This window comes from Microcaecilia unicolor, chromosome 1 (assembly GCF_901765095.1).
Source record: "Microcaecilia unicolor chromosome 1, aMicUni1.1, whole genome shotgun sequence".
Taxonomy (NCBI): domain Eukaryota; kingdom Metazoa; phylum Chordata; class Amphibia; order Gymnophiona; family Siphonopidae; genus Microcaecilia; species Microcaecilia unicolor.
Window position 1 is genome coordinate 510,208,036 of NC_044031.1, and position 487,587 is coordinate 510,695,622.

Consider the following 487,587-nt stretch of genomic DNA (forward strand, 5'->3'; position numbering starts at 1 on the left):
ACAAACTGAACCCTGCCCTTACCGCCAGCTCTGAGCCAGCATTAGGGTGTTGGAATCCAATGAGAAATCTCTCTTTATAGAAACATAGAAACATGACGGCAGATAAAGGCCATATGACCCATCCAGTCTGCCATCCTCTGTAACCCCTAATTCTTCCTGTTCCTAAGTGATCCCATATGCTTATCCCATGCCTTTTAAAATTCTGGAGCAGTCCTTGACTCCACCACCTCCACTACATTCTGATGTGGCTGTTCTGGTCACCAGCTCTGGAGGTAGCGACTCCACATTATCTTGAGGAGGCAAAGGGACAGCACATAGCATGACAGCCAGCCAACGGGCTGTGACCAGAACTTTCTTGACAGGGGAGAGATTCTCGCCCAGACTTCTTTCATGAGGCACCTCTTTTCACCACACCAATTAACACCAGGGAGCCATAGAGAGAGGAGGGAGTCAGAAAAATAGCTTCCCAATGCTTAACACTAACAGCTACATATCGTTTGCATGCTATTAGTGTTGAGCATTGGGGACGGGGGGCTCCCCCTGCGCTGTTCCTGTGGTATTTCCTGGCACTGTTCCCTATAGCACTGAGTTCTGAGCTTCAGCCCATGGATTTGCAGGCAGAAAAACTCATTGTAGTCTGTTGTTAAATAACATTCATAGTGGAAGGTTTTAGATTGCAAAGACAGCACCAGTAGATTAAAAGAAACAATGGCGTTAGCAGTGTGAGAAGCCAGTGCCTGATCACAAACCTTTATGCTTTGAAGTGTCAGGACTTGAGAACTGTAGATTATTTCGATGGAAAGGATAACAAACCACTTTTGTTTTTGTTCGTTTTGTTTTTAAGGTGAAGTTTCTTCTCTAGAAGATGCAGATGATATCCTGAAACGTGCTACACTCAGAGACATTCATAGGTCTCCCTCTGTTGACACTGTAGCTACAGAACCCTGGCTGCGACCAGAAACATCCAGCACCTTGAAGAGATTTATAACTGGGCAATCGAGCCAAGAGCAGCTTTCTGGTGAAAATGGGTCAACGTTTAACTGGCAGGGCTTGTCAACCGCACATGGTTAAAGTACTTCTTTTCTGGAGACCCACGTGCCTTCCACTGGGGCAGAGAATGCTGTTCACTGGAGCACTTTTTATGCTTTCACTTTATGAGCTGTTGCAGGGGTAATATGCTTTGTGTTATATGTATATATTTTAGCTTTTTAAGATAGGGTTGTTAGCACTTAGCCTGAAAGATGTAAATTTATTGAAAAGCAAGTACTTAAATTGAGAATGGAAAATTCAGTTAGTGTGGCCTGTTAAAAAGCTATATACAAATTATATTTGTTTCTTGGATTTTCCTTATCCAAAAAAGAGACGCTTGCTGTCTAGCATGCTGATTGATTAGGAAGGTCTACTATTCTGACCACTTTTCTTCTCATGTTGCATTAGGTGAGAGGCCCTAGTTCACATGGACATTGCTTCTTACCAAAGTGCTGCTTGTCTATCCTTTTCTAAGTGATGGGACAGCCGCTGTATGTACTCGGCTTCCTTATTCAGCTCTGGGTATAGTAATGTGTTTATTTGTAGGTAACAGGAGCTTGCTCAGGAGACTGTTTAATAAGGTTCTGTATTGTATATAACTGATTTCTATACAGAGATAAATATTCTTCCAGTTACTGCTTAAAAAATCATTTGTGTAAAAAGAGAGTGAAATAATGATCAACTTCTTTTAGAATTTGTTGAAAGAAGAAATTATCGTTCCACTAAGTGTGCACTGAAATACTAATTACTGCTTTTTCTGTTATTTATATTGGCAGTGCAGTTATTGTCGTGTGTGAATAATATTATTGTATAACTTATTTTCATGATCTAGAAAATTTGTTGATTTGAAATAAATTGTATTTTATTACCAATATGTCTTTGAACACTTTGTAAGCAGAGGCTTTACACAGCATGCTACCATTACTTCTTATTTAAATCACCTAAACAAAAATCTGTGGGGACTATATATCAAATGACAAGATCATGTCCCAAACAGTAATATATTCAGCAGGAATTTTCTTCAAACTGATGTTCAAATATATACAATAGATTATTTCTCATGATCATATAAATATATTTATAGGGATTATCAGACTTCTATGCATCTCGCAACCATCTGAACAATAATGTTCTATCGTTCTTTCTTTGCAAACGAAATGGCGCGGTGCAAATCCTCATAGAATCCCACTTTTGCTCTAATATTTGATTAATTTTATTCAAAAAAGATTTTCTTAAAAATTCTTAGAAATCCTTAGAAATTACGACTTATCTTTAATGGCAGCAGCATAAAGTTATCAGGAACCCCCGCCGACATGGCCAAGTTTCGCGATCCGCTTTATCAAGAAGGAGGCTCACATTATAGCTTTCATACTGTTCCTGCATCAACAAAATGGCCATAAAGTGAGCCTCCTCCTTGATAAAGCGGATCGCGAAACTTGGCCATGTCGGCGGGGGTTCCTGATAACTTTATGCTGCTGCCATTAAAGATAAGTCGTAATTTCTAAGGATTTCTAAGAATTTTTAAGAAAATCTTTTTTGAATAAAATTAATCAAATATTAGAGCAAAAGTGGGATTCTATGAGGATTTGCACCGCGCCATTTCGTTTGCAAAGAAAGAACGATAGAACATTATTGTTCAGATGGTTGCAAGATGCATAGAAGTCTGATAATCCCTATAAATATATTTATATGATCATGAGAAATAATTTATTGTATATATTTGAACATCAGTTTGAAGAAAATTCCTGCTGAATATATTACTGTTTGGGACATGATCTTACCATTACTTCTTAAGCATTGTTTTAATCCTGAGTGTACACTGTTCTGGGAGAATCCTAGGGATAGTATTGTAGAACCAGTATACAGTGGAAAACTGCTTCTTGTGCCAGGCATGATCTTCCTTTGCATATAAAGTACTCATAGTTGTCCCCCTCCTTCTCTTTCACAAGCTCTTGTCTCTTCCTGTGGCTCATTTATGGTGGTAGGTGGAAGAAAGCTAAGGAGTTGAATGGAAGAAGCAATGGTTGCTTTCCCTCCAACTTGTGTGTGTTGGTTAAGGGCGGGGTAGGAAACAGAACCAGAGGGTGGGAGGGAGACAGGAGGGTATCTGTGTGCATGGGAGAAGGAGAGAAGGGAGAAGAGTCCTTGCTAGTTCCTGTGGCGGCAAAAACAACACAATTAGTTTTCTTTAGGGAGGAAAGAGCTTTAGCAGGGACCAAAACAGTAGCAGCTGAACCTCCAGTATCCTATTTTTAAATGTTTTAATGCAGCCTGCCTGAGCCAAGAGTCCTGTCTCATAGATATATACAAATGCACTGGCAGAAAAGACCAACAGGCAATGAAAATACAGTGACATTTTGTTGTAGCGTGCTATAAGGACCAAGCACACTTGAGTGCCTTCCATTAAAAAAGGTTGAGAAGCACTACTGTAAGACTTGAGATATATACAAAGCGGTTTAGGATGCAACAGGTTAAATAAGAGTACAGTACATTTAATTCAGAACTATGCAAACAGTCATATGAGTTAAATAACATTTTTGGTAACTTCATTTTCCTAGACTTTTATAGCCAAATTACAAATGACCTTAGTTCGGGAGAGGAGGGGGGAGGGATCATGTGATGGCTGCTTAGATTGAGGATGCGTCTCTGAGCTCCTTCCACTGGTTAAAGGAAAACCCTAATTCTGTGCAGAAAAACTAATTTTTTTCAACTAAAGATTACTCCCATGGAAACAAGTGGCGGTGCAGCTGGTCATTCGGAGCTGAAGCAACAAGAAAGGCACAAACACTGGCACTGAACCAAGAGAGCAGCCAAGGGAAGTAGTGAGACAGGCAGCAGCAACAGAAACAGATGAGGGTAGGGAAGGAGGGAATTATCTGTTTTTATGGAAATAAAAGAACCCATGAACAGAAGCAGCAACAGGACCGGATCATATGTAGTAGCAGCAGAAGTGGAGGGTGGGAGGAACCGCTTATTTTTTAGTATTGTAAGCCGCATGATTTGCGGGATAGCAAGATTGAAATAAACTTAGAAATTGGGAGCCTGGTGTCAATGCAAGGCAAAATGATAGAAATTATTATGAAGACAAACATGATTTAATGGGATTTAATTGATATGGATTCAGCCAAGGGAAATCTGTTTCTTTGAAGGCATGAATAAACATGGTAACATAGTAGATAAGAACATATAAGTACATAAGTAATGCCACACTGGGAAAAACCAAGGGTCCATCGAGCCCAGCATCCTGTCCACGACAGCGGCCAATCCAGGCCAAGGACACCTGGCGAGCTTCCCAAATGTACAAACATTCTATACGTTATTCCTGGAATTGTGGATTTTTCCCAAGTCCATTTAGTAGCGGTTTATGGACTTGTCCTTTAGGAAACCATCTAACCCCTTTTAAAACTCTGCCAAGCTAACCGCCTTCACCACGTTCTCCGGCAACGAATTCCAGAGTTTAATTACACGTTGGGTGATGGCAGATAAAGACCTCTACAGTCCATCCAGTCTGCCCAACAAGATAAACTCATAGTATAAGATACTATATGTATACTTGGTCTTGATTTGTCCTTGCCATTTTCAGGGCACAGACCATAGAAGTCTCCCCGTCACTGTCCTTGTTGTCCAGTTACAGAAGTTGAATCTGGCCAGCCACAATCAAGACACAGACCATAGAAGTCTACTCAGCACTGGCTTCTCTTCCCAATTGCTGCTGTTGCCATCTAATCACTGCTAAGCTTGTTTGGTTCCACGCCTTCTATACAGCATTCCTTTGTATTTATCCCATGCATTTTTAAATTATGTTACCCTTTTCATCACCACCGCCTCTCGCAGGAGGGTATTCCAGATATCTACCACCCTCTCCGTGGAAAAAGTACTTCCTGAAATTATTACTGAGTCAGCTGCCCCCCCCGCCCCGCAACCTCAATTCATGTGTTATAGTTCTACCACCTTCCCGTCTCTGGAAAAGATTTGTTTGCAAATAATACCTTTCAAATATTTGAACATCTGTATCTTATTTATTTGTGACATTTATAATCCCACATTATCCCAAACAAGTTTGAGTTCAATATGGTTTACAATAAACAGTATTGGATACATAACTAAGAATAATGCATAAGAAAGTAATTTATTGTAAGAATCCAATTTTACAATACAGCTGTGGATTGCTTTAGATTGCTGTATTTTCTTCTTTTTGTTCTGTTCTTGTTGTAGCTCCTAGTGTTTTTTCACAAATCAGTTTTTTGATTTTTGTGATCTGCACTGTACCATTCATTCATTGGGAATTGAGGAGTCTCAGCGCTTGTATTAGTGTACATAGACTTTCAGAAAGCTTTCGGCAAAGTCCTTCATGAGAGACTCCTAAGAAAATTAAAAAGCCATAGGAGGCTATGTTCTGTTGTAGATTGGGAACTGGTTAAAAGATGGAAAAGAGAGGGTTAGGCTAAATGGCCATTTCTTGCAATGGAGGAAGGTGAATAGTGGAGTTCCCCAGGGATCTGTACTGGAACCAGTGCTATTTAACATGTATAAATTATCTAGAATGGGAATGATGAGTGAGGTGATTAACATTTTCAGATGACACAAAGCTATTACAAGTTGTTGAATTGCATGCAGACTGTGAGAAATTGTACAGGAACTTAGAGATTGGAAGACTAAGCATCCAAATGACAGATGAAATTTAATGTGGACAAATGCAAAGTGATGCACATTGGGAAAAAATAATCCAAATCATAGATAGTTGATGCTAGGTTCCATATCAGGAGGCACCACCCAAGAAAAAGTAGGTGGTATCATGGAGAATACGTTGAAATGTTCTGCTCAGTGTGTGGTGGTGGCCAAAAAAAAGCAAACTGCTTGGAGTTATTAGGAAAGGGATGAAATAAAATTATAATGCCTTTGTATCACTCCATGATGTGACCTACCCCTGAGTATTGTGTGCAGTTCTGGTTGCTGTATCTCAAAAAAGATATAAGGGAATTAGAAAAGGTTCGATGAATAGTGACCAAAATGATTAAGGGGATGAAACTCTTCTTATACAAGGAAAGACATAAGATATTAGAGCTCTTTAGCTTAGAAAAGAGGGGGGGGGGGGGGGTGGAGGGAATATGATAGAGGTCTAAAAAATCCTGAGTGGAATAGGAATGGATAAACATTAATAGATTTTTACTCTTTCAAAAAGTACAAAGACTAGGGGACACTCCATGAAGTTACATGGTAAATATTTTTTCACTCAATGAATAGTTACTCTGGAACTTGTTACTGGAGGATGTGGTATTAGCAATTTGTTTTTTAAGATTCTTTAGTTTTATAAGTAGACATTACATAAGAGAGAATTTTGCACATAAACAATCAGCAGTAACCGTAACAAAATTAAACTACTGCAAATGCTGCTATATAGATAACTGGTACTGATTTACTAGAATTTAAAAAATTGCTGTGTTATTTTTACAAAGAGATTAAGGCAGTATTTATACAATGAAAGTAAAATTTAGGTATTTTGATAGAATATATCGAAAAGAGTCCATAGTTTTTTTAAGTTAGAGATGTTGCAATTTGTAATAGCTGCATACTGTTCATATTTTCTGATGGCATATAGATGATTCCACCATGGTAAGGTTTATACTGTTTTTCCAGTTAGAATAATGATGTGTGTAGCCAAGGGCCATCATGATGTCCATGAGCTTGTTGGAGGGTTTGGGAATGAGCAGCCCTGGGTTGGAGGAACAAAGTATAACAATCATACATGAAATTTTAATATTAGAGTCTAGGAGCAATATTTTTGAGATTCTGTCCCAAACAGCTAACCAGTAATATTCAACATATAGACATGAGAATAAAAGAGGTGCTGAGCATTGTCAGGATGGCTGCATGTCAGGATTAATGAAACCAGCTTCTGACTTCTGAGAACTCCCCCCTCCCTCAGGAATCACTAAGGATGGAAAATGAACCAAATGCTGCCCAGCGACCTGATAGCCCTTTTGTTTCTCAATTACCCCTGATTAATATACCTTTTATCCTATCTGGGAGCAGGTCTTGACAACAACCAAAGCCGGACAGTTGGGACAGATAGGCTCCAGAACTAGGGACTTCAAAGAGGAAAACCTGTGAAAATGGTCACCGTCCTTGTAAAGGAAATTAAACTGGAGTTTGGCTGGGAAGGAAAGAGGTTATTTGATCCCTTTCTGTTCCTGAGGTGTATAAAGCAGGAGCAGCACATGACTCTGCTCAGCTTTTCTTTCTTTCTTTCTTTCTCTACACACACACACATCTCCAGCCACCTGAGCCCCCGGCTCTGGCCTCCCTTTCTCCTTCAGCCCTACTGAGAGCACATGGCTCTGCTTTCTTAAGACTTTTTCTTTCTCTGCACCCCCCCCCCCCCCCCCCATTCTTACCTTTCTCGTATTAATTCCCCTCTAAACCCACACACACAGATATAGCATTGTAATATTTACTAAGTGCTGTGAGCCTATATATGTAAATACAATATACTTTCTCTATATATATATTCAAACCCGTGTGGATTGTGTATTCTTTGGGAACCCACTGCCTCTGTGAACTGGACCCGGGACCATCCCTAGACAACGATTGCTGACAAGCATGACCAGCATTTAGGAGGGAGATGGCTCCATGTAATTTTTGCTAGTTTGGAGTCAAATATGCTTTATGTATTACAAAAGAAGATTGTGTGATTCCAGCAGATAATGATCTGTTAGTCTTGGACCAAAATATTTTCCAATCGAGGGAACCAGGTGTCAAGTCAAGTTCTCATTCCCAGGTACATATTAACTGTGAGCAGGGATTAGAAATAGTTTCATGCAATTCTCTATAAAGTTTGGATGCCCTTTTGTTACCTTTACACAGGAGTTGGCAGAGGGTGGAGAGGTTAGAGGCAGAAGAGGGTTTGTGTCATACTTAAGTGGAGGAGTGGCCTAGTGGTTAGAGCACCAGTCTTGCAATCCAGAGGTAGCCAGTTCAAATCCTACTGCTGCCCCTTGTGATCTTGGGCAAGTCACTTAACCCTCCATTGCCTCAGGCACAAACTTAGATTGTGAGCCCTCCTGGGACAGAGAAATACCCAGTGTACCTGAATGTAACTCACCTTGACCTACTACTGAAAAAGGTGTGAGCAAAATCTAAATAAATAAATAATACTTGTGGGGCTGAGTAAGCTAAGGCATAATTGAGACCAGGACTCATATTGATGAAGTGGAATACCATACAGGAAACTGAGATCTGTAAAAGGTATTGTTTTACCATTAGAGATAACTTGAGAGATGGACCATATGCCACAGTTAGACCAGGATGGCCAATTTAATGAATAATTCTTAATTCTTGTCTTAGAGTTAAATCATATAGAAGTCTCTTGGGTGAGAGTGGAGCAAAACGTAAAGGTTGTTGCCTTAATTACACTGAAATGTTCAGGAAAACAATATTTATCCATAGAAAGAAAAAGAAATAAGGGGCATGGATGAGCCAGCTGAGTTTCAAAGGTTAACTCTCTAGGGAGATCAGGAGATGTAGGATCTTGATAACAGTAGATGGCTTGTGGCATGCGAAAGGCTAGATGGTATGTTTTAAAATCAGGAAGGTTAATACCACCTTCAGTTATAGTCAGTTTTAACTTTTGGAGGGCTATTGTGATGTTTTATTTCACCAAAGAAATTTAGAGATTCTATTCTATCAATTTATTTAATAGAAATTGGAGGGGAAAGCAAATAGGATCATACTAAAAATAAAATTTAACTTGGCAAGCACCATTTTGACTGCTTCTGCCCTTCCCCACTAGGACTAGACCGGGTTCCATTTGTCCAAAGTGAGGTTATGTTGAGGTAGATAAGCTGAATGGTTTTAGCTACTGAATTACTATACCAAATACTGAGATATTTTATTTTATGTGGTTCCCAAGAAAAGGGAAATTGAAAAACATGATGTCTATTGACATAAGGATTAAGGGGCGAAATTGCTGATTTAGTCCAGTTAATTTTATAACCAGAAAGACCTGAGAAAGATTCTATGCAGGTTATAGAGTCTACTGTAGTATAAAGTAGGATATCTGTGTAAATTGAGGGTTTAAAGGTATCCTTAAGTAATTGTATTCCCTGGATGTGGAAGGGTTAGAGCAGATGACCATAGCAAGGGGTTCTAAGGCTTAATTAAATAATAAGGGGATAGTGGACAGCTCTGTTTTGTACCTCTTTTCAGTGAGAAGGGAAGGGAGGTGGATCCATTAACTGATATGGTGGCCTGGGGATTATTATATAAAAGTCTCATTCTAAGGAAATTGTCCCTCAAGCCATACCATCTCGGGGAATGAAAGAGATAGCATTTGACAGGATAGAATGGGACTTTCTCAGCATCAAGGGAGATAGTAATATATGATTCAGGGACTGAGTTAGCATATGACAGGATATTCCAAAATAATCTGGAATTATCATTAAGAAAACAATTAGGAATGAATCCATTTTGATCTCTGTGAATAAGTTGGGGTAAAAGTTTTTTTTAGCTAGGTAGCAAGGATTTTTGCATAGATTTTATTATCAATATTGATTAAGGAGATTGGCCTATAGTTTTGACACTATTATGATCTTTGTCAGGTTTGGGGATAACCACAATAGTAGATTCTAGGAATGAGCCCTTGTAAGAGGGATCTTTTAGAATTAGATTATAGAATTGGTGTAGTTTAGTGACTAGGAGTTCAGAAAAAGCTAGATAAAACTCAATATTGAAGCCATCATTACCTGGGTCTTTACCAGTGGGGAGATTTTCATTGCCAATAACATTTCTTGTTCAGAGAACAATTGTTTGAAGAGAGAGAGGTAGTGTAGGGGAAATATAGTTTTAGTGAACTCTTGGAAATCAGAGGGTGAGAATTTAATCTCAGGGCTGTATAATGTTTTGTAAAGATATTGAAATCTTTGTGCAATTGTGGTATCGGAAATTTGGGAAATTATTGTCAATTATTTGTGGGATTCTTGATCTATTATTTTTAGATTTTAAAAATTGTGCCAAGGGATGGCTAGATCTATTATTTTCTGTGTAAAATCTGGATTTCTGGGAATTAATGCGTGAGAGGGCTTCTGTGAAGAAACGGTATGTTTTAAGCCTGTAAAATGTATTAGATATTTTCCTGTTTTAGTTATGTCCTGAAGTGTATTTCTCCTATTTGGCCAACAGGTGGTGTTTCTTTGCTGTAAAGCTGTTATAGGGAACTGAATGTTCTTTTTCTTTAACACAAGCAGGAAGCAAGCAGCAGTATACTATCAAAGCTTGTTGACTGGGCTCTGATTGGTCCAGGAGCTCATTTATTTTAGTGTACTGATTTTGCCTTCAGTCTTAGCCAGGAAGAAAGAAAGACAGATCTCTTTGCTGAGGCTTGGTGAATTATGTGTCCTGATCTGTTTAGACAGTATATAGATGTTTAGTTAGTGTTATAATTGATCCATATTTCAGTTACCTGTTATTTGCCAATTTAACATTTTTGTCCATTGTTCCAAGTTCTAAGAATAAATATAATTGTTTGTTTGTTCTGCCTGTCTGGACTGATAAAGAATCCTGGTGGTTTGTGTGTTGGGTCTGCGAGTGCTTTCTGGGAACTGTGGAATCACTGGGAGTGTGGATCCAGTAACCTAGAAATCACTGGGAATAATTTGAAAGCGGGAGACTCGCCCAGAGGCGGTTGTGACCCAGTCGGTGGGAGGAGGGTGCTAGTGTAGAGCACGAGCGGCAGGTGCAGGTAGACCTGAGCTATTCTGGGAATAGACCCTCTCAGTGGCTGTGGGGTAACCCCAGGTGGGTGGCTAGGCGTTTTGTGACAGCTTCCTTAGAGAATAGGGAGTTAAATTTGTTTTTTGATTTTACTTATGTGGCATAAATTGAGGGATCTTGGATGGTTATAAATTGATTCTCTAGTGATTTGGTTTTGTACATTTTCTAATTCCTTTTTACAAATTTTGGTTTTTCCTGCAGAAAAATTAATTATTACTCGCCTTACAGTCGCCTTAAAGGTGTCCCACCAACTACTAGTACTTCAGAAGGCTGATTAAAGTAGTCTACGATTACCTGCTTGATTTGTGTATGAAAGTTGGTGTCTTGAAGCAGGGAAGGTTGAAATCTCCAGAGGAAACTGCATGTAATTGGTGTACCAGAGAAGAGGTTTAACAGGACTACTGAATGATCTGAGATGGTGGAGCTTAATGTGGTAACAGTGGCTAGCTGGGGCAATATAGAGGAGGATATTAGAAAAAAGTCAAAACAACAATAACTGTTGTGTGGAGGGGAGAAAAAAGTAAACTCTCTTGATGTGGGGTGCATAATTCTCTAGGGGTGTATGAGGCCAATGGATTTTTTAATATTTTCAAAAATGACAGCTGATTTTGACAGTCTCATAGGACATTTAGAATGTATCTAAAGTGCAATCTTGAACCAAATTAGTCACCCCCCTATGACAAGATTAGTGAAGTCAAATTTCAGGATTTCAGAAGTAATATTTTGAAAAAAGGGGGGGATTGTCGGAATTAGGGCCATACCCATTTAGTAGAGTGTAAGTAGTAAGATATATTCAGTTCTACTAAGTTCCAGTGTCTTTCGGCAACAGATATTTGTTAATGAGACAAAAAACTTTTTGCTCATAAGTATCGTAACTCCATTGCGTTTACGAATTGCAGCAAAGTAAGCAATTACCGTAAAATGATTATTATTCATTCTAACATTATCTACTTCAGATGGGTTTCTTGTATCAGGGCAACATCAGCTTTGAGATTTTTAAGGTAAAGAGAGAGTTTTTGGGGTTTTTTTTTTTTTTTTTACGTTTGATGAGGTTATTTATCCCACGAACGTTGATAGAGATTGTATGCATGGGAGAGATGGCGTTTTCACTGAAATAATGAACCTGAGAAGAGCAGCGATGAAGAAGATAAGTAGGGCATGAGAACTATATCTATATAATAATTTGTACCTCAAGGTTCTCTGGCTGTCTGGCTCTCTGGGTTCGTAACATGTTGGTGACGTCAGCTCGCCTCCAGCGTTCCCTTCCCTCTGTGTCCCGCCCTCGTGTAGAGACAAAATGATGTCAGAGGAGGGCGGGACACTGAGAGGGAACGCTGGAGGTGACGCAAGCCCAGCCTGCCTGCCGCTGCTCCAAACTGAGGTAAGATTGATGGCTTACAGGCAGGGTGGCAGGAAGGACAGAGTCACTGGCCATGGAGGGGAGGGCAGGGCACAGGACATTCACTGCACATGGATGGGATGGGAGGGCAGGGCAGAAGCGAATCATTGGATTTCGATGGGATGGGAGGTGGGGGGACAATCGCGGGACATGGATGGGAGGGCAGGGCAGAGGAGAATCGCTGGACATGGAGGGGAGGCCAAAATCACGGGACATGGATGGGAGGGCAGGGCACAGGACAATCGCTGGACATAGTAACAAAGTAGATGACGGCAGAAAAAGACCTGCATGGTCCATCCAGTCTGCCCAACAAGATAAACTCATATGTGGTACTTTTTGTGTATTCCTTACCTTGATTTGTATCTGCCATTTTCAGGGCACAGATCGTAGAAGTCTGCCCAGCACTAGCCCCGCCTCCCACCACCAGCTCTGCCACCCAATCTCGGCAAAGCTTCTGAGGATCATTCCTTCTGAACAGGATTCCTTTGTTTATCCCACGCATGTTTGAATTCCGTTACCGTGTCAAAAGCTTTGATGAATTCAGTTCTCTATGCAACCAGCTTCACTTAGCAAAGCTGCAAGGGGAGATGGAGACGTGAGTGCTGGTTCAAGCTGATGGGAGAGGATACAGACACCTATGTCCTATGGTGCAGGTTGGCCCACAAAGGTTCATTTTAGGTTGCACACATTCTGTAGAGGGAATAAGGGTTTCGGGAAGAGCCTTCCAAACCAGGGCTGTATACAATAAAGCACAAATTCAGTCTCCCAAACCAAGGCGTTTAAAGTTTTCTGCTCTTGTACAGACCCCGGCAGGCAGATAGACACCCGTCTCTTCCCAGCCTCAGACGCTGATGGTATGGAAGACATTGAAGCCGGACAGGGCCATGCTGATGAGCACGCCGGGACACTGGGGGTGCCAGTGCAGCTCCTTGGAGACAGAATCGCGGGACCGAGGGGAAGGCAGGGCAGAGGAAAATAGATGGAGGAGAGGAGGTAATTGCAGGACATGGATGGGAGGGCAGGGGAGAGAGGAGAAACCGCTTAGACGAGAGCCTTCCTAGGGCCCATTTCATTTTTGACGAAACTGGCTTTGTTGCACTAGTTTAACTATAAGGTATTGAGCCATATTACCAAGGATCATCCAGCAATTTATATGAGAAAGGGCAGCAATGCAGTTATAGATAGTAAACAGCAAACAGACACAAACCCAAAGTGAAAAACCTTCAGAGTGTCTAACAGCAACACAGTGTGGATCTGCACAGGAGAAAATACAGACAGTAACAGAGCAACTAACTGGATTAGAGGAGCATGTGCTGTAAAAGAATATGAGGAAAATGCAGAAAGTTACAGCATGTATTATGTAAACCTTTTTCAGGATTTTAAAGTGTCCAGAAAAGATTGCAGGTGGTCTGGGTCGTCAAAAGATCTGGTTGAGTTTTTGAAGGTGACTCTCATGTGCACAGGGTAAAACAGGCTGAACTGAGCTCCCGCTCGCTTAAGAGACTCGCATAGCTAAAAACTTTTTGCACTTCTGTGGTGGTCTTGCTTAGATCTGGAAAAATCATGAGTTTGGCACCATCGTAGGTGAGTGGAGATTTCAAGACATGCGGGTATCTTAGGAGCTTGTGAAATTGTGAAGAAGTAGGGCGAGCCAAAGGCACCCGATGGGCTCTTTCAATATCCAGAGGTTGATCAAATTTAATATCCAACAGCTTTGGAAGTAGAGATGGCAGGAACATGATGGATCATTGCCTTCAGCTCCTTCATGTATGCCCAGCACATATAAATTACTTCTCCGTGTTCAAATCTTTGAGCTCTTTATGGAGTAAGGTGATGTCTTGTGATTTGAAGATAAAATGGCCACCGCATTGGTACTGCATGAGGTTTAAACTGAGTCGATACGGGACGTGGTGTCAGTTAAGTGGATTTTCAGGTCAGAAATGTCCTGTTTCATTTCTTCAATAGAGTTGTGGTTATTGTGCAAAAATTATTTAATTGAGAGGATTTCCCCCATGATGGTGTGTAAAGTGACGTCCATTTCAGAATCAGTTTGCAATTTTGTAGGAGAAAACGGTGTATGCCTCAGCCACTTGGAAGTTAGAAGGGGGACACAGCTCACATCTACCTTAGGATTTTTAGAAGCCATGAACACTTATGAGGAGTATATAATGTGTACAGCGCTGCGTATGTCTAGTTGCGCTATAGAAATTATTATTAGTAGTAGTAGGATGTAGATAGATGAAAGACAAAAATCTGCAGGATGAGCTTGCAGCCTCAGGATTTTATAAAAGGAATCGGGAGCGAAGGAGTCAGGCGACCATGTTCTTCAGTGCTCACCAGCACCCCCCCCCCCCCAGTAATAGCAGTTAATGTATAAGTGTTTGAAAAGGAATTGAAGGATTGGACAAGTTCCTGGAGGAAAACTCCATAATCTGCTATTAAGATAAACATGAGGAAAGCCACTACTTATCTCCTGGGATCGGTAGCATGGAATGTTGCTACTCTGAGATTCTGCCAGGTACTTGAGACCTGGATTGGACACTGTTGGAAGCAAGATATTGAGCTAGATGAACCATCACTCTGACCCAGTATGGCTATTCTTATGTTTTTATTAGGGAGGGGTAGGGAAAAGGTTTATTTATTTATTGATTTGTATATAGGATGAACTGAACCTACTAGAAAAAGCCTAAGGAGCAGCAGTAGCAGCAGCAACAACTGGGGTGGCAACTGGCAAGACCATAAGAACATAAAAATAGCCATACTGGGTCAGACCAATGGTTCATTTAGCCCAGTATCCTGTTTCCAACAGTAGCAAATCCAGGTCACAAGTACTTGGTAGAAACCCAAATAGTAGCAACATTCCATGCTACCAATCCCAGGACAAGCAGTGGCTTCCCTGTGACTATCTCAATAGCAAACTATGGACTTTTTCTCCAGGAACTTGTCCAAACCTTTTTTTAACCCAAATATGCTAACCACTGTTACCACATCCTCTGACTGTGAGTTCCAGAGCTTAACTATTTGTTGAGTGTTAAAATATTTCCTGCTGTTTCCATGTAAGTCAATTGAGTGTTTCCTAGTCATTGTACTTTTTGAAAGAGTAAAAAATCGATTCACTTTTACCCATTCTATACCACTCAGGATTTTATAGACCTCAGTCATATCTTCCCTCAGCTGTCTCTTGTCCAAGCTAATGAGCCTTAATCTCTTTAGCCTTTCCTAATATGAGAGAAATTCATCTCATTTTCATTCTGACCACTGTTCTCTTAATATTTTTTGAGATATGGCAAACAGAATTGAACACACTACTGAAGGTGAGGTCGTACCATGGAGCTGGTAAAGCTGAATTTGTATGCCCCAAACATATTTACCATGCCTTTTTTTTTTTTTTTTTCAAACTCTGATCCATGTATGCTGTGCATATTTACACCTGCTCTTGGTGGTGGGTGATATAATGCTAGACCCTTAATTGAATCAGTTGGAGGGACCTAATCCGAATGATCAGAGAGCAGTAAGGAGATTAAAACAATTTTGTAAAGTACTGGATCTGGTGGACCTATGGAGGATCTTGCACCCCCTGGGTAAAGATTTTACCCATGTGGCTCATGCACACCCAGCCATGTCGCATATAGATTATTTGCTGGTAACATCTTTGTTCTTTCAGCTTATAGACAGGGTCACTATTGCAGTACCCACTCTGTCAGATCAACCAGTGATATGGATGGATGTGCAAGGGGTACTTCGGGAGGGAGGTAAAGGCCAGTGGCAATTTCCGGCTCATCTTTATAGGGATGCCTACTATACTTGGTAGATAAATGGAAACAATTTGTGGAGGATATTAGCCAACATATCCAAAACCCCATTTTGTTTTGGAAGACTACAAAAACTGTTTTGAGAGGAGAAACGATAGCATATATATTGAGCAGGAGGAAGCAATTAATTGCAGAAATAATATATTTAGAAAAGCAAATTGAAAAATGTAAACGTATATGGTTATCCTCTCACAGGCATGAAGCAAGGGATAAGCTATAAGCTGCCAGAGTAGTGCTGTGTGCCAAACTTCATGAGAAGACTGTCAAATTATAAGCACAAACTATATAGATATGGGAACCATACTTGTAGACTGCTGGCGCATCTAGAACACCCCTGGTTGAGCCTGCAGTTTTGTAGAGGGATATTCAATGGGGTCTCCATAGTAACTGATAATGTTAAGCTAAATGCTTTATTTGCTAAATATTTTAAAGATTTCTATACATGCAAGACAATTCCCCCCATAGGAGGTACTATCTTATGTATCTTATTTGAACTTACCTCAAATCCATTGTCAAGATGGGCTTGCTTTGCATGAATTCTCAAGGGTACTTCTTGAACCTGAAATTGTAACTAAAGGGGAAAAAGATCTTGGATCATCAACAATTGCTGCTTCCAGCTTGCAGCATATCAGCTGCTTTTGTGAGTTGATTTCTTCATCACTGATCTTAAAAAAAGTCTAAAATTGTTTTATCTATTTGTTATTTTTTTTTACTACATTTCTTGTTCTGAAAAGTCCATTCGAGCAACTGGAAGAAAACTTGATTTGCTTTATTCTTTACAGGCTATGTTGAAGGCCCAGCCTGACAGAGCACATCTATTTTGTCTCTGCTTTTTCAAGGACTAACTCATCCATCTTCACCAGTGTGACCTAAAAGTTTAACATAAGGTTCAATATATCTACTTCTTATAGTGGATAACATGGCTATAACAGCTAACACACAGTACCTTAGATCAGACACATCTTCCTTGTTGTCTGAAGTTCATTGGCATCTTTAAAATGGTGTCTGAAGATTTAAATAGATGCTATCTTATAGACTACCAATCCATAGTTGATATGTAAGCAACAGAAAATTTGTATATTTTCTGACTTCCGCTGCAAATACTTATCAAAAATACTTTTAAATCTCAATTCCCTGAGGTTGCTGGTAGTTCATAAAAATGATTTCCATTCTACCTGAATATTAAGACCCTTCGGGCTAACTGATTACAGTTTGTAAATCCAGCGTTCTTCCTTTTGAAATAATATTTTACCTCTATCCCCCACCTCTTATCGATTCCTGTACTTGATCTATAATACAGCATCTTAAGTCTTCAAATTTCTGTGCATTCGCTAAGCAATGTGCCACCATCGGAGCTTCTAATTTTGCATGTTTGAAACAAGATCTATGTTCACTGATTCTTATTTTAAAAGATCTTTCAGTCTTGCCTATATATAACTTTTTACATGGACACTGAATTGCATACACTGCAAATTGACTATTACAGTCCATATGATATTTTAAAATATATTTTCTGGCAGCTACAGGATTCACAAATTCAGTGATCTCTTCTGTCAAGGCACATGTCTTACATTGTCCACACCAATAATGAACCTGTCACTTGGTTTAGTAGTGGTCCTGATCTTTCTGAAATTTGTAACAATTCTTTGAGACGAGGTGAGGCAAGATTTTGCTTGGCTGAATCCAGGCCTACTCTGTCCCATTAAACCATGTTTGTGTTCCATAATTTTATTCTTTATAATAGTTTCCATTATTTTACCCAGCACTGACATTAGGCTTACTGGTCTGTAATTTCTCAGATCACCCCTGAAACCCCTTTTTTAAAAATCGGTGTTACATTGGCCACCTTCCAATCTTCAGATACTATGGATGATTTTAACGACAGGTTACAGATCACTAACAGCAGATCAGCAATTTAATGTTTGAGTTATTTCAGTACCCTAGGGTGCATGCCATCCAGTCCAGGTGATTTTGTCACTCTTGTTGATTTGGCTCAGTATGTCTGCCAGGTTCACTGAGATTTTTAAGTTCCTCTGCATCATCACCCTTGAAAACCATTTCTGGTACAGGTATATCTCTTACATCTTCTTCCATAAAGACTGAAGCAAATAATTTATTCAATCTCTCCGCTATGGCCTTGTCCTCCCTGAGTGCCCCTTTTGCTCATTCATGATCTAATTGTCCCATGGATGCCCTCACAGGCTCTCTGCTTCTGATGTAGAGAGTAGCACAGGGACAGAAATTTCACCCGTCCCCACTGGAAACTTCTCTATCCCCGCCCATCCCCACTGGAATCTCCTCTATCCCTGCCCGTCCCCACAAGTAATCTCCTCCATCCCTGAAAATAATCTGCTCCATCACTGCCTGTCCCCTATGGTAAAATAACTCAATGTAACAGTAGCCCATGTTGATAACTTCCCCTTTTAGTGCTTATGGGGATTTCAATGCTATCAACCATATCCATTAATTTATTTTTTGTGCTATTATAATTGCCATGGCACGAGGAAAGGATAGGTAGGCTGGCCTGGCACTACACTTCCGTGGGAACCTCACAGGACTTGTGTCCATCCCTGCAGGCATCCTGTGGACCTGGAAGGGATCCCCGTGGAAACCACAGAATTCTTGCTAACCCCATTCTCATGCAGCTGTCTATTCTGATGTACCTTAAAAAGTTGTTGCTGTAAATTTTTGCCTCTGCAGCAAGTTTCTCTTCATATTCCTTTTTAGCCTTTTTTTTTTTTTTTAATCAATGCTTTGCATCTAACTTGCCAGTGCATATGTTGCTTCTTATTTTCTTAATTTGGGTCTTTTTTCCATTCTTTGAAGGGTGTTCTTTTGGCTCTAATATATGACTTTATACACTTTACCGAAGTCCTATTTGTTTCAACTTGCCTTTGATAATTATTGAAAACTTTTGGATATATTTTTACGATGAGTAAGACTGGCAATGAATGGATGGCTGGATTTTGAAAGACCCTCTTGCATGAATGATTATCTTTCTTTTCATATAATGGAGTTCTCTTGAGTTTTGTTTTTATGTGTGTATATTTTATGTTTTTACAGTTTTATTAATGTAAATCGTTTGGATTTGCTTTGCAACTTCAGTGGTTTATCAAGTTTGATAAAGGATAATAGTCTTTCACTTTACCTTTTAAGTATGTTGGCTATCGTTTGCTCTTCTTTCCATTTTTGTAAATACATGGAATACATATGGTCTGGGCTTCCAAGATGTTATTTATAAACAATGTGCATGCCTGATTTAAAGTCCTAAACTTTGCAGCTGATCCTAATTTTATCATAGTCACCCTTTTGGAAACTTAAATAACAATAACATTTATATTCCACTATATACCTTCCGGTTCAATGCGGATCACATGAAAGACTGGACATTTCCAGAAAATACATAAACAATTAATATTAAAACAGACTGACTATTTCTTAAATAGGTTTTTATCTGTTTCTAAAACTGTCTATACTTGGTCATTGAAGATAATATACTTTGAACAGATTTGTCCAAGCAAGCAGCCTAATAAGAAAAGGGAGTATCTAGCAGTTTAGTCCTTTTCTTTGAATACTGAATTGATGGATAAGTAAATAAAGTTAATGATCTAGTAATTCTAGATTTTTGTAATAGAACAAAATGATGCATTAGATATGGAGGAGGAAGACCATATAAGATCTTAAAAAGGAAACTTTGTATTTGTTCATACCGTTATTGGCAATTGCCTCTACGGTACTATGTAAGCCACATTGAGCCTGCAAATAGGTGGGAAAATGTGGGGTATAAGTGTTACAAATAAATAAAGTAAACAGTAAAATTTCAACCATAATCTGGCCTGTATACGTAGCCAGTGTAACTTTCTGTATTGAGAAACTGAATCATGTTGTTACAGTAGATTTCCTTTCTGACTTCACTCAGATAGTAGCTCAGATTTGATCATGTTATGATCAGTGTTTCCCAGCAGACCCAACACTGTTACCTCTTGTACTGTACCTTGCATTCCAGTCAGTCCTGGACCATTTGCTCCAAGAAGCAGTCGTTTATTATCTAGGAATTTTACCTTCCTAGCACTCCCTGATGTAACGTTTATCCAGTCAATATTGAAGTAATTGAAATCACCCATTATTATACTGTTGCCCGATTTGCTAGCTTTCCTCATTTTTGTAAACATTTCTTCATCTGTCTGTGTGTTCACTCCTGGCAGACTGTAGTAGAGCCCTACCAGTACATTCCTTCTCTTCACACAAGGAATTTCTATCCATAAGGATTCCATGCTGCTATCTGTTTAATGTAGAATGTTTATTTTGTTTGATTCAATTCCCTCTTTAACATATAGAGCAATTCCTCCTCCAATTTGATCCACTCTATCATTGTGATATAATTTATACCCTGATAACACAGTGTCCCGTTGATTGTCCTCCTTCCACTAGGTCTCTGAGATGCCTATTATATCTACCTCTTCATTTAGTGCTAAATATACTCCAACTCTCCCATCTTATTTTTTAGGCTTCTAGCATTTGTATACAGACACTTCAAATTGTGTTTTTTCCTTGTATCTACAAGCTGGTTAGAAGTTGATGGGAATCATTTCCATCCTTTACTCCGCTCTCCCTGTAAAAATTCCTGGCTTTTTCACTATTGTTAAAACACCTCTATTGGGATTCCCTAAATGTCCTGTTTCAATAGTATCCTTCAAGGATACACCATACCGAACTATGCGCTCCTGGTCAACTGTCTGCTTCCCTCCACCCCACCCCCCCATTTTAGTTAAAAGGTGCTCTATCTCCTTTTTAAATGTTAATGCCAGCAGCCTGGTTCTATTCTGGTTAAGGTAGAGTCCATCCTATCAAAATAAGCTTCCCCCTTTCCCATAATGTTGCCCAGTTCCTAACAAATCTAAATCCCTCATCCCTACACCATCGTCTCAACTATGCGTTGCGATTTTGGCACTCTGCCTGCCTCTTGGGTCCTGTGCATAGAACGAGGAGCATTTCCGAAAATGCAACCCCGGAGAATCTGGATTTCAGCTTTCTACTTAAGAGTATAAATGTGACTTCCAGAACCATCCTCCAACATTTTCCCATGTCATTAGTACCCACATGTACCAAGACAGCATTATCTAAAATCCTGTTTAGGTAACATGTGAGAGCAAGGAGTGAGGCATCTAGCTGATTAAGCATTGTTTTAGTGCATTTGGGTCTAGTCCTCCCCACAGTCAATGTGAATTGAGTGAAAGCAGGATAGCTGTCTTTAGGAAGACCACCTTTTCCATCAAGTCTAGTGCTAGCTGTGATTGATGTTTATACTTGATGTCTTGCTCTGTTTTGATTTAGTTCAACAAATGAAGAAAAAAAACTATCCCCTACTATTAATATGTGTTGATTGAGGTCTAGCAAAACTATGGACTCTTGTGCCAGTATGCTGAGTCTGTGGTTATGACATCAATGGGTTCTGCCAGAAATTCATGCAAAGGGTCTCGGTTGCAGCAGATTGATGTTGATTTCTGTTGCTCATCACTGTTTCTGTGACCTGTGTCAACAAAAGATAGTCCGTAGTTGGACACAGGGGACTGGTCAATAAAGGAGGGGGATGTGATGGGGTGGGAACAGGGTAGTGGTAGCTGACAAGGTTCTGCATACGTTGTCAGTACTTTATGTTGGTGCGTCTTCGCTTTCCCTTACTTCATTCACCTCTGATGCTCCCTTTCCTCCACCTTACTTTCCAACTTCTCTCTCCATTAAAGCAGTATGTTGCATTAGAGGGCAATCCATCTATTGGTCTCACAGGGTGTCTAGTATGTAACTATCCTCCTTAGGAATTTCCAGTCACAAAACCCCACTAACTTACTGATATTCAGTATCAACATGACAAAAACCCCAAATGGCACTTGCTTGAATGCAATTCCTTTGTATCATTCTTTGAAGGGCAGACTGAGTCATGTTTGTCTAATTCTGATGCCCCTGAGGCTTTTCATTACCAGTCTCGGTATCTAGTGACATTTGATGGAGGACTGCCTATTATTACTAACTTCACCAGCATAAGACTGGTAGAATTCCACCTGGTGCCACCATGCTGAAGAGTTGCAGAAGTTTGTATGAAGGACCCCCCAGAGCAGGGAGTATCTATCTCAAGATACTGGAGTGGCCACAAGGGGCCCTTCTGCACTTCAGGAGCAGCTTGTGTGGAATTTACATCACTGATCCTAAATGAACTGGTGCACAAGTGCCCCCCCCCCCCCCACCCCACTGTTTCCTGATTGACTCTGCTCATACCCATCCTTTCACATTGTGCTGAAAATACTGGTATGTTTTGGCACTTCTCAATCAGTAGTTTCAGGACAGGGCTGCTGCTTCCCTTGCCCTTCAAGCCTAGAGACCCTCTGACTACTAGGTGCAATATGTGATAAAAAGCATTGGCTAAGATCAAAGCTCCCTCCTTTACCACCTTAATTTATTTTTATTTCTTATATACTGCCTACAAGTCCAAACTGTTGAAACAGTGTACATTCAGATGCAATAAGTATTTGTCCTGTCCCGAGAGAACAATCTAAGTTTGTATATGATGCAATAGAGGTTTAAATGGCTTGCCCAAGATCAAAAGGCACTGCAGTGGGATTTGAACTGAGCTCCTCTGGTTCTCAGCCCACTGCTTAATCATTAAGCACCTATTCTACTCCACAGTTTTTCCACTGTTTGTGCAAACTAGCGTGGCAGAAATTGGACAGAGACTTTGGGGAGGAGATTCACATTTAGAAGGACAATGATACCAAGCACAAAGGACAAGCAACAATGGAGCAGCTAAGCAGGAACAAAAAATATTCTAATGTCCACTGAAAAGCCCAGTCCTGATTTCAATTGCAGGGCTTAGAATCCACAGATGATACTCAGCTAACCTCAAAGAACCAGAGCTACTCTGCAAAAAAAAAAAAAATGGGTAAGTTGATAAACACTAAATGACAGGACTCGAGGCAGCATGGTTTCACTAGAGGCAGGTCGTGTCAGACGAATCTGATTGATTTCCTCAACTGGGTGAGCAAACAGTTGGACATGGGAGGGGGCGCTAGATGTGGGGTACTTGAATTTTAGCAAAGCCTTTGACATGGTTCTGCACAGGCGACTGCTTAATAAACTGAGTGCCCTCAGTATGGGACCTAAAGTGACTGACTGGGTTAAAAACTGGTTAAATGGGAGGAGACAGTGGTGAATGGAGCTTGCTCTGAGGAAAGAGATGTTATCAGTGGTATACCGCAGGGATTGGTCCTCAGGCCAGCTCTTTTAACATGTGAGTGAAATTGTGGAAGGGCTGTCTGGTAAGGTTTGTCTCTTTACACGTGATACCAAACTCTGTAATAGGGTGGACATCCCGGAGGGTGTGGATAGCACGAGGAAGGATCTAGCGAAGCTTGAAGAATGGCAACTAAGATTTAATACTAAGAAATGCAGGGTCATGCACTTGGATTACAAGAATCCAAGGGAATGGTACAATATAGAGGGTGAAGTGCTTCTGTGTAAGAAAGAAGAGCAGAATTTAGGGGTTATTGTGTCTGATGATCTTAAGGCGGCCAAACTGGTAGAAAAGGTGACGGTCAAAGCCAGAATGATGCTCATGTGCATAAGGAGAGGGATGACCAGCAGGAAAAAAGAGGTGATAGTGCCCTAGTATAAGTTTCTGGTGAGGTCTCATTTAGAGTACTGCGTGCAATTCTGGAGACCGTACCTACAGAAAGATATACTCTGGATGGAGTTGGGCCAGAGGGCAGCTACAAAATTGGTAATCTTGGTCATAAAACATATAGAGACAAGCTCACGAACCTCAACATGTATACGCTGCAAGAGAGGCAGGAGAGAGGGGATATGATAGTGATGTTTAAATACCTCAGTGGTGTTAAAGTACAGGAGGTGAGCCTTTCTCAAATGAAGGAAAACTGTGGCATGAGAGGGCATAGGATGAAGTTAAGAGGAAATAGGCTTAGGAGAAATCAGGAAATACTCTTTCACGGAAAGGGTGGTGGGTGTGTGGAATGGCCACCTGGTGGAGATATGAGGACTGTGTCAGAATTTAAGAAAGCGTGGAACAGGCACATGGGATCCCTTAGGAAAAGGAGGAGTTAGTGGTTACTGAGCAGGGGCAGACTGGATGGGCCATTTGGCCCTTATCTGCTGCCATGTTTCTATATGTATGTTTTTGTTGCAAAAGGAACTTCATCAAGCACTGAGCCAAGAGATGTGACTACTTTTGCAATGAAGACCTTTTATTTTTTTTTTATTCTTAATTCTTTTTGAATACATCTACAATTGTTCTTTACACTGATAGAGTATATTGTATGCAAATCAATGCAACATGCATTTTGAACTGTATTTTAAAACAGCAGAATATGGAAAATGCACAGGGGGGTTAACATTTTTCTCAAGGTACTCTATGTGTGCAGTGTGAGGATTGTGTATGTGTTGTGTGTGTACAGGATGTTGATGGTAGGTGAATGTGTGTGTGAGGGGCTGGAGCACGTGTCTCTCAGAGGGGGAAGGGATGTTTGTGTGAGGGGGAATATGTAAGGGGTAGGATTATGGAAGTGCGTGGGGGAAGGTGCTTAGGGGTATGTAGGTTGTGTGAATGGATGACTGTGTGTGTAGGATGTGAGGCAGTATGAGATTTAATGATTATAGGCATAGGAGTGTGTGGGATGTACGTGTGTGTTGGGGGGAGACACGTGTGTGATACTAAGTGTAGAGAAGGTGGTGGTGCCATCCTTTGCTACTTCCGCTACCCGCTTCAGTTGCTTTTCCTGTCTCTGACTGCTTGCGTTCTGTGCCAAATTGAGGATGTACTTTTGGAGTAGAGTTCTGGTCATGATTCTACAGCTTTTCTTTTCAACAGAAGGCAATGGGGATTTTTTTTTGGATTGCACTTTCTCCAAATAACAGACCTGTTTTAGAAATTGCCTGTGATATTCCCATTTTCTCCTGCATGTCAAAATTTGATGAATTGCCATTCCTTTTTCTGAAGGGCTATTACGCCTACAGACAGTGGAGATTGATCCCTTTTATATAGTTCTTTCCAACATTTTCTATGCTGGAAATCATAAAAAGGAAGTATCAGATTGCTCTAGTTCTGATTGCATTGATGAAAGAATTCAAAAATTTTATTGACCTATAACCTGATTAGAATATGCCAGATGAGAACCAGTATTGTACAGAAAGTTGTACAGAATTTTTTTTACATAGAAAACTTTACATGTCTGTACCATATACATTTTGTCCATCAGAAAAAAAATTCTACATCCACTGAATATGGAATGCTTGACATTCTTTTCATTTTGTTACTATCAGAACACAATTCACAGTTATGAATATATTTCCCATAAATTTATCCATCCCCAGGCCAAACCAAGCCACCTTTGTCACTTTAATATATTCAACAATTAATTCTGTACATAGAATGAAATCTACATCAAACAAAAAGAAAGAATTTATGACAGCAGACACACTCAGACTGGTTTGCAATGATTCAAAAGTTCCAAGTCGTTGAAGTATCATATATCCATTGCCTCTTGTGCAATTAAAAGCTCTAAAATAATTAAATTACAGGCATTTAAAACCCTAAGGAAATACGATGCTGAAGTCAAAGTTTTCTCATAGAGTCTAATCATCTGAGGAAGTCAGTCCTGATAACTTCTAGTTTTTTTTTTAACGTTTACTTTACAAGAATTCTGCAACATTAACTTTAGGGTGACAAATTGCCTGAATTATTAATTAAAATTTACACCCCTAACCATTTCTCCTCCTCCCTTACCCACAAAGCTTAACCACCCCCACAAAAAAACAAACCAAAAACCTAAAACCACCCCAAACAAGTGCATTCAATAAACTATATGGGTTTTCCATAAATCAATAAGAAAATACCAAAATAAAAACAAAACAATGCAGGAAAAACTCTAGTGTTTGAGATTTTTATGTTACATGCCTGCATCTCTGTACATCTTTTTCACAGAAGGATGGGGTTGCCATTATTTCAAATAGGGACAAGTGTGCAAAAAACTTAAGAATTATCATAGTTGCTTATTATTTACCAAGAACAATATTTTTTTGTTTCACTATAAACATAGTATCCTTCAAAATGCAGCTCTCCTGAGTTGTATTTCTTCCAGAAATTTGAACCTTCATAGGCTTTACATATGTTTAGTTCTTTGGGTAAATTTTTGCTTCTATACCTGCCATAAAATGTGTATTATTGTATTTCAGACTACGACAGTAATGGTAATACAGCCCAGTCGGATGGCTAAGGCTGTGCCAGCGATTGGCTCTATGCTCAACATGAGCCTGTAACTGTAAGAGAAACCAAGAAAGGGAAAGAATCCACCAGGAAAGGCAGAATTACAGTATGATGTATCTCTACTATGAAACTGTTTTCACTTTGTTTTGTGGTTATGTAGAAGGCCTCAGCAACAGTGCCTTTACCAGCGGGGTCATCAGTCACTGCTCTCCATTGCCCCCGCTGTTCCAAGTACTTGGTCTGGTGGCTGAGAGATTTTAAAAACAACACCTATGCGTAGAAAAAACCTCCGTAGGACCGCTCGCAGCTCAGGAATCAGGTCAAACTGTGTAATTTCACACAATAGAGGGTAGTAAAAAGATGCATGAGCTTTGAACTGAAAACAAAAGGAAAATAACTGCATTAATTAGATTTGACTTATACCCCATCTTTCCAACATTGCTAATGACAGTAAAGAAATCCAAACTCATGTAAAATAAATTGATTATTAAACCATTACCATCTACCCTATCTTACAGCATTAAGACTGCTCTATAATTTTCAGTTTTAAAATATGGAACATAGTTCACCTGAACCCTGGAATATGCTGCAAAGCAGGGCTGGAGCAGTTGTGAAGTTATTAATAGGACCAGGGAAATTTACCTGAAGTTCTTATAAGAGCAAATGTGCTAGAAGCCAGAGTGGATGAAATGTTTCACAGCAGTATATGCTTTCATTTGGCATATATATCTTTTGAGTCATATTATATAAACCACTTTGGTACATCTGACTTTAAAAGGCAATATAGCAAATAAATAGAATCATAGGATTCAGAAAGGGGGAGGGGGTTCACATGGGCCCTAGCTTCACCAAAAAGTTTCCTGCCAGCTGCCTCCTTCTCTTACCTGTAGAGTAACAGGAGCTTGTCTTTCTGCTGCTGCCACTCTGCCTGTCCTTGGCTGGCTGTAGCCGGCACCATGCGGTTATTAAAACCTGAAAGTCACTAATTCTTATTTCTTGTAGGAACAGGCAGAGCAGGTAAGTGGAGGTGGGTAGGGCTGGAAATAGGGCTGGTAGAAAAGTCTGATGCTGGGAATGAGAAAGGGGGCAGGTGGGAGAAGAGGGCTGGGATGTAGAGGCTGAGGTTGGTAGAAGGGGGCTTAAGCTGGCAGATGGGGGCTGATGTGCTGGGAGAAAAATGCTCAGAGATAACACAGGGACTGGGGATAAAGGCTGGAGAAGGGATGGGCTTGGCAAAAGGGACAGGGCGCTGGGGAGGAGTGAGTCTGCGGCAGATCTTGCCCCCCCCAAACAAAAAGGAGTTCCATTGCTCCTGAGTAGAACAGAATACATGTAATGGATATCAGCTGATCCCTGGCAGCCCAATCATGAGCATATCATTTATATTTAACTCATTTAATGACACTCATTTAATGTGACAGGAAAGCAATAAATGCAAGCTGATGATTAGACCTGACTCTCACCTATCCACCCCCATTCTGTTAGACTGTCACTGAAATGCTTTGATGTTTCACTCATACTGTCATCTACCAACATTTGCTTATTTCCGATCTGACGAAGAAGGGCAACCTTCAAAAGCTAATCAAGAAATGTATTAAGTTATGTCCAATAAAAAAGGTATCATCTTATTTTATTTTCTATGTTTTATTTATATTGATTACCTTTAAAAGTGGACTAACACGGCTACCACAACTGTACACCAACCACATAAGAGAAGTTAATTACTAAAAAAATATAAATATATACTTATAAAACATACAAATACATTTTATTAAAGTTTACAAGATTTAATATATACTGACACTAAATATTAACAATTTATCAATTTTCAAACTCATAAACCACAATAATTATTTGGGAAGTGCCTAACTAGTGCAGTACAATAGCACATTCTTCCTTTTTTTTTTTGCTGTTCGTCCTGTCCCCTTACATATGGGCAGATACTTACAGAAGTTGGGACAGGTCTAGGTTCTGACAGCAGTGGTGATTGGTATAGATTGTTAAGACATGCAGAGCCCTCAGCTCATGTTCTTCTGCAGGCTCAACTCCCTCTTGGCAGAGGAGTTTCAGCTGATGACTGCATGTCTCTTAACAGGCTGCTCCTGCCACTACCACCCATCATCAGGCCTGGACCAGCCCTGACTTTTGTAATTCTGCATCCACAGGGAAGAGGACAGTAAATGAGGGATGTGCTTGAGGAGTGATGTTATCCTAAGTTTTCATTGCGTCAAAACAGGAAGTTGCAGTAGAGAGGGCGGGACGTGGCAGATGGAAGGCCACAGAGCCGGCCTGTGTGAATTGCTGCCGGCTGCAGGAAAATGTAAGTGACACCTGCGGGGAGGAGGACGGGAAGGGAGAAAAGTACTGGCTGGAACCATGGGAGGGTAAGGAGAGAGGTGCTGGCTGAACCCATGGGAGGAGGGGGCTGTAGGGAAATATGCATGCTGGCTGGACCCATGGGGGGAGGGGGATGGGGTGGAGGGAAAGGAGAGAAGTGCTGAATGCACCAGTGGTGTGCTGGAGCCGGCTCGCACCGGCTCGCAAGAGCCGCTTGTTAAATTTTGACAGCTTTTGCGAGCCGGTTGTTGTTGGGGGCGAGCCGGCTCCATTAGGGAGGTAAGCATGGCAGGAGGGCGCCATCACAGGCCATACTTACCTCCCCTGCCGCTCCGAAGCATGTCCAACCATGTCCTTCGCCCCCACCCTCCCCTCCCGCTCCCATCCGTCTTTTTTTAATTACCTCCGTCGAAGTGCGCGCTATTTAAAGCCCTGCTGCGTGCTGGCCGTCCTCAGGCTTCCCCTGCTTGCTTCGGATGATGTTCGTGTCTTAGTCCCGCCTTCATTCTGACGTCATTTCCTTTTTTTGCGAAGGCGGGACTAAGGCAAGAACATCATCCGAAGCAAGCAGGGGAAGCCTGGAGACGGCCAGCACGCAGCAGGACTTTAAATAGCGCGCGCTTCGATGGAGGTAATTAAAAAAAGACCAGATGGGAGCGGGAGGGGAGGGTGGGGGCGAAGGACATCATTGGACATGCTTGGGAGCGGGAGGGAAGGGCAGGGGAGGGAGGAGAATCGCTGGGTATGGATGGGTAGAGGGGGCAGGGAAGAGAATTGCATGGATGGGTAGAGGGGGGCAGGGGAGAGACTTGCTGGGCATGGGTGGGTAGAGGGGGGCAGGGGAGAGACTTGCTGAGCATGGGTGGGTAGAGGGGGAAGGGGAGAGACTTGCTGAGCATGGGTGGGTAGAGGGGGGCAGGGGAGAGGCCTGCTGGGCATGGGTGGGTAGAGGGGGGCAGGGGAGAGGCTTGCTGGGCATGGATAGGTAGAGGGGGCAGGGGAGAGATTTGCTAGGCATGGGTGGGTAGAGGGGGCAGGGGAGAGACTTGCTGGGCATGGGTGGGTAGAGGGGGGCAGGGGAGAGGCTTGCTGGGCATGGGTGGGTAGAGGGGGGCAGGGGAGAGACTTGCTGGGCATGGATGGGTAGAGGGGGGCAGGGGAGAGAAGAGAATTGCTGGGTATGGATGGAGGGCAGAGCAAGAGAAATTCTGGACATGGATGGAGGGGAGGGAAGGGAGAGAGAAGAAATGCTGGACATGGAGGGAAGATAGAGGAAGGAGATTAGATGAGGGAAAAGGAAGTGAGGAGAGAAACTGCACATGGATGGAGAAAATAGGCAGAAGCTGGATCCACTGTACAGTCAAGTATGCGGAGGACCAGAAAGGAGGAAAGAAAAGAAATAAATGGAAAGGAAGCCCTGGAAACAGAGTCAAGGGAACAGATAGAGAGCAGCAGAATCAGATACTGGACCAGCATGATCAGAGAAATGAAGTCACCAGACAACAAAGGTAGAAAAAAATAATTTTATTTTCATTATAATGTTTGGAATACGTCCACTTTGAGAATCAGGTGCTGAACGTTAAAAGTTTATATTTATTTACTTATTTAGGGCTGCCCACCCCCCCCACCCCCCAATTTTTTTTTTGGGGGGGGGGCGCAGAGGTGGATGGGGGGGCACCGAGGTGGACCGGGGAGAGAGCCTGTTGTTAAAAATTTACCAGCACACCACTGGACTGCACCCATGGGAGGAGGAGGGCTGGAGGAAAAGGAGAGAGGTGCCAGACCAAGGGAATGAAGGAAGAGGGAGTCAAATATTGAACTCACAGTGGGAAGGAGGGCAGGCAGGTGAGACAGATGCTGGAAGGGGAGGGGGAAGAGAGAGAAACTGGGTTGGGGTTGGAGAGAGACACATTGGTGTGGAAAAGGAAAAGAGGGAAGAAGCTGGACACAGGGAGGTAACAGAAACAGAGGAAAAATGATGTGAATGGGGGTGGGCATAGGGACAAGGACACAAAGTGGAGCTGCTGCATGGGGATGGTACCTGTATATGGTCACAGAGGGGCAATGCCAGACATAGAAGGGAGATATTGTTCGACACAGGGGGAAAGGATAGTGAGATAGAGAGGCGATGATGAATGCAGGGATATGAACACAGGGGAGATACTGGACAGGGACACAGAAGAGTGATGCTGAACATGGGGTACAAAAGGGACATAGAAATGGATGACTCTGGGCAAGTCACTTAACCCTCCATTGCCCCATGTAAGCCGCATTGAGCCTGCCATGAGTGGGAAAGCGCGGGGTACAAATGTAACAAAAATAAATAAATAAATGGTGGACATGGAGAGAGAAGTCAAATGGACAGGAGAACCTGGTGAGTTAAGAGAAGACAGAAGGAAGCAGAGACCAGAGCCCAAGACCAACATGATTTTAAAAATAAAATGACTGGACAACAAAAGGTAGAAAAAATAATTTTATTTTTTATTTTGTGATTAGAATATGTCAGATTTGAAATGTACATCTTGCCAGAGCTAGTGTTAAGCCATGGCTAGGGCCCAGAGCAGAGCAGAAATTTGGGAGGGGACCTCAAAGCTCACTACCAGGCTGCACTTTCTTCAGATTCCAGCAGTCTTAGGGCTCTCCTAGGTCAAGGGCCAAGGGCAGTTGCCCCAGTCGCACTCCCCTAACACCATACCTGGCATGTGTCATCTTTATATTTTGTATACTACAGGAGTAAATGTATCTCTTTCTGTATCTCTGGTGTTGTACTAAAAAACTGTAAGGCTTGTGCAGATGGGGTCAGAGATTGCAGGGATGAGGTGGAGATAAACTTTGTCCCTGTGTCATTCTCTAATCTGGTGTCATTTACTATGTTATTATGGTTGTGTCATTTTTGTTGTTGTTGAGATTTGTGTTTTAAGCAATCGGACTTTGTTAAATGTTAATATTCAATATTCCTTTTTGGCATTTATGCATATGTATACAAATGCTGTAAACTATAGAAGTATTTTTTAAATATTAGTTCAAATATATTTATGGTTTCATGATTGCAGAATATACAAAATGGACAAGTTAGATTACATCAGCCAAGAGCCAGACCCCAATGCAATACAAACTAATAGCTAGTAACAAAAGGTACTGCAACCAATTGCCCCTATCCCAACTTCCTTCACCCCCCCACCCCACTAGCCTACTTCACACTTCTAAATTATTTATCAAAGCTGTATGCACCCTCATCATTAAGGTTCCCAAGAAGGGGGTCTAGATTTTCATGAAACATTTCTTAGTAATAAGCCATTATATATACTCCATAGATATAAATTCCATTTGTAAGACTTCCTCTAGTGTACTAAGGTTGGAGGACCACTGAGATCCATTTTAATAAAATACATTGCTTTGCTATTAACACTGCTTTACAAATAAAGAATTCATAGTTTCCCACCATGCCTGGTAAGATATCCCCCTTATCTAACAAGCTCAGTTGTGGAGTCATATCCAACCACTCTCCAAGCATATTGTTCAAATGTTACCATACAATCGCCTGAAAACATGCTATCATCGGGCATTCCCATATACAATGTTTCAGCGTACCTTCCCCATGACCATATTCAACGCATCTACTCATAGTTGCCATTCCTGTTTTCATATAATCGATGTAAAAATTTGAAATGAAGTTCTTGGAGTTGGGCACTTTCCACAAAATATCCTCCCCCCTTTTACTCCTGCCCAAAAATCCTCCTCTGTGTATTCCTCTCCCAAATCCCATAGCCATTTATCAACTGTGACTCGAATGGGCGGAGGGCTTCTCAATCACTTCTGAAAACTGTTGGAATATTTGCTGTAATCAGCATTCATCAAAATCTGTAGTGTCTGGACTGTTTTGTATGCATGGTCTGGTTTGGGTATGATGTCTTGGATGCATGGTCTGGTTTGGGTATAATGGAACCTATTGGTCAACCTATAGGTGCCCCTTCAGCTTCCAAAGCCTAATTTTACATTGTCTTCTTCCACAGACATTGAAATAAAGTAAGCCCTTTCTGTTGCCAGATTCTATACCAAGGGTCATTCATACTTGGAGAGAAGTCGACATTCCCCACTAGTGGCATATATCTGGACCATCGAGGGTTCACATCAAAGCACTTATGCACAATCACCCATGGCCACCTTACAGAACTGACAAGGACATGGCATTTCAAACAGGTGGACAGTGAGAATGTCTCTGCATGTAGGAGGTATGCCAGGCTGAACGGGTGCTAATCAGATTCTCTAATTCCAGATCACAAAGCTGCTGCTGCTCCCCAAACTGCTTCCGCCTCTGTTCACACAGAGCATGATCCAAGGCGATGGACTGGTGCCATGTACAAGATGTCTGCAAATTGAATCCTCTTATGAATGACATTAAAAAGCTATGAGAGGAGGTGACAAGACTTAGAAGCATCTATGATAAAGAGATATCCATCTCTGAAATGCTTCTGGAGCCAGTGGGTATCTCCAAAAAAGAGAAGATTGATGCTGTACAAAAAGAAGACAGCTAGATACAGATCACCAGACCCTGCAAAGTTAAGATCCCAACTGCACATGCCCTCAAACTGAAGAACCGGAAGTGCTCTGGAAGTGGAAGAGGTCAAAATACCTCAGGAACAGGATTGCAAAGCACAAGAATCTGAAAGTTGCTGAACCAGTGATCACTAGGAAGCGAAGGTTTGTGGTAGTTGGTGATTCTCTTCTGAGGAGTACAGAGGCACCCATCTGTCAACCAAATAAGATGTCTAGGAAGGTGTGCTATTTGCCTGGTGCCAAGATTTGAGACATTAAAGAAAGTTTGTTGAGCCTCCTCAAGCCTACTGACCATTATCACATGTTGCTCATCCATGTTGGAACAAATGAAACTACTAGGTATCCCACTGAATTTAACAAAAGTGACTTCATAGCTCTGGAAGAGAGGCTGAAGCAGAAAGGTATGCAGGTGGTGTTTTCATTGATCCTCCTTGTTGAGGCTAAAGGCCAAATCAGAGATGCTCGTATCTTGGAGATAATGCATAGCTACACTAATAGTGTCATCATCAGCATTTTGACTTCTAGATCATGGGATAATTTTTTTTGAGCTACTGAGCAGAGATGGTGCCCACCTATCAAAGAAGGGACAAACTGTCTTCTGTAGCAGACTGGCTAACCTACTGAGGAGGGCTTTAAACTAAATTAATTGAGGAAGCATGGACAAATCCCCCATGTAATTAAAAACCTTCAGGTAAGTAGAACACTAAATACCTTTACAGAAATGGAAAAAAGGGCAGTATCTGGAGAGCTTTGTATACAAATGCCCGTAATATGGTGAATAAGATTCTTGAACTAGAGGCTGTGATGGAAGAGGCTGACTTTGGATTTAGTGGCAGTCACAGAGATATGGTTCAAGGAGAACAATGGCAGGGCTTATCATTATACCAGGCTATATACTTTTCAGGAAAGACAAGGTAGGGAAAATGGATGGAGTAGCACTATACATTAAAAATAATATTAACGTGATAGAATTGCTGGACCTAAAGGGTAAGGAAGAGGCACTGTGGGCTAATCTGGAAAGAGTGAATGGAGAATGTAGTTACACTGGTGTGATATACAGGCCTCCTTCGCAGACAGAAGAAATGAACCAAGATTTAAATGAAGGTATTCACAAGATTGCAATGAAAGAAGTAGTGATTAATAGCAGTGACGTTCCTAGGGTGGCTGAAACCCGGGGCGGATCGCTGATGCGCCCCCCTCCACCCCCCCCCCCGGCGAAAGGACACCCCCTCCCCCCTGGCCAAAGGACACCCCCCCGGGTGCATTTTTACCTGCTGGGGGGGGGGGGGGGGGGGGGTGCTGCGCGCCTGTCGACTTCGCTCGTTCCATGCTCCCTCTGCCCCGGAACAGGAAGTAACCTGTTCTGGGGCAGAGGGAGCACAGAACGAGTGGAGCCCACAGGCGCGTGGCATGCACCCGGGGCGGACCACCCCCACCACCCTCCCCCTTGGTACGCCACTGATTAATAGGTGATTTCAATATGCCAGATGTGATTGGGGTGCCCCTGTTGTGAGCTCAACTAAAAGTAAGGAAATTTTGGATTTTCTACAGGAGAACTGATCCAGCAGTTGGTAATGGAACCTAGAAGTCATATTGGACTGATGCTTATAAATAGATAGAGTGTTTCTGACTTTACCGTGGTTGATTATTTGGCATCTAGTGATCACCGGATTTTGTGGTTGAGAGGACTTTTTCAAAGTTGAAGCTTTTAGACTTAAAAGAACTAATTTTGTCAAGATGGGGAGGGGGAATACCTAAAGGAATTGTTAAGCTGGATGAGAACAGCTGGGGAAAAGCAGTGGGCAAAACTGAAAGGAGCTATTTTAGAAGCAACAGACCTTTTTGTTAGGAATGTAAACAAAAGTAAGAGGAAAGAAGGCCGCTTTGGTTCTCAAAAGTAGTAGCTGAAAAGGTAAGAGAAAAGAGGATAGCCTTCATAAATTACAAGCCATCACAGAAAGAAGACAGCAGACTATAACTGAAAAAACTATGAGCAGCTGGTAAAGTAGTCAGACAAGCAAAGATACAAATGGCAGAAAAAATAGCTAATAAGGTAAAATTCAGGGATAAGACATTCTTTAGATATGTAAATGATAAGAGGAAATGAAAAATGGCACTGTGAGGCTCAAAGATGAAAGGGAGCAATACACAGAAGCTGATAAGGATAAAGTGGAATTGTTCGACAAATATTTTTGTTCTGTGTTCACAGATGAAGGGCCAGAAGTAGGACCACAGAAGACAAATGCTAATAAGAATGGACATGTGGTAGATGGTAGACCTTGACCAAATTTCAGAAGACTGTGTTCAAGAGGAGCTAGCTAAACTAAAGGTAAACAAAGTAATGGGTCCAGATGGGATATGTCCGAAGGTACTAAAGAACTGAGGGACATTCTGGTGGCTCTGCTGTCTGGCTTTTTCAATGCTTCTCTAGAGTCTGGAGTGGTCCTGGAGAAGGGCAGATGAGGTTCCTCTCCACACTAAAGCGGAAGGAGGAGGCTGAGAACTACATGCCAGTTAGTATTAACTCTGTGGTGAGGAAATTAATGGAAATGCTTCTCAAACAGAGGATAGAGATGTTTCTGGAATCAAACAGATTGCAGAACCTGAGACAGCATAGTTCTACTAGAGGAAGGTCTTGTCAGACTAATCTGATTAACTTTCTTGACTGGGTGACCAAATAGTTGGATTTAGGAGGAACGCTAGATGTGGTGTACTCAAATATTTGTAAAGCCTTTGACAAGGTTCCACATAGGTGAATGATAAACAAACCGAGTGCCTCGGTCAGGACCAAAAAGTGACTAACTGGGTTAAAAACTTGTTAAGTAGAAGAAGTCAGAGGGTGGTGGTAAATGGAGTTAATTCTGAGGAAAAGGATGTTTGTGAACGATATTGCAGAAGGGCTGTCGGGTAAGATTTGCCTCTTTGTGGCTAATACAAAATTCCACAATAGGGTCGACATCCCTGATGGTGTGGATAGCATGAAGAGGGATCTAGTGAAGGTAGAAGAATGATCCAGAAATTAGCAACTAAGTTGGGATAGACGCAGTGGAAGCTGCAGACCTAAATATCTCATTGTCTCACCTGCCCAATGGAGGGGGAAATGCCTCCCCCCAAATGCTTTTCTAGACCTTCTCTTAAACTCATTGCCAGAGATTTCTCACAATTAACTTTCAGGCCACATATGATCGTAAAGTCTTGGAGATAGCATTAACACATGGCATTGCTGTTAAATCATCTGTGAATACAGCCGTTTTTATTTCACAGGGTTCTAACTCTCAATTCATGGATATTATGATACTGTTATAAATTTTAGTGTGAGGGGATTAAGGAGAGTACAAATAATATAGGGGGCATTCCTGGCAAGTGCCTCGGCCCACCTCAAATGGGAAGAGAGGATACCATTCACCAGGATTTGGCCTACCAGGCAAGTGTAAAAAATCTTGATCCATTCCATAATTGCCCTCTCAAAGCCAAAACATTCTATTATTAATAAATCTTTTTATTAGAAAAAAAGAGAACAATTCCTTAACAAAGCACAATACATATTCAAACAGGAATACCCCAATATAGAGAGTCTCTCCTCCCTTGCAGGCCACATATCAACGAAGCAGAGAGAAAAGCACAAAACAGCTTGAGGTCTGGACTCTTTTGACCTCAATCCCTTAAAGGTTGACCTGCCCACTCCCCTTCTACCCCAACCCTACCCAGTCGTAATCCCCCCTCCACCCTCTATGGCTATGTAGGTAAACTAGTCCTATCGCTGGCTATGGGCAGAGGGCAATATCAAAGTTTGATAGGGATCCCAAATAAGCAAAAAATTCTTCTGATGCTTTGGGCGAGTATGAGCCCCATAGGATTCCCAAATCATCAAAGCATGGAACTTATTCCTCCAGTACCAAAACGTTGGAGGAGATTCTTGCAGCCAGTAATTTAGAATACATTTCTTACCCACAATGTATGCCTTACCTATAAGTTTATGTTCACTTCTGGACCGAGAGCCCAGAAAAAGAGGTTGTAAGGAACAAAATACCCTTCAATGATAACACTAAAGAGTGTCCCAACAATCATTGTTGATAGATATGAAGGGCCTGCCAGAAGGTTCTAATCCTCCCACAGGCCCAGATATTGTGAAAAAAATGCATTATCCTGGTCCTTACATTTCACACAGCAAGGGGGGGCCACACATCCTGCGCGAAAGGCTCTGTATTGAGACAAGTAAGTCCAGTATATCACTCTATAATGACATTCTTGCAACCCAGTCTGATGGCTCAAGTCTGGAATTTGGGTAAACAAAGCACTCGCATATCTCAACTGGTGCCCCACCTCCCTATGCCAAGCGTCCTGTATAGCTACATAAGTGGGGGCAGAACCTCGCTGGGTTAACAATTTATGAAACCAAGAGATGGAGACTTGACCCAATGCATCACTCGAAGAATTCTCTCAATCAACAACCAAAAGAAAGGAGCATACCCGGTTGAGCCTGAAAATAACTGGCAAATTGCAAATAAGCAAAACAATCTGTTTGCAGGAATGAAAATCTCTGTTGTAAGGCAGCAAAAGACAATAAAGAGCAATCTTCGCTTAACAAATACTTGATTCGATCCAGACCTTGTGATCTCCAGCGCCAAACAACAACATTCTCCAGTCCCAGCTGAAAGCCCACATTCCCTATCAAAGGTAGCAACACCATGCTGCCAGGAGCTTGCCCCTGCATAGAAAATAAATCTCTCCACAAACACCAAAGTGGACGAAGTAAAAGACTACCATTAAGCCTTACAGGGAATTAGAAAACCTAGCATGTAAAACAGAAATAGGATGCCATGGTCTGAAATTCACAACAGAGGCAGAACTCCACATCCTATTGTTACGTAGAGTTTGTTCCACAGATGAAGAGTTTAAATTACAGGCGACTGCTCTGAAGCAGCAATTTTTTGCAGAGTGGTTATCCTCAGGCTGTGATTTGGAAGGCATATTTGCGGGCATAGTATGTCCAGCAGTCTCTTCTGTTGCAGTACAAATGAAATGATGATGAGGATAAATTGACTTGTGTGTTGCCGTTCTCTTAAGCTTCAGGATGCATTTCTCATGCCATTCATGCGCATTAGCATGCTCTTCAATTGAAATCATGTTTTTGCGAGCATCCGACTGTGGCGTTACAATGAGGTATAACTATTGGTGAGACAATTAAATATAAAACTAGGAGAATGCAGAAGGAAGCGACTGCTACTCATACTTGTTGTAAATCCTATCAACGGTGCCAGTTCACGATGGAAGGGAGTAACTGGACGCACCCTCATACATCTTATACAATCTATTTGAGCAGAAATACCACATGCACTATAAGAAATGTTGTTTGTATTATACAATGTCCATGTGATAATATCTATGTGGGCACAAGTAGTAGACCTGTGAAGACTTGTTTAATGGGACATAAATCTAAGATTTCAACTAGGACAGAAGATGCACAGTTGGTATAGCATTGGATGACTTTCAGTCACTCCGTGTCAGATTTGTGTTGGCAAATTATTGATTCAGTAAACAGTGGGTGGGAGGGTGGCGATTTAGAACAAGTTCTGAATTATAAGGAACAAAACTCGATTTTTAAATTGGATTCTGCTGAACCTAATGGTCTCAATAAGGAAATTGAGTAGCTATCATTAGTATGATGGGAGTTTGTCATTGGATGATGTGTACCACATGACCGGGGGTCTTTTAAGAGGAGCAGTTAGACGCCACGGCCATGTTGGTTTAAGGAGTGAAGAAACACAAAAGTATGAAATCATTATGAGAATGGTACATTTATGACTATTCAAGATACTGATTTAACATTTTTTGTTTTAGGGGCTTGCCTTGAGACAGCAATAAGGTGAAACACTTGGCACATTGTCTCCTGAGATCTCTAGGTTGTACGGGTTTAAAGTCCCCTGAAACCATAATAGTTATCTGAATAAGATAAGTATATTTTTACTCTAAGAAGTTATAAAGATTCACTATATAAAGTTTACTTAAAGAAAAATTGGACCGATGATGATATAGGTGGACAATCACCATTGTATTTCAATGAATAGGATGTGAAGTACTGCCTCTAATGCACATACCTTTTGTTGTGAATTGTTACTGATTTTGTTGGAGTCATCTTTGGAACTTACACCTTGATAGCAAATTTTGCTTTAGAAATGGACTGAACTTTGATTTTGAAATCTTATTTCCATGCAATGGATGAAAGTTTTTTGGTCAAAGATAAGAATATTTCCAGATTTGTCAAGGAATAACCAGAAACTATGCCAACAATACAAGCACTGGGACTGAAGTTATTACTCCTTGTTCATGTGTTATATTTGTTCAAAGTAAGTCATATATCCAAACAACTGATAGAATTTATTGTGCCTAAAGAAGAGGAAAAGGTGCAAGTATCTGTGCCACAATCCACTGAGGTTGGCTAGAATATGCTTGAATTGGTTGTGCTCTGTTCATTTTTGACTAAATATTTTCATTTGTTTTTATGTATAATCTTGGATCTCAATATTGTGGTCGAATTAACCATTATTTTATTTCGTGTTATCTTTCTTCAATTTATTCTGTTTTATTTCTAATAATTGCAATATAGTAATTGTGATTTGTAATATTTGAAATTGAAAATAAAAAGTAAAGAAATAAAATTTGTGAATTTCATATAACAGTGCTTTTAATAACACATACTTACTCTTTCATCACTTATCTTCAAAACCTTTGTTAGGAATAATAGTAGTAGATTAGTCCAGGCTTCTCTGTGAGTTTCTGATGTTAGAGTGAGGAAATAACCTAGAGCCTCACTGCATACACTGTAGGGTAAATAGAAATATACATTTAGCATGATCTAAACTACTTATTGCTCACAATCCCCTTTATTTATTCAACATGAAAATTATCAGATGTTCCTGTCAATGTTTTATACTCATCATCATTTCTGGATAATTTTCATGCTGACGGAACATAAAAATGATCACAACTTGCAAAGAGCCCAAACTCTGCCAAAGCCAAGTATCTAAATAGAATTTGGTAAAGAATATCAATTCCTCTTAAGCTTGTCTACTAGGACCACAAGAAGATTTGCTCTATGGAGGTGAAATTTGGACTTATCTGTTAGATTTCCTTTCCTTGAGTCCTGCCAGACAAGTCCTGATAAATGGGTTATGTCCCCATGCAGGGGGATCAAGCCAGAGAAAAAAAAGCTCAAATGAGATTTCATTAATAAGTTTGACAGAGTCTATCTATTGCTGTGTAGCTTTCACTGGTTTGCTACCGAGGCGCAATGTCAAGTTTAAAATATGTACTTTGATTCATAGAATTTTGTATGGTTGGGCACTGGACTTCTTGGTTACATTGATTACACTGTTCTCCTCTGAATGGTCTTTATGTTCAAAGGACATCCGTACTTTACAATATCCATTGATGAGACAAGCAAAATCTAAAACATTTCATACTGCTAGTTTTCAAAAAAACCCAAAAAGGCACAAAAACTGCTTACTGCATAATACCAACAAACAGGTATGTACAATGGAACTCTTAATGTCTTCCCCTTTCCCCCCCTCTATATGCTTTTAAAAAATATATATGCTTTATTATATTTTATTCTTTGCAATATGTCAATATTATTGATTTTTTATACATGTTGATTTAAAATTGATTATTATGGATTATATATGTGATTTTAAACATTATATTGTATATGTGATTTGTCTATATTTTATTATGGGTAATGAATTATATATGCATATGTATGGTTATATATGGTTTTATATTTTGTTTTTATAGTTTTACCCCTGACGCAGCCTGAGGGCGAAACGTGGCCACGTCGGGTATTGTCCCAATAAATTTCTTAACTCTCTCTGCTTTTCTGTTTGTTGATACTGCTAGTTTTGCATATCAAGCAGCTAAATACTGGAATGCACTACTTTTAGATGTTAGATTGAAATCATGTTACTTGCAATTTAGGAAATTAATAAAATCTTTCTTATTCCAGAAATTATTACAATTTGTATATCAATTTGCCTAATTTTGGTTTTTAATAAATCACTAGAAATGAATAGTCATCTTATATTGTAATCTGCACTGAGCTGTTATGGTTTGTAGTGGAATATAAATTGTAATAGTAATTTAATTGCTATTCTTTTTATAGGAGGGCTGGTGCTGCATTCAGTTCCTCACTATCCTATGTTAAAGCTAAGAAAACTGAAGCCAATTGTTATCTTTTGAGTTTCCAATTTACCACCAAAGCCTTATCTGATGCAGTCAAAAAACATCATTTTATGGTCACTACCCAGGAATGAGCTACCACACTCCAAGAGTACAATTACCTTCGGAGTGGGCTACAACACGCCCACTGTTAGCTTTCAGAATTTGTCAGAGAGCCCTTGACTGCCATGGCTTCTGTGGGTGGGTTCTGGACTTGTCTGGCAGGATTCAATGAAAGGAAGTTAACAGGTACTGTAAGTCCAAATTTCACCTTTCTTTCATCCATGCCATATCTGTCCAAACAAATGAGATGTACCCAAGTTCTACACAGACCAAACAGAAGAAAGCCATGATAACTGTAGGACTTATACACCTAAGGTGTAGATCCCTCGGATCTGCATATCCATGATGAGGCACTTCAAAGCTGTATCAGTGCAAGAATTACAGGCAGATTAATGGCCAGTATCTTATTCCGTGATGTTAATGCACTCTTCAATACCAATTTTAGTTTCCTATAATATTCTTTACTGATTTTTTCTCTCAATGATTTCTGCCTGTTCCTTCCGCCACTCCTAGATATTTATATACACCTTTCTGTTTAAGTTTCTTTATCTCACAGTGATCAGTCAGGCAGGTGTTTTCAGTTTTGCTCAACTTTCCACTAAGGAAAAGCACCTTAACACATCTGCCCAAACCAAAAGTCATCTTGATGTCATCTGAGAAGCTTTTCACCACTTTAAGTTGTTCCGCTATTGCTGTTCACTGGAGCTGTAGAGTTTCAGGTCATCTACGGACAGTAAGTGTAATGTAACCTCTGGATTGTTAACATCTTTAGGAGTAAGTTTGAACCCATAGCCCAAAGTGTTAATAAAAATATTCAGTGGATTAAGTGCCAATGAAAACAGAAGGAGGGACAGGGAGTCTCCCTGAAATATGCCTTGCTGGATCTTGATGTTAGGAATGACAAACTGCAATGGAGCATAGTTTGCCACATTTTCATGGTGAACTTGATAGATTCAATGAATTCATGGTTTATTTTGTACACTTCAAGGTAATTTATTATGCAGGATGCTTATCAAAGCAATCCATGCTATACTAAGATTTATGCTTTTCTTAGAACAGGCCACGATGGTTTTATTTAACATTAACTGTTCTTTTATTCCATGTACTCCTCTCTTATTGCCCTTCTGCTCTATTCCCATGATGTTATTAGACTCTATATGATTGCATATTCTGTCGGTATCTATTGCAGAGAACAGTTTTATAGACTGTAGGTAGACAGGTTATTGGTCTGTAATTTTTAAGAATGTTACTTGGATCTCCCTTTGAAAGAAGATGTGTTTGGCCTGTTATTAGCCAATATGGTGTCAAATCTGGCTGCTTGCTCAATTGATTTTTGCAGTTTGCCAAGTCTTGATGGAGGGATGTTAACTGTTTCAGCCAAAATGTTGGCCACTCCATCTGGGCCAGGACTCTTCCAATTTGGGGCTCCTTTTTAATCTGTTTGCCAACTCTTTTGTTGTTACTGCAGGCTGTTCAATAGCAGTAATGTTTACCAGTTCCAAATTCTCCATTATGTAGGATAGCCATTCTGCGTCTCGGTTATGCTCTACAGAGTCCGAAGGGACACCACCTTGTAAGTGGTGGAGGGGCTTCCGTGTTTCAATGACTCAGAGGGCTATGCTGAAGGGTTACCCATATCAGACAGGCCTCTGAGGAGAAACCAGACAAAGTGTGTCCCAAATTGGAGGATCCAAGATGGCGTCGAGGGAGGATGTACGTTAGTTGAGTTCCCGTTTTATACCAGAATACCTGAAGAAGTAGGTGCGCTCCCCAGAGAATGGGGAAGAAGAAAGGCAAAGCCGTGGTGTTATCCTCCTCGAACACGGCTGGGGTTCCCACCACTTCTCAGTCTACTTTGGAGAGATTCGGGGTCATAACGTCGGGGATATCGGTTCCTGCTTCGGGGAACAGCAAGGCTTTATTGCCGAACCTCAGTGGAGAGGGAGAGACTTTGAGTCCCCCTGTTGGCATGACCTCTCCAAGACCCGGAAACAGTAACGCTTCGCTATGGAGGTCGACAGTGGAAACACCCGAAGTGGGTTAGGATTTTCACGCGATCCGAGGAGGTCCTGGCGCAGCATTGACTCCGGATAATAAACCAACTGGGGGATTGGAGAGTGAGCTCTTCCCCCCGAAGTTATCTGGAGCAGTTTCTGTGGAGAAATTGGACCTAGTGAAGCCAAACAATGTCACAATGGACATACTATGGGAAGTGCTGCAGAGTGTGAATAACTTTCTTCTTCAGATGTAAAAAAATTTTTAGGAATAAATATGTGATTATATCAATACTTATCTAAAAGTGGAAGTCCAAGATAAAAAAACGAAAGACTTTGATTTCGGAAATGGTTTCTCTACGAACATCAGTTAATCTGGTAATGAAGGACAATTATGTTTCTTGTAAAAAATTGGAACTTCTGGAGAACCAATTAAGGAAAAATAACTTGAGAAAAATAAATTTTCCTAAAATACCCTGTATATAGAGTTATATTATTAGTGACTTTTGCCTTTGATAGGAACAATGTTTTGAAATTGTATTTCCGACATATGGCTGATAGTTTTTTTGGGTTCAAAGATAAATATATTTCCTGACATATCAAGGGAATCGCAGACTAGGAGGTGTGAACTCTTGGCTTTTAAGCCAAGAATCAATGCCCTAGGTGGGACCTTCCTAGAGCGATTCCCTTGTAAGTGTTTTATTTCCTGATTACTTGTTTGTTGAACCCAGGAAATTATAAGAGTTTGTGGAGTTAAAAGAACAGATGAAGAACCCTCTGCAGCAACTTCCTTTAAGTTACCACTGTACCGGCTGCAATTACCGATTAACCTTCCTCCCTCAGAAAATATGAATTGTAAGATTAACCATTCCGTGTTTTTCTTATTTTCTTAGAGATTGTTTTCCTGATCTTGGATCCCCAATTGTGGACAATAATGTGGACTAACAAAGATGATATTTTTCCCTAATGTTTGTTTTAATTGATATTTACTCTTTTCTTTCCCATTTATGTATTGGACATAAATGTAATATAAAATGAATAAATAAAATAATTAATAATAAAGTGAACCCTTACAGAGTTGGTATTGAGCTAACTTGGACAAGTGTAGAAGGTACTCTCAGAGGACAGTTTGGAGGGGCGTTTTCCAATTGTAGATTGTAACCAGTCTGGACTATTTTGAGAAACTTTGGGCACGTCAGTTAACCTTCCATTATCCCAGGTACAAAATAAGTACTTGTATACAATATGTAAACCACTTTGATTTAACAGAAAGGCAGTATAATCAAACCCCATCGCCTTTCAATTTTGACCACCACGGAATGATGCAGAAGCTGGAGCTTCTCGAATCCGGGAACCTTTTGGATTGTCTAATGTATTGGGGGGGGGGGGGGAGGGCAAAGTGGGAATTGGAGGATGCCCAATACTGATAGGTGCTAGTGACGCTTGATGTCAAGGCAAGCGAAGACATCTTTAATGCTGATACATCTCCAGTGATTGATGCAGCTCTAGAACCATTGAAACAGATGTGTTTGAAGCAAATGTTAACGGACTTGACTTGAAGGAAGAGGGTTTATAATCAGGTCCCAAGCACTGCTGACACCAATTAGGATGTCTGTGAGGGACACGGCCCTATTGCACATGATGCACTATAACTGGGAGTTTTAAGGGACAGGTCTGGAAAAGAAAAAGAGGCAAACATCAAACTGCTTCATTGTGAAAAACAGTCCCGGGCCAGGAAGCTCAAGGCTTAACTGGGGGGCCTGGTGAGCAATAGAAAAGAAAAAGCTAAAATGGCAAAAACCTGGCTAATGAAAATAAAGGGAGAGGTTTTTGGCCCCCTTACACAGTGTAGAGAAAGAGGAAAACAAAAAATGGCAGACCGCTGTAAAAAAAGAGATGCGAGCTGAGGGGAGATATTGACAAAGGATCCTCATTGCTCTGCGGAAAAAGAAAGCCTGAACTTGTCCCACATAATGATAGCAGGCAGGAAGACATACACATGCACGATGAGGCATTTTGAACAGAGAACACTTCTAGAAAAGAATGCTGGGGAGCAACTCTGTGCTCTGTTGGATGATGTCACCCATCAGTAAGAATATTCTACATCCTGCTTGTCCTCAGAAAACATGAAATATTTTGAAAGGTGAATGGCATTGTCTCACTTAGGGCATCTTTTACTAAGGCATGCTCAAGTTTTTAGCGCGCGCTAAAATTGTGGGCACACTAAACGTTAGACACGTCCATAGGAATGCATTGGCATCTCTAATGTTTAGCGTGCGCCAAAAACATGAGCGCACCTTAGTAAGAGATCCACTTAGTTTCTTCAGATATCCTACCAATTTCTGATAGAAGGGCAACCTTCGAAAGCTAATCAAGAAATGTATTAAGTTTTGTCCAATAAAAAAGGTATCATCTTATTTTCTTTTCCATGTTTTATTTTGTTTGATTTCTATTGATAACCTGATAGACACACAAATTTATTACAATCCATTTTTGAGGCAAAAATAAACATTTCTAAACAGATTTTAATCTTTTGACAGGACCATGCACATTAATATAAAAGATATATCTCCTAAAACAACAAGTTGCATATTAGACTATTTTAGAATATGCTTTATGTGAATTGTATAGTACAAGACCAAAGGTTTTCAGTACCCAAGAAAAGCATTTGTAACATGGAATACAGCTCAACATGAAAAAGTGTCACAGGTACTATGGCCACAGACGGCTTCTGCATAAGTTTCTAGGCTTGAAGGTGTTTTTTAATCAATGCAACAAACCCTTTGGTCTCAAAAATGTTTCATACTGCTGCCAAAGTTTATTAATTTATCTTTACATTTAGCACTATTAAGCTGAGGGACCTGGTTTCTAGTAATGCTAGTACCATTCATACTAACACTGAAAAAGACCCTTACCAGCTCCAGTAATGCTAAACACCGTTCCTGAATGGAGAAAACCTTATTCAGGAACTATCTTCAAACATCTCAAGCTATCCTTTGGTACACTTTACAAACTGGAATTTCTACTGCGCCATGCTGTGCCAATGTTAACAATTGGCTCCCCTTATCATTTACCCTAGGCATCAAAAACATTTTTGTTTTTAGTAATAATGCAGAACTACAATTCACATGCAGTTTCTGAAAAACACGGCTCAACCTTATTAATAAAAATGATGATTTGTCAAGTCCAGAGTGCTTTTTTATACAAATGAAATCTGTAAAATATTTTCCTGGAAGATGATGTTCACATCTGAACCACAATGTAGGCAAGATGAAAAAACAAAGTTGAGGGCTCAATGAAGTGCTCTCACTGGTGGGTCATATATACTGCATGAGTTACCCTGATGATGCCTCGTTATCCTGCAATGGTTGACGTTTCAACTATAGCTTGCATCAGGGGAAAAGGTAAGTAAGAAGAACCAATTACTCCTGGGGGAATTCTGTGCAAAAACATTATGAATTCTGTTCACAATATTTTAAAATTCTGCATACTGTATTACTATAATAAAATAGTATATAACTACTGTCTCTGAATAGTAATCAATTTAAACCTCAAAAGAAACATTTTTACTCAAAGATGGAAAATATTAAAGCTTTTGGTGCAGATTTTCTCCAGGAGTACAGTAATAGTGCAATGTGAAAACGAAGGAGTGGGGAAGGTAGGCTCTTTCCAATCAGTGAGAGAGACGTATACAATAAAAACAGTTTATTGGTAACACCAAACAATGACTCTACATAGCTGTGTTTCGGCGCCAAGGCGCCTTTCTTCAGGAGTCTACGAAATCAAACATAATATAAATATAAGTGAAAGTGAAGAAACATATATATAAAAAAGATGTCAAACTGCACACACGTTAAATAAACCTATTACGGAAAGAAAAAGATCTAAAAAAAAATGTAACACCATATATTCTCCTACGCTGAATTTAACTAATGTGAACAATATGAAAACAAATGTAAAATATAAAAAAATACAAACATACTTAGGTTCACAAAGATATTGAGCGTATTTATATATAGAATACAAAATTTACATCAAATCATAGATTTAAATTAAAATACAAGTCAAAACATACATTTTAGAAAAAGGAGACATAAAATCATACATAGCATAATCTAAATAGGCCATAGAGATATGTAAATACTAACTAACTAACTATATATATATATATATATATATATATATATATATATATATATATATATATAAAAAGGAAACATGAAATCATAGAGCATAATCCAAATAGGCCATAGAGATATGTAAATACTAACTGTATATATATACATATATATGTAAATAAATTCTTTATGTCCATATGTATATGAGAGGATAAATGGGCCGTAATTATATGAAACCAATTACTATATATATGAAATCCATCATATCCAGATGTACATGAGATTACAAATGGGAAACAAATATAGGCATTGCTGGTACAAAAAACTAACACATATAGAAGAATATATATTTTTTACATATCTTTTGTCTTTTATCCTCCACGTTTGAAGACCTTTCTTTACACATCTCCCTCCGTTTTTATACATTTTTACAGCTACGTATTTATAGTTTTACATACACCTTAGTTAATCAGCAACATTAGTACCCATCGAACACAGTATCCCTGTCTGATGTATCTAATTCTTTTACAGTGTCATTTCTCCCCCCCCCCCCCCCCCCCCCCCGTGTTTCTCCCTTTCTCCCCCTTTGTTGTTTGGTTTTTGATATTTCTGTGTCTGTATTTCCTCAATTTGCATATCTGTGTGTGGAAGCTCTCGTCCCAATGTACAGCCACGTTTGTTTCGTACGTGCCGGTTTACCCTCTCAGAGAAAGCTTTTGAGCTCTATTCTGGATGGTTGCACACATAGGATGGAAGTCTGCATTTAACTCTAGCAGCTGCTTCAATATCATATTTGGAATATTTATTATATATCAAGAATAAGCATGCCTTGGTTCTCAACATGTTAACACGTTTTTTACTACAATTTATATAGCTCTATATAGAAGCTTTCTTTTTCAATGCACAGCCTGTGTTCTCTTTATATGCGATCGTTCTGTCGGCTCATCTTAAAAGAGAATAGGCAGACAGAGATTGTTTGGAGACTGCTCGGATACAATGTTCAAGCATTGTATTACACTCTAGAGCCCTGATGGCGAACCTATGACACGCGTGTCAGTACTGACACGCTTAGCCATTTTCGGTGACACGCGGCCGCATGTGGCCGCATACAGAGAAGCAGCGGCGTTCCCCGGGGCGGATCGCCGATGCGCCCCCCCAGGTGCAGCTCGACCTCCCCCCCCCCCCCGGCGCATGTTTACCCGCTGGGGGGGGGTGCCGTGTGCGCTCCTATTGGCTCCCTCCGAGTCCTCCACTTGTTCCCTCCCTGTTGCTCCCTCTGCCCCAGCTCCTGCACGGCCGTTAGGGGATCTTTGACCTCACTTCCGGCCGGCGGAGCAGAGAGCAGCGGAATGCCGTGCGGGACGCATCTCTGGGGGCCCTGTGATCGCCATTACCACATAACCACAGCAACCATCATCCAATCTACTGTTCTGGGGTGTCGTGGATTTCTAATTGACCATCATTACTGAGATAGGTGAGGGGGAGGCTGGGAGAGGCGAGGGCATGTGCTATGGGTGCCGTTTCCCGCCATTAGAAATAGCGGCAGCCATCTTAATTTACATAAGGTGGTCAGTTAGGCTAGTTAACCCCTAATTGCCTGCAGGGCTAACAGGCTATCTATAATTCTATGTTCTGTCACTGCCCCCCTGATGGAGAACCCAAAAAATAAAAACCAAGGTTAAGTAAAGGAAGTGGTAGTAGCAGTAGCCGACCCTTTCAAGAGACATGGACCGAGATGTATGGCATTATAGAAAAAAATGGCAGATCATTTTGCGTTCTATTTACTGAAACGGTAGTAAGCAGAACGTGGAATATAAATAGACATTTTGAAACTAATCATTCCCAGCTCTTGAAAAAAAGTGAGGATGAAAGGAAGGAATACATTTCCAGGCAGCTACACTTTTATAAGAGCCAATCTAAGTCCATCCTTAAATTTGTAAAAGGTTCTACAAATTTAACATCTGCAAGTTTGAGCATTGCTCACTCTATAGCTCAGCATGGAAAAGCACTCAGTGAGGGAGAATTTATTAAAGAAACTCTCCTATGATGTGCACCAGTTCTATTTCACGATATGCAGAATAAAGATGCAATTATTAAGAGAATATCTGAGTTACCACTCAGTAGAAATATCAATTGAAGATTTAGCCAATGAAATTCAGCAACAAAAAAGTCACTAATAGGCAGATTAGTTAAAGAATTCCCCCTCCCCCTCACTTATCTTAGTTCACGGCACCCCACACAAGTTAAATAATATCAAGACCAACAAAAGAAACCGACTGACAGATGAACAAAGAAGTCACTAAGCAGGTAAGTTAAATAATTAGTTTTTGGTTTATTAAATACAGTTATATATTACAATTACACATTTTTGTTATTTAAACTATAAATATCGCGAAATTATGTTTTTTTTTCTCGAAGTGACACACCACCCGAGTTATGCTCGGTTTTTTGGCGAATTTTGACACACCAAGCTCAAAAGGTTGCCCATCACTGCTCTAGAGGCTACTTCAGTATGACGTGTGAATTATTCATACCCTCTCATGAATATGCATGCCGCTTTTCTCAAACTGTTTACGTCCTTCATTTTTTTTTTTTTTTTTTTATTGTTCAATTGCCTCCCTCCGTACGTATATTTCCCTCCTTTTTTGGACACAATCCCTGTTCCTGTAAAACAATTGCTATATCATTTTTTGTATACCCACGCTCATGCGTAGCAGCAATTCCTGTAAAATTTTGTCGCGTTTTTTGAGCACTTAAATATCAGACGCATTGTGCATCTGCCCTTGATACTTCACCGAGACCGTTTTTACTGTCCACAGAAGCCGTTAAATTGTGGTAAGTGACTCTATATTCACATACACGAAATTGTTATATTCTTTCCCTTGTGGTTTTTTAGCAACACTTTAACGTTACACTGTGCTACATCGCCAGTTGAATCCTTATTATATCAACACCGTCAGCATTTGTTTAGTTTATGCATACGTATGTTGTAGCTGACCAACGTAGTTGCTTTTCTCTCAGATCTCACCTCGCTTCTTTAGAACTACAACCTTGCTAATGCTACAGCTGGTACTGATAAACAGCATGGGTATTTTTTACTCCTCATTTGCAGCTCCGTTACTAGAGCCCCTAATACATCCTTATTGCTAGTGGTTGAAAAACTGGTTTCATATTTGTGCTGACCTTACTGAAATAGTTTTTTCTCCCCAACTTTGTCCACCCATCCTCTTCCATAGCATTTCAACTTATTTTCTTTTCCTATAGGGCTGTAGTCCCACTGTACCATATACCACTTGGTATACATGCGTTTAGTTGGCAATTTACATCACATCATAAGGTTAGTCTTTTATTTGAGGCACTTATTGTATTTTTTTGTGTTCCTTATCAGCATCAATAAGATTTTCTTCTTGGGTTGGTCTCTACAAACCTCCCTATATATATTCTTCTGTATGTGTTAGTTTTTTGTACCAGCAATGCCTAGATTTGTTTCCCATTTGTAATCTCATGTACATCTGGATACGATGTATTTCATATATATAGTAATTGGTTTCATATATTTACGGCCCATTTATCCTCTCATATACATATGGACATAAAGAATTTATTTACATATACAGTGCACTCCATTTAAGTGCACATCGGTTAAGAGCATGCTCTGTTTAACTGTATGCAGTACTTCGGTCCCGTTTTTGGCACCATCAATTTATATGGGGAAAAACTTCATTTTAGCACACCACTGATAAGTGCAAGATTCGCTTATATGCATGCTTCAAGACCCCTCCTCTGCAGGAAAGACTCCGTATAAGCGCGTGCATGGAATATGGAAGCCGATTGGCGCGTGACAACCGAGATTTCAAACTTACCGCCTCTTTAACTGCCCCAGGCAGATTAGGGGAAAGAATGTTGTTGGAGCATGTACCGGGGTCGTCGTCACGGCGGCGGAACTGTAAGACTTTAACACTTGCTGAACGAATAGAAGTTCTTAACAAAGTCAAGCATCTATTGCTAAAGAATATGGTGTCAATCCCAGTCAAATTTCACGTGTCTTGAAGCAGAAAGACCAGCTTCTGGAAGACTGGCAAAACAATACAAATCCACAACGGAAACAAAAACGTGCGGGAAAAGCTGGGGGTAGAAAATGCTCTTTTTCGGTGGTTTTCTCAAGTCAGGAGCAGACAGTTTCCTGTCAGTGGTCCACTGCTTATGGAGAAAGCTATCCAGGTAGCAGAAAGTCTTGGACTGACTGAATTCAAAGCCACTGTTGGATGGTTGGAAAGATGGAAGGAAAGGAACAGAATAAAACTCAAGAAACAGCATGGTGAGAAACAAGACGCTGATGACTTTGGTGCTGAAAATTGGGTTGTTTCAGTTCTTCCTACCATCTTGAACGAGTTTGCACCTTGTGACATTTTCAATGCTGACGAAAATGGTCTCTACTGGCGAGCGACACTTGCATTAAAATATTGCCGAAACTACTGGAGGTAAAACATCAAAGGACCGACCGACGATCCTCCTTTGCTGCAATATGGATGGGAGTCAGAAGTTGGAACCCCTCATCATTGGAAAGAGCAAACAGCCCCGTTGCTTCAAGAAAGTTAAGCGACTTCCTGTGTCATACGAGGCTAACGCAAATTTGTGGATGACTGGGGAAATTTGGAAGCAGTGGCTAAAGAAGTTAAACACTAGAATGCGGGCACAAAAGTGTCAGATTTTGCTGCTTTGTGATAACTCTGCTGCACACAGGGATGATGTCAGGCTGTCTAACGTCAAGGTGGTCTTCCTGCCACCAAACACTACCTCTCTGATCCAACCTACTACTACTACTATTTAGCATTTCTATAGCGCTACAAGGTGTACGCAGCGCTGCACAAACATAGAAGAAAGACAGTCCCTGCTCAAAGAGCTTACATCATCATATAGATGAGTAAGAAAGTAGGAAGAATTTGAAAGCAAGGTGACTGATTTGAAGAAAGTTGGACATGAGGTCAGATAGATGGTTAAATATTATCTCAGTTAGTTACTTCTTCCATTAAAGGCTTGGTTGAAGAGCCAAGCTTTCACCTGCTTGCTGAAGTAGAGATATTATGTTAAGCGGAGCCTTTCAAGCAATGCAGTCCAGAGTGTGGGGGCTACTCCGGAGAAGGCTCGCTTGCAGGTATCATATCGTGTAATGTCTTTGGAGAGGGTGTAGTTAGTGAAAGTCCTTGGGAGGTTCTTAGTGTCCTTGGCAGTGTGTAGAGGATTGTCCTATTCTTCAGATACTCGGGGCCATTTCCTTTCATTAAGTTGAACACAGACTGCTTGTTCAATGAGTTTCCCTAGAAACAGGATGTTGGATACTGGCCTGTAACTTTCAAGTTTGTCCTGGTCAAGGTTGTTTTTCTTCAGCAAAGGGCGAACCACTGTCCCTTTCAATGCTGTTGGTAGTTTCCCATTAGAAAGATAGGTGTTCACAATTTTATATATATATATATATATATATATACAGTTAGTATTTACATATCTCTATGGCCTATTTAGATTATGCTATGTATGATTTCATGTCTCCTTTTCCTAAAATGTATGTTTTGACTTGTATTTTATTTAAATATGATTTGATGTAAATTTTGTATTCTATATATACATACGCTCAATATCTTTGTGAACCTAAGTATGTTTATATTTTTTTATATTTTACATTTGTTTTCATATTGTTCACATTAGTTAAATTCAGCGTAGGAGAATATATTTATTTGTTACATTTGTATCCCACATTTTCCCACCTATGTGCAGGCTCAATATGGCTTACATAGAGCCGGAGATGCGATTGCAGTCTCCGGTGTAAACAAATACAGAGTGATGTTGAAATAAGATAAAGTTCATGTGGTATTGCCACATGAGATAAGGTAAAGTTCAGGTGATACAGCCACATTGGGGTGTCATACACAGAAGAATTGTGTTGTGACCATACCGTATTTTGGTTTCTTAAACGTTTTTTGTAGATCTTTTTCTTTTTGTAATAGGTTTATTTTAATGTGTGTGCAGTTTGACATCTTTTTAATATATATAATTGTTTCTTGACTTTCACTTATATTTATATTATGTTTGATTTCGTAGACTCCTGAAGAAGGTGCCTCGGCGCCGAAACACAGCTGTGTAGAGTCATTGTTTGATGTTACCAATAAACTGTTTTTATTTTATACGTCTCTCTCACTGATTGGAATGAGCCTACCTTCCCCACTCCCTCGTTTTCACATTGGACATTTTCTTCGTGGGGATTAAGTGCACCTCCACCCTCCTCCCTTCAGTACTGTAATAGTGCACCATAGTTAAGGCTTCTGGCTTTCAGTGATGTCTCTGAGTCCAAAGGGAGCTCTAAACTGCATGCAGCATTGACTTCTTGCAGCAACACAGTGGTGCTCATAGTTGATGTCACAAATATCAGTTGAAAAAAAATTGGTGCTACTTATAATTTCTCTTGGGCTTTGCAGATTGCTAAATGAAAATATGTGAATTCCAGAAACTCTAAACATAAAGCTGTAGATCATTTCTCCTCTACATACACATGCACATATATGCTTGTCCTCTTCACCACTCCCTCCTACTCTTCCCAATTCGTCCCTTCTTCAACATTCTCTCTCAGCTCATCTTCCTCCACCCCCTGTACACCCTCTACCATGTTTCATAAAGCTCAGTCCCCCTTCCACACATGTTCCCTTACCTTCTGTTGTCTCCATCTCTCCCCCCTTCCCCCACACACATCCTCTTACCTCCCTCAGTTCTTCTTCACCCCATATCACATGCCCCTTACCCAGTCTTCCCCCAGGTCATCTTCCCTTACACTCATTCCTTTAGCTTACCCCATCTATTATCACCTTTCCAATGCTCCCTTACCCTTTGGTTGTTCCCAGCTCTTCCCCTGCTATGCACATCTTCTACTCCCATCTCCACCAGCTCATTTCCCCTTTCACATATCCCCCTGTCCTCTATTGTCCCTAGCTCTCCCCCCACACCATGTCTCCCCCAGTTCATCTCTTCTTCTACACATTCTTCACCCTACTGTCTCCAGCTCTTCCCTGCCAAACATCTCCTACCCCTTGTTTCTTCCAGCTCAAGGGTGATGATGCGGAGAAATTGAAAGAAATCTTGGTGAACCTGGAAGATGTACTGAGCCAAATTAACAAGTTAAAGAGTGATAAACCACCTAGACTAGATGGCACACACCCCAGGGTACTGAAAGAACTCAAATTTGAAACTGCTGACTTGTTAGTGATCTGTAACCTGTCGTTAAAATCATCCGTAGTACCTGAAGGCTGAAGAGTGGCCAACGTAATACCGATTTTTAAAAAGGGCTCCAGGGACTTCAGTGCCAGGGAAAATAGAGGAAACTATTATAAAGAATAAATTATGGAACACAGACAAACATGATTTAATGGGACAGAGTCAGTATGAGTTCAGCCAAGGGAAGTCTTGCCTCACCAATTTGTTTCATTTCTTTGAAGGCGTAAACAAACATGTGGATATAGGTGAGTCAATTGATGTGGTGTATCTGGATTTTCAGGAAGCTTTTGACAAAGTTCCTCATGAAAGACTCCTAAGAAAATTAAAAAGTCATGGGATAGAAGGCAATGTCGTTTTTTGGATTAGGAATTGATTGCTGGACAGAAAACAGAGGGTAGGGTTAAATTACCATTTTTCTCACTGGAGGAGTATGAATAGTGGAGTGCCGCAGGGATCTGTACTGGGACTGGTGGTATGTAACATATTGATAAATGATCTGGAAAACATAAACTATTCAAAGTTGTCAAAACACATGCGGAGTGTGAACAATTGCAGGAAGACCTTAGGAAACTGGAAGACTGGGGATCTAATTGGCAGATGAAATTTAATGTGGATGCACATTCGGGAGAATAATCCATATAGTTACCTGATGCTAGGGTCTACATTAGGAGTCAGCACTCAAGAAAGATCTAGGTGTCATTGTACTGAATATGCTGAAATCTTCTGCCCATTGTTTGACAGCGGCCAAAAAAGCAAACAGGATGATAGGAATTATTAGGAAAGGGATGCAAAATAAGATCAAGATTATAATGTCTCTGTATCACTCCCATGGTGTGACCTCACCTTGAGTTCAATTCTGATCACTGTAACTCAAAAAAGATATAGCAGAATTAGAAAAGGTTCAAAGAGCGACCAAAATGATAAAAGGGATGGAACTCTTCCCATATGAGGAAAGGCTAAAGAGGTTAGGATTCTTCAGCTTGGAAAAGAGACAGCTGAGGGGGATATGATTAAGGTCTATAAAATCCTGAGAGATGTAGAATGGTTAGAAGTGAATCAATTTCTCACTCAATAAAATTACATTAAAATAGGAGGAAATATTTTTCCACTCAAAGAATAGTTAAAGACATGGAACTCGCTGTCAGAGGAAGTGGTAACAGTGATTAACGTATCGAGGTTTAAAAAGGTTTTGGACAAGTTCCTGGAGGAAAGGTCCATAGTCTATTACTGAGATGGACATGGGGGAAAGCCACTGCTTGCCCTGGGTTTGGTAGCATGGAATGTTGCTACTAATTGGGTTTCTGCCAGGTACTTGTGACCATGATTGGCCATTGTTGGAAGCATGATACTGGGCTAGATGGAACATTGGTTTGACCCAATATGGCTATTCTTATGTTATGTTCTTCATTCCCTTCTACACGTCCTCTTACCCTCTGTTGTCCCCAGATCTTCCTCCACATCCACCCTCTACTCCTCATCTCTTTCAGTTTCTCTTGCCTTCCACACATGCCCTGCTTATCCACTGCCTCCTCTCCCATTTATTATTAGCCTCTTATTTCCACAGTAAATACCTTCACCAGCTTCTCTCCACGAACTCTGTTTTTGCACTGTTTTTGTTGCACTATGCGACTCTAGTGTGTAGCTCTGGTTGAAATCCAGCTAGTACTGTGACCTTCCTGCACTACGCAGCTCTTTCAGTGTGCTTATTATCCCCCCTTCTTTTTATTCTTACTCTGGAGCCCTTAGCTATAAAATTGCAAAATTCTGAAGATATATTGGGCATTCAGATAAGACCACAGAAAACAGATTCATTTGTTTGCTGATAACATGCTGCTTTTTTTTTTTTTAACCAATCCTGCCAAGGATTTAGTTAAGATAACTCAGCTTATAGACCAGTTTGGTACTTTTTCTGGCCTAAAATTAAATTATGAGAAGTCTGAACTTTTGGGATGGAAGCCCTCAGGGGAGTGGTAGCCTTCAGGGGAGTGTAATCTCACTGAAATGGACCAAAGGACCTATGTTCTGATGTAAAGATGTTGTACAAACTAACCATATTAGACAAAATGGAAGTTAAAAAACTATGTGAGAAATAGAAGAATTTGCCTTTATCTCGTTTAAAATGGTGGCGCTTCCTAAACGTTTGTATCCATTACAAATGATGCCTTTTTGGATAAATGGAAAGGAAGTGAGATGGTTTAAAAGTATACCAATAACAATTTTTATGGACAGGGAAAGCAGCAATAATTTGATTCAATAAACTCACCCTTCCCAAAGGGAAGGGGGCTGTGGACTCCAGACTTGTGGCTATATAATGTGGCTCCACTCATGCGTTGGATGCATGAGCTGTATAGTGGATGCAGTGAAATTCTGCCCTGCTGACTTACCATTATTTTGGGTAGCAGTTTGGATCCCGACATTGGTGTATGGTACCAGATATAAGAGGTGGCAAGCTGATACCTCCTAAATTGTTTCGCCTCTCTGGAAAGCATGGCATTGGTAGAGAAAGTTTTAGAAAAGGTGCCTCCAAAATTTCCCCTTTTATCGCTTTGGTGGGAAATCCAGATTTCGAGCCAGGTATGGGTGAGTGTGATTGACGATTTTAGACCTGGGCATAGAACGGCTGTCGGAGACTGGGAGACTTAAATTGTGGCAAAAGGCTTTCCCATCTTTTGATCAGGTTAAGGGGAAGTGGCACTTACCCAATGGGCATTTATTCTTATACCTACCTGTAAGACATTATTATGACATCATAAGAAGACACGGTACTTGTAGTGACTTATGGATGGAGGAACTGGATGAGGATTTTGAATCCTTGCCATGGAAGTTAAATAAACTATTGGTATGAGGTGGTTGGTATGGGAAGGTTCAACAAACTATCAAGTGGGGAGGGCGGATGCACCCATTAATGTGTTGGCTCAAAGGTGGTTGGAAGAGTTAGTCATTGATATTAAAAGGGTGGAGTTAGCAAAATTGTGGACAGCAGGATGTATGCTACTCACAAGCATAGAACTGCAAGAAACCATACTCCTTTCTTGACTGTTCCCATCTCCAAACACTTTGGAGGCAGGTCTTCACCTTGATTGAAGACATTATAGGAGGGAGGGTGGACTGGTCCTGTGACCTACTACTGTTGGGGAACTGGCCCGAACAGGGTAGAATGACAAAGGATAAAAAGAAACTTGTTACGAGTGCAGATTTTTAGCTACATAAATTTACATTGCAAAAATGGAAAAGCGAGAAACTCCCATCATATCACTACTGGTTGTATAAACTGAAGCAGATGACTCAATTTGGAATTTGAATCTTGTCACAGCAAAAGAAGCCAACTTCTGTCTCCCCAAAATACCTTTGGTCTAAATTACTAAGACTTAGTCTTTCCCACAAAGGGGGGGGGGGGGGGGGGGGGGGGGGGCAGGGGGTCATTGGGGAAGGAAGATTGGAATAGCCTCTGTGCTGGAAAAGGGGTATTTAGGGGAGTATGTACTACTTGTGAAGGGGTATGTTTGGCTAAATAAGTAAGAGCTTGGTAGGGGCTTCTGTTGCTATACGAAAACCAACATACAGTGAGATGGGTGGCCTGTAAACTCTTCGCAGATAAGAGTCCACCAGGTGAAGTATCTGGGTGCTTGTGTATATTTTTTTCTTTTAATTATTCTGTACATAGTATACCATTTTGCAATTATGTTCATACACCTTTTTGGCTGGTTATTTCACTGTTGACTAAATACATATTTAAAAAAAGATATAGTTCCCCCTTCATTGAGGGACTACTTGAATGATGATACATTTTAAATCTTCAAAAGAAAGGCTGCAAGTCAGACTCTTTTCTGCTAGAGGCACCTCAATGCATCTATTTTTAAGTCAACTTTTATGCTCCAGGAATGAATGCATAATTTCCTTTAAATCTTGCTAACATATAAGGAACAAGGGCCCTGAATCATGGAGACCCCAGAGCGGACCTGCAAGTAGTAATCTGTCAGAGGGATGACTATATGCAGGACTGGATCCCAGAATATCTCACTAACTAGTTACATAGTAGACACATTACATAGTAGATACTTCTTCACCAGTGCCGTAGCGAGGGCTAATGGCACCCGGGGCGGGTCGCTGTTGCGCACCCCCCCCCCCCCCGCTTGCAGCACGGTGCGAACCCCCCCCCCCTGCGGCGCACCCCCCCCGGAGCGCAACCTCCACCCCCGGACCGCATTCTTACCTGCGGGAGGGTCGATCCGCCCCGAGTGCACGTCACTCGGAGCTGCGTCGTCCCCGCTGGCTCCCTGCTCTCTCTGCCCCGGAAGTTCCGGGGCACAGAGGGAGCAGGGAACCAACAGGGCCGGCACCCCCCCCGAGTGCGTGCACCCGGGGCGGACCGCCCCTCCCGCACCCCCCCCTTCCTACGCCACTGTTATTCACTATGAGGAAGGATGCCAACTTATAGACAGATTTAACCACATTATCTCCAATCTGTACCTAATCCAGATATTTTTTTTGGAAAAACCCAAATGTGACAGCAGCAGATGCCAGCAGGCATAGATAGTGTTTATATGTATCCCTGTTGAAAAAAAGGAGTGTGTGCATTACCAAGCATGAGAGTGGATACCCTTTTTAAATACATCATATAGTATAATCATGTGCTTGCCAGTGAGATTCTATTATGGTTGAGCACATTTGACACATTCTTAAAAACTGCCCCATTTAGAGATTTTCTTTAAACTACTGGGGTTGGCACTTTCAAACTGTTAAGAGGCTACTGTAGTCAGTACATTTCCAATAAAAGTGTGGTATCAAATCTGCTTCTTCTCCCACCCCCTCTCCCTCTTTTAAAAATTTTTTTTAGTGATTAATATTAGTGGTAAAATTTCATAAAACAAAATGATCACTGATACATTGTTTCCATGGTCTAACTTATGGATTGTAATAATGGGTCACCGCTCTTTCAAATCCCTCCAAATATGAATTAGCTGATTCAGGAGCCACAATGAATCCTGCAACGGTCCCATGTATCTGCTAGTACGACACCTTATCGAATGCAAAAACAAAAGTCAGAACAAGTAAAGCATTAAAATAGCATGTATTCACAGTGGCCTCTGCTGCAGCTGCACAGGGCCTTTGCTGAAAATCTCTGGATGACGCACAAATAGGGGGAGGAACATATGCGACCTCTCCTTGTTGTGAGAAACAGACAGGACCACATTTGCCTTGTGGTTCATGTTCAGTATTCGCTACTTCATTAACTAAGGTATTCTGTAAACTAGTCATGCATCTAGTCATTCCTTTATGATAGAATAGTACTTGCAGGTCTACTTGGATGGTCTTCATGATTCAATGTACATTATCCTATTATTCTGGCAACAGTAATAAGGCGTTGGACATTTGATTCCTAGAGCTAAGAGTTGCCTTAGCCAGAGGCAACTCTGGTTAAACATAATATCTCTTGCAGTCCTGTTTTTGAATATTCAAAATGCTGTGTCATTCAAATATTTCCTCATGGGTTAGGGGGAATGTGTATGTCTCCTTTCTGAGAGCAGAACACAGATGGGTCATGGGTTAAATAAAAACCTGGATCTGTGCTTTTATAAATGTTTTTGCTCTCTCTTTTGCTGTGCTCCTTCCATATCAAATTTTGAACTTTTGCCTTCATTAAGTGGTCTCCTACATTTATTACATAATGGCTTTTTCATTCCATTGTCTTATCAATGACTCATGTGATCACAGTAATGTTTAAATATAAGCATTGTTTATCCGGCATTTGCTTGTTTTATTTTTACACACAGAGTCCTATGACAATGATGGCTTGGTTTTGAATGTTGTTCTATAAATGCGTACCTTCATCTATGCTTCATACTTTTTCTCTTTATCTGATGCAGGCTATGGCTGAAACACTGACCAACATAGTTACTGCAGGATACGAGGACACCACTGGGGCAATTCTGGACACACACAGTTTATCAGTGATCATACAACCTGCTATTTTTCATCATGCCGCTAGCAAATTTTTTATTCTGTCCATATTTCAGATCAAAGGTTGGCATCAACTTTCAATTGGTTTGTATCATCATTTTTTTTCTAACTAGATTCTTTATCAATAAATTAGCAGTCTGGATGTGGCAAAACTGTTTTATTTATAGAGTTACAATGCATTCCAGATGTAAAATGTATTTCTTTACTATTATTAAAAACAAAAAACATTTTCAACATCTGGGGTAAAAGTGAAGATACTTACCTGTAGCAGGTATTCTCTGAGGGCAGCAGGCCTTATATTCTCACATGTGGGCAACGTGGTCTGCGTTGCCTGGTCCGGTGCTTGTTAACAAGCTTTACAGAGCCCTTTGGAGTTCGAGTTGTGCTCCATCGCGCATGCGTGAGTGCCTTCCCGCCCGTTGAGAGAAGAGGAGACAACTCCAAGGGAAAGTGGGGGGATATGTGAGAATATAAGGCCTGCTGTCCTTGGAGAATACCTGTTACAGGGAAGTATCTTTGCTTTCTCCGAGGACAAGTAGGCTTATAATTCTCACATGTGGGAATACCTAGCTACCAGGCTCAACGAAAACAACAACCATTGGTCAACTGGACATCACAACGGCAAGGGAAAAATACAGATTAACCAGAAACTATATACAAACTGTATAAGAGTGCAGCCTGGAGCAGAAAAAAATGGGCTTAGGAGGGTGGACTTGGATTTTAGACCCCAAACAAATTCTGTACTACTGTCTGTCCAAACAGACTGCCATGTTGGGTATCTTGCTCAAGGCAGTAATGAGATGTGAATATGTGGACTGAACACTACGTTGCAGCATTGCAAATTTCTTCAATGGAGGCTGACCTCAAGTGGGCTACTGATGCAGCCATGGCTCTGACATTGTGAGCCTTCACATGACCCTCAAGGGTCAGTCCAGCCTGGGTGTAAGTGAAAGAAATGCAATCCGCATGCCAATTAGAGATTGTGCGTTTTCCAATAGCAACCCCCATCCTGTTGGGATGAAAAGAAACCAAAAGCTGGGTGGAATGTCTTTAGGGTCTAGTCTGCTCCAAGTAAAAGGCCAATGCTTGTTTGCAGTCCAAGGTGTGCAGTGCGCTCTCACCAGGATGAGCATGAGGTCGGGAAAAAAATGTTGGCAAGACAATCGGCTGGTAGGTAGGAACTTAGGGCGCATACGGAGGACTACTCTGTTGTGATGAAATTTGGTATAAGGCGCATCCACCATTAGGGCTTGAAGCTCACTGACCCTGCGAGCTGAAGTAACAGCCATCAAAAATATAACCTTCCAGGTCAAGTACTTCAGTTGACAGAAATCAAGTGGCTCAAAAGGAGCTTCCATTAGCTGGGTGAGAACAACGTTGAGGTCCCATGACATAGGTGGAGTTTGATAGGGAGGTCTGTCAATAGCAAACCTTGTATGAAGCGAAGAACTAGAGGCTGTCCAGAGATAAGCTTACCTTCCACACAACGATGGTAAGCACTAATTGCACTGAGGTGAACCCTTATGGAGTTGGTCTTGAGGACAGACTCAGAAAGATGTAGAAGGTATTCAAGCAGGATTTGTGTAGGACAGGAAATGGGATCTAATGCTTTGCCCTCACACCAGATGGCAAACCTCCTCCATTTTAAAGAGTAACATCTCTTAGTGGAATCTTTCCTGGAATCCAGAAAGACTCTGGAGACACCCTCTGAAAGATGCAAGAAAGGAAATTCTAAGCTCTCAACATCCAGGCTGTGAGGGCCAGAGGCTGGAAGTTGGGATGCAGAAGAGATCTCTCGTTCTGTGTGATAAGGGTCGGAATACACTTCAATCTCCATGGTTCTTCAGAGGACAATTCCAGAAGAAGAAGTAACTAGATCTGCCGGAGCCAGTAAGGAGCAATAAGAATCATGGTCCTGTGGTCTTACTTGAGTTTCAGCAAAGTCTTCCCCGCAAGAGGGATATAAGAGGATATGCTTACAGAAGTCCACTCCACCAATGAAGGAGGAAGGCATCCAATGCTAGTCTAGAGCCTGGAACAGAACTAAGAGACTTTGTGATTGCCATGAGTGGCAAAGAGATCCACTCGGAAGATCTCGTGGGCAACGCCCATGTGGAGAGACCACTCATGTGGTTGCATGACCTTACTCAGTCTGTCGATCAGGTTGTTGGATTTGCCTGCCAGATAAGTGCCCCTGAGGAGCATTCCACAACGGACTGTGCAATGCCACATCTGGATGGTCTCCTGATAAAGCGGGCATGATCCGATACCCCCGTTTGTTGGTGTAGTACTTTGCAACCTGATTGTCTGTTTGAATGAGTACAATTTGGTTGATCAGCCAATCTCTGAAAGCCTTTAAAGCATTCCAGATTGCTCCAGAAGGTTAATATGGAGGTCTATCTCCTGGGCTGACCATGTAACTTGAGTGTGAAGCCTGTCTAAATGAGCTCCCCACCCTAGATGGGATGCATCCATTGTCAGCAGTTTCTGTGGCTGAGGAATTTGGAATGGGAGTCCCAGAGTCAAATTGGATTGAATCGTCTACCAAAGCAGAGAGTGAACTAGCGACAGGGACATTTGGATTCCCCGTGGCCTAACACCATTGGGAAGCCAAGGTCCACTGGGCAGTTCTCATGTGAAGATGTGCCATATAAGTACATAAGTACATAAGTAGTGCCATACTGGGAAAGACCAAAGGTCCATCTAGCCCAGCATCCTGTCACCGACAGTGGCCAATCCAGGTCAAGGGCACCTGGCACGCTCCCCAAACGTAAAAACATTCCAGACAAGTTATACCTAAAAATGCGGAATTTTTCCAAGTCCATTTAATAGCGGTCTATGGACTTGTCCTTTAGGAATCTATCTAACCCCTTTTTAAACTCCGTCAAGCTAACCGCCCGTACCACGTTCTCCGGCAACGAATTCCAGAGTCTAATTACACGTTGGGTGAAGAAAAATTTTCTCTGATTCGTTTTAAATTTACCACACTGTAGCTTCAACTCATGCCCTCTAGTCCTAGTATTTTTGGATAGCGTGAACAGTCGCTTCACATCCACCCGATCCATTCCACTCATTATTTTATACACTTCTATCATATCTCCCCTCAGCCGTCTCTTCTCCAAGCTGAAAAGCCCTAGCCTTCTCAGCCTCTCTTCATAGGAAAGTCGTCCCATCCCCACTATCATTTTCGTCGCCCTTCGCTGTACCTTTTCCAATTCTACTATATCTTTTTTGAGATACGGAGACCAGTACTGAACACAATACTCCAGGTGCGGTCGCACCATGGAGCGATACAACGGCATTATAACATCCGCACACCTGGACTCCATACCCTTCCTAATAACACCCAACATTCTATTCGCTTTCCTAGCCGCAGCAGCACACTGAGCAGAAGGTTTCAGCGTATCATCGACGACGACACCCAGATCCCTTTCTTGATCCGTAACTCCTAACGCGGAACCTTGCAAGACGTAGCTATAATTCGGGTTCCTCTTACCCACATGCATCACTTTGCACTTGTCAACATTGAACTTCATCTGCCACTTGCACGCCCATTCTCCCAGTCTCGCAAGGTCCTCCTGTAATCGTTCACATTCCTCCTGCGACTTGACGACCCTGAATAATTTGTGTCATCGGCGAATTTAATTACCTCACTAGTTATTCCCATCTCTAGGTCATTTATAAATACATTAAAAAGCAACGGACCCAGCACAGACCCCTGCGGGACCCCACTAACTACCCTCCTCCACTGAGAATACTGGCCACGCAATCCTACTCTCTGCTTCCTATCTTTCAACCAGTTCTTAATCCATAATAATACCCTACCTCCGATTCCATGACTCTGCAATTTCTTCAGGAGTCTTTCGTGCGGCACTTTGTCAAACGCCTTCTGAAAATCCAGATATACAATATCAACCGGCTCCCCATTGTCCACATGTTTGCTTACCCCCTCAAAAAAATGCATTAGATTGGTGAGGCAAGACTTCCCTTCACTAAATCCGTGCTGACTTTGTCTCATCAGTCCATGTTTTTGTATATGCTCTGCAATTTTATTCTTAATAATAGCCTCCACCATCTTGCCCGGCACCGACGTCAGACTCACCGGTCTATAATTTCCCGGATCTCCTCTGGAACCCTTCTTAAAAATCGGAGTAACATTGGCTACCCTCCAGTCTTCCGGTACTACACTCGATTTTAGGGACAGATTGCATATTTCTAACAGTAGCTCCGCAAGTTCATTTTTTAGTTCTATTAATACTCTGGGATGAATACCATCAGGTCCCGGTGATTTACTACTCTTCAGCTTGCTGAACTGACCCATTACATCCTCCAAGGTTACAGAGAATTTGTTTAGTTTCTCCGACTCCCCCGCTTCAAATATTCTTTCCGGCACCGGTGTCCCCCCCAAATCCTCCTCGGTGAAGACCGAAGCAAAGAATTCATTTAATTTCTCCGCTACGGCTTTGTCCTCCTTGATCGCCCCTTTAACACCATTTTCGTCCAGCGGCCCAACCGACTCTTTGGCCGGTTTCCTGCTTTTAATGTATCTAAAAAAATTTTTACTATGTATTTTTGCTTCCAACGCTAATTTCTTCTCAAAGTCCTTTTTTGCCCTCCTTATCTCCGCTTTGCATTTGGCTTGGCATTCCTTATGATCTATCCTGTTACTTTTAGTTGGTTCTCTTCTCCACTTTCTGAAGGATTGTTTTTTGGCTCTAATGATTTCCTTTATCTTACTGTTTAGCCACGCCGGCTGACGTTTAGTCTTTTTTCCCTTTTTTCTAATACGTGGAATATATTTGTCCTGAACCTCCAGGATGGTGTTTTTAAACAGCATCCACGCCTGATGCAAGTTTTTTACTCTGCAAGCTGCTCCTTTCAGTCTTTTTTTCACCATTTTTCTCATTTTGTCGTAATCACCTTTTCTATAGTTAAACGCTAGCGTACTTGATTTCCTAGTTTCACTTCCTTCAATGCCAATATCAAAACCGATCATATTATGATCACTGTTATCAAGCGGCCCTCGTATCGTTACCCCCTGCACTAGATCATGAGCACCACTAAGGACTAAGTCTAGTATTTTTCCTTCTCTTGTCGGCTCCTGAACTAGCTGTTCCATGAAGCTGTCCTTGATTTCATCAAGAAATCTTATGTCCCTTGCGTGTACAGATGTTACATTAACCCAGTCTATATGCGGGTAATTGAAATCCCCCATTATTATTGTGTTGCCCATGGGTGTCACATGAACAGTGGAGGCCATGTGGCCTAATTATCTGGCTCAAATGTAAGAGGCAAGAGTGACAAGAGTGTCCACCCATGTCACAGGAAGAAACGCTTGACCTCATTCTATATCCACCAGGGCTCCAATAAACTCCAATTGTTGGACAGGTAGAAGTTGAGATTTGGGGGAGTTTAAAATGAAACCTAGGAGCTCTAGGATCTAAATAGTCCTCCGCATGGACTTCTGAGCACCATCCTTCAACATACTCTTCACCAGCCAATTGTATAGACAGGGGAACACATGGACTCCCAGTCTGCGTAGCACCTCTGCCAAAGGGCAACATGCAGTACTGGAAGTGATGTGGTCCAAGCCAAAATCAAAGATACATCTTGTGAGCTGGAAGTATTGGGATGAGAAGTGTGCCCAGGGAAACCATCCTGAACTTTTCTTTGACTAGGAATTTGTTCAAGGCCTTTAGGATGGGGGATATCCCCCCTGTTTTCTTTTGGACAAGGAAGTAACTGGAATAGAATCCCTTCCCTTCTTCTCCTGGTGCAACGGGCTTGACTGCATGGGCCTGTAGAAGGGTGGAGAGTTCCTCTGCAAATACCTGCTTGTGCTGAGAGCTGAAGTGATGAGCTCTTGGTGGACAATCTGGTGGTCTGTGGCGCCAATGCAAGGTGTAACCGAGATGTACTATTTGAACAACCCATTGGTCAGAGGTTACAAGAGCCCAACTTTCTTGGAAAAGCTTCAGCCTCCCCCCGACTGGCAAGTCATCCAGGACAGTCACGTTTATTGTGGCTCTGCTCTGCTGGAGCCAGTCAAAAATCTCACCTCCTTCTTTGACTGGGGAGCTGTCTAGGGCTTAGGCGCACGCTGTTGACGAGAACGAGTATGCTGGGGTTGAGCCTGATGAGGCTGGCAAGAAGCAGCTGTGGACCTACGCCTCTGTGAGAAGTAGGCACTCCTGTTCGACTTGCTAATAAACCTCTTGGATGAGGAGGCAGCCGCAGAAGGCATCCAGCAGGAGAGAGTATCGATGGTATCAGTGTTTTCTTGATGAGGTCTGCGAGTTCCTCCATCTTCTCTCCAAGAAGGTTATCCCTCTGGCACGTGGCATCCGCCAACCTCTGCTAGACTGCCAGGTCCAAGTTAGAGAAACGCAGCCAGGAGATTCTGCGTATCGCTATACTCTGAGCAGAGACCTTGCATGCCACATCAAAAGTGGTATAGGTGCCCCTGGCCAAGTACTTATGACACGCTTTCAGCTGCTTGACCAGCTGGTGAACAGAGTCAGCCTGCTCTGGTGGGAGAGAGTCAGTCAAATTAGATACACTGCACTCCAAGGACCGTAAGTAGAGGCTTGGCAGGTGCACTGAAAGGCCCAGATGCTCTCATTGAGGAAAGACATCAGGAAAGGCTGGGTGTCGATGTAGAGACAGGCTGCTGAATTTGTAGGGTCGAAGCAGGTGCCTGGTCCTGGCGACCCACGCATTGACACCTTTTATATGGAGGGGAAGTGGTCCTCCTGGCTGGCGTTGACCCATTTGATGCATGGTCATTCTCAGTGTATAAGGGTCTCGCAGCCATACGGACAGATGTAACTCTCTATACCGATGCTGACACCATAGACGGCGATGCCTACGTCAAAGCTTTGGACCTGGCTCCAAACATTCTCTCTCTGAGCTTCTCTGGCCAACTAGGTTCTTTTCTTCATACAAAGACACAGAGCACAATTAGAAGGGTTAGAATGGGTGTCTTTGCCAGAGATAGCCCTATTGCACCAGGTAGAGTGATTAATGCTACTGGGAACCTTTGATGACAGAGAAAGGAAAACAGCCGTAGTTAAATCCAAAGACTTGATGGTGCCGAAAAAGGGGCAAAAACGAGGGAAAAACCCGACTGAAGCTCAGGCCTAAATGAGGCCTATGGAGCATGGTAGAAATAAAGAAAACTTAGAGGAGGGAAAAAAATAAACTAAAATGCAAGAGAGGAAAAACACGCAGAACAAGGTACATGATAATAAAAAATAGAATGGAAAGGCACAAAAATAAGCTCTGTGACAACAGAACTGGCTGAGCTGTGAGAAGGGGTGAAAACAATACATCCTCTCCTCGCCACAGAAAAAAAGAGAACTGTTGGTCCAGCGCTTTCACGGTGGGCAGGATGGCACTCATGCTCCAAAGAGATCTGTAAAGCTTGTACAAGTATCGGACTGGGCAACGCGGACTGCGTTACCCACATGTGAGAATTATAAGCCTGCTTGTCCTTGGAGAATGATAAGATACTATGGGCAGCCCTTTTTTGCACTGTTTGCTTTGATACCTCAGAATCACCTGCTTTAGTGACACATAGGGTACACAATAAGAGAGTATAGGAGACAACGTTTTGAATATTTATATTTAATGTTGGTTAGTTCTCCTATGTGGCAAACATTTTGGTCAACATCTAGAAATTATTATACAATTAGCTTACTTTAGTAATCTTCGCTGAACTTCTTCCCATGCATTGGTTCGACTTTCATCCACATACATGCGAAAAAGAATACGCAACCCACATGCAAGGCTGCTAGTCTCCTGCTTCAAAAGATTGGGCTTGGATTTTCCCTTAAAACCTGCAGAAAAACATTTGATTTTAGATCAACTTCTTTCCAGCAAGTGTTTGGGTGTTCAGTATATTCTGGTGATTAGGATGACTCATTTGTTTTCTTCTCCAATGGAAAGAAATAAGGTCCTCTAATATTGCTGCTATATAGCTATGGAGTTGCTCTCTTTAGAAAACATTTTGGGTCAGATTTCAGTGGCAGTAGCCACTGTATTAATTCAAATGCTAGCACCATTATTTAAATTAATATGTATATTAAGCAATTTTACACATATAGGGGTCCTTTTACAAAGCTGATGGGCCAAGCATTTCCACAGCAAAAAATGGTATACCGCGGGGCACGTTGAGGCATCCTGAAGTAATTCTGTCATACGTGTGCTATCCACACACTAAAAAAAAAAATTTGGTGCAGGGGGCGTGTCTGGGGTGGGGTTGGGTACAGAGTTGGTACACAGCTACATTATTTGTTTGTAAACTACTCTAATCCACAAAGGATTACTAGTCACCAGCAAAGGTATTCCTTTGAAAACTGACCCCTTCATGTATAAATCAGTAGTTTTTTTAACAACAGAGTTTTACTTGCCTCTTAAATGAAGTATAGTAAATGAGAGCAGAGAAAGAAAATCCAGCCTATCCACTGTGCTCAGTAATGCTGTCCACACTGCTACGGACACCTAATTCCAACTTCAGCACAATGTAACCATCTACGAAGTGTCTCCTTATCGAGAACAGCCTTTTTTTTTTTTTGCCTTATCCACAATGACTGCAATATGTTTTTGTTGGGTGGTGACTCTTAACATGGAATCCATCATCGTGTATCTATAATTAGGATCATTCTTTTCCTTTTCCTATCACTTTGTACTTGTCCATATTACATTATTTAGGTGTTCAATCTCCTAGTCTCACAAGATCCTTATGCAATTTCTAAATTACAAGAGGATGGAAATCAACGAAAAAGCACTTCAATAGTTTGTGCTGACTCAGATTTCCTCTTCCTAAGGATTCTGAATGCAGCTTTGGCTAGCCCACAAAGCAGAAGATCTGACAAGGAATCAAACTCAGGTTCTTTGCAACTATGTCCTGGAAGCACAGGCTAATACAGGGCCACTAGAAAGAAAATAGGTCCTGCAGCAGATAATGCACATCCCTGGCCAACCTGAGGACTGGAAGTCCTGATTAAGAGAATGTGGTAAAAGCTATTAGCATAGCAGGGTTTTGGACAAGTTCCTGGAAATAAAGTCCATAAGTATTAAGGTGGACTTAGAGAAAGTCCAATGTTTATTCCTGGGATGAGCAGCATGGAAACTATTTACTCTTTTGTGATCCTACCAGGTACTTGTAACCTGGATCGGCTACTGTTAGAAACAAGGATATTAGGCTTGACGGACCTTCAATCTGTCCCAGTGTAGCAATGAAAGAAGCACAAAGGGCTACACTTTATTAATGACCTGACACGGGCCGTGTTTCGCTGTAAACCAACGTGTGTCTCAGGGGTCAATTAGTCAATCAAATCACAAGACAATGATTCAGCATAATAGAAATCCGTACCAAAAACCAGTCCTTGGTGCAGAGCAAGAAGCCCAGAAGTTGCGACAAAAATCTGATTTTTGGCACTACTTCTAGGCGTCCTGCTCTGCACCAAGGACTGGTTTTTGGTACAGATTTCTGTTGTGCTGAATCACTGTCTTGTGATCTGATTGGCTGATTGACCCAAGGCAGACGTTGGTTTACGGCGAAACACGTCCCATGTTGGGTCATTAATAAAGTGAATTGGTTCCATTCTTGAGAGCCCTTTGTGCTTTTTTTCTGCACTACTTGTGCTGTGTACTTTGCCCTTCTCTGTTGCATGTTCCAGCGTAGCCATGCTCATGAACTTAAGTAAATGACCCCTAAAATGATTTGCCCAAGAGCATAGCATATCATAGCAGAGGAGAGCCTAGAGCTCATGTCCTCAATCACAGCCTGATGCTCTAATCACCAGGAAGCAGTGATAATCATTAAGGTTCCTTGTTTTTTTTTTTTGTAATACCTGATGTGATATTGTTTAAAATTGTTAGACCTAATCATGCATAGCCTTTGCAACATTACAGAACTTAAGAAATTCAGGGTACTGTCACACTGATCATGATCAGTACTGTGTATAGCATAAACCAGAGAGAATACTCTGGAAAGGAGATTTAAAAAAAAAATACAGTTATGCCAACAATAAATGATTCCAAAAAGCATAAACATATAAGAAGAAAAAACAAAATATATTAGGATAATAAAGGAAATCTGATACAGGTCACAAGAGGCGGCAAAAACCCAAGAAAACAGCAGATTGGCACTGTGTGTGCGCCCTTTGGCACATTTTGCCAGTATTAATCCATTAAAATTAACTTTAAAAAATAATACAAATTACCTGCTTTCCAGAGAGCAGTTCTTTGCTCATTATTAGCATTAAAAGCTTTAGCAAATCTGTGCGATTCAAGCAAACAGTCCAAAAGTTTGAAAAGCTGTTGTGATGTTAAAAAACGATACATCCCTTGGTCCTGAGTGTCAACATGAACATCAAAGTCCACTGCATCTCTCTACAAGGCAAGAAAACAGTTAAAATAAGGGACTTGGAACATATTCAAACTTTGTTCTCCAGACTAACAAAAGTGGACCAACATCTGATTTTCCTGAAGTAATTCATATTCTGGCAATTGCTTCATCCTTCTCATGGTACATTTCCACAGTTGTTGTTTTTAGTGAACAGCTTGGAGTCCACACTAAAACATTCAAACTGGCTGGAGCTGGGGGGGGGGGGGGTAAGTTTAAAACTGCCCACACAGGTAAAAAGTATGTACATACTTTTCACTCTGCAGATTTTGCTGAAAACTCAAAGTGAAAGTTTGGGCATATATTCATATAAATAATTCCTTGAAAAGTACCCATTTCGATTTACACCTGTTAACTTATACAGATATTTTTTTCTGAGTTAATGTGTGTGCACGTTTTTGAAAATACAAAAGTATGCATCTAGTTCTGAACTGCAACTCAGCTTTGTTCCCAGAATGCCTCCTCCAACAGCAGATAAAAATATGCCTAATAGCATCATGCATGTTCTTTTGCCTGCATATAGAGTGAGCAATTTTATTAAAGCGTATTTCCATGGGTAAAACACCGATTTACCTGCAGAAATGGCTTCTGAAATTGTACTCTTTGGGAGTAATTTGATAAGAGGACACCAGTGGCATTCCTAGCTCGTTCGCCACCCGGGGTGAATCGCTGTTGTGCCCCCCCCCCCCCAGCGTGTTATCCTCCCTCATGTGCATTACCTGACCTTTCTTCCCAGCAAGGGGGTGTGTCAAGCAGGCACATGGCTGTCAGCTCTGCCGGTTCCCTGCCCCAGAACAGGAAATAACGTTAGAGAGGGCAGGGGACTGGCAGGGGACCAGCAGAGCTGACAGCCGCACACCTCCTTGCTGCCTGCATCCAGGGCGAACCGCTCCCACTGCCCCACCCTTTGTATGCTACTGGAGGGAACCACAGTTAAAGAATCAAAAGGCACTATAGCAAACCTATTTTATAAAGGCAACATAGGTGCTCAGTGACTTTATAAAATAAGCCAAAACCAAAAACTAAACACAAGTAAATACCTGCATGCTGCTTTTGTTGCATTTGAAGAACAAACATTTTTACTTGTTGCATTTGAAGAATAAACATTTTTATTGGACAATTTTCACTGGTTGTTTTGGGACTAGTTTATGATGACTTCCACTCTGTTTGGTTTACAAAATAACCACCGAGAATCATAGTATCATAGTACTGAATCACTTCTCTTGATGCTTACAACAGAAATTAGGAACCCCCTGAGCCATAGTAAATCGATTATTATTCAGTTTGAAATCTGTGGCCTTTGATGGGATAGACCATTCACTGATGTTTTTGGGACTAGGTGGTAATATCTTAAAGTGGTTTCCAGAATTTTGGGGCAAAAGAAAGTAGTGTGTACAAAGGAAGAATTCTCTATCAACTAAATAGGCTGAAACTTGTGGGGTACCACAGGGTTCTCCTTTGTTACCATCTTTGTTTAATGTTTATATGAGCTCTCTTGGGAAAATGCTTAATAGTTTAGGTATCTTTGTTCTATCCTATGATGATATTTTTACAACATAGCATTCATTTGGTAGACATCTGCGCATTTGAATAATCAAAAGACTAAAATTGTATGGCTTGGTGAATATAATAAGTTGAAGGACAATAACCTTAGGTGTTATCTTAGACGCAAAACTTACCTTGGAAGCCCAAATCAATGACTTGGCTAGAAGAATGTTTTTTAAGCTACGTCAACTGAGGGTTATAAGATCTTCCCTAAACATACCTAGTTTTAGGATTGTAGTTCAACTGTTTTATTACTACTACTACTACTACTATTTAGCATTTCTATAGCGCTACAAGGCGTACGCAGCGCTGCACAAACATAGAAGAAAGACAGTCCCTGCTCAGAGAGCTTACAATCTAATAGACAAAAAATAAATAAAGTAAGCAAATCAAATCAATTAATGTGAACGGGAAGGAAGAGAGGAGGGTAGGTGGAGGCGAGTGGTTACAAGTGGTTACGAGTCAAAAGCAATGTTAAAGAGGTGGGCTTTCAGTCTAGATTTAAAGGTGGCCAAGGATGGGGCAAGACGTAGGGGCTCAGAAAGTTTATTCCAGGCGTAGGGTGCAGCGAGACAGAAGGCGCGAAGTCTGGAGTTGGCAGTAGTGGAGAAGGGAACAGATAAGAATTTTTTGAGGGGGTAAGCAAACATGTGGACAATGGGGAGCCGGTTGATATTGTATATCTGGATTTTCAGAAGGCGTTTGACAAAGTGCCGCACGAAAGACTCCTGAAGAAATTGCAGAGTCATGGAATCGGAGGTAGGGTATTATTATGGATTAAGAACTGGTTGAAAGATAGGAAGCAGAGAGTAGGATTGCGTGGCCAGTATTCTCAGTGGAGGAGGGTAGTTAGTGGGGTCCCGCAGGGGTCTGTGCTGGGTCCGTTGCTTTTTAATGTATTTATAAATGACCTAGAGATGGGAATAACTAGTGAGGTAATTAAATTCGCCGATGACACAAAATTATTCAGGGTCGTCAAGTCGCAGGAGGAATGTGAACGATTACAGGAGGACCTTGCGAGACTGGGAGAATGGGCGTGCAAGTGGCAGATGAAGTTCAATGTTGACAAGTGCAAAGTGATGCATGTGGGTAAGAGGAACCCGAATTATAGCTACGTCTTGCAAGGTTCCGCGTTAGGAGTTACGGATCAAGAAAGGGATCTGGGTGTCGTCGTCGATGATACGCTGAAACCTTCTGCTCAGTGTGCTGCTGCGGCTAGGAAAGCGAATAGAATGTTGGGTGTTATTAGGAAGGGTATGGAGTCCAGGTGTGCGGATGTTATAATGCCGTTGTATCGCTCCATGGTGCGACCGCACCTGGAGTATTGTGTTCAGTACTGGTCTCCGTATCTCAAAAAAGATATAGTAGAATTGGAAAAGGTACAGCGAAGGGCGACGAAAATGATAGTGGGGATGGGACGACTTTCCTATGAAGAGAGGCTGAGAAGGCTAGGGCTTTTCAGCTTGGAGAAGAGACGGCTGAGGGGAGATATGATAGAAGTGTATAAAATAATGAGTGGAATGGATCGGGTGGATGTGAAGCGACTGTTCACGCTATCCAAAAATACTAGGACTAGAGGGCATGAGTTGAAGCTACAGTGTGGTAAATTTAAAACGAATCGGAGAAAATTTTTCTTCACCCAACGTGTAATTAGACTCTGGAATTCATTGCCGGAGAACGTGGTACGGGCGGTTAGCTTGACGGAGTTTAAAAAGGGGTTAGATAGATTCCTAAAGGACAAGTCCATAGACCGCTATTAAATGGACTAGAAAAATTCCTCATTTTTAGGTATAACTTGTCTGGAATGTTTTTACGTTTGGGGAGCGTGCCAGGTGCCCTTGACCTGGATTGGCCACTGTCGGTGACAGGATGCTGGGCTAGATGGACCTTTGGTCTTTCCCAGTATGGCACTACTTATGTACTTATGTACTTATGTAAGAAGGATTTATCCATGGAGTGGAGTGCACGGGAAGGGGTGTAGGGAAGGATGAGTGTGGAGAGATACTGGGGAGCAGCAGAGTGAGTACATTTATAGGTTAGTAGAAGAAGTTTGAACAGGATGCGAAAACGGATAGGGAGCCAGTGAAGGGTCTTGAGGAGAGGGGTAGTATGAGTAAAGCGACCCTGGCGGAAGACGAGACGGGCAGCAGAGTTTTGAACCGATTGGAGAGGGGAGAGGTGACTAAGTGGGAGGCCAGCAAGAAGCAGATTGCAGTAGTCTAAACGAGAGGTGACAAGGGTGTGGATGAGGGTTTTGGTAGAGTGCTCGGAAAGAAAGGGGCGGATTTTACGGATGTTGTAAAGAAAGAAACGGTAGGTCTTGGCAATCTGCTGGATATGAGCAGAGAAGGAGAGAGAAGAGTCAAAGATGACCCCAAGGTTTCGAGCTGAGGAGACAGGGAGAATGGACATTACCTCAAATGGATTACTATAATGAAGACTGTGTTTGGAAAACACATACAAGACATCTAGATTAGTGCAACCTCACATAACATGTACCATCAAGACAGAAACCGAGGTTCTCCACCACAGTAATATCTACTTTTTAGTTTCCATAAAGGTGCCCATCCCTAGCATTAGCAATCTCTGAAGGGTCAGCTGGCACTTCATTATCAGTTTCTATAACAATTCCTTAAAATGATGTATCTTCAGTTCATGTGACACTACAGAATACAGCACAAAGTTATAACATTTGTACTGAGAACTCTCCACTATAATAATAAGGCATAGTATGCAGCTCTAAGTACCTGTGCAGCAGCAAGATTCTCAGCATCTTCCTTTTTACTAGTAACTGGGAAAAACACAATGCTGTCAATTGTCTGAATGAGTTCCAGCTGGACAACACACTTAATCAACAATGCTGCAAACAACTTCTGATCTGAGGTTTCTGCAGTTAAAAGAAAAAAATAATAATACAGTATATTAACACATATTTATTTTAGCAAGACATTTAAACATTTGCTGAATGCTATTTTACTAGGATTATGTTCTACAGAAGTTTAATGGTTATATAGGACTGTGACTCCAATTATAACCTGACAGGTTGTACTAATCTTTGGTACGATTGTTGACTCAGACTTTGGTCAAATCACATTCTTCACATCTCTGTTTAACTGCTAATAATAACTTTCCAACTCTAAAGGTCACATCTCAATATAGCCAATCGCAAACTATTTGTGCCAAAATGAACAGTACAATGCTTGTTTATAGCGTATAAAGCCTAAAAGGGCAGTTCTATAACTGGGTGCCTGGAGTTAAGCACACCTTTCAAGTGTAAGCACTGATAACGTTTTCATGCACATTAAGGCCCTTATTTTAGAACCTCTGTTTGTGTTTTGGACATCTGAAAAGAACCATTTAGAGGTGTTCTGATTGAGCAGCTATCCTCTGTAGGGATTACCTCCATAATCCCTATGCATGTTCTTGGTACTAAATATTTTTTTAAACTTAATTCTTAATACACCTCCATGCAGAACTTAGGAGTAGTGCAGTGGGCTGAGAACCAAGGGATCCAGGTTCAAGAACATAAGAGTAGCCATATTGGGTCAGACCAATGGTCCATCTAGCCCAGTATCCTGTTTTCCAAACAGTGGCCAAGCCAGGTCACAAGTACCTGACAGAAACCCAATCCATGCTACCAATCCCGGGGCAAGCAGTTGCTTCCCCATGTCTGTCTCAATAGCAGATTATGGACTTTTCCTCAAGGAATTTGTCCAAACTTTTTTTAAACCCAGATATGCTAACCGCTGTTAACATGTCCTCTGGAAAAAGAGCTCCACAGCTTAACTATTCGTTGAGTGAAAAATATTTCCTCCTATTTGTTTTATGTTTCAACAATTTTTTATTGACAATCCAGCAAGTAAACATTACCAACAGGTGCAATATCATAAAGCTAAGTCTAAGAACATGCTTTCTTAATACAATGTGTTAAAGCACTCGCCAAAAATTAACATTTTGTCCCCTCTCCAACCACCTCCCTCCCCCTCCCCAGTACCCGAGCTTGGGTGGGTTAGACTCAGCCCAAGCCTGTAACTGTAATAGCAATATAACCCAGCCAAACTTGCTAACAACCCATATAAAATATTAACAATAAAAGTATGCCTAAACCCCCTCCACCTGTAGACCTTCTCTCCCCCCCCCACCTCGGTCCCAGGAAGACTGGGTTCTTATGACCTCCCAGAACTGTGGGCGGAGAACACTTAAACCAACTCTACCTCTCTACCACCTCAACCCCCCCCCCCCCCCTAAATGTAGCTGACAATTCATCCCAACAGGTTCAGAATAAGACTTCTGCCTCTTGATGTCAAAGAGACCAGATAGGGGTTCCAGATCTTTAAAAAACGGGATTTACGTTTACAAGATCCCTTTACTTCTCGTGCCTCCCAAGACAACAAAAGATGCACCATATTGCGCCAGTGCCAAAACTCAGGCGGGGTGGGGGGGGGGGGGGGGGGGTCAGAGGTCCAGGACTGCAAAATACACTCCTCGCCAGTAAACACATTTTTCTAAACAACAATCTCCTCTCCCCTGAGGGACCCTGAAAGTTCCCAGGTCAATCCAGCACCAGTGAAGTAGTGAGTCAGCTATTCTACATGAAAAAAGTGAAGACATATAATCAATAATCCGGCGCTAAAAATACTTTAACTCCACGCAACCCTAAAACGCATGAAAAAAGGTGTTATCCAGCAACTTACACTTTAAACAAGTTGGTGACTGAATGCCCCCCCCCCGCCCAAAATAGCTGAAGTTGGGAAAGGTAAGCTCTATAATAAACACAAAAACAGCACTCCCTATAGTTGGCATTACAACTCAGGCGAGGGATATTCCTAATAATGGTCAAAAGATCCCAAGAGGCCAATTTTTCCCCCACGTCCTGTTCCCATTTATTTTTGACTGCCTCCACCCCCTTGATTTTCCAAAATTGCCATAAAGCCTTATGTACACCGGATACCGTGGGGGCATCTTCAGCAATGGTCTCAAAGAACTCAAGAAGCTTATCCCCGTTATGAAACCTCAAAGCCCCCACAGGCAAGACCAAATGTAGTGGTTGATCTGACAATATGCAAAGGTGTCCCCCCATCTAACACTCTCTTGCCCCTTTAATTGTTCCAAAGATTTTAGTCCTCCCTCCGTCTCTAACACATGCTCTAAGGTTCTCAAACCCAGCTGCTCCCAATGGATAAAAGTCGAGATATCCATACCTGGAGGGAAAGCAGGATTACCTCTTATAGTTAGCAGCTCAGTAATTTTAGGATCCTTCACCAAAAACTTCCATGCTTCCCTGAGAGGGCCCAAGAGTACGCTATTTCTAAAAAACAATTTTTAATTTAATTTCCATTTTGCTCACACCTATTTCAGTAGTAGCTCAAGGTGAGTTACATTCAAGTACACTGGATATTTCTCTGTCCCAGGAGGGCTCACAATCTAAGTTTGTACCTGAGGCAATGGAGGGTTAAGTGACTTGCCCAAGATCACAAGGAGCAGCAGTGGGATTTGAACCAGCCACCTCTGGATTGCAAGACCGGTGCTCTAGCCACTAGGCCACTCCATGTCTAGAAAGCAGAGACCTCGCTGCATGTAATAAAGATACCAATATAAATGGGGTGAAACAAGCCAATTCAAACACCAGAGGCGTAAAATAACTAGAGGAGTAGAGCCAATCTCTAACGTGACGCAGGACATATGCAATATTATAAAGTCTCATATTGGGAAGGCCCAAACCAACTTGTGACCAATTACCTATCAAGTGACAGATACACAGTTTCGCCTTCTTTTTAGCCCAACAAAACCGTGAGGCCAGCTGATTAAGACGCTTTAAGTCTCTCTGCAGTAGCCACAATGGCAAGGTCTGAAGCAGATACAACCATCTGGAAAAATTACCATCCGTAAAAGGCAAATGCATCCTATCAAAGGCATGGGCAGCACCTGTCACGTGTCCAACTGCCGTTCGGTGTTAAGCAACATCTGGGTTACATTAAGACGATACAAATCTGTTACCTCCGAGGTAAGTAGGATACCCAGATATTTGAAGGATCCATCCACACAGTGCAGAGGAAACGACCCTGGCCAGGAGTTCTTAAGTCCTAAAGGGCTAGCCAAGACCTTTGATTTTTCCAAATTTAGCCAAAACCCTGCAAAGTCTCCAAATTCCTGAAAAGATTCTAAAAGGGCCCCCAGCGAAGCCTGCGGGTTGGTGGGAACCACCAAGAGATTGTCAGCAAATGCTGCCAATTTAAAGCTTTCCCCACCGATATCTACCCCTTTTATATCCACATTGGCATGGATGTCTCGAACAAGGGGGTCTAAATAGAGGACAAAAAGCAGCGGTGACAGTGGACACCGCCTGCCTAATCCCACACCTAATCAAAAAATCTTTGGAGATTCGACCATTTACCATTACTGTTGCCCGAGGCGGCGTGTACAACATCTTAAGCGCTGCAACAAACCATCCTGCAAAACTGTATGTTTCTAAAGTGGCAAATAAAAATTCTCACCGAACGTGATCAAAAGCCTTCTCAGCATCAAAACTCACCATCAAGGAAGGCTGCTGATGTAGTTTCACAAATTCCAAGGAGGCTAATATACGTCTAAGATTTTTAACTGTAGCACGATTCTTAACAAACCCTACTTGTGATTCATGAATAAGAGAGGGCAACACCCGGCTCAACCGATTTGCCAAGATTTTGCAAAATGTTTTACCTCATAATTCAAAAGGGAAATCGGTCGATATGACACCGGCAAAGTCGGGTCTTGACCCGGCTTGGGCAGGACCACAACCTGTGCTATATTCAAGTAGTTTGGCAACGATCCCTCAGTCACTCACGTATTAAAAACATTTGTTAAAGGTTCAACAATTGCTTCTGATGGAGCAATGCTAGGAAGTTCCAGGCCCTCCAAATAAAGACGACTCAGAAGGTCATCTGACTCCCGAGGAGTATACAGTCTGATAAAAAGATTTGAAAGTGTCACAAATGGCCTCATCCATATGCGCCATCCCCCCCCCCCCCCCCGAGGAGCCCCTAAGGGAGACAATAGCTCTAGATGCCTGCTTCCGCGCTATCAATCTATCTAATAGTTTCCCATTCTTATTACCATATTTATGAAGTTGATATCTATAAAAGCTTTGGGACTTGACCACTCGTTCATGAATTAAAGCTGTCTGTACAGATAACAACTCCTCCTTAAGAGGCGCAGTCGGATGAGTCCCAAACCTTTGACGCAAAGTCAAAATTTGCCTCTCCAAGCGAATAATCTCTCTGTCCCTAGCTCTTCTACAATGACTAGTATAGCTAATCACAGACCCTCACAAGACAAGCCATTGCTGCCTCCCCAAAGAGGACTACATCCGACTCAGAAGATTGATTAAAGTGCCTGTATTCAGTCCAGCTTGCTAACAAATTCTCCTTGAATTTCTCGTCCTGATATAAATAACAAGGGAAAGCCCAAGTTTTATGAGAAGGCCCCAGACCTCCCGGGTTCCAGTCCAACCAGGCTGCAGCGTGATCCGAGATCACATATGGGCTTATCTGCGCATCCACCACATCAGAAAACAGCGACCTAGAGACCAGTGAACAGTCTATCCTTGATTGAGTTGCGTGCGCTCGCACAAGTGTGTGTAGTCCCATTCTGTGGGGTGTAGTATCCTCCACACATCCAGAAGGTCCAACAAAGAGCAAAACTGCAGCAGACCCTTTGCTGTCCCAGACCTCGCCTCCAAAGGGGGGCAGGATTTATCCAATTGTGGGTCCCAAACCATATTAAAATCTCCCCCCAAGATCAAGGGGATGGAATCTTCCCCACAAAGAATGTCTACAAGTTTCTTATAGAATGCACAGTCCAATTGGTTGGGGGCATATATACTACCTACAGTTAATGCTCAACGGACAATCACAGCTTAGCAAAATACAAAACGTCTCCTAGGATCGTTGATTACTTTACCAATCTGTGTAGCTAACCCTTTACGAAACAAGATGGCCACACACCCCCTTCCGACCAACTGCTGGCGTTGCTATACACTCTCCCACCCACTATTTAACCAATTTGGCGTGCTCCAAATCTGAGAGGTGAGTCTCTTGAAACAATGCCACATTTACTTTAAGACGTTGGAGATACTGTAGAACCTTACATCTCTTAATGGGGGAGTGGATACCCCCTATATTCCAAGTTACAATTCTTATCAGCCTAGGGGACATAAAAATGGAAAACTCTCAGAAAAACTGATGTCTGCAGAGAGTGAGACAGTCCCAGCCTTTGGCCTCCCCTCCTCACCCTCCAATGTAGTCCACCTCCTAGTCAAGATGCTGTCAGCGTCGACCCTCCCCTATCCCTTGTCCCAAAACATTCATCGACCCCAAGCACACTTCTCACATCCAAACAAAATCCCAACTCCTGAACCCCAGACCCATATAGCTCCCCTCCCTCCCTCCCTGAATCTTATGTTCCCTAATGGAACAAGTCACGTAGCCTAGTGGTTAGTGCAGTGGACTTTGATCCTGGGGAACTGAGTTCGATTCCCACTGCAGCTCCTTGTGACTCTGGGCAAGTCACTTAACCCTCCATTGCTCCTGGTACAAAATAAGTACCTGAATATACGTAAACTGCTTTGAATGTAGTTGCAAAAACCTCAGAAAGGCAGTATATATCAAGTCCCATTTCCCTTTCCCATTTCCCTATGCCTCAACCTTAAACATATCCCATGCACAACTACCCTCCCTCCTGTATACCGCAAAAGGTGCCACTAAATTCCCAGTTCTATAACAATGTACCGCTTAAAGAACAGTATAAAACAGTAATAAACCAAAATGTTAAAAAAAAAAGAAGGGATAGTTCAATGCTCAAGTACTGTTAGGCTCCTTATTCTCAAGAAGCTGCTTGGTTATTGTCACTGGCTAATTGTAACCCTCAACTTTGCTAGGTAGAGCGAGAGCACATGCCAGCTCCACAAGCAGTCCTGTGTTACAATCTGAAGGACAATTCGATCTTCACACATAGTAACATAGTAGATGACGGCAGAAAAAGACCTGCACGGTCCATCCAGTCTGCCCAACAAGATAAACTCATATGTGTATACCTTACCTTGATTTGTACCTGCCTTTTTCAGGGCATAGACCGTACAAGTCTGCACAGCAGTATTTCCCGCCTCCCAACCACCAGTCCCGCCTCCCATCTCTGGCACAGACCATATAAGTCTGCCCTCCACTATCCTCGCCTTCCAACTACCAACCTCTCTTCCCCCACCTGCTCCGCCACCCAATTTTGGCTAATCTTCTGAGGATCCATTCCTACTGCACAGGATTCCTTATGCACATCCCACGCATGTTTGAATTCCGTTACCGTTTTCATCTCCACCACCTCCCGCGGGAGGGCATTCCAAGCATCCACCACCCTCTCCGTGAAAAAATACTTCCTGACATCTTTTTTTAGTCTGCCCCCCTTTAATCTCATTTCATGTCCTCTCGTTCTACCGCCTTCCCATCTCCGGAAAAGATTTTTTTGCGGATTAATACCTTTCAAGTATTTGAACGTCTGTATCATATCACCCCTGTTCCTCCTTTCCTCCAGGGTATACATGTTCAGGTCAGCAAGTCTCTGCTCATACGTCTTGGAACGCAAATCCCATACCATCCTCGTAGCTTTTCTTTGCACCGCTTCCATTTTTTTAACATCCTTCGCGAGGTACAGCCTCCAAAACTGAACACAATACTCCAGGTGGGGCCTCACCAATGACTTGTACAGGGGCATCAACACTTCCTTTCTTCTGCTGATCACACCTCTCTCTATACAGCCTAGAAAACTTCTCGCTACGGCCACCGCCTTGTCACACTGTTTCGTCGCCTTCAGATCCTCGGATACTATCACCCCAAGATCCCTCTCCCCCTCAGTACCTATCAGACTCTCCCCGCCTAACACATAAGGCTCTCGTGGGTTTCTACTCCCTAAATGCATCACTTTGATTGTAAGCTCTTTGAGCAGGGACTGTCTTTCTTCTATGTTTGTGCAGCGCTGCGTATGCCTTGTAGCGCTATAGAAATGCTAAATAGTAGTAGTAGTCTTCGCATTGAATTTTAATTGCCAAACCTTAGACCAGTCTTCTAGCTTCCTCAGATCCCTTTTCATGCTTTCCACTCCCTCCCGGGTGTCCACTCTGTTGCAAATCTTAGTATCATCCGCAAATAGGCAAACTTTACCTTCTAACCCTTCGGCAATGTCACTCACAAATATATTGAACAGAATCAGCCCCAGCACCGATCCCTGAGGCACTCCACTACTCACCTTTCCCTCCTCCGAGCGAACTCCATTTACCACCACCCTCTGTCGTCTGTCCGTCAACCAGTTCCTAATCCAGTTCACCACTTCGGGACCTATCTTCAGCCCATCTAGTTTATTTAAGAGCCTCCTGTGGGGAACCGTGTCAAAAGCTTTGCTAAAATCTAAGTAGATTACGTCTATAGCACGTCAATGATTCAATTCTCCAGTTACCCAATCAAAGAATTCAATGAGATTCGTTTGGCACGATTTCCCTCTGGTAAAACCATGTGGTCTCGGATCTTGCAACTTATTGGCTTCTAGGAAATTCACTATCCTTTCCTTCAGCATGGCTTCCATTACTTTTCCAATAACCGAAGTGAGGCTTACCGGCCTGTAGTTTCCAGCTTCTTCCCTATCACCACTTTTGTGAAGAGGGACCACCTCCGCCGTTCTCCAGTCCCTCGGAACCTCTCCCGTCTCCAAGGATTTATTAAACAAATCTTTAAGAGGACCCGCCAGAACCTCTCTGAGCTCCCTCAATATTCTGGGGTGGATCCCGTCTGGTCCCATGGCTTTGTCCACCTTTAGCTTTCCAAGTTGTTGATACACACTCTCTTCCATGAACGGTGCTATATCAATTCCATTCTCAGGTGTACTTTTGCCAGTCCCTCGCGGTCCTTCTCCAGGATTTTCTTCAGTGAAAACCGAACAAAAGTATCTATTTAGCAAATTGGCTTTTTCTTCATCATTATCTACACACCTCCACCAGTAGCACCCAGACTTCATACACTCATAGAACGGGTGTCCAAAGTTCCCTCTTAGGTCTCTGCTGGGCCCAAAAGGCGCAGAAAGTTCTTCGCCTCATCCACAGAAACATATGTCTTGGTGACTGATTGATGGGTAACCCTCAGTTTCGTCGGGTAGAGCAAAGCAAATTTGATCTTACGAGCAGTTGTGAGCAAATAGGAGAAAAGTTTTTCCTAAACGCCGCCACTGACGCCGAGTAATCCTGAAAAAACAGGATTTTTGATTACCGTATCGAAGCCACATGTTGTTTCAGGCCCACCCGGTGTGCCCTCTCAATTTGCAGAGGACCCACCGAGGGCGCCAGATCTTGTGTCAGCCAGGTTTCCAAAAGGTACGAATGTCTCTATCGCTCAATGATTCGGGCACACCCACAAAACGTAAATTGTTTGTCCTGGATCGATTTTCCAGGTCTTCTATTTTCTCCTCATAGGAAGCTACCATTTTTTGTATATGGGCCTGCGCTTCCTCCACCGTTGCCATCCGATCCTCCAGTTCACCGGTTCGTTCTTGGTATGCTGCTAAATCTTGGCCGAGTTTCTCCATATTGCTCTGAAGCTGTTACAACTTGGAATCTATTGGGCTCAACCTCTTGTCCAAAATGACCTATATAGCCCGTTACCGTGGCAGCGATCTCCGCCGCCCATGCCGAGCAGTGAGCTAGTAGGGCTTATGGGCACCACCATTTTATCCTCGTGCGTCCTGCTGTGGTCTTTATCTTTTCGCAGCGATTTCGCAGCCATATCTCACTGCAGCTCCCCAGCACTGCACACAAACCTTCCAGCACTCTCAGCTCTCTTAGACTATGCACATTTTGGTGACTCTTCTTTGAACCTTTTCTAATGCCGCTATATCTTTTTTGAGATACAGCGATAAGAACTGAATGTAGTACTCAAGGTGCGGTCGCACCATGGAGCAATACAAAGGCATTATAGTATTTTCAATCTTATTCACCATCCCTTTCCTAATAATTCCTACCACCCTGTTTGCCTTTTTGGCCGCTGCACACTGAGCAGAAGATTTCAGTGTATTATCTACAGACACACCTAGATCTTTTTCAAAATCCACTTCTGCTCTTTTGTGAATTTTTTTTTTTAAATTGTGAACCCTCCAGAGACAGAAAAATACTTATTCTACCTGAATGTATAAGAAACTTGCAAGCCTGAAGGCTATTGAAGTGGTGTACATTCAGGTACAGTAGGCATTTTTCTGTCTCTGGAGCGCTCACAATTTTAAAAACACAAGTAGCTGAAGTGGGATTTGAACCTGTGTCCCATGATTCTCAGCCCTCTGCTCTAACCATTAGGATGCTCTTTTGCTCCACATGAATATCTATGTGGATATTTTATACCCTCCAATTGCTCACTTTCCCTTGCTCATACTTCTCCTACTCCCCTCATCCCTGCATTTTTATTTCTTTTATTACTCCAATAATACTCAACTTATTTCTCTCCACCAATACTTTGTAATCCTAATTACCATGTAAGCCGTATTGAACCTGCTTTGAGTGGGAAAGCGTGGGGTACAAATGTAATAAATAAAAAAATAACACTTCCACATTCCTATGCTGCCAGAAAGACGTCCAATGACCTTCATTTTGTCCTGTTTGTAAAATGGATGCGTAATCTGGACATCAGCAGCACACGAGTGTCCACATCTCATGTATTTTCGAACTGGCTGTATCCAGGTCGATGGGAAATGGATGTCCATATGTAGCGTACAGACTTGGATGTCCTTTCTAAAATGCTGTTCCATGTGTACTACTTGCTAGTCTATAAGGTAGCATGTGAGTGCCTACATATGTGCGGAGCCTGAGAGGAGCAGGATGTAGCTCCAATTTACATGTGTAAGTTGCAGAATACTGTAAGTTATGTGTACTACACAGTGCACTTAGGCAAGTCCATTTACTTCTGCCATTCACCTGGTGTAAATGGTCAAGCCTAAATGTTGGCATGCCAATTCAAGTTTATGCTAGTATTCCATAATGGCATTTTGGTGAACAATGTGCCTAACTGGAGATGCCAAGTTATAGAATTGCCCTGTTAATGAATAAAGCAAACCATAAATAAAATAAATAGATCTTTAACAAAATGTACTTGTTTTAAACCAATTTGGTTCTATTTAATCCCAATTCATACCTCACTGTTTTTTTGTATAATGTCAAGCCCAGCCTCACCCGACAGCATCTTGAGTACACAGTCACTCCTCTGCAACCCGACAGCATCTTGAGTACACAGTCACTCCTCTGCAAACTCACTCTCCATGCACACAAATCCCATTCTGCTATACAATCATGCAGACTCACGCCATCTCCCCCTCCCCACCACTCAGCCCCACTCCTTAACCCTCTCCCCTGTACATTCCCAATCATATTCCCCCACTTATACTGTGGAAAAATACGTAGAGATCACTGAGGTGGTATAGGGACCCACGTCCCAATCTTGTTATATCAAGTTACTTAACTGACCCCAAGAAACTTAACTGATAATGCCGTCATCAAATTAAGTTAGAAATCATGACAACTATTACACTTGAGCTTTTAACAGTTCAATTACGTGTCCGAAGCTGTTGGTCCTTTGAAAGCCTGAAGACACTCCTGCAATGCAAGGAGGGTTTCAAAACTATGCCGTTGTCCACTGTGGTAAATCTTAAGTGTTGCTGGGTACAGTAACATAATGTCAGGTTTTCAAGGCAGAAACTAGGTTTGTGAGCCCTTGGGCCACTGCCGTGGAGCAGCAGTGGCAGGCAAAACCACCCCACACCAGAGACAATGTAGAACTCTGACAAAAACAGCTAGACTTCACCTGCGCTTGACCGCCCTTCCCCAGGAGTTGAGCCCCTGGGTGCAGGTGGCCGGCAGGACTTACCGGGCAGGGCAGGCACTGGATACCAACTAGGCTGAACAGGGACTGAGGGTCAGAGGGGAAAGGAATATACATGGGCAGCAAGGCAGGAAACTGGGCTAGGACTCACAGACAGACAATACTACACAAAGCAGGAAATGGACAAGCTAAAGGACAGGAACTGAAAGCTGACAAGCAGCCACTGAAACAGGGTACAAACACTGACAGACAAGAGACAGGATTGAAAGCTGCAGAGCAGCCACAAAAACAGAGTACAAATACTGACAGACAAGAGACAAGACTGAAAGCTGCAGAGCAGCCACTAAAACAGGGTACAAATACTGACAGACAAGAGATAGGACTGAAAGCTGCAGAGCAGCCACTAGGCAAGAGACACAGACAAACAGAAACTAGACAAGGAATACAGACCAGAAACAAGACTAGGGAAGTAAGCAAATAAACCTAAGCTAAACTACACACAGATAACTAGAAACAGACAAGGAACTAAACAAGAAACCAGACTAGGCAGAAGTGCAACAAAGCACCAACAAACCAGGGATCTTAGATGATGCAAAGGCAAACACAGAAGTTTCAAGGTGATTAATAAAGCCCATCAGTTGCTGAAGCTCAAGCTGCAGGAATCACAAGGCAGCTATGGGTGCTGTTCAGGCACAAACAAGAAAAGCAAGTCCCGCAGCCCGGAAGATCCGGACCGGACTGAAGTCTGGAACGGGGGACAGTCCATAGCAGCTACCGGTTCTGGCCACCAGAGGGCGAGGTGAGCACAAACAAGGAAACATTGACATATGTGACACATAAAACGTGCTTGTAGATCCCTCACCTCCTTACAAATGGGTGAAAAGCAGCGTCTCTGCTCTGATAACGCGGCAGAGTAATCTTGAAATATTCGTACAGGAGCCCCTCATATGTCAATGTATCTCGTTTCTGTACCCTTATCAGCACTGCATGCTGGCAATTTCCACTATCTTGCTTGCTGGGCTCTCTCCAAACAAAGCGGACCAATACTATCTGTGAGTGCAAATTCAGATTGGAGCCAGCGCTCAAGTATATCCCTAAAGTCCGATCCAACACCTTCTTAGGCTGAAGATTAGCTGAAGATTATCTCTTCTGGCCCTGCTCTCAAGGTCATCTATGTGCACCACCTTTTCCAGCACCAACAGGCGTGCTTCTGCCACATTCTTCGCATCTTCCACAGCTGACAACCACTCTTCTACCTCCGTTGTGCAATGTGTCGTATCGGCCAGGAGAGACTCCATACTGGACAACTGCGCTGATAGCTGCTCCCATCGTGGCTCCATCGCCTTATTGACTGCATCAGTTGCAACTATAAGTGCCATAAAAGAAGAGGTAACAGGGGGCTCTGTGGGCACCATTTTGTCCATGCTGCCGTGGGTCTTGTCTTTGTCTCCCTTAGGTGTTTTCACTGGCACGTGTGCCGTTTTTGTCATCAGGTACTTGTCCATATAGTATGGCCATGCTTTGTAGGAATTTCTAAAAAACTCTCTTGGGGATGCAAAATTAGTGGATGCAAGGCATGGGACCCCGGGAGAGGAGCAGATTCATGTCTACCTCTCTACACATCTTCATACCTCACTTTTAAAAGAGGTTTAAAAGAAATTGACTTAGTTTAGAGGTAGGAGAACTGAGGATGTACAAAATAAAAGAAAACACAATGCTATGAGCTCAAACAGATATATTATATTTTTTTTTGGGGGGGGGGGGGGGAGGCAGAGAGAGTAATGTGCTATTTTTCAGACAGGTCTTGAGAGTCTGTTGAATAATTAATGAAAGGAACTGATAGAAATAATGGCAACTTTTTCAGGAAACTATTAGGACTATTTATGCTGAGTAACCACTGGGTTAAACACATAGGAGGAACAAAGGAAAACCTTTAGGTTTTCAATGCTGGCAACATTTTTGTCCATGTTTAAAATTAGTCTTTAGCAAATTACGTGTGTACCTTGTGCTATTTAGCATAAGCAGGCATGCATACTACATTTAGAGTACAGGACAAAGGAAGGGAGAGATAACGAATCAGCAGTGTCTTCTGCATTCAGTTTGCTATGTCAATAAGTGACATTTTCCGAATGATATACAACACTTTGCAACAAGTATTCCTCATAAGCAGGTCTTAAGAATTGCTCACTTGTAGATCGAAATTTGTTGATCTCCTCGCTGGCAGAGGACCCCATGATGAGCTGGTTATGGTGCCTATTATCACCAGTCCTCAGCTGCACAGACTCATGAATGTCCACAGATTTCTGTGACACTGTATCCTGAAAGGAAAATGATTTAAGTCAAGTTAAAAAAAACAAGATGGATAGAATTTTAGAAAGTATCTTATGTACTTGCACATAATGATGATCACTTTTAACACTCAACTGATTTTATACCAGGTAAATTCACATCGTAAAGAAGTTTTGCTAATTCACATATAGTATCAAGTGATAAAGGAAAGACATGTAGATTAATTGACTCTAATAATACAAAACCAAGAATAGCTAATGACCACCCTCCCCCCCAATGGGAGAGTTTTATTGAGAATAAGGAGGAATAATAAATTCTGGTAAAGTTCTTTAAAACACAAACAGATATATTCTTTCCGAGTTCATAACTGTCAGTTTGTTTGCCTTAGTAGAACTGCATAGGAATGTAGCTGATTGAACACTGTTACATTTGCAAGATGAGGATGGGTCCCATAGCTCTGCCTGATTGTAAATAGGGACAGACAGGCAGAATGCTGGGAGGTCTTTTCACATTATGAGTGGATTAATTCAATGAAGGGAATAAAGCTTGTGTGATCCATGATGCACATGCACAGAATGGAGAGCGCTACATCAAAATAAGAGAATCGGAAAACCTGCTCCCCATAAGTTTAGAGGAGGGGGAGGTTGGTGACATGGTTGGGAATCTATTGTGGGGTTCTAGTTGTGGTCTTAGCTTCTAGCTAAGATAGGAGGTAGCCCTCTAGAGGGGAAACTCTGTTACTGGCAGTTGCAGAACCCTATTAAGGGCTGGTAATGCTGAACCCCAGCAGATAGACTATCTTCAGAGGCTTTCCTGAAGACAAGAAGAACAGCAGCCCTTGGGAGTATTGCTTGAGGCCTAAGGGGACACTATCAGTGCCTAAAGCCAAGAACAACAGACCTAGCCATCTAGTGGAGAACTCTGGCACTGGTGGTAAGCCTGAACTCCAGCAGGGAGAAACCCCAGTGGGACTGGGAGAAGTTGGACTTGTAAGGAAAGGAGAGGAGGGACCTAGGCAACACACCCACACACTGATTTAACTAAGCCGCAGGGAAAAGCTTACAGCTACTACCTTGGCAAGCAAGACTGAAAGGGATTAAAAGGTGTGAAAGACTATAAGTTACTGGTTTTAAGGATCTGATTTTTAGACTAATGTTATTGATTTAAGTGCTCAAGTACTGGTTTAAGAATCTAAGGGCCTCTTTTACAAAGCCGAGCTACTGATTCCTGGTGCGGCAAATGAGAGGAAGCCCATTCAATTCCTATGGGCTTCCTCTCATTTGCCATGCTGGAACAGCTAGCGCGGATTTGTAAAAGGAGCCCTAAGTATATCAAGACTGTGGTGTTTGCTCATGTTAACTGAGTTGATGTGTTAAGAAATTCTCATTTCTTATATGTATAAGAGGTGTATATAGAGGCCTATGTACATAGTTTTATAAACTTGTTTTATTTATTAACCATCCCTGTTCATAGCAGTTTTTTAAAACTTTTCCTGGGGGGAGTATAGAGTAATCCCACCTGCTAACACTTTTCTTCCCAGGTGGAGGCAACCAAGCGTCAACTGAGTAAGGGTTTGACAGAGACTGCCCATGGGAGGCTCCAGCTCAGTTGGGCCCTGGATCCAGGATTGCTTATAAGGGGGCATTACACTAATAATTATTTTACATATTCAAATTTGTTACATTTTGATTTGTGAAGTAATCTGCCAGTGGTAATACTCAAATCGATAGCTGAGAAAAGCATCATGGAACATTTACAAATGCATAAACAGACGTCTTTGTAGATCGTGATACTTTTTAAAAGACCAAGAAAATAATGTAGTATATAAGATTTTATTTCCATGCCTGATAACTAAATACTCCAAGTTAATTATCCTTCCGGCACGTCACAAATATTAAAAGGTAAAGAAAACGGTCCTCAAATTCTACTTGAGAATGTTATTAGTCACATTTGGGAGGAAGTGTAGAATAGCAGAGAAGGGACATTAATACAAGACTCTCCTCTACAACGGATTGTGTGACTTTGGGCAAGTTGCTCTGTTTGTGCCCTTCAGTTTATCCTGCAGTATCTTAATATAATCATTACTGCTAACGAACCAAAAATGTGCTGCCATACCATCAGCTTTAGAGCTCACTTGATTTACTTTACAGAAAGTTATAAAAGGTGCTGCAACCCTGTATGTCTGACAAATATTATATGTATTCAAATTATTATTAACATTTATCCTATATTACATGGGAGAAGCTAACAATCCTGCACACTAATATACAATTATTCTTAATTCTGTATTTAAAATCAATACTTCCTCCTGACTGACAATTCTTGGTTTAAAGCACCAAGAAGGCAATTCTATAACTTGGCACCTCAATTTAAGCATTGCAATGGAGTGCACTTAGCAGCAATTTTCTAATTGTACTTAGGAATGCCAAAATCGATACAGAATATTAGAACAGACCCACACTGACATACCAAAATTTAGGCATGAGCTTTTACGCCATGTCAATGACAGATGTAAAGGGTCACACCTCAGTGTACCAAATGATATACATAACTAATAGTATCCCTTTTATTGTTCTACTGTATACTGCATAGATAAGTAACTTTATAGTTGGCTTATCAAACAATGATGAACTATTCCATGCTTATGATCTGCCTACGCTCCTGCCATTTTTATGCCCATCTTGGAATTACACATTTTTTAGAACAAACTCTAGTGCACTTGTGTGTGAAATCACCAATTAAAGGCACCTTTGGCATAAATGACACATAGTTCTAGGTGTGAAATTATAGAATTGCCCCACAGGAGTTTCTTATCCTTACACTGCCCCAGGTACAAAATAAGTACATGCATATAATTTATTTATTACATTTGTACCCCGCGCTTTCCCGCTCATCGCAGGCTCAATGCGGCTTACATAGTAACGAGAATACAATATGTAGTATCAAAATCAACAAAGGAGGTATATGGTAGGACAAATGAACAAGGGGTAAATGGGATAAAAGAGGTATGAGAGAAAGGATAGGGATAGGTAAGGAAGTGGAGCGATAAAGAAGAGGTAGGGGAAGAGCATGTAAGATAAGAAAGTTGGTAGGAGGTAATTCCTGAGTCATTGTTGTTAATGATTAGATGAACCGGTAAATGGATGGGTTGCTTATGTTTGCTTATGGTAGGTCAAGTCATTCGGGTAAATCTGTTTGAATAGATGGGTTTTCAATAGTTTCCTAAAGGGAAGGTATTCATTAGTTGATCGAATGTATCTGGGTAGAGCGTTCCAGAGTTGGGATCCCAGGTAGGGGAAGTTAGATGCATGATATGTAATCTGCTTTGATTGTAACCACTGAAAGGCAGTATGTTAAAGCCAAACCATCCCATATCAAGAGAACTCAGTTTGTTGGAAATATTTGGAATAATATGCCTGGGGATAGGCATTCTGAACAAATGTGAAATATGAGTTCACCGGGTTAAGGATCTACATATTTCCTTACCATTCAGACTACTCTGCTCAAAATTATTTATATTACATTTGTCTAGCACATGAGTTCGTTTATAATTCAGAGTATGAGTCCCACATCTGTGATTATATCACAGCCACATACTGAAAACAGTAATAACTCTCACTTTTTACAAAATTATTTGTAAAACATACCAGTTGCTTTTCTTTTGCATCAGACTGAAAAATGAAATCATTCTCTCCCCCTGTGGTTCGCCAAGTTAACAACCTTCGAAGAAAAAAAAAGAAGCTTCAGTATCACTACACCATACATAATTAAAATACGGCACCATCAAATCCCATAAGCAATTTTCAGAACATTTCATTTCATTCTATTTTTATAAAACACCTACTATGTTTGCAGCACATGAGTAAAATTTTGAAAAAAATGTATATTTACAAAAAATGTATTCAAAATGTTCAATAATTTAATAATGCAGTGTGAAGGCTGAACTGTGGGCAGGGGAATTTTGTCTTCTTGCCATCAAGTCCACGTCATCACAGCCAGCATGTTGTTGCTTTTCAAACTTTTTCTACTCAGGACCAATGAGACCGTGTGTTAAATAAGTGGGGAAAACATGGAGTATAGCTCATGGAATTATTTTCATCCTCTTTCCATGTGTGTGCATGTGTATCTGTGTTGTCTCTGGGTTTCTCTCTGACCTGGAAAGGTCAGGAGAGGGGCAGTCTAAAAGGATCCATTCCCATTATTCTATTGGCTTGGAACTAATAAAAAAAAAATGAAACCAAGTGTGATATCACTTCCAAAAATTAGATAACACTGAACAGATTTCAAAGGGTAGATTTTACTGTTTAAGCACAGGACACCACTGCTCCAAGGCAACAAGCATTATTTTATTAATATTTTCAATGCAATAATGTGAAATAAGCTAAAGAAAATCAGGAAAAAAATCATAAATAACATTATTATAGGATATGAAACACAATGCGACAGAGATAAATATTCCAGCACACAATATAAAGAGGAGAAAAAGAGAACCATTAATTATGATTCAGAAGTACCAAAAAAACCCTCAAGAAGTTGCTGCCAAATTTAAATCTAAAGACTCCATATTTTAATATACCCCTTGAACCTAGATACAAAGAGAAAAAAAAATCAAATACATACCAATACAGTCATTCTGAGATTGGAGCTGGCACAGGCAGGAGTGATCCACTGTCACTCCTACCCGTATAGGCTCCAATTTCAAAATGGCTGCAGCGACCGTCAGCTGTAAACTTGTAAGGTGGCCACAAAGTCGCAGTAGACATTTTGTCTCTGGAGATGGCATGGGCAGGAGCAAGTGGGGATCACTCCTGCCCCACCAATGCCATCTACTCTCCCTATCACTCCCTTATAGATCCTATGTACATGTCCCAAAGCGCTCAAATTCAGATACTGTTTTCATCTCCACCATTTCCACCAGGAGGCCGCTCCACGAATTCACCACCCTTTCCATGAAGAAGTATTTCCTCAGCTTACTTCTGAGTCTATCCCCTTTCACCTTCATCCTATGCCCCCTCGTTCCTTAGCTTCCTTTCAACTGAGAGAATGTACATGTATGCAGCATAGGTATTTAAATGTCTGTATCATATCTCCGTTCACTTTCTTATAAATTTACATATTGAAATCTTTAAATTTGTCCCCATATGCTTTATGACAAAGACCACTGACCATTTTAGTAGCCACCCTCTGGACAGACTCCATCTTGTTTATATATTTTTGAAGGTGCAGTCTCCAGAACAGCATATAATATTCTAGATGAGGTCTCACCAGAGTCTTATACAGGGGCATCATCACCTTCTTTTTCCTACTGGCCATTCCTCTCCCTATGCAACCGAAGCATCCTTCTAGCTTTCACTGTCACCTTTTCTACCTGTTTAGCCACCTTAAGATCATCACATATGATCATACCCAAGTCCTGCTCCTCTTTTGTGAAGAAAAGTTCTTCACCTCCTAAACAGTTCCATTCCCTCGGGTTTTTGCAGCCCAAATGCATGACCCTACATTTTTTAGTATTAAATCTAAGCTGCCAAATTCCAGGGAGTGGGAGCTTCTTTGGTTGGGGGGGGGGGGAGCAAGGGAGTAAATGCTGTATCCATTTGGGGACTGGGCAAGTTTCTGTTTCAGTCAAAACTGAGTGGCAAATTTCGGCCACAAATTCGTTTTGGCCAAAAGTGGAAGGAAAAAACAGGCTTTGGTCACTCTCTATTTGACACTTTAAAAAAAAGTGGTTAAAAATGTTCAATCTCAAAAATTAAAAAGAGATGAACAAGATAACTTGAAAGGATCAATTTATCAATAGTCTAATCCTAATTTTTTGAAAAAAACATAAGAGAGGAAGAGTAGTAGAAGTAATAAGGAAGACAGAAGGTTCTTTTCAATTATAAAATGAGTCCATGAGGTCCACAGAGATCAACTGACGTGGAAACTGAGAGATGTGAGGACTATGAGAAACCAAAAGCACACTAAGGAGTAACTCTGGTGATGCACATGCATCCCTCTACCCCTCTTCTCACGTTGTCCAACTTATAAGAATAAGAATTTTAGTGTTTGGGGGGCTTTTTTGCTTCAATTTTATTTTTTAATTTTAGAGAAAATTTGGCACAGTCATGGACAAAAAAGGCAGAGCATATTGACCATTTCTAATCTGGAACAAGGATGATACAGGAAACAGTGTTCCCCCCCAATAATAAATCTGTCAAATAGAGTTTTAGTAGTGACTGACGAAAAAGTGTTATGTTTAAATCTTCTTTATTCAAGTAACCAGCAATCAGAATACAATGCCAAATGCAATATTTCAAACAAACCGATTCTCACATTATCAAACCCCCTCCCTCCTCTTAACTTCCCCATCCCTCCCTCCCCAACTTCTATCCCCCTCCCACCCTTCAGCACAAGAATTCCAGTCTGCCAACTTATCACTGCCCATGACCGGTGACCTCTAATTTATAATTCTACTTCTCGCTGCTGGTTGTAGTGTCCCAAACGTTCGCCCATGTTTTTTGCAGCTGCTCTCCCTCCCGAGAGGATAGATCCTGAATGCCACGTCTTTCCAACTTCAATAATTCAATCATTTGTATTCTCCACACTCCTACGGAGGGTGCCATGCTTTCTCTCCAAAACAGCAGTATGGTTCTCTTCCCCATCAGCATAGCCCTCCGCAGGAAGGGGCGGAAGCCCGCCAGGACTGGCCCCGCGCATTTGTACTCTCCAAAAAGGATCAAAGGCTGTCTCTGAATTGTACGGCCCCAGTACTGCCCTATCTCCGCCAGGATATGTGTCCAAAGCTGTGTTACATGTGGACAGGACCAGAACATGTGTCCTAGCAGAGCTGGAGCCTGGCCACACCACAGACATGCATCTGAGTCACCAAAGCCAGCCTTGAAAGCTTGTGCTGGCGAGATGTACATTCTGAGGGTAAATTTGTACTGCATCTCCCAATAATGAGTGAAGACGGACGTGCATTGTATGGAGGACAAGAAACTGCGTATAATCTCTCCTGTTACATCAGGCATCAAGTCTTTTGCCCAGCGGTGTGCTGCAGTGAGGAAATCTATGTCCTCTGTTGAGTCCTGTAAGAATCTATGATGGTATTTCAGGGGCACCGGATTCTGCGCTCCCAGTGTCAATGCTGTGTTTAGAGTATCTTGCATGTCCTCACTCAAATTGATCCATCCCAATGCTGTTATATAGTGGTGAACTTGAAGGTATGCAAAGCAGTCCGCCTCTGAAAACTTATACTCCAGCTGTAATTCCTCGAAGGGCCTCACCTTGCCCTCCTCTGTCACCAATTGAAACACATACTGTATTCCAAGATGTCGCTAGCGGCGGAAAGCTGCCGAGGACCCCTCCGGAAAGTCCGGGTTGTGAAACAAGGGCAAAAAGGGGGTCACCCTCCAGTCAAATTTGTGTCGCCTGCAGAGCCACCTCCAGGCCGCTCTCGCTGATGCAATGAAGGGGTTCTTCCCTCTCCCCATTTCCAGCCCTCCCCCCGTTGAATGTAACCTCCATCCTAAGTGTGTATTGGGACTTGATGCTTTCTCAATGTCTAACACTGAAAAGTCTGATTTCCCCACCAGCCAGTCCCTGATATGTCTCATGGAGCATGCTATCGTGAGGTACCGTATGTTGAGCAGCCCCATTCCATCCTGTGATCTAGGTTTCTGTAAGATGTTTACTGGAAGTCTGGGTCTCTTCCCATTCCACAAAACGTTCTGTGTTAACCTACGGAGCGCCCGCTCCTCCCCCCTCCTCAGGTAGATCGGCAGCATCTGGAACGTATAAAGCCACTTTGGGGCTATCATCATATTAAATAAGCCTATGTGGCCCGAGAGGGAAAGAGGGCAAGCACCCCACAATTTCAATAACTGTCTAGTAGTGGTCATCAATGGTTGTATATTGATCTCATACAAGGATTCCAGTGTAGATGGAATGATAACCCCAAGATATCTAAGCTGGTGTTCCGCCCACTGCAAGGGGAGTGGGCCATTCCAATTTTGTTTCAGCGACTCTTCTAGGGGCAAGGCCAGAGATTTAGTCTGGTTGAGCTTATACCCTGAAAGCTGGCCATAGTCAGCTATGGTCTTAAGAAGACTTTCCAATGAGACCTTCAGGTCGCTCAGTAGTACCATCACATCATCAGCATACGCAAGCACCTTGAGTTCCCTCCCGCCCACCCTGATGCCCTTTATGCTCTCTTGTGCTCGTATCTCTGTCAAGAAAAAGTGTTAAATAAACGTCTATCCTTTATCTCTATTGGTAAATGTAGCATCTTTCAAACAATAACCAACATCTTAAGATGATCTCAAAACAGATTCTGTTGTGAAAGATAAATCAAGGTGGGTGCATCCAGGTCCTCAACACCCTTTGCTATATTCATTTCAAAAAATGTTTTTGGAATATATTGTACAATTAGAAAAATAAAAACGATCCAAACAGGAAAACATGGTATTTAAAGGACCTATCAAAATAGTGACACTGTAATAAAACCGGCTGACAAAGGTTGGAAGTGGAGGTTTTGAATAGGATAGATTTAACTGCTGAGACAAAGAGACAGCCGTCAGAAAATGAAACATTCTTCTTTGCACAGATTCAACATCTGAAATACAAAATAAAATTGATTCTTTGTTAAAGAGAGAGTTTTTTTTTTTTTTTTGCTTCAAAGTATCTCATTCTATTATTCTTACAATGTATGTATTACCTAAGACATATGTGTTGTGTAATTCTCCAAGTTGGCCTATCATTTCAACAATAGGGTCAGTGTTTGTTGATTATTTTCTTTGCCCTCTGTTTCCTTTTATCTCCTCATATGTGTGGGATTCTTTGCACGTTATACAACTCTTATAGAACTTTTCATTTCAGAAGAATGTAATCCTAGACAGCTTTGGTAACAAGGCTCTATATACAAATATCCCTCAGGAACATGCAATTGTGACAGCTGAGACTGCCTTATCTAACAAACCATGGCATGTGAGGATTCCACTCAGTTTATTGTAGAGATTGTTAAGAAGGCATAACAGAATTTAAAAAAAAAGTATGGTATTTTAAAAAATAAATTAAGGGAACAGCTATGGGTGCCTCCATGGCCCTGGACCTAGCTAATCTGTATGTAGCTAAGTTTGAAAGTCAATATCTTAAGACACATTCATTTTCTGAGCATGTTCCTCTATGGAAACCCAAGGAGTAGAGGATAACACACTGACTTCCACACATGGGGAGCGTCGATAAGAGTGTTCTTTATAAGAACGCTCTTGTCAACACTCCTAGTGTGGCAGTCAGTGTGTTATCCTCGACTCCACTGGTTTCTCTGGACTCACGTAGAGACTACATTACTGTTTTTCTTTGGATTTTTGGTTTCCTCTATGGAAGCACCATATAAACATTTTGTGTGTCTTATTTAACCAAGAAGAAACAACATTCCAGTTCTTTAATATACCAACCTAAACCATAAAAATGTTTAGTATGTTCTCATGCTTGAGATGAATTACAGTTATAAACAGATTCTGTACCTGGATATTCTAATTATGCATGATACTTTAGGGTTTCCTACTACTATTTATCATGAACCAACTGGCCAAAAATCGAAGTTACTCACCTGTGGCAGTTGTTCTCCGAGGACAGCAGGCCAATTATTCTCACATATGAGTGTTGTCATTCAACGGAGCCCCGTGCGGACACTAATGCATATTGCTTTTTGAAAGTTCCAGTAGAGTTGCATACACGAGCGTCTTTCCGCCCAGCATGTGAGCGTGGCTCCATCAGTCTAATGACATAGCTGAACAAGACAACTCCTAGGGGAGGTGGGAAGGTATGTGAGAATACTTGGCCTGCTGTCCTCAGAGAGCACCTGCTACAGGTGAGCAGTTTCTCTTTCTCTGAGGACAAGCAGGGCAGATGTATTCTCACATGTGGGAATTCCTAGCTCCAGGCTCACTGAAAACAACAATGCTAGCACAACAGAGACATCACAGCTTTGCAAATCTCCTAGATGGAGATTATCTTAAGTGGGCTATCGACGTAGCCACGGCTCTGACATTATGAGCTGTAACATAACCCTCAAAAGTCAGCCCAGCCTCGGCATAAGTGAAGGAGATGCAATCTGCTAGCCAAGTGGAAAGTGTGCACTAGCCGATGACTACCCCCATCCTGTCTGGATCAAAAGAAACAAAATCTGGGTGGACTGTCTATGGGTTTTAGTCTGCTCCAGATAGAAGTCTAAGGCTCACTTGCAGTCTAAGGTGTGCAGTGCGTTTTCACCAGGATAAGTATGAGGTTTTGGGAAGTATATTGGCAGGTGACTGGTTAAGATGGAAGTCTGACACTACCATACAAACATAAGAATAGCCATACTGGGTCAGACCAATGGTCCATCTAGCACAGTATCCTGTTTTCCAAACAGTGGCCAAGCCAGGTCACAAGCACCTGGCAGGAACTTAGGGTGTGTGTGAAGAACTATTCTGTTGTGACGAAACTTCATGTAAGGTGGATCAGCTACTAGGGCCTGAAACTCACCGACTCTGTAAGATGAAGTGACTGCCACCAAAAACACTACTTTCCAGATCATGCGCTCAAGGCACAATCCTCCTGAAGGAGTTGTTTGACAGGTCTGGGCTGTCAAAAAAAAGCCAGACCTGTCGAACAGGGCTGAAGGCCCCCCATGCCATCCCAGATGTGAGGGGCTGTAGGTCTGGTGGACCTCCAGCCCCCCTCCACCTCAACCCCCTGACAGAGGCAAACCCGGCCTCACCGACATGCTCTGATCATCAGGCGGGAGCAAACGTGGGTGCTAGTATTGTGCTATTGGCCTCTAGCGCCGGCGTTTGCTTTTGATCACTTGCCCGATTGCACTGATGTACCCTTACAGAGTTGGTTTTCAAACTAGACTTAGAAAGGTGCAGGAGGAGGAAGTTAATCATAAGCGGTTTCCCACTGTTGTATTTGCCTCCAACACAACTAATCGAAAAACAAAAGGGGTCCTTATAGTTTTTCCAGCTGCTCTCCCATGGCAAACACATAATACTATATCTGATAAAGAAGGCAGATATCTCGTAGTTACAGCATCCCTATATAACACTCAATATACCATGTTATCAATTTATGCACCTAATGAGGGGCAAGGATCCTTTTTAGCAGATGTGGAGAGGGTTTTACAATGCCATGCACAGTAACAATTAGTGATGGGGGTGACTTTAATCTTACAATAGACCCGCCACTAGATAATTCAATAGGGCAGGTATATATATGCTAAGCGGGATAGAACCATACTTAAAAGCTTTCTGGCACGCTGGGGGCTGGTTGACCTCTGGCGCGGGAATCATGGTCAAGAGAGGGATTACACATACTTCTCCCCTAAGTACAATATATATTCCAGGATTGACCTCTGGGTGGGGGGACGGGGCTATAGCACGTAATCTGCAAGCAGTAACTACTGAACTACGCACATGGTCTGATCACTCCCCGGTGGTACTGACTCTGGGAACAATAAATATACCTAAGGACCCCAGATATTGGTGGCTTAATGAGACGTTATTACAAGACCCACAGAACATATCTACTGTGGAGAAGCACATTGTGGAATATCTAGAATTCAATGACCTAAGAGAGATACAACCACCTATTTTATGGGAAGGCTTAAAAGCAGTCCTTCGTGGACACATGATAGCACAGTTGGAGAAGCTGCACAAAGCGGATCCCTCTGACCTCAAGTGAGCTGAAACATTGCATCAGCTCAGATGAAAGCTTAATGAGGTTCAAATGGCTAAGCTTTCCGGCTCAATTGCAACGGGTGCAGCAGGAGCACTTTGAATTTGGTGACAAAGCTAGTAGGTTATTAGCTTGCAAATTAAAGAAACAAGCCCAACGCAACCATTATCTTTAACATTAAAAACACCTCGGGGGTGCAGTGCAGCCAGTTGGAGCAAATTCGGGAGGCTTTCTATGATTACTATACAGAACTCTACTCACCTGAAGTAGTTCCATCTCCATTGGCCATAGAAGACTACCTCCAGGAGGTCAGTCTTCCGCAGCTATTGTAGGGAGAGACAGCATCGCTATCTGCACCCATAACAATAGATGATATTGAATGGGCAATCTCAGACCTTCCCCACAATAAGACCCCCGGCCCAGATGGCTTCCCCACCAGGTTTTATGAACGGTTTGTTAAGCGATTGGCTCCTATATTGCTGAGAGTATTCACCTTCTTTGATACTGCACAGGAACTGCCCCACTCCTGGAGACTGGCAGCGGTTACATTGCTGTTGAAGCCGGGGAAAGATCCCCAGCAGTGTGGCTCCTAAAGACCAATTTTCCTCTTAAATACAGACTATAAAATCTTTACAAAGATCCTAGCTCGTAGACTTCAGATGGTACTGCCTCGGTTGATACATGAGGACCAGGCAGGGTTTATTACGGGTTGCAAGACTCATGATAACATTAGATGCTTGCTACACATAATTCAACAGGCAAGAGATGATCCGACACCAGCGTTGTTGCTCTCGATTGATGCTGAAAAAGCTTTCGACAGGGTGAACTGGTCATTCTTGTTTGCGGTCCTGAAGCATGTGGGGATAGGGGGGGTGCTACATGGCGTGGCTCAAATTGCTGTATACAAGCCAGTTAGCAATTTTAAAAATAAATGGCACACATACTAAACCCTTGGAGCTCCACAGGGGAACCAGACAGGGTTGTGAAATTTCTCCACTACTATTTGCTTTGTCCATCAAACCATTTGCTAGCTTGATTAGGGGGAACCCTGGGATTAGGGGCCTGGTCAGGGGACAAAGGGAACATAAAATTATGCTATTTGCAGATAATGTGCTCCTGACCTTATCCCACCCGGAGTCCTCTGTGCAACAGGCCATGGAAACCATTACACAATATGGTCAATTAACAGAGTTTAAGATCAACATTACCAAATCAGAAATCCTTAACCTCACTGTTCCCTCACAGGAAATTCCTCAGCTAAAAGCTGCCTTCCCTTTATCTGGGCCGCTAAATCTATTAAATACCTGGGGATAAACATAACACCCACTGTGGAGGGCTTATTCTCAGCTAACTACCCTAAGATGACAGTGGAACTTTTTGCGGAGCTCGACAGGTGGGAGGGACTAACAATATCATCGACAGGGCGTATTCATGCAATCAAAATGATGTTGCTTCCTAAATTATTATATCTATTTCTAGCTCTACTGATCCCAATTCCTCGCAGTTTTTTTGCTCAACTTAATCGCAAAATGTTTGCTTACATCTGGCGGAAGCGCTCACCTTGGGTGTGCCGGGCCATGATGTACCAGACACACGCTGGGGGGGGGGGGGGGGGGGGGGGGGGGGGTGGTATGGGCGTCCCCAATTTCTATCTGTACTATCAAGCGGCCCAGCTGAAAGTATTAGCGGATTGGACTCTGGCTGCTACTAAGAAATGGCTCCACTGGGAGCGAGCCTGGCTGGGGAGTGATTTATTGGCTATAATGCGGAGAGCCACTTGCTTTCCACATGGTACCATATACGGAAACAATTCTTTCTAGATCAGAAATACTACTTGCAGACAGCTATTCGTTGGACCCTGGGTTTTCCCTTGGGCTCCTCAGAACCGGTATATGAACGGTGGGCCCGGGCGGGTCTGTATACTCTGGGACCGGTATGGGCTAATGGGAGGATACTTAATTTTGAAGAACTCCAAGAGGAATATGGGTTGGTTGAAAGTGACCTCTTTTATTATAAGCTGCAAGGGAGGAACTGGACATAACCGAAACAGCATTAGAAAAGGCCCTACGGAAATGGGGGGGGGGGGGGGGGTAAAGGAAGTGTATCTCGTTTATATCTAGCTCTACTATTCTACACTAACCCCCAATTATATTAGATGAAAGATGGGAGGTAGAATTACAGAGCACCCACCCATGGGAAACTTGGTCGAGGGGGTATAGATTCTTGCTCAAACCATCTTTAGCTCAGTCTATGGTAGAAAATGGTTTTAAAATGTTGTACTGGTGGTATTACACCCAATGTATCCCAAGGTATCTGCAGACTGTTGGCGTAACTGTGGTGTTCGGGGCTCCTTCTTACACATATGGTGGGAGTGCCCGATGGCACAGTCTTACTGGAAATAAGTGCTCCGGATGGTCCATCAAGTGTTGCAACAACATTATCCTTGCAAAGCGGAATACTGCCTGCTACATTTTAAACCTCCGGAGATTCGTGTCTCCCAACATAAGCTTGCAATTCATTTTTTTGTTGCTGCAAAGCTGTCTTTGGCAAGGGCTTGGAAACGACAGACTCTACCTTCCATGCAACTTATACTGCATAAAGTGGACTACTTATACCAAATGTCAAAACTTACTGCAATGAGAAGAGGCTACAAGGTGGCTTTTAAAAACCTTTGGCAGCCCTATGAACAGTCGAAAGCACAGTTGTCATCGCCACCATGATGTCCAGGGGAAGAGGGGGAGGGGGAAACTACATGACTAAGTGTATTAATTTCTGTATGGGTTAACAGTTTTTTCAGCTATATTATGTATGGCATTATAGAATTTTCAATAAAAAAAATCCCCCTCCCCCCCCAAAAAAAAGAAAGGTGCAGGAGCTATTCAAGCAGTTTTTTGTAGGGCAAGTATGAGGATTTAGGACCTTGCCCTCACACCAGACAGCAAACCTCCTCTATTTAAAAGAATAATATTTTTCCTGGAAGCAAGATAGATTCTGGAAACACCCTCAGGCAGATTCTATTCTCTCATCATCCAGGCAGTGAGGGCCAGGGACTGGAGGTTGGGGTGCTGAAGAAACCTCTCATTCTTCATGATGAGGGTTGGAAAACAGTCTAATTTCCATAGATTTTCCGAGGACAATTCAATAAGTGGTGGGAACCAGATCTACCTCAGTCACTATTGGGCGATTAGGATAATAGTTCCCTGATCTTGCTCGAGTTTCAGCAAAGTCTTTTCTATGAGACATATGGGAGGGTATACATATAGAAGACTCTCTCCGCAATGGAGGAGAAAGGCATCTGACGCTAGTCTGTTATGCGATCTGAGCCTGGAACAGAACTGAGGGATTTTTCTTGATGAGAAGAGTGGCAAAAAGATCTACTGAGGAATGCCCCAATCTTGGAAGATCTTGCGGGCTATGCCCATGCTAAGAGACCACGCGTGAGGTTGCATTACCCTGCTCAATCTGTTCGCCAGGTTGTTTTCTTTGCCAGTAAGGTACATGGCCCATTGCCACATCCCCACTGCTTCCTGACAGAAGGGGTAGGATCTAATACTTCCCTGCTTGCTCACATAGGGCCCAACATTCAGCGCTATTTAACTGACCAGGAATGGCTCCTGGCCGGTTAAATAGTGCTTAGCTGGCTAAGTACTAATATTCAGCGCGAGATAGCTGGTTATCTCTGCTGAATATTAGCGCTTAGCACATAGTAGGTAGCTGTGAATATTCAAGCACTGGCTGGCTAAGTTTAGCGGGCAAATCGGACTGCCTAAATAGCAGTCTGATCTTTACCTGCTATTAACTTAACCGGCCTGTGCTGAATATTTACATAACCGGTTAAGTTAAAGCCAGCCAAAAATACCCCCAGATATTCAATATTGGACACCCGAAATGGCCCGGCATTGAATATCCATGCTCAGTTCCAGCAGCTAACCATACTGCCTAACAGTGGCTGAATATCAGGGGGATAGTACCTCGCAATCTGGCTGTTGGTTTGAATATGAACAATTTGGTTCTGCAGCTGATCTCTGAAAGCCTTTACAGCGTTTCATATGGCACTTAGCTACAGGAGGTTGATGTGGAGATCTGTCTCCTGGGTGTGAAGTCCATTCACATGAGCTCACCATCCGAAATTGGATGCATCCGTTGTCAACACCTTTTGAGGTGGTGGAATTTGGAATGGTAGTCCCACAGTCAAATTCAATCAAATTGTCCACCAGAGTAGGGAGTGAACTAGCTCTGGTGAAACCTGGATGACATCCACTAGGTTCCCCGTGGCTTGAGACCACTGGGAAGCTAGAGTCTACTGGGTCCCTCTCAAATGGGAGGTAAGCCATGGGATAACATGCAATGTGGAGGCCATGTGGCCTAGTAATCTTAGCACCTGCCGAGATGTGGCCTAGTAATCTCAGATCTGCCGAGATGTGACCTACTTGCTGCTGCAGACCTGCAAGGTGAGAGCAACTGCGGCATTTGCTCTCACTTGTGGCAGCAAAGCCTGAACTTGCACTGTATAAGCAGGGCTCTTATGTATTCCAATTGTTGTACTGGGTGCAGGTGGGACTTGGGGCAGCTTATAACAAACCCTAGCAGCTCCGGCACACAAATAGTTCTCTGCATGGACTCCTGAGCTCCCTCTTGTGATGTGCTCTTGACTAGCCAATTGTCCAAGTAGGGAAACACAAATTCCCAGTCTGTGTACAATGCTGTGACTACTGCTAAGCACTTGGTAAAGACCCTGGGAGCTGACAAGAGGCCAAAAGGCAGAATGTGATACTGCATGCCAGAGACTTCAAATAAATGCTTGTAGAGAGCTAGTAGGTCTGGATGTGGGCAATAAGCATCAAGGCCCGATAAAGCTTCCTCTCAAATGAGTCAAGAGTCCGGTCCTCTCTACCTGAGAAAGCTGAGGCAAGAGTCCTTGAACTTCTGGGCCTTTTGAGGGTGGATTCGATGATCAAGGAGTGGTGAGGCAGTTTGAATCCGGGAGCCTTTTGGATACGATATGGCATATCCACCTTCTTTGGAACAATCTGCACCAAGAGGGCAGATTCCCAGCTCTTCTTCAGTGCATCCTTTAGGATAGGGTGTAGCTGAACTGTGACCTCTGCCTTGGGAAGAGAGTCATAATGTAAGACCTATAGCATCTTAGCCATAGGCTCCTCCTCTGTTTCCAACTTAAAAGGGACGGTAGAAGTCATTTCCTTAACAAAACCGGTGAGAGAGAGACCCTCAGGTGGGGATTTATGCCTCTCCTGTGGCTGGGAGGGGATCAGAAGGGATACCATAGGACTCCTCTTCCAAGAAGCAATGTGGATCCTTCTCTCACTCCCATGAATGGTCTAGATCAGACTCCTCAAAGTACTCTGGATGGACTAAGTCTGTGCTTGCCCCAGCTCAGTAGGACCCTGCCCACACCCCAAAGGGCACCAAGGTACAGCCCTACTTTCAGAATCCAGAGAAACACCCTCTCCCTCTGCCGAAAGAAGACTGCATGGGTCTGGGTCAACGTTGATGCCCCGTGATGCACCGGCATTGAAGTCTGTTCCACAGGCAGAGCTTGGGGCTCAGCTGCAGCTGGCGCAAGCAAGTTCGATGCCTGAGTAATGTGCAGCTGAAACATCTTCGCCACCTCCTCCCTGATCATGGACCAATACCAGTCACTGAAAGTAGCCGTTGGTAAAGGCTGCGAAGCCAGTTCAAGGACAGCATGGGGAATAGTTGGTGTCGAACCAGAAACTGAGATCTGGCTGCATGGAGACTGTTGCACTGGTACCTCCACTAAGGAGGGGTCCTCTCGGCACCGATACTTCTCAGGTGCTGGCAATGCCGAAGCCCCAGAGCTTCCAGCACTGTGCTTTCAAGGGGCTGATGCCGATGCTTCTTGAACTTCCCTTAACGCTCAGCAGTGTGATCCCTTGGTGCCAATGAGGATGACATCAAATCCTCAGTGTTGGGTCCAATGCCGACCGGTTTCAGGGCTTACTAACAGTGCCCAATGCCAAGAGATGTGGCGATCTTCTTGATGCTGGTGCATTCCCAGTGGTAGAAACAGTCTGAGCAGCCATCGAGATTGATGCTTCTGGTGCCGATGTCGAAGGATCAGCCTTTAAGAAGTCAAAGTTTCTCATGCTGGACCTGGCACACTCTGTGTTTTTAGCCTCATTTGCAAACAGAGAGAACAAAAATCAGCCTCATGGTCAAATCTTAGGCACCTGTTGTACCAATTGTGCAGAGCTGTGATAGAATTTAACCAATTATATTGGGTGCATCTTTTGAAGCCTCTAGGGGCCTTCTTCAACATCGAGAAAAGAATCGCGGCTAAATTAAACTCCTCAATTTTGAAATAAAAAAAGGGCTAGACTTAAATTGAAGCTGGTGCTGAGGTCTAAGCGGGCCTAATGAGCTGTGCAAAAAAAGGAAGAAAACTTGAAGGGCTGAAAAAAAAACCCTCAGAAAATTACTGGGAAGGAAAACAAATGAAACAATTAGTTAAGTGAGGATAGAAAAAGTAGTAACTGCATGGGAAGGCACTCAAAAAAGTTGAGAAACAGCGCTGAGGGGAGACTGAGAAAAACGCGACCTCCCAGCTCTGAGGAAAAAAGAAGACTGAGGGACCCGCACATGCGTGGTGGAATGCTGCTAAAACTTTCTTAAAACAACATGTGCTAGTCAGCATCTGCACCAGGCTCTGTTGGATGACATCACCCACATGTAAGAATACACATGGCCTGCTTGTCCTTGGAGAACAAACTTTTACATTAGAAGAGCCATTATATGCACCCACTAAAGGAGAATCTACCTACCAGCTAAATTTTGAGAATAAGACAGTTGTGGACCACAGAAGAAGAATTTCATAATCTCACAAAGGATATGATCTAGAGAGTTTTAGACAGAAGATAGCCTTTAGAAACACATCATTGGGTATCACCTTGTAGGGTTGTCTCATCGTCAAAAATTATAAAATGGTTCACGTAGAACAACCCCTAAAAACGTCATTTGTCCCTTTTAGTTTTCTTACTTATCAGGTAAAATAAAAGATATTATCAAAAATCACTAGCACCTGATACAAGAGTTGGAGTTTTTCAAAGATAAGCAAAGATAACCCCCGGATTCTATATAGTGCAACTTAAATTGCTCGTGCAAATCCAATCATATTCTGGATTTGTGCATCAAACATAATTAGCTAATCGGCACTGATACTTGCCAATAAACACACAATTATTGACACTATTTGGCATTCATTAGAATTTAGGTTCACAACTAAGTGTATTCTGTAATGTGATGTGCGTAAATTCTAAATCACATAGATGAAAAGGAGGTGTGGCCATGGGCATGGACTGGGCATTTCTAAAATCTATGTGCATTGTTAAAGAATACACCGTCTACGCCTAATTTAGGCGTCGACATTTACACCAAGTTTTACTTGTTGTAACTGCCTGCAACTAAATTTAGTCACACAGACGGTTGCTCGGCGTATTCTATAAACCATTTGGAAATTTAGGCGTACTTTATAGAATACGCCTAGGTGTACTTTGTTCGGTGCCAATTTTTTAGTCCATAATGTTGGTTTTTACAAGAGGGTGTAATTTGAGAGAGAGATTGGTTTCCTCATCATTTTCTGAGAAAAATTCTTCAATATTACTGAGCATTTCAAGCTTGGTAGATGAATTATTTGTACTGTTACCCTGCAAATTAAAAACTCCATACATCCACATAACAAAACATAATGTGCCAAAATCAATTACTAATTATGAAACTAAAAATGTGGTATTATTGTATTATATGCCCCTTCAAATTATTATATATTGATAAGACAAAGAGAAAATGTAGAGTTCAGTTACTGTAGCATAGGGCCTGCATTACGTGTAAACAATTTTTATTGGTTACAAAACAAACAACAATCAAAAAGAAATCGAACACTGTATTCAGCTTGAGTGTTCCAGGAAAAATAACAACAAATCTATCATCAACATTAAAGGCAATTCAAGCCAATACAACCAGTTTTACAAATATTCCCCACACCATTCAGAGCAAAAAGCAGAATGGATGGCCTTGGTTCCTAAGGTCTTCCATCCCACAGCCTGACTTTCAAAATTAGAAGGGGGATCATTCCCCTTCATTCTACTGATGGAATCCCCCCAAAAGCTTCCTCTACCAAGCCGCATACTCCCTAGCTCCCTCTCCACTAGTAGATGCCCCCTACAAGATATTTAGGATCAAGCTATGCACTCTAGGAGGCAAAAATTGTAAACATTTGAAGCTTAAGGTTGAGACCTTTGTCTTTGGCTTCTAATAGAAGAAGGGAGAGAAAGAAATTCCTCCAGTGCCAGTGAGTTGGTGCTGTGTTCTGCAGCCATGTTTGCAAAATACATTTTTCCCCCAACACATAACCCTTACATAAAAGTGATTTAGCTCCCCTCCTCTTTACTCCCAATACATCCGTATTCCCCAACAGCCAACCCACTGGAGACAGCCCCCACCCTGTGGTTCAGCAAGTACTCCATATTGTGCCATTCCATACAAAACGTTTGATTCTTGCTCCAAGACCAAAGGGAACACATTGAGGTATTACCTATAGTCTTACATCTAGGACAGAGAGAAGCTGTATATTAGGCCTGATATGCTTGATTTTGAGAAAATATGCTCTGTAGATCAATTGAAACTTGCACTCTCGCAAAGTAGCACTATGCACCTGGGCTGGAATAATTTGAATTTGGGTCATAATTTTAGCTATCCTCCATAGGGCCTGCATTAATAGAAGAGTTGAGAATAAACCGCTAGTAGATCACTGTAAGGAAAAGGGACATTCATTAAATGATCTTAAATATTGTCCTCAATCATGGAGAGAAGATTGCAAGTGCTACCGGCTGCTGTTTGGGAGAGTGCTGGCTGGCTGCATGAGGGGAGGAAATCTTCAGCTGCAGGATTTAGTGATCCCTGTCAGCCATAGCAAGTGCGTCACAATTTAGGGTGGACCCCGGCCTACCTGGGGCCACCTGTGGATATGTCACTGACACAGCCAAACTATGGCAATCACTGAATGCATCTTTGGACTGCTCAAGACACAACTTAAGTACCTAGATAGATCTCAAGGAGAGCTGCTCTACAAACTTGAAAATGTCTGCCAGATATTCATGGCTTGCTGTATCCTACAAAACCTTGCACTAAAGCAAAAACTACTAGTCCTTGAGGGAGGAAGAATGGACACCACAAGCACCACCAACACCAGAGCATGCACATCAGGCACTGCAACAAGGAATGAACTCATACACCATTCATTTCTATGACAGTATATTTGCCATACCAGAACAAGTGAAGCATGTATACAATGCAATATCATCCAAACACTGCCCATTCCCATCCCATCAGTGAGGGCCCCCATAACCATGCATGCCAATAATAATCACTCCACTATAATAACTACTCTACAAATTAGATGGACCCTGCAATTTTTTCATGCTATTATAACCTCTGTTTCTGTATTCTACAAAGAAATGACATACAATTTGATATGGAAAGAATTTGTTGTTTATGCTTCTATACAAGATAAAATTGGTACTGTTTATTTTACTCAAACAAATGTATTATCAATCCCAAAGCATCAAACATACAAATGGCAAGTGACTGTACTCACTTGCAAATGCGCAGTACAGACTTCCCTCTCTGTCCCACCCTCGCGTCAAGACGTCATGATGTCAGAGGGCGGAACAGAGAGGGAAACGGAGTCGAATTGTCGGACGCTGACGCCTGGAAAGGAACATCGCGCAAAACAACCTCCACCCTTCCCCCCATCCCCGCCGCCGCTCCCGCCCCCCTCACTGACCTGACAGCGCCTCTCACCTCCGTGTGGAAGCGCTGCAGGCAGCAGCACAGCGATCTGCTGCTGCCTGTAGCGCTTTCACACGAAGGTGAGAGGCACTGTCAGGTCAGTGCAGGGGGCCCAGCATGGAGGGGGGAGGGAGCGGCGGCGATGAGGGTAGCTGGACATTGGGGGAGGGCAGGGGGGAGAGGCCATGGTTGCTGGACTTGGGGTGAGAGCAGGGCACAGAGGAGGGTTGCTGGACATGGGGGAGGCCAAGGGAAAGAGGAGGGTCGCTGGATATGGGGGGGGGAGGGGGGAGGCCAGGGGAGAGAGGAGGGCTGCAATACTCGCCCATTTTTACGGGCTTAACGGCTAGTACTATATATATATAAAAAAGAAAATGTTATCTTACGTGTGTGGGATTGTGGTTTTGAAGATATCCAACATACAGCTGCACGTTTTATCCCAAATTTCCAAGGTAAACTTTTCCCCATTCAGAATAACAACATTCTCCAAACAGTTGGTACCAGAACGAGCTAGCTGCTCATTGTCTAAAATGAAATACAAGTGAGTTTTATCAATTTTAGTCAGCACAGGGAACTACTACCATGGTATACAATATCTTGTCTGTTAAACAGTCAGAGGCATAATCAGGGTCCATGCATGTAAAAAGTGAAATTATGTATCTAAAACGTCAAATATACACATACTAGATTTTGAACACAGAAATGTTGTGGCCTTTATGAAGGCAATTCTATATAGGTACTTCCATTTAGGTGGCTTGATGCCACATGGTGAGCACCTATTCTTTAACAGCAACTAGGTACCCAGATTCCTAGCATAATCTGGTATCAGCGTACCTTAACGTGGCCACAGTTAAATCAGCCACAGACATGACGTAGCTGTGGTTGAGTAAATGCAGGGTTGCGCATAGTAAGAACTATTCTGTAATTTATGCTCCTAAGTGGGAGAGCTTCCTATGCTCTGTCCTCAGACAAAATGGGCCAGAATACTTATAAAGAATAAGCTAGCCCTTTACATACCTTTGAGACCACTAAGGTCCTCTCAAGGATCATCACTATCTGTCTCCTCATAAAAAAAAAATTGCACAATGTGATACCTACCAGCGAGCCTTCTCAGAAGTAGCCCCCTCACTCTGGAATTTACTCTCAGTGGGGCTACGTATAACTTGAGACTACTTCAGGAAGCAGGTGAAAGCCTGGCTCTTCTCCCAAGCCTTTAATACATAAGGCGACTATTAGAGAATGACACAGGGACGGGGACTTACAGTACCTGTGGGGACAGAGCTTGCGGGGACGGGGAAGGGGGGGGGGACTGATCCCACAGGGACGGGGAAGGGATGGGGACAGAGCCCATGGGGACAAATTTTCTACTTTGAAGACTGTTAATGAACTGGACTGTTATTTATGAGTGAAGTAGACAACAATATTTTGATTTTTTGAAAAACATGCTGGCCACAACTAGCAAAATTTGCATGAGGGATCCTGTATATCCTGCTACCAGCACATCTTCTAAAAAGACATCTTCTATTGCAGGAAGGACTGTGGAAGACAGGAGAGCTAGACTGAATCCTGAGATTGTTGATGACTTCTTATTCATCCACAGATTAAAAAATCATAATAGTGCTTCATAGGGCATATTTCTCCCCTCTAGGGCATACAGAACAGGTTATATTTTGTACCTCTGGACATTTTAACAGGGTGCATTAAGATTCCTTGGGGTAGTAGAAATCAGCTATTGCTGGGGTTGGAAGGGTAGAGGGTGGTGGTGGTGGTGAGGGGGGTTATTATAGCTGCTCGCTGTTATTATTGTTTTCTATTTGTAATTTATACACAATAGTTACACAGTATATTGTTCCTTTTTATACTTTAATAAAAAGATTTTTAAAAAAATCATAATTGTTCGAGGCTTCTGCAGATGAGGATGGGATGGGGATAGAACCTGGGGGGACAATGTGGGGGTGGAGACAGAACCCATGGAGATGGGGTGGGGGTGGGGACCAACTTTGTCCATGTGTCATTCTCTACTAACTATACACTCATTCTGCACTTGGACTAGCTTGCAAAACACTGTAATTTAGTTCAGTTCCTTAAACCTTAACTGCACAAAAATCTTGTTTTGAGTTTAGCCACCCATCTATTTATCCGAACTCATTCTGTACCATGCATCTTGCCCCCTCTATATATCTGCACTTGGCTCCTCAGCTATATGGTAAGCCATATTGTAGAAAAGCATTAGTATTATAGCAATGTTATTTGACTGTTCTAATTGTGTTCTTATTAGATATTTCATTAGTATTATGCTGACATCGTATTATATCTCTGTTATTTGAATTTCAGTGCTATTAAACGTGTATATTTTTGATCCTGTTTCATGGTAGTCCTATTATTAGGTTTCAATTTGCTGTTTTCAAGTTTACTTCATTTATTGTATTTATATTTATACTTTGGTTATTTTACTATTTAAAACCGTACCTGCTGTATACCACCTTGGGTGAATCTCTTCATAAAGGCGGTTAATAAATCCCAATAAATAAATACACCCCCCTTTGCATTTACATGCTATGCCACTTAACACACGTTGTTACAGAATAGTGTTTAAGTGACCTGCTGCCACTTTCACAGGCAGGGCCGGTCATAGCAAGTGCGGGGCCCTGTGCAGACCAATTTGATGGGGCCTCATCCTAGCTCCGACCCCATCCTAGCTCCAGGGCCGGCCACCCCTCCCTGCGAGCTCCAGGGCCCGGCCCCCCTCCCTCCAAGCTCCAGGGCTGCTCCCTCCTTCCCAGCTCCAAGGCCCCGCCTCCCTCCTTCCCAGCTCCAGTCCTCCTCCTTTTGAATTTTAAAAGTTACCTCGTCGGGTTACAGGCAGTGGCAGGAGTGAAAAGAGTGCGAGCTCAGCTGCTCGGCGCTTTAGGAGTCTTCCTTTCCCTCTCTCAGCTCTGGTCCCGCCCTCATTTCCTGTTTCCACAAGGTCGGGACCAGAGCTGAGAGAGGGAAGGGAAGGCTCCTGAAAAACTGAGCAGCTTGCGCACGCTTTTCACTCCTGCCGCTGCCTGTAACCAAACGAGGTAACTTTTAAAATTCAGAGGGAGGGGGACTGGAACTCGGACGGTCGGGGGAAGGGCAGAAGCGCGCCACGCAGGGCCCCCTTGAGCGCAAGGCCCTATGCGGTTGTCTCGGTCGCCTCGGCCTAAGACTGGCCCTGTTCACAGGTAAGTTTACAATTATGTTCATAAGTGCTAGAGTTCTGTATGTTTACTTGCAAAGGGGCGTCTAAATATGAGCACCCAGTTACAGAATTGCCCTTCATGTGGCTAATTTTGTACATACAAATAAAGAGGTGTCATTCTAGAGAAACGTTTGTGATAAACACACGAGGATGGCATATTTTCAACAGTTTATTCATGTATATTTTGTCATATTTCATATACATATTTGTAACAAGCATTTAAAATGGTAAGTTGCAGCAAGCCTTTTCAGACTTGTTGGATGGTAGTATGATATTTTGGGGCTTGTATGTTTTCTAATTTTTCTAGTGTGTGGATTCTGACAAATGGATGCCAGAGGCGGCAGAGGCAACACAGCATGCAAAGATATAAGATATCTTACAGAACACTTAAATGGTCTAAGAAAATGCTTTTTAAAATTAATCATATAAGCAAGTGTTCATGAAATACCACCTCTCTTTGGCCCTTTTAACATTTGTTTGAGTCCTTTGGCCCACCTAATTCAATCTATGGGATTTAGTAGCTATTTTTACGCAGATGATATTTTATTAATTCACTATGTATCTGCTACAGCTCCTGATCTTTTCCCTTTGCAGTTATGCTTAAAGCAGCCCTTTGGCTTCGTGAGCATCATTTAGTTTTGAACTGAAATATCTCTTACACCCCGGCAGGTTGTTTGCGCTCACTCAATGATTACAGACGTATTTTACCTAATCCTAAGCCGGTTTATTATGAAGCAACAAGAAAAAGTGCTTTTTATTTTTTGGCTCTTTTTTTGTGGAATAAAGATTATATAAGAGCATATAAGAGCAGAGCCTTCCTGAAGAATGTTAAGACAGCTTTGAAAACTCACTTTTTCTCAATTATGTAGTGTGCCTCTGTGTTAGTGACCTGGTTGCACCTGAAGAGGATGCAGTATTTAGACAGCTATTTTACCTTTCTTGGGGGTATGCTTACTAAGATGAGTTAGCGTTTCTAATGCACCTTTAAATTTAAGGCGAGTTAAACACTAACACGTCTACACATTTCTATGGGCGTGCTAGCGTTTAATGCGCGCAAACCATTTACGCACATTAAAAATGCTAACGTGTCCATAGCACACCTTAGTAAACATAGGCATTGGTGTGATTGTTTTCTACTCTATATATTTTATGATGTTCTTTTTTCTTTTTCTATTTGTTTTTAACTACTCTGTAAATTGCTTTATGTGTTAAAAAGGCGCTTTATCAAGTATAAACAAACAAACATTGCGGATTCTTTCCAGGACATACTAATTAAAAAATATAACCAAGATGAAATAATTCATTTTTGAGAAAATTAGCCTAGCTGAACCGTATCAGAGCAAAGAATGGTTATACTGGCAGATGAGAAAAAGATTATTTAAATTTATGATGAAAACCGTACCTAAAGGAAACTGAGAAAAAAAGTGTGGAAAAAGGGTGACCCACATGCAAGAATAACTTTACAATTGTTGTAAAAAAACAATGATGAGTTGTCATCTTTCTGGCTGCATGGTAAATTAAGCACTGATGGGGCTCCATTGAACAACACAACATGGGAAGTACAACACATACACAGTCAGTTTAAAAGCCCTTAAGATTTGAAAGCCAGGGGAAATGTTTTCCAGACAGGCTTCATTGGTTGACATTCTATCTTGCTTGTTTCTCAGTGAAATCCTATACATATTGAAAACTATTAGAAACCCTCCAAAATGATAATTATTTAATGTAGAATATGAAAACATCCTTCCACTTGTTGTCCAATGTTAGTTATAATATACATACACTTGTTGAAATAAATGGCTTTAGCTCGCTCCATTTCATTAATAGCTCAAGGTGTGCACCCAAGGCAGAGAGTATAGTGACTTGTCCATGATCACAAGAAGCATCACTTGGATTTGAATCTTGTCTTCTCTGGTTCTAAGGTGGGCTGTGGAGTTGGAGTCTGTAAAAATACACCGACTCTGACTCCAGCTTCAAAATAAAAACTTACAACAGTGTACTGCATATTTTCATTTGACAAGATTTTTTTTCCCTCAGGTTCTTTATTAAAACTTCAAATAAGGAAGGATCCAAGATGGCGCTGAGTTGAGACGCTACCCCAGACGTGCTCCGAGACTTGCCCACACGGAACCTAGTGAGGAGTCTGAATCCCCCTATTTTTGATATGGGGAAGTGGCGGGGAAAAGTGAGGGAGGCTCCTGTAACCCCCACCGGTACCCACCTCCCGAGGCAGACGACGCTGGAAAGCTTCGGAGTTTCGCTGGGTCCCCGGGCGACATCATCTCCCACTATCGGCCTAGCTTCCAACTATTCGGCCATCAGTGAAGACGGGGCTTTTCTGAGCCCTGACGCCCGTGCGGCACCACCACAACCAGGAAGTATGCGAGCGGCTTGTGATTCGCAGGGCCCGACACCTGCAAAGGAGAGGACCCTCGGAGAAAGGAGCCCAGCCGATTTCGCAGGGGGCGAAGAAGCCTTGGTAGGACAAACTGTAAAATCTTTTTCCATAGTAATGAGAGATGCCTTACAACAGATTTCTAAAGCCCCCCCCTCCTGAGTTTAATATCAATATGGTGAAACCTGCCGTAGTTACTATTGAGTCACTATGGGATCTAACTTTTTCAATGCATTCTTCGCTTCAATCAGTTCTGTTAAAAAACGCTGGCGAAATAAAAACATTGTCAGAAGCTCTGTTGACTCAGGATCAAATCAACGCGTGTCAGATGTCTGAAACAAAAATGCTTCAAGAAAAAATTCAGAAACTGGAGAACTTGAACAAAGCCACAATTAAGGACAGTAACTTTATTAAAAAGAAGATGGAATATCTTGAAAACCAGCAGAGAAGACTTAATTTGAGGCTTGTCAATTTCCCCAGATCCCCAGTTATCTCAGCTATTGACATGGTTAAAAAATATTTACGGGAAGTCTTGGGGATGCCTGGGGAATCTTTACCACCCATAACAAGGGTAATTTATCTTCAGACTTTAATATCATCTAAATCTGGAGGTAACCAAGTTGTTGTGGATGGAGGAATGAACCTGACATCTTTTCTTGAATCTTCCCTGGAAGTGGTTACACAGAGGACAACTGCACTAGTGACATTTGCTCTTGAGATAGACAAGGAGATGGTATTGAAGTTGTTTTTTAAACATTTAGATTCGATGTTTTTTGGTTCCAAAGTCAGGATATTTCTGGATCTCGCTAGAGATACTCAATATAGACGTAAGGCATTTTTGGCATTACGTCAAAGAACTTTAAATCTGGGGGCAACATTTACTTTAAAATTTCCTTGTATCTGTCGTTTTATTTACCTTCAGAATAGTTACCAGTTTATGGACCCAAAACAACTCGAAGATTTTTTGTTAGCTAAAGAGGCTGAGAATGTTAATGTTAAAGTTTAGAATCTCATATGGGCACTGAAAGATAGTTTGAGAATGTACCCGGAATATGTAACGTTCTGGAAAAATATATTTAATTACCTTAATTTGTTACCTTATCTAGGATCTAGTTAAGTATTTCCAACTTAGAGGTCGATGTAACAATGATTATTTCTTTCACTGAGACATTTATTTTTGTCTCAAGTATAGACTGTTTTGTTTAAAAAAATTGAATTAGTTTCTTTTTATGCTTCTTGGATAAGATGTATAATTCAAATTATAAATAAATAATTAAAAAAAAAAACTTCAAATAAATATATTTTGTGGTTTATTAGTTCTACTTTTGTACATAAAAATAGCCATACTGGGTCAGACCAATGGTCCATCTAGCCCAGTATCCTGTTTCCAACAGTGGCCAATCTAGGTCGCAAGTAGCTGGCAGAAACCCAATTCCATGCTACCAATCCAGGGACAAGCAGTGGCTTCCCCCATGTCCATCTCAATAACAGACTATGAACGTTTCCTCCAGGAACTTCTCCAAACTTTTTTTTAAACCCAGATACCTTAACTGCTGTTACCATATCCTCTGGCAAACAGTTCCAGAGCTTATCTTTTCTTTGAATGAAAAAAATATTTCCTCCTAATTGTTTTAAAAGTATTTTCATGTAATTTCATTGAGTGTCCCCTGGTCCTTGTACTTTTTGAAAAAGTGAAAAATCGATTCACTTTTACCCGTTCTACGCCATTCAGGATTTTACAGACCTCAATCATATCCCCCCCTCAGCCTACTCTTTCCCAAGCTGAAGAGCCCTAATCTCTTTAGCCTTTCCTCATACAAGAGTAGTTACATCTCTTTTATCATTTTGGTCGCTCTTCTTTGAACCTTTTCTAATTCCACTACATCTTTTTTGAGATATGGCGACTAGAATTGAATATTCAAGGTGAGGTTGCACCATGGAGCGATACAGAGGCATTATACTATTCTTGGTCTTATTTTGCATCCCTTTCCTAATTCCTAGCATCCTGTTTGCTTTTGGTTGCCACCACACACTGGACAGAAGATTTCAGCTTATTGTCTACAATGACACCTAAATCTTTTTCTTGAGTGCTAACTCCTAAGGTGGACCCCAGCATCAGGTAACTATGAATCAGATTTTTCTTCTCAATGTGTATCACTTTGCACTTTGTACATAAAGAAATATCTTATGTCTCTGAAATTAATCAAATTTTTCTTAGATTTACTATACTATATCTTTTTTGAGATGCGGTGATCAGAATTGAACACAATATTTGAGGTGCGGTCGCACCCTGGACCAATACAAAGGTATTATAACGTCCTCACTTTTGTTTTCCATTCCTTTCCTAATAATACCTAACATTTTATTTGCTTTCTTAGCCGCCGCAGCTCACTGAGCAGAGCATTTCAACGTATCATCAACGATGACACTGAGCTGCCTTTCTTGGTCGGTGACTCCTAATGTGCAACCTTGCATTACGTAGCTACAGTTTAGGTTCTTCTTTTCCACATGCATCACTTCGCACTTGCTCACATTAAATGTCTTCTGCAATTTAGACGTCCAGTCTCCCAGTCTCATAAGGTCCTCTTGTAATTTTTCACAATCCTCTAGTGATTTAACAACTTTGAATAACTTTGTGTCGTCAGCAAATTTAATTACCTCACTAGGGGGATAAGAGGCAATTTTATAAAGCTTTTTCTGCATTTAAAGGCATGCAGAAAAGGCCTTTTATAAAATTACTCCAGGCCTAGAGCAGTCAGGTTTTTAGGATATCCTCATTGAATATGCATATGACAGATCTGCATACAATAGAACCAACTCATACTTATTCATTGTGGATATCTTAAAAACCCAACTGGCTAGAGGACCCACAAAACAGGATTAGAACCCATTGGTCTAGATTAAAGTGACGGGCGAAAACAGAGACTTACTACAGCACAAACAAGGAGGCACATAGTTCAGGGAAATACAGTCACTATGCAAGACTGGGCTCCAGGGGCCCCGGAAGGAAGACTAGGATGAAAGGATTTTCTATCTTCAGCAAGGAGGAACAGCATGTGCTCCTGGCAGAAGTAACAGATCTGCACAGGATAAATTTGGCTTTCTCCTGTAGTTCATATTAGCATGTACAAAATAAAAACTAGGAGGCGTGTTAAGTTACATGGGCCAATCTGCACATTGTGGGTCTGATTTATAACAGGACACCTACACAAGAATTTAAACAAAGTGCCTATTTTATAAAATACTTGGGTACACTTCAACTCTGCCCCAGCTCCATCCAACTTAGGGCTCTCTCAAATGCCTAAATATGGTGTGAATATAAGTACGTGCTATCACATATATTTATATGCGCATAAACCCTGGGGTAATTTTATAAACGGCCTTTTCTACATGCCTTTAAATGCAGAAAAAGTTTTATAAAATTGCCTCTTATCCCCCAAATTCTATATAGTGAAACTAGGGTTGTTTGTGCAAATATGGCTGTATTCTGATTTGTGTGCACAACTCAATTAGTTAACAAGCCAATCAGTGCTGATAACTGGATGTTAACAAGCAATTACTGGCACTAATTAGAATTTACGGGCACAGCGAAGTTTCTTACCTGAAGCAGGTATTCTCCGAGGACAGCAGGCTGGATATTCTCACGTGTGGGTGACATCACGTCGGCCCCCGGAGGATTTCTAGCAAAATACTCTAAAAGTCTCTTCTGGAGCGTTCCATCGCACGTGGCGTTTGTACTGCGCATGAGCGCACGTAGTTTCCCGCCCGTTGCACGGTCACGCTCCTCAGTTGAATCCAATAGATGAAAAGAAAGACAACTCCAAAGGGGAGGTGGGAGGGTTTGTGAGAATATCCAGCCTGCTGTCCTCGGAGAATATCTGCTTCAGGTAAGAAACTTCGCTTTCTCTGAGGACAAGCAGGCTGATATTCTCACGTGTGGGGTATATCCCTAGCCCCCAGGCTCACTCAAAACAATAATTATTGGTCAATTGGACCTCGCAATGGCGACGGCATAACAAGGATTGACCTGAAACAAGAAACATCTAACTGAGTGCAGCCTGGAACAGAATAAAATGGGCCTAGGAGGGTTGGAGTTGGATTCTAAATCCCAAACAGATTCTGCATCATCGACTGTCCAAACCGACTGTTGCGTCGACTGTCCTGCTGAAGGCAGTAGTGAGATGTGAATGTGTGGATTGATGACCACGTTGCAGCCTTGCAGATCTCTTCAATAGTGGCTGACCTCAGATGAGCCACTGACGCAGCCATGGCTCTAACATTATGAGCTGTGACATGGCCCTCTAAAGTCAGCCCAGCTTGGGCATAAGTGAAGGAAATGTAATCTGTTAGCCAATTAGATATAGTGCGTTAATTAGAAAAATTTGGTTGGATAGCCGATCTCTGAAAGACTTTAGAGCGTTCCAGATCGCTCGCAACTCCAGGAAGTTGATCTGAAGATGCTTTTCCTGAAGGGACCAAGCTCCTTGAGAATGAAACCCATCTACATGCGCTCCCCACCCTAGGAGGGATGCATCCGTCGTCAGCACTTTTTGTGGAATGGGCGCCCCAAAACCAGATTGGATCGAATTGTCCACCACTGAAGGGAATTCCGAAAGTCGGTGGACAGCTGGATCACATCCTCTAGATCCCCTGTAGCTTGATACCACTGGGAAGCTAGGGTCCACTGAGCTGATCTCATGGGTAGACGTGCCATGGGAGTTACATGAACTGTGGAAGCCATGTGCCCCAGAAGTCTCAACATCTGCCGAGCTGTGATCTGCTGAGACGCTTGAACCCTGGAGACCAGAGACAGAAGGTTGTCTGCTCTTGGCTAGGGAAGATAGGCACAAGCTGTCTTCGTGCAAAACAGAGCCCCTATGAATTCCAATTTTTGAACCGGGCTGAGATGGGACTTTGGGTAATTGATTACAAACCCTAGTAGCTCTAGCACTTGAATAGTCATCCGCATGGACTGTAAAGCTCCTGCCTGGGAGGTGCTCTTCACCAGCCAATCGTCGAGATAAGGGAACACATGCACTCCCAGCCTGCGTAGTGACGCTGCAACAACTGCCAGGCACTTGGTAAATACCCTGGGCGCAGACGCCAAGCCAAAAGGCAGTACACAGTACTGAAAGCGCTGCGTTCCCAGCCAAAACCGCAGATACTTCCTGTTAGCTGGAAGTATCGAGATGCGAGTGTAAGCATCCTTTAAGTCCAGAGAGCATAGCCAATCATTTTCCTGAATCATGACAACAAGGGTGCCCAGGGAAATCATCCTGAACTTTTCTCGGACCAGATATTTGTTCAGGTCCCTTAGGTCTAGGATGGGATGCATCCCCCCTGTTTTCTTTTCCACAAGGAAGTACCTGGAATAGAATCCCAGCCCTTCTTGCCCTGGTGGAATGGGCTCGACCGCACTGGCGCTGAGAAGGGCGAAGAGTTCCTCTGCAAGTACTTGCCTGTGCTGAGAGCTGAAGGACTGAGCTCTCGGTGGGCAATTTGGAGGTTTGGATTCCAGATTTAGGGTGTATCCTAACCGGACTATTTGAAGAACCCACCTGTCGGAGGTTTCAAGAGGCCACCTTTGGTGAAAAAATTTAAACCTCCCTCCGACAGGCAGATCGTCTGGCACGGACACGTTTATGGTGGCTACGCTCAACTGGAGCCAGTCAAAAACCCGTCCCTGGTTTTTGCTGGGGAGCTGCAGGGGCCTGTTTCAGCGCACGCTGTTAACAAGAACGAGCGCACTGTGGCAGAGCCTGAACCGGCTGTCGAGAAGTAGGAGTGTACCTATGGCCCCTAGAGGCGTAGGGAGCACTTCTCTTCCCTTTAAAAAACTTCCTAGATGAGGATGCAGATGGCGCCCGGCGGGAGAGAGAGTCCATAGTATTACCATGCTGATAGAGATGACCAATCAGCTCTTCGACTTTCTCACCAAAATGATGATCCCTCCGGCAAGGGATATCCGCAATCTTCTGCTGAGTTCTTTCCTCCAGGTTAGAGGCACGCAGCCATGAGAGTCTGCGCATCACTATACCCATAGCAGAAAATCTGGATGTCACATCGCAAGTATCGTAAATGCCCCTGGAAAGGAATTTGCGACACGCCTTCTGCTGCCTGACCACTTGACCAAAAGGCTCAGCCTGCTCCGGCGGGAGCGCGTCAACCAAGCTCTCAAGCTGCCTCACTGAGTTCCGCAAATGAATGCTCGTAAAGAGCTGGTACGATTGAATTTTGGATGCGAGCACGCCAGCCTGATACGCCTTTCTCCCAAAAGGGTCCAAGGTTCTATGTGCCCGCCCCGGGGGTGCCGAGGCAAAGTTCCTAGAACTCTTGGCCCTTCTGAGAGCGGAATCCACCACCGCAGAATCATGAGGCAACTGAGGCCAGACAAAACTGTGGATCCGATACTGGGACTCAGCCTTTTTGGGGATAGTTGGACATGAAAGAGGCTTCTCCCAGTTCGTCATCAGCACTTCCCTGAGTGTATCATGAAAAGGAACTGTGGTAGAAGACTTAGGTAGAGATGGATAATCCAGGACCTCGAGCATCTTGGCCCTGGGCTCATCCATAGTCTCCACAGGGAAGGGAATGGCCTCAGACATTTCCCGCACAAAAGATGAAAAAGACAAGCTCTCTGGAGGGGAGAGCTGCCTCTGCAGTGAGGGAGTTGAATCAGATGGAAGACCTAGAGAATCCTCAGCAGAGAAAACTCCATGCCTGCCATCCTCATCAGATGAGTCATCATCGGATGGGGCCAACAGCTCAGAAAGAGCAGCCCGGATCTGAGCCTGTCTCGACATGGAGGTGCAGTGATCTCGATGACGGTGTCGAGAAGTAGACTCCCCAGGAGACTCCGGTGAAGCTTCCTCCACCGATGGCAATGGAGAGTCGACCTGGGAAGCTGCTGACTCCGGTAGTGCAAGCGGTACCGGTGAAGGAGACCTCACCACCGGCAAAAGGCTAGATGCCACGGGATCCTCCGGCACCGTTGGTACCGGTACCGGGCGCAAATGGTGCAGCACCGCTTCCATAAAACCAGGAAAAATAGCCTTGATGTGCTCATCTAGAGAAGCTGTCGAGGAAGGCTGCGGTGCCGGTGTGGGCTTTGGAGACAGAATCTGCAGAGGCTGGGGAGCCGGTATCAGGCTGCCAGATGACCGTCGCGTCGACAACTCCATCACAGAGGGAGAGCGATCCTCTCGGCATTGACGCTTCTCGGGTGCCGAATGCTTAGACGACTCGGACCTCCCGGTACCGTGTCGAGAAGGAGAACAATGACGGTGCTTCTTGGCCTTCACCCGATGCCCGTCATTGAGACTCCTCGGAACCGGTGAGGAGGACGTGGAATCCACATGCCTTCTCGGGGCCAGGTCCGATACAGGTCGGTCCCGGGGTCACTGCTCCCAGCGTGCATCGGTCTTTTAGCGGCCTTCACCTGGTCTCCCGACGCCAAAGCTGCCCTCGACGTCGACGGTACCGGACCCAAAAGGTTTTTCTCTCTGGGCCTCTCTGGAGATCTGAATGCGCTTTTTCATTTTTAGGCACAACTTACAGGTCTCCTGAAAATGGTCGGGCCCAAGGCACTGAAGGCACCAGGAGTGCGGATCAGTGCCGGTTGCAGCGGGCGCATGGCTTGAAGCCGCTGGGCGTCTTCGATAACATGGCAGAAAAAATAGGCTCCGTGAAATCAAAAGACGCGATTTTGTCAGAAAAATCAAGACAAAGCAAGGAGAAAAACCCTGACCGAGTGACCTAACTACGGTTGCAACGAAAAAATAAAGGAAACTTATAATGTGGGAAAAAAACTGAAAAATAAAGGGAAAAGGTTGTTTTTTTTTTTTTTAAACAGTCCTCGTAGAAAGGAATGGAAAGACGGTCTTTGACGAAGACGAGAAGAAACTTCACTCCGGGAGCAAGGAAACGCGAAGCGCTCAAAAAGAACTCCGTGTCTCCTCAGACGCGGAAAAGAAGAAACTGAGGAGCGACGGGCGGGAAACTAAATGCGCGCATGCGCAGTACGAACGCCACGCGTGATGGAACGCTCCAGAAAAGACTTTTAGAGTATTTTGCTAGAAATCCTCCGGGGGCCGACGTGATGTCACCCACACGTGAGAATATCAGCCTGCTTGTCCTCGGAGAATACTTGCTAAGCATATTCTATAAAGTAGTCTGTATAAATTCTACCATGCAGATCTCATAAGTGGGTGTGGCCATGGGAGGAGCATGGGTGGGTTGTGGGCATTCCTAAAATTTATGGCAGTGTTATAGAATAACCCATGCCATGCCTAAAATTAGGCATGAGCATTTACACCAGCTTTTCATTGACATAAATGGCTGTGCCTAAATTTTAGTCACGTGGATGGCGCTACATGTATTCTAGAAACCACACCTAACTTTAGGTGCGACTTATAGAAAACATGTAGGAATGTTTTCCATCGTCATTTTTTTCGGCAACAAATACAGAATATGGCCCTATGCGTGTAAGTGCATTTTCACAAGAGCATGTCACGCTGTTAGAAAATACATGTGTTATTTTACTCCTCCACAAGACCACAACTCTGCAGTTAGATGAACTACTGAAAATGAGGTGGGCAACCTGAGACATACACCACTGAACACATTCCATTCTGTTCATGGGTCCCCGACTGTTATAGAATGCCTGCACCATAAAAGCACACCATTAATTTATTTAACTTGCAAATTGTGAAAATGCTCCTGGTGTTGATACTGCAGACCAGCTGGTGTGTCGTTCTGTGGGCAGAATGTTGCAAGATTCCATTGGTCTCCCATTTCCCCCAGTGGTGGTCTTTACCCTAAGAAGATGTTTCTATTTTTTTGGTACTATGCAAAGTCTGAGCTGACTCTCTGTCTTACAGTGTAGATATCTTAGTCTAATCTTACCTTGTTGAACACACCAGTACAGCTGAGCGAATATATCATCCAAAAGGACATCACTAAGTACTTCAAAATACTGGGTGAAAACATCACAGATTGCATAAAGTGCATGATTGCAAGTAGTTGTCATCCATTCAGCTTTCTGAAATGTAAAAACAACAGATCATGCAGTATAGACTGTAACCAAAAGTTTCAAAGATCTGGTGAGCTAATCTTAATGATAAGCAAAGTATGAAAAGACTCAAGCATTCATTAGGGGGTCTTAGTTTAGCTTTGTATTTTTTTTCTTTACTTTTTACATTTTTTTTTTAGCACAAATGTTACAAATCACATCAAATGCTTACAACAGTTTTCTGAAGGCAAGTAGCTAAATATAGTAATATAAAGGGTGATCTCACTGCCAGCTCTATGTGAGGGAAGGTTTATGAGATTGGCAAACAGTTGACTTCAGAGAATACTGTTTACAGGTAAGCAATTTTGCTTTATTGCTATATACCATGGATGCAGATAGAAACATTATTTGGACTGCTGAAATACATATTACTTTACTATTTAATAAAACATCTGAAATACTTAAAATTGTCATCAGTTTCCACTCATTCTCAACTACCGACTCTGACTGATGCATTTTGCCCATTTTATACCTATAACAAGCTTCTATGCTCTCTGTACTTTATAAGCAAGCTTGCTGTAGAAACATGAACTAATACTATAAAATTTTTTCAAGTACATCCAAAGCATAAAGCCTGGTGGTTAGACTGCTGGATGACTATGAGGTAAAAAACAAGTGCTCAAGTTAGATATGGTAACAGCAAGAAAACAAAGAATTTCTTTGCCAAGCTCTTTACTGATTCAGAACAATTAAAGAACAGCACTCGGGCCCCGTTTACTAAGGTGCGCAAGCGTTTTCAGCGCATGCCAAAAATTAGCATGCGCCAATGCTAGAGACATCCATATATTTCTATGGGTGTCTTTAGCGTTATCGTGCTCTAAAAATGTTCTAAGTCTACAAGATGTAAAAGACCAAATTGACAAACGAAAACAGAAACAAATCACCAAGACCGGATCATATTTACCCACCCTGCCAAAGTCTTGAAAGAGCTCAAACATTAAAGTGCTCACCTGTTACTAGTAATCTGTAATGTATCATTCAAAATGGGCATAATACTCAAGGACTGGAGGGTGGCCAAAGTAATGCCAATTTTTAAAATATGCTTCAGGGATATCTGGGAAATTCATCAGTAAGCTTGATGTTGGTCCCATATTATACCAACCATCCCCCCTAACATTCCTCATGAGAGAATCCTTCGAAATTCATGGGATAGGAAGCAAAGCCTTTTTGTGAAATGCAAACTGGCTAAAATCCAGGAAACAAAGTCTAAATGGTCGGTTACCCAGATTGCTGTTTAACATTCATAAATGATCTGGAGAAAGGAGTGGCAAGCGAGAACAAATTTGTGGATGACCAAAATCATTCAAAGTTGATAAAATGATAAAGGACTGCAAGAATTTCCAGAAAGATCTCCTGAGACTAGGACACTGGGCATTTAGATGGCAGATTAAATTTAATGTGGAAAATTGTAAAGTGATGCATACAGGGAAAAATAATCCCAACTACTGATATAAATTAAAGGTTTATAAATTAGAAACATCTTTCTTTCTTTGCACTTATTACTTGCCTCTATCAAAAAATCCCAATCTGCAGCATCATATATAGAACAAAATATCACATAACCATAACAAAACATTATGACTCCCCAACCTCCATCATACAGCAGACAATTCACAATCTACCTTCCCTACCTAAAATCATCAGCCCCCATTCATACAATTAAATCCACAATAGTTAAAATCCTCGTTAATCAAATATCCCAACACTGGCTAAAATAATCAGATTAAAAATCTCAGTCAGCACAATTACACAGAAACAGAGAAAATGATGGCAGATAAAGACTATATGGCCCATCCATACCATCCACTATCTCCTCCTTTCCCTTACAAATCTTACATGCTTGTCCCAAGCTTTCTTGAATTCAGATACAATCTTCATCTTCAGCACCTTTACTGGGGGGCGGTTCCATGCATCTACCACCCTTTCTATAAAGTAGTATTTCCTTAGATTACTCCTGCAGCTATCTTCTTTTCCTTTCATCCTGTGCCCCCTCATTCCAGAGCTTCCTGTCACAACAGAAGAAAGGCTGACACTCTCCCTAGTTCTGACTGCCTCCGCCATTCTCCTTCTACTCCTCCACGTCAGGGGCGTATCTGCGTGGGGCCACAGGGGCCTGGGCCCCCGCAGATTTCGCCCTGGCCCCCCTCCCCGCCGTCAACCCTCCCCCGCTGCTTACCTTTGCTGGTGGGGGACCCCAACCCCCGCCAGCCGAGGTCCGACCCGCAGTCTTCATATTTCGTCTTCCTCCGTGGCCATGCTGTAAGTAATGCTGTTGATTCGTTGAATCCAGGTCGGAGTTTGACGTCGCAGCACATTGTACGCGCGTATAACGTGCTGCGACGTCAGACTCCGAACTGGTTCTGTGGCTCTCTATGAACTGAGTAACCAGTAGTTTTGCTGTCCAGACACCATGGACTAAAACCTGACCCAGAAGTAGCTTGCAGGAGGGAATTCTGCTGTAGCCTGAAGAGGATCCAATTCATTACCATCTGGACTCCTAATCTATGGACTGCAAGGCTGAGAGAAGGGATTTTCCTCTTATGGTTCAGGGTTAGCCAGTTTTGGTTTTTGACTGTAAAAGACTGGTTATCTCAGGATCTGTGGTCATTAGCCTAACTTTGCTGCTAAGCTGGTGTTCTCTTCTCAGGATACATTGTAGTTGTGTAGTTATTTATATTTATATAGTTGTGAAGTGTATATTGGGCACAGTACATATTTGTGTATATTGCTTTGCCATATTGCGATTTAAATATATATTTTCATTTTGGCATTATTCCTTCATTGGTGGACAGCCTAGCAAGAATCTAAGGGCTAATTTGGGCACTGGTCATATCCTTAGCATACGAATCCAGAGTAATTGCTGTCTAAGTGATTTTCTGACATACAAGATCCATTTACTAAATTCACATATTGAGAAAATGAAGTTACTCATCTGTAGCACATGTTCTCTGAGGGCAGCAAGACACATTATCACTGTTATTTGACATCATCTGATGGAGTCTGGCGTGGATGCCTTCCCACTTGTCTTAATCGCGAGGCACCAGCAGTTCAGTACAAAAGTTTAGAGAATACAACTCCTAGAGAGGAGGATGGGTCTATGGTAATGTGTGTCCTGCTATCCTAGGAAAACACCTGCTACTGGTGAGTAACTTCACTTTCTCCAGGAACAAGCAGGATATCACTTACCACAGTTGGGAAACCTTAACTACCAGGCTCACCAAAATAACAAACAATAGGGACTTGCAACAGACAAGGCCAACCAGCAACCAATTAAACTAAAACTTATGTACAACCATATTGTGTGGGTGTAGCCTGAAACAGAATAAAATGAGCCTAGGAGGGTGGAGTTGGATTCTAGACTCCAAACAAATTCTGCAGAACTGTCTGACCGAACCGACTGTTGCCTCAGGATCCTGCTTAAGGCAGTAATGAGATGTTAATATGTGGACTGAAGACCATGTTGCAGCTTTGCAAATCTCCTCAATGGAGGCTAACTTCAAGGTTACCGATACAACCATAGCTCTGACATTGTGAGCCTGGGCATAAGTGAAGGAGATGCAATCTGCTAGCTAACTGGACAAAGTGCATTTACCAATGGCTGCCCCCATCCTGTTTGGGTCAAAAGAAACAAAAAGCTGTGGACTATCCTGACTTTGGGTGAGAGCACTAGGAATGGGTCCCCTCCTGGACTCTGGGGAGCAACCTTCCCCGATAAGCTTGAGAGGAGCATCACTTCTTTGGACACTGACACCAGCACCTGATGGGGCACTGGCATTGACAAACGGCTAATGGGTAAGGCATGGGCCTCCAGGATTGGCTGGGTTGGTACCATGGTCGAGACTGGCACCCTTGATGTCTTCACATTGCACCCAGCCAAGATATGCTCCAACTCCTCCTGTAATAGGGCCTAGAGCCATACCTTGGGAACAGGCATCACTAAAAGCGAGGCTGATGTCAGTGTGGTGACTGCCTGTGAAGATGATGCAACCAAATTGGCTAGTCTTGGCTCCGAGGAGGCTGCTGCATCAGCACCAACTCCATGAAGGGGGAGAGATTGTCTAGGTGTCGACATTTCTTATGTACCAATGATGCCGGAATCCTGGAGCTCCTGGCACCACATTTTAAAGAGGTTCAACGTAGGTGCTTCTTTGCCTCCACCTGATGCATGACACTTGGGTCCCTCAATGCCAATGAGGACAATGCCAAATCCTGCTGTGTCCTTGGTGACGGGTGTGATGGAAAATATTAAGGATTGCTTTTCAGTCTTGCTTTGACTGATAATACATTTTTAAAATCTTCTGTCTTTGACCAAAAGTGACTTTCCTTGTATATCTCAAAGAACAGGCTGGAATGTAAAGCACATCTGAAGAACAATGTATGAGATAAAGCACATCTCAAGAACAATGTATGAGATAAGGCACATCTCAAGAACAGGTTGAAATGTCTCTGAAGCCAGTTTGTGCAGGACGGAGGCAAGGTATGCTTGAGGTTTGGGAGATAAGCCACCTGGCCAGTGGTTTGTTTACCTGAACTGAGAGCGTGTGGCTGAATCCTCATGTACATTCCTGGATAACTTTTAGCTTAATAAAAAGGGGGCTTGTTGCAGCAGAGCTTTGAGGCTCATCTGTGGATGGACGCATCGCGCAGAAAAGACTTGTTCCTGGTCATATGGAGACTTTGGGCTTTCGCTGCAATGGGCCTCCCAGCTGATAAGGGCCTGAATGATATAATTGCATGAATAACTCCTGAACTGCAACTATCATACGGACGTATTGACCTCTACTACCCTTTTTCTTTTCTTCCCCTCTGTAATTACTCACCAACCTCTTCAACTGAAATGTGTCTGAATGTTTGTTGCTAGATTGATGTAAGCCACATTGAGCCTGCCCACGGGTAGGAAAATGTGGGATATAAATGCTATAAATAAATAAATAATTCCTGACCAGTGATGTTGTGAGTTATATATATATATATATAGCCTTCCTTTAGTAATGTACTTGATTAGTGTGTGTATTTCTTAATCATTGTATAGTTGGAACAACAATCTCCAATTAAAGTGCAAATAAAGTTTTATTTACCCAATACAAATCTAAAAGAGTCTGTAGTATTTTATTTTCTAAGCAGTCTGTGGTGATTAAAGTGAGCAGGCTGCAATATCAGAGCAATACAACGGGTTTGATAATTGGCCTGATGGGGCCCTATCAATGCCTGACACTGTGAAGCAGGTGGAGACCATGTCTGATGCAGCTCTGCCATCCATGGAGACTGGACTTAGGAGTGCCAAAATGTTTTTCCATGCTGCACCTCTTGACTCTTAAAGGTCCTTTTCTGCATTTTGGGAGAGAGTTTATAATTAGATGTCATGTGATTGGGTCCAAGGCATGGCAAGCGACAGTTGTGAGGGACAGTCACAAACATGATCTTGCTGCACTGAGAACACTTCTTGAAGCCACTGGGAGTTTTAAGAGGCATCAGGACAAAAATAGCTGCAGCGAAATTAAATGGCTCAATTTTTTTTTTTTTAAATAGCAAGACCTAACCAGGAAGCTCAGACCTAAGTGGGCCATGGAGTCACATCAAAAATAAAGGGAACTTATAAAAGGGTCAGCAAAACTAAGAAAAGTAAGGGGAAAGGCAGAGAAGGTTCCACGTACTCAAGATGCAAAGGCTGCAAGAAGGGAAAACATAAAGAAGAAAACATGCTGAGGAGAGCTGAAAATATAAGTCTGCTCAGGTTTGTGGGAAAAAAAACAGACTGCTGGTCCCATGATGCTTCTGGAAAGGTTGGAATGCTGGGTAGCGTCTGTACCGAACTCCTTCAGACGATGTCAACCAAATGTGATGGCCTGCTTTGTCCTCAAGAGAAAAAAAAATAGTAATTTTAAAGCAGAAGCAGAAAAGCCAACTTACTAGGATCATAGGACTCTGAAGCAACTCCAGTTGTCTACTTCAGAAATAATAGATAATAATTTAAAAATATATAAATGTGATTCATTTTAAAAAATAGTAATTTTAAAGCAGAAGCAGAAAAGCCAACTTACTAGGATCACAGGACTCTGAAGCAACTCCAGTTGTCTACTTCAGAAATAATAGTATATAAATGTGATTCATTTTATTAGACTGATTTAATACATTTCTTGACTAGCTTTCAGGAGCTAATCCCCCCCACACTTTTCAAGCCACAATAGACTGAGCAAAAGATGACTAGATATGCATTGTCAGCCTAAAAGGTTATTTATTTATTTATTGATTGGTGCTTTTATCCTATATAATCCATATGTTAATTATTCAATTCAATGTGGCTTACAATAATTAAGACTACAACTGCATACATTTTTACAAGTATGAGGAAAACAATGAGATTTTGAAAAGAGCAGACAAATATATACTTGCTGATTAGTTCATTGCCTCACAATGCAAAAATTTCTTTAAAAGGAATGCCTTGAGAAATTTGTGAAATATTAGATAGTTGGTAATCCCTTTTATCTCACTAGGGATGGTGTTCCACCATTTTGAACCGGTGAGAAATCTCTGTTCAATATGGATTTATCAGGGGCGTAGCCAGATGGCCAATTTTGGGTGGGCCTGAGCCCAAGGTGGGTGGGCATGGAATTTACCTTCCCCTCTGGTTTGCTCCTCTCTCCCTCCTCACAAACCCCCAAATATTAAATACTTGAGCTGTCGGGGATCCCCAAACCCTGCCAGCTGAAGATTTCCTCCTCCTCCTTGAACAGCCAGCACTCTTCCAAACGGCAGCCAGCAGCACTTGCATCAAACTGCTGCTGCTGGCAGGCTGTGCATGCTCAGAGCTTTTGCATGTGTGAAAACTGAGCATGTGCAGAGAAGGGCCGGTCTCAGCGTCAGCTCAAGGCAAGTGTTACTGGCTGACATTTGGAAGAGCAAGGGCTGCCCAAGGAGAGGAAATCTTCAGCTGGCAAAGTTTGGTGATCCCCACCAGCCACAGCAAGAATGTCACAATTTTGGGTGGGCCTGAGTCCATAGGGCCCAACCAGGCCCACCTATGGCTACACCACTGGGATTTATATCTATATTTTATAGCTAGGAAAATGTAGTATGAAATAGTTTCTTGATCCAGTAGACGTATTGAAGGTAGGTTTATCTATCAGCTTCATCATGTAATCTGGGCTCATGCCATAGATAATTTTGTAGATGAATGTACATATTTTAAAGATGGGAAAGTGGGTTTAAGACAAAAACATGGAATTATAAAAAAAGGAGATAAACGATAAGTGGAATGAAGAGACATCATTTAGACAAGAAGAGAAGCAATCCATCTGCACCTTAAATGAGGTGAGAAACATGGGACTGAGGAAGAAAGGGGCTCAGACACCCAAAGTCAAAGTTTAAGAATCACTGATATATAGACCAGTAGCATAACCAGACAGCAAGGTTTTGGTGGTCATGAAATATCCTCTCCACTCCTGCCTGGCACACCCTTAACTCAAAAGCTGGCAGGGATCCCTAAGCCCCACCAGTTGACCTCTAGTCCTTCAAAGGCAGTGGTAGTGTTTTTGAGCACCTAACAACACATGCTCAGTTTTTGTGCATGCACAAGACGTGAGAGTACAGTTCATGCTGGCTCAGGAATGCTGCCTCTGCCTTTGGAAGTCTAGAGGAGGCTACACCACTGGTACAGACAATACCTTTATAAAAACAATAAAAAGTAAAACTTCACTTCCCTAACTGCATAAAACAATCTTTAATCTTCCCCCATATCTTTCCAGAATATGCTCTTATTGATTAATCAATCTGCATACTTGTGCTGAATACTTACAGCCTACATTCTAAGAGCTGTCCTTCTGATAGCCAACTAACCTGAAGAAAAAATGATTGACAAGCAAGTTTCTAACAGAAACTCAGAAGGAAGAGAGAACTCTTTACAATAAGCCATGTGAAAACTCTGCCAACACACATCATATATAACCTCATACTCATCCATATGGCAAAATATCCACGGTAGTATGTCTTAATCAATGCAGAAAATATGAAAGATGTGGAGACAGATCGGATGTTAAAGATAAGAATCAACTCATGTTCCAGATTACATGTCCCAGAGCAGCCCAAAGTGACATCACCATATCAATGGTTTATAGTCAAGATTCCTCACGGAATATTTAAAACAATCTAGGAACTTAAGACTTTTGAAACTAATTAGATCCTCTGAAAGTGATAAAGAAAGGGACTCAGCAAAAATATTTATTTATTACATTTGTACCCCGCGCTTTCCCACACAGAGCAGGCTCAATGCGGCTTACATAGTAAAAGTAAAGATAGTAAGTATCATATAAAACAAATATGTACAAAGATAATAAAGAATAATTAGTGTCCATGAACCTTGTTAAGATTAGGAGTTGATCAGAATTATGTTGAACCTGGAAAGTAAGCTTTCCTTAAACAGTACGGACTTCAATAATTTTCTGAAATTTAGGTAGATCTGGGTAGATTTCTACTGATTTGGGTAAGGCATTCCACAGTTGAGTGCCTATAAATGTAAAGTTGGAGGCATGAATAGATTTGTACTTGAGACCATTACAATCTGGGTAGTGTAAATTCAAGTAGGATCGTGAGAGACTGGATCTATTTCTAGGTGGTAAATCAACCAGTTCAAGCATATATTCTGGAACTTCTCCGTAGATTATCCTGTGAATTAAGGTGCAGACCTTGAAGGCAACTCATTCTTTGATGGGAAGCCAGTGCAGTATTTCGCGAAGGGGCTTAGTGGATTCGAATTTAGATTTTCCAAATATCAGCCTTGCCACAGTGTTTTGAGCAGTCTGTAATTTCTTGAGTAAATATTCTTTGCAGCCTGCATATATAACATTGCAGTAATCCATCTGGCTTAAAACCATAGATTGTATCAGATTGCGGAAGACATCACGGGGAAAATAAGGTTTTATTCGCCTAAGTCTCCACATTGAATAAAACATTTTCTTAGTGGTGTTAGTTATTTGGGTCTCCAGTGTGTTAAGTGTCTATCAATTGTGATCCCTAGCAGTTTCAGACTATCTGAAATAGGTAAAGAAAGGTTGGGAGTATTTAAAGTAGTAGGATTATATTTGTTATGCTGGGATGATAAAATGAGGCAGTGAGTCTTTTCAGTATTCAATTTCAGATGGAATGAGTTAGCCCATTCGTTCATTGTGTTCAAACCAAGAATAATATGATTGGTGATTTCATCCAAGTTCTGTCTAAAAGGTATATATATTGTGACATCGTCCGCGTATATAAATGGATTTAATCCTAATTTGGATAGGGCATTGGCCAGTGGAGTCATCATAATGTTAAACAATATAGGGGAAAATTAGTGAGCCTTGAGGGACTCCACAAACTGCATTCCATAAAGAGGATAAAGTTGAATTCAATTTCACTCGATACGATCTGAGTTAAAGAAAACCCTTAAACCATTTAAGTACACTTCCACCAATCCTGAAATAGTCCAAAAGATGTAATAGGATGTCGTGGGCAACCATATCAAATGCACTGGACATGTCGAATTGAAGAAGTATACTCTTGCCAGCAGCGATTTGTTGTTTGAACTTAGATATAAGGGTTACCAACACCGTTTCAGTACTGTATAAGGATCGGAAGCCAGATTGTGAATCATGTAGAATAGAAAACTTGTCTAAATACTCTGCAAGTTGCTTTCCATTAACTTAATTACCAGTGGTACTGAGGGAATTGCACGATAGTTTGTGATGTCATTTGATTTTTTCTTGGTATCCTTAGGAATGGGAGTAAGGAGGATATTCCCCCGTAATTTTTAGGGAAAAAGCCAAATTTAAGCATGAAGTTTAAGTGGGATGTGAGGGGCTTTCAAACTCATACTGAGGAATAAAATGTTACTGTCACCTTCTGCTAACCCATCAACTTCCTTCCCCTTTCACCAGAATTCCTTTTATTATGGCTGCATTTCAATCGCGATTAATCACACAATTAAAGGTATATTATTTAATTGTGACTGAGCAAATCATTTAACCCTCCACTGCCCACAACTACCTATATATAATATGTAAACCGCTTTGATTATAACTACAGAAATTCAGCATATCAAATTTCATTCACATTCGCTTCCCATACAGGTCTGATAATCTTCCTCCCTTCCACCATTTTCCCCTTTCTCTTCCTTCTCTCCCTCTCTTTTTTCCTCTCTCTCTTCCTTCCCTCTCTCTCCTTTTCCCCCAGATCCATTATCTCTCTTTCCTTCCACCCTCTGTCCAGCACCTCTCCCTCCCTCCCCTCTACTCCCATAAGCAGTGACACAAACTTGGTGGTGAGCAACATCAAGCTCTTCTTTTGACTGGCCATAACTTCCACCAGCGGCCCCCTCCAGTTCTGCTTGTGAGTTTGCAGCTCACTCCTATCCCCCCACCCAGGGTTCAACATCTGCCTCCCTCTCAGTCTCTCCACCCTGGTCTACCTTAAAGGTGATCTTCTGTTGGCAGTGGAAGCGTTAAAACATATGCTGCCTGCTCTGAAGTTTTCCCTCTGGCTAGTCCCAACTCCTCTGACATCACTTCCTGTTTTTGTATAGTGGGATGGGTTAGAGGGAAAGCTTCAGACCAGACTGTAGGCAGCCCATGTTCAAAACACTGCTGCTGCCAGGGACCAATTGAAGGTGGGGGGAAAGATGCTGGATCGCACCGAGGGCAGGGTTTGGGAGAGGAGTTGAGCAGAAGAGATGTTTGGAGGAGACAGGAGACGTTGCAAAGTGATTCATTTTTTAAAATTGCAATTAATAATTAATGCATTAATTGCAGAGTTAACTGTGATTAACTTGCAGCCTTATTGTTCGGACTGGTAGTGAGCCCTTGTGCCACGACTGAGCACGGTGGATGAAGAGCAGCGCCGCACTCGGTCAGGCAGCCGGACAGCCCCTAGCTTCACCTGGGAAGCGACCACCGTTCCCCAGGAGTTGAGCCCCCAGGTGCAGGTGGCCACAAGGACTTCGGAATCTGGATGAGGTTGGGCAGCCACTGACCTGGCTAGTGGTAAGAGCAGGCATAACTTGGCAGGTAGGCAGGTACAGTCCAGAGATCAAGGCAGGCAGCACTACAGTGGGTAATCAGGTACGGTGCAAGGGTCAAGGCAGGCAGCAACACAGCGGGTAATCAGGTCCGGTCCAAAGGTCGAGGCAGGCAGTAACACAGTGGGTAATCAGGTCCGGTCCAAAGGTCAAGGCAGGAAGTGATACAGTGGGTAGTCAGGAACGGTCCAAAGGTCAAAGCAGGTAAAGCAGACGAGAAATAGTGAAGCACACGATACAAGCACCAAACCTCTAACAAGATAGAGGCCGAAGCAAAGATGGTGTCCCAGGCCAGCTCTTAAATAGGCCTCCAATCAAAGGAGGCTGAGAGGCGACAGATCTTATAGGGCACGCTCAAAAGACATTCAAGATGGCTGCCTCCTTGATGAGCTACCTAAGATGGCTGCTCCTCAAATGATCCTTCCAAGATGGCTGCCCCTCAGATGATCTTCCCAAAATGGTTGCTGCTCAGATGATCCTGCCAATATGGCCACTGCCAGAAGAACAAGGTAGGGATGCAACACTTATTTTTTATAATTCACTTATATATTCTAGTAATGTTATCTTTGGTTCATTCTGTTCTGATGTGAAGTGAGTATTACTCCCAAAAGCTGGTCAAGAAATATATTAAGCTAGTCCAGTAAAAACAAAATTAATTATTATTATTAGCATTTGTATAGTGCTACCAGACGCACGCAGCGCTGAACACCTGACACAGAGAGACAGTCCCTGCTCAATAGAATTTACAATCTAAAATAACAAAGACTGACAAGACAATTAAGGGCGAGGGAAGTACTGGGTGAGAAGGAACAAGGGGGGGAGGAGGCAAATGAGTAGTGGCTAGGAGCCAAAAGCAGTAGTGAAAAGGTGGGTTTTCAGCATAGATTTTTAAAATTCACCTTTAAAAAAATGTGTTCTTATTTGTTAACTTCAACTGGACTAACATGGCAACCACAGTCTCAACCAAACGCTATAACAATGAAAGTCAGAAAAGGCAAAAAATACTGAATAAAGCAAAACTAGGTACAGGATATGAAATCAAAAAGCAAATTTCTGCCACGGATTGAACATGATTTTAGACAAAAGCAAACAACATTTTGTTCATATCTAAACTTTTAATAAAGATTTCTCTTTAGCTTACCTCAGTTTGTTGCTCTGGAAGTTTCATGTTATCAAAGATCCTGAATACTATTCTAAACAAATCTTGCCACCAATGTTTTTCATACGTATGGCCATAAGTCTTCATTACTTCAAACATTACTGTTAACCCCCTGAAAGAAAAAAAGATAGACTAAAAAACAGGTGGTACAACAAACTTGTGAAAGCAACTTTGAAACTGGTAGGCCCAAATATTGCTGTTTCAAGAACATGGGATGATGGGCATCTTAGATTCGGAAAAAAAGGTTAAAATTTCCTAATTATAAGTAGTGGATACTGAAGGCTTTTATTTGCATTACTGTGATTGTGGTGGGGGAAGCTGACTGGGGTGGTACTGTGAAGGCTTGGACAGAATATGAGTAAAATGGGGTGGCAGGACCTCAGAGATACCATTAAATACTGGACAGAGAAGATATGCTGGAAACCAGGGGGTAAGGCATTGGTGGAATAGACGGAAAAACACATCAGTATCGATCTATTTTGTGGTAGGGCTGGCCATAGCTATTTTCTTGGAGTTGGGTGACTAGGGATGACTATAATAGTTATTTTATAGCACTACTGAATCTATGCAGTGCTGTACACTACTTATATGTATTTCGATACAATATGGCCCCAATGCAGAGGAACTTAAAATCAAAGTGGGAACCTGAAGAAATGGGAGAACTTGCCCAAGGTCACACAAAGTGTTAGTGGCAGAAACAGAATTTGAGCCCTTGCTTTCCTGATTCTCACCCAATGCAGTAACCAGTAGGCCACTTTCTCTCCTATGAAAGAGAGAAATGATTATCATGGCAAGATTGGAGGTCCGAGAATATTGGTACTTGTGTGAAAGATCCGGGGACCTCCCATATTTGAGAGCATGTGATGTACTTGGATAAATAATAGATCATATTCAGAGTAAGGTATTTTTGAAGGATATTATCAAAACAGGGAAGTTAGGGCATCCCAATAGATTGCAACAAGGCCATATGGCTTCACAGGAAGGACAGACAATGAGTGAAGACTGAAAATTATCCCTATCAACTGCTAAGCAGGTTGTAGAAACAACTACAAAAATATCTCTATAAAAGTGCTAGAAGCCTAAGCACTAAATAAAAACGTAGATTAATAGGCATCTTAGAGACTGGCCAGAACGAACAAATAAAGAAATGTTAACAAAAACTAGAGAAGCTAACAAATTTGGGAACACTGCAACAATGGGTGACTTTAATTACCCTGTACAATCTTTGGAATTTGTAGAATTCAATACCAAAATTATACCAATAATCCTACAATTATGTGTCAGGTATTCGAAGGCGTATCCAGCAAGTTTCAATGAAATGTTAGTGGAGAAAAAAAAGACCTCAGTAAACCCGGAGACACCTCGTTTTAAAGGACACACCTTTCTGGATAAAGAGGACTCTTCATTAATCATAAAAAAAAAACTCCACATATTTTCTTATATTCATGAAACTATTGCATAACCACCTTTACAAAATATCTATGGGGTGAGACTCAGATTTTAAAGTAAAGAGTATATGACCAAACGTTACTTATCTTGGATGATGAAATATATGCATTATCTGATGTCCTTTTTGCAGCAACAATGATCCAATCTCCCTACAGGGGAACCCTGTTTCGCCAAAAACAGGCTGCTTCAGGGGAAGTTCATTTACAAATACATACAAGATATATTCTTCACCACACCGGTCTCTGCATGGGGTCTGGTAAGGGTCTGCTGAACCTCTGTACTGTATTAGACCTTTTGGATGTTTGGCGGGTATTACACCCAACTGAGAAAGATTACACACACCTGTCACGAGCACACGCAACACAATCGCGTATTGATTACTTGTTGACTTCTAGATCGATTTTTACGGAGGTGGAAGACGTTCAGATCGGCCCATATGCGATCTCTGATCACGCTGTGGTATGGTTGGACTGGAAACCTAGTGGTGTGGTGTCTCCCCATGGGGCCTGTGCATTTCCGAGTTTACTTTATCAGGATGGGGAATTTAGAGAGAAGTTATTAGCAAGCTGGGAGGAGTACAAACAATTCAATGAGGCATCTACAAATGAAGTAACCCTTTTTTGGGAAGCAGCAAAGGTAGTTTTGAGAGGGGAAATCATTAGTTACTCTAGCCATCGTAAGAAAATTAGAGATGGAGAAATTCTTCGCCTGGAGTGGCAAGTGAGGATCTTGCGCAGAAGATATGGTAGGCAGTCATGCGCTGCTCTTAAACAGGAGTTACTGTCAGTTCAGACAGCTTTAAACACTTTAATTCACGATAGGGCGGTTAAATCTCAAGCCTTTTGTAGATACCAACAAAAAAAATAAAACTATATAAACATGGTAACAAAAGTGGTATTTGCTAGACTGATTGCAAAAAAGCAGGCATCAAGATAGATTATTACCATTAGGGGCCCAGCTGGGCAGCTACTTCACAAGGATAGCGCTATTTGTGACACTTTTAAATCTTTTTATCAAAATTTGTTCACCCCTTCAGACTCTGAGGGCCTCCTGGGTAGTGTATATTTGGAGGGCCAAGACCTTCCTCGCCTTTCTAACTCAGATAGGGAAGCTTTGAACGCGCCCATCCATCCGGATGAGGTTATATGGGCAATCGGTTGCAGCCAATTGGGAAAGGCTCCGGGGCTGGATGGCTTTCGAGATTAATTTTATAAACTGCTGGGAGATGCGATTGTTGAGCCCTTATCTAAGATGTTTAATGCATGGGTAGATGCACAGATTTTGCCAGGACATTTGAATTTGGCAAAAAATTATAGTGCTGCCCAAACCAAATCGGGATCCCCTTTTACCAGAGTCCTATCGGCTGATATCTCTTTTAAACTGTGAGGTAAAAATCCTTGCAAAAATACTAGCGAACTGGTTAGGGCGTATCTTGCCTTCTCTTATCCATGACTCGCAAGTGGGATTTGTTCAGGGGCGGTCCGTGGCTAAAAATCTTAGGAGGATTTTGGCTTCTTTGGCGTCAGTACGGATACATCGTAGGCCTTCCCTGATAGTTTTGACGCTGAGAAGGCCTTTGATCGGGTTCAATGGGATTTCCTATTTACGACATTCGAGGCCTATGGTTTTGGAGGGAGGTTTGTTAAAGCAGTTTGGACTTTATATGATTCACTGTGGGCAAGGGTGATGGTGAATGGTCATATCTCTGGAGACTTTTTGATAGGCTGTGGGATACGTCAGGGGTGCCCTCTGTCGCCATTGCTTTTTGTTTTGCATCTAGACCCTCTTGTTAGAGATATTTCCGCTAACCCTGATATTCATGGCGTTGTGGTAGGTGAGGAGTGCTTTAAAGTAGCGGCATTTTCTGATGACCTGTTGGTGTTGTTGATAGAACCGCAGGACTCGTTAAGGGCCTTGTTGGAGACGTTCAGAGAGTTTGGTGACTTTGCGGGGTTTCATTTAAATTTAGATAAATGGGAGGCTTTAGCTAACCCGCAACAGGTAAGGCTCTCCTGGACAAGGGTATTTCCTTTGAGATGGGCAGATCAATCTTTTAAATATCTGGGGATATCTCTTACGGCTGCAGTGGAGGATCTGTATCAGTCTAATGTGGCCCAGATGATGCTTAAAACTGAGCAACAGTTGGAACAGTGGCAGGCACTACCCTTGCCGTTGATAGGATATATTAATCTTATTAGAATGGTAATATTACCTAGGTGGTTGTATTTGTTGCAGACTTTGTCCCTGCGACTTTTGCAGAAAGATCTTTGGCGCTATAACAGATTAGTGATTTGCTTTTGTTGGGCTAACAAGAAGCCAAAGTTGAGAAGCCAATGCCTGCTGGGGAATTGGGCTCAGGGGGAGATGGGCTTGCCCAATTTGAGGCTGTATAATGTGGCCTGCCTACTGAGACATGTTCAAGATTGGGTATATTCTTCTAATTACTATACCCCCCTGACCATGGAGATAGCACATTTTACCTCATTTAATTTGCTCTCACTTTTGCAAGTGGATGGCTTTTTGATTCCCTGACATATGAGACATAGTGTGTTATTGAGCCCTCTGCGAGAAGCGTGGAGGGTGTTGTGAGTGGTTTGGGTGGAAATCCCCGGGTAACGGATTTGCTATCTATCAAGGGAAATCCTGCATTTCAGCCGGGTTCAGATAATTTGGTATTTGCTCAATGGGAAGATCTGGGGCTGGAATATTTGGAACAGGTTCTGGATGTGAATGGAGCTTTGAAGTCATTGGACCTCTTAAAGGTCCCGGAGAATATTCAATGGGGTAACACCTTTGCTCATTGTCAGCTAAAACATTATATACGATCTTTACAAAGGGAGGCTTTATGCCGGTGGATTGGAGCCAGCCTTAAATACTTTTATGATACTATATCAGAGGACGCTCCCACTATTTCTTGCATTCAAAGGGCTTTGAGGCAATTTGAGAGATCTAAAGATCTGGAAGTCACCAAACAAAAACTGGAACAAGATCTAGGTATGAATTTACCTTCGTGGGATTAATTTTGTTCAATTAGGAGGATCTCACATTTGGTAAGCAACGCTAGCTTTAGAGAATGTGCATGTTGCGTGTTGTACAGAGTTTATTTTACCCAAGTTCAGTTGTTTAAGACGGGGGGGGGGGGGGGGGGGGGGGTTGCAATCGCCTTGCTGCCCTAAATATGAGATAGCCAACAATACGTTTTTTCACGCTTTTTGGGAATGTGTAGTGATACGCCTTTTTTGGCGTAGAGTTATTGACTATCTTTCTTTTCTCTTTTTGTGAACTATTACGGTTCATCTGATACTAGATTGCCCTGGATCCTTTGGGGGTTCCACGGCGAAAGAGACACTGCTGTTTTGAAAGTTGTGCTTGCTGGCGAGGAAACGCATTTTACAGGAGTGGACATCGTCACAATCACCTGACTTCTAGCATTGGCGTAACACAGTACATTTACTATTGTCCAGGGAGGCAAGGGAGGTTAGGGGTTCCTTTAAGCGGAAAGCTCAATTTCTGAAAATTTGGGGGGGGGGGGGGGGGGTCTACCTGGCTTCTTTATCTCCCCATGGTAGGAGTCTGGTCCGTAATAAATTGGGAGATTGATCAGTAGGGTTTCCTCTCCTTGAGAGGGAGTTAGTTCTCTTTCCCGGATTTAGATGGGTGGGGTATCTGAGTGTGTGTGTGGGGGGGTAAGAGGAGGAATAGGAGGCTGTTGAAATATGACAAAATATTTCAGGATAGTGTAGTTTTGGCACTAAGTTAACGTGCACGGGGGAAAATGGAGTTTACCTGCTTCTGTTCACATAGTAATATTTCACACATAATTAAAGGGAGGGTAGGAGGGAATTTTGGATAAGGGAATAGTTAACATGGGGTACCATATCAGGGTTTTGCTGATAAGAATATTATCTGGTTGTAGACCTAGAGGTATTTGTGGGTCATACAATGCACATACAACTTGCTGACTGGTCGTGGGGTGGAATCAATAGCAAGATAGTTGCCTGCAAGAATGGTTTCAATTAAGGATGACAATACAAGAAATTGGAGGGGACTTGAATAGTCGCGGGTCAAAATGACAAGCGGCGCAGCAGCAATTCACTGGTCTAGTTGGTACTCACCTAAGGGTATTAAAAATCCAACATGCGGTAGCAGCCATTTTACTAGCACTTGATAACCGCCATTATTTCTGCAAACGGCAGAGAGGTGGTGTTCTACGGGACAGTTATGAGAAACAAGGTCCTTAGTAGTATACTATGCTAGTTTGTCTTTGCCTCTTGTATTATGGTGTTATTGATCCTGCTGTCGAACTGCAATTACAGTATGGGATTACTAACTTTCAGGTTTGTTTATAAGTGTGAGGAGGGGGGTGGGGGGAATAGGAGGGGTTCTTTGTAAAATGTTATTAACATGTTTGATTGCTTTTTCATTTTTTTTCTGGGTTAATAAAAATGACTGGGAAATAAAACTGGAAGGAGGGTGGGGTATAAGATTGGATGGGGTGGGTGGGGGGGAATGTTAAAAAATTTTTTTGATGATGAGACTATATTATCATGCTCACACTCAGATGTGTTTGTTAGCAGTTTATCGCATATTGCGTCTGTTGCTTGTTCACAGTATGATGAATCATCAATAAAAATTGTTGAAAATAAAAAGATGCGATCTAAGCGCTGTCCCGTCTTTAAAACAAAACATAATTTAAAAAGCATTTGGGCCTCCACCGGTAGCCAATGAAATTGAATATAATAAGGTGATACTCTGTCAAACTTTTTCAAGCCACTAACAAGTTGAATGGCAGTATTCTAGGTAGTGCGTTACTTTCTGATTAAATGTTTAGCACATCCTAGATAAATAATACTACAATAATCAATTTTTGTCAAGATTAGAGCTTGTACCAATAGCTTAAATTTCTAGAGTGAAATATTTCCGCACACAATTTAGAATGTTCATAAGTCAAAAACTTCTCTTTACAATGCTATTTATCTGAGTCTCCCATGTTAAGTTTTGATCTATAATAAATCCTAAAATTTTCAAGGCCTCCAATTTATAAATGAATACATTTACTACCAGTGAACACATTTCTAATGAAGGTTCCTTATGACCGACTACTAGAAACGTGGTCTTCTCACTATTAAGTTTTAAATGGATATTAACCATCCATTTAGAGATCATTTACATACATTTCTCTATTTGTGGTTTCGTATCTCCAGTATCTGTTGTTACAGGGATGAGAACTGTAATATCGTCAGTATACATGAATGCTCTAAACCCAGCTGTTTCCAAGTCAAAGCCCAGTGATGCCATAAGTACATTAAATAGAACAGAGAGTGGACAGCCCTGAGGAACTCCACAAACCGCATTCCATTTTTCTGAGCATACTGCATTGTATGCAAATAGATCTCATCAGAAATCCTGAAAACCTGACCTGGTGAGGGGACCAAGGTTGGATACCCCTGACTTAGAAAGATTTTGGTCTGACATAATGTAGTAATTCTTATGTTCGTATGTCAATAATATCCGAGGGGAATAGTGAAACAAGCATATCATAGAGCAAAATATAATGACAGAGATTCACTCTTAATACAAGATCAAGCAATTGTTTCACATGAAGGAGAAGAAGAGAAAAATACCAATGTGGACACGTTTGTCCTTAGGTATTCGAAGGGAGGGAAAGAGGTGGCAAAGATTATGAAAGCCAACTGGGACAATTTTGAGCCCATCAGACCTGCCAGCTAAGCGAGATCAGACAACAGAAAGAAACATATGAAATGTGAAGCATGTAGTATGTGGTTTTTCTAATTTATAAATTTATATTTTCTTACACAATTAACATGTATTTGTAATACATTGAATAACATTGAATACAAATAATAAAAGGCATTTTCTGAAAGTAATAACCTTAACTGAAGTTATACAATTCTTTAGACCACAAACTAAAGTAAAGAGGAGGAGTGATTAAGACAGTAGGAGATCAGTGGGAGAATCTTGTAATAAGGTAAATGGCCTGGCCTTTGTAATCCCTTTATTTCTTTTTATAATCAGTTATTATCTTTCCATTACTCTTTAGGTTTAATGGTAAGCTTTTTCATTTCTAGAAATATTTTGAGATGTTCTGGTTCAAAAAATATATATTTGGTACCCACATATTTAATCAAACATTTGCATGGATACGCTAGTAAATATGTTGCCCCTAAAGCTCTTGTCTCCTCTCTATAAGTCAGAAATTTTTTCCTTTTATCCTGAGTTGTCTTACAGACATCAGGATATATTCAGATTCGTTGACCACAAAAAGTCTTTAGAGAATTCTTGAAGTATAACTTTAACACTGAGTTTAAGTCTTGTTCAAAGACAAGTGAAATCAGCAGGGTTCTACGTTGTTCTATTTCAGTCAATAATGTTTCTAGAATTAATGAAATATCCAACGGTTCTTGTTGATTTTGTTGATAATTCTTGAATATGTCATTTTATCACCATTATCTCCAGGTTCAGCTTGAATAGGAATTGGTAAGTAATATGTTTTGTTTAATGGAGGTATAGCTGAAGCTAGGCATAACAAAATTTCTTGCAAGTATTTTTTAAATAAGTCAGTAGAACTCAAGCCTTGTACCCAGGGAAAATTCAAAATTCTCAGATTCAGTCGTCTATTGAAATTTTCAATTTGTTCTATCTTCTTATGTACCACTATTTTATCTATAATCAGAGTCTCAGTAGTTGTTTTTTAAAGATTTCACTTCTTGTTGAATTTGCTCCGCGCATGTAGTATGTGTGACATTATGGATGAATGTGAAATTTTCACTAATCCTATGGACTTGAAACAATATCATCTACAGTCAAATACAAATTGCCAATCAACACATGTAGTATATGTCTTGCAATGCCCATGCAATAAAATATACGTAGGCAAAACGAGCAGGACTTTATATGTCCGGCTAATAGAACATAAGTCATGTATATCCACCCACAAGTTAGGAGCTCCTTTAGTTCAACACTGTAAGGAAACTCGTCATGTCTTTAAAGATTTTAGATGCTGCATTATACAGCAGGTGGCGCCTCCCTCTCGGGGGGGGGGGGGGGGGGGGCGATCATGACAGGAAACTGACTCAATGCGAACGATGGATACATGCCCTACAATCAATAGCACCTAAGGGGCTGAATTCCACTATTGAGTGGACTGCATTCCTTTAAGATTCTCTTGAGACTCTTTTTCTGAGATATAACTTTGTGAGATTTTGTTTTGCCAACGGCTTGGATTAAGCACACAAGTTTGTCCTTTCTTAGACACCATAACTAGCCTCAACCGGCTGACTAGAACACACCCTAGTTTCCATGGTATTTAAATGAGAAGCCATTTTTTAGGAACTGTTGGTCCTGCTGTACAGAGAGAGACACACTAGTAAGAGTGTTGGAAAGTCTATTATGACATTAAAGTAGTAAGGTTAGACTTTGGGCTTTGACTTACTTTGTTTTTTAGGCACGTCTATATCCCTCCCTTGAGAAAGCGGTGGAGTGAAACGGGTCCCCGTTGGGAGACAAAAAAGACGTGAAACCATCCAGCATTTAAAGCTAAGTCAAAGGAAGTTTTCTTTTTGTGAAAAGTTACCTGAATAAAATTTGAAGGAGGTTTTTTTTACGTCGATGATGATTTTAGCCTGAGATATGCTTTATGATTTATTCATGTATATGGGCAAGCTGACATTTTGAGACCTTTTTCCTCCATAATTAAGTGAATTTCTCAACACATGTGTCAATATATATAATTGCAGTCAGTCTAACGTATGTTAATAAAACCATCATTGCATCAGGATTGTGTATTAGACAATGACTTGGACCTTTTGTTTATTACAGAGCAATGGTTAGGGAACCACAATGAAATAACATTCGATCAATTATGCCCTGTGGGGTATAAGGGTCTTGCTAGTGGGGATGACTGTTCATTTGCTTATGATGGATAGGAGAGAAGATATGTAAAGATCTGTCTGCATGGAATTTAATGTTAGATTTTTATTGTATTGATTTTGGTTATATTGTATTTTCTTGTTGTAATCCGTACTGGACAGGAATCTAACCCTTGAATATCAGACTATAAATTCAAAATAAATTAAACGAACCAGGGACAAGATAATAAGACAACAGGTGGGAAGCAATTATATATGGATACCCTTGTACTAACAAGGACTGCTATACACCCAGTGCAAGGAGAAGAATGTTTATTGACTCAAATATCTAAGGAGGTCTCTTACTAAAGATTAGCACATGTTATCTGCCACAGGACTCATTTAATTCCTATGGACCCTTTTGCACATAAGTCATGGGTATTCTTTTGGTTTATCATGTCTCTGGAGTTTCTAAAGACAGCGTGGGCGATTTCTTGCAACAGCTTTCTGAAGTTGCCCTGAAATAATAAACTTGTTAATGTTGGGGAATTTCAATGCTGCTTGGGGGCAGGATAAGCAGGTCAAAGCTATAGTGACAGTTTATAGTTTACTAAAATTTACTATATCGCCCAAAATGATGAAGCAGAGCAGAGTGGTGTACAAGCTAAACATAAAGCAGGAAAGGAAATCTACTTGTAAGAGGACAAAAACTCGGTCACACAAAAGTAGAGAGAGAAAGGTGAATAGTGGAAAAGAAAGGTGGAGAGGGATAGGAACAAGTAGACTCACATCAGACGATCCAGGAATTCAAACAGAGGTGTTATAGGCTTGGTTAAATAGACAGGTTTTAAAGTCTGATTTGAAATAAGAAGTTGCAGCAAAATGAAAGGGGGAGGCTGTTCCAGGTAAAAGATGACAAAAAGTAAAGGCAGTGTAGGCAGTGTGTGTAGCTGATTCAAGTTGTGCTGCTTTAGGATTAGGTAAGACTAAACAGCGGTCACTAAGGGAATGAAGGGTTCGACTAGGACATTAAGGAATTGTGAGATTGGATAAGTAATATGAAACACCATGACTAAAAGCTTTAAAAGTAAGCACTGTGATTTTATAAATAAGCCTCTGTTTTACTGGTATCCAGTGATGGTTTTTAAGCAAATGTGTAACACGATCCATATGACGAGCTTGGCAGAGTAGTCTGATGGCTGTGTTTTGAAGCATTTGAAGATTTTTTTTTTTTTTTTTTTAAGTGAATCAAGGCAAACCTGCATAGACAATATTACAGTAATCAAGTCAGGACATAAAAAAATGAGAGAATACCTGCGTGGAAATGGTCATGGTTGAAGAGGTAGCAAATGGTTCATAATTGGCAAAATACAAAGAAGCATGCTTTGGATAAGTTGGAGATATAGGGTAAGACAGATTGAGAAGAAACCAAGAGAACACCAAGATAATGTGACAAGGGAACCAAAAAATGTAATTGGAATACAGGGTTGTGGTAGGGCGCTGGTGAATCAACAGGGAACTGTTTTATCCTTATTTAGAATCAGTCTATGGATGGCTAGACAATTTCCCTCTCGGTCTAAACAGGACTTAAGTAGGGCTAGGTTGGGAGAAAAGGGATCAGTGGTCTAAACAAGATGTCATCAACACAAAAGTATGTTGAGATTCCAGAAGATTGAATAAGTGCAGCAATGGGGCTTAGAAATAGGTTGAAGAGGAGAGGGGAAAGAACTGAGCCCTGAGGAACCCGACAGGGTAACTGTTGCTTCTTTGAAGTGGTATCAGGGATAAGAACCTGAAAGGAGCGATGAGACAGAAATGAAGTGAACCATGAAAGATCAGTGCCTTCAATCCCAAGGGTGGCATGATGAGAAAAAAAGATTGTGAGCCTGTTAGGGACAGTACCAGTACCTGAAATATTGTAGGTCTAGGCAGTATATAAATACATAAATTTAAAAAAAGTAAAGAGTGGTCAACAATATTGAAAGCTGCTGAAAGGTCAAGAGAAACTGCTAGAATGAAACTGTGTTTATCAAGATGAGAGTGCAGTTCACTTAATAAAGTTGGCATGATGGTCTTGGTACTAAAATGGGGTCTGAATCCTGACTGCCTAGGATGCAGTGAAAAAATCTTTTCTGAAAATGAAGTTGAGAGAACACAACTTTCTCAAGAATCTTAGGCATGAAACAGAGATTGGATATAGGGTGGTAATGGTTAGGAATGATCGGATCGAGTTAGCTTTTTTCAGGATAGGGCGGACTAAGGCTAATTTCCAGGCATCAAGGAAAACATTATGATTAGTGCAGATGACCACATACAAAGGAGAAGAGGTAGGGATCCACAAAAGAAAATGGATGCCAGAGAATCTAATGTAGACCAGAAAAAGTTGTAAAAAACTTTGACTTTGAAAAACAAAATGCTCACTATGGCCGTTTTGAAACTCTTCATCATGGGCGTGACAAATCTGATAAATCTAAGAACTTGGTCTGATTATCACAATTATAAACCAGCAAGCATTATCAGATGTCACACTATCAATTATGGGCTAGATAACTGCTACAGTGTAGATGTTCAGCCAAAAATCCAAGGAACATAGAGCACTTTCAATATTGTAATCACCTTGTTCTTTGGCTTTTTGGCTGAGCATCTACACTGTAGCAATTATCTACATATGGTATCTGAAGTGTGACATCTGATAATGCTTGCTGGTTTATAATAGTGATAATCAGAGAAGTACTTGAATTTATCAGATTTGTCACACACTGATAAAGTTTTTGAAACATTGCCATGTTGGACATTTATATTTCTAAGTTAATGAAGTTTTAAAAAAACCTAACTTTTTGGTGTCTGAATAGAGCAGATGCTACACATCCTGACACCTCAGACCGGTCAAATCATGGATCACTGGAGTGGAGGAATAGCCTAATGGCTAATGCAGTGGGATGAGAACCTGAGGAAATGGGTTCAGTCCCCACTCTGGCTCCTTGTGACCCTGGGCAAGTCACTTAACCATCCATTGCTCCAGATACAAAATAAGTACCTTCATATAATATATAAACCGCTTTGATTGTACATGTCAGGAGATTTATTTTTCTTTTTTTACATATCCTATTTGATTTGGAGAACCACCTCTTTCTTAAAACTTACAGGCCTTCTAAGAGAACACGCCTGTCAACATAAAAATAGATATACTGGATCAGACCAATGGTCCATCTAGCCCAATATCCTGCATCCGACAGCTACCAATCCAGGTCACAAGTACCTGGCAGAAACCCAAATAGTAGCAACATTCCATACTACCAATCCCAGGGCAAGCAGTGCTTCCCCCATGTCTATCTCAGTAACAGACTATAGACTTTTCCTCCAGGAACTTGTCCAAACCTTTTTTTTTAAACCAGATATGCTAATTGCTGTTACCACATCCTCTGGCAATGAGTTCCAGAGCTTAACTATTCAATGAGTGAAAAAATATTTTCTCGTGGTTGTAGTTGAGTGTCCCCTAGTATTTGTACTTTTGAAAGAATAAAAAAATATCAATTCACTTTTAACCATTCTACACCACTGCTATCTGGAGAAAGCATATCCTGAGGGCAAGCTTTGGTCTCCCACTGACAGTCTGTTCAAAAAGAAGCTACTCCCCCCTAAAGACACAGCAGCAGTGTCAATCCTTGATAGAAAACAAGGACATGTAGAGGGGCATAATCAAACGGGGCACCCAAGTTTTCATGAGGGTAAAGGGGCGGGGCAACCCGTATTATCAAAACAAGATGGACGCCCATCTTTCGTTTCGATAATACGGTCGGGGACACCCAAATCATGAAATTTAGGTCGACCTTAGAGATGGTCATCCTTAGGTCATTTTTGAGATGGCTGTCTCCGGTTTTTGGCAATAATGGAAACCGAGGACGCCCACCTCAAAAATGACCAAATCCAAGCCAGCATTCGTAGTGCACTGGTCCTCCTCACATGCCAGGACACAAACCGGGCACCTTAGGGGGCACTGCATTTGACCTCAGAAAAAGGTCCCAGGTGCATAGCTCCCTCACCTTTGGTGCTGAGCCCTCCAACCCCCCCCCCCCCCCAACCCACAACTGTACACTACTACCATAGCCCTTAGGAATGAAGGGGGGGCACCTACATGTGGGTACAGTGGGTTTATGGTGGGTTTTGGAGGGCTCACATTTACCACCACAAGTGTAGGGGGGGATTGGCCTGGGTCCGCCTGCCTGAAGTACACTGAACCCACTACAACCGCTCCAGGTACCTGCATACTGCTCCGATGGACCCGAGTATGGCATTTGAGGCTGGCAAAAAAGTATTTTTAAAGATTTTTTTGAGGGTGGGAGGGGGTTAGTGACCACTTGGGGTAAGGGGAGGTGATCCCCGATTCCCTCTGGTGGTCATCTGGTCAGTTCGGGCACCTTTTTGATGCTTGGTCATGAAAAAAAAATGGACCAAGTAAAGTTGCTGAAGTGTTCATCAGGGATGCCCTTTTTTCCATTCTCGGCCGAGGATGCCCATCTCCTAAGCACGCCCTAGTCCCGCCTTCGCTACACTGCCGGCATGCCCCCGTGAACTTTGGTCGTCCCTGCGACGGAAAGCATTTGAAGGCGCCCAAAATTGGCTTTCAATTATGCCAATTTGGGTGACCTTGCGAGAAGGACGCCCATCTCCCGATTTGTGTCGGAAGATGGGCGCCCTTTTCTTTCGAAAATTCACCAGATAGTATTATTCTTAGTTTGGAAAATGAGCCTGAGTTCCTGGCAAAATGGAAGCATCACTTCAATTTGGCTATGTCGACCCAGTATAAAGCATCTTCAGTGAAAAAACTGAACTGGTCCCAGTGCCTGCAACATAGGCTCCCAGGTTGCAACAGATTGCAAACTTGACTCACTGATGCTGTTCCTCTGATCTAGTATGAAAGAGCATTTTATGATGTCCTACTTAAATCCATACAGCATGGCTCCCAAGAAACATTTTTTTTCTGTTGTGAAGTAGCCACACACACACACAACTCCCCCCCCCCCCCCCCCCCCCCCCCAAATCAATACTCATAAAGCAGAAGCACATTCCAAAGCCAAGGCTCCTGAGGAAAACAATATGCTTTCATTATTCTTTTACAGAACACACACTGTTGTCATCCTTCCAATACAGGTCTTCTCCTTGGGTGTCTATAAAACATCCGAGATTAGAGGTGGTTAATGGTCCATACTATCTTTCCCAAGTAGAGAGATACTGCTAAAACTTACAGCTTGTATCTACTCCTTCATGGAAATATTCACATTCGAAGAGAATACCTCTAGCTTGTAAACGCCAGAGAATGGATGGCATAATTGTGTGTAGAACAGCTGATAGGAATTTTGAGATATCCACAAGTCACAATGGGTGCACCCCAATAACTAAAAGCCAAATGCTGGAATCTCAAAACTCCTAGCGGCTTTATATTATAATAATCAGAATATGTAGGCTTTTCCAAATACCCAAGGGTGTCACTACAGGGCCTTCACTGCTTCAAGCGCATACTCGCTACAGAAGTTGGCTTCAAACAAAAAACACTGTGGAAACTGGCAAGACTAAACCTTCATTCGAACAAGGAATCAGTACACATCAGAAGAGGAACTTTCCCCACACAGGAAATGGATCCTTTGGTAACTGTCACTTGAGACACAGCAACTTCTGTCTGTACTACATAATGAAGAGAAGAGATAAAAATGCAGTAATGAAAATGAATTAAGTTTTTTAAATGCTGCTGGGCAGACCATAATCAAGTCGTATCATATACTTCCTTAAAGAGCCAAATCTTAACCGCTATTTTAAAAATTTTCAAACACAATTCACTGCAAATCAAAAGCGGTAATGAATTCCAAAGGGCTGGTGCTGCAAAATAAAAAGCAGGGCGTCCTGTAGATCCTAAATGAGCATATCTAGGCCCAGGCAAGATCATACGATGATCATTCAGTGATCTTAATAAATGAGAAGGTGAATATGATGGCATCCAAAACCAGCAATTTATGTGCTAAAGGAATTGCATGCGTGATTTACAGAATAACCTGAGCGCACACCACTTACCTGTATAAGTGTTAGTATTCTACAAATTTAGGCATGTAAATTATTCTTAAATTTAGGTGCCAAGTTATAGAAATGAGATCGAATATGCCTCTGCCCAAAAAGAGCTTACAATCTATGTAGGTACCTAAGGCAATGGAAATAAAGTGATTTGCTTAAGATCACAAGTTGGTGGAAGTAGGAGAATTTGAACTCTGACTTCTCAGCCTACTGTTCTAATCCAGTGTTTATTAAATGTTTTGTGGCCACGAGTTACCCTCAGAGAACTACCTTTTGATCCATGCTGCTGCTCCTGGCCTCCTACAGCATCACAGCCAGTGCTGCTATCATACCCAGACTTCTGTGAAGTTTGTGTAGGCTTATTTGTAGTGGGGGCTCATCAGTAGGTGAGGGTCGATGATTGGTTTTTCCCCCTCAGTCTGATCAGGTCACAACCCCATTTGGGTTCATGACCCAGCATTTTGGAAAACCCTTCTCTAACCATTAGGGCACTTTTCCATTTATATTATATCAAATATGTGTACTATGCAATACAGTTCATTAGCACTTCCCAGAAACCTTGAGAGATTACAAAGACAAATTTAAATTCTGGAATATTTTCCACTTTGTGCTTATAGAAGACAAATAGCGGAAACGACCTTAATATTTACAATACTGCTTCTTACTTCTTGTTAACTGAAAAGAAAGTGAAGTGTAAATGTGACAATGAAAAGCTGCAGAGAGAGACATTTTCAAGATTGACCTGAAAATTTATGATGAGTGACAAATGGGAAGTAAGAATGCCCTCTATTAAAAAGTGTGCAACTTTCAGACTTCTTTGTAGTAAAATTAATACAGTATTTTATATCTGCTGTGATTTAGCCGTTCTTGCTAGTACTATTTGTCTTCTCATCATTAAAATATATAAATAGGGATACAAAATAAACATAGCACTAAGTGGAAACAATGCAAGGTACACAGCTTTTATTTCTTTTAAGAGCTTCACATTTTAGTTTAGTTGCGATAGACCTAGGTTTCAGAATCCTTTACTGGCTGATATTCATCTTGAGGTTAACTACCTGCCTTTTTAAAAGAAGCTAAAACTGCATCAAATTTTGCTACTTATTCTTTATTCTGATTTTTATTTTGCTGACTGACGTCACGTCTGTGTTTTGTATTTTATATTATGCATGCTATCTTATGTAACTTACCGTGAACAAATGGTTTTGGATTTGATAGGAAAAGATAAAAGAAATGTATGCCCCTAATATTCACCAAACACTTTACTTAGTGGTTCTTTTACAAAGCGCGGTAAGCACTAGCGTGTGCTTACCACAGCTCAAAAGCGCTTATTGTGGAATGTGCCAAGGCATTCTGTCATAAATTGGCAATGTGTGCATGCAAAGAACCCACTAACATTTTTTTTATTTTTCTGGGGGGTAGACAGTGGGCATTCCTGGGCTAATCAGTTAGCACAGTAACATAGTAGATGATGGCAGAAAAAGACCTGCATAGTCCATCCAGTCTGCCCAACAAGATAAACTCATATGTGCTACTTTTTGTGTATACCTTACCTTGATTTGTACCTGTCCTTTTCAGGGCACAGACCGTGTAATTCTGCCAAGCACTATCCTCGCCTCCCAACCACCAGCCCCGCTTCCCACCACCGGCTCTGGCACAGACCGTATAAGTCTGCCCAGCACTATCCCCGCCTCCCAAGCACCAGTCCCGCCTCCCACCACTGGCTCTGGCACAGACTGTATAAGTCTGCCCAGCACTATCCCCGCCTCCGGCTCTGACACCCAATCTCGGCGAAGCTCCTTAGGATCCATTCCTAAGCACTTCTGCATTCCAGCAGGCTGATTAGTACGTGATAGTTGCAAGCCCTTACTGCCTACAAAATGGTTGGCAATAACAGCTCACTTGCTAATCTTTTTTAATGGCCATGCACTAATGGCAAAATAAGCGTATAGCTATTAATTTGAAAATTGGAAATTAGGCCATTTTCTGGCTGTACTAAAAATGGCCTTAGTGTGTGGGAAAGACCCGTGTAAGGGTGTGCTAAGGCCACTTTTTAGTGCAGCTTAGTATTCCACAAAATAAAAGGGATGTTTATTGTAGAAAAACAAAGTATGTAGCCACCTCTATAATCATACAAATTCTGCAAATCAGCTATTCTTTTAAATATAAAAAGGACCAAGAGAAAAAAAATTAATGACAAATACTATACAAAAGTACTTTAGGTATAAGTTATACATGTGAAAAACTAATACATTATGGTAAATCTGGGACCTCAGAAAAATACCATGCATAAAAAAGACCTTTAAAATGTGAATTTCAAATACTCATTGTTACCTGGTTCTTACATCTAATTTGCATCTGTTGATTATGCAGGATAATTCAAAGAGAATTGGGAACCATCCTCTCACCCATACTCGGTCTTCAGGCGCTACATTTATATCATCACTTGTGTATTCTTTAAAGGCCTTTAAAAAGCAAACAAAATGATTTACTAAGGGTAAGCATAGCCGTATTTTCTTTTTTATGATTCTGCACCAGCAAAACAGAAAAGCAAGCAGAAAAGAGGCTCTAGATGTCTGCAGCAACAAATAGGAAAACACCAAAGAAAATTTTAAAAAAAGGTCCAAAACAGTCTTTATTAAGAAAATCCTTACGTTGCCACGTTTCGCCAAAAAGGCTGCATCGGGGTAAACATAAATAAATAAAAAAATAAATAAAAATAAAACATTATTATAAAAACCAAAAATAAATAAATTACAAGCACATGGGCATAAAAATAAAAAACATTCATGACACTTTTGTGGTCTATAAAGACATTAACAAGTAATAAAATATGCACAAATAAAAGAAATAGAAACTTATGCAAAAGAACATGATACTAATACATCTTAGAACTCAAATAAAAAACTGACACCAGTAACATACATAAAAGGATAATACCATAAAGAATCCCCAAATTCTACACACAAATCAAAGTGTCAAATTGTAAACAAACTGTGACACAGACTCTATAAGTCTGATATAAAGCACATACCTTACCAGGGAGATTCAACCTTTTCCCTAGTAAAAACTAATTATCCAAGAAGACCTGAAGAAATGCAAAAAAAAAAAAAAAAGAAAAAAAAAAAAAAACAATCTTCAGACACTTAGGGCCCTGTTTACTAAGGTGTGTTAGTGTTTTTAGCGCATCTACGCTTAGTGCACGCGCTAAACATGTAGGCACCTATAGGGATATTGTAGGCACGTATCTGGTTAACGCACATTAAAAATGTTAACACGCCTATAACACTGCTTAGTAAACATGGCCCTTAGTGTCTTCAAGTAAACTAAATCACAAAGCTTAAAAACTGCATAAAAACTTACTTGAATTTACCTTCTTATCAATGGCGGGCAGAGCAACAGCTTAACCATTGTCAAAGATTCTAAACAAACTGTGAGACAGACTCCATAAGTCTTATATAAAGCACATACCTTACCAGGGAGATTCAGCCTTTTCCCCAGTAAAAACTAACCATCCTAGAAGACCTGAAGAAATGCACAAAAAACAAACTTCAGACACTTACCGGCCCTTTTACTAAGCTGCGTTTTTACATAGTAACATAGTAAATGACGACAGATAAAGACCTGAACGGTCCCATCCAGTCTCCCCAACAAGATAAACTCATTTTACATGGTACGTAATACTTTATATGTATACCCGAGTTTGATTTGTCCCTGCCTTTCTCAGGGCACAGACCGTAAAAGTCTGCCCAGTACTGTTCCTGTACTAAAAATTCTGAAGTCCCTTAAAATTTACACTCCAGCCCCTCCATATCTATTCAGTCACGATCAGGGCACAGACCGCCCTGCACTGGTTTTATTCTCCAAATACTGGCGTCGCTACTCAATCTCCGCTAAGATTCCATAGATCCATTCCTTCTAAACAGGATTCCTTTGTGTTTATCTGTCACGTCTGTGGCTGTGACCCCTCTCAGACTTACCTTATTTCCTGTGGTCAGCTTCTGAGCTGGCTTCTGTCTGTTCTTTGTGAGTTAGTTCTGTCTCTGTCTCTGTGTGCTGGCTGTATTAGATTGTCGGTGTGCTGTCACCCATTCCAGATTTCAGCTCAGTCCAGTCCGGATCTTCCAGGCTGCCCGACCCTTAGTTGCCTGGTGATTGTTGCACCTGAGTCTGAGCTGCCTGCTGGGCTTATTAGCCATTTGGAACCTCTCTGCCTTGGCCTTTGCATTGCGTCTAAGGCCCCGGTATGTTGGTGCTTGTTGCACTTCTGCTAGTCCAGTGATTTGCCTGAGATTCTTGCCTTGATTCTTGCCTGTTTCTAGTTAGTCTGTGTTTGGTTTAGTTTAGGGTTTACTTGTTTTCCTAGCCTTGTTTCTTGTTTGTATTGCAGTGTTTAGTTTCTGTTTGTGTGCTGGCTTTGTGGCTGCTTGCAGCTTTTAGTTCTGTGTCTTGTTAGTCAGTGTTTTGTTCCCTGTTTCAGTGGCTGCTTGCAGCTTCCAGTTTCTGTCCCCTAGCTTGTCCTGTCCCTGCCTTGTGTTGTATTGTCTAGCCCAGTTTCCTACCTTGCTGCCCATGTTCCTTCCTTTCCCCTCTGACACTCAGTCCCTGGGCTGCCTTGCTGTTATCCAGTCCTGCCCTGTCCTGCAAAGTCCTGTCGGCCACCTGAAGCTGGGAGCTCAACTCCTGGTGGAAAGTGGCCGGGTACAGGTGAAGCCTAACTGCGTGCCTAAGATTTGCCTAGCCTCCAGTGTGGGGTGGTTTTGCCTGCCACTGCCCAAGGGCTCACAACCCAGTTTCCTGTTGTGAAAACGTGACATTATCCCACGCATGTTTGAATTCCATTACCGTTTTCATCTCCACCTCCCGCGGGAGGGCATTCCACGTATCTACCACCCTCTCTGTGAAAAAAATACTTCCTGAAATTACTCCTGAGTCTGCCCCCTTTTAACCTCAATTCATGTCCTCTAGTTCTACCACCTTCCCATTTCTGGAAAAGGTTTGTTTGCAGATTAATACCTTTCAAATATTTGAACGGCTGTATCATGTCACCCCTGTTTCTCCTTTCCTCCAAGGTACACATGTTCAGGTTGGCAAGTCTCTCCTCGTACGGTTTGAATCGCAAATTCCATACCATTTTTGTAGCTTTTCTTTGCACCACTTCCAGTCTTTTTACATATTGAGCAAAATACGGCCTCCAAAATTGAACACAATACTCCAAGTTTTTAAGCTTTGTGATTTAGTTTACTTGAAGACACTAAGGGACACTAACCATGTACGTGCCTACAATATCCCTATAGGTGCCTACATGGTTAGCGCGCACGCTAAGTGTAGGTGCACTAAAAACACTAATGCACCTTAGTAAACATGGACGAAGTATCTGAAGTTTGTTTTTTTTCTGCATTTCTTCGGGTCTTCTTGGATAGTTAGTTTTTACAAGGGAAAGGTTGAATCTCACTGGTAAGGTAAGTGCTTTATATCAGACTTTTGGAGTCTGTCTCACAGTTTGTTTACAATTTGACACTTTGATGTGTGTGTAGAATTTGGGGATTCTTTATGGTATTATACTTTTATGTATGTTATTCCTGTCAGTTTTTGATTTGAGTACTAAGTTGTATTAGTATCATGCTCTTTTGCTTAAGTTCCTATTTCTTTTATTTGTGCAATTTCATTACCTGTTAAATGTCTTTAGAGACCACAAAAGTAATGTCATATGTATGTTTTTTGATTTTTATACCCATATGCTTGCAACTGTTTTTAATTACATTAATTATGTTTTGTTTTTATCTTTTATAAGTTACTTATGTTTACCCCTGATGCAGCATAATAAAGACTGGTTTGGACCTTTTAGTGTGTTATGGTGTTTCCCAGCAAAAACAGAATACAGAAACATATGATGACACAAATAGCTTCATAGCTCAGGATGTACTGCTATATGCTACAGCACAGGAGTCGCTTGTTTAAGTTTCCGTCCGCTGGGACCGATATGGCTTAGGAATGCCATAGAAATGATGGCCTAGAGCCAAGGAAGAAGATAGCCACTAAAGTGACAACCCCTGCTAGCAAAACAGCACTAAGGTGATAATTTCAAAGGAAACTTCTCCTCTAATCTCTGGACTGGCAAGGGATTCCAAAGTCACATGAGGCAGGCTGCTCAAGGACGAGGAGTGTACAAAATAGATAATAGGATTTTATATTCCCCTTAAACGTCTCACTTTGCTTAGCTATCAAAATACTGCAGATCTATATTTATTCTTGTTATCCAATTATCATGGTTCTTTATCTCATAACGTTGTTGAATGCTGATATCTTTTTTCCTTTTTTTGTTTAAACCTCTACCTCCATCTATCCATTCACCAGCCTTTCTTTATGGAAACTCATATTTACTTAACTCCAGAATTTATACCTCAGCTTCCCAAATTTGTACTGGGGACCTCACAGCCAGTCATTTTTAGGACAGCCACAATGAAAGTGTGTCAGATAAATTTACAACTTTCTCATTCATAAATTCATTATGGCTACCCTGAAAGTCAACAGGCTATGGAATCCTCAAGAAAAATTTGAAAACTCCTATTTTATGTCATTAGAACTTAGAAGCCAGAAATGTCTGAAGACTGCATATTAGTTGTATCTTTTAAGTTTCTGAATACATCTATCATCTTTTCTTCTTTTTCCTCAAAGTATACAGTTCTGGGTCCATAAGTCTCACCTATGAAACTCATACTGCACCATTTTGGTAGCCTCATTCTGGGCTGAATCTATTTGGAGATGCAGCCTCCAAATATTGGACCCAATATTCCAGATAAAGTCTTATCAGTGATTTCCAGAGATATTCCCACCCATAGGAGCCAACTATTTAAAATGATTGGGGATGCTGAAAAAAATTTTTTTTAACAGGTGGTGATTTTGGAGCTCATTTTCAAAGCACTTAGATAATGTACCATAGGTTACTATGGTACTTTGTAGGTCTAAGTGCTTTGAAAATGAACTTCTTTATGTATTATATATTTGTAGGTGTGATGGTTGTCATTACAACAAGGATTGTTTATGCCCCTGATGAAGGCATCCATTACCAAAACATATTGGGCAGTTATCTAAATAACTGAATGGTAAGACAATACAGAAACACTTTTATCAAAGGCTGCTTTACTAATAAATTTGATTTTAATTGCTACTAGCTGTTTCCATTGGCTGCTTCTTCTTCGGACCTAGTTACAACTGCTCCATTTCACTTATTTTCTGTTTTCAATTGTTTTATAGCTTTCAATAGACAAATGTATCTGCCTTCAAACTATCTCTGGTCACAGTGGACATCATTGCTATCTGATGAGGAGTCCTTGAGAGTATTTTATGTATAGACCACTATATATAGACTGTTTTATTACTACAAAGAACAGCAGCAGGACATACAGTCACCATCTGATGGTGACTGTATGTTCTGCTACTGTTCTTTGTAGTAATAAAACAGTCTATATATAGTGGTCTAGGTGATATATTTGATAAAACACTCCTGGTGAAAATCACTATACAAGTTAGGCTGGAAATGATCTGCAAGACTGCTTTCTCAGTTGTGGACCCACTGTAGAGCAAGTTGTCATCTGACTTGCGTCTCCATTCATTTACTGTATGTCAGTCCTGAAGACATGGCTCTTCAGAATTGCTTTCACCTTCTTTCTCTCAGCTCACCATCTGCTAATATCCCTCTGCTTAAGGGTCTACCCTTAGTTTAGGGCATGGAGTGAGCTTGGCCCTGAGAGATGTAAGGATCTGGAGGCAAAATCTTTCTGCATTATTCTATGCCCTTTGTTTTATTTGTATTATTGTTATTTTATCTGTAATTTGTTTTCTAAACATATTGGACCATTCTTTACACAGAAATTTGTTCGAGGTCCCTAGGTACAGAATGGGTCAGAGATTGTCATATTTTGGGGACCTGAAAGTACTTGAAATGTAATTCCTGACCTCTGTCCTGAGGTGAGCCTAGGTTTCTGAATTTACAATGGACCAGTGGTATACAGAAAACCTCAATCTCCTCATTACAGTGAGGTTATAGAAAAATGTGTGGGTCTCTGGCTAATTTCTCTAGATTCAGCCAAAATCTTTATACCTAGTTTTCACTGAATAGAAATTTGGGGCTTAGAATTTCCTCGGTAGTGCTACTAAGGACTTCAGCACTGATACTTAAGGGCAAGCCAGCCTTGGACACAGTTCTTCTAAGGGAAAACACTAGTCCCCAAGCTGCTCGCTATGAAACCTTTCAGATGTTGAAGATTGCTCAGAAAAGGCAGTAGACAGAGTTTAAAATGTTGAATATTATCTGAAGAGATTCACAGTTTCTATAACCTTACTGTCAAAGAAATTTTCACTACTGCATGGCAATCTGTGAGCCCTTCTTCATGTTTTCACAAAAACCTGGAGATAGCCATTAGAGTTTGCAACTGTCAACAGCCATCACAGTAAAAGCATCATACTTTATGCAGATAAGATATTCTCCACACTCCTCACAAATTCTTGAGCTTCCAGGGCTGTATGCAAATACTACATTAAGTTAGGCTTGCCAACTTTTCCAAACATCATAACTGGACACCCAGCAAAGGGCAGGAGTCCTGAGTCTGAGAACAAGTATGCAGGAAAAATATTCCCTACAAATTATCGCTATAAATATAAGATAGCATTTTAATTATTACACAACACTGAATTACTGTGGACATCAAGTAGTAAGCATTTATGAACATATCATTATTCTTGTCCTCTCTACAAAGCCATTTGGTACATAAATGGCTTATGTTCAAAGTGCTCCCCCCCTCCAAGTTGAGATTTGTATAATAAATTCAATCATGATAACACAATAGTCCCTCTAAACTGTGTGGGAGTACTCTAACACCATTGTTGCCTGTGGGTGGTGGTGCTTCAATAATGTGTTTTCAATCACTAGGGATAGACAGGTCCTCTGGAGTCCTGAAGAACTTCCCCGCCCCTTGCTATTGAAATAAATAGAAACAACCCCTCCCCTCACCCAGTGGCAGGAACATAGGTGGAGGAGTCTCAAACAGCTTAGAGAGAACATTGATAGCTACACACCATTACCAGGTACTTTGTAATTAACACAAAATCCTGCAAAAAAACCACATTCCAACCCCATATAGCAGGACTCAAATAGCAACAACCACAGCAATAAAAGTTAGCACCTTAAAACCTTGCATTCCAGGTTTCACTTTTTTTGATATACCTCCTAATATGGTGACATCTAAGGCACATCTACACTTACAAAAATGTTCTGAAAATTCTCAGAGTAATAATCGACCGGAACCTCTCACTAGAGAACCAAGCGAAATCTACCACAAAGAAAATGTTTCACTCATGTGGAAACTCAAACGTGTGAAGCCATTCTGAGGGAAATATTCCGCAACTTGATACAATCAATGGTACTGAGCCATGTAGACTACTGCAAAGGAATCTATGTGGGCTGCAAAGAACAAATTATAAAGAAACTTCACACCGCTCAAAACACAGCAGCCAGGCTTATATTTGGAAAATCACGTTTTGAAAGCGCCAAACCCCTCCGAGAAAAACTGCAATGGCTCCCAATCAAAGAACGTATTGCTTTTAAAATCTGCACCCTGGTTCATAAAATTATCTACGGCGCAGCCCTGGGATACATGACAGACCTCATAGACCTGCCAACCAGAAACGCAACAAGATCAGCATGAACATACCTAAATCTTCACTACCCAAGCAGCAAAGGACTCAAATACAAATTAACGTATGCATCCAGCTTTTCCTATTTAAGCACACAGCTATGGAATGCACTGCCAAAAACAGTAAAAACAACGTACGACCACCTAAATTTCCGGAAAGAACTAAAAACAACCCTGTTCAGAAAGGCATATCCCACCGACCCAACATAAAAGCCTGAGCACCTGCAACACAACAAAACCAAAAATCGTAATGGACACTCCTAACTTCCCTCTTCCCCTACCTTACATGAACCTATTTTACTACAATAACACCTGTATTTGTTCATTCCGGAACTGGCGAACGCCACTACGGTACTATGTAAGCCACATTGAGCCTGCAAATAGGTGGGAAAATGTGGGATACAAATGTAACAAATAAATAAATACTACTACACATAAAATAGGCAATACAGATACAGAAAGGACTCATATGGCTTATTATATTTGATATACAACATATAATAAAATATCTAGGCAGTTTACAAGTTATAAAGTAAACAACAAAAGGGGAAACTTTTTTAAATGATAGGGATGCATGTTGCTATACTGTAGGAGAGTGTTCCTATCGGCAGATTTAGTGTAAACAGTCTGGAATTTGCCATTTGTTATCAGAGAACATGTGATACTATTAGGCATATTTTCAAAGCACTTAGCCTTCCAAAGTTCCATAGGTTTCTATGGAACTTTGGAAGGCTAAGTGCTTTGAAAATATGCCTATATGGCTCAGTATAAAGAATCAGCTGAAGGACTTATAGAGAAGGTTAAACAAAGGGATATCCTCATAAAGTGGTAAAGAAAGCATTCAAATGGGCACTGTTCAATAACAGGGATTTACTTCTGCAATCTGGTCGAGTGCAAAACAATAAAATGTCCTGTGTGCTTAAATATACCACTTTTTTGTTTAAAATTGCATCATGCATCTGGCATCATTAGTGGGTGATGCAAATTCACTCTAGATTTGCTAAAGTTAACTGTATGGTAGCTTGTGCAAGAAATTGGAACCTGGCAGATAAGTTTTGTAAGTCTGATGTGTGGCCAGTCAAGGCCACAGAGATGCTGAGCCCAGTAAGTGGCAGATGTTCAGTTTGTTCTGTTACGGAAGAATGCCTAACCTTCTTTGACAAAAACCAGAAGAAATGGATTGATATCAAAGGCTCTACAACTTGTGATTCTAAAGGAGTGATATACGGTATCCGGTGTCCTTGTAAGGACAGACTTCTCAAGTTTTTAAGACCCGTATTTATTGAACATAGATAGGCACTGTGTATCTGTTTAAAAAATGGAGGCCCCTTTGGTAGAATATTAAGAGTGGACCAGGAAATTCTACCCTAACTAGTATAGTGAAGGCTATTTCAGAAGATAAATTTGTCCACTTTTTTGGAGAACTCCCTGGAAGTTATAACAGATAAAAATCTCTATCATGTTCCAGTGCAAATGTTACAAGAAGAGTTGTTCTATTCTTCGTTCTTATTTCAGACGTATGCACGAGCTGCTTCTAGATTCTACAATGCATAAGCTTCCTGACATATCCTAGGTGTCACAGAAAAGGAGGAAGGACTTCTTGGCTCTTAAGCCAACAGTCTTGGCTCTAGGTGCCACCTAAATATTGAAGTTTCCTACAAAGTACTGTATTTCTTATGGTAAAATAAATTCTTGTTTTTTGAACTAAAGGAGCTACTACTTATTTTCAGAATTTCCCTTCTGATAGATTTTGTGCCCCCACCCCTTAATATTATATTGTGAGCTAAATAAGATAATTAGTTTCTTTTAGTGGAATATTTTCCACTTTCTTTTTTCTTGTTTTTTTTTTTTCTAAATCTGTATTCAAGTTATATGTAACTAGTAAAAAAGCCCCGTTTCTGATGCAAATGAAACGGGGGCTAGCAAAGTTTTCTTCAGAGTGTGCATGTGGGAGTGTGTGTGTCCCTGCCCTCTGCCCTCTCTCCCTTCCCCTGTGCTGTCTGTCCACTCCCCCTCCGAGTCCAGTCCTTCAGTGTTAAGTTTCCTGCTGTGCTGTGTTTGTGTTACAGAGAGAGGGCGTCTCTCTCCCCTCCCCCCTCTGAGTCCTTCACTGTTACAGAGAGACGGATTTCGTGCTGTGCTGTTTTCCTTCACTCATGGGGAAACCGGATATCTCTGGCGCTTCACACTTCCGGCTGGAGGCTTCATTAGAACATTGGTGGTGCCTTTTATATATAGAGATGATGCTGAACTAACAAGAGGGGATTCTCAGTACAAATTACAAATAGCTTTGTTTATGAACAATGACAACCTACCACCTGACCCTTTTCTGGTCATAATGTACGTAGAATTGTCATACAGCTCCAATCCAAATGACATAATTGGATGCTATAAATTTTAAAGACATTCACCCTGGACCACTAATACACACGGGAGAGTATTACAAAATTAAATTCTCTTTTTTCCACAACTACTTCAACTTTAAAACAACATTATCCATAGATTCTGACAACTGTTATAAGCACAGTTCACAGACTTTCATATGTCTGAACCAGAAAATATATTTTTGAATAGATGCCAGACTAGACCTTTCAAATATTACCAGTATGTTGATGACATTTTTATGATTTAGTCTATGGAAGAACAACTTTATAATTCTTTTAATGCATTACATCCTTCAATCACAGTCTTTTTTTTTTTTTTGGAGTATTTCAGTGAAAGAGTTAACTTTTTGGATACCAGTCTCTCATCTTCAAACATCTGTACACAAAGTCAACTGACAGATCCACCTACCTTAACTGTTCCAGCATCCATGCTTTGCATATAAAAAGGTCCATTATATTTGAAAAAATTGGAAGAATGGTCAAAGGTTTGGAAAGAGAGCTTCAATGCTAAAAAGTATAAAATCGTGCATTTGAGGCGCAAAATTCCACTAGCTCCATATTATTCAGATTAGAAGCATAAGAACTGGAAATGGATAAACAAGAAAAAGATCTGGAAGTAATCAACTCAGAGGACCTTAAAGTATCCAATAATAAAGTGTAGCAACTGGGAAAGCTAACAATATGATCACGTGTAAAAGTAAAGATGTCATTAGTAGCAAAAAAATAACGACAAAAAAAATACTGCCTTTCTATAGGTCACTAGACAGACGCCACCCAGGCTGCAACACAAACGATACAAAGACATTCATTGTGTACTTGCTGAAAGCAAGGACAGACAGATGTTTATGACAGAAATATTTCATTATTTGACAGGTTGCAGTAAATTACAGGAAACTAAAAAAAGTTTTCCGTAAGACAGAACTTTCAAGAATAAGTTATATGGCAGGAAGATTCATAAGAAAAGGAAAAAAAACCTTTTATTGAAAGGGTGGCAGACACCTGGAATAATCAGCAGAGGGGATGGAATCCAATAACAGAATTTAAACATGCTCTGAAGAAATGTAGAGAACAGTAGTATGTGAGCAGAGGCAAGGGCAGAATTAACAAAGCAAAAACAAGTGCAGAAAGAGAAAGAATGCACGTCAAAACACAACAAACCACGGGGTAACCAGACTGGACTGAATAGTCTACAATTCCTCTGAAATAAAACATATCAGTGTTGGTAAGCTGGTGGTGGCCAGGCAACATCCAGCAAGGCCAAAGATACAAAGAGCAACAGCTTCACTAATTCTAACAGCTGTTTAGATTATTACAATGCTTGATAGCAGTACATGTGGAAAGGGAAGAAGGCAGGGATTAAGTACAGGAGACTGCATGCTCATCTAACCAGGATGCTACAGAAATAAAGAAAACAAAAACGTACATTTACTAAGAATAGATCCCAGCTGCCAGCTGAAGCCTCACTCCTTTATTAAAAAAAAACAACAACTTGGCAAGGAGTAATGCTTCTCCAAATAGCAGCTGTGATATATATTTTTAGCAGTATAATAACTGGACAAACTGGATGAGCCAACTGGTCTCTCATCTGCCACCATCTACTATGTTGTTTTATTGTATACAGCCAAGCTATATGGTGTCATCATATATGTTCTGACCCAAACGACAAGGAGAAGCCCTTTAAAGTTTTGAGTCCTTCAAACAAAAGATCACTATCAAATTGTATTGTCATATACAACACCCGGGGTATTCCTATTGTCATATTAAAAAACAAACAAATTAAAAAAAAAACCCAGAAAAAACTGTCAGGATTGTTGAGATGTCAGGATTGCTGGACATACTTAGATTAATATGAAACCAGCTTCTGATAACTCCCCACTCCCTCAGGAATCCCTGAGGATGGCAGATGGACCAAATGCTGCCCAGCTGGCCTGCTAGCCCTTTGTTTCTCAAGTACCCCTACTTAACATACCTTTGTCCTCTCTGGACATCTGGGACCAGGGCTCTCTGAGAACAATGAAAGCCAGACAGATAGGCTCCAAAACTAGGGACTTCAAAGATTAAAACCTGTGAAAATGCTCACCTTCCTTACATCAGGAAATTAAACTGGAGTTTGCAAAGGAAATAGCTGATAACAAAGGCTGGGAAGGAAAGAAGTTATTTGATCCCTCTCTGTTCGTTAGGTATATAAAGCAAAGCACATGGCTCTGTTCTCGCTTCTTTTTCTCTCTCTGCACACCCCCATCTTTATCCCCAGAGCACCTGGCTCTGCTCCCCTCTTCTCCTTCAGCCCTACCCCAAGGCTCTCTCTTTTTTCCTCTGAACACTCCTATCCTTACCTTTCTCTCATTGATTCCCATCTAAACACACACATAGATACATCATCATTGTAATATTTACCTGTACTAAGTGCTGTGTAAATACAATATATTTTCTATATATATCCAAACCCGTGTGGATTGTGTATTCTTGGGAGACCACTGCCTCTGCGAACTGGACCCAGGACCATAGCTGGAGAACGAATGCTGACAACTACAAGATGAGTATCCTTTGCAGTAACATACTATTGAGCTAGAAAAATCCAGAAAAACCACAGACGATCTAGCACCATCATACCTAAATGATAAATTACTGAAAGATCCTTGCTCCTTCACCAATCACTTAATAAAGCAAAATCTAGCAAAATTCAAACTTCAGACAGAAGCACAAAGAAGAAAATGCCTGCAATACACCATACTATAAACTATGTCAATATATTTCACAGGACTCCACAGTTATCCATGCAGGATATACATTCAATATAAGGGAACCTTATACATGCTCCTCCTCTAATGTAGCATATATTATTCAATGTGAAAATGTGAAGGAGGGTGTTACACTGGTGAAAAGTCTGAAGTTAAAGACACAGACACAAGATAACACATGATATAAAACAGCAAAAAAAAACCAAAAACCTTCATGGGTATATAGACTCAAACACAATTCTGATTGTAACACCACTCAAATCATTTATATCATTCCATGTCCGTGCCCAAAGATATATGTAGGTAAAATGAAAAGTTGATAAAAACAAGGATAATCGGAGGAAGTGACGTCATCCCTTGAAATGGCTGCCTGAGCCACGAGCTCCGATCAGCCCCTCGCTATAAAGACACCCACGGAGACGCGAGTGCATAAAAATAATCATTAACTACATGAAAGCAACATCGGAAGCCAAGGGTAAGCGATCTATGTCGAACTCAAAAACTAATTCGATCGACTTACAAGCTTTTGCATACACGGGCCCAGCCGCGAATATGAACGCGCCGTCCCCTGAGCAAGGCCCGGCCAGCCCGCGTGAAGGCAGTCCCCCGCTGCTCTCCCCGCCACTTTTTATAACGGGAGAAGGACACAGCCCGGAAGAAACACGCATGCACGAGATCCGCGGGTGGTTGCAAGAAATAAAAACTGAAATTATCGCCGCAGTGCGAGCGGACCTCGTGGCAATGGGGGCGGAGCTCCGAGGAGAAATAGGTGCGCTGGGCATCAGAGTCGCAGAAACAGAAGATCGCATCGACGAACAAACTGAAATACTACAGGCTATGGATACCCAGATAAGGGAGACCAAACAGGAAACACTGCAAATTTGGGACAAGGTAGAAGATCTCGAGAATCGGAGTAGACGGTGCAATGTGAGGTTTCGTGGCCTTCCAGACTCGCCACTGTACACGGATTGTGAAGCAACAGTGCAGAGCATTGCAAGCGCTCTACTAAAGGAAGTGCAGATATCTAAAGATCCAACAACAATCCAACTTGTACGGGCACATAGAGCCTTAGGAAATACCATAACTAACCGTCCAAAAGATATTATTGCCTGTTTCAATGACTTTAAATTAAAGGAACAAATAATGAGGGCCTCACGATCAACACCCGGATTCCAGTGGGATTCTTACCATATTGAATGCTACCAGGATCTAGCTGCAGTCACACTGAAAAGAAGAGCAGAGCTCAAGCCCTTCACTAAATTTCTGGCAGACAAGGGCATCAAGTATCGATGGGGCCACCCATTTGTGCTACGATTTTATAAAGAAGGGAAGCAGTATCAAGTGCGAAGCATAGCTGACGCGGCTGAAATATTCCCAGAAGAAGGACCACAGGGAGAAACTACTGCACTAAAGAAACAATCGCCCACGATTGGCGAAAAACCACGTTGGCAAAGAGTCGTCGCAGGAAAAGGCAGACTACAACGCCAGCAATCGGACACGCAATTAACAAAAACAGGCGCCAGGGTAAAGAAATAATCAGAGCCTGTATCCTTGGCATCGGAATCCAGATGTAGATTGTAATTTGGTGACTATGCAATTGAATTTTGTAGAGTTGATGTTGTTAAGAATGCGTTACCCAATGTTGAAAGGGGATACAAATTTGATGTGTAACAAGCAATGTACCGGTTAATGATGTGGGGACCAGTAACTTAAAGGGGATAATCAGGGGGGTGGGTCACTATCCTTCTTGACACCCTTATGCACACGGCACGAGGATGTCTTCAAATGGGGAGGGAGGGTACAGGGGTTGCTAGTGGGAAAAGACTGACTATGTTTAAACACCACATAAAGGGGGGAAACACACAGAGGATAAACTGGAGGACCAAACAGAGATTGAAGCTAAGGGGGGCATTCTCACAGATTAGATGAGTGCTGTTAAATGCATGACCCTAAATGTAAAGGGCCTTAACTCACCAGGCAAACGCCAACTCATGTTCAAAGAAGTGCAGCGCCTAAAAGCAGATATAACATTTATTCAAGAGACCCATTTGCTCCAGTCAGCTGAGCGGTATTGCCAAAGTACAAGACTGCAACAGGTGTTCTGTGCATCTAACCAGCTAGAAAAGAAAAAGAATGGTGTCCTGACCATGCTATCCCAAAAATACGCATGGCGGGTCCAGAAAGTGATCAGGGACAAAAAGGGTAGATATCTCTTAATGATAGTACAAATAGAGGGGGAAACACTTACACTCCTAAACATATATGCGCCTAATGACCAGCAGGGTGCATTCTATTTGGAACTGTCAGCGCTCCTCCCCCAACACATAGTAGGCACCTTATTAATAGGTGGGGATTTCAACTTGACGCTGCACCCAACACTAGATAACACCACGCAGGGGGCTCGCTACTCACAATCCGCTCGATCCCAGTTGCACAAATTTATGAGGCAATGGCATTTAGTAGATATCTGGCGGCATAAAAATCCCCAAACCAGAGGATTCACATTCTACTCGGCAGCACATAACTCATACTCTCGCATAGATTTTTGGATGGGCCCACCAACCCTAATGACAGATATCATAGATATTCAGATACATCCGAGAACATGGTCGGATCATGCACCAGTGGTGCTAGAGGTGAAACTGAGGATATCGAACCCTGGGGTGCCACAATGGCGCTTCAATGACAAATTACTAGCAAATTTGGCTATCGCTACCAATCTAGAAGAGGCCATTAAAGATTACATCACCCTTAATGATAATGGAGAGGTGACATCAGGAATACTATGGGAGGGCTGCAAGGCAGTGATAAGAGGGACAGTAATAGCGCTACAGGTACATCTTGCACGCCAGACACGAGCAAGGACACAACAAATACACACAGAGCTGACAAGCCTTAATGCACAGGAAACTCGTCAGCAAGACAAAGAAACGGTACAACATCGCATACATACATTAAGGATGGAACTTAGAGAAATCCAAATGGCAGAGATAGCAGAACAACTTCAACGGGTGAGACAGGCGTATTATGAATATGGGAACAAGACTTCCCGGCTATTGGCATTCAAGCTGAAAAAATGGTCGGCCGACACGCATATCACAGCTATACACGACAAAGAGGGGAAACTGTGCACCACACGGGAGGATATTCGGGCAGCCTTCACAAATTTCTACACAAGGCTTTATCAGGCCGAGGGAGACCCGGATCCACAGGACTCCGGGAGGTACCTGGCTCAAGCCAAGCTCACAAAATTAACACCACTAGAGGAGGAGATGCTCTCAGCCCCCATCACATATGACGAAGTGGCATGGGCAATTAAAGATCTACCTAATGGGAAAGCACCGGGACCTGACGGGTTCACAAATAAATTTTACAAACGCTATAACAAATTGCTAATCCCTTTACTGGTTCGGGCATTCAATGAGTTAGAATTCCAGGGGGAACTGCCCCACTCTTGGAGATTGGCAGATCTAGTGGTCCTTCGCAAACCAGGGAAAGATCCACAATATTGCAGCTCCTATCGCCCAATATCCCTCCTTGGCTCTGACTACAAAATCTTTACCAAAATACTAGCCAAGAGATTACAAAAGTTAATGCCGAAATTAGTACAGGAGGACCAGACGGGATTTATCACAGGCAGACAAGCAACTGATAACATTAGGAGGGCACTCCACTTGATCCACGAGGCAGGCAATACCCGACAATCCATGTTGCTTCTCTCCTTGGATGCAGAAAAGGCGTTCGATCGGGTCAGCTGGGGTTTCATGTTCAAGGTTCTAGAACATATGGGATTCACAGGTCGTTTTATAACATGGCTCCAATTAATTTACACCAGACCAATGGCTGCCCTGAGGATCAATGGGAACAGCTCAGACCCGATAACATTAGAACGTGGGACACGTCAGGGTTGTGCTCTATCACCGCTGTTGTTCGCTCTGACAATGGAGCCACTAGCTCAGCATATTCGGCAGGACCCACATATACATGGTATCACTATAGGGGGTGTAACACATAAAATCATGCTATTCGCCGATGATATCCTATTAACCTTAGTCGACCCGAGCAACTCCATGTCTCAGATAATACAGGAACTAAATCGATATGGTAAATTCTCTGGGTTCCGAGTGAATATGGACAAATCAGAAGCCTTAGGGCTGGGGTTAACAGTGGGAGAAGAAACCTCAATACGACAACAATTCCCGGTCAAATGGGTCACGAGATCCCTCAAATATTTGGGCGTGCACTTAACACCCAAATTGACAGATTTATACCAAGCTAACTTTCCCGTAAAGCTCAGGGAACTGTTTGAAGATTTGGATAGATGGGAGGGCTTAGAATTATCTTGGCTGGGACGAGTGGCAGCGATAAAAATGATGATCCTACCCAAATTGTTATATTTGTTTCTTGCGCTGCCCCTACCAATGCCGAAGGGGTTCTTTAGGCAACTCAAACGGAAGGTCTTCGCATACATATGGCAACATAAACCACCCAGAGTGAAGGCAACTATAATATATCAGTCCAAAAAGATGGAAGGTATGGGGGTACCAAATTTTACTTTATACCATCAGGAGGCGCAGTTGCGTGTGCTGGCGGGATGGAGCGCTGGTAGTGTAAAAGCATGGTTCCAAATAGAGCAACACTGGATGGGACTAAACAATCTGGGCTCTCTATTATGGATACCAAAGGGCCAACTACGGACATATATCAAGAGAGCCCCCCTAGCGGTGCAATACCCTTTACAGACATGGTTGGCCATAAGGGGGAAGTATCTTCCTAATCGCCGTTGTTTCCACCAAATGGCAATAAAAACAGCCCCAGGGTGTCCGCTGGGGATGGATAATCTAATATATAAACAATGGGAGAAGAGAGGTTTGAACACATTAGGCCAGCTATGGGATGAGGGTCAGATATTCTCATTCGAAGAATTACAGGAAGATTATGGGTTACCACTATCACATTTGTTCCACTACACTCGCATTAGAGACTATATAAACAAGAGAGCCAAAGCAGAATTACTTATAGAAGAGACGACCCTAGAAAGAGCACTGAGAGTGGGAAGCCATAGGGGGTGTATCTCTCGCATATATGCTACATTGCTTAACGACAAGAGACCCATACTATATTATCTACAACGATGGGAACGAAATTTGCAGGTTACCATAGATTACTCACAATGGGAAAAGGCATTGGGACACTTGCTGCGGGTTTCCATATCTAGTTCAATGATTGAAAATGGCTATAAAATATTGTATCAGTGGTACTATACACCACAGAGGCTGGTAAAAATGTATGGACAGGGATCTGCACAGTGCTGGAGAAACTGTTCAATGGTGGGGGATATGCTACACATCTGGTGGTCCTGTCCTAAGATCCAAACATACTGGACAGAACTGTTGGACATATTTGCTATAGTGACTGGGGTAAGATACCCAACTAAACCGGAGATTTGTCTGCTGCACATAAGACCCCCAGGAGTTCGGCTGTCGGTTCACAGGCTCACAACAGTTTGGCTGGTAGCTGGGAAAATCACACTGGCATCGGCGTGGAAAAGCCAGCTGGCTCCACCAGCGATAAAGGTGACACACAAGATGGACTACCTCTACCAAATGTCCAAAATGACAGCTATACGATTGGGACAAATAACAAAATTTAACTTGCAATGGGAACAATATCGAGGCTGGCGATCACAGAATGGGATAGACTTGGATGCACCTAAATTGATTATACCAAGATTATGACTGCAATGACACAACCCTCATATTATGATATTCCACTGGTAACAAGGGGGGAGGGGGGATTGTGGTAAGGGACAGGGGGGAGGGGAGGAAAGGGGGATATACCGCTTTCAGTTTTTGAAGTTTACACATTCTGTATGTGACATATGATTGTTATGAGGATGTTGTCAATATGTAATTGTTCAAAAAACCTTAATAAATAAATATATAAAAAAAAAAAACAAGGATAATCGAACATTGGAGCTGCTTAAACTGTAATATTTCGACAGTCCCTTGGTAGATTATTGGATTGAGGTAGAACATTCCTTCAATGACAGCCACTGGGTGGATAGTATTCACAATGAGCTTCTTTTAATAACGACCATAGAGATAAGGGTTTTCAAATTTCAATGTTGGCACAGTATAAGTCATCACAAACAAAATATAAGAAAACCAATGGACTGCATTAGGGGCTTATAGCTCATTTAGTTATGTTTAAAAGATATCTGCATGAAACAAAATATTTATTTATTTTTAAGGATATTACAATTGCATTCAAGAACATTTCTTGACTGAAAAGATGATAATTCTCATGATAATTACATACTCCTTTCTATTAAACTTGTTCAACATCACATGATCCTTTTACTCATCTATAGTCCACAATTTGGAGGCAATTCACAATTCAAAGGAAATAATAAAGAACATCTCTACTAATAAGGCATAGAGGCTTGAGGGAGAGATTCCAGGTTAATTACTACTAATTACGGAGTTGACGTAATTACAATTCTTGATTGTGAGTTAGGTGTAGCCACCGTTTTAGAATCTAAGAATGTACTTAACTGTTTAGCATCAAAAAATACACATTTAACTGAATTTAGCTTTAATACACACTTGCAGGGAAAGCTTAACCAAAATAAAGCACCCAATTGCGAAGCTTTTGGGCGTAATTTAAGTAACTCTTGTCTTTTCCTTTGAGTTACCCTGGAAACATCTGGGAACATTCTGACCTTACAGTTCAAGAAAAGTTGTTCTTTATGAAGAAAAAATTGTTTTAGTATCCAGTCTCTATCAGGCTGTAATATGAAAGTCACAATCAATGTTGCTGTTGTCAAACCCACTTTATCATCCTCTAATATTTGAGTTAAATTCAAATCTGAAGACTCTAATGGCCCTTCCGTTCTTACGTCTTGCTCCAAATCTTTTTTTACAAAAGGTAAATTTTGGAAATAGGAGGGTATGCCTGTTCTGGGATCTTTAAGATTTCAGTCAGATATTTTTTGAAAGTTATTAAAGGAGCGATTGAAGACTGTTTAGGAAAATTGATAATTCTCAGTGTGTAAGAACGTTGTTGATTCTCCAGGATTTCAATCTTATTCTGCAAATACATATTTTCTTTTATCAAGTTTATTTGAATTTGTTGACAACTTTGTATATTTTTAGAATGTTTACTGTACCTGTGGTCTGTCAGACACATATTTTGCACAATGACGAATGAGGCGAATTGCTTCCATGCTTGTGTCTGGGAAAGCTGCATTGCATGCAAACTCAGATAAGCATTTCACTGCATCCTGGAACGAATCTATCGTAGCGGGAAAGTATTTTTCAAACACAGTTGCTGGAAGGAAAAGATGAAAAAAGTAACACGAGTTACTTTTCAAAACAGATAAAAGATTAGCACTAGTATTGTACATTTAAAAACTGATTCCTAAAATAGAATACAACCGTCTATAAAACTTAAACTTGAGCATACTGTTATATAGTTGATCTGAAATGGGTTGGTTAATGATGAAAACTGAAGTGGGAAAAGCCAGAAAAAGAAGGTGGGACACAATAAATCGCTGAATGATTTATTGAGAAAGTTTACAAACAATTCCATGACCTAAGACAATCAGTTTCAACTAACTGCCTGTTTCAGGGGGTCCATAACTGTATAAAAAAAATTAATAAGGTATTAATCTGTTAATTTTCTTTCCTCGATTCCTGCTAGACCAGTCCAGACCAATGGGTTGTGTCCCCCTATTAAAAGGAGGAGGAGAGAAACTGAAGTCTTCCAGTGACATCACTGGTGTGCAGCCTGGAGCTCTCCAGTATGCCAATGCCAAGAGAGAATACCTCAACGTCAAATCTTGTATGGCGGGCCCTGGAATGGTCTAGCAGGATTCAAGAAAATTAAATTAACAGATATAAATACATTTTATCTCTCTTCATTTTGCCAGACCAGCAGAGGAAGACACGGACCCCTGAATCACAATGTCAGCATTTCTTCTAGCCAGAATATCAATCTTGTAGTGCTTCACAAAAAAATGCAACAGTGACCAAACTGGTGCTCTGCAAACGTCTGCAGGTGTTGAAATCACTTGGGTCTCTGTCAGGAGGCCACATACTGGAACAGTTTACATAAGTACATAAGTGTTGCCATACTGGGACAGACAGAAGGTCCATCAAGCCCAGCACTTGCAACACCCAGTTAGGCAATCTATATATGTGTACATCCAAATACATGTATGGTTTCATCCTGACAAGAACATACCGCACCTAAGGGAACAAGTCAGTAAAGTGTTTACTGACTTGTTCCCTTAGGTGCGGTAACTGGGTGTTGCAAGTGATACATCCTATACATTGTGTCCGAAGCTTAAAGAAAATGAGGAATTATATTTATTTCTGTTCTTGAACCTTGAACTGCAAGAAATTGCTGAGTTAGGTAATTAATGTATATTTTCTGTTATTATTAATTAGAACAATGTTGAACTGCAAATTGAAATATCTGATATCAAAGGGAACCCCCCCCCCCCCTCATACTACTGTTTTTTTATATTCAAAGCACACTTACTTCAAAGTACAGCCCTTGCAGCTTGCTTCATTTGGGGTATCATCTTCCTTCTGCACTATTCAGGAAGTTACTAATTGTGAGGATTTCACATTCTCTACTACAGTACTCTATAATATAGGGACTGTTAACATGCCCTCTGTTTGCACGAATGATCAGCCATTCCGTACTGTTACTACTGTGTTATGGACCTACTGGGACAGGCAGGGGAGTGACTGGGACTTGCTTCTGATTGGCCATGTCAGGGACTGGACTGACGTCTGAGGTAGCAGATGTCAAATTTCAGACCCTATTTAAATTTACTTCTCCCTACATTGGACACTCTAGCGTTATCCCTAGCAGCTGTGAGCTTTCGTTGTCCTGCTTAGCCTGTGCTCGTGGCACAGGGTGTATTCTCTGTAGTTTGGATGCCTTTCCCCCTTGTCTGTGGTTGTTGGTTGTGGCCAGCATTTTCCCTGATTACTTCACTGCTGTGCAGCTGTATCTGCTATCTCTCCGTCTGCCTTGCCTTTCCCTTCCTGGCTGCTGGCTAGTCCATGGTAAGCAGGTTCTTTGTTTAATCTTCCCTGTAGCCTGCTTTAACCCTTTGTGTTCAGTGTTTATTATTTGGCTCTTGTGAGCATTGCTTCTTTCCTGACTTAAGTATTTGGAAGCAGCCTTTCCCTGTAGTCTGCTTTTACTCTTTGTGTGAAGTGTTTGCTACTTGACTCTTGTGATGTCTGTTTCTTTCCTGACTTACTTATTTTGAAGCAGCCTTTCCCCTTAGTCTGCTTTAACCCTTTGTGTGCAGTGTTTGTTACTTGGCTCTTGCAAGCACTGTTCATTTCTTGACTTATGTAGTTACAAGCAGCCTTTCCCTTTAGTCTGCTATAACCCTTTGTGTACAGTGTTTGTTATTTGGCTCTGGTGAGCCCTGGCCCTTCTCTGCCTTGTGGATTCTAGCAGTTCCTCTCTTCTGTCTGTCTTTTCCTTTCATGGCATATCTGTGGAGCTCTGCTCCTTTTGGTCCCATGAGTCTAGTAGTAGTCCTGCTCCGACCCTGCCTTATTGCCTTTACCTACTGTAGGAAACTGCCTTCTGCTACCCAGGCTACTGTGAAGCCTTTGTCTGAGTGCGCCGCTCGAGCACCAGTCTCTTCTGGGACCTCTCGTTGTTCTTTCCCCTTCCCTAGGGTATGACTGGGTTCTGGTTTGGCCTTGCGGCCCATAAGCTTGGACTCTGTACGAGTGGGTTCCCGTTTGGCCTTGCGGCCCGCATGAGTGGTCTATTTCCCTTTTCTGGTGGTGCTTGTTGATTTCCCTGAGTGTGCTGGGCTTCATGGCCCTTGTTACTATGTAGCATCTGTTTGGTCTACCCTAGGCCTCAGACTAGGCACAAGGGCTCACGATCAATCTAACATACTGCAGCTGATTGTATTGCACAGGAGACCAGGATAGGTATGTATTTACAAAAACAAAGCAACTTCTTTAGTATCCTTTGTTTAGTCTCATATATATTTACCCCTAGGCTGGTTCCTTCTCTGTGGGAAAATAACCTTCTCTTATGTTCCTGCTAATGGTTTGGGAGGTCCTTGCACTATTGGGAGACTTACCACTGGTGCATTCCTGAAGTGGCCCTCTTCTGGACATACTCATAACCATTTCCCTAGATCACTCACTACTCAATTCTCTTTTGACTAACTCTGAAATGCATTTGTTTTCTAAATCTGAAACTTTTTGCGCTAGCTACCTCCTTAGTTAGTGTGCCTGGATTAGTGCTTCATGTATATACTGAAATGGCAAATCTTGCTTACATAGCAACATAGCAGATGAAGGTAGATAAAGATCTGTAGGGTCCAGTCTCCCCATCAAGATACTACTACTACTTAACATTTCTAGAGCGCTACTAGGGTTACGCAGCGCTGTACAATTTAACAAAGAAGAATGGTCCCTGCTCAGATGAGCTTACAATCTAAAGGACAAAATGTCAAGTTGGTGTAGTCTAGATTTCTGAGTATAGGTGTGGTGGGGTTAGGTGCCAAAGGCGACATTGAAGAGGTGGGCTTTGAGCAGTGATTTGAAGATGGGCAGGGAGGGGGCTTGGCGTATGGGCTCAAGGAGTTTGTTCCACGCTTGAGGTGAGGCGAGGCAGAAAGGGCGGCGCCTGGAGTTGGCGGTGGTGGAGAAGGGTACTGAAAGGAGGGATTTGTCTAGAGAGCGGAGGTTACGGGTAGGAACGTAAGGGGAGATGAGGGTAGAGAGGTAAGGAGGGGCTGCAGATCGAGTGCATTTGTAGGTTAGTAGGAGAAGCTTGAACTGTATGCGGTACCTGATCAGAAGCCAGTGAAGAGACTTGAGGAGAGTGGTTATATGAGCATATCGGTCCAGATGGAAGATAAGACGTGCGGCAGAGTTCTGTACGGATTGAAGGGGGGATAGATGGCTAAGTGGAAGGCCAGTGAGGAGTAGGTTGCAGTAGTCAAGGCGAGAGGTAATGAGAGAGTGGGCGAGAGTTTGGGTGGTGTGCTCAGAGAGGAAAGGGCGAATTTTGCTGATGTTGTAGAGAAAGAAGCGACAGGTCTTGGCTATCTGCTGGATATGCGCAGAGAAGGAGAGGGAGGAGTTGAAGATGACACCGAGGTTGTGGGCAGATGAGACGGGGACGATGAGGGTGTTATCAACTGAAATAGAGAGTGGAGGGAGAGGAGAAGTGGGTTTGGGTGAGAAGACAAGAAGTTCGGTCTTGGCCATGTTCAGTTTCAGGTGGCGATTGGACATCCATGCAGCAATGTCGGATAAGCAGGCCGATACTTTGGCCTGGGTTTCCGCAGTGATGTCTGGTGTGGAGAGATAAAGCTGGGTGTCGTCAGCATAGAGATGGTAGTGGAAGCCATGAGATGAAATCAGGGAGCCCAGGGAAGAGGTGTAGATTGAAAAAAGGAGGGGTCCAAGGACAGATCCCTGGGGGACTCCGACAGAGAGTGGGATAGGGGAGGAGGACGAACCATGAGAGTGTACTCTGATGGTACGATGGGAGAGATAAGAGGAGAACCAGGAGAGGACAGAGCCCTGGAATCCAAAGGAGGACAGAGTGTCAAGAAGTAAGTTATGATTGACAGTGTCAAAGGCGGCGGATAGGTCGAGGAGGATGAGGATGGAGTAGTGACCTTTGGATTTGGCGAGGAGTAGGTCATTGCAGACTTTAGATACTTAATATGTATTCTTGGTCTTGTTTTGTCTTTGCCATTTTCAGGGCGTAGATTGTAGAAGTCTGCACAGCAATGTTCTTGTTCTCCAACTTCTGAAGCTGAATCTATCCAGCCACAATCAGAGCGTAGACTGTAAAAATTTGCCCAGTACTAGCTTTGTTTCCCAATTACTGGTGTTGCTTTCTAATCTCTGCTAAGCTATTTTTGATCCATTCCTTCTAAACAGGATTCCTTTTATCCTACGCATTTTTGAACTCCACTACTGTAGTCATCTCTACCACCTGCTGCAGAAGGCCATTCCAGGTATCTACGTCTTCTCTCCATGAAAAAATACTTCCTGACATTATTCCTGAGTTTGCCCCCTTTCAACCTCAATTCACGTCCTCTGGTCCAAGCGCCTTCCCATCTCTGGAAAAGGTTTGTTTGCAGATTAATACCTATCAAATATTTGAATGTCGGTACCATATCACCCCGTTTCTCCTTTCCTCCAGAGTACACATGTTCAGATCAGTAAATCTCTCCTTGTGTGTCTTGCAATGCAAGTATCATATCATTTTTGTTGCTTTTCTCTGAACAGCTTCAAATCTTTTTACATCCTTAGTAAGATATGGCCTCCAAAACTGAACACAATAGTCCAAGTGGGGCCCCACCAACGAGGGCATCAACACCTCCTTTCTTCTGCTGGTTATACCTCTTCTCTATGCAGCCTAACATCCTTCTGACCGCGGCCACCACCTTGTTGCACCGTTTCATCACCATCACCCCAAGGCCCCTCTCCTGAGTGAAGGGCCCCTCTCCTGAGTGAAGCTTAGCACTCTCTCCCCTCCTATCTGGTATATCTCTTTTCGCTTTCTACACCCCAAGTGCATCAATCTGCACTTCTTGGTAGTTATTGAGTTTTGGAATTGAACCACAGCTTTTTCTATGCAGGTACTGCAGTAAATGCATTGAATCTGTGAATGTATTCTGGAAAAATATGTGACTCCTGACAAAGGTTTTTCCGAAACTTGGCCAGGTTGGGTCCTGTTTCCATTAAAGTTGACTTTCGGATAAACTCTTGCTGTGTTTGTCTTTCCTTGGATCACTTCTGCTGATTGGTTGTCGATTAAATTTTTAACTGCCAGACCCTTGATCATTCTTTTAATGTTTGAAGATCCCTTCTCATGGTTTCTACTCTCTCCAGTTTATCCACTGTATTAGTTAGCTTCATGTTATTCACAAAAAGGCAAACTTTTTCTTCTAATCCTTTGGTAATGTCTCTCACTAATCAAACAGAATAGACCCCAGCACTAACCCATGAGGCACTCCACTACTCATCTTCCTTTCATCCAAACGGATTCCATTTACCACCACCCCTCTGCCGCCTGTTGGTCACCAGTTTCCTATCCAGTTCACCACTTTGGGTCCTAAATTCAGTCCTCTCAGCTTATTCATGAGTCTTCTGTGAGTGACCACATCAAAGGCTTTGCTGAAATCCAAGTAGATTACATCTAGCACATATCCAGTTGAAGTCATCAAGATTTGTTTGGCAGGATTTGAACTGGGCTCCCCTGTTTCTCAGCCTGCTGTTGTAACCATTAGGCTGCTACTCTTCCACACAATATTTTGTACTGTTTAACAGAAGATACAAAACAGCACAACTTATCTTCTATTCTCTTTATCCTTTTCCTGGATTTTCAAAAAAATGTTTAAATTTGATTTAAAAATTAAGTGCTAGACCCATAGCAAATCCGTTTTTATTTATGCTCCACATTCCTATTAAGCACTCACTCATTCTAATTTATGTGACAGTAATATTTTTATTACACAAATACTCACCGACAATGTGCCCCGTCGTCTGAAATGCAAGCTCTACAATGCTTTCATCCTGGTCTGATGCAGCCAAGTGAAACACAGAAAAGATATTTTTCCACCCTGAACGAATATTGGCAGCTTGGGAGTTAACCATCTGTGCTATGCAGCGTACAACCATGTCTCGAATGGTAGGAGACCTATGGAGTAAAGAAATGGTTTAACATTATTCTTAAGATACATTTTCATCTACTTTCTTAATCAAACATTTATTTTCATATAATAAAGCAATCAAGAAGAAGGGTCACCTTTGAAAGCTAATCAAAAAATGTTAAGTTAGTCACATAAAAAAGGTATATTCTTTTCTCTGTTTTTCTTTATTTCTATTTATTAACCCACAAAAATTGAAATGAAACACAGGCAGGAATTAAAGTCTTCATAATTCAGTTAACTGTTGACTCCTACCTGTTTCTCTTCATTATATGTTCAAATGGCCTTAGGAAGTCCTTTTGGAATCGGAAATTAGCAAGTTCTCCTTTTTCTAAAAATTTCATTGACAACTGCCTGAGAGAGTCCACGGCAAAAATAGCAACATCTTCATTGGGATTGCAGCCAACCTAGCAGAACAGAAGCAATTATGTGTGATACTTTGAGGGATACTGAAACAAAAACAAATATATCATTTTCTGTGAATACTAAACACAGCTGAGTGAGGAGTTTAAAGAAAATGGGAAAATTTTAGCATCTAGTATATTTTCTTCTTATTTGGTTTTCAGTCACCAGGCCTTGCTTCTATGATTTTCAGACAACAGAAACTGTTCCTAATAAAAAAAATTTTTTTCTTTTAGTTTCAACAGTTTTTATTGATGATTCAGCATATGAACATTACAGCAAGGTCCACCGATAAACTAGTTAGCAAAACAGACTAAACAAAGCAAGATGGAATTCCATCATCAAATTTTTAAAAAACATTTTCTCCCCTCCCCCACTTGAACTATTGAACTCCCACCCAAATTATACACATAACATAGTTGAGACAATTTGGTAGTCTCGCAACCCCTCCTACAGACGGTTGAGTTTCACTCCTCCCCCCACATCTCCCATTGTACTCCCCCAGAAACAGCAGAGAAAGAAGAAGTGAGAGACATACATCAAAGTCTACCAATACCCAACTAAGCATTACGTGTCTCATCCCTCCCACCCCCACAACTCCCCCCATTCTTGAATACCACCTTACAAGGGTGGTATATCGTGAAGTGAAATAGAGACACACCTGCCCTACTAAGAAAGAAAGCAAAATGCTACCCCACTTCTTCAATACACTCCCAGATCCTATAGAACTTAAGCCAGACAATAACCTAACCGCGAATCCCTTTCCCCCACCCCCAACCAACTTCTATTGTATTTTTACATTCCCCATCGCTCAATCTTTCCTTGTGGGGCCTGAGTTCTTATAACCCCACCAGACCACTAAATAAATGAAAACCCATGAAATATTCCCCTCCCACCCTCCCTATACCCCTCCCATCATGAAGAATTATAAGTAAATTCCTCCTAAATTTCAGCAATTCCAGTTTCCCATCCAATCATAGCTTGTTTAGCACCAAGCTCCTTCCTCGAGAGGACAATGATCACAGATATAGGTATAGAAGCCAACTTTTCAAAATGATTGGGGCGCTGAAATTTTTTTTTTTTTTTACAGGTAGTGCATTCCCCTCCTCTTCTCCCCCTCCGAGTTCCAGGCCCCCTCCATCCCTCCTCCGAGTTCCAGGTCCCCCTCTCTTCCGAGTTCCAGACTGGCCCCTCTCCCTCTCCTCCGAGTTCCAGGCACCCCTCCCTCAATCCCTCTCTTCTCCTCCGAGTTCCAGGCCCCCTCTCTCTCCTCCCCTCTGAGTTCCAGGCCCCCTCCCTCCCTTTCCTCCGAGTTCCAGGCCCCCTCCCTACCTCCCTCTCCTCCGAGTGCTAGCCCGACCTGTGCTGCCCGCCCTCTTCTCCCAGTTCTCCACCTGTCCCTCGCCTTCCTGCGTACCGCCCAGAATTTAAAAGTTCTTACCTTGGGGTCCGGCGGCAGCAGTGAAAGGCAAACCCCTAGTAAACCAGTATTTCGGGCATGGCGAGGGGCAAGACTTGTCAAGCTCTGGGTCCCATACTTACTGAAACCACCCCCCAGTATCAAAGGCAAAGACGGAGCACTCAAAAGTTGTTGCAGAAATCGTTTATAAAAGGAACTATTCCATTGATTGAGTGCATAGATACTGCCCACAAACACCTGTTGCCTGGCCACTAACACTTGACAAAATATAAAACGACCCTCAAGATCTTTTCTAATATTTTGTATTTGAGTAGTCATTCCTTTCCTGAACAGAATAACCACACCCCCCTTCTTCCCAACCACTGGAGATCCTATACAGTGTCCAACCCACCACCGTGCCCAGTTTATCTTGTTCTCGTTCAGACAGGTGTGTCTCTTGCAAAAAAAGCTATATCTGCCCTGATCCGCTGAAGGTGCTGTAAGATTTTTAAACGCTTTATGGGGGAAGAAATACCCCCAACATTCCAGGTAACCACCTTCACCATAGCAAAAATTGTAAGAGCAGAATCATCAACGCACACATACAGGAGAGGCAGGGAGACTGGCCTCCCCCATTCCCCACAACACAGCTTTTTTGACTTGGACAGGCTCAACTTTAGAATCCACAATTAGGAGGAAATTATAACAAATCATCGCAGCTTTAAGTGTCCCCTTCATACTAAGCAAAGTTCCTACCCACCCTTCTACCCCCAAAACCCTCCCCTGCCCCCCCTTGTCCCCAAGTGACTAGTTCCAAACGGAACTAGTCACTACTCGACGAATCCCCCCCCACACCAAACCCTCCGAATCACAAAAGTGCCATTACACATTCACTCTCCCTCTGTCACACACCACGAACAAAAAAAAAAAAAAAAACCCTCCACACACAGACATCAAACACCTCTCTCCCCCAGGTCCACACAGCCAGCGCTGAGTGCCTGGTATTACAATGGTACAGAGTTTATCATCATCCTATAAAGACATGCATCAAGATATTGCCAGTGCTAAGCTATCCGCATCCAGTCAATAGAGTACCTTTCAGCCCGGTCAGCCCCTTACACACATTACAGTACTAACACCCCCCCCCCCCCCAACACACAGTCTTAAAACACTCACACCCACTGCTCAATCCCATAAATTCAAAGTTCTAATTATCAGTTATGTATAGTCTAATATAGTTACAATCAAGTGATCCAATGTTGAAATCTCTGGAACACGATGAAATCCAGTTCGCCACAAGTAGCTTGCCTGACGGTTCATTGTCTCTTTTGGCAAGAGGCCTCAGCCATTGTTAAATCTCAATAGACTTTTAAAGCCAGATTCACTCTAGATTGCTTTTTTTTTTTTTTGGGAACTGCGGATCACAAAACAAAGTCAACTCTTTGGGTCCGGGCCTTCTTGCTCCAGGATAGGCAGATGCTAAAGAAAATTCTGGGCCTCCGTCACAGATGCTAAAAGAGTTGTTTGCTCTTGATGAATCACTCGCAGTTTGGCCGGGTATAGCAAAGGCAAACTTAACTTTCCTGTTGTAAAGTTAGCAGCATATAGGTGAAAATGCCCGGTGTTGCGCCGCTACTGTGGCCGAATAATCCTGGAAACATGGTACATTTTGGACTTCATATCTCAAACCTCTACCACCTCAAATCACTTGTAGTATAGTTGTTTTATGAGCAAAGTTGAGAAGACGGCAGAACACCACTCTGGGTCTACTCGACCCCTTTTGACGGAGGCCTATCCTGTGGGCCCCCTCTACCAACAACAGGCCCCTGTGGGCTGGTAACTGGAGCTGCTGCGACAACCAGCGCTCCAGGAATTCGCGGAGGTCTCTCTCTTCCCCAGTCTCTGGCAGGCGCAAATTGTTCCTGCGTGATCTGCTTTCTAAATCCTCCAGTTTCTCCTCATAAGCTGCCATTGTTTTCTGCATTCGCGCTTGCCTCTGCCTTAGTCATTCTGTCCTCCAGTTCTCCAGTGCGGTGGCAATATGCCGCCAAATCTGCTGCAATTCGATTTAGATTCCTCTGAAGCTGCTCTAATTTCGAGTCTATAGGGCTCAAACGATTGTCCAGTATATTTTCCAGCTCCCCAATCACTTCGGTGGTTACCTCCGCCACCCAAGCGGAGCCGACAGTAGAACGTGATGGGCTGGCTGGCGCCTCCATTTTGTCTATGCTCGTCTTTTGCTTTTCTCTGTCCTTATGGAGGTTTTTAGTTGCCATTCTTCGCCCCTCACAAGTGCCAGAGATGGATCCTGCCTTCTGATCACCCAAGGTGCTAGTTGGTAACGAGGGTCCAGAGATTATAATAGGTAAGTCATGGATTTTATGGAGAGGTGGCAGGAGCAGAACACTTAGCTGCTGCTCCTGTGCATAGTGTCACGTGACTCCCTAACAATTTTAATTTTTAAAAATGTTACCCTAGTATGAGAAATTTGTATTCCTTGGTTATTTCGTCCCTATGGTGTAGAAGACCAAGGCTTATCAGATTTCCAGAAGCAGTGACTAAGGCTACTGAGCAGAGAAAGACATGGGGAACAGGACCTGTGGTAACGGAGACAGAGCCTGCAGGGATGGGATGTAGACGGGGCAGGGATGGGGACAGAGCCCATGGGGATGGGGACAAACTTTGTTTCCATGTCATTTTCTACTTTGAAGACTTTTAATAAACTGGACTGTTATTTATGCTTGAGTGATCCAGACAACGATAATTTGATTTTTAGGAAAAACAAGCAAACATGCCGTCCATAACTAGCAAAATTTGCATGGCTGATCCTGTACATTCCTGTTACCAGCACATCTTCTAAAAAATGGGAAAGGTGGGAGGTGATATACCGCCTTTCTGTGATTTTTGTAACTACATACAAAGCCGTTTACATAATATATACAAGTACTTATTTGTATCTGGGGCAATGGAGAGTTAAGTGATTTGCCCAGCGTCACAAGTAGCTGTAGTGGGAATCAAACCCAGTTCCCCACAATCAAAGTCCACTGCACTAACCACTAAGCTACTCCCCCAAAGACATCTTCTATTACAGGAAGGACTGTGGAAGACAGGAGAGTTAGACTGAATCCTGAAATTGTTGATGACTTATTCACCCACAGATTAAAAAATCATAACAGTGCTTCACAGGGCATTATTTCTCCCCCACAAGGGCATACAGAATGGGTTGTATTTTGTACCCTTGGACATTTTAACAGGGTGAATTAGGATTCCTTGGGGCAGTAGAAGTCAGATATTGTTGAGGTAGTTGCTCGTTGTATTTTCTATTTGTGATTTATAAACAACAGTTGCACAGCATATTGTTCCTTTTTACACTTTAAAAAAAAGATTTAAATATATATCAAAACTATTTAAGGCTTCTGCAGATGAGAAAAGAGCCAATGGGGATGGGGCGGGGACAAAACCGGCGGGGATGAGACAGGGCCCGAGACAAGAACCTGTGAGGATTGGATGGGGATGGAGACAGAACCCAAGGGGATGGGGACAAACTGTCCCTGTGTCATTCTCTACTACTGAGGCCATCACACTACTATCTATGAGGTTTCACCTATTTCTTCATTCACAGTTCCTATAAAGAAACCACAAAATTCATTTGTAACTTCTGAATAGTGCAGAATGGAATCATGCAATTAAAACAATCCCCAAATATTTTTCTGCCACAAAAAAATAAGCAATCTGCTAATCTTCTGCTTAAGGACATGATTCTGAACTCCTTATTACAGCATAGGGTAGAACATGATCTACCTCAAAGGCTCCTTGACATTTTGCCAATACCAATTCCATTTCTACCCTGCAAATGTAGATTGACTTGACATACCTTTGCTCCTAGATTTGAGCTGATTAGGACTACTGGATAACACATTTTCTTTTCCGACCTCAATGAAATGGGGGGGAGTGGGTGGAAACCAAAATTAAAGAGACCACTATAATTCTTCTTGAAAAAATAAGCCAAAAGATACTGTTTGAATAAGTAGTAGTAATGCTTTGCTACTTGCCAATTATTACATACATAAGACATTTAGAAGTAATATTCAGCCAGTGGCTGCGAGCGTTTTGCTGAGCGCTGCTGGCATTACTCCCAGATATTTGAGGCTGGGCCATATCTACTAGGCTTCAGCATTGAATATCCAGTTTATGCAGTGCCAGTTAACACATAGCCAATTAAGTAGATATTCAGAACTTTACGGCCATGGGTTGCCAATAAAGACATACTAATTTGGCTTTTAAGCCTTCAGGTTTTTCAGTGTTTAATTTAAAAATTCATTCTTGTTCTCAATGCAAAAAGGTGCTCTCCAGTCTCCTCCGAATCTTATCTCTGGAATATGATCCATTGTACGGCATTTTAATGTGCTAAACAAATGTCCATTTTCATCACAGTGCTGAACCCAATTGCTCCTCCAATCATCTGCAATTTATGTAACTTCTATATGTTTACTCATTCTGATCTTTAACTGTCAAGTCATTTGACCAATGTATACTTTTGAACACAGGCATATAATAGCATAAACAAAATCTGTACTACAATTTGTTGTATGTTTCAATCTAAAACACTGATTATTAACAGGATGCATAAAACGTTCTTGGAGTTTATGTGACCTTATAAGTTTTACAAAAGAAAATCATAACCAATGAATCTGACCCATAATTACATGGCAACCTTTGATGCTTTGGGTTGGTTCACAGGCAGTTGCTCTGACCATTAGGCTATAGCATCAACTGGCAACCCAAAGCATCAAAGGTTGCCAGTTAAGGCTCGGCAGGCCATATTTACATGGATCATTTTTTAAGACCTATGATTAAAACTAGCTTTTCATACATACATAATTCAACTCATTTTATGTTGAAATTAGCTTTAATCAGTACAACCTCTGATATTAAAACTTTTAGTAACACTGGCTGTATGTGTCCTCTGATATATTCCTGGCATTGAAAGAGTAGTTGGCGTCTTGAGTGGCCTGGGGGCGAGTCTCACAGTTAGCAAATGAATTAAAAACTGGTTGACATAGAGATACCAGGGTGTAGTGGTAAATAGCATTCATTTTGATGAAAGGTTAATAGTAGAAGTGCCTCAGAGGTTGGTCCTGGGGTCAATTCTATTCAATATCTATGATAGGAGAAATTAAGAGTGAATTGTTTTATATATCACATTCTTAGACATAGGGAAATGTAAGACAAGATATTCTCGAGATGATGAAACAGCATTACGAGGGGGTAATTCAATGAGATTTTTCATTTATGATGGGGCTTGACCAAACAGAATTTGGTGAATGAAAACACATAATTTGAAAGATATTCTCTCTCTTATTGATAACCAATGTAGCTCATACAAAAGAGGAGTGGCTTTGGCGAAGCGAGGAGATATACATATAAGACTAGCAGCTGTTTGTAATTTTTTTTGAGACCACCTATAAATCCAGCATAGATGGAATTGCAATAGAATCTGTTGAGGACAAGGGATTGAACCAAAGTACGAAAGACAGATTTAGACAAAAATGGCCTCAATCTCTTTAGTTTCCAAAGTGAATGAAAGACACTCGAGGTCAATTTAGAGACTTGGTTTTCAAGGGTGAGGAAACAATCTATTGTGACTCAAGATTTTCATTGATGACTCGAGGGAATAGGTTTTGTTCTTAATAGTAAAGTTACTAAGATTCACAGGATGGTGAGGGTTAGTTATAATTAGAAACTTCGTTTTATCTGTATTAAGTTTTAGTTTGAAATTAGAAGCCCATGATTCCATAAGTTTTATTTCTTGATTAATCATGTGAGTTATTTCAAGTAATTCCTTAGAGAATGGGATATAAATGGTGACATCATCAGCATATATGTATGTCAAAAGACCATGTTTTTCTAAAAGATGACCAAAAGGTATCATCACAATGTTAAACAAGATGGGGGAAAGAGGGGAACCTTGAGGGACCCCACAGCAGAGACCAAGTGGAAGAAAGTACACCTGACTGTTTGACTTGATACGATCTAGATCTTAAAACCCAGAAAACCATTTAAGGACAACTCCACAGATTCTGTAATAGTCAAGAATATTTACATAGTAACATAGTAGATGACGGCAGAAAAAGACCTGCATAGTCCATCCAGTCTGCCCAACAAGATAAACTCATATGTGTATCCTTACCTTGATTTGTACCTGCCTTTTTCAGGGCATAGACCATACAAGTTTGCCCAGCAGTATTTCCCGCCTCCCAACCACCAGTCCCGCCTCCCATCACCGGCTCTGGAATAGACCGTATAAGTCTGCCCTCCACTATCCTCACCTCCCAACCACCAACCCCTCTTCCCCCACCTGCTCCACCACCCAATTTTGGCTAAGCTGCTGAGGATCCAATCCTACTGCACAGGATTCCTTTATGCATATCCCATGCATGTTTGAATTCCGTTACCGTTTTCATCTCCACCACCTCCTGCGGGAGGGCATTCCAAGCGTCCACCACCCTCTCTGTGAAAAAATACTTCCTGACATCTTTCCTGAGTCTGCCCCCCTTCAATCTCATTTCATGTCCTCTCGTTCTACCGCCTTCCCATCTCCGGAAAAGATTCGTTTGCGGATTAATACCTTTCAAATATTTGAACGTCTGTATCATATCACCCCTGTTCCTCCTTTCCTCCAGAGTATACATGTTCAGGTCAGCAAGTCTCTCTTCATACGTCTTGGAACGCAAATCCCATACCATTCTCGTAGCTTTTCTTTGCACCGCTTCCATTTTTTTAACATGATATGATCAACAGTATCAAAGGAACTGGATAGATCAAATTGAAGTATCAATATTTTGTTGCCAAAACTTAATTCTCTCCTAAAGTTAGCTAAGTAGTAGTATATCCTTTCAGAGGCAACAGAGAAAGCTAAATATTATTTTCTGTTGTTTCTTCCACTTTAGAAGCCTTTTTGCTCCTTAAATCTTCGTAAATTTATATCTCAGACACACTGCCAGTTAATCATACTCTTTGGCCTTTAATCACTTTTTGAGGCAGTCCACCCTTGGCATCTCTGGTTTGTACCAAGGCAATTGAGGATGAGACTTACCCAACTTCTATGGTTCTCAACCAGGACTCTATTAGACCAATCCATTTGAAGCATGTATATACACAGACCCCATGCTCACTCACAACCTGCGGCTGCCACCAGATCCAAAACTAGGCTCTGCGGTATTCCCTATGCTACTACTACTACTTATTTCAATAGCGCTACTAGATTTATGCAGCGCTGTACACTTGAACATGAAGAGACAATCCCTGCTCGACAGAGCTTACAATCTAATTAGGACAGACAAACAGGACAAATAAGAGATAAGGGAATTACTAAGGTGGGGATGATAAAATAAGGGTTCTGAACGAGTAAGGGTTAGGAGTTAAAAGCAGCATCAAAAAGGTGGGCTTCACACTAGATTTGAAGACGGCCAGAGATGGAGCTTCATATACCAGCAAGATAAAAGGAACAGAATCTTGAATTAGCGGTTGAGGAGAATGGTGCCGCTAAGAGAGATTTACCCAGTGAGAGGAGTTCCCGGGAAGGAGTGTAGGGAGAGATGAGAGTGGAGAGGTACTGAGGAGCTGAAAAGTGAAGTCATTAAGAGGAGTTTGAACTGTATGCGGAAACGGATAGGGAGCCAGTAAAGTGACTTGAGAGGGCTAATATGAGCATAGCGACACTGGCAGAATATAAATCGTGCAGCAGAAGTTTGAACAGATTGAAGAGGAAAGAGATGGCTAAGTGGGAGACCTGTGAGAAGCAAGTTGCAACAGTCTAAGCGAGAGGTGATAAGAGTGTGGATAAGGGTTCTGGTAGTGTGCTCAGAAAGGAAAGGGCACATTTTGGTGATATTATAGAGAAAGAAACGACAAGTTTTAGCAGTCTTCTGAATATGTGCAGAGAAGGAGAGAGGGGAGTCGAAGATGACCCCAAGGTTACGAGCTGATGAGATAGGAATGATGAGAGTGTTATCCATAGAAATAGAGAATGTGGGAAGAAGAGAGGTTGGTTTAGGGAGAAAGATAAGAAGCCCAGTCATGTTTAGTTTTAGATGGTGGTGATACATCCAGGCAGCAATGTCAGACAGGCAGGCTGATACTTTGGCCTGGATTCCTGCTGAGATTTCTGGTGTGGAGAGGTAGATCTGTGAGTCATCAGCATAAGCATGATACTGAAAACCATGGGATGATATCAGAGTACCAAGGGAAGAAGCATAGATGGAGAAAAGAAGAGATCCCAGGACAGATCCCTGAGGTACACTGACAGTGGGATAGAAGTGGAGGAGGATCCACCAGAGTATACACTAAAAGTACGATGTTAGAGATAAGAAGAAAACCAGGAAAGAACAGAGCCCTGAAATCGAAGTGAGGACAGCATATCAGGAAGTAGGCTGTGATCAACAGTGTCAAATGCAGCAGATAGATGCTACTGATGGAAAGGTGTTGCATAGAAGAAAATCCATGAACAAAGATCATCGTGAGTGGTGAGGGAGATTAGGAAGAGTGAACGAGGATCTTTGGGAGTAGGGGGAAGTTTGAGAACAGAAGTACATGGAGTCCATGGCAGTAGCCCATAAATGTAACTTTGCCTAGGGGCCAATACAGAGTTAATCCATCTCTGGCCATAGGGCAGTGGCACTCTGTACTTAAACTTTAAGATTTATCCTTTGAAAAATCTGTCATCACTAGCATCTAATGGTCTGATATATTATCATACTACGTTTAATTATATTATTCTTTCAAAATCAACAGAATGTTTGGCACCTGAGTTGCCAACCTCCACCCCTCCCACCCCATTTGAAGTCAAAGACACACACATACATACATAAACACAGGGTTGGAAAGAATTCCATAAGCTATGCTTTCTCCACCTATTTGTTAAATTTATTGAATCTGAAAGCCCTGTGATGTTTCTTAATTTAGATATAAATCATTGCTTAGCATTTGTCACTGGGAACTCTTCTGTCTTCTTTCTTTCTTAGTGCACCTTTACTCCCTTCAATTTTATCACCCATTTTTTTCTCCAATCTCTCATGTCCTTTCCTCACAGTCACCTTTCTAGTCCACATTTATTTTCTCCCCTTCCATTCCATAGCTCCAATTGTCCTCTGCCATCACTCTTGAAACTCAGTCTCAGCATCCAATCCCTTCGCTGTCACACCATGATTTCTGCCTTCCCTTAAAAGCCCTCAACTTTATCATTTCACATCCCCTTTTGTAATGCCTTCTTCCTGACTTCAATATAATCTTACCTCCCTTCTCAAGAAAAAAATAAATTTGCAGTGGTGGCAATGCTCTGAGCAACAGTCCACTTTCAAGTTTTCTTCTTCTGCATCATACACCTGACAGGGCCATACAAAAGAAAGCCCTTTCTCTGCTGCTTGCTGCAAATATCTCCATGTGCTACTCTTTTACCAGTTTAGATTAGGATGATGCATTAATGTCAACAGTAGGTTACCTCTTCAGGCCATGTAACACCATCCTGTCATAAAATGCCTAGCCACCTGCCTGGTGTTACCCTGCAGGATGTTACCTCTGTGGGAAAGCACTTTACAAAACCAGAACACTGTACCAATGATTCTATGGTGAGAATACTGAAAGGAAACTTTAAAATAATACAAGAACGCAAGACCTTTGAAGTCAAAATGATTAAATATTTTGACACCCACCAGACAGGACTTAAAGATCTGGGTTTTCTAGCCCATTATAAACCATAAAATTGTACTGCTTTGTCACCCTCTGATCACCATGCATATCTCCCTGTCCCTCATCCTTTCAGCCCTCCCTGCTTTCCCTGCTTCTCACCTAACCCACCCCTCCCTCATCCTTTCAGACTGTCACTGAAATACTTTGATGTTTCAATTATATATGCTGTTACTTATCAAAATTTGCTTATTTCTGATCTGACGAAGAAGGGCTACCTTCGAAAGCTAATCAAAAAATGTATTGTTAGTCCAATAAAAAAGGTATCATCTTATTTTCTTTTCTAAGTTTTATTTTATTCTATTTCTATTGATTACCTTTAAAAGTGGACTAACATGGCTAGCACATCTCTCTACTTTTAACACTTCGGAAATGGCCAATTTTACTACAGACAAATTTATTAAACAATCAGTTTTGTTAATTGAACTGCACATTTAGCAGTTTAAACATAAAGAGGTGCATTTTCAAAGCACTTCAGACTTACAAAGTTACACAGTAACCTAAGGAACTTTGTAAGTCTAAATGCTTTGAAAATGGAAATAAATGTGCCAAATTGTGTATACAAGAAAATATACCTTATTAAAATGATCCCCAATGACTTCCCAAATTCTAGACCACTGCAGTCTTATACGACCCATATTATAGTATGATATTTCTACTATCTTCTGCAAGCTGAACATACGAGGATGTGTGGGAGACAGCAGTTCATCCATAGAAACAGCACAAAGCCAGCGAACAAAATCCACTGAAAGAAGACAAAAGATTCAGTAAAATTTATCATATAAAGAAGAACACTAATAGTGTACAGCTGATGGTTTCCAAAACTTACCGATTGCATTGCCATCCAACCTTGTAGACCCTGTAAATATTCTGCAAAATTGACAATAAATGTTTAGAAGAAAAAGGACTGAAAATGCTAACATTTCTAAAACTCTATATTATAGTAACAGTTATCAAACGGCTGATAATAAAGACCTCTGACTACTACAACAAGCACGATGATGACTTCACCAATCTAAATTATCACACATTAGGTAAAATAATTATGTACATTTTAAAAATGAATCAATTTGACCTAAACATAATTTGTAATCATTTATAAGACAGTAAAGGACAGTAGCACATGCTCCTCATTTATAAGGTTACAAAAACATATTTCATTCCTTATTAGCTAAGGATTCCGTCACTAAAAAATATCTGTTTATCTCTAACACAGTTTAATTTAGTTTTATCTGACACCATTTAGTTTAGTTTAATCTTGATTTTTTTTGGCTATGATCAGTTCTCTAAGGGGTCCTTTTACTAAAGCTTGGCGTGTGCTAACAGACATTAGCGCACGCTAAATGCTGCATGTCCTATTTTATACTGTGGGTCACATGGCACTTAGCACACGCTAATGTTTATTAGTGTGTGCTAAGCTTTAGTAAAAAGGCCCCTAAGTGAAGCACACAACATTTCAATAATAATACAGATACTTATATCTATAATCACAAAGGGATCCTTTTACTAAGGTGCACCAATGGATTTAGCATGCGCTAAATGCTGCACAACCCACTGTACACCTATGGGCTGCATGGCACTAACGCACACTAACTTGTTAGCACACCTAGTAAAAGGATCCTAAAGTGATCCTCTATCACAATCATACAGTACTGACCAGAAGCATAACTGAAAACATTCTCCTGCTGCATAAGAAGAGCTTGATCTTGTAAAAGGGGTGTCTCTATGTGGAATGTTAAACAAGTGTTGAAAGCATGCACAGCCTAGCTCATGGAATTCTTTTCAACACCTCCATGTACATGCGCACATATATCTTTGTTTCTATTTGTGTTGCCTCTGTGTATGTGCTGGGGGGTGGAAGTTTGTTTTGTGGGAGCAGTTATGAAGGGGTGGTTTTAGAGACTGGAGCAATTAGTGGGGTGGGGTAGTTTGGGGGATGGGGATGTTGTAGAAGTAGTTGAGTGTTGTGGGTACATAGTGGGATGATACGGCAATTGCCGGGTGGGGGGTTTCTTTTGGGGGTTGGGGCAGTTTCTGCAGTGATGGAGCAGTTTTGGGGGTTGGAACAGTTTGGAGAGTAGTGGAGAAGCTGCAGAAGGGTTAGATTTGGGGGGTGGAGACAGTTTGTGAGGTAGTTGTGCAGTTGCAGGTGTACGTTTTCCAACAGTAGCTAATCCAGGTCACAAGATCCCAGAACAGTAAAACAGATTTTATGGTGCTGATTTTAGGAATAAGCAGTGGATTTTCCCAAGTCCATCCTAATAATGGCTTATGGATAATTTCCTAAAAGAAAAGTCTATAAACCATTTTTAGGATGGACTTGGGAAAATCCACTGCTTATTCCTAGGATAAGCAGCATAAAATCTGTTTTACTGTTCTGGGATCTTGCCAGGTACTTGTGACCTGGATTGGCCACTGCTGGAAACAGGATACTGAGCTTGATGGGTCTTCAGTCTGTCCCAGTATGGCAACACTTATGTTCTTATATGCAGGGTGAAGTAATTGCTGGGGCAGTTTGAATGATGGGGCATAGTGTTTAGGGGGCAATAAAGAACAAGGGTGAGTCCCTTTGACTGGAGGAATTTACCACATTTTTTAAAATGTATATAAATTTCTATGCTGCAGAAGCTGGAACTGCTTTTCCCTGAGAAATGCTGTTTTTTGAACTCGGTGTCCCTTTTCACCACTTTTTTCTCCATGTTAAGCTTCTTCATTTAATTTTGGAGTTATTTTGCCCCCAGATAGACATACATTTCTCGGTCCCTTTCATATAATTCTTTTCAACTTCTGTTGGGTTGGAAAGAATAGAAAGATCATTATGTTCTTCCAGTGAATGAGATTTGCTTCTTTTACCTTAAGTTCTGGAAAGGACTGGCCAAGCAACATTGATTCACGCTGATTCAAAAGATTGGTGATCACTGATTTTGTTTTGCCTGGTTTCTGATTAGCTTGTAGGAGACTCTTCAAAAACATATTTGCTTTATGCAGCTTTTAATTAATTTAGAGGCCCTTTTACTAAGGCTTACTACACTAATAGACATTAGAGTGCACAAAAAGCTATGCATCCTATTTTCTACCTATTGGCCACATGGCGCTTAGCTTATGTTAATGTCCATTAGGGTGTTCTAAGCTTTAGTAAAAGGGCCCCCTTATTAATAATTGCTGATATATTTTCTGCGAAAAAATTGTTAGTTTAAGAGAGTTGGATGATTTTTTTATGAATTTCATTTAGATGTTCTTTGGTATCATCTGATTTTCTGCTAAAGGTTATGGTTGTCAGCAATATTTAGTTGGTTTAGGTTTGATATGCATTGCTAGATCTGGAAGTTTTGCATATTTTTTGTTTTTAATCTATCATTACATACCTGAATCTTTGTTGTACAGACAAGATATAAATTTAACAGATGAAATAAAAGAAATGACATATATAGCTGTATTTGTCAATGATGACATATCTCCCCTCATAAATGAAAAAAATAGAAAAAAAGTAGTTGCCTTACCTTTTAACTAAATTAATTCAAGTATGTTTGCTAATACTTGATTTAATACCCTCCTTTTCTTTCCGATATGGTTTTTAAGTAGGGATGCAGTTTGATTTAAATTTTAATCACGATTAATGGTATGATATTTACTTATTTTTTTCACCACTGCAGCTCCTTATGACTTTGGGCAAGTCATTTTATCCTCCATTGCCCAGTCACAAGGAGCCGAAGTGGGGGGAAAAAATAACATACCTTTAATCATGCGAATATGAATTTTAATCAAAATTCAGCCCTAAACAAATTAAAGAATAAAAAGTAATGAAAAGATAAGAAATACAAAATACAAACTGACAAATTACACATTAAAGAATGTAAAACAACATGCAGAATAGCTATAAACAGCCTTAAAGTTTTCACAACATACTTCAGAAATGCAACCCTAATTTAAAATGAATAAATAAACAAAAGCAAAGCTGGCTGAACTGATAGTAAAGCATAATTTACTATCAAAGTAACAATATCATAAAAATATTCAGTCACAAATATAAGGAAACACAATAATACGATAAGTACCTGTCCACAGCTACAACCACACTTTGCGAACTGGTTTCTCCTATGGATTCCTGAATGCTTGCAATCTGCTTCCAGTCCACATTTCCTCCAACTTTAATTTTTAAACACACACAAAAAAAATGTAATTAGAAAAACATGCTCAATATTTAAGAAAAATAAGTAAAGCATCAAAATTTTTAAACAACAAAATTAAAGTTTCAACAGAATCAAGGGCATAGATAACATACAGTTTCTGTAGATCAGACCTCCTTAAAAGCTGAGCATGGGTCTTTCATTTCACTGGGAAATTTAAAGTTGACCTTGGTCTGACTCCACTGTGATAATGACTTACAGGAAAAGTAGCAGTTACAGAGTATGGCATAGCAAGAATCAGGACAATCACATCTGTGCCCCCCTTGTTTTCTAAGAAGCATGCTTACTTCACTTGGGGGTTCTTTTACAAAGGTACACTAACAGAGTTAGTGCATGCTAATGAATTAGTGTGCATTAAGTACAATGCAGCCCATAGGTATACAATGGGCTGTGCACCATTTTGCCTTCACTAAATCCATTAGCACTCCTTAGTAAAAGGACCCCTTGGCCAGTTAATGCAAGTTAGAAAAGAAATTGCTTCCACTTCCCACATCTACCTCTCCAAAAATTATTCTTTGCTACTTCTGTTCTTCCTTCACTACGCTACAGCAAAACACATTCTCTTACCCTGATATATTTAAGATGAGAGGGAACTGATACACACAGAAGCAAAAATGAGGGAGATCAAATGAGAAGAAATTAGAATGAATGTATGAGTATGAATGGGGAAGAAATAAAATATGGATCGTATGAAAAAGTTGTTAAATTAGAGAGATGGAAAATAAGATGAGGAATATGAATGTGGGGAAAAAGTGGTACGGCAAAAAGAGAAATTAAGTAAAAAGAAGGCATGAAGGACAAGTTTACAATGGGGAAAAGAGCCAACTCATAAAACACGTAACCTGAAAGCGGTCTATGAACTGACCAACTTCCAGAAACTACTAAAGACCCATCTCTTCGACAAGACCTATCACAAAGACCAAGTCATGTGAAACTCCTACATATACCCTGAATGTAAATTAATGCCTTCTGTTTTCACTATTATGTATTCTATTACCATGCAACCCAAATCCTCTGTAACACCAAATGTCTACTCTCTTCTCATTTCCACTATCCATGATGTATTGTAAACCACATTGAGCCTGCAAAGAGGTGGAAAAATGTGGGATACAAATGCAATAAATAAATAAAAAGGGGAAAGAAGAATAGGCAAAGACAACAGAGATGGTTATAAACTGGAAACAAAAGGCAGGATGTGAAACAGAAGTCTGTGTAGGGAAGTGGAAGATTAGGGATGGGAATATCAGAGAAGAAATAGAAATGAAATATGTGAACAAGGAAATGAGACTTGTGTGGGAAGGAGAAGAAACAATACAGGAGAAAAAGAAATGAGTCAATATGCTCCTCTCAGACATTTGCGATCATTAAATGATAGGCAATTACATATTTGATTTCTATAAGAAGCCAGATTAGAAACCATAAGACAATCAGCTTTCTATTGTACGGCCCCAGCTTTTTGGAATGCACTTCCATCAACTCTCTGCCTCAAACTACCTTTTCCGAAGCTCAAAGCCGCCTTTAAGACTCACCAGTTCAGACTGGCCTTTGGAGATAAGAGGAAGTAATGTGGACACTGACCGTCTGAAAACTACACTCTGTATTGGATAAATAATTATACCCTGGTTTAATTATTTTTACAATGTGAACAGAAAAATTTGTTAAATACTCTGAGTTGTGCATCATAAACTCCTGCGCTTAGCAACCAAGCCAGTATTCGATAACAAAGAAGTGAAAGAGAGTGACCTCCAGAGAAAAACCTCCAGCCTCTAGATAGAAAAAGAAGTATGAAATAAAGGGCAAAACTCGTTCCTTTGAAATAACAGAGCCAGAACAATACAAACACTCAAAATTACATAGAACCCGGAAAAAACGAAACCATCAAAGAAGGGCAGGCACTGGACTGAACCTTTGGGACTAAAGGAAAGAAAATTATCAGATAATTGACTAATTTTTCCTTCCACTACGACACAAGGATCAGTCCAGACAAAAGGGATATACAAAAGCAATCCTTAAGAGGGGAGAGAGAGCGGTATCCCTGCAGCGAGAACTATGGCCTTGAAGGAAGCATCTGCTCGAGTAGACACATCCAAACGGTAATGCTTAACAAAGGAATGAGAAGACGACCACGTCGCTGACTGACAGATCTCTGCCAATGAAATTGCTCTAAACTCTACTAATGAAGTAGCCAAAGACCTGGTAGAATGAGCCTTGACGTGAATGGGAGCAGATCTACCCCTCAGAATGTAAGCCGAAGAAATAGCCTCTTTAAGACATTGAGCCACTGTCACTTTGAAGGCTGGCAAACCCTTCCAGGGTTCCCCAAAGAGGACAAAAAGATGATCAGACCACCTAAAATCGTTGGCAGCGGTAAGATAGTGCATAAGAATGTGCTTCACATTCAGCAGACGCAGGGAAGAGTATTCTGCAGAATAGACCTCCCTGGAAAAAGAAGGAAGAAACAGTCTGATCGACTTGAAATGGAGATACAATTTTCGGTAAACAGTACGGAATTGTCCGTATGAAATCTCCCAAGTCAGAAACGTGGAGAAAGGGATCCCTGCAAGAGAGATCGTGAAGCTTTGAAACTCTCTGTGCTGACGAAATGGCAACTAGAAATACTGCCTTTAAAGTAAGATCTTTGATAGTTCCCAAACGAAGGGGCTCAAAGGGGGCCAACTGAAGAGCCTTAAGAACCACTTGAAGACTAGAGGACAAATATTGTGGGAAGGGGGATGCAGATGAGTTACTCCCTTGAAGAATCAAACTATATCAGGTGAGCAGCCAATGAGGCATTCTGTATCTTGCCTCCATGACACTGCCACCTGAACCTTGAGTGAATTGAGAGCCAAGCCTTTTAAAAAGGATAAAACTTGAGACAAGGAAGCACGAAATGGAGAAACACCATTCTATGCAGACCAGCTCTCAAAAGTGGACACCTTTGAGCTTGCAGCAAGGTAGTAATAACATCGTCCACGTAACCCTTATTCAATCATGCCCTCTCAAGAGCCAGGCCATAAGGCCAAATCAGAAGGGATCCTCCATAAGTACTGACTAGACCTTGGTGCAATAAGCCCATCTGTGGAGGAACAGTCAACCAAGGAGAGATCTGAAGATGGATGAGGTCCACATACCAAGGATGTCTGGGCCAGTCTGTAGCTGCAAGAATGACCTTCCCAGAATGATGCGCAGTCCTGTGCAACGTCCTTCCCATGAGAGGCCATGGAGGAAACATGTAAAGGAGGCCGTCCGACGGCGAAGGCTGTATTAGTGCATCCATACCTACAGTCTTTCATCCTGAAGCAGCTGTAGAATCTGTGTACTTGCGCATTGAGTCTGGATGCCATGAGGCCCACAACTAGAAGGCCTCACTGTGTGGAAATGAGGCAAAATGCAGTCTTTGACAGTTGCCATTTCCCTGGGTCCCTAAGACACTCTGCTGAGGAAATCCGCTTGTGAGTTCAGCGAACCAGCTATGTGAAATGCTGAAATCATCGGAATGGTTAATTCCACCCACTGAAAAAGAAGATGCGCCTCCTGGGCTATACATACACTTTTTGTTCCTCCTTCTCTATTGATGTAAGACACGGCTGTGACATTGTCCGAGAGCATGCACACTGGCCTCCCACGAAGAAGAGGCGCAAAGGCTAGTAGGATTTCCGGACAGCTCAAAGTTCCAATCTGTTGATGGACCAAGAAGCCTCCACTCTCAACCAGCGTCCCCGTGCTCAGTGGTAGAGATAATGGCATCGGAGGTGAGAACACACCAACTGGGAGTCTGTAAGGGCAACCCCTCCTGAGTGTGTGCAAGGAGAAGACACCAAGTCAGACTCCATCTGACTTGAGGCATCCATGGCTCCCGCTGTTCATAAGTCCCCGAGATCGGAGATCATTGGCTCAACAAGGACAACTGTAGGGGCTGCATGTGGAACTTCGCCCAAGGCAGAACATCCAAAGTTGCCGCCACAGAACCGAGAACCTGAGCATAATCCCATGCCCGCAGGCAGGGAAGAGAAAGAAGCCTTAAAATTTGCTGTCTGAGCTTGAGCTGACAATGTTGAGGTAGGAAAACCTTCCCCGCCTGGGTACTGAAGCACGCTCCCAGAAACTCCAAGGTCTGGGTGGAGGTGAGATGACTCTTGCTGTTATTCACCACCCAACCCAGCGCAGAAAGAAGAGACAAGACTGTCTTGTGTACTGTGAAAGCTCTCTTCATAAAAAAGGAACCCAAATTAGCCAATCATCCAGGTAAGAATGTACCTGGATCCCTTGCTGGCGAAGAAAGTCTGCCGCCACCACCACCATAACTTTTGAAAATGTGCAAGGTGCAGTGGCGAGGCCAAAAGGCATGGCCTTGAATTGAAAATGATCTCCCAGGATCGCAAACCAGAGAAATTTCCTGTGAGGAGGCCAAATTGGGATATGAAAATAAGCCTCCTTGAGGTCCAATGAGGTGAGAAACTCGCCTGGCTGGACCGAGGCTATGAGTCTTCGTGTGGAAGTATATTCTTCCATCTGTCAATTCTGCTGTATGCCACCCAGCAGACAGAACATGGTCTGACTTCACCCCTCCCACACTGGATCAGGTAAAATGTTTTCTATCTAAGTATGCAACTTCACAATGTATTTTAGACACAGGTCCCATCTACAGTGGGGGAAATAAGTATTTGATCCCTTGCTGATTTTGTAAGTTTGCCCACTGACAAAGACATGAGCAGCCCATAATTGAAGGGTAGGTTATTGGTAACAGTGAGAGATAGCACATCACAAATTAAATCCGGAAAATCACATTGTGGAAAGTATATGAATTTATTTGCATTCTGCAGAGGGAAATAAGTATTTGATCCCCCACCAACCAGTAAGAGATCTGGCCCCTACAGACCAGGTAGATGCTCCAAATCAACTCGTTACCTGCATGACAGACAGCTGTCGGCAATGGTCACCTGTATGAAAGACACCTGTCCACAGACTCAGTGAATCAGTCAGACTCTAACCTCTACAAAATGGCCAAAAGCAAGGAGCTGTCTAAGGATGTCAGGGACAAGATCATACACCTGCACAAGGCTGGAATGGGCTACAAAACCATCAGTAAGACGCTGGGCGAGAAGGAGACAACTGTTGGTGCCATAGTAAGAAAATGGAAGAAGTACAAAATGACTGTCAATCGACAAAGATCTGGGGCTCCACGCAAAATCTCACCTCGTGGGGTATCCTTGATCATGAGGAAGGTTAGAAATCAGCCTACAACTACAAGGGGGGAACTTGTCAATGATCTCAAGGCAGCTGGGACCACTGTCACCACGAAAACCATTGGTAACACATTACGACATAACGGATTGCAATCCTGCAGTGCCCGCAAGGTCCCCCTGCTCCGGAAGGCACATGTGACGGCCCGTCTGAAGTTTGCCAGTGAACACCTGGATGATGCCGAGAGTGATTGGGAGAAGGTGCTGTGGTCAGATGAGACAAAAATTGAGCTCTTTGGCATGAACTCAACTCGCCGTGTTTGGAGGAAGAGAAATGCTGCCTATGACCCAAAGAACACCGTCCCCACTGTCAAGCATGGAGGTGGAAATGTTATGTTTTGGGGGTGTTTCTCTGCTAAGGGCACAGGACTACTTCACCGCATCAATGGGAGAATGGATGGGGCCATGTACCGTACAATTCTGAGTGACAACCTCCTTCCCTCCGCCAGGGCCTTAAAAATGGGTCGTGGCTGGGTCTTCCAGCACGACAATGACCCAAAACATACAGCCAAGGCAACAAAGGAGTGGCTCAGGAAGAAGCACATTAGGGTCATGGAGTGGCCTAGCCAGTCACCAGACCTTAATCCCATTGAAAACTTATGGAGGGAGCTGAAGCTGCGAGTTGCCAAGCGACAGCCCAGAACTCTTAATGATTTAGAGATGATCTGCAAAGAGGAGTGGACCAAAATTCCTCCTGACATGTGTGCAAACCTCATCATCAACTACAGAAGACGTCTGACCGCTGTGCTTGCCAACAAGGGTTTTGCCACCAAGTATTAGGTCTTGTTTGCCAGAGGGATTAAATACTTATTTCCCTCTGCAGAATGCAAATAAATTCATATACTTTCCACAATGTGATTTTCCGGATTTAATTTGTGATGTGCTATCTCTCACTGTTACCAATAACCTACCCTTCAATTATGGGCTGCTCATGTCTTTGTCAGTGGGCAAACTTACAAAATCAGCAAGGGATCAAATACTTATTTCCCCCACTGTATCTTCTAAGGTCAGCTCCCAACCTATTTATCAATTGCTTACAATCATACATATCACGTCATGTTATCGAATGGATTATTCCCTGAAAATGATGGCAAAATAATTCTAACACCCATCCCAAAGAATCCCAAGGCCAGTAGAAGCAATCACCTAATTATAGACCTGTAGCCTCTATTCCTTTATTGGTAAAAGTGATGGAAAGTTTAGTAGCTAGTCAGCTCATGGAGTTCCTACAGTCCTTTTCCATGCTTCACAGTACACAATCCAGATTCCGGCCATCCTTTAGCACTGAGACAGTGCTCACCATCCTTATTGCAAATTTCAGAAAACAATTAAGCATGGGGAGAAAAATCATAATTTACAACTTGATATATCCAGTGCCTTCGACACCATTGACCATAATATACTGATATACAAATTAGACCACTTTGGTAATAGTGGAACTGTCTTAAAGTGGTTCCATGGTTTCTTAGTATCAAGATCTTACAAAGTAAAACAATCAGGTCGTATCTCCTCATCCTGGGACTCTATATGCGGGGTTCCACAGGGCTCTCTCCTTTTATCACCTATATTATTCAATATCATAAGAACATAAGAATAGCCATACTGGGTCAGACCAATGGTCCATCTAGCCCAGTATCCTGCTTCCAACAGTGGCCAATCCAGGTCACAAGTACCTGGCAGAAACCCAATTAGCAGCACCATTCCATGCTACTAGTCCTCGGGCAAGCAGTGGCTTCCCTCATGTCCATCTCAATAACAGACTATGAACATTTCCTCCAGTACCTTTTCCAAATCTTTTTTAAACCTACATACACTAAATGCCATTACCACATCCTCCGGTAACGAGTTCCAGAGCTTAACTATTCTTTGAGAGAAAAAAATATTTCCTGTTTTAAAAGTATTTCCGTGTGATTTCATTGAGTGTCCCCTGGTCTTTGTACTTTTTGACAGCGAAAAACTGATTCACTTTTACCCATTCTACACCACTCAGGATTTTATAGACCTTAATCATATTCCCCCCTCTGCCGTTTCTTTTCCAAGCTGATGAACCCTAACCTCTTTAGCCTTTCCTTATATGAGAGGAGTTCCATCCCTTTTATCATTTTGGTTGCTCTTCCTTGATCCTTTTCTAATTCTAATATATCTTTTTTGAGATACGGTGATCAGAATTGAATGTAATACAGAGGCATTACAATATTCTTGGTCTTATTTTGCATCCCTTTCCTAATAATTCCTAGCATCCTATTTGCTTTTTTGGCTGCTGCTGCTGCTGCAAACTGGCCAGAATATTTCAGTGTATCATCTACAATGACACCTAGATCTTTTTCTTGAGTGCTGACTCCTAAGGAGGACCCTAGCATCAGGTAACTGATGGCACTACTGGGTTACTTACTGGAAGCTCACAGATTTAATTCCTTCATCTATGCTGATGATGTCACCATTTATATCCCCTCCAAAAGGGAATTACTACAAAATATACATGAGATTAAAACCAGTTTAGATCTGATAGAATCTTGGGAATCCAGTTTCAAACTCAAATTAAATTGGGAAAAGACTAAATTCCTCATACTTACTAACCCCTATCAACCCATTTCATTAAAAAAAAAAAACTTCAGTACTGACAACACATCATATGCCTTAGATCAATCAATAAAAATCCTGGGTATCACCACTGATCAGTATTTAACATAGAAACTCAGGTCTCAAAGGTGGTCTCAAGCGTCTTCCATACACTATAGAAGATAAAAAGGTTGCGTCCTTTCTTCCCAAGCTCTACACGTCATACTATCACCAAATCTCTGGTACAATCCAAATTTGATTATTGTAATGCCATATATGCAGGTATTAAACTCTTACTCCTTAAATTCCAAACAGCACAAATACAACTGCCCACCTGCATGCTGTGAGAAGGCTTCACCATAAAGGCAAGGATCACCTTTAAAATATGCGTGACTGTTTACCAAATCATATATGGTTTATCACCCTCCTACATGCAATAACTAATTGATTTACCTTCACGTAATACAGTAATAACATCTAGAGAATATCTCACACTTCATTATCCAAACTACAAAGGTCTTTACGAATCAATCCTTGTCAAAGGTTTCACATATCAGACTGCCAAACTTTGGAATTCTCTACCCAAGCAATTAAGGTACTTAGAAGTTATCTGAGATTCCATAAATTACTAAAGGCTTTTCTATTAAGTACATATCTTAACAAAAGACAACAAACTAATGCTGTCATCTCTCTTATATGTTTCAACATAACCAATACTCTTGCCTAGCAAATTATTTCTAATATGTTAAAATGCTATAATTAATTATCTATCATATTTTTGATGTTTTTCTGAGCTTGTTTGGGATAATATGGGATGCAAATGTCATAAATCCATCAATCAATCAATCAGGATATGCTAGGAAGGTAAAATTCCTTGGTGAAATCAGACTGCTTTATGGAGCAGCTGGGCTCAGGAACCAACAAGAGTGGGAACAGTTTTAGACCCATTCCTTAGTGGAGCGCATGATCTGGTGCAGGAGGTAATGGTGGTGGGCCTACTTGATACCGTGATCATAACATGATCAGATTTGATATAATCTCTGGAGTAAGTACACATAGGAAATCCAATACATTAGAATTTAACTTACAGAAAGGAGACTATAATAAAATGAGAATGGTCGTAAAAAAAACCCACTTAGAGGAACAGCTGCAAAAGTAAAAAATTTACATCAGGTATGGATGCTATTCAAAAATACCATCCTGAAAGCCCAGACCTGATAAATTTCATGTATTAAAAAAGGAGGAAGGCAGGCCAAAAGACAGCCAGCATGGTTTAACAGTGAGGTGAAGGAAGCTATTAGTACTAAAAGAAAATCTTTCAGAAAATGGAAGGATCCGACTGAAAATAATAGGAAACTGCATACGGAATGGCAAATCAAATGTAAAGCACTGATGAGGAAGGCAAAGAGAGACTTTCAAAAGAAGATTGTGTTGGAGGCAAAAAACATAATAAAACCTTGTTTAGGTACACCAGAAGTAAGACGCTGGATCAGTTGGTTAGCTAGATGACCTTGGGATTTAAGGGGCATTCAGGGAAGACAAGGCTATAGAGGAGAGATTAAAATAATTCTTTGCATTTGTCTTCACCGAGGAAGATGTGGGAGAGATACCAGTGCCAGAAATGGTATTCAATGCTGATGAGTCAGAGAAACAAACAAATCTCTATAAACCTGGAAGGTGTAATGGGGCAATTTGACAAACTGAAAAGTAGCAAATCGCCTGAACTAAATGGTGTACATCCCAGAGTACTGTCAGAATTGAAAAATGAACTTGCAGAGATATTGTTAGTGATGTGTAATTATCTTTAAAATCAAGCATGGTACTGGAAGACTGGAGGATGGCCAACGTAATACCATTTTTTAAAAAGGGTTCCAGAAGTGATCCGGAGGGTAAAATGGTAGAAACTATTATGAAGAACAAATGTAAAGACTATATATATATATATATATATATATATATATATATATATATATATAGTCTTTACATTATAGCTTTCGCTATATATATATATATATAGAGAGAGAGAGAGAGAGAGAGAGAGAGAGAGAGAGAGAGAGAGAGAGAGCGAAAGCTACATACCTGTAGAAGGTATTCTCTGCGGACAGCAGGCTGATTGTTCTCACTGATGGGTGACGTCTGCGGCAGCCCCTTCAATCAGAGATCTTCACTAGCAAAGACATTTGCTAGCCCTCGTGCGCGCACGCACACCGCGCATGCGCGTCCGTCTTCCCGCCCGAACCCGCTCGTGTTCGTCAGTCCAGTAAATAGCAAAGACAAAGACAAGGGAAGACACAACTCCAAAGGGGAGGCGAGTGGGTTGGTGAGAACATTCAGACTGCTGTCCTCGAAGAATACCTTCTGCAGGTATGTAGCTTTCGCTTTCTCCAAGGACAAGCAGGCTGCTTGTTCTCACTGATGGGTGACGTCCGCGGCAGCCCCTTCAATCGGAGATCTTCACTAGCAAAGACGTTTGCTAGCCCTCGCGTGCGCGCACACACCGCGCATTCGTGACCGTCTTCCCGTCCGAACTCGCTCGTGTTCGTCAGTCCAGTAAATAGCAAAGACAAGGGAAGACACAACTCCAAAGGGGAGGTGGGTGGATTGGTGAGAACAATCAGCCTGCTGTCCTCTGAGAATACCTTCTACAGGTATGTAGCTTTTGCTTTCTCCAAGGACAAGCAGGCTGCTTGTTCTCACTGATGGGGTATCCCTAGCCCCCAGGCTCACTCAAAACAAACATTGGTCAATTGGGCCTTGCAACGGCGAGGACATAACTAAGATTGACCTAAACTTATTAAACTAACTGAGAGTGCAGCCTGGAAAAGAATAAAAAATGGGCCTAAGGTGGTGGAGTTGGATTCTAAATCCCGAACAGATTCTGTAGTACCGACTGCCCAAACCGACTGTCTCGTCGGGCATCCTGCTGCAGGCAGTAATGCAATGTGAATGTGTGGACAGATGACCACGTCACAGCCTTGCAAATCTCTTCGATAGTGGCTGACTTCAAGTGGGCCACTGACGCTGCCATGGCTCTAACACTATGAGCTGTGACATAACCCTCAAGAGTCAGCCCAGACTGGGCGTAAGCGAAGGAGATGCAATCTGCTAGCCAATTAGAAATGCTGCGTTTCCCGACAGCCACTCCCCTCCTGTTGGGATCAAAAGAAACAAACAATTGGGCGGACTGTCTGTGGGGCTGTATCCGCTCCAGATAGAAGGCCAATGCTCTCTTGCAGTCCAATGTGTGCAGTTGACGTTCAGCAGGGCGGGTATGTGGACGGGGGAAGAATGTTGGCAAGACAACTGACTGGTTCAGATGGAACTCCGACACCACCTTTGGCAAGAACTTAGAGTGAGTGCGGAGGAGTACTCTTATTATGAAATTTGGTATAAGGAGCATGAGCTACCAGGGCTTGAAGCTCACTGACTCTACGAGCTGAAGTGACTGACACCAAGAAAATGACCTTCCAGGTCAAGTACTTCAGATGGCAGGAATTTAGTGGCTCGAAAGGGGGTTTCATCAGCTGGGTGTGAACGACATTGACATCCCATGACACTGTAGGAGGTTTGACAGGGGGCTTTGACAAAAGCAAACTTCTCATGAATCGAACAACTAAAGGCTGTCCCGAGATCGGCTTACCTTCCACACGGTAATGGTATGCACTAATCGCACTAAGATGAACTCTTACAGAGTTGGTCTTAAGACCAGACTCGGACAAGTGCAGAAGGTATTCAAGCAGGGTCTGTGTAGGACAAGAGCGAGGATCTAGGGCCTTGCTGTCACACCAGATAGCAAACCTCCGCCATAGAAAGAAGTAACTCTTCTTAGTGGAATCTTTTCTGGAAGCAAGAAAGACTCTGGAGACACCCTTTGAGAGACCCAAGGAGGCAAAATCTACGCTCTCAACATCCAAGCCGTAGAGCCAGGGACCAGAGGTTGGGATGCAGAAGCGCCCCCTCGTTCTGAGTAACGAGGGTCGGAAAACACTCTAATCTCCACGGTTCTTCGGAAGACAATTCCAGAAGAAGAGGGAATCATATCTGACGCGGTCAAAAGGGAGCAATCAGGATCATGGTGCCTCGATCTTGCTTGAGTTTCAGCAAAGTCTTCCCCACCAAAGGTATGGGAGGATAGGCATACAGGAGGCCCTCCCCCCAATGCAGGAGGAAGGCATCCGATGCTAGTCTGCCGTGGGCCTGAAGTTTGGAACAGAATTGAGAGACCTTGTGATTGACTTGAGCGGTGAAGAGATCCACCAAGGGGGTGCCCCACACTTGAAAGATCTCGCGTACCACTCAGGAATTGAGTGACCACTCATGAGGTTGCATTATCCTGCTCAATCTGTCGGCCAGGCTGTTGTTTATGCCTGCCAGATACGTGGCTTGTAGAAACATGCCGTTCCAGCGAGCCCAAAACCACATTCTGACAGCCTCCTGACACAGGAGGCGAGATCCGGTGTCCCCCTGCTTGTTGATGTAGTACATGGCAACCTGACTGTCCGTCTGAATTTGAATAATTTGATGGGACAGCCGATCTCTGAAGGCCTTTAGAGCATTCCAGACCGCTTGTAACTCCAGGAGGTTGATCTGTAGACCTTGTTCCGGGAGGGACCAGCTCCGTTGGGTGTGAAGCCCATCTACATGAGCTCCCCACCCCAGGAGAGACGCATCCGTCGTCAGCACCTTTTGTGGCTGAGGAATTTGGAAAGGACGTCCCAGAGTCAAATTGGACCGAATTGCCCACCAATGGAGGGACTGAAGAAAACTCGTGGACAGCAGGATTACGTCCTCTAGGTCCCCAGCAGCTTGGTACCACTGGGACGCTAGGGTCTATTGAGCTGATCTCATGTGGAGGCGGGCCATGGGAGTCACATGCACTGTTGAGGCCATGTGGCCGAGCAATCTCAACATCTGCTGAGCTGTGATCTGCTGGGACGCTCATACCCAGGAAAGAAAGGACAGAAGATTGTCGGCCCTCGCTTCCGGAAGGTAGGCACGAGCTGTCTGAGAATCCAGCAGAGCCCCTATGAATTTGAGTTTCTGAACAGGAAGAAGGTTGGATAATTTATCACAAACCCTAGTAGCTCCAGGAGTCGAATAGTCATCTGAATGGACTGTAGAGCTCCTGCCTCGGAGGTGTTCTTCAAAAGCCAATCATCGAGGTAAGGGAACACATGCACTCCCAGTCTGCGTAGAGATGCCGCTACTACAGCCAGGCACTTTGTGAACACCCTGGGCATAGAGGTGAGACCAAAGGGTAGCACACAATACTGAAAGTGCCGCATTCCCAGACGGAATCGAAGATACTGTCTGTGGGCTGGCAGTATCGGGATACGAGTGTAAGCATCCTTTAAGTCCAGAGAGCATAGCCAATTGTTTTCCTGAATCATGGGAAGAAGGGTGCCCAGGGAAAGCATCCTGAACTTTTCTCGGACCAGATATTTGTTCAGGACCCTTAGGTCTAGGATGGGACGCATCCCCCCTGTTTTCTTTTCCACAAGGAAGTACCTGGAATAGAATCCCAGCCCTTCTTGCCCGGGTGGCACGGGCTCGACCGCATTGGCGCTGAGAAGGGTGGATAGTTCCTCTGCAAGTACCTGCTTGTGCTGGAAGCTGAAGGATTGAGCTCCCGGTGGGCAATTTGGACGCTTGGAAACCAAACTGAGGGAGTATCCTATCCGGACTTTTTGAAGAACCCACTGGTCGGAGGTTATGAGAGGCCACCTTCGGTGAAAAAATTTTAACCTCCCCCCAACTGGCAGATCGTCCGGCACAGACACTTTGATTTCGGTTATGCTCTGCTGGAGCCAGTCAAAAGCCCGTCCCTTGCTTTTGCTGGGGAGCCGCAGGGGCCTGCTGAGTCGCACGCTGTTGACGAGAACGAGCGCGCTGGGGCTTGGCCTGGGCAGCAGGCTGGCAAGAGAGAGGATTGTACCTACGCCTATTAGAAGAATAGGTAACAGTCCTTCTTCCGCCATAAAAACGTCTACCAGTTGAGGTAGATGCTGAAGGCACCCGGCGGGAGAATTTGTCGAATGCGGTGTCCCGCTGGTGGAGCTGCTCTACCACCTGTTCGACCTTTTCACCAAAAATATTATCCCCCCGGCAAGGAGAATTCGCAATCCGCTGCTGAATCCTATTTTCCAGGTCGGAGGCATGCAGCCATGAAAGTCTGCGCATCACCACACCTTGAGCAGCGGCCCTGGACGCGACATCAAAAGTATCGTAAACACCCCTGGCCAGGAATTTATGACACGCCTTCAGCTGCCTGACCACCTGCTGAAAAGGCTCGGATTGCTCAGAAGGGAGCTTATCCACCAAGTCCGCCAAATGCCGCACATTGTTCCGCATATGAATGCTCGTGTAAATCTGGTAAGACTGGATTTTGGCTACGAGCATTGAGGAATGGTAGGCCTTCCTCCCAAAAGAATCCAAGGTTTTAGAGTCTCTGCCTGGGGGCGCTGAAGTATACTCTCTAGAATTCTTGACCTTCTTAAGGGCCAGATCCACAACCCCAGAATCGTGAGGCAACTGAGTCCGCATCAACTCAGGGTCTCCATGGATCCGATACTGGGACTCTATCTTCTTGGGAATGTGGGGATTAGTTAGCGGCTTCACCCAGTTCTCCAGCAGTGTCTTCTTGAAGACATGATGCATAGGTACTGTGGACGATTCCTTAGGTGGCGAAGGATAGTCCAAAAGCTCAAACATTTCAGCCCTTGGCTCAACCTCCATAACCACAGGGAAGGGAATTGCTGTAGACATTTCCCGAACAAAGGCTGCGGAAGACTCTCTGGAGGAGAAAGCTGTCTTTCAGGGGAGGGAGTGGGATCAGAATGAAGACCCTCAGACTCCTCATCCGAGAAATATCTGACGTCTTCCTCTGCCTGCCACGAGGCCTCACCATCGGTGTCGGACACTAGTTCATGAACCTCTGTCCGAAGCCGTGCCCGTTTCGACGCCACAGACACATGGCCATGGTGGGAACGTCGAGAAGTAGACTCCCGCATCGGCGGCGAAGAAGCTCCCTCCATCGACGTCATCGGCGAGTCTGCTTGGGAGGCAGCCGATGCGGCAGACCTCATGACGGGCAAGGGGCCAGCCGTCGCCTCACTCGACGGCACCGGCGGCGCAAGCACCCCCGGTACCGGAGGAGAAGGGCGCAACAGCTCCTCCAGGATCCCTGGAAGGATGGCCCTGAGGCTCTCACTTAGAGCGGCTGTCGAGGAAGGCTGGGAGTCCGGTACAGGCGACGAACTGAGAATCTGCTCGGGGCGCGGAGGCGGTTCCGGGCTGTCCAGGGTAGAGCGCAATGACACCTCCTGAATGTTCAAGCTTCTCCTACTAACCTACAAATGCACTCAATCTGCAGCCCCTCCTTACCTCTCTACCCTCATCTCCCCTTATGTCCCTACCCGTAACCTCCGCTCTCAAGACAAATCCCTCCTTTCAGTATCCTTCTCCACCACCGCCAACTCTAGGCTCCGCCCTTTCTGCCTCACCTCACCCCATGCTTGGAACAAACTCCCTGAGCCCATACGCCAGGCCCCCTCCCTACCCATCTTCAAATCATTGCTCAAAGCCCACCTCTTCAATGTCGCTTTCGGCACCTAATCACAACACCTCTACTCAGGAAATCTGGTCTACCCCAACTTGACATTTCGTCCTTTAGATTGTAAGCTCTTCTGAGTAGGCACCGTCCTTAGTTATTAATTTGTACAGCACTGCGTAACCCTAGTAGTGCTCTAGAAATGTTTAGTAGTAGTAGTAGTGAGCGGTCCTCCCGGCGTCGATGCCTAGTGGGTGCCGACTCCCTCGGCGACCCAGAGCTCTCGGTACCACGACGGGAAGGTGACCGGTGCCGATGCTTCTTTGCCTTCACACGAAGCATGGCACCGGAACCTCTCGGTACTGAGGAAGACGTCGAATCCAAGCGCCTCTTCCTTGGGGCCGGGTCCGAAGAAGGTCGATCCTGGGGGGGAGGGGGGGTGGCTGTACCGCAGGAGCCCTCGAGGCAGGGAGAGACCTACTCGAGGGCTCACCGCCACCAGCAGGGGAATGGACAGCCCTCACCTGCACTTCGGACGAAGAGGCACCCTCCGACGACATCAGTACCAACGATGATCTCGGTACCATAGAAGCTGGAGCACCGGTCGATGACCTCGGTACCCCCGACGTCGATGCACCGGCCGATGACCTCGATACTGAAACCGTCGAAACACCAGGCGAGGCCCCGAACAGAACGTTCCACTGGGCCAATCTCGCCGCCTGAGTTCTCTTTTTTAACAAACAATAGAGAGTACAGGCCTGAGGACGGTGCCCAGCCCCCAGAAACTGAAGGCACGAAGCGTGCCTATCAGTGAGCGAGATAGCCCGGTTGCACTGGGTGCACTTCTTGAAGCCGCTGGGAGAAAAAACCGTATGGGTGGCCAACTGGGCCGCTACCGAAAGCGAAAGGAAACTTGTACGGGAAAAACAACTCGAAAATAAAGGAAAGTTTTCTTTTTTTTTTTTTTAAAAGAACACGCGAACTAGAAAAATAAAGAAGACTTCCGAAACGGAAGGACGCAAGAAAAGCGCGAGGGTCTCCTCAGGGCACAGAACGACGGTAAACACAGCCGTCCTGAGCGAGTTCGGGCGGGAAGACGGTCGCGCATGCGCGGTGTGCGTGCGAGGGCTAGCAAATGTCTTTGCTAGTGAAGATCTCCGATTGAAGGGGCTGCCGCGGACGTCACCCATCAGTGAGAACAAGCAGCCTGCTTGTCCTCGGAGAAATATATATATATAGATACAGTGGGGGAAATAAGTATTTGATCCCTTGCTGATTTTGTAAGTTTGCCCACTGACAAAGACATGAGCAGCCCATAATTGAAGGGTAGGTTATTGGTAACAGTGAGAGATAGCACATCACAAATTAAATCCGGAAAATCACATTGTGGAAAGTATATGAATTTATTTGCATTCTGCAGAGGGAAATAAGTATTTGATCCCCCACCAACCAGTAAGAGATCTGGCCCCTACAGACCAGGTAGATGCTCCAAATCAACTCGTTACCTGCATGACAGACAGCTGTCGGCAATGGTCACCTGTATGAAAGACACCTGTCCACAGACTCAGTGAATCAGTCAGACTCTAACCTCTACAAAATGGCCAAGAGCAAGGAGCTGTCTAAGGATGTCAGGGACAAGATCATACACCTGCACAAGGCTGGAATGGGCTACAAAACCATCAGTAAGACGCTGGGCGAGAAGGAGACAACTGTTGGTGCCATAGTAAGAAAATGGAAGAAGTACAAAATGACTGTCAATCGACAAAGATCTGGGGCTCCACGCAAAATCTCACCTCGTGGGGTATCCTTGATCATGAGGAAGGTTAGAAATCAGCCTACAACTACAAGGGGGGAACTTGTCAATGATCTCAAGGCAGCTGGGACCACTGTCACCACGAAAACCATTGGTAACACATTACGACATAACGGATTGCAATCCTGCAGTGCCCGCAAGGTCCCCCTGCTCCGGAAGGCACATGTGACGGCCCGTCTGAAGTTTGCCAGTGAACACCTGGATGATGCCGAGAGTGATTGGGAGAAGGTGCTGTGGTCAGATGAGACAAAAATTGAGCTCTTTGGCATGAACTCAACTCGCCGTGTTTGGAGGAAGAGAAATGCTGCCTATGACCCAAAGAACACCGTCCCCACTGTCAAGCATGGAGGTGGAAATGTTATGTTTTGGGGGTGTTTCTCTGCTAAGGGCACAGGACTACTTCACCGCATCAATGGGAGAATGGATGGGGCCATGTACCGTACAATTCTGAGTGACAACCTCCTTCCCTCCGCCAGGGCCTTAAAAATGGGTCGTGGCTGGGTCTTCCAGCACGACAATGACCCAAAACATACAGCCAAGGCAACAAAGGAGTGGCTCAGGAAGAAGCACATTAGGGTCATGGAGTGGCCTAGCCAGTCACCAGACCTTAATCCCATTGAAAACTTATGGAGGGAGCTGAAGCTGCGAGTTGCCAAGCGACAGCCCAGAACTCTTAATGATTTAGAGATGATCTGCAAAGAGGAGTGGACCAAAATTCCTCCTGACATGTGTGCAAACCTCATCATCAACTACAGAAGACGTCTGACCGCTGTGCTTGCCAACAAGGGTTTTGCCACCAAGTATTAGGTCTTGTTTGCCAGAGGGATCAAATACTTATTTCCCTCTGCAGAATGCAAATAAATTCATATACTTTCCACAATGTGATTTTCCGGATTTAATTTGTGATGTGCTATCTCTCACTGTTACCAATAACCTACCCTTCAATTATGGGCTGCTCATGTCTTTGTCAGTGGGCAAACTTACAAAATCAGCAAGGGATCAAATACTTATTTCCCCCACTGTATATATTTTAATGAGACAAAGCCAACATTGGTGAGGCAAGGTTTCCCTTGACTAAATCAATCTACTACATTTCTTGAAGGGGTGAATAAACATGTGGATAAAGGTGAGCAGGTCGATATTATATATCTGGATTTTCATAAGGCATGACAAAATACCTCATAAAAGACTCCTGAAGAAATTAAAAAGTCATGGGATAGGAGGTAGTGTTCTATTGTGGATTAAAAACTGGTTAAAAGATAGAAAAGAGAGAGTAGGATTTAATGATCAGCATTCTCAATAAAGAAGGGTAGATAGTGGGGTTCCCCAGGAGTCTGTGCTGGGACCACTGCTTTTTAACATGATCTAGAGATGGGAATAACTAGTGAGGTACTTAAATTTGCTGATGACACAAAGCTATTCAAAGTTGTTAAATCGCAAAAAGATTGTGAAAAATTGCAAGAGGACCTTTCAAGACTGGGCAGCCAAATGGCAGATGACATTTAATGTCAGCAAGAGCAAAGTGATGCATGTGGGAAAGAGGAACCCAAATTATAGCTACATGATGCAAAATTCCACATTAGGAGTTAACGCACAGGAAAAGGATCTAGGTATCATTGTTGATGATACTTTGAAACCCTCTGCTCAGTGTGCAGAGGCAGCTAAGAAAGCAAATAGAATGTTAGGAATTATTAGGAAAGGACTGTAAACCAAAAATGAGCATTTTATAATGCCTTTGTATTGCTCCATGGTGCGACGGCACCTTGAATAAATATGTGTAATTCTGGTCACATTGTCTAACATATAGTGAAATTAGAAAAGGTACAAGAGAAGGGCAACAAAAAATGATAAAGGGGATGGGCTCTTCAGCTTGGAGAAGAAACGGCTGAGGGGAGATATGATAGAGGTCCAGGTCTACAAAATACTGAGTAGAGTGGAATGGGTAGATGTGAATTATTTGTCCACTCTTTCCAAAAATACTAGGACCAGGGGGAATGCAATGAAGCTACAAAGTAGTAAACTTAAAGCAAACTGTAGAAATTATTTCTTCACAACATGTAATTAAACTCAAGAATTTGTTTCTAAAGAATGTAGTAAAAGCAGTTAGCTTAACAGGGTTTAAAAAAGGGTTAGCTAATTTCCTAAAAGAAAAATCCATAAGCCATTATTAAGATGGATTTAGGAAACTCCACTGCTTATTTCTAGGATAAGCAGAATAATATCTGTTTTACCATTTTGAGATCTTGCCAGGTACTTGCGACCTGGATTGCCCACTGTTGCAAAAAAGGACAGTGGACTTGATGGACCTTCGGTCTGTCCCAGTATGGCAACGCTTATGTCCTTATGTCCAGTCAATAATGCCAACTAAAGGAATGCAAGGTCAGTCAAGTAGGCACCATACAAACATCCACAGGAGAAATTAAGGAGTGTCCTACCCAACAAGTAGACTGACCTCTAACAGAATGAATCTTCAAGACTGGAAATGGATGATCATTGAGAATTATGTTGAAGCTACCACTTCCTTAATCCAGCTAGCTATGGTGGCTTTAGAGGTAGCCTCACCTCTCCTTGCTCCACTAAAAAGAACAAATAACCGGTGTGACTTTGTAGGCTCTTCAGTCCTCTTGAGGTATGTACAACCAACATCAAATCTGTGAAATCATTTTAAATCTGCATCTCTACCACTCTCCTGAAAAAAACTGATAAGAAGACAGTGACTCAGATAAAAAGATGAAACCATTTTGGGCAAAAAGGAAGGAACAGGTCTGACTACTATTTTTTCCTGGCTAAAAACCAAGAATAATTCCCTGCATAAAAGACCTTATAGCTAGCTATGAAATTCTTCATGCTGAATAGATCACTACTAAGAACTGTCTTAACAGTAACATCTTTGAAGAATGCCAACCACAGGGGTTCAAAGGGCTCCTGCATCAATGTATAAAGCATTAAATTCAAATGAAGGTGGAACAATCATACATTTTGACAGATTAATCAGTTTAACTGCTCTAAGGAAATGTACAACATCCTATCTGGTAACAAATTTTATCCACTGCTCTCCCAAATCTCCGTACCAGGGTCTTCTTGACCAATCTGGTGCTACCATTACTACTGAACCCACGTTCCTCTATTTTATGAATTATCATGCCTAAAAAAGGCCAAGGTGAAAACGGGTACACAAGACCTATATGTTGCCATGGTTGAATCACTGCATCTATATCACCTGAGCTCCGTTCCTTTCTCCTGCTGAAGAAAACATCACCTTGGTATTCTGACTTGTTGCCATAAGATCCACTACTGAATGACCCCCAACACTACATTACTGTCTGGAAGGCCTCCTGTAACAGAAGCCACTTAGATAATCCCCTTACACATCTGTATTCCTACTTCAAGTCCTACCAAAATGCCCTCCAGTTTCTCTTCCCTCAACTCATTAACACTGCTATCTCTTCTGCTACCTGTGAGATTTTTGTTCCTCTTAGTTGACATTCACTATTGCCATTGCACTAATAAAACGGATGAGAGCCAGATGAATCGTATGTGTTTCCAGTCCATTTGGCCTCCACCAGGGATGAACGGCCTCATGTCAAATTGTCCAGGCACTGAGTTCTGCAACTGAAAAGGCTGGCATATGTTGTCACTACGATCCAGTCCAAAGTCTCTAGATTCTTTCCCTTGCTGAGACTGTGAATGGAACCACCACTGCAAAGACTGTCTCACTTGCAATAGAAGGAATAACATTATGTCCAACTCCTGATACTGTGGCAACCACTGGGAAAGCAGAGATCTCTGCAAGGGTCTGTTGGAGGAGGCACAGAGAAGGCCGCCAGTATTCAATGTACAGAATTAATTTTTCATTTTTAGACAGTGAGAGATGGAGATTTCTCCCCTTCTGATCATGAGGACAGTTATTGCTGGAAGCAATTCACGCTACCCCCCCCCCTCTTGACCAGCCAGGTAATTGTAAACCTGTCTGCCCATGACCCTCCCATAAGTGTGGACAGGCCTCAGGGAATTTGGGTGACAGAGTTCTTTTGTACATGTCTTTTGTAGGGGGCCACTTCAAGGCAAGAGAGAATGACTTTTCTGTAACCGTGAGAGGAAATAACACCTGCAGAGACTTCTTTTTCTGTCTAGAACAATAGATCAAATATTGTATCTCACAAAAGGGGAGGCAACAGACCCCCCTTTGAGAAACAGACCTCTGGAGCCAGGTAGCAATAGCTTTTATTATGTATTTCTTTGAACACAAGAGAATCTATGTTCTGACTTGTCTCCAAACACAGGATCTGGGCTGTCAGGAGAGAAATGCTCTAAAAGGGAGCAGTTAAACTCTTGCCTTCTCTCTTTAGAATAAGAATAAGGATAAGGAAAATACTGAGACAAAAGACCAAAAGTTCTGACAAATATATTCTTTTATGGGAAAACTGTAAATAGAAGAGAGATAATGATCCAAAACATTTTGTCACTTTTTGACAACAAATGCATCTTCTAAGGAAATGCAAACATATGCTATGTACTTCTTTCTTGATACTATAAACACAGAGATCCTGACTGTACCTGCAAGATGCTAACTGGGGGGGGGGGGGGGGGGGGAGAGAAACCTCCCCTCCCTCTTACTCCTTTGTACTGTAAGGAAAAAAAATCCTATATAAACTTTTCTGTAAGACAGGAAAGTGGTCAGCGTACATCTCTTTTGGCCCCACGCCAGGGAGACTGAAAGAATGTCCTGACCTTTTCCACTGAATTTCCATTTCTGTACATGTTCTTCTTTCTGTCCTGTTCTGTATACTGTATCTATACTATTTCTTATTTTTTCTAATTTTGGATAAAGAATAAACCTGTATTAACCCCAAGAAGCTTCTTTTGGTTCTTTTTTTCCTTCTTTTTGTTTCTAGTTGTTATTGTTTTAGTAGACTTTACCAGCTGTCCAGGGTTCTAAGATACCAGTTGGAGATTTGTCTGTGTAAGTAGTGCTGGTTCTGTTGGGCTCTGGGACGCAGCACAAAAAGGCACAAACAGGTCTCATGTACATTCTGGCCCACAGAACCAATTTCAGCTTCACTGCCATGGACTCCAGAAGCTGAAGATAATGTCAAGCAGTCCTTCTGGGAAAAGAAAGAAGATTCTAAACTTGAGCTTGCAGCTTCAATGCCCTCCTGTTGAGAAGATCTTGCCTTGGCAAGTATCAAACTTGGATCCTAAGTACTGCAACATCTAATTTGGCAACACATTGCTCTTGGAAAAACAAACAACCCATCACAATTCCTGAAATAGCTGAAGTACTTAGGCTGTGGTCTTTTCACTCTCCTTGTAAAACGTTGCTCTTATTAAACAATCTTTCAAATAAAGGGGTACCAATACACCTTCTTTACGTAAGATCACTATCACAACTACATGACTTTTGAGAAGATTCTCGGTACTATCGCCAAACTGAATGGAAAAGCACAAAACTGGAACTGCTGACCAGTTAACTGTGAATATGAAGAAATGCTGATGAGCTTCTTTGTTTGCAATATACAGATAAACCTTGAGAGAAGAATTCAGGGAGATCAAGAATTCTCCTTGCTGAGCTTCCACAATTAATGGATTTTAAAATCTTCATTAGAAAACTGGGAAATCTGTTGACAGCTTTGAGATCGAAGGTTAGTTGAAAGTTCCCTCTTTCTTTGGCACTACAAAGTAAATGGAATAATGCCCTTTCCCCTCTTCCACTGGTGGTACTGGAACCAGCCTCTGGAGGGTTTGACTGACAGCCACCACCCTTAGACGAAAGCGACTGAGGGATTCCAGAAACACCTCTAAAAGAGGATGAGTGAACTCCAAGGTGTAATCTGTCTCAAATAATTTCTGGGACCCAAACATCCTATGTACTAGGACCAACTTCAGTAAAACAACTTGAGACGTCTCCTACCACTACCATTGGAGGACAGCCCATAAACCTTCACTGGGAACTCTTGCTTGTGTTTATAGCATAGTAGTCTCATTTACCTGTACAACCCCCCCCCCCCCCCCCCCCCCGAAAGGACTATCACTAAATGGAAATCTGGCTTGCTAGGTACTGCTTACTCTACCTGGTTTGTAATACCTGGCATCTCTAAAGCAACCTCTGGATGACACACCCCTAGCCAAAGACCTAGTCCTAGGACAACCCTTTGGAAGCCTAGGCACCTTAGACTCCAAAAGGCTTTTGACTAATTTTTCTAGCTTATCTCCAAACAACAGACCTCCTTTAAACGGTAGTTTGGTAAGCGGTTTCTTAGAAATAACATCTGCAGTGACGTACTACCTATCTCAGTTGATTAACAGACCACTATCAAAAAGAACATCCCGCTCTAATGATCAATTAACTTTGATTTTTCCTTCTCTGTTTGTCTTTCCTTATCAAGCAACTAAATCATGGAATTTATTAAGTCTATGTATTAGGTCTGAATCTAATTACAAGATGTTCTGTCAACAACTAAAAACTTTCTTATTTTTTATATTTTATAATATTTATTTTTTTAGTATTTACTGATAAGTTTTAAGCTTGTGACATCCCAGAATTAACTGGCTAATCTGGTTGTTAATCTAGGATGAACCAAATACTTGATAATCATGGTCCAGAAGTATCAGTATTAGTTGTATTTCTGATTTCTCTTCACAGTTGTGGCATTGTGCTGTACTGAATTCAGCACTAGCTTGCTGATGTCCCCTATACACCATGCAGTACTTTAATCTGTCTGGCTATGCTGCCATAATTAAGATCACAGATGCACTGAATTACATGATCAGGGCCTAAAACAGTGAGAAAACAGGGGAGTGAAACCAGAAGAAAAAAATGTATATCTGTACATCTTTGCCCTCTTATCTTCACAGCAGTGCAGAACCACAGTCCTGTTGAGGTAAACCAACTTAGCTCAGGCTCTGTAGGTGCTCCTCTAGAAAAGAAACTGGAGCACAATAAAGCTATCCCTATCAGCTCTATATACAAGTGCTCAAAAATAAGTGTGTGTATGTGTATGTGGGTGGGGTACCTGTAACCCCCCTCCCCAGGTATAAAATCCCTAGGCTTTTAGTATGGCTATGCCAATACAAATCTGTTCACTTAGTAGCTCTCAAGCACTACAGCCAATAATAAGAGTACAACTTTTGTACACTGACCACCAGAAAAAAAAAATAAGGTTAAGTCCTATCAGACCACTGAAGAGGCTAAACAGGTTGGCTGACCTACCACCTGTTGGAAACTGAGAAATAGTGATTAGCCAAGGGGCTGCACAGGGTTCTTAAGTGATAACATCATAGTCTCAGTCTTCACTGGCTGGCAGGAGAGCATAACCCAAGTGTCTGGTCTAGTGAGTCAATATGGACATTTTATTTTTCATTTTACATTTTAGTAGTACAAAATAGTAAATGCTGACATAAAAATACCAGCAGGATAAAAATCATTTATGTTTTGTTTTCACATACTTTTAGGCAATACTGCTTATGTTGTTGATAAGTGGAATGATGTCATTAGCCGTTGGTTCACTGGATTTAATGTTAACAATTAATGTACTACAAACTATTATTAAGGAACAATCACAAGACGCACAGTCTAAAATTGAATCCATAAAACAATTTGAAAATAAGGGTAGTTGTGAGAAACACTACTGTAAACGTATTTCTCAAATTGAAAAATATAAACAGGAAGTTACCAAACTTCAACGTGATGAGTTAGACTACACAAAAGGGTATGTTTATTCGTGGATGGATAAACCCAGGAAGCCATGTCGTAATAAATATGGGAAGAAGGAGGCAGGATTCAAATTGTCATCCAGTGACTCATCTGGTGATGACCTCAATTCTGATAATAATGTGCAGGCTTTAGAACAGCAGACTGTTGGCAGGACTAACAGTAATGAGTTATTCAAGTCTTTTTTTACGCCTTCCTTCAATGCAAGTGGTAATTCAGGATCCCAAATCCCAGTCTTTAACCAAAGGGGTAAAGCCCAAAAGCCAGGTCAAACTGTAGTGAATGTGATTAGCATCTCTCCTCTTGGTCTTTATCTGAGGAAGAATCTGGCTGCTACATATGGGTATGTCTTTTGTACCCATGGCGCAATATTATAAGTTCAACACCAGACAATGTGTATATCGTTTCTTTAGAGCTTTGAGATTACAGGTATTTTCTCAAGATTATGAGACACAATTTGACCCGTTATCTTTTTCTTTACAAGGAGAACTTAAATCTACTTGGGTCTCGCCTGGTTTGACCAATCCATCCATCATTACTTTTGAATGTTTGGTTCTTAGAGACTTGAACAAATTGGAACAACAGAAATTGCGAATGAAAAATAATTTAGCTATACCACAGAGGAACACATTACATAGTCTTATGCATGATTCTTCATTAGTTATCAAGAGGGCAGATAAGGATAGTGCCACTGATGTTATGGATAAAACACTATCTGAATGAAGCCTTTTCACAATTATCTGATACACAATTTTATCAAGTGTTGGAAAACGATACTACTAGTACATTAAAACAACAGGTACAACTATTTTTGGTTCAGTCCAATCAGCAAGGGGTAATCACAATCAAAGAGTTAAAGTTTTTATTTAGGCAGTATCCGATAATTCCATATATTTATTTTGTTTCCAAAATTCATAATCAGTTATTCATCCCCCTGGACATCCCATAGTGTATGGTCAAGGGTCGATTTTGGAACCTTTATCCCAGCATGCAGATTTTTCTTTAAAACTGTTTGCGGCTCAGGTTCCCTCATATGTGAGGGACCCACAACATCTTTTGGATATATTAGCTCATACTCAGTTTGAAAGTAGTGATTCTATATTGTTAGCTACTTTGGATGTAAAAGCATTATATATGCATGTGCCACAGGACCAGGCAGCTGAAACTGCTCATTACTATTTATCTCATATTTATCTGGGGATAAGTTAACATTTTTGACATTTATGATTGAATTGGTAATTTTAAGTAACCACTAATTCAATCATACATGTCAAAAATGTTAACATCCCCAGATAAAGATGCAGATAAATTATTTTATTTCATGTTTGAACAATTATTTTATTTGCAGGTTAAGTGAGTGGCTATGGGGACTACCATAGCTCCTTCTATTGCACATTTATGCATGTCTCAATTTGAACAAAGCTGTGTGTATTACTTATCACGATTATTCCTCCGTATTATTATGGAAATGGTATATTGATGATGCTATAGGGGTTTGGAAGGGATCACGAGAACAATTAATGTTATTCATCACATATTTGAATGAGGTTGATGCCAACATTTCATTTGATTTTCATATTTCTTATATCAAAATAATGTTTTTGGATGTTGTCTATTTCTTAATTAAATATATTCTCTACTACGGTATACTGGAAAGAATCTGATCGCAACACATTGTTGCATTATACTAGTTATCATCTTAGGCACCTCAGACACAATATCCCGGTTAGCTAGTTTTTACTATCTGGTGTCTATGTTCTACAGAACAAGAATTTCGACAGCAAGCTGATGTATTATCTCACAGATTTATGGAATGTGGATATCCTTGTCAAATAGTAAAACAGGCATATAGACAAGCAAAATAAACTCATAGGGAGTGGTTTTCTTTTACACATCAATCTGATATGAGGAAGGAGGAAGTGGTATGTGTGTTTTCTTTTTCACAACATACCGCTGCCATTTCTGAATCTATACATATGAACTGGCCAGTTTTGGTTGTACACTCTTCTTTGCAAAATTACCCTAAAACAGCATTACTGTGACATCGCAATTTGTGGGAAATATTGGCAAATATCTCAATATTACTGGACTCAAATCCTGGTCACTTTAAATGTGACCAATGTATTTATTGTGAATATGTCTGGAAGATGACAGTGATACTGATCCTTTCTATATAAATTTTACTGCACAGATGTTTTATGCAACATTAGCATTCCATGGGAATATTGTACATGCGAATATGTAATTATGTAAAAAAAAATTTCAGTTTTCATTATAAGCTTACCGTTCGTAACTATACACATCATAGCATATCCTTCCAATATAATATTTCATTCATATGCTTTGTACGTTTAGTCCCTATTCTATTCATTATTTATATGTATTCTATTGTACGCACTGATCTTGCAATATTTAGCACTTTATGAGAACATTGTATATGTGAACACATTTTTTGACGTTTAGCAAATGATGTTATTCCCACATTTTATCTTTTGATTTTGTTTTTTATCATATGTTATTGCTTACTGTGGTCTTTTATCATATATGTTTTATGTTTTTACTTAATTTTTCTTTATTTGCATATGTATGTTTTATAGACTCCTGATGCAGGCCTGACGGCCGAAACACAACAGCTGTGTCCAGTCTTTTCACCAATAAACAGGCTTTTTAAGATTCTTGTCTCCAGGATTTGAATTTCCGTGGTCAAACATCCCACTCTCACTTATACTTGACCAAACACGATGGAGCATAAAAATCCATATAGCAGAACATTTGCGTGGCTTGCGTACCCATAAACAGTAAGCTCCTTTGACTTCTCTTTGTGAACAATACGGTCATATCTTCAGTTTGCTGTACTCTTACATATTCATGCACCACGTGGCAGGGATGTATCCAAGAGGCTATTATCTAAGGAACAGTGCTTCATTTATCTGTGGAATGCCATTGCCACGTTGGGTTTAAATAAAGAACTGGAATTGATCATTTAATGACTCCTGGTGAGGAACACTTGTGCAATTTAATGTCGTCTTCTTCCTTTTAAATTCCAGCATGGTGGATTTTGGGCGTCTTATGGCAGTTACTCTGAGTGACTTTTGTTGGAGTTCTCCTAGTAAGCGACCATGTATTTGACATTTTTGAGAATTGTTTTTGATTTAGTTATGCAGTTAGTTTTTATGTGTTAGATATCAGTTAGTTTTCGGTTGGTAGATCAAATTCAGTTTATCCATATGTTTTATTTTCAGATTTCTTCCTTCCTGAAGAAGCGCAAAGTGAAATCACATCTGAGTCGAGGGAATGTCATGTTTTTCAGTAATTTTGCAGCAGTTTTGAACTAGCTGCTGACTTTATGATCCCTTTTCATAAATTGGATTTGTACATCAAGCAATTGGAATGTCAGCAAACACTTCACCGGATAAGGGAGATTGCAACAGATAAGTGGATTGTTTTTCATTTTCAAAGATCTAGCTGTGAACTGTTACGGATTGTTAGGCTCTACTTCATCTGATTCATTATTAAGATTGCTAGAAATGACTTGGGGCCCTGTTTACTAAGTCGCGCTGTAGGCGTGCTAACTTTTTAGCTCACACTAAAAATTAGCATCTGCTAACGATAAGAGACACCCATAGGAATATAATGGGTGTCTCTATCGTTAGTGCATGCCAACTTTTAGCACAGGCTAAAAAGTTAGTGCACCTACAGAATGGCTTAGTAAACAGGGCCCTTGATTTTTTATTTGACAAATGGGTATATTGAATAAATTTTGACCTTATCTGTAAATATGATGCCTTAGCCAGTCTGGTGATGTGACCATTTACTCATTGGTCCGTATGTAACATATGATGTGTGATGAAGGTTCCAAATCCTGTTTTCACTTGTTTGACAATATAGGTGATATCACTGGTGAACTGAGCACATCGCATCATAAATTTATATATATTATCATTATTTATACTTTTATTATGGCCATGCTTTGGGGGAAAAACACCCTTTTCCTGAATTCATTCTTCTGCTGTTCATGTTATACTCTTAATGTGTATCCATCTGATATCTCTTTTCTTCTTTTTAATTCCCTACTGAACTGTTAATTTACTTACTTTTAGATCAAGTTAACAAAAGTAGGGTTGAATACTTAATGTATAATTAATGTGATTTATGTGTTAACTTTTTAGCATTCATTTATACATTTAACTGCAGTGTTCTCCCCAGGATCTTTATAATGAGGGTGATACCAGCCACTCTGATTTTATTGACCACCCAGCAAGGAAGAAAACCGGCCAATCTAAGTGCTGGTTTTCTGCTGTTGCTGTTCACTACCAGGTCATGCCCTACTCCTTCCTCCTATGACCTGGCATTTGTCTCTTTTCCCTTCCCTCAAACAGCTCAAACAATTACCATAAGCAATTAATGTTGCAATTAAAAATGTTAATCACAATTAATTGAGCAATTGAAATTTTTACTCAATGTGTAGCCTCATACAAATGAAATATGACAAATTAAATATGAATAATGCTTTGGTACATAATATCTTTAAACTTTTATCTCTGAATTAACTTTTTTTTTTTTTTTAAACATATTTTATTAAAGATTTTATGTAAATTTTACACCAATATGGAGACATCACTGCTCATACAGTCACACAAGGAATATCTTACTACTGAAAAACATCATGTATCCTATCTTACCAACATTATATAATTCCTTCTTCACATTTGTCTCATCCTTCCCTCCCTCTGAATTAACTTATTAACCAAAACAAGCAAAATCACACTGGAGACTACAGAATTGTTAACATTCAGGGAAAAAAAACTCACCTAGTCCCAGACCCACAAATTCATCAGGTGCCTGGTCCTTTGTTCCAGTAATTGAGCCTTCCCTGCCTCTAACGGTTCCAGAAATGTATCGGGGCTTTACTCCAGTGCCTATTAACTGTGCCAGTTCAAGCTGACTGATGCACTTCAGAATCTGAATTACAGAAAAGTGAAAGATGAGTTTCAAAGCATTTTCTCTATATTTTTTATTTAATATGAAATTACTTACAGGCATGTCTCAATCCAGTGCTTCAGATGATTTAGTCACAGAACTAAAAGCCAATCCAATTTCTAATAGTTATTTTGTGCTTGTATGTTTGATAGCAAATTTAATATGTGACTCACTAATTAAAAAGACCTGAACTGCATACACTAGCAAAGAAAGAAGTTTGGAATATGCATTTGTTAGTGTGCTTTAAAATGTTTAGTGCATAGTAAATTGATCCAATGTGCATTTAACATATGAATTAAGGCATGTTAAGTTCATTGTCACTGATTTGAACAGGGGTTCTCAGTCTAGTCCTCAGGACATACCTACATAAGTACATAAGTAATGCCATACTGGGAAAAGACTAAGGGTCCATCGAGCTCAGCATCCTGTCCACGACAGCGGCCAATCCAGGCCAAGGGCACCTGGCAAGCTTCCCAACGTACAAACATTCTATACATGTTATTCCCGGAACTGTGGATTTTTCCCAAGTCCATTTAGTAGCAGTATAGTAGCCAGTCAGGTTTAAAGGATATCCACAATGAATATGTATGAGATACATTTTCATGCAGTACCTCCATTCTATGCACATCTGTTCCATGCATATTCATTGTGGTCATTGTGGGTTTCTAGAAAACCTCACTGGCTAGGTGTGTCCCAAGGCTGAGAACCACTGCACTAGAAACAGCTATTAATACAAATGTATGAAATAAACCAATGATCTCTCGGCGTGTTACTCTGTGCAAATTATTGAACTTGCTGTTAAAGGGATCATTAAATAATAATTTGTACATGTAAAAGGATTGTAATTACTGAAGTGAATGGGCCAGAATATTTTAAAGAGAGGCACATATACAGGGATAATGGAAGCATTTTTACGTAGCAAGACAAGAGCATTAGAGGTGGCTCAAAGGAATCTATCTGTTTTCTGGTGAGGGTGAATGGATGGGGCTTATGTATTAGATAAATATTAAAGCAGATACTGGTTCGAAAAATAGGAAATATATTGACAGAGAAGGAGCTAAAGAGATTTCTGTAAAAAGTTGTTTTTAGGGTTTGGCAGAAAGAGAGTAATCTCAGTGCTATATAGAGGCTGCTTGTGCTGGACAAAGAGGGTTTAAGGAAGCTAAAGAGATTTTTGTCAGAGGACTGAAATCCTAAGAGTTAAATCTACTGTGGCATTTATTTGGATTTTTCCTGGAATGAAGGGAAGGAAATATCATCTGATTATACATTTCTGCACCGGGTGGAGGTACCAGGCACTACACATGTAAGGGACTGACAGAGCTGGCCAAAAGGGGGTTCCTGCCAGGTAGGATGTTGGACCCAGGGACGCTCCTGAAGGGGTTGTACACCAGGAAAAAACTCAAACAAAAATTTTGCATTGTGCACATCACTAGAAAAAAAACACAAAATACTCCTACATAAAGAAAAATTTATTTTCTCGATTACTATACAGGATAAGGCAACAAAGAGTAACACTCTAGAGTTCTTTTGCTGTTTTCTCAGCAACGACTTGGAATTTCAACATGAAATTGTATAGCTTTGTTGCTATTATCTACCAGGAGTAGCTGAAGGCACTGCGGCATCCTAAGCCATTTTTTGCATCGGCGTAACCCTTTCACCGCCAGCAATCGAGTATCTCCTCCTCTCGTCCCCACCTTTTATTAGTGATAAAGGGTGCCAAAATCCCAGTTCTGCATCTCTCCTTCTCTTTTCCCTCCTCCCCTATCCTGTGGATACCGCACTGCAGGCAGAAGCAGGGAGGAAAGTGAAGACAGAGGGAGATATGCTAGAACAGGATTTTGGCGCCCTGAGCCAGTGCCTCACTTGGTCCTTGGGTTAAGCTGGCCCTGCTATCTATGTTTATATGCCGAGTGGAATATAATTATGGCAAAGTTACAGATTTTTTTTAGCGTGACCATCCAGTGATTTTCACACATTAAAAACTATTTGTACTGTAGAACTACAATTATTTGTAAAAAAAAAAAAAAAGGGTACCAACTTACTGTTAATGACATCACAGCAACACAGAATTTTGTCTGGGGAGCAACGTTGGCGGCCTATCACAAGCTCCATCAACAGCTGCAAACAACTGACATAAGCACATAAGCACTGCCACGCTGGGAAAAGACCAAAGGTCCATCAAGCCCAGCACTCTGTCTTTGACAGCGGCCAATCCAGGCCCCAAGAACCTGGCAAACACCCCCAAATTTAATAACGATCAATGGACTTTTCCTTCAGAAATCTGTCCAGACCCCCTTTAAACTCAGCAAGGCCAGCTGCCATCACTACCTTCTCCGGCAATGAGTTCCAGAGTCTAACTACTGAGTAAATAAAAACTTTCTCTGATTTGTTTTAAACCTACCACATTCTAATTTCATCTTGGGTCCCCTGCTTCTATTATTGTTAGAAAGCGTAAACAAACGCTTCACATCTGTCCGCTCTATCCCGCTCATTATTTTGTAAACCTCTATCATATCACCTCTCAGCCGCCTTCTCTCCAGGCTAAAGAGTCCTAGCCGTCTTAACCTCTCCTCATAAGGTAGTCGTCCCATCCCTTTTATCATTTTTGTCGCCCTTCTCTGCACCTTCTCCAATTCCTTTATATCTTTTTTGAGATGAGGTGACCAGAACTGAACACAATACTCCAGGTGCGGTCGCACCATGGAGCGATATAACGGCATTATAACATCCTCATGTTTGGTTTCCATCCCTTTTCTAATAATACTCAACATTCTGTTCGCCTTCTTAGCTGCCGCAGCACATTGAGCTGAAGATTTCAACGTCTTATCCACGATGACTCCCAGATCCCTTTCTCGGTCCGTAACCTTGCATAACATAGCTGTAATTCGGGTTCCTCCTTCCCACATGCATCACTTTGCACTTGTCAACGTTGAACTTCATCTGCCATTTGGACGCCCAATCCCCCAGTCTCACGAGGTCTTCTTGTAATTTTTCACTCTCCTCCCGCGATGAGACGACCCTGGATAATTTTGTGTCATCTGCGAATTTAATTACCTCATTAGTTACTCCCATCTCGAGGTCATTTATAAATATGTTAAAAAGCAGCGGTCCCAGCACAGACCCCTGAGGGACCCCACTAACCACCCTTCTCCATCGAGAATAATGGCCATTTAACCCTATTCTCTGCTCCCTATCCTTTAACCAGCTGTTCCATAATAATACACTGCCTCCAATCCCGTGACTCTCCAGTTTCCTTTGGAGTCTTTCATGAGGCACTTTGTCAAACGCCTTCTGAAAATCTAGATATACAATATCCACCGGCTCCCCTCTGTCCACGTTTGTTCACCCCCTCGAAAAAATGCAGTAGATTTGTGAGGCAAGACTTCCCTTCACTAAAACCGTGATGACTTTGTCTCAGTAGCCCATGCTTTTGTATGTGCTCTGTAATTTTATTCTTAATAATAGCCTCCACCATTTTTCCCGGCACAGACGTCAGACTCACCGGTCTATAATTTCCCGGATCGCCTCTGGAACCCTTTTTAAAAATCGGCGTTACATTGGCCACCCTCCAATCTTCCGGTACCACACCTGTTTTTAGGGATAAATTGCATATTACTAACAGTAGCTCCACAAGTTCATTTTTCAGCTCTATTAATACTCTGGGATGAATACCATCCGGTCCCGGTGATTTACTACTTTTCAGTTTGCAGAACTGCCCCATTACATCCTCCAAGTTTACAGTGAAATCATTTAGTCTTTCTGACTCGTCTGCTTCAAATACCTTTTCCGGCACCGGTATCCCTCCCAAATCCTCCTTGGTGAAGACCGAAGCAAAGAATTAATTCAATTTCTCCGCTACGGCTTTGTCTTCCCTGATCGCCTCTTCAACACCACAGTTGTCCAGCGGCCCTACCCATTCTTTAGCCGGCTTCCTGCTTTTAATATACCTAAAAAAATGTTTGCTATGTGTTTTTGCTTCTAACGCTAACTTTTTTTCAAAGTCCTTCTTAGCCCTCCTTATCTCCTTTTTGCATTCGGTTTAACATTCCTTATGTTTTATCTTATTGTCTTCAGTCTGTTCCCTTCTCCATTTTCTGAAGGATTGTTTTTTGGCCCTAATAGCTTCCTTTACCTTACCGTTTAGCCACGCCAGCTGACGTTTGGTCTTTTTTCCTCTTTTTCTAATACGCGGAATATATTTGTCCTGTACTTCTAGGATGATGTTTTTGAACAGAATCTACGCCTGATTCAAGTTTTTTACCCTTTCAGCTGCTCCCTTCAGTCTTTTTTTCACCGTTCTTCTCATTTTATCGTAATCTCCTTTTCTAAAGTTAAACGCTAGTGTATTTGATTTCCTGAGTTCACTTACTTCGCAGCCAATATCACTGTTATCAAGTGGCCCTCGCACCATTACCCCCTGCACCAGATCATGAGCTCCACTAATGATTAAGTCTAGTATTTTTCCTTCTCTTGTCGGCTCCTGAACCAACTGTTCCATGAAGCCGTCCTTGATTTCATCAAGAAATTTCACCTCCCTTGCGTGTACCCATGTTTCATTCACCCAGTCTATATCCGGATAATTGAAGTCACCCACTAATATTACATTTCCCTTTTTATTCACTTCCCTAATTTTCCTTGTCATTGCTGCGTCCGTCTGCTCATCTTGGCCAGGCGGACAGTAGTACACTCCTATCACCGTCCTTTTCCCCTTTTCATGTGGAATTTCAATCCACAAAGATTCCAATAGATGTTTTGTCTCCTGCAATATCTGCAGCCTATCTGAGTCAAGGTTCTCATTTACATACAGTGCTACCCCTCCTCCAATCCTATCCTCCCTATCGCTACAATATAATTTGTAGCCTTGTATGACTGTGTCCCATTGGTTATCTTCCTTCCACCAAGTCTCAGAGATGCCTATAATATCCAGTTTTTCATTGTGTGCAATGTACTCCAGCTCTCCCCTCTTTTGCCTCAGACTCCTGGCATTTGCATATAGACATTTCAATGTATGCGTGTTGTTCCGTATTTTATTACGTTTAAATACATGGCATTATTAATATGTTGTCTTCTGTCTGGTCATTATTGATTTTATTTAAGGCTATCTGATCCTCTATGATTTCTTTGTTATCCTTACTCACAAGTAATCCTATTTTCCCTATCTGGGTGATATCCTCAGAAGATACCTTCTCCTGAACCATGCGCTTTTGAGCGACTGTCAGCCTTCCCCCGTTTCTAGTTTAAAAGCTGCTTTATTTCCTTTTTAAAAGTTGACGCCAGCAGCCTGGTCCCACCCTGGTTAAGGTGAAGCCCATCAGATCGGAATAGGCTCTCCCTTCCCCAGAATGCTGACCAGTTCCTGATAAATCCAAAACCCTCCTCCCCACACCATCATCTCAACCACGCATTGAGACTCCGGAACAGGTAGTATTTCAGAAAATGCTACGCTAGAGGATCTGGATTTGAGCTTCCTTTCTAAAAGCCTAAATTTAGCTTCCAGAACCTCTCTCCCACATTTTCCTACGTCATCGGTACCCACGTGTACCAAGACGGCCGGTTCCTCCCCAGCACTATCTAAGATCTTGTCTAGGTGCCACGTAAGGTCCGCCACCTTTGCACCAGGCAGGCAAGTCACCAGGTGATCCTCACGTCCACCAGCCACCCAGCTATCTATAATTTCTCGCTAAAATTCAATGCAGTTGCTGAGGAAACAGCAAAAAAACTCTAGGGGGTTACTTTTTTTTGCCTCACTGTCAGGTTTGTGACCGTTTCCTTGTCTGTGCTCACCTCGCCCTCTGGTGGCCAGACCTGGTGGCTGCAATGGACTGTCTGTTTACTGTCACCCGTTCCAGACTTCAGCCCAGTTCAGTCCAGATCTTCCGGGCTGCCAGAATTGCTTTCCTTGTTTGTACCTGAACAGTAAGCTGAAGCCATGAGCTCGCCAGACAAGACCGAGCTGTCCAACCTGGCTCAGGTTCTACATCAGCAGCAGGCTCAACTAACCCCGCGTGTCCAACGTTATGCAGGATGTCTGCAACCAGCTACCGGTGCTCCAGCAACAGGTTGCCGTGGCTCCTCCGTGCCTTAGGGCAGAGGCTTCCACTGCACAGTTGCGGCTTCCAGAACCTCCCCGGTTCGATGGCACCCCTTCAGTATGCCAGGATTTTCTCAACCAGTGCCAGATCCTGTTCAAGCTGCAACCAGAGGCTTTCCCATCCGATAAAGTAAAGGTGACCTACATCATCTCCCTGCTTTCCGGTGCTGCCCTGGTCGTCCCCGCTAAGGGAGCAGCAGAGTCCAGTTCTGGTGGACCTTGATGAGTTTCTGGCGGCAGTTCCAGATGGTATTCAACGTGCCTGTCCGGCCTTCTTCTGCCTCTGGGGAGCTACTGCGGATCCAGCAGGGCTCCGGGTCGGTCGGGGCGTATGCTGTCCGGTTCCGTACCTTGGCCGCAGAACTCCGGTGGAACCAGGAAGCCTTCTCAGCCATTTTCTGGCAAGGGTTGAACGGCCAAATAAAGGACAAATTGGCTGGTAGAGAGATTCCCGCCACCTTGGACACCCTTCATTGCACTCTGCACCAGGGTTGATATCCGGTTCCAGGAGCGAGTCCAGGAGAGGGCTATGCAGTTGGCGGTGCAGAGAACCAGGGGCCGCTTCCGTCACCCACAGACGCCTAGGTTCCTCGAAGAGGGTTCGGGGGGAGCCAAAGGGGAACCCATGGTAGTGGGGTGGCATCGCTTGTCCAAGCAGGAGAGGGCCCATTGTTTCAGGAATTGGTTATGCCTGTATTGTGGGCAGGCCGGCCATTTCTTGGGCACCTGCCCAAATAAGCCTTCAGCATCGGGAAACGCTCTGGCCCAAGCCCCGTGAAGGGAGTGGCTCTGGGTTGGCTGTCATCCCTTCCCAACACCCTGCTCTCTGTTCCCGTCCTGCTCCGTGGAGAAGGGGTCGAGATCCAGACGCGGGCCTTGCTGGATTCTAGGGCCGGCGGGAACTTCACTGATGCCGAGTTCCTGTTGCAGTTGTGTGTTTCCTGCTGGTATCCAGTTCCTGCCCAGTCCGGTAAGTCCTGCCGGCCGCCTGCACCCAGGGGCTCAACTCCTGGGGAAGGGTGGTCAAGTGCAGGTGAAGCCTTGCTCCAGTCCTGTGTACCAGACCCTGGATTGTTGCCTGACTACGCGCTGTGTTGCTGCCGCCTATACCTCGGACTGTTTCTCTGACTATTCGCTGCGCTGCTGATTCCTTTACTCCTGGACGGTGTCTGCTCTCCCTGCCTGTCAGGTCAGTGGCCGTGCAACCCCGCCGGTTCTGGAAGTCCTGGTGGCCGCCTGCACCTGGGGGCTCAACTCCCGGGGAACAGCGGTCGCTTCCCAGGTGAAGCTAGGGGTTGTCTGGCTGCCTGACCGAGTGCGGTGTCACTCCATCTTCGCCGTGCTCAGTCGGGGCACAAGGGTTCACATTCCCACACTCACTTTGTACCATACAACTTTGTTTGTAACTTTGCAGACCCTCACCGCAGTGCATAGAGCTAAGCCACAACATGACTGTGCCCTCACACCATTCCTTCCTCTAAGGTTCTTTTTTCTGGAGCACAGCCCCAGTGGGTGAATTTTATGCCAAAAATTAGGTCATGCTGGAAGAAGGGGACTATGGAGGCTGGGCAAATCAGTAGCATAAAAGCCAATTAAGCGCTGCAGACTTCCTCCTTCATGGAAGCAAACACTAAAAGAACGCACACCCTCCTTGGGGAAAAAAAGTGCAATGCAACTGCAATTGCCAGATAAAAACACAATTTTATCTGGCAACAAGAAACTTCTCAGACCATTCAAAACAAAAAGATAGAAAAGAGAGTAGGGTTAAATGGTCAGTATTCTGAATAGAGAATGAGAAGCCTGGGCACCACACCAAACTACTCTCCAGATGGTTAATGTGACCTCCCTGTCCCAGTTGGAAATTGGTGTACCCACAGAGTGCTTTACCTCCTGGAGGGACAGATAACCCTCACCTCAAGAAAAGTTCTATATACCCTAATTATTTAACAACTAACAACTCTGGTTATACCCAGTAAGAATCCTGAAAGGTAACTTTAAAACAATACAGGAACGCAAGACCTTTGAAGTCAGAATGATTGTATTTTGACACCCAACAGACAGGACTTAACAAGGATCTGGGTTTTCTAGCCCATTATAAACCATAAAGTTGTATTTCTCTGTTTATCACCCTCCTCTCACCTACCCACACCCATCCTGTTAGACTATCAATGAAATGCTTTGATGTCCCCATGCATACCTCCTACCCACCACCACCCTGTTAGACTGTCAATGAAATGCTTGGATGCTTCACTTATATATACTATCAGCTACCACATTTGCTTATTTCCGATCTGACGAAGAAGGGCATCCTTCGAAAGCTAATCAAGAAATGTATTAAGTTATGTCCAATAAAAAAAGGTATCATCTTATTTTCTTTTCCATGTTTTATTTTGTTTGATTTCTATTGATAACATTTCTACATTTGTCTGTTCATCCTGACCAGGTGGATGTTAGTACACTCCAATCACCACCCTTTTCCCCTTTACACATGGAACGTTAATATATAGGGATTCCAAGATGTGTTTTGTTACCTGCAGAATTTTCAATCTATTTGATTCAAGGTCCTCCATTACATACAATGCTACCCTCTTCACCAGTTCAATCCACCCTATCACTAAGATTTAATTTGTACCCTGGTATGACAAGTGTCCCACCAGGTCTCAGAGATGCCTATTATATGTAATTTTTCATTTAGTGCAATATATTCTAACTCGCCCATCTTATTTCTTAGGCTTCTGGCATTCGCATATAGACATTTAGGCAATTATTCTCAATTATTAATGAACTCTCTGGAAGGAAGATGCCTGCTAATAAAGTCACAATTTCCTTCCTTAGACTCATTGGGTGATTGAGTCAAAAATAAATGCGTTAAGAGCTAATTTTACTAACAATATTGGAGTCTCTGATTATGTCTGGGACACAGGTGTAGATACCGCCTTGACGGTCAAAATGAGTTCATATGAACCATGCATAGGCTCCTCTATACCAACCAAAACCAACCACAGTGTAATAAACTCCCAAGACGGGAGAAAAACACTGTAGCAAAAAAAAAAAAAAAAAAAAACGGAAGGTGTAGAATCCCAAAATTTACACAAAATATTGCAAAAATGAAGTCACAGGTTAGCACCAAATATATGTCCAAAAACGGACTGAAAATACTTTTAAATACTACCAATACTGTGGAAAAGAGTACTTGAAATCCAGATTTAGTCACTTAGCTTCTTTCATTGGCGGGGTAACCTATGGTCCCTGTGCCACCGAAGAGCCGTTCATTTCCATCATATCCCAGACCCAAGAACCTTGACCAATCCCCGACAGCGGGATCCCCTGTTTAGTTACTGCATCAGGGGGGAATATCCACCATTACTGTCAGTCCTTCACAGCATGAAATTAAACCAGAATTCTATCAAGAACGGAACCTCCCCTCATTATTGGGGGACCAATCAGCAATCAGAACAAGGGGCTGACACTCGATAGAAAGCTTCCTATTCTATGGGGCCATTAAGACCTCTGGGAAATGTATTGTAATTTAAATATCCATTTTTGTTCTTTCTGGTGGAGGCAATGTGAAATATCGCCACAGCGTCCTTTTTTTTTTTTTTTAGTTGTTCAATCACTACACAGCGTAGTTGGTCAAATGTATGTTGTAGTAAGTCACAATGTTTTGCTAGTGGCATATGAAGATTTTTAGTATTAATATTATGTTTGTGTTCTATCAGGTGAGTTCTCAACATCCGCTTCATTTGTCCAATGTATCTTCTGCCACATGGGCATGTTATCATGTAAATTACTGCTCTGGAGCAACAATCCGTTGATCCCTTAATCCAAACCCACTCATTACTAACATTGTCCCAAAAAGACTCATCCATAATATCGCATTAAGTACAATGACCATACTTCCGGTGCCCTAAACGTTGAGTTGATCTATCAGACCAAATGTCAGAATGGCATAGAAGATCTGCCAAATTAGAACGTCTTGAATACGAAATCATGTATCTTCTTCACCTTCCGTTTTTTTGCTACAGTGTTTTTCTTCCATCTTGAGAGTTTTTTACACTGTGGTTGGGTTTGGTTGGGGTAGAGGAGCCTATGATGAGGAGTTTGCTAAAGGGTTTAGCCATTAATGAAGGCACCTTAAACTCGTGAGGCTCCACTTGTTTAACTATATATCTCAAGTTCGTTAGGAACATCTGCAATTCTGAAGTCCAGAGTTTATACAGATTGAACGGGAGCTTGTTAAGTGAAGTTTCTATTTTGTAGCTCCTGTAGCTCTATAGGGAAATTGTGAGTATTATAAGGCGTACCATCCTGGACCACCCAGTTTATGTGTACCACAGAACCAAACTGAATTAAGCCAAATTAACACGGAGCTGCTGCCTAAATAGTATAGATTTAACACAGCAGTTTCCATTCTGCCTGTTTATGTGAAAGACCACAGACTGCATGTTTATTCCCCTACTGTGTATTGCCTCAACACAGCCTGAGATCTCACACTTGAAGATATCCATAGATAAAGGCTATATAGAAGTGGAAGTTACAGAACTGGACTCTCTCCTACTATGTCAGAGACAGTGCGCCTTGGATACACATGTGGGATTGCTTGCCTGATTTGACCTGCCAGCACTGATGGGCTCAAATGGAACCAATCACAGAGACTGTTTCTAAACTCTGGATAAATGACACTGATACTGAAATTTATTAACTGCTTTGCTGAGGCAAAAGAAGTTTAAAAAAATGAACAGAAACCATGTCTTGATTTCACAGACACTTTAATTCAACACAGCAGGTCTACCAATAAAATGCCTGATATGGACCATGTTTTGGCCTGGCAAGGGGCTACATCAAGGGCATATTAAAGAATACAATTTCAAAAACATAAATATCATCCAGAATATATAAATAAAAGGATAACAATGAAGTACCTAACAGTATGACATACAAAAGACATTAAAACAAGAATATTAAATCAAATATAACAGAAACTCTTCAAAGGGCTACAAAACACAAAAAAATAAAATCTCAAAGATCATATAGAACGCTTGTATGTAAATATCGCAAGCAGACAGCCGACAAAATAAACTTCTTTTTTAAATAAAATTGGTTAACTCACCCGGCAGTTCTCTAAAAGACCAAATATTTATGTGTTTTGCAGCTCTTAACATTATACTGTGAGCTACTGTGAATACTTTGTAACTTGTTATTTTTGAGAAATGTTCAAATTATTTTGAATCATTGACCTTTTATTTATATACAGTGGTGGAAATAAGTATTTGATCCCTTGCTGATTTTGTAAGTTTGCCCACTGACAAAGACATGAGCAGCCCATAATTGAAGGGTAGGTTATTGGTAACAGTGAGAGATAGCACATCACAAATTAAATCCGGAAAATCACATTGTGGAAAGTATATGAATTTATTTGCATTCTGCAGAGGGAAATAAGTATTTGATCCCCCACCAACCAGTAAGAGATCTGGCCCCTACAGACAAGGTAGATGCTCCAAATCAACTCGTTACCTGCATGACAGACAGCTGTCGGCAATGGTCACCTGTATGAAAGACACCTGTCCACAGACTCAGTGAATCAGTCAGACTCTAACCTCTACAAAATGGCCAAGAGCAAGGAGCTGTCTAAGGATGTCAGGGACAAGATCATACACCTGCACAAGGCTGGAATGGGCTACAAAACCATCAGTAAGACGCTGGGCGAGAAGGAGACAACTGTTGGTGCCATAGTAAGAAAATGGAAGAAGTACAAAATGACTGTCAATCGACAAAGATCTGGGGCTCCACGCAAAATCTCACCTCGTGGGGTATCCTTGATCATGAGGAAGGTTAGAAATCAGCCTACAACTACAAGGGGGGAACTTGTCAATGATCTCAAGGCAGCTGGGACCACTGTCACCACGAAAACCATTGGTAACACATTACGACATAACGGATTGCAATCCTGCAGTGCCCGCAAGGTCCCCCTGCTCCGGAAGGCACATGTGACGGCCCGTCTGAAGTTTGCCAGTGAACACCTGGATGATGCCGAGAGTGATTGGGAGAAGGTGCTGTGGTCAGATGAGACAAAAATTGAGCTCTTTGGCATGAACTCAACTCGCCGTGTTTGGAGGAAGAGAAATGCTGCCTATGACCCAAAGAACACCGTCCCCACTGTCAAGCATGGAGGTGGAAATGTTATGTTTTGGGGGTGTTTCTCTGCTAAGGGCACAGGACTACTTCACCGCATCAATGGGAGAATGGATGGGGCCATGTACCGTACAATTCTGAGTGACAACCTCCTTCCCTCCGCCAGGGCCTTAAAAATGGGTCGTGGCTGGGTCTTCCAGCACGACAATGACCCAAAACATACAGCCAAGGCAACAAAGGAGTGGCTCAGGAAGAAGCACATTAGGGTCATGGAGTGGCCTAGCCAGTCACCAGACCTTAATCCCATTGAAAACTTATGGAGGGAGCTGAAGCTGCGAGTTGCCAAGCGACAGCCCAGAACTCTTAATGATTTAGAGATGATCTGCAAAGAGGAGTGGACCAAAATTCCTCCTGACATGTGTGCAAACCTCATCATCAACTACAGAAGACGTCTGACCGCTGTGCTTGCCAACAAGGGTTTTGCCACCAAGTATTAGGTCTTGTTTGCCAGAGGGATTAAATACTTATTTCCCTCTGCAGAATGCAAATAAATTCATATACTTTCCACAATGTGATTTTCCGGATTTAATTTGTGATGTGCTATCTCTCACTGTTACCAATAACCTACCCTTCAATTATGGGCTGCTCATGTCTTTGTCAGTGGGCAAACTTACAAAATCAGCAAGGGATCAAATACTTATTTCCACCACTGTATTTTGAATGATATTTATGTTTTTCAAACTGTATTTTCTTTTTCAGTTGTCTCTGACTCAGACATCAATGTAACGTGTCTTTTTCTGAATATCCACACGTCTGTTCACTTCTGCTCACTAAGACCAGGTCAGCTGGAGCCGGTATAAGGAGAGACATTTCAACTACTATCGTGGAACCAGAGAGGTTCCTGGAATCAGAGTTGCCACTAAAAGACCAGATCGGGGTTAGATAGTTCAGTTATATATCTGTGAAGTGCAAGCTAAACCAAATTGGTGATATTGAATTAGCGAACATTAGGTACTTGGTTTTGTTTATCTAAGACCTAATAACTATTAGTGATAGGATTTTCAACAGAGCTATTTCTAGGAATTAGCTTTATTGTTTATGTTGCTATCCTGAATGAACCATTTTTTTTTTCAAAATCATTGATACTTGGTTCTTATTACCAGAGAAAAAAGCAGATAAAGAGCCAAGGAGACAGGGATAGGTGTGATCTTTACTCTGGACATACACGTACTGTTGCTTCTACAGTATGTTTAGATTTTAGCAAAGCCTTTCAAATGGTTCCACACAGAAAACCAAGGGACCTAAAGTAATTAATTGGATTAGAAACTGGTCAAGTAGAAGGCAACAAAGGGAGGTAGTTAACAGAGTTTACTCTCAGGGCATGAGCATTATTAGTGGTATGCCATAGGAATCGGTTCTTTTTAACATTTTTGCAAGTGGATATTGAGGAAGAGATATTTGGTAAAGTCTGATTCTTTGTGGATGGTACCAAAATCTCAAGAGGGCAGACAACATGGATGGTACGGATTATATGAGGATGGATCTAGCAATGCTTGAAGAATGGTCTAGAACTTGGCAGCTAAGATTTAATGTTAAATAATGCAGGGCCATTCATTTGGGCTTTGGGCTACAAAATCCCAAGGGGGTGGTACAGTATAAGGAGTAAAGAAATATTTATTTGCACGAAAGAAGACTGGGATGGGGTGATCATAAGGTGGCCAAACAGGTAGAAAAGGCACAGCATATGCTAGAAGGATGTTTGGGTGCATAGGAAGAAGAATGGCCAACTGGAAAAATGAGGTGGCAGTGCCTTTGTAAAAGCCTCTGGTGAGATATCTTTTTAAAGTACTGTCTACAATTCTGGAGACCAAAACTTCAAAAAGATATAAATAGGATGGGGTCAGTCCAGACGGTGGCTATTAAAATAATCAGTAGTCTGTCATAAAGCATATGGAGAGATAGACTTAAAGAGATATATATATATATATATATATATATATATATATATATATATATATATATATATATAGAAACAAAGGTGGAAGAGAGGAGATCATGATGGAGACATTTAAATATCTCTGTATCATAAATGTACAAGAAGCAGGCTGTTCTAATAGACAGGAAGCTCTGAAACCAGAGGACATAGGATGAAAGTAAAAGGGGACAGAGATCAGGAGTAATCTAAGGAAATATGTCTTTAAAGAAAGGCTTCCCAGTGGAGGTGATGAGGACTGTAGCTCAATTCAAGAAATTCCTTGGTAATGACCAAGTTCTCTTTATTGTTACCCGCACAGAACCTGAATAAGGAAGTTGCGGGATATAAGAATCATTAAAAGATAAGAAAGTATGGGAGAGGCACAGAAGATCTTTAAAGGCCAATTCTCTCAGTGGAGGAGGGTGAATAGTAGAGTGCCCCAGGGATCTATACTGGGAGCGGTGTTATTTAACATATTTATTAATGATCTGGAAATGGGAACGATGCACGAGGTAATTGCAGACGACTCAAAAATATTCAAATTTTTTAAAACTCAAGCAGATTGTGAAAAATTTCAGGAAGATCTTAGGAACTTGGAAGACTGGGCATCCAAATGGCAGATAAGATTTAATGTGGAGAAATGCAAAGTGATGCACATTGCGAAGAATAATCCAAATCATTGTTATTTGATGCTAGGTTCCACCTTAGGCGTCAGTGTGTTGAGATGGCGGCCAAAAAACCAAACAGAATGCTAGGAATTATCAAGAAAGGGACAGAAAATAAGACAAATAATATTATAATGCCTCTGCTTTGCTTCATGGTGTGCAATTCTGGTCATTGTATATTAAAAAAGGTATAGCAGAATTAGAAAAGGCTCAAAGAAGGGCACCCAAAATGATTAAACCTATCCAGATTGCCCATGCATACAAACTACTAATCTCTAAGAACATAAGAATAGCCATATTGGGTCAGACCAATGGTCTATTTAGCCCAGTATCCTGCTTCCAACAGTGGCCAATTCTTAAAGCAAAACCAACATCTTTAGAGAAAACTGTTTTACTTTTTCTTCTCATGTCAAACATTGTGAGGGGAAATCAGGATGACAAATAAGAGGATGAGTCAATAAATAAGATTTTGAGGGGCTCTAAAGCTTCTATCATTTAAGTAGCTGCGGTAGAAAGCTGAAAAAGGCATGGATAGCCTGGATGAAGTGGTATAAGAAACAATTAGCATAGATAAGGGGTAACATTATCTGCTGGGACACCATGAGGGTAATAGGATAGGAAGGTTACTATTGCTTGCCTATTTTATACAGACACACAGGTCTCTAACAGCCTTTATAAAATAGTAACACAATTTTGCAGAAATTGCACCTGGATTGAAGGCATGGACATTACACCTACTTGACTCAGGTGTAAAATGTACACTTGTATTCTATAAAATACATATGTAAATAATGATTCCACCCAAGCTTTTTCTGAGCATGGGCTTGAACTGTTTATACATTTAGGCATAACCTAATTTTATTCACATTCATTTACAAGCAAAAATGGTTTATAAGATTACCCTCCAAAAGCATAACGCTTGCATACCTGATTAGCCTCAAATAAAGTACACACATTTACGTAAATATACACATGAACATATTATGTACAAGTTTGTGTATTAATCTGCTAAATACTAATGAAAATTAAATTGCTTTGTACCTCATGCCATGAATTTCCTAAATAGTTTCCATCCGTATGTGCCACTGTAATGAGAGTTTTTATTGTATCAATGTTCTTCTGCTTCATTTCAGTGATACCAGAACTCACGGTTAGTAATGTAAATCTTGCCAGAGCCTGGACATAAGCATCTCTTTCAAGCTGCAAACAGAAAAATATTGGTAAATAAGGTTGTTTGTGTGATGTCACTTATTTCTTTAGGCAGTTCTCTTGTGTGTAGGAAGATTTTACACTGCAATTTAGGAAAAATTTTAGAAAGGATCTGATATCAGACTGAGTGGAATAGTCATTTACTAGTTAGAACAGCAGACTAAGAACCAGTTAAGTCAGGGTTCAAATTCTGCTAATATTCTGTGTGGCCTTACATAAGCTAAATTTCAGTTGCCTCAGGTACAGATTGCAAGCCTTATCAGAATAGGGCAATAGCTATTACATCTGACTGCACCTAGCTCTGAGCTAACTATGAAACTGCACTTTATGTGAAACATTAAATGACTATTTCCCCCAAATTTTCCCCATATATATGATACTTATGGGGATCATCTTTTAGAAAATATGACAACCTTACAATTCATGCTGTCATGCCATAAGAACATAAGAATAGCCATACTATGTCAGACTCATGGTCAATCTAGCCCAGCTTACTGCTTCCAGCAGTGGCCAATCCAGGTCACAAGTACCAGGCAGGATCCCAAATAATGCCAAGATTCCATGTTACCAAACCCAGGGACAACAGTGGTTTTCCCCATTTCTAACTCAATAGCAGACTATGAGCTTTTCCTCCAGGAGCTTGTCTTGAGCCTTTTTTAAACAACATTCTCTGGTAACGAGTTCTAAAGCTTAACTATTTGTTGAGTGAAAAAATATTTCCTTCTATTCATTAAAAATAGATATTACCATGTAACTTAATTGAGTGTCATCTAGTCTTAGTAATTTTTTAAAGAATAAATAATGGATTCATGTTTACCCGTTCTACACCACTCAGGAGTTTGCAGACCTCTACCATATCCCCCCCATATCCGTCTCTTTTCCAAGCTGAAAAGCCCTAACTTCTTAAATCTTTTTTCATATGAGAGGAGTTCCATTCCCTTTATCATTTCAGTGGCCCTTCTTTGAACTTTTTCTAGTTCCACCATATTACTACTACTTATTTCTAAAGCTCTACTAGACATACGCAGCGCTGTACACTTGAACATGAAGAGACAGTCCCTGCTCGACAGAGCTTACAATCTAATTAGGACAGACAGAACAAACAAGAGATAAGGGAATATTAAAGTAAGGATGATAAAATAAGGGTTCTGAACAAGGGTTAGGAGTTAAAAGCAGCACCATATCTTATATGGCAACCAGAACTGCACACAATATTGAAGGTGAGGTCGCAACTTTATAGTATTTTGTTTTATTTTGTATCCTATCAGTTTGCTTTTTTGGCTGCTGCCACATACAGGACAGAAGATTTCAGTGTATTGTCCAGGCCCTGATCCACCCAGGGCCTTCACTCCAGGTACTTAGCACTTCCACCAGCTGCCTTCCAGGTGCTGTGGAGAACTTGAAGCTCATCTGCATATCCTCACATCCTAGTCCGAGGTGACTCCCAGTTCCACCCCAATCTACCCAGGGCCTTCGTTCCAGGTGCCTAGCGCTTCCACCAGCTGCCTTCCAAGGTGCTGAGCAGGACTTGCAGCCCATCTGCATATCCTCACAGCCTAGTCCATGGTGACTCCCAAGTCCACCCCGAGATTCCGCTCCAGTTGCCTACCGTTTCCACCAGCTTACTTCCAGGTGCTGTGGAGGACTTGCAGCCCATCTGCATATCCTCACAGCCTAGTCTGGGGTGACTCCTAGATCAACCCTGATCCACCCAGGGCCTTCGCTCCAGGTGCCGCATGCTGAAACATCTTCTCTAAATTGTATTTTCTCTTTGCTATTTCTTATGGCTCCAGTACAGTTCCTTTTCTTAGTACTTTCCCTTCCCAATCTCCTTCTCCATCTGAAACCAATGTATACTGCAGGAACACACTGCTCACCTTCTGCTTTCATCATCTCACTCTCACCATCCCTTTTGTCTTCTCCCTTCTTCTCAGCTCTCAACCTTCAATGTTTCCTTCCTTCCTTTCATTCAATCATCTCCATTCTGTCTGAGTACATCTCGTCTTCGGCACTGTCATCATGCCTCTCCTCCGTACTCTCTTGCTCCTTCTTCTGCTCTCTGCTGGGGGTATCAATCCAAATCCTTCACATCAGCTCTCATCTTATTCATGCAGGTCACAAAGTGATGTCTCCAATCTAATTTCTGTTCCTCTCCCCTTCTTCTCTGCCTTTCTCGTGTGCTCTGTGGAATGCTCGGTCTGTCTGCAACAAACTTTCCTACATCCACCCCCTCTTTATCTCCCGTACTTTCCATCTGTTTGCCCTGAGACTTGGCTTTACCCTTAAGACTCTGCTTCAGCTGCAGTCCTGTATCATGGAGGTTACTTTTTCTCCCATACTCCTCGCCCGGTTGGCCGCAGATGTAGTATAGGGCTACTATAACTCTCTTGTAGATTTCAGCCTCTTCTTCCAACTCAGTCTACCTGCATTTCTTCCTTCAAAGTCCACTCCATCTGTCTATTCACTCCTCTATCTCCTCCTCTATTTTTTGCCCCCCCTAATAAGTCTCTTTAAATCCCATCCCCTTCCCATATCTTCCCTCTCACCCTTCCAATAACAGCAAGGTAAATTAAACAGTGCATGCCACTAGAGAAATATACAGTCTGTAGTATTACAAACAAATCATAAGTTTAACAGCCTACTCCATGCAGACTAGGGCAATGACAGCCAAAAAAGTTCCCATCGGTCTTGGATTGCTTGTCCTTTCAGTGTTAAAATCTTCAGTTTGAAGACTTTCCAAACGTAATTGGTCAATCAGATAACAACGCCATCATTGAAATAATGGAGGTACAGGCTGTAACCAAAAATACAAGATAGTTTTAATACCAAACAATACTGAGAGAGAATAAAAGCCTTTCATACCTCGTGGCACTGGTTCTCCAAAACATAAGGGTCAAAACGGATAGAAGGATCTATAATGACCGTGCAGTTCTATAAAGTGCGCATGTAATCATGTACGGACTTCCAGAAAGATGAGACCTGGGCACAGTTCCAAAACATATGGCCCAAATTTGCATTGGGCTACACACATTTCGGGCATCGTCCCCGGGATGGGAAGACTGCAGCATGCACCCTATGCAGCGAGATAAACAGTTGTAGGGCAAACTTATAATGGGCCTCTTTGTGAAGAACATTGTCCACCTCTTTATGGAAAGTTGTTATAAACGTTTGTAACATTACTAGTGAAATTGTATGAGAAAGGTCTGTCATCCATGACTTCGCCAATTTAGCATAGCACACATCCGACATAGTGTCCAGCAAGCATCTATGATGGCACACTCTGTTGCAAACCCAAGGTTAATGCCTGCGCCAAGGTCTCTTGTACATCTTCTGCAAGGTCTGTCCAAGTCAAAGAAGACACATAGTGGCAGAGCTGCATATAAGCAAAGTAATGAGATGAGGGTAAAGAATGTTCTATTTCTAGTTCCTGGAAAGGCTTCACCTTGCCTTCATTTGATATCACTTGCAAAATGTACTTTATGCCTTTTGATGACCAGATGGAAAATATGCTAGGGACCTGTGCAGGAGGAGAGGCAGGATTATTGCATATTGACAAATATGGTGTCACAGTGAATGAGAAGTGATGTTGCCGGCAAAGCCAGCACCACACCCGATGCCCAGTAGCAAATAGCAAATTAAGATTTATGGATCCCAGGTGCCATAGTGACATGGTGTGCAGAACGTGGCTAATGTCAACCTGTGGGAGATCGCCCAACTCCTAACTGTGTAAGTATCTGTACCACGAAACCAGTCGTTGAGATGTCTCATTCCGCATGCCACCGTCAAATAACATATGTTAAGGAGTATGGGCCATTGGTTTTAGTAGGACTTCCACGGCCAATTAAGGTCTCTTTCCCTGCCACAAAAATCTTTAACAATTTATGTAATCTTTTCTCATCACTGTCCCCTAAATATAGAGGAAGCAACTGAAACACATATAGCCACTTAGGCACTAGCATTATGTTAAACATATATAACAACAGAGGGTATGCCTCCGAAGTATGCAACTTCTGAGCTGTATCCTCTGAAAGTGCAGACACATTACAGTGGCATATGTGAGTGAGATCAATAGGAAGGTATATACCCAAATACTTTAATCCCCCGTCTTCCCAAGTAAATGGGAAATGCCCCTTCCAGTTAGCCTTAACTTCTGGTAGCATTGACTTTGCCTTAGTTTTGGAAAGATTCAAGGAGAATCCTGATATATTGCCAAACCCCTGGAACAACGTCAGTAAGGAATTTAAAGAAGTCTGAGGATCTGTTAACAGTACAAATAAATTGTCAGCAAATGCTATCACTTTAAGTTCAGTTCTTCCTACCCTGATCCCATGTATTCCCTGGTCCTCAATAATCCTTCATAATAAAGGTTCCAAACATAACACGAACAACAGAGGCGACAGAGGACATCCTTGCCTAATGCCTCTAAAAATGGAAAAACTAGATGTTCGTGTTCCACAGACTAGTAGTTGTGCTTTCGGAGAAGAATACAAGGCCGGCAGTATAGCATCATTAAACCACCCCTTAATCCCAATATGTTGCAATACCTCAAACATATGTCTCCAGGTGACCTTATCAAAAGTCTTTTCCGCAACCACACTCACTGATAAAATGGGAATGGCCTTCGCATGGCAGTGGGATAGAGCTAATAAAATTTTTCTCACATTGTGTACTGATTGGTGACGGCACACAAAACCTGTCTGCTCAGGTCCTATGAGCGTGGGGAGAAATTCTGCCTAACGGGTCGCTAATAACATCTACACTTAAAAGGGATATAGCGCGATATGAATCTAGAAGATTTCAAGGCCTATATTATTATATGGAGAAACTGTTGTTCATCCACTACCTCCTGGTAAAAGGCTAGCAGGGGGTCTGAATAATTTCTGTTGCAATATTTTATAAAACACACTAAAATAACCATCAAATCCAGGAGCCGAGGTTCCCTTCAAAGATTTTATAGCCAATTGAAGTTACTTGGCCTATAATGGAGCATTAAGCCCACTCAGGTCTACTTCCGATAATTTAGGGAGATTGGCCTTTCGTAAAACTACTGGGAGGTCATAGTCTTGGAGTCATCTCCCCCATATAACTGCTGAAAATGGCTAAAAAAAAGACCTGCTATTTGGTCACTACGCTTGCAAACCGACCCAGAGGTTGTTTGCAAAGAATGGACCACTTTCGACCCTCCCCAATGCTTCACTACCATTGCAAGGCATTTACCAGGCTTATTACCAAACCTATAACATTTGTGGTGACAATATAACAAACTTCTCTGAGTTTTCTCGTGAATTATATTGTTCAATGCAACCTGGGTGGCCATTAATTTATCCCTCGCATCCTAAGTCTGCAAGCAAATGTACTCTTTTTATCTTTCCTAACTTGATGTTCTAGGTTAATGATGCTTTGAGCCAGCCGTTTGTTTCTCAAACTTCTGTATGCTGAGGTCGCCCCTTAACATTACTTTAGCGGTATTCCAGAATAATGTGGGTTGATCCACATGTTGTGAATTATTAGCTAAAAATGGTTCCCACTTATCTCCCAGATATTTCTTGAAATCCTTCTTATGTGCTAGATAAGAGGGGAACTGCCACTCTGCTGAGGACTGATAATAATTAGGGGCTATCAAATCAACCCATACCATGGAATGATCAGAGATCATTTCTGGCCCTATGATGGATGTTTGCATGGATCCAAACAGATTACTCTGTACTAGTATATAATCTAACCGGGACACGGAACCATGAGCTCTTGAGCGATGGGTGTAATCTCTCTCTTGTGGGTGAAGCAGACGGCCACCAAATCTAAGGCAGACGCAAAGGCTGATAGGACTCCCTTTACCTGGTGGGTACCGTGGGAGCTCTAGATGTAGATGTGCTATCCATATCTTGGCTATAGGTCATAGTCATATCTCCCACCACTAACATAGGTAGGTCCATGAGTGGCTGTAGATGTTTCAGCAATGTGGGATAAAAGGAGTGGTCACAGGGCGTGGGACCACATACAAACACTAGATGAAATTCTTTCCCCTGTAACCACGACTTTATACAGAGTACATAAGTGCATAAGCACTGCCATACTGGGAAAAGACCAAGGGTCCATCAAGCCCAGCATCCTGTCTCCGACAGCGGCCAATCCAAGCTTCAAGAACCTGGTAAACCACTCCCCCCCCCCCCCCCCCCCCAAAAAAAAAAAAAAAAAAATTAATAATGTTCAATGGGCTTTTCCCCTCAGGAATCTGTCCAAACCCCCTTTAAATTCCGTAAGGCCAGCTGCTGTTACTACATTCTCCGGCAACGAGTTCCAGAGTCTAACTACATGCTGAGTAAAGAAAACCTTTCTCCTATTTGTTTTAAATTTACCATATTCTAGCTTCATCTTGTGTCCCCTGGTTTTGTTGTTGTTTGAAAGTGTAAACAAATGCGTCACATCTGTCCGCTCTACTCCGCTCATTATCTTGTAGACTTCTATCATATCACCCCTCAGCCGCCTTTTCTCCAAGCTGAAAAGCCCTAACCTTCTCAGCCTTTCCTCATAGGGAAGTCGTTCCATTCCCTTTATCATTGTCATCGCCCTTCTCTGCACCTTCTCTAATTCCTTTATATCTTTTTTGAGACGCGGCGACCAGAATTGGACACAATACTCGAGGTGCGGTCGCACCGTGGAGCGATACAACGGCATTATAACATCCTTGTGTTTGTTTTCCATCCCTTTCCTAATAATACTCAAACAAAATAAAACATGGAAAAGAAAATAAGATGATACCTTTTTTATTGGACATAACTTAATACATTTCTTGATTAGCTTTCGAAGGTCGCCCTTCTTCCTCAGATCGGAAATAAGCAAATGTGCTAGCTGACAGTGTATATAAGTGAAAGCATACACTGTCAGCTAGCACATTTGCTTATTTCCGATCTGAGGAAGAAGGGCGACCTTCGAAAGCTAATCAAGAAATGTATTAAGTTATGTCCAATAAAAAAAGTATCATCTTATTTTCTTTTCCATGTTTTATTTTGTTTGATTTCTATTGATAACCTTAAGAGTGGACTAACACGGCTACCACACTCCTCTACTAATAATACTCAACATTGTGTGCGCTTTCTTAGCCACTGCAGCACACTGAGCAGAAGTTTTTAACGTCTTACTGTTAATATGGGGGGTTTCAGGCCTATGCTGGACATGACCTGTGACCCTATATGCAGTATTACCAGCTAGCATATCTGTGTGTGTGTGTAGCTTGGCCTCAAGGTTAAAAGGATTGCATAAAATAAGTTTGTACAGATCATTATGAAAGCAGAAGTGCTCTAATGAACTTTGTCACCCAGCACAGATGTTCCGTGTGTTATAATGATGCCAACATGAGATAAGAGCATGGCTGTTAGCAACTGCTCCATTAAACAAGGGACTTTTTGATATTTGTAAAATGACGATAGAGCCATCTAATGGAAAAAGCATATAGTAATGGAAAGGTGATATAGGGGAACTTGGAGCAAAGTGAAGAATAACGAAACTTGTGGTTTGACTTAACACTAATGACCTTGAGTACACAGAAAATGTGATGATTTATTGTGAATTATAATTAAGAATATAGATTACCTAAGAAATAAGTGCTAATAAACAGAAAGACAGATGGTGTAAATACAGAACTAGAATCTATCCCGAAAGTGGTGTTAGGGGAAGTTTGAGAAGGCGGAGAAAATGATGTATTTTGACGCGGCCTCAATAGGCTGCAACGTACAGGGAAAAGTATAAAAGATGTACCCTACTTAATAGGAATCAGAGATGTTTTACTGAGTATTCACGACTTGTGACCTGTAACTATCTCTCTGAGAAAAAGCCTGAGGCCTGTGCTGAATGATTTGCCTTGATTGCTGTACTGCCTAATTTGAAATTGTTATCTGAAGCTCAATTGGTAAGATAATAAAAGCATCTTTTTCTCATATACTTCTAGCCTTCTGACTCCGTCTCTCCTTCTTTATAATATAAATAGAAATTCTATGCATCACTGTGGTGGACACTTAGATAAAATAGATTTGTATTTACTTATATATGAGGGAGAGCAGACCTTATGGAGTCTGAGGACTAGCTGGCCGACATTCATAATCCACGATGACTCCCAGATCCCTTTCTAGGTCCGTAACTCCTAACGCGGAACCTTGCATGACATAGCTGTAATTTGGGTTCCTCTTCCCCACATGCATCACTTTGCACTTGTCAACATTGAACTTCATCTGCCACTTGCACGCCCAATCCCCCAGTCTTGCGAGGTCTTCCTGTAATCTTTCACACTCCTCCTGCGACTTAACGACCCTGAATAATTTTGTGTCATCTGCGAATTTAATTACCTCACTAGTTACTCCCGTCTCTAGGTTGTTTATAAATATGTTAAAAAGCAGCGGTCCCAACACAGACCCCTGCGGGATCCCACTAACTACCCTTCTCCACTAAGAATACTGACCATTCAACCCTACTTTTTGCTTTCTATCTTTCAACCAGCTCTTAATCCATAGAAATACCCTACCTCCGATCCCATGACTCTCCAGTTTCCTCAGGAGTCTTTCATGAGGCACTTTGTCAAACGCCTTTTGAAAATCCAGATACACAATATCCACCGGCTCCCCATTGTCCACATGTTTGTTCACCCCCTCAAAAAAATGCAGTAGATTTGTGAGGCAACACTTCCCTTCACTAAATCCGTGCTGACTTTGTCTCATCAGCCCATGTTTTTGTACAGTGGTGGAAATAAGTATTTGATCCCTTGCTGATTTTGTAAGTTTGCCCACTGACAAAGACATGAGCAGCCCATAATTGAAGGGTAGGTTATTGGTAACAGTGAGAGATAGCACATCACAAATTAAATCCGGAAAATCACATTGTGGAAAGTATATGAATTTATTTGCATTCTGCAGAGGGAAATAAGTATTTAATCCCTCTGGCAAACAAGACCTAATACTTGGTGGCAAAACCCTTGTTGGCAAGCACAGCGGTCAGACGTCTTCTGTAGTTGATGATGAGGTACATGTCAGGAGGAATTTTGGTCCACTCCTCTTTGCAGATCATCTCTAAATCATTAAGAGTTCTGGGCTGTCGCTTGGCAACTCGCAGCTTCAGCTCCCTCCATAAGTTTTCAATGGGATTAAGGTCTGGTGACTGGCTAGGCCACTCCATGACCCTAATGTGCTTCTTCCTGAGCCACTCCTTTGTTGCCTTGGCTGTATGTTTTGGGTCATTGTCGTGCTGGAAGACCCAGCCACGACCCATTTTTAAGGCCCTGGCGGAGGGAAGGAGGTTGTCACTCAGAATTGTACGGTACATGGCCCCATCCATTCTCCCATTGATGCGGTGAAGTAGTCCTGTGCCCTTAGCAGAGAAACACCCCCAAAACATAACATTTCCACCTCCATGCTTGACAGTGGGGACGGTGTTCTTTGGGTCATAGGCAGCATTTCTCTTCCTCCAAACACGGCGAGTTGAGTTCATGCCAAAGAGCTCAATTTTTGTCTCATCTGACCACAGCACCTTCTCCCAATCACTCTCGGCATCATCCAGGTGTTCACTGGCAAACTTCAGACGGGCCGTCACATGTGCCTTCCGGAGCCGGGGGACCTTGCGGGCACTGCAGGATTGCAATCCGTTATGTCGTAATGTGTTACCAATGGTTTTCGTGGTGACAGTGGTCCCAGCTGCCTTGAGATCATTGACAAGTTCCCCCCTTGTAGTTGTAGGCTGATTTCTAACCTTCCTCATGATCAAGGATACCCCACGAGGTGAGATTTTGCGTGGAGCCCCAGATCTTTGTCGATTGACAGTCATTTTGTACTTCTTCCATTTTCTTACTATGGCACCAACAGTTGTCTCCTTCTCGCCCAGCGTCTTACTGATGGTTTTGTAGCCCATTCCAGCCTTGTGCAGGTGTATGATCTTGTCCCTGACATCCTTAGACAGCTCCTTGCTCTTGGCCATTTTGTAGAGGTTAGAGTCTGACTGATTCACTGAGTCTGTGGACAGGTGTCTTTCATACAGGTGACCATTGCCGACAGCTGTCTGTCATGCAGGTAACGAGTTGATTTGGAGCATCTACCTGGTCTGTAGGGGCCAGATCTCTTACTGGTTGGTGGGGGATCAAATACTTATTTCCCTCTGCAGAATGCAAATAAATTCATATACTTTCCACAATGTGATTTTCCGGATTTAATTTGTGATGTGCTATCTCTCACTGTTACCAATAACCTACCCTTCAATTATGGGCTGCTAATGTCTTTGTCAGTGGGCAAACTTACAAAATCAGCAAGGGATCAAATACTTATTTCCACCACTGTATGTGCTCTGTAATTTTATTCTTGACAATAGCCTCTACCATTTTGCCCAGTACTGACGTCAGACTCACCGGTCTATAATTTCCCGGATCTCCTCTGGAACCTTTTTTAAAAATCGGCGTAACATTGGCTACCCTCCAGTCTTCCGGTACCACACTCGATTTTAGGGATAGATTGCATATTACTAACAGTAGCTCTACAAGTGCATTTTTCAGTTCTATTAATACTCTGGGATGAATACCATCAGGTCCCGTCGATTTACTACTCTTCAGTTTGCAGAACTGACTGATTACATCCTCCAAGTTCCACCACCTTTGCATCCACCATACAGGACTTATCTTTGTCTTTTTTTGGTGCTTTTCAAGAAATTCCTCCACTGGATGAGTTTAAATAGTTGTCCACAGATATTTAAATTAAGGAATCCTTTGGTAGTTCCTAGATTTGGAGGATAGTTTGGTGATAATTGTTTTTTTAGGAGGAGGGGTTAGGCAGTATAATCCTTTTTAAATAAACAAGTTCTGCTCTAGGATAGGGACATATGGCAGAGTAGTCTCTTGAAAATGTTTGCAAGGGATGGGGCCAGTACCGAGAACACCACATTTAATGGAAGTGGTATACTACAAGAGGGGATACTGTGTTGGTAAAGTAATCACCTCAATATTATTAGTCTGATCAAATAAAATGACCAAATTAGAATGCCTTGCTCACTAGGGAATAGGTGTAATTTGCCTGATTACTTTTGACAAGCAAAGTGTTGAGACATCATAGTGGTAATGAGGGGGAAGGGGAACCAATTCAGTGTATATAAGGAATAATGTGATCTCATCTGTTTTCTAAAAGTAGAATTAAAAACATATGAAAGCTTTAGTTTACCTGTATACTGAAGATACACGCAATTCTGATTGCACATCGTATGCCCTCCAAACAAAGTGAAGCCACTTCTGTATCATCACAGTCTTGCAGACCCACACTGAATGCAGCTAGGAATGGTGTCCATGCCAGCTACAAAAGAGGAAATTATTTTACTCTTAATATAAACAAAAAGCTTTCCATGCTCGGTTCCATGCTCTGTTGGATGCAGTACCTTAATTTTGCAAGAGGTAATACACTGAAAAATTAAAATGCGGATAATGAGAAATTAAATATTCTCGACTCAGAACAATGTTTCCATCTTACTGCTAGAATCCTGTGCTCCAGCAAGATTTGCTTATTTTATCTAGCAGTTTCTGATGGCATACTACTACATGTGAATCCCAAGGACTCAAGTGCTATATACCTAAACATTCCTCATTATCCCCTCATATAGATATGGCTTCCTTCTCATCATTACATGCTATAACAAATCAGCAGTCTTTGCATGTAAAGCGGACAGAGCCAAAGGATCAATGGCTTGAGCTACCTGGAGCATAATTCTCGTCCCCTCTTCTCCCATGCATTTCTTTCTTTCTATGGTTGAGTTTTAGAATGTTGTAATTATGGAAGTTCCGGTTTTGCATATATATAATACAGCATTTTTAAATTGGTGTGCCGCGAACCTCTTTACCAGACTTAAGCTTCTTTAACAAACCCGCGGAACGATGTCCATGCAGTCAACGAGAGGAAGCCCAAAGGAATTGAATGGGCTTCATTTGCAGCACCAAGAATCAGCAGCATGGCTTTGCAAAAGAAGCCCTTATTGTGATGAATAGCTAGGTCCATAGGAATCCTGCAGGCATGGAAGTAGTTCCTAAGAGGTTCCAATGGGGAGTGCATGAGCCTCTTAACACCTACCTACCTAGAACTCCAATCTTTTTGTGCTGCTTCCTTCAAGTGCTTTTTAGACCTGACGTGGCAAAAAAAACAAGCCAGAGCTCTAAATCTTCCTTAAAGTCACAGATCCTACAGAAGCGGGCAGCCAGGAACCAGCATTAAAGAGTAAAGACACAGGGTGGTTCTTGCCCTATAATGCAGGTTCCTGGCTATCCGTTTCCACAGTACCTGCGCCTTTAAGGCAGATTCAAACCTCTGGCTTGATTTTCTTTTTGCTTGGAGCAGCGGGAGCTTTGCGGACAAGGGCGGCTTGATCTCATGCTCGGGCTACTTCAAGGAGAAAATGACGCTGCAGAACCTCAGGAGGAAAAGACCCAGCTGCCACAACTTGCTTCACCACAGATGGTCGCAGCTGGAAGTGAAACTCAATGCTCCCGGTAATGCAGGCTTATTTTTTTAGCGCGGGAACAAAGCTTTTTACCGTTCCCGTGGTTTAAAAAAAACAAACAAAAAACTGCATTTATCGTGAGCATGGAATTCCATTTCCAGCCGCCGGCTCCCCCACACAGCCTGACTTATTCTCGCCTCAGTAATACTCCTGGATGTCACAAGATGAGGGGACCCTGATTGGTCCTTGTGTTGGCTACATTTACCACCACTGCTGCCACATAGTTAAGTAGTGTGTGGTAAGGGTCGGGTAGGCCATTTTATGGGCTTAGTAGTGTATGGGGGAGAGTGGTGGGCAATTGGCAATATAGTTAGTGCAGTGATTTTCACTCAGTGTGTGAGGTGAGCTGTGTGTAAGCAGAGAGGAGCATAATTGAAGGAGGACAGAGCTGTGATGATCGTGGTTGGAGACCAACTGTTCCAGTCCTACACAGTGAGTATCCTATTTTTCTGTACTCTCTCTAAAATGGCTATTTCATTGACACTCCCCCCTCCAGCCCTGCCCCCAAGTATGATCTTTCTCCTCCTGAGGACTATGTGGTTTAAATTGTTATCTTGGCGATCTTGGCGTTTCATATGTTCTTTTTTACACCCTGCTAAGCTAATTGCTTGTCGCAAATGCTCTGACAATAAATTCCAGAGTTTAATTAAATGTTCAGTGAAGAAAAAGTTTCTCTGATTTGTTTTAAATTTGTTACTTAGTCTATCAGCAAGAATACTACCATTTCCAATTAAAATTGTAATCTTCTTGTCCAACGATGACTATAGATTATTATTAATTTGAATTATAAGGTTCACAGTCTTCTCACTGAACTATATAGACAATTCCTTTGTAGTTGGTAAAGATATATAAGCTTATTTAGCTAGTTAGCGGATTGAATATCATCAATAACCAGTTAAATAGCAGCTCTGCCTGCCCTAGCCGGTTTGTACATGGCCAGTTAGAGCTGATATATAGCAGCACTATCTAGTTAAGTGCTGCTGAATATCAGTGGCTGACCACTTCAGTGGGTTTAACAAGGAAGGAACCTCTCCTGCCTGGCTAAACGCCTTTGAATATTAATCCTAATATATTTTGTAAAAATTATATGATAGAAGGATATCACAGAAAACTACTCAACCAATTCCGTAAGGTCACCAGACCTACTGAAGTACCAACTTCATGTGGCAAAAGACCTATGTAGCTGCATCAATCATTAACCCTTCAGAAATAGTGCTCTCATCAAATCACTGTACCTTCAATACTCCTTCAACAGAAAATTATAGTATTTCTCATAATGATCAAAAAGTAAAAATCAATCCAACATGAGCCTAGTCAAGTTTCCACAATTATTAAAACATCATGCACTTTGAAATTCAGGGTTCCAGCTTTACATTTTCATAAAGTAACACTCATCTGTTACAGAACTGTACATCAAAATCCACAATCTGCCTGAATCTTAAAGGGCTAAGGGTGTTTTTGACAACCAAAGCCTGAATCAGGGGCTCCCTTCTTCATGCTGGTTGAACTTAATGCCAAAAGGAATTCACACATCATGGACCCTGCCTCCCCACCTCCCCTTACAAAAAAAATCAGCCAGCTCCTCCTTTAGGGAGTTGTTGCCAACATGGGCTATTGTTAAGATGTTTTATTTTACCACTAACTTGTTATATTTTAGCACAGGTCCCATTGTATGCAATGAGACCTAGTTACAAATAACTGGAGATAAACAATGAAATAAAAATATATAAAATACACAAACATGTCTTAATGATGGTCCACATTGAATTTATTATAAAGTGTGGCAGGGGTCACGATGAGAAGTGTGAATTTCTTTTGGCATTGGCATGCTATTGCAGAAGAACAAGCTGACCCTTCTATGCCTCCTCAGACTTGGCACTGAAGCCCCGGTGTTGTGCTCAGCTTTAATCTTCTGAAAACTTCTATATATATGCTCAGAATACCCTATATAGCCTCATGATTATTGATTTTTAATAAGCTGTATGCTGGTGTTTAGCATGGCTCTTGTACAGGGTTAGCATCTGTGTAAAAACTGTTTTTTTGCATCTGTACACCCACAAAACTGCACTAAAGATGTGCTTGATCTGCGTACTTTACTGCATCGGTCCCTCAGTAAGTGAGTAAGGGATTGGCTTGGGAGATGAAAAAGAACAAGGATAGATATTGCCATGAAGGAAAGTAATACAGTTTAATGACTAAGGGTAGGTGAAGAAAGTTAGCATAGTGTTTTTTAATCCAGTCCTTAAAGAACATCTAGCCAGTCTGGTTTTCTGGATAGCCAAAATGAATACGTATACACAAAGTCTCCACTGCATGCAAATCTACTACATACATATTCACTACAGATATTCTGAAAATCGGACCAGCTAGGTGTGCCTCAAGGACACGGCTGGGAACTGCCAAACTCGAACAAGTGAGAGGAAAATTTTCCAGGGAGGAAGTTAAGAGAGAAAAAAACTGGAAGAAAATAAGAAGAGAAGAGAAATTGTCAGAGAGACTGCAATGAATCAGAAGGGTAGAGAGATGATATAGGAAATGTGGGCATTGTGGAAATGTGTCTCCCATCCAAAATTCTGTTTCATGGCATAGCTTCCTGATTACTCTTCCATGCCACATTAGTTTCAGTCTTCAACCCATCCTACCAGAAATTGATTTTCTGGTCTTTACCTTTCCCTTCCCAACTCTTATAAAACGCCTCTAAGATTATCCCCAAATCCCTAAAATATATTTCTCAATGTTGTCCCAACAGGCCCAATGGCAAAATGCATATGAAGGTAAACGAGGTGAAAGGTGTAAGTATATATTTCAAAACAGAAGATAAGAGATACAAATATTGCTATAAATGAAAACTTAAACCACGGTAGGTCTGCTTTACGAGTGTTTGTGTGCCACCTAAATAAAAGGAATCATCCTTACCTTGAACATTGGTCTCACATGCTCTAGATGAGTTGCACTGGTGAATGGTGCCTGCACATGACTCACTGCTTCCATAAGGGCTTTTGCTGTTTTTGCCATTTGCTCCATTTCTAAGTTATAAAGCAGCCTTCTCTGTTTCTCATTAGCTACACCTGTAATCAAGGATTTGCATACCCACTTTAAGTTTTCACTCCATGCCACAATTAAGATACACAACAAGAAACAATTTGGATTTTATTCATTTAACTTTTTCTATGCTAAATAAAAAAAATGAGAAATTAATCATAGCACAGCAATTATAGCTGTACAACCAAGGATCCATGAGTGTTTCCCTTTTGAATGTTAAACTGTAGTTGTTTATAGCTAGGAACAGCCTTCTAAAGCTTAGTAGAGAACCTGTCAGTCCTAAAGACTTTTTAAAAACGTTTTATTTTGATTTTCAGCACATGATATGACGTGAAACCCACCTTCTCCAGTATCTTAAAACATGAAGGGTTAATAGACCCTATTAAAGGCCTTCTCCACGGCAATGAAGTGGAGGAGGAAGGATCCCTGGACCACCCACAACTTCCAAATAACATTTAAGCCCATGCACACACTGTCAAGAGACTTGGCAGCCCAGCACAAAACGTGTCGGTGCCTGGGAAGCCATCTCATCAACTGATTAGCCAGCATATCTTTGTATTCATCTCCAATAAAGAGATAGGTCTATAATAACCACACTATTCAGTATCCTTTTTCTTCCTAAGTAGCACAATAATTCCTGCCAGTCTCACATAGTATGTTAAGATGTCATCCCTTTCCAGGGAGCTGAAAATCATATCAAGGAGCCTACTGACAGATTGCAGTATGTTTTGTAAGAGTGTACTGTAAACCCATCAAGGGCCAGCAACTTCCTGTTTTCCTATGGGCTATAGCCTCCTCCACTTCTTCCTCACTAATTGCTCCATCTAGCCACTCTGTCTGTTCTTCCGCTAGCCTATTCAATTCTTCTACCTCTACATATTCCCCAACCTGCACTTCCTCTGCCTTCTCTCCTCTGGGATATAAAGCAATTCATAATATTCCTTAAATCAATATCTGATGAGCCATCCATTGCCAATTTTTCCCCCTCCATGGTCTTTCATCTGTAAAATATTATTTTGGATGTCCTGAACCTGCAGCCTATGGGCCAGTAAGTTACTTACTTTATTATTAAATTCAGAGTACTTTTGGCAGTTGTATTTCAGCTTTTCCATGGTAATATCATTCAAAGCCTTCCTGGCCTCCAGCAGCAGTCTACAACAACCCCTCCCACCCCACACAGACACACTTGTAACACAGAAATATAGACAATGATGACAGATAAGAACCATATAGCTTATCCAGTCTGCCCATCCATATCGTCTATTATTCCTTCATCTCCCTTAGAGATTCTATGTGCTTGGCCCATGCTTTCCTAAGTTCAGAAACAGTCTTAAACACCACCACCACTTCCACTGGGAGGTCATTCCACCCACTACCCTTCCTATAAAAGAAGTATTTTCTTAGATTACTTTTCAGTGTATCCCCTTTCTCCTTCATGCTATGCCTCCTCATTCCAGAACGTCCTTTCAATTGAAAGAGACTTGCCTTCTATGCATTTACACCATAAATGTATTTAAATGTCTATCATATCATCTCTTCCACTTTTTTCCAAATTATACATATTGAGATCTTTAAGTTTGTCTCCATATGCTTTATAATGAAGATCACTACCCATTTTATTAGATGTTTGGGTTTTAAATGATTATTTTAGAAAAATGCTACTTTCAGGTCACGTGATGTGAACAGGGAAGGCTGCATTTAGCTTGAGCTGCTCAGGGTCTCACCCCCTACTCACCTCTTATTTTAGCCCGTAGACATCTCAACCTTATTGAAGGCTGTCTAAGCACTACTGGAATATTTATGGACAGATATTTGGCTCATGAAAGCTCCTTTATGGTGGTAAGATTAAAGAAAAAAAAAAACAGGATCGTGGGAAGCAGCCGGACGACAAGATGGTGGTATCTGTACCTGAACCACCACAGCGAGATGTGGAGTCCCTGATTGCTGACATAACTGCTTCAGTGGTACAAGCTTTGGAGTCCTGGTTTTTGAAATTGTTCACCCAGATTGCAGGCATGCAGCAATTGATGACAGACCTCTCTACCCGCACAGTTGAACTGGAAGATCGTGTTTCTGGTCTGAAGATGGTGCTACTGCTCAAGCTTACGGAATTGCGACACTTGGTCAAGACGCATGCTGAGAAGTTGGACAATTTGGAAAATTGCTCCACAAGGGAGTACTGATGCTTCGTAGGCTTCACTGAATAGATTCCAGAGCACACCCTGAGAGATGTTGGATCACCACTACCTTTCCACAAAAAACAGCAGCGGGGCCTATTCATTTGGATAGAGTGCATAGGCTGGGCTGCCGCAGAGATGGCGATGTATGGCCTAGGCCTATTATTGCCAAGCTGACTATCTGCACAAGGTGGAAATTACTGCAGCAATGCAAACGGGTTCAGGATGCTGTTAAATACAATGAACTCCAAATGAGGATCTTTCAAGATAATTCAGTAGCTTTAATGGAGTACTGGAAAGATTTTCACGCACTGTGTGCTAAGATGAGCGAGAAACGCTGGCACTTTACGTTCATTTATCCCACAATCCTAAAAATTCATCACGAGAGCCGCTGGCAGTCTTTTGACTATGCAGTGAAGGCCACAGAGTGGATGAATCATCATGTTCCGGATCTCTGAGTGTGACTGTTCTGTATTTACTGACAGTAAATTTTAAACTGTCTTTGGCCGCTTTTGAGTCTCTAAGTTCTGGGCCTGGTGTGTGCAGTTTGTTGTAGATGATCTTTATTTTCTTGGTTGTTATACACATTGAGATGTCTTAATGAAGAAATTTCAGAATCTAGGGTTTGGGCTGGGGGGGGGGGGGAACTAGCTAGCTCTTAGGTACTATACAACTAATTAGAAAGGATTCTTAAGGGCAATATTTATTACTTTGCGTGAGCTTGCGCCCTTTAGGCTTTTTATCACTTAGCGGTGTATGGCCCAAATGTGTACGAACATGTGTTCTTTAAGAAGTTGATACATTTAGGTTTGCAAGATGCTTCACTCCCCATGATAGTAGTGGGAGATTTTAATCAAGTGATAGACCTCATGGTAGACCAATCGGACCCAAGGGGAATTGTAGAGTTGGGGGTCACGAAGGGGTTACCTTTCCTTCGTTCTTCTCTGAATCTTATAGACCCCTGGCACTTATTACATCCCAGTGAACGGGACTATACCCACTTATCTAGGGCGCATGAAACATTCTCGCTCATTGACTACATCTTCCTTTCACCCTTGTTGTTTGCCTGAGTTGTAGGAGCAGAGATTGGGCCTTTGGCTGTCTCGGATCATAATATGATATGGGTAGATTTGGAGGGTGGTCTGGTGCAATTTTGTCGAAGTCTGTGGTGCTTCCCTGCTTACCTTTATGAAGATCAACATTTTTGAGATTACTTTATATGGAAATATCAGGAGTTTATTAAGTTTAATGGACAACATAAAGATGATCCTCTTTTGTTTTGGGATGCTTTTAAAGTGGTGATCCGTGGAGATGTCACTGCTTATGTTGTGGAGCGGGCCAAACGGATAATGAATGGTATAACTGGGCTGGAAGCTAGCTTTAAGGTAACAAAATATACATATACATATATATTGTGCAACCTATGGTAGCCAACAAAGACGCCTTAGTGGTGACCCAGATCGCCTTAAATTCTTTAATCCATGGGAAAACACAAAAAGGGTTATTATTTAGGAAATATAAATTTCATAAATTTGGTAATAAACTAGGGAAATTATTGTCTCAAGTACTGAAGATGTGACAAGGTTCTCGCTATGTCTCAACTTTGCAGACTGCTTGGGGACAACTTACTAATAACGTTGAGGAAATTGTGCAGATTGTTTGCGACTATATTCGTAACTTGTACACCGATGAAGTGTACAAGGGCAGGGGGGTCCTTCCTTGCTAGATTATTTGGAAAATGCGGGGATGCCATGCTTTTTGTCAGCAGTGCTAGCCCAGTTGAATGCCCCTTTGCATGCACTTGAGATTCAAAATGCAATCAAAGCACTTAAGTGCTATACGGCCCCTGGTCCTAATAGGTATTTGCCAGAGTTTTATAAAATGTTGCAGATTCATCTGTGTGGCCTTTTGGAGACTTATTTTTTGGCCGCATTAGATTCAGGGTTTCTGCTCCCACAATAGCGCAGCTTTGATAACTGCTATTCCAAAACCAGGTAAACAACGGCACTTTCTGGAGTCATACCTTCCTTTCTCTCTTCTTAACACGTGCATTTTGGCAGATCGATTGGCTATACATCTTCCTTCAGTGATTGGCCCTGAGCAGATGGGTTTTGGTAAAGGACGTTGTTCGGTGTTACATGTATGTAAGACCTTGCTTGCGATGTCTCATAGTCAGCGTCATCAAATCCCAACTATGCTAGTTAGTTTAGATGCTGCAAAAGCTTGACATGGTCGACTGGGACTATATTTTCTAGGTTTTGAAATATGTAGGCCTAACCAGTTGGTTCAGAAGAGCTTTGCAAGTATTGTATGCTAATCCTTCCACAGCGTTTTTTGTGAACGAACAACAAACATCGTCCCTTTTAATCTTCCGGGGTATGTGACAAGGTCACCCTTTGTCACCACTATTATTTTTACTTTATTTAGAACCCTTTAGACAAACGGTTTTGAAGGATGGGGATATAACCGGTATTTCGGTTGTGGCTGATATGTTAAAGGTATTGACATTTTCGGACGATCTATTAGTTTTATTGTCCATTTCTCAGTTGTCCTTGCTGCGCCTTTTGAGTTTGGTGGATTAGTTTCACTATTTTTTGGGATTCATGCTTAACCTTCAAGTAGAGGAGTGTGGTAGCCGTGGTGCTTAACCTTCAAAAGTCTATGGCTCTACCAGTCCAACAGGAGGTCCGGTATGACCTTGTTGGGGCTTTTCCGTTGATATGGGCTGATAATTTTCTTAAATATTTAGGTGCCTGTCTTCCACAGGATTTAACACAGCTTTATGATATTAATAAACTGCTCCTATTGGAGGTGACTCGGCAAAAATTGCAGATGTGGTGGGTTTACCAGCTTTTGTTGATGGGGAAAATTGCTGTATATATGATCATTGTTCCGCAGTGGCTCTATTACTTCCAAATGCTTCCATGTGTGTTATCTGGTACCACTGATAAAAGTCTTTCTAAATATCTAACAGGTTATTTGTGGAATGGGAAGAGAGCTTGTTTGCCCACGGTAAAGGTGCCACTAACGAGGAAAAAGAGGGGGTTGGGTCTGCTTAGTCTAAAGTTGCTCTCGCTGGCATGGAGCATGCGGCATCTTAATGATTGGTATCGTGACCCATATTATTTTTCTTCTTTGAATATGGAGAGGGGTTTGTGTGCTCCTTACTGTTTTACTTACATGCTGCATGCTTCGACGGGTTTACAATCACCACTGGTGCGGGAAATCTTTTTGTGTCACCTCTTTGTAAGACGTGGGGTTGGTTGTGTAGGAAATTTCATCTCCCCCACACAGTCACCCCTATTATCTATAAATGGTAATGGTCCCCCCCCCCCCCACCCACAGTTAGGATACAGCCACCGGGCCTAACCTGGAATGCAGCCGCTGCTGATGTGAAGGGCCCCGCCCCCTACGTCAGTGCATCTGCTCCTTCCCAGCCTCCAAGGGAGGCCCGGCACCGCAGCCTGTCTCTCACCTGCTCCAGCGTACTGGGATCGGTTCCCGATAGGAGCAGGAGAGTGACAGACCCCGGGACCTGGTGCCGGGCCCCCCTTGGAGGCCAGGCCTGGGGAATTTTGCCCCCATGCCCCCCCCCCCCCTCGGAAGCCCTACCTACAGCAAGAAGTAGAGTTCTTAACATTTGTTGATATCTGTTGTGTAGTGGGGCACGGAGGCGTAGCCAAATGGAGGCTGAGGTGGGGTAAAGTTTAACATTGCTTCCTTTGTAGTTGTCAACATAATTCTTGCTCATGTCAACTGTTGTTTTGCAACCATGCAATAAAGAGATTTAAACATAAATGATTATTTTAAGCAGAGGTTGTTAAGTGTTTCAACTGGCTTATGCCATGAGAAATCAAAGCTTTGCATAAGGTGCACATAGCTTTCCTTGAATCTTCAATCAGAAACATATAATACTTCCATATAGGCCTTCATTTATGCATTTTCTTTACGTAAAAGACAACAAGATTTTTCTACAACATATAAAAGCCTGAATTGCGCCACTTAAAAAAGCCAAATTTACACAATGCCTGCTTTACAACATAAAGGTCAAACCAGAGGAAGTTCATACCAACCTGGTACTGACACCGAGGAATCTTGTTTTAAGTGTATATATTTGTATTCAGTTTCGGACTAATTATTCGGACAAACATTGTTTTGAGTAAGGAGGATGGATGTATTTTGGAAAAGTAAAGACTGAGACCTTTGACGCCACAAACTTGAGATACCATATGGCCTAGCAGTTCTAAGCAGGCAACCCAAAGGAGCTCTTCTTCTTAGGTATAAAATTTATATTCCCACATTTTTGAGAAAGCTGGATGAAGGTATAACACACTGTCCCTTAGAAGATGGCCAAATCTAACAATAAGCTTGCTAGATGTCAACAGCTGAGATGAGGAAAAACTAGGAGGCTTGGGGAAAAACACTGGCTCTGAGGAAAAATCGAATGAAAAGACTTAGTATTGCTATTGTTTTGCAAGGTGAACTGAAGATACTACCTGCATTTGGAATGAATTGGTATATGTGTATAAGCATCCTTGAGAATGAGTAATACGCTCATGAGATTTCCTGTGGTCTCTTTCCTAAGAAGAAATTAGGTTTTACCTGATCATTTTCTTTCCATTGGTCCTTTCCCACTATTCTGAAACCTATAGGATAGTTGTGTCCATCAACCAGCAGGAGGAGATAGAGAACTGAAAACTGAGCTGACACATACCTCTCTTGCCTTTATATCGCTCCATGGTGCGACCTCACATTGAGTAATGTGTTCTATTCTGGTCGCCGTATCTCAAAAAAGATATAGCGGAATTAGAAAAGGTTCAAAGAAGAGCAACCAAAATGATAAAGGGGATGGAAATCCTCCCATATGAAGAAAGTCTAAAGAGGTTGCTCTTCAGCTTGGAAAAGAGATGGCTGAGGGGGGTATATGATTGAGGTCAATAAAATCCTAAGTGATGTAGAACGGGTAAAAGTTTATCAATCTTTCACTCTTTCAAAAAGTACAAAGACTAGAGGACACTCAATGAAATTACGCTGAAATATTTTTAAAACAAATAGGAGGAAATATTTTTTCATGCAAAGAATAGTTAAGCTCTGGAACTCGCTGCTGGAGGATGTGGCAATGGAAGTTAATGTATCTGGTTTTAAAAAAGGTTTGGACAAGTTCCTGGAGGAAAAGTCCACAGTCCGCTATTGAGACAGGCATGGGGGAAGTCATTGTTTGCTCTGGGTTTAGTAGCATGGAATGTTGCTGCTATTTGGGTTTCTGCCAAGTACTTGTGCCCTGGATTGGTCACTGCTGGAAGCAGGATACTGGGCAAGATGGACCATTGGTCTGACACAGTATGACTATTCTTATGTTCTTATGACATCCAGTCCAGCTTCTCAGTATTTATGTAGACAAGCAGTAAGGAGAAACTCAGAACACACACAACAACTTTAAACAACTCGCTAACCTAACACTAACCAGACAAGCAAACATGTGTGGACCTCTCTCATCTCTGGACAACTTGTACAGAACAAGAGATATGCAGGAAGCACCATGCAAGGTGACAGTCGTTATCTGACCCATTACCTTCTTAGCGAGTAAACATCTCAGAAACATCGGGCAGACTGGAATAGTAGGAAGAACTAAGGGAAAGAAAATTATCAGGTAAAACTTCATTCCTCCTTCCATTATGTAGCTTTCCACTATTTCCAAACCAGTGGGATGCTCAAACACAACCCCTAAAGTGGGTATTATCCTGGTGCCGCTGCCCTGAAGGCTGAAGTCCCAAAACTAGCTTCCGAGCGTGCTGCCTTGCAAAAATCCACCAGAGGCAGTAAGGTAGTCTCCACCGAGATGTCACTATGCACCTCATAAAATGAGCCCACAAGGGCCGAGGAGCCTGCTTCCCCACAAGCAAATAAGCTGATGTGATAGTCTCCTTCAGCCACCTAGCAATTATGGGCTTGGAAGCCATGAGGCCAAGACTCTGTTTACCAAAAAGCACAAACAGACTGTCCAATTTGCAAGACTCATTCGTGACTTCCAGATATCTGAAGACTCTACTCAAATCGAGTAGCTTCAAGGCAGAATACAGAGCCTCTTCATTATCTCTGAGAAAGGATAGAAGCTCCACAGATAGGCTGAGATGAAATGCCGATACCACTTCCAGAAGAAAGGAAGAACTGAGCACAGGGAGACCCCTAATTGAAGAAAGGGATCCCAACAAGCGAGCCTGAAGATCTGAAACCCTACATACCGACACAATAGCCACCAAGAATGCTATTCTTTAACATAGCAAACGATCTTTCAAAGAGGCTCAAAAGGATGCTTCTGAAGAGCCCAAAAGAGTAAATTAAGGTTCCACTCTGGACATGGGTGTATGAAAGAGAGACTGCAAGAGATGTCTTCTATTGTTTGCCCCTGAAAAAGGCCAAAGCCGCAACCTGAACTTTTAGAAAACCCAACATCAATCCTTTCTGAAGATCTGCCTGGAGAAACATTAAGATGTGTAAGATCTAAGCAGAGAAGAAATTCTGTGCTCAGAACACCAGCCCTTGAACATCCTCCACCTCCTCACATACGTCATGGATATAGAGCGTTTCCGAGCCTGAAGCAAGATAGCAATGACTGAATCAGAATAACCTTTTTGTCTCAACCAAACTTTTTCAATGGCCAAACTGTAAGACCAAAGGGGCATGGATCCTCCATGAGCACCGGACCTCACTTCTGTATGAAGTGTACCTGTGAAAGATGGAGAGAACCCTCATCCAGTAGTCAGATCAGGTCCATGTAACATGGCCAATCCGGGGCTATGAGAATTATTCAACCCCGGTGCAATGTGATTCCTGACCGGCTGGGGTGACTCCAGGACTAGGTTTGGAAACTATTGCATTAGTCTGTATATGGCATGTTGCTGTCTGCTGAGGAGGGAGACCCCCAAGAAAAAAATGTAGAACGGGAGCTGAAACAGAGGGAGACAGGAAGAACAAAGCAAAATATTGTATTTTTTATTTGATGCAGTTTTACAATTTTAACCCCTATTTTTAGCTTCCAGTGAGGCTGTATTGTACCTGTAAAGTTCTCTGTGTGAACTCTGTAAATATCATCACCTAAGCTGGGCAAAAAAAACAACCAGAAGGTCCTTTGGAAAGATAGTATACATAGCACAGGTGTAGAACCATTACCTTGGTTACAGTATATGAAATTTCAGACAGTGAACAATTTATGTGGAATTCTCCAAGGCTAATTACTGTGTTACTGTATGCTTAAACAATACCTGGCTTCTTTGACAGAAGAATGTCTTTACAATTTATTTAAAAATATTTATAAACTACTCTATCCAACAGTACTAGGCGGTGTACAAGCTAAACATACATAATCACATGAAGAAAAAAAAAACAATAGACATGGAGGCTTATTTTCAAAGCACTTAAGACTTACAAAGTAACATAGTAACCTAGACTTTGTAAGTCTAAGCACTTTGAAAATAAGCCCCATGGTAAAACAATTACAAAATAAAGTCTTAATCTTAAGAGAAATTTGTCATACTATGAGCAATCTTGCACAATTAATCTAAAAAGGCCTGACAGAAAAAGAGCGCTTTCAAATGTTTCCTGAACTGGAGCATTGATATCATCATCATACGTAATTCAGTTGGTAACATATTCCAAATAAATGAACCTTCAATCTGAAGAATTGCTCTGTAATTTGTTTCCAATCTGACATAGTTAAATGATGGAATATCTAATAATAATTTGTCAGTAGATCGTAAACTACAGATAGGCCGATAAAGCCTTACTGACAAAGCCAAAACAAGTGGAGTGTCGTCCCTCAGAGCTTTCAAAATCAGTATCAATACCTTAAATCGAATGTGCCAATGAACAGGCAACCAATGTAATTCCTTCAATGCTAATGAAACATGATCACATTTTGACAAACCCATCAGAAATCTGGCAGCTGAATTTTGAACAATTGGTAAAGAATGAACCACAGTTTTCGAAAGGCCTAAATAGAGTAAATTACAATAATCTAAAACTGATAAGATTATTGCTTGCAACACTGTATGAAAGTTAAGCTCTGATAACAATTTCTTCAAGCATCTCAGCATTCAGCCTTAAAAAGGCCTTCTGAATAACATTCTTTATTTGTGATTTAAAAGACAACTTAGAGTCTAATACAACTCAGAGGTACTTACACTCTGAAGAAATTGCAAGCCCAGTACCAGTAAATTTTACTGAACAAGGCCACTGTATAGAATCTAACTGATTCGATAAAAATAATGTCTGTTTTCCCCATATTCAATCTGAGTCTACTAGCACTGAACCAGGATCTTAACATTTGCAAACACACAGCTCGAAAAGACAAAGTAGAACAAACAGTACTCTTTACTGGAAGCATATAAACGATATTGGACACCTAAGCAGGATAATACTTGACAAATCAGAATCATATATATGTTTGTAATCCCAGGCATATCAAGGTTAGAGATGAATCAGGTTGAGTCCCTCAGGGGATTACTAAATGTGTTTGGCTCATAGCTAGGGACTGGGAGGAATAGTGAAAGTGGCTTAAATAACATAACTGGTTGTATAGATGTGAGCAGGAAATATTGATGCTGTAATGATTGAAAGGTGATGTCATGATTGGGGGAGGGAGAGTAAGGAGAAAATAAAAGTGTCTGTTTCGGGGTGCATGAGGTCTTTGGTTGCCCACACTCCACCAGAACCCATAGAAGGGGTATCATGCCCGGCATAATAAACAGGGGCTACTGTAATGGATTAGACTCTGCCAGAGATGACAGAGCTTGTAATCCAAAGGGCTCCAGGGAGCAGAAAGACAAATACCCACCATGAGCAGAACAGGGAGACCTTTTCAAGTCTGGAGGTGGTTGAGTAAGGACGGACAGAGAGATCCAGTCCTGACATAGTCTGGCAGCTGGGGAAAATCCCAGTGGGACACTTGTCTGACTAGGGATCAGGGAAGTCACAGACCCAGGCTGTCCTGCTGAGTAGGATGGGTATAGGAGATTAAGGAGATACAAGGGAAATGAAAAACTGAAACTGGTGAGGAGGGGATTGTTCAACTGCTTAGCACCCCAGGGACTCCCCGAAGGAGAGAAGAGTGGTAATTGGTACCATTAATGTGGTTGTTGACTGTTCCTGTTGAAGTCTCAGTAGTAAAAGTTCATGAGTTTAAATAACCAATCACTAGAGTGACAGCGAGTTCTTTTTGGGACTGTGTCAAGTGAATCAGGTGGTGGCTTGAAACCCCCCAGTCTACCAGGATTTAGCCCAGCCCTGGCCTGTGCCCAGCTCAGAAATAGACTTTATCTTTTGTATGCCTTGGTCCATGTGACTGACCTGAAGAGCTTAGCCAGCATCTAGGACTGACTGGAGAGGACCAGGGTAAGGGTTACATGCTAAATAATACTTAATCTACAAAAAGGCTTTCAATACAGTCCATTCACCTCAAGTTAACAATTCAACAAGTAATGGGCCAGTGGTTCACTATTAAGAGTATATATATGGATGGATGGGGGGGAAAAAAGTCTCATCTGTCACCGGGTTAACACCCCACTAATTTCTTCAGGGTGATCTGTTTGATACAACCCTTTGGTGATTGTTGTAATCATTGACAAAAACCCCTCCGTCCCTATGATTTGTAATAACTATTGTGATTTCTATTAAAGTAATCATTAATTGTTTTGACCAAATAACATTGTGCTAGGTGACTAGCAATAAGCTTAAAAAAGTCATGCAGGACAACGCTTATCTTCTGGCTCACTGAGTCCTGACAGACACTCATTTTGCTGTCATTTTGTCAAGGGATTAGAGCCTCAAAAAAACAGTGACATGATGCCTGCTGTTACTGTTATTGCTGCCACACTCCGTCGGGACTCAGTGCACATTGTATCTTCCCTTTGACCTTGGAGAGAAGGATAGTTCACTGTTGTCATGCTGGGTTGTACATCTTCACTGTTATTCTTCTTTCCTACCACCAAAGTGGCTGACTTTCACACCTCACAAACTGAATGGTACTTACTTTTATCCTGCAGTGCTGCCATAGTAAAAAAAAACAAAAAAAACAAAAAAAAAAAAAACACCAGCAATCCTGCACGGAGGCTAGTCTGTCAAAGTAAACCAAAGCAATAAAAAACAAAAGCCTTTCAAAAGCAGCCTTTTTCTCCAGGTAAATCAAAAACAATGAAGCACCAATACAGGCAACTGCTAGTCAATCTGTCTGTTCAGCAGCAATTCAGTTCAGCCATTCAAGGTTTTCTACCACAGAATAGGTCTGAGGCACAAAAAAAAAACCTAACCCTTAATAAAAGGGTTGGTTGGGGGGGGAGGGAATAGGTCCTGTGTGACCCCCAGGTGTTACACCTCTATTTTTTTCAGGGCCGTGCCTAGGGTCTCTGGCGCCCCCCTGCAGACTATCAGTTGTGGCCCCCCCCTCCCCCCCGCAGACTATCAGTTGGCGGCGGTGGCGCCGCCCCCTCCCCCCCCGTGAAAATGATCGCTCACCACTTGCCACACTGACAGGAATTGTCAGCAATATTCTTAGAAACAGATTGCTATACATTCCAAAATAAGAGAGCAGATGTAAATTCTCAAAGTGGACATACTCCAAACACTAAAATGAAAATAAAATGATTTTTTTCTACCTTTGTTGCTGGTGACTTTCTTTTTCTGATCATGCTGGCCCAGTATCTGATTCTGCTGCTATCTGTCCTCTTAACTCCGTTTCCAGGGCTTCCTTTCCATTTATTTCTTTCCTTTCCTCCTTTCTTCTTCATTTCTGGTCCTCAGCTTCTGCCTATTTTCTTCATCCATGTGCAGTTTTTCTCCTCTCTTCCTTTTCCCTCATTTCATCTCCTTCATCTCTCTTCCCTCTCCTCTATGTCCAGCAATTTCTCCTCTCTCCCTGAGCCCTGCCCTCCCAATCCATGCCCATCCATGTTCCTCTGTCCCCTGCCCCCTCCATTCATCCTTTTCCAGCAATTCCCCTCTCTCCCTGAGCCCTGCCCTGCAATCCATATCCATCCATGCCCATCTGTCCCCTCCATTCATCCCTTTCCAGCAATTCCCCTCTCTCCCTGAGCCCTGCCATCCCAATCCATGCCCACCCCTGCTCCTCTGTCCCCTGCCCCCTCCATTCATCCTTTTCCAGCAATTCCCCTCTCTCCCTGAGCCCTGCCCTCCCAATCCATGCCCATCCATGCTCCTCTGTCCCCTGCCCCCTCCATTCATCCATTTCCAGCAATTCCCCTCTCTCCCTGAGCCCTGCCCTCCCAATCCATGCCCATCCATGCTCCTCTGTCCCCTGCCCCCTCCATTCATCCTTTTCCAGCAATTTCCCTCTCTCCCTGAGCCCTGCCCTCCCAATCCATGCCCATCCATGCTCCTCTGTCCCCTGCCCCCTCCATTCATCCCTTTCCAGCAATTCCCCTCTCTCCCTGAGCCCTGCCCTCCCAATCCATGCCCATCCATGCTCCTCTGTCCCCTGCTCCCTCCATTCATCCTTTTCCAGCAATTTCCCTCTCTCCCTGAGCCCTGCCCTGCAATCCATATCCATCCATGCCCATCTGTCCCCTCCATTCATCCCTTTCCAGCAATTCCCCTCTCTCCCTGAGCCCTGCCCTCCCAATCCATGCCCATCCATGCTCCTCTGTCCCCTGCCCCCCCCCATTCATCCTTTTCCAGCAATTTCCCTCTCTCCCTGAGCCCTGCAATCCATATCCATCCATGCCCATCTGTCCCCTCCATTCATCCCTTTCCAGCAATTCCCCTCTCTCCCTGAGCCCTGCCATCCCAATCCATGCTCCTCTGTCCCCTGCCCCCTCCATTCATCCTTTTCCAGCAATTCCCCTCTCTCCCTGAGCCCTGCCATCCCAATCCATGCCCATCCATGCTCCTCTGTCCCCTGCCCCCTCCATTCATCCCTTTCCAGCAATTCCCCTCTCTCCCTGAGCCCTGCCCTCCCAATCCATGCCCATCCATGCTCCTCTGTCCCCTGCCCCCTCCATTCATCCTTTTCCAGCAATTTCCCTCTCTCCCTTCCATGACCGCCCCCCCCCCACTCCCCTGCCCTCCCGCTCCCATTGTTCAATTCAACTGCCCGCCCTCTTCTCTCCCCCCAACATCCCTTTTCTTTTTTTTTCTTTTTAAATTTACCTCCGTAGCGGTTCCGGCAGCGTCAGTGAAGGAGGCGGCGCTCCCGACGTCGCTAGCCTTTCCTTCGCTGTGTTCCACCTTCTTCTGACGTCATTTCCTTGACGTCAGAAGAAGGCGGAACACAGCAAAGGGAAGGCTAGCAACGTCGGGAGCACCGCCTCCTTCACTGACGCTGCGCTGCCGGAACCGCTACGGAGGTACATTTAAAAAGGAAAAAAAAAGAAAAGGGATGTTGGGGGGAGGGAGGGCGAGCGAGGTGAGAATGGTGCGGTGGCGCCCCCCAGAGGGAAGCGCCCCCCTGCCATGCTTACCTCGCTTACCGTGTTGGCACGGCCCTGATTTTTTTTATATGACTCACCAAGGAAAAGGAAACAAAAGTCCTACCAGATCACCAAAAGCTATGCAGGAAACCTATCACCTGTTGAAGACTGAGAAATCCTGACTGACAGGGACTTGCACAGGGTTCTTAAGTGATGACATCACAGCTCAGTAGTCCTCAGTCTCTCAACCCAAATGTTTGCACTGTTTGGTGGGACAATAAAGAATAGTGTGATACTTAAGATAGGACTTAATCAGCCATATCCTACACAAAAATCAGTGGAGAGGTTTTCTAGGAGAACTTTCTCCTTTCTTGTGGAGGAAAGGGGTTTAACTAGGATTACAATATGTCCGGTTTTAACAGGATAGGTCCTCTTTTTGAGGACACGGCCAGGCAACCGGATGGGTTTTTCCAGCCTGCCCTTGTCCAGATTTGTGGACGAACAGACAAGCTGGTGGGCAGACGGGCGTCCTATCCTCAGAAGTCTTGCAAGGTCACTGCTTGAACTCTCGGCAGCCATTTTGAATCGGCGCCGGGAGAAAGACAGTCGGCAGACGTGCCAGGCAGGAAAGAGGGGGCTCTTTCCTGCCCTGAAGAGATCACTAGACTACCAGGACACCACACTAAGGTAAAGGAGAGGAGGGGAGGGGTATTGAATAGAGTTATGTGGGTGGAGGGAGGCTGGAAAATTGGGGAAGGGATCTACCTGGGGGGGGGGGGGGGAAGAGAGGTAATTTGGCTTTCTTTGGGGGCAGGATGTGGTGGGGTATGGCAGGGGCGGGACAGGGTGATGGGGAGGGGCATGTGTCCTCTTTTTTTCTTAGGGCATCGAGGAAGATGAGTGGACCTCTACCCAGGGATATTTGACTGATATGGCAACTGCCATGACCTAGGTGCTCCTTTCCCACCAATCGATGCTCAAAACTGGTAGTTTTCAAAGTCAAAGAAGCCAGATCTTTCTTTTTGGAATAAGCCTCAGTAGGTGGCCAATTCCAATGGCTTCTATCAATGTTCAATGTGAATGGAGATCGAGGTCGCCTCATTTATGATGCACCTCCAGTATCTGGTCGAATAGCTCTGATGTCGATGACCTTAGATCAACTGAAGGAGCCTTTCCTTCTGCTCTTTGTGGCCATAACATCATCTCCAGGTCACCTGAACAAACAAATTACACTAAAGCAGCTTTGTGATCTGGACCTAGGCAATGAAAGCATCAGTTATGGGTATCTGCGCCAAATATGGTCTTGCCACATCATCTACATTTTTTTTTTGGAAGTTGAGTGCTTTTTTCAGCTGTAATTGTTTTTGTAGAAAAAGCCCAGTCAGTCAAAAAAGTGGTGAAAATGCAGACAACTTAAAATATGCCATAAAATTTAATGGAAGACTAAAAGGAAGCCACGCGCATGAATGCAACAGAGAAAGCATTTTAACATATCTGTATTACTATGGAGGAAAAAAAAAACATCTGGTCAGTTTGAAAGAAAAGAAAAACTGAGGTAGTCTGGTGCAATGAAGCTAGTCCTGAACAGGCACAGTACAACCAAAACAAAGCATCTAGAAATTTTTGAACCTACAGAAAATTTATCCTGTGTGGGCATTGTCAGATGGCATCATCCAGATGTAAGGGCTTGACATCCTGCTTATCCTTAGAGGAAAAACAGAGGTAATCTATGTGCAAATTTATAGCAAACAATTGCTCACAAAGAAATATATGTGGTCAGAGTCTAAGGTTCTTCAAAGTACTAAAGCTAGGGAAAGCTTTCCCACACTGGGCTCTATTGAATGATGTTACCTGGTTAAGTGAACTTATTATCCTGCTTGTCATCAAAAGGAACTCCTGCTGGGAATGCCTATTACAGACCCGTAATAAAAGTGGCACTGACGAAAAACAAGAAGCCTTTAAAACTACTGTAACAGTAAGGGGAAAAGAAAAATAACACTAAGATAGGCTTTTGCGTGAAAAGAAAGACTCATTGTGTGAAGCCCAAGGTGAGGGAATGAGTGGTTCAGAGGTAGGTTCCCTTAGGAACACTCCCTCAGTGGTGCTGATCTAAGGCAGGGAAGAAGTTTAATCTGTATAGTAGAAAAGATCAGGGAGGCCCCAAGTGAAGAAGTCTCCAAGGGGAAAGCCCCAAGTGAAGAAGTCTCAAAGGGGAAAGCCCCAAGTCAAGAAGCCTACAAGGGAGCAGTCCTGAATAAGGAACTCCCAGCACATGCAGAGAGGTGGCTACAGTACCTGAGGGAAGTGACAAGGAAGAGGAGTAGCATGAACCTAAGTGTTTCCCTAGGCTGGGAAACTGTGAATGTGTATCTCAGCTTCCAGGAGTTAATTATACATGTAAGGAAGACTGCCAAGGTAGGAGATAACCTTGAAGTATATCCAGAGAGTATCTGATTTTGGTGTATGCACACGCAGGGCCCAAAACAGCATTAGGAGCCACTCTGTTTGGGCCTGGCTAGCAGCCAGCCCTGTTAAGAGTATTTCCTGTGTGAGAGAGAGAGAGAGAGAGAGACTAACTAATTAAAAGGACTAAGCCTTGAAGTAATAAGGTAAAATTATGTATAATCATACCTGATAATTTTCTTTCCATTAATCATAGCTGATCAATCCATAGACTGGTGGGTTGTGTCCATCTACCAGCAGGTGGAGATAGAGAGCAAACTTTTGCCTCCCTATATGTGGTCATGTGCTGCCGGAAACTCCTCAGTATGTCGATATCAAAGCTCCATCCGCAGGACTCAGCACTTAGAGAATTACACCCACGAAGGGACACTCTGCCCAGCTCACCACCGCCGAAACGGGGGAGGGGAATTAACCCAGCTCATCCCCACACAGTGGGGGGGGGAATCCGTCCAGCTCATCCCCGCGGAGCGGGGGAGGGACACCACACCCGCCGATGCGGGGGGATCTGGCTTATCCTGCAACCGCAACCGCGGGAGGAGCTGACTGACCCTAACACCGCCGAAGCGGGAAGGGTACAAAGCTGCCCTACAGCCGCACGAAGCGGGAGGGAGTGCCGGCAGAATTTTAAGTCTCAATCCAGCCCCGTAAAACGGAGGGGAGAGGAATGCAGCAGCTCACTGTAACACAAACTCGTCTTAACTCTTGAAGAATCCAAGTGAAAAAACTTGAACACGAAGTCTTTCTGAAGTAACTGAAGACTAAACTTGAACCTGAAATGCAACCAGAATAAAAACAGTACAGATATCTGGGAGGGGCTATGGATTGATCAGCTATGATTAATGGAAAGAAAATTATCAGGTATGATTATACATAATTTTACCTTCCATATCATCAAGCTGATCAATCCATAGACTGGTGGGATGTACCGAAGCAGTACTCACCCAGGGCGGGACATTGAAATCCCTGACCTCAACACTGAAGCTCCAAACCGGGCCTCCGCCCGTGCAGCCACAGTCAAACGGTAATGCTTGGAGAATGTATGAGCCGAAGCCCAAGTTGCCGCCTTGCATATCTCTTCCAAGGAGACGGATCCGGCCTCTGCCATCGAGGCCGCCTGAGCTCTTGTGGAGTGAGCCTTCAGCTGGATAGGCGGCACCTTCCCCGCGGCCACATAAGCCGCTGCAATGGCTTCCTTGACCCATCTTGCCACTGTAGGCTTAGCAGCCTGCAGACCCTTACGAGGACCTGCACACAGGACAAACAGATGATCTGACTTCCGGAAATCATTGGTCACTTCCAAGTATCTGATGATGACTCGTCTCACATCCAGATATTTAAGAGCAGAGTACTCCTCTGGGTAGTCCTCCCTACGAAAGGAAGGGAGACAGAGCTGCTGATTCACATGGAATCGAGAAACAATCTTGGGCAGGAAGGAAGGCACTGTGCGAATAGTCACTCCTGCCTCAGTGAACTGCAGAAAAGGCTCTCGACAAGAGAGCGCCTGGAGCTCGGAAACTCTTCTGGCTGAAGTGATAGCCACCAAAAAGACTGCTTTCAACGTCAGGTCTTTCAGAGATGCCCTCGACAAGGGTTCAAAAGGCGGCTTCTGCAATGCTCTTAGCACCAGGTTGAGATTCCACGCAGGCACCACTGAGTGCAGAGGAGGGCGCAAGTGATTAACTCCCTTGAGAAATCGCACCACATCTGGCTGCGAAGCCAGGGAAACACCCTTCAGGCGGCCCCTGAAGCAAGCCAGAGCCGCTACCTGGACTTTAAGGGAACTGAGCGACAGGCCTTTCTCTAGACCTTCTTGCAGGAACGCCAACACTGAAGAAATTGGAGCAGTGAAGGGAGAAAGTGAGCCTGCTTCACACCACGCTGCAAAGATACGCCAAACCCTGGCGTAAGCAGTAGAAGTAGAGCGCTTCCTCGCTCTCAGCATAGTGGCGATGACCTTGTCTGAGAAGCCCTTCTTCCTCAGACGCTGCCGCTCAATAGCCAGGCCGTAAGACCAAAGGGGGAGGGATCCTCCATCACCACGGGACCCTGATGCAACAGGCCCTGCTCCACTGGCAGTCGCAGAGGATCGTCGACTGCGAGCCTGATCAAGTCCGCATACCAGGGACGTCTGGGCCAATCCGGACCCACCAGGATTACCCTGCCGGGATGCTTTGCCACCCGGTCTAGCACCCTGCCCAACATGGGCCAGGGCGGGAACACATAGAGAAGCTCTTGTGTCGGCCACTGTTGGAGAAGAGCATCTACTCCCAGGGATCGAGGGTCCCGTCCTCTGCTGAAGAAGCGCGGCACTTGGCAATTGGCCGATGACGCCATCAGATCTAGGCTCGGCTGGCCCCAGCGCTTCGTGATGTCCAAGAACGCCTGAGCAGATAGCTGCCACTCTCCGGGCTCCAAGGTATGGCGACTGAGAAAGTCCGCCTTGACATTCATGACTCCGGCAATGTGGGCCGCTGAAAGCTGCTCCAGGTTCGCTTCCGCCCACTGGCATAGATTCATAGCCTCCTTGGCTAGAGGGGCGCTCTTGGTACCTCCCTGGCGGTTGACATAGGCCACAGCCGTGGCATTGTCCGACAGAACCCGTACCGGTTTCAACGCCAGTACCGGGATGAACTCCAAAAGCGCCAACCGAATGGCTCTGAGTTCCAGGAGGTTGATAGACCACTTTGCCTCTGCAGGAGACCAGAGTCCCTGCGTTGTCCTTCCCAAGCAGTGGGCTCCCCAGCCCGACAAGGAAGCGTCCGTCGTGACGACAATCCACTCGGGGGTCACCAGAGGCATTCCTGCAGACAACTTGTCCATCTGCGTCCACCAGCTCAGCGCCTTGCGCACTGCTGGGCCCAAGGGAAGGCGCACAGCATAATCCTCCGACACCGGAGTCCAGCGCTGCAGCAGAGAGAGTTGAAGTGGTCTCATATGAGCCCTGGCCCAGGGCACTACTTCCATCGTGGCCGTCATAGAGCCCAACAGCTGCACATAGTCCCAAGCCCGAAGAGGAGAGGCTACTAGGAACTGGTTCACCTGAGCCTGAAGCTTGACAATCCGATTGTCTGGCAGGAACACTCTGCCCACTTGGGTGTCGAATCGAACTCCCAGATACTCCAGGGACTGAGTGGGGCGCAGCTGGCTTTTCTCCCAGTTGATGATCCATCCCAGGGAGCTCAAAAGAGCAACCACCCGGTTCACAGCTTTGCCGCACTCTGCATAAGAGGGGGCTCAGATCAACCAGTCGTCCAGATAAGGATGGACTTGTACTCCTTCCTTCCTCAGGAAGGCCGCGATGACCACCATTACTTTGGAGAAGGTCCGCGGAGCAGTAGCCAACCCGAACGGGAGGGCTCTGAACTGGAAGTGTCGGCCCAGTACTGCAAAACGCAGGAAGCGTTGATGAGGAGGCCAGATGGGAATATGCAAGTACGCTTCCTTGATGTCCAAGGATGCCAGGTACTCCCCTGCCTTCACTGCCGCTATAACAGAGCGGAGAGTCTCCATGCGAAAGTGCCGAACTTTCAAGGCCCGATTGACCCCTTTGAGGTCGAGGATAGGCCGGACAGAACCTCCTTTCTTTGGTACCACAAAGTAAATGGAGTAACGTCCCTTGCCAAGCTGATTTTCTGGCACCGGAACGACCGCCCCCAGGCGGATGAGATTGTCCAAGGTCTGCTGCACTGCCACAGCTTTGACCGGAGACTTGCAGGGAGAGAGTACAAACCCGTCTCTTAAGGGTCGGCAGAACTCTAGCTTGTAGCCGTCTCTGATGACTTCCAGCACCCAAGCGTCTGAAGTTATTGTGGTCTACTCGCCCAGAAACGAGGACAGCCGTCCTCCAATCTGCACTGGGGCGTGGACCAAGACCCCGTCATTGGGTACGAGACCCTGGGGGAGGACCGGAGGGAGCACCTCCGGGACGGCGGTCTCTGCGAAAGGAACGCTGCTTGGGGGAGAAGGTCCTCTTAAAGGAAGAGGAGGCAGAAGAGCCCGACCTGCCCGGGCGGTACCGACGGGCTTCCTGAAACCGTCCTCTGGAGGTACCGGGGCGAGCACTAGCTCGAGCCCTGACCTCTGGTAACTTCTTGCCCTTAGACGTGCCGAGATCGGTCACGATTTTGTCCAGCTCGACCCCAAAGAGCAGCTTGCCTTTAAAAGGCAATCTAGCCAGGCGGGATTTAGAGGCGTGGTCAGCAGACCAATGCTTCAGCCAAAGCCACCGCCGCGCAGAGATTGTCTGAGCCATGCCTTTAGCTGAGGCTCTCAAGACATCATACAGCAAGTCTGCCAAATAGGCCAAGCCCGATTCCAGGGCCGGCCAATCATCCCTCAAGGAAGAATCCGAGGGGGAAGCCCGCCGCACCATAGTCAGGCACGCCCTGGCCACATAGGAACCGCAAACTGAGGCCTGCAAATTTAAAGCAGTAGCCTCGTAGGACGACCTTAAGGCCGCCTCCAATCTTCTGTCTTGGGCGTCCTTTAGGGCCGTGCCACCTTCCACCGGCAACGCCGTTTTCTTAGTCACCGCAGTGATTAAAGAATCCACGGTAGGCCACAGATAGGCCTCACGTTCACTCACAGCCAAAGGATAGAGGCGGGACATAGCCCTAGCCACTTTAAGGCTCGCTTCTGGGACATCCCATTGAGCCGAAATTAAGGTGTGCATAGCATCATGCACGTGGAAGGTTCTAGGCGGGCGCTTCGTCCCCAGCATAATGGCAGAGCCAACAGGGGCTGAGGGAGAGACGTCCTCCGGAGAGGAAATCTTCAAAGTGTCCATGGCCTGTAGCAACAGGTTGGGCAAATCCTCTGGGCTAAAAAGCCGCGCTGCAGAGGGGTCATCCGCTCCAACCGAGCGGGGATCCGTCTCCTCCAAGGAATCCGCAAAGGACCGTTGGGAGACCTCAGACACGCTGCCCTCATCTACATCGGAGGAGACAAATTCCTCCAAGGCCTGGGAATCAACCCGAGGGCGTTTACCTCTGGGAACCTCAACCTCTTTACCAGACGAGGGAGCAGGGGCAGCGTTGTGCATGAGGAAGGCCTGATGCAGCAGCAAAACAAACTCGGGGGAGAAACCCCCCAGACTGTGCACTTCCGCAGCCTGGGCAACAGCCCTAGACGCACCCTCAACCGGCGCTCGCAAGAGCGGGGGAGAGACATGCTGCGCATCCAAGATGGCGTCCGGCGCGACACTCCGCGAAGGAGCCGCGCGGGAAGAACGGCTCTTAACTTTAGCCGCTTTTGTGCCGTCGCCCAAATTAAGGGCGTTCATGGCATTAATGTCTCCAACCTCAAGGGCGGCCCAAGAAGAAGCCGTCCGAGCCGCGTGGCCGGCCAAGATGGCGGAGGCGAGGAGCGGGGGATGGGCGTTTATGGCGGGAAAAACCGCCACGCCGGAGGAAGGACCGGGACATACATCGGTCACGAAACTGTCACCCAACAAGGGCGAATCAGGCTTGAAGACCCCCGCATCCCCTCTAGAAGCGTTCCAGCGATCCGGGGAGCGACCCTTTGCGCCCTCGCCCTCCGACGCCATATGCCACGAGGAGAAGAATCGGGGAACCCCCTGCCCGCTATAAAAAGGTAAAATTACCTGCTGTCCGCTCCGAGCTGTAACGACCTGGTGTCCCAGTGAGTAGCTGCAATAGACGCTTAAATAAACGTCGAAATAAACGCCTTTAAGGACGTTCAAAATTTTTTTTTTTAACGGAGCCAGCGGGAGGGGGGAGAAAAGGAGGGACCTGGCACCACCAGGTTTGCACTTGCTCAAAAGAGCCCTCAACCCCAGGCACTCAACAAAACCTAAAAATTAGGCTTGGAGGCCTAGCCAGAGCTGCTGCTGTGTGTGACCACCACCTGCTGAGATAGAGAACATACTGAGGAGTTTCCGGCAGCACATGACCACATATAGGGAGGCAAAAGTTTGCTCTCTATCTCCACCTGCTGGTAGATGGACACAACCCACCAGTCTATGGATTGATCAGCTTGATGATATGGAAAGCTGATTACTATCCCTTTGTGTACATAAAGTGTTTTGACTTTTATATGCAACCTGCACGTGTGCGCCACATTTACGTGAGGTCCTGCAGCCAGCCGCTAGCACTGTTCCTACACCCAATTAAACAAATACAGCAGAAAAAAATGTTTTTGGTAGTAGATGAACTAAGGTATACTGCCTAGCCTGCAAATACTATCTTACCTGCCCAAAGAATCTGTGTGTTTTCCTGGAAAGCTCGTGAAACATTTTGTGAGCGTCAACACAAAAAGTCACCCGTCAGTGACACTAAGCATGATTTACTTTGTGTTTAGAGAAAGGAAAGTAAAAAAAAATACATATTTTCATTGAAGCTGGTTTTTAGCTGGCACTTACTCTGTTTCGTTGATTTTGTTGGAATTGTTAGCTCTTTTGTTTCTTTCATTGCAATCTTCTTTCCTGCTATTTCATTGTAAATAGATGAGAGATACTCCTCAGGAAGATCTTTACTGTCATTAATACCTCGGTTCATCTTAATGTACTGCTCCTTAGTCATTTTGTTCTTTACCTTTAAAAGAGAAACAAGAAAGCAATAAGAATAGGAAGAAATCTGTCAAATATTTTCTGAATGTTAACTACTGCACATTCTAAGAACAAGAACCAAAACAATCAGTGTTCACCAATTAGTAATCAACAATCACCCCCCCTCCCAAAAAAAAAAAAGAAAAAAAAATATATACATACATTGCATTTGTATCCCACATTTTCCCACCTATTTGCAGGCTCAATGTGGCTTACATAGTTTTATTAACATTGTCATTTTAGGGTATCAGATACAGTTAGTATTGTGCCGAGATTAAGTAGGGAAGAGAGAAGAGGAAGGGAGTGATTAGGGTAGTTATAGAAGGTGGGTTTTCATAACTGAGTAGGTTGGTGAGGTGGATTACTGAGGTTATCATTCTCATTGTAGGCTTTGTTGAAGAGGTATGTCTTCAGGGCTTTGCGAAAGATGGTTATTTTGTTGATTGTTTTCAGGTCTGTAGGTAGTGCATTCCATAACTGCGTGCTCATGTAAGAGAAGGTAGTGGCATGCATCAGCTTGTATTTTAGTCCTTTACAGCTGGGGAAGTGCAGGTTGAGAAATTTGCGGGATGATCTTGTGGCGTTTCTGGGAGGTAGGTCCACGAGGTTTAGCATGTATATTGGGGCGTCGGAGTGAATGATTTTGTGTACAATCGTGCAGATCTTGAATGCAATTCGTTCCTTAAGTGGGAGCCAGTGAAGTTTCTCTCTTAAGGGTTTTTTAACTTTCATATGTATGTGTATATATATATATATATACACACACACACACACCAATGTGTGTGTAAAAACAGAAGAGATGACTGTGTACATATTTACAATACAGAATTGGTCAGAGTTATGTGGTCATCAAATTCGCATTGCTCAACAGGTCAAGAATATGGGTATTATTCTATTGGACTCCAGACTCTCTTATACCGCAGATATAAGGTGTGGTGGTGAAAAATCCTTTTTATTTTTAAAGATGTGCCTGCTGAGCAAGGTAAAGTCTTAGGTTCACCTAGAGGAATTTTGAACTGTGGTTCAGGTGATGGTTTTATATAGTTTGGATTATTACAATTCTTTATTTGGGGATTTCAGGTTCTACTATTAAATGACAGTACAGAATGCAGCTGCTCGACTGATATATGGTGTTTCATGTTTTCAGTCTACTATGCCGCTATAAAAGCAATTGCATTGGTCACCAGTTGACTTGAGAATTATTTTTTTCAAAATCTTACTTTTGAATTATAAAGCTTTGAAGGAGGACTCAGATTTCTGTCAAATGCTCTTAAGTATACAAGCCCAGGAGCACCACCTGGAGGTGTCCAGAAAGAATCAGCATGCACTGGTCAAAGACTTTACTAAGAGAACATGAGACAGGAGATCTTGAAAGTGAAGTGTATATTTTAGGAATGCATTTTAATTGCAGTTTACTCAGAAATTAATATATCATCAAGTGTGATTTTAAAAATTAATCACATTGTAGAGGCTCCTGACTACTCCAACCATCTCTTATGCTCTCTTCCACTCCAGACCCCTGTCCTTGAGACAATCCGACTTCTTTCCCCACATCCACGATTCAACATCCCTTACCCGCCATGCCAATCAACCTTAAAGATGTTCTGTTAATCTTCCCCAGCTGCAGAACTGCACATATGTTACCTGCAGAATGGTTCGAAGCTTTCCATCTGACCCATCCTGCAGATTCAGAAACAGGAAGTGAAGTCAGATGTGGCAGGATGGGTCAGAGGGAAGCCTTCAGAGCTTGCAGATGACATTTAATATGAGCAAGTGCAAGGTGATGCATGTAGGAAAGCTGAACCCAAATTATAGTGACAGGATGCAAGGTTCCATATTAGGAGTCACTGACCAGAAAAAGGATCTAAGTGTCATCATTGATGATACTTTAAAACCCCTCTGCTTTCTTAGCTGCCGCCGCTCACTGAACAAATAGAATGTTAGGGATTATTAGGAAAGGAATGGAAAATAAAAATGAGATTATTATAACGCCTCTGTATCACTCCATGGTATGACCGCACCGCGAATAGTGTGCAATTTTGGTCATCGCATCTCAAAAAAAATATAGCAGAACTATAAAAGAAACATACAAGGGCGACAAAAATGATAAAGGGAATGAGACAACTTCCCTATGAGGAATGGCTAAAGAGTTTAGGGCTCTTCAGCTTGAAGAAGAGACAGCTGATGGGAGATATAACAGAGGTCTATAAAATACTGAGTGGAGTGGAACGAGTAGACATGAATTGCTTGTTTACTCTTTCTAAAAATATAAGGACTAAGGAGCACGCAATGAAGATATTAAGCAGTAAATTTAAAGCAAACTGGAAAAAAATTTCATCACTCAATGTGTAATTAAACTCTGGAATTCACTGTCAGAGAATGTGGTAAAGGTAGTTAGCTTAGCAGAGTTTAAAAAAAGGTTTGGATACCTTCCTAAAAGAAAAGGCCATAAACCATTATTAAGATGGGAAAATCTACTGCTAATTTCTAGGATAAACAGCTTAAAATTTGTTTCACTCTTTTGGGATCTTGTCAGGTACTTGTGACCTGAACTGGTCACTGTTGGAAACAGGATACTGGGCATGATAGACTTTTGTCCCACTATGACTCTGTTTATGTTCTTATGTTAATGCTGCCACTTCCAGGGACCAACAGACTGGCAGGGGGAACTGAGAAGGGGCAGATGCTGAATCTTGGGTGGAGGAAAAGGAGAAAACACGATATATTAAGCCTATCCATTAAACAATTAAACAATGAAAAACGCTTACATACGTAATAACAGGGGAAAGCAGAATGAGGACAATTTTTTTTTTTGCAATTCCTGAGAGAATTAGAAGAGAGATAGAATGATGAGTTAAATAATCCCCGTAAGCAGTGGTGTGCTGAAGCAGGCTCTCACAGGCTCGCAAGAGCCAGTTGTTAAGTTTTTAAGAATTTTGGGAGCCGGTTGTTAAAGTAGGGCCCTCCATGGCTACTGTAACAACTGGCTCCCAAAATGTGGGCTTGGGCCCCCTGCTGAATTTTCTTTTACATTGCTGGTGGGGATGCTGAGCCCTGCCAGCCAAGTAAATAGACTGCTGCTGTTCCCCGCTCCTTGTTTCCAGCTCTGAGCAGCAGGCTGGGACTTCTCCAGCATGTGTGAGAAGTTTCAGCATGCTGCTCAGAGCAAGACGTTGGGAGTGGTGGCAGTCCATTTATTGGCTGCCAGCAAAGGTATGCCTAGTGTGCCCGCACGAAGGGAGGGAGGAGAGAGAGAGGCAAGTGTTGCTCCCCCACCCCCCGTCACCCTTGGCCCTTCCAACTGCAGAGCCCGTAAGGGCAAAACTATCATTCAGTGAGACCGGCAAAATGCTGAGACCGGCAAAATGCCCCTGAGGTTGATCCTCCTCGCCCCACTTCAAGTCCAGCATCCCTCCTTTCCTCTGCCTCCGGGTCCATCATCTCTTTAGCCTACTACTACTACTTATCATTTCTATAGCGCTACTAGATGTGCGCAGCGCTGTACACTTGGACATGAAGAGACAGTCCCTGCTCGACAGAGCTTACAATCTAATTAAAATGTATGGCAGTAGCCTGCCAAAGTAGCGATGTAAACAGACTGCTTCCGGCTGGCCCCAATGCCTTTTCTTTGCCACTTCCTGTCTCTCAATATTACTTATAAAGTTATTAAACAAATTTAGACCTTCTTGAACCACTCCAATGATGATCCTCTCTTCCCTCAGCATGAATGCCGTTTGCCACACTCCTATATAATTCAACTAGTTTCTAATCCAGTTTATCATCTAAAATTAAAGAGCGAGTTCAACAGAATAGTCCTTTGTTCCCTAAAGACTCCCAAAGGACTTTATTTAGTGTGCAAGAAATTTACAAATATTTTAGAAAATATCAATTTATTCACCTCTTCTCTTTATGGACAGACTTCAGAAACTCACCCCCCCCCCCAACAAAAAACCCCTGGATCCCATGTCTGCCACAACAAGGTCCAAACTGATGCAGGTACTATGTCAATGTCATTTTTGGTCTTGGCAGGCCTGGAGTCTGGATCAAGGAGCTATGCTTACTGACCCTTATTATCTGTGATATGTACCAATGTTCATTTGCATGTTTCTATCCTTTGTCTAGTTTACACATTCAATTAAAAAAAAAGTTCTCAATGCTTCGCATATGAACAGCTTAGACACTATATAGCCTCACGACCCCGAGCAGCACTTGGTGTTGATTTGACCACTAAGATGGGGGAGTTATTCGAGATGGTATCAGAGGATCCTATTTCGATATCCTTACTACATAAAAGGCTACTACTGGCTCAGCCACAGGGAGAGCTCACACAAGTGGCAGCAAAGTGGACAGCAGACATACAAAGAGGAGTCACCCCGAGAGACTTGTTGAAGGGTTGGAGAGGAGTTTTGAAATGGACGCAAAACGCAAAGCTTCGAGAATGCCAGGTCAGAGTGATATATAGGGCATACACCTCTCAGTCTCGGATGTGTCAAATGGGGTATATAGAATCGGCCCAATGTAGACGCTGTGGAGCGCCATATAATAACTTCTACCATGCTCTCTGGAAATGCTCAGCTATAACAGCTTTTTGGACTAAGATAGTCAAGTTTTTAGAAAGGATAGGGGGGAAGACGGTTAAACAGCTGCCTACGTGTATTCTATTGGGCTGTCATCCTCCAGTGGAGGGGGGTTCGAGATATCAGAATGTAATGGCCCATTAGGCTTTTTTGGTTGGCATGAAGTGCATACTTGTTAATTGGACACAAGAATTGAAACCCTTTTTTTGGCAATGGAGGAATCGTTTACATGACTTACTTATGATGGAGCTCCAGGACTCTCTGCTTAACCTTAAGACACAAAGCAATTTTTACCTTACCTGGGAAGGATATATCAACACATTGTCTCATAGGGCGAGGAGTCATATTATCAATAAACTTGGAGCATTGTCTAAGCTTCCCTTGGCGACTAATGGAAATTGAATGGGAATAGGGATTTTTCTTATTACCTCTTTGAAATTGGGAAAGAACAGTAGAGCAGACCTGGGAGAGGGGAGGGAGGGTTTAGGAGGGCGGGGGGAGGTAGTAGGGGTGGGAAGCTCATTTGGAGGTACATCAGCCTTTTTCCAGTCTGTTAAAGACATCTTCCGGGGAGGGGTAGGAGGGCCATCAGAACACAGGCCCCCTGGCTCTCTTACGGAGGGGAGTAAGACCCTACATTTTTGCTTGGTTTTAGTACAATGCATTCGATTGTGCAATGTAAAGCTGACATCTGAAAGTGGTTATACTTCGGGGGTTAATGCATTTGAATATATGTTATCAATTGGTAGAAGGAAAGAGTATGGGGGAAAGGAGTTGTTGATAAATTGTTGTTAATAGACCCTGTTGAATAAAATGTCAATTATCAGTAACATTAAAGGGGTGGGGGATAAAGTTAAAAGATTAATGAAGATGAGTAATATCGCACAATTATCGTACTTATTGTATGTTGGTTGATTGTACTGATACTTTCATTATGTAAACACTATTTTTGTGCTTCATTAATAAAAACTGTTGAAAACTAAAAAAAAAAAGTTCTCAAAAAATATAAAAATGTCTGATGCGGAAGTATCTGGCAATGTGGGACTGATTTGAAACAGGGACAATGGAGTTTCTGGAGCAGGAGTGTCTACAGCAGAGGTCCCAGTTACTGGGATGCAGCTGGAATTACTAGCACACATGCTTCTGTATCTAGAATTAGGTTCACATCAGCACCAGCATCACAGGAGCTTGAAGTACTTGTGAAGGCATCTTTTGAGCTAGATGAGTACAGTGGAGTCATTGGTGCAGGAGTCAATGCTGCTCTGCCTTGACTTGTCAGAGCCTGTGGTGTACGAGTTGTTGCACCATGAAACTGAAGTTGCCAGAGCCTAAAGTACATATATCACTACAGCCCAAACTAGAATGGCTGGTATAAGAGTCACTAAGGCTAGGATTGGAGTCACTGAGACGAGAACTGATATGTGCTTGGTTGGATCTTCTGAAAATTCTAATCCATCTACAATTCTTCCACCTAACTCCCCAAACATAGAGGTAATGGTAGCCACAAGGCATTCTAGGTTATACAGGAGTGGGATGTTGAAAAGAGAGATTTACTTACTTACTTATTCCACAGGCTTGATATACTGCAGAGGGCTGACATTGGCTTCAAAGCAGTTTATAAAAACTTAAAAAAAAAAAAAGATAGAAGGAAGGGATATCTTGAGAAAAACAAAGGGGAGTAGGGAAAGGAAACTGGAAAAAAGTGCTAGGAAGCATACAGTAAACAGGGAGACTACAGTACAAAGAAATAGGAGGTGGAACTGGTAGGTTGTCATGGATATGGCGAGGGAGGTCGTTCCAGAGCTGTGGTCCCAGGTAATGAAAAGAAGTCACAAGTGTTGAGGCAAATGATGGATGGCAGAGGTAACATGAGAAGACTGTTAGTGGATCTGAGGTCATGGAGGGGAGAGTAGGGAATGAGCAGTCTGTTGAGATAGATAAACCTATCGTACAGCAAGCCCATATTAATTTTTTTTTTGTTACATTTGTACCCCGCGCTTTCCCACTCATGGCAGGCTCAATGCGGCTTACATGGGGCAATGGAGGGTTAAGTGACTTGCCTAGAGTCACAAGTTGCTGCCTGTACCTGAAGTGGGAATCAAACTCAGTTCCTCAGTTCCCCAGGACCAAAGTCCACCACCCTAACCACTAGGCCACACCTCCACTCCATTGCCTCTGTGGGTTATTCATAAAGGTACTCAAAGAACCTTTGAATGTTCCGTAAAGGCCCCAAACATCCACTAAGTGTCTTCCAAATTTTCCAAGAAGGACAAGGGAGGCTTCTTGACGGTTAGGGAGAAATTAGGTATTACCCAATAATTTTCTTTCCATTTGTCCTTCCCACTATTTCAGAACCTGTGGGACAGCTGTGTCCATCAGCCTGCAGGTGGAGATACAGAACTGAAAACTGAGCTGAAACATATCTCTTGGCACCCAGTCCAGCTCCTCAGTATTTATGAAGACAAGCAGTAAGGAGACACTCTGAACAAACACAACAACCTTAAAAAACTGGCTAATCTAACATTAACCAGACAAGCAAACATGTGTGGACCTCATCTCTGGACAACTTGTAGAGAACAAGAGATGTGCAGGAAGCACCATGCAAGGTGCAGTCATTATCTGACCCATTACTTCGCACTGACTAAACATCTCAGAAACCTTGGGCGGGCCTCTGGAATAGTGGGAAGGAATAATGGAAAGAAAATTATCAGGTAAGACCTACTTTCTCTCTAACCCTCCAAAAGCCTCTCCATTATGTAGCTTCTTCCTACTCCAGAATCTGTAAGATGCTCAAAACCAATCCTTAGAGTGGGTGGGATCCTGGTGCCGCTGCCACCACCCTGAGGACGAAGCCCCAAAAGTGGCTTCTGAATGCATTGCAGCAACCACCTTAGGAGCCTGCTTCACCGAGAGCAAATAAGCGGACGTGATAATCTCCTTCAGCCTTCTAGTAATTGTGGGCTTGGAAACCACGAGGCCAAGCCTCTCTTTACCAAAAAACACAAAGTCTGTCCGATTTGCAAAACTCATTCGTGAATTCCAGATATTTAACAAGGACTCTATGTACATCAAGGAAGAACACTGAGCCTTTTTGTCCTCACTGCGAAAACACAGAAGCTCCACAGATTGGTTGAGATGAAATGCTGATACCACTTTCAGAAGAAAGGAAGGAACCATGCACAGGGAGAACCCCACCTCCGAAAAGCAAAGAAAGGGATCCCGACAAGACAGCACATGAAGCTCCAAAACCCTACGTACTAACGCAACAGTCACCAAAAACGCTATTTTTAGCATAAGATCTTTCAAGGAGGCCTTTCAGAGTGGCTCAAAAGGAGGCTTTTGAAGAGACTAAGAGTAAATTAAGGTTCCACTCTGGAAACGGTGTATGAATGGGAAGCCGCAAGCAGCCCACTCCCCACAAGAATCAAACAATACCTGAGTGAGCCACAAGAGACGTCTTCTGTAGTCAGCCCCTGGACATGCCAAAACTGCAACCTGAACTTTTAGAGAACCCACCACCAATCCTTTAAAGACCTGCCTGGAGAAATGCTAGGATATGAGCGATCTGAGCAGAAAAGGGAAAAAGTCTGCACTCATAACACCAGCCCTCAAATGTCCTCCACACCCTCGCATATGCCATGGATGTAGAATGTTTCCGAGCCAGAAGCAAGGTAGCAATGACCAAATCAGAATAAACTATTCATCTCAACCGAGCCCTTTCGACAACCAAGCCATAAGTCCAAAAGGGCATGGATCCTCCATGAGCATCGGATCTTGCTTTAGTAGGCCATGTACCTACGGAAGACAAAGGCCCCCGTCCAGCAGTCGAATCAGGTTCGCGTACCATGGCCTCCGTGGCTACAAGAATTATTCAACCCTAGTGCAAACCTTTTCAACATATAGCCTACCAAGAGCCGAGGAGGGTAGACATACACAGTGCTGCAGTAGGGCATCAATCCCAGTTCTTTCCTCACATTCAAGGACCCCGCAATGGCAGCTGCCAACAAGCAGAGAAGATTTAACACACGCAGCCCATATACAGCAAATCAATTATTGGGTGTGACCGGGATATCCCTAGTACCTTCTTTAGAATTAACAAATTCTATCAGTTTCTTGGGGTCAAAGAAAACATAATTAATTACATTCAAAGTCACTAAACATCTGCAAGGGGATTTCAAAACAGAAGTACCAGCTAAACTGAGAACACTGGGTTTTACAACCAGAAATTCTGCCCTTCTTTTCTGTGTTTCCCTTGCTAAATCTAGAAAAACTTGTATTTTAGACCCTAGGAAAACTGCATTTATATAGCGAAAATACATGTGGAAAATGTTATTTCTGTCCGGCTCCAAGGCAAATGACACTAGAAGGGTTGTCCTTTCCGTTATTACTTCCAGAGAACTTGCTAGGAATTCAGTCAAGTTTAACTCAGGTTGAGATCGCACAGCCAAAGATCTGGAAGTTCCTGTAATATATTGGGCTCTGACTATAGGCGGATAGCCTTCTGTTGGAATTCCCAATATTTCCCCAAAATATTTCTTCAGCATATCAAGGGCAGGTATGAGAGGAGACTTGGGGAAATTTAAAAACTGTAAATTATTTTTCCTCCCCTGATTTTCCAAGTATTCAAGCTTACGTGCTTGAAACTCCCTATCCCTGATAGCTGTAGCTGCAAAACTCTGAAAACGAGCAACCTCAGCTTCCAGTGAGGTAATTTTATTCAAGTGATTGTCAATTTGGTCGGACAGAATTTGGCACGACTGTTTCAGTTCTGCAATCTCTCCCTTAAAGGAGTTAGATAACTGAAGAAGGGAGGAATTGAATCCCATAACGATTCCATAGTTGCAACAGCAGGTCTCACTATACCTCCATTCCTCCTGGAAGCAGCGTCCTGGACAAAAGAAGAGGAGAGCAAAGAACTTTGGCTCTCCTCCGATGACAACCTTCCCGGAGTCGACACAGTGATGGGTCCTCTCCTCTCACAGTTAGGGAAGGTTGGTCCCTCTCGGGCGCTTCTCCACTCTGTAACCCCGTCGACGCGTAGCTACTTCCTGGTCTTGGAGGAGCTGCATCAGGTGGAGGGCTTAAATAGACTCCCTCAGCGCTGCGGTCCACCTCCGAAGTTGCAGATTCCGTCAAAGCATGTGTCCGCTTGTCCCAGCGCATGGACCCCAAAACTCTCCAGAGTGGTTTGTCGGGCAGTTGGGGCTTCTACCAAGCCCGAGGTAGGTATCTTGGGTTTCCCCTACCTTTTCCCCATTTCCAGCACGGGGAAAATTCCAAAAAACAACTCCACTCACTGGTGTTTGGGAGTTCCACCATGGCACACCTGCTCAAATCGCCATCTTGGATCCTTTTCTTCTTATTGTTTTATTAGCAGCTTATTAGAAGCCTCGGACTGTGTCACGAAGGGGTCAGCTGTAATTTCATTTGGATGGTGAAAGAAGGCTCTCTTCTCCGACGATGTCCCTTCAAGTAGTCACCGCATTATGTTGGAAATCAAAACAGGCTAGGTCACATTGCAGTCGACAAAGAAAATTTTAGAAATCATTTGTAACTATAGCAATTCAGCTTTTCTCATCTCTACTAGTTTATCTGCCTCTGGAATGGTTTGTAGATAAACTAAAAAAAAAATTGTTTTCCAATTACAGGACAAAAAAAAAAAATCAAACAAACCTCGGACTAGAGCCCCCGCCAGAAAGGGAGCAAAGTCGAATAAGGCATTCCGCACTATCCTGAGCGATTTATTGCCCACTGAGCCTCCTGTTTTGTCCAGGTGCCCTGTGTCAGATGGAGCTTGTAATGAGCTCCCCAACTTGACATGCTGGTGTCCATTGTCATCACTTCCCATTATATTATTGGAAAGAGAGCCCCAATGGTCAAATTCCTGGGCGACAATCACCAACGCACACTCCATCTGGCAATCAGCATCCAAGGAAGTTGAAGGTCATAATTCTGTGACACCAGAAGCTAGTGGCTGAGAAAAGATTCCTATAAACGCCACATATGTGCCCTTGCCCCTGGCATCACTTCCATCGCTGCCGTCATTGACCTCAGAAACTGGATGTAGTCCCAGACCCTGGGTCTACCTTGACTGAAGAGAAGACAAATCTGTTGAACCAGTTCCAACCTCCTGCACTCCATAAGGAAGAGCCTCCCCCATGCTGTGTTAAATATATATTCCAGTGTCTGCAATGGAGTTAGTCTGCTCTTTTCAAAACTGATCACCAAACCCAACAACTGCAAAAGACAGACAAATTTGTCCATGAATGCCATGCTGTTCAAATAGGATGACGCGCGAATGAGCCAGTCATCGAGACAAGGTGAACTCTGATTCCCTGACATTGAAGGAAGGATACCACCACCACTACCATCATAATCTTGGTTAAAGTTCTTGGAGCCGTGGCGAGACCGAAGGGCAAAGCCCTAAACTGGAAGTGACAACCCAGCACTGCAAAATGTAGAAACCTCTGATGCAGCAACCACATGGGTATATGCAAGTATGCCTCCTTGAGATCGAGGGTGGTGAGAAATTATCCCGCTTGAACCAAGGCTATGACTGCTCTTAGTGTCACCATGCGAAAGTGGGACACTCAGAGGCAGCAGTTTAAACCTTTGAGATCTAAGGCTCGATGAAAGGTGCATTCCTTCTTTGGGACAATGAAGTTGATGGAGTATTTGCTTTGTCCCTGTTTGGCATGGGGAACAGGAACAAAGGTCCAGAGTGCTAGCAAGGAATCTATAGTGACCTGAACCTCGACCACCTTGGTTCTCTTTCGACAAGGAGACTGCAAGAAGAGAGGTAAGACCCAGCAGGAGAATGCCAACTTGTAACGTTCTGTAAGAATATCAAAGACCTGACATGACTTTGGGTCCACTCCTCCCAAAACTCCTGAAGACGTCCTCCCACCGGAGGAAGAGAAGAGTGGACCAGCCTCGCATCACTGCAAAGCTCTAGAGGAATTGGGTGCTCTAGCTGACTGAGAGGAAGACTTCCTGTCCACATGAAAGGAAGATTGGCGTGTCTGAAAGCAGGACTTCTTACCATATTGCTGATGACCAGAACAGTACCATCTGCTGTCTTCAAATCGAGATCGACAGCTCCTGACGACGGATGACCACAGGCTCTTAGCTTATTTATTTTTCAAAATATATATCCTGCTTTATTCCAAAGCAGGTTACAATAAAACATACATAAAATCATCAAACATAATACACACACTATATGACCCATCACTACTCTCAATAAAATATTTTCAGTTCTTAATGTAACCACTTAAGACCAGTCTGAGATTATCCCTTTAGGAAGGCCTTCATAAAAGAGTGGGTTTTCAAAGACTTCTTGAACTGCTGATCATTAAAACAAAGTCTCAAGTGACCAGGAAGATTATTCTACAGGCCCACACCGGCAATCGAAAATGCTTGAGTGCACATGTAAGCATAATGATATGCTGTACTTCCAGGAATACACAGTTGTTTAGCCAGTTCTGAGCGTAAGGCTCATGGCTCAACTCAGCTGATACAAACGCAAAGCATTTAAAAAATATAAAGGAACAGTCGTATAGATTCTCCGATGAATCAGAGATATTACCTTATAAATCGCTCTATATTTTACTAGTAGCCAATGGAGACTTTTCCAAACTGAGGTGATATGCTCTGATCTCTGGATACCCACAATCAACCATGCTGCAGAATTCTGGATGATTTGCAGAGCCTGGAATCTAGCAGCTGACATACCCAAAAATAAAAAATTTAAGTAATCTATTTTGGTTAGAACCATGCTCCGTACGATTATTCAAAAATCACAGGCAGACACAATCCCCTTCAGTTTACTAAGAACATGAAGCTGAAAAAATTACATGATTATCTTGCTTCTGCACAGTGAAATCAGAATCTAACATAAAATTCAAATTTTGAAGGTAAGATTTCACAATGAATTGCTCCCCATTATACTGTAACATAGAAGGCAAAGCAGGGTCCAATTTTCTCCCAACATAAATAATTTCAGTTTTAGCAAGATTTAGTGATAAATAATGCTGATGCATCCATTCTGTGATTTAGTTTCTCCTAGTTATTTCACCAAGTTACTGAGATCTTCTTCAAAAAGCCACTTACCCCAAAAGGGCAGTTTAACTAGATGTGATTTTGACACTGCATCCGCTGTCCAATGCCACAACCAGAGTTGCCGATGTGCCGTGACAGAGAAAGACATACTGCAGGCCGTAATCCATGTCATAAACAGCATCCACAAAAAACTATACATGTACTAAAGACATACTGCAGGCCGTAATCCATGTCATAAACAGCATCCACAAAAAACTATACATGTACTAGATGATGTTCAAAAATTATGTCTCAACTTGGAGAAAGCTCAAAAATATATCCATGTGATAAACTATATTTTACTATATGTATATATATACACACACACACATATATATATACACATATATACACACACACACACATACTTTCAACATTTTAAAACCAAACATCATAAATACAAAATAAAAATATAATAGAACTCAAATAGCATTCGCCAAGAAGGCCAACCTTACTTCCAGCTGGGGGTTATGGTACCTGCCTTGTGTTGCCGACTGCTGATGCTGCTTCAGGCATGCTCGTGCCATGAACGAGCTTTACACTGTTGCCTGAAGGCCCTAAGAGGTTACTTCAAAGGCTTGTTTCAGCAAGCTTTTCTTATCCTGTAGGTCTTTTAGGGCAATTCCCTCTTCCACAAGTAAGATGGTCTTCTTAGTCACACCCTGGGAAGCTGCAATTTATCATTCTCTTCCAGAATTAATGGGCAGAGATAAGCCATTGCTCCTCCCACTCCCAGCCCCATGTCCAGCCAGACCTATTCTGTTGTAATCAGGTCCTGAACATCTGGATGCATCGGGAAGGCCTTACAAGGCTCTCTAAGCCCTGTAAAGATAGACAAAGATGGAACTCCTGATGCCGAAGGCTCCTCAATGTAAAGCATTGCCAGTGGCTCAGAAATAAGAGTACTGAGCTCTTCTTTATGAAACAAACTCAGCACTTTCAGATCATCCCTTATAAAGCTCCTTCAACGATGGCTCTGCTGAATAGAACGAGGCCACATAGGATAAGGAGGGAGAAGCAGAGATAACCTCATCTGCCCACTCCTGGAGGTCTAAACAAGATCTCTTAGGATCTGGATGGGAAGTGGGGCGAGAAACTGAAGAACCCTGCAGCAACCCTGACTGACCCTGCTTCAGTAAATAGGCTTGGTGTAAGAGCAATATATACTCTGGAGAAAAAAAAATATCCCGATGTAGCTAAATGCTCTGTTGGGCCCTGAAGCTGTAAAATGGTGGTTGTGCTCCATACATGATCAGACAGAGGCTGTTCCTCACTGCCAATCAACCCCGACAAAACGGTGCCCATTCCCACGCTCTCCTGAATCAAACTGCGCACCTTCCCTGTCATATTCGGATGCTGCGCTGAATCTGATAATTTGATGGGACAGCTGATCTCTGAAAGCCTTTAGAGCATTCCAGATTGCTTATAGTTCTAGGAGATTGATCTGAAGATTTGTCTCCTGCAGGGACCAAGCTCCTTGAGTGTGAAGCCCATCTACATGAGCTCCCCACCCCAGGAGAGATGCATCCGTCGTCAGCACTTTTTGCGGCTGAGAAATTTGGAATGGTAGTCCCAAAGTCAGATTGGACCAAATCGTTCACCACTGAAGAGCGTACAAGCTCTGGGGACACTCGGACGACATCTTCTAGACTCCCTGTGGCTTGGTATCACTGAGAAGCTAGGGTCCATTGAGCAGATCTCATATGAAGGCGTGCCATGGGTGTAACATACACTGTGGAAGCCATGTGGCCCAACAACCTGGGCCACATGGCTTCCACTGTGTATTGTGAGGAATATGAGGGAGAGAGAGAGAATGAAGGCACATGGAGGAACGAGGAGGCTCGAGAGGGAGAAAGACTGGGTAGAGAAAGAAAGGAGTCTTTTCCCCTGGGGTATTGGAGAAAAGGAAAAGACTACAATTACCAGCAGCCCCTGAGTAGGTCACATGGTAGAAACAGGGACTTCAATCCCCAACAGCTCCCAGAGGAGGTCAGGAGAAGGGCAAGAGAAGGGAGTTGGAAAAACCTGTCCCAGAGAGCCAGGATGAGGGAAGGACTTCTGAACCTGCTCAATCAAGCAAATGGAGAGCAGCTGAGCAATGGGTGTGGGGAGGAACCTATGGACTGGCAAGGGGAAGAAAAGGGGGAGGAACTAGAGAAGGAGCCGATGAAGATTGCTGCTCTAAACTGGAAGGAAAAGAGGTGAAACAGGAGAGGGCTGCTCGGGAGGAGAGCCTGGTAGAAGAATGGAAAAGGTGGCTATCCCATGAGGGGAGCTGAGAGAACAGGTTTACCACAGAAGGGTCTGTGGGTGGTGGTCAGGGTATAATGCTGGCCTGGTTGGGGAGGGTCCCTTGCCACTCTAACTCGGTTGATTTCTTTTGAAAGGGAGAGAGGAGGAGTGGTGGTTTTGGGCATAACTGCTATACATGAACTGCTGGGAGTTTAACCCTTTCTGAACTGCTGTGTTTGGGGAATTGTTTTGCCTAACTGCTGACATGAACTGCTGGGGAGGGTTTGAACCCTTTCTGGAGCTACCGTGTTTGGAGAATTACTTTGCATACCTGCTTGGAGTTTGAGCCCTTTTTGAGCTACTTTGTTTGAAGAATTGCTCTGCATAACCTGCTGAGATTTTGGAACCTTTTGGGTTTTTTTTTTGTTTGTTTTGTTTTGAATACTGTGTTGTTGAACTGCTATGCTTCTTGAGAAATGCTGTGGTGGGAACTACCTTTGGAGGAGCAGTTGACACAAAGGGATTACAATAAAGTATAATGATCTGACCTTGTGGATTGCCGTGTGCTCTTTAGCAGTGGATTACAGCACACAGCTTAGCTAAAGGGCTGAGGGACTGAATATTATTACTATTTGGTCCCAGGCCTGACTTTGGTTCAGGATCCAAAATCAGAGAAAAACTTATAGGCTTATGACTCTAACCTGAACTCCAGTGTGACTGCAAAACTCATGATTTGTTGTGACACTCTCATGTAGCAGAATGAGGAGCGGGCGTGAGTGGGAAAGAACATAATGGCATCGTTTAGCAACAGTATGGTCACAGATGTTCTTGGAAAACAGAACAAAGATGGCGTCTCAGGAAGATGACTTAGATTTCCAGTAAAAACTAGTCAATTGTTGACCTTTCCAGTAAATATTAACCAATGCATTAGCATAGCCAATCAGTGTTAACTATGACATTAGCATAGATCCAATAAGATGTGATCACTGTCATATTATCCGTATCCTGAATGGACATATAAAAATGAGTGTACTTCCTACTTCAAGTCAGAGAGACAGTCACCGCTGGTACCTTTGAAACATCCAAGCTGCTCTCTCCCATGAGAAACTAATCTATAGTATCTGAATTGGCAAGTAATCCAATTGCTTTCTCATGAGTAGCTTTGAGTCTTTTATATCTACCCAGAGAACACCTGTGTGTAGCTGTGGTATGGTATTACTATAATTATGTGATTATACATATATTTGGAGAATAGTAAAATAAAAGCATTTCATTGCTTGTATATTCTTTGGAGTCTCAGATAAAGAGGTGATTCCATGTAGCAATGTTCTGTACTCCCAGTGAGTTATCACTGGCCTGCTAGTTGTACAAATACTTAATAAGATATCTAATAAAGAGCAAACTGATGCAGCCTTTGGTGGTTCCTTTCTCCCTAAGTATTAGTGGGTAGACCACTATATTGGGAGGGGTAAATACACCCTAAATTAATATACAGGACCCAAGAGTCTCCCGGTGGTGACTTTTACAAGAGTTTCCCGGTGGTGGAGACCTTACAGTATGTTACACCCAACAACCTCAATATCTCCCGAGCTGTGACCTGCTGCGATGTCCAAACCTTGGATGCACAAAAATATGTTGGACAAATGACAAGGAAGTTGAAAACATGGCTTATTGAGCACCGAGCTTATCTTAAAAGAAATGTTTTGGAGGCGCCCATGGTTGAACATTGTATAAGTCCTAAGCATCTTTTTGAAGATCTTCAATGCTTTGCAATTGACAGAATTACGAAGGACTACCGTGGAGGGGACCGGCGTACATAACTTCTAAAGAGAGAACAGAATTGGATTTTTCATCTGAAATGTTTGCAACCAGTCAGTCTGAATGTTCACCTTGAAATGATTCATTTTTTGTAACTTCTTAGTACCCATAGGAAGACTGCCAGTATTCACTATAGATGGTTTTGATTAGTTGATTATCCCTTTAAATCTGACTGGAAAGACGCCGATATTGGCATTGTAATTATTACGCTCTTCTTTTTTGCAGCACAAGAATCAATTTTTCTCCTTGAGGCAGCAGAATGCTCCCGCGAAATGGTGGTCAGCATAGGGGTGATTGATATGCTGTATTTAAGTGTCTGTTTTATGAATCAAATTAAATAACTTGTTTTGTGAATATCCTATATAATAATTATTACCACCAATGTTCTAAAGTAGCTGCCTGTGTCCGTGGCTCCTGGAGTTGCTGAGCTAGGCTCCGTAGCCAGGCTGACGTAACTCAGAGCTAATTCCCAGGCAGGAGGAGGAGTAGGGAAACACGCGGAGCAACTACTCCTCCCCCTGCCTGGGAATCAGCTGTGAGTGCGCCGCTTAAACACCCCCTTGGCGCATCACCAAAGCCCCCCCCCCCCCCCCCGGCACATCAACCCCCCCCCCCCCGAAGCACACCAATCCCCTCGCCACCCGCAGCTGCCACTGGTAACGCTGTCCGGCCGCTGCTGCTTCTCCTGTTGAGCAGCAGAAAAAAGCAATAAATGTTTGTAAACCTCAAACGCAGCACCATAGACAGCTATCAGGCATTGGCTGTCGGCTCTGCAGCCGCTCCTCCTCTCGCCTCCACGTCACTGCCCCTGGAGTAAGACCCCGGAGTGCAGTGACGTGAGAGGCGAGAGGAGGAGCGGCTGCAGAGCCAACAGCCAATGCCTGTCTATGGTGCTGCGTTTGAGGTTTACAAACATTTATTGCTTTTTTCTGCTGCTCAAAAGGAGAAGCAGCAGCGGCCGGACAGCGTTACCAGTGGCAGCTGCGGGTGGCGAGGGGGTTTGATATGCAGGGGGGGGGGGGGGGAGGGTTGCTGGACATGGGTGGCTGCAGGGGGGCAGGGGAGAGGGAGGGGGTCCTGAGACCAGAGGTGGAGGTGGGGAGGGGGGCCCTGCGAGAGGGGGGAGGGGGACCTGCGAGAGGGGGGGCACACACTTACTGTCTCTCACATACACTCTCTCTGACACACTCTTATCTCTCTGTCACATACACACAGTCACTGTCTCTCACACACTCTGTCTCTCTCATTCTCTCTGACACACACACTCCATCTCTCAAACATACACAGTCCGAGGAAAACCTTGCTAGCACCCGTTTCATTTCTGTCAGAAACGGGCCTTTTTTACTAGTTAAAACATAAAATATTTGTAAAAAATCTTTTTGAAAATTCAACTCCCAAAAATGTGTTACTCTTGAAATAGGGGTGAGGTTTTTTATTTCAATGATTGATGCAGCAGGATCATTTGTGTAAATACTGATATAAATGTCCTGCATTATCTGAGGCCTTTTCCTCTCCCATTTTTAGAGTATATCAACTGCATTAGTAAATCTAGTTGAACATGACATAAGTGAAGAGTTTTTGTGTATTTTTATCTGATTAATAGCAACATAAATCTCGCTCCATTGTTAAATACAAAATCTGAAAAAGATATATTGCCCCTTGGCTCCTCGTTGTTTCCTTCCAATGTTTCAACGTTCTTTTCCATTGATATATTCCTTAACGATACTTTGATTTTGTCTCATATAACTCTTCACAATGTAATCCATAACCGAATTGTAACAAAATGTATTTCCATCATTCATAATGTATTGTAAGCCACACTGAGCACGCAAAAAGGTGGGAAAATGTGGGATACAAATGCAATAAATAAATAAATAAAATTCCAACTCCACATGATGGTCCCAGTTTCTCTGGTCTGCCCTCCCGTCTTTTCTCTTCCAGTGTTTGCTGTCCATTTGCCTTTTTGCCAATTTCTGCCTCACTTCCTCTTCACCCTTATGGTCCAGTAATTATCTTTCCCTTCCTCTCCACTCCTAATATCCAGCATCACCCTGTCTCTCCTACACCCCTATGATCCAGCAGCTTCGTGTCACCTCCCCCCCCCCCCCCCCCCATACACCAGCAGCTCCCTGTACCCTATACCTTATGGTACAGCAGCTCTGTGTCCCTCTCCCTCCAACCCTTGATCCAGTAGCTGTGTCTCCCCTCTCTTCCCCCCCCCAATAGACCAGCAGCTCCATGCCATGCCCCCCCCCAAAGTCCAGCAACTCCAAGTCCCCTCTCCCTTAAGGTCCTGCAGCTTCATGCCCTCCTCTACTTCCCTCCTTCCCCCTTTAGTCCAGCAGCTCTATGTTCCCTCTCCCTCCCCTATCCCTATAGTCTAGCAGCTCAGTGTCCCATCTCCCCCCTCCCCCAAACCCTATAGCCCAGCAGCTCTCTGTCCTCTTTGGTGCAGCAGCTGTGTCCCCTTTCCCCTCCAACCCATGATCCAGCAGCTCTGTGTCCCTGTTCTTCTCCCACCCCTATAGTCCAGCAGCTCCATGCCCCCACCTCACCCCTATGGGCCAGCAACTCCCTGTCTCCTCTCCCTTAAGGTCCTATAGCTTCCTATATTCCTTGTATCTACCTCCCTCCCCCTCACACCCCTACAGCCCAGAAGCTCCATGTGCTCCTTCCCCTACAATCCTGCAATTCCCTGTCCTCTAGCCCTTTCTCCATTATGGTCCTGCAACTCCCCTTCCCCCCTTTATGGTCCAGCAACTCTGTGTCCCCTCTCCCCCAAACCTTTATAGCCCAAGTAGCTCCATGTCCCCATTCCCCCCCCCCCCCCAACTCCTATAGTCCAGCAACTCCCTATCCCCTCCCCCTTATGATCCAATAACTCCTGCCACTTACGATCCAGCAGCTGTGTCCCCTCTTCCCCAAAACCCTTATAGTCCAGCAGCTCTGTCTTACCATCCTCCCCCCCCCCCCCCAAAAAAAAAAAAATAGCTTCAGATTTTAAGGCAGTGGGCTGGGAGAGGAGTGCGCAGGCAGCAGATAACAGCCCGGCAGAGGAGATGCGGCTACACTAACCCTAGCACCATGCTCCTTCCTGGGTTGTGCAGGCAACAAATTGCGCTAAGCGGGGTTTTCAGTTCTGGTGTAAGTGAAAACTTGTAAGTGCATTTGCTGCTTGCACAGCCCAGGAAGGAACATGACATTAGGGTAACTGTAGCCGCATATCCTCTGCTGGGCTGTTTTCTGCTGTCTGCGTTCTCCTCTCCCAGCTGCTGCTGTTTCTGTTAGCCGGCCCTGCGACACACTACTGCTGGACTAGACCCTTTGACATGCTCTGTTAAATAAAGATTTCTGCAAATATCTCTACAAAATACAAAAGTGGGCACCCTTTATATTATTTTATTTGCATATGCATAAAAGCTGATTTTAAAATAAACAGTATTCCAGAGATGTTTATGTACATTAAAAGTAACACACCTGTGGACTGTGAAGGTCTGTTGTCAACATGATAATCGAGTAAGCCAAGACATAGGCAGTGTCTGCACTAGCAAACAGGGTTTGCCTGTAAAGGAACACAATGCCATATTATCAGCTTGTTTAGTTCCTGTACAAAGAACCTGATTTAATAAGCATTTTTCCAACTCCAATGTTTCATAAGTAAATATAAAAGATACAGTTCTGTATTCCTTACCCTTGGTTACATTCCAAATATCTAGCAGCAAATTTCTCCATCAGACGATCAATTTTCTGAGCCTCTCCTGGAAGACGGAAGCCCTCTAGAAACATGCGGAGGGCTGAAACAAAGTCTTTGCCAGAGAAATCATGCTGATCTACATATGCGTACATGACTTCCTTGCTAAATTTATCGTTGTCACCGAGGAATTCCCCAACCTGAGTCTAGAAGAACAAGAAAAAGGATCTGTTTCCTGAAAATGTTTTGCTTTCATATTTTAAGATGTTTACACTTTAAACATAAGGAAACTATTCTAATCAAACTAAGCCCTCAGCTATGAAAAAAAACCCCAAACCCATCTCATTTTACCACATATTGCTATGCTTCTTGTATTGTTCATTAATACATAAACCAATTTGTTTAACTGTAGTAAGTGTTCTCTGTGGGCAACAGGATACAAATCCTCATAGATGGGTGATGTCACTGATAGAGCCTGGTGTGGAAAACACTTCTCCAGCTTCCACAATCTTCAAGAAGCTTTTGAGAAGTCCCACTGTGCATGCACATCACTTCTCTCCTGCCAATGTCAAGCAAGGATCGCCTAAGTTGTTTTTTAAAGCTTTGAGTACAATACAATTCCTTGAGGTGGAGGATGGGTATGTGGACCTGCACTTTGCTGTCCCTGGAAAATACCCTCTACAGGTAATTTGGGTTTCTCTGAGAACAAGCAGGATAGTGAATCTTCATCGATAGGACTCCCTAGATGCAGGTTATCTTCAACAGAAAAGGAAGAAATAATCATGAAAAGCGTTGCAGAAGAAGACACCAACATATTATTGATGGCAATAGCCAGCCATTTTATATTTTGTCCTTTTTATTTTTTTTGGAAATGAAGAAAAGGGGTCTTTTTTTTTTGGGGGGGGGGGGGGGGGGGGAGGACTGGGACAGAGTTGGATTCTAATCTCCAAAAAGATTCTGGAGGACAAACTGGTCATACCTACTGTCATGATAGAAGTCTCTTTCCAAACAGTAGTTACAGCTACAGTTTATCAAAATTTGATATACAGAGAGGCTCATTTTCAAAGCACTTAGCCTCCCAAAGTTCCATAGAAACCTATGGAACATAGCCTCCCAAAGTGCTTTGAAAATATGCCTCAGAGCGAATAGTTCATAGTGGTGTACAAGCATAAAACAATCTAAAACAATAAGAAAAGAATTCCATTAACCGACAGGAAAATCACTCATTCAATCTTTAAGGAAGCAGTATGAGGAAAAGGTAATGAAGAGGGGAGAAGGTAAAGGAGGGGGAAAGGGGTAAGATATAGACTCTGAAGTCGCAATTAGAGTCTAGCATTTTATGGGGTACGGTTGTAAACTTGTTTTAAAAAAGTGGGTTTTCAACTTAATCTTAAAGTCTTTGAAGGAGAGTTCTGACCTAATATTAGGGGAAAGATTGCTCCAAAGTTTGGCGGACAAGAAGAAAAAGGCAGAGTTACAAGTAGATTCATAGTGCGCCTTCCTTGGAGGAGGAAGTACAAGACGGTGAGCATCAATGGACCTTAGTTGTCAGTATGAGCTATATGGTATAGTAAGGAACAAGAGATAGGTTACATAGAGGGGCATAATCGAACGCGAACACTCATATGTAAAAACGTCCTTCTCCAGATACGGCTCCGCGAAGAGGCGGAGCGAACCGTAAAATTGAAATGAAATGGCCGTCCATCTTCGGTTTCGATTATACGGTTCAGCCTGCTGAAATCCCATCATTTGTGTCGACTCTAGAGATAGATGACACAAATGGTGAGATCGCTGGACCTAGAGATGGCCGTCCGCGGTTTTCAGCGATAATCAAAACCGCTGCCGGCCATCTCAAAAAAAGACCTAATCCAAGCCATTTGGTCGTGGGAGGGGCCAGCATTCGTAGTGCACTGGTCCCTCTGAGATGCCTCTATGCCAGCCTCAAATATCATACCTAGCTCCATGAGAGCAGTATGCAGGTCCCCGGAGCAATTTTAGTTTAGTTGGTGCTGCGCGGGACCCATGCAGAGAGCAAAAATCGGAAGAAAAAAAAAAACCATGCAAATGCAGTCAGGGACGTCCAAAAAAAAAAACATGCAAGTGCAGTCAGGGACGTCCAAATTAAAACAATAGTAATAGGGGGATTCGAACCAGAGCAATTTTAGTTTAGTTGGTGCTGCACGGGACCCATGCAGAGAGCAAAAATCGGAAGAAAAAAAAAACATGCAAGTGCAGTCAGGGACGTCCAAATTAAAACAATAGTAATTGTGGGATTTGAACCAGCCACCTTCTGATTACAAGACCTGAGCTCTAACCACTGCACCACTTATTCAGCTGCCTAGAGCTCCTTCCCTTTCCATTAAGTCCCTCCAAGTTTCTGTCAGCCAATCACAGCTCGTTTAGCTGACACCGATGTCAGGTAAATGAGCTGTGATTGGCTGACAGAAACTTGGAGGGACTTATTGGAAAGGGAAGGAATGTCTAAGCAACTGAATAAGTGGTGCAGTAGTAAGAGCACAAGTCTTGTAATCAGAAGGTGGCTGGTTTGAATCCCCCTATTATTATTGTTTTAATTTGGACGTCCCTGACTGCACTTGCATGTTTTTTTTTTTTTTTGGACGTCCCTGACTGCACTTGCATGTTTTTTTTTTTTTTGGACGTCCCTGACTGCACTTGCATGTTTTTTTTTTCTTCTGATTTTTGCTCTCTGCATGGGTCCCGTGCAGCACCATCTAAACTACAATTGCTCGGGGGACCTGCATACTGCTGTCATGGAGCTAGGTATGGTATTTGAGGCTGACGGAGGCTGGAAAAAATATTTAAACAGTTTGTTTTTTTAGGGTGGGAGGGGGTTAGTAACCACTGGGGGAGACAGGGGAGATCATCCCCGATTCCCTCCGGTGGTCATCTGGTCAGTTTGGGCACTTTTTGGAAGCTTGGTCGTGAAAAAAACAGGACCAACTTTGTGTGGACTAAATGCTCATCAGGGACGACTTGCTTCTTTCCATTATCAGGCGCGGAGGTCCATCTGTTAACCACACCCCGGAAAGCCCCTGTCCCGCCTTCGCTACCGTTCGGCCACGCCCCCGAGAATTTCGCCCGTCCCCGTGACGGAAAGCAGTTGGGGCCGTCCAAATTCAGCTTTCGATTATACCTGTTTTTGAGATGGACGTCCATCTCCTGATTTGTGTCGGAAGATGGGCGTCCGTCTCTTTTGAAAATAAGCTGGATAGTAACATAGTAGATGACGGCAGAAAAAGACCTGCACGGTCCATCCAGTCTGCCCAACAAGATAAACTCATATGTGCTACTTTTTGTGTATACCTTACCTTGATTTGTATCTGTCATTTAGATTAAACAGATATCAAACCAGTTTAAATCACAGCAAGCAAATCACAATATTAGTAGAGTTGGGCAACCAATGTGAAGAGACTTATGCATCAGGAAGAATATTCTGAAAATGATAAGTAGGTGGACTGGTAACCAGTGAAGAGTAGTTAAGAGTGGAGTAACACGATCATATTTCCAGGCCCTGAACAGGAGACGAGCAGTGGAATTTTGCAGGGTTTGATTTCTGGTAAGTTGGCTCTTTGAAATACCTACATAGACTGAATTACAATAATCAAGTCTCGAAATTATGAATGCGTGAATCAGGGTGTACAATGAGGAAAAGTCTAGGTAATCATGGAAGTGACAGAGTTTACGCAGTGACAAAAAACACGAGTTTAACAACTTGTGAGACTTGATGAGAGTATGTTTGTGCAGCGCTGCGTACACTTTGTAGCGCTATAGAAATGCTAAATAGTAGTAGTAGTAGTAGTAGAATGTAAGTCAAAAATTATGCCCAGGTAGTGGAAAGAGTAACCAGTGGACAGAGGCATACTGAAGAAATGTGGAATAATTAAAGGTTTTCCATGGAAACCTGTGATCCAACAGACGGCTTCAAACAAGTCTGTGGGTATGTAACCAGGAAGTGAGAGCATCTAAGCAATTTTGCAATTGATGAAGATCAGGATTTATAGGAAAGGAGGGAAAATGAGCAGAATATCAACAGCATAGAAAAGAAATTTATAATGTGATCCCAAATTAATGTAGCAAGTGGTCTCAGATATATGTTAAGGAGGAGAAGTGAAAGAATGAAGCCCTCAGGTACTCCGCAACAAAGGGAATGTTCAGGAGAGGTAGAGGAGGGAGTGAAACTAGGAAAGACCAGTCAGCAAACTAAAAGACAAATCAACAACACAGTATTCCCGCAATCCAATTTTCTGTTAATTGGAAAGCAGAAGGGAATGGGTTAACTAAGTTAAAAGCAGCCAAGAGATCTAAAAAGATGACCAAAGCTCTATCTCCCTCATCCAGGGAGGAGTGTAAGTTCGCTCAGAAATACTGTAATGGTAGTTTCTATGCCATGATGATTCCTAAAAACCTATCTGTTGCGGATGCAATATGGATGAATGTTCACAATGGGAGAGTAGTTAATTAAAGACAACCTTTTCGGTTAATTTGGAAGTAAAAGGAAGACTGAAAAGTGGACGATAGTTGGCTGAACATAGAGGATCAGAGGGTTCTTTTTTGGTGGTGGTGGGGGGGGGGGGGTTATACTGCAGTGATAGCAGCTTGCTTTTAAGGACCTAAAGTCAGATTTTGGGAGACCATTTGGAGATGTAGTGAAAAGATACCATAGGAAGGGTAGGTGATCCATTTGAAGGGTAAAAGATCTAGCAAACAAAGGGAAAGAGAAATGGGATGGGACTTGATATACCACCTTTCTGTGGTTACAATCAAAGTGGTCTACACTAATATTATACACATTAACCACTAGGCTACTCACAGCAAACAGGTATGTGCATGGAACTTACCATGTTAGAGCACTGCTGAACCATAGAGTTAAAAAAATACCCCATTCCGTTGATAGCCTAGGCCTTTCGGCATGGTAAAGAGGTGATAAGATCGGAATTGGCAATGCACTATTTGCAAATTGGCAATGCACTATTTGTATCAGCCTGAAAAAAGTTGCAGAGACAGCTAACCTTAAGAGCTGAATTCCAGCAATGGCTTTTCTCATTAAACGATAAGGATTGGAAGTCAGAAAGAAAGACCGAGGCAAGGGAGGGAGTGGTTTCAGGATCATGAGGAAGAAACAAACCCATACGGCTTTGGGAAGGCCTACTATCAGAGGCACAAAGAACTGGGAGTAACACACATAGTAACATTGTAGATGACGGCAGAAAAAGACCTGCATGGTCTATCCAGTCTGCCCAACAAGATAGGAACAGAGAATTTCCAAGAACTTGTCACAAGGAGATGAACTGACCATGCTAGAGGGTAAGAATGCAAAACGGAAACAGTAAAAGCTAAAGAGGAGGAAGCAATTATAAGATCAAGGATATGAATATTTTGGGAACTGTACAAACTGAGTAAGACCAATGTCACAAGATAAAGAGAGAAATGACACAGAACACAAGTGGTGGGGAAGATAGCTGACAGCAGACCAATTAGTCTCACATCTGGGTGACGTCATCCGATGGAGCCCAGAGTGGATGCGAACTTGTAAGTAATGCAGAAGTATCTAGCAGCGTCCCAATGAGCATGCGCTGATGCTTCCTGCCCGACTCACGAGCTTGGGTCCTCCAGTTAGATGAAAAAGCAAAAAGCAGATAAGCATACTACCAACTTCAACTCCCAGCGGAGGTGGGAGGGTACGTGAGAATAATTGGTCTGCTGTCCTCGGAGAATACTAGCTACAGGTTAAGTATTTTTGCTTTCTCCGAGGACAAGCAGGCCTTCTTATTCTCACATCTGGGAATCCCTAACTGCCAAGCTCACCGAAAACAAGAAAGCTAGGATAATTGAGTTTTGAAACGTTGAGACTAAAACTTCAATCAAACAAACTATATCTAATCTAGCTGTGCAGGTGCAGCCTGGAACAGAATAAAACAGGGTCTAGGAGGGTGGAGTTGGATTCTAGACGCTGAACAAATTCTGCAGAACTGCCTGTCCAAACCAACTGTTGCGTCAGATATCCTGATCAAGACAGCATAAAACTGCACCAGAGGAAAATCACCACTGGAAGTTACACCGGAGAATAGCATATGCATTGAAGCAAGTTTACCACTTAAAGTTAAGTGAAAGTTTGGAGATTATTGCAAGCTTTATAGTACATATACATAAGTACATAAGTATTACCATACTGGGACAGACCAAAGGTTCATCAAGCCCAGCATCCAGTTTCCAACAGTGGCCGATCCAGGTCACAAATACCTGGCAAGATCCTCAAAAAAGTACAAAACATTTTATGCTGCTTATCCCAGAAATATTTTCCCCAAGTCCAATTTAATAATGGTCTATGGACTTTTCCTTTAGGAAGCTGTCCAAACCTTTTTTAAACTCTGCTAAGCTAACCACCTTTACCACATTTTCTGGCAACGAATTCCAGAGTTGAATTACACGTTGAGTGAAGAAAAAGTTTCTCTGATTCGTTTTAAATTTACTACTTTGTAGCTTCATCGCATGCCCCCTAGTCCTAGTATTTTCGGAAAGCGTAAACAGACGCTTCACGACTACCCGTTCCACTCCACTCATTATTTATATCATATCTCCCCTCAGCCGTCTTTTCTCCAAGCTGATTAGCCCCTGCCACTTTTGCCTTTCTTTATAGGGAAGTCGTCCCATCCCCTTTTATCATTTTCGCCGCCCTTCTCTGCACCTTTTCTAATTCCACTATATCCTTTTTGAGATGCGGTAACCAGAACTGAACACAATATTCGAGGTGCGGTCACACCATGGAGCATTATAACGTCCTCATTTTTGTTTTCCATTCCTTTCCTAATAATACCTAACATTCCATTTGCTTTCTTAGCCGCCACAGCACACTGAGCAGAAGGTTTCAATGCATCATCAACGACAACATCTAGATCCCTTTCTTGGTCGGTGACTCCTAAAATGGAACCTTGTATGACGTAGCTATAATTCGGGTTCCTCTTTCTCACATGCATAAAAAAATGGACTATTGAACAACACAATACTAAATATTGGCAGGCAGGGATGGACTATGGTGCTAAGATGGTGGGATGGTGGTATTACATACAATATGACTTTGGTCAAGTGTAATGCACCCAATACTGAGCACTAATCACCGAATTATTATAGTAATTTGTAATAGCTAGTTGAGTAATACATCGTTGAGATACAAGTATAGGTTTCTTTAAGTTAGCAGATTTATATATTATAGAAACCGAAAGTAAATTAATACCCAGCAAAATAATTTTGGAGTTAAAATTTAATGCCAAGAAGTGCAGAGTGATGCACTTGGGGTGCAGAAATACAAAAGAAATGTGCCGAGGGGAGAGATGGTAAGCTCGGCTCAGGAGACAGACCTTGGGTTGATGATGTCTGAATATCTCAAGGTGATGAAACAGTGCAACAAGGCGGTGGCCGTGGCCGTGGCCAGAAGGATGCTAGGCTGCATAGGAGTTGATGTCCCTGTACAAGTCATTGGTGAGGCACCACTTGGAGCATTTTGTTCAGTTTTGGAGGCCTTATCTCACTAAGGATGCAAAAAGCAGTTCATAGAAAAGCAATGAAAATGGTAGAGGATTTATGTAGCAAGACTACATGGAGAGACTTACTGACCCTGGAGGAAAGGAGAAACAGGAGTGATATCATACAGACGTGCAAATATTTGAAAGGTATTAATCCGCAAACAAACCTTTTACAGAGATGGGAAGGAGGTAGAACCAGAGGGTATGAACTGAGGATGAAAGGGGGCCGACTCAGGAATAATGTCAGGAAGTATTTTTTCATGAGAGGGTAGTAGATACCTGGAATGCCCTCCTGCGGGAGGTGGTAGAGAAGAAAATGGTAAAGGATTACAAAAATGTGCGGGACAAACAATAAAGGAATCCTGAATAGAAGAATCGGATCCAAAGAAGCTTAGTGGAGATTAAGAAGGAAAGCAGGTGCTGGGCAGACTTCTACAGTCTGTGCCCTGATCGAGGCTGAATACATTTGGATAGGCTGGAGTGGAGCTATTCAGGGACTTTAACAACAACTTCAGAAATTTTAGAACAAGGCCAGTGCTGGGCAGACTTCTACAGTCTATGCCCTAAAAATGAAAGGGTAAATCAAGATCAGGTATACATATGATGTATCACTTCATACCATATGCAATGAGTTTATCTTATTGGGCAGACAGGATGAACCATCGAGGTCTTTATCTGCCGTCACTACTATGTTACCATGCTATTTCCCAGGAGACCAGTTTCAGCTACCTAGGCCCATCCCTGTGGAACTCCCTGCCATCTTACATCTGTTTAGCATCTTCTTACCTACATTTAAAATACTGCTCAAAACCCACCTGTTTATTGAATCTTTTGGCTCATCTTCATCATAGCTTCATCTCCCCTCCCTCCTGTTTCCACTCTTGTCTGTATTTTTTTAAAATTGTAAACCGCATAGTCACATCTATGGATCACTTGCGGTATATCAACTGCTGGAAATAAATAAATAAAGGTGAGTTCCAAAGGAGGAAAATTTTTATTTTCTTGTAGTGTTGGATTTGATAGGGAACCAGTTAAACCTTCTTCATAGTATCTGGCTGGTTCATAGGCAAAATCCTAGGTGTGCTCGTCTCTGAACCTATGATAAACTCCAAATCTCTGCCATCAATGTAAGTTGGCCTCAAATGAGTGTGTCAAGACATCAATATCCAGAGTCTCAGTGTCCTCCTCTGATGCACTGGAGATGAATACTGGTGCAACAGAGATCGAATCTGAGGTCCTCTGAGGTCTTGGCATCTGCATTGGTGTTTCTCCTTTAGGGAGTGCATAACGTTCAAGCCATCTCAATGCAGACACTAATAAAAAACAAAGCACTGCACTAAGGATGCTTTCCTGTTATTCACTGATCCTTCTATTGAGCTACTCAGAAACTGCAAAGGTCAAAGGCAATGTGGAGCCAGTATATGTGTCATTGAAAAAAAAAAACTGCACTGAAATCAAACAGCTGAATGATTGCAGTTAAAACCTGACCGGATGGCTTAAGGCCTATTAAAAAAAAAAAAAAAAAACCCCAAGATGAATTGGGGGGGGTGGGGGGGGGGGGGGGGGAGGAACCCCTACTCAGGGAAGTACTGAGGACAAACAACTACAAGACGATGAAAGTGTTTAAACAATCTGAGGGAGTTACTTTAAACAAAGTTCTAACGAGGGGCACCAATAACACGTCTGATTTGCTCCACATAAAAACTGAGGCAGTATCCACATGACAGTGGCAGGAAGAAAGTGTCAACTATCAGGCTCATTTTTGAAATAGAAGGACACCCATCTTTCGACACAACCTGGAAGATGGGCGTCCTTCTCACAGGGTCGTCCAAATCGGTATAATCGAAAGCCGATTTTGGACGTCCCCAACTGCTTTCCATCGCAGGGATGGCCAAAGTTCAAGGGGGTGTATCGGAGGCAGGACTTGGACATGCCTAACACTTGGATGTCCTCAATCCATAATGGAAAAAAAAAAGGGCGTCCCTGACGAGCACTTGGATGACTTTACCTGGTCCTGTTTTTCTTATGACCAAGGCACAAAAAGGTGGCCGAAATGACTAGATAACTACTGGAGAGAATCGGGGATGACCTCCCCTTACTCCCCCAGTGGTCACTAACCCCCTCCCACCCTCAAAAACATCTTTAAAAATATTTTTTGTCAGCCTCTATGCCAGCCTCAGATGTCATACTCAGGTCCATGACAGCAGTATGCAGGTCCCTGGAGCAGTTTTAGAGGGTGCAGTGCACCAGGCAGGCGGACCCAGGCCCATCCCCCTCCCTACTGGTTACGTTTGTGGAGGAAACAATGAGCCCTCCAAAACCCACCAGAAACCCACTGTACCCACATCTAGGTGCCCCCCTTCACCCATAAGGGCTATGGTAGTGGTGTACAGTTGTGGGTAGTGGGTTTTAGGAGGGGTTTGGGGGGCTCAGCAGACAAGGTAAGGGAGCTATGTTCCTGAGAGCATTTTATGAAGTCCACTGCAGTGCCCCCTAGGGTGCCCGGCTGGTGTCCTGGCATGTCAGGGGGACCAGTGCACTACAAATGCTGGCTCCTCCCACGACCAAAGGGCTTGCATTTGGTCATTTCTGAGATGGGCGTCCTTGGTTTCCATTATCGCCGAAAATCAGAAGCGACCAAGTCTAGGGACGACCATCTCTAAGGACGACCTAAATTTCAAGATTTGGGTGATCCCGACTGTATTATCGAAAAGAAACATGGACACTCATCTGGTTTCGATAATACGGGTTTCTACACCCCTCCATCGAGACGTTTTGCAAGGACGTCCTCAACAAAATTTGGGCGGCCCTTTCGATTATGCCCCTCCACGTGTGCTGGGGCTTTTCAAAGCTTCTAAAAGAATGTGGAAGCTGAAGAACCTTTTTCTTATACTGACCTCCATCAGTGATGTTACTCATCTGTGAGAATTTGCTATCCTGCTTGTCCTCAGAGAAAGCAGTAAAACTAGCTGCAATGAACCATAAATGCATAGATCTTTTTTTAAAACAGCAATTTGGCTTTTCCATTTGTGACTCTATACCAGGTTATAACTAACTAAAAAAAAAAATCACTGTGGTTGATTTTTTAAAGCTAATTATCCGGGTAGCAGATAACTGACGCTCACCAGGCACAGCAGTGCTATTCAGTGACATTATCCAGACAGTGCTGCAGAATATTGTATCTGCTCACCTCAGCACTATTCAGGTAGTGCTGGTACAGTCAGAGAGCAGAGCTAAAGCAGAGTTGGAAGGTATCGGGTTCAGGGGTGTAGCCATACCTTACGGTGGGAGGGGGCCAGAGCCCGAGGTTGGGGGCACATTTTTTCCCCTTAATCCTAGTTTATTTTGTTGTGCTTGAATTAATTTTTTTAATCAGTCTGGAAAAGACTTAGTTTATTCTGTTTGGTTGTTTTTTTTTTTTTCTTTTTTCTGCTGCAGTCCTTATTTAATCTCTACTACCTCCAAGCTTCTTCCTCACTAACCCCCAGGCTACTCGTTCACCTTACAGTCAGCATCTACCCCTCCCCTCTTCTTTCTAGGATTTCTACAGCCTAGTGTGTGATTTTATGTATTGTAACAGAGAGACAACGTGTTACCTTACATTTTCAGGCAAAAGATTAGCAAATCTGAAATTGTTAAATAATTTGCTTACTGAGTCTAATCTTTCCTCTTGATGCAAGAATTGTGCTATGTCTTCTTGAGAAGTGCCAAGCATCCCTTGTTCTTGCAAGTACTGTATTCCTCTCTTTGGTTTCTTATTAAATCTGTACAAGAAATAAAACAGTGTGTGTGAAGGAGCATGTTGTAAATCAATTGTATTCTTTTGCAGAGAAGGACGACCAAGTTAAAATAAATACCTGTAGTATTAAAGTTGTATTGTACATGATATTAACTTTGGAAGTAAAGGGTCAAAAAATTAATTTTTAAATATTTCTAAATAACCCGTATGTTAATTGTTCTGCTCTAATTATCTATTCCCCTTGTCTGGCTTATTCTTCCTGTGCACCACTTTCTTGCTGTGCACCACTTTGAGTGAATTTCTTCAAAGAGGCAGTAAATAAATCCTAATAAATCCTGCAAGATACATAACAAGTACAGTTAATACAATCTGAAAACCCATTTCTTCATGACTTACTAACAATGGATGCCAACGTGAAATATGTTAGTTACAAAAATAATATAAAAAAGGGTAAACAGGTAGCTTTGAAAAAAAGACAACTGAGATAGAAGTTTATAAAATTGTGTGTAGAATTGAACAGTTCAATAGGGAACTGTTGTTTAACCTTTCAAATAACACTGAAACAAGAGGACATCCATGAAATTAATAACCAGCAAAATGAAAAAATAAATTGTAGGAAGTATTTATTTCACACAAAAACTGTGAAATCAGTTGCCAGAGGATGTGGCCAAAACAAATAAACACAGCAGGATTCAAAAGCGTCTTGGACAAGTTCTTGAAGGAAAGGTCCATAAAAAATTATTAGCCAGATAGAGCTGGGAGAGCTCAGGTCCTCCCAAGGCAGACTTGCTACAAAGTGATGAAGTTGCATGTATGTAAAAATATCAATGGCTGGAAAAGAAAACTTTTGCTTTAGATCCTCCAGGCTTCATTTTACCCTCAGATGTCATAACATGGAGTAAATATTTAACACCTTTACTGACCCATTGCCGAAACACCCTACAATGTTGCTCAGGTGGAAAAGGATTCTGAGAATCTACATATAAGGAGAAAGTGATGATGTCTACAAATCCACCGCCACATGGCCTTGTTGGTCAGCAGCAAGTGGGACTCTTTTTTTTTTTTTTTTTTTTTAATAATGAAGGCAACAAACAGCTGAAGTGAACTCCATCAGTTAGTATATGCTCAAGAGATGTAACTAAGAAGTTTTGTGTATCACAGTACCAATCATTAATGTGGCACATACAAGATGTCTCAAATTCAATAGACCCAACCCCTAATTTATTTTTTATTTTTGTTACATTTGTACCCTGCACTTTCCCACTCATGGCAGGCTCAATGCGGCGGGCAATGGAGGGTTAAGTGACTTGCCCAGAGTCACAAGGAGCTGCCTGTGCCAGGAATCAAACTCGGTTCCTCAGTTCCCCAGGACCAAAGTCCACCACCCTAACCACTAGGCCACTCCTCCACTCATCACTGTAGGTGTCTATATGATAGAGACAGACAATCGTGACAGCTTCCCTTTGACATACTGTAATAACCTGTGCAAAAGCTTCTCATCACGAGTTTTCAAAAACAAAGGCAACATTTGAAACACACATAACCAGTGTGGTGCTAAAAGCATATTGAAGTGAATCCTCCCCATCAATGAAAGGGGATACGTCCGCCAAGTATTCTGTAAGCCACATTGAGCCTGCAAATGGGTGAGATAATGTGGGATACAAATGCAATAAATAAATAAATAAAAACCTGGTGCAAGTATCCTTCAACACTCTATTTACATTAACATCATATAATTGAGAGCGGTTGGCTGGAGTATAAATTCTCAAATATTGAGGACTCTATCAATCCAAGCCAAAGGAAAGTTTTCTTCCCATTGGGTTTACAAAACCTGACAAGAGGCCAAATTCGCTAATAAGTTATAACAGTTTAAACAAAGACTCTTGCCAGTTACCCCAAACCACCAACAGATCATCTGTAAATGCCAGTAACTTAATCTGATAATCCAAAATTGTGACTCTTCGAACCTACGCAAAGTCCTTCAGGATGTGCAGCAGGGGCTTCAAAGACAACAAAAATAATGGAGACAAAGGACATGCATCCCATTTACAAGCAAAGAAGCCTGCGGATAAGTATAACGGGCATGTACAGCCTGCAAAACCCAGCTTTTAAAACCCATATAAATAAGGACTGAAAATGAATAATTCCAGCCAACCTTGTCAAATGCCTTCTCTGTGTCAAGGCTCACAAACATAAAGGCACTTTAGTCTGCTGGCAGTGCACTATCACTAACAATTTGTGGATGTTGGGCTCCCATTGTCTGTGTTTGACAAACCCCAACTGACTTTCTCCCACAACCCAAGGAAGCACATCAGCCAACCTACCAGTCAGCACCCTAGATAATATCTTGATGACCACATTGATCAGGGAAATCGGTCGATAACAGTCTGCAAACTCCTTGGGTTGGGAAGGCTTAGGTATCAAAGTTATGAGTGCTGCATTTTCACGTAAAGGAAAGAACCCCCACTCCATCACTTCTGAGTAATAAGCAAGTAAAGGTCCAATAAGTTGTGTTTGAAGAAGCTTAAAACATTTCACCAGAAAATCCATCAGGCCCAGGGGCAGAGCATAGTTTTAGTGATTTAATGGCCTGTTGTAATTCTTTAGCAGAGAGAGACTTACTTAATATGGGAGAAACCTCTGCAGGAAGCCTGGGCAGTCCCAAGCGATCCAAATAATCACCAAGTTCAGACTCTCCCAGAGTGGTCCCTCCCTCGTAGACGTTGAAAATAACCAATGAGGATCTCGTTATATCTTCACTTTTAATTTTTCCATCCATCTATTGATCTTTTTTCTGGTCTTATCCACAGACCAGTTCAATCTTTCACCCCTCCATACCCGCCGGGGGATGATATTGGCCCAAGCTAAGCGGAACCTAGGCAGAATACAAGCCAACTTGAGAAGATCTGACGAAGAAGGGCAACCTTCGAAAGCTAATCAAGAAATGTATTAAGTTATGTCCAATAAAAAAGGTATCATCTTATTTTCTTTCCCAAGTTTTATTTTGTTTTATTTCTATTGATTCCCATTCTTCTTAAATTCCTATTCCCTTTCAACAATCCCATTCTCCCACAATACTCACTGGTTCCACAGCTCTCTTCAAAACCTCATGCAAGGCTCAGCCTGCACCTAACTCCAGCCTTTGCTACTCAGCCCCTAATTCCTGCGACTACAAGCCTCCTATCACAGTCACTGCACTGGAAGGGGAAAGGATTGGAGAGCTACAGCGAGCTAAACTGTGAAAAATATCCAGACACTTAAACCATCATTCTGACTTTGAACCCAGTACTTTACAAATTTGTAGAATCCTAAAAGAAATCCAGATAGTTGTCAATCCAAGGCTCCTGAGTCTTCAGCACATCTGATAGGGCCTCCCTAAACTTTTGGGCCTGAGGCATGTGCCTAGTTTGCCTATGCCATAATCCGGCTCTGCTGCCCCCAGACAAAAAGTAAAATACATCACTCACCCATCATCACTTCAGTTTCTGGTGTTCTATATCTGTCAATCTGATTTTCTGCAAACAAGTTACAGACACCTCAAACTATTCAGTACTGCGAGGGTCTTACTAGGTTTAAGAGAGGATGTAATCCCCCCAATGTTCCAGGTTATAATTCGGTTATTCAGAGTACTCATAGTTTTCTTAAAACATATAGCATTGCATCACAGTCAAGGCATAATATGGGGCCCAGGTGCCCAAACTTCACCTCATCTTGACTAAACCTGTCAGATGACTAAAGCACTCATGCCACTCACATCACTGCGGAAACCCAGGCCAAAGTATCGGCCTGCTTATCCAACATTGCTGCCTGGATGTCCAACCGCCACCTTAAAACTGAACATTGCCAAGACCGAGCTTATTGTCTTTCCACCCAAACCCACTTCTCCTCTCCTGCCACTCTCTATCTCAGTTGATAACACCCTCATCCTCCCCGTCTCATCTGCCCGCAACCTTGGAGTCATCTTCGACTCCTCCCTCTCCTTCTCTGCGCATATCCAGCAGATAGCCAAGACCTGTCGCTTCTTTCTCTACATCAGCAAAATTTGCCCTTTCCTCTCTAAGCACACCACCCGAACTCTCGTCCACTCTCTCATTACCTCTCACCTTGACTACTGCAACCTACTCCTCACTGGCCTCCCACTTAGCCATCTAGCCCCCCTTCAATCCGTTCAGAACTCTGCCGCACGTCTTATCTTCCGTCTGGACCGATATGCTCATATCACCCCTCTCCTCAAGTCACTTCACTGGCTTCCGATCAGGTACCGCATACAGTTCAAGCTTTCTCCTACTAACCTACAAATGCACTCGATCTGCAGCCCCTCATTATCTCTCTACCCTCATCTCCCCTTACGTTCCTACCCGAAACCTCCACTCACAGGACAAATCCCTCCTCTCAGCACCCTTCTCCACCACCGCCAACTCCAGGCTCCGCCCTTTCTGCCTCACCTCACCCTATGCTTGGAATAAACTCCCTGAGCCCATACTCCAAGCCCCCTCCCTGCCCATCTTCAAATCCTTGCTCAAAGCCCACTTCTTCAATGTCGCCTTCAGCACCTAACCTTTTACCTCTACTCTGGAAATCTAGACTACCCAGCTTGACATTTCGTCCTTTAGATTACAAGCTCCTTTGAGCAGGGACTGTCCTTCTTTGTTAAACTGTACAGTGCTGCGTAACCCTAGTAGCGCTTTAGAAATGTTAAGTAGTAGTACTTCTCCAAAGCCTATAAATACTCAAAAATCACTGCTCAAACCCCCCAGGTGTATCTTAGCCCCCACCCTCCCCAAACCCCAATCCATCAACATTACCCAAAGTATGTCACCAATCCTTCTCCACGGAATTGTGTGGAGGTAAGAGGACCAGATAATAAATCAAGAAACCCTACATCCCACCCTTTGTAGAGATTTCAATATAAAAAAGGCAGCTTCAGTGAACAAACCTAGATAAGAATCAAGTTTATCAGTTAACTTATCTAGAATTGGTTATCAGGTAAATAAGAGATTACCATGCTCTATTTATATCACATCAATAAATAGAGTAGCGAACAAAACCAGGATCAACAGGTGCTAATTTAAAACTTAGGATGTCATGTCGTCTGTCTGATTTAGCCAATTCAAGCAGAATTGAGCTTCCTCAGCTGGCTCATATGATTTCCAGCGGCTGTCAGAAAATATCTTGAAAACTGTCAAATACAGAAGTATGAATCAAATACTTTTCTCTGATAGGGCAGTGCAAATAGGGTGAAATTTCCTGCGACACTCCTGTAGGGCTGTAGAATAATCAAAATAAATGAACCCCATCCCCTTTGGCAGGGAAGTTCTTTGGTTAGCCATTGTTCTAACACGGCTGGCAGAGTTCGCTCGGGTAGGTGTTCTGGGAGGCCAGCGAATTGCAAGTCTTCTCTCCAGGATTGATTTTCTAACTCATACAGATTGTCGGCTTGGTTCCACAACTGTGCATCCATCTCAAACAATATTATTACCTGAATTGGTTATTACTCTATTTTTACCATTAACTTTCTCTTTGCATCATGTACAATTTCTCATTCATAACAGATTTTCTTAATCTTAAACATCCATAGCTATCCCAGTATGTTTATGATATTGTATTGTAAAATTGGGAAAATCACACTTGGTTCCTGCGCAGCCTCTGCGTCTCAATCTACACTGGCTACCAAGTACAAGAACGAATCGCTTTCAAGATCTGCACGTTAACACATAAAGCGAATGCTACATACCTGTAGAAGGTATTCTCCGAGGACAGCAGGCTGATTGTTCTCACTGATGGGTGACGTCCACGGCAGCCCCTCCAATCGGAAACTTCACTAGCAAAGTCCTTTGCTAGCCCTCGCGCGCCCGCGCGCACCGCGCATGCGCGGCCGTCTTCCCGCCCGAAACCGGCTCGAGCCGGCCAGTCCAGTATGTAGCAAGACAATACACTTCAAGGGAAGACACAACTCCAAAGGGGAGGCGGGCGGGTTTGTGAGAACAATCAGCCTGCTGTCCTCGGAGAATACCTTCTACAGGTATGTAGCATTCGCTTTCTCCGAGGACAAGCAGGCTGCTTGTTCTCACTGATGGGGTATCCCTAGCCCCCAGGCTCACTCAAAACAACAACATTGGTCAATTGGGCCTCGCAACGGCGAGGACATAACTGAGATTGACCTAAAAAATTTACCAACTAACTGAGAGTGTAGCCTGGAACAGAACAAACAGGGCCCTCGGGGGGTGGAGTTGGATCCTAAAGCCCAAACAGGTTCTGAAGAACTGACTGCCCGAACCGACTGTCGCGTCGGGTATCCTGCTGCAGGCAGTAATGAGATGTGAATGTGTGGACAGATGACCACGTCGCAGCTTTGCAAATTTCCTCCATGGTGGCTGACTTCAAGTGGGCTACCGACGCTGCCATGGCTCTAACATTATGAGCCGTGACATGACCCTCAAGAGCCAGCCCAGCCTGGGCGTAAGTGAAGGAAATGCAATCTGCTAGCCAATTGGATATGGTGCGTTTCCCTACAGCCACTCCCCTCTTGTTGGGATCAAAGAAACAAACAATTGGGCGGACTGTCTGTGGGGCTGTGTCCGCTCCAGATAGAAGGCCAATGCTCTCTTGCAGTCCAATGTGTGCAGCTGACGTTCAGCAGGGCAGGAATGAGGACGGGGAAAGAATGTTGGCAAGACAATTGACTGGTTCAGATGGAACTCCGACACAACCTTTGGCAGAAACTTAGGGTGAGTGCGGAGGACTACTCTGTTGTGATGAAATTTGGTGTAAGGGGCCTGGGCTACCAGGGCCTGAAGCTCACTGACTCTACGAGCCGAGGTAACTGCCACCAAGAAAATGACCTTCCAGGTCAAGTACTTCGGATGGCAGGAATTCAGTGGCTCGAAAGGAGGTTTCATCAGCTGGGTGAGAACGACATTGAGATCCCATGACACTGTAGGAGGCTTGACAGGGGGCTTTGACAAAAGCAAACCTCTCATGAAGCGAACAACTAAAGGCTGTCCTGAGATCGGCTTACCTTCCACTTGGTAATGGTATGCACTGATTGCACTAAGGTGAACCCTTACGGAGTTGGTCTTCAGACCAGACTCAGACAAGTGGAGAAGGTATTCAAGCAGGGTCTGTGTAGGACAAGAGCGAGGATCTAGGGCCTTGCTGTCACACCAGACGGCAAACCTCCTCCAATGAAAGAAGTAACTTCTCTTAGTGGAGTCTTTCCTGGAAGCAAGCAAGATGCGGGAGACACCCTCTGGCAGACCCAAAGAGGCAAAGTCTACGCCCTCAACATCCAGGCCGTGAGAGCCAGGGACTGGAGGTTGGGATGCAGAAGAGCCCCTTCGTCCTGCGTGATGAGGGTCGGAAAACACTCCAATCTCCACGGTTCTTCGGAGGATAACTCCAGAAGAAGAGGGAACCAGATCTGACGCGGCCAAAAGGGAGCAATCAGAATCATGGTGCCTCGGTCTTGCTTGAGTTTCAACAAAGTCTTCCCCACCAGAGGAATGGGAGGATAAGCATACAGCAGACCTTCCCCCCAATCCAGGAGGAAGGCATCCGACGCCAGTCTGCCGTGGGCCTGAAGCCTGGAACAGAACTGAGGGACCTTGTGGTTCACTTGAGATGCGAAGAGATCTACCAGGGGGGTGCCCCACGCCTGGAAGATCTGTCGCACCACACGGGAATTGAGCGACCACTCGTGAGGTTGCATAATCCTGCTCAACCTGTCGGCCAGACTGTTGTTTACGCCTGCCAGATATGTGGCTTGGAGCACCATGCCTTGACGGCGAGCCCAGAGCCACATGCTGACGGCTTCCTGACACAGGGGGCGAGATCCGGTGCCCCCCTGCTTGTTGACATAGTACATGGCAACCTGATTGTCTGTCTGAATTTGGATAATTTGGTGGGACAGCCGATCTCTGAAAGCCTTCAGAGCGTTCCAGATCGCTCGCAACTCCAGAAGATTGATCTGTAGATCGCTTTCTTGGAGGGACCACCTTCCTTGGGTGTGAAGCCCATCGACATGAGCTCCCCATCCCAGGAGAGACGCATCCGTGGTCAGCACTTTTTGAGGCTGAGGAATTTGGAAGGGACGTCCCAGAGTCAAATTGGAGCAAATCGTCCACCAATACAGGGATTCGAGAAAACTCGTGGACAGGTGGATCACGTCCTCTAGACCCCCGGCGGCCTGATACCACTGGGAGGCTAGGGTCCATTGAGCAGATCTCATGTGAAGGCGGGCCATGGGAGTCACATGAACTGTGGAGGCCATGTGGCCCAGCAATCTCAACATCTGCCGAGCTGTGATCTGCTGGGACGCTCGTACCCGCGAGACGAGGGACAACAAGTTGTTGGCCCTCGCCTCTGGGAGATAGGCGCGAGCCGTCCGAGAATCCAGCAGGGCTCCGATGAATTCGAGTTTCTGCACTGGGAGAAGATGGGACTTTGGGTAATTTATCACAAACCCCAGTAGCTCCAGGAGGCGAATAGTCATCTGCATGGACTGCAGGGCTCCTGCCTCGGATGTGTTCTTCACCAGCCAATCGTCGAGATATGGGAACACGTGCACCCCCAGCCTGCGAAGCGCCGCTGCTACCACAGCTAGGCACTTTGTGAACACCCTGGGCGCAGAGGCGAGCCCAAAGGGTAGCACACAGTACTGGAAGTGGCGTGCGCCCAGCTGAAATCGCAGATACTGTCTGTGAGCTGGCAGTATCGGGATGTGTGTGTAGGCATCCTTCAAGTCCAGAGAGCATAGCCAATCGTTTTGCTGAATCATGGGGAGAAGGGTGCCCAGGGAAAGCATCCTGAACTTTTCTTTTACGAGATATTTGTTCAGGGCCCTTAGGTCTAGGATGGGACGCATCCCCCCTGTTTTCTTTTCCACAAGGAAGTACCTGGAATAGAACCCCAGCCCTTCTTGCCCGGATGGCACGGGCTCGACCGCATTGGCGCTGAGAAGGGCGGAGAGTTCCTCTGCAAGTACCTGCTTGTGCTGGAAGCTGTAGGACTGAGCTCCCGGTGGACAATTTGGAGGTTGAGAGGCCAAATTGAGGGAGTATCCTTGCCGGACTATTTGGAGAACCCACTGATCGGAGGTTATGAGAGGCCACCTTTGGTGAAAAGCTTTCAACCTCCCTCCGACAGGCAGGTCGCCCGGCACTGACACTTGGGTGTCGGCTATGCTCTGCTGGAGCCAGTCAAAAGCTCGCCCCTTGCTTTTGCTGGGGAGCCGCGGGGCCTTGCTGATTCGCACGCTGCTGACGAGAGCGAGCGCGCTGGGGCTTAGCCTGGGCCGCAGGCTGTCGGGAAGGAGGATTGTACCTACGCTTGCCAGAAGTATAGGGAACAGTCTTCCTTCCCCCGAAAAATCGTCTACCTGTAGAGGTAGAAGCTGAAGGCTGCCGGCGGGCGAACTTGTCGAATGCGGTGTCCCGCTGGTGGAGAGACTCTACCACCTGCTCGACTTTTTCGCCAAAAATGTTATCCGCACGGCAAGGCAAGTCCGTAATCCGCTGCTGGACTCTATTCTCCAGGTCGGCGGCACGCAGCCATGAGAGCCTGCGCATCACCACACCTTGAGCAGCGGCCCTGGACGCAACATCAAAAGTGTCATAAACTCCTCTGGCCAGGAATTTTCTGCACGCCTTCAGCTGCCTGACCACCTCCTGAAAAGGCTTGGCTTGCTCAGGGGGAAGAGCATCAACCAAGCCCGCCAACTGCCGCACATTATTCCGCATGTGTATGCTCGTGTAGAGCTGGTAAGACTGGATCTTGGACACGAGCATAGAGGAATGGTAGGCCTTCCTCCCAAAGGAGTCTAAGGTTCTAGCGTCCTTGCCCGGGGGCGCCGAAGCATGTTCCCTAGAACTCTTAGCCTTCTTTAGGGCCAAATCCACAACTCCAGAGTCATGAGGCAACTGAGTGCGCATCAGCTCTGGGTCCCCATGGATCCGGTACTGGGACTCGATCTTCTTGGGAATGTGGGGATTAGTTAATGGTTTGGTCCAGTTCGCAAGCAATGTCTTCTTCAGGACATGGTGCAAGGGAACAGTGGACGCTTCCTTAGGTGGAGAAGGATAGTCCAGGAGCTCAAACATTTCAGCCCTGGGCTCGTCCTCCACAACCACCGGGAAGGGGATGGCCGTAGACATCTCCCGGACAAAGGAGGCAAAAGACAGACTCTCGGGAGGAGAAAGCTGTCTCTCAGGAGAGGGAGTGGGATCAGACGGAAGACCCCCAGACTCCTCGTCAGAGAAATATCTGGGATCTTCCTCTTCCTCCCACGAGGCCTCACCCTCGGTGTCAGACACAAGTTCACGGACCTGTGTCTGCAACCTCGCCCTGCTCGACTCCGTGGAACCCTGTCCACGATGGGGGCGTCGAGAGGTAGACTCCCTCGCCCGCATCGGCGAAGCTCCCTCCGCCGACGTAGTCGGGGAGCCTTCCTGGGAGGTGGCCGCGGTCGGTACCGCACGCGGTACCGACGTCGGGGACCTCAACCTGGGCGATGGGCCAGCCGGCGCCACGCTCGACGGTACCGGTGGCGCAAGCACCGCCGGTACCGGAGGGGTAGGGCGCAACAGCTCTCCCAGAATCTCTGGGAGAACGGCCCGGAGGCTCTCGTTTAGAGCGGCTGCAGAGAAAGGCTGAGGGGTCGATGCAGGCGTCGACGTCAGTACCTGTTCCGGGCGTGGAGGCTGTTCCGGGCTGTCCAGAGCGGAGCGCATCGACACCTCCTGAACAGAGGGTGAGCGGTCCTCTCGGTGCCGATGCCTGCTGGGTGCCGAATCCCTCGGCGACCCAGAGCTCTCGGTGCCGACACGGGGAGGAGACCGGTGTCGATGCTTCTTCGATTTCTTCCGAAGCATGTCACCGGAGCTCCCCGGCACCGACGAGGAGGACGTCGAATCCACCCGTCGCTTCCTCGGGGCCGAGACTGAAGAAGGTCGATCTCGGGGGGGCTGTACCGCAGGAGCCCTCAGGGTAGGCGGAGACCCACCCGAGGGCTCACCGCCACCAGCAGGGGAATGGACAGCCCTCACCTGCACTCCACCCGATGCACCACCGTCCGACGACATCAGCAGACGAGGTCCTGGTACCACCGACGTCGATGCAGCTATCCGATGTCTCGGCGCCGATGCAGAGGCCCGATGCCTCGATGCACTCGATGCAGGGGCGGCCGAGGAAGATGGTCTGGACGCTGACGACGTCGATGCACTCGAAGATCCCGGTGCCGATGCCGACGAAGAGCCCGAGAACAACACGTTCCACTGGGCTAGTCTCGCTACCTGAGTCCGCCTTTGAAGCAGGGAACACAGACTGCAGTTCTGAGGGCGGTGCTCGGCCCCCAGACACTGAAGACACGACGAGTGTCGATCAGTGAGCGAGATAACCCGGGCGCACTGGGTGCACTTCTTGAAGCCGCTGGAAGGCTTCGATGTCATGGGCGGAAAAATCACGCCGGCGAAATCAAAAGCCGAAATGGCGAAATTCGAAGCACCAAATTTAGAGGGAGAAAAAATCTCGACCGAGGCCGAAAAAAGGCCTACCCCGACGACGAAAGAAAACTTACCGGGGCAAAAAAGCTGGAAGTACGGGGAGGATTTACACGAAACCCGGCGGGGGGTTTCCGGAGCACTTCCCGACTATGACAAAACTTTCCCGAAGGAAAAAAACACGTTCAAACAATTGGACGCGCGAGGTCGACTTTCCGGGGCTCGACACGGCGAAAACACGACCGTACCGAGTGCGGACAAAAGAAGACTGGCCGGCTCGAGCCGGTTTCGGGCGGGAAGACGGCCGCGCATGCGCGGTGCGCGCGGGCGCGCGAGGGCTAGCAAAGGACTTTGCTAGTGAAGTTTCCGATTGGAGGGGCTGCCGTGGACGTCACCCATCAGTGAGAACAAGCAGCCTGCTTGTCCTCGGAGAAAATAATTTACGGATTAGCACCCAAATATATGATTCCTTTGATTGATCTACCACCAAGAAATGCCACAAAAACAGCTCGCTCCTATCTTCAACTACATTACCCATCTTGCAGGGGTGTCAAATACAAGCTTCTTTTTGCCTCATCTTTCCACTACTCCAGTCCGAAGATTTGGAATACTCTACCTTTGTATTTAAAATCGCAAACTGATCACCATCTTTTCAAGAAGTTGCTGAAAACGTTCCTCTTTTCAAAAAAACATACTCCATCAGTAACTCGGCTGTTTAGTCCTGAATCCTGTTGCTATTGTTACATCCTTATTCTTCTATACCTTTCATGTACTGTACTTTTCTTTTTTTATAATTCATGTAAGCCACATTGTGCCTGCATTGTGGGAAAATGTGGGGTAGAAATGAACCATAAATAAATAAATCCTATAGTGTTTACTGTAAGCCACATTGATCTCAAATTTGTTTGGGATAATGTGGGCTATAAATGTCACAAATCAATCAATCAATCAATCAATCAATCAATCAATCAATCTTGGATAGTTGCAAGGGAGCTGTCCTCAAGAGCAGAGACCCTATTTCCAATTCTCCTTTGCAACATGTTGTGTGTCAGTAAAGATTCAAAATGTGCAATCTGTCCAGATAATTGCTACAACTGAGGCTCTAAGGCGCAACCAACTGCTGAGGTAAGCTGTGTCAGCTGAGCTTCCGTGAAGGCCACCAATGGCAGTGGAACAATCTCTGCCATTTTGCCCTTGCCTCCGAATGCCTCATCTTTATCTCCTTTTTTTTCCTTTTCCAGACACCTCACTACCAGCATTTGATATATATCTGTCCATAGCCTTCAGCACTTCAGAAATATAATTTGCTACTACAAATCCTTTTATGCAGCCCCAATTCTAAGTTGATAAGGTGTAGGGCCCCCAGAGCAATGCAGTAACACATCTGCTATGATCAGTGCATCACATGATCCTCCCCGGTTATGATTTATGACATTATAACCAATATGGAGTAAACAGACCCAATGAATCTGTTAATAAGATATGGGGAGGCTAAAGGGGAAGCATCTTACAAATTCTTTTTAAAATACTCAGTTAAATTCTGAATTTATAAAGGATAGATATTACTACTTACATGTTATTTAGGGAATACTTCCCAAAACTCGTAATTCTTTCATTTTTTTGAGGGGGGAAGGGGAAAAATTAAATGCTTTAAAGCTGTACCACTACACTATAGTAGAGCGCACTTACTTTCCTGTCACCCAGCTTCTTTTCTTCCTGAAAACAAAATACTTTTCACTCAACATGTGACAATTTTGTTTAAGAGATAAGTCAGATTTTTACTGGAAAGTCAAACCATATTATAGAATACAATAGGAAATGTAAGTGTGAATTATTGTATTTTGAGGGGAGTAGCAACCTAATGTTGGTGCAGTGGCCTGAGAACATGGGAACCAAGTTCAATTTCCACTGCAGCACCTTTGGGTCGATAAAGTGAATGATACATACCTGTAGCAGGTGTTCTCCGAGGACAGCAGGCTGATTGTTCTCACGACTGGGTGACGTCCGCGTCAGCCCCCACCAACCGGAAGAAGCTTCGCGGGCGGTCCGCACGCAGGGCACGCCCACCGCGCATGCGCGGCCGTCTTCCCGCCCGTGCGCGACCGTTCCCGCCAGTTGAATGACAAGCAAAAGATGAAAACGCAACTCCAAAGGGGAGGAGGGAGGGTAGGTGAGAACAATCAGCCTGCTGTCCTCGGAGAACACCTGCTACAGGTATGTATCATTCACTTTCTCCGAGGACAAGCAGGCTGCTTGTTCTCACGACTGGGGTATCCCTAGCTCTCAGGCTCACTCAAAACAAGAACCCAGGTCAATTGAACCTCGCAACGGCGAGGATACAACAAAAATTGACCTACGAAGAACAACTAACTGAGAGTGCAGCCTGATCAGAATAAATGCGGGTCCTGGAGGGTGGAGTTGGATTTACACCCCAAACAGATTCTGCAGCACCGACTGCCCGAACCGACTGTCGCGTCGGGTATCCTGCTGGAGGCAGTAATGTGATGTGAATGTGTGGACAGATGACCACGTCGCAGCCTTGCAAATCTCTTCAATAGTGGCTGACTTCAAGTGGGCCACTGACGCTGCCATGGCTCTAACACTATGAGCCGTGACATGACCCTCAAGAGCCAGCCCAGCCTGGGCGTAAGTGAAGGAAATGCAATCTGCTAGCCAATTGGAGATGGTGCGTTTCCCGACAGCGACCCCTAGCCTGTTAGAGTCAAAAGAAATAAACAATTGGGCGGACTGTCTGTGGGGCTGTGTCCGCTCCAAGTAGAAGGCCAATGCTCTCTTGCAGTCCAATGTGTGCAACTGACGTTCAGCAGGGCGGGTATGCGGCCTGGGGAAGAATGTTGGCAAGACAATTGACTGGTTAAGATGGAACGCCGACACCACCTTCGGCAGGAACTTTGGGTGGGTGCGGAGCACTACTCTGTTGTGATGAAATTTGGTATATGGAGCATGAGCTACTAGGGCTTGAAGCTCACTGACCCTACGAGCTGAAGTAACTGCCACCAAGAAAATGACCTTCCAGGTCAAATACTTCAGATGGCAGGTATTCAGTGGCTCAAAAGGAGGTTTCATCAGCTGGGTGAGGACGACGTTGAGATCCCATGACACTGTAGGAGGCTTGATAGGGGACTTTGACAAAAGCAAGCCTCTCATGAATCGAACGACTAAAGGCTCTGCAGAGATGGCTTTACCTTCCACACGATAATGGTAAGCACTAATCGCACTAAGGTGATTCCTTACTGAGTTGGTCTTGAGGCCAGACTCTGACAAGTGCAGAAGGTATTCAAGCAGGTTCTGTGCAGGGCAAGAACGAGGTTCTAGGGCCTTGCTCTCAAACCAAACGACAAACCTCCTCCACTTGAAAAAGTAACTCTTTTTAGTGGAATCCTTCCTAGAGGCAAGCAAGACACGGGAGACACCCTCAGACAGACCCAACGCAGTGAAGTCTACGCCCTCAACATCCAGGCCGTGAGAGCCAGGGACTGAAGGTTGGGGTGCAGCAACGCTCCGTCGTTCTGCGAGAGAGTCGGAAAACACTCCAATCTCCACGGTTCTTCTGAGGACAACTCCAGAAGAAGAGGGAACCAGATCTGACGGGGCCAAAAGGGCGCTATCAGAATCATGGTTCCGTGGTCTTGCTTGAGCTTCAGTAAGGTCTTCCCCACCAAAGGTATGGGAGGATAAGCATACAGGAGGCCGGTCCCCCAATGGAGGAGAAAGGCATCCGACGCTAGCCTGCCGTGTGCCTGTAGTCTGGAACAGAACAGAGGCAGCTTGTGGTTGGTCTGAGGCGCGAAAAGGTCCACCGAGGGGGTGCCCCACTCTCTGAAGATCTTGCGTACCACTCTGGAATGAAGCGACCACTCGTGCGGTTGCAAGACTCTGCTCAGTCTGTCGGCCAGACTGTTGTTTACGCCTGCCAGGTATGTGGCTTGGAGAAGCATGCCGAACCGGCGGGCCCAACTCCACATCCCGACGGCTTCCTGACACAGGGGGCGAGATCCGGTGCCCCCCTGCTTGTTGGTGTAATACATTGCAACCTGATTGTCTGTCCGAATTTGGATAATTTGGCAGGACAGCCGATCTCTGAAAGCCTTCAGTGCGTTCCAGATCGCTCGGAGCTCCAGGAAGTTGATCTGCAGATCCTTTTCCTGGAGGGACCACAGACCCTGGGTGTGGAGCCCATCGACATGAGCTCCCCACCCCAGGCGAGATGCATCCGTCGTCAACACTTTCGTGGGCTGCGGAAGTTGGAATGGACGTCCCAGGGTCAAATTGGTCCGAATGGTCCACCAGAGCAGTGAAGTGCGGCAACTGGTGGAGAGGCGGATGACATCTTCTAGATTCCCGGTGGCTTGGAACCACTGAGAAGCTAGGGTCCATTGAGCAGATCTCATGTGAAGACGAGCCATGGGAGTCACATGAACTGTGGAGGCCATATGACCCAGAAGTCTCAACATCTGCCGAGCTGTGACCTGCTGAGACGCTCTGGTCCGCGAAGCAAGGGACAGGAGGTTGTTGGCCCTCGCTTCGGGAAGGAAGGCCTGAGCCGTCTGGGTATTCAGCAGAGCTCCTATGAATTCCAGAGACTGGGTTGGCTGGAGATGGGACTTTGGGTAATTTATCACAAACCCCAGCAGCTCCAGGAGTTGAATAGTGCACTGCATGGACCGGAGGGCTCCTGCCTCCGAGGTGTTCTTGACCAGCCAATCGTCGAGATATGGGAACACGTGCACTCCCAGCTTGCGTAGATACGCCGCCACCACCACGAGGCACTTTGTAAACACTCGTGGGGCAGAGGCGAGCCCAAAGGGCAGCACACAATACTGAAAGTGCCGTGCGCCCAGGCGGAATCTGAGATACTGTCTGTGAGCTGGCAGTATCGGGATGTGAGTGTATGCGTCCTTTAAATCCAGGGAACATAGCCAATCGTTTTTCTGAATCATTGGCAGAAGGGTGCCCAAGGAAAGCATCCTGAACTTTTCTTTGACCAGGAATTTGTTCAGGCCTCTCGGGTCTAGGATGGGACGCATCCCCCCTGTTTTCTTTTCCACAAGGAAGTACCTGGAATAGAATCCCTGCCCTTCCTGCCCGGGTGGTACGGGCTCGACCTTGGCGCTGAGAAGGGCGGAGAGTTCCTCTGCAAGTACCTGCTTGTGATGGGAGCTGAAAGATTGAGCTCCCGGAGGACAATTTGGTGGCAGGGAGGCCAAATTCAGGGCGTATCCGCACCGCACTATTTGGAGAACCCACTGGTTGGAGGTTATGAGAGGCCACCTTTGGTGAAAAAATTTTAACCTCCCTCCGACCGGCAGATCGTCCGGTACAGACACTTTGAGGGCGGCTATGTTCCCGTGGATCCAGTCAAAAGCCCGTCCCCGGCTTTTGCTGTGGAGGCGCAGGGGGCTGCTTAGGCGCACGCTGTTGACGAGAACGAGCGCGCTGGGGCTGTCCCTGTGCCTGACGAGGCCTTCGGGCCGGCTGGGTGTACCTACGCTTTGCAAAAGAATAGGGTACAGCCTGCCGGGCCCGGGAAAAACGTTCACCTGCTGAGGTGGATGCTGAAGGCGCCCGGTGGGAGAGCTTGTCGAGGGCGGTTTCCCGCTGATGCAGTTGGTCCACCAGCTGCTCGACCTTCTCACCAAAAATATTATCCCCCCAGCAAGGGACGTCGGCCAGTCTCTGCTGGGTGCGGTTGTCCAGGTCAGAGGCACGCAGCCATGAGAGCCTGCGCATCACTATACCTTGGGCCGCAGCACGAGATGCCACGTCACAGGTGTCATAGATACCCCTGGACAGGAACTTTCTGCACGCCTTCAGCTGCCTGACCACCTCCTGATAAGGCCTGGACTGCTCCGGCGGGAGCTTATCGACCAGGTCTGCCAGCTGCTTCACATTGTTCCGCATGTGGATGCTCGTCACGAGCATGGAGGATTGGTAGGCCTTCCTTCCAAACGAGTCCAGAGTGCGAGACTCCCGCCCCGGGGGCGCCGAGGCGGTATCCCTCAAACTCCGTGCCCTCTTGAGAGCAGAATCCACGACCGCCGAGTCATGGGGCAATTGGGGCCGCATTAACTCTGGGTCAGAGTGGATTCTGTACTGGGATTCCGCTTTCTTGGGGATGATGGGATTAGATAGCGGTCTCATCCAGTTCCGAAGCAGCGTCTCTTTGAGGACATTGTGCAACGGCACCGTGGAGGACTCTCTAGGTGGTGATGGATAGTCGAGGACCTCGAGCATCTCAGCCCTCGGCTCATCCACAGAGACCACGGGAAAGAGAATGCAAATAGACATATCCCGTACAAAAGAGGCAAAAGAGAGACTCTCAGGAGGCGAGAGCTTCCTCTCTGGTGAAGGCGTGGGATCCGAGGGAAGACCCGCAGACTCCTCTGAGGAGAAATATCTGGGGTCCTCCTCTTCCCCCCCACGAGGTCTCATCCTCGGTATCGGACATAAGCTCATGTAGCTGAGTCCTGAACCGGGCCCGGCTCGACGTCGAGGCACCGAGGCCTCGGTGTCGTCGAGCGGTGGACTCCCGCGCCGGCGGGGACGAAGCTCCCTCCATTGACGTCGACTCCACCTGCGTGGCGGTCGAGACCGGCGCCGCAAGCGGCGGCGACGTCCTCGGCACCGGGCTAGAGCTCGCCGGCGCCACAGTCATCGGCGCCGAGGGCGCAAGCACCCCCGGCGCCGGCACAGCCTGGCGCATCAGCCCTTCCAGGATCCTCGGAAGGATGGCTCGGAGGCACTCGTCCAGGCCCGCTGCCGGGAAAGACGGGGGGGGCCGGTAGAGGCATCGGTGCCGGAAGCTGCTCGGGTCCAGGAGACTGCACCGAAGTGCTGGGACCCTGACGTGTCGGTACCTCCACCACCGAGGAGGACCTGTCCTCTCGACGCGGACGCTTCGGCGTTGACTCCTCCCCGGTACCGAGAGCCGGATTCGAGGGCGACCGGTGACGGTGCTTCTTAGCCTTCTTGCGATGCCCGTCACCGGTGCCAGGTGGTATGGAGGAGGAGGAGGTCGATCCCCCTCGGTCCCGAGGAACCGGGTCAGACAGGGTTCGGTCCCGAGGGCCACGGGCTGAGGGAGTGACCGGGGCCGACTGCCCACGCGGCCTCTCACCCCTACCCTCACCGGAGGACCGGCGGGCCGACGGGACCTGTTCTCCTGGGATCGATGCCATCGATGCCGATTTCTCGGGCATCGATACCGGTACCGAAGGACCGGGCGTCGATACCGATGCCGTCGAGGGGCTGGCGCAAGTTCCAAAAAGACGGTCCCGCAGAACTTGCCTCGCAACCTGAGTCCGTTTCCGGAGACCGAGACACAGGGAACACGACTTGATATTGTGCTCCGGCCCGAGGCACTGGAGGCACCAAGCGTGGGTGTCGGTCTGCGAGATCGGCCGGCCGCACCGACCACACTTCTTAAATCCACTCGGGACCTTCGAGGACATCGACGGAAAAATCGCGTCGGCGAAGTTAAAGTCGTCGATGGTGGCGGAAATCACACCTCGAAAAAATAAATCGATCGCGCGGCCACAAGGCCGCAACGCGACGCCCTGCTAGAAAACGAGGGAAAAGGAGCGCGTGCTCTCCTTTTTTTTTTTTTTTTTTAAAGAAAAAGAAACTAGAGCGCGCGGCAACAAAAAATAAACGAAATTTAAACAAAATCGTGTAAACGCGACGGTCTTTCCGGGGCTGCGAAGAGAGAGCGGCGACGGCACGACTCTCTCCAGGCGCGGAAAAGAAAAGACTGGCGGGAACGGTCGCGCACGGGCGGGAAGACGGCCGCGCATGCGCGGTGGGCGTGCCCTGCATGCGGACCGCCCGCGAAGCTTCTTCTGGTTGGTGGGGGCTGACGCGGACGTCACCCAGTCGTGAGAACAAGCAGCCTGCTTGTCCTCGGAGAATCAAAATCCCCACGCTGTTCTTCTGTGGGAGGATTGTGCATGGGCATGAGCACAAGGCACAATCCTCCCACAGAAGTTGTTTAACAGATCTGGGCTGTCAAGAAGAGAAAGAAAAAAAGCCCAGACCTGTCAAACCAGCCCGAACAGGGGCTGGACCAGCCCACCCCCCAGATACAACCCCCTCAAGCAATACCTTGTGGTCCAGAGGGACCCTGTAGCCCCCATCACCCTGGTGGTCTAGTACCACAACAAGCTCTTCACCCCCACCCCACACTTTTAAGCAGGAGGTAGCAGCACTCTCTCCTCCTGTGAGAGCTGCCATCAAAATGGTGGCACACTGCCCGGTGCATCCTGGGATTATGTTCAGAGACAGCGCGCTCACTGTTACATGTGCTCGCCAACTCTGATCATGAGGTGGGAGCAAATGCAGATGCTAGTACGGCGCTAATGGTCTCTAGAGCCTGCATTTGCTTTTGATCATCGGGGCACTTGTGACTCTGGGCAAGTCACTTAACCCTCCGTTGCGCTAGTACTTAACATAAAATTACTTCATATAAAATGCTTTGATTGTAACCCTGGAAAGGCACTATATCAAATCCCATCTCCTTTCTCCTTCCCTCCCTCCCATACTGAATGTTGATAACTTATAGAAAAACAACGTCTCAGAATTTTAAAAACACTTACAAATCTATCCCTTGTTCTATTATTTCTTTCTGTTGTTTTAGAACCTCAAATTGCTCTGGATTGTCAGTACCAGACATCTGTGTGCTGTAGCTACCAATTCCTGATGATGCTGTAGAGTCAAGTGAATTTAAACTTCCATATCTGTTAATAGTTTCAGGATTTTTGGTTTCATTTGTCTCTTGTTCTACAGGTTTTTCTTGACCTGTGTCATAAGAAGAAAAAAAACATAATTTCCAAAGAAAACAAAGGTACAATAGAAGAGTTATATGTATATTTAATTATCTAAGGTTGATCTGAGAGGATTAAATGCAATCATGTTAATTCAAACATATTTTAGAGACTATATTTTTAAATCAAAATTGTATTGGCTTACACCCTATATATCAACAAACAATAGTACAATGCTCACAAAGATCAGCCTTTTACAACTAAAATACAGAACCATAACCCCTTTACCATATTATACCCAGCCCTCCGGGCTCATCACCCAGCACATACCCCTCATGTATCAGCGCTTCTGCATTCTATTGATATACAGAACCCACATTTTTTAAAAGTGAGGTAAACAGTTATGTCACAGTGCCTTTAGTATAAAAAGGAAATAGTTTAGTTTATTGTTGGTTTAATATTCCGCCTTTCATAAAATCAAAGTGGTTAACAAAATAAAATCAATAATTAAAAGAAGGTGAAAGAAAAACATATATTTAGTAAGAAGAAGAAACAGAGACATTCCACACTCTCCTCAGAAAGTTTTCAATAGGAGGTAAAACATTTTGCTTTCCAGACACCGCTACTTCTATTTGAGTTGCCATAATACATTGAACAAATAGCCCATTCACTGCCCCAGGAGCTCCTCTGGGAGACAAAGGAGAAGAATCGCCCTTACCTTTAGTAAAGGGATGGGCAACATCAGTCCTCAACAGCCACAACCCAGTCAGGTTTTCAGGATTTTCCCAATGAATATGCATGAAACCTATTTCCATACAATGGAAGTAGTGCATGCAAACAGATCTCATGCACATTCACTGGGGAAATACAGAAAACTAGACTGGACTGTTGCCCTCGATGACAGAGGTTGCCCACCCCTGCTCCAGTAGAATACTCATCCCCATAAATTCTGAAGACCACTGACCCATCCTATACCCAAAACAGCCTTACCCCAGGACATTCCCACCAGATGTATAAAAATGTCCTCTACTGATTATACTGTCTCCAACACATCTTAAATATCATGAGCCAATTTCTTTGCATGCTAGTGGAGACTAGATGCCATCTATATAACACTTTAACTCCATTTTCAATTATATTGGTGGAAATGGATACCCATGCATGTACTAAAAAAAAATAATAATCTTTCCATTCCTTTTCCTCTAATTCCCCACCTAAGTCCTGTTCCCACCCACCAAATCTTGTTTTCCTTTACTCAGGTATATTCAACAAGCCAAATATCTTAGAAATCATTGCTTTCGAGGAGGTTAACTGTGTATAGTTGCTCAAATGCAACCTTTGGCTCTAACAACTCTTTTATATGGCCTTTGGTTCCCAAACAGAATCTTTAACCTGCAATTATGGACAAAAAACTCTTAGGTCCAACTGGTACTGCTGCCTCAAGTATGGAAACCCCTGTATCCCTCCCTCCCTCCCTCAAGAGTTGTCCTAAACTGCATAAAGCTTTGGTCTCCCACTGCTTAGAGGCACGCCTGCTAATGTAGGGGTATATTCATCATTATACCTTATGGGCATAAAGTGGGACTACCGCTTCCTAACAACTGTATAAAAACAAAAAAATATAGCGATGGCATACTAGGACAGACTGAAGGTCCATCAAGCCCAGTATCCTGTTTCCAACAGTAGCCAATCCAAGTCACAAGTATCTGGCACGATCCTAGAACAGTAAAGATTTTATGCTATTTATCCTAGAAATAAGGTTATCAATAGAAATCAAACAAAATAAAACATGGAAAAGAAAATAAGATGATACCTTTTTTATTGGACATAACTTAATACATTTCTTGATTAGCTTTCGAAGGTTGCCCTTCTTCGTCAGATCGGAAATAAGCAAATGTGCTAGCTGACAGTGTATATAAGTGAAAACATTCAAGCATTACTATGTCAGTCTGACAGGGTGGGAGGATGGGGGTGGGTAGGAGGTATGCATGGGGACATCAAAGCATATCATTGATATTCTAACAGGATGGGTGTGGATAGGTGAGAGGTGGGGTGATCAACAGAGACATACAGCTTTATGGTTTATAATGGGCTAGGAACCCCAGATCCTTGTTAAGTCCTTTCTGTTGGGTGTTAAAATATTCAATCATTCTGACTTCAAAGGTCTTACGTTCTTGTATGGTTTTAAAGTTACCTTTCAGGATTCTCACTGTGAAGTCACTGGTACAGTGTCCTGGTCCTGTAAAATGTTGACCAACAGGTGTGGGAACCCTACTGGCACCAGCATTGTTCATGTGATGTCTATGTAAACTGAATCTTGTCTTAAGCATCTGGCCTGTTTCTCCAATATAGCAGCTAGCACATTTGCTTATTTCCGATCTGACGAAGAAGGGCAACCTTCGAAAGCTAATCAAGAAATATATTAAGTTATGTCCAATAAAAAAGGTATCATCTTATTTTCTTTTCCATGTTTTATTTTGTTTGATTTCTATTGAACAGACCCCTTGAGAATCCTTCACCATTGAGAATGATGACCATTTACTCTATCAGGGGCATTTTCGAAAGAGAAGGATGCCCATCTTCTGACACAAATTGGGAGATGGGCGTCCTTCTCTCAGGGTGGCCCAAATCAAAATATTCGAAAGCCGATTTTGGGCGTCGACTGCTTTCCATCAGGGGAACAACCAAAGTTCACGGGGGCATGTCAGCAGTGTACCAAAAGCGGGACGGGGGCGTGGTTTAGAGATGGGCGTCTTCGGATGATAATGGAAAAAAGATGGGCGTCCCTGATGAGCATTTGGTCGACTTTACTTGGTCCCTTTTTTTTCACTACCAAGCCTCAAAAAGGTGCCCGAACTGACCAGATGACCACCGGAGGGAATCAGGGATGACCTCCCCTTACTCCCCCAGTGGTCACCAACCCTCTCACACCCAAAAAAAAAAAAAAAAAACTAAAAAAACATTTTTTCCAGCCTCTATGACAGCCTCAAATGTCATACCCAGCTCCATCACAGCAGTATGCAGGTACCTGGAGCAGCTTTTAGTGGGGTGAAGTGCACTTCAGGCAGGCGGACCCAGGCCCATCCCCCCCCCCCCCCCCCCCCCACCTATTACACTTGTGGTGGTAAATGGGAGCCCTCCAAAACCCACCTGAAACCCACTGTACCCACATGTAGGTTCTTGAACCTACATCCCCCTCCATCATCCTAGGTGACTAACATCCACGCTGATGATTCCTCTGTCTCTTATGCTTCCCAATTCCTTGCCTTAACGTCCTCAATCTTCAGCTGTGCTCCTCTGCACCTACCCACCAAAATGGTCACTGTCTCAACCTTATTCTCTCCTCTAACTGCTTCCCCACCAGCTTCTGTTCCTCAGCTCTCCCCCTCTCTGACCATCACCTATTAACCTTCACACTTAAGCACCCTCCTCCCCAGTCCCACCCAATCTCAACCCCCATATCTAGGAATCTTCAAGTTATTGACCCCCTTACTCTGTCCTCTTGTGTCTCTAACCTTTTCTCTTCCACCACCCTAAGTCTGTCAATGAAGCCATTTCTTCCTATGACACTATTCTCTCCTCTGGACACTCTTGCCCCTCTCCCATGCCCCGTCCTAATAGGTGTACCAAACCTCAACCTTGGCTGACCTCTAAAATCCGCTACTTTCGTTCCTGTGCCCGCTCTGCTGAACATTCTTGGCTTAAATCCCGCACCCTTGCCGACTTCATTCATTTCAAATTCATGCTTAACTCCTTCCAGTCTGCCCTTTCACGGGCCAAACAGGATTACTTCACCCAACTGACAAATTCCCTTGGCTCTAAACCTCGACTTCTCTTCGCCACACTGAACTCTCTTCTCAAAGTGCCTCCATCCCCAATTCCCCCTTCTCTTTCTCCTCAGACCCTAGCCGAGCAGTTCCACGATAAAATCTGTAAGATTAACCTTGAATTTTCATCCAAACCCTCCCCACCTCTCTCTCCCTTAGTCCACACCCCCTACTCTCCCCTTCCTCTCCTTCTTTTTCTTCCTTCTCTGAATTTTCTACTGAGGAAACTGCCCTTCTTATTTCCTCCTCTAAATGTACTACCTGTTCATCTGATCCCATCCCCACTTATCTACTTAACACTATCTCTCCTACTATCATCCCTGCCATCTGTCACATCCTTAATCTCTCACTCTCCACTGCAACTGTTCCTACGGCCTTCAAACATGCTGTCGTCACTCCACTCCTTAAAAAAGCCTCACTTGACCCTACCTGTCCCTCCAACTATCGCCCCATCTCCCTTCTTCCTTTCCTCTCCAAATTACTTGAACGCGTCATTCATTGCCGTTGTCTTCACTTCCTTTCTTCTCAACCTGTTCTTGACCCACTCCAATCTGGTTTCCGCCCTCTTCACTCTACTGAAACTGCACTTACCAAAGTCTCTAATGACCTGCTACTGGCTAAATCCAGAGGTCTCTATTCTATCCTTATCCTTCTTGACCTATCTGCTGCTTTCGACACTGTTGACCACACCATTCTCCTAGATACGCTATCCTCGATTGGATTCCTGGGCCCTGTTCTTTTCTGGTTCTCTTCCTACCTCTCACTTCGCACTTTCAGTATTCACTCTGGTGGTTCCTTTTCAACTTCCATCCCGCTTTCAGTTGGTGTCCCCACAGGGTTCTGTCCTTGGACCCCTCCTTTTCTCCATCTATACCTCTTCTCTTGGTACCCTAATTTCATCCCATGGCTTTCAATACCATCTTTATGCAGATGACTCTCAGATCTACATCTCCACCCCTGAAATCTCAACCGTAATCCAGGACAAAATTTCATCCTGCTTGTCTGACATTGCTGCTTGGATGTCTCAACACCATCTGAAGCTAAACATGACTAAAACTGAACTTCTCATTTTTCCCCTTAAACCCACCTCCCCTCTTCCCCCATTCTCTATCTCTGTTAATGGCTCTCACATCCTTCCCTGTCTCCTCGGCTCGTAACCTTGGAGTCATCTTTGATTCCTCTCTCTTCTTCTCTGCGCATATTCAACAGATTGCCAAAACCTGTCATTTCTTTACCTACAGCATTAGCAAAATTCGCCCCTTTCTTTCTGAATACGCTACCAAAACCCTTATCACCTCTCACTTGGATTATTGCAATTTACTTCTCACTGGTCTTCCACTCAGCCATCTCTCTCCTCTCCAGTCTGCCCAAAATTCTGCAGCAAGACTTATTTTCCGCCAAAATTGTTATACCCACACTAGCCCACTTCTTAAGTCACTTCACTGGCTCCCTGTCCACTTCCACATACAGTTCAAACTTCTCTGACTTTTAAATACATCCATTCTGCAGCCCCCCCATTACCTCTCCACTCTCATCTCTCCCTACATTCCTCCCCGTGAACTCCGCTCACTGGACAAATCTCTCTTGTCGCCCCCCTTCTCCTCCACTGCTAACTCCAGGCTTCGTTCCTTTTCTCTCGCAGCACCTTATGCCTGGAATAGACTTCCTGAGCCTGTACGTCTAGCTCCATCTCTACCTGTCTTCAAATCTATGCTGAAAACCCACCTTTTCACCACTGCTTTTGGCTCCTAGCCACTTCTCAATTGCCCTCCCCTTGTTCCTTCTCACCCTGTACTTCCCTCGCCCTTAATTGTCTTGTCTGTATTTTTTAGATTGTAAGCTCTTTTGAGCAGGGACTGTCTCTCTCTGTGTCAGGTGTGCAGCGCTGCATGCGTCTGGTAGCGCTTTACAAATGCTAATAATAATAATAATGTAGGTGCCCCACCATCACCCCTTAGGGCTATGGTAGTGGTGTACAGTTGTGGGGAGTGGGTTTGGGGAGGGGTTGGGGGGGCTCAGCACCCAAGGTAAGGGAGCTATGCAGCTGGGAGCAATTTGTGAAGTCCACTGCAGTGCCCCCTAGGGTGCCCGGTTGGTGTCCTGGCATGTCAGGGGGACCAGTGCACTACGAATGCTGGCTCCTGCCATGACCAAATGCCTTGGATTTGGTCGTTTTTGAGATGGGCATCCTCGGTTTCCATTATCGGCGAAAACCGAGGTCGCCCATCTCAACATTTAGGTTGACCATCTCTAAGGTCGACCTAAATGTTGAGATTTGGGCGTCCCCGACTGTATTATCGAAATGAAAGATGGACGTCCATCTTGTTTCCATACCCGCCCCTTCACTGGGACGTCCTTAGAGATGGTCATCCTCGTTCGATTATGCCCCTCCACATTTTCTATGTTTTAACCAGTTTTTAATCCACAATAGGGCTACCTCCTATCACATGACTTTCCAATTTCCTCTGTAGTCTTTCATGAGGTACTTTATCAAACGCCTTTTGAAAATCCAGATACACAATATCGACTGGCTCACCTTTATCCACATTTGTTCACCCCTTCAAAGAAATGTAATAGATTGGAGAGGCAAGATTTCCCTTCACTAAATCTATGTTGGTTTTGTCTCATTATTCCATGCTTTTGAATATGCTCTGTCATTTTTATAATAGTCCCTACCATTTTGCCCTACGTGAGATTCACCGTTCTATAATTTCCCAGATCATCTCTTGAACAGTTTTTAAAAATCGGTGTTACATTGGCCACCCTCTAACCTTCTGGAACCATGCTTGATTTTACAGATAAATTACAGATTACTAACAATAGTTCTGCAAGTTCATCTTTCAATTCTATCAGTACTCAGGGATGAATACCATCCAGTCCAGGAGATTTGTTACTCTTCAATTTGTCAAATTGCTACATCCTCCAGGTTTATAGAGCTTTCATTCAGTTTCTCTGACTCGTCAGCTTTGAATACCATTTCTGGCACTGGTATCTCTCCCAAATCTTCCTCGGTGAAGACCAAAGCAAAGAATTCATTTAATCTCTCTGCTATGGCTTTGTCTTCCCTGAGTGCCCCCTTTACCCCTCGGTCATCTAGCGGTCCAACTGATTCTTTTGCCAGCTTCTTGCTTTTAATATACCTAAAAAAATTTTTACTGTGTGTTTTTGTCTCCAATGCAATCTTTTTTTCAAAGTCCCTCATTGCCTTCCTTATCAGCACATTGCATTTGATTTGCCATTCCTTATACTGTTTCTTATTTTCAGTCGGTTCCTTCTTCTATATTCTGAAGGATTTTCTTTTAGCTCTAAAAGCTCCCCTTCACCTCACTTTTTAACCATGCCGGCTGTTGTTTGGGCTTCCTTCCTCCATTTCTAATACATGGAACACATTTGGCCTGGGCTTCCAGGATGATATTTTTGAACAGCATCCATGCCTGATGTAAGTTTTTGACCTTCGCAGCTGCTCTTCTAAGTTTTTTTTTCACCGTTCTTCTCATTTTATCTAGTCTCCTTTTTGAAAGTTAAATGCTAACATATTGGAATTCCTGTGTGTACTTACTCCAAAGCCAATATCAAATCTGATCATATTACAATCACTGTTATCAAGTGGCACCAGCACCATTACCTCCTGCACCAGATCATGTGCTCCACTAAGGACTAGGTCTAGAATTTTTCCTGCGCTTGTCGGCTCCTGGGATCTTATACTGTTGTGTTTTGATGCAATTTCTGGTTGGATTACTGACCACCAATTAGTTCTAAATGTTGCCAAGAGAACAGCTTGCTGGATCACGGGATGCTCGTGCCATCCATCTTTAGTTCCTGTCTTATTGGGTACACTGGTGACATTGCTGGACACATTTAAAAATCTGGATGTATTAAATGATTTTCAACTTTATTCTACTGAACAAATATCTATGGTATTAAGCCAGCTGAAATCCATTCGAAACTATTTTAATGAGGCTTTACTGCACACTTTAATTCATACTTCATTGGTCCCTTGTTAACATTATGGCAATGACATCTATGCAGATATAGTACTGCTAATTTGAAGCAACTTCAAACACTGCAGAACACAGCCATACAGCTCTTAGATAGGGCCAAACTGTGTGACCATATGACACCACTATTTATTGGCTTCCTGTGTGGTGCACAATTGAGTTTAAATTGGTTCTTAACCATAGAGAGAGTGTACTATGAGGCGGTTCAATCTGATCTTACAGGAATGGTTACGCCTTGGTCATTCCCTCTCCTTGCAGTGTTTGGTGAAAGTCTACACGTATTAGTGTGTTTTCTTTGCTGGTGCTTTATTATGGAATGCTCTCCCTTTTCAGGTTTGTGCAGAGAAGTCACTGAAGAAATTTAAAGCATTATTAAAGATACATTTTTTTGCTACTGTGTTTGGCACACAGGAGCCCGGGGGTTTCTTGGAGATTACATGAAACGTATTTATATTTGTTATTTTGTTTCTAGAGAGCTGGGTTTGATTGGGTTGTATGGGAGTGTTAGGTTCTTCACCATCCTATAGATGGTGTTTTTTTCTCTTATGGCTCCCTTTTGGACAGACTAAATTGCCCATACAGGTCTTTATCTGTCTTCACTTACAAAGCTATGATGTATTTAATATATTTGTTTTGTTAACCACCATGATCTGCTTAAACAAAGCTGTATAAGCAAAGCTCAATAAACTATAATATTGGAAAATTGGGCTTACATCCATCTTCTAAAGCTAAATCTACATTTAAAACAGTTGTCATGGTTGGGAATCTTCCTCTACCTCCCCATCATGTAATTGTCTAGCCCTTAGTGCTAGACAATTACATGAATGCTTTCATATCAATACTCATTAAAGGTATTAGATATTATCCTAGATTCAGCTTTATCTTTAGAAACCCATGTTAACAAACAAAAAAAAGTTATTCTGGAAACATCAGATCCAAAAATATTTCTTATGTAACCAATTTAAATTCATTATCCAGACACTTACTCTTTCACAGATATGTTGGGCATTTTGAGAAATTAAAAAAAGCAACCTCAAATGTTACAGAATACCATGGCTTGACTGTTACACTGGCTACCAACTGAAGCGCAAATGATTTCTAAACTGTGTATTTTAGTGTTTAGAACAATCCATAGCCTAGTTTCATCATCTTTTCTCCCTATATGCAGAACACTACATAACAGAGCCCAACCAGTCCTTCATTTTCTTTTGGCAAAGGAAACAAAACTTTAGCATATATTAATCATAGTTTTTTCTTATCAGTAGGAAAAACTCTGGAATACTCTATCAATGGATATTAGATCTAAAACTGAATTTTCTTTGGAAGTTTGAAACCTTTTTTTCAAAATTCTTACAACCTCATTATTTTTTCTAATCTGAGTTTAAGACATCCCAAAAATGGTTGGTCAATCTTCATTGTACTCTGCACTGAACCAATTTACTGGTACTTCCTGAATAAGTAATGCATTTTATTGTTTTGTATTTGCCAAATGAAAACAAATATACTGTATGCTATGAAAGGGAAAGGGAAATGGGACCTTATATACCGCCTTTCTGAGGTTTTTGCAACTACATTCAAAGCGGTTTACATATATTCAATTATTTATTTTGTACCAGGGGCAATGGAGGGTTAAGTGACTTGCCCAGAGTCACAAAGAGTTGCAGTGGGAATCGAACTCAGTTCCCCAGGATCAAAGTCCACTGCACTAACCACTAGGCTACTCCTCCACTCCTAGAAAGATATGAATAGCAAATTTATTTTAATATTTATGATACAGGTAACCCATATGCTTTGTGTGTGTCTATGTGTTCACTTACCCATTACTGAAGTCAGTACACAAGAGAAAAGCACAATTCAAAATCAGATTATACATATGCAAATATATATCAATCATTTTCCCACTAAAATGTGGATATATATAGCAAACAGTAACAAATTAATGATTAACTGGAAAAAAAGTTATTTATTCATGTAGCAAAACAGATAAAACTTCAAATTTGATCACTTCAAATAGGATTATACAAAAATCTATAGATAGAAGTGTTTCTATACAAGTTTTGTAACCTTGCATAAAAAACATCTACTTTAAACATATTCCAGATTTACATTAAATTATCAATAATGCAAACTGCATGACACTCATGACAACATTTCAGCAAAGATATACACTTACCAAGAGTTGTCTGGGAATTGGGGTTTACATACTGATCCTTACTCCATTCCACCATACACTTCAAGATAGAAACTAAGCATTCCAAACCCTTCTTTCGGAGACTTAATTCCTGTAAAGGATTCAAAAGATTGCTGCAATTTTACCTCACTAGGAATATTTTATTGTAATTAAAACAATTTTGTTATTGCTTTCTTAGGCTGTCACACAATCATCAGTACCCAATGATCAATAGAAAGTCCAAAGTATGCTTGCCCTATGGACATTAGAAACACTAATAAATTCAACATTTAATGCAATCTACTTTTCCTACATAATTTTTTTTAAACTAAGTTGCTTCATGCATACTGGCCTTGTTGAAGCTTTATTACAGTTATAGTACAACAATGAGGCAAAGGCTGACATACCAAAGTTTTATGATTTTGATATATTAACAAATCTTGAAGGATTCACACACTTAAACAGCAGCACTTCTCTATCAATATTATCCTAACACTTTTTTCTGATTAAGCAGAGTCTACTTAATGCATTTATTTATTTAGAGTATTTTGATAGACAATACTATTACCATAATATCAAGTTGGTAGAAGTCTGTCAGATAGCAACATAAAGCAAAACAAACACAGACAAAAAATAATAGTTACGGGATGCACAGCAAAATAATAAATTATCCAGGAAACACTGTTATATAATTATGTAGATCAGTGTTTCCCAAGTTGGTCCTGGAGTACCCCCCTTGCCAGTCAGGCTTTCAGAATATCCACAATGAATATGCATGAAAGATTTACAAATAATAGAGGCAGTGTATGCACATGAATCTCATGCATATTCATTGTGGATATCATGAAAACCTGACTGGGAAGTAGGTACTCCAAGTCCGACTTGGAAAACATTGTTGTAGATCAACGAATCAGGAAACAGTAGGAATTAAGATATAGCGCAGAGTAGAACACAGTGGAATCATTTCAAGAGAAGGAAGGGTCTTTCCATCAGATTTTAAAAAGTATTAAATAAGGACCCAAAAGCAAGGGTTCTTGCAGTTGATTCCACAATAGAGTAAGGGCTAAGCAACTAAATGCCATATCCAGATAAGTAGGAATTATTAGGAAAAGGATGGTAAATAAGATCAAGAGTACTATAATGTGTCTATATTGCTCCATAGTGCAACCTCACCTTGAGTGTTGCATTCAGTTCTGGTGACCGTATCTCAAAAGAGCTAAAGCAGAATTAGAAAAGGTTTAAAGAAGAGCAACCAAAATTTAAGCCAAGTAGACAGTGAGTGGCCCTCAGATGAAACAGAAGGTGGAAGTAGGGATACTAGAAGCCGAATGTTTATTAAGACTAGACATGGCCTGTGTTTTGGAATTTTGCTTGCATCAGGGGGTCAATGAATTTTCACACAGATAAGGCTTTCAGAGATGTTCACACAACAGAAATCTAACAAATAGGATAGTGTTGTCAAGCAGGGTGTCCTGGAAGCTTTGAACTACTTGACTCTTGATGCAGGAAAAATGCCAAAACACAGGCCGTGTCGGGTCTTGTAATAAACTTTTGGCTTCTACTACCCTGCCTCCAGAATCTGTTTCATCTGAGGGCCACTTCTCTGTCTACTTGGTTTCCTGCAACTTTGTGTTGCTGATTCCCTCTGATTTGCTTGCTTAAATTACAGAATACTGTCATTTACATGTGTAAATGGCAGTATGTCAAACTACACGCTAACATGGATTAGCACTTAATTGTCGGGGGAGGGGGGGCATGGGCAAAGCATAGGAAGGACTGAGATTTATGAACAGGGGCCGATAAGAACCAAACGCAGGAGCTAGAGGCTATTAGCACCATAATAGCCCCTGCATTTGCTCCCACCCCATGATCAGAGCTGGCGAGCGTGCAAAACAATGAGCATGCGAGCTCTGACTGCAAGTAGAATGCAAATGCATGCAAAATAGGGCATTACCTATTCCTTCCTAATGCTCAGCAGGCCAAACACTGGTGCTGCTCCAGTGGCAAACCCTAGGCCCGCACGAAGCTGAAGTACCCCAATGATCAGAGCTAATAGCGCACCTACATTTTCATGCTATTAGCTCTGATTATCAGGGCTTTATTTCCCTGTGCTGTTCTGGTGCTAATTTTGTGGAAATTGATCATCGGGACCTTAGTTTATAGAATACTGTGAATTACATGCACAAATATCACATTTAGCCACTACAATTTACATCAGTCATGAACCTGTCATAAATGTTAGCTCCTAAATGTAGGCACTTTGCTGCCAATATACACTATAACAGCAATTACGTGCATAAGTGCCATTACAGAATAGGTGCAGTACCTGCTTAATTCTGGTGCCTAAATGTTGATGCCCTGTCCAGACTGGCTATTACTGCAATTTTTTAAAATTGTTCATACCTGTATATTGGTCATGCCAAGTTCTTGGCTACCCCGTCCTTGAGCAATTTTTGATAGGTCATTCACCAGTCTCTCAAATATATTAGCAGCATTTAAGTCACAATCATAGTTTACATATATATCCACTACACTCTGGGCATCTGTATTAATGACAATTTTAAAAACATGGTTTCTAGAGTCAATCAAAATAAAACAGTATACAACTTTCTGAATTAGACATAGCCATTTAACACAGAATTTGATAATTTCTAAGAAGATCAACTAGACTCAGTACAACTAATAACAACATACTGATATAATAGATCACTTGGAGAAATAATCAGATGTTTTATTTATTTATTACGACATTTGTATCCCACATTATCCCAGAGTTCAGTTCAATGTGGCTTACAATCCAATTATAAGCAGGTACTATATCTCTGTCCCTAGAGGGCTCACAATCTTGGTTTTTGAACATGAGGCAATGGAGGGTTAAGTGATTTGCCCAGGGTCACAAGGAGCCGTAGTGGGAATCAAACCCAGGATGCTGGGATCAAACTCCACTGCACGAACCACGCTATCATCAGTATACCACATTTCAAGTGGAGGAGTTGTCAAATGATTTGCACAATGGGCTGAGAACCAGGGGAACTGGGTTTGATTCCCACTGTGGCTCCCTGTGACCCTGGGCAAGTCAATTAACCCTCTTGCTGCCAAAGGTACAAAAAAAATTTAGATTGAGAGCCCACTAAAGGACAGAGAAAGTACATTACGTAATATGCAACTGTGGTTGTATTACAGAAAGGTGATATATCGAGAAATCTAATAATAATTTATATGCAACTTTAGTGAAACCACAGGCTGGATAAAAAACAGTTTTCTGCAACTAAATAAAAACAAGACAGATATGTTACTGCTCAACAGAAATACCTCTAATGTGACTCTCAAAATGAAAACATAAATCATGTATTTACTTAGGGACTAGTATTTATACAAAAAGGTTCCAAATTTAATAATTATTTTGAACATCAGCTTAGCTTAATTAGTTGAATGGGTCCATCCATTTTAGTGTAAAATTGAGAACCTAAGTACAACCCATGCTTTACACTTTTCTAGCTTCTCTCCTTTTCTGGTCCTCCTTCATTGTTTAACGGAATGCTATCTAGATGGACTTCCTTGTATCAGAGTTGTGTTACTGCTCTTAAGTATTAAAGTCACCAGAATTCTCTCAAGGGCCAATACTTGAGAGCCTTGGAGGGGCATAATCATACGGCACCAGCCAAATATATGGCCGGCGCCGTAAAGCGGCGGCAGAACCGTATTATCGAAAAAGATAGCCGGCTATCTTTTGTTTCGATAATACGGTTGGAGACGGCCAAATGTCAGCATTTGGGCCGGCTTTAGAGATGGCTGGCATCGGTTTCCGGCGATAATGGAAACTAATGTCGGCGATCTCAAACCCGGCCAAATGCAAGGCATTTGGTTGTGGGAGGAGCCAGCATTTGTAGTGTACTGGCCCCCCCCTGACATGCCAGGACACCAACCAGGCACCCAAGGGGGCACTGAAGTGGACTTCAAAAATTGCTACCAGGTGCATACCTCCCTTACCTTGTGTGCTGAGCCCCCCAAATCCACCCCAAAACCCTCTCTCCACAACTCTACACCACTACCATAGCCCTAAGGGGTGAAGGGGGGCACCTAGATGTGGGTATAGTGGGTTTTGGGGGGGTTTGGAGGGCTCAACATTTACCACCACAAGTGTAACAGGTGGGGGGGGGGGGGGGGTGGGCCTGGGTCCACCTGCCTGAAATGCACTGCACCCACTAAATACTGCTCCAGGGACCTGCATGCTGCTGTCAAGGAGCTGGGTATGACATTTGAGGCTGGCAAAAAAAAATTTTGTTTTTATTTTTTTAGGGAGGGAGGGGATTGGTGACCACTGGGGGAGTAAGGGGAGGTGATCCCTGATTCCCTCCGGTGGTCATCTGGTCAACTGGGGCAGTTTTTTGAGACTTGGTCCTAAAAATAAATGGACCAAGTGAAGCCGGCAAAATGCTTGTCAGAGCCGGCCATCTTTTTTCTATTATCGGACGAAGCCGGCCATCTCGTAACCACGCCCCAGCCCCGCCTTCTGTACCCTGCCTTGAAGTTTGGCCGGCTCTGCGACGGAAAGCAGTTGGCGCCGGCCAAAATTGGCTTTCCATTATACCAATTTGGCTGGGTTCAAGAGATCGCCGGCCATCTCCCAATTTGTGTCGGAAGATGACCAGCGATCTCCTTCGAAAATAAGCTGGTTGATCACCCATGTGGCATTATAGACTATACCAAGAACATCTTACAGAGCATCAATAAGCCAAACCTTGAGTTCTGACATGAGGCATCAAAAAAGCAGCATGTAATGAATGTGCATGCCAAACTTTTACATATGTTGACAAAGTGAATCTGGGGAGGGACACATATTGTTGATACCAAAAGTGTATGGCATTGGCACATCCATCCAGCTTAGAATATAGCTTCCTAAGATAAGCCATAATGAGTCAGATAAAGGTCAATCAAGCCCAGCACAGACAGTGGCCAGTTTCAGCTATAAGTACCCAGAAGACCCCAAAACGTGGAATTTATTCTAAAATTTTGACATACTATCTTTCGATCACACATAAAACAGTTTACCATAGATTGTGATGCCTTTCACATGTCTGACTAATAAGTTTTTATGCACCTTTCCTCCAAAAATGTGTCCAGGACAGAGTCAGGAGGAACCTAAAAATGGCCTCCCGGTGAATGTAGTGGAGACGAAGACTGTATCTGGATTCAAGAAAACTTGGGCTAAGAACACAGAATCTCTAAGGGAGAGGAAAACATAGTAGAATAGATGGGCAGACTGGATAGGCCATATGGTCTTTATTTGCCTTCATTGTTTCCTATGTTTCTTTGAGTCCTTATCAACAAGGCACAACAGCATTGAGTTGCATATAGCTGCTTATGTCTGTTGACTCCTCAGCTTGAAATTTTTCTGCTATTCATAACTTTTCTATTCAGGTCACATCAGTCAAGATGCCATAAATGCTTCTTCTGATGTTGTCATCTGAAAGTGGCACTTTGGTTACTTCCTTCATTGTCTAGGGTCCTATTATAGCATATACTAATGCATACTGATGCATACTAATAGAAATGCATCAATACACTCCCTTCTGAACTTCTCTTACCCGTATTGTCACCACACTTCATACTCCACCCACAGATAAAATGTTATACCCTATGTTCTTTTGAATCTGATCTATCGCCTTATCTTTTCCCCACTATAACCTCACATGGTTTCCATGCCCTAACGAATTTTGACTTGACTATGTCTTCCTATAACTCCTCACAATGTAACCCATAATCGTACTGTAACACTGTATTTCCATCCTTCACAAAGTATTGTAAGCCACACTGAGCCCGCAAATAGGTGGGAAAATGTGGGATACAAATGCAATAAATAAATATACATTTTTTTTGTCATACTGGCAAAATAAGTATTTTACCAAGATATGTTAGCTTTTTTTGGTAATTAACCTGGCAGTGTGAAAGCTAACCACTTGCACCTTATGGAAACTTTTATCCAGGCTTTCATGAAGGTTTTTTGATTCAAAATTCTGGTCCTGTAACCATTTATAGTAGAGGTAAATAGGGTGTTTAGTAGAAAAATGTTGTTTTTACTTGCTTGGTACCATTGCTTTATCTGGTAGTTTCTCACCAAAAATCAGAGACTCTGGTCTTGGTGATGCTGCATCTCCAAACCATGAAAAGCCATATGCAAAATATTCTTCTCTGTACTACCTACTCATTTTCCCCTTTTACTTGCAGATTCTTCTGTTACTGAACACTGATATCTAGACAATTTCTGTTGAGCCTTCTCCAGACAAGAATTTTTCTATCTTGTACTTTCTAATTCTCTACAGCAGATCTGTTCAGAAATTGCAAAATGAATTTCCAAAAACAAACTAAGAATCTGTGATTAAAAATCTTATAAAGCTAGCCAAAAATTGGGGAAATTACTATTCACATTAAACATGATTTTGCCAGAAATTGAAAAAAGTGCTCTAAAGTGTTCTGCAATTCTTTACTTATTTGCTATCCACAATCCATGATTCCTTTTGAGGGCATACCTTGTTCAGACAAGCAACTGGGAGCTTCAAAAAGTGGCTATTTTGTTAGTGAGTACAGTTTCTGAAAAAGGCAGCGACTTCCCGGCTAACAGGTAAGTCGACGCAATAGCCTCATGCAGCCACCAGGCAATTGTCCCTTGGGACACCAGAAGACCCTTTCGAAGACCTCTAAAAAGCACAAAGAGATGGTCCAAGTGACGAAATTCATTGGTAACTTCCAAGTAGTGCAGCAGGGCACGGCACACTTCTAAATACTGGAGAGCCCAAAAGTCCTCCGGATAAGCCTCCTATAAAAAGCTGGAAGAAAAATTGGCTGACTCAGGTGGAAAGTGGAAACCACCTTGGAAAGAAAGGACAGGACAGTACAAAGCTGAACCTCGGCCTCCATGAAGGAGAGAAAAGGGTCCCGGAACAACAGAGCCTGAAACTCTGAAACCCACCTAGCAGAAGCTATCACCACCAAAAACATTGTCTTCAAGGTCAAATCCTTCAATGTAAGCCGACCTCATTACTCAAAGGGCACCCGTTGGAAAACCTGCAACACCATGTTGAGCTGCCACTCTGGACAAATGGAGCACCTATGCGGACGGAGATGACTGATACCACGCAGAAAACACACCACATCCGGATGCACTGCCAGGGACACACTTTGTATCTGCCCGTGAAACAGGCCAAGGCAGAAACCTGGACCCTCAGGGAATTCAAAGCCAATCTCTTCTCTAGGCCTTCCTCAAGGAAGGCAAGGAGGCACCTACCAAGGCTGCATGTGCACTCAGCACCATGGATGCATGCCAGGACTCAAAGGTCTTCCAAACCCAGGCATAAGCAACAGAAGCAGACTTCCTCCTGACTTGTAGCAAGGTGGCAATCACTGCCTCCGGGTATCCCTTCCCTCTCAAGCATGCCCTTTCAAGAGCCAAACCATAAGATCAAAGGGGGAGGGATCTTCCATGAGGATGGGACCCTGCATTAGGAGACCCCTCCTGCCTGACAGCTGACCTTGAGCCGAATCAGGTCCACGTACCATGGCCGACGAGGCCAGTCCAGCGCCACCAGCACCACGAGCCCGGAGTGCCAAGCGATGTGGCCCAGGAGGCAGTTGATCATCAGTCAAAGAGGAAAAGTGTACAAGAGGGCCTCCACTGGCTATGGCTGGAGAACAGCATCCAAGTCCCCTGCGTCTGCTGAAAAACCAGGGGGACCTTGACGTTGTGACGCGTCGCCATGAGATCTATTTCCGACCATCCTCATAGGTCCACGATCAGCCGAAATTCCTCTGGAGAGAGTTTCCACTGCCCCAGGTCCAACGAATTTTGGCTGGAAAGTCTGCCTGCACATTCAGCTCACCCACAATGTGGGTCGCAGATAGAGGATCCAGGTACGTCTCCGCCCATCGACAGAGGAGCATTGCCTCCCTGGCCAAGGGAGCACTTTTCATGCTGCCCTGCCTGTTTATGTATACCACCGCAGTGCCACTGTCAGACAGGACCCGGACTGGCTTGCGCCTCACCAGATCCAGGAAGGCCAGCAATGCCTTCCGCACCACCCAAAACTCCAAGCGATTGATGGACCAGGAAGCCTCCACTGGTGACTACCACCCCTTGTGCTGTCCTCCCCAGGCGGTGGGTTCCCCAGCCTGAAAGGCTGGTGTCCACCATCACCACTATGCAATCCGGGCAGCGAGGGAGGCACCCCTCTGCAGGTTGTCGAGATGAAGCCACCATCACATGCTGAATCTGGCCCTCGTAATCCAAGGAAGCCGAAGTAAATAGCCACCTTCCAAAAGTGACCAGCATCTCAACAGAGTCTGCGACAGAGGCCTCATGTGTGCTCGAGCCCATGGCAAAACCTACAAGGTTGCTGCTATGAAGCACAACACTTGCACATAATCCCAGGCCCGAGGAAACTGGAGAAGCAAGAGACTAGAAACCTGCGAGCGCAGTTTCAGTTTTCAACCTTCCGGAAGAGAGATTTTCCCCATCCGGGTGTTGAAGACCAAGGCTGAAGTACTCGAGGGACTGAGAAGGGGTCATCCAACTCTTGTCCAGGTTTATCACCCAGCCTAACGAGCGAAGCAGACCAACGACCCGGGCTGTAGCCTGAAAAATCTTTTTCCAGGAGGCCCAGATAAGCCAGACACCCAGAACCCGGACACCCTCCTTTCTGAGAAAGGTGGCCACTATTATCATTACCTTGGAGAAGGTTCCTGGTGCGGTTGCAAGGCCAAAGGGCAAGGCCCGAAACTGATACTATGCTCCGAGCACTGCAAAGTGAACAAAACACCGATGGCACAGCCAGATCGGAATATACAGGTACGCCTCTTTGAGATCCAGGGAAGTTAGGAACGCTCCCTGTTGGATCACCGCAATCACTGACTGTAAGGTCTCCATGGGGAAATGACGGACGTGGAGCACCCGGTTGACCCTCTTGAGATCCAGTACTGGGCGCCATGAAGTAAATGGAGTAGTGGCCATGGCCAGCCTCCTCCAGAGGTACCATCTGTACAGCCCTCAGAAGGAGCAGCTCGTGCACGGTAGAGAGACCACCCATACCTTGGAAGATGATTTGCATGGAGAGGCCACAGCAGTACAGGGAGCAGAAGAAGCTGCAGAACGCCTGTCCCCTTGAAAAGGCAGCTGATGCTGCTGAACACGCTGCCCTGAGAACGAGCCCAATTTCCCTGGCCTATACCTTCTGGCCTCCTGAAACCTGGCCCATGACTGGAAGGCTTCGCCTTGTCTTCCAGGAACTGCTGACCCTTAGAATCTCCCAGATCCTTCACAATTTTGGCCAGGTCCTCTCCAAAAAGAAGACCTCCCCTGAAGGGAAGCTTTCCCAGATAAGCCTTCGATGCCATGTCTCAGCCAGAGACATCTGCATGCCGTCACAGCCACAGACATCTTCTTTGCTGAGGCGTGGAGAAGAACATAGAACAAATTGACTAGATAGGCTAGGTCAACCTCCAGAGTCAGCAGGGACTTCACCAGGTCCTCATCCATCATGGCCCCTTGCATCAAACTCAAACAAGCCCAAGCCACATAGCAGTCACAGACCACAGCCTGCAAGCACAACACCCATCTACTCAAAAGACGACTTAAGAGAAGATTCGAGGCACTTGACATCCTTGAGGGTCGTCCCGCCCTCCCCCACTAGGTTGGTCCTTCTTAATCAGTGCCATAATGAGGGAATCCACCTTAGGCAGCCATAGGAACTCCAAGTTCCTTGCGGGCAGCAGATATAGACAGGCCATCGCCCTCACTATGTGCCTCAGGGGAATGCCACCGAGTGGAATCAAGAACCCTCATAGCTGGATGAACGTGGAAAGACTAGGGGGGGGGGGGGGCTCTTAACCCCTGTCTGCATTGGGTACGCCTCCGCCTCTGAAACCGGAGAGTTCGTATGAATCTTCAGGGTTTCCAGTGCTTTAACAATCGGGGAGGGAAGTTCCTCCCATCTGAAGAAATGTGCCACCATGGGGTCATCCCATCCTCTGGGGACAATTCACATTCTCTCATGGGACCTTCCAGGGAGTGCAGAGTAGTCACAGAGGCAAGATCATCTGAACCCCAAACCTCAGAAAGCAGGGGCAATGATTCCAACTTCCCCTGGGCTTCCAAATGAGCCCATTTAGGCCCTTAGGCCACCAGAGACCCCACAAGAGGACCCCTGGCCACAGCCTGTCCAGACTGAGGCCTCTTCAAGGGAAATACCATGTGCATAAGAACAAACTTGGGGGAGAAGGGAATGTAATCTATCTCCACCGCTAACTCCTCCTCCCCATAGCTGACAGACCCGGAGTGCAATCCACATCAGCCTCCTTGTCCCATGCCAGCAGTGGAGCCGAACTCAGGCGGGAAGCACAACAGGAGCAGCAGAGCCCAACAACATCTCCTCCTGCACCGCAACAGACGGTACCACCGGATTCAGGGAAATCCCAGTGGCCCGAGGGGTGGAAAGGAGGAGGTCCCGCCGAAAAGCACCGCACTCCCCCCCCCCCCCCCCCCCCCCACACCAAGCCACTTTCTGGTTCTCACACTGGGAAGCAGTGCTCGGTGGACTGAGAAGGAGTGGACATGGAACGCTTCAAGATTTTTTTTTGGTAGATTTGTAAAGAATTTTTTTTTTTGGTGCACTCAATCGTCGACCGGAGGAATCCAGGCAGAGCCAAAGCTGCTACACTCAGGGCACACACAGCCTGAGAACTCTCCAGGCCTCCCAACAAAACTCTGCATGAGTTAACCACAGGGAGAGAAGGCAGCTGCCAGCCCCTCAGTTCTTCTTATTTATTTTTTGTTCTGTTTCTTCTTTTTTTTTTTTTTTTTAAACAGAGGCAGGAGATCTCCAGCAAAAGACAGAGGCAGGGAGCCAGCAAAAGGAGAGAGGGGGGAGATGGGAAGGGACCTGGTGCAACCAGGTGTATCCCAAGCCTGCCACAGAACTCAACACCAAGAACCAGCACCAATCCAGAAACCCACAAGGTATGACTGTCCACCTGCTAGATACAGAGAATACTGGAGGCAAGTCTCCTGCACAGAGTACTATATGGTAGAGCTCTGCCGTTCTCTCTATCTCCACCTGCTGGTAGAAAGACATAATACACAAGTCTCTGGATTGATCTGTGGGATGCTATGGAATTGTAACTGTATGCATCATTCTCTAGGATCTTTTTTCACTTATGTTACTTTTACTAATCTTTCCTTTGCTATCAGAATCCCCAGCCTTACTTTCTTAGGCTTTAAGCAGTTAGCTGCTAGGACCTTAAGTGGGGGGGGGGGGTCATGTGATGGCAGCGCCGTGAGCGGACACCTGGAAGCTCAGCTCCGCTCCCTCAATAGAATAATCTTCCTCTAATGCATCCCCCCGGAGGATATTGAGATGGCCAGCATGAGGAAACTGTAGTAGCAGTGCTGGAGAATTGGTTTGTGTGGTTTTGAAGTGCTGGAAGTGGTGCTATGCCAGCAAGGTCGACGCGGGTGGGAAAACAACAGGCTGTGAGTGGTGTGCGAAGATGGTGGCCCAGCAGCGCGACTCCCCTGTGGCCCATGTTCCTGAAGACACTATCAGCATGCCTAGCTTACTGGATGAAAAACTGGCTAAGCTGCATGCTGCACTCGATGAATTGAAAGATTCTGTATCAGGGCATGCGGTGTGCATACAGCAGGCGGAGGATCGCATCTCCGCCCAAGAGGATCAGGTCTAAATGCTTGAAGAACGCGTGAGAGTAATGGAGGAGCAGCAGAAACAACTAGAGGAGAAAGTTGAAGATCAGGAAAATCGAGGGAGACGCAAACAACATCCGAATCATTGGTTTGTCAGAATCCCTTAAAGAGGCGGACTTAAAAGAAACAGCGGACAGATGGTTACCCGAGGCGGTTAGCTTGCCAGAGGAAGTGGGGCCTGTGCACGTGGAAAGAGCACACCGAGTTGGAAGTAGGAGGGAAGATGGAGCCAGGCCGCGACCTGTTATCGCCCGATATCTGAATTACGCTGTAAAAGCCCGAATCCTGGAATTGTTTAAACGAGTGTGTTCGCTGGATTATAAGGGCTCCAAGGTGCTGTTATTTCAAGATTACTCCCTTAAGGTTTCTGAACAACAGAGAGTCCTTGCGCCTTTCTGCACGCAACTGTTCAACAGAGGAATTAAGTTTGCATTCCAGTACCCCGCTAAGGTGTGGCTGACTAACGATAATCGCACCATGGTCCTTGCGTCTGCTGGGGAACTCCGTGCCTTCATTGAGAAGCTGCCACCCCCCTGACTCAGTGATGGAGTAGCAGAACTGCTGTAAGGAGGGGTGGTGGCGTCCACTGGTGTTTTACATGGGGGATGCTGGAGAAAGGAACCATGTAGCATGGACAAGTTACCTGCTGTGGACGCATATGATGGTATGAGGTGCGGGAGACATGCCTGCATAAGGCGCGGGTACACAATAGGTTCTCCTGTTTGTTGCACTGTCTTACAATGCCTTGATATGGTTACTTACCACTTACTGATGTTGTTAAAGGGGAAATAACTTTTTTTTGTTTTATTACGGGGTGTTGATGTTAAATGATATCCGGAGGGGGAGGAGGATGGAGGGGGTTAACGTTTGCTTGTTTATTTGTATAGGAGGTAGAGGGAACGAACGGAGCGAGGAAATGTGCTGGATGGGAGGGACCGGGGTAAAGGTTAGGGATGAAGGACTCAAGAGGGGAGAGGGAGATGACTGGTGTTAGGGGGGTGGGGATTGGATTATTGTGGGGATGGTTGTTTGAGCTAAGTGTATGGGAGGTGGATGTATGGGGGGTAGCTTGGATAACAGGGGGGGGGGGATGGGGTAGGGGGGCGGGGGAACAACTCTCCGTGTTAACTATGGGCGTGGCCTATTGGAGAGGCTGGTTGATTCTGGGTTGGAGCGGTATGGCTGGGATACCACTTTTGGCCCTAAACTACTGTGAGTTTATTGGGGGATAAAAGCTTGTTACACTATGGTGGGATGGGTGATGTCCAGGTGGCTACCTTAAATGTAGATGGAGTTCACTCTCCAATAAAACATAAAAAGATACTGAATTATGCCAGACGTTTTAAGGTTGGTATTTCGTTATTACAGGAGACTCATTTAACTTGTAAAAAGCATGAGAAACTGAGAAAAGACTGGGTGGGTGAGTTGGTATATGCCTCTTATAATGGTAGGCAAAGGGGAGTGGCAATCCTCATCAACAAGCAGCTGGATTATCTGTGTCATAAAACTGTCACTGACCCAGAAGGGAGGTATGTAGTGTGGTTGGGGGTTATTCAGGGAAAGAAGATAGCTCTTTGCTCTATTTACGCCCCAAATGTATATTCATACAAATTTTTTTCCAATTTACCAGCACTACTGGCGCCACTCTCTAAATATGAGTTACTTTTGGGGGGTGACCTTAATATAACAGCAGACCCCTTGGTAGATTGTAGCCCTCCCAAGAAAAGGGCAAAGCAGTTTGAAGCACGTGGAGTGAATTTCCTCCAACAAGAGTTGAACCTGTTGGATATTTGGAGGGTATTGAACCCAGATGAGAGAGATTTCACTTTTTTCTCCCAGGTGCATAAGGTCTATGCCCGCCTCGAATATATACTTATATCCTCTTCCTTATTTTCATCAGTCAGGAAGGCTGCCTTGGAAGATGGAGTAGTTTCAGACCATGGTATGGCTTGGGTGGATATAAGTTTCTCTCCCCAGAGCCGAAGCAGTGGGTGGAGAATGAACCCCTCCCTGTATTTAGATGAGGAGTTCAAGCAGTTTCTTATACAAGAGTGGGTTGTTTTTTTTTTTTTTTTTTTAGGAAATAACGATCTGTCTGAAGTAGATCCAGTCATTTATTGGGAGGCGGGGAAAGCCACCATCCGGGGGAAAATAATGGAGGCAAGTGCCCGCACGTGGAAGCTCCAGGATCAGGAGTTAATCAATTTGGCATGTAGGCTAAAATCACTTAGAGCGCAGCTGGTGAGAGGAGGGTCTGGTGAGGCGCGCCAGGAATACTTGGATACTAGACATAAGGTTGATATCCTTTTGACTAATAGAGCTAAACAAGATATAAAAATGTACAAATATCAATTGCATAAGTGGAGCAACAAGGTGGGCAAACTGTTGGCTAGCTTAATTCGAAATAGAACCCCAAAGAGGGTAATCACCAAGATTCATAATACCCCTTGCGGGATGGTCAGCAGTGAAAGGGACATCCATAGCGCCTTTGTAAACTTTTATACGGATTTGTACGATAAAGGCTGTAGTGATACGAGGAAAAGGGAAAGTTTTTTCAGTGGGCTGGATCTTCCTGCTCTGACCCCGGCTCAGTTGGAGGCCCTTAATAGCCCGATATCAGGTACAGAAATGCTGCATGTGTTGAAGCGCCTTAACCTAGCACCGGGACCGGATGGGCTGGGCCCTGAATTTTATAAAATACTGGATCACCATATTATGGGTCCTTTCCAGGCACTGTGCCATGCTTTATTTCAACCGGAGAAAGATGTAGGGAGATTGGCACATGCCACCATTGTGGTTCTTCCCAAACCGGGGAGAGATACAGAGTTATTGGGGACATACCGACCTATCTCCCTCTTAAATCAGGACTCAAGCTATTTGCGAGTATACTGGCTGCCAGGTTGAGGAAGGTCTTGCCTATATTGGTGTATACAGATCAAACTGGGTTTGTGCCTGGCAGGTACGCGTCCACCAACATACTGAGAGCGCTAAGTGCCTTGCAGGTGAGGGGGGTAGGCCAGGGGATGCGATTATTGCCAGTCTAGACGCTGAAAAGGCGTTTGATAAGATCTTATGGGATTATCTATTTTGGGTTTTGCCCAATTTGGAATCATGGGAAATTTTCTAACGGGAGTACGTGCGCTCTATTCTAAGCCTATGGCGTAGATTTTGGTTAATCGACAGCTTACCCCCTCTTTTACACTAGAGCGTGGGACGATATGTTGTTTGTACTGTCTCTGGAACCCCTGGCATGTAAGATTCGGCAGTCTGAAGCCCTTCGAGGTATAAAGGTAGGAGACCAGGACTATAAGATTAATCTGTTTGCAGACAACATGTTAATATTTCTGGAACATGCTTCCCAGGACGTTGGTGTCATGGTGAAGCTTATTCAAGAATTTGGCTCCTTTTCGGGGTTATGGATTAATTTTGACAAGTCAGAAGTGATGGCGCTTTCCTTGGGTTGCCCTTGCAGTAGTCTAACTTCCCTCTTGCATGGAATCGAGGCCCCCTGAAATATTTGGGTGTGTTCCTTCACTTAGATGCTGGAATTAGGTACCAGAAGAATGTTAGGGATCGGATAGCTAGTATTAGATCTTTGTGTAATAGTTGGAGAGACCTTCCTTTGTTTCTGCTGGGAAGGATTGGTAAAGATGGTGTTACTGCCTAAATTATTGTATCCTCTTCAGATGATGCCTCTGTGGGTTGCCAGGCAAGATGAGGAGGCGTATAGGGGTATAGTGTCTTCTTTCATTTGGTCATATCGTAGGGTGCGGATAAGCTACTCTAAGTTGACGAGCCCTGGGGGTGGGGGGTGAATCTCCCATATCTACGCTTATATAATGTAGCAGCTGCGCTTCATTGGTTGCATGAATTACATACTGGGGAATCACAATATGCTCCAGCGGGCCTATGGGAGCATGAAGCATCACCATATACTGTCTTTAATATGCTGCATGCTAAGGCTGGAGGGCCTACTATATCGTCATTACTGCAGCCGCTGCGTAGGGTGTGGGCCTGGTGGCACTCGAAATAGGGAGGTGCAGTGGGAGCCTCCCCCTTCTTGGAACTGGTGAAAAATCCAGATTTCCCCGCAGGACAGGGTCTTAGTGTCTGGGAGTTGTGGCGGCGAAGAGGGTGTAGATATGTGGGACAATTTTTAGAAGGGGGTACAGGGGCGATGCCATCTTTTGAGTGTCAGAAGAAGTGGGGGTTACCTGCCAACTTTCTATTCTCATATCTCCAAGTACGACATTATGTATTCTCATCTCTACGGGGGCAGGGGGGCTGTTACCCAACTTTTACCCAGCTAGATGAAATGTTTATGCAGCTGCCCCCTGTAGCAAATAAACACTCAGTGTGGTATAGGATGGGAAATAAATTCCGGGAGTTTAGCCCCATTGAGCAATTAGCAAAAAAATGAAGTGAATGTTTGGGGGAAACTGTGAGTGGGAGGGACTTGACATCTTGTTTTCATTTTTAAGTCACCCCAGATGCAAAGTTGCAGGAGACGCAATTTTGGATACTGCATGATTCGTACATCTCAAAAAGCAGGGGGAGGGCTATGGCACTTTGGGACTCAGACCTATGTGATAAGTGTGTGGTGAGAAGGGGAAAGAGAAAGGGAAATGGGACTTGATATACCACCTTTGAGGTTTTTGCAACTACATTCAAAGCGGTTTACATATATTCAGGTACTTATTTTGTACCAGGGGCAATGGAGGGTTAAGTGATTTGCCCAGAGTCACAAGGAGTTGCAGTGGGAATCGAACTCAGTTCCCCAGGATCAAAGTCCACTGCACTAACCACTAGGCTACTCCTCCACAACGGTTCATCATTTCTTAGAGTGTATTAAGTTGCAACCTTTCTGGGCTGAAGTTTTAGATGTCACTGAAAAGATAGTGGGCACTCAGTGTGAATGGTCCTATGCAACCCTGCTTCTGGGGTTGTGTGGGGCTCTGGACGCTCAAGGACTGTTACAGCACCAGCAAAGATTTGTACTAGTAGCACTGATGCTGGCACAAAAGGTAATTCTTCATCGCTGGGTGGGGAGCGATCCCCTGTCCTTGGCTGAGTGGAGAGTCAGTATGATCCAGATGGCTAAGTGGGAGCTCCACCGCGCACAACATCCCATGAGACGCTCTTCCTCAAGATATATGGATGTTTGGACACTAGCAAAAACTTACTTACAAGGACAATCAGTGGTCGCCCCAGTGAGGGGGGAGGGGGGAGGGGTACAATAACAAAAAGAAATGAATGGTGCAGATATTTTGGGAATCTGTTATTGATACTGCATCATTGTTTCATTACCACCTTGAAGGGAATGTTTATTGATACTGTTTTTGAGAGTTGCTGAGCAAGTCTCAAGTGTTTGACTATTATGTTGTGCCATTCTTCAATAAAGATATTAAAAAAACAAAAAGGATCTTAAGTGGGTATTTTATATTATTGAGCAAATATTCATTTCGTCTCTTTAAATTATTTCTTGTATGAATATTATGTCTGCCACTAGTAATTTAGCTTCCTTAAATAGGTGTCTTTTACCCCTCTGAATTTATATCCTTAACATTCAGAGTTAAGAATCTATATTCCCCCATTCTTTGAACTGGGGTTTCCCCTCATATAACTACCCACCCACCCCTCTTTTTAACTGTCAAAGCTGGGCCTCCCCTGCCCTCTCTTTCACCAACCTTCTTCTACTTCCCCCTTCCCAAACCTTTGTAAGAGTTTTTTTTAGAGGAACTGCGTCTCCCAGCCCAGCCTCCCCAACATTATCACCCTCCCCACTTCCCTCTTCGTTTGTTTTCCTGTTCCCCCCAGTATGTACTGGATAAAGGTGTTACCTTTATCCAGTACATACTGATATCCATGCCTTTCCATCCATCCTTCGCCATTCACTACATTGTCTCTTATGTCATTAGAATCCTGTAGATCATCCTTTCATCAACCAATCCTCGACATCATAATTTCCTTGACACTTCAGGTGTGCACACCCTTGGAGCCTTCTGATTTTTCTGCTGCAAGACTGTCTTCTGGTTGCTCTCTTCCTTTTGAACGCTTTCTGCCATTTACACACAGCACTCTGGTTTTACATTGTTTCTGCATACAGGTGCAGTCAGTCCTTCAATCCCTGCTTCTTTCAAGTAAAGGCCAAACCAAATGGAAAAAGCCATCTGCATCTTATCTTCTCACTCTGAAGTTCTATAGTAATTTCTCTGAATTCTCATTTCTTTTGCAGGGTTGCTGCTGTCAGGACCACAAATACTAAGACTTTATACCCCTCCCATAGAAGGTTCTCATTAGTCTCGTTTATGGCATAATCGTGTACACAAATGATTTATTTATGTTACATTTGTATCCCACCTTTTTGCAAGCTCAATGTGGCTTACATAGTACCGTATATGGCTTTAGCCAATTCCGGTATGAACAAGGTGATATTGAGGTGCATGTATGGTAAAGACCATTGAGGGAACAGAGAGGGAGAGGAAGGATTAAGATATGTTCAGTTAGAGTCTTTGGTTACATTATGTAGCTGGTATCCCTTGCCAGTCAAGATTTCAGGACATCCAAAATGGAGTATGAATGAAAGAGATCTGCATATAATAGAGGTAGTGTATGCAAATCAAGATCAGGCATATTCACTGTGGATATCCTGAAAATCTGACTGGCAAGGAGTATTCCAGAAACATTGATCTCATGTGAGTGGTGGATGCTTGGAATGCCCTCCCCCGGGAGGTGGTGGAGATGAAAACGGTAACGCAATTCAAACATGCGTGGGATAAACATAAAGGAATCCTGTTCAGAAGGAATGGATCCTCAGGAGCTTCGAGATTGGATAGCAGAGCCGGTAGTGGGAGGCGGGGCAGACTTATACGGTCTGTGCCAGAGCCGGTGGTGGGAGGCAGGGATAGTGCTGGGAAGACTTATACGGTCTGTGCCAGAGCCGGTGGTGGGAGGCAGGACTGGAGGTTGGGAGGCAGGCATAGTGCTGGGCAGACTTATACGGTCTGTGCCAGAGCCGGTGGTGGGAGGCGGGACTGGAGGTTGGGAGGCAGGGATAGTGCTGGACAGACTTACACGGTCTGTGCCAGAGCCGGTGGTTGGGAGGCGGGGATAGTGCTGGGCAGACTTATACGGTCTGTGCCCTGAAGAGCACAGGTACAAATCAAAGTAGGGTATACACAAAAAGTAGCACACATGAGTTGTCTTGTTGGGCAGACTGGATGGCCCGTGCAGGTCTTTATTCTGCCGTCATCTACTATGTTACTATGTGGAGAACACAAAGTGCACCCCACCCCAAATGATGAGTCTTTAGGCATATTTGTCCTTGGCCTCAATACCCAATGTGCTCTATCCAGTTCACTCCGGTCAGTGGGTGACCTTGTCCTCCAGCACTATTTTACAGAGCTTAATCATGGTGCCCTCACAGTCAGTATAGGTGTCAGTACTTTTCACATGTAGTCATGGCATGTTCTGCTGTGAAGTCCTCAATCTTGTTTTGCAATTGCTTTCTTGTGTTTCCATTGACTTATTTTAAAGTCTGTGGCTCTCACCTCCTGAGTTTGTTCAGACTTGGTCTCTCTATCCCAGGGGTGGGCAACCATAGTCCTCGAAGGCCACAACCCAGTTGGGTTTTCAAAATTTCCATAATAAATATGTATGAGATTGATTTGCATGAACTGCTTCCATTGTTTGCAAATATATCTCATACCGAGGACCATGGTTCACCACCCCTGCTGTATCCTCTACTATGTGAATCAGCTCTGTTACCTATGCTCTCAGCTCACCCATCAGATCAAGCAGACTGCCTTTCATTGCAATGATTTATTTTTTAATTTCTTCAAAACCATTGCTGAAAATTTGTTCTGTAAGGAAATTTCAATCAGGAGCATGGGCTGCCCACATAGTACTACCTCACTGCCAGTTGCCGCCATTGCTCCCGTTCATACTGCCATTTTGGCTCCATCCACTTCCCCATCTCTACTATTGTTGTATGCAATCTATTTTAAATCAATTAGTTTTCATAACAAAGACATTATGACTTGCTCTCCCATCTCCCCAGATACTTGATGCACTTCCTTCACATCTGGTGTTTTTTTTTTTTTGGGAGGGGGGGGATTGAGGGGGCAGGCTAATATACTGTTTTCCTCCTCTCCAGGTCGGAGCTCTCGTTCAGGCACCTAGCTGGATGCCATTTCCTCCCCTTCTGGCCCTGGTTTTAATATAATCATGCTGGATCAGTAAATATGTAGTAAGGGTGGGTGATGGAGGAGAAGTGATGTTCCTGTGTCCCGTCATATGCACCCAGTCTATGTTAATTAAGTAAAATCTCACTTAGGATAGATCATACTCCTATAACTGGGGCTCTGGCTTGCCTTTCTCCAAATAAGTTTATAATTTTAATCATTATTAAACAACTTCTGAAGACACTCAAAACTCTTACATCCTTAACCAGATTAGCATGCACTATTTTTCAGTTATCAGTGGCTACTTTTTAATAGCATATAAGAGTTTCAACATCATTCATGCTACTGAGACCTTTTAAGATATTGCCATAACAGTAAAGAAATAATAATTTACACTTCCAAGCATCTCTGCATAAAATGAAATATCCTCCATCAAATAAAAGTCATATAATACCTGCACAAATCCTTGTCAGTGTTTGAATGACCATCCATTTATGATCAAATGAACTAGTAGATGTCTCCAATATGTATAAAAAAATTTCTTTGAAGAATACCTGTAAGTGGTTGAAAAGAAATATGATGTAAGATTGTTGCCCACAGTTACTATAAAATGAACTGCTTTGAAGTTTGACCCACAATACCCTGAATTAGCAAGAATGCCAATCCCTTTCAAGTTATAACATATCTTAAGGAACCACACAGGTGAGTTTTCTGTATACACAGATATTTCTCTTCTATTAGTGGGTGGCTACAATGCTAATTCTGAAAGCAATTGTTCAATATTTAATGCTGAACGTATTTCAGTTTTATAATATTGGAGATCGCAGCTATACAAAAATAGGGTAACAAACCAATACTTTCATATCAAATATCTAACAAACAGGAAATAGAGGCGAAATGGTACTGCATTCAATTTAACACCTTCTACTAGTAGTATAAAGTGTAACTAATGTCATATCAACCAAAATTATCATGAGAAAAATATCAGCATCACTGATCATGGACTTATTTATTTATTTCAGTACATTTATATTCCGTATTTTCCCACAAAAACGAGCACAATTCGGCTTACAAAAATTACATATCAAGGGGGGTAATAACAGATAGAAACAGGATCTGTTAAGAGGAAGAAGGTGTGGGCTGAGTGACGTAGTGGGAATATGCCTTCTCAAACAAGAATGTTTTTAATGATTTTTTGAAAACTTGATGATCGTATATCTCCTTTAAGGACTTTGGTAGACTGTTCCAAAACTTAGGGCTTACATAGGTGAAGGATGAGGAAATGAGCACTTTGTATCAAACTGATTTGTAGCTTGGAAAGCGTAAGGTGAGGTAAGATCGAGCGGTCAAGGTCTCTAATGGGGCATCCAATTCCAGGCCTCAACTCTAATTAACAAAGTCTTCAATCATTTACTCTTCTCATGTAAGCTTAAAATATACCACTTGGTGTCATCTTGTGCTTTCATTGCCTGCCTCTCACCAGATCCTATTAATTTCGATAGATGCTCCTTGACTTTGCTAACATCCCTGCTGAACCTCAGCCTTACTCCTACCTTACATCCTGTCAGTGAATACCCTGAACTTCTCTCCCCATTTTTGTCCACCTGCTTTCTGGTATTTTCCTTAGGTTTAGCCAGTGAACACATGGCAGCCATCAGTACTGGAGGGCTGAGTCAGAAAAGACGGTGGTCATAAGAACATAAGCATTACCATACTGGAACAGACCAAAGGTCCATCAAGCCCAGTATCCTGTTTCCAACAGCGGCCAATCCAGGTCACAAGTACCTGGAAAGATCCCAAAACAGTATAATACATTTTATGCTGCTTATCCTAAAATAAGCAGTGGATTTTCCCCAAGTCCATCCTAATAATGGCTTATGGACTTTTCTTTTAGGAATATAGCCAAACCTTTTTTAAAACCCTGCTAAGCTAACTGCTTTTACTACATTCTCTGGCAACGAATTCCAGAGTTTAATTACAAGTTGAGTGAAAAAATATTTTCTTCAATTTGTTTTAAATTTACTACTTTGTAGCTTCATTGCGTGCCCCTTAGTACTAGTATTTTTGGAAAGAGTAAACAAGTGATTCACATCTACCCATTCCACTCCATTCATTATTTTATAACACTCTATAATATCTCCCCTCAGCTGTCTTTTCTCCAAGCTGAACAGCCCTAGACGCTTTAGCCTTTCCTCATAGGGAAGTCATCCCATCCCCTTTATCATTTTCGTCATCCTTCTCTGTACCTTTTCTAATTCCACTATATCTTTTCTGAGATACCGTGACCAGAATTGCACACAATATTCGAGGTGCAGTCGTACCATGGAGCGATACAAAGGCATTATAACATTCTCATTTTTGTTTTCCATTCCTTTCCTAATATACCTAAAATTCTATTTTTCTTTTTTAGCCACCGCCGCACATTGAGAAGAGGGTTTCAACATACCCTCAATGATGACACCTAGATCCCTTTCATAGTCGGTGACTCCTAATGTAAACCCTTGACATCACGTAACTATAGATCGAGTTCCTCTTTTCCACATGCATCACTTTGCACTTGCTCACATTAAACGTCATCTACCATTTTGACCTCAATCATACCTCTCCTCAGCCGTATCTTTTCCTTTTTTTTTTTATTTATAACAACTTAATTTTACAAGCACTAAAATAACTTGCCAGAAATACAGAGAAAATAACACACAAGAATTATTTCAATCAGGTAATTCTATACTCTTCCTTAGACCACAAAATAGGGAGAGTGAAACAAGACAAGGAGATCGATTAAACAACAGTAAACAAAGAAAACGTGGTATTAACCTGATTATCCCCAGTTATTATTTAACTGAATCATTATTCCACATTGATCGTCTGGTTGGCTTCTTCAAACCCAAAACAGTGTATAGTCAATTTATTTCGTTGGAAACATACTTATTTGTCCAATATTAGTGGAAATAATACACCTGATTTCATTTTTTTTCTCTTTTAAAACCAGAAATTATTTAACAATACAAACACTTGAGTCTCTAATCCAATTCCCACTGATTAAGGTAATCCCAGTTTCACAGGCCACTCCTTTTGAATTAATATACTAAGAGGAATCATTTCAGAGGAAAAAGCTTTAGGAGTCATAACTGGAAGTCTGGGAAAACAACAGTCTCAATATTAATCATTTATTTATTTATGGGTTACTTATATCCCACATTTTCCCACTCATGCAGGCGCAATGTGGCTTACAGAGAATTAAATAAGAGTACAAAGTTAAAAGCTTAGGTAAGCATAAAAGAAGCAAATAGGGGAGGAGAAACTAACAGCGTGAACTAGGCAGGGTAAGGGACAAGGGATGCATCAATCAACATGGTAAGTTGGGGGGTAAGTCTTAGCAAAGAGGAATGTCTTTAACAACTTCTTAAAAAGGGGCATGGTCCACTTGAGTTTTAAGGTGACGAGGTAGCGTGTTCCAGTGTTTGGGACTCCAATAACGGAAGGACGAGGCGAAGATTTTCTTGTACTTGACACCCTTACAATTCGGAAAATGGAGGTGGAGATAGGACCGAGCAGCAGGGTTGGCATGTCTAGGCGGAAGGTCGATCAAGGGGAGCATGTAATCCGGGGCAGCCCCATAGATGATTTTATGTGTTAGGGAGCATATCTTAAAAGCAATGCGCTCCTGTACAGGCAGCCAATGAAGTTTAAAGCGCAGGGGTTCGGCGTGTGCAAAACGCCTTTCTCTAAGGATGAGCCTCACTGCAGTGTTCTGAGCCGTTTGGAACTTTTTCAATAAGGAGGCCTGGCAACCCACATAAATTCCACTACAGTAATCCAGATGGGATAGGACAAGCCAGTGGACAAGGGTACGAAACAAGTCTCTGGGAAGGAGGTATCTGATGCGCCGAAGCCTCCAAAAGGCGTGAAACATTTTTTTGGAGACCAAGTGTACATGATCAACCAGCTGGAGATGTGAGTACAGATGCACTCCTAAAAGCCGCAGGCTGTTGGCACTCGGGAGGGCAGAGGCCAGAACTGGAAGCATTGTGTCAGATACATGAGCGTGCGTGGACGAGAGGATGAGACAATGAGTTTTTTCCCTGTTTAGCCTGAAGCGGAACACGCTGGCCCAATGTTCTAAAGTGGAGAAACAGGCATCTATGAGGTTGGCAACTTCTGATACTGTGGAGTGAAAAGGGATGTAGACTGTAATATCGTCCGCATAGATGAAAGGGTTGAAGTCCAGGTTTGCAAGTGCTGTGGCTAAAGGCATCATCATAATATTAAATAGGGTAGGTGAAAGGGGAGAGCCCTGAGGGATCCCACAGGAAGCATTCCACGGTTCAAAAGTGTAGGAGTTCACCATGACCTGGTAGGACCTTGAAGACAAGAAACCCTTGAACCAATGCAAAACTGGCCCTCCTATACCAAAAGAGTCCTGTAGGTGAAGCAGGAGTTCATGATCCACCGTGTCGAAAGTGCTAAATATGTCAAATTGCAGCAGAAGAATCTTCCGTCCAACAGATAGTTCTCGTCGAAAGTTAGATAAGAGGGTGACCAGGACAGTCTCTGTGCTGTATTGAACTCGAAAACCTGATTGCGAATGGTGGAGGATATCAAAATTAGTCAGAAATTCGTTGAGCTGAACACTGACCAGACTCTCCATCAGTTTGATAACTAGAGATATCGAAGCCACTGGGCGATAGTTAGAGATGACATCTGGCTTGATTTTTAAATTCTTTGGAATCATCTGTAATAATATTCATTTTGTTCAAATTTTTCTGGTCTATTATCATTTTCAAAATCTTAACCGTTTCCTACTCCTGTAGAATTTCATTTGCTGTATCAATTTTTCATTCTCATAAGTACATAAGTAATGCCATACTGGGAAAAGACCAAGGGTCCATCGAGCCCAGCATCTTGTCCACAACAGCGGCCAATCCAGGCCAAGGGCACCTGGCAAGCTTCCCAAACGTACAAACATTCTATACATGTTATTCCTGGGATTTTGGATTTTTCCAAGTCCGTTTAGTAGCGGTTTATGGACTTGTCCTTTAGGAAACCGTCCAACCCCTTTTTAAACTCTGCTAAGCTAACCGCCTTCACCACATTTTCCGGCAATGAATTCCAGAGCTTAATTACACGTTGGGTGAAGAAACATTTTCTCCGATTTGTTTTAAATTTACTACACTGTAGTTTAATCGCATGCCCCCTAGTCCTAGTATTTTTGGAAAGCGTGAACAGACGCTACACATTCACCTGTTCCACTCCACTCATTATTTTATATACCTCAAAGGATTCGATTAGATTATCCATGTGGCTCACTAATAAGATTATATCTGAAGCAAAATTATTTACTACCACGGTTAGGTCCTGGAGCGCCTTCCAGATGATATTCAATGTAACCTCCATGGGACCCAAAAACTCCAAGCTGATAGCTCTTACGGATTTAGGACTGGCACCGCCGACACGGGTTCAGCTGTAAACGACTTCCGTTTCAGCATACACTCCTAACTCACTCCTCCACTCCTTTGGACATGGTGGTTAAATGATTCAGGAGCGATGAAGTTGTTTCCAGGGTCAAGAGCATCGACGCTCCTTCGCCAGCGCTAATCAAAGGACTCACCAACCCAGTCATCTGAGGGCAGCTCGTCGCGCAGCGGTCCCATACTTGCTGCACAGGGGACAAAACGCTGGCCATCGGCAGCTGACCCCCCATTATCCCCTTCCTCTCAGTTAAGGTAACTGCAAACGCAGAGAGGAAATTTCAAGTAAACAAAGACAGAACTTCAGAGGACAGCTGGGCCGTTGAGTGTACGAGCTTCAGGAGCCGTATCTTTTCCAAGATGTAGAGCCCTAACCTCTTTCGGTTAAACTTCCCTTATCTCCAGTCTCAAGATCCTAAGGGTACACTGTTAGACCTTATGTTGGGTACTGCACCACAAATAAGAAAATGCTAGAAAAACGTACAGCTTTTGAATGCACAGTTTTGATAGAACATACAAGTATGTTATTCTTGAAAATTATGGTATTTCAGTCAAATTTTTGAAAATTTGGTTGTCAATTAAATCCTATTTAGAGTCCTCTGATCTTGCAGTTTCAGATGTGTTGGCTCCCTAGATGTCCCTGCTTGTGTATTGGGTAGGAGGGTGGGTGGGTTTTCCCTGCCTTTGTTGTACTAGTTTTCTTGGCTTGTAATTGTAGTTCTTTATTAATTTTTGAATAAAAATTGAACTTAAAAAAATAACATGTGAAGGGGCATTTTCGATAGTGCATCTAAGTCAAACTCTGGACGTTTTGCATTAAACGTCCAAAAACCAAATAGAAAATACACCCATTTTCGAAAGAAAGAAAAACGTCTTTTTTTCGAAAATACCATTTTGAACAAGATTTTGTGGTTTGTGCATTTATCTTTTCAGGCTATTTAAAAAAAAAAAAAAAACATGCACGTTAAAAACGCACAAAATCAAGACATTGGGATATAGGAGGGGCCAGCATTTTAGCAGACTGGTCCCCCAGACATCCCAGAAGAGCAATGGGGCCCCCTAGGGGGCACTGCAGTGGACTTCAAAGAAATTTGCTCATTTATCTTGTCTGCCGAGCCCTCCAAAACCCACCACCCCCAACTGAACACCATTAGAATAGCTCTTATGGGTGAAGAGAGCACCTATATGTGGGTACAGTGGGTTTCTGGTGAGTTTTGGAGGGCTCACAGTTTCCACCACAAGTGTGACAGGTAGAGGGAGATAGGGAACTGAGTCCCCCACTTCATTGTGCACTGCACTCACCACTACACTACTCCAAGGACCTGCATGCTGCTCTGATAGACCTGGCTATAACATCTGAGGTTGTCCTAGAGGCTAGTAAGTCATATTTTTATTCACATTTTGGGGGGGGGGGGGGGGGGGGGAGAGGGGGTCACCCCTGATTCCCTCCAGTGGTCACCTGGTCATTTAAAGCAGCTTTTTGTGCTTTATTCGTTTTGAAAACAGGTCTAAACCAAAACGTCTTGGTTTTATTCCTGGACATTTTTGTTTTATTACATTATGGCTGCAAAACTTCTAAGTGTTAGGCAAGCCTTAATCCTGCCTTCAAAACGTTCCCGACATGCCCACTTGTGATTTGGACGCACTTCTGACGGACTTTATAGAAAAATGCCTAAAATTGGTTTCGAAAATACCAATTTGGATGTTTTTGTGAGAAAAACATCCAAATGGTGCTTTATGACACTTTTTGGACGTTTTTCTCTTTTGAAAATGAGCCCCATAATATGCTATCTAAGAGGCTGAGATATCAATACATAGATCTATTACATATATCTTCCAAATTTACTGATGATCCTAAATTCCAGGGGTATTATTTTTCCTGCTTTTTTTCTTTCAAAATGAGAAATTCCTTCTGTATCTACATGAAATTCACATCTAATTCTGATTTCAAAGGGATCCTTTCTGCTTACAATATTGCTACTTTGTTTTTAATATTTTCATTGTCTTCTCTGCTGCTCTATAGACAAGAAATATTCCCAGGTACCTTACTGTAAAAGCCACTTTACCATCCCTGTCTACTATACAAGCTATTCCTGTCACTTATTCAAAATAAAAATGAAGCATATGAACTTATATAACAAATATCCAAAACATAACTTTTTTTGCGTCTTTATACATACTTTTTTTCTTATGCCTCAAAAAATAAAGGTAAATTGTTTATAGGTTAAAAAAAAAAAAAGCTATTGCAGAGATTGATTTCTCACAGAATTTCAACTTTTTTTAAAATTAAGAATAAAAACATATCCTACTTGATTGCTTGTACACACTAAATAATTTGCATAACTCTAATGACAGTCAAAACACTTTTGCAAATATCAGATTTACAAAACCTACTTTGTTTCCAGTATATAATAATAATTCAAGGGTTTCAACTCAGTCTTCAACCAGATCTGTGTTTTCAGGATATTCTTTGTCAACACACACAATGAATCAACCACTTACACGGCTTGAATACAGCCTGGCACTAAACCTAAATACTGTTTCAACTAAATTATTTAGAATGATGAAGAACATACATTCTAAACTATCAGAGATAGAAAATAACTACATATATATTATATGACTATGCAACATACTTTAGTTTCAAGATTACAGAGGAATGTTTCACATACCTCAATCTGCATCTTTAAGTGTGTCTTGAAGTTTGAGAGTAAGGTAAGAAATATGGAGAGGGAAAGCTCAAAAACTTCTGGGACAGATGAAACTCCATTTTTTGAGAGCGCAACACACAGATACTGCTTAATAGCATTAATAAACATCTCATTGGTCCTGAAAATAGGTCCAGCATTCTGTAGAATGGATAGTAGGAGCTGCAATGAAAGAACCTTTGACCGGAGTTCATGGGACCTAGAAAAACAAACACAGTATTAGATTCTATTTTTACTACATTACTACAAGTACATGAGAACAAATTCTTCATACTGAATTACATCAAAAGTAGGGGTGGGCACAGATTAAAAATGCGATTAATCATGGCATGTATTTTGGACACACAAGCTTTTCAATTTTTTTTGGAATGTTGACCCAAACATCCTTTTGAACAAATGCTCAGCATGGCTGATTATCCTTTACAACATGCTATTCAATTAGGGATAGGGAACAATTAAACATTTTAATCAAAATGAATCGTGGTATTAAAATTTTTAATCACATGATTAGTCAAACCTCTGGACTGGATGGCTTGGTAGGGTAAATTCCCACGGCATGGAAATTTTTTAAACCTGCTGAATATAATGAAAAGTTGCACACACATACTTCCTTCCTACTACTACTACTACTACTATTTAGCATTTCTATAGCGCTACAAGGCATACGCAGCGCTGCACAAACATAGAAGAAAGACAGTCCCTGCTCAAAGAGCTTACAATCTAATAGACAAAAAATAAATAAAGTAAGCAAATCAAATCAATTAATGTGAACGGGAAGGAAGAGAGGAGGGTAGGTGGAGGCGAGTGGTTACAAGTGGTTACGAGTCAAAAGCAATGTTAAAGAGGTGGGCTTTCAGTCTAGATTTAAAGGTGGCCAAGGATGGGGCAAGACGTAGGGGCTCAGGAAGTTTATTCCAGGCGTAGGGTGCAGCGAGACAGAAGGCGCGAAGTCTGGAGTTGGCAGTAGTGGAGAAGGGAGCAGATAAGAAGGATTTATCCATGGAGCGGAGTGCACGGGAAGGGGTGTAGGGAAGGACGAGTGTGGAGAGATACTGGGGAGCACCAGAGTGAATACATTTATAGGTTAGTAGAAGAAGTTTGAACACTGCTCCCCCTCTCCTGTCGCCTCCATACAGGTACCTACCTTTGTCCTTTCCTGCTGCATCCTTTCCCTTCAGCTCCCCTTCTGTAGCTAAACCTGTTATCCCTGTCACACAGACACCCATTTCTCTCCTCTCCTACTGCTGACCCCCCAGTACACAAGTCCAGCATCCCCCCCTCACATTTATCAACATTTTTCTGGATCTTCATAGGGTCTCCAGCAGTGATTCCCACATGCTACTTGCAAATGGCGCCAATGTCTTCCCTCTTTTTCGTTATGCCAATGTGAAATAGAATAGGCAGGGGAGAGAAAACAATGCTGGGCAAGAGACAGGACTTGAAAATTTTGATCATGATTAAAAAATGTTGATCAAAATTAATTGCAGTCAAAAAAAATGTAAACATTTATTTAGCTCAGTGTCTTCATAAGTAGCAAGCAGTGGAGGTCTTAGAAGTTTATAAATATCACGTTTAGAGTGATTCAATTTCCTGTTATACTCACCAGTCTAGCACTGGGCCTACCAGTAATCTAGGCAATTGAGGAGCAAGAACAGCCACTAAGTGGATGCTTCCAGGATGACACACAAGCTAGCAAGGTCCCCCTCAAATAATGTAGCAGAAAGGGAGTAGATGAGTTAAAAGGAATTTTATTGCTACAGTGGAAGTATGAACCACTGTTGAGATACACTAGCACCCACCATGCAATCACATCAGTCATCTATCTCATTCACTCCTTCAAACAGATGTAATTCTCGTTTGCAAAATCATGGTTTACAGATGATTTGAACTTGGCATGACATCCCTGACTATTTGCTTAATGGTGTCTCATTGGCCTATCTTCCATTTTGTTTGTATTTTGTAAACTGCTTAGTTTCAAGTGATATAGAAGTTTTGGAAATAAATAAATAAACTTGTCAGTTTCATGTTAAACCCAGCTATGCTATTTGTTTTCAAAATGTTCTGTGCCATGGGGTTTGATTGCTAATTTAGGGAAAGTACTGTGCCCACAAATATTGGACTTGGAGTCTCGAGTAAAAAACTTAGAAAAAAATGTTGAATCAATGGATAGAGAGAAAAAAGAGCTAATGGGAAAATCTAAGACCTCGTTACAACAAGTGGAAAAAAACGCAGGAGGTACAAATTAGTATGATAAGAGACTTTACTAATATGAGGAAAAAAATCGAAAATCTGGAAAACTCTCAAAGAGTAAACAATTTAAGACTTTTGAACTTTCCGAGAGCTGTAACTATTCCCCCAAGAGAAATGTTAGCCAGATATATGAAAGAAATTTTAGGATTTACAGATGAAAATTTTCCACCTATGAGTCAAGTTTATTATTTACCGCAACCGAAAACTGGGCCCTCTATACAACAACAAGAGGAACCACTTGACGTATCGGCGATTTTGGAGACGCCAACAGAGGACTTAGTAGCCCCGGCTACATTATTAGTAACTTTAGCTATTCCTATTGATAAAATTATGGTCATGAAGAAATATTTTAAAAATAGAGAAAAAGAATTTATGGGCTTTAAGATATGTATATTTCCTGATGTCTCTAAGGAGACTCAAAAAAGACGCAGACAGTTTTTATTATCGAAACCAGGAGTTCTCCAGCTAGGTACAACATTTTTCTTACGTTATCCTTGTAAGTGCATTGTCTGCTATCGATCGGTCAAATATGTCTTTTCGGAATATGTACAACTTAGTGAATTTATAACTGCTAAAAGATTTTTGAAGTGAAAAGAACATGCTTGAATAGAAAAAGGGAAAACCCCAGACCGGTTTTTGTTTTCTTTAAAATTGTTACTATATTCTCCGGTTATTGTAAATCTTGGATCTAATTTTGAGGACTAGTGTGTACTTGTCAGGATATATATTTTCTTTTTTTTGAATATTTTCTTTTAAAAATTATGGACAAATGTACCTTTTCTTTACCAGTGTAATACTTGGTGTATAATTTGAAATCAATAAAGAATAATAACAACAAGAAAAAAAAATGTTCTGTGCCAATGAGATCCACAAATTATCTGTGAGTTGTATATAGAAATACTTAATTTTGTTTGTTTTATATCTGCCACAATCTAATTTCATCTGATCACTGTAAGGGCTAGTCTATAATCTAGGTGCCAGAATGTCTAGAATACTAGTACTTATACACGTAAGTGCACACTTACCCAACTAAGTGCTCACAGTGTGGCTAAGTGGTTTTCTGTAAATACCCGCACTAATTTACACAGTGTGCATTTGGGGGGGGGGGGGGGGTGAGGTTAGACATGGGCTCAAATGGAATGTCACTGGCCATTTCCTCAATACAGCTGGTAACAAAAACGTCCTTTTGGGAAGGTTTTCTCCTTTCATGTGGAGGAGGGATTGAGGATAAACCTGTAGAGGAGGGATTGAGGATAAGCCTGTGGAGATCTCTTCTTCAGAGTACTCTGCAGGTTCATATTGAGAGTCTCGAGAGCAGATCCAGAGAAGAACTCTAATGGAGAGGCTTGGGTCTCTACCAGGTTTGACATCAATGCATGAGTGGGGCAGCACTGGATCAAGCACGTATAGACGTAGATGCATGCCTGTGCCCAGGATCAGCTCTTTCCCCTGTTGTAATGAAGATGCACAATGATGTAGCTAACAGCAAATCCGAGGCCCTTCAAGGATCAGCATTGTTGAACCACCACCTAAGAGAACATGGGTCTTGAGGATTAGCTAAATAAACCTATACATCAATGCTGACACATTAAAGCTGAGGCATCATAGTGAATGAGTATTTCAGCAAGCCTCATTGATTTTCCTGTTGAGCACCTCTCCAAAGGGTGCAAAAATGCCAATGTGAAGAGAGTGCAGTAGAAGTCATATCCTCCTGAGGCACTTGAGGCTAGATCCCAGGTCCTTGGAGGCTGGTGTGACTCTCTAAACACTGAAGAGGTCGAGAAAACCTCTATTCAAGGGTACTGTGAGGTTATGGCAGCTGTTAACATCCTGGTGCTCTCAACATCATGATCCAATAGGGCTCGGTGTTCAGGCTTCTGTACTTCCTCTCCACAATGACAGCTCTCGATGATGATGCCTTCTGGCCTCTGCTCAACATGGAGAGATCTCCATGTTGAAGAGGAAGATAAATCCTTCTTCAGATTGGAATTGTTTGGTCTGCTCCCAGTGGCCTCCATCACCACTCTACATGGAGGGAGATCAATGCCCTTTCAATATGAACACACCAGCAGCATCTGGTGTTCTTTGGGGCAGATGCGTCCAATGCATACATCTATGGATTAGACTTAGAAGTGCTAAAGATCTTCTCACACTGCTTTTCCTGGCTCCAAATCCCACTCAGTCATCTGTGAACACAAATCATGATCAGGCCCAAGACACTGAAAGCACCAGCCACAGGTATCCACACCAGATATGGTTTTGCTAAACTGTACACGTAGTTTTTTTTTTTGTGTGTGTGTGTGGGGGGGGGGGGGGGAGGGGGACACTCTTTGGCATCTCTTTCTGGGACATACTCCTGAGAGCTGCTGAAAATCAACAATTTAATTTTGATAAGTACGATCCAGCTAGATTACCTGGGCCACAAAAATAGAATAGTGGCAGTGTGTCAAGCAACAGATGGAACAATGAGATGGTGCCAGAAAGCAAAGTTACTCACATGTAGCAGGTGTTTTCCAAGGACAGCATGCCAAGTATTCTCACATCTGGGTGATATCATCTGACGAAGCCTGGTGTGGACGCTGACTAGCAAGTTCAAGAATTTTCTAGCAGTGTCCCACTACATATGCGCTGGTGCCTTCCTGCCCGACGCGCGAGCACAGGATCCTCAGTCATTGTAAAAAGCAAAAGAATTCAACACCAAAGGGAGGTGGTAGAGTATGTGAGAAAACTTGGCCTGCTGTCCTTGAAGAATGCCTGCTACAGGCGAGTAACTTTACATTTTCCGAGGACAAGCCGGTTGTCGTAGTCTCACATCTGGGAATCCTTAGCTACCAGGCTCACCAAAAACAATGCTAGGACAATAGGGACTCGCAATATTGAGGCCCGTTATTCAACCAACCTGAAAGAATTTGCTTACTAGTTGTGGAGGTGCAGCCTGGAACACAATAAAATTGGGCCTAGGAGGTGGAATTGGATTATAACTTAGAGCAATTCGATTTAGTCTTAGCGCTGAAAGCTTCAGAAGTATAGCCCAGGTTGTTCTTCTGTCTTATCTCAACTGTTGTAATTCTTTAAAGGAGGACTTACTGTGAAGCTATTATGGAGACTGCAGCTTTTTCAAAACACAGCTGCTAGATTGATTTTCAGGGTTAACAAATTTGAGAGAGTATCTCCTTTAAAAAAAAAAAGTTACACTGGCTTCCGGTTTCCTCGCATATAAAATTTAAAATAGCCTCTATGGTTTTTAAATCCAGGACAAAATTCAGTTAGCTTATGTAGGTATCCGATTCTATTGTCTACAGGTAGGTCTTTACAATCTGCTCATTTAAATACTTTAATGTTTCAAAGCCCCTGAAGTGTTAAGTTTAAGAGCTACCTGAACAACTCTTTCCAACTTTTAGCAGTAAAAATTTGGAAAGGTATTTCTCGTGAGATAAGATCCATTTTGTCTTACTTTTTATTTAGAAAACAGTTGAAGACTTTTTTGTTTACAGATATAGATTTAGTTTAATTTTTTTTTGATTGTATTACTTTTAAGGGTATTGGTTTTGTAATTTCATCTGATTGAGATGTTTCTTCTCCTGTAATCCACACTGACTCCTTGTGGAGATATAGTGGAATATAAGTTACGAACGGAATGGAATAGACACCGAACAAATTCTGCAGGACTGTCTCACTGAACCACCTATCACATCGGGTATTCTACTCAAGACAGTAACGAGATGTCCCTGTCACAGCTTTGCAAATCCTCTATGGAAGCTGACTGTGGGCTACTGACGTAGCCTTGGCTCTGACATTATGGAACCTCTAGTCAGCCCAGCATGGACATACGTAAAGGAAATTGAATCTGCTAGCCAAATGGAAATGGTGTATTTGCCGATGGCTATCCCCATCCAGTTTGGGTGAAAAGAAATAAGTTGGGTGGACTGACTATGGGCTTTAGTCCACTCCAGATAGAAGGCTAAGGCTTGCTTGCAATCAAAGGTATACAGTACACTCTCGCAAGGATGGGCATGTACTTTGGGGAAAAATGTTAGAAGAACAATTTAACTGATTAAGATGGAACTCCAAAACTACCTTAAGAAGGAACTTAGGGTGCACGCAGAGAACTATATTGTGGTGAAACTTAGTGTAAGGTGGGTCAGCTACTAGGACCTGAAGCTCACTGACCCTACGAGCTGAAGTGACCACCACCAGAAACACAACTTTCCAGGTTAAATACTTCAGATGACAGGAATCAAGCAGCTCAAAAGGAGTTTTCATCAGCTGGGTGAGGACAACATTGAGATCCCATGACCCAGATGGAGGTCTGATCAGGGGTTTTGCCAATAACAAACCTCATATGAAGCGAACAGCTAAAGGTTATACAAAGATGGGCTTACCTCCCACACGATAATGATCTTAAGCACTAATTGCACTGAGAGGAACACTTACAGAGTTGTTTTTTAAACCAAACTCAGAGAGGTGCAGGAAGTATTCAAACAGTTTTTGTGTAGGACAAGTGAGGGAATATAAGGCCTTACCCTCACACCAGACAGCAAAGCTCCTCCACTTAAATGAGTAACACCTCTTAGAGTCTTTTTTAGAAGCCAGCAATATGTGGGAGACTCCCACTGGCAAATCCAAGGTTTCAAATTCTATGCTCGCCGTGAGGGCCAGGGTTTGGAGGTTGAAATGTAGAAGAGACCCCTCGTTCTGCGTGATAAGGGTTGGAACACAGTCCAATTTTCACAGGTCTTTAGAGGATAACTCAAGAAGGGGAGGGAACCAGAACTGCCTCGGACAGTAAGGCATGATGAGGATCATACTTCCCTGGTCTTGTTTGAGTTTCAGCAAAGTCTTCTCTACGAGAGGTACTGGAGGATACACATACAGAAGACCATCCCTCCAATGCAGGAGAAAGGCATCTGATGCTAGTATGTCGTGCAATCTGAGCCGGGAACAGAATTGGGGGACCTTGTTATAGAGGAGGGTGGCAAAAAGATCCTCCTAGGGGGTGCCCCACTCTTGGAAGACCTTGCAGGCAATGCTCATATTGAGAGACTACTCATGCGGTTGCAAAACCCTCCTCAATCTGTCTGCCAGGCAGGTATGTGGCTCAGAGGTCCATTCCATGAAGAAGGGCCCAATGTCACATCCCCACTGTTTCCTGACACAAGGGGTAGGATCCCATACCCCCCTGTTTGTTTACATAAAACATTGCAACTTGGTTGTCCACTTGGATGGGAATAATTTGGCTTTGCAGCTGATCTCTGAAAGCCTTTAGAGCATTTCAAATAGCCCTGAGCTCAAGGAGATTGCTATGGAGATCTGTTTCCTGAGCAGACCAAGTCCACTGGGTGTGCTCACCTACATGAGCTTCCCATCCCAGGTTGGATGCATATGTTGTTAGCACCTTCTGAAGTGGTGGAACTTGGAATGGTAGTTCCACTGTCGTTTGTTTGAATTATTCACCAGAGAAGGGCATGAGTCAACACTGGAGGAATCTTGATATCCGCTAGGATCCCAGCAGCCTGAGACCACTAGGAAACTAGGGTCCACTAGGCTTCTCTCAAGTGGAGATGTGTATGCACCATTGAGACCGTTTGGCCAATCAATCTCAACATTTGCCAAGCTGTGACCTGATTGCTGCTTCGGTCTTGCAAGGCAAGCACTGATAAGGTCTCTGCCCTCACTTCTAGCAGGGCTCCTATGTATTCCAATTGCTGAACTGGGAGAAGGTAGAATTTGAGGTAGTTTATGACGAACCCTAGTAATCCAACATCCAAATAGTTAGGTGAATTGACTCTTGATGCCCCTACTAGGATGTGCACTTGACTAGCCAATCGTCCAGATAGAGAAACATATACACTCCCAGCCTACGTAGATATGCTGATACTACCACTAGACATGTGGTGAAGACCTTGAGAGCTAACACGAGGCCATATGGCAGTACACGGAACTGATAGTAGTGTTTCTCTATTCAAAATCTGAGATACTTCCTGTGACTGGGGATGTATCAGAAATGTGGGTATAGGCATCCTTTATGTTCAGAGAGCATAGCCAATCGTGTTCCTGAATCATGGGGAGAAGGATGCCCAGGGAAATCATCATGAACTTTTCACTGACCAAGAATTTGTTCAGGGCCCTTAGGTATAGGATAGGATGAAATCCCCCTGCTTTCTTGGGCACGTGGAAGAGATGCCTTGTGCTCAATCCCTTCTCTTCTTCCCCTAGTGGCCTGAGTTCAACTGCATTGGCCTGGAATAGGGCGGAGATTTCCTCTACAAGAGCCTGCTTGAAAATGCTCTTGGTGGGCAATTTGGTGGTCTTTTATGCCAATGCAGGGCATAACTAAGACAGACCCACCAGTCAAAGGTTACAAGGGGCCACCTGTGATGGAAATATTTCAGCCTCCCCCTACTGGTATGCCGTCCAGGATGGCTACTTTGAGTATAGCCATGATCTTTTGGAGCCAGTCAAAAGCTTGTCCCTTGTTTTGACTGGGGAAACAGCTGGGGCTTCTGCAGATGGGATTGTCATGGCCAAGAATGTGGGCCTGGGACTTGGGCAGAGCAGGAAGGCAGCAGAAACCTACACCTTTGAGAGTACTAAGTTCATTGTCTAGGCCTACTCAAAAACCTCCATAAGGAAGAGGATGCAGTTGGATGGAATCTGTATGTTTCTTTATGAGGTCAGCAACCTCTTCCACCTTATTTCCAAATAAGTTGTCACCCTGGCAAGGAGTGCCCACCAACCTCTCCTGAACCACCGGTTCTAGGTCAGACACACGCAGCCATGAGAGTCTGCACATCCACACATCCATAGCGAAGAGTCTGAACACTATATCGAAAGAGTCATACACACCCCTGGCCAGATATTTCCTACACTCCAGCTGCTTACTAGCCAACTGGCAAAGCTCTGCGGCCTGCTCCTATCGGACAGTATCCACAAGACTTAGTGTACTGTGGACCAAAGACTGCAAAGTAAGAGCTCATGTAGAGCTGGTAGGACTGGAAGAGGGCAACAAGCATTGAAGTCAGAAAAATCTTCCTCCCAAATGAGACTAGTGTCCTTGCCTCCCTACCTGAGGGCACAGAGGCATGAGTCCTGGATCTCCTAGCTCATCTGAAAGTGGATTTGACACCCAAAGAAAGTTGTGGCAGTTGTGCCCTCTCGAATCCTGGAGCCTTTTAAATATGGAACTACATATCCACCTTCTTAGGTGTAACCTGCACTGAGAAGGGAGATTCCCAGTTCTTCATCACTGCATCCTTAAGGATGACGTGCAATGGTACAGTGACCCCTTCCTTAGGAGACTCATAGTCCAGCACAGTCAATATCTCTGCATTGGGATCTTCTTCATTTTCGAACTTAAACTGGATGGCAAAAGCCAATCTCTCTGATAAAACCAGTGAAAGAGAGACCCTCAAGTGCAGAGGTGGCAAGGATCAGAAGGTATCCCATAAGACTCCTCCCTCCAAGAAGTAATGTAGGTCCTCATCTGAGCAGCCCCATTCAGACTCTTCACTGTATTCAGGTTATACTGAATGAGTCTGTACCTGCCTTCACTCTCCGGATCTGTGTCCATACCCAAAGAGTGTGAGGTACAGTCCTACTCTCTGACTCCGGGGAAGCTTTCTCCCCCTACATCAAGAGCAGTACTGTATGCATCAAGGTCAACGTCAACACAAGTCAAGGATCTCTGTAACAGCAGGAGCCTCAGTAAGAATATGGGCTGGATCCACAGTTGGTGCAAGTGCCCTTGATGAATGAGCAGTGTGCCACTGCAGCATCTGCACCAGCTCCTCCCCGGGAATGACTCAGAAACTCTCATCAAAGGCAGGCATCGGCGAAGATCTCGGCAAAGGCAGGGGAGCTGGAAGAGAGAAAGACTGAGAAGGTGTTGGTGTTGGACCAGTAGCGGGGACCTGACTGCTAAATGCTTGCGCTCTGGCACCTCTTCCAAGGAGAGGGAGTGCTCCTCCCAGTGCTGACGCTTTTGGGTACTGGCGATGCTGATGTCCTGATGCTCCCAGCACAGTGCGTCAAGAAGCACCAATGCTTATGCTTCTTGGGCTTCCCCGATGCACAGCATCTCAGTCCTTCAATGCCGAAGAGGACAACATCGAACCCGTAATGTGTCCTCGGTGTCAGATCCGATGCTGTATCAACAGGATGTGCGCTTTCCACCGTAGCCAGGAATTCCCGAGCCTCCTGCACTGCCAATGCTTAAGGGTCCGGAGGAGCTCTGCTTAGCGTCTTCCTTCGGACATGACGTCACGTGACTCTGATGCCCTTTTTACTTCACTTTTATATTTCAGTAATTGATAATCATTTTAGCTTTGTTTCATTTTATACGTATGCATTGATTTATTTTATATATCTGTATCACTGTGGTTTAAGTTGAATTATTATTGTTATATTTTAGTTTAACAGTTTTAAGCCCCTGACGCAGCCTGTTTCAAGTGCAAAACATGGCCATGTTGGACTTTGCATATTGACTCTCACATGCTTTTGTAGACATCTACTAAAGTATTATTTTAACTTCTTCACTAGTCTACTATTCTCTATAACCTCCATACTGGATCTTGTGGATCGACTACCTTCTTGCTTTTTAAGTTAAGGTTTGTGAACAATAAATGTAAAGACAGCTTAATTCACCCCAGAAGCAAGGTTACCCCATCTAATAAACATGAGAGTTTAATGAAGAATAAGTATAACCAAGCATCTAACAGGAAAGAGCAAAGGAAGGGTGGGGTGGGAATCTTAAGGAGATAAAGATTTCAGGCCCAACAAGTCTTCAAATATATTGAAGAAAGGATTAGTTTTGTAAAATGGGAAATTAATCACCAAGAGTCTTAATGCTTGGTAAATGTCTATGTTCCCAGTGTTAATCAGGGATCATTTTATGATTTGGCCAAAGATTACCTGTGCAAGGCTTTGCAGAGGGCAGTTTAATTGTGGGGGCTGATGTTTATTTATCTCCCAATCCTAGGGCAGACCATTCAAAAAGGATAGACAAAGGCCCAGAAGAGATGTAGGCAAAAGTTAATGCGGAATTTAACTGGCTAAACATCTAACACAAAATACACTCCAGACAGTGTGATTTTACTTTCTTCTCAAAACTCTATGAGGCCTACTTGTGAACTGATCTATTGTGTCTTGAAGTATGTGCTTGAGGGTGGCTCAAAGCTGAACTGATAACATAATATGAATAGACCAAGCTCTAGTATAGTTTGAGATGCAGATAGGGGTGAGAGATGCAGGGTGTCAATTCTGGAAGTTAAATAACTTATTGCTAAACAATGAGGGAGTGAGCCCAAGATAATTATGAACATTTGCAGTATAATTTTAGAATGCCTCAAGGCAGTACTTAGGGGCAAATTCATACCATTGGAGTGTAGGAAAAAAAGGAAGAGGAAAAAATTACAGCTGATGTTACAAGATTACAGAACAGTCATAAGAGGGGACAGTAAATAAAGATTTAAGGGATTTGGAAGTGGCACACATCTCTCAAAGAACTACAGTTGGAAAAACTTAACTATGACATGCTTAGAATTCAACAAGTATATTATTACCAAGGGAAGTAAGTTGATGGCTAGAAGTTACAAAAAAATTCAGGTTAAAAATAAAATCATTAGGATTAAAGACAAACATGGAAATGATTTTAGGAAGTTTGACCTGATACAGTAGTGATTTGTTGAATTTTACAAAAAGTTCTACACTCCTAAGAAAATTGTTTTAGATGAAGATATTCAAGCATATTTGAGGTCTATACAACTGTCACTCTCTAGTAAAGTGCCAGGATTAGAGAAGTATACAACCAGGTACTAAAAAGTATTTAGGAGCCATCAAGTAGAGCCCTTAACAAACCTTTATATTTCATTCCTCATAAATCCTATTATACCAAATTTCATGTGGATTGGGGAGTGACTATCATATCTAAAGAAAGTAAAGATCCAACAACATGTGACTCAACTGGCCAGTTTCATTACTAGGTGTTGATTTTAAAATTTTTACTAAAATCTTAGCAGATTGTTCCCCATTCTTCCAGAACTAGTTGAGACTGACTACTCTGGATTCATTGCTGGTTAGCAGACTTTAGTTAATATAAGAAAAGTGCTTTACCTGATGTGAAAAGCTAAAGAACTTAAGATCCCAATAGTATTATTGTCAACTGATGTATAAAAATATTTTGGTAGGGTCTGCTAGCCATATATGCTTCAGGTGCTGGAGGGCGTGGGGTGTAAGTTAACTTTTTGCATTGGACAGGGAGCCCCTAGTATGTTTTGAGTGAATGAGAGGTGGGGGACTTATATTAATATCTTTGAACTAAAGGCAGTGTTGCCCTTTATCTCCATTTCTGTTTATCTTGGCAATGGAACTGCTGGTCATACAAGTGAGAAGTAACTTCCAACCATTGCTCACTTGTTCAGTACCCATATTTTATCACTCCCACCTTAGTAATTCCCTTATCTCTTATTTGTCCTGTTTGTCTGTCCTAATTAGGTTATAAGCTCTGTTGAGCAGGGACTGTCTCCTCATGTTCAAGTGTACAGCGCTGTGTACGTCTAGTAGCGCTATAGAAATGAAAAGTAGTAGTAGTATATCATGGGCCTTAGGGTGGCGTGAGGGGTGGGGGTGGGGGGTAGTACCATCATATAATAAGCACATGAGCATCACCATACAAGGACAGATCGAAGGTCCATCAAGCCCAGTATCCTGTTTCCAATAGTGATCAATCCCAAAGGGAGTAAAACATATTTTATGCTGCTTATCCCTGGAATAAGCAGTGGATTTTCTTTTAGGATCTTGTCGAAACCTTTTTTTATATTCTGCTAACTGCTTTTACCACATTCTCTGGCAATGAATTCTAGAGTTTAATTACACATTGAGGGCCCTGTTTATTAAAGCGCGATAGCGATTTTAACACGCCTACAATTAGCTTGCGCATTAACTGTGTAGGCACCTATAGGGATATTGTAGGCGCATACATGGTTAACGGGCGTTAAAGACACTAACGCGCCTATAATGCGGCTTAGTAAACAGGGCACCGAGTGACGAAAATATTTTCTCCAACTTGTTTCAGATTTACTACTTAGTAGCTTCACTGCATGCCCCCTAGTCCTTGCAGTTTTAGAAACAGTAAACAAGTGATTCATGTCTACCCATTCCATTCAGTATTTCATAAACCTCTTATCATGTAGTAACATTGTAAATGTCAACATATAAAGAGTTGTACGGTCCATCCAGTCTGTCCAACAAGGTGTTCAGTTATAGCTGGCACTCTGCCCAGGTTCCACATTTTCATAATTAAACACTGGAATCATAAATAGATAAATCGGAAACTTGCCTTGCCAACCTCATATGGCCAGTTATATGATGCAATCTTGGAACATATCACTGTTTTCAACCCTAAGATTGTCTTCCCCTCCTCCACCACTGACTAGCATCACTTAACCCTCCATTGCCTCAGGTATGAACTTAGATTGTGAGCCCAACAGGGAAATACCCAGTGAACCTGAATGTAACTCACTTTGAGCTACTACCGAAAAGATGTGAGCAAAATCCAAATAATAAATTAATTTATTCACTAGAATCAACTTTAATTTTACTCTCCTCCTTAAACAGATACATAGCCCTTGTAATCACAACACACAGAAATAGAAAAATGAAGGCAAAGACCATATGGTCTATCCAGTCTGCCCATCTATCCATCTGCTTTCCCTTTCACTCCTTTAGAGATCCTATGTATCCTTGAATGCTTGTATCAATATGTACCTCTTTTATTAGACATAAGTATCAAAACCTGAAAAAAAGACCCAAACGTGCTTTCATCACTGTGCATGCAGCCATATTTACACACATAGCATTGTTATTATGCATGTCAATATAATTTATGCACACAAAAATGCTTTACACAAAGTAAATAAATTAAAAAATAAGAAAGGAAAAATTAAATTAAAAACAAATTTTTCCCCAGTACACTACTATATTACAAAAGGAAAACAAGTGAACTAAATTTTCATCAAAAAGTTCTCCCAAGTTTCACTTTCAATTACTCACAAATTGTATCTAGCTCTCCCTCTCTCATGCACATTATACTGAATAAAACAAATAAACGAAACATGAAATAAATAAACAAACATCATTCATACTTACTTTGGATCGGGTGGTCCTTCTGATAGTGGCTTCATAGAAAGTTTACAAAGTGACCTGAAGACTAAGAAGGCATCTTTTTGTAAAATGTGGGAGAACTTAGCACCAGGAGAAGGCCCTGAAGTATTTCCAGATTCCTGTAAAACAATTTAACTAGTTCAGAATCAAGACCATGAACACAGGAGGCTCATAATCCAAAAATGTTTACAGGTATACTAACATAGTAAATCTGGTTATCTTGCAGCCCCCCCCCCCCAATTGAGTTGTGTGATTCTAGCTCCGAGCAGGTTACCCCCCCCCCCCCCTTCTATGCCTTCTTTCTTAAGTGGAAAGCAAGTTATGTTTTGCTTTGAATGGGTTAGTCTGGTGGTCTCAGTTTGTGCTCAAAACTGGTTATGGCTGATGTCGGAGATTGGAAGCCATGCTAATGCAGAGTTCACTTTCCTTGATGGGGTAAGAGAAAGGATTGTGATATTCAAATACTGTTCTTCCAGTGACACCCAGCTATCAAAAGGCACCAGAAGTAGTTTAAGACAAAATTTCTGTACACTCAGCTGCAGTACCTGATCCACACAAAAAGATGCAAGAGACAATAAAAGAAATAATAAAGGCAAGAATAATGGACCTATGAACAGAGCAGGCTATGAACAGAGGAAAATGATAATATATAAGAAAAAGAGTAGCACCATAATAATTTCTAATGCTTATATTTACAAAATCCAAAACTTTCCAAAATATAGTCCTGAGAAAATATCAATAATAATAATAATAATATATAATGTCGGGAGTCTTCAGTGTACTGTGTCCACTCTAGATTGAATGAGTGATGAAAGCACAATATAAACTGGCATTACTACAACCAGAAAGGCCTAGCAACTTGGTCTACAATCTGGTTTTCATGCCCAATGTTACACTATCTTAGTGACACCCAGCGGGCATTAATTTTTATTTACAACACCTAATATAACATCGTTCCATAATAAGATCACAATGGTATACTGAAATGTAAAGGTGTTAGTAAACGCATTGTTAAAACCCCCACTCAAAATTACCCTTTAACTCCCCCCTTTATTAATTCCCCTGTCCAAGAGATTGTCCTTGCAACTAAGCCCGTAACAGTTTTCTGCTACCCCGTCCCATAAACCTGCAAAAAAATAAAACAAATCTCAAATAGCACCATGTTCCATAAAACAGGAGCCAAGCAGATCAGTGCCCTCTGTTTAGCATATTCCAAAAGAATTATAGGGAAAGACAGTTCAGCTAGAAGTAATTGCTACTATAACCTCAAGGGGAAGTCCTAGTTGATAACACAATAATATCTAGGTCAGATATTCAGGTACTTTGTTATTCAAAGCCTTATAAACCCAAGTCAAGATTTTAAACTAGCCCACTATTTTACTGATGACCTGTGCAATTCCTTCAAAATGAGAACTATATGATCCCTGGCCTTTCTCCATACCAAACCTTTCACTGTTAGTTGAATACCACCTTCTCAACTAAGAAAAGAAAAATTAGGTCTTACCTGATAATTAACTTTCCATTAGTCCTTCCCACTATTCCAGAACTTGTGGGGTAGTTGTGTCCATCAACCAGCAGGTGGAGATAGAGAACTGACACTGAGCTGAGACATATCTCATGACATGCAGTCCAGCTCCTCAGTATTTACATAGACAAACAGTAAGGAGAAACGCAGAATAAACACAACAACCTTAACTCGCTAACCTAACACTAACCAGACAAGCAAACATGTGTGGATCTCTCTCATCTCTGGACAACTGGTAGAGAACAAGAAATATGCAGGAAGTACAACGCAAGGGGAAAGTCGTTTGATGATCTGCTACTTCGCACCAACTAAACATCTCAGAAACCTCAGGCGGACCTCTGGAATAGTAGGAAGGACTAATGGAAAGAAAATTATCAGGCAAGACCTAATTTCTCCTTCCATTATGTAGCTTCCCACCATTCCAGAACCTTTTGGATGTTCAAAAGCAATCCTTAGAGAAGGTGGGATCCTGGCGCAGCCACCCAGAGGACCAAAGTACAAAAAACTGACTTCCAAGTACACCTCAACATCCACCCTGTAGTGCCTGGTAAAAGTATGCATCGTTGACCACATCACCACCTTGCAAATATCCGCTGCAGACAGTAAGGTAGTCTCCATCCAGGATGTCGCTTTACACCTCGTAGAATGAGCAAACAATGTCTGAGGAGTCTGCTTCCCCGCAAGCAAATAAACTGACATAATAGTTTCTTTTAGCCATCTAGCAATCATGGGCTTGGAAGCTATGAGGCCAAGCCTCTGTGTGCCAAAAAGCACAGACTTGTCTGATTTGGGAAACTCATTCGTGACTTCCAGATATCAAAGGAGGACACTATGCACATTGAAAAGCTTAAAGAAAGAATACTCAGCCTCTTCATCCTCTCTGCGAAAGGACGGAAGCTCCACAGATTGGTTGAGATGAAATGCCAATACCACTTTCAGAAATAAGGAAGGATCCCATGTGCAGGGAAACTTCTGCCTCCAAAAAGCAAAGAAAGGGATCCTGACAAGAGAAAGCCTAAAGCTCTGAAACCCTATGTGCCAACACAACAGCCATCAAGAACACTGTCTGTAGCATAAGAACTTTCAAGGAGGCCTTCCGGAGTGGCTCAAAAGAAGGCTTTTGAAGAGCCTGAAGGACTAAATTAAGGTTCCGCTCTGGACACAGCGTACGAAAGAGAGGTCACAAGTGGCCCGCTTTCCACACAAATCAAATGATATCTGGGCGAGCCACAAGAAATGTCTTCTGTAGTTGTCTCCTGAAACAGGCCAAAGCCGCAACCTGAACTTGTAGAGAACCCAAAGTCAATCCTTTCTGAAGACCTGCCTGGAGAAACGCTAGGATGTGCACGACCTGAGAAGAGAAGAAAAGAAAAGAAAGTCAGAACACCAACCCTCGAACATCCTCCACCCCTTTGCATGCGCTATGCATGTAGAGCATTTCCGAGTCTGAAGCAAGATAGCAATGATTGAATGAGAATAACATTTTTGCCTCAACTAAGCCCTTACAATAGCCAAGCTGTAAGACCAAAAGGGCACAGATCCTCCATGAGCACCAGACCTTCCTTCAGTAGGCCATGTACCTGCAGAGGATGGAGAGGACACTCGTCCAGCGGTCAAATCAGGTCCGCATTACCACAGCTGACATGGCCAATCTGGCACAAGAATTATTCAACCCCGATGCAGTATGATCCTTCTCGACACGTGGCCTACCATAGGCCACGGAGGGAATACATACAGTAGATGTGTCACTGGCCATGGCTGCAGTAAGTCATCCATCCCCATCAAGTCCACTTCTTTCCAGTGGCTGAAGAACTTGGGCAAGTTGCCATTCCTTTTCGTCGCCATCAAGTTCAGAAGTGGAGAACCCCATCAGTCCACTATCAGCTGAAAATCCTGGCTAGATAGTTCCTGTTCTCCCAGGTCCAAGGAGTGTCTGCTGAGAAAGTCCACCTTAATATTAAAGGACCCCGCGTTGTGAGCTGCCGACAAACAGAGATTATTCTGCACTCCACTCATGAGGGAGGCTACCTTTAACAGCATTGGAGACTGTGGGTTCCATCTTACTTGTTGATATAAGCCACCTCTATCACATTGTTGGAGAAAACTTTGACTGACGCCCTCGCAAAAAAGGGAGCAAAGTCACTAAGGCATTCTGCACTGCCCTGAGTCCAAGTGATTATTGACCACTGAGACTCCTGTTCCATCTGAGTGCCCTGTGCCAGATGTAATGAATTTCCTAACCCAACTTGCTGGTGTCCGTTGTCACCACTTCCCACTGTGTTATCGGAAAGGGAGCTCCAATTGTCAAATTCCTGGGTGACAACCACCATTGCATACTCTGGCCTGGCCACCAGTGTCCCAGGAAGATGAAGGTCATCCTTCTGCAACACCGGAGACCAGTGGCTCAGAAGAGTTTCCTGTAACAGCCGCATATAAGCCCTTGCCCATGGCACCACTTCCATCACTGACCCCAAAACCTGAACATAGTCCCAGACACTGGGCATGCCCTGACTGAGAAGACAAAATCTGTTGCACCAGCTTCAATGTCCAGAACTCTGTGAGAAAGATGTGATGTGTGATATGATGTGGTTCTTGTAACCCACTAACTCCCACTTGTTAGTAGTTCAAAGTGGGTAACAGAGCAAAATAAACAAAACGTACAATAATGACTGAAGATTAAGACAGAAGTCTTTTGAACAGATAAGTCTTTAAGTTCTTATGAAATGGGAAATAAGCAAAAGATCGAGGATCAAAAGGAAGAGAAAGCCAAAAAGGAGCCTAGTAACAAAAGGAATCTTCCTCTTCTGTGCTGTGTCGAATACAATGCCCAGAAACTCCATTGTCTATGATGAAGTTAGTCTGCTCTTCTTGAAATCGATCAACCAACCCAAAGACTACAGAAGACAAACAACTTTGTCTGTCACAGCCACTCATCAAGGTACAGGTGAACTCTGATTCTTTAGCAATGAAGTAAGGACGCCACCACCACCACCACAACCACAATAACCTTGGTAAACGTTCTTGGAGCCATGGTGAGACCAAAGGGCAGAGCCCTGAACCAGAAGTGATGGTCCAGCACAACAAACGTAGAAACCTCTGATGTGGCAACTATATGGGTATATGCAAGTACGCCTCCTTGAGATGAAGAGGAGAAATTCTCCTGCTTAAACCAAGGCTATGACTGCTCTTAATGTCTCCATGTGAAAGCGTGACACCTGGAGGCAGTGGTTTAGACCTATGAGATCTAAGACTGGATGAAAGGTATCTTCCCTCTTTGGGACAATGAAGTAAATGGAGTTATCTACCTTGTCCCTGTTCGGTCTGTGGAATTAGAACAATCGTCCAGACTGCCAGCAAGGAGTCTATGGTGGCCTGACCTCAACCTCCTTGGCTCCCTTTTGACAAGGAGATGGCAAGAAGAGCAGAGCGACCAGGTGGGAGAACTCCAACTTGTAACCTTCTGTAAGAATATCCATTACACACTGATCTGACATGATTTTGGCCTACTCCTCCTGAAACTCCTGAAGATGTGCTCCCATCAGAGTAAGAGAAAAGTGGACCAGCCTTGCTTCTCTGCGACATTCTGGAGGCACTGGGCGCTCTAGCTGACTAAGAGGAGGACTTCCTGACCGCATGATAGGAAGTCTGGCATGCCTGAAAGAGCTGGTACATCTGTTGTTTCAAGAGCTCCATGAAGATGGACGATGAGAGGTTTTTGGCTTATCCTCCAGCAACTGATGTGGCTTAGTTTCCCCCCAGTTCTTCCACCAAGTTACTAAGATCTTCTCCAAATAACCATTTGCTCCAAAAGGGTATCAATAGAAATCAAACAAAATAAAACATGGAAAAGAAAATAAGATGATACCTTTTTTATTGGACATAACTTAATACATTTCTTGATTAGCTTTCGAAGGTTGCCCTTCTTCGTCAGATCGGAAATAAGCAAATGTGGTAGCAGATAGTATATATAAGAGAAACATCAAAGCATTACTTTGACAGTCTGACAGAGTGGGAGGGTGGGGGTATGCATGGGGACATCAAAACATTTCATTGATATTCTAACAGGATGGGTGTTGGTAGGTGAGAGGAGGGTGATAAACAGAGAAATACAACTTTATGGTTTATAATGGGCTAGAAAATCCAGATCCTTATTAAGTCCTGTCTGTGGGTGTCAAAATATTCAATTATTCTTACTTCAAAGGTCTTACGTTCCTGAATTGTTTTAAAATTACCTTTCAGTATTCTTACTGTGAAATCACTGGTGCAGTGTTCTGGTCTTGTAAAGTGTTGGCCCACAGGGGTGGGGGCCTGACTGGCACCAGCTATTTTCATGTGATGTCTGTGCAGATTGAATCTTGTCTTAAGCATCTGGCCTGTTTCTCCAATATAGCATCCTTCGTTACATTTTTACACTGAATGATATATACCACATTGGAAGATGAGCATGTAAAAGATTCCTTTATGTTGAATATTTTTCCCCTGTGAATGACTGTGGGGTCCTGTGAAATGTTTTGGCATAGCTTGCAGCTGGATATGTTACAGGGAAACATGCCCTTTTCTTTTTCAGTCTGTGTTGGGAGTTTACTTCTGATTAGCTTGTGTTTTAAGTTTGGTGGCTGTCGGAAGGCCAGCACTGGTGGGGATGGGAATATCTCTTTCAGTAATTCATCTTCCTGGAGTAGGGGCTGTAGGTCTCTTATGATTTTCCTCCGTTTCTCCAGCTCTGGGTTGTATGTCACTACAAGGGGAATTCTGTCTGTGGCTTTTTTTCTTTGTACTGTAGCAGATTTTCCCTGGGTGTTTTGAGGGAGGAGGCAATATTCTTGGAGATTATTTTGGGGTTGTAGCCTTTCTGTTTGAAGGATGCAGTCAGGGTTTCAAGGTGTCTGTCTCTATTCCCTGGGTCCGAGCAGATACGGTGGTATCTTGTGGCTTGGCTGTAAATAATGGATCTTTTTCTATGTGAAGGGTGGAAGCTGGAGTTGTTTGATGTTTCTCTTATATATACTATGTGCTACCACATTTGCTTATTTCCGATCTGACAAAGAAGGGCAACCTTCGAAAGCTAATCAAGAAATGTATTAAGTTATGTCCATGTTTTATTTTGTTTGATTTCTATTGATAATCTTTAAGAGTGGACTAACACAGCTACCACACCTCTCTACTCCGAAAGGGTAGTAACTAGGCCTGACATTGACAATGCATCCGCTGTCCAATGCCGCAACCAGAGTTGCCAATGTGCCGTGACAGCCAGAGACATGCTGCAAGACCATAACTTGTAACATGAAATAGATAGCTGTCATGCCCCTCACCTGTTCTCTGTGGTCTCCAACAGCATTCCGTGCCAAGAAGGGTCTGTTTACGTCCTGGAAACCCAGCATTTCCTTTATAGCTCTCTGTAAGAGGGCACTGGCTGAAGTCATCACTTCCTGTTTGGTGGTATTTAAGAAGTTCCTGCCTCCCAGTCAGTGCATTTGCAACAGGTCTCCTAGAGTTGTCTAGTGTGTATTGCTGCCTTCTTTCAGTTTGTCTCCTGTTTCTGTGTTTTGTTCTGGCCCTGCTGCATGTTCTAGCCTTGTTTCTGCCCTTCTTCCTGCCTTGCTCCAACCCTGACTCCAAGCTCCAGCCCTACCTAGGTGTTTCGCCCACCGGCAGTCGGGGCTTAGCCAACCCTTGGGTTAGCTAGGTAGTCAACTCGGCTACGGCCCAAGGGCTCACCCAGAGTCGTGACAGATTGCAAAGGCCATGAGCTTGGGTCAGTCACCCGCCTTGCAGCTGCTCCAGCAGCTTGCCCTCCAGCTCCAGTATCTTTCTGATTCTGTTCAGGACCTGACCAGCTAGACACATGGACCAGCTCCAGTGTAACACAGGAGGTCCAGCAGCAATGGACACAACTTCAGCAGATTAAGGAAACCCTTCAGGGGTCTCTGCTCAGCTTGCGGCGATGCAAACCGTAAGCCCTCCGGGTCTGAACCCGCCTCCAGGATCTGCTCCCACAGTGCCACTTCCGGCTTATCTGATGTCTCATGTCTCAGCCTCAACTCTCAGCACCACTGCGCTTTGATGGGAACCCCAAGGCATTACGAGGATTTATTAACCAGTGTTTGATGAACTTTGAACTACAGCCCTCTAGTTTTCCTTCACATCAAGCCAAAATTAACTTTATTGTCTCTCTCCTTTCCGGGCAAGCACTGGCTTGGGTCTCTTCTCTGTAGGAGTAGAATGACTTGCTGATATGCAACTTGGCTGTCTTCCTCACACGCTTCCAGTAGGTATTTGATAAGCCAGGGCATCTCTCCTCGGTAGCTTCTGGGCTCCTGTGCCTACAATAAAGGGCCCTAACTGTGGACCAGTATACCATTCAATTCTGGACCCTGAACGGCAATGGAATCAGGTGTACAAGGTGGCCATCTTTTGGCAGGGCCCGACAGGCCACCAGTTTGGATGACCTGGTTTCCCTATGAATCAAGGTGGACATCCGCTTTCAACAGAGGGCTTAGGAACATGGAGGGTTAAGGAACATGGAGGTAAATGCCGCTCTACGTGGTCGATGCCCCAGTTTAAAGATCTCATAGATTCAGAGGTGCCAGCTTCTCCTGCCTCCTGGAGGAAGAAGTCCACATGCAAACAGCACATTCTCAACTTTTGGAGGAAGAGAAAAGGCGTCAGAGAGCGCAAAACCTCTGACTGTACTGTGTGGACCTAGGACATTATCCACCTTATAATTGAAAGAGAAAAACGCCTAGATTTCGACCCAAATCGGGAGATAGACGTTTATCTCACAAAAACGAATAAATTGGTATAATGGAAAGCTGATTTTGGACGTTTTCAACTGCACTCCATCGCGGAAGCGTGCAAAGTTGACGGGGGCGTGTCGGAGGCGTGGCGAAGGTGGAACTGGGGCGTGGTTATCGGCCGAGGAGAGATGGGCGCCTTTCGCCGATAATGGAAAAAAAGTATGCGTTTGTAGCTAGAATTTAGGGCACTTTTCCTGGATCCTGTTTTTTCACGAATAAGGCCACAAAAAGTGCCCTAAATGACCAGATTACCCCCAGAGGGAATCGGAGATGACCTCCCCTGACTCCCCCAGTGGTCACTAACCCCCTCCCACCACAAAAAATGATGTTTCACAACTTTTTATTTTCACCCTCAAATGTCATACCCACCTCCCTGGCAGCAGTATGCAGGTCCCTGGAGCAGTTGTTAGGGGGTGCAGTGGACTTCAGGCAGGTGGACCCAGGCCCATCCCCCCCTACCTGTTACAATTGTGCTGCTTAATGCTTAGTCGTCCAACCCCCCCCCCCCAAACCCACTGTACCCACATGTAGGTGCCCCCCTTCACCCCTTAGGGCTATAGTAATGGTGTAGACTTGTGGGCAGTGGGTTTTGAGGGGGATTTGGGGGGCTCAACACACAAGGGAAGGGTGCTATGCACCTGGGAGCTCTTTTACCTTTTTTTTTTTTTTTGTAAAAGTGCCCCCTAGGGTGCCCGGTTGGTGTCCTGGCATGTGAGGGGGACCAGTGCACTACGAATCCTGGCCCCTCCCACGAACAAATGCCTTGGATTTATTCGTTTTTGAGCTGGGCGCTTTCATTTTCCATTATCACTGAAAAACAAAAACGCCCAGCTCACAAATTGTCGAATAAAACATGGACGTCTATTTTTTTTCGAAAATATGGTTCGGTCCGCCCCTTCACGGACCCTTTCTCAGAGATAAACGTCCATGGAGATAGACGTTTTCGTTCAATTATGCCCCTCCATGTTAAGCAATGTCCCAGGAAAACGGGAATACTTCCAGACCTAGGAGTTGTGGGGGAGATGTCCCTAGGTTCTTGCCGAGTTATTCTGACCTCACTCGGTACTCTTCCTGTCACCCTTCTAGGGGACAATAAACAGATTGTAGTCCAAGCTCTCCTTGATTCCAGCACAGCCGGGAACTTTGTGGACATAAGGCTGATACACCAGAGTGACATTTCTGTGAATCCCTTCAGAGAACCCTTTGCATTTCATCGATCTATGGATCCCATTGCCAGAGCATCTGCAGGCTATTACTCAACCTATTTCTCTTCAGATGGGTTCTCAGCATCAAGAGAACCCCAGATGTGTACAGCAGGTCATTTTGGGGCTTCCTTGGTTGCAGAAACATGACCCTCATATTGATTGGAACTCTGGTGACATTCTAACCTAGGGTCTAACCTGTTCTCAAGTCTTGCTTAACATCTTTTGAACCTCAGCTAACCCTGCCCACATTGGATTCACCCCAGGGAAAGTCTTCCATCTTGGAATCCCAACCCAACTTGGACCCTGCAAAGATTCTCGCTGTCTCCCAGATCATTGTAATCCTGGAGAGAACTCCACGCCCTAAGCAGTCAGGGAAGCGGACCTTGCACGGGGACACGCAACTTCAAGTCTACAAGATACTCAGGATATTCTAGATGTCAGAAGGATAAGGAAGATAATACGTGGAAACCTACTATCAGTGTTCAAGCCCCTGCACTTATAAGACTGTCAACATCTTTATTCCCTCAAACTCTAACCCATGGGTCTTGGGAAGAGGCTTCAGGAAGGGGGTACTGTCACGCCACTCACCTGTTCTCTGTGATCTCCAGCAGCATTCTGTGCCAAGAAGAACCTGTTTACTTCCTGACAACCCAGCACTTCCTTTACAGCTCTACAAGAGGGCACGGGCTGAAGTCATCACTTCTTATTTGGGTCTATTTAAGGAAGTTCCTGTCTCCCAGTTGGTGCCTTTGCAATAGGCCTCTTAGAGCTATCTAGTGTATGTTGCAGTCTTGTTCCAGTTTGTCTTCTGTTCCTGTCTGCGTCTTGTTCCAGCCTTGTTCCTGACCTGCTTCCTGCATTGCTCCAGCCCTGTCTTCCAGCTCTAGCCTTGCCCAGGTGTCTCGCCTGCCACCAGTCAGGGCCTAGCTAGCCCTTGGGTTGGCTATGTAGCATCAACTCAGCTGCGGATCAAGGGCTCACCCCAAGTTGTGACAATAGCACCTGCCAAGTAGGCGGACCCTGCTTTCAGCTGGGCATTATGGTGCCCATCTTGTGCTGCTGACTACTGATGCCACTTCAGGCATTTTCTTGCCACTAATGAGCTGCACATTGTTGCTTGAAGGCCCAAAGAGGCCACTTCAAAGGCTTGTTTCAGCGAGCCTTCTAGCTTCCTATCCTGTAGTTCTTTTAGGGCAATGCCACCTTCCATTGGCAAGGTGGTCTTCTTAGACACCACCGTAACCAGGAAGTCCATCCTGGTAAGCTGAAATTTATCTTTCTCCTCCAGAACTAATTGGCAGAGGTTAACCATGGCTCTTCCCACTCTCAGCCCCGCATCTGGTGAGAACCATTCTGCTCTGCTATCAGGTCCTGAATGTCTGGATGCAATGGGAAGGCCTTAGAAGGAATTCAATCCCCCCCCCCCCCCCCCCCCCCCCCCCCCCCCACACGATCAAAGATGGAACTCCTGACGCCGAATCAGAAGGCTCCTCAATGGAAAGCACCACCAGTGCCTCAGAGCTCCTCTTTATGAAACCACCTCAGTACTTTCGTATCATCCCCCTCCTCAGAAGGGAGTTCTCCATCTAACGGCTACCTCAATGATGGTCCCTCTGAATAGACCAAGGCCACATCAGATGAGGGAGAAGCATAGACAGCCTCACCTTCCCACTCCTAGAGATCTAAACAAGATGTCTTAGGAGCCGGCTGGGCAGCGAGGCAAGAAACTGAAGCACCATGAAGCTACTCTGACTGTCCCTGCTTCAGTAAATAGGTCTGGTATATGAGAAATATAAACTCTGGGGGAAACAAAGATCTCAATGCAGCTGAATGCTCTGTTGGGCCCTGAAGCTCTAAAATGGCAGCTGTACTCCACATGTGATCAGAAGCTGCTCCTCATTGCCAGTTGGCCCCAACAAAATGGCACCCCTTCCTGCACTCTAGTGCATCAAACTGTGCACCAGCCCTGCTGGACAGCCCAAAGACCCGGCATATTAGGATGCTGAATCTGAAGATGTGCTACCACCAACCGTTTCCTCCGTATCCCATGGGATTCACGGCTTGCATGTACTGCAACACCTCGACATTGACCAAAGGGTCCCACAGTGGGCTCCACAGGAAACAAGGGAGAGGTAAAGGGAAGGAAGAAGTAAATTCACGGGGCACCAGAGACAGGGATCTAAAGACCTCCAGATATGACTCTGCATATTCAAGCCTCCCGCAAAGCTCAACTGGGGAACAGCTGACCAACTGAACCAACAGCAAAATACTCAGAACCAGAGGTTGAAAAGTATGTCTACCCGCTTGCTGGAGATAGAAATGCTGAGGAGCCTGACTGGATGCCAAGTGACATAGGTCTCAGCTCAGTTTCAATTCTCTATCTCCACCTGCTGGTTGATGGACACAACTATCCCCACAGGTTTTGGAATAGTGGGAAGCTAATTTTCAACAACAAAAAAGGGTAAGAAACTATATAAGAGAGAGGAATGGCCTAGTGGTTAGGGTGGTGGACTTTGGTCCCGGGGAACTGAGTTCGATTCCCGGCACAGGCAGCTCCTTGTGACTCTGGGCAAGTCACTTAACCCTCCATTGCCTGCCATAAGTGGGAAAGCGCGGAGTACAAATGTAACTAAAATAAAAAAATATAAAAAAAGGAATTGCCACATACAATGCTAATTCAAACAGTTATGAAATAAATATAAAATCACCTGCTGAAATAATACATGAGCATTATTAAGAAAAACGAAAAACATTAAAATGGAAACAGTTTATAAAGCTACCTCTTTGGTGCCAAAGCTTCTCTAAACTAAAAGTTAATGCAGGAGTACCATAAAACACCAAACCTAGCCTTTAAATGCTACAGATACAGGAATGTGAAAATGTTTTCCCCTCCCCTATTATTGCATATATGTCATACTGCTTGGTTTCTGATCATTAAACAAAATGTAATATTAGACAAAGGGAACCTAAGCAAATAACTGTTTTTACATTTAAGTAACAAAGTTATCCAACATTGATATCACCCATATGAAAATATAACTGCCCCCTTAGTTGTTAAATCAACCAACTGACCCAATTCAACTGATAACTAGATTCAGCTGTATGAACACAGCCAAGCCTGATTACAGCCCTTTTGAATCTAAATCTCACTATATATTGAATCTTACCATGAGAGTGAAGTTGTCACCATAGAATTTCTACAAAACACTATCAGGCTCATTTTCAAAACAGAAAAACGTTCAAAAAGTGACATAAGTCTGTATTTGGACGTTTATCTCACAAAGACGTCCAAATCAGTATGTTTGAAACCTATTTTTAGACATCTTTCTCTGAAGTCCGTCAGAAGGATGTCTAAATCTCAAGGGGGCATGCCAGGGGTGTGTTCAAGGCGGGACATGGGCGTTCCTAAGACTTAGACGTCTTTCAGCCATAACACAGCACAACAAAAAAAAAATTTCCGTGTGCTACTGGGCAAAAACCATTTGTCCTATACTAAATTCAGTGTGCGTATTCCAAATCTGAAGTCAGAATTGTTGTAACACGTCAGGAAATGTTGTTATGCATAAGTTTGCCCAAATGAATTAAGCACTTGGAAAGCATTGAATAATTTTTTACAGAACGAGTTTTACTCCAACAATTACCTGATCAACGTCAAAGTTTTCGTAGTAAACAGTATATGAAAATGTAATGGAATAACAAAATTTCAAAAAAGTCTCATATTCCAGTTTAAAAGTCTTACTTCAGCAAGGCCCAGTACTTCAGTACCCAGGGCTTCAGGCATCTACTTTTGCGTTTGTGACCGGTCATATTTTCCCGTTGCAAAACCCAGCAGTAGTCCCCCATCATGTTGGGATTTCAGCGGCCTTGATATCTGTTCTCCATTGTAGAAATGTCTTTATGGAACCTCTCTCCATGTTCGTCACTTATGTGTCCCAAATTAGGTGGGAAAAAGTCAAGATGGAAATGTAAGAAATGCATTTTCAATGACATTCGGCAGCCAAGTTGTTCATATGCTTTAAGCATGTTGTCTACTAGTTCGGCATAGTTTTCAGCTCGTCTGTTCCCAAGGAAGTTCTACACTACTAGCACAAATGCATCCCAAGCATTAATATTATAAGTGAATAGGCTTTGCATGTATAACTTAAAATCTAGGCGTGCAGGCAAATTCGGAGTTCATATTTGGAATCGGCGGATTCAATTTAGTATAAATCACGTTTTTCTCTCAGTAGCAAAATCATTGTTGCGTTGTGAGAACAAAACAAAAACATCCAAGACTAAAACTTAGACATTTTGAGCTAGACCTGTTTTCATAACGAATAGCTGCAGTGGGAATTGAACCCACTTCCCCAGGATCAAGTTCTGCTGCACTAACCACTAGGCTACTCCTCTACTCTACACAAGAGGTGCCCTAAATGACCAGATGACCACTGGAGGGAATCAGGGATCACCTCCCGTTACTCCGCCAAATCACAAAACATTTTTCCAAACAGCATTTTCAAAAGGAAGAGATATACTTTTTTTTTTGTAGAAAATGACCTTTCCTGTTCTGATTTTGGACATTTTACAAAAAATGTCCAAATTCAGACTTAAATGTCATATCCAAAAATGCCCCTTGTGCATTTGACTTGCCCAAAGTCACAAGGAGCAGCAGTGGAGCATGTCGCAAGGATCAAAGCCCGCTGCACTAACCATTAAGCCACTCCTCCTCTGTTTTGGACGTTTTGCATTTGGACGTCTTTTGTTCGAAAATGGACAAAAAAAGGACATCCAAATCACAAAACGTCCAAATCACAACACATCCATACCATTTTCAAACATAAAAGATAGAAGTCTTATCTTTTTCAAAAATGACCTTCTTTCCTGTTCAGAATTTGGACATTTTTGTAAAATGTCCAAATTCTAATTTAGACATTCTATCAAAAATGCCCCTTTATGCCACCAAAGGAAATTTCAAGAGAGATGAGAAAAAAAAAAAAGCTTTTGGAATATATAAGTTTAGAATGGGTTACAAAGCCATTTCTAAAGCTGTGCGACTCCACCGTGAGAGCCAATACCTCAAATGGAGAAGACTCAGAAGTGAATCTTCCCAGGCATGGCCCACTTGCCAAAATTATTCCAAGGGCACAGCAACTATTCACTGGGGAAGTTACAAAACATTCCAGAAGAACACTTGAAAAAACTGCAGGCCTCTCTAGTGTCATGATGGTGACTGTTTCCTTGTCTGTGCTCACCTCGCCCTCTGGTGGCCGGGACTGGTGGCTGCTGTGGACTGTCACCCGTTCCAGACTTTGGCCCGGTCCGGATCTTCCAGGCTGCAAGACTTGCTTCTCTTGTTTGTGCCTGAACAGCACCCAAGGCTGCCATGTGATTCCTGCAGCTGAGCTTCAGCAGCTGAAGGGCTTCATTAATCACCTGGAAACTTCTGTGTTTGCCTTTGCATCGTCTAAGGTCCCTGGTTTGTTGGTGCTTTGTTGCACTTCTGCCTAGTCTGGTTTCTTGTCCGGTTCTAGTTAGTCTGTTTGTAGTTTAGCTTAGGTTTATTGCTTATTTCCTAGTCTTGTTTCTGGTCTGTATTCCTGGTCTAGTTTCTGTTCGTCTGTATCTCTTTCTTAGTGGCTGCGTGGCAGCTTTCAGTCCTGACTCTTTTCTGTCAGTGTTTGTACCCTGTTTCAGTGGCTACTTGTCAGCTTTCAGTTCCTGTCCTTTAGCTTGTCCATTTCCTGCTTTGTGTAGTAGTGTCTGTCTGTGAGTCCTAGCCCAGTTTCCTGCCTTGCTGCCCATGTTTATTCCTTTCCCCTCTGACCCTCAGTCTCTGTTCAGCCTAGTTGGTATTCAGTTCCTGCCCTGTCCGGTAAGTCCTGCCGGCCGCCTGCACCCAGGGGCTCAACTCCTCGGGAAGGGTGGTCAAGTGCAGATGAAGTCTAGCTGTTTCTGTCAGAGTTCTACATTGTCTCTGGTGTGGGGTGGTTTTGCCTGCCACTGCCGCTCCTCAGCAGTTGCCCAAGGGCTCACGAACCTAGTTTCTGCCTTGAAAACCTGACATCTAGCCTCAGTTAAGGTCAGAATTCATGATTCCACAATAACAAAGACTGGGTAATAATGGGATTCACAAAAGAGTAGCAAGGTGGCAACTGCTGCTATCCAAGAGTTACATCATCAATTCTCATCTCAAATCTGCAAACACACACTTTGGGGATCTCCAAGCCTTTTGGGATACTGTTCTAAGGACAATAGAGTCAAAAGTGGAACTCTGCGGATAACACAGGACCCTTTATGTCTGGCATAAAGCAAATACAACATTCCACAGTAAGATCATAACACCAGTCAAACATGGTGATTGTAGTGTGCTTGTGTGGAGAGGCTTTGTTGCCTCGACCTAGAAAACTTGCCATTATTGAAGGAACCATGAATTCTGCACTGTACCAGAAAATTCTTAAGGAAAATGTCGAGTCATCTCTCTGTCAGTTGAAACTGAAACAATTGGGTTATGCAGCAAGACAATGATCCAAAACACAAAAGCAAGTCTACATCTGTAAGGCTGAAGAGAAACAAAATTAAAGTTTTGCACTGGCCTTCTCAGAGTCCTGACCTGAACCCAACAGAGATGCTGTGGGGAGGGCCTAAAACAGGCAGTTCATGCACCAACACGTAAGAATGTATCTAAATTAAAACAATTCTGCAACAAAGCATGGGTAAAACTCCTCAACAGTGATTTTAAAGATTGATATCAAGTTTTAGGAAGTGTTTGGTTGCAATTATTGCTGCAAAAGTTAGTGCAACCAGTTATTAAGATTAGGGGACAGTTACTTTTTAACATGGGTGATACAAATGTTGGTTAATTTTGTTCCTTAAACAAATGAAGAAATAATTTCAAAACTGTGTTGTCTTTCCTCAGCTTCCCTTTTTTTAATATTACATTTTGTTTAAAGATCAGAAACTACTCAGTGTGCTATATACACAATAACGGGGGAAATCGGGAGAAAGCAATAACTTTTTCACATTACTATAAATCTAGCAAGTCAATGCTCCACACATAATTTATTCAACAAAGAAGCACATTAACAGATAAAGACTAGCCATGGTCTATGTAGTTTACCCAGGAAGACAGCTAGAATTGTAGCTGCTGGTATGTTCAGAATGAGCAGGTTACACCTTCTATGCCTTTGTTTATGATAGCTTAGGCTCTGAAAGTTAACACTACTTGTATCCTGTGCATGACCATTTCCAGTATACACATATGCCTCACTGCCATACCCCAATATTCATCTATTTTTTAAATATATTATATGCTACACATGTAACCATGAAGTATAACTTTATGCTGGATCCAGCCCACTGACAAAAGAATGTACACATGATAGAATATGGATGCATGACACTACACATAAATGGCCATAGAGCCAGATCTTTGGCAAGTTTTTAGGTGAAAAATTAAACCTGATTGATGTCAGAAAGCGGGACACAGACATCACAAAAAATATTCTTGTGCTCTGTGGTTCTGATATGGCAAGACAAGTATATTCTGTTACACTTCTCAAAGCTGCAAAGCATTCCCTATTTTCTTAATATGAACAATGCACACAGAGCTTTATTTTATAGGGTTCTATGGAATTACTGAAAACAAGTGCATCTGAATGAATAAGAAAAGATTGTGAATATTTAAACAATTCTGAATTTGCAGTATTTTCATTCCATAGCACTTACTTCCAACTGTAAATTACCTGAGTGTCACTGGAAGAGACAGATAGTCTGTCATCCGGTAAGGATGGAGTATATGCCATAGATATTGGAGTGCCCGGGATTCCATTTACATGAATGTTTTCACCATCACTACTATCTTCTGGCATTCCTATGGTTACAGCTGTCAATTCTCCCATGTCTAAGAACAAGATTTAAAAATGAAGCTCAAGAGTTATTGTAGGAATAGGGTCATGCAATTTTAATTACTTACAACATCCAGATCAATTCTTCACATTTTGTGGCTTTTATTATCTGTCTCTTACACTCTTGAACATAAATACCTGTTTGAATAGCCAGATCTTCCTCTTTAAAATCTATTACCCAGATATTAACTGTTGAAAATTTCTACAGGAATGCAATTTTAATGCAAAGAATCTATGTTCTTATTTATGGATTCATTAGCCATATAAGCTTATGGAATTGTTGTAGGCATTTGGCAAGATGTCTGAATTTTAAATCCTATTAGGAAAAAGCTGAGGAATTCCTTCTAGGTCCATATCCCAGAATGCCTTCAAGAGTTTGAAGGGGCAAGAGAGGGCTTTGTATATTTGGGTTTCATATTTTTTCCCAGTAATTCAGAGAATTAAGAATGACCTTATGAAGTGGAGTGAGTTGTACATGTAATAGGCAGAATTTACCTTTTAAAAATGTGCATTCCTCTCCCAACCTGCTGCAACAAGTTCCTCAGTTTGCATTGAACGCCTCCCACAAGAACAGAGACAGTGGGAGCGTGATGTGCAGGGTATGAGTCTTATGCAATTGCCAGCATCAGACGGAAGTGTCGCAGGTCATTTTTTGGGGGTGGCTAGAGGTAAGACACCCCAAAATGGGGAAGCTCTGGTAGAGGCCTCTGCTGTTTCCAAGAATGGAACTGAGGTATGCTTTACTGCTCTGGGTGATACCCCTCAGGTATTGCCAAAAATTCTTTTAACAAAACTTGCAGAAATGACTCTCAAATTGATATGGATGTCTATTTCTGACCTAGTCAAAACAATTCTACCTTTTATTAATTTTATGGCTCCTCAAATTAGTTTCTTGGAGACCAACCTGGTAGATTTATCTATCCTACAAGCAATGTCACAGTTGCAAACAGTTCAATCGACATGAATTAAAGACATTTCAGTGGTTAAGGGAAAAAAAAAAAGAACTTCCCTTATTTAAAAAGTTCTCCTAAGGAAATGCTGAACACAATACTGTGTATTAGTATTACACCTTTCACAGGAAATAAAACCACCAATTCTTCAAGCATATTTTCTGCTTGGTAATAAGCATCAGAATTAGTGATTGGAAACATTATTTTGGATTCTTTGGAACCAAGAAAAGAAATGAAAACTACTGGTAGTTCTATTGGGACTTTGATGGTGACTTTCATGAAAAGCACTGCTACAGATTTCTTACATATTACTTTCGATCACAAGAGAAGTAATTTACAGGTATTTACAGGTTAAAAAAAATATTAGCATTCCCTGATGTATCACGTGAAACATAGAAAAGACAAAGGCAGTTCTTATTATTAAGGCATGGAGTAATTAATTTGGAAGCTTTTTTTTTATCTAAAGTTTCCCTGCAAGTGTATAGTGCTCTATTGGTTGCATAAGTATATATTTTGGGATCCATCTCATTTGACCTCATTCTTGGCTGTAAGAGACATGTTGACTGGGAGTACCTAAGAAAGGGCTATAGATGGTGTTTAAATTGATTTATGCTCTCTTTAATTCCTTCACAACCTACATATTTCTTTATATAATGTAGCTTTGTCTCTTTTCCTTTTATTATGCCACTAATAGTAATGAATTTCTCATGTAGTGGACTGTATCTAGGTATTTAGAGGTAATGGTAATTTGATTTACGTTACTTCATTAAACTGGACTGGAAATAGCTTTTTTTCTTTTCACTCAATTTTTCTACACAAGTGTGTTAATTAAAAAAGCCTCCAGAGATCTACATCAATTGGAACAAAGGACATCAGGATCAGAAACTGCAAATTGAAACCATCACTACAACTTGTGAGTTAAAGTTCATATCTATCTAAATTTCCGATATCCTTCTGAAGCTTCCTCAGCATTAAAACTTCCAAACAATTTCAGAGAAGTGAAATACAGCCATTTGATGTATGTCTCTAGTGATCAGAAGTGAGTGTTAAATACTAGATACTGGACCTTAAAAAAACAAATTACCTTGTTTCAAGTTTTAAAAGTACAAAACATAGGTAGAATTAGCTGACTGACTTCATATCTCATTCTAAATAAAATGTCTTTATTCAATCAACAACAGAGCTCCTCTTCTTAGGAAGAAGATAATTCAAAGGGACGCAGACCCTTAAGCAAGCACTGTGCATAATTAATACACGATTGATAAGTGCTGCCAAAGACCAACCGTCTTTCGCTATACTCTGAAACTCTACAAGTCTGCATGCAGTGAACTCTTAACCAAGAAAAGCAATATTTCTGACAAATAAAACTGTTTAAGTGAATTTAGAAAAAGAACTAAACAAAGATTTCTTACTCAGGGATCAACTAGAATCTTCAGATCTGGGCTTTCTGTTTATCTCAGAAACATGAATCACAGAAACTGATAGTCTGATATTGCCTCACATATATCCACCCGGTTATGATGGTCTTCACTCTCCAAGACAGGGTAAAAAAAAAAGGGGGGCGGACTTGCTCTTATATTTAAGAGTTTTTTCCACATGTCTTTAGTTAGTTCTGGGGTTTTCCCTGAACTGCATTATATGCTGTGCAAATTATGTGATGATTCAAAAGAGGCAAATCAAATCGCCCTACTCCTCATTTACTGTCCTCCAGGAGATTGGCCCAAGGCAGAACCTCGATTTGTAGAGATTACTTTACTCTGACATGTCCCAATTTTCTAGGATTATCTTCCCAGTTACATAAACCTACACATGGAAAATGATGCGGACACCAATGTTCACAATTTCGAATCATTCCAGAAGAACTGCGAACTAACTACATTCACTGAGGGTGCAACTCATGAAAAAGGCCATACGTCAGACTTCATGACTTCTTACCCTGATAGTTTGATCAGCTCATTCAAATGGAAGCCAGTACCATGGTCTGACCACTTCCAACTGGATTTCACCATTGATACCTGTATGTCAAGCTTAACCAGGCACAAGTTCTCCAAACTCATTTCCACCAGAGGTAAAATCAACACGGTCACTTTCTGGTCTGAGCTAACAGATTCCCTCACTACCTCATCTCCTACACATGGTTCAATCAAATCCCACTGGGATACCAAGGTGAAAGCCATACTAGACAAAATTGCTCCATTTATCACTAAAAAGGTCAAGATGTCCTAGTATTATCCATTATCCTTTCCTATAATGTTTTGGTCTCATGCTTTACACCAATGGTCTCTAATTGGTCTCATACCTCGTACTAACATTATCAGCTTTTACCTCACCTAGAATGTAAACCACACTGAACCCTGGAAAGGGGATATTAGTGGTATACAAGAATTGATTAGATTTGTATATTGTATTTCAAACTTACAAATACATTTTTTTAATGTGCATTGTATTCCAATTACTATGTCTAATTCAGCATATGCTGAATGCCCTCTATCTAGTTTTATATGGAGCAATGAGGCCCCTAGGATTCACATGCAAGTACTATTTTAGCTTGATGAAAGCATGGATATGGAACCACCAGATCAGCAAAAAATATTACAATGCAGCTCAATGTGCATGTATTCGCCAGTGGTTGAGGAATCCTGGTTACAGATTTAACAAACCTTGGCAGAGGGAATTAGTCTGGGGGCATTGTTGATGTCTCACTCAGGTCTGGCCAAGGTTGAGTAATTATTACGTAGAGTCCCAATACAGCATATAACCTCCAACAGTGGGTCAAGATTCAGATGTATGGTCCTGATAAGACATCAGTACTTAGCAGCACATACAATCTGCTGAATATGGAACAAAGGTAAGAGAGGTTTGAGATTTCTGGGGTATTTGTAGTGAGATTACATGTTCAAATCATTTGATGGGCTGGTTGAGGAATTTGATCTCCCCATTTACATCAGATATTTGCACCCATAATTGAAGACAGACTTGGAGAAATCTCCTGTTTTAAGAGGTCCCCCAGGGAAGACACTGTAGTGTAGAAGAGCCGGTGTGTTGCTTAGGCTGCTGCATAGGGTATATTGTTGCTGTGTTTATTTTATCTTTTCAAAGATTGATGCTAATGCTATTCTGTTAAATGTGTGTACACACAGTCTTTCTGGAAGTAAGATGGGGAAGGAGAGAATTGCAAGGATGCTGTGTGTATTCAGTTTTCAATGACTCCAAAGCAGTGTTGGTTCCTGTAAGAATTCTTGTGTAAAGGGGAAGTTAAGGAAACTAGGTTCAGACTTGCTGCACACACAAAGTCATTGTCCTTCAGTAGGAAAAAAAAGGCAGATCAGTAGGTTTGGCAGACAGGTGTTTTTGCTATAGCTGCCACTGAAAGACAAACATACTTCATAATCAAGTGAATGAGTAGATACAGTGCTGTGACAAACTTTTTACCCCCTCCTAATTTCCCCTATTACTGCATGTGTGTCAAACTAAATGTTTTCTGATTTTGAACAAAATGTAATGTTAAGTACATAAGTAATGCCACACTGGGAAAAGACCAAGGGTCCATCAAGCCCAGCATTCTGTCCACGACAGCGGCCAATCCAGGCCAAGGGCACCTGGCAAGCTTCCCAAACGTAAACATTCTATACATGTTATTCCTAGAATTATGGATTTTTCCCAAGTCCATTTAGTAGCGGTTTATGGACGTCCTTTAGGAAACCATCTAACCCCTTTTTAAACTCTGCCAAGCTAACCGCCTTCAACCACATTCTCCGGCAACGAATTCCAGAGTTTAATTACGCGTTGGGTGAAGAAATATTTTCTCCTATCTGTTTTAAATTTACTACACTGTAGTTTCATCGCATGCCCCCCTAGTCCTAGTATTTTTGGAAAGCATGAACAGAGGCTTCACATGCACCTGTTCCACTCCACTCATTATTTTATATACCTCTATCATGTCTCCCCTCAGCCGTCTCTTCTCCAAGCTGAAAAGCCCTAGCCTCAGTCTTTCTTCATAGGGAAGTCATCCCATCCCCGCTATCATTTTAGTTGCCCTTCGCTGCACCTTTTCCAATTCCACTATATCTTTCTTGAGATGCGGCGACCAGAATTGAACACAATACTCAAGGTGTGGTCGCACCATGGAGCGATATAACTGCATTATAACATCCTCACACCTGTCTTCCATACCTTTCCTAATAATACCCAACATTCTATTTGCTTTCCGACAAAGGGAACATGAATAAATATATAACAGTTTTGAAATTACTGAATTACTTAATTAAAGGATCAAAGTTATCCAACACCTGTAACATCCATGTAGAAAATAATTGCCCCCTAAATCTAATAACTTGTTACACCACATTTAGCAGCAATAATTGCAACCAAATGCTTCCTACAATTTGATATCAGTCATTCACAAAGCTGTTGAGGAATCTTAGTGCACTCTTTGTACAACTGCTTTAATTCAGACACATTCATAGGTTTTCATGCAGAAACTGCTCATTTCATATCCTGCCACAGCATCTCTACTGAGTTCAAGACATGAATTTGACTAGTCCAATCCAAAACTTCAATTTTGTTTCTCCTCAGCCATTCAGATGTAGACTTTTGTGTCTTGGATCATTGTCTTCCTGCATAATCCAATTATGGTTCAGCTTCAGCTGACAGATGATCAGACATTCTCCTTCAGAATTTTCTCGTACAGTGCAGAATTCTTGGTTCCTTCAATAACGGCAAATTTTCCAGATCTTGAGACAGCAAAGCATCCTCAAATCATCACGCTATTGCCACCATGTCTGGCTAATGCTATGATGTTCTTACTGTGGAATGCTGTATTTGCTTTATGGCAGACATAATGGGTCCTGTGTTGTCCATAGAGTTCCATTTTTGACTCGTCTGCCCACAGAACTTTATCCGAAAAGGCTTGGAAATCCTACAGGTATGTCATTCTTAGATAGCAGCTGTTTCAACCTTGCTACTCTCCCATGAATCCCATTTTTGCCCAGTCTTTTTCTTATTCTGGAATCAAGAACACTGACCTTAGATGAGGCTAGAGAAGTCTGTATTTCTTCGGATGTTCTTCTGGGCTGTTCTGTGCCTTCCTGATGAGTTGTCAATGTGTGTTTGGAGTAATTTCGGAAAGCCGGCCACTCCTAGAAAGACCCATCACTGTTCCAATTCTTCTCCATTTGGAGATAAAAGCTCTCCCTGTAGTTCAGCGGAGTCCTAAAACTTTAAAAATGGCTTTGTAACCCTTTCCAAGCTGATATATTTCAACAACTTGTTTTCTCATCTCTCTTTGATTGTGGCATAGTGTTCTTGTAGAAACTTTGTGGTGACTACTGCAGTCTCATGGTAAGGTTCACTATATATAGCGAGGTTTAGATTCAACAGGGCTGGCTGCAGTCAAGCCTGTGTTCAATCAGCTGAATTTATCAATTAAATTTTGTAAATTGATGGACCGAGTAGCTAAGGGGCAGTTACTTTTACTTTTTCAGGTGATATGGGCATTGGATAACTGCGTGCCTTAAATAAATAAGAAATTATTTAAAAAGCGGATTGTGTTTACTCGGGTTACCCTTTTGTCTCTGTTTTATTTATGCTTATGTAATTTTTGATATACCACCTTTCTGTGATACAACCAAAGTGGTTTACATATTAAATACAGGTATGGTAGGTATTTTCCCTCTCCCTTGTGGGATCACAATCTAATGTTTTGCAACCAGGGCAACTGAAGGTTAAATGATTTACCCAAGGTCACAAGTAGCTGAAGTGGGAATCAAACCTGGGTACCCCAGTTTACAGCCCACTGCGTCAACCATTAGGCTACTCCTCTACCTTTTCGAATTACATTTACCTCAAAAATCAGAAACAATTCAATGTAAAAAAATATGCAATAATAGGAAAAATCAGGATGAGGAGAAAAAGATTTCACATCACTGTTGGCATATGGAATATCTTCTAAGCATTTAACAAGTTCTTCAGGGAGTTGAGCTGGTTGATAAATGAATAATCTTTATGTAATTTCGTTGAGGTTTCTTGTCCCAGTCTAGAGAAATGATGCTGCAGGTAAGTCTGCTTAGTCGAGATCGGGAGGCGGGGCTGGTGGTTGGGAGGCGGGGATAGTGCTGGGCAGACTTACATGGTCTGTGCCAGAGCCGGTGGTGGGAAGCGGGACTGGTGGTTGGGAGGCAGGGATAGTGCTGGGCAGACTTATACGGTCTGTGCCAGAGCTGGTGGTGGGAGGCAGGGATAGTGCTGGGCAGACTTACACGGTCTGTGCCAGAGCCGGTGGTGGGAAGCGGGACTGGTGGTTGGGAGGCAGGGATAGTGCTGGGCAGACTTATACGATATGTGCCAGAGCCGGTGGTGGGAGGCGGGGCTGGTGGTTGGGAGGTGGGGATAGTGCTGGGCAGACTTATACGGTCTGTGCCCTGAAGAGGACAGGTACAAATCAAAGTAGGGTATACACAAAAAGTAGCACATATGAGTTATCTTGTTGGGCAGACTGGATGGACCGTGCAGGTCTTTTTCTGCCATCATCTACTATGTTACTATGTCTTTTACTGCAATCTGGACTTTTAATTTATTTTCACCTCAAAAAGACAAAAACAAAAACTTTGGTCCAATCCACAAGGCGTTTTCCTGAAACTCAAAATTCATTGTCAGCAATTTTATCATTAAGACCTCATTTATCAACATTGGGGGTTACCTTTTTTTCACACTATCCTTGTAAATGTAAAGCTAAGTTACTTACCTGGGACAGCAGACATGTATTCTCACATATAGGTGGTGTCAATCATGGAGCCTGGTGCAGACACTGTGACGTGCACTGTCACTTTAAATCTTTGAGACAGTACCCCTACTGCTCACGCGAGAGTGCCTTCCCAACTGATGCACGAGCACTGGACCAGCAGTATAGTATTAAAGCGAAGAAGACAACTCCAAGGGGAGATGGGAGGGATGTGAGAATATGCCTGCAATCCTCAGAGATCTGCTATAAGTCAGTAACTTTGCTTTCTCCGTAGACAAGTGGACATGATATTCTCACATGTGGAACTCACTAGCTGCCAGGTTCACAAATGTAATAATGAACTTGGCACAGAAGGAGAAATCGAGCCTGGTAGAAAAAAAAAAAGGGCCAGGCAGTAGAGTTGACTTAAGTAGTAAAAAGACTTTTCAGGACCGCTTATCCAAACCAGTTATCCTGCATAGAATGCTGCTCCAAACAGTAGTGAACAGTGTAGGTGTGGACAAAAGACCATGTAGCCGCCTCGCAAATTTCTTCAAGGGAGGCAGAGCGGAAATGGGCAACTGAAGCTGCCATGGCTCTCACATTGTGAGTAGTGACCTGGCCATGAAGGGTCAGTCTAGCCCAAGTATACGTGTAGGAGATACAATCAGCCAGCCAAGAAGATATAGTACGTTTGGTGATGGTGATAGGAATCCCCAATCTGTTAGGGTCAAAGGATACAAAAATCTGGGAGGACTTCCTATGAGGTTTTTTACACTCTAGATAATACGCTAGAGCATGCTTGCAGTCTTAAGGTATGCAGTGTTGCCCAGAGAGCTTGAGTAGTCGTGTACCCCAGAACGGTCTCTATGCTTTCCTTGCCAAAAAAAGGGCTCAGAGACTCCAAAGCCCACTGTTGTAAACAGGATGCTGGGCTTGATGGACCTTTGGTCTTTGCCAGTATGGCAATACTTATGTAAGACAAGATTATACTTTGGCAGAGGTACATCGACGATGTATTTATGATTTTGGCAGGGAGAATATGAAGAATTATTATCCCTTTTCATTGGCTAAATTCAAGAGAGAGAAATTTGAGATTCCAATTTGCAGCTGATAAAAAGAGGTGAGGCTTCTAGATATGAAAATTAGATATGCAAATAATGCCTTCTCCATCACTTTGTATCGCAAACCCACAGACATAAATAAGATGTTATACTATACTAGCTGTTGCAGCAAGGCACTAAAGAAAAACCTACCTTACAGGCAACTTCTAAGAGTTAGATGCATGTGCTATACTAGAGACAATATCATTGAACAGACTAAAATTTATGGAGACAAAATTCAGAGTGAGAGGATATCCTGATAAAGATATTAAAGATGGCTTGAGAACAGCACTAACCCAAACTAGAAAGTCTTTATTTCAACGTAAGACTTAGAAAGAGAATGATAAGGTGGTATGCACTCTGCTATTTGACCATCTATCCCACAACATAATTAAAATACTTAGAAAAGCACTGGCATGTAATGCAAGTATTTCCACACTTTCAGATAAAAATATAGTGGTTGCTTTCAAGAGATACAAAAATCTCAAGAATATCTTAGCACTGTTTGACCTTGTGCAACCCAGAAAATTCAACCTAAATATATTGTCACTGGACACTATCCCATAATTGTTTTGTATGCCATGCCAGTTTAAAAACAAAACTTTTACACACCCAGTCACTGCTGGTCAGGACAAATCCTAATCCTTGATTCAACACCAACTCCCATTCCTGTGGCCTTGAGTTTTGGTGACTGGTCTCTACTAGTCTGAAAGTTGTTGCCTCTCTTTTTGTATCCTCTTTGTTTCACTCTCATAGATCTGCAGTCTCTTAAAAAAATAAATAAAGGCTCTCTCACTGGTTTCCTCTCTTCTGTCAAAAAACACAACTAATATCCAATTCTTCTGAGACTAATTTTCTTGCCATTTTCCTTAAAATATGTCCTAAACAATCATGAATACAGTCTTCCATTCTAATAATTCTTTTCATCTCTTATTTCTTAATCTTCATCTGCTGCACAGTATTCTTAAATTTGTTCAACTCTGTCATTAATTCTTTCTTTTTAATCATTCATTAATAGATGCCTAAGCCTTCATTTGATCCTCTGTGTGGTTAATGGATCTTCTGCTCAGTGTGCAGCGGCTGCCAAAAAAGCAAACAGGATGATAGGAATTATTAGGAAAGGGATGGTGAATAAGACCGAAAATACTACACCTTTGTATTAGTCCATGGTGCGTCCGCACTTTGAGTATTAGGTTCAGTTCTGGTCACCGTATCTCAAAAAGATATAGCGGAATTAAAAAAGGTTTAAAGAAGAGCAACTAAAATAATAAAGGGGATGGAACTCCTCTCATATGAGGAAAAGCTAAAGAGGTTAGGGCTGTTCAGTTTGGAAAAGAGACGGATGAGGGGAGAGATGATTGAGATCTACAAAATCCTGAGTGGTGTAAAATGAGTAGAAGTAAATCCCAGGATGACACGCAATCCTGTGCAACGTCCTTCCCATGAGAGGCCACGGAGGAAAAAGGTATAGGAGGCCAACTGACAGTCAAGGCTGTACTAGTGCATCCATTCCTAGGGAGTATTTCTTCCTGAAGCGGCTGTAGAATCTGTGTACTTGCACATTGAGTCTGGATGCCATGAGGTCCAGAACCGGAAAGCCCCACTGTGTGGAAATGAGGCGAAATGCAGTCTTTAACTGTTGACATTCCCCCAGGTCCAGAGATACTCTGCTGAGGAAATCTGCTTGCGAGTTCAGTGAACTTGCAATGTGAAACGCTGAAATCATCAGAATGCTCAATTCTGTCCACTGAAAAAAATGACGCGCCTGGGCTACTACTACTACTTAACATTTCTAAAGCGCTGCTAGGGTTACGCAGCGCTGTACAATTTAACATAAAAGGACAGGCCCTGCTCAAAGAGCTTACAATCTAAAGGATATACTCTTTGTTCCTCCTTGTCCGTTGATGAAAGACACGGCCGTGACACTGTCCGAGAGAACGTGCTCTGGCATCCCACGAAGAAGAGCGCAAAGGCTAGTAGAGCTTAACAGCTGTCGATGGACTAGGAAGCCTTCACTCTCAACCAGCAGCCCTCTGCAAAGTAGTGGAGATTAATGGACTCCCCATTTGAAGAGGCTGGTATCTGAGGTAAGAACACACCAACTGGGAGTCTGTAAGAACAATACTGCGGGGGGGTTGTCCCTTTTTTTTTTAAACTCAGTAGCTGAGAGGATGAATGGCAGGAATACTGATGGCGACGTTCTAAACAGGACATATGCCTCGACACTGCTGAAAAGTGAAAGTCTATGTCGGACAAAAAAAATCCCCTGACAGTATTACATTCTAAAGATGAGTATTGAATCTTAAATAGTAAATAAGTAAAAAAAAAAAAAAACTTTTTTTGATCTAAATCACACAATAATAGTCAAAGAAATATAAGAAGAAAAAATATTGGATAATAAAAATTATTACCACATACCAGTGAAGAGATAGATTGACAATTTTAGCGCCATGTAAGTGTGCCATGAGATGAAAAAGACTGAAAATCTCTGGCCTAAGGTATGGGTTTTTTAAATTACAGAAAGAAGCTATATATTTATAACAGTACCTTGAACAACTATGTTCACCATTTCCTGTAGAATGCTTTCTACAATATCTTGTGCCTTTTCTTCATATTCACGACTGTCAGCATCGCATACTTCTGCATCTTGAGAAAAAAAACAACACAGAATAAAACAAATTTAAGAAAGCATAAAAAGCCCACTACAACAGCTGTTTCAATTTGCTTATCATAAATAAAGCCTTCTAAATGCCTAATATCAAAAAGGGAACTTCCAGATCAGAAGCTGCATACAGAGTGCCTTGTAAATCTCACCACACTCTTGTACATTTTTCACATTCTGTCATCTAACAATACAAATCAAATGTTTTGTCTCACTGATCTACACAACATGCTTTACACTTTCAATGTGAAAGAACAGCAGAAAAATAAGAAAACACAGTGTGTTGATTCTGTATGTCCACATACACTTTTTCCTTAGCAAACCCAAATTGGTTCCAGTTGCGGAAAAGTGAAGATACTTACCTGTAGTAGGAATTCTCCGAGGACAGCAGACCATTCATTCGCACATGTGGATAACATCATCCACGTCGACAGGTGCAGAGCAATAAAAAGCTAATACGTTTTTAACAGCACATGCAACATCCACACCACACATCGGCGAGTGACTTCCCGCCCACTGTGAAAGCGCATGGCCAGCAGTACATTACTATAGCATGAAATCAACTCCAAGGGGAAGTGAGAGAGTATGTAAGAATGAATGGCCTGCGGTGCTTGCAGAATACCTGCAACATGTAAGTATCTTCAGTTTTCTCCAAGACAAGCAGGATATTCTCACATGTGGGAATCCCTAGCTACCAAGCTCACTATAAACAACCACATGGGTCAACTGGACATTGCAATGGCAAGGTGAAAATATTAATTAATTTGAAACTATATACAACCTGAGAGTGCAGACTGGAACAGAACAAAACAGGCCTGGGGGGGGGGGGTGCAGTTGGATTCTAGACCCCAAAAATATTCTGCAGCAATGTCCAAACCAACTATCATGTTGGGTATCCTGTTCAAGGCAGTAGTGAGATGTGAATGTGTGGGCTGAAGACCATGAAGCAGCTTTGAAAACCTCTTCAATGGATGCTGTCCTCAAGTGGGCTACTGACGCCACTATTGCTCTGACATTGTGAACCTTGACATGAACCTCAAGCGTTAGCCCAGCTTGGGCATAAGTGAAAGAAATGCAAATCTGCCAGCCAGTTGGAGATTTTGAGTTTCCCGATCGCAACCAACACACATCCTTTTGGGATCAAAAGAAACAAAAAGCTGGGTGGACTGTCTGTAGGGCCTAGTCTACTCCAACCAAAAGGCCAATGCTCACTTGCAGTCCAAGGTTTGCAGTGTAGGAGTAGCCTAGTGGTTAGTGCAGCAGATTTTGATCCTGGGGAACTGAGTTCAATTCCCACTGCAGCTCCTTGTGACTGTGGGCAAGTCACTTAACCCTCCATTGTATATACGTAAACCGCTTTGAATGTAGTTGCAAAATACCACAGAAAGGCGGTATATCGAGTCCCATTTCCCTTTCACCAGGATGGGCATGAGGTTTAGGAAGGAATATTGGCAGAACAATTGACTGGTTCACATGGAACTTCAACACAACCTTAGGAACTTAAGGTGCATGCAGAGAACTACTCTGTTGTGATGAAACTTAGGCATAACCAAGACGGATTATTTGAAGAACCCACTGGTCAAAGGTTACAAAAGGCCACCATTCCGGGAAAAAATTCAGCCTACCTCAACCGGCAGGTCGTCTGGGATGGTCACGTTTACTGCAGCTATGCTCTGCTGGAGCCAGTCAAAAGCTCGTCCCTGGTTTTGACTGGGGAGCTGGTTGGGCCTTGGGCGCACGTTGATGACAACGAGCGCACTGGGGCTGAGCCTGCTAAGGCTGGTGAGAAGGAGCTTACCTACTTCTCACAGTAATAGAGCCCTCTCTTCAACTTGCCCAAAAACCTCCTAGATAAGGAGGAAGGTGTAAAAGACGTCCAGCGGGAAAGAGTATCAATGGTGTCAGTGACCTTCTCCACCTTGTCTCCAAAAAGATTATCCCCCCTGGCACATGGCATCCACCAATCTCTGCTGGACCACAGGGTTCAAAGTCAGAGACAAGTGGCCAGGAGAGTCTGTGCATTGCTACACTCTGAGCAGAGATCCTGGATGCCATATCAAAGGTGTTGTAAGCGCTCTTGGCCAGCTCCTGTGGGAGAGAACCACCAAATCAGACACACTGTGCACCAAGTTCCACAAGTATAGGCTTGAATAGAGCTGGTAAGAATGAATACGGGAGATGAGCATAGAGGCCTGATACATATTCCACCCAAAAGAATCCAGGGTTCTAGCTGCTCTGTCAGAGGGCACCAGGGCACAGTCTCAAGAACTCCTGGCTCTTTTGAGCGTGGACTCCACCACCAAGAAGTGAAAAGGCAACTGAGGCCTATCAAACCCAGAGGAGCTCTGGATCCAGTACATCCTGTCTATCTTCTTGGGGAGCACAGGAACCAACAGAGGACAATCCTAGTTCTTCAAATAAATGACTCCACAAGATCTTATGAAGTGGGACCATCACAGCCTCTCTAGGAGGGGAATCGTAGCCCAGAACCTCGAACATCTCAGCCCTGGGCTCGTCCTCCATCTCTAAACAAATTGGAATGGCAGCCCCCATTTCCCTGACAAAAGATGGAAAGGTAAGGCTCTCAGATGGAGATTTTCTTCTTTCCTCAGGAGGGGAGGGGTCAGATGGGATACCAGAGGGGTCCTCCTCCAAGATGTACCATGGATCTTCATTAGACTTCCATGAGCACTCCTCATCAGTGTCAGCAAAGAACTTCTCATTGGAGGGCCGAGACCGAGCCTGCTTCGATTAGAGAGGAACCATGTCCCTGAGATGAGTGTTGAGGCGTTGGCTCCATCCTCAACTCCGGCAAAGCTTCCGACATCAAGGGGACGCCCACACCGGCAGTTGTTGACACCAGAGCTGCATGCCGCACTGGCATCGGAGACCTCAGAGGAGGCTACGGGTCTGGGGGGCAGTAGCAAGAGGCATGGAAGCCACAAGCACCCCCGATGCCAAGGCATTTCACTGTAAAAGCCTTGCCAAAGCTCTTGACACATGATCCAGGTGTGGTTATCAAGCGAGGCCATCAAGAAAGACTGGGGCATCGTGTCTGACACAGGCTGCTGAACTACTGGGGTCAAAATGGGTGCTGGCTCATGGGCTGCATGGAGACCCATGCATGGAGCAGGAGTGGTCCTTCTGTCACCGATGCTTCTTGGGGACTGGGGGTTCCCTCGGTGACCTGGAGCTCCTGGTACCATGCGTCAAGGGGAATGGATGTCAATGTTTCCTGGCCTTCACCCAATGCCGGCCATCGACGCTCCTCGGTGCCGAAGAGGACATCATCGAATCCTCATGTTGCCACGGTATTGGGATCGATGCTGACCAGTCCCTGGGGGCCCTGCACAGCAGTAGACATCGAGGCAGGTGGAAACCCACTCGATGCATGCCCACTCCCAGTGTCCGAGACAGATCTAGCAGCCATGCAGAATGATTCATCCAATGCAACTCTCAGCATCGATGCCATTGTTGAGGACTTGGAAGGGCTCCAAAAAGTTTCTCACTGAGCATCTCTGGTCTGTTGGGTTCTTTTCTTCATACAAAGATACAGAACACAGCTGAAAGGCACCAAACACTGAATACACCAGGAATGAGTGTCTTTGCCAGTGATGGTCCTACTGCACTGGGTACAGCGCTTAAAGTCACTGGGAACCTTCAATGACATGGAAGGGAAAACAGCCATGGCCAAATCAAACGGCTCGATGGTGCCAGAAAAAAAAAATAAAAGTCAAAACACCCAAAATAACAAAAGGAACGAGTCCCAACCGGAGCTCGGGCCTAAAGAATGCAAAAAAAATAAGAAAGTAAGAAAACTTAAAAGTGGGGAAAACAAATTCCTAAAACAATAAGGGAAGGTAAAAAAATGGAACAAAAGAGAAAAAAAAAATAGAAAAAAACATCTCCCAGGGAAGGCACAAGTTGCTAAAAAAAAACTTACGCACCACAAAATGTAAGGAGCCACAAATAGCGTGTCCTTTCCTCACAATGGATGAGAAGAGACTGGTTGTCCCATACTCTCGTAGTAAGCACTAACGCATATGAGGTGGAGATACTGCACGTGCTCTTAAAGATGTATTAGCCTTTTAATGCTCCGAACATGTGAGAATCTGGCCTGCTTGTCCTTGGAGAACTGTTTTAACAAAGCCTATAATAATCTAAATAAGAACATAAAATTGCCATACTGAGTCAGACCTATGTTCCATCTAGCCCAGTATCCTGCTTCCAACAGTGGCCAATCCAAGTCACAGATACCTGGCAGAAACCCAATAGAGCTGACTTGTAGCCAAATCACAGCAGCACAGTTGATTCAAATACTCCTAAAGAGCCAAGCTACTTTAGTTGCATGAAGTTGAATTTGAAACAAAGGTCTAAGCGTGCCAAACACAGACTTACCAAAAGAACTTCAAGATAATGTTATTCAAAAGGTACAGATTGGAGAACAGCTAGACAAAATTTCAGCTTGTAAGTGAAACAGTTGACATCACCAAGACAGAAGAAAAAGCATAACTGGCCAAAAAAAGGGAGTAAATGAAGCAAATTTATTGAGGACCCAATAAATTTGCTTCCTTTACCTCCTGTGGTTGACTATGCCTTTCTTGTTCTGCAATTTGTGTTGTGTTGTTGATTCCTCTGTTTTGTTAGTAAATCACCAAGACCATTGGTGCAACTCTCAATTCAGGCCATCCTTTCAAAGTCAGTGACCATGGATTAAGGAAACTGATGATTGTCTATTTGGCTTAATCTTACTTTAAAAAAAACTAAAAACGTCTCTGGCTGAAACTGTGAAATCATGTTAACTGTTCAACAATTTTATTACTCCATAAACATGGGGTCTGCTGGAGAAAAGCCATATGATGTGCTGCCACAGACTTTACACCTACACCAAACACAATTGTTAGATATAAAATAAATGAATGTAAAATGTGCTCATAAATACCAATGGACTATAACAACCAAACAAGTCAATTGTTAGTTCAAGTTTGTAATGAAATCATCGCAAACTCAATAAAAAGACACCAATGTGCCAATTTCAAAAGTGTTATTGTGATAATGAAAAAAAAAAAAACAACTTTATAATCTTCACATCTATATAAATAATTCTCACCCAGGGAAGCACTGCCCATCAGCACCACTCACTGTCTGTCACTCATGCACCACTCGCTGCCACTCACTGTCACTCATAGACCCGCCCTCAGCCACACCTCTTCCGCACATAATTCGTAACCCCAACATTCTAAGTGAAGCTGCAACTTCCGGAATTTGAGGTGGCAGAGATCGGAATGTTTCCCCATGAGTGTCCGCCCCGCCCTCGTGTCGCAACGTCATGACGTTGAGGGCAGTGCAATCACACTCGATGAACAACATCGCCGCCCCGCCCTCGCGTCTACACGTCATGACGTCGAGAGCGGGTGAAGATGACACAGAATACAAACTCCGCGATGCCACCACAAGCCCCCCTACACGCCATGATGTCGAGGGCGGGTGAAGAGAACAGAGAATACAAACACCGCGATGCCGCCGCAAGCCCCCCTACAAACAACATTTACACCCGCCCCGCTCTCTCGTCTACACGTCATCGCGTCGACGCCGGGTGAAGATAACAGAATACAAGTGGAGTTCCACACCTCCCCTTAATCGGCGCCGCAGAGGAACGGGAGCGGGACAGCGAAGAAAAAGCAGCAGCGTTCGCTAAAAAAATTAACACACACAACTGAACTCCTTACTCCACCAGTTCAGAGAGAACAGATGAATAGCATGCTATGCAGAAGTGACATAACTCCCCTTCACTGGCAGGCAGGCAGGCAAGGAAGGAGGGAGGGAAGGAGGGGGGATCACAATCTGTCTTTGGGACACATGATCTCTGTCTCTCACACTCACAACCACCCCCCAATAAAAACATGGACACTCACTCTCTCCACCACCACACCCTCACAGTTCAACAACCCTGCCATCCCCCAACCCTCCCCCCCACACAAAACCAACATTTACAACCACAACCCCCCCCCCCCCACACACCACCACAGTAATACAAGCCAACAACACGACCAACCCCCCCCCCCCCCCCCCCCCCCCACCACCACCACCACCGATTAAAAAGCATTATCCACTAAATCCCTTTCAAAACATTCATTGCAGAAAACAAATACCTTGCTAGAGCCCGTTTCATTGCTCTCAGAAATGGGCCTTTTTTACTATTCATTCATAATATTAAGACACAGCATATAGAACTGGGCTTCCTACAAGAGTCCCGATATGGACCATGTTTTGCAACAGCTTTTTCTAGGAACCCAGAGATCAATGGCTGTTTGATATGTAATTTCTTCTAGTAACATACTTCTCATTGCTTGAAGAAATTACATATCAAACAGTCATTGATCTTTGGAGTCCTTGAAAAAGCTGTTGCAAAACATGGTGCATGTGAGAGAAGGGTTTGTCATCTGGTGATACCAAAATGGAACTTTTTGGTCTCGATGATAAGTGACATGTCTGGCATAAAACAGCACATCACCTTGGCAATACCATGTCTACAGTAAAGCATGGTAGCGGTAGCCTTATGTTGTGTGGATGCTTTACAACAGAGGTGACAGGAAGGCTTGAGCAGATCAACATGAAAGACTGCAGCACACACATGATCCCCAGTCAATATGACTGAGCCTGAGCTATTCTGCCAAGAAGAATGGGAAAAAAAATGCACCAAGATGTCATGCAAAGATGGTATACACTTATACTGAATCACTCTTAGCTGTTATTGCTACAAAAAAGGCTTCACTAAAGTCTGTACATACATCCAGTTTCTCATACACCTGCACACAATTATGGAATGAATTACTGACCGCCATAAAAACACATGACCTGACAACCTTCCGAAAATTATTAAAACACTTATTCATAAAGGCGTACAATAAAGATTCCCCAAAAGGATTTGACTCCCTAATTATTTCAATTACAACTATTAAGGAACCCTCCTATCTGTTCATCTTAATTACATCCTCATGACTGAATATTATATCTTGTCCTGATATCATTATGTTATGTTTATCTTTCAATCCACTTCCAATCCAATATGATTTACTTATGCACCCTTATTTGTAACAATTGTAAAATTATTACTCCGTTAATATGATTGCTATGATATTCTATGTACCCATCTGTATCTATATTCTGAAATTCTTATCCTATAATGTGTATACGTTGTTGTAATATTTTGTAAGCCACATTGAGCCTGCAAATATGTGGGAAAATGTGGGATACAAGTGCAGCAAATAAATAAATAAATAAATTTGGGGTTTTATTCTTCTTTACATTTTTTGAATATTTCTTTAATTTTTCTTTCACATTAAAAATATAAAACCTGTAGTATAGGTAAGTATAACAAACTCCTACTTTAATATATTTTGTATTTTTTAAATAGCTGAATGTGAACAATGAACAGGAATATAAAAATTCTTAAAAGGCACTGTAGATATTAAGCTCAGTTTCAAGTCACAATACCTGAAGTTTGGTTTACTAAAGAACAAAAAACATATCCAAATTTACAATAATGCACTTACAGAATACATTATCAAATGTAAAAAGAAATGTGTCTACCTAGACACACCTACTAGGTCCAGAATCTTCTCATTTCTATAATATCACTACCAGAAGAGATGCTCTTTAATCTGATTATATTTTATAAACATTAGTCACAAACAGTAGTCAAATATAAAACATTCCTTTCTAAGACGACAAAAGAAATACAATATTGCTCCTGTCAGACCCCCAAACCACTACTGGACAAAAAATAACACCAAAATTTACTTTCTGCAGCTGTAGCCTGGTCAGCTTCTGTCTGTTCATTTTCTGTGCTAGAAACATCAAACCCATTTTCTGGTTCTTCTTCTTGAAGGATCCTGTCCATTCCATTTCTGTGACGGTCAAAATTCCTTTCATGTTCTTGAATTAGATGATCAACCGTCTCCTCAGGAAGATGCCTCATCTGAGATGACTCAATCTCATGATGGTTTACTGGAGATTGCTGCAAATGGTGCAAATGCCTATGCCTTTCCTTTTCCATTTGCTTTGCTTCCTGAAACTGGAAATAAAATGAACAATCAGTATGTGACACATTCTATTAAAATGTTATTAGGCTTCTAAAAAGATCATTGGAGTAGCCAAGCTGCCAACCAAGGACACCATCAGGCATATTTTCAAAGCACGTAGCCTTCCAAAGTTCCATAGGTTTCTATGAAACTTCGGAAGGCTAAGTGCTTTGAAAATGAGCCCCCATATCACCTTCCTGTTAAGACATTTAAAACAAAATTTAAAATAGCAGTTAAAAATAAACTTAACCTTTTCACTTTTTTTCATTCAAATTTGAATTTCATTTCTCATATCTGAGTACTTAAATTTTCTTGAAACCTCCTTCTACTTTCTCTATTTACCAAAATATAGAACAATTTAACACCATGTAAATATCAGAATCAGCATTGCTGCTCACCTGTAACAGGTGAAAGGTTGAGGCACAGAAGGGGATGATATCACATCACTGTATCACTATAATGGTACAGCACTTTCAGGGTTCAGAACTTGTGTAAAATTCTGAGCATGCACAGCACTTACAATGAACACTGGTCACCTCAGATTCTCAGTTAGTTTCATAGTCCAATTATTAATGCAGCTCTTATGGAAATAGAAGGGACAGTCTACTAAATCAATCCTGCTGCTTACACACAAACACACACATACCAGTGGCGTAGCTACGTGGGGCCTGGGCCCCCTCGGATTTGGCCCTGGACCCCTCCCCCGGCATCGCCAACCCTCCCCCGTCGCCGTCGAGTACCTGTGCTGGCGGGGGTCCCCAATCCCCGCCAGCCGAAGTTCTGTGTCTTCAGCCCGTCTCTGGGCCAGCGCGTTGCTGCAGCCTGCAGCAGCTGCTGATCTGATTCTGCAAGCGGGAAGTCGATTCTCTTTGCGTGGTATGAATCGGCCTGACGTCCTGCACGTAGGAACATGCAGGACGTCAGGACGATTCATACCACGCAAAGAGAATCGGCTTCCCGCTTGCAGAATCAGACCAGCTGCTGCAGCAGTCTGCAGCAACGCGCCAACCCAGTCGGGCTGAAGAGTCTTCACTGAAGACACAGAACTTCGGCTGGCAGAAATTGGGGACCCCCGCCAGCACAGGTACTCGATGGCGACGGGGGAGGATTGGTGACTTCGGGGGAGGGGTCAAAGATGGCGGCGTCAGCGGGGGGGGGGGGGGGGGGTCAAAATGGCAGCACGGGGGGGATCGGCAGGGGGGGGAATGTGCCCCCTCACCTTGGGCTCTGGCCCCCCTCCCGCCGAAGTCTGGCTACGCCCCTGACACATACACAACCTGTTACAGTTTAACGACAATGCTTTTTGTGTCAACAAGCAGGATTAAGTGAGGTACACAAATGGTGATTCCCAAGCATAGGGCTGCTCAACAGTTTATATACTGTCCCTCTCAAAAGCAGCCCGTATATAAAAGAAGTGGGAGAGATGCAGCGTCAGAGACACACTGACCAATACAGCTTGACCAAATATACTGTTTCTTATTGTGTACTAGTCCAAGCAATAAGCCAAGGTAAAGATATGAAGCAAGGACCAGGTCCCTTGCTTTTTAAAAATAATATCCAAGGAAGCAGACTTTAGGAGAGCCACAACAGCTACAATGGCTCTGATTTGATGAGATTTTACTTTAGTAGTTAGAGAAGCATCTGTTTGTTCATAACAGAAATGGATACAGAATGCTAGCGAATTTGCTCGTCTGGTGACTAGAATTCAAATTCTCTTGAGGTCAAAGGAAACAAAGGGCTATATAGCTTTCCTAATGGATTTAGTTCTTTTGAGACAGTGAGAGCCCATTTATAGTCCAGAGTATGTAGGGGGTCCTCATGTATATTCTTATGAAGCTTTGTTCAGGATATAGAAAGCACTATTTACTCACTTATAGAAATGTAAATGAGCAAAAACTTTGGATGAGTTTAGACAGTGGAGGAGTAGCCTAGTGGTTAGTGTAGTGGGCTTTGATCCTGGGGTTCGATTCCCACTGCAGCTGCTTGTGACTCTGGGCAAGTCACTTAACTCTCATTGTTAATGGTACAAAATAAGTATCTGTATACAGTAAACTGCTTTGATTGTAACCACAGAAAGGCGGTATATCAAGTCCCATTCCCTTTCCCCTTACTTGGTTATGGTGAAACAGTGTGTACGCTTTATAGCTGACCAAGACTTAAGGTTCACTTATCAAAGTGACTTGCTTAAGAGGAGCACACTCCTCTATTTCTTTACTCTTTTTGTGGAGTATTTTACCCAATTGTATGAGGGCCAAGAGGATCTAGGGCAGGGGTTCCTCAAATCCAGTCCTCGAGGTCCACAACCCAGCTTGTTTTTCAGGATTTCCACAATGAATATATGTGCATTCACTGCTTTCACTGGTTCTTGGCTCTTATTCAACCACCATGGAATGGTGAGGACGCTGCAGCTTCTCAAATCCCAGTACCTTCTGGACTCTGCTCATAGAGTCGATCTTCTTGTTAATATGTTCTAATAGTGGTGGTGGGGGGGGGGGGTCTCCCACATTCTCAACTGTACAGCCTTCAGGATTCTGTGAATGAGCACTACCACAGCCTCCTGGGGGAGACGGTGAAGGAACTGTAAGGTATCTGCTGTTTCTGCCCTGGGTTCCTCCTCCATCTTTAAAGAAACTGGGATGGCCTTAGCCATCTTCCTAACAAACTTGGTGAACAAGAGTTCCAAGGGAGATTTCTGCCTCTCATATGGTGAAGGATCTAATGGGAGATCAGTAGATTCCTCCTCTGAGAAGACTCCTAGTTCCTCTTCAGAAACCCAAGAACATTCTGAGTCAAACACAGAAGAACTCTGCAGGAGATGCTCAAGTCTCTGTCTAAAATTCTGGTCAGGCCTGGGCTGAGGGCACTGAGACACCAGGAAAGCCTTCGCTTGATAGACTGGAGATAGACACCTGTGTAATCTGCATCAACTCTGAGCCTCTTTAAGACTTCTACGTTGATGCATCTCCAGCAAGCAGTGCCTAGGATCTCAAGTATCAGCTGGACCCTCACATCAATACTGTAGAAGCCGCATCTTTACATCAAGAAAAGAAGCGCATTCGATGTGATTCCTAGACTTCTTGATGAACTGCTCTTCAAAGGATACCATTGGCAAGGGCAGGGCATTGCAGTCAAGAGTGGCCACATCCTCTTGAGTCACTTTGAGGGTATTGGAAGTGAGTTCTCACTTCTGTGGAGGCTGTTATGGCCTCCTATACCATGGAGGATGAGCAGTCCTCATATCAAGGGCACTTCAAAGATAATCGTGATCTTGGTGCCTAAGTGCTTTCAACACAGCACTCTGAAGGGGTTTGATGACACTCCACATCCCAGGCCTCTACCTAATATCTGGCATTCCTGTACCTTGGTATCAATGAGGACAAGGATGTATCCTTCCCCAGATAGGGATTGGACAATAACCAATCCTGATGGCCTATACTGATGTTTGAAGTCGAAGGTGATCAAGACACACACGATGTTGATGTGTCCCTAATTTCCCATGCAACTCCTAGAGCCATGAAGATCAATACTACCAAAGCTGAAGTCAATGGACCATCTTACTAGTGCCAAAAATTCATTTGCACTGCTTTTTGCACTGCTTTTTACAACCACAGATTCCTCTCTTTGACATATCTGTGAACACAGAATGCAATGAGAGAGATCATGGTTGAGCCCCAGGCATTTCAGGCACCAAGAGTGGGTATCTGTGATGGATATAATTTTATTACACTAGAAGCTATTTTTAAAGGCATTGGAAACTTTTTTCTGAAACATGTCTGGAAAAATAGCTGCACGGGAATCAAATGACTCAATTTTGAAACAACTCAAGTGGGTTCAAACACCTTAAAAAAATCTAAGGTGATTAACAGGAAAAAGGGACATCGCACAACAGCAACAGGACTTACACAGCAAAAATCTAGATTAATGAGGAGAAATCATGTTGCCACATCTGTGAGGGGAGCTCAGTGAAACATGACCTAGCTTCTAGCTCAATGTTAAAAATGTTGACTGGGGGGGGGAGTCACGTGATGCTGTAGAGAGAGCAAGACGTGCCTGCTCTGCTCTCCGAGGCCCCGCAGCCATTCCGCATCTGAAAACTTACAAATTTTACTTAAACGAGACTCCAGCATACAGAACCAGTGACTTACAGCACAAATGGACAAATCTGTAGAAACCCCCGCAAAAAAGATGGTGGGGAAAACAGCCAAAAAGGAGAAAGAAAAAACGAAGGGCGCCGAACAAGCCACAGAACAGCGCCCAGAACCGCTTGAACAGAAATTTTCTCCAGAACAATTAATACAACTTACAGAGGTTATGGAGAAAACGCTAGAGGCAAAACTGGCAACGCTCACCACTCGATTCGCTAGCTTTGAATCCTTACTGACTGAGACCACGCAGCGCACCGGTGAACTGGAGCACAGGGTATCGGAGCTGGAGGACTCTTTATCACCGATACCGCAGCAACTGAAAAAGCATACAGAAAAATTGCACGAGGTCGCCGCCAAACTAGACGACCTCGAAAATAGATCGAGACGGGCAAACCTGAGGTTAGTAGGGTTCCCGGAGTCGGTGGGGGACTCGGTGCTGGAAACGATAGTGGCACGATGGTTGAAAGAGGAATTCGCGACCTCGGACCATGCAGGGCCCTTGTGCATAGAGAAAATACACCGCGTGGGCAGGAAACAAGATGGCCGCTCATCTCCCCGAGTAGTGATCTTGAAACTACATAATTATATACATAAAACGGAGATCCTACGGGGCTACCGCCTGAAAAGAAATGACACCAAATTTGAGGGGCACTTGATCCGCATTTTTCAGGATTATTCCGCATCGCTGCAAGAGCGAAGGAAACAATTTACCCCAATATGTCGTCGTCTACATGAGGCAAAAGAAAACTTTATGCTAATATACCCTGCGACTCTGAAAATTAAACATGAAGGAAGGTGGAAGGCGTTTGAAACAGTGGCCGCTGCAATGGAAATGGTGAAAACTCTGGAAACAAATAATGGACAGACATCTGCAAGTCCTGGTAGAAGTGGAGACTGAAACTACACTGAGAAAAAGACTGGTCTTTAAATGGTGATATGTTATGGCTTTAAAGCTGGGGGTTTATAGGAGGTTTCTAGGAGGTTTGAAATATGTTATGTAGACTGTATAACACTGTAAGTGGGGGCTGGGGGGCCTCGAGTATCAATAGTGATTCTGACCCTATATGGGGAATAGCATAACAGTGGGGAAGGCAGGGAGGGTTAGTAAGGGATTCCAAGGGAGAAAGGGGGGGAAGGGGGGGAGGGGTTTACTTAGGGGGTGGGTACGGGGGGAGGGGATTCAGGAGATACGTTTCAATAGTAGACGGGGGCAGTTGGGAAGCAAGAATAGAAGAAGCCACTGGGAGGGGCTGGGCTCCCGGGTGGTACGCCACAGAGTACCGACACCCTATATAAGAGAGACCTTATATGACGAGTAGTACCATAAAACGTATAATCTCATGGAATGTTTCAGGTATCTCGTCTCCTGTAAAGCGTACAAAAATTCTAACACAATTAAAACGACATAAAGTGGACATAGCGTGTCTGCAGGAGACCAAATTGTCGGACGCAGAACACGAGAAACTAACCAGACAATGGGTTGGAGAATGTTATTATTCCTCAGCTGAAAATGGCCGCAGGGGAGTAGCGATCCTAATTAGACGGGGTCTCCATTGTAAGGCTAAGTTGATCCACAAGGATAAAGAGGGACGGATATTACTGCTCCATGTTGTCCTGCATGGACTTCCCTTTTATCTATGCTCAGTGTATGGCCCAAATGACACTAACACACGGTTTTTTCAAGACCTGACCGCATTAGGATACCGTTATGCAGACGCCCCCTGGGTGTGGGGTGGGGATTTCAATGAGGTGATGGACCCTGGGAAAGATAGGTCAAGTATCAGAAACAGCGAAATAGTGGCTGAGGGATCGCGGCAGGTCCTGACACAAATGAGCAGGGCTCTTAACCTCATGGATGTCTGGAGGACCTTGAATCCTACAGTTAGGATAAGTTACCCACTTATCTAAAGCACATAAAACCTGGTCTAGAATTGACTACATATTGATAACCCAATCTTGGTTTTTTAAGGTCAAGGGAGCAGATATTGGGTCCTTAGTAGTATCGGATCATTGTATGGTTTGGGTAGACCTAGAGTTTACTTTGCCTGGAGCACTAGGAGCTAGGTGGAGATTCCCTGCGCACTTGTATGGTGACACCCACTTTAGGACTTATTTGGTCAATTTATGGGATCAATACCTGAGTGACAATGAAAGTTCATGTACTTCACCCATTTTGCTGTGGGAAGCCTCTAAGGCAGTCCTTAGAGGGGGTGTCTTTGCATATGTGTGCACGCAAGCGAAAAAGAAGGCGGGAACCATACTGAGGTTGGAAAAAGAATATAAAAAACTGAAACAAATTAGTATCCGGCAGCCAACTCTGCAAAATCAAAGTAATCTAGCGGCCACATTAGCGGCCTTGAATACGGCAATACATGAACAAACAAAAAAACAGTTAATGTATGGGAAACTAAATTTTCAGAGATTTGGAAATAAATCTGGCCGGCTCTTAGCAAATATTGTAAGATACAGGGGGACCAGACCATTAATTACAGAGGTGCTAGATAACAAAGGTGACAAGATATCCTCCCAAGAGGGAATCTCTAAAATATTTTATGACTACTTCACTAAAACCTTTTCAAACGAACCACAAGGGAAAGGCCCTGAATTGTTAGATTACCTGGAGGACTCGGGCATCCCGAAGTTGCCTCAGATAGCTAGGGCACGGCTGGGGAAACCGATTTCAGCACAAGAAATACAGCAGGTAATAAAATCGCTCCCACTGGGGTCCACTCCGGGCCCTGATGGCTTGTCCAATGAATACTATAAGTTACTGCCACCACAGGTCGGGGGGTATCTTTCCCAATTTTTTGAGGCTGTGGTTCAGAGAGGTTTCTTCCCGCAAGAAACAAACACAGCTTTAATTACCCCGATTTTAAAACCGGGAAAGCCCAGTAACCAGGTAACATCCTATAGGCCGATATCGTTGATGAACTCTGACCTAAAAATTCTAACAAGGGCAATGGCAGCACGACTCGCATACTATATGCCAGGGTTGGTTAGTCCGGCCCAGGTGGGATTCGTAAAAGGCAGACACTCCACCTTAAATGTACGTAAACTATTGCTGGCTATGGCTCACTGTCATACAATAGAACAGCCTTTGTTAATAGTGGGCCTCGATGCTGAGAAAGCATTTGATAAAGTGCATTGGGATTATATGTTTGAGGTGTTGGAATACGTGGGGGTGGAAGGATGGTTTATGGAAGCACTTCAGGCTCTTTATGAGAGACCCTCAGCGAAGTTATTAATTAACTCATTTGTTTCCCCTTCCTTTGAAATCCAAGCAGGGGTCCGACAAGGCTTCCCACTTTCACCATTATTATTCCTGCTCTATCTAGAGCCCTTGATACGTACTATTGAGAAAGATCCAGACATAGAGGGTGTAGAATTGCCATTCCAGAGTGTCAAGACACTGGCCTATGCAGACGACCTGTTGTTAACACTCACTTCCCCCCAGGAATCGCTTTATAAATTGCTCTCTGCGGTGGAGGAGTTTGGGTTTTACTCTGGCTTTAGGTTAAATTTGCAGAAATCGGAGGCACTACCCTTATTCCCTGCAATTAAAGACCAGTGGGTAGGCTGTTTTCCGCTAAAATGGGCATCAGACTTTATTACTTATTTAGGAGTGAAGATCCCCACGGACTTAGTGAGGATATACACTTTAAACATTGAACCTTTGAAGGTGAAGACAGCAGACATTGAAAAGTTGGCAGGGTTTACCGCTGTCTCTTTTAGGGAGGGTAGCGTTATATAATATAATCCTTTTTCCCATGTGGATATACAAGTTTCAAATGCTTCCTATATATCTGTTACGGAGGAATGAACAGTGGATACATAAAAGATTAAATGGGTACTTATGGAACGGAAAGAGGGCTCGTCTGAACATAAAAAGGGCACAACTGCCCCGGGCCAAGGGAGGGTTAGGCCTCCTAAGTTTGCGGCTTTTTTCCATTTCCAGCAACCTAAGACACTTATCAGATTAGTTTCGTTCCACATCTTACTTTTCTTGTACAAGGACAGAAACACAAATGCTTGGAAAAACCCATTTTGCATGTTGGGTGCATGGAAGGGGATATCGGGGAGATACCCTAGGCCAGGCCAGATTTATATTCCAGCCACTAAAACAAACTTGGAAGTGGGTGACCAGGTTCCTTTCTCTAGATAGTAAAAATTCACTGCTTCTGTCGGTCAGAGGGAACCCAGACTTTCCAGTAGGAGACACATCTGTTGTATTTAGGGTTTGGGAAAGACATGGGATAACTTACTTGTTTCATGTTGTAACGGACCAGGGGGAGATGAAAACTTTGCAGGACATATGTACAGAATTTCATATTGATCAAGTGGATGTTTTTGCATATTATCAACTGAGACATTACGTGGCCTCTCTCCCCAAACAAGCTTTGACTGCGGAGATAGGGGACAAACTTACTGAACTGTTGAGTCTGGAGGCCCAACAAAGAGTACCGTTGAGATACTTTCACTCTTTTATAAGAGAATCTTCCCCGAACTTTGACTTTTCCAAAATAATTGAACAATGGAATGCAGAGCTGGGACTTAATCTACAGGAAGAGCACTTACACAGACAGTTGATATCGGTGACTAAGTTTACAGAGAATGTAGCCTGGCAGGAATTGCAGCTAAAATTTTTGCTGAGACTGTTTATATCACCGTATAGGGCCTGGAGAGCAACCATAACAGACGTGGATTCCTGTCCAAAGTGTGGAGTTTCCGGAGCACACCTGGGGCACATGTTCTGGACGTGTCCCGGGGTGCAAAAATTTTGGAAAGACGTGGGACTACAAGTATCTAACTGTTGGTGCACAAGATGGAAGATAGATCCAGGACAATTATTTGAGTCATTTGCAAGTGCAGGGTGTATGCCAGCAAAAATGAAAGCCTTTTTAAAGCGCACTGTGCTGATGGGCAAGAGAACAATACTACAACTGTGGAGAAATGCAGAAAGCCCCTCCCTGGCACAGTGGCGTACAGCAATGATTCAAATGTGCTCTTTAGAGAAACGGAAAATAAAGGACTTGGCGTCTGACAAAGGGGACATTTTTTGTGCCACTTGGGCACCCTTTTGGGACACACTTACCCCTACTGCTCGAAGCCGTATCCTGAACCTATGAGGGGGGGAGGGCAGGGGGGCAATAGGGTGGGTTGGGGGGGTGGGTGGGTGGGCACGTTTCTATGGGAAGGGGGGAGGCGTAGGAGGGGGAAAAAGTTTAAACCTTGGCAGAGTTGTTGTTTGGTTTAGGAATACCAAGATTAGTAAACGCTGTACCTAAAATCTTGTAACTCTGTGTTAATTCTGTTTCAATAAAAATGAATGGGAAAAAAAAAAAAAATGTTGACTGGTAAGGTCCCAAGTCAACAGCAGTAGATGGGAAGCATGCACATGCACAGTAAAACCAGTAGAACACTCTCAAAAGTTCTTGGAAAGCTGTGGAACTCATTGCCAGAGGATAATGGTATCAGCGGTTAGTGTATCTGGGTTTAAAAAAGAACTCTGGACAAGTTCCTGAAGGAAAAGTCCACAGTCTGCTATTGAGATAGACAGAGGGAAAGCCACTGCTTGTCCATGGGATCTGGGATCAGTAGCACGAATCTTGCTACTATTTGGGATTCTGTCAGGTAATTGTGACCTGAATTTGCCACTGTTGGAGGGAGGATACTGGACTAGATGGACCACTGGTCTGACCCAGTATGGCTATTCTTACGTTCTTAGAGAGCTGTTCCTGCACTGGGTTCTGATGGATATCACCTACATATGAGGATGACTATACCCTGCTTGTCTGCAGAGAAAGAAGGAAACGCATTTCATAGACACCTTCACTAATTTTGCTCCTCTTCAGAGAACTATTTTATTCTGGTCAATACCAATTAGTACTGTGATATGAAAAGTTAGACATACTTGAAAATGAGTATTTCTTCAAATTAAGCGCATCCTTGCACAGTAGTAACATGGCACTTTATATTACATACCCTAAAAAAGAACATACTTACTGCCTGATTCTCCATACGTGCAAATATAACATTTAGCATCTGTGTGAGAGTAGCCTTGGCCGTTGTCTGATTTATTAGATTTTTGCTTGCTAGATAAATATTGTAGCATGTTCTCACAGCCTGAAGCACTGTTCCTTCATGAATTTCTATATGTTGGGATGTTACTGCAGTAAGCAAAGCCTGAAATAAAAGTACACTTTTAAAACAAATTGTTCATTTGTGAAAACATACTATACCATAAGGTAATTTCTTTGAAGAATGATCATATAGAAATGTACATTTTCTTTAATACTCTGTAAAATTCACTCAGTTCTTTAATTTTGACAATAAAAAATAATATGCATTCATCAATTACATTCAGTAAACTTTACTAAAAGATACTCTGTCTCCTCTTGCCCATGTTACTTGTCTACTAGTCTTTGTACCTCTATTTAGTTTTGTACACCACTTAGATGGTTATCCTGATCAGTGGTACAGTAAATTCTAAATAAACTCGGGCAAAAAAAAAAAAAAAAGACTTCAATCATATATTTTATGGGATCACTGCAGTCTATTTAAGAAAGTATTTTCATTTTTATGTCTTTTCATGTTTATTTTCATGCCTTCCATACTATGTGAAAGTAATAGAAATACTCCTTTATTGATGCAACATACTGAGAGATGACAAAACAAGTGTACATTACATTATGGTACAACTGGAACTTGCCTATATATATGTGCCTTATTCTCTGAAATCTTCATCAGATTTTAACCCTGTCTGATATGGATCTTATAAAGCTGGACCTCGTTCAGGAAAATTTGGTGTGGAACTAGGCCATTGGTGGGGGGGGGGTTATATTACGCCATTTTAATTTCTAAACTTGGAGAATGATTTTGGGATGCACTGGACATGATGAGACTCAAACAAAGGCAGTAATTTTAAAATGACTATCATATTTGCTTTAAAAGGAAAGTTTGAAGATACTTTGACAAATTATCTTATTTTAGTGTTTCCATTTGGCTATTTTTTTAAATTCTTTTAGACCTGAAGCAGTTTTACATCTTTTTAATGTTTAAGGATCCAACTGTGACAGTATGTTACTTGTTTATAATCATGATGTAGCAACAAACATGCAATGTGAAACAAAACATAGTCCATGACAATTCAACAGGATTTGTATTAGTAGGATAGGTCAGTTATATGCTGTCTTTTGCTGCTTCAGGGATTCCAAATCTGTGCTTACTCCATACTCAGTAAAGTTTACAGGGGATCCAACAATGAATATGCATGAAATAAATGTGCATATGGAAACTCAACTGACTGTAGGATCACCAAGACAAGCTTGGGAAGCCCTGCTGTAAACATCTATCAACAATTTTCAATTTTTCATTTTAACAATCTTGACACCATCCCTTCAGCATGGAAGCTATTACAACAATCTCTCCCCTTTTTCAAGTACCTGTCTGTTTTCAAAAGGAACAGAAAAGCACAATATCATCTTGAAAAAGAGTATTTTTAAAACCTCTTTTGAAGCCTTTTAATCTTTTCCTATTTTGTCAGAAACAAAAGCTGACAGGTTATGACAGGAAAATGCTAGTCACCAAATCCCAGCTTGTTTTCATCGGAATATACCTTTATTATTTGTAATTGAACCCCTTCGTCTGTTTGTGGACCCTGAAAACAGCCACATATTGTTTCAATAATTCTATCAATTAATTTTTTGCCCGGCGTGGTACTGTCTGGTGCGCTGCCCGTCAGATGTCCATACGCTATAAGTTTCTAAATGAAAAAGAATAAAAAGGTTTACAACTGAACAACAATTACAGTATGGATTTAGAACAGAACTTTTCACCAAAACTTGACTGTGAAGTATCTAAATTGTAAAGCATATATGATTTATTAAGAGTTAATGAATCACAAGGCAATGTACAATAATATATAAAATAAAGTAGGTAGAAAACAACAGCATCTCATTATAGGAAAGGAAAGGAGGAGGTAAAAGAAAGTAGTAAAGGACAGATTCTCTTAGGGAGGGAAGAATGAGGAGTTAGTGAATCCCTCAAGGACTATCTGGTCCCATGTGAATTGTATAGGCTTTTCAAATAAATGTTTAACAGGACTTTAAATTTAGGGTAAGAGAGTTGGAGGCGAATAGCAATCTATAGTTGTTTCTATTAAGAAATAAAATGGCATCCAATTTCTGATGAAAGCACAACCTAACAAGTCCTAATTTTCTCTCTCACCTTTCCCTTTAAGAAAATTATTAGATCCAATGGATATAAGTCAATCTTAAGATATTGCTGGAATATGATGAAATAAAAACATATTTCTGTTATACCTACATCATGAGTCTAAAATACAGGGGTTCTCAACACAGTCCTCAAGTCATACTCAGCCAGTCTGGTTTTCAAGATATCCACAATAAATATGCATGGATAAATTTGAATGCACTGCATTTACTGTATATAAGTCTCTCTCATACATATTCATTGTGGATATCTTGAAACCCTGACTGGCTGGGTGTGTTCTGAGGACTGCGTTGAGAACCCTTGCTCTAATCACAGTTCCATCTTGAAACTAACAAAACTACAGGGTGAAACCGGGTTGTTCTAAGAACTTAAGGAAGAAAAACAAAAACATTTCAGGTTCAAAAATAATTGCAGGGATAAATGCCTTTAACATTCAATAATTACAAGGGCAACATGAAAACACATCATTATGGTCCTTAGTTGCTTCCATTTTCTACAGTTCTCACTGACCGTGTGCTGAAAGGTACAAGCCTCCTTGCTCCTTTGGTAGGCCTATTACAGAGTCTATTTACTAAAGTGTTTGAGATTTTTCAGTTACTGGGGCTAAAAGCCAAAACTGACATACAGCAACTGCAAGACCTCTACTTTAAATTTCTGGGGTATACCCAACATGCTTCGATTCAGTTAACACAGAGAAAAATTCTTTACTGTGTTAATTAAATAGCAGAAAATGTGATGCAGTTGGTTATACATATTCAAGTGACTTTATCTGCCATGTTAACTTTAAGTTTCACTCCCTGCCCATTTTCCACCCTGCTCTATGGTAACATGGAAATTACCAAACATTAACTGCTAAGACACCATATTGTTAGTGCACCGCCCATATTAACTGTTAGCACATATAAATATCCGCACTAACAGTTAGCACAGATTAGTAAACAGAAGGGCTGGTCATCGATTAAAAATTGTAATCGCGCGTCGGCCATTATTAAAAATTTTGATCGTGTGATAAATCACGTTAAAACGTCCCCACTCACATTTCCTCCTGTTAAGTACAAAATACAGACAGCAAGAAGTAAATTCTCAGAATTGAGAAGTTTCAATTACTAAACTTGAAAAAAAAAATGTCTTACCTTTGTGGTCTGGTGTGGTCTGGTGTGTTCTGAACTCTGTTTCCAGGATCTCCTGTCCATTCACTATATCTTTTCTCTCCTCCTTTCTTCTTCATGCTATGGCATCCCTATATATCCATCTTTCACAACTTTCTTCCATTTTTCTGCATCCTTCTCATGTCTATCTAGTTTCCAACTCTTCCCTTTCCCTCCACTCATGGGCTGTAAATCCTCCCTTCTCTTCCTTTCTCTGTCATCTATGTGCATTTCCCCTCTCTTCCCTTCTACCTTCTGTTCAAGTCCACCATCTCCCTTCTTTCTTTCAATCCCAATTCCACATCTATCCCTCTCTTCCCCTTCCACCCAGCATCACCCTTTCTCTCCCTCTTTCCCCAACCATCAAGCATTGCTCCTCTCTCTCGATCATCAACCATCAACCCACCTCTCTCTTTTGGCTCTCACCATCCAGCATCACTTGTCTCTCTCCTCCCCCCCCCCCCACGTTCAGTATCATCCATCTCTTCCCTCTCATACACCATCACCATCCAACATTACTCCGTCTCTCGGTCCCGCCCCCAACCATCTACCATCACTCCGTCTCTCCTCCTTTCCCCACCACTACTACCACCACAAAAACAAAACCATCATCCCTCCCTGCCCCACCTCTCTCTCCCTCACCCCCAACCATCTATTATTGCCTTGTCTCCCCTATATCCTGCATTGACCCATCTTTTCCCCTCTCCATAGTGTGCACTGCTCTGTCTCTCTTCACTCCCCCATAGTGTGTACTGCCCCGTCTTACCGCATCCCCATATCCTGTATTTCCCGGTCTCTCCTCATCCTCCATATCCTGAGTTGCCTTGTCTCTTCCCTCAGTTCCTGTATCCAGCTTTGCCCCATCTTGTCTCCCTGTCCTCTCCCCCTTCCGCTGGTTTACTCATTTTAGATGGTCTGGAGCTCGTGCGCCAATCCCCTGCTTCTCTCACCATGGCTGACGTGGCAGCAAGCAAAACAAAGGCGCAGGGACGTTACCCTCTGCGTACTGGCACTGGCTCTGCAGGACCCAGAAACAGGTAGTTATAGACGGTCTGGAGCTCGTGCACCAATCCCCCAGTTTCTCTTCACCATAGCTGTAGTGGCAACAAGCAAAAGACAGGCACGGGGACGTTCCCCTCTGTGTGCTGCCGCTGGCTGTGCCACACCCAGAAACAGAAAGTTATATAACTAACTTCCTGTTTCTGGGTCTGGCAGAGCCAGCGGCAGCATGCAGAGGGGTACATCCCTGCGCCTGTGTTTTGCTTGCTTCCACTACAGCCACGGTGAAGAGAGAAGCAGGGGATCGGCGCATGAGCTCCAGACCATCTAAAATGAGTAAGCCAGTGGGAGGGGGAGAGGACAGGGAGATGACGGAGCAAAACTACATTTGGGGGATGGGGAGGGAAAGGAATGTGTAAACTGTGTTAACATTTTTAACGCTAAACATTTAGTGAATTAATTGCGTTAACGCGTTAAATATACAGCCCTAGTAAACAGGATCCTATGTTACATGTTAGAAACTCCCAAAAATGAGGAAACTTATCACTCAACTGGCAGACAGTTCAAATTTACAATATTAAGAATTTCAAAATGCTTTTATGTATGAAGGAAAAAACATTTATGAAAACTGCATAAAATTCTGAGTAGGTTTATCTCCCTTCCTGACCTGTAAGAGTACTTAAAAAAGCCAAACAAAGAACATACAAAAGGAAAGAAGAAAAATCTTTTAAATGGCTTACTCAAGAAAACTTGTTTTGGAAGCAAAAAAAAATATATGGCATATGCAACTACAGATAACAAGGTTACTTATCTGTAGCAGGTGTTTCCATAGATAGAATGATATAAGTCCTCACAATAGGCTGGCATCATCCAATGGACCCTTGCAGACAGAGCGAATGCTACATACCTGTAGAAGGTATTCTCCGAGGACAGCAGGCTGATTGTTCTCACTGATGGGTGACGTCCACGGCAGCCCCTCCAATCGGAATCTTCACTAGCAAAGTCCTTTGCTAGCCCTCGCGCGCCCGCGCGCACCGCGCATGCGCGGCCGTCTTCCCGCCCGAAACCGGCTCGAGCCGGCCAGTCCAGTATGTAGCAAGACAAACTCTCAAGGGAAGACACAACTCCAAAGGGGAGGCGGGCGGGTTTGTGAGAACAATCAGCCTGCTGTCCTCGGAGAATACCTTCTACAGGTATGTAGCATTCGCTTTCTCCGAGGACAAGCAGGCTGCTTGTTCTCACTGATGGGGTATCCCTAGCCCCCAGGCTCACTCAAAACAACAACCATGGTCAATTGGGCCTCGCAACGGCGAGGACATAACAGAAATTGACCTAAAAAAATTTACCAACTAACTGAGAGTGTAGCCTGGAACAGAACAAACAGGGCCCTCGGGGGTGGAGTTGGATCCTAAAGCCCAAACAGGTTCTGAAGAACTGACTGCCCGAACCGACTGTTGCGTCGGGTATCCTGCTGCAGGCAGTAATGGGATGTGAATGTGTGGACAGAAGCCCACGTCGCAGCTTTGCAAATTTCTTCAATGGAGGCTGACTTCAAGTGGGCTACCGACGCAGCCATGGCTCTAACATTATGAGCCGTGACATGACCCTCAAGAGCCAGCCCCGCCTGGGCGTAAGTGAAGGAAATGCAATCTGCTAGCCAATTGGATATGGTGCGTTTCCCTACAGCCACTCCCCTCCTATTGGGATCAAAAGAAACAAACAATTGGGCGGACTGTCTGTGGGGCTGTGTCCGCTCCAGGTAGAAGGCCAATGCTCTCTTGCAGTCCAATGTGTGCAGCTGACGTTCAGCAGGGCAGGAATGAGGACGGGGAAAGAATGTTGGCAAGACAATTGACTGGTTCAGATGGAACTCCGACACGACCTTTGGCAGGAACTTAGGGTGAGTGCGGAGGACTACTCTGTTATGATGAAATTTGGTGTAAGGGGCCTGGGCTACCAGGGCCTGAAGCTCACTGACTCTACGAGCTGAAGTAACTGCCACCAAGAAAATGACCTTCCAGGTCAAGTACTTCAGATGGCAGGAATTCAGTGGCTCAAAAGGAGGTTTCATCAGCTGGGTGAGAACGACATTGAGATCCCATGACACTGTAGGAGGCTTGACAGGGGGCTTTGACAAAAGCAAACCTCTCATGAAGCGAACAACTAAAGGCTGTCCTGAGATCGGCTTACCTTCCACTTGGTAATGGTATGCACTGATTGCACTAAGATGAACCCTTACGGAGTTGGTCTTAAGACCAGACTCAGACAAGTGCAGAAGGTATTCAAGCAGGGTCTGTGTAGGACAAGAGCGAGGATCTAGGGCCTTGCTGTCACACCAGACGGCAAACCTCCTCCAATGAAAGAAGTAACTTCTCTTAGTGGAGTCTTTCCTGGAAGCAAGCAAGATACGGGAGACACCCTCTGGCAGACCCAAAGAGGCAAAATCTACGCCCTCAACATCCAGGCCGTGAGAGCCAGGGACCGGAGGTTGGGATGCAGAAGAGCCCCTTCGTCCTGCGTGATGAGGGTCGGAAAACACTCCAATCTCCACGGTTCTTCGGAGGATAACTCCAGAAGAAGAGGGAACCAGATCTGACGCGGCCAAAAAGGAGCAATCAGGATCATGGTGCCTCGGTCTTGCTTGAGTTTCAACAAAGTCTTCCCCACCAGAGGAATGGGAGGATAAGCATACAGCAGGCCCTCCCCCCAATCGAGGAGGAAGGCATCCGACGCCAGTCTGCCGGTGGCCTGAAGCCTGGAACAGAACTGAGGGACTTTGTGGTTTGCTCGAGATGCGAAGAGATCCACCAAGGGGGTGCCCCACGCTTGGAAGATCTGGCGCACCACTCGGGAGCTGAGCGACCACTCGTGAGGTTGCATAATCCTGCTCAACCTGTCGGCCAGACTGTTGTTTACGCCTGCCAGATATGTGGCTTGGAGCACCATGCCGTACCGGCGAGCCCAGGTCCACATGCTGACGGCTTCCTGACACAGGGGGCGAGATCCGGTGCCCCCCTGCTTGTTTACATAGTACATGGCAACCTGGTTGTCTGTCTGAATTTGAATAATTTGGTGGGACAGCCGATCTCTGAAAGCCTTCAGAGCGTTCCAGATCGCTCGTAACTCCAGAAGATTGATCTGTAGATCGCGTTCTTGGAGGGACCAGCTTCCTTGGGTGTGAAGCCCATCGACATGAGCTCCCCATCCCAGGAGAGACGCATCCGTGGTCAGCACTTTTTGTGGCTGAGGAATTTGGAAGGGACGTCCCAGAGTCAAATTGGTCCAAATCGTCCACCAATACAGGGATTCGAGAAAACTCGTGGACAGGTGGATCACGTCCTCTAGACCTCCAGCGGCCTGATACCACTGGGAGGCTAGGGTCCATTGAGCAGATCTCATGTGAAGGCGGGCCATGGGAGTCACATGAACTGTGGAGGCCATATGGCCCAGCAATCTCAACATCTGCCGAGCTGTGATCTCCTGGGACGCCCGCACCCGGGAGACGAGGGACAACAAGTTGTTGGCTCTCGTCTCTGGGAGATAGGCGCGAGTCGTCCGAGAATCCAGCAGGGCTCCTATGAATTCGAGGTTCTGCACTGGAAGAAGATGGGACTTTGGGTAATTTATCACAAACCCCAGTAGCTCCAGAAGGCGAATAGTCATCTGCATGGACTGCAGGGCTCCTGCCTCGGACGTGTTCTTTACCAGCCAATCGTCGAGATATGGGAACACGTGTACTCCCAGCCTGCGAAGTGCCGCTGCTACCACAGCTAGGCACTTTGTGAACACCCTGGGCGCAGAGGCGAGCCCAAAGGGTAGCACACAGTACTGGAAGTGGCGTGTGCCCAACTGAAATCGCAGATACTGTCTGTGAGCTGGCAGTATCGGGATATGTGTGTAGGCATCCTTCAAGTCCAGAGAGCATAGCCAATCGTTTTGCTGAATCATGGGGAGAAGGGTGCCCAGGGAAAGCATCCTGAACTTTTCTTTTACGAGATATTTGTTCAGGGCCCTTAGGTCTAGGATGGGACGCATCCCCCCTGTTTTCTTTTCCACAAGGAAGTACCTGGAATAGAATCCCAGCCCTTCTTGCCCGGATGGCACGGGCTCGACCGCATTGGCGCTGAGAAGGGCGGAGAGTTCCTCTGCAAGTACCCTCTTGTGCTGGAAGCTGTAAGACTGAGCTCCCGGTGGACAATTTGGAGGTTTTGAGGTCAAATTGAGGGTGTACCCCTGCCGGACTATTTGCAGAACCCACTGATCGGAGGTTATGAGAGGCCACCTTCGGTGAAAAGCTTTCAACCTCCCTCCGACTGGCAGGTCGCCCGGCACGGACACTTGGATGTCGGCTATGCTCTGCTGGAGCCAGTCAAAAGCTCGCCCCTTGCTTTTGCTGGGGAGCCGCGGGGCCTTGCTGAGTCGCATGCTGCTGACGAGAGCGAGCGCGCTGGGGCTTAGCCTGGGCCGCAGGCTGTCGGGAAGGAGGATTGTACCTACGCTTGCCAGAAGAGTAGGGAACAGTCTTCCTTCCTCCGAAAAATCGTCTACCTGTAGAGGTAGAAGCTGAAGGCTGCCGGCGGGCGAATTTGTCGAATGCGGTGTCCCGCTGGTGGAGAGACTCTACCACCTGTTCGACTTTTTCGCCAAAAATGTTGTCCGCACGGCAAGGCGAGTCCGCAATCCGCTGCTGGATTCTATTCTCCAGGTCGGCGGCACGCAGCCATGAGAGCCTGCGCATCACCACACCTTGAGCAGCGGCCCTGGACGCAACATCAAAAGTGTCATAAACTCCTCTGGCCAGGAATTTTCTGCACGCCTTCAGCTGCCTGACCACCTCCTGAAAAGGCTTGGCTTGCTCAGGGGGAAGAGCATCAACCAAGCCCGCCAACTGCCGCACATTGTTCCGCATGTGTATGTTCGTGTAGAGCTGGTAAGACTGGATCTTGGACACGAGCATAGAGGAATGGTAGGCCTTCCTCCCAAAGGAGTCTAAGGTTCTAGCGTCCTTGCCCGGGGGCGCCGAAGCATGTTCCCTAGAACTCTTAGCCTTCTTTAGGGCCAAATCCACAACTCCAGAGTCATGAGGCAACTGAGTGCGCATCAGCTCTGGGTCCCCATGGATCCGGTACTGGGACTCGATCTTCTTGGGAATGTGGGGATTAGTTAAGGGTTTCGTCCAGTTCGCAAGCAATGTCTTTTTTAGGACATGGTGCAAGGGAACGGTGGACGCTTCCTTAGGTGGAGAAGGATAGTCCAGGAGCTCAAACATTTCAGCCCTGGGCTCGTCCTCCACAACCACCGGGAAGGGGATGGCCGTAGACATCTCCCGGACAAAGGAAGCAAAAGACAGACTCTCGGGAGGAGAAAGCTGTCTTTCAGGAGAGGGAGTGGGATCAGAAGGAAGACCCTCAGACTCCTTGTCAGAGAAATATCTAGGATCTTCCTCTTCCTCCCACGAGGCCTCACCCTCGGTGTCAGACACAAGTTCACGAACCTGTGTCTGCAACCTCGCCCTGCTCGACTCAGTGGAGCCACGTCCACGATGGGGGCGTCGAGAGGTAGACTCCCTCGCCCGCATCGGCGAAGCTCCCTCCGCCGACGTAGTCGGGGAGCCTTCCTGGGAGGTGGCCGCTGCCGGCACCGCACGCGGTACCGACGTCGGGGACCTCAACCTGGGCGATGGGCCAGCCGGCGCCACGCTCGATGGTACCGGAGGCGCAAGCACCGCCGGTACCGGAGGGGTAGGGCGCAACAGCTCTCCCAGAATCTCTGGGAGAACGGCCCGGAGGCTCTCGTTTAGAGCGGCTGCAGAGAAAGGCTGTGAGGTCGATGCAGGCGTCGACGTCAGGACCTGTTCCGGGCGAGGAGGCTGTTCCGGGCTGTCCAGAGTGGAGCGCATCGACACCTCTTGGACAGAGGGTGAGCGGTCCTCTCGGTGCCGATGCCTGCTGGGTGCCGAATCCCTCGGCGACCCAGAGCTCTCGGTGCCGACGCGGGGAGGAGACCGGTGTCGATGCTTCTTCGACTTCTTCCGAAGCATGTCACCGGAGCTCCCCGGCACAGACGAGGAGGACGTAGAATCCATCCGTCGCTTCCTCGGGGCCGAGGCCGAAGAAGGTCGGTCTCGGGGGGGCTGTACCGCAGGAGCCCTCAGGGTGGGAGGAGACCCACCCGAAGGCTCACCGCCACCAGCAGGGGAATGGACAGCCCTCACCTGCACTCCTGACGATGCACCACCGTCCGACGACATCAGCAGACGAGGTCCCGGTACCACCGACGTCGATGCAGCTATCCGATGTCTCGGCGCCGATGCAGAGGCCCGATGCCTCGATGCACTCGATGCAAGGGCGGCCGAGGAAGATGGTCTGGACGCTGACGACGTCGATGCACTCGAAGATCCCGGTGCCGATGCCGACGAAGAGCCCGAGAACAACACGTTCCACTGGGCTAGTCTCGCTACCTGAGTCCGCCTTTGAAGCAGGGAACACAGACTGCAGTTCTGAGGGCGGTGCTCGGCCCCCAGACACTGAAGACACGACGAGTGTCGATCAGTGAGCGAGATAACCCGGGCGCACTGGGTGCACTTCTTGAAGCCGCTGGAAGGCTTCGATGTCATGGGCGGAAAAATCACGCCGGCGAAATCAAAGTCCGAAATGACGGAAAAAGAGCACCAAAAACTTTAGAGGGAGAAAATCTCGACCGAGGCCGAAAAGAGGCCTACCCCGACGACGAAAGAAAACTTATCGGGGCCAAAAGCTGGAAATACGGGGAGGATTGAAACGAAACCCGGTGGAGGGGTTCCGGAGCACTTCCCGAGTACAAGAAAAGCTTTTCCGAAGAAAAAAACACGTTCAACAATATGGACGCGCGAGGTCGACTCTCCGGGGCTCGACACAGCGAAAAATACGACCGTACCGAGTGCGGACAAAAGAAGACTGGCCGGCTCAAGCCGGTTTCGGGCGGGAAGACGGCCGCGCATGCGCGGTGCGCGCGGGCGCGCGAGGGCTAGCAAAGGACTTTGCTAGTGAAGATTCCGATTGGAGGGGCTGCCGTGGACGTCACCCATCAGTGAGAACAAGCAGCCTGCTTGTCCTCGGAGAATACATGTACACTCCAAGTAGAAGACAAAGGACTGTTTGCAATACAAGTGTGTAAGACATGTTCGTTACTGTGTGAATGTGGCTTAGGCAAAAATGCTGGAAATGATGAATGCCTGGTGAACATGGAAATCTGACAAAAGCTTAGGACGGAAATCTGAACAGGTGCGCAGAACCAACCTATTGCTGAAAATCTTCAACTGGAACAAATCACTAAGGCCTGGAACTCACCAAAACTCTGCCCGCTGAACTGCCTGCCATCAAAAATAAGACCTTCCAGGTCAGGTACTTCAGGTTACAGGAGTCTAGTGTCTCAGATTTTTCATCAGCTGGGTTAGAACAGTGTTCAAGTTTCAACGACACAGCAAGTGGTTTGATCTGAGGCTTCAATTAAAGCAAGCCCCATATGGCAAGGCTATTCAGAAATAGATTTCCCTTCTACATGGTGGTGACAGGCGCTGATTACCATATATACTCAAATATAAAATCATCCTACTCGTAGCGCCCCCCCCCCAAAAAAAAAAACAAAAAACTTGAGCCTACGATATAGTCCTGGTGATCTAGTACAGAGTCGGTGCAGATGTGAGTCCTACTTGCTCTGCCTATGCTGCATTCCTCAGTTGAAAGAGGCTGCTGTAGTTTCCAGCAGAAGTCTTGCAAGATTGCTGTTGGAGGTTGTGGCAGCCATTTTGGGATTGAAGCCAGCATGGGTAGGAGCATACTGCCCATGCCAGCTCCAATCCCAAAATGGCTGCCGCAATCTCCAACAGCAATCTTGCAAGACTGCCACTACAAGTCACAGCAGCCATTTTGACTGAAGATGCATAGGCAGGAGTCAGTTGGGCTTGGTCCTGCCCCGATTCTCAACTAGACCACCAGGACTATACGACAGGCCTAGGGGAGGGGCATCCTCAGTTTGTGGGGAGAGGAGGGAGGGAAGAAAGGAAGGGGAGGGGGAAGAATACTGGACAGCATGGGAGAGGGGAGAAATGCCGAATACCACAGGAAGGCTTGAATGTAAACCAAGATAAATATTTATATATATATTATATATTTGTTACATTTGTATCCCACATTTTCTCACCTATTTGTAGGCTCAATGTGGCTTACATAGTACCAGAGAGGCGTTTGCAGTCTCCGTTGTAAATAAATACAAAGTGATATTGTGGTAAGATAAAGTTCATGTGGCACAGCCACATTAAGGAATCGTACAACGGAAGAGTTGTGTTATGTCCATTACGTACTTTAGTTTTGTTGTGTTGCAGAGATCAGGCCTTTATGTTGGACTGGTAGGGTATGCCTTTTTAAACAGGTTCAGTTTTAGTTTTTTTCCAGAAGTTTAGGTGGTCATACGTAGTTTTCAAGGCTTTTGGTAATGCGTTCCACAGTTGTGTGGTTATGTAGGAGAAACTAGATGCGTAAGCTGATTTGTGTTTGAGTCCTTTGCAGCTTAGGTAGTGCAGATTTAGGTACGTTCGTGTTGATTCAATGATGTAATGAGGGCCATTTTTTGGCCAAAAATCTCAGTTTATATTCAAGTATATACACTAAGGTGGACAGTAATACAGTTAGGCTTTAAATCAAGACTCAGAGAGATTTATAGGGTATTCAAACAGGTTTTGTGCGAGACAGGGAAAGGGTTCTAGGGTCTTTCCATAAGACTGTTAGTGGAAAGGAAAGGAAGGGATTTTAGATTAAGCTCATGCCTTTAAGTTGTAGCTCAAGGCAAGTTATATTCAGGTACAGCTTATAAGTCCTCTGGAGACAAGAAATTAAGTCTTTACCTAAAGCAGTGGAGGGTTATGCAACTTGCCCAAGATCACAAAGAGCCTGAAAGATCTAAGCAAGTTTTACCTGGTTCTCAGCTTGCTGCTCAAACCATTAGGGTACTCCTCCACTCCAAATATAGATCCATTAAAAAATTATTCCAGAGATATATTTAGAATCTTAGTACAGTCTTTGTTATTGCCCCAATTTGATTACTACAATATTGTGCTGGTTTGCTGTTCTAAAACAGTGATCAATTGTTTACAATTGTTACAGAATACAGCTGTGAGATTAATCTATGGTTTATCAAAATATGACTCAGTTAAAAATTTCTACTTAAAATTAAACTGGCTACCAATTATGGCACGTATTCATTTTATACTGAATGTTACTGTTTTTAAAATTTTGTTTGGTGAGGTACCTTCTTATATGATAAACTTGACTACACTTTTGCAGAATTAATGTTCTAAATATAATATTTGCAATCATTTCTTATTGGGTTTTCCAAATGTTAGTGGGATAAAATCAATTAAGCATTTTTCTTCCATTTTACAATATCAGATGGCTACATTATGGAATTCTCTTCAGTTAACTTTGAGACCGTCAACATTATTTATTATTTAGGAAAAAACTAAAATCTTTTATTTTGTGTTATCGATTCTATACCCTCTGGTTGTCAATGAAATTAATAGGCTTCTTAGTATTATTGGTTGTTTATTAAATTGTAATTCCTAGATTTCTAATCTAGTACCTCTTGTTATAATCAGACCTTGAACTGAAAAGTTATAGGCAGAATATAAATCCCAGTGTAATAATAAAAATAATAAGCCAGAACATAAGAGTAGCCATACTGGGTCAGACCAATGGTCCATCTAACACAGTATCCTCTTTTCCAAACAGAGGCCAAGCCAGGTCACAAGTACCTGGCAGAAACTCAAATCGTGGCAACACTCCATACTACAAATTCCAGGGAAAGCAGTTGCTTCCCATGTCTGTCTTAATAGCAGACTATGGACTATTCCTCCAGGAATTTGTCCAACCTTTTTTGAACCCAGATACGCTAACTGCTGTTACCACATCCTCCAGCAAAGAGTTCCAGAGCTTAACTATTTGTTGAGTGAAAAAATATTTCCTCCTATTTGTTTTAAAAATATTTCCATTTAACTTCCTCGAATGTCCCCTAGTCTTTGTACTTTTAGAACGAGTAAAAAATCGATTTACTTTTACTCGTTCTACACCACTCAGGATTTTGTAGACCTCAATCATAATCATATCTCCCCTCATCTGTGCTGAACAGCACTAACCTCTTTAGCCTTTCTTCATACGAGAGGAGTTCCATCCCCTTTATCATTTTGGTCGCTCTTCTTTGAACCTTTTCTAATTCTGCTATATCTTTTTTGAGATACTGTGACCAGAACTGAATGCAATACTCAAGGTGCGGATGAACCATGGAGCGATACAAAGGCATTATAGAGTATTTTCGGTCTTATTCACCATCCCTTTCCTATTAATTCCTTCCAATCTTCTGCTAAGTGGCCGCCGCACACTGAGCAGAAGATTTCAGCGTATTATCTACAACGATACCAAGACCATTTTCTCAAGCGCTGACTCCAAAGGTGGACCCTAGCATCAGGTAACTATGATTCGGATTATTCTATCCAATGTGCATCACTTTGCGTTTGTCCACATTAAATTTCATCTGCCATTTGGATGCCCAGTCTTCCAATTTCCTAAGGTCTTCCTGCAATATTTTACAGTCCGCATGTGTTTTAACAACCTTGAATAGTTTTGTATCATCTGCAAATGTGATCAGCTCACTCATCGTTCCGATTTTCAAATCATTTAAAAATATGTTAAATGGTACCAGTCACAGTACAGATCCCTGTGGAACTCCACTGTTCGCCCTACTCAACTGAGAGAAATGACCATTTAATGCTACCCTCTGTTTTCTGTCCAATAACCAATTCCTAATCCACACCAGAACCTTGTCTCCTATCCCAAGACTCTAATTTTCTCAGTAGTCTCTCATGAGGAACTTTATCAAAAGCTTTCTGAAAATCAAGATATACTGCATCAACTGGCTCACTTTTATCCACATGTTTATTCTCTGCCAGTTACATGAGCAAACGTCATCCCTCTAGAGATGGCCCAGTTCCATAATCTGAGAGTCCTTCAACACAGAAGATCCTGTTCCTCTCTGCTTGCTGACATGGTTATTTTGTTCTCTATCTCAACTAGGATTATTTTGTCGACCATCCAGTCTCTGAAAGCTCTTACAGTATTCCGCACTGCCCTGAGAACCACGAAATTTATCTGAAGTCTCTCCTGAGCAGACCAAAGATCTCGTGTGAAATCTATCTACACAAGCCGTCATCCCAGTCTGGGTGCATCTGTGCAGAGAACAATATATAGAAAAGGAATTTTTAAAAACGATACCTTTCATCAAATTGAACTGATCCAACCACAAAAAGAGAAAATCCCCGAGACCCAGACTATGTCCCATAATTTCTGAGTGGCCCGATTCCATTAAGTGTGTAAACTAAATAGGGACTGTCTTATTCCTATTATTCCTATCTACTTTTTGCAACAGCTACTCTGCCTCTCTCCTTACATCGAGAAGGTAAATCCCAGTTGTGCATGCCATGGTAACATCAAGACTGGATTACTGCAATGCACTATACAATGGTCTGATTACAAAGGGCCTGCACCAGCTCCAGTTGATTCAGAATGCAGCAGCAAGACTCATAGAAGGTTGCAAGTGACGTGACGACATCACACCATTTTCACAAAAACTTCATTGGCTACCAGTACAATACAGGGCTAAATTTAAAACTCTACGTCTGATCTTCAAGGCCCTCAAAGGAAATGGCCCCGAGTATCTGAAGAATAGGATGATCCTCCACACACCGCCAAGGATACTAAGGTCCTCCCAAGGATTTTCACTAACCACATCCTCTGCAAAAGGCATTACACAATGTGATACCCGCAAGCGAGCCTTCTCCAGGGTAGTCCCCACACTCTGGAATGAACTGCCTGAAAAGTTGTGTTTAACACAAGACTATCTCTACTTCAGGAAGCAGGTGAAGGCTAGGCTCTTCAACCACACCTTTAATGGAAGAATTAACTAACTTGTTAGTCTCACTCACACACACAAGGAGTGACTCGGGCTGTACATACTGCAGCGGGACATGTTTATCCACTCCTACTCTAGCTGAGATAATATTTAACCATCTCTTTGACCGCATGTGCAACTTTCTTCAAATCAGTCACCTTACTTTTTAACTCTTCCTACTTTCTTACCCATCTATATGTTACAACTTTGCCTTACCCTTCACTATCAATTATAATGTTCTATTACGTATTGTGCTGACATTGCAAATAGTATACCATGCCATACTTTGTATTGTTAGTTGAATATTTTTACAGCTGTAACTGCCTATTGCTCATGTTTGATCTACTCTTACTGTACGCCGCCTTGAGGAAATTCCTTCAAAAAGGCGGTAAATAAATCCTAATAAATAAAAATATTCCAAAACACTCTAAACATAACATAGGAATAGCCATATCGGGTCAGACCAATGGTCCATCTAGCCCAGTACCCTGCTTCCAACAGCGGCCAATACAGGTCACAAGTACATGACAGAAACCCAATTAATAGCAACATTCCATGTCACCAATCCTGGGCCAAGCAGTGGCTCCCCCCCTATGTCCATCTCAATAACAGCCTATGGACTTTTCCTCCAGGAACTTGTCCAAACCTTTTTCAAACCCAGATACACTAAATGCTGTTACCACATCCTCTGGCAAAAAGTTCCGGAGCTTAACCATTCTTTGAGTGAAAACATATTTCCAGCAATTTGTTTTAAAAGTATTTCATGTCATTTCATTGAGTATCCCCTGGTCTTGTACTTTTTGAAAGATTGAAAAATCGATTCACTTCTACCCTTTCTACATCACACAGGGTTTTATAGACCTCAATCATATCACCCCCCCCCCCCCCTCAGCTGTCTCTTTTCTAAGCTGAAATGTACTAACCTCTTTAACCTTTCCTTATATGGGAGGAGTTCCATCCCCTTTATCATTTTGGTCGCTCTTCTTTGAACCTTTTCTAATTCTGCTATATCTTTTTTGATGTATGGCGACCAAAACTGAATGCAATAGTCAAAGAAGAAGTTGCATCATGGAGCAATACAGAGGCATTATAATATTCTTGGTCTTATTTTGCATCCCTTTCCTAATTAATAATTCCTAGCATCCTGTTTTGCTTTTTTTGGCCTCCGCCACACACTGGGCAGAAGATTTCAGCGTATTGTCCACCCTAGCATCAGTTATCTATGATTCATTCTTCCCAATGTGCATCACTTTGCATTTGTCCACATTCTGCCATTTGGATCCCCGGACTTCCAGTTTCCTAAGGTATTCTTGCAATTTTTCACAATCCATTTGTGTTTTGACAACTTTGAATAGTTTAGTGTCATCTGCAAATTTAAGTCACCTCACTCGTCGTTCCGTTTTTCAGATCATTTATACATAAGTTAAATAGCATTGGTTCCAGTACAGATCCCTGCGACACTCCACTGTTCACCCTCCTCCATTGAGAAAAATTGCCATTTAACCCTACCCTGTTCTCTGTCCAATAACCAATTCCTAATCCACAGAAGGACATTGACTCTTATCCCATGACTTTTTAATTTTCTCAGGAGTCTTTCATGAGGAACTCTTGTCAAAAGCTTTCTGAAAATTCAGATACACTATGTGGGGGCTCATTTTCAAAGCACTTAACCTTCCAAAGTTCCGGTACAGGTAGATCTCTTATATCTTCTTCCGTAAAGACCAAAGGAGCTATGGGTTACATTAATCTATGTGGCTCAACAACCTCAGCATGCCCCACTGCTCATGTCTGTTGACTCAATACAATCTCCTGAACCACAGATACCAGGAAGGTTATCCTTTCTGGTAAGAGAAGAGAAAGGCTTTTGCCTGGGTCATGTCTAGTGGAGCTCCTATAAATTCTAACTGAAGTGATGGACTTGAGTGATTGTTTATAAACTTATATTATTGCATAGCTACTACAGCTAAACATTTTGTAAAAACATGTGGATCTGACACTTGGCCAAAGGGCAGGATACAAAAATGGTAGGATGGCTCCCTTCAAGGAACCTGACGTATCTCTATGAAGGTATACACATCATTCAGCTCCAGAGAACATCACCAGTCTTTTTTGGAAAATAAAAAGAAGGATCATGGTGCCTATGAAAAACATTTGAACTGTTCTCAAACCAAAAACTCAGGTCTACGAAGAGACAGAATCCTCCCTTTTCTCTGTTGTGAAGAAGTACTTGAAATAAAATCATGTCCCCTTTCCCTTGGTGGAACAGATTGAAACACATTATTCTCTAAAAGGAATGTGCTCTTTGATTAGTATTTTTTGATGCCGAGAGTTTGACCAAAATATCAGTTTGCTACTGAGAGTATGTTAAATAGATACAGTTGGTCTCCATGATGGAGAATCTTCAGAATATAACTGTTGGCCCTTTTAACCTTCTATCAGTAACACAGAACTATAACCTCTCTCCTACAGAAGGTTTGTCAGGTATGGATACTGGAATCCGCAATATATTCTCGCTGAGGAAGTAAAAAATCCATCTCAATCTTTGGCTGAGGAGCAAGCCGGGCCTTTTAGACTTTTTCTCTCAATCAAGAGCAAAATCCCTGCTCTACTTGTCTAGAGGAGGGAGAAGGATACTTAAACCTTTAAGTGTGCGTGTGTGGGGGGGGTTGTTTTTTTTTTTGTCCCTCACTCTTATTTCTCCTAGAAAAACAGTAGGCTGAGGAGTCAGAGATGATCCAGGGCAAGCACGTGGGTGTTTCGCAGTGTTCTTTTATAAAAGAAGCTGTCTCCTTGATCTCATCTCCAAAAAGATTTTCTCCTTGGCCATGGCACATTCCTTGGCCATGGCACATCAGCAAGTGCTTTCTGGACTATAACAGAGGACACAGAAAGGGGCGGGGGGGGGGTCTCCCACATTTTTATCTTTATATCCTTTAGGACTTTAGGAATGAGTATGATCATGACTTTCTTTGGATGGGGAAGATAATGAGAAATTGAAACACATCCAGTAATTCTACCCTGGGTTCCTCCTTACAAACTTAGTGAAGAGAAGGTACTCTGGGGGAGACTTTTTTTCCTGTGGAGGTGATAGATCTGAGGTGAAAACCAATAGAGCCCTCTATTCCAGAAAAAAGGCTAACATTCAGAATGCCAGCACTGCTCTGAAACAGACCCAAAGAAGTACTCTAAAACATTAGAGGTTGCGGCACGCCAGATGTCAAAGCCTCAGTGAGTGCAATCTTTGACTGTGGCCATCTAGACTCTGAAGTATGCCGTTGCCTCAGGGAACCTTCTTTTCTGGATACTTTTGAGATGGATAAAGGGATAGCTAACACTGACTCCAAGGCCCTAGCATCAATAAATCACCACAAGGCAGTACACAGATCTCACTGATCAGCTGAATGATTCTATGCACTGACATCAAAGCCAAGATATCACATCAAGCAAGGTAATAAGATAGCCTCTCATCAATCCTCTTATCCATCTCCTCTTCGAAGACTGTTAATGTCAATTTCAAAGGGGGTGCAGTATGAGAAGACATCCAAAGTGCATCAGTGGCTTGGCCCCAGGGCTTTGGAGGCTGGTGCACCCCCTCTGTTACCAAGAAAGATGATTCACCCTCCATCTAGGGGGCACCTCAAGAATACAGAGGATGTCAGTATCTTCACATTCTCGACACCTTGCATCATCATCATACAATGTTGACACTTCCGTTTCTTGAGTTGGTATCATTCAACACCCCTTCCTGGTGAACTCTATTGACAATCAATAGTGGGGAAGATCACCAACTCATTGTTGTCTACATATTCCCAGCAACCCTTGTAGACCCTGGACTCCTTGGGACTGATGTCACCGACTATGAATCAGATTTAAAAGTGCTTAAGAGCTATGAAAGGCAAACAGTATGGTAAACAAACTAGCTCTCAATCTCAAGTTTTGGTTAAAATAAACAGACCATGCCTTAGCAGATAAAGATATTTTCAAACTTATCCATGAGATGATTCACTAACACTATTGGACAGATACAGAACAAAACTGTGATTAAGTATTAAAGAACTCTACAACAGACCTGTAAACAATCCAGAGATGTACTAACAATCCTGGGGCATCTGGATTGACATGCCAGTTCAAATGGTAAGAAGTACTTGTCTGCTTCAATAAAGCTGGTCTTTGATTTTACTGGTGGAAGAGTGCTAGACCCAGGCTTGCCATCTTCATGAGGGAGGCTGAATAGAAAAAAAAGAATTCTGATTAGGACATGTAGCTTCTGTATTCTCTTCTCACATTTTACTCACAGAATGTCTCTTCATGTTCAACTGTGAAGCGCTGCGTATGTCTGGTGGCGCTATAGAAATGATAAGTAGTAGTAGTAATATATTTTTAAGTTGTTCAGTTTTCTAAACTTTAACAATGTAAAGGAGATCTTTACAACAATGCATATTAGCAAAAATATATTAACCCAAAATTCAGGACTAGCATAATGAGAATACAAATGGCAACAAGAACTGAATCATTATCTTTGTACCCTTCAGATGCAAGATCTTCAGTGACAACCTGATCATTTGAGAAACAGATCACAAATACATATTCAATTTTACATTCTTGTAGATAAACTACACAGAACCACATATCAGAACTCAAACATTTCAAGTAGGTAATAAAAACAGCTGCTACATTAATCAGATATTTACTAAAGCACTTTATCCCACCAGGTGTGTGGGTGAGCTCAGTGCTCCCCAGTTCAATCATTATTGGCTGATCCACAGCTTTTAAGCTGACATTTCTGTAGCTTTTATGCACCTCTTAAATGTGGCTGTCAGAAGACAGACAAGGACTTTCTGGACTATTTTCTGGCTATGTATTGGGGACTTGGGCATCACTTAAAAAAATTAATTGATTAGAGAGGTGAAGAAGTACTTCTCTGCAATAAATGTTCAAATGTTGGAATTCCACAACTAAGATGTGTCCAGCAAATGATGTATAATTTGCCAGCAAAAAAAAAATCTCCTATATGGTCCACGTTTCATCCTCATAGGCTCCCTCAGTGAGAGAATAACTCAACATATTAATACTGCAAAGAATTTTCTATAATAATTAAGTTTTAATTAGTCAAAGTTAAATATAAAAAAATTTTCATTTCAAACTAATAACTCTTCAAAATATACATTTTAAAATTATTTTGTTGGGATAGTTACTTTAGACGGAACTCCACTTCACCACCAGAGCCCTAACCCCTGGAGAACGCCAACATTCATGACATCATCCAGGGAATGAATTATAATGGTTCCAATGACCCAAATGGTATGTATATCAACCAGTCAAAACTGTTAACTATATATCTGAAAAATAAAAAAAATAAAATAATATCTATAAAAATATCTATAAAGAGCCAGACAAATTAGAAAATCAGGAAATAAACAACAGAAGACATGCCATTCAATTTCATTATTCAGAATGAATGGAACAACAGTGTTCCACCTATAAATCCAATGCTGCTATCTCTTATGTATTTTCTCCCAGTGGCAAAGAAATAGTATCAACAAGTACAAAACAAAGATCTGATAAAATGTAACATGAAGTTTTCCAATGTGGAATAAGAGGTACATCTATTACTAAGATTTTCCACAATTCTACCTTTCATTTTGTCTGTCCAATATATACCAATGCACAGGAGCAAATATCAAGCATATAATTTGAAAGTCCACTGCTTATCAAAGTTCGTATTAGATATTGCCACGAGGATGAACTACCTGATATTTCTCTACAGCATAATCACTATATATACAGTGGCCATACTGTTCAGATGTAGATACTGCTACACACAAGTATGATTTTGTCAATATATCTTTCAAACTGCATCCATAGTGGAACACTACTCTAGATAGACTCTCAAACACCAGGTGTACTTGTAATGCATGCCAGTACTTTTTAATTATCTGCTAGATGTCATGTGCACAAAAGAAACACAGTAAAATAAAAACACATGAATCAGATCACTTAGTTTTTGTTTTATGACGAGGTCATATTTGACAAAAAAATGCTCATTTATAAGCTTTCTTAATGAGTGATGAAGAATAACATCTTTCTCAGAACTTTTGTTTCATAACTGCTTGACCTTTAAATTCTTGATGCACAGTACACAAGTGACAATATCTCAAAAACTGCCCATTCAGAATATTATCCCAGAAACTCCTAGGGTGGAAACTCTTTTGCACTGCAGTAATATATTACCCTTTGTGGGTCTTCCATGTAAAGATGTTAAGATACCTTGATGATTCTGAGATATGTATAAATCCAAAATATAATAGATTGTGAATACACATTGTAGATTGTATGTCACTGTCACATTCATTCAACTAATCAAAAAATTCCCACAATTCTTCTGAGCCAATCAAATTAGGATTGCCCATCTATATATCACTTTCATGCATATACGTATTGATTATATCTGGAAAAAATAAGTGACGCCTCTCAAAGTCTGTATGTAAGGGGGTGAAGGAAAAAGGGTCATAATGCTGCCCATGATGGTATCTTTAATTTGTAAATAGTATATATCTTTAAAAAAATGTGTTAAAAATCTAATAGTTGACATAGAAAACACACATGATCACAATGCTTTCTTCTGTCAACACCTTCCCAGCCACCTGTACAACATGCAATTGAGGTATATTTGTATGTAAAGCTAAGAAAAAAAACCAAGCCTGGATCATGTATAAAGGAATGCTCTTAAATACTTCACCAGAGCACCGTCCAGCCATAAGGTTCCAGGACTATAGCCAACATCTAAATCCTGAGTTATTTGGAAATAAAAGCCCATGTGGAGGAAAGCAGAAACAATCCCAACAAGAACTCTCCCAATCCCCTCATCCCCCCCAGAAAGTCCAGTTGAGACCACTGGAAGAGGAAATTGACCTGTGATTTGGTGTACATGGGCCTACTCTGTGGGTACTGGGTTTTGTTTTGTTTTTTGTCCATCCCTCAAGGATAAGGGCCGCTGCAAAACAGTCTGTATAAACTCTACAGACCTGCCACAATAATAATGGCAAGTGCAACCTGGGAACAAAGGATACTCTCCAGAGAATAATAACCGCAAGGGGTTGGAGAGACTCAGAAATACTCAGGGGCCCTTTCACTAAGCCATGTAAGCATCTACATGCGCCCAATGCGTGCCAAAATGGAGTTACCACCTGGTTACCACGTGGCTCTTGCGGTAATTTCATTTTTGGCGAGCATCCAATATGCGTGGCTAAAAAAATCATTTTTATTTTCGATACGTGCCAAGTGGCATTTGATGCGCGTAGGTTATTACCACCCGGTTACCGCGTGAGACTTTACCGCTAAGTCAATGGCAGGTGGTAAGGTCGCAGACCCAAAAAAAATGCAGCAATTTTGATTTTGCCACACATCCATTTTCAGCAAAAATTTTAAAAGGCCTTTTTTTACAGATGCCCTGAAAAATGGATCAGTGCATGCCCAAAACCCGCACCTACACACTACCACAAGCTATTTTTCAGCGCACCTTAGTAAAAGGACCCATCAATGAGGAATCCTGCACCTAGTGCTTCCAAGGATTGCTCCAACAATTAATAATCTCTTGAGACTCCAAAACCATTCCAGAGTAGCCACTAATTCTGGGGAGCTTTACCCACACTCGGAACTGGGTATACTGGGCCTGTTACAACACTGGTACACAGTCAAGACTCTCCCCTACCTCCCCCAAAATGGGAGCATCTAATAACCCAACATGGCATCCGGAGAAAGCCTGCCAAGGCAAACAGTTTACTTGATGTGCTGCACAGAGGCTTCTGGCTGTGAGTCAAGAGTTACTTGAGCAGAATAGGTAGATATTTTATTCCAAGTTTGCTGTTTTGGTCTAAATGCTTTTCAAACCTGGTGCTCCAACCAGGCAACAAGCAGTTCAACATCCAAATGTCCGAAGAAGTGGCTGAAGAGATGAGGCCTCGCCATATAGAAAACGTATTTTGGCAGTCTTACCTGAAACCTCAGTGCTGACCAATGTAGCCTCAAGAAATAAAAACTGGCATGCTACTTACTTACTGTGAGCCAATAAACCTACTTCTTTGTCTCCAAAACATCATATGAAGAAAGACCATGGGGCCTCAAACTATCATCTCTGCTCCATTCTCAAAGTTGTCTTTTCTGTTTCTAGGAGCATAAAACCTGTTAAGAGGTAACCCTCCTGCTCAGCTAGTGCCCATCTCTGTAATTGCTTCAGGACTTTCTTCATTAAACAGTCCATAAAGGAGTGGAAGAGTAGCCCAGTGGTTAATGCAACAGACTTTGATCCTGGGGAACTGGATTCGATTCTCACTGCAGCTCCTTGTGACTCTGGGCAAGTCATCTAACCGTCCATTGCTCCAGGTACAAATAATATGTAAACCGCTTTGAATGTAGTTGCAAAAACCACAGAAAGGCGGTAAATCAATTCCCAATCCCATTAGCTGCATAGTGTGTCATCACCATCTGCTGGAAACAGAGAAATACCAAGGATCTGTTGCTGCACGGAGACGTTATAGGGCTAAGTATTCAGAATTTTTTTCTTTGTCTATCTCCATCCACGGGTCAATGGACACAACCCACAGATTCTATACTGGTCTGGTGAGGATACTAAGGAAACACAATTTTATAGGGCAATTTTCAACTCATGGAATCTATCCTGCTAACTCTTACTAGATTATTTTGAAAATGACCTCAACAACTTTTATGTTCTTCAAGTAAAAAATGTAAATCTTCTAATAAAAAAAGTATTGCACATATCAGATCCGAACATTTCTAATATTTCCATTTTTAAAAAAACCCATAATTTTATATTCCATGCTTTAAAAATTTAGAGAAATGTTACACATTTGGTTCTGAAGGAGATGAATATGCAGTGTATGGCTTGCCTCAAGCATATAATGAATGCTAAAAACTTCTCCCCATGGAAACTGCTAATCCACTTTCACAGAGCTGACAGGGTACAAATTCAAAACGTACCTTGTGTGTTAGAGAAAAAAAAGAATACAGCACCTACCTTTGCTTTTCGGTTTCAGCTTTTATTTCCTCTGAAAAAGAAAAAGAATGTTTTACCATATTAACCAGAGGGAACAGTACATAAATCAGCAGCTTTTCAAATAAGTCTGCATTAACAAGTTGTGAGTACTGATATGTCCACCACCACTTAATGAATAAACATATATCATAGTATTTCAAAATGTTATTTAACAGAGAAAATAAAACCTTCCATAAGCTTAGCAAGTTTTTAACAATATTCTTTCTAAAAGAGGAAGCAGAACATTCCCAGAAAGTATATATACTAAAACAGGTGCAACTGAGAGATTAACATCCTAAATTCACTAACCAGATTTCCTTGAGTCAAGAACAATATTATGATTGGTTTACAATGGAGAATAGCTTTGACTACAAAAGAAACACTAACTAGAAACAGAAGCAAATGCTGGACAGAGAGGGCCAAGAAACAAGTTTATTCATCTCTGTAGGTAATACAGAATGGACTATGTGAAAATATCCTTGCAACTGTTCATAAAAATAACACTAAACTGCTTCTTCTCAACCAGATCACCATTTTCTAACTCAAATCCCCCTTAAATTGGTCACCATTTTCACAACTTTCCTAATACGTCTTCAAATTTAGACAATATTCCAGATTACTTTTTACCAATGACTTGTACAAAGGCTCTCTGACAGCACATTTCCTTATGCACCCTGTCATTTCCCCAGCACTTGACAACGACTTGCTAACGTGAAATCATCATATCATAATCCTTAGAACTCTTTCCTGTTTAATGTGCATCAGTATGTCACTTCTTGCCCCTGTACTGCTTTCTTGGATTTCACTATTCCAGATATAAGACTATACACTTTTTTCCATTCAGATCTTGCCAACTCTTGATCATAACTTTTCTTAGCTAACTCCTTATTTTCTACTCTCTCTGGCATGTCCTCTCTGTTAATAAAGAGATGAATCAATTGTCCAGCTTTGTCAGCCTGATGCTGATAGAGGCACATCAGTACCTTACACTGGGTCTCCTATAAGACTATTTTTTCTGCCAACAATGTGATGTCCTTTACTCTAGCCTCCATAAACATTCGTGAAATATCAATATTCAAGCTAAAGCCTGAAAATCATATGGAGCTTTCAACTGTAGAAGGATAGAATAACAGACACAGTGGTCCTGCTCTTGGCCTCTTGCAGGTGCTTAGTCATATTATCCAAAGAACATGAAAAAGGATCTGTAAAAGTTAGAAGAATGGTCTTAATGTTTGGTAATTAAAATTCAATGCAAAGAAGTGCAGAGTGAAACACTTAGGGAGTAGAAATCCAGGGGAGACGTATGTGTTGGGTGGTGAGAGGTTGATATGCACAGACCGGGAGAGAGACCTTGGGGTGACAGTATCTGAGGACCTGAAGGAGACAAAACAGTGCAACAAAGCGGTGGCTATAACCAGAAGGATGATAGGCTGTATACAGAGAGGTGTAATCAGCAGAAGAAAGAAGATGCTGATGCCCCTGTACAAGTCGTTGGTGAAGCCTCACCTGGAGTATTGTGTTCAGTTTTGGAGGCCACATCTTGAAAAGATGTAAGAAGACTTGAAGCGGTCCTGAGGAAGGTGACAAAAATGAGAGCTTTGACGGAAACTCCAGTATTTTGGAATGTAAGGACAGTGCCGGGCAGACTTTACACTCTGTGTCCCGCAAATGGCAAGAAGTATTCGGCTAGGTTTTGACTGCAACTCCAGTATTTTATTTTATTTTTTTGTATTTATATCCCACAATTTTCCAAAGTGGATTGGTTCAATGTGGCTTACAAATTTACAGTGAAAACATTTATTTGGTTAGCTTCAAAAAGGTAAAATTATGTCTTACCTGATAATTTTCTTTCCTTTAACGCAGCAGATGAATCCAGGAACTAGTGGGTTAAGTCCGCCTACCAGCAGGTGGAGATAGAGATAAACAAACTAAAGGCAGTGATGCCAGATGGCCAGCTCCTTCCTCAGTTAGTATGTCATTCGTAAGCATTTGCCAAGGCCAAAAATATGAAACCAATAACAACCAGAAACCATCTTCACTATGAAAAAACAGAGAACCAAATAAGAACTTCGAAAAACTGCAACTTGATCCAGAAATCGGAATCCTTTCCGTGTTCCCATATCTGTCTGAACTCTGCAAAAGAGAACCTGGAAGGAAAAAATAACCACACTGCGCGGAAAATGAAAAAAACGTCGGCTGAACTAGGGAGGGATCCTTGATTCATCAGCTGCGTTAAAAGGAAAGAAAATTATCAGGTAAGACATAATTTTACCTTCCTTGTCACTTGCAGCAGATGAATCCAGGAACTAGTGGGATGTACCAAAGCATTCCTTAAGTAGGGTGGGAAGCTGACGCTCCCCGCGCCAACACTCCTGCCCCAAAACTCACATCCTCCTGAGCAGACTCGTCTAGCCTGTAATGCTTCGCAAAAGTATGACAGGACGCCCAAGTAGCCATCCGACAAATCTCTTCCAGAGATAAGGCCAACGCCTCCACCCAAGAAGCCGCCTGTGCCCGAGTAGAATGCGCCTTCAGGGCCACTGGAGACACCTGCCCTTGTAGCAGATACATCGCTCCAATGGCTTCTCTAATCCAGCGAGCAATGGAAGCCTTAGACGCTTCTCAACAAGAGCACAAAGAGATGATCTGAGCATCGAAACTCGTTAGAGATCTGCAAGTACCGAAACAAGGATCTCCGCACATCCAGGAAATGTAGCGAGGCAAACTCTCCCGGATAATCCTCTCTTCGAAAAGACGGAAGATAAACCGCCTGATTGACATGGAAAGCCAAAACCACTTTAGGTAGAAACAACGGCACCGTCCGGATCGACACCCCCCCCCCCCCCCCCCCCCCTTCAGAAAACTGCAAAAAAGGAACTCTGGAAGATAAAGCCTGAATTTCAGAAATCCTCCTAGCCGAAGCAATGGTCACCAAAAACACTTGTCTTAAGTGTTAGATCCTTCTCAGAAACCTTATTCAACAGCTCAAATGGTGGGGCCTGAAGGGCTCGTAGTACCACATTCAACTGCCACGCCGGGCCCGGCTGCCGAAGAGGAGGCCGAAGCTGAAGAGCCCCACGTAGGAAACGGACATCAGAGTGAGCTGCTAAAGAGGAACCGTCCAGTTTGCCCCTAAAACAAGCTAGTGCGGCCACCTGCACTCGAAGGGAATTATATGTCAATCCCTTTTGAAGACCATCCTGAATGAACTTCAGAAGAACCGGAGAAGGGCGGATGTGGTTCCCTTGCACAAGAGTGGAAGTAAGGAGGAGGTAGGGAATTACAGACCTGTCAGTCTGACCTTGGTGGTGAGTAAGCTAATGGAAACGCTTCTAAGAGGAGAATTGACATTTCTTGAACTACATGGAATGCGGGACCTGAGGCAGCATAGCTTCACTAGTGGCAGGTCGTGTCAGACGAACCCGACTGTCTTCTTCGACTGGGTGACCAAACAGTTGGATGTGGGAGGGGCACTTGATGTGATGTACTTGGATTTCAGCAAAGCCTTTGACACGGTTCCGCACAGGCGACTGATAAATAAATTGAGTGCCCTCAGTGTGGGACCTAGAGTAACGGATTGGGTAAAAAATTGGTTGAATGGTAGGAGACAGAGGGTGGTGGTACATGGTGCTTGCTCTGAAGAAAAGGAGGTAGTCAGTGGAGTACCGCAGGGATTGGTCCTAGGGCCGGCTCTTTTTAACGTCTTTGTGAGCGATATTGTGGAAGAGCTATCTGGTAAAGTTTGTCTCTTTGCGGATGATACTAAACTCTGCAACAGGGTGGACACCCTGGAGGGTGTGAATGACATGAGGAAGGACCTAGCGAAGCTAGAGGAATGGACCGATATTTGGCAACTAAGATTTAATCCCAAAAGATGGGTCACGTGATGACGCTGAGCTGAGCGGACGCCTCAGACACTGGCTCCGATCTGATAGCATAAAAATCAGGTAAATAGCCTGCGATCCCTCCCCCCCCCCCGTAGTGATTCCCAGACAGGGCAAATAGACTTTGGAACATGAGAGGAGGGTGAAAAGCGACTCGGGAGCTCTCAATACCCGGAAAAAAAAGGGTATGCCCGCAAAGACTCCACAGGGGAGGAAGAGTCCTTGTGCTGAACAGACCAAGATGGCAGCGGTTCCCGAAACGCCGATGGTAGGGCCGATGCCATCAGAGCTGGTAAGGGACCTGGCGCAACAAATCTCGGCGATGCTGGAAGAAAAACTATCCAAACTGCAGACGTCCGTAGATCAAATCCGCAAAGTGTCAGAGCGTCAAAGTGCCCGTCTGCAGCAGGTGGAGGATCGGGTATCGCAGTGTGAAGACGCGGCTGTGGGCACGGGTGGCAGAATAGCAGCACTTGAGCGAAAGTGTGAGCAGCTGCAGCAGAAAGCGGACGATCTGGAAAACTGCAGTAGACGCAATAATCTTCCGATCATGGGTATCCCTGAATCTGTTAAAGCACCTGACCTTCGGAAATTCGTGGAACAGTGGCGCCACACAAAGCTGGGCCTAGATTTTGGTGGGAAAAACCTTACAAGTGGAGAGAGTGCACAGATTGGGAGCGGCGAGAACAACTGAGAGCAGGCTGAGGCAGGTGCTGGCGAAATTGTTAAATTATATGGACAAGGAATCCATTTTGCAGGCATATCGAGGCAAGCCAGGCCTAGAATACGAAGGAGAGAAAATCATGCTTTTCCAGGACTACTCGGCCATAGTCTCCGACCAACGGAAGTTAATGGGGTGCCATTGTAAAAGACTGTATGAGAAGGGAGTCCGGTTTGCTTTGTTATACCCGGCGAAGGTCCGGGTGCTGCATGAGAACAAGACTCTGTATTTCAGTGAATCGGCAGCATTGGAAGCTTTTGTGGCTAACTTGAAGTAAGACAGGAGCTGCAGGGTGACATGGGCCTTCATGGTAATGTACACTGAGAAAGACTGTATGGAACTGAGATGTTCTGCATGGTGTGTTTATGGACAGGGTGGCGGCTGGCATGGGAGGCCTTGACCCTGGTTGTGGGACGGTGCGCTTCACAGCCGCAGATGGGGGCGCACTGTCGTATAATCGGAGGGCATTAGTAGCGGGCGTGGTGGCCCTGCGGATTCTGGAGGCTTTTAACCTTGAACTGCTGCATACACGCCCTACACGTTAAGAGAACTGGAAAGTTAAGGGAGCTCCCCATTGGGCGCTCTCTGTTTCAATGTGTTCATGACATACTCAGTTAAAGATTGACATGTTTTTCTACTTGTTAGGAATGAAACCTATTGGGGAGTCATGGGGGGGGGGGAGGGATACAGAGGGGGAAAAGGAGTCCGGGGGAGTTGGTGGTGTGTAAGAGGGGTACAAGTGTTGAGAACTGGAATGAAAAAAGGGGCACGTGTGGTATAAGGATGATGATTCCATGGGAGGGATGTAAGGAAGGGCGAGGGGTGGTCTGGTCAGGGAAAGGAAGGGATGGAGAGGGGGGGCAAGGGTCTTTTTGGCTACTCATTTGGTCAGCACGGGAGCAGACGCAGAGGTCTTGGGGTAAGAAGAAAGAGAGGCAAGGGGCAGCGCAGTGTGTGGGAATGGAGGAGTGGGAGACTGTTCTGGGGGCTCAGCAGGGAGGCACCCAGATAGTAAAAGTGATTTATGAACAAGTAGCTTGGTTGTGTACAGGGTTACATGGCTAATTTAAAGACAGTGACACTGAATGTTGATGGAGTGCATTCCCCAATAAAACGAACCAAAATATTACAGGCACTTAAGAGGCAGAAGGTTGACGTAGCCATGATACAGAAAACCCATTTGAACAGGTTGGAACATATTAAGTTAAAGAGGGATTGGGTAGGAGACGTTTTCTTTGCATCTTATAATGGGAGGCAGCGAGGGGTAGCTATACTGTTCAGGAAAACAGTAGCATTCGACCTACACAGACTGTATCAAGACTCAGAAGGTAGATTCCTTATAGTGGCAGGAGAGTTACAAGGCATAAAGGTGGGGCTGTGTAGCGTTTACGCACCCAACGTCTATTCCCACAAATTCTTTACTCTGCTGGCAGCTAAATTAGTAACGTTCGATCACTATCTGCTGATAATATGGGGGGGGGGGGGGGGGGGACTTTAACATTACAAGTGATCCTTCAATAGATTGCAAACCCCCACAGAGGGCGGGAACAGACCATGAAGATAGGGGAGTAAATCTGCTGATGAAGGAGTTAGACCTAGTGGATATGTAGCGCCACCAACACTTGGATGAGGCTGATTTTACCTTTTTCTCTCATCCCCATGGGGTTCACTCTCATCTTGACTATCTGTTAGTATCCCACTTGGTGAGCCTGAAAACATTTCGAACGGAGATTGGGGAGCCAGATGTATCTGACCACTCACCAGTGTGGATGGACTTGCAATGGGGGAGAGGGGAAGGCCAGGCCGCTGGCAGATGAACCCGGCGTTATATCAGAGCAGGGAGTTTCAAAATCTGAGGAACAGCTGGATGGATTATATAACGGATAATGAGGTGCCGGAGGTGAATCCGAGAATATTCTGGGAGGCCTCGAGTGCTGCGAGGGAAGATTATCTCTTATGTGGCCTCCCATATTAAGAAACATGGGGAACGAATAAAAGCCCTTACAATGAAACTGAGAGATGCCCGCCGAGCACTTACTGGGCTCTCTTCTGAGACCAATAGGAAGGCATACATGGAATGCAGGAAGGAGATGCAGGAGGTGCTGGAGGAGAAGGCACTTTATAATATTAGGTTATATAAATATAAACTTCATCGATGGGGTAACAAGACAGGCAAACAGCTGGCGTCCTTAGTGAAACAGAAGACAGTGAGGAAATTTATAAATAAAATAAGGGATAGGGACGGTAAGGTTAGTACTCAATTAAAGGATATCCAAAGAGAATTCGTTGGATGTTACTCGTCGCTATATAAAAAAGGGGATTTTTTGGAGGGAAAGTGTGCAGAATTCCTTAAAGGGGTAGGGTTGCCCATGGTATCGGAGGAACAGCACAGGGTGTTGAATGCACCAATACCCCAATACAGAGGAAGGAAGTGCAGCAAGTTATTAAGCGACTGAAGCTGGCTAAGGTCCCGGGCCCTGATGGGCTGAGGGTGGAATACTACAAAATCTTGCAGGATGTGATTGTGGCACCTTTTATAGTCATGTGTGAAGAGGTCAGGGAGGCGGGCACGATGGGATCAGTACTAAACCATGCACATACAGTGGTGGAAATAAGTATTTGATCCCTTGCTGATTTTGTAAGTTTGCCCACTGACAAAGACATGAGCAGCCCATAATTGAAGGGTAGGTTATTGGTAACAGTGAGAGATAGCACATCACAAATTAAATCCGGAAAATCACATTGTGGAAAGTATATGAATTTATTTGCATTCTGCAGAGGGAAATAAGTATTTGATCCCCCACCAACCAGTAAGAGATCTGGCCCCTACAGACCAGGTAGATGCTCCAAATCAACTCGTTACCTGCATGACAGACAGCTGTCGGCAATGGTCACCTGTATGAAAGACACCTGTCCACAGACTCAGTGAATCAGTCAGACTCTAACCTCTACAAAATGGCCAAGAGCAAGGAGCTGTCTAAGGATGTCAGGGACAAGATCATACACCTGCACAAGGCTGGAATGGGCTACAAAACCATCAGTAAGACGCTGGGCGAGAAGGAGACAACTGTTGGTGCCATAGTAAGAAAATGGAAGAAGTACAAAATGACTGTCAATCGACAAAGATCTGGGGCTCCACGCAAAATCTCACCTCGTGGGGTATCCTTGATCATGAGGAAGGTTAGAAATCAGCCTACAACTACAAGGGGGGAACTTGTCAATGATCTCAAGGCAGCTGGGACCACTGTCACCACGAAAACCATTGGTAACACATTACGACATAACGGATTGCAATCCTGCAGTGCCCGCAAGGTCCCCCTGCTCCGGAAGGCACATGTGACGGCCCGTCTGAAGTTTGCCAGTGAACACCTGGATGATGCCGAGAGTGATTGGGAGAAGGTGCTGTGGTCAGATGAGACAAAAATTGAGCTCTTTGGCATGAACTCAACTCGCCGTGTTTGGAGGAAGAGAAATGCTGCCTATGACCCAAAGAACACCGTCCCCACTGTCAAGCATGGAGGTGGAAATGTTATGTTTTGGGGGTGTTTCTCTGCTAAGGGCACAGGACTACTTCACCGCATCAATGGGAGAATGGATGGGGCCATGTACCGTACAATTCTGAGTGACAACCTCCTTCCCTCCGCCAGGGCCTTAAAAATGGGTCGTGGCTGGGTCTTCCAGCACGACAATGACCCAAAACATACAGCCAAGGCAACAAAGGAGTGGCTCAGGAAGAAGCACATTAGGGTCATGGAGTGGCCTAGCCAGTCACCAGACCTTAATCCCATTGAAAACTTATGGAGGGAGCTGAAGCTGCGAGTTGCCAAGCGACAGCCCAGAACTCTTAATGATTTAGAGATGATCTGCAAAGAGGAGTGGACCAAAATTCCTCCTGACATGTGTGCAAACCTCATCATCAACTACAGAAGACGTCTGACCGCTGTGCTTGCCAACAAGGGTTTTGCCACCAAGTATTAGGTCTTGTTTGCCAGAGGGATTAAATACTTATTTCCCTCTGCAGAATGCAAATAAATTCATATACTTTCCACAATGTGATTTTCCGGATTTAATTTGTGATGTGCTATCTCTCACTGTTACCAATAACCTACCCTTCAATTATGGGCTGCTCATGTCTTTGTCAGTGGGCAAACTTACAAAATCAGCAAGGGATCAAATACTTATTTCCACCACTGTATTGTGATGATTCCTAAGCCTGGGAAAGATAATGAATTAGTGAGCTTGTATAGGCCCATTTCACTGCTAATCCAAGATACAAAAATTCTGGCAGCAGTGCTGGCGGACAGACTGGGGCAGGTGGTTCCCGATCTGGTGCACCCTGATCAGGTGGGATTTGTCAAGGAGAGATTTGCGTCAGCTAACATATTGAAAGTGAGTCGGGTCTTGATAGAAGCGAATAGGAAGGTAGGGGATGCTATAGTGGCAATCTTGGATGCAGAAAAATCCTTCGACAAAGCGATGTGGCAGTGTTTTGGATCTTGGGGCGCTTCGGCATCCAAGGAGAATTTTGGGGATGGATTCCAGCGCTGTATTGTAACTCGACAGCTCAGATTATTGTCAATGATTCCCTGACTGAAGCGTTTTCTTTGGGAGGGGGGACCAGGCAGGGCTGCCCTTTGTCGCCGCTATTAATTATCCTTATGCTGGAACTCCTAGCGGCAAGAATACGACAAGAGTTAGCGCTGAAAGGGTTGAAAGTGGGGGGAGAAGAATATAAAATCAACTTATTTGCTGACGATATGCTGTTGTTGTTGGATAAGGCGACTCGCACACTACCGTTAGCAATGGCCATCATTCGTGCCTTTGGGGAATTCTCAGGTCTAAGTATAAATTTTGAAAAGTCAGAGGCATTGCCTGTCAGTGACCCGTGTCTTAGCAGAGCATCACCAGTTTTTTCATTACGATGGGCTACAGATGGTATCAAATATTTAGGGGTTTATATTAGCGCGAATCAGGCATGGGTATATAAAAGGAATATGGTAGATCGTTTAGATGAGGTAAAAAGGGTGTGTCAGAGGTGGAAGGATTTGCCATTGAATTTTATGGGAAGGATAGCCTTGGTTAAAATGGTGATTTTGCCTAAATTACTTTACCCATTACAAATGCTTCCGTTGTGGGTGAGGATCTTGGAAGAGCACATGTATAAAAGCGTTGTAGGTAGCTTTATTTGGCATGCTAAACGTTCAAGGATAGCTTTTGCTAAGTTGGTTCAGAATAGAGGGCAGGGTGGTCTTAGGCTCCCAGATCTGAGGCTGTATAACGTGGCGGCACTGATGCGATGGATTCATGAACTGATTTCGGGGAGGGGATTTTACACCCTTCTCAGCTTTTGGGAAAGTTGGTGTAGCCCGAACGACCCTTTCACTGTTTTAGAGTCCTGGGTAGTGCAAGGGGCAAAAAAGAAAGTGGAAAATCCATATGTGGCAGCTCTGCAGATGACCTGGAGATGGTGGAGAGGGCAGGGAGGAGTGAGTGGGAGGCTAGCCCACTCCTGCCCCTGGTAGGGAATATGGCTTTCCCTTCAGGGATGGGAGTGTCAGTATTCTGTGGTTGGAGGGTTAAAGGATGTAGATTCATAGGTCAATTTAGGAAAGAAGGGGAAGACGCCTTTCCAACGTTTGAAACGGTCAAAAACGAGCAGCAGATCCCTGGCTCCCAATTCATTGCATACTTGCAGGCAAGAGATTATATATTGAGTGTGGAACGCAGGAGTCGGACCATAGTACGATTTACACCACTAGACCACATTTTTATGCAGATAACCCCACTTTGTAATAGGCTGGCAGGATGGTGCCAAGTGATCAGGGAACGTTTGAAGGCGCCACATATGACACTATTGGCGGAAGTATGGAGTAGGGATGTGGTAGAAGAGGTGTCGGTGGAGCACTTGGGTGCAGTTTTTAGAAGTCTGGGCCTGCTTACCCCAAATGCGTTTTTATAAGATACACAATATAGAATCCTATACAGGGTACATATTACTAAAGCACGGGGAAAAGCTCTGGGGATGTGAGAGAATGACACGTGAAATAAGTGTGGGGGCGCCGTGGATACCTTCCTGCACTCCTTCATGGAATGCCCGTCCTTGCATACACTGTGGACTGGTGAGTTGGGAATTGTGGAGGATGTCTTGCAGCGTACAGTGGAGTGGCAGTATTCAATTACCTTAATGGGTTGCGGGAAGGCCCTTAAAGAGCAGGGGTTGGGGGCAGCACAATGCAAATTTGTTTTGCTGACAATGATTCTAATTAAGAAGTGTGCTGAAAATGTGGGTGGAAGCAGAGCCCCCATCCCTAGAAATGTGGAAGAACTGTATGGTTGAGATGGCCAACTGGGCACGTATGGCGCTTAAATTTTATGCTTCCCTGGGGGCTCGCCAATATCGAGATTTGTGGGGGAGAACGCTTGCCTTGCTTTCGTTGAAAGGCCTTGACTCTGACAAATAAGGACTGAGTGCTGTATGGACGGCAAGAGATAAGAGGGGAGGGGGAAAGGGGGAGGAGGGGTAGTCTGGGGGGAGGAAGAGGGAAGGAGGAGGGGGGAAGGGGGGAAACCCAATTAAAATAAGAGGAAAGTTATGGAAATCAGTATGCCATTAATGGAGATGTCATTATGTAATCAGTCTTTGAGTGGAGGTGTATTGTTATGTTATCACTCAATGTTTGTATCTGATTCCATGAGATAATAAAAATAGTTAAAAAAAAAAGATTTAATCCCAAAAAATGCAGGGTCATGCACTTGGGTCGCAAAAATCCGAGGGAACAGTACAGTGAGCGGGACTTGGGGGTGTTTGTGTCTGACGACCTTAAAGCTTTCAAACAGGTAGAAAAAGCGACGGCCAAAGCCAGAAGGATGCTTGGGTGCATAAAGAGGCATGACCAGCAGGAAAAAGGAGGCGATACGGAAAGATATAAACAGGATGGAGTCGATCCAGAGGGCGGCTACGAAATTAATAAGCGGTCTTGAATGCAAAGATTATAGAGACAGGCTTATATGCTGGAAGAGAGGAGGGAGAGAGGAGACATGATATAAACGTTTAAATATCTCAAGGGCATTTATGTACAGGAAGAGAACCTTTTTCAAATGAAGGACAGCTCTGGAATGAGGGGGCATACGACAAAGTTGAGAGGGAATAGGCTTAGGAGCAACCTGAGAAAAGTATTATTTCACAGAAAGGATGGTGGAGGTGTGGAATGACCTCCCGATGGAGGAGTCGAGGACTGTTCCAGAGTTTAAAAAGGCATGGGATAAGCATGTGGGATCGCTTAGGAACAGGAAAAATTAGGGGTTACAGAGGATGGGCAGACTGGATGGGTCATATGGCCCTTATCTGCCGTCATGTTTCTATGTTTCTAGCTGACAACATGCTTTGGGAAGGGCGACTTCCGGCTTTTGCAAGTGATTTGCAGAGGCACTGTAAGGAACTGATTTACTAACGCTTCTTAGCTCACAGACACAAAATAGGAAAAGAGCCTTAAGTAAGTCTTCCCCTCCCCCCCCCCCAGCCCAACATTAGAAGGATGGGAAAGAAAAAGCAAGAAAGGTCACCACTGTCAGCACCTAGGTTTTGGGGCTAGCTGCTAAATTAAGTGAAAATTTGTTGAAGACTACCCTAAGAAAACTGTTCAAAAACAAGATTAAAGTCTCTAGACTGTGAAAAAGAACATTCATATTCTAATAAGAAATTATACTCAGAGAAATACCAAAACAAATGACAGATTTCTTTTCTGCTTTAACACTCTGAAGCAATTTAATCTTTAAAAGAACCATCTAGAATCACGGTGTACAGTTTACAACATTCACAGTGAAATGAAAAGTTATCAAAAAGAAATGTATAACGCTCAGAAGACAGCTAAACTGTTTTTCCAACAGGCATGAAAAATGTATTATACTGTTCAAGAAAAATCTTTAGCCTGGCAATATATAATGGAAGAGAGAGGTTCAAAGTGAGAACTAGTATCTCATGCAAACAGAAAAATAAAAAACTAATAATATCAAAAAATAAAGTCAGAAAGGGTACAGTAAACAAAATATTATTAAAGATTATCTCTGGGTTGATGAAATGTTTGCTGTATTGATTGCCTTTTGCAGATCTTACATTTGTTTATTTACTTATTGGGATTCATTAATCACTTTTATGAAGAGATTCACCCAAGGCGGTGTACAGCTGCTACAGTTTAACATAAAACTTACAAAAGCGTAACAATAGTAAAATGTCCAAATATATTCATAAATATGATAAATAAGGTAAACCTGAAAACAGCAATTGAAGCCTAATAATAGGAATACTATGAAACAGTACCAAAAATATACACAATTAACAGTACTAAATTTAAATAAGATATAATACAATGTCAGCATAATACTAATAAAACACCTAATAAGCACACAATTAGAACATTCAAATAACATAGATATGATGTTAATGCTTTTCTACAATACAGTTTACCATGTAGCTGAGGGGCCAACTGCAGATATATAGATGGGGACAAGATGGGTGGTACAGAATCAGTTGGGATAAATGGATAGGTGGTTAAACTCAAGACAAGTTCTTGGACTATTAAACAAGATAAGGCACTGGTCTAAGTTAAGTGTGGGTAGCAAGCTAGTATAGGTGCAGAGTAGTGTATAGTCAGTCATCCTATGTATTAAAGGCTTGGGAGAAGAGCTAGGCTTTCACCTGCTTCCTGTACGTAGCCCCTCTGAGAGTAAATTCAGGGGGCTACTCCTGAGAAGACTCGCTAGCGGGTATCACATCGTACAATTTGTTTTGATGAAGGTACAAAAAGTGAGAGGACCATAAAAGTCTTAAAGGTGTGTAAAGAGCTAACTTATCTTTAAGTACTATGGACCATTTTGTCCAAGGACCTTGAAATTCAGAGTTTTAAATTTAGCCCTGTAAGATACTGGTAGCCAGTGTAGTTGTTGCAGGAAGGGTGTGATGTGGTCATGCCATTTGCAGCCTTCTATCAGTCGTGCTGCAGCATTCTGAATTACTTGAAGCTGATGCAAATTCTTTTTTCTTTGACCAGCGTGAAGGGACAGTAGTCTAGTCGTGATGTTATCACGGCATGGACCACTTGTCGTTTCAGTATATGAAGACAGATTTCATAGCTGCCACAGGTAAAAGAGACAATTTATAAAGGTTGTTTGCATTTGCAGAATAAGAGTGATGAGTCTAGCAGTATCTCAAGATTCCTGATCTGTGATTTTAGGAGGTGTTCATGCTTCCCAAAAGGTATATTGAAGTCAGGTATTTGTTCACTGATACTAAGTACCCAAAGAATCTCTGTTTTGCTTGGGTTCAGGCAGAGTTTGTTGTTTTTTTGCCCATTCCTGAGTTGCGGTTAGACAGGCAGTCAGTATACTCAAAGCTGTGGGTAGATGTTACTTGGATTTTGTTTCTGTTCACACTCTTCTTCATGCATTTGTTTTATCACCAATTGATTACTGTCTATCTATACGGTATATCAAGCTTGAATAAACAAAGATGTGGTTCAAAGGGTATGAATAGTTGCACATCACCAGCATAGATAAAGAATTGTGTCCATCAACAGAAGTAGCTCAGCCAGAGGCTTGAGGTAGGTATTCAATAAAATGGGAGACAGTATGGATCCCTGTAGCACCCCACAGTTCAGTGCCCACGGTAATGATGTTGCTGAACAGAACTGATTGTCTGTCTATGTAAATACTGTGCCATTGATACCTGTTTCTGCCAGCCTTGTAAGCATGGTATTATAATCCACAGTGTAGAAGACTACTGAAAAATCCAGCAACACTAGTATCGAGACAGATCCTCTGTCACAGTTTCTGTGCAGATCATCAAGAAGCGACACAAGAATTGTCTCTATTCTATACCCAGATCTGAAGCCAGATTGACATGGGTCTAGCCAATTATTTTTATTTAGCCAGTTGCTAAGTTGAATGCAGACTGTCTGTTTATAAGTTTTGCAAGGAAAGGAACGTTAGAGGCTGGTCTGTAGATTTAGAGCTTGTCCTGGTCAAGGGAGCCCTTTTTCAGCAAGAGGTACACCACAGCTCTTTTTAGTGTTGTTGCCAGCTGCCTTTCCACAAGAGAGGAATTAATTTTAGTGGTCCCTTCACTGAGAACTATGCTTGCTCGTTGTACTATCTTTGCTAGGCAGGGGTCAAGAAGGCAAGTTGTAGGCTGTAGACCTTTCAGGATTTTTTTCAAGAGCTTCCTCTGTGGCCTGGATGAATAAGTCCCAGATGGCTATGCATGGCGGGGAAGAGGGAGTGTTTTCCTCATTAGCTGGTGGGAGCTTTGACAGGACTGTCTGTTGGTTCTGATGAAGACCTTTAATTTTGTTTGTTTATTTATTTATTTTATTGGCAATGTATGTGGCAAAATCATTACTGGTTAGTTGTGACTGGGAAGGCTGGTTCTGTTGTGGGGTTTGCAGTAGGATGTTTACTATTTTAAATAGTTGTTCATTGTTAACTGCCTAGAATCATAGCAAGTGGGCAGGGAATAAAACAATGTAAATAAGTATCTACTGTACGTAGGATGCTAATTTAATATCCATAGAAACTGCCAGGAAATTTTACCAAGATGGTGGTTTAGAATTTGGTAGTGGACTTCAGGAGGCCCATATATACTAAACAATGAAATCTTATTCTAATGAATCTCCCAACGTCTTGGCATGCATAATGTAATACATTTCTTGCTTTCTGTTCAACCCACCTCTCTATTCAACTATTTAGCTTAGGTCTTTCTCGGTAGCTCAAGGCAATTACATTCAAGTACATTATAAACATTCAAGAGGAGGATCACCATCATCCCTGGATAAAAAGAACTAAATTCAAATAAGAATGTATGAATCTTGGTTGTCCACTTGCAGGCTTAATGTATCAATCTGCTTTTACTTGTTCCTTAACCTGGAAGCCATATGGTGTAGAGAATGACACGCAGATGGGGAACTGCGATAACAAAACAATTAATTTACCGCAGATGCAGGAGCAAACCTTTTTACTGTCCCACAGTAATCCCCCAAATAGACTGACAGCATTGTCCTATGCTGATTACGCTCTCAGAGCAATTGAGACTCTGTTCCATATCAAAGGTGCTACACTGTGACAGTACCACCTACAATTTTTTGATCAGGATTAGCTGGCCCCTGAGGCAGGTGCCAGTGCGCCGAAACACGGTCCGTGTCGGGTCTATCCGTCAATTAATAAACAAAAGACTTTGATCATCTCAATCCTGAAGGCCCAATGTTGCTTTTTTGTTTCTGTATTATTTTGTATGCTGTTTTACCCTCTCTTTTGTGTCTGTGTAAAAGCTGGTGTTAGACATGGCTGGGGCCCAGAGCAGAAATTTGGGAGAGGACTCCAATGCCCACTACCAGGCTATGCCTTCAGCTTCCAGCAGGCTTAGGGCTTTCTCTGGCCAAGGGGCAGTTGTCCTAGTTGCACTCTCCTACCATCATCCCTGGCATGCGTGATCTTTATATTTTACATGGTATAGGAGAAAATGCATCTTTTTCTACTTCTTTGGTGTGGCTTCTTGGGGTTTTGGTTTAACATATATTTATCATTTTTGGTCCACTATTATGTATTTGGCACTTGTGTTCTGTGTGTGACAGAGGTATTCTGTTAGTATGAATTTTCTATGTAGCATTCTGTAGTAATTTGGCTTGTTCAGTTTTCCCAAAAGTGGAGGGGATAATTGTGAGGGGGGAAGGGAGACAGAGGTTTGTTGCTTCTTGTTCTGTATTGTTTGTGATTTATAAAACTACAGTTGTACAGAATATTGTTTCTTTTTTTACTTTAATAAAATGATTTAAATATAAAACAATAACTGTTCGAGGCTTGTACAGATGGGATCAGACAGCGCTCATGGGGATGGGAGTGGGGGCAGCACTCGTGGGGACGGGGATAGGTTCAGAGCTCGCAGGGATGGGGACAAACATTGACCCCGTATCATTCTCTAATGGTGTAGCTAATGTATCCCTCCCAGCCTTCACTTTGTAGGGAAATGCCTCTAAGTGGTGGTGCTTCACAAAGAAAAACTAGATCCTACTGCTTTTACAATATAAAGATTGTGAAATAATTACAAACACTAGATACCTTTACAAACTAATGCCACCACAGCGTGCTTCACAGCAAGTATATACTTAAGGGAAACATTTGAAACATTTGTGAAGCCTCAAAAATTAGTGTAAAACACATCCACACAAATATGTTAGTCAAGTCAGCTACATCACAACTTCCAAAATATTCAAATAACAGAATGCTCAATTTTCTTACATAGTACAAGAATAAATTTCAGTTCCAGTCTGCATGAAACCTACATCTAATATTATTAACCTGTATTTATAAAATTATAACCTGACAGAACAAGAGTCCAGAATTTACAGCATTCTATATGCAAGATTAAGGCATCCATGCACATCATAATCTAGTATTGGGGCCAGAGAAGAGAATTAAAACACATTTTTCAGAAGACTGTGCTCATGTAGAGTTAGCTACACAAAAAGCAGACAAAGCAATAGGGCCGAATGGAATATATCCAAGGGTACTGAAGGAACGAACTTAGGGAAGTTTTAACAGCTCCACAGTCTTGACTTTTCAATGCCATTTGTTGAGAGCGGTCCTGGAGAAGTGAAGGACAAATGTGATCCCTCTCCACAAAAAAAGGGAGAAGGAAGGAGAAGGTTGGGAACTACAGGTGTTAAAATAGAGGATAGTATATTTTTTGGAAGTCAATGGATTACAGATCTCAGGCCATTATAAAGAATGTTACAACAGTCTAAATGAGTAATAACCAAGGAAAGCAATAGAACACATACAACAGCAAGAGGCAGGGAAGGCTTGACAGGTCTTCATCATAAAGAATACTGAACCAGACAAATGTCTCTATACATATGCTTTAGAAGAAAGGTGGGAGAAGGAAAATAAGATATTCCATGGAGGTATTTAAATGGGGGATATGACTGAGGTCTACAAAATCCTGAGTGGTGTAGAAAGGGTAAAAAAGAATTGGAAGAGGATACTAGGCTAGATAGACCACTGGTCTGATCCAGTATGGCTATTCTTATATTCTTAGAAGCTGGGCCTCTTTCAATTAAGAGGAAATGAGAGGGCACAGAATCAAGATAAAAGGAGAAAAAACTCAGGAGTAATCTAAGTAAATATTTCTTTATGAAAAGGTGGTAGATGTATGGAATGGCCTCCCAGTGGAGATAGTGAAGACAAGGACTGTACCTGAATTCAAGAAAGCATGGGGCAAGCACAGAACTGTGAGGGAGAGGAATGGATTGCTGAGCTTTGTAGTTGGTACAGACAGAACAGAGGAGTAGCCTAATGGTTAGAGCAGTGGGCTGGGAACTGGAAATGCTGAAGTATAAATCCTACAGTGGGTTCCTTGTGGCATTGGGCAAGTCACTTAACCCTCCATGCCTCGGCAATAGCAAACCACTCCTGCATCATGCCAAGAAATCCATGAATGGGGGGGGGGGGGGCTCACCATTGTCTCCAGAAGTCAAATCTGACTTGAATTAACATCTGGATCTGGTACACATAAACAAACTTTGCCTGAAAAACAAGTGGATACATACCTGACATCAAAATCCCTGTTGGGAAGTATGAACTCCCCCTCAAATTACAAGTCAGGAACTTTGGAATACAGTTAGTAACATAGTAACATAGTAGATGACGGCAGAAAAAGACCTGCACGGTCCCCAGTCTGCCCAACAAGATAACTCATATTTGCTGCTTTTTGTGTATACCCTACTTTGATTTGTACCTGTGCTCTTCAGAGCACAGACCGTATAAGTCTGCCCAGCACTATCCCCGCCTCCCAACCACCGGCTCTGGCACAGACCGTATAAGTCTGTCCAGCACTATCCCCGCCTCCCAACCACCAGCTCTGGCACAGACCGTATAAGTCTGCCCAGCACTATCCCCGCCTCCCAACCACCAGCCCCGCCTCCCGATCTTGACTAAGCTCCTGAGGATCCATTCCTTCGGCACAGGATTCCTTTATGCTTATCCCACGCATGTTTGAATTCCGTTACTGTTTTCATTTCCACCACCTCCCGCGGGAGGGCATTCCAAGCATCCACTACTGTTAGATTCAACACTTACTCTGATTCCCCAAATCCATGCAACCTTCAAGAGCTGCTTCTATTATTTGCAACAGCTACGCTGCCTCTCTCGTTACATCGAGAAGGTAAATCTTATCCCAGTTATGCATGCCATGATAACTTCAAGACTGGATTACTGCAATGCACTATACAATGGTCTGATTACAAAGGGCCTGCACCAGCTCCAGTTGATTCAGAATGCAGCAGCAAGACTCATAGAAGGTTGCAAGCGATGTGACCACATCACACCATTTTTGCAAAAACTTCATTGGCTACCAGTACAATACAGGGCTAAATTTAAAACTCTATGTCTGATCTTCAAGGCCCTCAAAGGAAATGGCCCCGAGTATCTGAAGAATAGGATGATCCTCCACACACTGCCAAGGACACTAAGGTCCTCCCAGGGACTTTCACTAACCACACCCTCTCCAAAAGACATTACCCACAAGCGAGCCTTCTCCGGAGTAGCCCCCACACTCTGGAATGCACTGCCTGAAAGGCTCAAGCTTAACACAAGACTACCTCTACTTCAGGAAGCAGGTGAAAGCTTGGCTCTTCAACCAAGCCTTTAATGGAAGAAGTAACTAACTTGTTAGTCTCACTCACACACACAAGGATTGACTCAGGCTGCACATACTGCAGCGGGACATGTTTATCCACTCCTAGCCTAAGTGAGATAATATTTAACCATCTCTCTGACCTCATGTGCAACTTTCTTCAAATCAGTCACTTTACTTTTAAATTCTTCTTACTTTCTTACTCATCTATATGTTACAACTTTGCCTTACCCTTCACTACCAATTATAATGTTCTATTACGTATTGTGTTGTCATTGAAAGTAGTATACCATGCCATATTTTGTATTGTTACTTGAATATTTTTACTGCTGTAATTGCTTATTGCTCATGTTTGATCTACTCTTACCATACACCGCCTTAAGTGAATTCCTTCAAAAAGGCGTTAAATAAATCCTAATAAATAATCATATTCTCTGTTTCTTTGTACTGAACTTAAATCACATATAGTACAAGGCCTATTTAATCATCTGCACAGCGAATTGCTTGATATTTTTCAATTTATTCAGAGCGTCTGTGGTGTCTTGTATGAAGCTGTTTGTTTTGTGCACGAGACGTTTCAGAATCCCCTCTATGAGTCCAGATATTTCCTCTGTGCGGATGGCATAGCTGCATGTGAGAAGCTCCCAAAAACATCCACACTGGACCATCAATACTCACCAGAAACTATTACAAAATTAATCAAATTTATTTTAACTTACAACTATTTCTGCTTTAACAATGATATCTATCTACAAATAATGGGCACTACGATGGGCACCAGGACAGCACCCCAATATGCCAACCTCTTTATGGCTGAGCTGGAAGAGACATTTCTGAATACATACCAGACCAAACCTCTAAAATACTACTGGTACATCGATGACATTTTTATGATTTGGACTGAGGGGGAAGAAACTCTGAAACAATTTTACAATTCCTTCAATACATACCATCCTACAGATTCAAAATTGACTACTCCCCAGAAAAAGTCAATTTTTAGGACACCACAGTCTCAATCAGCGATGGCTATATACAAACATCCATATACAAGAAACCCACAGATAAATGCAGCTACCTCCACAACTCCAGCTTTCACCCTTCACATACAAAAAGATCCATTATGTACAGCCAAGCCACAAGGTACCACTGTATCTGCTCTGACCCAAGGGACAGAGACAGAAATCTTGAAATCCTGACTGCATCCTTCGAACGGAAAGGTTACAACCCCAGAATAATCTCCAAGAATATTGCCTCCTCCCTCAAAACACCCAGGGAAAATCTGCTACAGTACAAAGAAAAAAAAGCCACAGAATCCCCCTTATATTGACATACAACCCAGAGCTGGAAAAATTAAGAAAAATCATAAAAGATCTACACCCTTCCGACAGCCACCCAACTTAAAACACAAGCTAATTAGAAGTAAGCTCCCAACACAGACTCAAAAGAAGAGAATGGCACACATCCTTGCAATATATCCAGCTGCAAACTATGCCAAAACATTTCACAGGACCCCACGGTCATTCACAAAGGAAAAATATTCCACATTAAGGAATCTTTAATGTGCTCATCTTCCAGTGTGGTATATATCATTCAGTGTAAAAAATGCAACGAAGGCTGCTACATTGGAGAAAAGTCAGATGCTAAAGAAGAGATTTAATTTACATAGACACCACATGAAAAATGCTAGTACCAATCAGGATGTCACCTCTGTGGGGCAGCACTTTACAAAACCAGAACACTGTACCAATGATTTCATGGTAAGAATTCTGAAAAGGAACTTTAAACCAATACTGGAATGTAAGACCTTTGAAGTCAGAATGATTAAATATTTTGACACCCACCAGACAGGACTTAACAAGGGATCTGGGTTTTCTAGCCTATTTTAAACCATAAAATTGTACTGCTTTGTCACCCTCCTATCTCCATGCATATCTCCCTGTCCCTCATCCACCGGACTCTTCCTGTCTCTAACACGATGAGGGTGGATAGGTGAGACTGTCACTGAAATGCTTTGATGTTTCACTTAATACTGTCATCTACCAACATTTGCTTATTTCCGATCTGACGAAGGACTACCTTTGAAAGCTAATCAAGAAATGTATTAAGTTATGTCCAATAAAAAAAAAAGGTATCACCTTATTTTCTTTTCCATGTTTTATTTTATTTCTATCGATTACCTCTTCTATCTGGAAAGTTCTTCTAGAAAGTATACTAACCATTTTAGAAACAATTATGAATAAGTTATTACATATAATGCCTTATTCAGAAAATTTAATTTCAGCTATACATAAAAAAAAAAACACAGTACTATGTAAGGCCCTTCATCTTTATTCTATAACCACACCCAACTCTGTTAAAGTTGATGCCAGGTTATAGACTGGAGAGATTTAAAACGGCATCATTTTCATCCCATCCTCCCAATCTTCCTGGGCGACACCTGCACAACTCAACCCAACTGAAAGAAAACAGCTTTCTAGGGCGGCCACGCTGTAATCCTGTTCTCGTGTTTACAACCACTCGGCCTTGGTCTCCCTCAAGGCCCTTCCTCGTCGATTTCTGGAGCAACAAGGGAAAACTTTGCAACAAACATACTCACTTTACAAAGACTGCTTGCACGCCACCCGCTTTCGCCGATATCCACGACAAACAGCAGCACCCCTCCCCCCCCCCCCCCCCCCCCCCACTCACAAAGGACCCTCCTGACACTATGATTCATTTTCATAGATGCAACACAGCAATGTTTATTTATAGAAATCAAATCAAGTAATGGAATGTACAAATCCACATACATAAGCAGGTACATAATTCGGGAAAGCACATAAAGCGGCTCTACTGCATATTCCTGCAGCGCTTGCTCTGTCCATCCACTGGACTTGACTGCAATGACAGATAAAAAGATATGAAGGGCTGTCACTTCCCATCACCCCCAGCCTCTGATCCTCCCTTACCTAACGCCACCTCGCAGGCTTTGCGCAGCTGGGAGTGATGCGCCTTCTTCACTTCCTTGTCAGCCAGAATCTTCTCTAAGGCGCGGGTGAGGAACATGTTTTTCGTTTTTTTCCCCTCATACATCGAAGCGGTGAAGCGGCTCCCAGCAGGGGTTGGGCGATGCGGTGTCGGCAACACCGGCTCCAGTTCCTTCCCTCTCACTCCGCTCCTGCGGGCGGGTTCCCGGACCGCTCTCCGACCCGTTCGTTGCTGCTGTTAGTGGTGGCTCCCACTTGGCTAAGGGTGAATAATGGAAGGCGGCGGCGAGCTGTCTAGGGCAAGCAACACCTGCCAGAGCCAGGAGCGGCTTGAGCACTGTCAGCCTCGGCTACCATGACCTATGTTCACGGGGTTACCCTCTTTCCCCCACCTCAGAAAAAAAACTATATGTAAATACAAGCGGCACTGTTGTTGTTAATATATATTGTAACTATGTTTGCAGGAGTCAGAATTAATTTTGCGTTTTAGTTAGCTCGTCGGATGCGGAAATCCGCCGCCGCCGCTCCTCCATTAGCAACCTGTCCTGGCCATGTTGGAAAGGAAATGACGTCACATAGGACGCGCGCAGCCGCGCACGCTTAGAAAACGTCTGCCTGGGGGAGGAGTTCTCGGGCAGGTGTGAGGATAGAAAGAACGGAGAGAGCCGGAGATGGGAGGGGAGGGAAGCAACGAACGAGGGACCTGTCTGAGTTGCAATCATGCGCTTTGTGATTTTAATATTTCTCTTTCAACATATTTTACAAAGAAGAACGAGCAGATCACGTGTAATGTTAATGCTGTGATGCAAAGTGTTTGTGTGTTTTGGGACCTTTTTATTTAGTTAGTTAACTAGGTTTAGCCCACGCCATACTATTTTATTTTCTAGATAAGATTTGATTTTGTTTTAATTTTGTAAGTATGGATGTGATTGCTTTCCTCTTGTTAAATGGCGTTCCTTTCTTTGTTCTACTTTTTAATGAGGAGTGCTATATCATACGCCAATAAACATAAACCTTTTCGGTGGTAGTAGCTAGTTACACGGTATTTCCCTGATATAGGAGGGCTTATATATAATGTGCATGCAACTTATTTGGCTAATAAGCCCTTAACAAGCAATAATTGGCTACTAACAATTGACATAACTGGCACCAATTAGAATTTGTGCATGCATCTCGCTGTGCACTATTCTATAATGCTTGGTGCCCACATCCCATAGCGTGCAACTCCAAGGGGAATGGCCATGGGTATGCATTGTTACAGTTCAATGGGTGCTAACATTTATACTAGGTTTCAGCATGACAAGTCTGGTGCTCAAAATTAGGGCACAGGAATAAGTGCAAAGCCCTTTATAGAATCACACTTAGCGCCAATATAGGGTGCCCGGTTTGTGTCCAATGTCAGGGGGACCACTGCACTACAAATGCTAGCCCCTCCCATGACCAAATGCCTTGGACTTGGCCGGGTCTGAGATGGCCGGCCTCGGTTTCCATTATCAGTGAAAAACGATGCCGGCCATCTCAAACCTGGCCATCTCTGACATTTGGCCGGCCCCAACCGTATTATCGAAATGAAAGATGGACGCCCCTTCGCAACGCCGTCCTCGGAGAAGGGCGCCCTTAGAGATGGATGTCCCCGGTCAAAAATGCCCCTCAAAAAGTCCTTAAGTTGTATAAAATACTCTTCTTTCATAAGAGACACACACTCTTCTTTCATAAGAGATTTGACACGGCACCATGTTTCAGCTAGTGCCTTCCTCAGGAGTCTTTAAAAAGACCGTCCAGAAATTGTGAAATATAATAACACAGTTTGATTCTAGAGCAGCAAAAGAAGCTTCTAAAAGTGAAGTCACATAGGTAAAGGAATGACAATGCACTCTCTTCTAATCTGTACAAACCGCTCCACTTTTTAAAGACTCATGAGGCAGGCACTAGCCGAAACAGTGCTGTGTCGAGGGAGGAGGTGATCTGGAAGAAGTTTTCTGTGCTACAAAGTGAAGTTTTTGCATGTGGTGGGGAGGGGGGCAGAATTGAAATTAACTCCAAAAAAAATGCTCCAATTATTTTTTAAAGAAGCAGTTCCAACAGCTGCAGTATACATACATAGTGATTAAGGAATTTAGCCTCTCAAGCTGCCTTCCCCTCTCATCTCTCCTGAAGGCAGACACACAGAAAACCAACTCAGATATCAATATACATAAATACATATAATGCCCCCTTGTGAGCATTCCTGGATCTAGGGCTGACCTGGATGGAGTCTTCCGGCGGTCACTGGATGATTGACACCTGGGGAAGAAAGGTGTTAGCAGGTAGGATGTCCCTCCTTTTCTCCCAGGAAAAGCCAAAAAAAAAAAAAAAAAACTTTGTGAACAAGGCTGGTGGAAACGGTAAACAGTTTATTGAACTATTTACAACTTATGGTATATAGAAGCAGTAGGACATTTACTTATAAGACGTATTTCGATAATCAACTTATTAAGCCTTCTGAGTGAATGGTGTTCAATAAGCAACTTACTACATTATTTTTAAACAGTGTCCTTGGAATCAATTAGTTACTTTAAACCCCCCCTCCTCCCCCTTTTTCTCCCTCCCTAACCTCCCCTCCTAGGTTGCTCCCCCAAATCATCAAGAAGTAACACTCTTATAGATTCAAAAGACAACTGTGAGCTCTAGAAGTCAGCGTTAACCAAAAAGGTTCCCAACTTTGTTGAAATTGAGTCCTGGAGATACTGTCCAGTGATGATATTCCCTGGCGTTCTATCCTCATCTGTAAAAGGAGTGATGAGCGCCATCATTGAAGAGTAGGTCTCCTGGGCTCTAACCAATACAACAGGATAGTACAGTTCCAGCAATCCAGCATTGCTGTCAAGACATTTTTCCAAAATTGGGCAATTGAAGGCAGTGCCAGAACATATGCCCCAAAGTAGCTGGGGTTGGGGTCAATCCGCACTTTTTGCAGGCTGCACTTGTTGCAGTTTTGGCTTGATAGGCTCTGTGTGGAGCTATATGAAGCCATAATACAAATTTATATAACATTTCCCTCAGCTCCATAGACACCAATAGTTTATGTAACCCTAAAATATAGCATTCCATGTGCTCCGCTGTCGATGTACAGTGAAGATCAAGGGACCAACGAGCTGCTAGTTCAGCATAGTTCAGATCCAGTGTAGTGTCTTTAAGATGGTGGTGATGAAAAGCAAGAGGGACTCGCTGCTGGGATCCCAGTGTGTATGTTTCCTCCAGTCTCCAATACGTCTTCTGTAAGATCAGTCCAAGGGAGAGAAGACGCATAGTGCCGGAGCTGTAAATATTTATTTATTTATTTAGCACATTTATATCCCACTTTTTCCCACAGTTTTGCAGGCACAAATGTGGCTTACAATGTACTGATGAGGCTAATGCCAGATCAGTTGTTATACAAATACAATCAAATTAAATAGGATAGAAGGAACAGGGTAAAAAAGAAAAAATATGCAAAATAATGTGAGTTTGTCAGATTCTGTCCTTCTGAAGTTCATTAAAGGCCCTCGTGTCCCTCCCCATCCAGAACCTGCACCAGATATCGGAGATCTCTCTGTGCCCACCCCGTGAACACGTTCAGTTACCTTTATTTAGCGTGAGTGCTTTATTAACCCCAACTTTATTCACCAACTTTAATAGGTAATCATCCCCAAAGTGTGTAAATGTTATTTATTAGTCTGCCTTTCCTTTACAGTGAGCAATTTATATATCCAACCCACTCTGCTGTTGTGTTCACTGTTACTTTTTCAGAGTCCTGCTGCCAGAGTATGACAGAGCAAGTCAGTTATAATTTACCTCTGACAAGAGATAATAATTCTACCTTCCAAAATCACTTTAACCAAAGATTTAATTTTCCTTCTGTTTCTCAAAACTCCTTTTCTTGGTGTGTGTGTGTGTGTTTCACTTCACATATAAAGACACCTATGTGCGCGCGTGCACACACACAAACACACAAGCATGCATGCGTTCATACACATACCAACACATAAAGTAGAGCCCGACCAAACTTAGGATCTTCGGTTTTGGTGACTGAAATTGGCTGCTTGGTTTTGGTGGAAACTGAAACCTTACACAAAACAATCTCCCCAGTCCCTCACCCACACCCAACCAAAAAAGTCTCCCTCCCGAGTTGAGCCAAGCTAACCACTCCCCAGTGGCTCCCCCCTGGGGTTACTTCCTCCCCACCCCATAGGCCCTATGTTAGGAAGACCTGGAGTCTAAAGGGGGCAGGAAAAAACCCCATCCATTCCTGCCCAGTGCTGCTGCTCCATTTGCAATGGCTGATGAGACTTCCTGCCTGTGCTGATTTCAATCACATAATGGTTGCTGGGACCTACCGCAGCAGTCTTGGCAGCCGTATAAATGGAGCAGCAGTATGGGGCAGGAACAAGTGGGGTTCGTTTCTACTCCCGAAGACTCCACTAGACCACAAGGCCTTCCTAACATAGGCCCAGGGAGGGCCTACAAGTGGGATGGGGGGGGGAGTGAATTTTGTTCATTTTGTTTCAGCTGAAAACTGAACCTGTATTTTGGTCCGGTTTCAGTGCCATAACCGAAACCGAAATTTGGTCAGCCTCTAACACAAACACAGTCACACGCAGTCACATACCCACCAACTATGCAATTATGCTGTGACAAGAGCTTCAGTGTTCTCTATTGCAGGAGGACCACTGATGTGGAATGTGCTACCTGGCCAATTACATTTAAGTGCTAACGCATTGCAATTTAAGAAATCGTTAAAAACACAGTTTTTTGTGTAGGCCTTTCTTTTTTGCGTGATTATTGATGATGAACTATAATGATGGAAAGGGAAATGGGACTTGATATACCGCCTTTCTGAGGTTTTTGCAACTACATTCAAAGTGGTTTACATATATTCAGGTATTTATTTTGTACCAGGGGTAATGGAGGGTTAGGTGACTTGCCCAGAGTCACAAGGAGCTGCAGTGGGAATCAAACTCAGTTCCCCAGGGTGGAGAATATATATGGCAGTATTTTATGTCTAGTGTTTTTTGTATTTATTTTTAATTATGTATTTTATTATGGTATCCACTTCAGTTGTAAGCAGGGTATAAATGTTTTAATTAATTACCCCCTCCCCCCCACACATTTCCAAGAGCCTTGTTCTGCATGCTTTCACCATTTGTTTCATTTCCAAAGCATTATAACATTTGAATGTCCTTAGACCAGTGATTCTCAACCAGGGTGTCATGACACACTAGGGAAGTGTGTTGTGGGGCACTGGCTGTTAAGGAGGCTGCGGCAACAGGAAGCTCAAGGGGAGATGACAGGGCCAGTCAAACACCAGCAGTCTTCTTGATTTCATGAGAATTGTTCCCCACTTTGCAGTTGCAAGTGTTGCTTAATATGATTTCACTTCCCGTGTAAAATTAAACCAAATATGTGCCACACACAGCTGTGATGCAGGGAAGGAACACAATTCTCGTGAAATCAAAGTAGACTATTGATGTCTGAGTGACTGTCTTCTCCCCTTGCGGTTCCTGCCGCTGCTGCCTCAAAAGCCAATGCCCTTTGACACAGCAGACTGCTGGGATTTGTACAGTCCCTTTTGTACTACAAGAGGGAAAGATGCTGTGTGTAGGGGGGGGGGGGCAGGGGAGAGACAAGATGCTGCATGTAGGGGGCACAGGGGAGAAGGAAAATGCTGCACTTTAGGGGTGGCACAGGAAGGTGGATGCTGTGTGTAGGGGGACAGGAGAGAGAGAGAAAATGCTGTACTACTGGGAAAGGGGAGAGGGTAGATACTTCACTGTAAGGGGAACAAGAGAGATGCTGCATTGTAAGGGAGGGAAGGGGAGATGCTGAGATGCAGGGGAGAAGGGAGGGGAGATGGTGCACTGTAGGGGGACAGGGGAGACAGAGGAGAAACTGCACTGTAGGGAGGACATGGAAGATGCTGCATTGTTAGGAATGGGGGCTTCTGTACTGTAGGGGGGCATAGAGATGGTAAATGATACATTGTTGAGGAAAGAGTGTACAGAGGGATGTTGGTCTACAAGGATGTGGAAAAAGTGAGTGAGAGAGCACTACTACTACTTACTACTACTTATCGTTTCTATAGTGCTACTAGACGTACACAGCGCTGTACACTTGAACATGAAGAGACAGTCCCTGCTCGACAATCTAATTAGGCCAGACAAACAGGAAAAACAAGAGATAAAGGAATATTAAAGAGAGGATGATAAAATAAGGGTTCTGAACAAGCGAATAAGGGTTAGGAGTTAAGATCAGCATCAAAAAGGT

General features: G+C 43.0%; 2 protein-coding genes across 5 annotated transcripts in view; one reads left to right on the plus strand and one right to left on the minus strand.

Annotated features, from left to right (window-relative positions):
- Window positions 1-1,901, plus strand: part of CSPP1 (centrosome and spindle pole associated protein 1) — a 370,862-nt gene extending 368,961 nt beyond the window's left edge. For all 3 annotated transcript variants that reach the window (XM_030215269.1, XM_030215277.1, XM_030215287.1), the window contains one exon: window positions 845-1,901. In XM_030215269.1, the coding sequence (XP_030071129.1) occupies window positions 845-1,071 (227 nt within the window). In that variant the 3' untranslated portion in view covers window positions 1,072-1,901. The remainder of the gene's footprint in view (window positions 1-844) is intronic.
- A 23,214-nt stretch (window positions 1,902-25,115) lies between these two features.
- On the minus strand, window positions 25,116-481,849 carry ARFGEF1 (ADP ribosylation factor guanine nucleotide exchange factor 1). Of its 2 annotated transcripts, none has more exons than XM_030215298.1 (39): window positions 481,288-481,849; window positions 459,037-459,067; window positions 454,072-454,228; window positions 435,263-435,409; window positions 433,651-433,830; window positions 423,222-423,495; window positions 415,304-415,402; window positions 403,824-403,981; window positions 386,561-386,694; window positions 372,131-372,365; window positions 364,442-364,541; window positions 346,459-346,598; window positions 344,059-344,167; window positions 333,893-334,094; window positions 313,699-313,810; window positions 302,506-302,711; window positions 302,292-302,376; window positions 281,902-282,073; window positions 258,338-258,489; window positions 254,098-254,226; window positions 242,747-242,905; window positions 226,671-226,821; window positions 196,853-196,943; window positions 193,627-193,667; window positions 193,373-193,542; window positions 181,508-181,659; window positions 181,070-181,242; window positions 174,692-174,852; window positions 155,035-155,165; window positions 137,303-137,432; window positions 124,952-125,087; window positions 110,813-110,951; window positions 92,549-92,621; window positions 88,801-88,930; window positions 75,486-75,625; window positions 71,012-71,180; window positions 68,482-68,620; window positions 39,876-39,993; window positions 25,116-26,654 (listed from the first exon to the last, which is right to left on the minus strand). In XM_030215298.1, exons 1-39 carry the CDS (start codon window positions 481,409-481,411, stop codon window positions 26,475-26,477), a joined length of 5,529 nt encoding a protein of 1,842 aa, XP_030071158.1. In that variant the 5' UTR covers window positions 481,412-481,849; the 3' UTR covers window positions 25,116-26,474. The 2 variants fall into 2 exon arrangements, with proteins under 2 accessions (XP_030071158.1, XP_030071167.1); XM_030215307.1 differs by lacking the exon at window positions 25,116-26,654 and adding an exon at window positions 57,821-57,948 and having other exon boundaries at window positions 39,882-39,993.
- Between the last annotated feature and the right edge of the window lie 5,738 nt (window positions 481,850-487,587).

Coding starts and splice junctions, on each gene's coding strand:
- ARFGEF1 (XM_030215298.1), bottom strand. CDS start 481,411: ATGTATGAGGGGAAAAAAACGAAAAACATGTTCCTCACCCGCGCCTTA. Junction 415,403..423,221: donor CCAGGCTACAGCTGCAGAAA/GTAAATTTTGGT, acceptor TTTTTTCTCAAG/ATGCAGAAGTATGCGATGCT. Junction 254,227..258,337: donor ATGTGAGACCAATGTTCAAG/GTAAGGATGATT, acceptor CCTCTTTTGTAG/CTGGCATGGACACCATTCCT.